Raw genomic sequence first — 576,716 nt, 5'->3', positions numbered from 1 at the left:
CTCGAAGACGGACCCACTGCTGGCCAAGGCTGAGTGCATCAGCAACAGTGGTAGCGCCTCTGGGATAACATAGTGAAGAAGGCGAAAAAAGAAAAAAAATCTGTGCAACTGCAGCCAGAGAGAGGAGTGAGAATATGTGAGAGGAGCAACTCTGCAGACACCAAGGTCAGTGAAGAAGGAGGGGGAGGAGGTGCGCCAGGTGCCAGAGCAGAGATTCCCCTGCAGCCCCTGGTGAAGACCATGGTGAGGCAGGCTGTGCCCCTGCAGCCCATGGAGGTTAACAGTGGAGCAGATACCCACCTGCAGCCTGTGGAGGACCTCACAGCAGAGCAGGTGGATGCCCAAAGGAGGCTGTGACCCCGTGGGAAGCCCGCACTGGAGCAGGATTCTGGCAGGACCTGTGGTCCCATGGGGAGAGGAGCCCAGGCTGGAGCAGGTTTGCTGGCAGGGCTTGTGACCCCCGTGGGGGACCCAGGCTGGAGCAGTCTGTTCCTGAAGGACTGCACCCCGTGGAAGGGACCCACGCTGGAGTAGTTTGTGAAGAACTGCAGCCCGTGGGAAGCACCCATGTTGCAGAAGTTCATGGAGGACTGTCTCCTGTGGGAGAGACCCCACGCTGGAGCAGGGGAAGAGTGTGAGGAGTCCTGCCCCTGAGGAGGAAGGAGCGGCAGAGACAGCGTGTGATGAACTGACTGCAACCCCCATTCCCCCTCCCCCTGCGCTGCTGGCAGGGAGAGGAGATGGAGAAAATTGGGAGTGAAGTTGAGGCTGGAAAGAAGGGAGGGGTGGGGGGAAGGCGTTTTAAGATTTGGTTTTTATTTCTCATTGTCCTAGTCTGATTTGATTGGCAATAAATTAAATTAATTTCCCCTAGTTAGGGGTCTGTTTTGCCCTTGACAGTAATTGGCGAGTGATCTCTCCCTGTCCTTACCTCAACCCACGAGCCTTTCATTGTATTTTCTCTCCCCTGTCCAGCTGAGGAGGGAGAGTGATAGAGGAGCTAGCTTTGGTGGGCACCTGGTGTCCAGCCAGTGTCAACCCACCACAAATATGGAGGTAGTTACCATTGTTAGAAGCTGCCGATTGTATTCCTCTACAAGTTTCTACCAAGAAATTATCTTGAGTTTATTCTGAGCACTCATGTCTAATTCCATGTTCTTTATTTTTGAATTACAAGAGTAAACACCAGTAAATTTAAAAGTGAAATGAAGCACGTACTTTTGAAAATGGGCAGAATAAGAGTATTTTTTAGCAAAAGATCACAGTACAGACGTGCAGCATTGTGACTAAAATGTAAATCTACCAATTCCAATTTTATTTCAAATGAATGTTTATTTCACATTTCATCTGCCCAACTTTCTGATTGACTGACTAAAATGAATGATGTGCATGTTGATGTGCACTATGTTTTATAGGAGTGAGATTAGTTCTGTTACATGGCTGATGTTTAATTAAAACACTAGAAACTAGTATTTTAGAAATTGCAAAATAAAGTTCTTGAAGATCTCCACAAATGCAAAGCTACATGATATAGATATTGAATTAAAGATGGCTTGGAAAAGTTTCAATGGCATATTTTGTACATAACATGGTATTAAATGGTGAACATTTTGCAGGGAAAGCTGAGCGATTTCCTGTGTGTTTTGTTTTTTAGTTTAAATTCTGTAAACTCTACATCAGTTGCCCTGTTCATTGATTTATTGGACTTCATTGTTGCTATCATTAACGAAAGACTTTGTTTTCTACACAGGCATTTGCAAGCTCAGTTTTTGTACAAAAACTTAACCCTTTTGTTCCTTGTCCTTTTCAGATTCCTCTTTCCTCAGTCATTCCTTCCCCACAGCTTTTAGATGCCATATTGAAATTTAATCTACATACCGTCTTCACAGACTCAATGAGACAGAAATATTTGATATGATGGAACTCCACCTTCCTTCCCCCACCCTCCTTCCCTTTTTTTTTTTTTAATGCCACACCTGACCTAGCAGTACCTTACTGTTGAAAAGTCCTATCTGCAGCAACATTTATATGCATGTTGTTGAAAATGCTGGATAGCTGCTTTTCAGCACACAGTGGAAGAAGCTGTCTTAATCAGTTTTCAGAACACTGCTTCTACAGCATTCCTCACCAGCTATCTTAGTTTTGCACTGTTAAGTGTTGTTCCCCCCCCCCCCCCCCCCCCCCCCCCCGCCCCGTCTTCTTGAATGTTGGTGGTGTTTCTTTTCTCATCCTTTTCTGGGGGCTTTTCTGGGGCTACTGAATGGCATTGCTCTCTGGATGAAAGGAGACCTGTGTGGAAAGTCCTTCATGAAGTATTGCTTCTGGCTATGTTTTTGCCTTTTGCCAGGAGCCTGATTGCTGCTCCTGAGAAGACCTAAATTTGGCCCTTGCTTCCTGAATATCTGATTAAGGTGGGTAGCTTGTCAGTGTTTTAAATTTTCTTAAGTGTTTGCGATGTTGATTGGAACTGGGACCTTCAGCTTGTCTCTCCATTTTTGGAGCCTGTCTAGTTTAATTTTTTTTTTTTTAAGTGCCTTCTGCTACCTTGCTTGCTCACTTTCAGAGGAAGAAGCATCCAATTAAGTCTGCCAGAGAGATATGCTGAGCTCATCCTTCCTCCCCCATGCTGTGCTCTCATCTGGAGCACAAGAGAAAAGAGCAGAAAGAACTGAGCAGTCTGGGGAGTCCATGGAGCTGGCAAGTAACAAACACAATTTCTCTGCTCTTTTCTTCTTTTACATTTAGTGTAGGCAGGGAATTGGGGGTTCTACTAAGGCCTGTCATGACCTGGGAGAGCAGAGTGAAGAGTACTTGGAGAAGAAATGAGGCTGAAGTTCAGTCAGAACTGATGGGTTGAAGTCTGGGGTCAAAAACCTCAGAGAAGTTTGGGGTAGGCACCAGGCAGGTGTGCAAATTGGAGTTTAGAAAGGACTTGCAGCATGGTTGTATCAGAAAGCATTTATATTACTTATATATGGAAAAAAGGCCTGATTTGGAGGCTGGGCAGTAAAATAAAGGGGTTAGCAGGGAGCTGATGATAGTAGTATGACATTATTTGCAGTACCAAAATGGTGTCAGGTAGACACTGTTCTGTCTGCTTGATCTCTACAGTACCTCTCTGTTTAGTCTTCTGACTGTGTCTTAGCCCTTGGAATTGCTATTCTTTAGAGGTACTGTTACCACGGGCCAAGTACCAACAGGGGGAGGCCTCAGTGTTTTACAAATTCTGCTTGTGTTCCCCGCTTCAGTACGTGGAAACTTTCATAGATATCAGGGAAGTTGTTATCCACAAGTAATTTGATGCTACCTCTGTGTTTGCTCCCTTTCCTTAAAAAAGTTTGGATTTACTGACCTTATTCTTCAACACCATTCTCTGGTCGCAGCTCAGCATTCAAAAAGATTTTGCGTAGAGATAAGTGAAGGCAAAAACACCCGAGAGAAAAGGATCCCTCTCAGTATTTTCTCAACATAGTTTTCACCATCCACTTTACCTGGATGTTCTGGGTGACATACAAATTCAGTATTACTGCTATAGGAAGAAGACTGAATGGTTTGAAGGGCCTGGCAATGGGACTTGGAGATTTCTTTCTTTCTAGTTTCATTTAGTCTGCCCTAATACTTTTACATCAGTAAAATGTTCCAGCAACCAAGATAGTTTGTATTTCTTTGTGAGGCTGAGAAAAAGTAGAATGCAGAGGTCCAGGTAAAACAAACTAGTTCTCTGTTTTGAACTATATTGACACACACAAGATGAGAAGAGGACATGGGAGCCACCAACACCACTCTCCCTAAAACGGCAGGAAGCCTTACAGCACAGCTTTTCCTCTACTGGTGCCCGCAGAGCATCTGCCCCAGGGCTCTTCCACTCCATGCCCAGACACTTCCCCAGCCTCACAGGGAGCTGAATGCCTGTAACACAAGAGACGATACCTACAGTGTGCCATAAGGAGGGAGCAGGAGAGACAAATGATGCTGCCTACGTGTAGCCTAGGCCCCTGCAATAACAAGGGATTTGCCAAATGAAAATGGAGCTAAAGCAGCTTCTTCCTGAGCCTTGTACCAGACTGGCTTTCTCTTCTGGCCCTCCATCAGGATGGCTCACAAACTCACCCCGGTCTTATCTACCTCCAGAGAGCCATTCTGACCTCCAGGAGAGGTGTGCCTGCCCTCACCTCCACTACATAATCCATCCTTCCTAATCATTTTACACAGTGTTTAGTATTTGATGACAGTTTGGGGTGTTTCATACAAGCAGCCCCATCCACTCGCCATGAGTGTCTGCATACCTTTTGCCCAGTTCTTGCATCCTGATGCACTGCTAACACCACAGAAATAGCTGCCACATCACTCTGCTTTTCCCTAGACTTGCAAGCAATGGGTGACTTATGCAGTCTCCAAAGGTCAGGCTTTTGTGGATCTGAATTATAAACTTTCCCTGGGACTCTGCTGGTCACAGAAAGGGGAAGAAAGGCTGGGCAGTTCCATTCCCCACAGTTTTTTTGATCAACCTTTAGAGATTTCAGTCAAATGCAGGGTTGCAATGAAAATGTTACAGTGGATAATATTTTACAGATGTAAACTGTACACACCAGGTACCCAGTATGCATACTATATAAAAATATTTTAAATAATTTTGTGCTAAACCCCACACTCTCCTGGAAGCAAGTAAACTAGAATATACTCAAATTCTTTGCTCAGCTCTCTTCTTTATGTAAGATTAATTTTTTCTTTTAATATGGTGGTAGGAGAATTGCGAAATACAAATAGTTTCTCTTTTTACTCTTCACCATTATTGACAATACTGACTGCTCTCACTCACTAATATTAGCTATGTTTCTTAGACAGCAAATGCACTTTGGCGATGCAGATTTTTTTTTCAAGGCTTTCTCAATTCTGTTAACATAAAACTTTGCATTGAAGTATTAAAATTGCTCTAAGTACCTTCTAAAGGGCTCTGTTCCTTTTCACAGCAACAACCATAGACTTTAGCCTGTACTTTTTGCCACTGTTACAAAATTGCCTCCTTCCCCCAGGCCTACAAAACCGTGGTTTTGACCAAATTATAGTTTGACTTGAGAATATTTGACTTGTGATGACCTGAACATTCTGGAAAACATTCCCAAAAACTTTGCTCTTTTCTCATTTTCCAGGCTTTACACTCTAACCTGGCACTTCTTGTCCAGAGAGATAAGGGCTGTATAATTTGTGAACCTTCCTAACGGGCTGGTTTCATACTTGCCCTTCTAGCATTTAGATGAGTATTTTGGCAATATGTCAGATATCGTTTAAAAGTCTAGTCCTATGCAGTATAAACATCATCTAAAAGTATTTTTGTAAAAACCCTGTATGAAATGCCTGTACTCTTCCAGGTGTCTTTCAGGTCCTCAATATACACTTGATTTCTTTAAGTGTTTTGGGTATATCTTAGTACAGGACCTTGTTACTTCTTCTTCTATTTAGCCACAGTCATGATTTTCATTACAGAAGCACAGGAGTGTTGGGCTCCTCAGGTGAGAATTGAATGCTTTTTTTTTTTTTTTTTGGCACTAGAATGGTTAATAGCTGATGTTATTATTATGATGTCAATATTTAAACTTTTGCCCTCTCCTGGGAGTTTAGTACTGCTTTTGTTGATTTTCCAGTTGCACATTCTAATTCCTCTTGAGCAACACCCCCCTCCCATTTGTTCAGCTGTTTAATAAACTGTTTCCACTTGTACTGTATGTGTAATCTATGCCAGAAGCACTAGCTGTAGATTTTATAGCTGTTACTTAGCTGGTATAAATATCATCACTCTGTCTCAATTACCAAATTTTGGTAATATAGCTCTAGTGTCAGTGATTACACTATTTAAAATATGAAACAGTCAGTGTTGGTACAGCATTTTCTCATTTAAAGAGACATTTAGCAGATTTTCTTGGACTACAAATGCTTTGGAGAAACTAGTCTTTGAAACCTAGACTTTCTAACTGGGCTGTCCTCGAATCGCAGCAAAGAGCAGGCTATCTCACAACTAAGACGACTAAGGATGCAGTTGCTTCCTTCAGCGTTGGTTGAAGAAGTGGATGGCTTGTGGTCGTTTCTTCAGTGTGGAGCATATAGTGGTTGGAAATGGAGCTGGTTCCATGTGAGCACTGCCTTCGTGTCCCTGTCTGTGGTGGAAAGGAGAAAGGAGTTAGAGGAAAACAGGCTGGCCCTAACTCCTGCCTTGTGCTGGGAAGTGACACCTTTGCTGCTTTAGAGCAGGAGATGTGAGGAAAGGGATTCTCTGTATTGGAGATGATGCTTCTGCATTGCATTACCACAGTGAAAAGGTGTAAGCTGATGCTGATCCTGTAAAATCTTTGCCTAATAGTTTTCCTTCCTTCTTTCCTTCTGATTTTTCCAAAAAGGTTTTCGTCCTGCTCTTTTCTTCCATATATTTATACTACTTGAGCATTGGATAAATTCCCTTCCTCTTTTTATCCCACACTTTCCCTGTGCTTTGGGCAACCTTCTCCTATGCTTAGCAGAGCCTTCTTCCTACATACTTGCAGCTGCTCTTTGCATTTACATGTCAGCAGACACAACTTCTCCTGGCCCTCCAGGACAGGAGGAAGGAGCACCCTGAGATGCTGCTGTACGACCGATAAAGGAGGAGCAGGTTGTCCAACCTTGCAGTGATGAGCACGAGACCAAATGAGACCCTCCTGTTTCTAATGAGAGTGCAGCTGAAGCCAATGAATTCTCATCCCTCTTGTTTCCAAAAAAGCTTTGGAAAATGGTGGAAAGTAACCAGTTTATGTCCGTTTGGTGGAGTGAGGCTGGAAAATGAATTGCCATCAATGAAGACTCTTCAAACAGGAAGTGCTGGGCAGGGCAGGACCTATGCGTGTTTTTGCAGCCGAGAACATAAGGAGTTTTATTCGGCAGCTCAACCTCTATGGATTCATCAAAATGCAATGGGATTTCCAAAGACTGGCCTCACTTCCTGAATTCCTGGCAGAAGAAGCAGCAGCTTCTGCTCATAGCAAGGTACAGCAGTTGCTCTACACATCAACCAACTGATGTTCACATAAGATAAGGCCTTGCAATATAGGAGATGAGGATCGTGGTGAATGGTCTAATTTTAACATCCTTCTCAGGTTGTTTTCAGGAAGTTTTGAGTTAGTCTTTCTGACTAGTAGAAACGCGAATAAGATGCATTTTGGTTGTATCTGCTTAGATTGAACCTGTTCAATGGAAAGACAGACTCAGCATAACTTGATTTCTTTGAATGTATTTGCTACATGTCTTGCTGTACCAAATCTGAAATCTTCCTGTGCTACCTGCTGAATGCCGAGAAGATACATCTAAGGATCATGGTATTGCCTGTGTACTTGTTCCTCACTCAAGTGGGTGAAAAGTAGTGGTGTTTGGCTTTTGAAAATCCTAGACTGCTCTGCTCTCAGATGGCAAAAACCCAGGGGTGTCGATGACTTAACAGAACCGTCTTGTAATGTGTTAGCCTAAGCTTTGGTTTTCTAATGCCCCTGAAAGTCCTTTTCAATATCCGTGTTTGTTTTTTGCAATTCACAGTTGTAGTTCTCATAGCTTGGGGTTTTCCAGTCTCTACATGGTGGCAACTAACTCTTCTCCTTTGCTTTTTTTAGTTGCTATGCTACTATAACCCCATCTTTAACAGAGAGCATCCCCACCTGCTGGAGAGGTGCAAGAGAAGAGTTGGCCTCAGGTGGAGAGCTCCAGCTGCATCGGAGTAGGATGCAGAGATGGATGAAAGGCAGCCCTCCAAAGACCAGATGGTCAACCTGCAGGGGACACGCAGGCGTCTCCGCCCATGACAACCACACCCACCAAGCGGCAGGCTGAAGCACCTCCCAGCCTCAGCAGTGCCCATACATCTCCACAGGCAGCTGCTCTCACACTTCCAGAGCTTGCTGGAGCAGCAGGCAGCAAGAGGTTCATCCCTGTTGCCCTCTTTCTACCAGTGCACAGCAGCCAAACTCTGGCTAGCCTCCAGTGTGCTCTGTATGCCTCTCCACCATGTTTTGCAACTTTTCCACATGGGTCAGGACATCCCACCTTTGGACCCATGCAGCCAGAAACCCCCGGGCTGGCCTGCCTCCCTACAAACCCAGCCACGGTTTGGCAAGGCCTGTGCTGGCAGCAGCCTCAGCTCTGCCTCTCCCAAGCCCACCCCAACGCCAAAGCCCAACAGTCCCCCACTGCCCCACCTACACCTGCAGCCCCAGCACTACAGATTCAGGTGATGGCATTGGACCCTAGCGTGGCGCATGCTAGAGAGAGTCCAGATAGTTGGTAGCAAGTCAGTAGTGCCTAACTGTTGCTAATAAGTAGAGCTTAGTAGAGTTGGTTATGAGTAGAGCCTAATTAGACTTGCTAATAAACTGTCTGAACAATAAGCCTTTTTCAGTTGTTCTGTCCTGTTTGTACAGCACAAGCCCAGAGTGAGATTGTATTTCACCTGTGCAAGTAGATGCATCTGGTCCACAAGCACTTTAATCATTTTGCATGGGTGCTGCTGCTAGGGTGGAGGAGGGGGTGTTCGCACCAGTTCCACCGGAGGACGCGCAGGCATCTGCTCGCAGAAAGTCCATCTTCACCGAGCTAAAGCAACTCATCTCTAAAGCACGTCCCTGCATCCGCAGATCCCCTACATCTCCCCATGCAGCTGCTCCCCCACTTCCCAACCCTGCTGGAGCAGCAGGCAGGGAGAGCTTCTGTCTGCTGGTCTGATTTACAGTACTGGTGTGATTACAAAGAGAAGAAGGAATTAGGAAGAGGAAAATCAGGCTCAGTATTTTTGCACCATTTTTATGTTGAATATTTACATTAAGTGGGCATGTGATTAAGAGCCTGATCCACAGCCCACTGAAGTGAATAAATGCCCTCTATATCAGGTAGGTGGGGACAGCTCCTAGGAGAGGTGAAGAGATTTAACAAAACAATAAAAGGAGGAATAAGAAGATTTGGAAACTCATTACTTAATAGATACTTTTATGTCTTGACTAGAGATGTTCTTTAAGATTGTCAGAAAGTGGTGCCCAGATAAATTGAGTCTTGATTGCCTCTCAGGCATTTAGTGTTCTTTACCCTGCAAGAAGTTAATAGACTGAAAGATTTTTTCTGAGCTTCCTCAGAGCTAAGAAATCCTTTGGGCCTGTACGTGTTGGAAGATTCATATCATAATTATTTTTAGATGCATCTGGGGCTTTGATTTATTGCAAACATGTTTTTCTTCGTGTCTTTACTCTTTTGTAGGGGGGAAGGGGAGCCACATTTACAGAAAAAACAATATTTTTTTTTTTTTCCCCTAATAGTGATACCCATTTAGTAACATTTCTGGTCATATGGAATGTTGTTCATGTGCATGCTGCTCTGAGGGACAGCAGTGCACAGGCTCATTGATGAAGAATTTGAACTTTTGAAATGTGTTTCTGGTATTAATTCTACATAGATTTCTTCCTTTAACAATTCTGAATCAAATTCATTTTTAACCACTTGGGTGCTACAGATAGTCTTGAATTTAAAGCAGAGACTTTTATTTAGGGTCTACCATAAGGTTTTTTGTGGTTAAATTCATAGAGCAAATCTTCATATGAATTATGCTTGTGAAACTATGTAATTCACTATTTTGCTAGATGTAATTCTGGTGAAACACCATAAAATATAGTAATTTTTATGATTTAGATTCTAATCTTGTTTCTTTTCATTTATATTCAAGCCTCACCTTAAGACACTTCATAATAATTGAACTGCAGCTATAAAAATTGCGTTTTTCTAGATATAATTCCTGTGCTTTTGTCATAACACATTACCTTTTTTTTATAGTTAGGGCTTTCTTAAATTGCATTTTCTCCGTATTTCTTTTAAGAACAAATCTTACTTTCTTCTGTAGTACAGGGTAATCTTCCTGTGCTTCTCTGGGGTGTGAATTCTTAAATCAATCAATATCAAAAGCTTAGGCCTGGCTTAACTGATTCCAAGTCTATTTCTGAGGAGGAAAAGTCTGCTTCTGGCGTCGGTCATGTTGGTCTGAATGAGGAGCCCTTTCAGCCCATTCAGCCATGAAATTAAAGGAAAGATATGCTAAACTAAATGAAAATGCCATCAAACCATAGGCTTCCTGTCTAGTAGTTATTTTTACCAGGCAAATCTGAGACTCTTGCCATGGGACATTATAATTATTCTTATTTTATGGATGGATTGCTTGGGGTTTGTATGAAAGACGTGACAAAGAAAAACTTGAATTAATGAGGTGAAATGAAAAATATAAGTCCCATTTGATTGTCTAAGGGAGACAGAATTCTTTGCTAAAATGTAAGTAGTATATTGGTAGAGATTACTGTTGTCTTGTGCTGATTTTGGACAGGTAACATGCAAGATATAATTTGTGTGGGTTTTGGGCAATGCTTTGTTGAGCAACAGGATTCCTGTACGTGGTTCTGGTGAGACTGTATCTGAGGATTTGAATTGGTATCATCCAGCCACAATGCTGACTCTTTCATCAGTCTCTGTACTTCTTGTTACTATTCAATGTTTTCCCTATTGCAGGATCCTCAGGCATCACAGTTATTCTTCCTGAAGCTTTAAATTGGAGAGGCATTTTCTGTGATGCCCTTGCCCATCTTCCTTATTGATGCTTACATGAAAGTAGTTGATTAAACATATTTGGTAATTGTAAACAGTAACATTACTATGTTACTTACATTACATTATTAAATGTATTGAACACTGCTGTCAGTACTGAAGCCTAATTTAGACATGTAGACTTGCTTTGTTTTTCATTAAAGAAAGGGATAACCTTTGAAAGATTTGCAGGATTCTGCAGCACCTGGTAAGGAACAATGTTATGTATTAACTTATTTCTTTTCATTATCAACAAACCAATACTTGAAGTTATGCAGTGAAACAAGAATTGATTTTCAATAAATTTATAGGTCAAGAAGGTACCAAAGTAAGTTAGCAGAGAGAAAGTGGCCTTTTAGAAGGTGCTTGTACATTTCTTAATAGCGGCCTCCCATCCACGATGGAGATGTAGTAACAGTAAGTGGTGTTTATGAAGATCTACACAGTGGGATGATGGTAGGACAGAGATTTGCTGGATTAAGCAAGGGGAATCATTCTTGTAGGCAAGAAAACACTGAGATCACTCACTCGACAACCTGAAGACTTAGAGATGCTGAGGATCCTCTGAGAGGTGTGCCGAGGTCCTTTCTGTTCTATTAAGACTCCTTAGTTTGATCTTTGGCTGTGCTTTAAGCATAGCCAAAGTAAGTCTTAAACTTGGTGTAAGGATTGCTTCCTGTAATGGACAATATTTGGTTGACGTGGTTACTGTAGTAACGCTAGTGCCCTTTCCTCTAGATACCATCCGGATTAAGGGTATCCAGTGGGAACATTGGTGTATGAACCTTATGCCGGCCGTTTTGATGATGATGAATTACAGTGTGTGAAAGTAGTTTCCTCAGTCACAAAGTCTGTTTTAAGATTGAATTTAAAATGGTGGCTCCATACAGTATCTTGTATGCACATTGCTATGTGTGTACTTCGAGGTCAGAGCATGCCTTTTAGATAGTATATGCAGAGTGGGACACCCTGTCTTCATGCTTCTATCTGTGTATGTTGTTCTTTTTATCAGAGGTGATCTCAGTGATTGCTTTCATGGCTGCTACTGGCTGTCACAGAGCAAATCTGAGTTGTATTTTCTGGATGGTTATGGTCAGTTCAGAGCCTGTCACTCTGTATGTCAAACCTCTTTTCTTTTTCCATATGCATAACTTTACATTTATCAACAGTGAATTTAATCTGCCGTGTAACTCTCCAATCTTGTAAGACGTTTGTGTGAAGACAAAAACAATGCTGAAGTACATGCCCTTTACAGGATTTGTTCGGGGGGGGCCTTTTTTCTTATGCAATTTCACAAAAGTTATTTTTTAGAATCTTCCTTCCACCTCAAGGCTCAAATGCTGTTTTTTAGGAAACCTTCTGCCCCGCCCCTCTTGAGGCTCACTCTCCAATTTCCTAACCTCAGTGTTAAATAATTAGTTTTGGAAGGCTAAGCAGAAAATAAAACTAAATTAACAGATGGTAGCTTTGTGCAGTTCCTCTTCTGCAATTAGAAAATTGTCTCAAGTGCTGATCTTCCAAAGGTAATTATGAGCAAAAGGTTGAGTTCTCTTTTTTAATGAGTTTTGCCTGATGCTGAGAAGAAGATCTAGTCCAGTGCAGAGTATATTCAATAGTGCTAATTAAACTGTTCCTCCCACTTATTGTAAGTCAAATTAGTTTGATCCAATTGAGAAACTAATGTTTTAATAGGGCAGCTGTTTAAGCCTTAACAAAATCATTTCATGTCAGCTTAAATAACAGGGTTTTTTATGAAGCAAGTACCAATCCCCACTGAGTGAAATGGAGCTTTTATTTATTTTTTTTAATATTGTAAGTGGGACTCTTGAATAGACTCTGCTAGTTAAGATCCTGTTTCACAGAAGTATGATGATACCAATTATAATCCTAGGTGTGTGGCATTTTTTTCCATTTTTGCATGGAATTACTATATTTTTATTTTATTAGAAGGAAAATGAAAAAAATCAGGCATTATTGCTGTTCTCTCATAACTCAACAGCTTAACTTGTTTTTATCTACTTACATGAAAGTAATAAAACCTTTACTATCAGAACTGCAGGAGATGGTTTATTGAAGCAAGCATCACTCTGAAAGCTCTTTAGAGTGTTAGGACCAAAAGTTAAAATGCTAGCAGAGTCAGATTTTTTTGAGGCAGTTAAACCAAGTAATGTATCACTGAATTTCACTGGTTTGATGGGACTATACAGCATGAAGTGTTTTTCTGTTATGGTTATGGAAATATTATCAGTGAGTGGAGCATTTGTATCAATGTCCTGGGCAAAATTTGCCTTTACTCTATTGCTACTCGGACCTGCCCCAGGCATACTGGATTTAAGTAGGGGTACTGCAATGCTTTTTAAGGTACACCATCCTGCTCTGGATGTTCTGCTTTGGGAAGACATTCAATGCCTTTCCTGCTGAGGTTGTATGACTGCACATGCACATGTTTAAAACTAGTTCACCTCTGCCCAGCATCACTGGAGAAAAACCCTCTGGTGTTGTAGAGGCAGGAATTTTGCCCCTGCCTGTTCACTTGTGGGGCTGACCCCCTCGGTGTGTCCGGCATTTGGGTACAGTTTGGGCCCAAGGGGGTGCTACTGGGAATCTCTGTCAACCCTGCTGGGGCCTGCACGTGACCCCAGCTTCTGTTTGGCAAGAGTGGGATGTGGGCTGTTCTGTGCACGTTCACCCATGAGCTCCAACCAGCCTGGACTCCAGGGCTGGTCAGCAGCTGAGAGAAGCTTTTGAAGATCCATGTGGCTTCTGAGTGCTGGACTTTGTGGTATGTCTGTGTTACAGCAGCTGAGTTGGGGTGAACAAGTTTGAGCTAGCTAGAAGCTGCTCAGCTTGGGTACTGTCAACATTATAGCTGCAGCAGGAAAGCCACAATGGAAACTGGTTAAAAACTCTACCCACCAGCCTCAGCTTGGCTCTTTCTTGCTGTGGCTGCATTGTCACCAGTATCCAGGCTCTGTATTTTGGATTTGTCAAGAGCTGTTACAGTACTGAATGCCAGACATACCCATAAAGGAGAAGTTAAGTGCCATAGTGAATATATGCTGAAGAATAAAGAGCAGTAGAGAACTAGTTCTGGAGTAAGGACAAACTAGGTGCATTGGTGCTACCTGATACTGCCTGTGTTTTTGATATCCATTCTGATTTTGGGGTATGGGGGAGTGCAGTGCTGATGCTAGTCCTTAGGAGTTTTCTTGTAGACTCGAGGGTTGTGCCCGTGGTAGAAAATAAAATGGACCATAGTGTATTTATGCATCCACAACACACAGTCCTTGACCTGTTTTATCCTGCAGACTGTACTTAATCTCCCACTGTCTGGAGAGTACTAATTGCCAACTGTTGATGGAGGATACATGTTAGCAGTTAAATGTTATGGATGAGTGCAGGCTGGTATTTGAGCCTTAGCCCTGCCCTTCTTTAATTTATTCATATAGACATATGCAGTAAATTCAATATCTTTTTACCAGTTCTGAGTATTCCCTATGACTTGCCCAGATTTGTCCCTGAGCCATTTTTGTATTTTATAATTCCACTACAAATTGGCTTTTTTTATCCCTGTATGTTCTCAATATGTAGCTAGATATACCATTGAACTCGATAAGACTGAATGGCCACAGCAGCAGTACTAAGTAGCTCATTGGCTTTGTTAAAGATTAGTGGTTCATTTTCAGTGCAATCATTAAAAAAGAAAATTGTTTTGCTGAAGGAGATAAGGTGGATCCCACCAATTAATGCAGTTTACAAATAAATTTCCATTTTTCTGTTACTTGAAATCGCTAAGCAATAATAGGCAAAACCACTTATGCATTTGGCATAATACTAGAATATGCAGACATTAAATAATGTGCATGGTAGGAGGCAGGCTTTTTAAAAGACGGCTTGCCAGGGCAGGCATCATATCTAGGGGTTTCCTTTATAGTCAGAAAGGAGAAGCCAAATTCAGTGGTACGTGTTTATTACTTGGCAGTGGGAATGCAACACTGTGCCATGCTTGTATCAAAAAACATGAGCAAAATTCAGTATCTCATTACTTTCTTACAGAGTTAAATTAATTTTTTTAATCTGTAGTTTATTAATTCTTTAAGTCTTTTTTTTTTTTTTTTGGCAGCAGACTATTTTCAGTCTAATTTAAAAGAAGTAAAAATTACTTGCATGGGAGAGCTGCCAAAAAGTTGAGGGATAATGTTCATGATTCTTTTCTCTGAGCAAATACTAGGCACTTTTGGCACTCTTGTGTTGAAGGTGCCATGTTTATAAAAACGAAAAATGTTTAATACATCTAAGTGTATAGAAAGAGAATGGCATTTCACGCTGTTTTCTGTTGAAAGTCTAGGCCACATTCTGCCTATGAAAAATTGCCTTTCAGCATTGATTTGTAATTCAGTAAATGCATGCAGTTCCTAAATAGGTGAAGTATTGTCTTTTAGCATTGTTTCTTCATGTAGGTAATGTAAAGAGAGATCCTGCCATTTCAGGTTAGTTCTTTCTCTAATGTGGTTACATTTATCCAAGGCGCTTCATGAAGAAAGGGCATATTTCATAACCCTTCTAAGTATTACTGTAAAAAGCAAGTTACACTGTCCAGTGTGATTTATTTCACAGGTTTTCACAGAATCATTAAAATTTTGTTTGGAAGTGACCCCTGGAGACCATCTAGTCCATCCTTCTGCTTGAAGCAGGACTGTTAGCAACTCTAGATCAAGTCATCTGTGGTTTTGGCTTGCCGATTTTGAAAACCTCTAACGATGGAGATTCCATCTGTGTGAATAATATATTCCAGTGCTAAACTTTCTAGTGAAGAAATTTTTTCTAATGTCCATCACTCTTCCTAAGTGCAACTACTCCCTGTTGCCCCTTGTTTTGCCATATCTGATAAGAGGTCGTCTCCATTGTCATTGTAGCTACCTTTCAAGTAACTATAGGCTGTTATTGCATCACCCTCTTTTTCAGACTGAACAAGCCCAGCTCTCTCAATCTCTTCTAATGTGTCGAGTGCTGACTATCTTTATAGCCTTCTACTGGACCCTCTTCAACTTCTCAGCATCCTTCATGAACTGCAGAGCCCCAAACTGAACACAGCTTTCCAGATACGGCCTCTTCAATGCAGTAACTCCCTTGACCTGATGGCTACACTTTTCTTAATGTAGCCCAGCATTGGCTTGCCACCTTCACAGGGAGGCTGTGCTGTGGCTCATATTCACATTGGCACCCTCCATGGCCCCTGGTCCTTTCAGCAGGGCTGTGACTCAGGCAGCCAGTTTCCAGCTGTACTTGTCCACGAGGTTATTCTTCCCCAAGTGCAGAGCTTTGCAATTCTCCTCATTGAGCTTCAGGAAATTCCTGTTGGCCTAGTTCACAAGTCTCTCAAGACTGCTGTGAATTAAAACTCTACCACTCAGTGTATCAACTTTCCCTCCATTTAGTACTGTCCTCACGTTTTCTGGTAAGTGCATTCTTCCTCATGACCCAGGCTGCTGCTGAAGATAAGGAAAGATGTCAGACCCAGAAGCAACTCTGTGATTCTCTTCTTGTTATTGACTGCCAACTGGACTTTGAACCATTGATTACTGTGAGCCCAGTGTCCAGCCAGTTTTCAACACATCTAACAGTCCAGTCAGCCCATAGTTTCTCAGCTTCCAAATCAGTGTTGTGGGAGGTTGTGTCAAAAGCTTTATGAAAGCCAAGGTGTATCATATCCACTGCTCTCCCCTGGTTCATGCAGCTAGTCATTTCATCATAGAAGGCAATCAGGTTGGTCAAGCATGATTTGCACCTGGTAAATCCCTGCTGACTGTTCCTGATTAACTTTTTGTCCTTCATGTTCTTGAAAATAAATTCCATTTTATCTTAATACGAGTTGGTGGAGAAAAGATTCTCTTTGAGACAAAGGCTTATAAATGCAATGTTCTATTGGTAGCAGCAGAGGTATTTCATCTCCAGAGGAGAGAAGTGGGGATAACCTGCTTTATTGGTATAGATAACTTCTATTTTAATGAGGAAGAGAGATAACTCCATAAATGCTGGAGATTAGTCTTTGTTTGGTTAACGTAAGATTTTTCCAGGAATATAGTAACACCTTAGGAAGCTTATCTACCTTGGAAGAGAGTCCTAGAAGTATTACAAAGTCTATATTTGTAATTCACTTCTTAGGAAATGTTATATTACATGGTAGATCCAGAAGAATTCATTGACATGTAAATTATAATTATAGCCCCTGAGTTACGAAAGTGAACAAGTAAATCTCCAGATCTTTAATAAAAACAATGATAACTTTCTCTATTTTGGATGAAATATTGACTAGAGATCATGAAATTAAAAGTTAATCAGTTCCTAGGTAAATTATTGGGCACTTGAGGTGAGAAAGTGTAACCCCTTTTGAAGGAGAAATATACTGTCTGAATATCTAGGAAGTTATAATTTTATTCTTTAGTATATTTAAAAATCACCTTCCCAAATAACTTCAGGGAAACTCCTTAGTCCTGCCTCCATATTGTTTAATTAATTGCTTTCTTACTTTCTCCCATATTAAGGTGGGCAGAAGCTATCATTCAGAGTATATGAAGACAACTGCACGAATGCGTATCAAGTCCTAGGTAACGTTTCAATATCAACAAAGTTCTGATCTACTGTGCTACTGCAGCATTTGACAATTCCAGCTTAGGAGTCCATATCACTATTTTTGGTTGCTCTATGAAGAATTTGGTTCTCAACTTCAGCTACATATGTTGCAGTTAGATTTAGGTGAGTTAAAAGAAAGTAAGCCCCCAAAAGTTTGCTTGGACACTTTAAATCAGAAGTTGGAGACACCGGGTCAATTTTGTTTTCATACAAAATATCTGTCTTTGCTTCAGTCATCTTCTGAAAGACTTGCACAGTCCTGGGACTTCACCAAGTTTGTGCTAGGAGTGCTTAGTATATTTTTGCTACTCTTCAGAGGAGAAGATGGATTGTTTTTTGTGTTGGTATTTGCAGGTGAGGAAGTCACTGGATGCCGTGGCTTTTTTTTAAACAAGGGTTTCCTGAGATGAGAGAACTTTTCTTTAATAGCAGAGTGAATGAAAAATTTCTCTGTATATGTTGCTTTTCATGGGCAAGCTATTCCAGCTGACACAACTTGAGCAGAAGGATTGGACTAGACATCTTTAGAGGTTCCTTCCAACCTCAACACTTTTGTGATTCTGTGATTCAGCCGTGATTTCCAATTTTGACTGGTCAAGGGGATATATGATGTAGCATATTCTGGAAAAGAATTGTAGGACTGTCTCATGACAGTACTTGCAAGAAGTCCAAAGCCTTGATGTAGAGAGATTTTGAGACCTTCTATACTAGACAGACAATATAATCATAGCATCATATGATAGTTCAGTTTGGAAGGGACCTAACCAGGCCTTTAGTCCAAACTTATGTTCAAAGTAGGGTCAGCTATGAGGTCAAACTATGTTACTTAGGGCTTTATCCAATTCCGTCTTGAAAATCTCCAAGGAAGATGACTGCACAACCCTTCTGAGTAACCTGTTTCAATGCTTGTCTGTCCTCGTGATGAAAAAAATTTTCACTTTAGCCAGTTTGAATCTCTCATTTCAACTCATGCTTGCTGTTTCTCTTCTTCCCACCATGCATCACTATGAAGAACCTGGCTCCATTGTCTTTGTGACTTCCATGTAGATATTAGAAGGCTGCAACTAGGTTCCTCTGAAGCCTTCTCGTCTCCCTGTTGAAGAAGCCCAATTAGCTCAGCCTCTACTAATAGGGCAAATGCTCCAGACCCCTGACTGTGTTGGTAGCTCTCCACTGAACTCTGCTGAACTTGCTCCAGTTTATCAATGTCTGTTGTGTACTGTGGGGGCAAAGCTGGGCGCAGTATTTGAGATGTGGTCTATCCAGTGCTTTTATCTACTAGCTAAGATAATAGCTCCTGATAATACAACGTAGAATACCATGACTTTTTTTTTTGCTGCCAGGGCATACTGCTGGCTGTCTACCTGAGGTCCTTTTCAGTACAGCTGTTCCCCAGCGAGTCGGTCCCCTGCCTGCATTGTTGCAAGGGCTTATTCCTGCCCATGGTGCAGGACTTTGAAGTTGTCGTTGTTGAAATCCATAAAGTTCCTGCTGGCCTATTCCTTCAGTCTGTCTAGGTCTCTTTTAACGGAAGTCCTGCTCTTAAGCATATCAGCTGTTTCTCCTAATTTGATGTCATCTGCAAACTTGATGAGAGTACATGCAACCACCTTCCTCCAAGTTATTGGTAAATATATTAGAAAGACCGGGTCCCAGGATAGACCTCTGTGGTACTCCACTTGTTACTAGCTTCCAGAAACAGTATGATGGGCTATCTACTGTCTTCTGAGACTGGTCATCCAAGCAGTTTTTTCCCATCTAATTGCCTACCAATCCAGATCATAACATCATAACTTGCATGCAAGAATATTGTGAGAGACAGTCAAGCACGTTTCTAAAGTTGAAGGTGAATGACATCCACTGCTCTTCCTTCATCCACAGATCTAGTAATTTTATCCTAGACAACAATCTACACTTAGTAAATCTGTGCTGACTGTTCCCAGTCACCCTATCTACTCCATGTGCCCAGAAACATGCTTGAAAAAGACTTGCTCTGTGATTTTTTCCAGTGATCAAAGTGAGACTTGGAGTTCCCTGGCTTTTTCTGAAGATGGATACATTTGCCCTTCTCCAGTCCTGGGGAACCACTTGATCTCCCTGAGTTTTCAAAGATAATAGAGAGCAGCCTTACAAGGATGTTGGCTAGCTCTCTCCACACTCTTGGATACAGCCTGTTGGATCCCATGGACTTGTGTGGGTTGAATTCTCTCAAGTAATCCCTAAATGAGTCCTCATGCACTGCTGGTAGATCTCCATGACCCCTTTCACTAATCACAGAGTATGGTAGACCTTGGTGAAGACTGAGGCAAAGATGACATTGAATACTTTGGCCTTATTGGTGTCTGCTGTTGCTAAATCACACGCGTCATTCAGCAGCCTATATATTCCTTGTTCAGCCTTACAGCTGGTTTTCTACTTCTAGTCTCCAATGAGACATTGCCTTTCAGTGAAGCCATTGTAAATCGATGCACTTCTTATACTAGAAAACAAATAAATGTGAAGACCTTTAACTAGTTGTTACAGGGTTTACAAGTAGCAGGTAAAATTTTATTACGTGACTGTGAAACTTGGAAGATTTAAACCAAAAATTGTCACGTGCTCCTGTTTACAGCTTTTGCTGATGGTGTTGTGCAAGTTGTGATGGCCCTAGGGGTGCCACCAGCCTTGACTGTCCCTGCCCAGTCCTCCCCCAGTGATGCCACAGCAGGACTGGTCTCCAGCTCACTGCAGCCCTGCCCTGCCCAGCCATGGGGCCCGCTGAGCTGGGCCCACATCCCAGCCTGTCCTCAACCCATCCCCGCCCCCAGGAGAGGTGCCCAATGCCCAGGACTGGGGGTTTCCCAGTGCCCCCCAGCTGGCCTGCTCCTGGCTGGGGAGGTGGGATGGGCCCTGACTGATGGGCCCTGCTGGCTCCCCACCCCATGGGGAGCCACTGGTTTTTGCTGCTCCCTGACATGAGTTGTCTTTCCAGTAGGGTCTTTTGGGGATCTACTCTTACTTTTCCTCTAAAAGCAACCGACACCAACTTTTCTGAAAAAGCTGTCTTCACTCATGAAATGAAGGCAAATTTAACTATTCAGTATTAAACAGTAATTAGTCAGGTGTTTCACCTAGGATCTTAATACATTACTCCAGAATACTCTGGTGTGTACTTCTAAATGCATTTGTTCTGAATATAAATCATATCTATAAATTCTGATGCAGAAAAATAGGGGACATTACTAAAGTTAATAAGGGACAAAGGACCTTTGTGACAAGGACACTGACAGAAGAGTGGTAATGAGCCACTAGGTTTAACTATCTGGGTTTTAAATTTAAGAAATGATGCAATACTCATTTCTGTATTGACATCTCTATTTTTTTTTTTTTTTCTAAAATGCTCTGGAGAAATAGCAAGAATGCATGGATGAGGGGAAATTGGATGTCTAAGAAAGAAAAAAAAGAGATTGTTGATAATGTTCAAGCTCTAATGTGTTAAAATTCAAAGTGGCAAAGATTTCAAATGCACTGTCCTCTGCATATAGCCTAATACATTGCAATGTGTAAGATTACAGTTTCCCACATCAGGACATACTGATTTAAAATAAATGGGGGAAAAGAACCTTTTCTTTTCAGAATTAGTAATCTGAAATTTTTTGTCTGAGCTGCATATTTTTCTTGTCCTTCAAATGGTGCTTCTTATCTGTATTTGTATTGTAGGTTTCCTGGACAACTCTTAGAAGTTTTGCAGTACATCGAGAGAGTATGTTTATTTCCCGTCTTCCATTGTGCACAGTACACATAAGGCATATCGAGTATCGTGACATTTCAATTATTCTTAATTTCCTCATTAGACACTTTTTGTGGATGATGGTCTCAATTGTCTATCCTGTTGTTGCCTTTCTCTTCAGAACTTTTTGAGCTTATTACCAGCTTCTGCATCTTCTGTCTCAACAGAGTATCTTGAGGACGCTTTGGTTTTGTTTGACAGCCACTTTCCACTGCCCGAGCCACAGAGTAGCTGTTTGTGTTGCCTAGGGGATCTACTGCATTTTGTGTTCCTGTTTCTCAGTTAAGCCCTGTGCCAGGAAAGGGATGGAATCCAAACCCAGGAGAACTTGCTGAAAAAGGTCAAGGTAATGTCTTCAGATCTGAGACCTCCCTCTTGACTCATTCACCTTCTTTGATGATGCCACATGTTTTGCAGTGCTAAGTACAGTTCTTGTATTCTAAAAGAACGACCTTTCCTTAAACAAGTCCGTTATCATATTGCCTTTTTTCACTCATCTAGCTAATACTGAGGTGTCTCAACCTCTAGTAGTAATGATGAAGGCAGATAGGCTGCATAGCCTGGCCTTTTGACTTTGAAAGTGACCCCTGTGCTATGATCACTATGCACCACTCATGCCCTTCTGATGGCAGTGATTAACAGGAGATGGAATAAGGACAAGCTTTAAAATGCTCTTGATAGGATATCTTCATTGCATCATCCTTGAATGCCAAATGCTCCGCGCTCATCTTAGCTAGGCTGACACATGCAAACAGATAACAGAAGGATTTTTCTTATTTGCAACCTCAGCTGGGCCTGTTAATTTGCAGCGTTCAGTGATGTGTTGCTCATAGAATAACTCTTCTGGTTGTGGACCTGTTGCCTGTGTGCACAAATGAGTTCAGGGATGCATCTGAGCTCTACTCATCTTCTTGAGACTGAAGTTTTCTTCTTTTCTTCTCACCCGGCCCTGGGACTTGGCCTGTCTGGCACCGTGTGCCTGATTTTGTCCTCTGGAAGTAAAACAAAACAGAAAAAGCCCCACCAGTACCGAAGTCTTATGCAGCTTCAGAATAAGCCTTTCTACTTATAAGTAGGCTCCTGAAGAAGGATGAGCTGTTTCTCAAAGTCACAATGTCCCTGCAGTTCTTATTGATTTCAGCAGTATTTGTGGGGGCTCAGCAGTTCTGTTCTTCTTGCTGACTGTATGTGCAGGGGCTCGATCACACGCAGCTGTATAATGAGACAAGCTATAGGGAAAAAAAAATCCCCAAACCCTACTCTTTCTTACCTTCATTTCCTCTTTCAAATGCAGGTGGTGAAAGGCATGAATTAATTACTGGAGAAGCTGCAGAACACCCAAGAGCATGGCTTGATTCATTTGTTTTAGAACAATTAGATGTAGCACAACTCATGGAGAATGACACTGCAGCAGGCAACTCTTACGTAGCTAGTATTAATTTTTCACTAGACACTCAAAATTATGCACATTTGTATTATCTTTCTTCACTCTACACAGTGCAGTGAATCAGAGCCACACTTTGATATGAAGATTGCAAAATTACCTCCAGTGCTTTTTCCATTTTTACTCATTAGGGTCTGCCACTCCTAGCAAACGGTGCAACACTTTTCAAGACGCTTCCTTCTTCCTCTTCCCCTGTGCGTGACATGCCTTCTGGGCTCCTTCCCCACCCCTTATTGATTTTTACATTGAAATGATGAAGTTCAGAAGCCTGATAACTTATTTATTACTGGGGCAGCAGAAGTCATTATAAATGTTTCTCTCTGCGTAGTACTGTGAGGTGGGGTCTCTGCTCTCACTGTGCTATCCCTTTTGTAGCTTAAGTCTGAATAAAGATGTACTTGAACACATGATGCACAGGCATCAGCTATGCGTAAGAACCTCAGCTTATGCATAAATGCAAGTTGCTGAGTGCTCAGCATTTGGTGTTTGTGTTTTGTTTGTTTTTTTGTTTTGTTTTGTTTTTTGTTTGTTTTTTTTTTTTTTTTCAATAACAATAAAATAAACTGAGAGTAAGAAGTTTCTGAGGTGCCAGTCTGATTTCTGCTGGAAGATTCTGGTCCCAGAGTGTTAAGTGTCTTTGCATTAGAGAGCAAAACTTTGGCAGCAGAAGTAATAAATATACCATGGGTGGCTAGTGTATTAATCGATTAGGTGCTCATGGAACAAAGTTTCCTTCCTAAAGCCCTCCAGCAGTGGCCATAGCTTTTCTCTAAACAAGGTTTCTGCCAGTCCAAAATTGAAGGGATTTTCATCGATTCTCTGGAATTGAGCATTGTTTACATTTTGTTCTTACACTATTTCCTCTGAGTTTTCTCCTTTTCCTTATCAGTATGTTAATGTTCAGGGAAACCTATCTCCCTGCTTTGGATGTTTCCACCGTTCTCTGCACTTAGTTCTAGTTTTCTGTCTGTTACTAATTAGTTTTCTTAATGGTTAGAGTTGCCTGGGAGCAGATGCTGTCTCCTTAAGCCTTTATCAGACTTCATGAATTTGATGAATGACACTGAGAGTCTGGTTTTTGCTTCCTGCTTGCCTGGACAGGTTCTCTGCTGTTTTCCACTCACAGATAACTGGATCACTCTAGACCATTCTCCCCAATCTAAAAGCTGTGATCTAGAATCACATATGTCTGCCTGGTCTCTGTATATGAAGTGAAGTCTATTTATGGTGTTTATTTTCTCTTATGTGGTGTGTTGACCCTGGCTGGCAGCTAAGCCCCCACCCAGTCACTCACTCAGTAGCCCCAGTGGGATGGAGGAGAGAATCAGAAGGGAAAAACTGTGATAACTCGAGACAAAGACAGTATAATAGGTTAGGCAAAGCTGCAAGCACAAAAAAAACAAAATAAGGAGTTCACTCACTACTTCCCATCGGCAGGCAGGTGTTTAGCCACTTCCCAGAAAGCAGGGCTCCATCACATGTAACAGTTCCTGGGGAAGACAAATGCTGTAGCCCCAAATATTCCCCCTTCCACCTCCTTTCCCTGAGCTTTATTGCTGAGCACGTTATTATACGGTATGGAGTGTCCCTTTGGTAAGTTCGGGTCAGCTGTCCTGGCTGTGCCCACTCCCAACTTCTTTCTCACCCCCAGCCTACTTGCCTGGGGGTGCAGAGTGGGAAAAAGGAAGGAAAAAAAACCACGAAAGAAAACCTCGATGTTGTGCAAGCACTGCTCAGCGATAGCCAAAACACTGGTGTGTTATCAATGCTGGTTTAGTTTCAAGTCACAAATTCACAAATCTGAAACACACCACCATATGGGCTGCTAAGAAGAAAATTAACTCCATCCCCGCCAGGCCCAGTATATCTTATTAAGCTCTTGAGTCAAACAGTATGTGCAGACTGATTTAATTAAGATATTCTTGGTCCGATCCATAATCATTAATAATTTAAATTAAAACTCAGCTTTATTTTTTTTATGACATGTGTGTTTTATTTTGCAGTAAGCGGTTGATAAACGGTATTTTTGTTGGATTTATGTTTCAGAACTACTGGAAAAAAACTTGTAAATATTAGTGTTCCCTTCTTCATTGACTGAGTTGTGTTTTGCTCTGATCAAGGCCGCCTTTTCCTGAACTAGAGCGTTCTACCACTGTGGGCTTTATATGGCCACTGAAACTAATGACACTTCACTATTTCAGATGTGATGTAAAATAGATGTGGATCAAGCTTCCTCTGCAGTCATCGCACATCATGCCAGCTATAGTTTTTCAGGCCTTAAAGAAGCAGAAATAGCTTTCAATGCTAGAGTCCTGGCAAAGAAACCTCTCTGCCAAACGTGAAGTAATGCAGCCTAGTTCTGGAAAGATGCTCATTTAGCATGTCTTTAATTCAAAGCTCCTCAGCAGGTGAAATAGGGGAAGAGAAAACAGACCAACAGGATTTATCAGGGGAAAGAGTGAAACCTGAGTTTTGGGAGAAGGTAAAATACCATTGTTTTAATTAAAATCTTAACTTCTGTCATTTGTCATGCATGTAATTCATGCTTAGTTCTGACTCTCATATTCCCTTAATTTAAGGATACTTACATACTTCCATAGCTGTGTTTTTTAGGGTTTGGGATTAGAAAGATTAGTCCACCCCCTGTGAAGCAGGATTAGTATTAGCTCTAAGGGAATGCCTAGCAGTGCTCTCTGTGAGCAGATGGCTTTCAGATGTTTTGCTTTCTAGATGATGAGGTGGCTCCTAAATCAGAGAATCAAAAAGGAAAGAACAGAGCATCTTTCTTACTAGTTGTCAAAGTGTCACCAATGTTGTGAGAGAAAAAAATCTACCTCAGACCTGAGAGAAATACAAGATACTGGTAAAATGAAAAGACACACAGTAAAATTTCAGCTTTATCCTGTAGATAATATTCAGTATTCCTAAGGTGACTGCTAGCTCAGCGAGACTCGGGAAGACCTGGAAGTTTTGGAGTAAGGAAAGAAATGAGATTAAAAGACAGTCGTTACTTTGGACTCCAGAGGAGTTGCCAGGTTACTGCTCAGCCTGTCAATGTTGTGAAGCAGAGGATTTTTCTCATGCTTGAGAGGAAAATGAGAAGGGTATGTATTTTGTTCCTTGTTCTTTATGTAAGTGTTATTGTCTGAAACTTTAAATTCGTTATGGATTTTTACTGGTGAACAGGGAAAAGAGCAATACAGAGCCATGCAAGATAGATGGAGGCCTTTCAAGGGAAGGAACTGTGCAGGAACTGTGAGGCTCAGTTGCATTTTCAACATCTGGAGTATTTTGTAAAATCACAATTCAGTTTTGCATTTGTAGGTCATAATATATTGCTATTCTTGTTGGATAGCAAGTAGGCAAGCGAGCAGCATAAATGCTCTTACAGTGGGCCATTTACTTTGGCCAAATGTCAGTCTGGAATGAGTGGGCAAGGGAAGCAGGACAAAGTTTATGAAGAGAGAAGGAAAAAAATGTGCACCTGCAGAAAAGGTGGTGTTTTTTTTTTTTTTTTTTTTTAGTATGTCTAACCCCTGCTTCCCTTCTGAAGACTAAGAACAATGTAGAGGCAGTGAGCCTCCATCATAGCCCCAACGAGCAGCACTGCAGCAGTCCAGCTGAGGAGCCCTGGTGGCCTCTACACTTGCACTGTCAGTGTGATGACTTCAGCTAACAGACATCGTAGAGCCCTCCTGGGATCATTTATCTGAAGTGTGGGAGATGATAGACTTGCCCATGTTTTTGGACGTCTCCAGAAAACTGCAAATGGTGTCAGGAAGGGAAAAGTGCTGCTGATTGCTGTTGTGCTTGCTTTCATCACACTTTGTATTGTGGATACGCAGTTACTGCATCAGCAACTGAGACAAAAAACAGGCGTTGTGGTGAGAAGTAAAATGGGTCAGCTTACATCATTTGTGTAGGTATCTAAGTGATCTTAACTCACTTTGCATTCTATGAGAGCCTAGTTAACTGCAGGTTTGGCTTTTGCATCTCAGCAAAACATTTAGTAACTGCTTAAAAAGTTCGAAGCCATCCATAATGCCAGTTTAAGAACCATGAGCAGGATAGCCTGGTCACTGGAGCGGGTATTTGTAAGTATTATGGACTTAGTCATTGGACTTCCACAGATGATAATTCCCTTTTCTTTCCTTTTTGTAAGACAATGTGTGTATTACGAATTTGTACTTTGTTATCGAGAACACCTAGTGATATGATTTTAGCTTCCTAGATATGTGAATGGGCTGCATTTTGTTTGATGATTTTCATTTTTTTGTTGTTTTTCAGAGCATTTTGTAGCTAGTTGAATCTGGGCCTTTTTGCTGCAAATTCTGTATAGTAATTCTTTCATAAAAAGAGCAGTTGCTTATTTTGCATGCACTAGCAGCATTTTGTGTCCCCTTTTTACACTGAAGTATCTGACTCTTGATGGTTAAATGGAAATTTGAATTCCTGGTATCTACAAACTTTTACCTTTGAGGTGCTTTTATTGCTGGAGTTTAGAACACACATTCCAAAAATTTTTTAAACTTTAGAAGAGTTTCTGAAACTCTTCTGAATTTTATGGAAATTCTATAAATTTAGACAGAAATGCCCGCCATTTTCATTGATAATTTACTCCCAGTTTCCAGTTACCTGTCACTGAGAACTTGTGAAATGTCTTAAAGTTTACCTTATCTAGTAAAAAATCCCAACATTTCCAATTCTCCATATTCAGTGGTCCCAATAGTGGAGTGTATTGGAGTAAACTATGGTCTATTGTAAAATTTTAACATAAAGCAAATGAGAAAATAATGAACCTTCTAATGCAACAATACAGATATAAAAAGTCAGGTAAATTAAAAAATATAAAGGTTCCCATAGTAACAATTACTTGGCTATGCTGAGTGATTTATATTATGGAATATTGCTGTTAGTAGTAATACATGCATACAATTATACATAAAGTGTGTTCAGCATGGTAAAATTAATATTACACTGGGAACCATAACTGTTTATTTTCTTGACCTCTGCATATTTAAATGTTTGCCCATAATGTTGCATTAAGTCTGTTTTAATTTTCTTGGATTTTTTTTAAAAAAAGAAGTGCTGAGGAAGTGGGGCAGGGGTGGGGAGCAGAGAAACACAGCTAAGCTGGTGACACAATTACGTACCTTAAGAGAAATGAAAGCAAACTAGGCTTTAATGCTGTAGGATTGTGTGTTTCGTGTTGGTGTTACAACTTCTCACTCTGTGGTTCCCTGATAGGTGGAATCATGTTGCACACAAAACACACAAGCAACTGGTCAAGAAGAAATTCTGTGAAATGATTTTTTTAATATGGTGATGGGTGTAGTGAATCTCTTGGAATCCCATCATTTTAAACTGTATTGCAACAAATGTCCATCAGTTTTCACTGATACTTAACTTGAATTACTGAACTGGATATGGGATCTCTAGGAATGGAGAGGAACAAAGTGTGAACAGATTTGCTTGCAGCTTTCTAGCTGCAGTTCATGTGAATTTTGGTAGGGTATAACCTAACCAAAACTGTGTTTGTCCTGTTGGATTTCTTTCTTTGCATGGTTAACAGGAAGTAATGATTCTATATAGAGTGAAAAAAATAAAATAATATCATTTATGCAGATGTTTTCTTAAGTGTTATAGTTTTCCTAATGGTTAATTCCATGAAGCTTAGATATATTGCTTTTATGCACTGGATATAGTACCTTACCATTCACTCAAATGGGGCCATTTGTGGAGTAAAGTACTTTTCAACTTGAAAAATAGTACAGAACATTGCTCCGAGCTGATCAGTGAACACTGTTCTTTACAGTGTTACATTTGTTGGTACAGGTAAAATAATATCTTCCTTTGTATCTTCAAGTACAAGAACAAAATACAACCAAATACTTTACTGAATTTTTTGATAGCTAGATGTCAGAGTTCAGAGATTTGTTAGTCTCTGTGTTTTCCTATCTTTTCTCCATTTTTGGTGTACTCATAACACTTAGCCTTGCACTTTTTTTGCTCAACTAGACAAAAAGCATCATGACACAGGTATCAACTGTCATGTTGATGACTGTTAAAATGAAGAGTTCAGTACCTCAGTACTTTTATATACATAATACTGATTAAAAGAAAGCCAGCCCTGTGCTTTGAGCATTATACGTAAAACCACTTGTCACAGTTATTTAGACCCTTAGAAATGTGCAGAGTGAGTGGACATATAGGGTAGAAAAGGACAGATTAGAATAGGGACTCTTGAATTTTCAAACAGTGTCAGGTGCAGACCAGAAATCCTTTCCCACATGTTACCCCAGATCCAGAGTTTAGAGCAAAATCTGTATTTGGGCACTCTGGTTCATCTTTGCTTTCTGTAACAGAGATGTTCTTCCTCTTTTGCAGACAGGGAGAGGATCCTAATATCCCATAGGGGACCTTAAAGCCTGCATTCTCTACAAGGGCAAGAGGATGTCTCATTGGGCTTACAATCTGATTTGGAAAAAAATCCACAAAATTAAAGCAGGGAGAAGGGAACTGTTCACTATTGCATAGAAACTAGATGTCTTAAGCATTTATGTTTGAAGAGAGATCCTAGTTACTTCACTTTCCATTGAAAGCCAATGACCATCGGTGGGTAACGAGCACAGAAGCCAGTCTTGGGGCAGGAGCTGAAAGGAAGCTGTGTCGCCCCTCTGTTGTTCTACTGATGGTTTTTCATCACTGGTCACACTGTTTTCTTTTACGTTCTGTCTTGGCTTTGCACTTAAAGTATTTCTTTGCCACCAATAGCCTTTGCTCCACAAAGATAAAATATCTGGCCTGGCTTTTGAAGTTGCTTTATGCATAAGAGTAGCTGGCTCCATTATGTGTATAGGATAGAGCTGAGAGTCTAATTTGACTCAGGACACAACACACCTACATTTTTTTTAGGACAGACAGAATATTTCACGTGCTCAAAGTCCACCAATGCCTGTTGCATAATCTCCCAACAAATTGTAGACAAGTTTCTTGTAAGTAAAAGTGATAAGGAAATCATCCTTGAATGATCTCTTTGGAAAAACAAGCAAGTAGAGTGACGTTTATGAAGCTTTGCTGTGGGATGCTCTTGCTTGAGGTGGGCTCAAGAGACAGTGGCTGCCCAGTTTGCAAACTCTTCAGTATAGTCGTAAACTATTCTGTGGGAAAGAGGCTGAGCTTTCAGGAACAGAGGCTGAGGAGCAGAGCTGTGAGAAATGGACTGCAATCTCTTCCCTTGTTGGCTATAGCTAGAATTGTGTGTGTCAGTCTTTTATTTTGCCCAAGTCAGCTGCTGGAGCAGGGGTTAGGACCCAGTGCAGTGAATCAAAATGGAAAAATAAACAAAGAAAACAACAAACAAATAAATAAAAGCTGAATGAAAAATGAGGAAAATGCTTTGCTGACTGAAAGGATTTTTTGCAACCTTAAACAGGCTATTTATTTTTGTGTACTTGTAATAAAAGCAAGGATAATACAGGACTTCGTGCCAGAAACAGGAGATCAAGGAGAGGCCAGTAGCCTGCAGACAGGGGCATTAACCTACATCTGAAACACAGGGTGTCAGTCTGGCCCTCTGCCCAGCCAGATTGGTAGCCACACCTCCAGAGTGCTCTGTAACTCCTGGGCTAGGACATTCTGGGTGTGATGCTCTCTGCATCATAGTACCTCAGGTGCTGCTGGAAGTCCCTTTTTCACTGACCCCTTAAAGAGCCATCAAATATGCTGAGTGGGAAAGACTAAGCCCTTTGCTTAGCGTCTTCTGGAGGAAGAAGACATGTAAGCATGGTTCTCTTCAGAGAGGGGAGAGAAAAGAATCCACGTATCTCCCAACCCTGCTGAGTGCATTAAAAATGGAGCTACTGAGCAAAATGTGAGTGCTTGCCCTCCTCCACTAGAACTGTGAATCTTGCTGTGGACCTTTTTTATGTAACATTTATTGGAAGTGTCCCAAATGAAATATTTTGAAAATCTCAGACATTTAAAACATTTAATAAAAAACCTCAAACCCTAAACAGGGGTGGAAAAAACCCTTGAGGTTACCTAATTTTACCTTTGCCTCTAGAAATGGGGTGGGGGTTTTGTTATTTTTGGATGGGAGAGTTTTATTTTGGACAAAAATGCTTTTTTTTATATAGGCACACAATTTGCAAAAAAATTGTCCAAACATCATATGTAGAATGTTTTCAGTGAGATAAAATTCTGATGTGCTATGCTGTTTTCTCAAAACCTGAGTATCTATATTGGTTTTAGCAAAATTTTGTTACTTTTTCTATTAAGGTCTTTGGCTTGCTGCTAGTTTCTGATCAGAAATCCAGATAGCTGAAATAGTGCTTTGTGAAATGTTTGGAGTTTTTTATGTTTCAACATGAAAGAAATGTTTAATATTTAAATGTTGATAGGAAATGGAATGGTTCCACTGGAAGAGGTGTTACTGTTTAGTTTGTGGACCAAATGATGATTGACATTGTTAGTATGTTTTTGAAGCAAAGCCTAAAACTCTCTGGTATCTCTTTTGTGGTAGCATGTCTTAATAATCAATTTGCCTTTATTTGTACACCCTGCAGCATAGTTGGTCTCTATTCTGGCTGAGGACTTCAAATAAGAAAACAAATAAGAAATAACAAAATACCTCGAGGGACCTATCCTCATGGTGTTTGCTAACTTAGCTAAATTAACTCACCATCACAAAATATGCTTGAAGAGGAGAGAAATGGAATATTGTTTCCTGAATGCCAAAAATTCTGCCATTTATAGCTGAGGGATTTGAAGTGTTCAATAAAGAAGCAACCTATTGTGGTTATAATTGTGCACAGCACAGTGAATTATGGTAAAGTGATTGCTCACCTAAGGCTGAAATTGCCAGTGATGTATTACTGGGGGCAGTTCTACTAGGAGAACAGTTTTTATGGGCACATTAATGATACCAGGTACAGGAGTAGCCACAAAGCACCAACACTGACGATGGTATGCTCTCATAAAATATATGAAGGAGCAAAGGGAGGGGGACAGAGGCAGAAAAGGACCATTAGTTGTGCTGTACTGTTGGAAGAAAAACTATACTGATAGATGCATATGGCTCGCCTTTGCTCCGATGTGAGGAGCAATCAGCAGAATGCACTTTCTGGAAGTGTGCTTCTGTGGTGATGAGTCTGTTAACTTCAAGAAAAAACACCCAGAAGAGAGCCATGATTCAAAATGCTCTGCTGGTGATGTCCCTTCTCTCCCAGAAGCACCATCTTCAACATCACTGCCTCTTTGTTCATGAGGCTATTAAACAGAGGAAAAATCAATACATAATTTATCATTCCACATGTGGAAAAGTGCAAGAAAGTGAAAGACACTGATAATAGCTGAAAAAAAAGGCAGTGCTTTTGATATTGTGCTGGGAAGGAAAATCAGTTTTTATAGGAGAAGCTTTAATGTGCTTTTGTGCCTGTTGCATACATGAAGCCTTATGTGATAGCTGGATTTGTGCAGAGGTTCCACAAAAAAATGCAGGAACTGATGTGCGCTGCTAGGAATGGGAGGTGATAATAATAACATTCTTCTAATCAGGAGTGCAAGTCTCAGAGTATTGATCCAGAATAAGAAAAGCACGGGCTCAGGTCTTCCTCTGTCTGAAAAGGCTTTAAAACTCATGTTTCGCCTTCCAAGAAAAAATTAATTAAGTCAACTCCAGAGAGGCAAGATTGTAAGATGTTTTCAAATTCTATTGACATTATTTTAGTACCTATAGATATTTCCTGGGAATTCGACCAGAAGCCAAGTTCTCTTTTTCAAGCGAGCATTTTGGCCACTAGTTTAGAAAGTCATTGCTATTCACAGTCTCCTTCTGATACCATTTAAATACTTATATAAAGCGGAACTACTTCACCAGGACAAGCTGATGGACAGCCATCTCAAAATATCCAGCAGGTTGGTAAGTAAGGCACTCTTCAGGAAGCCATAGCATAAGCTGTACACCCTGTGGTCTCTGCAACCTTGAGTGGCATTTGTAGTGCTGAGCTGCAAGAGGTCATGGTTCTTTCTCAGACTCCCCACTTGGCTTTGTTCTGCTTGTTTGCTGTGCAGCGGTATGTGGCAGGCCCTTTTGGGACCAAGCACTTTTGCAGGTGCTCTGCAGACTCTTTGCATTCATGCTTTGACCTGTTTGCAAAGGTTTTCACCTATGCTCCTTACCCTGAGGTCCACTGATGTATCAAAGCTGCTATGCGGTACAGCAGGTTATACACAAAGGGCTTGTAGCCTGGACTTCTGATCTAAGACTCTAAATTTCAGCCAGACAGGAAGGAATATTAATAGGTAAATGCTGAAGGGATGAGAAGGTTTTCAAAGATGGAATGATTCTTTTTTCCTTGTTATTTCAGAAGCTTGAAACTTAAACCGTTTTTCTTTTTTAATGAAAAGCTGTGTGTGTATAACAGTGTGCACAGGTTTGGTTTTGCACAGTAATATGTATTTGTCATGGGTTACACTGTTATCCTTAAAGGAAGCTATAATGAAAGCATGAATTACACCTATCATCTAACATGTGCAGGAATGGGTTTAGATATAAAGTAGGGAGCAGGATGCATTCGTCAATACTGTACACTGATTTACAGTCATGCCCTGGTATCTTTATGAGTCTTAGCACTTAGAACCATGTAGTCAGTTCGGATCTGGAAGGGAACCCTGGAGGTCATCTAATCCACCTCCCTGCTCAAAGCCAGGTAATTTCATAGTTAGATCAATCAGGGTTTTATATAGGTGAGTGTTGAAAGCTTCCAGTGATGGAAATTTCACAGCTTCTCTGGGCAACATGTTCAAGCTCTTAACCACTCTCATCGTAAATTTTCTTTTTCCTTATATCTAGTCAGAATTTCCCTTACTGCAACTTGTGGCCATAACATTTTGTCCTGTTGCTGTGCGCTTTTTAAAAGAGTTTGGCTCTGTCTTCTCTGTCTCCTCCCCTGCTCAGCCCTGAGTAGAACAGCCTGAAGCCTTCTCTTCTCCAGTCTGAATAAAGTCAGCTCCTCAGCCTTTTGCCTTACATCATCTGCTCTAGTCCCTGACTGTTTTAGTGGCCTCTGCTTGTCTCGTGGTTTGTCAATATTTCTGCTGTATTGGGTGAGTGGGGGGGAAGCTTGTTTTGTGGACTATCCAGATGTTTCCAGGTGTCTTTTACCCTTTGATAGACCCTAACTATTGGTAAGAGCTATGTGGTATTTCAGAGTGGCTGCAGGCTGAATAGCGCATTTCAGTTGTTTAATGAAGAAATACACATTTTTGTATGGTCAGAAGGTTTTGTGCTTTGCAGGATTGTGCTGATTTTGATGAAAACTCTAATAATAAAGGCTGATATTTGTGCTTGCTCACTCTTCTGAGACACACTTTTTTATTCCTTTATAAAGTTTACTTCTTTTCCAAACTATGGGAGAGTAACCTAGTTCCAAAATTTTCTTTTGTTTTTCTTTTGTAACCCCCACCCTCCAAAATTCAGAGTTGGAGTATCAGTCTTCAGTGACCTGGCAGAGCTATAAGAAGCAATACACCCCTGCTATGTACCACACCGAGATATGTGAACAGACAAAGAATGAGAATGAGCAGGGGCTTGACTTTGCCAGACTCCAGACCAGTGAAACCAAGGGACAGACTTTACAGTTAGTTGTGAAAGAATATTACTGCTGGGCCTCTACTGAGAAGCACCTTGGAAGGCTAAAAGTAGTTGTGATTTTGTCTGTATGTGTGTGCAAATGAGTTAGTTACAAGTGTTTAGCCGTAGTAAGTTCATTGTCTTTAACAAAACGCAATTTTCTATTTGCATACCTACTGTACATCTAGTGTGCTGCTGCGACTCTTGCAAAAAGACAAGTCTTCTCCCATTCTTCTGAAAAAAAACCAAACCAAAATCCATGGGGCTTCTCCTGATATAAACAGATGCTATTCCATTGACCTGGATTGAACTGCATCATTTTATTTCAAGAAGGAATTTTGATGTGGTAATATATAGCTTCTTCAGCTGTCTTTATTCCTACTGATTGCCATGATATTGGATTTGCCTTTCAGTTTACTTTGTTTTGCTTTGCCTTATACCTTTATTGTGCCGGATTCACCTCCATGAGTTTGATGTGATAGCTTAAGTGCAAGGTACATGGGAATTCTGCATGCAGGAATGGCCCTCTGGGAAAGGAGGTAGATTGCAGAGTCTCCAGGTGGCTTCCTCAGAGGCTTATTTTTGGACTCGCCAGTTCCAGATTTTGTGGAGCTTATGGATAACTTATGGAAACAGGTGGGTTGTCAGCTCCCTTGTCTTTTAGTTTCCTGTTGCTGTTGTTAAAGGAAGGGCTTCCTCATAACTGTCTGACAAGGACTCTGCCTGATGAGTGAGTAGTCCTGTAATTGTGGCTATTGCAAATAATCATTTCACTGCCAGCTGTAAAGAATTAGGAATGTGTGGTTTGTGCACAGCATGTGCTGTGAAACTAGTTGACTAGAGTCAAAATGGAAATTTGTATTTTATGCAGCTATTTGTACTTTATGCAACAGAAATGTTTAACTGCTGTTAAAATATTCTAAAAAATGCTACCATATTTTTTCATCTTTGCACATGCCTGACTATGCAAGGGTGTGGGAGACTCATGCCTAGTGTATCTTGGATTTTCTGTTAAGTTTTGGGCAGCTGATGTCAGGAAAGACAGGTCAGTTTTTCTGGCAGTGAGCCTCTATGACAGTGTCACTTTACCTTCAGCATTTCCTCATTTAGGTACTTTCTTTATTGCTATGTGTCATCTAGAAAGCTCACTGTAATTGTCGCTCTCAAACACAAATACCTTGATTGTCAACCTTCATTTTCTTGCAAACACAGTGTGAACAGTGAAGTGTAGTACTTCTTTGTATAATATTAACTAATTCCCTTCACTGGTGTTTTGAATCCAGGTAAACAAACTCATTAGACTGGCAAGCTGATGTTCTCAGATAGGGCAGGAACATGGGTTTTCTGCTATAGCTTCACTCCAGGCCCTGGTTATGACCATGTTTAAGTTTTGCAATTGGTCTTTGCTGGTATGGGCTTTGCAGGCACATATCTGAAGATATTTTGAGGACAAGATATCCAGATCTGGAAATTGTTAGATAATTAATATATCAGTGCCTATACTTCATCATACACCCTTAAATGCTTCCCCTGAAGGAAGAGTTTCCTGAATTTCTCGTATTTCCATTTAAGGATTTTTCAGATCAAAGTTTTGAGTGACTTGATGCCAACATCTCACTCATATTTATAGTTCTGCTTTAACAATAACATGATCTCAGTTCAATGAGTGAGAGTTTTTTATTTGGCATACGTGAGTGATTTTCAGTCTCACTACTGAAGTAATTTGAACCTTCCAAATAGGCTCCAAATGTTTCCAGAGATGAGATCTGTATTTACATAATTTAGGGTTGTTGTGATTGAGTCCACTTAAATAATGTATGATGGAGAGATCTTCCTGTATCCAGTCATGATTAGAAGACTGTAGCACTTCCTTTTGCAATGAGGAAACTTGTTGCCATGAAATTACCAAATTGGAGTTAATTGTTTAGGGAGTACATCATCATGTACCCCTCCAAACATTTATACTGTTTTTCCTCTGTGTTTAGGTATCAGCATTTTAAGTAAACCATAGCTGAATATTGATCTTGATCTCTGAGGCTGTTTGTACATTAGCAGTCTGTTTTCAAGCAGTGTTTCTGAAGCAACCCCCCTGACTGTCTCCATTTACCGCATGGTGGGCTCAGTTTTCAGGGTGGTCGTGGTGCATGTGAACTAGATATCTTTCAGAGGAAACTAATCCAGAATAACTCCTCAGACACTGGAGCCCCTTTGGAACAGCCATAAGGGCCTGAACCAACAAAAGTGCCACCTCACCATGAAGTACCTAACACACAGCAGGAGGCTCTTGAACCACTGAGAACCCCTGCAACACATTGAAGGGGTTCTTGCAGTGTATCAAGGACTAAATGTCATATATTTCTACCTCTTTGCCATCCTTTGCCTGCTCTCAGTGCTTTGTTTCAACTGCTGCTCCTTCCTCATCCATCTACACTTTTACTGGTGTGTAACCCTCTCTCATTTTTCCCCTATTTTACCTTCTGTTACCATGGCTCTTTCCTGAATCCCTTTTTTCCTTCTTCACCATTTTTTAAGTTCTTTTTTTTCCGCACCTCTTCTCTTCTGCTGGGGCAAAGTCTACCTACTCAAGTTCAGGCGAGGTGCCACCTGGGGCCTTGAGGAGATGCTGCTGCTTACTAATGCATGTTATTAGGGTTGCAAATTTCTCATGTGGCAGAGTGACTCATTGGCTCTATCAGGCAATCATTAATCTTATGGCTACTGCAAAATGCAAAAGACAGGAGCAACACTGGATAAAATTACAGAAAATGAAGGTGGTACTCTGGGAAGACTCAGGACAGCAATGAACTTTGAGGTAGCACAGATGTACCTCTGTTCTGGAGAGCCTGAAGAGATTTTTGGGTAGGGTCACATCACCGGGCCTCGTGCTGGTTTAGATTTCTATACCCTGCCTCCTGAGACCATCATGTCAGAGAGAGTCTGGAATAGCTGCTTTGAGATTCATGACTTGAGATCCTTCACAAGACCCCTGTGATAACACATCCAGAGACACTTTTCTGATATGCATTAGCAATGACATCTTGGTGCCAGCACTCTTACCTTCACCCTGATTGAGTTTACAGCTTTTTCTGCACATGTCTTCTAGAAGTGCAAAATACTGCTGGTAGGCACAAGGCATTGGGGTGGGAGTTCTGGGGAAGCAGCCCAGGGTGCATCATGTGTCTGTCTGGCAGGGATCCTGTGCAGCTCCCTGGAATAAGTGAACCATGATAGCAAAATACCTGCGTCGGAAACTGACATCAGTGAAACGCCAGTGTTTAGCCAAATCACGGTCTTGGAGAAGATGTAGCAGCTATGTGCTCCACTGTAATGGAAAATCCAAAACAGAAAGTACTGGCAATAGGCTTCTATCTGCATAGATCACGTTCTTCCATTATTAATGAAAGTTAAATATGAAATTAATGGTACTATAATGTCAGTAGCTTTTGTGTCTGACATGATTAAGGTAAAAAACATAACGACTATTTCCTACACAGAGGGAAAAAAATGGATTGTAAGGGCCTTCTCCTTCAACAAAATAGCGCAACCTACTTTAGAAACGAGTAAGTTGGATGCTTTGAGATATTTTGTATGCCATCTTTGTAGCCCTTTGATTTTATACAATAGCATGCATCACTCACAGAGGATAACAGAAACTGAGAGTGACTGGGAAGAGCCGGAGCAGAGGCTGAGTATAATCAGCTTTGCCAAGCCTGTCAAATGAAGTGTTGTCTGTAGACATGCAACAGTTTAGTACATGTAAATGACTTTTGAAACTTTTAGTGTCTCAGCCATGTCAATTTAAGGCGTGTGTTTTATGATGATGCTCCTGTTCCCAGTTGTCTCAATATATTGTAGAGAAGGACAAATGTGGTCAGTAGAAGAGTTTGACAGCCCTTACATACAGTAAGTTGCAGGGTTTTATTTCTATAAGGGAGCTATACACTTTTAAGATTCAGCTGGACAGGGTGCTGGACCATCTTGTCTAGACTGTGCTTTTGCCAGGAAAGGTTGGACCAGATGGTCTTTGAGGTCGCTTCCAACCTGGTATTCTATGATTTCATACGCATCAGAAAATGTTAAGGTGCTTACCTGTGCTGCTGAGCTGCATCGTACAGTAGCTCAAGCTGAAGTTGGAAAAACAGAAAGAGGAATGGGAATTGCTTGTGAACTACGCTGAGAATGTAGCATGGCTTTGTGGCAGCGGGGTCACAAGCAAGAAAGATTCCGCCACCAATAAATTCTGCTGTGCTGTGCTTTGACATTAACACATAGGAAAGCCGATAAAGTTTTCATTTTACTCCTATAAGGCAATACAGCAATCATTAATCATATGATTCTTGTGAGAAAAATAAAATAAAAAAAAAACACAGTGAAAGTCTTAAGTACTTGGAGATTGCAAACTGTTATAGAAGGTGATGGTTCTGAAGGCTCTTACAGGTTACTGAACGTTATTTTTCCATCAAGCTCCAAATTCTTCCAGCACATTGCTGAATTTTCTATTTACTCATTGATGTTAAGGCATGTTGTGGGACAAAATAATAGAAAATGGTACAGATCTTCTTTCAGGCACACAGAGGCAAATTGTGTAGATTGTGGTTATTACATACAAGAGAATTTCAAAGTGTCACTGCTTTGCTGTGCCTAAACGGAGACACCAGCATCTGCACACACATAGATGGTAGCTGTACTCCAGCTTTGACTGATGTTGAATACACTGTGCTGCAAGGAATTCAAAAGAAACTGGGTTGTCTGCCTAGTGCTCAGATCAAGTTAGAAGCTTCTCATGCTGCTTCATTCTCAACTATCCTCTCTCCCCAAAATATAGCTGGAGGAAATCAGAGATTTCTAACTTCTGCACATCTGCTGCTCTGACAGCTGTCTTATTTTGTATTGATTTTTTTTGACTGTGCATGCCAGTTACTAATAATTGCTAAAAGCTGTGATATGCAAAACATTATTAATATTCTAAGTGACCACTCTGCGGAAACGTGTGATGCTACTGTCTGAGTAGGGGATGGTGCCCCACTTAGTGTTACATTTTTCTTCTGTTTGATGCATATTCTTTTAGGTGTACTAGGGTGCTTCATATAAAGATATTAACAAGAAAAATGGACAAAATGTTTTTTATACATCAGCATAAAAAGACTTTATAGAATATTGATGAAATAAGAAAATAACACAGTTCTCAAGAATAAGCTTTTATTTTGAAAAAACAAAATAGAAATGCATTAATTCATTTATAAATGGAAGTAATTAACCTTTAAACATGCAAAACTCATTTATGTATTTACTCATAATCACAGTGCCGCAGGGCATGGGATTATGTTTTACAATTCCCTACCTAATTATATGGATCCAGAATATAAAAAGTAAAACGCATAAAACAGTATAAGTGATAAATGCTCATGTAACTGCCTTTCGTATTTTGACTGCTTTTAAGATACACTAATGTTTGGAACTAAAAAAGTTCAATGGTTTGTTCCTACATTATTTATGTAGGATTTTTTCTTTCCTACCAAATGAAGAAGGGGTTGATGATTGCTGTGAAAGCTGTATTATTCCACTCTGAAACCTATATTGGTGACAAAACATGAACTTTGTTAATATTTAAACAAGTAAAAAACTCCAAACAATATGATGCATCACCTGGTTTTTATTAGGCAGACTATCCTCACATTTTTATCTTAAGTTTGAGCTTCTCCATGATTTTTCTTTTTATTTTTGTATTTTTATCTGCTTTTTCACTCATTTCTCTAGTTATTCTATATTTGCAGGTCAAGTGTTGATTTACTTCTCTATCTCACTGTTTTAATTGTTATTCACACTTTTTTGGACTTGTTGGCTAAAACTATGTATAATAGGGAAATTCTCATTATTAAATCAATTTTATTTTCTTAATATGTTTTAGGCATTATTAATTAGTGCTGGCTTCTACTGCTGGAGCTGTGGCCCATAAAACTAGTTTCTAAATTAGCAAGTTGCAAATACTCTGTGACAGGTTTTTGCTTCCACTTGGTTGCTTTATCAATAGGTTAATCAAGAAGTGTAACATAACTATGCCATTAGTTATTTAACCTTATATAGTCTATATATTTTTGTATACTCCAGTGAGTATCATCAGTGTGCTTAAAGCTGCAGAAAGAATGTATATGCAAATCCTGGTTGTTTATGCATAACCAACATGGACAGTTTTAATAAGCAATTAATTAGATTTTGTTCTTACTTTGCAGCAGGTTGCAGCCAATCTTGCTCACCACTTCTCCAGGTGCTATTTGAACAGGTATCATTAATGTTGTGGTGTATTTCATTACACAAGTTGTGACTGGGCAAAGGCATAAAATGGACTTGAGCTGGGTGTGGTAGTACTTATCCTTATGGATACTTATCCTTATCTTGGATACAACTAGGAGGCAAGAAGTTGAATAAATTTAAAGCTTTCTTATTCTGGTGTGTAAGACCGGAGATAAGAGACTGTTGCAGCCACCTTAAAGATGTTTTTGATTCACTCTTTAATCATACCTTTCCCTCAAATTCCTTATAAACACTTTAATTAATAAAAAGAGTATTGTGGCTCTTCAGCTAAAAAGATTAAGAGCTTGAAATCTCTCCCCATAAAAAAATCAAGCTATGTTAGCCATGAGGAAATCTACTTCCTACTTTCCTAGAGTAGTGAGAAAAGCAGTATGCTTAACTGACCATTGAGAACTATGTTTTACTGGTTCTCATAAAAACAGCCAAAGGACAAAGGAATTGGAAGTTAGGTAGTCAAAACAAGCCAGCTTTGGAAAAATGGATAACCACTGAAATCAGATGTCCAGTGGGGCTGAGAAGAGATTTTTACAATCAAGATATGACATATGAAAACTGCAGAAAAATCGGAGAGAGTGAGTATACACTCTTCAAAGAATTCCCCCGTTAAAATGTAATATCTTATCTTGTCCAATGGGGAAAAAAGTGAATTGTTTTCAAATCAAACTTACTATAAAATGTAGGTCTAAGGACTCTATGTTAATCAGCATCATTTTCCCTTATCTACGGAGGGGGAAGAATAGATAGACTAGACATTGGACTAGTCTTCATAGCCCCTGAGTTAGGTGCATCACTTTGCTCCAGGAGGAAAGAGATGCCCTAAGGCTGGGGTTCAACAAAAATCTTCACCATGAGAGCACAGAGAAACACAGAGAAAAATTAAATCTGCTTTAGACTAAGATGGACGTCTCTTCTTCCAGCTAAGGCAGTTCCATTGTATAAAATAACTTAATTTTCTTTGAGTAGGTGTTGGAAATTATCCCTAAATATCTCTTGGTCTCTGGAAGGCTTCAATAGAAAAGACAATAGTTTTTGACTCAGTATGTTTAGGACAGTGAGATCTCCAACTAATAGAAAGGAAGGTATTTCTGCAAAATCAATTGCACTTTTTTGGTCTACAATGTAAATAATATTAACATAGCTTTTAAAATATATCTATTAATCTTAGAACACTTTATCCTTTGTGCCTAGTTGAAGACATAATGTACCCAGAAACCTCATGGTGATTTCAGAGGCAAATATTGATTTCTCATAGCGGGGGTGAAAAACTGATTATAATGAATGTGATTAAATTAGATTTGTCAATACTTACATTATCAGGAAGATTTTCCCTGAGGTACATTTCAAGATGGAGACGTTTTATTCATGAGAAAGGACAGTTATTTGGTAAATCATCCATGGGCACATTAGGTAGGATTCTGTGGCTTAACCAATAGACCTGATTAGCATTTTTAACTACTTGAGCTGTGGAGAGCAGGGACTTACATTTCCTGCTATTATCACACAACTGGATTTTTCCAGTTCCTGCTGCAAATTCTGTGTATGTTTGACAAATTGTCCCAAGAAGAGGTCTCAAGTGAGCTAAACCAACATTTTTCATTCACTGAACCTCACCTCTGAAGTCGACCGCTGCAAGAAAACACACACTACTGAGCTCGGACTTAGTCACAGAAACAAAGTATTCCTAAGATTTGTTGTAGCAAGGCTTTCCTTCAGCACTGTCTGTTTCCTCCATTATCAGTAAAAAGACAGGGCAAGAAGAGACCTCAGGAGGCCAAATAATTCATTCTTCCCCCTTAATAGATATTATTTCCCTGCAAGTAGATGTCAGCTGTATGTTTTATGCTAAGAGATGACTGCCTGATCTGTTCTTGGATGCCTCCAGTACTGGAGACTCTACAGCAGATTCTAGCACCTGAATATCCTTACTGTTTTTCTAATACCCTGCCTAACTCTTCCTTGCTGTAGTTTACTTATTTTACTGCATGCCACTGACATAGAGACCAGTTCATTCTCAGTAATGTTAAGACTGAGGTTATCTTCCCTGCATTTTTTTTTTCCCCCCAGCATATAGGGAAAAAATGAACATGCATGCACGCGCGTATGCACACGTGTGTATATATATGTATAAGTGAACAAACATAATTTAGTCTTTTGTCTTATCGTTCTTGCTTTTTTCCAGGAAGTCTTTATCTAGTGCAAAAAAAAGTTATCAACACTACTCTCACCTTGCCAATTCTGGGGAGAATGGAAAGTTTCCTTTTCCTTCATAGATACATCCACACTGGGGATGTATCTATATGCAAGCATTGCTGAAGAGCTTTTCCCTGGGAATATCTGTGGGAGGGTTCCTTAGCCCATCTCTCTCCATGTGCTATCCATGGATCATCTCTGAGAAGGACAAAGTAGACAGAGTAGATACTCTTCTGAGTTCACCTCAGTTGCTTCACTGACAACAAAATTTTCCTCCTCTCAGAACTTGACCTGCATCCTAACTTCAGGTAGTACAGAGTATTTTTTCTCCTCTAGCTCTTGAGCTTTTAGTGTAAAAAGCAGTCTTTTCATGGGCTTTGTTTCTTTTCCTCAGATTAAAGAACCTTGCAGCCTTTGTACAGTGAATGGCTGCTGTTTGCCCTCCAAAATTGTGTTTCTTGTGGAGTATTGATGTAGCTGCAGTTCCTCCTGCCGTGGTGTGAAGCACATATTGTGACTGCTTGACCACTTCACGCATGAATTGAAACTATCGGTGACATCTGAGGCTTGTCTTATGCAAACCCACAGTGTCTCCTGCTGGTCTACAACATCTGGTATAGAACTAGTCCTATGCTAACAGGTCATCAATGAAAAGAAGAAAAGATGGTGTCTTAGAATCAGAAATGTTCATTGTCAGTCCCTCACTCCTTGGAAATCAGTTTCTCCCTCATTGTACTGTATCCCCAAATAGTAATTTAGAATTATTTTTCAGGAGTCACCGAATGTCACTAATCTAATTGTTACCACTAGATTGGTGCTCAGAAGTTTCAGCAGACTTCAACTTTCTCAGAGGAGCTCCAAATTTCAGAAAAGACTTTAAATTGTGGAGGAAAAGGACTTGTTCAATATTTGCACTGCTGAGATGCTGCATTTCATGCACATGTACACATGCTAAGTAGCATCTTTTGAGATTTTGCAAAATCCTCCAGACAACCTCTTAAAGGAGATTGACCTTTTGGCTTCTACTTATTGCCTTCTGAATTTCAATATTATTCTATAACACCATATTCCTTTTTATATAAAAGTTCTATAAAAAAACATGTAAAATTCAGGATCCTGAGAGACAGACATTATATACTTTCTGTAAGGTAACAATGCTAACACAGCTATCTTGACTCTAACACCTGATTTAATTATTGCAGAACTAGTTTGCAGTACACACACAAAGCATGGCTTTCTGCTTTGCAAATGCTAGCATATTGCTAGAAAACAAAGATAAGACTGTAGCTGTCTTGTGTGTGACACCTGCTGGGATTCACAAGGTAGGTGATACCTGTGAGTCCTCATCTCTAGATGCATTTCCAATGTACCTCACATGCATTAACTTTTTTCTGCAGCTTCAGTGGTGGTGGTGGTGGTGAAGGCTGGCAGAGGAGGGCATGGTGCTGTATTCCTGCTTAAAGAGTAGCCAGGACATATGGTAGAGTGCTCACACAGGACACCCAGGGTAGAGATTGCACCTTGTCCTGTATCTAGACTGGCTAATACATCTTGCATTTAACAGTACCTAGATTAATAAAATAGAAATAACCACTGAAAAGGGAACAAAACCCTGCTCTCTCACACTCTTGGATGTGCAGCTTAATCACAAGGCTAAATGTTGCTCACCTCTTCCCCCCTCTCTCACCTCAGTGAATCATTTCTTTCTGTATGCAAAGCAGGCAAGAGTGACAGTGATCTTTTCCCCTGTGACTTTGCAGCCAAGTCTTTCTTCTGGAATATATTGATTAGTTTATATTCCCTTCCTTCAGCACAAGCAAAGCTGAACTGAGGTTTCTAATATTGGAGTGAGATTCATAGGAGAGGAGGTGCCCTGTTCTCATTGTGATTTAAAGAAAAAATAATCCTTGCTGTGCAGTTTGTTACCTGTTGTTTTTTTTTTTTTTTTACTTTTTTTTCCTATTTTTAAAGAGTACATCCAGGGGAAAATTTTTGCATGGGAGTTCCAAGTAGAAGCACATATTTCCTCGTGGCCTTGATTTGGGTGTCTAACCCAGGCTCTTCAGGGTGCTAGCACTTCTCTGAATTTCATTATGAGGCTGTTCGCTCCCCCTGTGAAATTTATTAGCGATCTGTGTCTATTGCATCGCTGCAGTCACTGGGCCCCAACACCTCTCCAGTTAGTCCTTTCGTAGGTCTGACCCTCACTGTAGATACCCTCTTTCTCATGGTGTAGGTGTTTACAAGGATAACTACAACTAACTTATGGTTGAATGTCTAATATTGTAAATTAACAGAAAACTAGATATGAACAGATTCACCTGGATTTTATGAGCAAAGCATAGATCTTCTTTTAGCAGATGCACACTGCACCTGAAGAAAGGACAGTGATAACAGCAATACTCTTAAAGTATCTACAGTCGAGAGTGTGTGTGGAAATTATGATAAAATATCAGACTTTTGCATAAAACAGTGGCTGCCAGATATTTTTTAATCTTCTATTTCACCAGTATTTAGCTCCCCACTGCTTGCAAGCTGTAATGGCAGAACGTGTCAAAGGATAGACTCAGTAGTCATAACTTTATGCCCTTAAGCTTATTCTGGACTGGTGGACATGAATGTGATGTGTACATATATATGCAAACACAGCTATGTGTATGTCCATTCAGTCTTCAAACTGTATCAGATAAGTTCTGTGCTGCCTATTCGTTTGACTAAGGTGTACATTTTTAGGGAACAAGATGTGGCTATTTTTAGAAGAATATTCTTCAATATGCTAAGTAACGTAGCTTCTTCCTTTGCCTTACGAGAAGCACATTCATTAAAACTTAAAACAGGACAGAGGAGTTCCTCTCCTCCCACCCCCTTCTATTAGAATTTCTATTTTGAGGGTCTGAAAGGCTTTTTGGAGTTTTCTGTCTGTTTTTTATAGTAGAAATCAGGCTGCTTTTTTCATCTTGTTGCCACATGTTTATCACCTGTTCTATGTGCTATAATTTTAGTGGAGAAAAGCCTGTTTAAGTATATAGGATTCTCATCCACTTAATTTAAATGCAGTGAATGTTCTCAGGCCCTCCAGAAAGTCCTTTAAAAATGGATAATCATCAACTTTGACATTACTGATATTACATTTGTCAAGAAAGCACATCTTTCCTGACATGTGCATATGACCCTTCTTTCTTTCATATCTGAAAGTGTAAGATAAATAAGCTCAAATCTATTCTTGTTTTTTACATACCCTCTTTTAAAATAGAGGGGAAAAAAATTGATAGACTCTCCGCTTCCCGAGATCTTCATTCTGCAAGTCCACTTCTACTCATGACAAACCAATGCTTGTTGCAATCTGAGGATAAATATACGGGCATGACTGGTGCAAGTGAAGCCCTTATTAGAATATTGACAGCAAATCACTGACCTGCTTAACCATTAACAAAGGCAGTCTCAGTTTTAAGGGGTGGTGTGAAAAAGAATAGGAGAGAAGTCCAAATGTGAAGTAAGAGGGTAGCCTTTTCACTAAGGACAGATAGAGGAAGTGTCTTGGCAGCTTATATAAAAATATTATCTTTCTGCCTAAACCAAAGACCTTCCTATCTAAATGCATGGTAAAAACATAGCGTTTGCTCAGGACAGGTCTTCATATCTTCATATCCTCTCTCATGTTTTTATTCCTTTTGTTCTCCTTAGCTGAGTAATTTGAACACTGATGTTGTATTCTTGAACACTTTTTGTGTTTAACCAATTTTTCGCATTTTACAGCTTGTCATTTTGTCCCCTTTAAAGAAATCGTACTGCATGTGGACTGCAGAGTAAACAGTATGTAATCGTAATCTGATTTGATCATCTATCTCACTATATTGTATAGTTGCTTCAAAGAATATCTGTCTACAGAAATTATAGTCAAAGCCCTGACTGAAGTTTACTGTTTTACCTAAAATATTCCTGAATCAAGCCTATAAATATGCAAGATACAATCAGTTTTTCCTTTTAACTGTAATATATGACATCATAGTCGGCAAATTGCTCTTCATATTCTCAGGTACACCTTAGCAAAAACACAAGCCTTCATTTTTCTTTAACTCCCTTGTCAAAACCCTTATTTGCTTTGATGGCATGGAAATCTAAAATTTTGGGGCTGCTGCTGCTGTTTGACTTCAGTGCTCACCAAAACTGCAAACACACCTGTTTTACTATGTTTCCTGACTTACCTGTTGATGTTTGTTTCCAATCATAAATCCTTCGCTGTCTGAGACAAGGGTTTCTTTTTGTTCCATTTGAATCATGTCTGTCAGAGTGGGGCCATGTTATGATTAATTTTTATTAATGGTCAACAACAATCATCAAATAATTTATGGTAATGTGAGATTCCAGCAGCAGTGGCTGTTTATGATTGGCACCCTGGAGTGTAAAATCATTACATTTCAGATCTATATGTTCATTGCTGGTTTCTCATAGTAACCTCCAGCATAGCAATGAAGCACTCTACTTCAGCTGCGTTACATGTATTACCTTTGTGCTTTGTACATGTTGTAATAAGAGTAGGATTGTATAGGATGACATGACAGGTCTTTTTTGGGTTTTGATGTTACTTTTTCTTAAAATGCCAAATCATCTCTTGCTGCTTTCCACCTGTTAAATATGAAGTGATTTATTTGGTTCAAATTTCTATCTATCATTTCTTGAAAATGATAAATAGTTCCTCTACACTGGTCTTTTCCCAGTAGAAATCATCAAAATGATGTCTAAAAGAAACTATGAACAGAAACTGTACTGAAAACTTCCAGGTGAATGGGTAATATTAGCTAATTCTTTGGCGCAAAACAGATAGTCCTGCAGTGACATGTCAGGTACATTGCACATTTCCAATAACAGCATTTGTTCTTAAAAGTACATCTGGATGCATTAATGTGGATACTGTGTTTTATATCCTGCTGTAAGTACGGTGTTGTAGAAACTGAAGATAAATGAAGGGAAAAGAAGGATGTTTTGCATGTATATTGAATTACATTCACGGAATGGATATTAAGGTTTGCAGCAGGTCAGAGATGTTCTGGGACTTCCTTACTGGTTTGAAGAAAAAGGGCAGATAACAGCTCTAGATGATGTGAGTATGTGGATAACCATTTCAGAACAGCAACCTCCTGACCTGCTGAATTATGGCACAAACCACAGTGTGACACACCACCGCATCTCACTGCAGAATGGAGGTGTAAAGTGTTTCTATCTTTCATGCTTTTGCGATACAAAGAGTAAAAATTGTGATCAAACTTCCAGGTTTGGAGAAAGAATAATTGACATTGATGATGTCTAGTCAGTATCATAGCCATCAAAATGAAAATGACAGTCAGTAAACTATTCAAAGAAAAAATTCATATGTACTATGTGCATTATATACACATTCAAGTGACAGATGTGACAGGTTGCAGTGCAGGGAAAAGATCAGCTCAGATATTTCATATTTGTACTGACTCATAGACTGACATGTTCAGGTAACTTTATATAAGGACTACATTTGTCAGAGTTGTCTGTAAACCAGGTGATGTTTCCCAGGATTAGAATGGCATTTCCAGACCTGCAATGGATTCTCTTCCTTTCACCTCTTCCATATTTTTCCTGTGTTGACTAATGCAACACGATATCTGCTTGGCCAAAAAAGGTCATACTGCCTTTTCATTCTCAGAATCTTTCTCCACTCTCCTTGCTGGGTCCCTGATTGTTTTGACTCAGTGTTTCTTTTGAGGTTGCTGCCACAGCCTCTTTGCAAAAGAGGCAGCCAAAAATTCCAGTCCTTAGGTAGTTTATTTTTTTTAAATGGGCTTTTTAGCTCAATTATTCTCTGAGGTTAATTATTCTTGATGCATCTGAATTTGTAAATTTATTGAAAGTAATCATGGCTGTGATGAATTCATATAAACCAGTATCTTTATTGTGCCACTGTTTACATTTCTGTTTTTGCATTTGAATGACAGCATTTAGCATTACATTTGAAGTCAGGCTCTGATGAAGTTCACGAGTAACTATAAGAGTAAATGGCCTTTTAGAAGGATGCCCTGAAATGCAATGACTATCAGAACACTGCTTTTGTCAATTACTGTTTGTAGATTGATGAGCAGCCTGAATAAATTCTCTCCTGCTCTCACAGCTTTTTTTTTTATTTCCTCTGACGTTTATCTTACTTCTTTCATAATATTTAAAGAATGATAATTCTAAGCTGTAAATGGGGGCTTCTTAATCTTAGAAGGCTTCTTTTACTTACAAATTTATCATTGGCTTAGCTTTGATGTGTGAATAAGTTTCTGGAAGGTCTGATGTTCGTAAAGGAAAAAAAGAAGTCTGTAAACTTATACTGGAAATTTGCTGATGTCAAATAAACTGTGTGAATATCTCCTTTGAAAAAGTTACCTAAGGTCTCAAAGTTCCATTTATGGTTTCAGAAAGGCCAAGTAAGTAGGGAAAAGGGATATGAGAGTCATTTGAAATATTATTTTTATTATTCAGGACAGTTTGGGTTTTTTTTAAAGACCTTTTGTTTCATAATACTTGGGTTTTGCTATTTACTTTTTTTATTTTTTGTCTGTCTTAAGAGAAAGACAGACTTAATTGTAATTCTTTCACAATGTCATTGAATTCTAATTATATGCTATTTATTCTTAATATAATAGGTGGACATTCTGGAGGGAAGTCATTGTGATACCAAGACTTCCAGCAGACATGTATGCACTCCTCTCTGGGATTCAGTGTCCTGAAAGCAAATCAGTATGTTTCTGCCCTACCAGCAGTTTATAACGGCTATCAGTATACAGTGTGTAAGCTGCAAAACTTATTTTCTAAAACAAAAAAAAAAGAAATTTGAGACACCAAATTCTATAAAAAAAAATTATGTGCAGTTAGGTTACTGATTTGATACTACTACTCTAGTGTGCTCTGTTACGTGAACAAATTGAGCTACAGGACTCAAAGTTGTCAATAGGCAGCTTTTACAGTAACTACTGATTTTTCTTTTTTTACAGATAAATACATTTAAAAAGAACCAAAATGTCTAGAAAAATTTTCATTACCCAAAAGTTCTCTTTCTTAAGATGTACTCTATTGTCTTAATTGTATATTCAGCATTTCTGAGAGATTCAGGGGGAAGATAATATAATACAGAGTTTTTCTAGACAATGTAGGAAATAGCGGTCTCAATCAAACTCTTAAGACAATTTATCACAAGAGCACTGATTGACAGCAGTGACAGCAGGGGTTCCTGAACCAAGTCTTTTTTGGAATTGCAAGTTGATTCTTTCTGGGCCATCTGGAAGCAAACCTGAGCAATATGTCACCTTTGTGAGCCCAGATATTGCCTGGGCCCTGAGATGTCTGGATTTGCCACATGATTGTTGCCAGCCAACTGTTAAACGGGCACAGAGACAAAACTTACTTCTTACCCCATGGCTGTCATCACTGTTTTTTTTTTTTTTTTTTAAAAACTTTTCTTTTTGAATATTCTTGCTAAGAACTGGCAACCTCATGCTAGTGTTCCCAAGAGTGCTGGAGATTCATTTGCTCATTGATAATATGAAGTTGAAGGTTAGGTGCTGAGTAATGAAAATAGCAGCCAGTTGACCTGTCAATATGAGGGTGCTTCTCCTGGCTAATCGTAATTGGCATAGACATCTGAAATGGTCCATTTTTCTCCACCTCTTTTGTTCTCTGGTCATAGAAATGTCAGTTATCAGGGTTATCAGAGGTAAAAAAAAATTACTTTGGAAAATAAGAGTTTCTTTTGGCATCTTTTCCTCAACCAAATTCCTTATATCCAGATTTTCATCAGAGCTATGGTGCGAATCTGGAGTAAACTTGGTATAATGTCACCAACTTGGCAGAGCTACTGCTCATAAACAGACTATTAGTTTTGTTTGAGTTTGTTCCTCATCTGCCTCCATCCCTTGTGGCTCTTTGGAGAGAAAAGGTGACTTTTGTTTTTTTGAAAGCACACTGTGATTGGCAGGGTTTTACCCACAGAGATACAGCTGATACGCATGCCTTGCCAAAAGCAATAGTTATGAAGTACCCGGCTTCAGAGCATTCAGGGTCTGAACACTTCCAATCTACCCCTCAAACTGGTTTTCAATACAGTGTGCGCTCCTTTGCCAGTTGGGTAGTTATTTATGAGCATTGTTATGCTGTGCATACAGTCTGTTGTCTTGAAGTTGTTCTGAGAATTGTGCTGATGACCTACATTGGAAGGCAACATTTAATTCCAGATTTTTAAATGAGGCATGCAATTTATAAAATTTCTGAATAAAATTACATTCTGGATCAATGTGAGCAAGGAGATCAGTAAACTCCCATTTATCTCTTCCAACATGTCCAAAAAAAGAGTGAGAATTAAAGGTTCAAAAGCCTGAGATTTATTATTTTCCATGCCAATTGAAGGCTGTCTTCATGTTCAGTGTACAAAAGGCCATTTGGTTGTTACTGAAATTGCTGACTAAAATACCCAGAGCTGACACATTTGTCAGAAGACTGACAAGCATCTGATTCAATAAAGGTTTCCAGCCTTTTGTTTGACATTTTAGTGGTTGGTTATCATTGTGAAGGGGATTGTTAGTGAATTATTTTCATCGTGCAGTTCATGCAGATATAACTTATTATATAGCTCTGCCATCCCTAAAACCTGAAACAACATTTTCTTCCCTTCTACATGCACTTAGGTGAACTTTGCTTTTAGCAATGCCACTGCTTTGAGAGAAAATATTTTTTTAAAATCTGTAACCTCTCAACACTGCAGAACACCATCATCACTGCAGGCAGATGAGAGCCAAATCTCTGGGTCATTTCCCAGCATTTCATTTTTTTAATGCCTTCATGTGACAAGACAAGTACTTCAAAATTCCCAGAAAATGCCCATGGCAACTAAAAAGAAGTGTGAACCTCATGCAAATCTTTTTCCTCCTGTGGTAGGAAGCTAATCTTTGAGGTCCAACAGGTATGGACAGATTTTAATATATTAGCTTTGTAAACATTTGTAAAGTGGTCTAATCCTTGATGCAATGCAGCAAGTATGCTGGGGATTGTAATGGGCTATCTTTGTCTTCTCCTTATAAAAGATCAGATATGGATCGAGAGTGTTATTGCAAAGTATTCTGAGCTATGTTAAATTAAGCCAGAAAGAAGAAAACTAGCTTCCTAGATTCTTGTACTGCATGAGATGATCTTCTATACATTATTTGTTGGCGATCCTTTACTGTGTGAAGAATTCAGGAAAGGTAGCATGGAGAGCACAGGAAGCATCTCTCTCCAATCATACAGCATGCTGCATGGACAACCTCAATAGTAGAAACCACTATTCTGCCTCTGAGTGATAGTGTGGCCCCAGTTTTGACTCTGAACTACAGCCTTCCTTGATTTATATTCAAGCTCCATATTTCTGTCTCAGTGGAGATAATCTTTTGTCAGTACACCACATGCAATGGTCATATTCAGTTTTCTGAGCCATGTGCTAGGAGACTCTATCTTTTGGAGAGTGAGAGTAAACTTTCTAATAGACTAATAAGACATTGGACAAGAATCATCCTGAACCTCCTTGCCTGTAAGTGAAGCCATTCTGAAGCTGACTGTGTTTCCATGTCCTGCTTCCCCTGACCACAAAGACTAATAAAGGAACAGAAGGATGGTCATATTTCTGTATATTCCTCTGCTGCTACCTTTCCTCATGATCACAGCCACTTCTGAGAGAAAAACCACGGTGTCTAAATTTATGGACTGCAGGTGTCTGGAGACTTCGGGTAAGCATGTAAACTTTTGTGTTTCTTCAGTTTGCCCAGGCAACTACCAGGACCATCTTCTGCTTACTGTGAATAAAAGACCCATGGTGGCATCTGCTCCTATGTGCTGGGGAACGTCATATCAGTTTGGTCCTAGTTCAAATCAGCTTTTATAGTTAAGTGCAACACTGAGTTGCCTCTGCTAAACACAATACATCCTAGCTATATTTGTTTAATTGCATGAGAGATATGCATTCCTAGGTTGAAGATTTACTCTTTAGAATCACCATGTTTAAGCTGAGGATTTATGATGTCCTTTGTTATTTGAAAAAGGCACTCTGATGTTGCAGTGTGCCTTTGTTTCCAGATACCTACCTGCTTTTGTAGTTTCATCTGCTTGCAAACCCCCTGGTTTCCAGTGCCAGCCTCACCTCAGGTTCCATGTTGAGGAAAGCAGATGTAAGAGATTCCCTCACTCAAGGCCTCTTCTGGCAGTGTATCCTCCCCTGAGCCCTTGTTACCTTGCCGACATCACTGAGAGCCTATCAGAGAGCTGTCACCCGTCTCTTCCTTTACTCCTACTGTCACCCCACCTGGTTTACTTGTTACTTTCCTTGTCATTTAGTGACAGACTAGCTCATGTAGGAAATGTTGCTCTCCATCCTCTCTAAAGAGAAAAGAAAGATGATAATCCATCCTTGGCTAAAGGAGATAAAACTGTTGTATCTGTATATTTAAGAAGGTGACTGGCTTTTTTTCTGACAGCTATTCAAAAAGGGACTGATCTTAGACTCACTGAACTTAACATACATTTCTCTATCTCCAGGTAGGAGTGACCCATGGAGAAGTTATGAACCTCAGTGAATCAGGACCATTCCATTCAATGTTCAGGATCTATTTAACTCCGAGTTTTTTCAACATATTGCCTGTCATAGCTGCATTTCATTTCACCTGAGGTTAGCTGTTGCTACTGCACCTAGATTTTTGTTCAAAGAACAGGTTCTTTATTGTCTACAGAATACACTCAATTCTTGGACACCCAACATTTCCAAGTTGGTTCTCCAAAATTTAGACACAGCATCTAACTTGACTGAGATGCCAAAGAAAGCCTTTCTGCCTTAAACTAGTTTCCTTAAACTAGCACTACAAGCTAGTTTATGATTTAGTCACCACTCTATCCCTACTTTGTGTCAAGATAGAGTGCACTTTTAAGATGTCTCAGGGTTACTACATCTTCAGATTCTAGGCTGAGTTTGGCTAAGGACCATCCATTCTTCAGGCAGGCATCATCTCTGTCAAACACAACAGTTCTCACAATAATGCAGTTTTCGGATTTTTTTGATAGTTCAAGCCAGCATCTGTAAGCAGGTGCCCTTTTCAGCATCTCCCACAGTCCTGCTTTGATGTGACAGACCCCTCCACAGACCTCCTGTTTGTGTGAACTATTTCATCAGCCACAAGGATGACACTGGTTCTGAGCAGAATGAAAACCCCACATGAACATGTGATTTCAGAGCCTATAGAACATTTTGGATCTGCTTCTGAGGTTGTCATGTTTAATGGTGACAATGCTGTTATGTTCTATGCTAAGAAAGTGGTACAGGATTCCTGCTTTTCTTGTGGTGCAGGAGAAAATCCTTTGGTGAAATGGGAATTTGAAATGAGTAACCCAGGACAGGGAACGCCTCTGTGATAAATACCAAGAAAAACAGAAGTAGATCTCAGATGTGTTTCTGACACCAAGCCTGTGTCTTTCCTCCTCCTTTGCCTGTCCACAAGTAACTTCAGAAGTCTTCCCCCCCCCCCCCCCCCGCCCCCCCCGGATCCATTTACTCAACTTCAGTAAGTTGAGGCATCCTTCTGTAAGCACCTGTACCTCATGGCATGAATGTTGACTATCTCTCATCACTAGCACACCCCTGCTGTTCCTAGACAAGCAGAGCTTACTGGCAAAATATGAAGTCTCATATTCCTCTTAATTTGTTTTCTCAGTTAAAACATGAGTATCCTCTAGAGAAAAATACTTGCTATTACCGAAGGAGTCATCCTTCTGCTCAGCCAGAGTTTCTCTGGCTTTCCTTCTAGACCATCACCCTCCAGGGCATGTATAACCTCTGCGTTCTCACATCAAGCGCTCCTGAGCTCCTGTAAACTTTGAGTAATGTGTTTCCATTCTGGAAGGACCTCAGGGGAAACTGAGGACTCTCAGTTGGGCCAGATTTTTGAATCTTGGTGGTTCATTCACTGCTGCGTTGTATATCTGAAAGGGTAAATTCTGGTAGCTCTTATTTTGGCTTGCAAAGGGAGAGGAAGTAACCTGTATACTTCTGCCACCCCTAAAGAGCTTACTTCAGTTAATGTATTCCTATGTACCCCTGCAAATTTCTTGCCAAGGTAGTTTCCAAGTGTTACCTCAAGACAATTTTCTTGGCTAAATCCAGTTCCTGTAAGACTGAAGCCACACCTCATACCTTTGGTTTTAAGACAACTCTTTCTTCTTATGTTTGCAGCGCTCACTCCTTCAGATATTGGAAGGTCTGTTTGAATTAATAGCTACAGATCCAAAGGAAAATCCATTTAAACATAGTCAGAGCATTTTCTACCTTGACAGTACACTCCATTAGAGCTATGTCTGGGACCTCACTGAAAAATATTTTCCATCCCAGCATTTGCTTAGTACAACTCTGGGGCTGAATCCCAGTGTTTTAAGTTTTGCATTACTGCAGAGGTATTCGCTGTGGCCTTGGTAGGATGATCCTTCAGTTACTGGCTAAATGAAGGACACGAAGACCCTGATAACTGAGCATGGAGCTCTTTTGAAGTAACGTTTCTGTGGAAATGGATGTAGGCAGTCACTGGAAGAAATATGTAAGTTGCATCCTAGTAACCACAGTTTGCACATAAATGGAATGCATTTACATAATAAATTCACATAAATGTGTAAATGATTTTAAGAACTCTAGTTACTGATAAGTAACTTCTTTTATCAAATACAGACAGTGTCAAGGAATTTGAACAACATAACGTGTGTATGCCTTGACAGGGTTGGAAAAAATCCTAGGGCTACAGCTTCTGGATGCTGCTCAGGAGAGACGTTTTGCATTTTTGTGTTTTGCTTGAATACATTCAGTCACAACCACAGGAGCCAGGAGAAGGCAGACATATGCCTCTGACACTTTCTAATGGGACACTGGTTACAGCTTCTTGAGTCACAGGGTTCTTTTGTATTTTTAAAAGAGTGAGAGAAGTACTTGTCCTCCTTTCAGTCTCCATTCCTGACTGGCAGTTTCTCTACTAGTATTCTGTCCCTATATACTAGTCCCTAGAATACTAGTATTCTGGATGGGTGTCTGGGCTGCTCTCTGCATTTCTTCGACCGCCCCAGAAAGGGATCAGGTCTGATGAGGCAGTGTGATTTAGAAAATCAAAGTTCCATTAGTAGCAACTGGAAAGTTTAAAAAAAGTTTGAATGAAAGGCTTAAAATTTCAAAGTTGTTTCAAGGTTAGTTAGTAATATAATTTGTACATCATAAAACTGTATTATAAAAGTTAAATTAATATAAGCCTTATTTTTCTGCAATTTGCAAAAGTCTCTGGTTTCCATGGCTCTATGACATGTTTTTTATTCCTAATCAGCATCATGCAGTATCAAAATGTCTTACAATTTTTATGATTATATGTAGCTATTTAGAAAAATGTCTAGTGGCTATAATTTGTGGTAGAGTTAAAACTGTTATATTGTATTGCAGCTTTACTTGAGTCATCCTGTTACTGACCAGACTACAAAATTAAAGTTGGAACAAGGATTCATTTTGAATTAAATCTTTATGGTGACCTTTGAGTCCACTTGAGTCAGAGATGGATGAAACTTTCAGTGTATGTTTTGAACTGAGTGTGTGGGGAAAAAGTATGTCTTTGGGAAGCTGTCAGAGAGGACCCTACTACCCAGTCAGTTTCCCCAGGAGTTGTGACAGGTCCCCAGCAAACAGGAAACAGTGGGAGAAAATGAAAATTTGAATAAAACCAGCATCTTTAATATGAGCCTTTCCTGCTTCAGGAAATGGCAGGTATAGGCTTGTCTGGTTTTGAAAATACCATAGACTGGTTGCTGTCAAGAGCCCCCTTAAGACAGCACTGATAGGGGTAAGTATAGTTAACCTAGAGCTTGTTGTCACTCTAACATGAGAGGGGATCTGTAGGAAGTGCTATTTATGTGAAACTCCAACTGAACTTGAAACAGTGGTCCTGCTTCGTGATGGAGTTCATTTTATACACTCAGTCCTTAAGCAGTCGCGTAGCTTTGTCTGCTACCATCTATTTGCTGTTGTTATAGACACCACTCACTTTTGTTTATAGCATGTCTGGGTAAAAATCTATTAAAAAAAAGCTTGAATCAGACACTTCTTATATTTATGCCCATCTGTTCAGCTGACCTGATGCCCTTTAAGAAGTGTGACTTCACCGTATGTTTCAGACAGACATATTTGCTAGCCAAGACTGACTTCAGAGAAGTCTGCAAAACACAAGTAACAGAAGCTTCCAGAACCTTCTGTATGAAAACAGCACTAGTTTGGGACCATGACATAACAAATTGCATCTGTCAGTGGGGTGTGGGACTGTGCCAAAGATAGTGTCTTTTTGATGTGTCCTTTCTATGGTCTTAACTCTGAGCTTAGGATGGAGTTCATGATAAGCCCAAGATATAGAGAACAATGCTGGCCTCCTTTGTAGGCACTGGAAGTTTTGCTCATGAGTTCAGAATGTAGTTTTGCTGTATGTTCTGTCCTACTGGAAAGAAAACACCTTCTCTTTCCTCTTGCTTGCCCTTGATAGGAAGAGGGTTGCTTTTGTCTTGGAAATGGTTAGCATCTACATCAAGCATCTAAGCCTCAAACCAATTTCCTCTTCCATCACCTCTGAGATGGCGCTTTTGTGTCTGTTGAAGATGATAGAGCTATCTTCAGCTCAAATATTTTCTTTTTTTGTTGTTGTTTCTTTTTGTTTCTGACATAACCCCTCCTTAGGATGTGTCTTGGAGCTTTGCCTATGGCAAAGAACTTGAGGTCTTGTGACACCTGACTCTGCAGCTGAAACTGTGGCAAGTGGTCTTTCTTGTCTTGAATTAACCTTGATTCTAGCTCCCTATAAATTCTCTACTCAGAACTTGGTTGCGTCTGCCACTGATTTAGTCTCTTGTCTCTTTGTGTTTATGTTAACCATTAAGAAAAAAAGCCCCTCCAAACCTGTTGGCTTGAATCCTATCCTCATATTTCAAGGAATAGTCTGCAAATCAGAAGGTCTGGCTTTCCCAGAACCCTGGAGGCAGTTATAAGATTTTGGGGATTTTGATCTAATATATAAATTTATCGAGACTAAACTCTCTATAGAAATGTCTAGCCCTGAAGTTGCATCTTCTCTCCAATGAAGAAATGCACCAGAAACAGAAACACTGTGATAATATTGTAGAATGCTTAGTCTTGTCTTCTCACTGCAATTTCAGTCTGCTGACCCAAATGCTAAGCAACGAACTAAATGATGTCCATCACAGTGCTGCCATCCTGCATTAAGACAAAATGAATTTCTTTCATTTGCTTTATTATATGCTGAATGGTTGGCATCAGTTATTTGTCTTTCTTTCTCCATCATTTTCTGGCTTTCTGTGGTGTTACAAAAGGCAAATTTGCATAGCTAGTGAACAACAACAGATTTGTGAATCTGCCTGGGCTTCACATTATTAGCAAGAAAGTTAGTTTTATACTTATTCTAGAATGTCTTGCACAGAAAACAATGTTTTGTTGGAATTATATGTGAGTGAATAATAGCTTAGACACATGCTTACACCGACTATTTCTCTCTTAGCCCTGTTTCCTGTTGTCCTTCGGGTAGGAACTCTACTCCTGCTGCTATTCTGTTCTGCTAGTTGAACAGTTCTCATAGAGTTAGGTCTTGCCATGATTTCACTTTTAGCGAGTTTTAGCTGAGAATATTGTTGTGCCTTTTGAGTGCAAAACATGAATGACAGGATTCTAACTTAAAAAAATGTATTTTAACTTGAGTCAGTGTGTGGAACCACTGTGCGAGGATAGTGACATAATTTCCCTTATTTAGATATACTTTTTTTAAACTTCTGTTTATATAAATATGAAAGGAATGCTTTCACTGTAATAATCAACCTTGAAAGAGATGACACACATTAATTTCATTGATGTAGTAATTTAAAAAATAGCTTCAGTATGATTTTTGAAATTTTCTTTATCCTTGTTATGCTAATCAAGAATGTTAGTGCATCTCATCTGGAGACTCTGAGCTTCTTACCAGCTCTTTTTTGTGGTATAAGCCTGTACTAATTCATTGAGTGAATGCATTGCAACCTCTCTGAAGGTTTTGTTGGTAGGTCCTTTGCACTTCACTTCTTTTGCTTTCTGTGTAAATTAGTGGATCACAGATATTTTCTATGGAAAACATGTAATTTATATTGTGGTTTCACATGTTTTCTACAGATGTATATCTGTATCCCATACCCTTGTAAAATCTAGAATTTGTGGTTTAAGATTATTACTTTTACTAGACTATCATAAGATATGAAATCATGTAATAACTAATCACTCAAGAATATAAAATTGTTAATATTGACATTAAGAATTTCATTTGGAAAATAATAATATTCTCCATTTTTATAACTACAGCTTTGTGGGCAAGACGATTTCAAGTGAGATTTTGTGTAATGACATAGTGTGAGTATGAGATTCCTCATTTAGACATCTCACATCCAGTCTAGATAGGCATATTATGAAGTTAAATATCTGAGTATTAATAGTGTCTGTGCCTTCACATAATTGCAGGCACCTGTAACATATGAGTGCCAAAGCAAAGGCAAAGTTTAAAAAAAAATCTGTAGTTCTTTTTATCTCTCATTAAAAAGACTGGAAACCAATGTACTCTCTCTTTTTGCAAAATACATACTGTGCAAGTGAATTTATATTCTAAGCAAGAAATACCTCTCACCACATGAACTTCCAGGCTAATGGCCTCAGCAAAATGGATATAGAATTTTTTTTTCCTGTAATAGTAATAACATTTGCAGAGATGAAACTGTCAAGATAGCTATTAATACCCCAAATTAAATCTTACGTATAATCTTCAACATGCTGAAGATAGTTCTTGATATATCCTTTGGGAAATACATACAAAATACTTTGCCTTGTTTATGTCTGCCAAGTTGTAGCAAAGGTGCACGCTTCTTTCTCTCCCTCACTTTAGCTGGTCTTTGGCAGTTCAAAATTTCTCATAGCACTATGAAAAAATTGTTATGCCCATCTTAAGCTAATGCAATGACATCCTGAATTTGGGTTTTATTCACATGTGTTAATGAGAAAGGCCCAATTCAGTGCATTTTTTTGGGAGCTGCTGACAAGTTTAATGTTGGAAAAAGAGAAATGGATGCACTGGGCTTATGGTTAGATACATGTGGAACAGGAAAACCTGAATTCTATTTTCTTCTCCACTCAGTATATGGGTTTTAAAAAGTAGCAAACTGAAGCCGCCTGCAAGCATAATCAGCAACACTCATTACTGACTGCTAACTGACCTGAATTTTAACTGATAGAGGCATATGCATGTAGAGGTTTAGGTGTCTGCAAAACTCACCAGTGACAAAATGATCTAGCTAAGATATTTTCAGTATCTAGGAGAGCATTGAGGCACCTAGTTCTTCTCCACATACCTAGGTTGGAAATTCCTGTGGAAATTTTACCCACTGATTTTGGTGAGACTTTTCATGCACTGAAGGGACTCTGCTAATGATGTGGAGAGGAGAAATAAAATCTCTGTAGCAGTATGTTGCTTGACTGCTTTCTGCTTCATGCAAACAATTAAGCAGCTTTAATTTTCAATAACTGTTATCATCTGTCTGTGTCTCACTGTCATGTATTAGAGATGGTCTGGATGGTTCTGATAACATATGATCTAGTTTAAATCTTTACTTGAACCTCAAGTCAAATGTTAATTGGTGTTTGAATACTTTTGATTTAATTACTTGGTCTGCCACATCTCTTTCAAAACAGGTGCTGCACTAAGTAATGCAGCTCTTTTCTGTTGCTTAACTAGGCACAAGAGATACTTGAATTTTAAAAGGAAAACCTTTCTTTGATGGAATTCTGTCTCCCTTTGCAAGCCTAAATTTTATATGCTTCTGAAAGAGCATGAAAACCAGGCAAAAGTTTATGAGTTTGTTTGTTTTGTTTTTGGTTTTTTTTTAATGTAATAAGGATGAATAAATGTATAACGCTTGGAAGGGAGCAATGTACATATAATGTGATTCAAATGGTGTTGACATTCAGCATTAGTTCATAGTTTCAGTACTGAATCTCCTGAGTTATAGAAATGTATATGTGTGCATTTAGTGCATTGCAGAACTAGGTCCTTTAACATTACAAGAATCTCAAGACATGAGTCAGATAAAATTGTACATTGCCAGACAATGTTAATGAAAATGTTAAATAATTCACACAAATCATTACATAGAAAATACTTAGAATAGGTTTTGTGAAATTTATTTTCAGTTTTGTAATATACCCACTGTCATTTTTGAAAATTGTGATTTAAAATGTATAATTCAGTAATACTTATAGGAGTTATTACCATGAATTAATACTTTGGCATTTTAGAATGTTCTGTGTAAAACTTTAATGCCTTTGTTTTTATTGAAGTAATTTCAGAAAAAAAAAAATGTCCTGGTCTTTGAGACATCTTCATATCCACTATTCTTTATCTAAGTCAAAGAAGTAAATGAATATGATGCAAAAAGTTGTGATATTTTACCTTTTCCTGTGAAAAAGTAAATGATTATTTAAGTCGTCATTTGGCAATGCCCTACTAGTTTAAAAAGTATCACTAGTTTGAAAAGTCTTAGCACTTTCACAACAGGGCTTATTGTATGGGTCTGGGTGGTGGGGGATGAGTACCAGTATGTACTGCATTTATTACTGTAAATTTAATTTCTAATTGACAGCTCTTAGAACTTACTCTCATTTGCCCTAATGTACATAAGGAGTCACTTTACTGACAGTGGTTTGAAAATGTCTTCAGTTTAATTGCTGAAATGCTCTTAAGCTGATTTGTGTCCACAGAGTAGGAGTAAAGCCATGGTAGTTAAATTAGCACAACTCTTGGTTATAAACAAAGACGCAGGTGTAAGTGTGTGCAGAAATTGAACCAGTTCCTGCTGTTTGTATTTAAACCACTGACAATCCCTGTGCAGAGTGTTATTTCAGTTTTGATTGATTGGCTTATTTTAAATTTCAGTGAACTATAGATTTGAAATAGAATTAGTTAAAACAAAAAGGCCAACCAATTAAAGCACCAAAGGCCAACCACTGCCTGTGTTGTATTAGCACGAATATAGCCAGCAGCTCCAGGGAAGCGATCTTTTCCCTCTGTGGCACCTGTGAGACTGCATCTGGAGTATGGTGTCGAGTTTTGGTTTTCACAATATAAGGCACTGACATATGGGAATGAGTCCATTGAAGGGCCATCAAGATGGCCAGGGAAGTGGAGCACACGACGTATGAGGAGAGGACTGGGTTTGTTCAGCCTAAAAAAGGGAAGGTTCAGGAGAGATCTTACTGCTTTCTACAACTGCCTGATTGGCAGATGCAGAGAAGACGGAGCCAGATTCCTCTTGGTGGTGCACAGTGGTAGGATGATATGCAAAGGACAAAAGTTGGAACATGGGAAACTCTAATTAGATAAAGATATAATTTTTTACCATGAGGGTTATCAAATACAGGAACAGGTTACCTGGAAGACTGTAGAATCTCCACTGTGCAGATTTTCAGGGCTTGATGGGATACAACCTAAGCAACCTCAACTAATGAGACCTGCTTTAAGCAAGTGTTTGAACTAGATACCTCAAGCCTATATTGTTTTGTATTTCTATGAAAATATGCTACTTGGAAACCAAATAAGTGTCCATACTGTACTCTGCTTTGGCTTCACAGAACTGTCTTAAAATCATTGTAAGTTTATGTGTAGATGGGGTCTTCACTGATGTTTTTTCCCCTGATTTATCAAGCTGGAAGATAATAGGAGGGTGCTTGCAGGCTAGCTAGCAAGAATGGAGACTTGGAGGGCTTTTTGTCCACTAGAATACCATACTCCAACAGAATTCTTCAGTTAGTGGCTGTGATTGCATGACCTTCCCAAACTGATCAAAGCAAACAGGGAGGTGGGCAGCAGGGAAGTAATTTAGACAAAAACATAGAGTATGGAGTTTCCCAACTTTATTAATATAGCGTGTGTGATTCCTATGAAAAGCTGAATAAGGCCTGGAGACAAAGGGTAAATTGCAGGCATGTGAACTTTTCTTATGATGTGTGATTGATACAATGTCAAAAATGTTTGGCCTGCTTGCAGATCATGTCAGCCTGGAAGGCATATAAGCAGTAAGAACGGGGGTGTAAATTCAGGCGGCCAGTAAAGGGGACTGTGCTGTTTTTGGCTGGGAAAGAGTTAATTTTCTTCATAGTAGCTAGTATGGGGCTATGTTTTGGATTTGTGCTGAAAAAGTGTTGATAATACAGGGATGTTTTCGTTACTGCTGAGCAGTGCTTGCACAAAGTCAAGGCCTTTTCTGCTTCTCACACCACCCCACAAGCAAGTAGGCTGGGGGTGCACAAGAAGTTGGGAGGGGACATAGGTGGGACAGCTGGTGCCAACTGACCAAAGGGCTATGCCGTACCATATAATGTCATGCTCAGCAGATAAAGCTGGGGGAAGAAGAAGGAAGGGGGGGAAGTTCAGAGTGATGGCGTTTCTCTTCCCAAGTCACCGTTACACGTGATGGAGCCCTGCTTTCCTGGGGATGGCTGAACACCTGCCTGCCCATGGGAAGTAGTGAATGAATTCCTTGTTTCGCTTTGCTTGCATGAGCGGCTTTTGCTTTACTTATTAAACTGTCTTTATCTCAGTCCCCGAGTTTCCTCACCTTTACCCTTCTGATTCTCTCCCTCCTCCCACTGCAGGGTGGGGAGCGAGCGAGCAGCTGTTTGGGGCTTAGTTGCTGGCTGGGGTTAAACCACGACAGGTACCATCCCACTTGCTGCATTTGCATTTCATATCTAGGGTCTCAATTCTAGGATCAAGGTGATTAAAGTGTACTTAATAAGTAGTTTTGTGTCAGTAACGACATATTTCTAAACCTGTGTGGTGACTCTGGGACCTCTCAGCCTCTCTGGGAACTACAGGAGATTGTAAGATTGGGAGTCTGACTTGTGCTGCATCACCTCCTGTGGCTTCAGGCTGCCAGGCTGAGGCAAAGATTACTGTACCTGGGGGAATCTTCTTCCTCTCTGCATTTCTGCTACTGCCAAGAGTGAGCCTGATCAGGCTGTTCCACCTACACTGGCTGGACCCAATCCTGGTCTGTCTTCCACTGGTCCTCACTGAGGTGGCACTGTCCTGCTCCACAGCGTGGGATCTCAGAGCATCAGGGGAAACACCACCTTTGATTCTGGCTTTCTCTGGCATCCGAGTAACCCCTTCTATTCCACACACTCCTCCCAGTCAATTTGACATAGATTCTCTTTGGCAATATTTGTATCGTTCCCTGGGACTGGCGTGATGTGGTTCACTGTAAAGAGTTTTTGGTTTTCTCCCAGCTCTAGACCATTCTGAAGTTTCACCAGCAAGAGGAATGCTTCTGCCTTTCTCTTTTCTCATTTTTGGTCTTGTTTGAATGAGATGTCTTCTATAGAAAATGGGAAATTGGCATACCCCACATAGCTTTATTTGCGGTGCTGCTATCACCTTTATGTGGACACTCTTGTCCTGGTCCTGTCCTCAATATCCTGGTCAAGTTGCTTGAGCTTTGGACTTTACTCTTCTCCAAGCATGCACAGGAATTTCTAGTTTATATTCTCTTGTTGGATGAACAACACTTGTTCAAAGATTTCTTTTCTGAGGGTGTCTAAATCACTATAGATGATCCCTCAGCCTCATCTTGTAGAAGCAAATAGCCCTGTAGACAGACATAGCATTTATCTGTGACCTGGGACTCCTTGTCCATTGAGGAGTATAGTGGTGATCATGGACCGGAAAGAAGGTCCTTTCTTCAGTTTTCTGAAGTAGACATGAGTAAGCATTTTCTCATTTGAACTGTTAACTGTACACAGATGTACATTAGATGTTATTTCACTGGTCACTTCTGTGGAGGTGGGGTGTACTGACATTATTAACAATAAATATGCACACATACATGCATAAAAAGCTTTGAAAATATTGAAGTTTCACTTAACTAATAGCTCAATATATTTTGATGATCAACTGTATTTTGACAGTATTTTATGCTGTTTTTTTCCTGATGTCTTTCTGAGATCCACGGCCAACTTTGTTTGTGGTAAGATGACATTTAATTAAAAATGACCTGTGAGACTTTTCATTCTTCCAGACTTTACTGGGAGTCGGTTTCTGTTTGTTTTCACATCAGGACAGAGGTAAGCATTTCTGCTCTAATAAGAAGGGTGATATTATAAGCAAGAAAAGCAAAAACAAATGGGTGATAATAAAATATGTTTGAGTCAGTTTGTGGTGTAAATTAAACCTTTGTAATATTGCTGACCTTTATCTCATTGTAACAAAGGCAGAAAGCAGCAGGCACTATATGACTCATCTCACCTCCCAGAGCATGGCTGTGTTTTTCACCATGCCCGCTTCCAGAAGGGGAGAGGGAACATTAACGCTTTACAGCACAAGCATTCTGCCTGATCCTGAAGCGGTGTGCAGGGCAGGCAGCCCCTGCCTTGCAACTGGTGTTTCTTCACATAGGTTGTGTTAATTGCATTGCTTAGGTGACTAATTTAACAATAAGTTCTGATGAGAGCAGGGAAAATTGCTGTTGGCTTGAAAGATCATGAGGAATCTGCCATTAATTTCTTCCTGCACCCAAGGTTTGAGCAGCAGAAAAGAGATGCTTAGACACATGTCAGAGGGTGCTGTGTTTTAAAAGCATCTCTTTTTACTCCTTTCATTTTCTTTCTTGCAGAAATCCATTGTAATGAAACAATAGGTAGAATTTATCTTTCGTATATCAGCAGATTTATTCCTGTACACCTGAAATAGGCTTTAAGTTTTCATTGTGCTTAGATTTGTATTATTTCACCAGCAGTGCATGAAAGCATCACTAGTAGGAGATATGAAGGTAGAAACCTAAGGCAGTGAAAGCTTAAAGGAAGGAAAGGAAATGTCAGTCATGCTACTGGTGTCTATATGGTAGCGTCCTGGAAGTTCCTACTTTCCCTTTCCTGTGCAAAATGTATTCAGAGAAATGCTCCTGAAATGGAGTGCTTCACAGAATGTGTTCAGATGGTATTGGAAGAGATTTGCCTTTCTTACCTGGTCAGAAGAACCGCAGTCACCCTCTCCTATGCCTTTGTAAGAAAGGGTTCAACTGATTGATAGTAACACCTTGAAACTTATTTCATCAGTGTTTTCCTAATTACCTTTTGTTTCTTTCTTTGTTCCTTATGTTTTTTTTTTCTAAAGAATAGAAGAGAGATTTTATTCCTTCCCCCCCCCCCCCCAAAAAAAAAAAAAAAAAAAGATGAAGGCAACAAGTGAATTCGGAATAAGGATTGTGCCTTATTTTGACTACTGAATCAAAGGCTCCCTCTTGCAGCTTTGGACTAAAGCCCAGCCACTGTCTAATCACAGCCCAATTCAATAACCTGGCTCTGAGACATTGTTAGGTTTAAGCTGAACTATCCAGAGCTGTGGCAGCATCCAGAGCTGTATACCTGCACTATGTCTAGATGAAGTTTATTATTCTAGTACCTTGTGTTACAGGTGCTTGAAGTTCTAATACCTTGCTGAAAATGTTTGGATAATCTAATGAGATACGCTCACTTTTTTTTTTTTTTTGAGAAAAAAGCTGAAATATTTTCTTAAAAGTTTCTAAGCATTTCAGATTAAAACAAATTTGAGATTAGACATCTGCTGAGTGGTTTGAAGCTGTGATTGCACTTAAGTTTTATCACCTACTGATTCCTGAACTCATTGTTTTTCTTTCTTAAAGAACTGCCCCAAGGCACTTTTTGGTAAAAGACTTAATTAATAGTTTTACTTTGTATTATGTTGTCTAACTAAGCAGCGAGTAAAGTAGAAAAAGTTTGCCTGTTTAGGAGTTCCATTAAGTAATCTAGGTTTTAAAGGTCCATCTGGAGCTTTAAAGTAATGGAAAAATGCTTCTCTCCCCCTCCCGTCATGAAGTTACTTTGCTGTGGAGGTTCAAATGTTTGTATTACAAAGGAAAATTGGAGAGGGAATTGGAATCTCTGTGAATATACCTTTGATTTTTGCACTTCTCAAAACTCTTAATTTCACGATGAAGGAACTTAGTGAATGTGTAAATTGGGAAGGGTGCTGTAACGGGCCTCAACTTCAGAGGCGAATGAAGTTCTTTTATCATACTTCTAAATTACTAATGGTTTAATCCTGCAGACACTGGAGCAGAAGGATAACTTTACTTGTATGGAGTTCTGCTGGCTCTATGAGATGTACTGAAAAGAGAAAAATAACTTAGGCATAGGTATGTACAAAGGTGGATCCAAATTAATGCCGAATCATTACAACAGAAAGTACATCTGTTGACTAGGTTGTACTGGTATGATATAATCATTCCAATATTTTAGATACTTTTATTTTTTCCTACTTTAGTTTTATCTACAGTCCTAAAGCAGAGCACGTTTAGGAAAATAATAACTTCCATAGCAGGCAGCAAAAGGTCTGGTTAGTCCAGGATGCTATTTTGTCTTAGAATGAGTATGGGATGCTTAATGAGAGAGATAAAAATTGGGCAAGTATGGAGTAACATATTGTCCTAGATATTGGCCATTAGGTACAAAAATGTACTTTTCATCTTCCATTTCATGCTTTGAAAGAGGACACAGATGATGATAAATATTCTTTTGCTTGGATATATAGGCAAATTTTTCTTCTCTCCTCTGTGTGATTTGTGTCTGGACAACTGTTATGTGTCCTCCATCTCCTGGGAAGCTTGCTATCTTTCTTCATCATTCTTTGGAAAGACTGAATTTTGTGTGTGGTGCAATTTCAGGACTAATTCAAGTTCCTCTAGTCTTGTATTTGGAAACTAGGTGTAATAATTAACTGTACGGGTAACAAAGCAACAGAATAATTGGTGAGGAATTTAGAAATAAACCAATTCTTCATGCAGCTATATATGTTGTGCTTGAGAGGTTTTTTTTTTTATACAATATTATCAGCATAGCACTAAAGACCAACTGTCTATCTAACCCACAGCAGAACTCTTTATTTCTGCCACTGTGCTAAGGCCATGAGAGATAAAACTTTGGCCAATTAGCAGTCCAGTACATATGTTTTCCAGGGATCATATGCTGGAAGTGTGTCTTGCTGTATTTATCATCAGAAAGGAGAGGAAGGAACCATTTCTTCTTCCTTTTGGACCATTTTCTTCCCAGCCACCCAAAATCACCCCTTTCCTCATGTATTCTGCTAGCATAGAGAGCACATTAGCAGTATCTGGTGAGATAACTAGACTTTTCATTCCCTGAGAAAGTATTTCCAGAAAGTATTGACCTTGGGTTTTTATCTGAAAATTTTCAGAAATTCATGCCTCTGAGAAGAAAGGGGCACTGTGAGTTATAGTAGGGGAAAAAAAAATCTAAGGCTGAAATGTTCATAAGTAAGATATTTTGCTGGACAAATGAGGGGAAAAAATTAAATCAAACAGAAGTGGTCTAAAAGTGAAGCCTCCCAGGAAGGTCAAAACCTCTGCTTCCAGAGAAGAAACACACAGTGGTCAGAGCTGCAGCTACACACCAGTATTGCACAGCCCCAGCTTCTCATTCTCAGAAACCCACTCCCAGCTGTCTCAAGGGCTACTCTAGTATATTACCAGTTTATTTCAGTGTGACCTGATGTGAATATGTATTTGTATCTTTGCCATTTCCTAAACTGAATTTTGGGCAAGAGAAAATTTGTTAACAGTCTATCGTAAAAACTTTACTCTGTGGCAGTTGTGGACAGTAGTCAGTGAAATATCCCACATCACAGAAGCAATAAGGGATTCTTTATTTCCTCAGTTGTAACTAAATACTGCTTCTGCTTACTTGCCATCATATAACATAGTATGCTGTTGTATACATGTTCTGCAAGATGAAGTTCATGATCCCCTACAAAATTGCTCAGTTTTCCTTTAAAATCAGGCAAGAGGTTATGAACCTTCATTCGTAACACTATATTTCACTCAAGTGTCAATGATCTTTGATATCAAAGGGTAATGTTTTGTGTGTTACACAGCCACAGTTGACATCAGTTCTTCAGCACATGAAAGAAAAAGGATGATATGTTATGTTTAATTTTCTCTCTAAAATAACTGTTGTGGATCTTTGAGGTCTGGCAGTCAATGAGAATTGGAAGTAGCTGTTGTATGAAATAGGAAGGATATGTACACAATTACCCCTGAAATCTAGAGTGTTGTCTTTGTCTCACCTACCAGTCAGTATTTTTGTGCTGGTATACTGTTCTGTTGGTAAATAGCAGCCACTGATATTCCCCCAGCCTCCCACTTGGAAGAACTAGCTCAATTTACCTCTGGGTATATAGTGTTATGCAGTATTTGAAAGCTGCATTTGAAAGTAGTGATTGAACATTATCAATAGCAAATGGGCATAACACAAGAAGATATCTTTCTGAAGAACAGGTGGCAGCTGTTTTATTCTGATCACCCTAAAGTGCCGTTGAAAGATTTTATTATCCATTTTAATGATAAAATATAAATTATTACAAGTTTGGGACAATAATCCTCCAGCAGTATGTCTCTGCTGAAAATGTGTGTTATAGAGGAACAATGTAAGAAGACTTCCTTTTTTGACTTCTTTGTACAATGCTGAACATCACACCCTATGCTCATCTGTGTCCAAAACCTGTGTGCGTGAAATTTTAGTGCTACTGAAATCAAAGCCAAAACTCCTGCTGATGTCGCTGGGCCAGGGTTCGAGCAGTCCTAACCATGTTACAAAGAGCCACAGGAACGTTCCCTCTTCTGAACCATCTGATAGAAACAGCAAGCTGTGATGGAAAGGGAACAAATGGGGAATTCTATCCAAAAGCAGCATAGAAGTCAGTGTCTTTGTAATCGGAGGAACCACAGAAAGCTTAGAAGGCAGGGTGTCAGCTGCTTACTTTGGAAAAATATGAGCTCAGAGACATTAAGGCCTGTTTATGACTTTGCATAACCTTCTTGTGTCAGCTTCAGCCTAATTGGCAACAGAAAGCTAGACTGAAGTGGACAGCCCGAGATCTTTAGTTGTTTTGTGGCAATCAAAAAACAGAATGGTGGCACCACTCTAATGCTCGTCTGACAACAGGTATGCTTCAGAATATCTGCCTAAATACTGAGGACAAGACTACACTTCCCTAACTTAAGATGCTGGGTGAGCTGGTTATGCAGTCTCCCTTATGGGAGAAGAAAGCAAGCAGCAGTCAGGTGTGACTGATGGTGAGGTGTGTATCCTAGGATGAGATAAACTGTACTTTGATGTGCCTGCTTCTGCTTATTGACTAGAAAGGTGCTCTGGGCAGCTAGCTCAGATGCAGTGGTCTGCTCAGTAGACTTCTAAAGGTGAATGAGAACCAGTTGTATCCTTAAGACTGACTGAGATCCATTTCTCAGTGCTTACTGTGACCTTGTATTTCCGTTTTACGCTCATTTGTGCTGATTAGACCAGTATATTACAACAGAGCGTGAGTGCTTTCCACATTAACTTTGGAAACAGCCTGAAACACAACATATATCTTGTGTATTTTTGTATTGCAGTAGTTTTCTCTTTCCACTGTAGTTTGAATAAAACAGAAACTAACATGACTTTTAATATTTCAGTTTCCACTTACATTGTTGTAATACTCTAAATACTTCTAAGATTAGCATAGTAAGGGTTGCTTATACTGAGGATTACCATCCCAGGAATTGCACTGCATGATTGGATATTAATCACTACTACTTTAGTGATGTCTTAAGATCCTTCTGAGTTCATTCTTTCCTACAACCCAGCTTGCTGACATCTTTTAATTTCGTAACAATAGATGTTCTGTTGCATTATTCAGATGATTAATGAAAATCTCCAATGGTTCTGGGTAGACTAGTGTGGAGCCCTTTTAATACATAGCAGTAATGTGACTATTAGTTTTGCACTTTTTGTAGCTTTTGACCCTGGTTTCCTAGCTTCCTTACAAAAATGCTACATGAGATCATGCCAAAATTTTTATAATTTATAAATTCTACTGCCTTTCCATTATTCATAGGACATATGATTCTGCCAAAGATGCACATTACTTTGGTTTGATGGGACTTATTCATAAGGAACCTGTCTTAGCTATCATTTATTTTTTGTGCTATCTTTGCACTTACAAAATTTTTTATTCTAGTACTTCTCCAGGAATTGATCTTAACTGAAAGTTCCCCAGATTTTTACTTCCACCCTTTTTAAAGATATGGCCTATGGGTTTTTTTTCTAGTCATTTGCTGTTTTGTTTTCCCCTGAGGTCTTACAGATAGTCATTTAATTGTTGCAAGACTACTTTGCCCAGGTCTTTAAGTATTTTTACATGCAATTCATCCAAACTGGGCAGTTTGAGAATATTTAATTTAGCTGAACTATTACTTCTCTCTTTTATGCTGAACTCCTATGCTATTAATATAATCTCAACTAAAACTGGGTGATTACCATAATTAATGTCTTTTTTTCCTTACACTTTACTAAACTTTTCTCCTTTCCAGTGCCATATGTCAACAGGTTTCTGTCTTGAGTAGTGGACCCATGTTATAACTCTTTTTCCGTTACTAATAATAGAGTTTTTTCTTGTTTGCCTTGGTATCCTCTGCTAGTTGTATCATGTTTTGTGCTTTGGTCTTTTTTTTTTTTTATATATATGTTTCTGCTATTCTTTCATACTTATTCATAGTGATCTGACCTGGTTTTTTACTTTTCCTGTGCTTCCTTTTTGTGTTTGATGTCAGTAAACCCAAGAGAACACATACCTCATATCTTCCCTTTGCAGTGGAATAGCCCTGAGTTATGTTCTTAATGATTTTGCAGAAGTTTGCCTTTTTAATGTTGACTGTTTTATTTTGCCCTTATTCCTTGTTTCTGTCCCAAACACTATGAATTCCATTGTTTCGTGCTTGCTCTCACGCAGCTTTCCTAGTCGGTTTTTCCCTCTTGACTATGAGCAGATCTGTAAGTTTTCTAGATGTTTTCTTCCCATTTCCACATTTAACAAACCCAGAACTTCTTGGACACTTAGTGTTCTTCTCTGTTCCTTTTCCAACCAATTAAAAAACTTCCCATTTCAACCAAACCTAGTATTTTGCTCACTGGAAGTCTGCTATTGGTTTCCTTCTCTAATCATCACTCAGAAAGTTTCAGAGCTTAACAGCGTAGACTTGAATGCAAGTTTATACATCCTTGATGTACCTGGAAATGTATTCTCCCTTGTTCCTCTTCATAGTTTTCCTGAACTCACTGGAGAAATAAGGATGAAAAGTAACAGTGCAAGTTTCTTCTCAGTCAAAAATAATAAACTGTATGAATACAGAAAGGGGCAATTATAGTGTAGCAGTTTGGCAGACATGTTCTGGAGATTTTAGGAGATTAAAACCTGAGCAGATGATGGTGCTGTCCTTTGCAACAGAGGTAAATACTATATTGGGGCATGTGAATAAGAGCACAGCTCCAAGAAACATGAAGTAATCTCTTTTGGTCTAAATAAAGCTGGTTGATTGGGATTGCACCAGGGTAACGCACTCATCTTTGGGAAACCTCCACCTCTACTAGAAAAAGCCCAAGGAAGAAACGAGAATCAAAGGTCTGGAAAACATAGTCTACCATGAGACTGAACAAACAGGGATGTTTAGTGAAAAGAAAACTGAGGAAGGTGTTATAGCCTTCAAGTATATGAAAGGTGCTGCAAAGAAGAAGGGAATAAACTGTTTACTGTGTCAGGGGAGGGTAGCAATGGGCTTAAATTTCAGTAAGGAAAATTCAGATTAGATGTTAGTAATTTTTCCTTAATGATTAAGACACTGAAGCCCTGGAAGAGATTGTCTAGGGAGGCTGTGGAGTTATCTGTCACTGTGTATCTTTAAAACAGGCCAGTCAAATTCTCCTCTGTTTTTTTTTAATGGCAGAGAAATGGAATAAGCGATTTACTGAAGTTCTTTTTGGCTCTAATTTTCTGTTGTTCTAGGAAAGCTAATCTAATTTTTCTGCTGCAAAATCAGGCTGTAGATATTGTGAACAGAAACTGCGAGTTGTAGGTTGTATTTGCTGTCTTGTACTCTTCAGGCAACACTGTGCAATAATCAGCCAGTTGTGCCCATCTGCATCTCATGTGACACTCATCTGTCTGGCTGCTGTAGGCAGTGCCAGGTTACTGAATAGATACTTCTGCTGGGGTGACCCATGTATCCCAGAACAGCTAGTCTGAAGCTACGGAGGAGTTAAGATGAGATCTGAAAAAGGACAAGGGAGGGGAAGCTGACTGGCTGAAGAAAAGTGCAGAAGACTTGTGAAATGTTTCTACCTGTGAACTTGACAGATTTGCTTTGGTTGTCACAAACCTCTTTCTTACACGAGACCTTCTTTTCAGGTCTCCTGAACAGGAGACAATGGAAAGGTCACATTAGTCCCCTTTCAGCCCTCCTTATGCTATAGACTGATTATAAAATATTATGTACTAGAGATTTAAATAAAAATTTGCCTGTTGTCTGCAAATCTTGGCAAAATTTTTCTTCCGCAGTTATTGCTGCATGAAGTATTTGCTTGTGGTAACACTTTCATTCTACAGCTTGACTATGTATGGAGCAGCAAACCAACTGCCCAGATCTGCCATGTTTGTGTTGACATTGCTGTACAGAAGAACAGCTGCTTTGTTTTTTTAACCCCATATTTTTATCATGGTATGTGAGGCTGAAACAGAGCTCTTCCTTTTGGATGCTCACAGGGAGAGGAGAATGTAGGGAGCTTTTCCTTCATTTCACTATCTTTTCAGAGCTTAGGCTTAATTATAGCCTTTACATTTGCAGAGGCTCTAGTCAGCACAAAGGGGAAAGTGCAGTCAGGGCCATGGCTTTGCTCCCCTGACCTGGCCAGCCCAGGAGGCATAGCCTGCTGTTCTCTTGAAAACATGGTAACAGTATTCTGCCCCATTCCATCTTGCCAAGAAGCTTTCCCTGGTGCTCAGTATCTTAATTTCAGGTTCAATATAGACCCATGGCTCAACATGTCTGCATCAACTTTCTTAAAGTTCAGGTTATCACATTAATCAATTTCAATCAAACCTAAATGATTTGGGAGTCACTCTGAAGTATCTTCCATGTTTTTAGTGACTGACATTGTTGAGTTAGCAACTAGCCCAACACATCTTCAATTATCGATTAAAAACCTGTTATCCTTTTGTCTGTTTCAAATAGCAGAACTCAATAAGGGAGATTAAAACTGAGAAGGAAAGAACTGGCATATGGGAGCCCTGTCTCTCATGTAAAACACAGAATTGCCATGACAATACAGCTATTTTTGTGTTAGTTTGTATGACTTCTGCTTATCGCTTGGAATACTTTTTCAGAGACTTTAATGGTCTCAAAATCAATGGACTGACTTACTGTCATAATTAGCTGTCAATCTTATCAACTATCACAGAATTTAGTTTTTTATATTAAATGTCTTTTAAAAGAAGGGGAATATTTGTATGGATGAGAGCCTTAGGATTGATAATGTTTAAATATTACCTTAATACATATTTAAAACATTTAAGTAGAGTTTAGATGGGGGACATATTATAAAGCATTTAAGTAACAATATTTTAGCACTGTATAGTTTGCAGTCTAAACATGTCTCTGAAGAAACCCGGGTCTCATACTCTGTTCATTTTGAGAACCAGCTCAGATTTGTTGTATTTTCTCAGTTCTCCATGAACTCAGTCCAGATTGTACATCTGTGCCATATGGAATGGTGGAACAGAAGTTGTGCAAGAATCTAAATAGCAGAACCTATAAATCAGAAGAGCCTTTAGAAGCTGAGGGAAGAAGGTCTCCAAGCAATGTGGTCACTATCTTACAGCCAAGCAAAAAATGGACTGAACAATAGTTCAGAAGCATTAGTGTTGTGTGGAATGTAAAGGGTTTCAGGTTACATTTGTCTGCTTCTCTATGCACATGTGATGTGTGTCAGGGCCCTGAGGGCACTAATAGGCTTTAAAGGCCCTAACCAGCCTCACCTGGGTCTTTACCTACACCTTGTGCCCATGGGCCTAGGAGCTCCATTTCAGCTCAGCTGCCAGTCTGTGCCTGAGCTGTGTTGTAGGTACGTCTGGGTAGAGTTCTGTCTTCTGTTATTCCTGAATTGTTGCTTGGATTTCCCAGCTTGACCTCAGACCTGATTTGCTGCATTGCCTGGTGACTGCTGGTCTGCTGATGAGGCTTGGTGCTTTCACCAGCCCAGCTCTGCTTGCCTGCTGTGGGGCTGTGCCATGGTGAGTGGGGACCCTCTCTGTTCTGCATTTGCTCTTGGCTCCTGGCTGGTCCTCCCTTGTGGATCAGCTGCGCAGCCCTCCCAGCACTCCTATGTGACCTCTGGATCCTGCAGGGAGCTATGGCTAGAGTGCAGAGGTAGCTTGCAGCCCTTCAGCCCTCTTTAACATCCTCTGCACCCAGACTGACCTCTGGTCCATCAGTTGTGAGAGTATGGGGATTTGTCAGTTGCCTGCAGCTAACCTTTGCTGCCTTCCCAATGCTCAACCTAATGGATATTAGCTGCTCAGCAGAAATAACTTCTCAGTTCTTAGTGATGGCCCTAGACTGAGCCATCTCTGTATGCAGCTGCTCAGTGTCGCCATGCTCCAGGAGTCTGATGTCTTATTCAGCACTTTAGAGCAGCTTTTTGGGCACTATATTCATGCAACTGTGTCTAAGGCTGTCTTCCTGGAGCTCTAGCAGGGGAGTCAGTTGGCTACTGACTACACAAGTCAGTTTGTGAAGCTGGCTGTGGAACCTGAATCTCTGCAATTGTTGGGAATTTCTGATTTCTACCACATACGCCCATTTTTTTTCCTTTGGTGCAGGCATCTTTGCTCAGCTTGATAATATCATTGTATATATGAAGGTAATTTCCTGTTTCCCAAAAGCAGTCTGTTGCTTTCTCAATGGTGGGACACTTAATTTAAAGGTTCCTCTGCAAAGCAGAAGGATAATTGTATTTACATCTCTTCACTAATGGTTGATTTTATTCATAAACCTTTGTGACTTCTGTTCTTAATGTGCTCATTCCTGGCATAAAATAAAGCTCTTATTGTTTCTGAAATTGCATAGTATGGATAAAGCTGTACAGCCGTGAAGTTTGCTTAGATATAGCTAGCTTTAAACACAGCAAACAAAGCTACCTGAGCTGTTATTGTGTGATCAGATAAGGATATCTTTATTTTTAGGTTTATTCATTAATTTACAAGAGCATTTGTTAAATGTCTTTCTACCGTCAAAAACAAAAATTCTGTGCAGTTCATGTCTTTATTGATATATGGATTCATTTCACCAGTTGCACTCTGTGTCTTTGAACATTCTAAAACCAGATTTGCCTAAATGAGGAAAAGTAAGCTCCTTCTAGTACCATACAGAATTTGGAAAGAAGTGACCAAACTTGAATTTATTCACTTTGGGAGCACATGGTAGTGTGGTAGTGCTTTACAAGCTGTTTTGATGTCCTAGGCAATCTTCCTTGGGATTTCCAGGAAATTAATAGCTTAAGGCTGTAAATGATGATCAGCTTCTATTGTCTTGTCACATGACATTTTGCTTTTATTTTAACCCAGCATGAAAATATGAACATCTATTACTTACCCAACTGAGTTTGTGAGGGCCACTGAATGTGACATTACATGGCTCGTAAAGCTGATCAGTAATTATGGTTCACAATGAAGTGTTTCAAATCTAAAAAGATACTGGGTCATCATTCTTTTTTTACACTGCAGTTCTGTGTAGTTATAAAGTTTATTAACGCTCAGAAAAGAGATTTAGAGTGTGGTTTTATTCCTATGAAAATCAAAGCTCATATTCCTCCACAAGTTCATCCTACCCCAGTAAAAGTGTGTGTTGGAGGATTCTTCATCATGTGCTTGTACAAAACTGTGTGGTGGGACATGGTCTTAGATAATAAATGCATAGTACAAAGGAATAACATTACCTAAAAACTTATGATGTATTTTATTATTATTGTGTCTAACTTAGGCTGCCTTTCAGTATTGCTGTCCAGTAACAGATTTTTCAAAAATGTTAAGAAGTGCATTCTTGGACTAATGCTGATTGTTGGCGGGGCTGGGTTTTTTGTTTGTTTTTTTTTTTTAACAAATAATTCCTTATGTTTTTTCTGTAGGACTCTTCTTTCTCCCTGTTTTTCTGTTCTAGTGCTGAAGTCATCTGCTACTTCTGGTCCAGGACACAGGGTGAACACCTGCAATGAAGAGGAAGGAACATACTGTATGTACATTAAAGTTCTACATAAGTAGCTACATTTCAGCAATCACTGAAAAACTGATGTGTTTGAAAGTTATGAAAAAACTTTGTTCATAGGGGACAGGACTGGAATCTGATTTGGCAAGCCAAGCAATATGCTGTATTTTTCTGGTTTGAAAACAGCCCATAATGGCATCCCTTTAAGTCTCAGTAGCCCCCGCCCCAATTCATCCTCCTTGCTGCAAGGCAAATATTGCACGCATGCAGTATTTTGTGTTTGTAATCTCAGGCTGCTGAACTGGATTTTTTTTTAATCTTCTAAAATATTCTGGTTTGGAGATACGAATCATTGCATTTCTATAACAAAGTTGGATTGAGAAAGGTCAAAAAAGCTTTATATCTTTTCATTTACTGTCTGTACTATTTTTCACTAGGATTTATTAAGGGCAACGCGTACTATTGCAAAGGTAGCGATGTTCTCTGTAAGAAGGCTGCTGAATTTGTCTGTTAATAGCAAAGGATGGAACAGGAGCTTCATGTCTGAGTCACAAAATATGTTGCTGTTCTGTGGAATGAGCTTTCTGCAAGGGACTGTTGCTTTCTGTAGAACACTGGTTGCCTGGTAGAGCGTGCTTTTGCCTTTCTCCATGTTAACAGGTATGGGTAAAGGTTAGTACTTTCCCTCATAGAGCCCCCTTGCTGGGAATCTCCAGAAGTGGTAATTATTTGTGGACTAAATTATCTCATACTGGTATCGGAGCATGTTGAAGTTCACTAGGTTAGTACTCTGCCCTCCTGCAAGCTCATCTCAGATAGACCATTCCTTGGCATCTCTTAACTCTCATAGCTTTACACGGTAAATTCCATGTCAGTTCCTGTCTCCGTTTCCTTTCCTCCCAACATCTCGTCAAAATGTTCTGTAAAAGGATAGGGACTTTTGCTAATGGTCTGGCAATTCTTTCTGAGGCATTGTCTTTTCAGTCAGCAATTTTAAAATGACGGTTTGTGGTTGCAGTGGACTCTCCGGCTTCTCATCCTTCAAGCAATTTCCCCCCCCCCCCCCCCCCCCCCCCCCCCCCGCAACCTCTTTCTACAGCTGGTTGATGACAGATAGCTCATATCTACCAATCTGGATGACTTTTCCAGTCCTACTCCACCTAGACAATATGTTTCTCCTGTAATACATCTAGAACATATTGTTGCTATGCACCAGTCATAGCTACATGGCTGGCTCATTCTGGAGCTTCTAGCAATATTGGTTATTGAAGGGTCCCTAACAAGTACAGAAGAGCTGCTTGTACAAGTACAGAGTCACTCAAAATATCCTGTATAGTTCCTCCAAAAAAGCAAGGCTTCTCTCTGTTTAAAGTACGATAGCACTGTGCAGGCACGGGATCAACTAAACCTCTGTGTCGTCATCTTCCTTAGCTTAGAAATAACCATGGGACTACTTGATGGTTTTTGTGGGAAGGCTATTTGGAAATCTGTGAAACAGCTGCTTGCAGAACTGTTTTTGCTGAACGCTACTGTCTGTACTCCTTGCTAGTCCTCCTTTAGAACAAACTTTGGGCATGCCTCTTTTGGGATTTCATTTTGCAGATCAAAGTGAGAGCTGATTCAGGTACAGATGCCATTTTCCTACCCATATAAACTCTGTATTTGTTCATGTTGGACAAGTACAGTGCACTTCTCAACCAATCTGTCAGTGAATTCAAGAACAGGATGCTGAGGACTTTGGTTTTGCCTTCATTCCTGATATGACTTTAGGTTTTATGAGTGTGTTACATATTGCAACCTGCCATATAATTTTCTTCACCATTTGTTAAAATACAATACATTTCAATAAGTTTCAAAACAGCAATACCTTAGCAAAGGGGAAGCATACCCAAGCTTATTAATGCTAGGTGGAAGGAAGTGATGATCTGATGAATGACTGAGTTACCTGTCATGAGCTGACCTACCTGCTCTTGGGAATAAGGTACATGACTTCTTTTACTTAAATCTTTCCGTAAATATTACAAGAAGGAGCTGGAAATGTGAAAAGTTAATGTTGTTATATCAGTACAATTGCAATACAGAGAAGGGAAAGGTAAAAATACCAGAAAAGACTCATAGCTGGGTTCTGCAAGGCAGTTATGTGTCTAGCCCCAGGTCCACTCGGTGTGTAGATACCTAAATGGGAATGTAGTACTAGATATTTCCATATCCCACCTACAGCCAGCCCACAGAAAGTGATGGGAAGAGGTATGTATGTAGAGGCCTTGTCCTTTCTGGGTCTTGGCCTCTCCTCTTGGGGATGTGCCTGGGATTTGCAGCTCTGATGCCCTGGGAAGTGTTTGTCCCCTATCTAATAAACAACTGGGGAAAAACAGACTTCATTTGGAAGGAAGTTTGAAAGCATCTGATGCATTTTTTTTCTTATCAAAGTAGGGGGAATACTTTTTCAGGATGGGGAAAACTTTGGTTCTTGCTGCATTTCTCAGCTGAAAGGGATCATGACTTTATTTCTCATCTTATAGTGGTGTGCGCTTGTTGCCATGCTAGGCTTGGATAAGGAACTTCTTCCCTCCAGTTGCATCTCTACCAGTGTACAACAGGGAAGGTGGACTTCTGTGGACTTGAGTGAGTGAATGAAGGAGCAACTAAACTATAATAGGATTTATCACACCTAACTTTAGGTGCCAGCAAGTAGGAGCTAATTTTAGGCTGGTGTCAAAACTCCACCATAGTCAATGATGGAGTCAGCTAGTCAGCAGTGATTCATTTGACCAACATGTCTGCTGGAGGATGAGTGAGTTGCTGTCTAGTCCCCTCTAGCTGTGTTGGTTAGCCTCACTCTTGACTACAGAGGGAACATAGATACCTCCATTAAGAGATGAATTCCATGCTTGGTGTTCAGCTGGGAATGTATGGCCATCCTGTCCTGGCTTCCAGCTCAGCTTCTCTATTTTATCCAAGGCCTGCTTAACACACAATTCAACATAAAAATCCTCAAGTCAGGCAGAGAGCTACAGTTGCGTTTGTAGAGGTGTGATCTTGTTAGCACATTTGGAGGTGACAACCATACTAGTGCTTCAGCAAACTGAAGTAGGGGAACTCCCAGTTTCTGAATCCCATTCAAGCTATGGCATGAATGATGTACCAGCAAGGGAGCTGGTACTAGCAAGGCTGCTGTACAGACCTGAAACACTGCTGGGCATGCAGCTACTGTTCCAGGGCTTCAGATCAGAAACTGAAGTGCATGTAGTATTTAGATGCCTTCAAGACAAGGTGGCAACTGAGTGGAAAGGCAGAGAAGGCAGAAGTGGGTTGCAGTCTGGGATCTAGTTGCTTTCAGTTTTGCTTTAGTCCCGTTTTAGGCACCTGCTTTTATTTTTTTATTTGACCCTCAGAAATACAATTCTGGAGTAAGTAGATTTGGTTTTAAGCATTTCAGTTCCAACACCTTTCTGAAACATGTTCTTCAGTTTTTTTTGTCTGTGAATAGCTTTATAATTTTCTCTATCTGTTTTTGTTGCTTTTTTTTTCCCAAAGGATATGTTATACAGTTATTTAAGGAAGTATTCCTTCTGCCTGTGTTAATGTAAGACAATAGTAAACTACAAGCAATCTTTAAATTGTCTCCTTTCATCTCAATTTCATAGAGCCTAGTGCACGTTTTGTTTCAATTCTCCTGTTCTTACGGTTATTCTTTTATGTTTTTTGCTTTCCTTGTGATGCCGTCACGCTCCACATTCTCCACTCATTTTTTTTTTTTATTTACATATGTATTTTTTATTATTTGCTTTTGAAACTTTTAATTAAGGTTCCACTTTTGTGTTGCTTTTATAACTTTTTTTTTGCCTGGAAGGAACTATAGCTCATTTACTGTCAGTTTCTTACTGATTTTTTTTTCTCCATTTCAGAAGGTTATTTCTCTGAAAAAACAAAAGCATGTGTTTGCATATATTGCTATTCACGTTATTCAATCTGATGGGCATTATTGTTGTCAGCTAGTTATTAAATCCTTTTTGTAAGTAGTTCCTCTGGATATATTCAGTGCGATGAAGTACTGTCTAATTGTGATGCGGAGTTTGATACTGCTTGTTCTGTTCAGAAGACTTCGATCATCTTATTTTTAACCGATTAATTAAATTAAATACTTTACAATTGTATGCCATCAGCAAATTTTTCTGCTTTGCTGTCTGGCCTTGTTTGTGCTGCACATTATCGCTGTAATCACCAAAACAACTAGTGAGATGATAGATGGGCATAAGACCCTAGAAAAACTTTACCCTAGGGGAAACAGTTGTTGGGGGTTTTTTCTTCTGATTTTCTGTATATGTTGTGTTTGTTGTTTGTTTGTGGTTTTGTTTTGTTTTATTCCTAGGGGATATAACTGGTTATGCAACGTGGACAGTATCTTGCCCTAGGCTGATTTTAGGTTTGAGAATGGGATTATCGTGTGTTCCCTGAACAGAAGGGCTTCTGCCTGACAGTAGCTGACAGCTTAGTAGTAAATTCCAGCTCCTTTATAAGGACAAGACTTTTTGTGGAAAAAAAGGCTGAGGACATGGTAGTTTCGAGTGCATGACTTGTCTGACAAACACACATTTAGTTTAGCTTTACAAAAATACATTTGGATATGTAAATGAAGGCTATCTGGAGCCAACTCTAAGCTGCTTTCTGGATGTTATGCAAGGTTTACTGCAGTGATTACTGAGCATTTCCACAGAAGGGTAGCAATTACCACTGCAACCCTTACATTAGATGACACAAACACAAATAGAGAAATACTGGAAGAGAAAAATAAACTTAGTCTGAACAATACCCACAGATTAAAACTTCTATGAGCAGTGCATAAGGAGGGGATTGGTGAAAATGAAGTGCTAGACCTTTAACCTAAAGGATTTCCAGTATCCACTTGATGAGTAGATGACAGCTGTGGAAGGGGACAGATGTCTGGGATGCGAAAGCAAAACGCACCTCACTTGAGAGAAGTTAGGTCATGGGTACTGGCTGCTCTGTGCAGTCGGTGTGCCTTCCTTCTCCTCTGGCTGTACTTCTCTTGCAGGACCAGTGTGTTTCTGGTCAGATTTACAGCTGAAAAATGACAGGATGGATAGGAATCAGAGCTGCAGGAAACTGCCCATCACCCGCACCTGTGCGCTTCCCTACAATTCTTAACCTTAATTGAAGAAGACCAGGAAGGAAGGAAATGGGGGACACAAGGGTATCACTTATGTGCTCTGAGCCAGGCTAGCTGGGTATGAAGGGATCGATTGGTCTGGGTATGCTAGCAGCAGGGCTGGGGAAAGGTCTGAGCTGGAAGCAGGAGGATTCTTTGATCTGAGTGAGTAAGCTACGTAGATATACTGGGTACAAAAGCAGTTTCCTTCCTGCACAAGTGCCAAAGATGAGTTTGTTGCTCTGTCTTGATTACTAGCTGTGCTTTTTGTTCAGCGTGCTGAACGTGTTTCACTCCTCTTAGTGGTTATTATTTGACTTCTTCCCAGATCTGTCCTTGAAGATCACTGCTGTGCTTTTTCAGACTTGTATATATATATATACTCCAGGGAAGTAATTATTTTCTTGTGGTGCTAGGGATAGGAAGATGGAGGAAAACTTGGGTGTTTCCAGTTATTTCCCCTTAAAATGAAATTAAGCTTTGATTTCTGCTGAAGTTAACATATTTCATTAACTCTGTTTTTAAACATAATCACATGCATGAATGTAGACAAGAAAAATGCAAATCAAACAGCATATTTAATTTCTAAATTTCCTCTCACATTTTTTCTAAAAACAGAATTTCATATTTGGCAACTGAATATGAGGTGGGGGGGAGTCATCTCTGTTAGCCACTGGCTTTCTTTACAGTTTTTGGGGAGGTACTTCTAGAAATTTGGGGGGAAATTAGTAACAGGGGGTTGGATTAGACTGGAGTAGTCTTTCTTCAGATGTAAAATGCACTTAGAAATTATGTAAAATTGAGGGGCTATAACTGTGACAGTAGGAGACTGGATACAGAGATTTAAGCAGTAAATCTTTTTCTGGTTTCCTTCTGAGAAAAATCTAATTCTGAACTATTTACAGTGACTAACTTTATTTTTCTCAATTTTAGTTACATACTTCTAAATACTCTCATATCCAATAGTGAAGGCCTTGCGATATCTCACTTCTGCTTAGCCTTTTGCAGAGGATACAAACTAATCGGGTGAGCCAATTGAAATAAAGGGATGAGCAGAAGTTACGGCCCGTTAAGCAACTGGACAATGTAAATGTTGCCAGCTCATCCGAGGAGTGTACTAATCTGGCTGAGGGGTCTTGCTTGCGGTCACTGAGCAAATAAATGTAGCTGCTGCACCTATAAAGGCACTGCTGCATCTAATTTGCCATCCTTAAACATGCCACCCCCTCTGCAGATTTGGGGAGATGTGTGTGCACAGCATCAATAGGTTCAGTTCATGGTCTGACGTCTTCACACAAACCACACCTTCATCAGTGGTTTAAGTTGATATACTGCACTGTGAACCAGAGCAACCAAGTCATGCATTTCCATCTGTTGTGATGTGATAACCTCTACAGAAAGATGATGTAGAGAGTTAGGGGTGGTGATAGATTAAACCATTCTTGCTCGGTTTGTCAAAGTGCATCTGTCAGAACCCCAATTTATGAGTCTAAAAGACTCCGTTCTTTTTTTTTTTTTTAAAAAAACCCAAACAAACAAAAAAAACCCAAAAAACAAAACCCAAAACAACCCAAATGTGCCTGTTCAAGCCTTGCTGCACATGTCTATGTGCTCTTGTCTGCTCATGCACATAACGCTGGGCATATTTGAATCATGATGATATGTTATCTGATGTACAAGTTGGGCATGAAAAAATCTGTTCATACTAATTAAAAAGTGTTTTAAATGGAGCTTGATATTACAAATGGGTTTATATGAGATGACATCAGGAAAAAAACGAGGGCTAGACTTGCTGACCTGAAAATGCTTCTGAGGATGGTTTGAAGAGTCAGTGTCACCTGTATAATCACTTTTCCCACTTCATTTAAGTAGTTCAGTTAATTGCATACACGTATGCCTTTGGGTCATATGAACATTTTTTTCCCCTTCAAGTGTCAGCTTGTTAATTCTTAACACCATGCACATTTTTCACTTCTGTTTTTTAAGAAATATTTACCAAATGCTTTTTAATATTCCTGAGCCCTCCTCTTTCAATACGCTGTCCCAACCCTTACCATTTGCTCAGGTGTAGCCTAGTTTTCCTTTCACATCTCAAAACTTTCTTCAGCAGCTCCTTTTCACTTCTATTGAAAAATGTAGTCAGAAACATTAGATGGTTCCCAGATGGCTTTTTTTTTTTCCCCCCAACAGAAATGTAAACCCCATAGCTCTAGAAAGAGTGCACCAAAAAACTCATATTTGCAGCACTGCTTGAGAGAGAGAGATAAATTTGAAGCGTGCAACGTAGGTGGCCAGGGCTTCCTATCGTCCTCAGCCTGGATGCAGCTGGATCAGCTACTTGTTTTACATTTCTATAGGAAGTAGCCCTCCCCCTACTCTTTTAGCACTAAGCAGCGGCTTAGACCTTTCATGAGAAATGTAAGCCAAATGCTCACTTGAACTGAAAAAGCATCTGGGAGACTGTGGTGGCAGAGTAGACCTCCCACCTTCTTTCCCTATGGCCCTGGTGGAGCCTGAGCAGGCTTTTGCCTTCATGTTCTGCTGAAACACGCAAGCCGGAGCTGCAGACTGCTACCGGGGAGCTCTTCTATGGGAAACGGGAAAATCAGCTGAGTGGGAAGCTGTGCAACAGGCAGGGAGAGAAGATGTGAAGCAAAGACAAGAGGGAGGCAGGAGAAACAAAATTTAAGTAACATTTCAAATAGTTCTTTTGCGAAGGTGATGATTTTTGTGGTTTCTCTGCTCTGAAAGCATTTACAACAATAAAGTGTTTTAGCTCGGTTTGTATCTTGAAATAAACTATAAATGACCGGCTTATTTGCTGTGACTCACTTTAACCACAGCTAACCAAGATTTTCCAGGGATCACTTTTGTGTTCTTTCTGTAGTAAGATTTTTACATTGACTTATGCATTTTGAACAATGCTCCCTTGTCATGACAAAGATGTCTGCTCTCCCTGTTTCCTAAATCAAATACCATTATTTTCTTTCTTACTTGTGCCTGGGAGTCTAATATTTAAAACTATTTAATTCTCCTCACAGTGAGACAAATAGCCTCAAAGAAATGGATAAAAATGACCCTAAATCTCATATTCTTGCTAAGTGGTTCTATTTTTCTTCAAAAACTTCTGCCAACAGAAGCTAAACCCCAACGTCTACACTGACTTTCCCATTTCTTAAAGATAGATACCATAACTGGCTCTTTGTATGAATAGTGATTAATTCACAGGAGTAAGCGGATTGTTTGAAGCACAGGTTTCATGGGTTAAAAAGACTGGAAACCATTCTTTATTGCATGATACTCTGGGTCTGCGTGAATTAAATTCATTGTAGATATCAAAGTGCCTTGGCTGCAAAAAATCTTTACAGCTGTGTTTAGATAGAGTTAAAAGAATACCATTTGTGTTGTACTTTAACGTAATTTGACCAGCTAGTAAAACTGGAAGTACATTATTAAAAACATCTCAGTAATACTGCACAACTTTTCCAGAAATACTGAGGAAGATTTGATTGATAAGATACTGCATTAGCTTTTCTTCATAAAACCAAAGAACAATCCTCTTCATTCTCTCAGTCTCCTTTTTAGAAGAAGGTACGTCTGTCTTGTGGTTGGATGTGGATACCTCTTGCCTCCTTTTTTTGTTTCCTTTTGCATCTCAGTAAAACAGAGTACGTGTGAAGATAGTTAACATCCCCTCCAAATGCTTCATAACCTGCCCTGTATTAAAAAGCACAGACGGGTTTAAAATAAGTTTCTTATAGAGTACAGTTACTGTGCAGTTCTATTGTAGCTCCTTGGCTGTGCATCAAAATCCACTCTGTCCTTCTCAGCTGCTCTGTAGAGAGAGCAAGGCTATTGTAGTCTTGTCAATCTTTGTTAAAATTGTTAAATCACTAGTTGAGTCTTATGAAAGATAAGTTTAAGTTTGAAAATGTGTGGATAATAAGTATGTAGACATGCAACTTTTGTGTGGTGTGTTTTGTTGTGTTTTTTTTTTATTTTTTTTTTTTTCACCATTTACCTCTATCAGTTTGGCATTGTGGTTAGTTTATTCATCTGTAGAATTAGAGAGAGAGTCATTATATTTTTGGGAAGTGCAGTTTTCATGTCATGGCATGTAAGGTCTAATGCAATTGAAAAGTACAAATTAAGATCCATTAAAGGAAGATTTATATGAGTTTTCGTTGTGGCAGCCTTGCAGATTAAAGAGAGCTTGCTGCATTCTTGTTTGGTTTTGGAATAAAGGAATTTATTAGGCAGCTTAGTTGCTAAAAAAGGTAATGTACCCTTAGTAAGGGTGGCAAACAAAAAGACAGACTTTGAGAGCTGAAGCAAAGTACTCCCGTGTGAGAGAAGGGTAGTTCGGGAAAGGTTATTTGTTCGTAACGCACTGCAGAAAAGCGCTAATACAAATGAAAGGTCTTGACTGTGCTTCTAACATGAGTATTTTCCAAGTTGTGTTGCTGTGGTTGTAACGAGTGCACAGCAATAGGTAAACAGGTATGTAGTGAGCATTTTAAACAACAGTTATGTACTGTGTATATTCATAACAATGCGTATAACTATGGAAGACAAAGACAATAGTGCTTCTGACTTCATTATGGACTAAGGCAGAATAGTAAATTCAACTAGTATCACAGTGCTTGAGAATATTAAGGGTCAGCATTGATCAGATTTTCCTATTATATGAGATTTTTTTTAAAAATTGATGACCTTAATTTAAACTAGAAATTGAAAAAGATCCGCTCGATTAGTGTTATTAAAACTTAAAATCAAGCCTCAAGACTAAGAACTAGAAACATACTGTCACATAGGCCATTAGAGTGAAGACACTGCTTGAGGCATACTTGCTGAAAGTCTACAAATTTTTCTTTAAAAATTGCCTAGAATTTCACAAAAGCAGTAAGAGCAAATAATGAAATTTAAAAGTTTAAATGTAGTTCTGTCTGCTGTGGCTGGTGAATCAAAACCTATCATACTCTTATTTTTAAATTAACAGCAACTGCATCTCTTACAACTGTTGTAACTTACTGCAATGCTATTTTATATAACCAGATAAAAAGGTATCACTTTATGATCTTAAAGATGCGTCCTTATCAGGTTGTCTCTTTTGTCTTAGGAATTTTTTTCTTTCTGCAAAAGCTTTCTGCTTTTTTTTTTTTCCTTGATTTGTCACTTCCAGATTATCTCTTTTCAAAGAGATATTCTGTAACAGAATAAAGCCCATTTCTGCTGATTTAGTAGGAAATGGCAAGATAAATGTAAATTGGGCTGAAATGCAAAGAGCTTTGAGAAATGATATTATAAAAAAAATACAAAAGCCACAAGACTCAGAAACGCTATTCACAGCCCCCCTCCCCTCCCAAATGGTAACAATTCTGTTTCTCTTCCCTGTAGGAATCTTCCCTATAACAGAATAAGAAAAATGTTACATTTATATCGCGCTTTTTTTTGTCTAAGCTAAAAAGAACTATTCTATTCTCAGTTTGACATTAGAGAGCAAAGATACTAATCTATGTTTAGCTCCATGGTTTGCGTTCACGTTAACTTACAATTCTGGAACAGGCTTATAGGACAGTAAGCTCTTGAGCTGAGGTCCAGTTGTGGGATCTTGCAGGTACCAGGACAACAGCAGCAGATTTTTTTTTTTTTTTCTGGCGTCCTCCATTTCTTATGGTTTGTACTTCAGAATAACTTATGTTCCATTATTTTATCTTATATAAGGTTGTAGCAAGCGCAGTATGGAGTTGGGAGATTGCAATACCCTGCCTATGCTATTGCTTGTGTGTTTCTTACCCTCGGGTGTTTCCAAGGGAGACTTAAGTTCACATGACTGCAGGGAAAGATTTTTTTTCCAGTACCAAGGTTATTCCTAAGTATACTGATAGGGTTTTTTGTAATCTCTTTACAGTGAAACTTGCACTTTGTGTCCCTGAGCTGCTCTTCTATATTTGGTGAATTCACCCAAGGAACCTGATAAATTTTAATGGGATTGTTGCTTGTAATGAACATTCAACAACATGAGCAAGGATTGCATTTTTAGGACTTCAAATTTGTGCTGTTTCTATCAGTAAAGATACACTTTGGCCTGCTTCCTCCCAACACAATATTAGTCATTTGAAAAAGTGAATGATGAAAAAATCTGAAGCTAATTAGCAGGAAAGATGGCCTGAGCAGAAGTATTTCCACTAGCACTAATTACTAGTAAAATATTGTTGCTGGTAAAGCCTAATTTGAAATTCTGGGTACAGTAGAATTGTCTTGTTCTTTTAGGGAAAAAGAGACAAAGTGCATCTATAAAATACAACTGCAAATGTTTTCCCGTGCTGCCTCATTGATTCACAATGTCTTGCTGTGCATCCTTTATGATTACAGGTTTATGAACCGTGCAGGTCACAGCATTATTCTCTGCTGAGGGCCCTGGATGTGCTGTATAGCAAAATCCTTGGACTCTTCAACACCAAGAGATTTCTACAGCAGCTTTGTGTGTTCATGTTATAATCTTAAGCAGAAACATAATCAGCACATCTGCTAGGGAATTCACTTTTACTTTTCGGTGTGCTTCCATCATGTCTTGAAACTTTTGATGTCACCATAAAAAATGCTAGGGGAAGGGAAGCTGAAGACATTGGCAGCTGTTTAGTTTTCTGTTGGATCTTTCTACCCAGCAAGGTGTTAGAGGAAGCTAACTTTGGACCGTGCTGTGAGCTCAGTAGTAGAATGTTACTGCTAAAATCATCAGTAATAAAGAGGCCAAATTCACAAAAACTGTATTGTTAACAGGCCATTAAAGTTGACAGGAGCCATATTTATTTCTCTTGGCTCTGTTCTTTCAGGCTGTCTGCAAAAGTCAAGTGAATGACACCCTGAGATGATTTAGGTTGTTGTTGTACAAAGCTAATTTAATCTTTAGCCTTTTGCTTTCCAGGTCTCTTTCTCTTCCCACCACTGCTGCCCCAAGCACATAGACTGTTGCTACCACCATGGATGCTGTTGTCCTGTTAGTTCTGCTTTTTTTTTTTTTTTTTTTTAGTTACTGCTCTCTGAACTGTTCCATGGAATTAAACTGTTTTAAAAATGACCAAGCAAGCAGCCAATGTTCACTCTCCATTTTTTGTGACAGACTGTGTATTCTGCACTGGTTATTACTGAAGCCATAATAACTGTTCCTGCCTTTTCCATGTTTCTGAATGGAAGAGATTCCTGCTAAGGAGTGATGCAGATCTGGATAATATCATGCTACTTGTTCCGCTATGTGCAACAACTCTCCTGTCACAGGACATGCGTGTACTGAAGAGTCACGCTGTTCTCCATCAGGGTTTTATACTGAAAATGATAACTATGGATGCTACAATATTCTAGCTCATTTTCCTAAAGGCTGAAGTTAAATTTCTGTGTATCATTTAGCTTGAAATATCAGATCATGTTGGTGTAGTGTTAGTACAGTGGCATTAACACAGATCCTCCCAGGTATCAGTTTGCCAAAAAGAAGAGGAAAGCTGTTCTAGCTTGATAGCTTCTCTGTTTTCCCAGTTGCATTGCATCATCTGGTGCAGGTCACTTCTTACATGAGGCTGCTGCCTACGTACATAAAGCTCTAATTTAATAGCCTTATTGAAATTATCAAGGGAAGACTTTGAATTTGAAAATATAAGCCTAAGTGAACTAAATGTTTTGCTGTTAAGTGTACTGGGAAAATGAGGAGAATGAGATTCTCCTCTTCACTGAGGAGAATATCTGATTTTGGTTGAAAATGTAGAAGGTTACTAAACTTTATGGCGTGTCAGGTTGTTAGAACCAGAATTTGTTTTGATCAGAAAGAAAAAAAAAAACAAAACCACAAACCACCAACAAAACATCAAAAAAACCTTTATACTTACAACCAATAGCAAAGAATGGCTCTTCCCAAGGAAAAAGTGTGGCATATGTTGTTCACATTGTCTCAGTATATCAAAGCAGTGAGTATGAAAAGGCTTGGGTTTTTTTATTGCTGAAGTCAAATACAGTTCTAAGATAACTTGTTTTGTCTAGGTTTTTTTCCATGCGAAAGCCAGATTCCTATGATAAGTTGGTAAATGTCTCACTAGCCCCTCCCCGCAACAAATTTAACAAACAATAAACTTAAATTTATCAGAAATTTAACTGAGTAAATAATATCTAGCAGTAGCTATGCAAATGTGTGTGTGTGTGTGTATGTGAAATCCTGTGGGGTTTTTTTGTCCTTTGTTCACTTTTTCAGTTTTTGAAAATTGCAATTTTGGGTTCTGACTATACTAGGAAAAAATGTTTTGAATAGTATGTGAATTCCAGAATAGAAAGGAAGAGGAATCTTTGCTCAAAAAACTTCTAACATGTTGGTTTATCACTACTACTTATCACATCACCAGTTATAGTCTGCTCTCAAATGGCTTTTGAGGCAACATCTCTGTTGCCTGAGTTTGCACTGGTGTTTCTTACAGGCTTTTGCTCCTTAGCTGACAGAGTATGTCTCTCCAAGGGTTTATTTCAACTTACGATCTCCTCACAGTTGCTGGAAGGGAAGGGGGAGTAGATTATTAGCTATATTCAGCAGAGTAAATTAGAACTATTGATGAATGCTTATGAAAGTTGTAACGAACACTGAAAGAGGGAAACCTATTGAGAAGCTGATGGTAGCTTTCAATGGAAATTTAAAGAAGGGAGAAGGCAAGACATTGCATCTTTCCTCTTGAGAACCATGACTTTTGGAGTTCCTAGGCCAACATCAACACATACTCTTGGTGAGCTAAGTAACTTGCCATCAAAGCAACATTGCTGGGTTTCTGTTTAAGCCTGTAGCAAACATGGGTGTAAACGCACCAGGTAATGTGTTGGCAGACAGTGCTCAGAGTGGGATGTCACTCTGGGGACGGTAGCCCTGAGGAAGGCTGGCAGAAAACAGCGCTTTGGTACCACTGCCCACACAGACAGCGTGGCAGAGCTCCTGCCCGACAGCTGAGCGCGCCAGTGGGGCAGCTGGGGCCAGCCAGCTGGAGCTGAGGCTGCCCCGGCACTGTCAGGACCTCGCTGATGGTGCACAAGCCCATGGGGTCTGACCACCACAGGCAGAGCCAGATGCTGCTAAGCGGGCTTGTTGGGAGATCCAAACATGGCCAGCAGTGAACCGGGCCCATGTTGGGCCTGTTGGTGTCCTCATGGCCCTGACATGCAGTATCTTTGTGGGAGGATGACGCTCAGTGGGAACCATGTGAAGTAGCCTCATCGGGGTATTTTGCTTCCTTGAGTAGCAGCACTATTCAACCCCTGCCAAGACTGGGACAGAGCAGGGAAGGGGATGATGCTGCCTCTCCTGGAGGTCCTCCAGCACAGTCAAATCATTCACCATGGGCTGGGTGCTGCTGTCTCAGCTATTGGCCAGGTTTAGCTGTTACCAGAGATGAGCTCTGACCACCTTGCTGCCAAAGTTCCCAGCGGAAGCCTGCTCGCTGGAAAGAATGGGATAATCCCTCTCTTTCTCCCTACTCTTAACGCTGTCCACCAAAAGTGATTGTTAGGCACTGTTCTGCAGTTAGATGCAATTGTGTTTGACAAGTATGGATTTTGGTGCAGTAAAAAGAAGTTGGTATCTTATGCTTTTCTTTGTTTTCTTCTGCTGTACTGGTCTGTGGGGCACTAGTCACACTGATAATTAGAAAATGTTATCCAAGAGTATCTTCAAGTCAGAACAGAGGGGCTGGTGGCAACTGCAGCTGAGGCTGCATCTGGCCTAGGCTCCTCTCCTGCCATGAAACAATTTAAGTGGTTTCCTGTGAGTCATTACCTGAGGTGAATCAATATGTACTTCTACAAGTGTTAGAGTTAATGAAGATTGCTCTCTGATGGATTTGTATCTTATGATTACATTCTCTGATGTCTACTGAAGTACAAACTCCAAATGAAACTTCTTGTGCAATTGAGGCACTGAAAATCTCTTTCTGTGCAGGTTTTCTGTTAAGGATGACTGCATGTTATAGCTTTTCCTTTAGTGGAGGCACTGATTGGGGTCTCTCTTCTTTCCAGTTTCCTATTTCCATGAAACTTAAGGATATAATGACCTTGGAGATTTTTATCCTTCTGTTTAATGTGTTTGAAATTGTCTAGTAGGTTCAAAGATAACTGGGGAATGGAATGACAAATTATCACATGCAGGCATAGTGTAATTGCATGAGACTTGCTTCTTCAAGAAGCCAGGTTAAAAAGAGGTTTCCTACAGAAAGATTGCTGTGGGGACTAGAGGGCTGGAGAACAAGGCTGTGATTTATTCTGTTTGTAAATAGAAGCTAGGCTCAAATAAGCAAGTATACTTTAACTCTGCACAGCCCAAGTTTTGTTTGCAGAGCAGATTTGGAAAGGCAGGAGCTTATTCCTAAAGCTTTATTCACTAGATTGAGACACTCTGAACATAATATTTAATGTACTCATAACTGGCAGTTGCAACTTTGGAAAGAGCTCTTGGACTTGTCGTGACTGTCTTGACAGTTCTCTGAAATCCATTAGTTCCGTTTGCAGCAGAAGCCAAAAAAAAAGGTTAAAACCAAAAAAAGATCTTGGCCATCATCTGGAAGGGTTTTAAAGACAAAATGGAGTGCATTATTTTGCTGTTGTGTAAATCTTCATGCACTCGCATCTTGAGTACTGTGTGCAGTTTTTTGTCTGCTGACCTGAAGGAGGATGTAGTACCATTGCAGAAGGAATACAGGGAAGGGCAACTAAAATGATATAGTGGATGAAGCAGACTTTGAGGAGGAACTTAAAAGATGCAGGTTTTTTCAGTTTGGAGAAAAGGCTGAGGGGTGAGGTGACTGAAGATTGCAAAATCATGAAGGCAACAGATAAGGGTTGTTGGAACTGTCATTCATCAATTTCAAAATGGAAGAACTGAGAGGCAGTAGATGAAAACAGTAGTAGATAAATTTCAAGAACTCAAAAGAAAGTATTTTAGACTGCAGGTTGTGAACTTCTGGTACCTACTACTACAGGAAACTGTGGAGACATAGTATCAGTAGGTTCAAGAGAGTTGCATGAATTTATGAACAGCAGCTCCATAGATGAATAGTAACTGCACAGGGGAGGTTAGTACTGTCCCTCATTCTGAATTCATGAAGTCTGGATGCTGGAGGAGGGAAGAGACTGTAGAAAGTGTGCCTGTGGTATTCCTGAGAAGCATCTCTTACTGCTCTGTTGAAGAGACAGCTACTGGGCTTAATGAACCATTGGCCTGAAAGGCTAGGACATTCCTTAAGTTCTTGTAGTGTCCTGAGGCCACATGTAAGGAAAAAACTAGCATGTGGATTGGAAGTGATGGTGTACAAAACAACAATTAGATTCCCTAGTTTCATCTGATCTGTGACAAAGGCAATAATCAGTTGCTCCCAAACATTGGTCTGGCATGATTATAAAGCCAAGAAGCAGTGGATGGAACCATGTTAGAATCATAGAATTGTTTAGGTTGGAAAAGACCTTTAAGATCATCAAGTCCAGCTGTCAACCTAACACTGCCAAGTCCACCCCTAAACCATGTCCCGAAGCACCACATCTACCCATCTTTTAAATACCTCCAGGGACGTGGACTCAACCACTTCCTTCGGCAGCCTGTTCCAGTGCCTGACTACCCTTTCAGTGAAGAAAATTTTGCTAATATCCAACTTAAACCTTCTCTGGTGCAACTTGGGGCCATTTCCTCTTGTCCTATCACTTGTTACTTGTGAGAAGAGACCGACCCCCACCTCGCTACAACCTTCTTTCAGGTAGATGTAGAGAGCAATAAGGTCTCCTCTCAGCCTCCTTTTCTCCAAACTAAACCACCCCAGCTCCCTCAGCCGCTCCTCACAAGACTTGTGCTCCAGACCCTTCACCAGCTTCATTGCCCTTCTTTGGACACACGAATGTTAGGATCATTGTTTGAAGAATAGATTATAGATTTTTCTCAGCCTACCTTTGCACATTATTCTGAGCTGCATGTTTAACCATGGCTAATGATGGAACTAAGTGCAGATGACAAATGTTGGTGACAATTTTCTTTTACAGTGAAACCTGTGAATTTGCTTCAGCATACACTGTTAACCAGATTTTCTTCTTTGACAACAAAACGCCTCCTGTTTCAGCACTGTGCTATGAGACTGTTTAGTTAAACGATGAAGTATGTAGAACAAAGTGACTGATTTGAGAGAGAGAGAAGAGAATTGTATTCATATGCTGGGAACCAAAATTAGCAGAATGCATTTTGTGTGTGTGTGATCATAACACCCTAACCTCAAAGTGAAAATGCTCATAATCTGAGAGTGGTAAGCTATTTCTGAAGCAATTCCTGAAGTATTTTCTAAATGGTTTTGCAAGAAGTAGCATCAAATTAAGAGCTCATTTCTAAGCCAGGTGTTAAAATAAAAATTAAAAAAAAAAAAAAATAATCAAAAATCTATGTTCTAATATGATGGCTCTCAAGGTGGTGTTCTTTCCTCAAAGATAGCAAGAATAACAACAGAAAAAACCTTTGTGTATGTTATATGTTACAGGGTGTTGCTTTGACTGTCTTACATCATGCTAAATCTTTTTTTAATATGATTTTTTTCATCAGCTTCAATGGCCACAGTAAACAGCATTTAAAATAACATGAAAACCTAAAATGCTTTGGAAAGTCCAGTGGGTACAAGTCTGTAAGTATTTATTGGTTAGTACTTTCAAAGTGCTTTGGGCACAAGAAAATCCTTTGTCTTTTTACAGAATCAGATACCTTATGCATGTGGAGCCTTTTTTGTCCTAATCAGTGAAACTTTTCATGGAGTAAATTAAGTCTTGGAGAAACATGTTCTTTCAAAACCAGCTGTTCTTTCTGCAAATGTTAGTCCTCCAACTGTTCTTCACTATCTATCAGCCCATTTTAGGGCTAAAGTAAGCTGGCTTCACACTCAGTGGTTCTTAATGCCATGAATCATTCATTATAATGGGATTGCTACTAATGTAAGTAAGGATACAAATCAGAAAGGAAGCATATGGTTGTTGCTCTATTTTCTTATTTTTGGTGTGTGTCTCCTGAAAGAAGTAAATAAAGAATATGAACAAAGACAGAGAGATTCAGACATGGAAATAAGAGAAAACACTGTATAAAGGATGCTTAGGGAAATAATTACGGGCAGGGGGGGAAGAGAAATAATTGAATGATGAGAAAGAGTTTTTTAATATTTCTGGTGAAAGAACCTGCAAATTTAGTGGTATCCTGGGGAGTAAAATAAGTGGTTAATCTTGCCTCTGAGATGACATAAAACAACACAGGACATAGAGATCACTAACGGGCAGAAGGCCGAGAAGATTAAGGACTGGACTCTGACTGAGAGGACATCAGCTACAGCAGGGACAGAGCCAAGCACTACTTTCTACTGCTAGCCCAGCCCAAAAGTCTGCAAACAGCAGATAGCTTCTTACTTCTCTTCAGACGCCAGGGCCATGCCAGATCCTGGCATGCCTGTTATTTCCTTGATTTCCTTTCGATCTAGATGCTTTTCATCTGGTCCAAAGTGAGCAGAGATGATCAGCACAACCAGTGGTAGCAGAGGCTGGCCAGTCTGTCCCTGGGCCAGCATGCGAGTGGTGATGAGAGGTGGAAGTTGAGGTGCCTCCCCAGGGTGGCAAGTCAGGGCAAAAGGATTAGTTAAATACCACATTATTTCTGCCAAGAGAGATATGTTTACTGTCAAGGTCAAACCTCCTTTGCTTCCAATGTTCGGATTGGCAGTGAGAATAAATTTTCTCTATTGAGAATCTTGTGTACCAGTACAAAGGCTGTCCCTCTGTCCCTCTTCTGTTGCTGGTAAGCAGTGTGGGTGGGCATGTACAGCAAAGGGCTGTCCTAAATGTGACATAAGGTTTTGAGAAGTCTGTTCTTGCCACTGAGGGGTGGAGGAAGCTGCGGCCGGGCCCAAGGGTGCTGTCCATGCTGGTTTGTGAGAGAAGTGTGGTGGATGCTCCAGGCTGGTTTCTGACAGGTGCGTGTGGGGTTGTCTTGCTGCCTGTGAAGGGTCAGGACAGGGTGCTCTGTGGACCACCAAGTCCCAAGGGTTTCCTCCCCTTGGTGGGTCATTCCTGAATATGCTCTGCTTTTGTCATGCTGCGAAGCCATGCTATACAGAGGACGGGATAGGACTGAGTGAGGAGGGATGGCAGTAGGGAAAGGAAATCACATTTTCTGCCTGCAGTTGACTCTAGAAAGAGTTAATGGTCTCACTGAAACTGCCGCTGGCAGGCAGCAAGCAGAATTTTAGTTTGGGTCCCCTAGGATGTGATGAATGGGGGGAAAAGTAACTGCAGAAACAGCAGGCAGCAGAGTCCATGAAGAGCCATACTGGGGTATTGCTCTAGCAATTTATGGAGAATAGTAGGAAAATACATACAGTCAGTAGCCACAAAAAGATGTGAAATGGATGAGGATTGAACAAGATAAGGAGGCTTAGAAACACTAAAAGCAATTTTGGTTGAATAGTTTAGCTATATACCACTTTAGACTGCTCAGCTGGTAATAAGAAACAGATTTTGAAATTTTAAAAGCTCTGCCTAACAGTGAAAGGAAGCAGAGAGATGGACAGATGGACAGAGGTCGGGTTAATAGGGGCTGGATTAAGAACAAACTGAGTAAGGAAAAGAATCAGAGGAGGATAAGACATTAATAGGGAGAATAGAAAGACAAGGATGATAATTGAGTAACTTGACTGTAAAAAGCAGATTGAACAGATGAGCTGGATTGGAGTTAATGTTATAATTGATGAAGCCTTATTCACTCAAAGTGTCTAATTCAAGCTTCTGATAGCTTTAATATGCCCCTTCCCTATCTGTGGTATTTTTAATAAGTATTTGGATTGCATTTACTGCTCCATTAATGTATAGGAAGTGGTAGAAAAAGCAAGACACTATCTGTCTGGAAGTTACAACTCCATTTCATTTGTGTTTCTCCTCTGATTGCTGTTCATCTTCTCTCTTCAGCCTTAGTCTTAAAACAATGTGACTTCTATTCAGATGTGCCTTCATCCTGTGTGGCAAGCTGCCATATGTGTTTCTGTTACAAAGAATAGTCTTCTGTCTGTATGCTCTCAGGTTCCTTTCAAATGGGGAATTTCAGACTTGCTAAGTATGACTTCATAGTTTCTCACCACAGGGACATAATATCTCTAGGCAAGATTTTTATCACAGAAATAACAGAAATTATGACACAGAGTAGTTTTACAAGGAATGTAAACTAGTTGATTTTTTTTTTTTAATTTGTACAGATGAAGTTCAAAGGCAAAATTATTTCTTTCCCCACCCATTTTGCAGGTAGAAACAGTTTCTCTGTGAATCAGTGCATTTGGGCAGCCAGAAGAGCTAAAGGTCTAATCCAAACCCCATCTAATCTAAAGGCTTCTGAATCCTATTGAATTCAGATGGCTTTACATCAAAATGTAAACTGGAAAGATAGAGAGTTAGAATCAGTCCTCATAATGATCAGTGTTCTGCTGAATATTAATCATAGTGTTGCTTTGTTCAGACATTGCATTGGCCTTGTGCATGCTGTGGGGCAGACATGAAAAACTATCATTTTTGTTTGGATTGGTCTTATGGCTACAACCAGAGTTTGTCCAAATTGTCTAGGTTTTTGGCATCGTGGGGTTTTTTTTGTTTGTTTTTGGTTTTTTTTTTTGGCTGTGGAGCCACCCTGAGTACTGATGGTTTTGTGTAATAAGATTCTGCATTTTGAAGGTCTAGTATGTCTGATGTGTATGTATCTGTTCACTTATGCATAAGATGAAGGTTTTATGTACGTGAAAATACATACAGATGAATGTTTTTGTTCCAAAGATCAATGATGGGTTTTAGGCAGGCAAGTGAACCAGAACTGTTGCTGGAACATTCTCTTGTGAGTCTTTAAGCATCCATGGCTGTGAGATATGGACAACATCTATCAGTCTGCCCCATGTAGCATGAGCACATTGGCGATATTTATCAAAGATGCGTCTGAAACGATCATAATTTCTGCTTCCACTTTTGGATGAAATCCAAAAGCAGAAAATTAAGAATGATGAAGTCACAGCTGTTATTCAGACTCTAAAAGTTTGAAAAATGTTTAGCTCTTTAGAGGTTTGAGATACAATTTAAGTTATCTGAGTTCTCTTTGTTCACATAAGCAGCTCAGGATTAGAGGAGAGGAGGAGGAATGGAAAAAGGCAGAAAAGCTACAAAAGTAAAATATGATGTATATGTTAAAGTTAATACTGACTGTTGAAATGCTCTTTACTTTTGTCATTCTTTTGGGGCTTGAACTTTAAGTTTTAAAGTATAGTCAGCATATATTTTAGTCTTAAAATTTGCAGAGAGCACGGGCAGTGAAATACAGAAAGAAGGCCATGAGTTGTATGTGTTTTCCTGTGGAAGAAACCGCTAAGGAGAAAAACCAAATAGAGAATGCAGAGGACAGCCAAGCAATAACCCTGACCCCGTGCATTGCATGTACCTTCTCTGTTCACCTTACTGTCAAGCTGCCAGATAGATGTATTTTTTTTTCATGGTGATAGGGAAAAGAAAGACTACTTAAGTTCTGCTGCCATCACTGTTCAGCTGCAGCCGTTGTGGAAAGTGTTAGGAACAGGACTCTGGTCCATGTGGCCGCATCAGGAACTGCTGTAAATGTTACTTCATCTCCTCTTTCTCCAGTCTTTACCTGACCAAAGGGAGAATTTTCAAGTCACTGTGAATTGAGAGCCCAGCCCCAAGCAGGTCACTTAGTGTGCTGCAAAATGGAGCTTCAGGAAGGGAAGAGTACTGTTTCTCATAGCTGACAGTAGACGTGATCAAAATGAAAGCTAAGACATAGAATCCAGGAAAGATGATGGTAGCATATTTCTAGAGTTACCTATAAAGTAAGCAGTAAGTTTATCTAACTATGAGATGCATTCAATGAATCCTGTTTTAGGGGCTGATTAATGAAGCACATAAAACTGGAAGGATTATTATGGATCTCTTGTCATTGAAGTGCTGTGACATGTCGTATTGGCTTTCTGTAAGTGGCTGTAAAAATAGGAGAAAATACCCACTGTAAAGGAATGCTTTGCACTAATCCTCGCTGCTTTTGAAATGGTAGTTGGTAAGCTTAAGACAATTATCTGTACAAAGGGATTCAGTTAGAAGTGTACTGACATACACTTTCAGAAGAACTGAGCTTGTGTGGTTGGATACAATTTCTTAATAGTCTCCAAAAGTTATATAGGAGTTTATAATTTATATTTCTTAAAGTTGCTTTACTGATGGCATTTTCAGCACTTCTTTGTTTGAGAGACAGCAGATAGTATACCTTAAGAAGAAATGTTTTTGTTAAAATGTCTTGGCTCAGCTGACCTCCAACAAAAAGAAAACATGCTATGATGTAATACTCTTTTTAATTCTTCTTGTCTGAATTCTCTAGGCCAGAAGCAGGGTATTTTATGTGGCTCTGGAACAGTACTTCTATTTATTATATTAATAATTATTTCCTAGAAATACAGCTTTGTTCAGCCAAAACTTTTTTGAATTCTATCTGAATTAAAAAATAATCTAAATGGAAACTTTTCTGTGAGCCTTCTAGATAGTGAAACCTGAAAGGGAAGAGTGTATTTCTCTACGGTCCTTTTATTCAGTGGTTAGCTCATTCACCTGGGATATGGAAGGACTGCCTGAGGTCATCTGAAGTTATGTTAGAGTGCACCAGTTAGTGGTTTCAGCAGTTTACCTTGGTTAAATAAGCTAAAATCTGTGCTTTTAGTGGGTCTGTTGAGGAAGCAGGAGTATGGTTTGGAGCTCAGCAGAAGTATGGAGCCTGAGTTACAGGTTATAATGTACATCAAGGCACTCTGAAATTGGTGCTTAGTGGAGACGAGGAGCCAGCAGTCCCATCCCTCAGCTGGAGTCTTATGTTCAGAGGCAGTGGCACCGACCTCGTGGCTCCAGGTGACCTTAGAACTGAGCAGGATTTCATCCACGGATTGTCAAAGTAAGACAGTTTTGACAAGCTATCTGAGGCTGAGTGTGGGGGAAACGAAACAGTTCTTTGTTGTTGTTATTGTTGTCAGGATTTGTCAAGGAAATAATCCAGTTTTTCAGTTTGAATCTAACTGAACTGAGGTTCATAAAACTTCTTTGCAGGCTAGTGCTTGTTGACACACATATTGCATCAGTTTAATCAAATCAACTTTAGCCTCTCACCTAATCTCACAGGTGAGTATTTTGCCACAGCCTCCAAGCTGGAACTTGATGCTTGCTGGTGAGTCACCCATTGCAGCCCTGTACTGCCAGGTTTAACATCCAGCTATCTGTCCTTGACTTTATAGTCCATTTTCCCATACCTTCTGGAACTGAGCTGGCTCACATGTGGTTGACTTGAATGTGACCATACTCACTTTTCAGGTGAATTCTTATAATGCAGAAGTGCATTTAAGTGTTTGGTGGTTTTTGTTTTTGTTTTTTCCTATAAAAGGGCTTTGCATACTTTTGTAGATCTAGGTCCTAAGCTAGGTACTATTTGAAGCAATTTTAAACAAAGAACTGCTTAGTCATGGTCACTTTTTTTGGTAACTGATGTTTTACAATATCTTTTATCAGTATACCTACTCTTGGTGAATATTTAGAATAATAAAATAATATTATATTTGCTTCCTGTTTTTGTAGCCAGGTTCATGTCATCTTACTGTATTACAGAAAGGATGTAAACAGAGCCCTACCTTACACTTGCAACTCTTCTGTTTGAGTGTGAGTGAGAGTAATCCTGGGAAAATTGGTAATGCCATAAATACCTTAATTTAGAAGTATAAAGCCTGCAAGATATGAAAATAGATACATTTTTGCTCTGTGATGAATTTTAAGCCCAAATGTGTGAATTTTTCCATTAAAAATCCATAAATAACTAACCCAAGTTATAAATAATAAAATTAAGTAAGTACATTTCCACATGATGACATTGATTTTAGTGGGTTTTAGACATTAAGCAGCTGTGTGAATTAAAGCCAGTGCTTTGCACTCCAGTTTTCTCCACTTTCTTGCCAAATTTTTGTGTGCTTTGTAAGTGAAACCAACAAACTAGTAATTTGCTTGTGAAATAGACAATAAGCATATGTGTTTTGAGAAGGGATTTTTAAAAAAAGTCTCTGTTTTGGAGAAATAGTACATAACATGATTAGAAGCCCATGGAAGTTCAAGGAAAGACTTTCACAGGCTTCCGCAGGCTTTTGATGAGACCCTTGTGTTGATGGATAATCTGTGCAGGAATGCAAAGGGTGAAATGACTCTTTCCTCAATATGCATAAAATGAGGACTGATTATTAAAATGCATGGTGTTATCTCTGTAACTCTTTGCTCAGGTGTCAGGCACACCTCCTTGTCAATAAGCAGATGTGACACATGATGCAACATTTAAATGATGCCACGCAACCTTAAGCAGCACCCAGAACTGCATTTTCTGTTGCTCATTATTTTTTAATTAAATATTGATGGACAGTTTGTTTACATCAGGCTTTTATTCTGTTAAAAGTAATGCTAGCTTATTACTATTGTTAGTGAAATAGCTGGAGCAGCAAGTTGATCATTAGTGTCAATGTCTCTTGTGACCCAAGAAACTTGATATAAATAAATTAATTTGTAATTGTCAGTTGAGCTGTTTTGCTGGGCTGGAATGGACTTCATTTTCTTTAGCTAAAACTAGATGAGTAGGTCCAAAACATTTTACCCTATGTACCTTATGTACTTATGAACCTTGTGTGTATTTTAATGAGGTGTGTGAACTGTGCTATATAGACAGTGCAGAATAAAAAAAAATAATCTGCAAACATTACGCAATGCATATTTTTAGGTACAAGTCTGGGCCCAGGAACATTGAACACTGCTTTTGATGTCTTAATTGCCCTCTTTTCTCCTGGTTATGCTGCATTTTTTTTTTTCTTCTCTGACCACCTAACACATTCCTAACTTCCATGAGCTTTGTATCTCAGTTCTTAAGTTACTGACAGAATGGAATAAAAAGAAAAAAAAAACCCTAAAATATATTACAGAAAATATAGTTGTACTAGCAGTTGCACTGCCTGTTCCATATTTTTTCTCATCCCTACTTCTCTTCATAATTTTGCAGGAAATAAATCCTGATCTCAATATAATGACTTAAGTGGTAGCATGGAATAACTTGAAATGCATGAAAAACACAGAAACCCAAAGCAAATAGAAGAAACTCTAAACCCATAAAATTATGTACTGAAAAAGAAACATTTGTACTGGGCAGATGAAAGCAGAGATATAACTGAGAGTAGTTTATAATGAAGAATATCTTTCAGCTTCCTCTAGGATGACATTCCAGACACTGTTGTATATGGAAGTATGTGTATTGATCGTGTGCTAGGCTAATTAAACATCTTGTTCCATGTTACAAAATGCACAGTAAATAATGATGAAGATAAATTTTGAAACAGAAACCCCACTTTCAGCTTTGAAAAATTTTCTCAGCTAGCAAGGGAAACATTGTGCATCAGCCATAAATCTTATAGTCATCAATAAAGTAACTTAAATAAGAAACAGTTGTCTATCCTTCTATAGCTTCTAAGCTATAGAAGAAGCTACAGAAGAATAGCTTCTAACAAGTTAAGTCACCTTTACAGTTTAGTCTTCTTTCTTAAGTAATGGCCTAATTCCTAGGGAGCTGGTTTCCGGATACTAACAGATTCCTGAGACGTCAGAGAGGTGCTGTTAACTGGTATGCCAGGGAGCAGAACACTTCTAGCCAAGCAGGCTGGAGAAAAGAGCTTTTCTGATATAAAAAGGTGTTTTGAGGCTTCTTGTAAGAAGCAAAAGAAAAATGAGAATATGGGAGGCATTTATTATGTTTTTCTTTTCTTTTTTTTGTATTTTGTTTTTTTTTTGAAAGAAAGTAAATGGGAGAAGAGTAAAGCATTTCTTAGAAAGGAAAAGTGTATTTTGCAGAAATGGAAAGGAAGATATTAATAAGTTGGTATCATTACGTAGAATCATATACTGATGTTGATTTAGAAAGGACCTGTGAAGATCACCTGAACACTCACTCAAAGTGAAAATTACGGTGAGGTTGCTTGTCTAGTCAAGGTTTGAATATCGCAAGGGATGGCGATTCCACAGCCTCTCTGGGCAACTGTGCCAGTGTGTGACTAACCTCACAGCGAAGAACTTTTTTAATACCTGATCAGTTCTCTCAGGCTCTCCTTGGATGTCATGTGCTCCAGCTCCCCACTCATCTTGGCGACCATCTATTGGACTTGCTTCAGTATTTCAATGTCCGTCTTGCCCTGGGGATGCCAAAACTGGACATGGTACTCCAGGTGCAGTCTCACAAGTGTTGAATAGAAGGGAGTAATCCCTTCCCTTGACCTGCTGGCTGCACTGTTGCTAACACAGCCCCCTTCACCACAAGGGCAAGCTGCTAACTGATGTTCAACTTGTGAACTTTGCTTTTTCTGCAGAGCTCCTCCCTAGCCAGCGGGTGCCTGGCATGGGGTTATTCTCTCCTGGCTGCAGGATTTTTGTTTTGCCTTTGGTTTATTGCTGCTGAGCTTCTTGAGGCTCCTGTTAGGCCTTTTCTCCAGCCCTGAGGTCTGCCCAAAGAGCAGCCCTGACCTCCGGGATATTAATCACTCCCCTGAGCTTAGTATCATTGATGAATAAATCCATTGACAAATATGGTTGGTGCCTTGTGTTTACCTGGATGCTCAGTTACTTCTCCTGTCTTAGTCCTTTGACTTTGGGCCTTGTTTATTAGAAAAGTTTCATTCTTTTAGTCTAGGTGATGAACTAAAAATAACCCCACAACTTAACCTGCCCCAACCCCCATCACTTTGTTCTTAGTGTTCTGCATTAAGCTTCCCCTGTGAAAATCTACTGTGCCTTTCTGTGGGTGTCTCTTTTCCTGCCTGTAGCTGCCCATCAAAGTAGAGATGTTAGGCCTAGAAGAAGTGATGGTTGTTATTTAGGTAACTGGGTGTTGCTTAAGGGATTACAAGGCAAGCATGATAAAACTGTGCAGGATTTTGAATTGAAAACAGGAAAAAAAATTCCAGAACTTTTCACTCTGGGATTCACTATATCCTTTTCTAGGGCTCATACTGGAGAAGCAAGCTGGTAGATATTCTGAACCCTGCCTGCAACATGAGGTTTGTGCACATGAACCATCACTTGCAATAAATTGTGCAAAATAAGTAATAAGTTCAGTTTTTGTTTTATCAGTCCAGAATATTCCCCCCCCCCCGAGAAATTCCTGGGGCTATCTGCATCCCTTCCAATTGGATTCTTAATCGTGAGTCATGTTTGCTTTGGTGGGCTTACGGAGCATGCTGCCCTTTGGGGATTTGGCACTGTAACTCAGTGGCTGTGCTGGCCTCTGCCAGGTTCTTTGGTTCATTTAGGAGAGAAGGAACAAAGTCATTTGTTTACAGCAAAATGTATAGATCTTGATCATCTGATACTGCTTTTCCTTCCCTGTCCTGACAAGCATTGGCTTCAAGCAAACTAAACTGGGTTACCTCCCACCTCTTGTTCAAACTGCTTGTGCTAATCTGCCTGACTGCCTGCAGCTGGTTAGAGGATGCCCACAGGAACCTCACTGCTGACAGTGGCATGGTATGGCTGGCACAAACCTTGATGTCACGAATGAAATGTGTCCCTGCTGTCCAGCCACCTCCAGGTGTTCACTTCTCTTTTAGGTCCATGACCACAGTGCTCTTGCACTGCTTACATGGTCAGTAACTACACCTCTCTGGAGCTGTTAGTATGTGAGCTAGTGAAATTAAATTAGGTGCGGCAGCATAGGCTTATTCTTACTGCAGTACAGATGCTCCTTCCAGGTGGAATACAATATCCACAACGGGATTTCATGAGCAACGACTGGGGTGTATTATTCATTTCACAGTCTATTTTCAACAGCTTTCTAGTTTAAGTAAACCCTAAGGTGCTGCAAATGCAGGCATATTTAGTGACATTAGTTACAAACAGATTATGCTGAGGCTAGCGCAGCAGCCAAAACAGAACAAGACTTTGGCCTTGTTTGCATAGGGTTAGTAGAGATTGGATGTGTGTAACTCTATATTAGTTTAGGCACTTCTGACTAGTTCCTGTTGTTGCATACACCTTTTCCACAGTAAGAGTGACTTATTTCAAATTAGTTTAATACATTTTTGAAGAAAGGTAAGCTACTTCTGAAAAGGCACTCTTAATCTGCTGTAGGTCTGTCCAACTGGGAATTGGTCAAACACACAGCCATTCCAAAATAAAGCTGTGTGGAAAGGGTCTTATCTTTATTTCAAATAGCGCATTCAAGAGAATGGGTGCGGTGTCTGTGCCACTATGTATGCACCTTCTGAATTAAGCCCAAAACAACTTGACTTGTAAATGTTTGTTTTCTCTCAGTTTAATAGGAAGAGGTGACTTTTCAACCAGCCTTCCCACTGTCCCTTTTGGACCATAATGTAACAGGGCAGTTGGAGATTTGTGTTGCACAGAATATTGTTTAGGTGGTGCATGAGAGGTGATCAGCATGCATGAGGAGGAAACTATTGCTGAAGCATTTGTACTCAAGTACTCCTGCACCAGCAGAACTGATTTATATTAATCTGGATGCCAGTGAGCTTTAATTGTGAGAGTTTTTCCCAAACCACTGTGCAGCACAGTGAAGAAAGGACTGAATGGTTCTGAAGCACACGAACTGATGAGGGATGTGAGTAAACCTCATAACTGCAGCACCAGTAACGTATTACACTGTCTTAGCTCTCCTTGCTCATTTATGGTTCTGTTTGTGTTGCTTGGCTTGCTGTGGAACTAATGATGCTTACTTGGTATCATACTGTTGTCTTTGTAAAGGTTATGGTCAGGACTGAAACTGTACACATAAAATATATCTGTTGCATCCTCAGCTAGCAAATGCAATAATTCCCAGGTCAAGAGGGAGTGGAATAGATGGCTGTGTCCTGTCCCAATAAGGCAGATGTGATATCAGTTAGAAAGGTACAGCTATTCACCATTTAATGTGTCTGAGCACAGTCTTCTCAGCAAATGGATTTGAGATATTGATACCTTGCTCAAATTTTCTTTCTTTCTTAAAAGGTCCAGAAAGTCAAAATGTAATTTCTCACATTTGAATCTAGCCTTAACTTAAAATCTAATCCTCTCTCTTCAGGTGATTTATGCCTGGGGATTCCTAATGATCACAGCAGGCAGAGTCTCTGCAGTATATCTATTTTAAAATTTACAGTCTCAATCCTAAAATTTATTTTAATTGCAGCCAGTGGTGTTCTAATCATCACTAATTTACTGAATACAACATTAACTGGAGAAAAATTCTTTAAGGTCTTTTTCATGTAATTTACATTAAACCAGAGCTATCACCTTTCCACCCCCCCAAAAAACCCTTGTGCATTTAGTTCTATTTGGTGGTGGTTTATTTATATTATAATTTACTTTGCCAGATTTGAGGATTGCCTATTTTACTGGGCATGGCTTCATAGAGAACAGTGCTGCTTGTATGAAGCAAATTGATAAATGTCACAGAATAGATGTGATTCATAAACATTTTAACAGCCACTTTCAACCAAGCAGTATTTGATAAGATACTAGAAATTATATGGTATAGATCTTCAGAATCAAAGAATATCCATGCCCTTTGTAGCTTGCTGGAGTTCTATTTTTAGAGAGAATCTAAGCCCAGTATAATTACAGTCATATTTCAGAAAGCATTATTGCAAGTGCAATGTAACCGAGCTGGCCAAGGCTTTGAAGTGCATCTGCCTAGATGTTCACTTATTAACTGACGCCCCGAAGACAATGACCAAAATGGCTTTTAAACCCAAAAGAGCTGACTTTTATTAGAACGTTGCTTAGGAAGAACTTAGTTTTTAAATAGAGAGGAAAAAAGTGAATAGGTAGGACAGATTAGAAATAAGACGTATTCATAAATAACTCTCCCCTTGCCCACTGTGCAGAGGAATCCTTGCTTTCAGGCTTTGCTTCTGTGAGCTTGGTGGTGGTATGTCTTATGGAGTCTCTGTAACATTTAAAAAGATTTCTTTGGGTTTTGTTCTAGATTGAAAGACCTCTGATGCTTCATAGCTCTTCTTTTACAGATCCTAGTTGCTTACTGTAATACCTGCCTTCTTTTTCTCCGTAAGCTGTCCCTTGGAGCCTGGAGACCACTGTCCCTGAATAGAGTCCATTATATCCCAAAAAAATGAGCTGTTTCCCCCCTCCTTTTTCTGCTGGGTTCCCCTGAGGCCAGTCACTTGTTTTTAAACTAATATGTACACAGTCTGAGAGCAAAAAATTAAACAAGTAGTGTCCATCATAGTAAAATTATTAGAATTTGAGATTTCTTTAGTACAGTATGCTGTTGTAAATCCCCTGGTTTTATTCTATTAAAGTTATAGATCTAATGTATTAAAACATAGTATCAGCAGGATTTAAGTTGTTTCATTTTCAACTGACACAAAAATAAATGGCTGTAATATTTGTCATCTCTGATAAATACTCTGTACTAGACTTTCAAAGCTCAGTACTTTTTGGTCAATTTAGGTGAGCTGAGATTTTTTTTTTATTTTTTTTTTTTAAATTTTTTTTAAGCACTTGTATTTCTGTTCAGAGTTGCACTGACAGACCCTGGTAGCCAGACAGACAAAGTCACTCACATTCCTTCTCATACTGATTTCAAAGGAAATAAATTTACCTATGTTAGCTATCCAAATATATTATCACCAAACTTCCAGATGGCTTTTTTCCAATAGAAATGAATTCTGTTATATTTTCTTGGTGCATGTGATTCCTTATTGCGCTGAAATCCATATGTTTGTGTTTGGATAGTGCTGCTTAGCCCATGCAAGTCTAGTGATTTTGAGCTACTTTTGTCATGGAAAATGTCACTTCTTCACTGAAACCAATGCCAGTCATGAAAATCGAGCAGCCTTTCCACCACAATCTTCTTTTGCTTATGTCTATTGCACATTTGCATCTAGGTTATTTTGGTATCACCTTTACTGCTATTGTTACAGTTTTAACATTTCCAAAGTGTTTAAATTCATTGACTTTTATGTGGGATGCATGTGTTACCAGCATCGTTGCCTACCATGCAATGTTACTTGCACACATCTTACACAAACTTTTACGTTTGTACGCAGTGTCTTTTCAGGTTCAGCTATTTCCACTTCAGGTTTTCACGTACTTTTTTGCTGAACAGCATATTTGTAACAAAAATCTGGAAGACTATTAGGAGACATAAAGAACATGATAGTAAGAATTCTAAATGAAGTTTCTTCTAAGCAATTGATGTTAAAATCTATGATAAATCAATTAATTATGCTAGTTAACAATTAAGTTATGCTTTTAGAATAATGTAAAGTTCAATCATAAATCTCAAGATGAGTTCTCAAAGATCATCCTCAAGAACATCTGGTGAGGATGATCAAACATTATATGTAAATTGCCTGATATCTCTTGGAGTAAGAATAGGAGATAACTGTGGCCAGCTGGTGTTAAAAAAAAAAAAAAAAAAAAAGGTTTAAATTAACTGCCTTTAAAAATCAAAATAAAAAATTAACAGTCTAAAAGCAGATCCTCAAGTCTGCTGTAGGTCTTCATACTGTCTTTCGCAAAATGTGTTTATGTTTCTTTTCATATGACCTGTGAGAGGATACTGTGTACCAAGGTGTATGTATATAACCTAAAAAGAAATGGAAAAACAGGTTAGAAAGATCGTGTTTGCCTTTCATTGTCCTTATATTTGGGTCAGCTTAATAAAGTCATACCAAGCTGAGTCGCAGCACTGTGTGTCTTTAGCATTAGTAAGCTCCCTGCTGAAAACTCAAGTGGACGTAGCAAGCAATATATTTCTTAAAAGTACTGCTGTATTTTCAATATCAATGGAATCTTAAAGTCAATAAGTTTAACTTGAAGGTCTAGCTTAGGTTCAGGTAAATGAGCTCTTTGCTTTAGAGTTAGCTCCCTTCCTTTCACTTTTTTCCTCCTCCTTATTGCTTTTTGGAATATCACTGCCAGTTTCAAATGAGCTGCTGTTGTGTGGGGCTGAACTCTTACTGGAATATCTCATATGATACCAATCACAGTGAAACTTGAAGTCAGTCTTTGGCATTCAGCCGATGACTCCTTGTAAGGTAAACTTGTTTCATTTTGTGGGCAATCTGGAATGTTTATTCTATGTATACAGCTACTGAGATGTGTCATCAATTTGAATTTACTGTTCAAATTTACTCTGTGTGTTTTCATTGATCAATGAAAGCATGCCACATTCAGGCATATAAATTCACTAGCATTGTTGACTGCACGCAGGTATTGCCCTGACAAAGCACATTAACAGTTTATATTTTCTCCTTGTGAGAAAAATGAAATGTGAGACAGCTTATGAAATATAAACGCACGTTTTAATCATATTTGAACTATGGCAGGTTGACTGTTTCATACTGGTATATTTCTGTATCTAGAAAGTGGTCATCTTTATAGATCTGTGTATCAGGACTTTGATGTTTTTTTTTTTTTCCCTACCTTTATATCTAAGGATACATAAAACAATCTTGGGTATACTGCATTTTTCAAACTACAGGTCTCTTACTGTTTTTATATTTTTATGAAGGTGTAAGCAAAGTGCCTTGAGGTGATATGTGACCGTAATCTGACTGGGTTTTGTAATATGTTTGTTTCATTGTAACATGATTCTCCCACTGTCCTGCGGGCTAAAAGTACGCACATCACATGGGATCTGTGGGTAAATACATGTTCCAGAATCAAATATTCTCAACTGGAAACTCCCTGCAACAGGTCCTGACACAGTAAGGTTGCATGACCTAGCTGATTATGTTTGTCAGAGTACAGGGGAAAGAATGTTATCTCTTGGAAAGCTAAGTCATACTATACAGGGATATGTAAAGGCAGAATTAACTCTCTGATTTATGTACACAAGGAATAGACAGCTAGCAAAATCTAGAGGGACCTGGTGTAATGTCATGGTTTAACCCTGGCTGGCAACTAAGCACCACCCAGCCGCTTGCTCACTACCCACCCAGTGGGATGGGGGAGAGAATTGGAAAGGTAAAAGTCAGAAACTCAGGGGTTGAGATAAAGACAGTTCAATAGGTAAAACAAAAGCCATGCATGCAAGGAAAGCAAAGCAAGGAATTCATTCACTACTTCCCATTGGCAGGCAGGTGTTCGGCCATCTCCAGGAAAGCAGGGATCCATCATGTGTAATGGTTACTTGGGAAGAGAAACGCCATCACTCCGAACGTCTTCCAGCTTCCTTCTTCCCCCAGCTTTATATGCTGAGCATGACATCATCTGGTATGGATGGGATATCCCTTTTGTCAGTTGGGGTCAGCTGTCCCAGCTGTGTCCCCTCCCAGCTTCTTGTGCACCCCCAGCCTCCTTGCTGGTGGGGTGCTGTGAGAAGCAGAAAAGGCCTTGACTTTGTGCAAGCACTGCTCAGCAGTAACGAAAACATCCCTTTATTATCAACACTGTTTCCAGCACAAATCCAAAACACAGCCCCATACTAGCTACTATGAAGAAATTTAACTCTTTCCCAGCTAAAACCAGCACGAATGTCAACACAGTATCAGGAAGGCCACCCTGTTCTCCATCAGTAGTCTCACAATATTCAACTAAAGTTAGAGCTATGGAGTATTAATATCATCTAGGTTGACAGAAATGCAGACTTGTTTTTTTAAACTAGGAAAAAACAAAATTATCAAATGTATTGTTGCATACAAATGGACTTAAAATATTACATTTAGTAGCTAACAATTATCCTTGGTTTGGCTAGTAACTTGGTAAAGGACAAAACCCCATTATTAATAGAAACTTAGACTTTGACACTAATGTATTCTCAAGGCGTTATTTGAACAAACAAGGCATTGCTTATGCAGTGTTCAAGTACTTAATACTGGAAAACTGCTTCAAACAAGTTGCTATCATCGTAAGAAAGCATGGGCAACCAGACATCTGATGGAAATGAGATGCAAGTATGACCATTCTCTCAACAGAGACCATCCCGACAGTCTCCTCCTTCTGTCATCTTCCCATTTTCCAGAGAAAGAGCATGTATGTATTTAGCTAAACTTCATTAAAAGCTCAGAGAATAATCTTTTAGAAATCTTGTAAAGGAGGTCATCAGGAAAATGAATAAAGACACCAGCAATGCCCAGAGACTTCGGTAAAGGACACCTTTTAGAGACGTTCTAATGTATAATCATTCTTTGTTCACCTCTGCCAGATTACTCAAATTAGTCCACCATTGTCTCTGAATAGGGCTGCTCTGTCAGCTTCATTACATAGGCTGATGATCAGTAAATGAGCATTTAATTCATAGATCTCAATAAAGTGGCTGTTTTTGTAAAATACCTTATCTCTGTTTTGTAGGTGAGATAATTAAAGCACGAAGGATATGAGGGAGTTACACAGTAAATCAGTAGCAGAGTTAAGAAGAGGAGGACAAAGTTCTCTTGATTCTCAAAATAATGCTCTGGCTACTGGGCTATGAATTAATTTTTATAGAAACTGTGTCCTGTGCAAAATTTATATGAACCATAAATGGAAAGGGTTTTATAATACTCCAGAACTTCCTCCTGACTCCCCTTCAAATTGTCTCACCTTCACTCTGCAGGAATCACAGTCCTGATGAGGTTTTCAAATCCCCTGCTGTTTATTTCAGTTGTGGAGCAAAAGTAATGTGATTTTAATTATAGGACTCGTTGTGCACTTTAGATTTCAAATTCAGAATATCACATGCTTCTAGACATTATCGTGGTGAATTGCTGCAAATCTACAAAGAGAAGTTGTTTGCAGTAAATTTGACTACTCCTTCACGATAAATCGACTACACAGTTTCCAGCAAACTGTTGTAAGGGTTTCCTGAGCCAGTGTTCATATTTCTTTGTGTTTCACTGTTCAAGATGGAATTTTCTTCCATTAGTTTGCCTAAGCCTTTTTTGAACTCATTTGTAATATTCTAGAAAATCCTAATGTAGTCAGGTTGTTTAATTACACTCTGTTAAAAGAATACTTAGTTCTGTTTGCTTTAAGCCCAATGCCTGATATCTTTTATCTGATGACCCTTAGGACTTCAATTATCAGCAGTGAATAGTGACTCCCTATTCACCCACTGCATGCTGCTCTTTGTTTTACGGATTTCTGTTGTACCCCTTTTATCATTCCTTTTCCTCTCTGTAGCATGTAATTGTGTTCCTTTATTTTTTACACAAAGGTGTTGTTATCACTTTTTCTAGTAATAGTCTATTTGTGAAACGCAGAGGAGCAGATAATTCTGGATTTGAGCGCATTACTGATATATGCTATGGCATAATGATCTCTGTTTTGTTGTCTACTTATTTCCTAATGTTCTATTGTCTTTCTGGCCACCAGTGAGTATTTTGCCATTTGTTTCCACAGAACTATCTACAGTGACAATAAGACCTTTCTTGAGAGTAGCAAGCTCATTTGTTACTGTGTGTACAGTCAGGCTTGCTCATTACAAGTATTTATTGTCACTGAATTTCATCTGCTATTCTATTGCCTGATTGCTCATCATCATGAGATTCTTCTGCAGCTGCTTGCAAACTCGTGAATGCTTAGAGTACAAAGGAAATGTTAGATGTAAGTAAACTATTTACTCTCTTAAATACAAAGATCATACATACAGTAATGTGTCTCCTTTCATGTCAGGTTTCCTATAGAGCCTTCTGGACGTGGGTAGAGTTCTTCTTTAGCGCCCACTACTGCTGCACAAGGTATTAATTTTTATTTAGTTCTACTGTAAGTACAGCTCTTTCTGGACCTCTCTACTGGTCATCACAGAGAGGTTTGAGACGCTGATGGGAGAAACTTTGACAAGCACAGTTTACATATTGGCCACCAGGCAGGAAATTCTGTAGCCTCTGAGGAGCTCTGGGAAGTATTAGATCAATGTGCAAATTGCTGTAATCAAGGTCATGCACCTTACTGGATCCCACCTGCCGTAATAACAAGGGGAGCAATAATGTGTCAGGCACCAGAATTGAAGGAAATAAGAAAACAATGGTGTATGAAGTAAATTTCAGTGAGTCGAAGGGTTGATGTGTACTTTGTTGCTTTAGGGAAACTGATGATTTGATAATGCCAGACAAGTGTCATGTCTCACAAGCTCTCTTTACTAAGAGAGCTTGATATCGCTACTGACTGTACTAACATCACATTTTAGGAAACAAGAGTAAGAGATACTTTCAGGATCATCCTGTATTTTATCACGGATCATGAAGACTTTGCATGTACTGCTTACCAGTGGTTGCTGTTTGGGGATCGTATCATGTGCCTTGACATAGGTGTCTTGTGCAATTTTAGATGTCTTCTGATACCCTGCTTAGTTCCAGCTGCCAGACCAGAAGGCCTCCCATAGGTCCTGTGTTATGTTTGCCTCACCCACCTAGAGGTTGTGGCTGTCTAAAACAGTGCTTCCTTCATGTCTTTGTGAATAACTGTGGAGACTGAATGATTTCAATGGGACACTTGAAAAAAATTTAATTGAAACCCTGGTTAGTTGCACAGAAGACTTACACAGAGAAAGAGCTTGATGATGACTCCACAGTAACAGCAAAACATAATTCAAGGGAAATTTTTAATACAGAGGATTATTTCTGTGTTAAAGTGGATATTTAATTTATATGAAGCAGCATATATTTGGCAAGAATGATTAGATTTAATTAGTGTCATTTTTTTCCCTATCCTTTCCAAAAGACGACATCTGACATTTTTACTTTGGCAATTTTCCTTCCCAGCCCCTCACCCCAAATCTTTGGCTCCAGTGACCAGTTTTTCTACTTTGGGCAGGAACTGACACTCATTTGACTGGAAATTCTTTTGTAATTCTAAATTTTCATAGTGATCCTTCTCTTCTGAGCATGATGCAACATTTTTCCCCAACTGCCATAACAAAACAATCCCTTCAGATTTACTTCCATCTTTGTGCAAGTTCAGAAAATACATAGCTGTGGAGATTTCAATGTCTTCCTGTCCAGAACAGTGGAAAAACCCTCCAAAACCAAACCACTTTATGATGGCTCCACTCCATTTCTAGTCAGAGGACTACCGTATGTAAGATCTCGGAGGCCAGGGTTCTTTTTTGTATTTTCCTGACTTTTTGAGAGGTCATAACTTTGATTAGCATTTCAGTGGCTGGTCAGAAGGCTTTGTTTCTAAACTTTTTAGATAAACTAGACAAAAAAAGGAATTCTGTATTACAGTTTATTGGATGCAGTGTGTTCCATCAGTTACTCTTAATGGACAAACAAGATATCATTAGAAAAAAATATTATGACTGAAGTTACCTTAAGTCTCTCTCTTCAGTAACTTCAGCTGTGACAGGGTATGTTTTGCAAATACAAAGGTTGTCACAAAACCATCTTTTTTTTTTTTTTTTTAATCAGTCTTTGCACAGCACAAACTGCTTAATGGTTTGTATAAAACCAAGTAACAGAAAGAACCTGGGTTATGTCTGCTATAAATCCTAGAGATAATTTAGTTTGCAGAGTGGTGAAAGAAAGGGTTACGAAGACTGCTGCACTGCTCCATTGTAGAAACTGGTTGTAGGGTGGGGAGCAGGGCTCCGTTTAAGTTTGCTCCTTGTCCAAGTGTTTATGCAAAACTCCCGAATACAGCATTAGTTTGCATTTTTATAGAGCTTTCCTTTCAACAAAATGGAGAATTTCAGTAAATGGATAGCGTCTTTTTGAATGTAAGTGTTGGAAGTTAAGTTTCAAATCAGATGACTTCCCCCCTCTCCGGGAGTCTTGAGAATTAGGCATGAATTACGAGATATATTTTACAGAAAAGAAAGCTGGAGTACTGAGAGATTTGGGTTCCCAGCAAATCAATCACAAAGTCAAAATTAGTCTGTTACTCCAAACTTGTGTGTTTGTTCAATTTATGATAAGTTTTAATATTGGTGTTAACAGCAAAGAATAACAGTTACTCCAGTGTCTTCATTTACTGTTGTTGATAAATCCGTTTGAAATTATAATTCTAGGATGTTCACTCATTCTATCCGTGTGCCTTTGTAATGTTGAAGCTGCTCAGTGCAGAGAAGGAAGAAGAGAGATGTTTTTACCGCTGTCTCGGGAAGCAAATTCTGGCAGGTGTCTGTCTTTATATCAGTAACTTATTCCTAGAAGCACAGCTGAAGGAAGGAGCCATTCTGAAGTAAAAGTGGCAACCATCAGAACTTTGTCAGCAATGAAAATAATGTGTATGTTCTCCTTTCATAGCACAGGGTGTGGGGTTTATGCATGAGTACTTGCTTTTGCAACTAACAAAATCTGACAGGGAAAAATTCGTAATGGAATCACATCAAATTCTGCTAATGTGTTTGCTGAAAGGTTTGTGTTTTTTTTTTTAAAGTATTCTTATAAATGATTAACTTCTCAAACATTAAAAAACGCTCATAGAAATAATGATCTATGACACAAAGTGGAACATATTCTATATTAATAACTTTAGAATGAATAATACAAGAGAAATTAGACGTGTGAGCAAGTGATATGAAATACAAAATTCATATGATATATAAAGTTATTTAATGGGCTGTGAAAGAAGGGAGGTTATAGAGTGAATTCCTCCCCCTCCCCGCCCCCGCGCCCCGAGATGCAGACAAGCAAAGTTAAGCCAATTAGACTAAAGCCAAGATACAGTGTTAAGGATAAACTCCTCCAGTTACAAAATTAATCTGCATACAGAAAGATGGTAGAAATACATACAGAAGTAGATACAATACATCTTGTTCTTGATAGTTTCTTGATAGTCAGATTCTTTAAATAGAATTTAAAGATTGCTACTGTGAAGAATTATAAAATCAGTTTAAATACCTAGAAATAAACGTTAGAAAAATGGATGCCTTTTGAAACATCTAACCAGCTAATGACTTTTCTGCATAAATTCTATGAAAAATATTAGAAATAATGATATTTGTTAAATAATTTAATAACCTTATTTTATATTAGGGTCATTTTTGAAGGAAAATCTGGTTTGGTAAGCCAAAGAAGAACATTTTACTTTATCACCTGTAGAGTCTGCTTAAAAATAAGTTTTAAGGCTGAACAGTATATAAACCATCTTAAATTAGTTACAAAATATATATATTTGCCTATACTCTTTCTGAGATCTTATCTCAGAGGTCTGTCCCAACCTAATACTACTTTTCTCACAAATACTCAGCCTGTTTGAGGAGTAGCAGATAAATATTCTTAAGCAGAGAGAGGGCAGTTTTCGAAATTGGATGATACACCCACCATCTAGGTGGAAAGTCATACCCAAGAGCTGTGTTCTCTCTGCAGAGGAGCCATCTATCACCAGCCTCTGAACTGATGTCTAGATAAAGCCTTTTGATTCTTAAAGTGTGTCCTGCTCCAAAGTCCTAGAGATACGTGGAGGTAGATTGTTAACAGCATAGTCACTAGGAAAATTAATTTTAATATTACCTCAAAGTGCTGACAGGTCAGGTTCTTCAAATTGTGGTCCTGAAGGATGCTGCACACTGTGTAATCTCTTCTAAGTGCCATTGCATTGAAGATACTGTACGAAGTTGCCTTCTAGAAGTCAACTCCCTTTGATATTTTTGCTTTGACTTTTGTACTTTTGAGACACTGCTTCCTTGCCAAAAAATTAACAGCTGTGTTATGTTGGTGTGTGCCATTCAGGTTCGAAGAGCAGACTAGTATATTGTTCTCAAATTCCTTCTCCTTGGAGGAAGTGCTCTCAGGCTTCTTGCTGGCAGTAAGAAATGGGACGAGCCTCCTTTGTACTGTATGTGTCAGCATCAAGACAAAGCTTTTGATACTGTGGCAGACTGTTCCAGTCCATCCATTTACTCTCCCCATCCTCTACAAAGCAAGATAAGCTGTAGTTTCAGAAAAATGGAACCTAGAAAGAGTCTGCTGGTAGTCCTTGGAGGCTTCAAGCTGCCCTTCCTATATGATGCTCTTAGACAGGTGTAATAGTCTGACTTGCCCATGCCATGGAGTTGGTCCTTATTCACCCCTGGATAAAGGAGTTTAGAGCAACTTTCTCCTCTTATCAGAAAAGAAAAGTGGATAGCGTCTGACACCAGACTTCAGAGGTGAATAACTTTACTTTCTTCAGACAGAAAGTAGGAACACTACCAGTAGTGCCAGGGTTCAAAACGGAGACGGGAATGGGTTCTGTGTCGCAAGAAGCTGTTTGCACTGGGAATGGTTTTGCTCCATTGTAGGCTGATGCATTTCTGATGTAATATGTTTCTACCTCTCTGTCTCTACGTAGCCCTTTGGATTTTCTCAGAGATCCTGGCATTAGACAGCACTTCTATGGAAAAAGTTATTTTGCTCCTGTAGATATTTGGTTCTTAAGAGACTGTCTCTCAGGCTGAATTCTAAAGTCTTGCCTCTTCAGCTCTCGATAGCTCAGAAGAAGCATGCAAAAGTCCTAACTGTCCAATATTGTTTATATATTGTTCAATTATTGTTCTGAATCTGAATCCTCTCCCATGTTTCATGAGAGTCCTGCCTCTCACAGGATGGTTTCAGCATCTGAATGTGGATTTTTAAGACTCGTTTTCTCCGTTACTGCTGAAATGATGTCACTCTCAGACACTTGACCATTTGCTGTTTACCTGATATACAAAGATAAACTGTATCTGAGTTGACAGTGACAAATGTTTCTTTCTTTGGCTAGGAAGTTTGGTGAATCTGAATTCAGAGGCTGTGATGTCCTGCTGAGCACAATTTAAAGTTAATGTGCCTGTTTCTTGCTTCCTTCCCACTTTGCTGAGAGCTGACTATGAGTATTAGTGATCTCTCTAGCAAGAGCAGTTTAGGACTCCCAGTAACATGTCCAAGGACTATGTTCCTGTTCCCAGTAGGCTTATTTCAGACTTGTCCCTCAAATCATCTCCACGCTTGATGCTGCCGATATTGGATAGCGCTTTGTGCTTTGTTCATCCCCTGTAAGATACCTTGCTATTTCTATTGGGGCACAAAACTTTTTATTTCTATAAACTAACAACTTTTTATAAAGGCAATTACTAAAATAATTATTTATGTTAATAAAATTGGATGACCTGGATGATTTGTAGGAAATATTGTAGGTAGGGTCTGGTCCACTGGAACAAAAAGTTGGGAATCAGTCTCTCAGACTGTCAAAAGTACTTGGACATGGTTTCTCTCAGACTGAGTAGACTCTAGTTGATTGCAAAGCAGTTATTACATTGGACATTAGAATTCAGAAGAGCAACGGAGACAATGATTTTTATGATACAACACCCGTTTGATTATATTAATATATTTTAGCATTAATTTCTGGAAGGCTCAATAAATTAAGAAGTGTATTTTCTCTATAACATTGTCTATCCACTATCTCTTGAACTTATTAAATAGAATAGGTGCAGAGTTTCAAAGCCCAGTAGTGGGGTGCTTCCTTTTACTCCGCTAGCATCAGATCACTGGACAACAGGCAATCTCTGCCGTAAACAAGCATTTAAGATCTGATCAAAGATGATTGTTAGATAAATCCTAACTTTCCTGGTAAACACAGAATAAAGAATGAGCATACTTAAAATTGCACATCTATCAGTAATATACTGAGTATTTTCAAAGTTAAAATTTTAAATATATGTTCAAATAGTTGGTTCGTGACTACTTTAACAGCAAAATGAACAGTATTGGTTTTGAATTTAGTTAACTGCTTTTTGATGGAGAAAATTGCCTTCTTTTGCTTCATGAGATTCTAATGTTCACTTGATGTTGAGTAGCTTGTATATGAGCTTAGATCCTTGGTAACCATTGGATATCTCTCTTTTTAAGACATAGAGCAGAGATGTAGTTTTCTGATGCTCGTTGAGAACAGTTAATATTTCCTAAAAATAGTTTTCTGACTAGAAAAACTTCAGGTCTGTAGGATGTAAATGGGGATTACCACAAGTTGATTTTCTTTTTCCTTTATGAGTTCTGCTAATGGCAGAAACCATAAATGTTCAAAATGTTTGCTGGGAGCTGTTGTGGTTTAACCCCAGTAGGCAACTAAGCACCACACAGCTGCTTGCTCAGTCTGCCCCACCCCAGTGGGAGGGGGGAGAGAATTGGAAGGGTAAAAGTGAGAAAACTCGTGGGTTGAGATAAAGACAGTTTAATAGGGAAAGCAAAAGCCATGCACACAAGCAAAGCAAAACAAGGAATTCATTCACTACTTCCCATCAGCAGGCAGGTGTTCAGCCATCCCCAGGAAAGCAGGGCTCCATCATGTGTAATGGTTACTCGGGAAGGCAAACACCATCACTCTGAACATCCCCCACTTCATACTTCTTCCCCCAGCTTTATATGCTGAGCATGACATCATCTGGTATGGAATAGCCCTTGGGTCAGTTGGGGTCAGCTGTCCCAGCTGTGCCCCCTCCCAAATTCTTGTGCACCCCCAGCCTACTCACTGGTGGGGTGGTGTGAGAAGCAGCAAAGGCCTTGACTCTGTGTAAGCACTGCTCAGCAGTAACGAAAACATCCCTGTATTATCAACACTTTTTCAGCACAAATCCAAAATATAGCGCCATATTAGCTACTATAAAGAAAATTAACTCTTTCCCAGCCAAAACCAGCACAGGAGCAAATATGGAAGAGGTTTACATTTTTTAGATGCAGTCACCACTTTCCCGAGAATTTGTCACAGAATCATAGAAGGGTTGAGGCTGAAGGGGACCTGTGGAAGGCATCTGGTCCAACTCCCTACTCAAGTACAACCTCTAACCGATTGCCCTCTGGGCAACCTGTGCCAGTGCTTGGTCACCCTCACAGTGAATAAGTGGTTCCTGGTGTTCAGATGGAACCTCCTGTGTTTCAGTTTGTGCCTGTTGCCTCTGGTCCTTTCACTGGGCACCACTGAAAAGAGTCTGGCTCCCTCTTCTTTGCACTCTCCTTTCAGGTACTTATACACATTGATGAGATATCCCCTCAGCCTTCTCTTCTCCAGGCTAAACAGTTCCAGCTCTCTCAACCTTTCCTCATAGGAGAGATGCTCCAGTCTCTTCATCATCTTTGTACATTAATTTCCCTTAATTTCTCCAGTATGGTCATGTCTCTTGTAATGAGGAGGCCAGAACTGGACACAGTGCTCCACATGTGGCCTCACCAATACTGACTAGAGGGGAAGGATCACCTTCCTCCATCTGCCAGCAATACGTTGCCTAATGCAGCCCAGGGTACTATTAACCTTTTTTGCAGTACAGGCATATTGCTGGCTCATGTTCAACTTGGTGTCTGCCAGGACCCCCAGGTCCCATTCTGCAAAGCTGTTTTCCAGCTGGTTGCCCCCTAGCCTGTGCTGGTGCATGGGGTTGTTCATCTCCAGGTTCAGGGCTTTGCACTTCCCCTTGTTGAACTTCATGGGGATCCTGTCAGCCTGTTTCTCCAGCCTGTCAAGGTCCCTCTGGATGGCAGCATAATCCTCTGGAGTATCAGCCCCTCCTCCTAGTTTGGTGTCATCTGAAAACTTGCTGAGAGTACCCTCTGCCCCATCATCCAGATCATTAATGAAGATGTTGAACGGGATCAGGCCCAGTATTGACACTTGGGATACACCAGTAGTTACCGGCCTTCAACTAGACTTCATGCCACTGATTGCCATCCTCCAGGCCCAAATGTTCAGGCAGATGTGGTGGCTTTTTCATTTTTATTGTTTTTTTTTTTTTGTTTGGTTGGTTTTGGTTTTTTTTATCCCTTTATTTTTTAAAAGCCAGTGAATACCACCTTTATTTTCAGGCTATCAGAGTTTAGGCAGCTCCCCTTGACAAATTTAAATATGACATGGAATGCTGATCTCAAATCTAGATCACCATTGTAAAAGAACTTTTATTTGTGTCACTCAGGTACAAATACTATCCAACTATATATTCTGTGAATGCTCACCAATAAACTTCAGACATAAGTGCAAAATTTTGCATGTTGTAAAGTCCTACTGATTTACTAGGCTGATAAACATCGGAGGCCCACCTTTACAGAATGCAGCAAGAAATAAAGTAGCTCACCTGTCTTTATTATAGCTGCTCCTTGGGAAAGAGACTAGTGTTTGAAGAGAGACTTAAAATAAAAACTTTGTTAGCATTTCTTCAGAAAGCAAATACCTGTCAGGAACTTTGACTCCTTTTATTGATAATTTGGGGAATTTAGTCTCAGCTGTAGACTGGGTATTCAAGTAAGCTGTTGAGTCAAGGGTGAGGATTTGGCCTCCAGCTGCAGAATGGCTTAGTCTAGTCTTTAAAAAACAAACAAACAAACAAACAAAACAAAAACAACAAAAAAACCTTCCAGTTGCAAGTGTGTAGGATCTTTTATCACTACCTGATGTCCTGTGGTTGTTTCCATAAAAAGACAGCACTGTCATATGTTGGTGTTTTCAGTGGAATTGAAGAGAACCCAGTATTTTCCAGACTGGAGATTTAATATTAAACAATATTAATTAGTTGTTTTAATGACCTACAGCATCTTGAAATATTCCGTATTAAACTGCAAACAAGTGTTCTGCTGGGTTGACTTAAATATTTCAGTAATTACATCCCTTGTTACTGAATTAATAACTGGAAGACCATCAGATGTTTTGTGTCCTGTTGCTTTGGCGTTGATTAATGACATCATACTGTGAAGTCCCAAGGCATTTCCTGGGCATCAGTTGAATATTTCTACTTTCTCATAGTCAGGAGTTCCTGATGCTCTGTCATTATTGCTACTGCAGCTTTTTTTTTCTGGTGGGAAAAAAAAAAAAAAAAAAAAAAAAACCACACCACAAAAATATATATGTTCGTTTGGTTTTTTTTTTTCCCTTAAAGCAACATTTTACCTGTGTATTGCCCTGGTGAACATCTGATTTGTAGTACTGTTGCTTGTGTTCTCTCATTCTTCCAAGTGTTGACAAGACAGCTTTGGCACCACTTCAAGTAACTACCTAAATCTTGCATGCAGGTGATTCCCTTAGCTTCAAAGTACTTATTTACTTAGTTAAAACTAGATGTTTGCTGAGGGCCCCATAGGTTTTTGTTCATTTGTTGGGTTTTCTTTGTAAAAAAAGCAGTTGAAGTCAATCATCATAGCAATAGTGCTGTTAAATATGGGTTTGAGCTTACAAAAATAAATGCTTTTTTCCCTACTTTTTATGGAAGATATATTTTGAAATAAATTTTCATTAAAATTTAGATATATTTAGTCACAATATATAATAATATAATTTTATTATTTTCTATTAAAGAATTTAAAACTTGCTGACAAATGAAACAAGTCTAATTATATAGCAGGTAAAATAGTAATACGTTAAATACAAATAGCTGCAGTAATCCACATCAGAAAATGATGGCAAAAGATTTTTCTTAGTGAAATTAACTATTCTGCAAGGCACACATTTTTAATCTTGGTAATATCATAATTAAGCAACTTAAGTATGTATAAATACTAAGCCAAATTCTGTTTTCAGCAGTATTTATATTAGTTTAGGAATAATATCAAGAGCATGCATGTAATCATGTATTAAAAAAACCCCAAACAAACAACTTGGCTACCTCCCAGAAAACTGGGATATCCTAGAAAAAGTTGTATATCTTTGTAATACTGTAAAGGCTAATTCAACAGTGATTAACAGGTTAAATATTACACAACTAAACCTATGTAAATATTACAAGAACAGATTCCTAGAAAATTTATAAAAATCGCAGATGACAAGATATTAATCAAATAGGAAATCCCTTAAAGGATTTCATATAGTTTTGTCAACCATAAAAGCTGAACTCAACACACTTGTCCCCAGAATCCTGATATGACATTTATTTTTCCTTATTTTTATTCATTAAGTTTCATTTCATTAGGATAGTAAGCTAGCAATGAAGTGCTGAGTGGTTATAATAGGAGAAACATGTGCAGAGTAAGACAAAGCGTGACCTCACCTGAAGTAAATAAGCACTCAGAAATTATGTTCTTCACCACTGAAGCATGACTACTAGTACGTCATTACAGTATTTGTATCATATTATGTTTAAATTAGAAGAACCCTATGTAGAATCATTTGTTCATTAATATCTAGCTATACAGGGCTACAGAGACAAAATACTTAAATAGTTCTATAAACAGTAAAGTGAGTTAGGGGGGTCTTACCCCCTTCATGTTAGTTTTTTTGTCTGACTAACTCTGATAGTACATCACAAATTGCTTTCCAGAAATGCTGAGGTTTCAGATCTCCTTATTCAGATTCCTTGCTAACATAATTTTATTTTGTTTATTAAAGTAATTGTTTCCTCACAGGAAACACTGAATTATTGTAATTCCTTGGAACAAACTACAGAAAAGTTATGAAATGCCAGATAAAACCAAAAGATTTTTTTAGAGTTTTCATGTAGGAAAAAAATACTGTTCTTCTTAAAATGTCTGGCAGATTTTTTTTTTTTTCTGTGGGTCCTACCCCTGGAGCTGGGTCCTTGAGGTCACACCTCCAAGGCTGTGCGCACTTCTGCTCCCTCTCTCTCCTAAGGAACACTCTGCCTGTGTACCCACAGGGACGGGCTTTCCCCCGTGCGCTGTTTCCCTCTTCACATCAGGGATGCTCCTGCCTTTCTGCCATCATCTGCCTTATGCACCGTGCAACCTGCCTACCCAGCCTTTTTGGCAATTTGCGCTCTGCTTTGCCCTAAGCCAGCTCTGGTCTGAAAGTGCTGTGCTGACATTAATATAAGAAGTCCTTCAAAGAGCACAGCATTTTTTGAATCGGAGCTGCTTCTGTCCACCTTAGCAAGATTGCCTGAAAGGCTTACAGGCAGCCCAGCTGTTTGTTAGTGTGCAGGGCCTGAGTGTAAACTTTATTTAGCTATTTCGAGACCCTGTTGGAGGGGAGGAAAATTCAAAATTTGGGAAGTGATGATTATTCAGGTTTAGCTTTTAATCAACATTAACACTGCTCTTTCCATAACTCACCTGGATTAATTGCAATGAGGTTGGTCAGCAGCAAGGAATGTGTTCTGAACAGAGTAAAATATCACACCTTCCTGTTTGGAAAAGGGCAAGGTAGCATAGAGAGCTATAAAATCAGGACTGGCACGAAGAATGGAAGTGTGAAATAATTTAATCACTGTTTCTCAAAATACAGGGATTCAAGTCAGCTGATGGAATTATTGATTTAAAACTAAATTAAGTACTTTTTCACACAATGTACCATTATGTTGTGAATTCATTCCCCTTGCAACCTTGCAAGGGTTAGAAGTATAAATGGGTTTCTGAAGCAACTCTGTGAATTCATAAAGAATAGCTGAATTGGTGACTAAAAAACTTGTCTGGTCTGGATGCAGACTCAGAAGGCCCATGTCTTACTACTGGGAGGGTATATATGGATCTTTTTTTAAAGCAATCTCCAAGCATCTTCAGCTAGCCACCTTCAGAGGAGAGGATTTAGGCTGAGCAGTATAGTAGATCTCAGTATCGCAGTTGTCCTTGTGCTTCCTACATCCCCTGCTGCTCTGACCTCTGACAACGCTGTCCCTGAATGTGTGTGTGTCTCTGCTGCTGGTAGCACCTGGATGAATACCCCACAGCAGAGAATAAGATGTAGGGCTAGACCTGCCTGTCAGGTTTTGAGAGGTGCAATAAAAACAGAGCCTGGCTGGCCACTCAGCTTTTCAGCCTTTTAAGCTGAACCTTCAGAAAGAGGCTTTGGTGAGGTGTTAAGAGAGATTAGTGATGCAGAGGATGGCATTTGATTTGACCCTCAAATGTTGGTAGTTTCATTTATGTGTCAGTGACCTGGCACATTGCTGTCCTGCGCTAGACTGGGGAATTACGATGCCGTTTCTTGTGTGCTTGGAACCGTACAAAACAACGTAGTCACAACAGACTTTGTGCTTGCTAGCTATGAACATAAGCAGCACGTAACTGGATAAATAAATTTGCTGTGTATAATGTATATCCTAGCTGCCTTTATTCCTCTAAACATGACAGTCATCTGTCAATACTAGGTGACTGCGATTTTAGCGTTCATGGAATAAACCTTGGAAAAAGAAAAGGTAAACAGTAATAACAAGGCATATGTTTATCCTGAGAGACAGGTGGACTCAGAATTGTATCCTTTAAGATTTCTGGGGAGGGAAGCTCAAAGTAAACTGTGATTGCTCTCTCATACATAAGTGTAAAAATCTAATGAGAAAAAGCCATGATATGCCACCAGCTTTATCTCAGCTCGCCCGGCTTATACTAGTAGGGAATGGGTTGAAAATTGATAATACTGAATGACTTATCAATAGCAGTTATCATTTGTATATTCAAGGTACATATATTCAAAACATACCTCACCTTGATTTCAAAGCATGCTTAAGTGCTTTTGAAATCTTCAGTAGATACCTTGGATAAATGGGATCATGACACATTTGCAAGTGAAGATTTCTTTATAGGAGTTTATTTTCTTTACTGTGCATTCTTTCTTTTAGGTTTTATAATATTTTAAGTGTCTAGAAATATATTGTGTGCATTATGGAACGTAATCAATATTAGCCCTGTGAGCTTATTTTTATATTAATAAGAAAGACTAAAAAGAGGATTTAGGTGAACCAGGGACATTGGAGTCTGTCACTGTGATCTAAAAACCTCTACTTGGTGGTAAGGTAATCCAAGAAATATCTCATTTGACTAATTCTGTCTCTGAAGAAGTGACAATTCTGCTGATGCTAGAAATCTGTGTTGGTCTTATAGCCAGAGCTGCTTCTTTCCAAGCAGCGAGATCCCTGCCTCCCTGCCCTGGTGGGACTGGGACGCTGAGCAGAGCGACGTCTGTCCTGCTCTGACTTCTGAGTTTGCCAAATACGTGGATGGCACTGGACCTCTCACAAGCTCTATCTGGGAGATGCAATGGCGTGTGTGGCAGCGCCTACCACCTACCTGACAGCTTACCGGTAACAGGAGGTTACCAGTAAGTTACTGGTGATAGCACTCATCCAGGAAAGAGGGGGCACAGGCTCTGCTCCGCTGTTCAGCTTAGGGGTACTCCCCACCCCCGGAGCTTGCCCTGGCTGCCGGGCTGCCACCCGCACTGAACTGCAGCATTTTCCACTTCTGACAAGCTGTGGCACTGGAGGGGGAGGAATTAAAAAATCCCTCTAACTATACCAGAAGGCATGGGGTGCCACAGTCCAGTGTTTCAGGCAGTTGGTTGGGCACCGTGGCTCCTGGGACTCCAGCCACAGTGCAAGGGATTCTTTCTGGTTTCATTTCCTGTAATTTTTATGCATTTGATTTTTAAAACAGTCATTGGATAAAGGCCTCTCAAAGTTTCTTAGACATTTGATGCAAGCGTGGAAGGGAAATTTGGAAATATATGTAAAAAGAATTAGGGTTATTCTTTGTAATGTCCAATACTTGAAAACTATGTGAAATACAAAAGTCATTTCTCTCATTGTCAAAATCCAAGTTTACTGCACGGAAATATGTTGACAGTTGATTTTCTGTTTTACTGATTGTTAACTAACTATTAAGCTGTAGAGTATGGCACTTATAATAAACAGTGGAGTCATATCTGTTTTGATATAAAATCTACAGTCCTCGTTTTGCTGCAACATGTGTCAGCAGTGGATACAGAGACCATGCTAGTTAGAGAGAATGATGGCAGAAACACATAGAAAGTCTGCTGTCTCCATGTATATGCTTCTAGTAATGTCCAGGGCAATAAAATAGTGGCAGGGCCCCATGAAATGTAGATACATGCACGCCTTTGTTTATGATTTCAGGAAACCTGGAGCTTATCTTCATTCTGGCCTCAGTCTTTCCAGCTGTTGGCCACCTGGATATAAACCAAGACAACTATGTCTGATATCACATATACTTACATATTTGTATAAGGACATGTTAGGCATGTATAAAGATCCATTAGATCTAGACTTGTCTATGCTTAGTTACCTGACATTTATTTAGCTTTTCCAGAGAAAGCGAGAGTACGATTCAAACACACAAAATGAAACTTTTTAAGTTTTACACTTTTAATAACATGGTCTTGGACTTCTGTTGGTTGAATAATTCTAAATAAAAACAGAAAGAATGAAAGGTGAGCCCATAAAGAAAGGGTCTGAGACATCAAAAGACATCCTTGTAAACAAAAGAGGATACTGTTGAAGGGAAAATGATATTATTCAGAAAGATCAGGCACCTTTGAGAAAAAGAAAAACAAATACTAAGGAAGACAATGAACTCAAAATATTAGAAGAAATTTAAAGGGAAAAGTGTACTAAAGGTAGCAAAGAAAGCACTTATGGAACAGCCTTTTTTTTTTTTTTTTTTCCCCTTTAATTCTATTTAGGCAAATAAAAGGAGTTCAGAGACCAAAGCTGAGATACGTTTCACACTATCCTTTTTGAAAAAGGAGATGGGAATGAAGATGAGGTTGAAGACCAAAGAAAATTAGGGCAGTAAAAGAAGCTAACAGAGAAGAGAACATACATAAAATGGAATAATGACAAAAGTGTTGGGGTTTTTTTCTTTGATATCTGAGAAGAGTATTTAGGATTTTTAAATAGGCTACATAACTAGCAGTGAGAGCAGTAGTGAGCCTCAGTAATTGAGTTTCTCCAATGTTTTGAAAGGACATTAAAAGCAATCCAGTTCCTTGACTCACTACTTCAATGCATTATAAATCTCTACATGGAAATACATACATAGCCTGCAGATGATTACTTGTTCATAGAAAGAGGACCAAAAGAAAAATGTTTTGAGGCTCAGGTTATGTTATAGGAGAGAAATGGGGAGACGGCAAACATCGGCTCTAGCCGATACAGTGGCAGTTTTCTGGGCTCTCTGCAAGTTGCCTTCTCACAGAAAGTTGATGTGGAGGGACAGGATGTGCTTTTCAGCAGGTTTACATGAAGAGAAACAGGGAAAGGCTGAGCTTGGACTATTCATTGTTTGTCAGCTTCCAGTTAGTCTGTTCTTGAATGAATGAATGCTTAGTTTGAAGTATGCTTAGAACTAAGATCCTGGGGAGAAAAGTTCAAGAGCAGAGCAAGGGATTACGGGGAAAGCAGAGAGAGAACAAGAGAGCAAGGAGAAAGAAACTGTCACGTGCCACTTTAGGGAGTTTGTTGGAATTGGAGAATAAATGCAAAATATAGAGCAGTCCTAAATAAGTCTTCATGAAAACACATAAGAAGCTGACAAAACTTTATTCCTTGACTTTTCATTCCTTTGAAAAGTCCTTACTCTTCTTGACTGGGAAGCATGGTGTGAGAATTGGAGACAGTGCTTATTAAATGAAATGGGACTCTCTGACTGAATATAAGGTGGTTTTGTGTTTTGTTTTCTTTTGTGAGGATTGTTGGATACTGGAACAGGTTGCACAGAGGGGCTGTGGAGTCTATGACCCTGGAGGTTTTCAAAACCCAGAGATACCTGATGTGAATTCAATGTTAACCCTGCTTTGTGGAGAAGGCTGGACCTCCTGAGGTCCCTTCCAACCTGAATGATTCTGTGAGTCTGTTTGTTACATCTTCTCTGTTCTCTATCAGCCAGGAGGAGAATAGGAGGTGGGGCCTCATGGTTGTGTCCACACTGAATCTTGTATATGGAACTTTAAATGCTACCAAAACCAAACAAAAAAAAAATCAAGGAAAAAAATGGGGACATTCCTTTTCCCAGTAGTTCTGATTATTGTTGGTTCTCACATGTAAAATAAATGCAGAATTAAAGAGTATTTATTGCTTATGGTTGTTTTAGCCAGATCCTAAACCCACTGCAGTCCAGAGAAGATTTTCTTTGGATAGCTTCTCTGTAAAGGTCTGTTACAGCAGCTTAGCAAAGGACACCAATTTACTGGAAACTTTAATAGCAGATTTGTGGCAGTGCTGGCTGCACATCTGGCTGGCAATGCTCCTGCTGGGGAGAGCTGTCCTATCTGTCCAATGACTCTTTTCCTTCATGAGATATCAACAGTGCTGTGCCACAGTACAGAACCTGGCAGGCGCAAATGCAGTTGAGAAGCTGTTAAGAGTGATAATTGTGTAGATTATCTTGTCATAGATATCTGATTATATAGAGTATTGCAGATATGGTGACCCTGATTTAAGAAGATATTTTGGTAGTGCATATCCTTGGTAACTATTGGTTGGTGGCATGTCCACGGAGCAACAAGCAGAAGATAACATTAAAATCTCCTGCAAAAACCTTAGAAAAGGGATTAATGGAAAAGAACGTATATGTTCCTTGCTGTGCCATGTATAAAGATCTAGACTAGATAAGGACTCCGAGATTGTCACAGGCAAAATGTCTCAGCTGGTAAAACCTGAAGCTGATTTTTCTAAAGAACTGAGTAATTCACTAAGTGTTTTCCACTTCAAAACATGTGTTAGTGAAATCACATACTCTCTGGCATTAGTTCTCAATGTGTAAAAAGGTTCTGTTCTTTATGGCAGGTTAATGTATACAAACAACTGGGCTGAGAAAGAAGGGTAAGTGTAGGTCCCTAATGGTTTCATAAATTTTATTACAGACACAGTGTCTAGACAGTTTACTGACAAACACTTTGCACCAGGAGTACTGCTTAATTGCATGATGGGTTTTGTTGAGGACTGGTCCAGAAATGCCCCCATATTTGTCCTGGGACAGTTTCAAAAGTTTTTCATCCCCCTTTCTATCAATTCCCTGAAAAAGTATCTCCACAGTTTGTAGCTGTTCTTTTGTCTGTTTACCTTTCCCTCACCTTTACTTCGCTGGCTAAAGCCACCACTTTGCATTTACTGTTGTTAGTGAAAGCATCGTTGTATTTTTCAGTTGAAACCTAGAAGATTTCTTAACAAAAATCCTATTTTTATTCTAGAAAATGTTTTGATGAAAAAGCATTGATCACCTTCAGTTCTTACGTCTTTCTTTAAAGCATCCAGTATTGATTGGCTACTGGTGCATACATCATGCTTGGCTCTGTAGAGGAATATCTATATCTATAGGCAAAACCCATGTTCCTTCATAATGGAAAGGTTGTCTAACACCAGTCAAATTTCAGATAAAACTTTTGCAATTCCTTTTTGGAAATAAGAGTTTGATTATGGGTCAGAGGCAGAAAGCAAGAATGGCAGGCTCAAACAGCAGTCTTTTTATCAAGGAAGAGGATAAGTTGGTTTCAGTCTTACTAGAACTACAGTTATTTCTCCTTTCCTCACTAAAATATCACTAGTAAATCCAAGATCACGCTACCAAACATGCAAAACTACATCTGTTGTATAGAAGATCCTTTGCCAGTGCTGCTTTCTGTTTTGATAAGGTTGAGGTTACTTAGAGACAAGAGAGTAGAGGGATTGATTATCAAAAAGGAAATCTGCAAGCAATTCAACATTTCTCACCATACTTTTTTTCCCTCTTCTTTTCTAGGAAACGTAGTTGAAATGACAGAGGCTGATCTGGCTTTTGACACAACTTTTAGTTTGCTGCTAGACTGAATGTTGTGTTTCTTAATATGTGGTGGTTTTTTTGTTTTTCCTCAATTATGTACAGTTTCTTTTGGCAAAAGAAAGCACTTCAACTAGACTGAACTTTGCGATGCGTCAAAATGTAAAGCCTGTGAGGCCTTTTGCATGTTTGTCCTGCTTTTGCAAACATGTGCAGTGCCAGCTGTGCAAAATGTCCCCTTCTGCCTGAGGCTGGGCAGGAGCCTGCACCCGGTCTTCCTACACTTGGCTATGCTAACCCATGTTTGTGATTGCCAGGTGTGATTACTGCAATGCATTACACTGAAAAATCAAATTGCTAGCCAAGTCAATAGACCTAAAGGGAGAAATGGAAGTTTCCAGAGAGGTCTCTGGGCTTACTGGAATGCAAACTAAGAATGGTAGGTCCAATGTTAACAAGAGACCTGTCTATCCCATAGCAGCTTCCTGGCTTTTGCATGAGCAGTCTTCCACAAATCTAAAAAACACTAAAACCAAAACCAAACAAAAAAACTATAGCTCTGTTAAATAGATTCTGAGATATCACAAATTAGAAGAGAAATGTTAGGTATTTTCATGCTTTGTAACACCCAGCAAGGAACTGTGGCCTTCACTGCATCTGCTTCATAGTTCTGCTACTCTGCCTGTGAGCATTTTTCCTACACCGATAAGGTTCGCTGGTCCTTTCTGCTCTGTAAAACTGGGCTGTGTTTTTTCTTGGTTGGTGGATTCACCAGCTGAACAGCGTAGGTAAAACCCAGAGGTGGTGATGTCTTTTTAGGCCCTTACCTTTTACACATCATGTTGTTTCGTCCTGACTCGCCCTGTGCGGTCAGTCTGCTGTAGCCCCCAGCCATGCTCGTATTCCACATCAGGCAACAGTAAGCCATGTCCTCCTGTGCAGCACTAAGCTTTAGAGTCATGCCTTGATAAGCTTGATATTTTTAGCTATCTGAAGTTTTCTTTGTTAACAGAATAACATATATCCTGGAATGTCTTGTTACTGTTAGTGAATGGATTAATTATTTTTACGTATAGCTATAACTGGACAGAGAATCTACTTTCTCTAAAAATGTTTGTGTGAAAGGGCGTGCAAATAATCTTCTCAGTGTGAAATAAAGAACACTGAGAAACAGTTTAAATCCTTTCTTGATCTTCTGAAATTTTGCATTTTACTTGTGACCCTTGCTCTTTTTTTTCTTTTATGTTCTGTGAATGATTTGTATTTTTCCCTTTCTGCTGCCAAGAACTCAGTTGTCAGTGCCAGCTCCTAAACTAACAGCCAGTTTCAACTCACTTTCTCTCATATATAAAATAAACCTGAACTATTGAATATCCTTGTTTAGTTTCTCACTCTAGCAAGTGGGTTAAAAATAGCTAAACAGGGCTCATGCAGCTACTAAGGAAGCAGGTTGGGACTTTGAGACTGTAGTCAGTTTAAATTGCTCCTTTTTCATACTCTAACCTCTACTTACCCACTGTTTGTCTTCACCTCCTGTTCCCTCCAGAATACCTTAATTTTTTATCCTTTAAGCTATCACTTTCCTTCACAATCAGCTAGGGAAAGGGAGTGTGCATAGAGGTGTTTTACACTGACACGGTATATTTGCTTTTTGTGCATGATATTAAGTGTATTAAAATGTGCCATCCACTTAGTAATATTGTGGGTTTGTAAAGTTAGTGTCTCAGGAACAACTGCTGAAAAAATGACACTGGTTGGCTGAGAGCAAAGCTTGTCTTATGTAAGAATTAGGCAGTAATTTCTTTTGGAGGTTATTAATTTTGCCTGTGTATATTGAGGCACTTTATGATTTTTAACCTAAGGTCTCTTTCACTTGAAAAATCTTAGAATTTGAAAAAAAATAGAAGGGCACATACTTTAAAACAAAAATTGCCCCCATGGCAATCAACTATGAAGAAACATATGGGGTAAAAATCATCAAAATATAGTCCATTTTCAGCTTGATTCTTGCCCAGCAATAGGTTTTTTTTTTTTTTTCTTCAATAGACAACATGAAAGATAATCACTTCATCTTTCAATCTAGTGAAAATAAGGGGTAATACCTATCAAACAATTGCTATGGAAGTATGTTACAAGAAATGTTTATTTCCATTAGAACTGAAAATTGAAGTGACTACCAATGTGACTCTCTTCTGCCTAGGGGCTGTCCTTCAAATACTTTACCATTTTTCCCCCTGTGATTACTCATTGCAGATGACTGGAAATGGATATATTATTTAATCAAGGTAATAGCAGTAGCTACTATCGCATCTTTTGAACCTTCAGTCGAAAGCCTTGTGCCATGTCTACAGTTTACATGTGCACACAACTCCAGAGACCTGAGTTATTTGATTATGCCTGAGGCCTGATATCTTAGGAAGGTAGACATAGGAAGAAGACAGAACAGCAACACCAAGAGACAAATTATTTACAGTTTTTCTCTCTCAGGTTTTTTTGTTTGGTTGTTTTTTGTTTGTGGGTTGTTTTTTTTTTTTCATTCTAAAAAGTACTGTTTAACTCCTCTAGGTCATATTTCTTTAAAAAAAAAAGTTTATGGGTTGTAAATGTTCTAGTCATCTTGCCTTGAGATGGGCCACAAGATCTGTTATTCCCACATTCAAGCAAAGACACCTAAATGAATGCAAATCCTGAATCTGTGTGTGGATGCCAATGCTACAGCCAGAAGTATGATGGTAATTTGTGTAAAAACATCTCAGCTGTGAACTTGACAGTTCAGATACTTCCAGCTGTGCTGTTGCTGTGGCATGAAGTGCAGTACCAGCTGCAAACTCTCCAAATCTGGGTAAATACGTAAGACTAAACTGCAACTATGCCTTGGTGCTGTGGCTGCAGGGCTAACAACACCCAATGCAGACAGTGCAAAGTTAATTTTCCAGTTTCTACATCAGGTGCAGTCATATCTTTTATTACTGCATAGACAAACTTTAAGGCGTTGCACTCTACATGTCGTCTGTACAAGCCAAAACAGAGAACGTCAAAGTAAGCATTCATTATATCTATTATATTATATCTTTTATATTGTATCTGTTATATATTTTACTTGTGTTTTAGACATTTAATTCCATATAAAATAAGCTGCTATGACAGGTTGTCTCTGTTTTAAAAGGTTAAAGTTAAAAATAATCATCATGAGACAACTGAAATGAGATCCCTCCATAAACCTTTGAGCATGAAAAAAAGGAGATGTGTTTATTAAAAGACTGGATTCACTTATTTCTCTAAAATCTGTGATGCCTTGCACACCATCCTACTCTTCTCTCCCCGTCAGTGCTGAAGGTCCAGATCGCCATCGTGGGAAAGGATGTACTATTTCTGTAACATACTTTTTTCTTCTACCTTTGATGACTTAGTTCTTTGCACAATACCTGTTATTAAAACAAAAATCTGGGGAAGATCGAGATGATTCAGTCAAAGTCCTTTCTTGCTGAACTTTACTTGCTGGAGATGACTATTTTATACTGGGTTCTGTAAAATATGTATTTTTAAAATGTCGCTGATAAAACGACCTATTTCTGTTCTGCCAAAACATTTATTGTCTTTAGACTTGTTTATTAATTTTTTTTTTTTTTTCTGTTTGACCTTCAATATATAGATTTCTGGGTATGCAGAGTAAAAGGAAAGACCTCTTCTATCGCTATCCATCTCACATCTTTCTTTAAGGGAGGAAAACAGGTTGATCTTAATCGTTATGCTTGTATTTTTGTTAACTCTGATAAAGTCCGATATGCAGGCTGTGCTCATTCATGCTCTGCAAAAGAAACAAGTTTTCCTGATTGATCCCTTTATCTGACTGTAAGGCACAAAAGAAAGTATTTCAGTTTGCAGCTACCTAACCATTGCAATTTAGATTCGGAGTGCACATTACATTTTAGAAATATATTATTCACTATGTCACCCTGAAATAACACTGCAGATGCAGTGTTATCAAACGCTCTCTATTAAAAGATTTGATGGCAGTTTTTCTCTGCATTTCACATGTTCCCAGTACATGCCCTTTCTGTGATGTTCCTTCCTATGCCCTCTTTCATGTTCATTTTCTAGCTCCATGCAGATAGTGTTAACTATGTTCTGTTAACTTTGCATGGTGATTCAGTGGAATCCTGTAGTAATGAAATGCTCTAGATACACTAAAGGTACCTAATATTTCTTCAGCAGCACCAAAATAATAAGATGCAATGCATACAAGGCAGCTTATGACAATGAGTTCTCATGCACTTACTCTCTTTACATTGGTTTTTCTGTTCCCCTTTGCACTCTGGTGCCATCTGTTATGGCTTACTAAAATTTCGTTCCTATAGGTGCTATATTACTAACAACTCCCTAATACAGTCTACTGTTGCTTTCATATCATCTTTTTCAATCCAGATATTTCAGCTCTTGCTCCCTAACATTTCATAGTGCCATTCTGTGAATTTTCTTTGTGTCCTCCAGTATTTCAGTTTTCAGCAAAACAGTCATTGACTATCTTCACTCTATTCTTGATAATCTTGACTATCTTTTGTTATAATCCAGCATAGACCTTTCTCTTGGCTAACTGAAGGCCATTCCTCTGAAAAATCTTCTGCAGTGAAAAGGCTGCATCTGCCCCCTTTCTAATTCTAAGACTGAGTTAAAGTCTCTTCAACCACCAGTTACAAACTTCACTTCAGACTGAACTGTATGTGTTGAGTCAGAAGATGTATATCAGGCATGCCAACCATCTATTTTTCTTTCCTCAATATGTCCCTTTGTGCTGGTCAGTTTGAGCAAATTTAAAATCTAGATTACTGATTCAGAATTGGTGAGGAGCACACCAGTGATTGGTGCCAGCAGAAAGGACGAACATAGAGAAGAATACAGTCCAAGGCCGGTAACGTCCCCCTGGATACTCCTGAAGCCAGCAGCTAAGGATGAAGTATTAGCAGCCCACAGGAGAGTGAGGAGACAACAGTATCAATCCAGTGAAAGAAAGAGAAGGGTGAAGTGACAAAGATGATGTCAAAAAAACCAGCATATAGTCCCTGCTACAGATTTATGGAAATAATTAAGACTTTTTTCAGGGCCAGGACCTAGTTTTGAATACAGCCTTAATGCAGCTGCTTAATAACAAGAAATGAGGAGCTATATCTGAATACAAATAGAAATGACATGAAAATAGCTATTAAGGGCTCATAACTTGGGTAGTTGTAATTCTGTCAAAGAGATTTCCCTGGCACGACAATGGAGCTCTTGCTAATATGCCCACCCGGTCTAACTATCTGTTCTCTGCTGAATTAACATTGATGCACACCAAGAAACTGCCATGAGGGGGAAACCTGCCTGAGGCTGCTCCAGAGCAACCTTTCTTATGTGCAGGGAGTATTACAGCCATGAGTGTTTGTCAGTGGTTTAGGGGAGCAGCCGTTTTTCCACCTTCAGATCACGGAGTATCTCATGGTGTTTCTGGAGTTCTTTGATTCTTCTTATTCATCCAGGACAGGCTGAATGAGGTGGCAGATGGCATCTCCCTGTTTTTCATCTCTCGTGATCACTCTACTAGTCATTCGTCAGTGCTGTTTGCCCTCTGTTCCTCAGGTTTCCATTTCACTATCTGCATTGTTACTCCCCATGTGGCTGGCCTTTGGTCAGCTCCTCTTTTCTTTCTACATTGATACCTTCCATGGCTGTGTTGGAAAATGGCACTGATGATGCTATAAATGCATCTACTAAGATATGAGTCACCGTGTCTTGCTACATTGACATTTTACTTCTGCAGACTTTGGCCCATCCCCTTTGAAAAAAATTAAGTGGTTTCAGAGACTCATCCTAAGTCCCCAGTGTCCTTTTGTATGCTCCCAAAAGATCCTGTCATTTCACACAATAATTATTCAGAATTAAACCCCTCCTCATGCAATTTATTGATACATTTTGTCCTCATGAAGTTCATATGGAAAGGCTGTTCAGGATATGGTGGGTCATTCTCTTAAAGACTTTTCAGTCCTCCACATAATTCAACTCAACCAGCGCATTGCTACCACCCTGGCTTCCTTTCTCCATCATAACAATGATGTCCTTCATATTTGCTTCATGTGATATAAATAGGCAAACTGGCAGGAAGTTGACAAATCCAGCCTTTCTAAGTCTCTGAACTTGAAAATGAGACCAATATTTGCAATTCAATTCTGTTCATTCTTTTAAAAATATCTCTATAAGTGATTTCATCACAACACACGAACAGGAATTACTTGCAAACAGTGGCACATAGTCACAGTACATGCATGCATTCATCAGACGTGGTTTGATTTTTAAACCCCAGTGAAATATACTAAAACACCCTTGAAGAAACTTGGTTCAGTGGTTTCACAGTCATTAATTTTGACAGCCTGCTCTAGCAAGTCAGATTTTAAAAGTCAAATCTCTCAATTTTTTTTTTTTTTTTTTTTTTTGACTATGTTTAGTACCCTGTGTTTAAAGAAGCTTTTTAACAACCTTCGTGGCAGCCGATGGAATGAGAATGGAGAGGGAGAATCTGAAGAGGAGCCTGGAGCTGCTGCTGCGAGGAGGTGGTCGGGTCTTCTGACCTGTGGCCACTTTTCAGGAGAGCTCTGTGTGTGCTTGTGAGCATCTGCCTCAGTAATGATTTCTATCAAGTGTTTTCTTCCTGACCCGTTACTCCTCCTCCATTAAGCATACTAACAAAGCTCCCATTTACTACAGTGAGAGTAAAATTGAATCCCGAATTAATTAAATTCGGTTTGATGTTGTTTGGGATATTTTCTTGAAAGCTTTTGTTGCAAGTTCTTTTTTCCCTCCGGGAGGATATATTGCACCTTTCACAGTTACCACCAGGGTAATATAATTATCTATTTAATCCTTTTGTGAGAAAAATTACTCTTCAAAGAACTAGTCATTCGCATCTGTGAACACCAGTGAAATAAATAGAATGAAATGGACACAGGAACGTCAACTTGTTCTCATTATGTGCTGCTGGTTAGCAAAACAGATCATGATTTAGTTTGATGTGGTAAATTAGAAATGAAAAACAGGTTAAAATGACAGACATGATTATGAACTATTTTATTGAGCGAGACTCTTCCTAGAGAGATTATAGATCCGTTAAAAAACTCCACTTTTCACCTACGTCTCACTATTTAGATTATCAAAACCTATACGGGTGAAACATAACTCTGGAGGTGCTTTAAATGCAGAACTACTTATATGTCTGCTCTTAGCTATTTTTTTGAATGCCCACACTGATGTGTGTTAACAGTGCTGTACACTTAGATTTCTAAGACCTAACAGCACCTGCAGGCAGACATTGTTTTGCTGACTGTTCAGAGAGCCCAATCCAGTAGGTCATTAGAAAACATACTTGGATCACCATGTAAAATGCTGCTGGCAAAGGAGAAGATGAAGAAAGTATCCTCTATTTTAAATAGTAAGATGGTATTTGGAGAGGTCATCTGCTGTGTTGGAAATCCTGGTTCCTTTACCTCTTCACCCTCTGTAGAGATTGAAACCCACATCTTCCATATATGCTCTAGCTACTGAGTTCTAGTGATCAGAGTTGTCCTAACAGGGCTTTTGTACTGGGTTTGCATGGCAAGGTTTTGGTAGTGGGGGGATACAGGGGTGGCTTCTGTGAGAAGCTGCTAGAAGGTTCCCCTCTGTCCAATAGAGCCAATGCCAGATGGCTCCAAGACAGACCCACTGCTGGCCAAGGCCAAGCCCATCAGTGACAGTGGTAGCGCCTCTGGGATAACGTATTTAAGAAGGGGAAAAAAAAAGTCCTGTGCAACAACAGCTGGAGAAGAAGCATGAGAATATGTCAGAGGAACAGCTCTGCAGACACCAAGGTCAGTGAAGAAGGAGGGGGAGGAGGTGCGCCAGGTGCCAGAGCAGAGATTCCCCTGCAGCCCCTGGTGAAGACCATGGTGAGGCAGGCTGTCCCCCTGCAGCCCATGAAGGTTAACAGTGGAGCAGATATCCACCTGCAGCCCGTGGAGGACCTCACAGCAGAGCAGGTGGATACCCAAATGAGGCTGTGGCCCCATGGGAAGGCTGTGCTGGAGCAGGCTTCTGGCAAGACCTGTGGTCCCATGGGGAGAGGAGCCCAGGCTGGAGCAGGTTTGCTGGCAGGGCTTGTGACCCCATGAAGGACCCACACAGGAGCAGTCTGTTCCTGAAGGACTGCACCCCGTGGAAGGGACCCACGCTGGAGCAGTTTGTGAAGAACTGCAGCCCATGGGAAGGACCAACGTTGGAGAAGTTCATGGAGGACTGTCTCCTGTGGAAGGGACCCCACGCTGGAGCAGGAGAAGAGTGTGAGGAGTCCTGCCCCTGAGGAGGAAGGAGCGGCAGAGACAGCACATGATGAACTGATGGCAACCCCCATTCCCCGTCCCCCTGTGCTGCTCGGGGGGAGGAGGTAGAGAAATTGGGAGTGAAGTTAAGCCTGGGAAGAAGGGAGGCGTGGGGGGAAAAGTGTTTTAAGATTTAGTTTTTATTTCTCATTTCCTTCCTCCGATTGGATTGGTAATAAATTAAATTAATTTCCCCAAGTCGAGTCTGGTTTTGCCCATGAGTTAACTGGTGAGTGATCTCTCCCTGCCCTTATCTCAACCCATGAGCCTTCCGTTGTATTTTCTCTCCCCTGTCCACCTGAGGAGGGGAGTGACAGAGTGGCTTTGGTGGGCACCTGGTGTCCAGCCAGTGTCAACCTACTATAGCTTTGCAAGGATCTGTGGTACCACCAGGCACTGCTTCCTCCTCTTGTGCTTTAGAGGAAATGGTTAGGCACTTAGCTCTTGAAAAAATAAGGAATCTTCAGTAAAAGTAGGTGCTTTCTTATTTTAAAGAATTAGATACCAAACTCTCTGAAAGAGGGTATGCCAAGGCATAAGCTTCACATGTTTGTTAATTTAACTGTTTCTGCTACACACATTGCTTTCTGTGGACTTTTTTCTCTCCAGTCTCTCTTTTGCAGTGTGGCTGCAGGTTCCACTAGACAGAAGGGTACCTGGATGACAGATAGTGTAATGTTCAGTGTGAAAGTAATTTTCTGTCTAAATTTTAGTCTTCATCATTGAGTAGTTACAGCTGACACCCTAGAAAGTTCTTCCCTTTCGAGAACTCCTACCACTTCTCATCTCTTGAATGAATTTTAAATATGCCTATTGTGTGTTATATTTGCTCACTTAAGAGAGACATATTGAAGGTCTTGCTATAACATTTGGAAAGCCCTCAGGCTTACTAGCACTTACACCTGGCAAACACAAGAAAGTTTATATGTTCTGGGATATAAACTGCCGTGATACCTCAAGGGCTTAGAATAGTGCCTGGCAAGATATACTAGAGCATTTGAACTGAAGAAGATTAGATCATTCTGTCTGACAGAAATATGAGTACTTTGTTGTAACCAACTCCAACAGGTGGTATCACATTAGTGGCAGATAACTGAAATGTGTTAAAATACTGTTAAAATAAAAATGTGTCAGAAATGAACACTGGAGTAAATATTAGAGGTACTGTACATGTGAATTCTGATAAATTTCTTTCTGATGGGTTGTCTGTGATTATTCAGGTACCGCTTTTAATTGCAGTTCACAGAACGTTCATTTTGACCACAACTCCCATTTTTTACTCCTACAATGTGCCCTTTGTTACATTTTCTTTCTTACGATTAGTGCCCTTAGTGTGCCTGTTGATAGTTCTCTTACGGTAGTTCATATGTGGTCTTTCTCTCAGTAATTTCAACTGACTTTGAGTTTTTCAGGTGCTTATCTAATGTGACAGACAAATGAATACTGTGATTTCTCGGTTTCTTCCACCTCTGGTTCCACTCAGACGACAAGGATAGAAAGCAGCAAGGCTTTCACTGTGTGAAAGAATGTTTATTAAATTACGTTACACTTCGAAGTTATATTACCTCTTTCAATAGTACTGCATGAATGATTGTGATTGTGGGATCAAAGGCTCAAAGCTTTGTGTATTTGGAAACCAAGATTACATTTCTTTCCTAGAACAACATAAAAATATAAATATAAGACTCGGTGGCCAATGGATAAATGATTTCTAACTGTGTGGATTTAATGTGAGGTGTTCTTAAAACCAGGCAGAGATTATATTAATTTTCTGTGCAAGAATCTGGGTGTAAGTGACATTGATCTTAGTATTCAGGAGGAATGTAAAATAATTTCTCAATTGTGGTAGTAAATACGCTATTTGCCATTGTTTAGGCTATGCTGTCATAGAATCATAGAGTTTAATGACAGAAGGAAGCACTGGATCACACTGGCTCACCTCCTGTATATCCTATTACAGCTGTCTTAATAATCCAGAAGGCCCAGAGCTGTGAGTCTATGTTGTGTGTGATATAGAAGGTTTTCCATGCACCATAAATCCAGTTCATTAAGCTTACCTTCTGCATGAAAATCAGGGGGGTGTGATGTGCACCAGTTTCATGAGACTTACTGCAGTCAAGTGTTGGAGCACTCTTTGCAATGCAATCCCCACAACCTGATGAGCCCATGCTGTAAGATGGGCCCATCTTGCCACTCATTCTATTTCACCATCTTCTGCCTCTATTGATCTGAATAACCCGTCCGAAGAAATTTACACTTGACTAGTATATGTTTTTCCAAAGAGGACATATTAGGTAAAAGCTGTGCCTAATTTCTATTTTGAATTTGTCTGATGTCAGATGCCCTAGTTTCAGGGCTCCATTAGTATTCACTAATTTCTCCACAATAAAGATAGTTGTACTGTGAGCAAGTTGCCTTTCATTTTTCACCTGTGATGAAGTGACAGTTTGAATTATCTAAGCAGCTTTTCCCCCAAACTACAGACTGTTTTTGTGGCTCTTGATCATCTTCAATTCTCAAAGCCCTTTTTGAAATACAAATATTGACACTGGTTGTGTTATCTGAATACTAATTTCACTAAAGTTGTGGTCAGAAGTAATTTCAGCTGGCCTCTACTGATCACCTCTTTCCCCTTTGTCTGTCCTTTTGGCATTATATGATGCTGGGAGTTACTGTTGAACTTTTTGTGCTCTATCCCACAAGAGTGGTCTGATGTCACTTGTTAGCGAGATGACTTAGTATGAAAATGCATCTCGTTTGAATGTCCTGTTCAGATGTGAGCATGTGATTCGGTTTGCTCTGTATGATGAACCACTCTTCATTTTGTGTTCACTCAGCTTACATGAAGTGAATGTCTTTCCTAACCAACACTACGAGCCAGCTGTCATCCAGTCAACATTTGCTACCCTGTTCATATGACATTTCATTAGGTGAAGTATGGGCAAAGGGACCTCACATGTACTAGGAATCATGGCAGAGCATGCATGCACTTAACTACCCTATACCACACAAATATATCTCTTATTTGTCTTTTTGCTGATTTTTGTTTCATCTGACTTTATTACAGCAGTCCAGATCTTCAGTGAAAAGTTTAATAATGTGAAGCAAGGTAGTTTTGCAGTCCTTTCCTGGCAATTCCCTTAGGGAAAGAAAGTTCCCTGCTATTCCCAGAGATTTCTAGAAATCTCTCGTTAGATGTTTCTTAGTTAGCTCTTTTTTGCCCAATAAAGTATGCATAAAATGATACTGTGTAGCATTGGCCCTTTGGTTAATATGTCACATGGCACTAAATAAAATGTCTTACAGAATGCTAAATTTATGAACAGCTTGGCAGTTATCTCCACTCCCCAAATTGTTATCTCCTTAAAGTACGAAATGAGACCAGGGAAGGCCTATATTCCCTAAAAAAATCCCTAACTTGTGTCCTTCAAGACTCAACAGTGCTCTCTATTTACTTGCTCCAGCATCAGTGTCATTCAGTAGCCCATTGTAGTGTATCTCATTCTGTCTATCTTTTTTGACTTTAACAACGCAAAGGGGAAGTTAATTTTTGCTCTATATAATGTGGAATGATGGATTTGTTGCCCTTTGTATTAATTTTTTCTGATCTTATATTTTGCTGGGAAATGAATAAAAGTGATACAGAGATAGGAGATGGGATATGAAATGTAACTTCCTGACAGGAAGCTTGAAGTACTCTTTTATGTGTTACTCAAGAATTGTTGTAGCTAATTGCTGTGTTGAGTACTGTAGCAAGCACTGTAATGCTTCAGAAATATCCTGTGTGCATTTCTGGTTGCTTGATGTGCAGCAGGCAGCTCTTAGGAGAATCAGTGCAGAAGCTGTACAGGTGCACGAGAAGGCAGTGTTTGTCTCATCCTGCTGTGAAATGTTATGATGTTAAATCAATGCAGCTTACAAAGAGCATTCCCATAACAATTATTGGCTGCATAAAATCCTTTGCTCTGTGTTGTCTGAGGCATACACGACTTATGTTACAGGCAAGTGTCCATTTTCATATGTGGGTAAGTATCTCATCAGAGCAAAAGATAGCCTCCTTGAAGCAGACAAGTAGCTTGTTCATCCAGAAAGGCTGGTAGGAACTAGCTTCACAGTCTGCAGCTGTCGAGGGTACCAGCAGTAGAATGCTCAAATGACAAAAGGGCACGTGGTGATCTTTACTTCCGCAAGATCCTCTGTAGTTCCTACTACAGATGTTTTTACGATGTGGCCCATGCCACCTTTGGATAGTGCATGAAAAGCTGGATAAGTACATGGCTTACTTTCTTGTCTACTTTTCTAGCCAGGAGAAGCTGAATAGATTTGAATGTAGACAAGAACCTTTGTAGAAAATCCCCTCTGTGAAGGACAATTCTGTACCAATACCTCTGTTAAAGATCTCTGTCAGCTAGTTCTTAATCAATAGCGTGTGCATAAAGTGGGATTTGGCCTTTATAAAATATTCAATTTGCATTTGAAATAAGTGCAATACATCAAGCATTTTCTTATGCCACCTTTTTCCACTTGGATCACGGTATTGTACTTTGTAGTGAAGGGAGATTAAATGCTTCTTTTGAACACCGGCTGGGAAGGGGTCCTTGTGTTTGAGCTCTAGGTTAATATGCTCTCTGTCCTGTTAAGAAGTGTGAGAGTCATGAGGCAGCTGTGGCAAGATCAGCATCAGGGAAGTGTCGCAACAGGATTGAGACACACAGCGCATTCTCCTAGCACAGCAGAAAATCCCTTCTCCATCCTTGCTGAGGCAGCACGGAAAGGGAAGGGGAAGTGATGATCCCTCTGGAATTTGGCTATTAACACCTGTCTGGAGTGTATGAACTCCCATAAAGAGAAGGACTTAGCTCAGAGGAACTTGCTTCCCTCGAGTGAGATGCCGATGAGATGCACTGAAGCTCTTTAGGAACTTCTCTTTGTATAAGGTCTCATTTACACAACAGAAAGAATCTGTAGTTGATCAAGGGTCAGCAACACGCTGGTAAGCCACACTGCATGCGGTCTGGATGCAGCTGCAAACATAGGCAAACTCCCATCAGTGCTGCATCAGAAATGATACCTGGGACTGGTTACTGAAAGGTGCCAACCAGATGCTGACTATGGTTTGGGCATTTCGGTCTCTGATCCTGACCTCCATCTAGTACGTGTGTAGCAGTCCCTGTTGTTGGAGTCAGTTGCTAGCCATGTGTTACACTTGTGTAAGCTTGGTTCGGAGGGGAGATTCATTTAAAATTATTTTATCAATCAGACCTGATTCCATTGTACATGAACAGGTGAAGTGACACAAATATTTACAGGAAGGAATAAATGTATTTTCCCTTGGTAAAGGAAAGGCATGCAGCCTGTTCCACTGTTTAGGTAGGAATGAAATATGCAATAAATTTACTGCAAAATAAAACCGTCCTATAATCTTGAATCAAAGAAGCATAACTCAACAGTTAAATGTCCTCATTTGTGAGTCTATTGTGTGATATTTACATCAAGAAAACGTAAATCTTGCAAATTTTGCATGCTTATGAAAAATCTCTTCTCTGATATAAGGTGATCATATAGTATGAACTGAGGTTTGAAATTCCTCTGTTGTCTATATAGATGGTTACTGTTGCTTGTTTTGGCAAGCAAGAGAGAGGGAGGTGGTCCAAGTATTTGGAGATATGTTCTGGGTCATTGAATACATTTCAGAGAAGCGTGGCCATAACTAAATAGTATACTCGATTTTTACTTACATAAAAATAGGAAATGTTACTCCCCTAGCAGCAACCCGCTCCACTAACTCATACATGGCTTTGTTAGAGATACTGGTCTTATGGCTTGGACATGAAATAGGGTAGCACAGGAGTTTGATACTCAATCCTCATCCACAGACAGGCAAATGGGAAACTGTGGAGTGGGTCAAAGAATTTGGAGTTTGTGCTCTGGCCATACCAAGCATCAGTTTTTAGCTGGAGGACTAGGATGAGGAATTTAAACATATTTTTCAGGTATATCATGGTCTTGTAATAATCACAACACCTTCCTTTTCCTAATCTGGTCTAAATCTGGTTTAAATAGTTAAAATTGTCCAAGGTAACCTGGCCAGTTTTACGTGATGTGTGCAATCTACACCACTAGCAGAGGACTGGCCATAACTTTTGTAGGTGATGGTGACAAGAGGCTGGGAGAGAAGAACCTCTTGTACAGGCATCACTAATTGGAAGAGGATGTCTATCTGCTAAGATTGGACTTGCACTAGATGATCCTTGTGTCACAGTCTCATCTTTTCCTATACATTACTCCTTTCTCAGACCCTGCTTCTTATACCATCTAGCTTATGATGGTGTTTAATAGTTCTTTCTATGTATTTTCAAATGTGTCGCAGGTGGGGGTATGTGTAATAACTAGAAAGTGCTTTCTGTGCACTGCTGTACTGTGCCGGATCATTTGTGTGTTATGCTTACCTTTTGAAATAGCTAGTGAAATCTGAGCTCATCAGAAAGACAATTCAGCTCTCTTTTATCTTACCTACTGAATGTCCTGTAGGATATACATGCCAGAAACCAGACTGTCTTTACAATCTTTCCATATAATTCTGTAAAAATGACAAGCAAGTGTAACTCTTAAATCTATTTAGTGCAGGCACTTAAACTTTTTCATTTGGAACAACAAGTATTTGTCCAGATTAAAACAAAACAAAACAAAACCGCAAACCAAAACAAACCCCAGCAATCTGTGCTCCCAAGTCAATATCAGAAGAAAAATTGGCTCGGTGACCGTGCTGTCAAGTGCTGAACTCAGTGATATAGAAAAAGTACCTAAGCTTTAAACCTCCTGCTCTCTGAACAGATGCTATTAACTTTGCAGAAGGACCTTTTTTGACCTTTGTTTTTATGACTCAGAATATGTGGTTCTTCTGTAAGTGCTCATCTGTATGGAAACCGCTCTAGCTACACATGTGCCCCTGTATACCACACTGAAGCCTTCGAACAGTACTGTTGTTTGGCCCAAGTGTACGATCAGTAATGTAAGTTCTTCCAGCCTTTCATCCAACAAGGACATAAAAGAAAGAGTGACAGTGGATATCTAACTCCCTCATACCGCTTCTGAATGTCTGCTAATCTGTAGTTCATTCTGTAACCTGTCCTTCTCAAGCCAGTAGGCATTAATTCCTTGTAAAATATGCCAATTTTCATTCTGATTTTTTCTAAAATTCTTTAAAAATTATTTCTCAGCATATTTTGCATCACAGTGATTTCAAAAGTTGGATTCAAACCATGAGAGACTCATCATCCTGCCAGAGGTGCAGAGCTTCTGTCTGCATTGTTTTAAGAAAAAACGCTCAGTTGTTCCACCTGTCAGTCATCCTCTTCCAGGAGAAGGAAATACGGACACTCACAAGAAAATGAGATTGCTCTCTGAAAACAAAAAGGAAGAACTTGAAGCTTTTCGATCTCTGACTTCTATGATCTGTCTCTTGCTGTCAGCAAGGGTGTAGTTCTCAAGGCAGATAATAGCAAGGAACTGGACCCGCTTGGTTCTTAGTGCTGAACTTCCTGCACTAAGGTAGAGAAAGTATAGAGGGGTAAAAAAGAAAAAAAAAAGGAGGGGAAAAAAAGAAAGATCCTGTTTGCCTATATTTCCTGATTGAGAACAGAGCTCAAAATACCATTTTGGTAGGAACACCAGTGAAGCTTGTTTCCTAGCCAGCTCAGCTTTTAAGGGTACTCCAGTCTCTACATTTAATATAATTTCTTTATCCCCGTATGTAGCAGCGGCAACACTGAAACATCATCATCCTAAACTACAATCATCATTCTAAAAATGATTATACTTAATTTGTTGTTGGTGCAAATTATCTCCTCTTCAGTACTATCCAGAGTAAATTTACTGTTGAGTTTATTAAAGTGCAGAAGCAAATTTCCTTCCCAATTTATCTGCAAGGTACTGCTAATTAAAATGGCCTAATACTCCTGTGGCCTTAGTTTCAAGAATTCTCAGATAAGTTTTTAGAGACAGAGATGATAAACATCCAATAAACAAAGAAGACACAGATCTTGAATCACGAGGACTTACCCTTCAGCTTCTCCCAAGAGCCCTTCATCTTTTAATCATGACATCAGTACACACTGTTCTGCTCTTACATTGCTCCCAATTGATCTCAGAGCTTTGCAAGAGATGCCATCTATAGTTGGTACTACCCTGAAGACTGAAAAATCAATGATCAGGGAAAAAGGGCCATCAATTATCAATCCATTTAGGTCCTGGAGACAAGTAAGTGATGCTTATTAGAGAAGACATCTTGAAGTCATTTTAAAATTACACCAGCTACTATCATTCCAGATGCTAAGAAAGCTAAACAGCTTTCTCTAATGACAGCTGTTCCCAGGGATAAAGAACTCCAAAAGCCAGATTAAAATAAGTAAAGTAAGTACTCCTCTATTTCGGTCTGACTGTGCCTAGCAAACTAACATTATTATGTAAATACTGCTTACTGACAGAACAAAGCTTCTGCCTTTGTGAACAGATTTCAGTGTCAAGCTAAATAATGAAAGGCTAAGTTTTCTGAAGGATATCTAAGTTTCCGTGAGTAACCCTGGAAGTTTGGTCCTTACAATTACTTATTTTCCCATATAATTTGCTATAATGATTGTCATAATGAAGGGTTCATGAAAAATTCTGAAGAGAGGAGAACTCAGTGGAGGTTTTTCTCCTTTGAAGGCACAAACCTCTTAGGCAACTGAACATATGACATGCAAAGTCCTAGGAAGAATATCTGCCCAAATATATCCTGGTCTTTTGGTGGAAGCCCTTCAAATATCAGGGCCAGACAGCTACAGAGTACCTACATATTTGCAGTGATAACCAACCAGTTATGCTTTAAGAAAATAATTTTATTTTCCTTTTAAAAAGCTACCATCATTTACAAATGCATTCAATTTGTGATATAACCAAGATAGCCCAAGGTCGATATGCTGAAGAAAAGTGACAGTTTTTCCCAAACCCTGTCTTTATATATCATCTTTACCTTTTGTTTTAGGTTTGAGCTAGAATAATCATCTCTTTTGGGTATTCTCATCAATTACAGATTCTTTTTGTGGCTTTTTTCATCATTTTCATGGACGTCTTTAATGAATAGCATGTGAAAAAAAATATAGCCCTGCTTTATTGGATATCTGATTGATAGTAAACACCTTTGGAAGCCAAGGGAAAAAGTCTACTACTGACAATTTCTCCAAAGTAAAAATAAAAGTATTTTTTCTGTCTTTGGCTTGAGAAAACTGGACTGCCTCAGACTCCAGATGGTAACATTACTTTCCTTTCTTTCTCTCTCTCTTTTTTTAAATCTTAAGGATGCTTTTTAGCTTCCTTCAAGATGCATTTTTCCATACTGTGAGCTCTTTCTTTCCCATAAAATATCAGTGATTCACAGCAAAGTAATATTCAGACTTTCCCCAGTGCTAAGGATGTGTACAGAAAGTGTTCATCAACTAGTTGTGCATATGGAGTTAATGCAGTTATGCCTGTTCAATTACTTACTCAAAGCCACAGCTTTCAGGACAACACTACAGTCCTTGAACTTCAGCTTTGTTACAAACAGCTGAATCGGATGAGAAACTGAAGCAAATTGTCACTCACTGAAGCTCAAATGGACTGCAAATAGCAATTGCATACCTTCCAGAGGAGAGATTTCCAGTCCATCTGGACGGTCATCTGTAACCTGAAGATAAATCTGTCAGCCACAGATTTCAGACTGTTTCAGACTGTTACGCCACATGTCAGCTTGCACTTATGCAACGCCTGAAGCCAGACGTCACCCTTGCTCCATTACAGAGCTGGCAGAGGTTGGTATATCAAGCTGTGGAATGTTGAACAGCTACGTATGTCTCCGATCTCAGCTTAAACCGAGGATGTTCATAAAGATCCATCTTTCTCACAAAACCTCTGTTGCTGGTTTATATAAAGGGCTGCTCACTGGGACCATTGGATGATCCTTGCTATAGGAACCCAGATGAAGATGCTACATAAACATTGTGGAAGGCAAGGAAATCAGGATAACCTGGAAAGCATTCCTTCTTCCTTTAAAGATTTCTATTGACCAGATGTTCCCAGACAATACATCTCGAAGTCATTATGTGAACAAGTGTGGAAGAGCCTATTCATTATGTTCTCAACCAATGGCTGGCAACTATTTATATATTTTTTTTTATTTTTTTTTTCAAGAAACAATCTCTCACCAGTCTCAAATGCTCTCTTTCATGGTCTGTCCTTGGATCAATGTTTCAACAGTGAATAAGTCCAGCTAAAGACCTATTCACTATCAAAAGACCTCAATTTTTTTTCTTGTTTTTTGTTTCTGCAGAGACAGTCTGATCTCAGAATGCTTGCAGATAGCAGGAATGAGGTCTCATGCATGAATTTCCTCTGATCCCCTACCCAGAGTATAAGAAAAAACAGAAGGAATTCAACTATGTTGATCCTAATAGCTTCTACTTGTCGGGGGCAGTTTTACCTAATGAATTCCATGCAATTCATCTCAGCCTCTATAAACAAAAGAGAAGAATATTTTCTATGTAACTTGAGATGAAATAGATAGAACCCTGAGCCTTCAATGCTTAAGAAAGCCTAATCAGTGCAGTGTGAATCAGGCCATGAGACTGACCACTTAATCAGGAAATGGCTATCAAGAAGAAACAGTCCCAGGGTGTATAAGTGGGGCTTGTACCTCCCTCCTTATGAGTAGATTCTTCTTTACTGCTCTAACAGCAAAGTTTGGGAGACGTGTATGTGTTTAAGTGATGACACTTGTTGGAAAACCCATGCTTGCTAACTCCTCTACAGCTTATTTTTACTGTCTTCTTTCCTAATTGCTAGTATTCCTCTTTGAGATGCAGAATACCTAACGTACATTTACTTTTATCAGTAAAGGATATGTATTTGCTTCTAGGAAATCCTAATCTTGGAGAAATAGCTTTCAGGGTTATGTCACTATATGAACAATTGTAAAAGGATCTGTATGTCTGTAGAAGTAAGCATTACAGTCTGAGGAATAATAAAAAAGCATAGGTAATGGAAGTTATATGAGACTGTGAACAGAGAAATTGGATTCCATGGCAGAGATAATGAGTAAGATACTGGGGTAGGATGTGTTTTAAGCAAAAGCCTGAACCCGCAATACATGCCCACTAGATCCAGGCTACTGCAGTTCCTGCAAAAGAAGACTTGTGGGGAGCATGGACAACTGGGAGCATTGAGATAAAAAACCTGTTAAAATATAAGTAGGCTCCTATTCAGTAGCATAGACTTGTTTAATCACTTCTTGTACCAGACACGTTGTACTCGCAGGTAAAAGCTGGAATACAAGTTGTGTAAGTAGGCGTAGGCTTTTAAGTTTTGAAGGCAGGATTGAAACCACAAATGAGTTAAAATATCAACCCTGAATTCAAGGATTAAGGAAATATGTAAAATTCAATACAAAGAAAGCCTAGCATTTTTAACATAGAAAATGGACAAAGTCAGGCTAGCAGAATTGCCTAGAAGGCCTGAGTGACTGAAAACTTAATTGGTAACTTATGTACTAGTCTCTGTACAATATGAGAAAACAGGTGGTCTTCCAGGAAGAAGAAAGAAACGGACTTCACTAGAAAGGCCTTCACTTTCATTTGCAAAGTGATGGTGTAAAACCTACTGAGGATATGGAGACTGGGAAACATCTGGTTCTGTCCTTCTGACATATTTTATGAAGTCTGCCAACATCATTTATATATAATTATACTAGTTTTAGCAGGACTACTGCCTCTGCAACTCTAATGAGAACAAATATGTTGCAATGTTGGCAGACATTTGTGCTTTTCTGAACTTCCTAAACTAAAATGTTTGTGCAAGATTCTAGCAGAGGAATTTATTTCCTGGGTTGAATCAGTTCAGCTTCCATATGATACAATGTAAGTATTAATTTTGTTATCATTATTGTTCTTAGGACCCCCAAGCCCAGATCAGGCACTCACTACACAGAGCATATTGTCCATCCATAACAAAGGGTAAAAAAACGAAGACAAACCAGCATGTACAAGGAGATTATGGGACAATGTCAATCAAATGCACTTGTCTTCCACACACTAGAAGATTAATCATTATCAGTTGTTTTTTGGGGGGGATTTTTAGACACTACAATGAAGAGGTGAGCATGAAGGGGGCATGGAAGAGAAGAGCCTAAAGTTGCGTACGTTTATGGGGAGCTCCATGTAGGCTTGAGAGGTAGCATTTTTAAACAAATAAGCAGATGGGCAATATGCGGACTAATTAAAGCTTGAACCTCATCCCTGGATAATAAATGAAAAATGATTCATAGAAAGAGAATAGCTGTCAATGTCTTAAAAAATGAAATTTTTGTTTATTGTGAGGGGAACTGTCAAAAATGCAAAGAGCTGTATGAGCTAATCGAACTGGTGGGTTTTGAAGACAGTCTTGGCAGCAGTGCATAAATAGATGCGCCTGGGACAAAAATGTCTTTGTCAGGGCCAAGATGTTACAGTAAGTCAGCTGTAAAATAACTGTGACCTTAATGAGAATTTTAACAGCGTGAGTGGATGAAAAAGGCCAAGTTTTAGACATGGTTCTGCAGGCATAGCAAAGAGTCTAAATTAAACCTGGCATCCAGGTTACGGGTGTTTGAGACTGGCAGGAAAAGTCCTTTGAGAATCTGGAGAAGAGGCAGGGAAGAGACGGCTCAAAGGTGAGACTGAGAGCTCTGTTTTAGCTATACTGAATTTGAGATGGCGGCCAGGCATTGGCATGCCTTGATCTTACCCAATGAAGGTAATGTTTTCAGTAAGGGAAGAGAGCTCTGGAATGAAGCAGTATCTGAGATCCTTCAGATAAAGATGATAATGGAGTCTGTAGGTGAGATGAAACCAGGACAGAATCAGGAAGAGAGGAACAAGAACTATTGGACGTGTAGAAAATGTGACCTGTGAGGAAATGATGAAGGAATTAGGATTTTTTAATTTAAAAAAAAAAAAAAAAGTATGGTTACTGTCTACATAAGCATTACAGGTAGCTGGAAAATGGAGAAAATTAACTGTTCTCCATTGCAATCAGGAAAAGAAGAGATTGGTTTATGTTGTTACAAGAGCTATTTAGGTAAAGGAGCACAAAACACCTTTGCAATAATATGAGTAGCAATCCACAAAGGCTGTGATGCCCCCTGCACTGGATTTTTTAGGAACAGATAAACATCTGCCAAGAAAAGCATGTACCAAGACTAGGTACAGCTGACTTTGCTGAGGGCTGGGAAGATGGTTCTAATAATTTCTTGCAGTCTCTTCCAAGTTTATGCAAAATTGAAGGACCATAAAAAAATCTGAAAATGGGAGACCTAACATGTATTCTTCACCCTTTAAAATGTTCATATGCATCCAGTATTATATGTGTTGGTTTCACTGATATTTAACACTTTTTCATGTCTAATATGATTTGACAGGCTCGGCCATACTTATGAACTCCTGTAGTCATTAACGTGTAGGAGAGTAAATATGGTTTTTGCTGTCGTTAGCAGAAGGCCAGAGGCTTGGTGGGCAGCTGGCAGTGTGGGGTCTCAGGACGTGTCTGGCCCTGCCTTGGTGGGAGCTGGTTTTAGCTGTGGCAGCAATTGCCTGGTGGCCACGTGCCTGTGGCCTCCCTACATTGGGTTCACTCTGGGAGTGCCTGGGGCAGGGGGCTGGCACCCCTACACAGTCACTGCAGGACAAACAGGCCCCCCCAGGGTAATGGGGCTGGGGAAGGGCAGCGTGCAGCTCCTAGACTTTGCCTGGGAAGCAGGGAGAAGGAGGCAGGCTGTGATAGGAAAACTTATGAAAACAGCCCCAGGGGCACGCCAAGGAAGGTGTTCCCACTCACCAGCATTGACCTAACCCTGATGAAAAACCTGGGATGCTGACACTGGCTGTGACACCCTTTCTTGCCTGAGGAAGCCTGGTGCCATTAACCAGAGGAGCTAGAGGGAAATGAGAAGGGCAATCATGGCACCAGAGAAAAGGGGCAGATTTTAGCAAGCTTTCCTGAATAGCAGTCTTTTATGAGTATTATTATTAATGAGACTTTTCTGTATATTTTGTGCTGTAAATATAATAATTATATTACTATTATTATTATTATTATTACTAGACGAACAATAACTTTTAGTTGTATTTTTACTCAATTTTACTAGATTAAGATACCAGTTAGGCTCACCGTAAGTGCTTAGCTGCATGTACATAGTGTGTTGTCTCTTTCCTGTAAGTGTAGTCTTTTCATATGAAAGTTTGATGCCTTCCTCTTAAACAGAATTGCTTAATTTATTCAATGACTTATTGTATTAAAATTGATAGGATACTTGATGGATAAGATACAAAGTTTTAGTGCCATATTTCAAAGTCAGGATATAGAAATTCTTTGAATATTAAAGAACTGTGACTCGGATATGCTTGGGTATTTTCTGTGGTAGTGATATTTCTGCAGAAGATCCTCTGTAGCCTAAAATAGTGGTGTTAATAGCCTTTTAAATTAACAGTGATTTGTAAATTGATGGAGTCTTTACAGTATGAAGAATGACCTTGGTCAGCCAAAACTCTTCTACAGAGACCACACTGAATTAAACTGATATAAGGAAATAATTTGTCTTAAAAAAACCCTGTCCTGTGGCTACTTGTTAAACATAGTCTTCGAGTACAGTATTCCCTCTCTTCTCTCTCTCAAGTAGCTACCCGTTCAGCTTTTTTCTTAAATCTCTGAATAAAGGGGAAGGAAATGCAGACAGCTATGAACCCACTGCATATACTTAAAGTAATGACCCAGTCACACTTTCATACTCAGCATTAACTGAATCCCTGAAAACAGGAATTATCAGAAGAGAATCCAGTGCCTTGAAAGGATATTAACCATGTTTTTTGTTTGTTTTCAACAATATTCTGTTTTCTTCTCATTTTTACAACTTTTTATGTTTCTCTTATTGTTTGTAAAGACTTCTTCCAATTTTTTTCAATGTATTCAAAAGCCAGAGAGACTTATTACATGAAGAATTTAACTAAGCTTTTGTACAAAAAGAGTTATTTCTTCATCCACCTTTTTTTTTCATCGTAACCCCCCTTGTTAGTTTTCCTCATTTATCTCAGATAATACTGAGGTGGTCTTTGGAAACTGTATTTTTATAAAAATCAACTAATTAATATTATTTGCTTTGTTAAAATGAGGAATAAAAAGTATGTGGAAATGCTGGCCAACCTATTACCTAGGAGATTTGTGTGTCCGAAATTTTAATCTGTTTTGCACATCTTGACCAAAAGCATTAAATCACGTGTTCCTTACATGTTTTAAATTGTGGCCAGTTATAGCTGTAACTAGAAGCTAAAATGAGTTGCTCGGATGCAAGCTGTGAGCTAGTCTGGCACTGTGCATTCACACTTAATGGTTTTCATTGGTACAGTTCTGTCATCGTACTTGCAGTTCCTAAGTAACCACAGCAGAGCTCTAGAAATAACCAGACTCTCTATCTGACCATTGTTTTAAACACTTGGCTGCCAGTTGTAATTTTGGCTTGTAATTTTTGGTCACAACACCGAGCTCAAAAAGTTCTTGTCAGTATTCATCATTGAATCTTAAACTTACGGCTCAAAATGATCGTTTTGAACTGAATCGGTAACAATGTCTTAAGACTCTGATGCTGTTCATCAAGGAAATAATCCAAGCTGTAAAGAAGTGTTTGGAAGTCAAAACCCTCTGTGTAAAGGTGGTAATCCTGACAATTTTTGTCGTTTTTTTTCAGCTCCATCAAAGATCAGAGTGGAATGCTCTCTACATTTGTAGGTATAGCATTTTGTTGCATTTTGCTCAAGGGCTTGTAATACTAATTTTAGCATTTCTTTTTAATACAATCTGATGAAAATTCTTCTGTTATTCTTCATGTACTGCAAGAGGCACTTGGGCACATGCTGATGACACTGAGTTATTTTGGGTAGCAAAGATGAAGAGCAACTACAAATTCTGCAGAAAGACCTCAGAATGTAGCATGAGTGGATGGTAAGAAGGGATATGAAATTCCACATATGTAAGTGTAATGGGATGCACACAGAAGGAAACAACCCTAACTTTGCAGGAGCAGTGATGGATTCTGAACTTGCTGTTCTCATTCAGGAACAAGATACTGGAGTTGCAATAGCTACTTTTGTGAAAACAGCAGCTCAGCTCTCAGTGGTGGTCAAAACCAGAACTGAATGTTAGGAATTAGTAGAAAAGGATAGAGAGCAACCCAGAGAACCTCCTATTGCTTCTATATGAGGTTTAATGCTATATATATCCGTACCATGCCTAAGCCTAAAATGTTGTTTGCAGTTCCTCCGGTCTCAAAAAGAATATAGTAGAAGTGGTAAGGACATAAAAAAGTGGTGGCAAGGTGATCAGCCCTACGAAATCACTTCTCCATATGAACTATATAAATTAAGCAAGGCCTCTCTATCTGGAGGAGACTGAAAAGACAGAAAATTGAGATGCAAAGAATTGTATGAGGTCTGGAGAAGGCAAATAGGGAATGACTAGTCACTGTGTCTTATAATATAACGACAAGGGAAACTCGGTGGGAAGATGTTCAAAACAAAAGGAAATATGCCTTTTCAAAACATACCTCAGCTGTGGCATTCCTCACCCTAGGATGGTGTGGATGCACGAAGTTAGTGACGAAATAAATTATGGAAACATAGGTCTATGAAGGACTGTATAAATGTACTAAGATCCTGTATTACTGGACGTCTGTAAGTCATAAATCACTGATGGCCAGCTGTATGTTTGCCTTGCTAAACTCTTTCTTAAGCATTTGATATGGGTGACCATCAGAGACAGGATACTTAGGCTAGACAGACCATTGCCCTAATTCCAGCTCTTACACTAAAGAATCTGAGTGCTCTGAGCGGAGGGACTATCTGTATATTGTTTGGGAAAGGATACGTGGATTTCAGGCATAGTACTGAGAAAACATTTTATTATTTGGTTGACACAATGAAGGGTGACATATTTTTGCCTTTTCCTTGCCCTTCACTTTTTTTGTACCTTACTGCTTTTCCTCATCTGCTTGATTTTAATCTCTGGTTCTCTTTTATTTCTTTTTGCTTCGTACCAAGCAATCCTCCAGCCCTAAACACAAAATAGAAGTAAGCGCCCACATTAGCGAATTTACTCTGTGAAGCATTTCCAGCTTTCCTTCTTTGTTCTCGGCTTTCTACTGTGGAGCTGAGCTGAGCTTAGCCTAGAGTCTGTGATATTCCAGCTATCAGACAGGATCAGGAGATGCCATAGGGGGAGATTTGTAGGGAGTTATGATTCTTGTTTAATGTTGTCCTCTGTTATTACTATTTGCAGGAGAACTCGCAGTTCATTGTGCGCTTGTTCACCCGGTGTTTAGAGATCAGCTTAAAGGGTGGTTCCAGAGCAATGGCACTGTCCGAGCTCCTGGTCCAGCATCAGTGGCTGACACCCCAGTGGGACCCTGGGGGAGTCAGCCTTGTTTGCACCGGATCTGTTATGCTTCCACTACGCTTTCAGCATTATGCTGGCAATAACAAACATTTGGAGGGATAAAAGTTTATCTGTTTTGATCCAGACACTGGTGCAAAGCTTTTGGGTTTTTCCAAGATGGAGCTTTTCTAAGAAGGTCACCTTGAATTGAACTAACACAAACAAGTGGGGCTTTGATGGATTTTCAGAAGTGGTGTACTGCTTCCTTTTAAGTGGGTGGAACTGGCCTATGGCAAGCTCTGTTGAAAATCCGATATTTAATTCTTGTTATGCTCTCATTCTTTTTAGAAAGTGTTTTAAGTGATATGTACATACATAGTACAACATTTTCGCCCTTCTCTATTCTGAAGTAATCAAAAGGACTTCAGTAAAAGACAAGGAATGTTTTTGAAATGAGACATGAGACGTTCATTTGGCCTCCACTCCTCTGCCTTGGCATTGGAATAATAATTCATTGGCAAGTTAAAATATTCTCTTTAGCTCCCGATGACCCAAACTAGTTTGAGCCCACAAGCCATCGGTCTCTCTTCATTTACCCTTCCTTCCTTGAGGCCATTGCTATTGATTTTATAACAAGCATGGTCTGGTATTGTCAAACCCAGCTGTACGCATGCTGAGTGATTGCTCTGACATAACAAATTACATTTTCCACAGGCTTTAGTCAAATGTGTTTTCATTTATAATCTTACCAGAAAAAAAAAAAATCAGTAGGACTTGTTCATTCCTTCAGCACTTTAATTTCAGTTACAGAGAAAGGAGTTGTAAGAAAAAGGAGAAAATAAATACCAAGAAAAGGCATATGTTTGTCAGGTAATTAATTTCTGAGAAACCAAATGTACCCTTAAGGATATTTTAATTTGATATAGTTAGACACTCCATTCCTAGGTCCTGGCAGTGTTATGGGATTCTCAGATCTCTCTATATGACCATAATATCTGGACACCTATGGCTTTTTCCCCATCATATTTGAAGCGTTTATCTGTAACAGCCTCCCGAGAAAATCACAGTGTGTAACTTTCTATCAAACAGAAGGACTATTATCAATTTTTTTGATATAAGAGTAACACCCATTGGTAGATCCAAGCCAAGCCAGAGTCCTGTTGTGCTAACCACTGAGTAAAGGCAGAGAGACAGATAAACTCTTCTGTGCCTTCCTAAGGTATGATATTTATGGATGACAGTGCAGTGTCAGCAGTAACCAGTATTGTTGTGCTCTTAAATAGATCAGAAAACTGTACTCTTGATGTTGCATAGTTATAAAACATAGGATATATGTTGGTTATCTGTATTTTTGAATGAGTGATCTGAATTTGAGAACTGAAAGGAAAGTTATAGTTTAAAAAGAGAAGACACAATTCTGATTTTCTTTCATGATCTCAACTAACAAATCCAGAGTGTTTTGCCACCCTCGAAGTCTTTCCTTGCTGATTTCTTCAGTTGTATTCACTATACAGAACACGCATTTGAATTTTGTTTTGTGTGTTTCTTCATAAAGAGTTCCAAGCAGAATGTAATTGATTCAGTCTTAAGGGGTACTTTTTCACGCTGTCTCACTTTTAAGACTTGCAGTGTACTGCAAGATGTCACTAAATACAGCAGGAACTTTGAGCTTTATTTATTTACAGTATCTGTTAGTTTTCCCCTAATTGCAAATCCCATTGGTGTGCAAGAAATGTAGGCACTTCATTTCCTTAAAAGGCTTTTGGTTGTATCAACCTAGAAATGATATAACCCATTCTTGCTCCCAGTAAAGTCAGAAAAAAATCTTTGCCAAGGATTTGCTGTTGACCAAAACGTCAAAATGTTTACAGCTGCTCTTACTGCATCTAGTGAGGAAGAAAGATCCCGTTGAGTCAGCCAAGTGGGAGGCTCTTCCTGATAATCTGCTGTAAAGAATGTCCAGACGTTCCTGATGGCAGCTCCATGCCTGCTGACCCTGGGAACGTCAACCATTAGACGTTGAGTAGAAGTGTTTGGAAGTAAGTTATGTTAATCTTGTCATTTCCTCAGCTGTTGCGAAATAAAATTATAAAACCAGCAGTATTCTACCCGTTCATATTGCTTTTGGTCACAGCAGCAGAATGAAAGCATTTATGACCATAAAGAACTTTTCCAGTTCATACTCTTTTTGCTTCAAACAATAGAACATCTCTCCAGTTCCCTCTCTAAAAGAAAAAAACTAACGATGTGAATAGTTTAGAAAACCAGTAGTTAACACATCTAGACCAAACCTGAGTTCCTACACTGAACTCCCTGAACCAGTAAAAAGGCAACAAAATCGACCACCTGGTATGTCTTTTGGAGCTGCTCTGTGCTTAGTTCCTCCAAGTGAGATGACTTACTGAGATCACTTCTTTTTAAAAAGACAAGTATCTAAATGTGGCTATCCTATACAAATATCTAGGCCTTGTTGCCCCTCCTTTTACAATAATGCTTCACAAATCAGAAGAAGGAAAATCAAGTGAATTAAATAAACACTCAAAGAACAAAGATGATTATAGAACGTATTTATTTGCAGTTTTTTCATTACACTTTGGGTATACAAGCAAATATTTGCTTTGTTGCTCTAATTTGAGAAAACTTATATATCTAATTAAAAAAAAAAACAAAACACAACAAATAAGTTGCTTTATGAACATGCAATGTCAGGCTTTAAAAAAGCTTCAGTTTTTATCCGGGTTGCCTAAAATGATGATTAAGCTACCAGTCAATCTCTAAATAGTCTTTGAAATCACTGAACAGTCCCGTCTGGACGACAGAGCACATTTTTTGCCCCTGCCAGCCTCTTAGAGGCAGCGTGCGTGGTAGCTAGTGGTCAGCAGCAGTCCCCTGGTCAATCAGTCAGTACCCAGTATTGAGCTCTAGCCTGGTCATCACCCTGTCCCCTGCCTAGGTGACCGGCCAGGCTGGGGGGTTAGGTTGGAAGGGCAGGAGGCCAGAGGACACGGAGAGAGCAGCAAGAATGTGAGGGATGGAGGACCATAATGCACACGCTTCCCAGCGTATGGAAAGCAGGAGGACCTGAGGGTTTCACCGTCAGACATAAGACACAGCCTAGGGAAAGCAGGCTTCAATAGATCTTTTCACAGAGCTGCTTGTTTCCTTGTGCAGCTGCTATGACGTTGCATTTGCTTCTGTCTCATGGAGAAATTGCTGTGTAAAACTCTCCCAGAACCTGATGCTAATGAATATGTTTCAGATTTTTTTTCGCTAGATGATTTATCATGCTACAACCAGAAGCTGCCAATCATCTACAATGTTGAGTGACTGCTTGCTTTTCTCCTATGTGTACACACTTTGGAACGAACACGTCTCTTCCGTTGTGCTAGTTATCCACTTTTACTAAGTGCTCAAAATGAACGGCTTTGGGAAGATTTTTCTTCAGAAAAGTCCTTAACTTTAGAATTAGTTCCTATCTTGTGGTCCAAGTTGCTGTGTCTTTGGGGGCATGAATACATAGCCTATTTTTGTGAAAAGTCAAGAATGTTGGCAGGCATGGAGGCTTTGGGCTGCAGTGGGATTAATGTTATTTTTTTTCTCCTTTTTTCTTGAGATAATTCAAGTTTTTTTCCACTTCTTGACTGAGTCCTATTATTAACACCCTCCTTTTGGTAGTAGAAGGAATTGATTATTAGAATAAAAAAGATAGTGTTAGCTATGTAGCTCCTATGTATTTCTTCCTTTACTCACTCTTGTCTTTTAAATTAGAATCACTGTCCACAGCTGCCAAGCCCAATTGAAATCTGACATTTTTATGCAAATTATTTAATTGACAGTTTTGGCATGCTATAACTACTTTTAAAATTTTAGCCTTTAAAGTCTTTGTAAACATATCGCTGATGAAAGAACCAACAGTGAACAGCCTTATTTTGTTTATATAGCACCATCAGTGCACACACCAACCCCCCCTGAAGCTCTCAGTTTCTGCTCTGAATTGAGAATGTCCATTAGAGACAAGAGGTACTTCAAGGCGCGTGGACATTACCGTCTCAGTCTCCTCTTGGTATCTTCTGGTAGCATTTAAAGCATGATGGTGAACTTACAAGGTTAACATTGGTTTCAATTTCCTTCCTCTAACCTGGTCTCTTTGATGAATCCCCAATTCTCATTACATAGTTAAAAAAACCTTAGTAATCTAAGTGGAGCTGGGGCTAACTGCAAAAAAAAAAAAAAAAGTGGCTTTTGCTCTTTGATAGCATGTCTGGACATCCCTCCTCCTGCTACATGTTTTGCAATGAGGCTTATTTTATGAAAGTTTAGGTTTCGAAAATCAAATTCTGGCTTCTTGGAGCTGACTCAGGCTAGGTGTTCCCTTCTTCAGCAAACTCTCTTACATGTTTTCATGTGTCCAGCCAAATAATTAACACGCAATATTCTTAATAGAGCAGTTTTTATTAAGTAAAATACAAACAAAACCAATAAAAACCATTTTGAATACAATACTGATTTAAATAATTTCAATAATTACAACTGTTTCAGGCTATGGAAAGCAATAAGAGGGATACAAATTTAATAATTGAACTTATACCAAACATCTGACATTATCAGAATGCTAAGGGCAATAAGTGAAACACTCAAATGTTAGGTAGTACTAGAATTAGGATCACCAAGGGCATATCAATTCCATCTTCCTGTAATGCTACTGCTTCCTACTTTTGCTCATCAAGGAACATCATCTTCCTCATACCCTGAACTGACAAAGTCGCAATGCAGGCTGATTTATGCATATTTGAATGGAAAAAAACCCAACTTATATTAGAAAATAGCCGTACACTTTTAAATGGACTGCCTGCAATAAACAGAGGCACTATACTTTGCCAGCAAAGTTCACAGCTGTTTGAGAAATGGTGGGACGGACCCCTTTGCTTTGAGCATTGCCTTGGGACAGAGCATTGCAGGAAGGCTAAAGGTATGACTGCAGAGAGTTCAGCTCGACACAGATTTTGCACAGATTTTTGGTGCTACTTATACGTAACTTTTGAAAAACATTAAAAAAATGACACTTGTGTACCACATGGGAGGGGTTTGGGGCAGTGATCAGATACAAACGGGTGTTGACATCAGCATGATGTGAGACCAATATCCGCTGTCCCCAGTTCACAGCATCTGATCTTGTAAATGACACTTGGTAGGGGAATCTCCCTCATGTATGTTTAACGCTTACATGCTTGACCTTGAACGGAGACAGGCAGGACAGGCTAAATCCACAAGTGCCGACCGAGATGAACAAAAACGTTGCAGGGCTGCAGGCTGGGCTTCCTTTCAAGTCTAGGACGCCCTAGGTACCTCCTTACACTCCTGTTGCTCTGGTCTGACATGAGTTAGTGATGGGACAGAAGACCAGACTGTGAAGGGGGTGCTTTAGTATCCAAGTAAAATCAGCAAAGTAAAGGAATTTAGAAGGTGTGTGTGAGGGGGTTTGTTTTGGTTTTAGTCTCTCAGTGATAAACACTCAGTAGTTTTAATTTATTTTCTCTTTTGTCTTTGTCTAATACTACTTCTATAGCCACTTTCAAGTTGTTAGGCATTTTGGGTTTTACCAATTCCAGACTAAAAGGCTGTAAATAACACCACCTGGTTTTTTACTAACAGGCAACTGAACACAGTGTAGGAGCAACTGAGGGAAATACCACTTGAATTGGACTTGTAACTTTTATTGCTGCTACTAAATGATCTGATCTGATAGGGAATGTATGGCTGGAAAAATGAATCTATTATAATATGTCATGCAACTTGTTAAGCTCCTGACTGTCTTACTTCCTACGTAAACCCTCTTGACAGGTACTTCTAGCTTATTGTGTTCGCTGTGAGTCTTAGAGAGTGGAGGGGCAGAGGGTGAGTGAGATCTTGGTCACACAAATATGCTGTCTGAGTTTAAATAAAGGGGTAAATGAACTCTCATTAAAGACAGTCAGTGAGACTCTTTATAGGAAAACCCTTTTCTGATTAGTCTTTTTTTGTTCATTTCACTTTAATTTGCATGCTTTTTTTAGTGGATTTAAGATACGCTCAAAACAAAAATGTTCACACAGGAATTTGCTCTAATTTAGCTAAATCACTTTTAAAAAGTGACGTAGGGGCTGGCTTACTTGGAGAATTTACTGTGAAATTCTTGCGTGTGGACAACTCCACCGTCACTTCCCATGCTGCACGCCTCGCTGCCTGGCACTCGCTGCCTGCTCAGTGCGCTTTCATGGGGTAAATGTGATTTAGGGCTCCTCATGCTAGATCGGTGTCACAGAAATGTTGCCCAAGTATGAAGGCTACACAGCTGGTTAAGATTTCTTCTAAAAATTGTGATGGTCTAATTCTGTGAAGGCAGGAGTTACGCCAAGTATCATCTCTAACCACACGGCCCCAAACAGGCCAGCACAAAAGCCTGAAGTCCAGATAAGCTCTATATCCATCCTGACCATTTGGCAGTGATAAGATCATGTATATGTACCCTTTATCCAAATCCCACTTGTACTGCTGGGTGATGTAGTAACACAGGAATCCAATATTAACGAGTACGGACCTGCAGACAGAGAGAAGCAACTAATGGATTGCTAATTCATCCCCTGGCTTACTTCAAGGAGGTGTCTTGGGGCTAACAACCAAAAAATTAAAACTTAAATTCGTCTATAGAAGAAAGTTGTGTAAGGCAGCAGAATATATTAGCATCTAAAGTAGAGGAAAATACATGCAAATATTTTTATTATGTATTAATTTAAAAATCCCTGAATCTAGATTCAAATGTAATAGGTCTTATGTCTTAGGTTTGTAACTTTTCATAATTTCAGTCCAAATTCTCACCTATTTAAGAGATCAGAGTTACTAATATTTCCTATTATTGCTACTCCTCAAACTTTTCGACTGGATTTCTTCAAGGCATTCTTTGTTCTCACTTCTACCTTCCTCTTCATTTTGAAAGTATCAGTTCTGCGAAGTGGCTGAAAGATAGAAAAACACACACATAAAAATTGTTTGACTGCAGGTATTCATTGTAAAATATTCCTTTTTTTCCTGGAGGAGATATGAAGGTGAATCAGGAAATGGATGGCTTTTTCAGATCACACGAATCAGTACCCCAGAATTCATCATTTTCACCAAATATCTGACTACTTTTAGAGACCTGAAGTTAGACAGCCCTTATTTAAGGTTCATATAGCAACTTCTTTAACTGCCTTATCTGTCAGAGACTTTAATGAGAAGAAAGAGGCAACTACTAAAAATCAGCCTGTACATTTATAAATGCAAGTGCACATTTATTTATATTATATAGCTGTGTCAAAAATATCACCTTAAGCATTCATAAAATTAAAGCATTTTGTTTATAAAGAGCCTAAATCATTACAAATACCATGAGAAATACTACTTTATTCTCTCTTTTGATCACAAATGGTAAATATAAACTCATCAGATGAACATCTAGCTCTCAAAAGCCAAGTAATTTAGAATCTCATCTCACTGTTCCTAATTCATAGATATTACAGGTACTAGTCAGTGTAACCTTTAAATACAGCACATAACGCAAGACAATAATTTGACAGAAAACAGGAGAGAGTTTGTAACTCTGGCATTTATTTCCCTGTGATTTAAAGCAAGTATTGCAACGGTGTCTTTTGCTAAGACAATTAAAATTTTGCTCAGTCTGAACTTGTCTTGTGTCTGCTACTGGGGTACGTGCTACTGGGCTACAGCCTTGCAGGTATGTCCTGCTTTTTCGCAGTATACTTCCCTAGTGGAACCATCTGAGGGCGACATTCAAATATGGCAGACTCAGGATGATCCAGCCTTGGAAGATGACTTTGCTCAATGCAGGCGGGAATGCTGAGGACTCACACAATTCAAATGCAGCGGACCAAATACTTTCCTGAATCTCAGTGGGAAAGAAGGAAGAAACAGCCATGTAGACCTGATGAATAGGTCTCTCGGCAAGGTCACACAAGCAAGGTGGATTCAAGATACCAGACTGCACAAACTCTCTGTTCTTTAGCATTGGTTCAGGAAAGGGAGTTTGTTGACATGCACCATGCCCCTGGCTGCTCTGCTCTGGGAAGCTGCTGGTCACCAGGAGGGTTTCTCCTGAGTAATAGATGATGTGGTTGGAAAAACAAAAGCAGGCAATTAACTGTGAGATTTCAAAGTTTTTCTCTGCACGGTTCTCATGAATTAAACAAATATAACTAATGTTTTCAATAGAGTGAAAAAAACAAAAGGCAGTGAAAATAAAGCCTTTGAACTCTGTCATTGTGAAGCAAGCGAGGCCTTTTCCCTACGATGGAAGAATAGCTCAAGGCTCAGTTTTACTGAAGCTAACTCCTCCCTCTTTTTTTTTTTTTTTTTCTTTTTTCCTTCTTTTTCCTTTTAACCTAACTTAAACTTTGGGCTTAGAGTATCTGACTTTGTTTTTCTAAATGATGAAAGACAGACATACTATGCAAGGTGCTTTTGATGGGTAATGTGAAGACAGGCCTTCCCTTACACCACAGCTTTCCCACCTGAACAGATGGAAATCCACCCCCTTCCCTGCTTTCTAACATTCCTTATATCCTGCCACCACAGGGAGGAGCTGAAATCTGGCTTCCCACCAAACTGGCCAAAAGCCTGAAGGTGCTGTGCAGCCTTTCCTCTTCCAACTGCAGGACCTTACCGCTCTCACATGCTGCCATCCCTTAACTTGCTAGGCTCTATTTTGTTGCAAGGAGGGATCAAGACTTAGTAACAGTGAGAAATATAACGACAGGAAAATACAGGGCAGAGGAGGAGGTGATCCATAGTGGAGGGCAGGCTGGATGGAACTGGGACTTGATCCTCTCAGGGTTTTCTCTTCCTTCCTTAAATCAGGTAGCAGAGCTTCTCCTGCTTCTTTCTCCCCTACCCTCAGCATAATACTTCTAGATTATGTTAGGATATCCTTATTTATTTTGGTTATAGTAACACAGAGAGACTTAGCTTGGGATCGAGACACCACTGTGCAAGGTACCTGTACAGACCCAAAAAACTCTCAGCCGCTACTTGCAAGAGTATGTCTGGGGATTGCTTTGCCTAAAATTGCTCATCTCACTCAACTTACCTGATTTAACTCTGCACTTAGACATAGCACAGAGTAACATGAAATAATGTTACATTTTGTAGCTTTATTTCAAACATGGTTAATCTCACAGCCAGTTTCATACACCTTTGCCCATGAGCTTCTCAAAATAAAAGAAAATAAAACAGAATTACTCACGGAGATCACTACTGTTCTTCCATGAGATTGGTAGCTAGCTATAAAGCGCGTGACTTAAAACCTTTAGGGATGGCATAAAGTATGACCCCAGTGGAATTTTTCTTAGGACATAACGCACATCATTAATCCAGTATCATATCATACCAAATGTTGCGGTTGGTTTTTTTTGTTTGTTTGTTTTACATCTATGTCCATTGTTTCATAGCCAAACCACAGAGGAAACGTTAGGGGCTAAAATGCACGTCATTTCGGGTGCTAAAATTTTGATGTTTTTTACTGGTAGTTGTTTTCGCATACACGGTGCTTACATAGATAAAGTGTGGATGTTTGGGGTTTCTTTTCCCCAGCAGCTGGAAAAGCAAGTATATCTCCTCTTTTAAAAGAAGTTTAATGTTACTGTAATAGGTGGAGATACATACAAAGCATGGGACTTGCTGATGTGCACGGATACATCTTAAAAACACGCCAAACAGGTTAACGGAGTATATATGTGAATCGTCCTTTATCTGCAGTTACTTTGATGGTGATTTTTAGGCGTAAAGTGGATTCTTTTATTTTCTATACAAGTATTTTCTGGAGCTGAGGAAGTTTCACAGGGAAGTGATCCCACATAAATATACATTACATTGGTGTCTTACAAAACTGTATTGTTATAAATCAGAAAACATCCCTAACTGTCAGGGTTACATGACTGTAATGGAAAAAAAGTTTGGTCTTTAGTATTTGCTTTTGTGGTTTTTTTTTTTTTTTAATACCAAGAAGCAATCAGAAAGAATGTTCCAAATTCCAGAGCTTCATTTTTAATGATAATTTCAAACTTTCATTAACTTTTCTCCTTGAACAAGTTTCTTTTATAACGCAGCCAAAGTAACATTCTCCCTTGAGCTGGCTGTTTCAGGCAATTTGGATTTGCAACGTTTTGGCTTGCAGATAAGTTTTGATCCTAGTTGTTTTAATTAAGTATATTTTTATAGGATTACCAATTCCATGGTTTTGTTTGTTTTAATAAACTCCCAGTGCTTTTAGTCTTCTAAATGGAGGTCTTGCTGCAAACAACACAAGTCAGTTTCTGCTGCGGTTTGTAGTAGAAACGTGCAAATGCGGCCATAAAAGAAAAGAAAAGAAAACAAAACAACAACTTTGATGGAATTCATTAGAATACACGTAGGAACAAAAACAACCTCCTGGTTTAATACAAACGGGTGGGCTAACCACAGAGGCGTGCGCGGAAAACCCCGCGAGCGCGGGACGCGGGGGCACGTACCTGGCGAAGATGCTTGCGCGCCTCGGCCGCCGGCCCGGCAGTGCCACGTCTCACCGCCCCGCTCCCGCCGCCGGACCTTTATAGGGCACTCGCCCGGGGCCTAAAAATAAACTTTCGGGGCTGACACGTCGATCCGTGCCGTAGAGGGAGGGGAGGGGGCGGAGAGGGACTCGCCGCAGGCTTTTACGTGGTCGCAAAAATGTCAGCGCCGCGCTCCCCCGCCCGCCCCGAGCCGCGCCGCGCCGCGCCGGGGCCGCCCGCCGCCGCAGCGGGACGGGGCCGCCGGTGCGCGGCTCCCGCTGCCTGCGCGGTTCCGCGCCGGCCCCCGGAGGCCCGGCGGGGCCGGGACGCCGGGCTTGGGCTGGGCGGCTCCCGGCGGGTGGGGGGCGGCGTGTGCGGGGCAGCCGGCGGCGGGAGCGGGGAGCCGGCGGCCCGCAGCCTCGGCACCGGCGGGCGCTCCCGGGGCCCTCCCGTGCCCCCCCGCCCCGGGGCAGCCGCGGCAGCCGCTGGCGCCCGGCTCTCCCTCGCCTCCTTTACCTGCTGCGCCCCGGCTTCGGCGGCGCCTCCCCCGGCCCCGCAGCCCCGCTGGGCGGGGAGACGCGGAGCCCCGGGCACCGGCCGGGAGCGCCGCGCCCTCCCATCCCGCGGGAGCCCCTGCGGACCCCGGCACCGGCGGAGCGACCGCTCGCCCGCCGCCCCTCCCTCCCTCCCGCTGCCGCTGCTGCAGCTCGCCGGGATTTGTTGTGCTTAGTTGTGCTGGCGCTGGGGCGGCCCTGCTCAGATCTGATCGCGAGGAGAAGCCTCGGGTCATGCTTTTTGGGCTGCGGTAAGGAAGGGAAAAAAAAGCAAAACCAAAAAAATAAACCAAAACCCAGACCCAAGCCCCAAGCACAGACATCTCAACCAGTTGCAACTTCTCGGCTGGCCCAGGGGGGGAGCGCGGGGGGGGGCAGGGAGTAATGCGAGATCACCCCCGCCCGGGGCAGCGCCGGCTGCGGGCTGCGCGGCGACCCGCGCATCGCCGGGGACGGGCGGCCGCCGCAGCCGCCCCGGCTGCCGCTGCTCCGCCCCCGCGGCGGGGCGCTGGGTCCGGCGGGCGGGCGCGGGGGGCGGCGGGCGAGGCGGGCGGCTGCCGCGCCGCAAACTTGGTGGGAGCGAGCGGAGCGGAGCGGAGCGCGGGCGGCTCGGCGGGGCTGCGCGGGGCGAGGCTGCGGCCATGGCGGCCTGAGGCGGCAGCGCCGCGCCGGGGAGCGGGGCACCATCATCGGCGGGGCATCGGCGCGGCGGCGGCCGCCCGCGCCCCGCAGCCCTCCGGCGCCTGCAGGTAACCCCCGTCCCGGCCCCTCTCCCCCCGCGCGGTGCTGGGGCTGGGGGCGGCGGGGCTTCGGGAGGGCCGCGGGGAGGGGGCGTCCGCCGCCGCCTCTCCCTCCCCGGGGCCGCCCTCGGGGGGGCTCCGCGGGGCTGCGCCCGTGGCCCCGCCGGGCGCCCCGGGGGGGGCGAGGAGGCCGGCCGGGGCCTCGGCCGCCGCAGCGGCAGGGTGCCGGCAGGGGGAGCTGGGAGCGAGCGGAGCGGCGCTGCCGGCGGGGACCGGTGGCGGGGAGGGCTGCCGGCGGTCGGAGCCCGTCTCGGGCATTGCCCGGCCCCACCCCCGAAAGTCCACCGAGCCTTTCCAAACGGGCGGTCGTTGTCCCCGAAGACGGTGCCGTTTGCTGGGGAAAAGAGGAAACCAGCCGTGCGGGCAGCCGTGCCGCCGACGGGGCTGAAACCCGGGCTGTTCCCCCCGGCGCTGCCGCCCGGGGGGTCGCGCCCGCGGGGGGAGTCGCTCGCCCAGGAGCCTGAGGTGCCTGGCGGCGGCTGAGCCCTGGCTGCGGGAGGGCAGCCGGTGGCTCCGAAACGCTTCGGAGGGGTTTTGTCACACTTCGGCGAGTGAAGTTTGCTCTGCCTCTTCTTCTGGTGGGAGCAGAAGAGAAGCGGCGTGAAGGGCACCGGCCGTTGTCTGAGGACCGCGGGGTTTTCAGGGGGATACCCTTGCCGCGCCGTCCGAAGTCCCAACGTACGTTTGTAGTCGCTGTTATTTAACCGGACGGGCCGCGGTCTGTGGTGTAGCCGTATTTTGGCATTTTCTGAATTGTGGGGTTTGAGTTACCGTTCCGCAACGACGCAGAAGGAAACACCTCGGTCTGTTGTATTAATCCATCTTTCTGCGAGGATTGCTTACCAGATAAACCATAGCTCTTAGGGGTTTGTCGTATCGTTCCAGATGCTAAGTGTGCACGGTAGATTGAGACGACGATCATCTGCCCGGGATTATTCCTGGGGGGCAGCAGGGGTGCGGGGAGCTGTCAGTGGGTCCCTTCCTTCAGCAGAGCGGACTATTGGCAGGAGAGGTCTGTGCATCCACATGCACACGCACCCTTGCGAAGGCGGTTAGAATACGCAAGATTGCAGCTAAGAAAAACAGCCTAAGACTAAAAACTGTTGTTAAAGTTATAGCAATAGCATTCTCCGGCAGCCCTACGGTAGTGCATTTGAAGACCATATCTTCTGAAAGCTGACTAGCCTCTCTAGTTTGAATTTTTGTGTGGAAGGCTGGTATGGTGCTAGCCCAGCTAGAGCGCTGTAAAAATAGAATTTTTCATAATGGAAATTGCACTCAAATCTTAGTTGTAGCAGTTTCAGTGTCTTCTGGTTGTTACGTGAGTAAGACTGTGACTCAGTTTAGCAAAATTTGACTTACTGAGAACTGTTGAACTTGGTGATATCATATATATAATGCGTACTCAATGAAAAGCGTATTGCTGCCTTGAAAGGCTGGTATGGCCTCATACCTATGGTACTTTGCTTAGTCTAGTGAAAGATTTTGGTAGAGTTCTGTATTTTCTGCTGTGTTCCCACCTTCCTCTCCAGCAGGTACTGATAATCTAACTTTATTACATTTACTAATGGATTCATCTCATTTTCTCATTTTAATGCTGAACAGCTGTGAGGAGTCCTGCTGAGAGCTAAGATTTTGCTCTGGAGGGTGGCAGTTTACTGTTCTGTTCGAGAGGTTGTTTTGAACTGAGTGGTGTAAACACTTGCTTTTAAGTTGTACTGTGTATTCCTTAGGATGTTGTAACACTTTTGTTTTGGTTGAGAAAGCTGAAGGCGTTAATATCAGTAGTGTCTCATTTCTTTTAATCTTTAACCAGTGCTGTTTTCTTGAAATACTTTCAGGTAGTAGGAGTGCTCGTGCACTTTGTAATGATCCGTAAACTTTGGTTTGTTGTACTAATTTCCTGTTGGGCAGAGATGCAAAGGGTGGTAACTAGGTATTGCTGCTGTTTTCAGAAGAAAGTTGTGTGTTGTTTTTTTCCTTCCCCCCCCCGGGAAACCTTCCCCTACTTAGGGAAACCACGTGGATTCTGACTTGTGTTGATGGAGTCTTATACAAATACAATGTGTTCTTATACAAATACAGGATTTTCACTGAAGGAAGTTCATTGCTTTCCAGTGAGTAAACTGTACGTTACAAGCCATAAACTGCAGAAATACAACATAAGCCTCCTGCGAACTTCAGTTTCTGTATTAGAGGTAGTGTGAAGGAATTCAGCCAAGGGAGCAGCTGAGCTCCTGGGATGAGCAGGAGCAGACCCTTTTCTGTGCTCTGGTCCGCACGGGCTGCATCACTCCGAGTGCTGGCTGTGCGTTATTTCTATGCTGTCGGACACGTAAGTGGGTAGTTGATAGTACTATCAGTTGGTAGTACTATCAGTTGGTAGTGGGTGCGTACTACCAGTACTATCGGTTGATAGTGGGGGGGGGAGGGTGTGTGTAATCCGATACTGTGTTATTTAACATAAAGCAGTATCTAGTAATTAGTTGATGTGTTGTGATGACTGACTTCTGGATAGCAATGATATATGATTTAGCTCTAGATTTAACATCTGGTTTATAAAATTTTGATATGATCTTGATGTTTGGTAATGTATGTTCTAAAGTTACTACAGCTCCTGAGATGAATTGGTATTGCTGCTGCTGCCGTAATTCTAGGAAGCAGTGCCGAGGAACTTCTCGTTTTCTGTAGCATCATTTTTTGGAGATGTTTAATGGGATTTCTTGTCAGTCCTGGGTTCTCCAAATTATTGTTAATCAGTCTGTTTCTCTTCATCATCATCCTTTTTATCCTCTTTGGCGTGCATATACGTTCCTATTTGGAAACAGTTTTAAGTTACAGACTGTATATTTGCTCTTGCCTAATGTGTTTCATAGAGATGTAACTGACTCCAAAGAATGAGGTTTTTTTTTTGTTGTTGTTGGGTTTTTTTGTCAAACACTATAAACGCTTTTCAGACTGTCCTTTTGAGAGATGTCTGTCAACTGTTGGCGGTAGGCCAGTTTTGATTTCCAGGCTGCAGCGTTGCAGCCGTGACCTGTGGAAGACAGGTGGCAGCCTGCTCTCTGCAATTCCTACCGAAACCCGGGGAGCGGCACAGCTTGAACGGCGCGCTTCGGGCACAGTTTGCTGTTAAATCTGTTGTTGTTTAAACAGCAAACTGTTTCCAAAAAAGGTTGGGGCTTTTATTTGAGTTTGCTTCGGAAATGCGTCTGATTATTTATATGCGAAATTTGCCAGGTTGCGTCTAAGTATAGCACATTTGCTTAACATTTGTCAGGAAGGTAGCAAATGTAAACCAAGTTAATGGCCCCAAAACGGCAGCCTAATTAATGTCTTGTTCTTGATTTTTTTTTTGCTAGAATGTATATTCCAAAATATAAAGCATGTAAATCTTTTGTCATTTGGTGGATTTGTTCATGCATCTAATTTGTTTCTACCCTGAGGTAATTTGACACAATCCAGTTGTCTGCTGTACAAATCAACTCTTTATCTCCATACTCATTATTTTTGTATAAATATATTTATAAAATGAATCTCTATTTGGGGACCTTTTGGGAAGAAATCGGTACTTGTGTCCCAGTGTATATTAGAAAGTCGGGCAACTTCACAAAGGAGCTGATGTTTGTCAGTGATAGCAGCAGAAAGCTGGGATTGATATGAAGTCTGCAGGTGAAATTCTTGACTTTAACTCAACTGGTAAAACTTATCTTTTCAAATGTTATCTTTTCTTTTCAAACATTTGAATGATTTGTGTTAGAAGTAGTTTAAATGCTGTGTAATATGTCAGCTGCGCTATCATTTTCAAACTTATCTCTAAGTAGCTTGGCCGTGTTATGAAATTTCTCGTGTGATAGCAAGATAATATAGATTTTCATTCCTTTTCCAAGTTTTAAAATCAGGATATAACCCTGGGCTCCAGTATACCTTAGAATTGTTGGATCTTCATTTCTGAACAAACTGGTCAACCTTTTCATGGCTTACCAACCCCAGTAATGAAAATTACTGTTTCACTTGGAGAATGTGGATTGAGTAACTCTGAATCTTTGGCTTATAATTTGCTAATTTTTTTGTCTGCTCACTAGATGAACAGCAACATGCAAACACTTAGCAGTATTTATTTGGTTTAGGAGAAGCTTACAGAAATTCTAACTTTCAGAATGCTGAAATGCAGCCTGTTGCTGTCCTCTCTCTCTGTAATGCTGGGATGCTTTCTTAGGCTTTACTAAATACATGTGATGAATGAATTAGAGCATCTGATGGGTGCAGGATTGGTTTATAATGTGAATTGGATGGCTTGAGGAGATGGGCCATACTGCAAATTGTGAGATTTTGCCACCTTCTTTTCCCTACCCCTTCTCTCAATTTCAAAATTGAGCTGCTTTCTCTGCTGCTGCCTTCCTTCTCTGAATTGCTGGTCTAAGTGGAAACCCAGGACGCTATTGAAATGTGCTTTCTGGTTAGACTTAGGTTTAACTGAGAATCAAGAATGCTTAATGTAAAGTTAACTATAAGGCCTCTGTAGCTAGAGAGGGAGTATTTTAATAATTTTGGGCCCTGTTCTTCTGACTCACAGTAAGATTGTTGCTGTATCACTAATTTCTATTGCTGGTGAACTCTACAAAGGTATGCGAAAGAATATTTGTGTTGTTGGTTTAAAAACATTGTTCTGCACTGTATTTTCTCCAGCATAAAGTAACTTCAGAAATTCTTGCTGCCTTTTTTTTTCTTTTTGTGTGTGTGTTTTATCATAATCTGGATCATTTCAGTGACCTGGTTTCAATGGAAGCCGGCTAACATTTGCATGGGCAAAACCCCCCGGTTATGAAGCGTACCCTGGGAGCACTGCTGAAATGGCTTTGGAATGGGAGAAGACGTATAGGATAAAGCCCTTTCTGTCGACCTTGTCTGATAGAAGTGAAATTGCTGACTACTTGAGGAAAACTCCTGGCCTTGCCAGTTACAGGAGGATAGGTCATGTGTATTGCCTTGTGTGTCTCAAAGTCTGGCAAAGTTTTAGGATTTCTTTACTGAATCAGAGTCAAAGTTGGAGGCTGTGAAAAGGGGTCGTCCACAGTCATTGGGCTGGTATGTTGCTTAATCTGAGTTCAGTTGTTGATGGCATCTTCTGTTATGTCTTGTTTGCTTTCTTATTCTGAACTTGCAGTAGGGTTATATGGTTGTTTTATTAGATTTTATCATCAAAACCTGTGTGTGTGTGGTGTATCCTAATTTTTTTCTAGTTTCTCTTGCTTCAGTGCATGCTTTTCCTTGTTACTTTTTAAACCTAGGCAATGATATTGAAATACTTAGTAAGAATGTCTAGGAGAGGGTAAGTGCACAAAATTGCTACTAGCGTCTAACGTTATATTACCCAGTACTGCAACATGGGACTCATAGTTTAGCCAATAGATGGGATTTCAGCTTTGGAAGGGAATAGAGAGAACTATTTCCTGATAGTGCTTTTCAAGGCACATCAGCCTGGGGTGGGCGAAGAGTCTAATGACTCTTATGAGCCATATGAACTAGCGGCAATGCTGAAGCAGCTACAGACGATGTTGGTAGTGTTGTTGTCTCTTGCACCTGTTTCTGACATGCAAATCCATATTCTGACTCTCACTTGATAAAATACTTGAAAAAAACCCCAACCAACCAACCAGAAAACCATCTTAATTCCTGTCCTCTAATAAAAGCTTCTCTTTGTGACCTGAAAACCACTGTATGCTGTGTTCCCTGAAAGCAGGCAGATATAGGTGGAGGATGCTGTGCCAGTCAGTGAGTGTTGTTGTACTTTGTTGTCCTCCTTGGCAATTCTGGGTTCTTTTGTCAGTCAGTTGTCTACTGGGTCTTTTTAGTTGTGCTGATGTAACTCTTCATGTGGAGCCATACTGTAAACAGTATTAGAGAACTGATTCTCTTAAAAGCACTTTTTGTCTTTGAAGTACCCATGGCCACTGATCCCAGTAAGGCCCCATAGCCACTCGTCACTCAGCATTACTGCAGGTGTGCAATAAGTATTATCAGGTGAAGAAGGAGGAGAGAGGAGGATTGTGTGTGCAGATAAAAATTCTGATCAGTCCCTCAAATAACAATGAAATTCAGGACTGGCAGAAGAGCTTTGGTTGATTTTACCTCAGTGGTTTAAAGTGTATTCATACAGCTTTTTGTTCTGTTAGTTTTATAAGAGGCAACAGGCTCTCTTGTGGAGGTTGCAAATGGACTGAGGCACAGACGTATGCCCATCTTCACCAGCAGTCTAAACTCATCTGCTGAGGACTGAGGTGCCTGAGAGGCAACGCCTCATTGCATTGCCCTTGAGCGTGTCAGGAAGTGGCGAAATTCAGGGTAATAACCTGTTAAAAACGGGAGTTCAGTCTTCCAGAGCCTGTCTGTCAGACCTTACTCTATTGAAAAATGATAATGGGTTCTGATATATGCTGTTGGAATTGATAGTATAAACCGACATAACTGTTTTACATTGATTTGCCAGAAGCATGAGTTCATGTGTACAGATCTAGAGACGTGCGAGAGATGAAGAAGTTGGTGTTTGTGGGAGAAAAGCTTCTGTTGATGAACATGGGTATGAGTCCTAAAATGCTGTTACCCTGGGCCCTGGAGACTTGTACAAGTGATGTAATTCTGTCATAAAACTTGGTCAGAGTCTACAGGCTCACCTGAATTGTCCAAGAGAATTGCAAGATTTTCTGATTTATCTTCTAGTGCTTTCCTGAGTGCATAGTGGTAGACTCCTTACCTGAAGCATTAGATAAATCTTTAATATTGAAGATAAACCAGTGCAGCTTGGGCATCATCCTTTAACTGCTGGTGACCAAAAAAAAAAGTGTAACTAGCAACAACGGCAAAAAGAGAGGTCCGGGCTCTACATCTGAATCACTGTTCTTTTTGCTGTTGTTGTCTGTTGTTTTGAATTAAATTAATGGTCTGGGTGGAGGGACTTGTTTTCTTCCTTCAGTATCCTTTCTATAAGTAGAGTTTGCAACTAGCTTTTATTAGAAAATTCCATTTTTGCTCACTTATCTATAACTGGCGGGGAAAAATGTTTTACAAATTTATTTAATCTGAAGGCCAACAAGATCAGTATCAGGGTTTGAAGCAAAATAGTCTTGAACTAGAGGTAAACAGTTAATCCTGATATGTACCTTGAGTCTTTACATTTGTTTCTCAAACCCGTAATCATAAAATGCTCTTAAAATAATTTGAGCAAATGTGTTATTTTCCTTGTGAGTACCCATATGAATGCATTGCCTGCAATGGGCTATCTGCCTCTTGGGAAAACACACATTAGTCTTTTTATAGGATGCCTGTTGACAAAGGTTGTCCTTCAACTTCAGTTGTAGATACGCTGTGTTGTAATTGTGTTTTTTTTTTTCCAGAAGGCTAAAAAAGAACTAGTTTGTTGCAGAGGCATATCACTAATATTTTAGTAAGAGGAAATACAAGAATTGCATAACTGCAAATATAGGGAGCTCTATTTGTTTGCGAGGAACAACTCATGTGCTTAACTTATCTTTTTGATCTACTAGGAATTGTTTGTAGAAATCAGGCCTGGTTTATAATTGTGTGTATTTGTTAATTTTGTAGATTTAGCATTCCCCATAAAAAAGTCCTTTTTTTCCTGCTACTCTGATCAGCCTAGACCTTTTTTTAAGCTTCAAATTGCTGACAATGCCAACACTGAAAATTTTGAAAATGGCATTTGAAATGAGCAGAGCAGTTAACACCACACTTGTTCCCAGCTCTCTGCACATGCTGGCACCTTCAAAGATTTATCTGTAGCCATAAGTCAGGTCTAGAGAACTCAATTACAGATGAAATCTGAGGATCTAGAGACTTCTGTTTTTAACCGGCAGATTTGGTTCACTAATTGCCAAGCCAGGTGCTTGTCTCCCCTTGCCACTTCTGCATTGTGGGAAGTGTTGTTCTATGGCACGTTTGAGTCCCTTCTTTCCTTCTTGCATCTTTGGTGACTAAAACTTTCTAAGCCTTATAAAAAATTATGCATAAGTGTTGAATGTTCTTGCTTCCACATAAAATGTTACTTTCCACAAATCAGTCTCTGTATGAAGAACTGTGTTTCTGTTAATATCTATAGATGGTAGCTGGGATGATGGATTTTAGGAAAAACTGTCTGCCTGTTCCTGAATATCATTCATGCTGTCTTTTAGGTACTTCTAATGCCACCCTGTGTCCCAAAACATTAAGAAGAGGAAAAAAAAAAAAAACCCTTTGACTTCATGATAGCATCTGGGTTGACTTCCATCATTGTATAAGTAGTCCTGCAAGCATTAGGCTTATGTGAACTGGAGTGCTTATGAGAGCCTTACTTTTGTGACTGAGTCATAAAGATTTGAGTTAACAAGACTTAGTATTATATTGTTCAGGTTTATGTGTCATACTGTGACTGAAAAGAGTTTGGAATTGCTCCTGTAGGCAGCTAACCAGGGAGGAAGCGATGAGCAGACCTAACTGATAATCTCTTCAGCCTTAGCAATGGCAGCTGATATATAAACTATTAGTATCTTCTTCTGAAATGTTGTTTCATTTAGCTTCTTTTTGCAGCAGAGTTCCCAAGATATTCTCACCATTTTAACAGCATTTGGGCTGGTAACTGTACTTCTTATCCGTTGGTCCTGGGAGCTCATCCCCAGGGAAAGCTGATGTATCAATTTTCCATTATCAGTTTTTCTGGTGGTAGACCTGGCTATTCAAAAATGAATGGAAATATAGCATCCTTGCCCCAAGGCGTCTACAGACAGAATCTCCTTTCACACAGGGAAGTCCATTCTTGTTTGTCTGGTATGATCGCTCCTAGTGCATTCCACTATAGGTCAGCATGTCAAGTGAAGGATGCGAATCACTGTGCAGAACCATCAAAACAGTGAGATTTCTGGTGTCTTATGCAGTGTGGCATGAAGCAAGATGGAGACACTAGCTAACTGCCTTCCTCTAGTGTTTCTGTTGACTAGAAGTTGCCCGTATCCCGCAGGTGATGTGTTCGGTTTGCTCAAGGTTCTGAAAGATCAAAGAAAGATCACGTGTAATGCGTCTGTATAGTAAAACTAGAGTGTTGATAGATACTTTAGTAATGTGTGACAAATGTCTTAAAATTAGATGTAGGCTATGATAGGCAAAAGTAATTTGAGCAATAACTTCTGTGTAGGAATTGTTGGGTGGGGCTCAGTGACCAAAATTATTCCAGTTAGATGAGTGGATCATAGTAATGCTCCCTCTTGACAGTGAAACCTATGTATAATTTAAAAGGTTTATATTAATTATAAAAATGTATTTGTGACACTTGTAATTTCTTAAAGAACTGTTTGCAAATAGCATTTATAAATGTTTTGTCGTTTACTGTATGCATGGTCAAAATTAACCTTACCTTCCAGTTTCTATATATATATATATATATATATAGGGGTGCATGCATGGGTGTGTGTATGCTTTTTTTTGTTTCCGTACATACACACACGTGCATTCACACACACATTTTTACACTCTATTCCAGTTTGTCAAACAGTGGTACTGGCTAGATCATGTGCTCCCTTTGTTTGTTTACTCAAAATGCTGCTGTAGCATCCCAGACAAACATAACAGTGGAAGGACAGAGAGGCGTTTCTGCTGGGAAGACCTTATCAGCTTCATTCCAGTGGTTAGTGCACAAGACCATGCCAAAAGACAAACTGAATTGAAATAGAGATCAGGGCACTGTTCTGATAGTTGATAGTTTTATTTTGAGCTATGAAGAGCTCATCTCTTTGAAGAGCAAATAAATGTTGGCATCAAATATTGATTATGTGTAATATCTAAAATTCATAAACTTAACTTTCTTCTGGCAAGCTGGACTTCAGGGAAGAATGGAGCAACCGTTGCTTGAGAGTGGAAAAAAATGAATAAAAGAAATGTAATTTAAATTAATCTTTCACGATGGCTATAGTGGGATCTTTTAAAGGCAGAGGTCATGATGTGATTTGACTGGATTCAGAAGATACAATTGAATCAGTAGAATTTCGGTAAATTATGAAGTTACGTTAATTTAGATGGACCAGAAACATGGACAAGCTAATTGGACTACAGTGATAAGAATGTACATGGAAATTTGAGGTTTTAATATATTTTTCTTTTCTGAAAGCGTATTAACACTTTGTAAGTGTAAGTGTTTCTCCATAGTTTGCCTCTGATTTGGTGGTATATATTGCCATGCACTCTTGCTGCAGGCTATGATTAAGTCCTTGCATTGTGTAAGATTTAAGTAGAGTTGTTATGTTTTAATTTCTAAATCCTTCAAGTTATTTCCCCTTCTGTTCCCTCAAACTGCAGCTGTAGTTCCAAAAGTGGGATCAATAGGTCCTAATATGTTATTTGAGATAACGTACAATAGTATCTTGCTTTTGTAGGGTTCTCAATTAAAGGTTAGGTTGCTTAACACTAATGAAGGGGGGTGGAATATTGAGGGTTGACATTAGCACTGCTTCATGGTCCAAACAAATTTGGAAATAAATGTTCTACAGGGTTTGTTATCTACCTTTTAGTATAGCAATGCTAATAAAATGAGCTCTTACGCTCTGTTGATTTTCTTTTTGCTCTGTGTACATTTTAAGGCAAAAAAATCAGAATATCCCTTGCTTTATTGTTTAGGAATTTGACTTAATTCTGCTAGATTTTCATGTGCAGGACAATGCCTAAGGTGGGACAGGTGCAGGTCCTGCATTCTGCTAATAGGTTATATACGTGTAAATGTATTAATGAACAAATGATTTTCTAGATATTCAAGTGATGCTTTTGTGCATATAAATAAAAAGGTGCGAATGGCAGTGCTGGTGTAGTTTGCTGATCCCTCTCTGACTAATCCATTAAGGATGAGAGCCTGTTGTGAATTTTGTATCTAGGTGGAATTACTCTTTTCTGCTTCTGCTCTATTATAAGTCAGCCAAGATGGTGTCCCAGCAGGTCAAATTGTTTCTGTGAGCAAGCCATGTGCAAACTTAGCCTTCAGTTAGCCGTCGGAAGGTGTGCCGAGTGTCGTGCTACCTCTGTCACATCTAAGACACGCAGGTCACCTTTCCTGCATTCCCATAGCCCAGGCTGAGTGTATTGCAGTTACTGGACTCTGGGCAAGCGGGGGTGCTTGGGCTGGCAGGAGCCTGCTGGCACCCATGCGGCTGTCTGGTTTTTTTCCTGCTGCTTGTGTGTCCTGCAGCTCAGAGAAGGGCAGCTGCTGTTGGGTGGGTGGTTTTATTTTTTTTTTTCTTTAATGCCTCATTGAAGGAGTAAAGATGACGAGGTAGGTAGCGGGCAAGAGGGGAGAAACCACTGGTAGAAATAAGAGGTGGGAGAGGATGTTTTGGGTGAGTGGGAATGGAAAGCTTCAGAGGAAACCAGAGCCCATGTGTCATAAAACAATGTGGTGGGAGCTTGTAGACTGGATATGGGCAATTGCAAAATTGTGAAAACCTTTCTTCCTTCTCTCTGCCACTACACACCTGGCACCCCACTGGGGCTCACAGCGTTACCCTCTGTGGCTCGCCTTGGCTGTTCACAGGATCTGACTCCTTTTGGACTAGATCAAGAAACAAGGTTCCAGCTAACCGTATCCACTGCTGCTGCGATACTTTTCTTAAGTACTTAAAGGTGTACAATTAGCTAATGAAATGCTTAACATAGAGTTTCTCACACATAAACCTGCATGAAACTTGATGGCTGTGTTAATGTAAATAATTGTCAGGCAGAAGGAGTTGCTATATAGTATGAATTACAGAAACTGAATCTCAAGTTGGAGAACTGGGTCAGGATAATTGGAGTAGTGTCACCAGCTCTGAGGGTGGACACTGTTTTCATTTGCGTGTTGAAGGTCTGTGGACCTACAGGGCACTCAGCTGCTCTCCAGGTACGAACTTTCCATGTAGCTTGTTCATTATTTTGCTTTGTGTTTCTTCTGTGAATTATGATGTGCTTCGCCGTAGAACTCTACTATGGATGATATGATACCATGGACATGTTATGGAGATAAACAAGTTAATTTTTCAAACTTATAAGTGCACACTGAGTACGTGCTTTAATTTATGAGATGGCTTTGCTTCTCTCTTTTGCGTTGCAGAAGTAAGTGTGAAATGGCAACAACCTTGTTTTAACCCTTGGAGAGAGATCTTTGGTTCAGTGTGGTTCCTTGATAACCCAGAGCCAGGCTCTTTACTCTCCACCTTTTATTCTGTTTGTTTGTGTTTGTTTTTTTTTTTAAAGGGAGGAAAAAAAAAAAGCAGTGTTTTTTACTGAAGCAGTCAAAAAGCTAGTAGTCGTCTCACTTGTCTGAGAACTTATGATCAGCAGAAGACCTATGAAGCATTACAGTTCAGTTTGGTGTGGGAGCACAGTTCAAGTAGGTTGGAGTAGCATGGTGGATTTCTGCCCGAGTTCCGTTAATTATGGTGAATATGGAACACAAAATTTTGCTTAAATTATCTGTAATACAAAGTGTACTTGGAGATAATAGTAAGAATTTCAATATAACCTCTTTATTCCACTGTCAGCACATCCAGACCTTTTTCCCCTGTGTCTTTAAATATCTTCTTGAAAATCTTTCAAAGGTAGTTTTATTAACTTAACATAGTGCAGATGTCGCTAGCTGTGAGGAGTAAGTCACAATGACTTGTAGTGTTGTGTCAAAAATATCATTAAGAGGCTTAGAACAAAGGGAGCAATTAATGAATAGTCTTCACTATGAACAAATGTCAGAGACTCCTCCAGGGCTAAGCTGCTTCTGTGCCATATTCATTAATTGCTCTTTTGAACAAAGTTGGTGTTGATGACTGGGTTTAATCAAGCATACCTGAGAAAAGCCACAAAACCAGATCAGAAGTATTAGAATGAAAAATTTGCATTTAATTTAATAAATAAAGACTTTTTCCTTCTCAGGGGGGTTTTATGCTTCATGTAGCTGGTTCTGGCTGACATTTTCCCCTAACTATTGGGATTGTGTTCATTGGAGATTTTGGCAGAAGATACGTCTTATTGTTTGCTTCAGGATGCATGTGAACTACCATGCTCACATTTAAATCTCTATGATTAAAAATGTATTAAAATCTGTCATAACGGAAGACGGCTCTCAGAACAGTCTCAGTTTACCTGCTGAAATATGACAGGTAAGGGAAGAAGTGCATGTGAGTAGAAAGGTAGAAATCTTAAACCCTAAGTGCTAAAGCTCATTCCAAACTTGCTGACCCTGTACCTTGGTTAGAAATATCTCCTTGGGAAAACTAGACAGCAGCTCTGTAGTATAATCTCTTATGTAAAACTCGATTGTCCATTGTACTTCGTGACTTACAGGTCTAAATTGAAACTTGATGAATGGTGGTCCCCAACATCCATGTTGTTATGTGGAATATATTAATACATTTATCACCATGTTTGTTACATTTTTGATTCTATTTTGCCACTCAATAAGATGGAGGCAGGTGTGGTCAGTATACTATAGATGCCTGGAAGAGTCTACCTAGAAGGTGAAGGCTATTTCTACATGGTTTTCTGTGCATTGAACTGAAAGTTGCAATAATATATGTAAAATATTGTTATTTTGGTGATGAGAAAGGCTTTGAGGGAGGAGGGAAGACTTATACACACCACAGCTGACCTCTTCTAATTATACTGTTTACAGGTATTTATTTTGGTTTTATTCATAAGTTCTATTGTGCAAAGTCAGTTGGAATATGAAGAAGAGTTTTGCAAAATAACTTTGTAGTAGTTGCAGTTTTGAGCCAAGGGGTAACTGGAAGCTTTAATAGCCTTACACTACCACTTTAGAAATGGAGATGTGCTGCTGGATGGACATGTCAGAACTTAGTAAAAATAGCATATCCTATAGTGGGCATGCATCCAGAAATCTAAAATTGGCTTCGTATCCTGGATATGGTACTGCAGGTGGTCACAAACACTAAATAGTATTCAGCACCGTCTGTTGTTCAAGCAGGTCTTAACATATTTCTTTTAAACATTTTATGGTTTAATGCAAGACTGACTTACTGTTATTACTGTTGTTCTTTATATGGCATCAAAATGTGCAATGTGTTTCATAGGTATTAAAACAAAGTCTTGGCCAGAGACGTTTAACATGGTCCTGTATGAATGGAAGTCGGTAGTACAATTCCAGCTGACTTCAGCTGGGAGTATAAGTAGATCCTGACTTATTTCTGATAATACATATAAACACAAAGTCAGCTGGTGGGATTGAGAGTGATTTATTTCACATTATACTATTTTAGTTGTAGCATTTCAACAGAGTTTGACCAAATAAGCTTGAGGAAAAGTGCTATCCCCTGTATTAGAGGAATGTAAAGCTTGAGGAAAAACAGAACTCGGGTATTATGGTTTGATTAATTGCTTGAATGTTTATGCAATTTACAGTAGGTTCTGATTAGTTGTATGGGGAAAGTCTGTACTGACTTTTTTTTTCTATGGTCCTGCCCTCTTCTGCCCTGTTCTGGAAAAATAGAGGGATATAGGCTTTTTAAGGAATATGGGCAGGAAGCTTCTTTAAACCCCATTGGAATGACCTGTAGAAATAAGATCGGAATTTCTTATGACTTATTTATTAAGTATAGGTGTTAGTTCTTGTGTTTGTTTTCAGAGAGGGGTAACAAGAGTATGTGTTTTGCTTGCTCGCTCGCTCCCAATATATACATCTCTGTGTGTGTGGAGAGGGATGTGGGAGAGACAACACAACTGTGTGTATATATATTCTCTTAGAGGACAAACATCTAGGAAAAAATGAATGCTTCCTTTATTTGTTGTATTTTAACTATGTATGTCCATAATTTTTTTTTAATTCAAACAGAGTATATTAATACATTTTTTTGAGATTATCACTAAAAAGACTGGCTTCTGGCTTTTAAAAACATGATTTTTAAGTAAGGTGAGAGACTTCTGTTCCATGTTTTCAGATTTGTCTGCAGATCTTTATTGCTTTGCTCACACATTTTTTAAAGCATAGATTCTTATAATTCTTTGCAAATATTGAATAGTTGTGAGTGTTTTAATAGCTTCTTGTGGGATAAAAAAAATTTCTTCATCCTTAATTTAAATGATGTTGAATATTTTCACTTAGTAGAACTTCTAAGAGTTTAGGTAATGCTGGGATGAAGAGGTTGAATTTTTAGATGTCACATTCACTGCTACAGTAAAGAGAAAGCTATTCACATGTACTGAAGTGGTAATACAACCGGTACAGTGGGTAAGGCAGAAGCGTAATTTGTCCAAAGATTCATGGCAGAGGCTTTTTCTGTTTATTTGCCATAGCAGGTTAGTGGCAGGCTTCAAAATAGTGATGGGATCTGAGCGACACTTGTGCTTTGAAAGCCGAGGGTGGAAAAAAACATACATGAAATGTTTAATAAAGGTATTTTTAAGTCATCACATTTTTTCTCTCTCCTGGCATTATGAGACAGTTTTTCAGAAGGTGGGTCTTCAGGATGGTGTTCTCCTTTCTTTTTTTTCTGCCTTCACAAAGCAGCCCTTAGGGAAGGGGATGGGATTTGGAAGTGGAATGCTGGCCAGCACCTGTACAGTAGCCTACCCTTTCTACCACGTGCTAAAGGGATGACCTAGCAAGAACAACTTCCCTGGTTCCTCTTCATCTGTGAAATACTAAGTTTCAAATGCTTCATATCTTTTTGAAAATGAAGGTACTACAGCTCAGTAAACCTAAACCCAGCAGCCTAAGAAAGTTTGGATTTTTATTTTGGTTATAAATCTTTGCTATTGTGGGAGTACTAAATAAGTAAGTGGTTTCAGGAAGAACAGTAGGCTTTTGCTCACCAGAATAAACCTGACCTTAACACTCCTGTAGTATGGTGTGGTGCCACAAGGATCTTGGTTTCTTATTTGCATCTCGAAGGAGCAGACGTTAGAGCTGTATTGCCGTGGAAGTGAGTGGCATTACAAGAGCCACAATGATACTTAGTGCATTAGCTTGAAGCAGAAATGAATTCTGCAGGTCTGGTTTACTTGCCAAGTGAAATTTATGTCTGCATGTTTCTTGTTCTTCACCTGCAGGGAAGCAGTAGATGCAAGCACCAAAAAGAACCTTCTAAGAAAGTATATAGTGCAGGATGAATTCTGAAAAAGCTCAATACTGTGTCATGGGAACTAGTGAAGTTATAGTTATTATCTTAGCATGATACCTATAATAAAGGCACATAAATAAAGAAATAGTATATAATAGATTAAAAAAATACAGGTCTATAATGCCTTTCTCCTGTCTAGGGGGAGAAATAAATTTGTACATGCTGTTTGCAAAACCTTTTGTAAAGGAGTTCAGACTGCTTCAATGGGAGGTGCTATATAGGTAAATAGGTCAATTATATCAAAGTTCAGTGATTTTTTTTTTTTTTTTTTTTTTTTAAAGTAAACACTTAGGAGCTACTAATACTCTGATAAAGAAAAAATCCTGATGGTGTTCTAGGGCTTATCTGGACAGCAACATAAATAGCTGAAAAACACATTTAAAATAGGAAAATTCAGAAGAGCTTTGGTTTCTCCAGTCTGTCTTTTTTAAAAAGTTCTGATTGTTTTCTAAGACTTGTTTAAAAAAAAAAAAAAACAAACAAACAACAACAACACAAACACAACAAAAAAACAAACAATGAAAAAACCCTCAAAACAACAACACCCCTTGCCCCCTCCAAGAAAATGACCAATTTAATGCCTGTTTCAAATACAACCATTGTGCTGGCCTAGCTGGAGGGCTGGTGAAAACTCTTGAAGGCAGAGCTCGTTTCTGGACTCTCTCCTTCCCCCTACCCCTAGCTCCTGTGCTTCTTGGTAAATGCACCCCGTGGGAGCAAAGTATTCTTGATTCATTTCTGTGAACAAGCCACATCTGTGGCTGGGATGGTTCATCTCTTTTTTATAAAAAGGATTTAAACTTCAAAGAAATAAATTATTCCCATACCATTGTTAGTTTTAACACTAATTTTAGACAAAGTTGCTTTAGCTATGGGAAAAAATCCCCTGTCTTACTTGTTTAGGAGACAACTGGAGCCTTGCATGAGAAGTAGAAAACACGACTAGTTCTTTACGACGTGACATTTTAGGACAGATTGACAAGCAGCTTGAATGACATTTGAAAATGCAAGATGTTGTAAGAACTCACTGCCTTAGCTATATGTAAACATTGCTGGGAGAAAAGCAAGTCTTCATTTAAAAAAGAAAAAAGGTGGGGGAGAGAAGAGCAAGCTGTGCTTTAAGCTGTTTCCTTGTATGATTAACACCTGGACTGTCTTCAGAAAACTGCATGTCTTTCTGCTTTTATAATTTCAGGGTCGTTATTGACTGAGCGCTAGGGTGCTTTTTTTCTTTATCTGATGCCTTACTGAGTTCTTTGCAGTCTCCTGACTCTCTTAGGAAGCTAAAATTGGAATTTTAGGTATCAGATGTAGAAATCATTAACAACATTTATTGACTTCTAAACACTCTTCTGTTATCTTGACGCTGTCAGATCACCCTTATCCACTTTCTGCAAAACATAATTGAAAACAATGAAATTTTCAACTTTTGTGGACAGGTAACAGACTGGAGAAGATTTTTATCTGAGAAAACATCATTCAAGATGAAGCTATAAGAAACCGCGTCTGCTAGCAGTAAGAACAGCTTTAACAAAGAAATCTCAACTAAAAAGGCTGTGTGCCTCTTCTACTTTGTCCTTTGCATTAAACCAAGAGACGTTCTGCAGAGGTCAAATAAGAAAGTTGTAATTGAAGTGATACAGAAATCCATTAAAGCTGACTTCAGATTTTTAGATTTCAGTATCTGTAGCTTCATTGCATAGCAAAGTTCAGGTTTTATGGTAACAATTAATGCTCTGGTTTTGATTCTTGAAATTTGATTTATGTATGAAGCTCCTTCAAAAGTATAGGTGCTCGATGGCAAACTGCTTCAGGGTGAGGAAGTGAGTAAGAGGAATTAAATGCAGCTTTAAAGTAGTGGTCCTATTTATCAAAGAGCATTCTCCATAAGGAGTAATATCCTGTCAACTAAGAAATGAAGAAAGGGTAAAGAGAAGATAATTAAAATTAAAAAGCAAAGAATTCTTTTAATAGACCAGAAAGTAGAACACAAACTTAAAACATAAAAAGGAACCATACTGTAAAAATGTAAACTGTTTTTGTAATACATTAGCAAGTCAATATAAGTTTCTTATATTTCACTTTGTATTTGTAACCAAAGCATCATACAAATACATCTTGCTGGAAATGTATGATTATTTCTCCTTACAAACTTGCAAGTTTCTTTGCATATTAAATACAGCGAGGGAGTTGGTAAATTGATAGATTAGAGAGTTAGAAGTTAAAAAGAGACTTGGATGGTTACAGTTATTTTATATTGACTTTTACAGTCTGGGGATGGTAAGTTCTCCCATGTTTCAGAGTACACGATGTGAAAATTGGGAGGGCTGACAAAAATCTGCTTTCTAATGCTGGTTAACAGTATCAGTTGGAGCAAACCTTTGGCCTTTTTGGTATGGATTAAATCTGTTTTGAGGATGACATGGCTGGAGCCTTCTTTTTTTTCCCCTAAGTTAGGTGTTGATAAACAAAATAAAACGTTGCCCCTATTTGCTAAGCTTTGTTTCTTTTTGTCACTTTTGTGTGCTTTTGGTCTCACAGATTGTCCTGCCTCGGTAAATTTACCAGACAATAACATCTGCTTAGAAGTTCTGTGCAACCAGACACTGGGAGATTAAAATGCTCATCAGGTCTGTGTATGCGAATTGTATTATTTGTGTTGATCTGGAAAGTATATTTATTAGTGTACTTTCTGGATGCCGATTGTGTCATGCTGCCAAAGGAAATAATCCTCCCTGCCATCTATTGTGTTTTGTTGAATTTAAGCAGATTTTACAAAGTTTCTATCAGGTTACAGTGCTGTGGGTATGTGTAGAATAGATGCTAAAAAGTCGTGTGAGAAGGATAAAAGGAAGGTCGAGATGAGTGGTCAGGAAGTAGCAGGGTGTTAGGAGATGGGTTTGGAGCGAGTTCAGAGCAAAGAGGCTGATCAGGATGTGTGGGAAACGGATACGTTGTTCTCAGTCGTAAGATGCGGAAGGCTGGTATCAATTTGTTGGGAGGAATGTGATGAAAAATGAGACTCTGATAACTGTCTGAAGGTTTGAAAGCAATCTTTGATGTATTGTGAAATACGTGGCCAGTGACATTTTCTAAAACAAAGGATGGCATGCTGTCAGCTTGGCTTTACAGGAGGACTTCTAATTTTTTTTTTTTTTTTCTTTCTGTACTCTGTGATAATGATAGCAGTAGACAACGTTAAGTCTATGGGATACACCGGGAAGGTGATGCAGACATGCTGCAAATGGCGCCTGAGCTTGTGGTGTGGCAGTGCCCAGGTGCAGGGAGCCGTCTCGCAGCCAGCGCTGCAGCCAGCCTCCAGGCTGCCCGGCTCGCCGGGGCCAGGAGCCCGCGTGGGACTTCACAGTGAGCTGGTGGTATTGACTCGATAGGCACGGTCCTGTTGTATTACTTTAAAACGAACTGAAGTGACCATCAGGTCATGCCCAGAGTGATACTCCCTCCGGTTCTCCTTGGGCAGTGGTTTGCCATCAGCTTTGCCGAAGAGCGTCTCTGTGTACGAACCACCCGGCGTCTCTCCGTGACTTCTGTGGTAGTTGTCTTTGTTGCTGAACGTGCGTAGAGCACAAAGGTAGCCATATACTCACTTGTGGGTATTGTGCATTCAAGTTTTCTCCTGAAAGTACATTAAACTCAAATCTTTATGGGGCACCTGACATTTAAATCAAGAAACAAAATGCCTCAGCCCTGATAATTCAACCGGTTGCATTCATGCTAATTATTTTAGTTACATTCACGCTAATCATTTTGGTTGTACAAGAGAGAGAAGGAAAACCTGCCCCAACGTGAAATGCCAAGTGCAGCCTGACACCAGGCTGCAGAAGGTGTTCTCGAGGGATACTGGAATTGCAGTTTGCAGAAATCCTAGTTGGGAGAGGTAGAGTGCTGTTTGGTTTTGAACAGCAAATTTGCAAATGCTTGCTGAGACTTTTGCCTGCTGACTATAGCTGCTACTGGCCTCTTTGAAACATACAGAAGCATGTTTGCTGTACTGTGGTGATTAGAAAATGTTAATTTTGTTATACACGAAAGTCCCTAATGAAAGTCCCTAATGAAAGGTTGACCATTTTCTGCCACTGTTAATTTCTTAACTTTTTGCAAATGTAATTGCTGCTATGATTACAGAATGCCAAATTGAATTTGGGGACATAGGCAATATTCTTTTACCACTAGTCTAGTCAAATAATTTTTAATGAGACAAAGAGCTAGTTGAACACCCAAATTGGTTTGTTTACTTCAGTAGCTTAACTGCATTAAAATCAAAGAGCTTGCATGGGCAGGGGGTAATCTGTGTCATTGCTGGACGCCATTAATCACCCCCTTGACTGAGGGCAACAGTTTTGGAAAGTGACTTACAGATGATTGAATAACTTTACTCTCTACACCATTAATGGTTCCCAGCAGGCTGCTAGTGTGCAATCACAAACATCTGTGCGTTTAAAAATTTCTACTTCCCCAAACAGAGACATATTTTACGAAGAAAAAAAGAAGAGAAATAAAAAGGAGAATTTGTTTTTGCATGGGTAGCTTTTTGGAAAAAGGACTAACTGGACATGTTTCTGCTTTAACTCTTGTATGTGATAATATCATCTGAGTTTATCTTTAGATCTTTATGCTCTTCATGCCGTTAGAAGATTTTTTTTGTTTTTTAAATTTGTTTTTGTTGTTTTGGCTCCATGGGATCTTTTTGACATTTGATATCCAGTAGTGAAAGAAAATGTATTCAGTTTGCCAAATAACTCATGGATGTTTGTGTTTTAACAGTGCGTTTAAAGTAAATGTAGCCACTTGCCCATAGACACTGCAGAGTGTGCATTCAAAGCTGACGGTTCCAGCTCTTTTGGAAACCAGCTTAACAGAACAAAGAACAAAAATTGTATCTCCAGGCAATCCTACTACTTCTAAATTGGTCTTTTAGACAAGCATTTAAATACACAGGGAAAGAGCGCTGGGCAGTGACTACGCTTCCCTTCTGTATTGTCAGTATTTCCCAGTGCCGCTTTGGCTGCTCACCGTGCCCCAGGTGGGCGCTGCGTCACCGTCACAGAATCAGGGAGTGTAGGGTGGTTGGGACTCGTGGAGATCGTCGGGTTGACGACCCATGTCAAACCATGTTTGTTTTCATGTAGCCTCTTCTGGCATGTTTTATGGAGAACCTCGACTTTAGAAACTTTGTATTCTTGAGGACTTCCAGTACTTGTCTTACATATCCTGTAGAGAATTAATCCAAGACTAACATCTTGAAAGCGTGAGATTGATAGTGCTGTTTCACAATTCACTTTTTCACTGTTCTTGCAGTGAAAAGACCTCAGCTAAGAGGACTTGGTAGGTATAAAAAAAAGAATGAAAGTAAAGAAAAAAAAAAAAAACAAACCCAAAATCCAAAGGAAGGAAGAATGCCTCCTTCATCGGTCAAAGATAATTGGTTCTGTACCAACCGCACGTTTTATGTTATCTGTGGGCAAGGATATGACAGGCTTAATCAGTTTCATGAAGCAGTCAAAATTTACTGTGTAATTGAAAGGTGAAAGGTTTGCATGCTCTAATCAGATTGGTACTGGGGTAAGATAAAGGTATCCTTGAGTTAGAAGTCTAACAATTCATAATGAAAAGGAGAGTGAGATGAATCGTGTGTGTTCTCTAACAGCTATGTTGAATGGGACTCCTAGGTAAGTATCTGATCCTCTAGAATATGTTAAAAAACAGTTGATGTACTGTGGAAGAATAGGATGTCTAAAGTTTCTGTTAAATACCTCTTTGATGAAGCTAACTATGATCGTAGAAGACCGGGCTTCTTTTCTTATTTCAGCATTGTTACTGGGGGTGGGAAATGTTACATGGATTCAGAGTTCCCACTACACTATCATGTGGGAAGATGGATTTTTCATGCTGTCTCAAATAACTTGTCCAGCTTCTTAGATGAGACACTCTTTGTCTTTAATTTGCCACCTAAAAGGTCTCATGTCCCTGAAAATCCTCCTAATCTGTTCTTTGTGAGCCTCTAATCTGTTTAACTTCTGTGGCCCGTGGTTTAAATGTAAGGAATGCACTCGTCCCTGGTGTCTTGGACTGAGCACCCAGGGAGTGATGCCCAATTCTGAGCAGAATACATGAGTTTTGAACTCCTCGAATGTATTCTGGCTTGTCATCTGAACTGGTCATTCCTATTGTTGGTAAGGAAGTGGTGGAGAAAAGCGTGGCTGGCAGAGGGATCATGGTGTGCCATCTTTTTTTGCCCACTAACCTTATGTTTCATCTGTACATGTGTTGTATTACCTGTTTCCTTTTCTTTAGATACAGAAAATTACTTCATGATTAAAAGCAAATCCACACTAAGACAGAGGTGTCCCATGTACAAATCCTTCCCTGCAGAATTCCTGTAGCCAGAGGATTTTGAGCAGCTGTAATAGTGGCAAGGTGGCAAGGGTTGCTTTCAAAATCCCTGGGCCAAAAGCGTATTTCATGTTTGGCCATACGTTTGGCCATATTGGTGGTCCTCATCCTGTTAAATGCCTTCCACTAACCAAACTCTTTGTATATGTATATATTTGTAATAAGCAGGACAGGGTCTTTGTGAGTCAAGACCTGGAAAATGAGTTTTCATCCCATTTAGGGAGAATCAATAACAGAAGGATCATTAGCTACTGGCACTTGTCCTGGAACATAAACTGCAGATGCTATTAAAAGAATGTGGCTTTAGATTAAACCTCTCTTTAGCATGAGCATCCAGTAGATCATCATGAGGACAGAGCATAAAACATATTTAAGTTTTAGAATGTTTTTCCGTATAAAACAAAGAAAATTAAGAAATCTTATTTGTCCTGTGTGATTTTTTTCTTTTTTTTTTTTTTTTTTTCCCTGCCTCCTCTAGTGCTTGTAGGTAGTGTCGAATTATTCAGATGCAAATAGTTTGTTGTGAATTTATCTAAGATTCATAGTTTCATGTCGTCTTTTTTTCATTATTGGTGACTGAAACTTGGTTACTTATCTGTCCTTTCTCTTCTCTGCTGTAACTGTCGATACTGGTGCCTGGTTCTGCTGATGGATTTAGTGATACAAAGCTGGGCTCCAACTGCCAGTGTTTTCTGTAGGCAATTGGCAAATGGTGATACCTACTAATCATAACAAACTGAGGCTGGATCTGCGCAGACACTGGTAGACAGGCGGGTTTGCATACTGTATTCACTCTTCACTTGTGCACATATAGTTGCTGTTTTGTGTCAGCTCTGAGCTTTTCTAGTGAAATTTTTCATCGCAGCTTCTGAGCAGCTGCACTCTTAGGGGGTGGGTAGGTCTCCCTGCGCCAGCCCCAACGCGTCCTGCGGGCTGCACGGCGCGCCCCGGCTGTACCTCCCGCAGCGTCTTTGTAGGAGTGAGACCTTGTGGCTCGGCTGTGGGAAACCATCGGGATTGTCACAGAAATGGGAGACTGCAGTAAGTGAAATACGCTCTACTCGGATCTACAGATTCGGTCTTGTAGGTGCTCTGTATTGGAGCTTGTGTCTTTGGAGACCATGATAACTGAAGCTAAGCAAAGCCAAGCAGCCTTTACAAGAGGTAATAAAAACAAGCAAGCATGTGCATTTGTCTTCCTAGCTATCTTCATTGCTCTAATGGTTTTGAACGGAGGCTGTAATCTAATCCTCTGAAGTGTCGGCCTCCTTTGTTTATACTTGGCTTCTCTTCTGAATTATGGAGTTGCACCCTCCCTTGTGCTTGCAGCAAAGTTGGTTTGTTTTTTTTTTTCTCCTATTCTGAGCTGGTAATCAAAAAGCATGATCATATGTTGTGCTCTTGCCTAGTTTCTTCTACATCTACCTTTGTTGACACCAAGTGTTAATAACAAAATTTTATTCTCCTGTTTTTGTAGAGGATTTTCTAGCTGAAAACTGGACTCCCAGAGAGCATGGGGAAAAATAGCATGTGTGAGCAAAACCAAACCTGGATATTTTCAAAAGAATCCCCCCAAACTCATACCTTAACTAATTGCTAAACAATCCTAACTACCTATAGATTGAGGTGCTTTATTTTGTGGCAACGTGCTTATAATGTTCCCGACCCTTTGTCTTTGCTGCTTTTCTGGCTTAGGTGTGGCAGCAAAAGCTATTTGTAATCTTGCACCATGGCCCATGGCATGGAAGTGGCCTGACTTCAACAGCTTTTACGTATCTCTGCAGAATTCTACATTAGAGTGATATTTTTAAAACAGTAGTTTCATGTTGGTACACGAGCCAGCTTCTGATAAAGTGAAGTTCTGGGAGGAACATTTTGTTCTGGAAATAGTCCCGTTGAAGGACTAACTGAGGATTAAGGCACTAGTTAGTGATTTTTAAGAATAATGAGTTAGTAAGAGTTGCCTTGTAATAAAATACCATCAGCTGTGTGAGATAAAGACAGTAAGGTCAATTTTGCATCTATTTAGAAATGACAAAAAAATTTCTTTTTGTATACTTATCCATTACTATTGTATTTGTTATAAGTACTTTTGGTCTTATTCTGAAATACTTATATATGCAATTATTTTCACAGACTCCATTGGGGTTATTGTGTGCGTTGCATTTACAGTACAGCTCTGAAGAGTGTAGGTGTTCCTAAATTATTACACGACTATTTTATGCTTTTCATTTTCGGATGTGAATTTTTAGTGCTGAGTATCAAATACCAATATTTGTACTTAAAGCAAAATATATGGTTGGTCAATAAATTAAGGAATTATGGAAGGAGTTTTGGATGGTCTGAGTTCACATGTCTTACAAAGATAACATGATTATCTTTATATGAAGAAATGGATATTTTTGTCTACTAAAGGAAAAAGAGTAACTTCTAATCAAAACTACAATGGTATAAATTATTTAATAAATTGGGCAGACTTGTTTTGCTGTAGGTCAATTATTTGTGAAGCTACATCACATATGAAAGTACAACTTTCTTAGGTGTATTAGTATAAAATAGCACTAGGGATGTCTCCAGTGTTCACTTCACCCTTACAAACATAAGAGTCTTGGCTGGAAACTATTCAACAATAACAGTATCCAGTGTCTTTTTTTTTGGTGGTACAGCTGGCACAAAAATCACAAAGAATATTCAAGAGGGAACAGAAAATTGTTTTGGAACCTAAATATTCTGGTATGTTAAATTTAACGCTTAACTTTCAGTGTCACGTTAAGTGTGGGAAGGTCCTTCTTACAGCGTGCATGGGTGTCTGGGGTAGCTTGGCCCACCTGCAGCGTGAGCCAACGATGCAGTGTCTGCACTTGTGATGCAAGGTCTTGTGCAGATCAGCTTGGTCTTGCAACCACCATCGGTCAACTGTTGTGTAGCAAAGGGGCTGGTGATAGGAGCCCTTTTCCATTGGCAGCTTGAGTCCTGGCTTTCAGGCTTATGCATGGAGATGCCAACGTGAGTTTCCTGGCACAAAAGAAGTGACTCTTCCTGGCAATGTTTTAAGCACTTTTTGTTTTCAGTCATGTAAACTGTGTGTGAGCTGCAGAACAAGATCAGCTGCGATGTAAAAATGGAAAAATTAAAGTGCGATTAATATTGTCTGCTTTGGTAAAGAACAGGTGGTGGAAATGGCACACCTAGCTATTTTGTGCTATTCAGAATTGTGCTGTTATCATCTGGTTTGCATTAGAAACTGTCAATGATACTGGTAAAAGAAGCGAATAGGAGAAACTAGCATCAAAGCTAACTACTTTCCCATATTTTAAGGTAGAGATGAAAAGTCTGCTGACCTTTTTCATGCTTGCAAGCATAATTACAGCTTGAATAGTATCCTTATAGAAAACAGATTTTCAGCCTTGGGATACTTGGGATTGTGGAAGATAGGCTTTCAGAATAAAAACAACATGCTCAAGCATTTTTTCAGTTTTTCTAAGAATATACAATAATTATTCCTTAGTTTCAAGACTTAGGAATAAATCAGATAAAGCAATTGAGTTGAAAAACTCTTTCTTTTCTGCCCTGACTAGTGGGTTGTTGTCTGCTCTTCATATTCAGCTGTATATAAGGGAAGATGCTGAGAGAAACCTTTCTTTTTCTCAAAAGCTTTGAAGGGTGCTGTTCTTTATTTCTGAGTGGGCTAGAAAAAGAGTATTGCTCAGTTTCAAGCCTTGGCTGCCATCTCTTTCAGCATATATGGAAATATTCCCCAGTTTCAGGGAACAGAAATGTGAAATCTGAGATAAAGGCTGCTTTTTAACAAACATAGTCTTACTATTGATTAGTGCACTTATTAAATTATTTTGATTGGAAGTTCTTTGTTTTGCAAAGTACAGAACATAATTTATTGCTAAACAAATTATAAGCTAATGTAGGCTTTTTTTTTTTTTTTGCAACAAGGCATGTATGATGCTCTTATTTATTTTGATATCAAATACCATCTGTGTTCTTTATTATAATACTGCAGTTTTAGCAGTTAGTGCTACATTGCTAGAGCTGTACCACATATGTTAATAATTTCTTTACTAGTTGGCATTGATCTCTTGTTCCGTGCTGTTAGTTCTGAAATCTGGGGCTCTATTGCTCACCTCTAAATTACTGATCCCTCAGCCATGAAATATGATTCAGGTTGTTTTGATACTATGTAGATGTAAGCTTAGAATATTTTAAACCCTGCACTGTTGTATGTGTTGATTTATTTATTATTTAAATACAACACAACTTACCTGAGATAGTGCAACTCGTTTAAATGCAGAAGACATTTGCAATGTCTCCTGCACTGTCTTTTTGGGAGTTACCTCTCCTGGAATACTTACTGTGGGTTCAAACTTCACAATCCTTATGGAAGTCCTTCTGGATGAATTGGTTTATTTTGCAGTGAGAGTCCTTTGTTCGCTGGACTTATCTGAGAGAGAGTGTATTTAGCTCTTTGAATAGGAGGATGTCTCATGGATTATCCACCAATGGCTTCCTCTGACCAAGAAAGAAGTGGTACTGAATACAGAGAGAGAGTGGCCATCATATCTATTCTACTCTGACTTGACTATGAAATCAGTTGGAGCTAATTAGCCCAACTGCAGTAATTAGTAATGCAGCCCTCTTACAAATTCATCTGAACTGATCAGAAAAGTAGAGAACGATGACTCTGCAGGAAAATATCTGAATTGTTCACTCGCACTACTATAACATTGAAGATGATGGTATTTTAAGGGAGCTCCCAGAACTACCCTGTTTCCATGTTGTTTGGTCCAGCTGCGTTGAATGCATTCTGGTATTTAAAAAAAAAACAAACAAACAAACAAAAAAAAAAACAAAGAAAAAAACCCCAACTTTGTATGATCAAAAGCACAGAGGTACTACTTCTTCCTTGGTGTCCTGTCATGCATCTCGTTATCATGTTCTGAATGTGCCCACACAACACTTAAAGGCAGAAGTAAGCTTGTTCTGTTTGTGGTTCAAGCTGGCTGGCTGGGAGCCAGCTCCCATCTGAAAGCAATGCAACTTTTCAGTTCAGTGCAGTGCCATGCCAGACTTAAGTTAACACAACTCTGCTGTGTCTACAAGTCTTATTTTTTCACATTGGTTTGTTGGACAGCTTGGAGATCGTGAGGTATAAGCCATTCTGCAAAAGATGTCATGGCTGTGCTCTTTGTCACATATGTCTTTTGTTTCTTTGGCAAGCAATGAATTGAGATTCTTGGTCAGAAACTTAAAGGCTGTTCGCTTTTTCTGATCTACCTACATGCCTAAATCCATTTGCTGTTTGGAACTTTTAACAGTATTTAATGCTTTTTTTTGTCTTCAATTGCTGTTTTTGTTACTGCAGCACTTCAAAAATGGGGTATAGAAGAAAAGCAAAGCCAAGAATTTGCAAGTTAGAAAATTTGCAGCTAACTTTAAAACTGGAAAATCTAACCCAGAGGTTTTATATCTGCATCATGATAGTTTAATTCACATCCCACTTGCAAGCTAGGCACCCAGAAAACAAGGGAGGTGCCTGTGGGAAGTTAGCATAAGTCACTTGTTAATCATAGCTGAGTGAAGAGATCGTGCTGCCCCCAAGCTTTGGCTGGAAACCTCAACTCCATCGTTCTCTCCTCTATATCCCTCAGTGTTATCAAAGTGAGTACCTACCTGTAGATGACCTGCCCCACCCCCAGCCTCTCCAGTGGTAGAGAAGTGTGGAACAGGAGCAGGGCTGAACATGGGACATGTTGGAAAATGGACAGAGCAGCAGCAACAGGCTGGTGAGTGAAACTGAAGCAGCTTCCAGCATTGGCTGATGAGCCTGAACACGTAACGCAACCGAGTCCAAGAAGCAGGTGGCAGACCACTAGTGGCTGAGTAACGAGGAGTGGAAGCAGGAGTTTAAAGTACTTGTGGTCAGCTTGAGCTCTGCAAGGGTCACTGTTCAAACATGTTCTTCTGCCCTGCAAGAAAATTTCGGGTCTGTTGATTGGCTGCACTGTTTCCATGTTCATCGCAAAGGACCACTTGTTGCAGGAACTTAATTGGTGGCAGGCCACCGAATTCCTTTGACCCTTCAAATGGGATAGCAAAAGAAGGTAAAGTGACATTTTTTGTACTTTTTTTCCACCCCCCTCTAAGGGAGTCATGATATTCTTGAGAATACAAACAGAATTCGTTTTTATCAGCAACACTTTCTGCTGGTTTCAGAAGCTTGGAAGTGATCTTTATCAGAAATTAAAGGTCGATCCTTTTGAAAGAAGGGTTGATGAAGTCACGAGGGTGCAAGCATTAATCAGACCTGCTTGCTGTCAAGCAGGTTCTGTCTTCCCTGGATAATTGGAAACCTTGGCTGCTGCTTTGTCATTTAGAAAAGCTAGCACGCATTTACAACTATAGAGGAGAGAAGCTATTTTTTTTCTGAAGATGCCTCTAGATAGCTCTTGTAATTTCTACATGTCTGTTAGCTGGGGCTGAAAACCACAGATTAATGGGCAATGTTCTCTGTAGCAAGGAAATCTGATCCCAGTTGCAAGATTAAAGTGTGACCTGCTCCTTTTCAGCTCCAGACCTTTATTTCAATATTTGTAGAAATTTGGTTGAAGGGCTTGACCTGGTCAGTCATTAAAATGTAGGTTTTTTTAACACTTACTCCAAAACCTGGTAACAGTTTCTTTTTCTAAATGTGCAAGGCTGTGATTTACAGCCCCTGCTCTCCTGCCGTGGGTGGCACTGGCAGGACCTATGACGGCTCCAGCATGTGGATGGGTTGGCAGGTGTGATTGCAGTGCCTGGACTGTGTCTTTTGATTCCACAAGAGTCTCTCAAGTCTCTCTCAAAGGTCGTGTTGAGCATGAGTTTCATTATCTAAAAATCTTTTTTTTGGGTGGGTGGCTACAACCTTAGCACCTTTAACCTTGGATTTTGTAAGGTATATTATTGTTATTGCTGTTGTTATTTATTTTAAAGAAATTCTTACCTGAGATGAGGGGTTGGTATCTAGTAATTATTTTAATTGATTACCTAAATTTAACAGTTCAATTACTTGAGCCTCCATATTTTTTTTTTTTTTAAGATTTTCGTATTTGTTTTAACTTTTTAATTTCTCTTTTGTTATTGTTGTGGGAGGAGGAATAGAGCTGATGTGTACGCAGGATCAGCCTCTTGCTTATCTTTAGTTCATAGCTGTGTGTGTAAGAACCTGGGGGAGTTTCAGATTTAGCAGTTTATTTTCCTTGGTTGGAAGATCTGATGTTGACCATGATAATTATATGTCTAACTTCCTCCTGCTCTTCACATCGAGGAAGAAGATGAGCTATGGATTTTGATTCTTCAGCTTAGATTGGGACTGGATGAGAGGGCAAGGAAACTGAGGATTACCTTTTCCTGAACTATTGTTTTCCTCTCGTTCATCTTTGTGACTAGTTCTTTCAAACTTGCGTGTAGGTAGCAGTACCAAGACCAACTTTTCGATGATCCTGACTTTGCTGCTTTATAACTGAATTTTTATCTTTTTGGATTCAAACTTCTTTAAAAATTCTTGTGGGTTGAACAGAGTTATTAATCTAATCTTTCAGAATTTGATTTTTTTTTCCTTTTGTTTTTTTTGTGGCTCTAAATATAATGACTGTTGCCATCTTTTACAGACCTGTAGAACTTTATATGTCTCTCTTACTGGATGTTATGGAATGCATTTTATGGGTGGAGAAGTGAGGAAGAAATGGGGCAGTGCATTTTTCCTGCCACCTGGAAGGTGGAAATACATGCTCTTCTCCAATTGAGAGGACCTCATTGCCCAATATTCGTCACCTGACATTTCAATGTACAGTTGACACAGGGCTCTGTTACCGTTCTTCATTTACTGTTTTTAATAGTTGCAGGGCCAGTGCCCCAGTCTGAGTTGGAAGAGTTCATCAGAAATTGGCAGTTACAGGAGGGATGCTCCTTCCTCTCTGTCTGCCGAGGGCTTGTCCTCACATGTACCTCGGGCATACAGTTTGCCAGGTTTGATGCTGGATTGAAACGGGTCTTGCTGTCGCAGACCTGGATTTGCTCAGTCTCTCTATGACATTTCAAATTTGTATTTGCTTTCCAAAGTACTCAGTCAGTGTCAGATTTTGATCAAAAATCAATCTGAATTTCTGTTCAAGACATATAGCTTACATTTTTGCAGCCTCTAGTCTCGTCTCTGAGCTTTACAAGAAGCTTCAAAATTTACAAATTTCCTTAGAGCATAGTATTTATTATTTTTTAATTATTATTATTTTATTATTATTATTATTATTGGTATTTTGTACAAAATTTTAAACACTGCAAAGAGTAAAGGACAATACAGATACGACAGAAAATGTATGTGATACAATCATACAAGATGTATGTAGTTGATAATTATGTGGCTGCTAAATGAAAACAAGGGAAAATGTGAAAAGAAAGAGTAGGTAATTAAGAGTTGTTTTAAAGAACACTGACAGGAAGCTAACTTATCAGGATGGAAAATCATACATAACTTCAGAGAATGTTTTAAGGAGGGTTTTGGAGTATGTGCAGAATGAACATGAATACGTATTCCATGCCAGAGGAATGTTTTCCTGGTGCCAGATAGTTTTTTTGTCATCCTGACTGATTTTTTTTTTTTTAAATAATCTTAATCTAGATGAGGTTAAAAAAAGCCACAAAAACCTCTTGATTACATTGTTTTCAATCTGTTTTTTCTGACTTTGTTTGCCTATTGCCAACCCTGTCTTATCTTGGTTTTGAAACCTTGATGTTTTCTAGTCATGTGATTGAGCTAAATAATATATTTAGGCTTACTGCAAGATTTAGGATCAAAGGAGAAGTTTACAAGAGGCTGGTTTTCCAATGTTACAGGTGACTCTCGTACTTGTGAAACTCTTCTTTTTCCTCACTTCTCTGTGTCTCTCTGCAAAAAGTGTATAAATCGCACCTTTATTATGTGAGTCTTTTTTTTTTTTTTTTTAATCCAGCGGGCCTGCCGTATGCGTTAGAAGAAAGGCATCATGTGTGTTTGTGTGAAAAGTGTGTGATATGGGTTATTATCAATGATTAGATCTATAGTGCAGACCAACCTTACATGACTTATTGGAGGATATTATAGGGAGCTGATTTACTGCTCTGTGAACCAGCTTTGGGATAGACTAGAATATGGCCAGTGAATTTCAGGGCAGTTTGCTAAGGGGAGGCAGGGTGGAGGTTGGAAATCATCATAGAGTCATAGACTGGTAGGGTTGGAAGGGACCTTTAAAGGTCATCTAGTCCAACCCTGCTGGCATGGGCAGGGACAGCTTTCACTAGATGAGGTTGCTCAAAGCCCCATCCAGCCTGACCTTGAACACTCCCAATGATGGGGCATCCACAACTTCTCTGGGCAACCTGTTCCAGTGTCTCAATCACCCTTGTCATAAAAAATTTCTTCCTTATGTCCAATCTAAATCTTTCAGTTTAAAACCATTGCCTCTTGTCCCGTCACTACAGGCCTTGGTAAAAAGCCTCTCTCTGTCTTTATTATAAGCCCCCTTTATATATTGAAAGGCCAAAATGTTGGTTTCCAGTGCAGCATCTATATGGGTTTTGCTGTCTGGGTCAGGGATTATTTTTTTGTTTGTTGCTGATACAGGCCTGTAAGTATATTCTCTCTCTTCTGCTTCTTCAGCTTGTCCTAGTCTTGCTTGTCCCTCACCAGTGCCTTGTTCTTGCTTACCTAGCCAGGCTGTTTTGCCTTTGTAGGCTTTCTGTGCCGTGTCTGCTCTCTCTGTTGTTCAGTCCCAACCTGTCCTCCTGAAGCCTTGATGTCCTGTCTCCTGACAGTCCTTCCTTCCCTTCTGCTCCAGCTAATCCCAGGCTCATTACCCTGGATAATGTGACTTTTATTCTTTTTTCCTTCAGTAATGCAATGTCCTTCCGTTGTTTTTTCACAGGCCAACCTTTCTTTTCTGTTCCATCTCTGGTTTCTTGTCAAAGTTTATTTTGTCCTCCTCCTCCCCTTCCTTTTATCTCAGGCCTAACAGACCAGAAGATCCTGATTATTATCATTATTCCCTCTCCTTGCCTTGTGTTTTCCCTTCTGAGCCTTATGTGGCTGTGATGGTCTCTTCAACCAGCCAAAAGAATCTGAATTTCAGGTCAAATGAACCCCATCTTGCAGGGTTGAGTAGTTCTCTGCTCATGCCTTTTTTGCAGGAGATACTGCCTCAGCGGAACCATTTCCCTCCCTCTAAATAGCTTCCTATCTCTCTTCTTTTCTTCCTTTCTCACCAAGCAGCTTCTTTCTCTCCTTGAGTGTCTCGAGAGAGTCACTGCTAGTGACTCTCTTAGTTTCATCCCCAGTGCAGCTGGATCTATGGTCTCGCTTCCACTGGTTATCATCTGAGAAAGCGTGCTCTGCATCATCCACATGTAATCAGGCTGGCCAACTGTTGGTGTTGAAATATGTGATTTATAATACATGTATTTGTCTCATAGTGTTTGACTTTGGCCTAAAGAGAGAGGTAAGTGGAGAAAGCATAGCCCTTAGCTGAAATACAATATGCTGCTGTTCTCCAAACGTACTGTGTTTATGTTCCAGGATAATTCAGCTAAAAGGATCTGGAAACTTTCAGAAATAAAATGTGGCGTTTTATGGCTGTACTTCTTATTTTCTGAAGCAGTAGTAAGCTCGCACCCTTTCACTTTTTGATAGGTGAACCAGCTGAGGCTCAGAGAATCAGAAGGGCTGATGTGTAAGAGCAAAAGATCTCAGTCAATTTGGACAGGCTGTATTTATTCCAAGAGCTGGGCCATGCACCTGGTGGATGACAGCTTTTCCAAAGGAGCTGGAGTTTGGCTGGGAAAGATTTTGTTCCACCCTGTGGAGTGAAAAGTGTTGTACTGACAGAGGGAAAAAGTCGACATGATAGATACAAGATCACTCTGGACATTTTCGTTTTCACCAGCAGATGATGAGGGATCAGCTCATAGTGCAAGGACTGGAACATGGCCAGGGCCATGGAGATTGCTAGACAAGTTACTTATGTGACTGAAATGCTTGGCCTGAGCCTGATGTTGCTTTTTTCTCTCCTTAACCACTACAGAGTGGAGGTGACATCCTTCCTATTAATAGTGCACTGTAACAGCGGTATGTAAAAGAGATAAGTAACATTTGCGCTCCCATCCCTTAACACATTTATTCAATGCAAGATGTCAAAATATGTGACTAACAAATGGTGGAAAGTCTCTGTGAAGAATGTCAATAGGTTTTCTGGTTTCTCATTTCCATTTAAAAGTTATTCATAATACTCCAAACAGAAAGCGCTGTAAATGGTAGTAATTTTTCTGTGTGTTTACTAGAGAGCTGCATGATAGTATCTGTTTAATAACTCTCAGTCAACATTCAATCATAGGTGCTGAAGTTTGACCCTGTAACACTTTGACTAATGCGAAAGATGATAATCTCTGGACTGTGCTCCAGAACAGAGGGAAACTGAAATGGCAGAATTGTAAAAATATTGCGTCAGTCAATATTTGCCTTTACACAAACATACTGAAGTGGGACAGTATTGTAGATGTTTGGCTTTAGATGGTGTCTAGTAATTATGTGGAAATAGATTTTGCTTTTGCTTCTCCAGCCTGGCTCAAGATGCAGCCTGACAAGATGCCCCCAAGACTATCTGTGTGCTTGCTGCTGCTGCAAGGGCAGTCCTAGTTCTGGCTGTGTGCTGGGTCATCCCCTGTTCAACAGACTTGCTTGGCTGGTGACCCAACTCACCCAAAAATGAGAATATTTTTCTGTTGTTCAGAGGGCTGAACTGGCTTGCAAAGCATTTCAGTGAAGTCTGAGGAGTGGACAAAGCACGGGTGAAGGGGGAGCGGGTCTACCCATTCTGGCAGCAGTAAGCTCTTCGCTTAGCTCAGCCACCTTGATTGACTGTATAGCAAATTTAGGTGGAATTTGGAGCAGCAATAGGAAGACGTTTGGTGCCGCGTACTTTCCCTGTCGCCAAAGGCAGCTCAGTGTCTCAGAGAGTAGCCTTCACAATGGTACAGCATGAGCAAGACCCTGTATTTTCCATAACCTTGGTCCAGGCACCGACTGAACTGTTCAGCTGAAAGTTCCCCAAACTGTTCAGTCTGCAGTTGCCATGAGAGGCTGCAGTCCAAGTGGGTGAAAACAGGATCTTATCGTGTGAGGTGTCAGACGGCCTTGGTAGCTGGCAGTGCCACCCCACCGGCTCCAGCATCTTTGCTGGTGCAGAGCACAGGCAGGAGGGAGTTGGGCGTAGGGGGAGGGAGGAGAAAGGAGGGGAAAGGATAGAGAGGAACATAGAGCGGGGAGAAGAAAATGGTGACAAAGAGAAACGGAGTAGAAATAAACTCTTGCATGCTTTTGATCTTGCCTTAATATTTTATAAGCACAATGTGGTAAAAAAACAAATGATAAGACAATATAATTACTCAGGTTCCCAAAACTCTCATGTCTGATTGCCCTGCACTGCAGTGCCTGAAGGATTCTCCTTCGTATTTTGTTGAAAACGTTTGGGTTGGTCAGCTGTAGATGTCACCTCGGTGTGAGGCGGTGGTGAGGGTCGTGCTAGCCGGCAGGAGCACCCCACACCGTTGTTACTCCAGCCTTGCATTAGGTAGGAGGGAATGTGAGAGTTGTGCCATCCTGTTTGACCTTGCTGCTTGCTTGTTCTGTGGGCCAGTGTGGGAGCTGGGCAGCTGGCATCGCTTTCCTTTCTCCTTCTGGGGCTGGTTTGTACAACCCATACTCTCATGGTCTGAGGAGTATCAGAGTATGCAGGTAGTGTGGGTTGTGCAGCTAAGGGGAAGAGTGTGTATTTTTAAACACAGTAAAATATGTAAAATGTACCGGTCTGACCTGAATAAAGATTTGAGCTACTGCTGTTGGCTTTGGGGGGGAGGCATTTTTCATGGAAGCCTTTGGGGAGGGCTTGCATCTACATTACTGTTATAGTCCTGGGCTGCTTAGCTGAAGCAAATCTCTTGATTGTTACCATTTTAGCTTGCATTTTGAAGAAACCTTGGATCACAGACACTGGATTCCTTTCCAATGAAACCAAGCAAAAAGATGTTCTCTATCTGCTAATGAATGTTCGCTCCATGAGACTAGACTAGAAATAGAATGAAATGAAACACCCCAAAATGTATGTCGTATAGTTATGGACATTGTGTCCTTAACTTTATTATTGGGGAAAAGTTTTATTCAGAAAAATACCCTTTGGATATTTCTTGTTGGCTCATTGATTTTCAGTGGCTCGGTGCCCTTCTCATTTCAAGGGTGTGTGGGTATAGTTACAGATGAGTTATAGGTGAACCTTAGACTGGGGAACAGCCTGTGGAAGGGCTGGTGGTAGAGGAGGTCCATTTCTGTGTGAAAAGCTGATTCCAAGTGGATCCACAGGGATCAGCAGCTTTCTGCAGGCTGAACTGAATGCTAAGGTGATCGGGTCCTGTGCCAGATAGTGACAGCGTTGCCATGTCAGCCTGTGTTTATACGAGCGTTATAGTTTTGACTTCTGTTGCTATAATTATTATTCACTCTTGAGCCAATTGCTGTTGCACCAGATGGCGAAAGTGATCACGCTATGACTCTGCTTTGCCTTGTCTGAAAGTTCTCAGCATCCAACAGTGCCTGCAAAAAATGTAATCCACTGAGCACTTCTGGAGATTTGGCTGCTTTATTGAGGTACTTCAATGACAGCAAATTTCCAAAAATTCTAATTAGATTTTTTTTTTTATCTGCGTGTACTGTGTCATATGAACTTGCAGTACAGCTGAGGTTGATCTGTAGATGCGTTATGGAAACTCGTGTCAGCTGTTCTGAGTGTACACACACACACACATATGCACAAGACCTGGCGTTAGTTTCATTAACATATGATATATGCACACACATACACATACTTTTTTTTCTCTCTGTATTTCATTCTGAATCCAGCAAACATGGAGAAAGGAGAAATTTTGTTCTTGGTTGAAATGCGTTGTCTTTAAAGTGCATAAATGGATGGACTGAAAAAAAGTTAATTTGATTGTCGTCCAACCTCCTTCCTCAAATAATTGAAAGAAAGAGTCTAGTCATTTTCTTATGTCATGGTTGACTGCAAGAGAGAAGACAAGTTACAGTGCTGCAAACAGTGCTTTAGTACATTGTATCAAAGTCGTGAAACAAACTGGTTGGTTTAAAATTCCAGGTAGATTGCTCCTTGGCACATAGGGTTGCTGGAAGTGTATTTTAGGAATTCCTGGATTCCATGTGTGTGATGGTGTTTTGGGCTGGGAGATGTGTTTTAGTCTGATGACAAATAGCAATCCCATCTGTATTTGATTATAGCAAGGAAGATGTGGAGGAAAGAGTTCTTTGCTCTGGGCTGAAGGGTCAGTCACTTTGAGGTTTTCTTCTTTGCCTACCTTTAGGAGAAGCATAGGCTTCCAGTTCCTTTTTAATGATGATTTTGTACAAAATGTAAATCTCTGAGGATGCATCTCTACTTGTAAATTAGTGTGCCCAGGACCACTCTCTCACACTGAAGCCAAACGGCACAAGACATCCTGCGCTGGTACTGTTACACTTTCTAGCCTTCAGAAAGGGGACTGCATACGTGGAATATTTCCTGGATACTGCTGGCTCCTGGAGCACGCGTAGGAGATGTGGGATGAATGATAGCTAGCTCTGATGGAAGCTGTGCTGGGGGTCATTCTAGCAAACATTATGGATAATGAAATTTGCAGTGCCTGGGAATATTTATTGGTACTATTTGATCAGCTTGTGCGGATGTAGCCTTGGTGGCTTCTAACAGCACACATACAGCTAGGTAAAAATGGTCGGGACAAATGATAATTATATTCTGATGGCAATAAAATTGCAAGTTGTACTGATGGTGCTTTAATGTAATTGTGGATGAATTAATTTGTGCCCTATGCCAACCTTTTAGCTGTCTGGTTTTAGGTCCATTTTTTAATATGTTGTTTTGGTGTGTGCATGTGTGGCATTTGTGCTGTGCCAAATCTAATGGAACTCGGTTCAAGGTGTGACTGAATTCTCTGCCAAATGTTGGTGGTGCCTTTAAATGAAGCCATGCTGTAGTCTGTAGTTAGGCCAGCATCATTCTAAATAACTAGCCAGGAGGTGTACACTGTGTGTTTACACAGCCTAATCTTCTGGATGTGTTTCACAGGACTGTTTAACCTATTCGTGTGAAAATTAAAATTCAGCTTATTTTTATTCTTTATTGAAATGCATGAAAAACCATGATCAAATCTGCAGTGTATCAACTTGGTTATGGCAGGGGGAGCTTCATGGACAAAATGTTTTTTATAGCTGCTGTCCCATTAGGAGCTACAGGGAGGCTGGCCTGGAGGTGCTTATAAGTTTGTAAATGAGGACTCTCTGCTAGGCTTCTCCTTAACTTGGCGAGGAGAGTGTGAAGTGGCTTTGAGTGTCTGCACCTTTCGAGAATGGGGCGCATAGTAGGTTTTAGAGGGAGAGGCCGGAGATACCCCCTTAGCAGAAGGGGTGTTGTAAAAGGAGAGCGGGATGAAGGAGGACTGTTGTGTTTGCCTCCCTACAGCAGCAGGAACAGATGTCGGAACAGAGGTGTAGTCACTCGCTCTATTCAGAAGAGCTCAGCTTTTACTCTGCCGAACTGGATATAGCCTCTGTTATCTGTATGCGTTGGTATTGCTGAAGAACCAGGGAGAAGAAAGTTAATGGTGGTCAGTGCTCTTAGTTGTACTCTGACCCTGTGAGTCACTTTTCAGACTGTCTTCAGAGCTGCTTTGGAACAGTTTCCGCAACAGCATTGTTGATTAAGGTAAAATTGATTAAGGCTTCTATAAAAAATGTGTGCTGTAGCAAATTTCTCTGCTTAATTGAGCAAAATCCAAGCAGGTATGCATTTTAACCAGTAAATTAATATATTGAATTTTTATATCTCCACTGGGTCTGTCTGAAGGGCAGTAATGGGAACAGAATACTGTCACTAAGCTCTGCCTCCAGGGACCACAGTTGCACATTTTGGAGCTGTCTCCAGGCCACCCTTGCAATCAATATTTACAGTAATTACAAATGAAATGAGGGAGTCTTAAAGTGACAGGTGCGTTTAATAACACATTATAATACCATAGCAATGAATTGAGGATTAATCAAAACTTTTTAAAATGGTGCTGAATTGATTTAGTGATTTGCATTTGGCTTAGTGCTGCATGCCTGTTGACAATAATTTACTTAAAAAATTGCATTGCAATTTCCTCTTAATTGCACATGGTATGCTTCAGGGTGACAGTGAAGATATTAAAATATGAGTAACAGATGTGATGTTTGCTAATGGAGCATCACATCCCATATATTTTCCTCATCCTGTTATTTATTTATCTGAAGATGAAGCCTTTGCCTTTTAAAAAGAGAAAATCCACTTCTTCATAGGAAGTTTCTGTTTTTTTCCAGAAGGCTGAACAGGTCATCTTTGCTTCATAAATCAGTAAGTGAAGAATAGCCAAGTATAACAGTTATGTTCCATAACATTATTGTTACTGTAGGATTAATAAGTCTCAATCTGGCCTTCAGAATTTTAGATGTGCAACACAGCGTTTGGGGTCTGAGCTAAAGATGCCTGCAGGTAATAAATGCTTTTGCATTTATGTCAGTGGACTCTATAGGAAATCCTTTATAGCTGTGTTCTGCCATGGATTCCAGATGTGGCCAGGTAAACTTGCTCTTGTCCTAGGTTAACTCTAGGGAAATTCTGTTTCCACAGGCACAATTCTTCTTACATTGACCAGGAATGACAGCGTGCGCAGACCTATATGTTCTGTATCCTGACTTCTTACCTTGCTGCTGAGACCCTTGCTCTGTCTCCTCTTAACTGCTCCTTGCAGATGCTGTCTCTTTTGTGCCATGGGATGATACAGCACCTGAAGGAAGCCAGACTTCTTGAGGTTTCTCTAAGAGCAGATACTAATTTTGGAGATCCAGTGATGGGGAGGTACTAAGCATGCTTCCCAGGTACTTCTTTTGCAGCCTCTTACCCTTTCCCTCCAGAAGAGTGATGTCTTGGTTAAAGACTTTGAAGAAATTTTTTCTTTAACTCATTGCTAAGTCAACTTGAATTAGATTTCTTCTAAGACAAATTGCGTGTCTTTGCTCAGGAGTAAGTATGACAAACTTGAGATTTTGAAGGTTTTTTTTCCCCATTTATTTAAGTAAAGGAAGGAAAAAAACAAAGCCCAACACCCCTCCCAACCACCATTAGAAATGTATTAAAAATGCACGTCATTTTTCTACGAGTAACTGTTGCCTGCGCATTTATGTCTTTGCTCACCTGTCAGAAAGTTTGAAAGAAAACTGTTTAATAAAACTTTGCTATGAGACAAAACGACTTTGATGAAAGCATAGGAAATTTAAGCCCCTTTGGTTTCAATTTCCTCTTAAGTTTTCTCCATAGGTCTATTGAGAATGAAAATGTCCTCTAAGCTGTATATCTAATCTTGTTGTGATGCAATAATATCTTCAAAGTCCTTTTCTTATTCTAATACGGCAGTTGTCTTTATCACTTCTGCTGATACTTAGAACGGTAGCCCAGTATATTTCATTGGTGAGAAGCTGGTGTTCTTTTTGTGAGAAGTAATCTCAATCTGTCACAGACCAACATGGTCCATGTAACTTCTCGTGAAGAATACATATTTTAAATATTTTAATAGCTTAATTTAGCTGTTTCTGTGTGCTTCCATAGAGGCAGAATGTAGCTTTCTGAATAGTTTTTCTTTTTTCACAGAGAAATGCTGCAAAGTATTGTGCTCTCTTTTGTGAATCATTCTGTTTAATTCCTATTAATTTCGAAGACATCATCCTAGTTTTCTATTTCCTTCCAAGTTTTACTGCTCAAATTACCATAATGTAACCAATTTCTTTACCAAACCTTAATGTTCCCTTATGACTCCACACAATACATATTGCATGAAATAAGGGTAGAGTGAATATATACCAGCAGGTACTAGAAAAATCGCTTTATGCAATAGCTGTCTGGGAAACTTTAACCGAAAAGAGAGTTGCTGCCCCTGCCAATGGGAAATAACGAGGTGGTACTTTGCAGTGATCTTCCACATAATCCTACCTGAGGTGGATAGGGGCACTCTATGCTGAGACTAATATCCTGGCTCAGGATAGTCCAGTGTAATCACAGATTAATTACTGGGGACCCCTTCCCACCTGCTGTAGACCAAATTAATATGATAGTTGCTGGCATTGAGCAGATGCATAGGATGATATGAGTTACTTCCACTCCTGGTCTTCGTGAGTGTTAGGGCAGCTCAGGCTTGGTGCCTGGGTATCCATAGTTGCTAGTACATAACTAGGTATGGTCTGGAAAGCACAGTGTATCTATGGGATCATGCTGACCAACTTCATTGTGTTTGATGGGACGCATCACAAGTGATAGGACAGGCTGACATTTAATATCAACTTTAGCTACCTGCATGACCTCTGTCTACCCTATGTACCCTAAGACTGATGTAGTTGTGCAGAAAGATGGGAAGGTGTGATTTGTTACCAGTAGATTTTTTTCTAGGAAAAGCCTTTAGAGCATTAAACCGGAACCTGAGCTCTTTGGGTTTCTCTGGCTTGTGTGTTACAGCTTTGCAGTATTGGTACAGAGTGTAACACAAGAGTATAACCTCCCAGGGCGGGCTGTGGAGTCTCCATCCTTGGAGATATTAGAAAGCCAGCAACCGGTCCTGGGCAACTGGCTCTAGGTGACCTTGCTTGCACAGTGGGGCTGGACCAGATGACCTCCAGAGGTCCCTTCTAACCTCAGCCTTTCTGTGATCCTGTGATATCTTTGCAAGTGTAGTTGCCTCTTAAGTAGAAGGGGTAAAGTTGCTATACTGGTAAAGCACTCTTAATGTAGATGTGACCTGTGATAACTTTGCTCATGGTATGCTATACTGTACCTTTTTTGTCTGTATTGCATTGCAGTAGCTGCTTTCTCCCGGCAAGGATTTAGGCACCATCCATCAAGTTCCTGGAATGCATAGAGGACTGTTTCCTCTTACAAATGTTAGGTGTGCCAACCAGGAAGGAGGCACTACTGGACCTGCTATTCACAAACCAAGGAAACCTGCTTTGTAATATCTCGGTCAGTAACAACCTTGGCTGCAGTGATCACAATATTGTGGAGTTCGGGATCCAGCTAAGCATGCTGAAGGTTAGCACCAAGACAAGGATTCTGGATTTTAGAAGAGCAAACTTCAGCTCGCTCAGAGCTCGGTTGGGAGGGATTCTGTGGGAAGCTTCTATGGAGGTTAAAGGAGCCAGTGAGTGCTGGGAGTTCTTCAAGAATGCTCTCTTGGAAGCACAAAACCAGTTTATCCCCTATAAAAGAAAAGGAAGTAAGCGGAGCAAGAGGCCCCCTTGGCTCAACCACGAGCTCCTGGGTCTGCTTAAAATGAAGAGAGATGCGTACCAGAGATGGAGAAGTGGAAGATTGTCCACTGAGAACTACAAGGGCATTGCCAGAGTGTTTAGAGATGCATTTAGAAAGGCAAAAGCTCAACTCGAATTGGAACTGGACAGAGACATCAAAAATAACAAGAAAGGGTTCTTCTGGTATGTAAGTTGCAAGCAGAAACAGAAGGAAAACATAGGCCCACTGTTAAACAGTAGAGGTGAATCAGTCACCAACAATGCTGAAAAGGCAGAGGTTCTCGACACCTTCTTCACCTCTGTCTTTACCAACACTGTTGGATCCCAGGCGTTGGGAACAAAAATCCAGGAGGATCCAAACATAGACCCACCATCAGTGATGGAGGAGTTAGTATGTGAATTATTACAGGATCTTGACCCCTACAAATCGATGGGCCCTGACGCCATGCACCCGAGGGTGTTGAGAGAGCTGGCTGATGTCATTGGGGGGCCACTCTCTGTAATCTTCGAGAAGTTGTGCAGATCGGGGGATGTCCCAGAGGACTGGAGGAAGGCAAATGTTACCCCTATCTACAAGAAGGGCTCAAGGGAGGACCCGCGTAATTATAAGCCCATCAGTCTTACTTCAATCCCCGGGAAAATCATGGAACACATCCTCCTGGGGCCATCACGAGTCAAATGAAGCACGTGATTGGGAAAAGCCAACATGGCTTCACAAAAGGCAGATCGTGCCTGACAAATCTGGTGGCCTTCTATGATAAAGTGACCTGCTCGGTTGACATGGGGTGAGTGGTCAACATTGTCTACTTGGACTTCGCCTTCAATACGGTTCCCCATGGCCTCCTCCTGGAGAAACTGATGCGTTATGGCCTGGACAAGTGGTCTGTGCAGTGGGTGAGGACTTGGCTGACAGGCCGCACCCAAAGGGTGGTGGTAAATAGCCCTTTTTCAAACTGGCAACCCGTCACAAGTGGGTTCCCCAGGGATCGATACTGGGCCCAATGCTATTCAATATCTTCATAAGCGATCTGGATAACGGGATCAAGTGTAGCCTGATGAAGTTCGCAGATGACACCAAATTGAGCGGGCAAGTAGACACTCTGGAAGGGGGAACCACCCTGCAGGAGGACCTGGATAGGCTGGAAGAGTGGGCTAACAAGAACCTTATGAAGTTTAACAAAGACAAGTGTAAGGTCTTGCACCTGGGAAAACATAATCTAGGAGTGCAGCTCAGACTGGGATCCACCTGGCTGGAGAGCAGCTCTGGGTTGCATCAAAAAAAGGGCATCACTAGCAGAGATAAAGAAGTCATTATCCCTCTCTACTCAGTGCTTGTCAGGCCACACCTGGAATACTGTGTACAGTTCTCGTCCCCGTTATACAAAAAAGATGTGGACAGGCTGGAGGGGGTCCAGAGAAGGGCCACGAAGATGATCAAGGGTCTAGAAAGCCTGCCGTATGAGGATAGGCTGAGAGAGCTGGGTTTGTTCAGGCTTGGGAAAAGGAGACTTAGAGGTGATCTCATCACCATGTACCAGTACTTAAAGGCGAGCTACAAAGAAGATGGAGGCTCCCTTTTTACAAGGAGCCACATGGTGAGGACAAGGGGTAACGGGTACAAGTTACTCCCACGGAGATTCCGATTGGACACGAGAGGTAGATTTTTCGCAATGAGAACAGTCAATCATTGGAATAATCTCCCCAGGGAAGTGGTTGAGTCCGCTACGCTGAACATGTTTAAGACTCAGCTGGACATGGTGCTGGGCCATCTCGTCTAGATTGTGCTAGAAAGGTTGGACCAGATGATCCTTGAGGTCCCTTCCAACCTGGTATTCTATGATTCTATGATTCACAGAGCAAGGATACTGTATGGTATATACTGTATGCATTTTAGTTGTCCCTACATTCACTGAGCTGAGATTTGACACAGATTGTTGTACTGACAGTCTGGAATTTTTGTGATCACTGAGACCCAAGACAGCTTAAAAAAATAAAAATACAAAGGTGCCTACAGGTGAGAAACATTGAGGAATTCTTATTCTGTGTGCATTTATTGTACTTTTAATGGTGGAAAAAGTATTTCTGAATTTTTTTTTTTCAGCTGTGGCAAGTGTAATCCATTATTATGAAAACCAGTAGCTTTTATTTATAGCTGATAATACTGTTCTAAAAACAAGCTTGCTAGCTTCTGTCAAAATAAAAGAACAGAAATGTCTGTTTTAGTAGTTTTCATTTTGACAAATCAACAAATTTTGACTTAATTTAAATGAAGTGCTTTTCAGCCCTATCCTCCTGCATAGGATAAACTTCAGTAGCCGGGCCTTGCCGAAATGAACTCTTGCTAGTTCTTGCCTTTTGTAGTCCTTAAGGTCCTAAGTAAAGTTGGTCTTAAACTGACTAGCTTTTTTTTGGAAACGAACAATGAAAATAAAAATGTATAGGTAGTAGTTACAATGAGACCTTAAAATAGAGTTTATTGTAAAAGCAAACTGTCCTTGACAGTCCAGCTGCTTTTCTCATAAAACCTTCTGCAGACTTCTCTGGGTGTGGGGGATGAGTTGTGAATGTTTCATGTTCGTGTCCTTGATGCCTGGCTGGGTGTAATGCTGTCTGGAAGAATAATGAGAAGGGCCACAATGCTTCCTCCCCACTCCCGACCCCTCTTTAGCCTGCCAGTGCAGGGGCGAGCCACATCTGCAAATTGTATCCGACTGGTAAATGACTCCAGGGCAGATGGCAAGGAGGTGCAAGGAAGGGACCTGACTGCAGTCACTTCCTAGGTGCTTTTTCTTTGATTGCGATGCCTGTTGCCTTGTTTCTATAATCAGCCTGTGGTTTGTGCTGCATAAAACATTCACGTGCCTGTTGTTTTACGGACTGGTCTGTTCAGTGCTGTCTCGTGTCATCATAAGCATGGAGCTCAGTGCTGAGCAAGGGACTTGTGTAGCCACTCGAAAGCATCGTGTGACTGTGCAATATACACACAGACCGGAGAAAAGCATATTTTGTCTTCTTTTAGGACATCCATGAATTGTTTGTCTAGCTGGCTTTAAAGAAAATAGTTTTCTAATGGAAAAATAGTTTTCTAATGTTCAGTCCAAATTACTGTGGATTTATGAGTTTCATAGATAAGTTGTTTTTTGGTTGTTTTTTTTTTTAAATTCATCAGAAGTGAAACTGAACTCTCGGTTGTGTCATGCACTTCAATACTAATGTGTATAGCACTTGTATTCACATATTCACAAAATAAAGACACCTAAATTAACTGTTAAAACCTGATTTGGAAGAAGTCTTGGTTATGAAATGCTGTGCTAACCACCCAGTCATTTCACTGTCTTTGTAAATCAAGAACCAATACTGGTTGTCGTCTTCTAGAATACAATCAATGTGGGTGTTTTTCTTCATACTTGCTTAACTAGTTACTTACGCATTCTTATCATACAAAGCAAAAAGCAAAAACTTAAGTCATCATTGCGCAACTGGGTAGTCAAAATAGAACATTCATTTTCAAATATGAATATGTTTTCTAATCTTCTACATGTTTTTATAAAAGAAAAACCCATTGAGATGAATAAAGTAATTTTTGAGGGAAAAGGGAAAAAAAAAAGTTTTCAATCACCCAAGTCCTTTTATACGAATGTCATTTTCATTGACTTTTTTCTAACTCCGTGTGTCAAAAATTGCCTTTTAACACAAAAGTAATCTTATTTTGTGGCCTTCAAGGTGAAAACTGTTTGTAATAGTGAACTATTAAAAAACCAAGGAGCATAGGAGTTGGGAATGGGAATGTGACAGTATAATAGGGTACTGACGTAATATTTTGTTGATGAAATGAATAAAGAAATACTTGATTGGATATGGCTAATTAACAAGATGAACCTGGTGTATCTAGTAGTGTGTGCTTGGAGCAGGAAGATTTTGAGGTTTTACTCCTTTTTTGTTTGTGCTTCATAGAGAAGGTGTTTTAACCGCCTAAATATGCAAAATACCTCAAAATTGCAATTGTGTCATATTATGTTCAAAGTGGTAACATGTACATTCTTCCTGACTTTATAGGGCTAAAAAGTAGAAAAGGTTGAGCTCAAGACTTTTCGTGAAGCATGTTAGTGAAACAGATGAAAAGATGGATAATTTAGAAATAACCAAAATGGCCCCCTTTGTATAAAGGTTTAGCATTTTCTTCTGCATATTTATTATTCATTATTAATCGTTAACTTACACTTTGAAAGCACAGGCAGACTTTTATCTTGAGGGTTTGTGAATCAAGGAATATGAATATAAGTTTTCCAAAAAATATAAAATAAACAAAAAGAATTAAGGCAAATGTTCAGAGAGAGGCTGAGTAATCAAATTTGGCTTCAGTTTTGTTATTACTGTCTCAGGACCTGTGGCATAGCTCCTTTACGTAACAAATTATTCTGTCTAATCTGTTTAAGTTTTATGTCTTCTCTAATCATAATATTTGAGCACTAGTGGATAAGCATTTGCTAATAAAATCAAAATAGTTGTAAAGATGGCTCTCAGTAATAGCTTTAGTAATAGTTCAGTAATAGCGAAGTCACGCTGAGGTGCCAAATACTAGTTCTGTAGGTACAAAGTCTTGCGTAGGACTGCGCTGTAACGGTCAAGTGTGACTGACATGCACACAGATTTTCCCAGGCTAGTTTTCATATATCTATTTCAGGGGCTGATAGGTTGGAAACACTGGTGACTTGAGCTTCACCCCTAGTTTAGATTTGTAGGGACGTGATCAGGTTCATGCCTGCCCTGCTATTGATACCGATGCTAACCAACGTAGAGCTAAATTGGTATGTCTGCAGCCTAGATGAACTCTGAAAAGAAAATTCAGTGAAATGCTGCACTAATCAAGTTGACCACGGGTTGCCACTGGCAAATGGTTTGCAGCAGTATATGAGAAGGAGAAAGGAGCATTTTTTCCTGACCTATCTACAAGAAGTTCCACAATAACTGTAGCCACAGAATTGTGTGGGCATTTCCTTCTGTAAACAAGCCCTGCCCTCTGTGTGAAGAGGATAAGTGTGCAGCCTTTTGCTATGTTACTGAGACTTTGGCCATAGCATGTTGCAGATAAGGAATTCTGTTTATCCCACATCTTACATTTACCTTGTGAGTTTTGAGTCCTTTACAACTTAATTTGTGGGTATTTAGGTAATGAGGAGTGGCAGCATTTGGTTTATAATTCAAACTGAAGTGATTTCTCTACTGCTTGTTAATTGTGTATGTTCACATAAAGAAACCAGAAAGGTAATGTTGACAGGAGCTTGGAATAACTTTACTGTACCCAGGGTCATAGGTGGTGAAGGTACAATAAGATTAGGAGGACTGAGGCAATGATTAAAAGAGTTCACCTTAAAAAAAAATTGAAGGAGCTTGTCTTATAGAATGGGTTAAACTTCTAGGCTCCCAACTGGTCACATTTTGGGTCTAAACTAGTACTCTGTTTCACTGAACATAAACATTTATTCTTTTCCCAGTGCACAAAATACTTGTGTGCCCACTCTGTGGCTCATGGGAGAGTGATTTGACCAGAAGCTTGTAGTTTGCCCAACACTTATCTGAAGAAACAAGAACATCTTTCAACATTATTCATCTTGAGGAAATTTAATGAGAAAAGTAGGAAAATATTTCTGAAAACTTGTATTTGAAGTTATGTTGAATTTTCTGTATGAAAAAAATCCACCATAGACTTGGCACACGGAGACACGAGTATTTTAAGTTTCTGTTTTGATTCTACTTAATGCATATTTCCCAACTGCCAAAGTATTTTTTGCTTTCCAGTTTCCTCTAAGGGCATGAGTATTCCTTTAATCATGAGATGGCTGCTTGTGTCATTCCCTAAAACACTTGCTCAGCTGCTTCCTAACTCAGGATCAATAACTTCATAGATAATTAAACTAACCACCTCCTAAAGATAGATGTCATCTTCTATATACTTTATACTCCCACCCTTCCACTCATCCTTTTTGACAGCCTCTGCTTATGCTAATCTGCCAAGTTGAATATTAATATAGCAGTGCCAGAATGCCTGGCCTTAGCCAGTGAATGATCCTGTGCAAACAGCTGCACAACAGGCATTGTAACTTCATAGCTTGAAACGCAGGGACATATTTATTTATCCTAAATATAACTAACAGCAACAGAAATGCATTTTAAAAAAATTATACTTAAATATCAGCCCAGCTGTTGTTATGATAGTTTGCCTAAAATTATTGTTTCAAAAGTTCTGAAATATTTTTGAGACTTTAAGACTAGCATACACTGATGATATTTTTTTTACCTTTGGATACAATATTGAAGTTGTGATTTATCTTAAAGCACAACTAGATGACTGCCACAAATGCATAACCTTGAACAGCTAAACTGATCTGAAATTTATAATCCTTGTTATGAAACATGACATTGTTCTGCAGCAAAAGACATTAAGCTGGTGTAAAAGATGCAGTCTTCACCTAGAAAAAATGTGCATTCATGATTTAATGGTTTTGATCGAATTCAGCACAGTTAGTGTAATTGTTAAATATACTTGTAATTCTTCCTGAATTGTGTTTTCAGCTTCCCTGGAATAAGTCATATTTTGTGTATAGATACTTCCAGTGGAAGATAAAGGAGATACACTCCTTCTTAAGGCAATTCCTGTGTTCTTTGTTTTTTTAACTTTGTTGTCTCATGTTGCCTCAAACAAATGTCCAGATTCAGACTTTCTCTGTTAAAGATTGAGAGATGTTAAGAACAGGGATTAGACAAATCTCTAAAGAGGTCATCTATAAAATACATATTGCTGTCCTTTTGGTTATGTTTTGGAAGAGTATACATATTAACATGTGTATTTATAAGGTTAGGAAAGACCTTTTGCCAGATCAAAGAAAGTTTGATGTGCAAAACCCAGTGATGTGAATTGGTGGGGAGAAAAAACATTTCTATTTTTCAGTGTGAAAACTCTCTACTTTCAGTCAGTGATTGCTAATCAGTGACATTTCTTTTTTGTATAACTTGCTGTGATGCCTAAGATTGCTGGGGGAAAAAATTGCATAAGGTTGAGATTATTCTTAAAAGGCATTTATGCACTTATAATTTTGTATCCTTACATAGGGAAGATTGCTGCTTCTAAAGTACCCTGAAACAGTAGGCTTTTATCAGTGAAGCTACAAGTTTGTTTACTGTTTGTAAAAAATGGGACACTGGTAGGATAATACTTTCAAAGGTCAGTATCTCTCCTGGAAGAAATCCTTCTTGGCTTCTCTGTAAAAACTCTCTTTTAAAACAAAACAGAAAGGTTAATATATGGCCATGATGAAAGACCTGGTAGCTCTTGAGTTCTTGTCTTAGAAGAAAAAATGACCAGTGAGTCTGAGTATAAATTAACAAGAAATTATGATTTAGAAAATAGTAGGAACATATTTTTGATAAAGTCAGTGTGTGTCTTGATATGTGTAGACAAGTTAGTCTACAGCTAGTTAGTCTATACAGCTGTCCCAAAAAGACATTCAGGAATGAATCACAAAATAAAAAGGACAATATGTTTAAAATGTTTAATAACTGCATTCCCATTCGTCTACTGCATCTTTTTTAGTAGTGGGACCCTTTTTAATATTGCAGAATACTGAAATGGATACAAAACTAATTTGTATAAATTTCCCTATGAATACATATTAGAACATTAAAATGTAATGTGAATATTATTATATAATAATTGTATGGTTGTGGGGAACTCTTTTATTTTACCCAGTTAAGTTTAAATCTTTATACAGTCATTTGGACCTAAGATCATGGTGGGGGGTGGGGGAGTGGGTTGCAGGGGAAGGGAATCAGTTTTCTCTGTAGCAGCTACCCTGGTTTGCTCATTCCTAATGCATTTTTCTGCCCTCTCAGCTTCCTGGAAAACTATGTTTTAGTAAAATGTTAGTAACATAGTAACTTTTTAGACACCTTCTTGCTTAAAGTACTAAACTGTTAGCACTGTCCTAATGGATTTAATTGAAACAATTGAGAAGTTTCTAATTAGTAAGCAACTTTAATGCAAGTGCTGGCAGGTTTTTAATAAACTTGTAAGTAATATGCAATAAAATATTCTTGTGATTCTCAATATCATGCATATTAAAGGAAAACAACATTAAATAAAAATCAAATTAATAACTTAAAATCTTTCTTGTATATTGTATTAATAAAATTACTAGATAGCTACTGAGTGCCTGTGTTATAACCCTGCCATTACTCTACTAATACCCACTTGTGGCAAATTATGTGCAGACAAAGAGTTTTTTCCTGAGACTACTGTGTTTCAGCATGTCTCAGGTTGGCTTGGCTCTTGCTGCTGACACCTCTCCAAAACAGCTGCTGCTGTCTTCTGATCCACCTTCTCCCACCTTGGCTGGTTTAGTGGGCTGGTCTCCCTTCCCTCGCCTATACCCTTGCTGCTGTGCAATGTGCACCCCAAAACAATTTGCTCAGCAGACTTTATTGGCATGGTGGTCCACTGCATTCTTCATCTTGCATTTAAATTTGACACACTTTTATTCTGAAAACCCCAGCATACTGGTATGACCAGCAGTAGCGGTTGCAGCAGTTAAGTCCAACTGAGGGTAGCCCTAGGGCTAGAGCAGAATTGCTACACTTGATGAATCAAGAAGTGGAGGGGAAACACATGACTGGTAGTATCTTTTTTTTCTCTGCCATTTTTCCTTGCCCCTTATTTTTTGACCTCACTTAAGCCAGTGATTTTCCTATAGACTTCGGTGACAGCACATACATTAGATTAAGCATTTAAATAGTAAAATTAATTGCAATCTAATATGAGCTGCCTAGCTCACCCTTTTCTAGTTTGTAGGCTCTATGCAGGAGTTCAGTTTTTCCTCTGTTCACTATTTTAAAACCTCATCAGCTGTTGCTTTCTCCATAGTGAGTAGTTCCAACTGTTTATATATAATGTATATATATATTTCCCCCTTTTGGTCTTTGTAGCATTCAAGTGGTGATAGCTGAACTGCTTTATTTTCCCCTTATTGTGGATGAACTGCTTCTTTAAGGAGTTAATTTCACCAGTTTGGACATGTACATGATAGTGTAACATTTTTCAGTTACTCAATACCTTTGTCCATGAAGTCTCCTTTACTAATGGAAATAGTTTCCTTAGTAATGGAGAAACTAAAGAGAACTATTATTACTGAGATGATGATGGTTCAGGCTAGTAAAAGTCAATTTAGTTGAAAATGTAGTGCCACTGAAATACCTGGCTTGAGACTCAACTAATCTTTTGGGTGGGGGAATTTTAGCTTACCCTCTTGTGTCAGAAATGATGGGTGCGTCTCAGCATTTCCACTCTCCCTTTCTGCACTGGGCAGCAGATGTTCCTGCATTGAAGAGGGTCAACAGCATGTTAACAATTCCCCAAATTTTTTTGGCAGCTAAGTACTATCACTTCATATTGGGTCACTGGAGAAGGCTTCTAGGAGCCTTCTAGGAGTTTATTACTAGTTTGGGAATCCTTTTGGGACAGCTGATTTGTCAGAGGGCATGTTTGCCTGTAACAGAAATGGAAGGAGTCTTTTATTGAAATCAAAGCCTGATTTAATTTGAAATTGATAGTAATTATGATACTGGATGCTGGATATTGATAGTGGTAGGGTATGAGATCTTAAAATGCAACAGGGAAGGGAAGAAGGAAATGATATTGCTGTTTGATTAAAAAAACCCAACTATTTTTAAATAAAATATTTTTCCAAAAATATGGAAGGTAGGCTGCAAACAAAGGGCCTATTTGTTTGAGATCTAATGAGTTTAAAATAGTTGCAGATGTTATATGTGACCTTGAGTCTCTGACTTATTTTTGCACTTTTACAGCTACACTATTTCTAAAAAGAACAAGGAATTTTAATTTTTTTTAAGCATGTAACATTTGGATTTGTCCTTTAAAAGCCACCACTCTTTGCAGCATCATTTGCCAAAACTCTGAGAGCTTAAATCAACACAGAAACCTGAAATTATGTTCTCGTTTGATAATTTGACACTGCACCTGTGTGTCTGCCTTTGCATTAAATAGGGGTGATGAAACACAAGGGCAGCAACATTTGAGAGTCTTGTAGTGTGCTCTCAGCATTGGTTTCAGCTGGTCTAAGGGTATTTCCCATGGATGTGTGGTGAGTTGACCTTGGCTGGCTGCCAGTTGCCCACCCAGCCGCGCTCTCCTGCCCCAGCGGGGCCTCTCCCGGGGCCGCAGGGGAATCTCTGCCGGGGTGCCTGGAGCCCCCCCTCCCCTCCTCCCGCTCCCCCCTCGGGGCTCACAGGGCCGTTTCTCACCCTGCCGCCCTCAGCCCCGGCTGCCGGGCAGCGTTTGCCCGTCCTCACCCAGGCTTTCCCCGAGGCGCCCGCCCGGGGCTGAGGGGCTCAGCTGGGCCCGGCGCTGGGGCCGCTGGAGCCGGCGGGAACCAGTTGTGCCTGGCATGGGGCAGCCCCGGCCGCTCCTCACAGGGGCCGCCCTTGCAGGCCTTGCTGCTACCAACACCGTGACACCCGCACCAGGCGCAACATGCGCCGGCCTTCTGTCACTGACGGGGGAGGGCTTCATCTCTGTCCTGCAATGCCTCCTGCTCCCAGCCGTGTGGCCCCGGCCTTCTCTTGCGCTGCCTGTATTACTACACTGTTGGTTAGTCACTTCAACTCGCTGTAATGGCAACTTGCCGAACAACCCCCCGGTACAAAAGCAGCGGGGTAGGAGGAGCTGTTGTGCCAGCGTGCTGTGTCTTCTCGGGTCGTACTTGACAAGCGGCAGTGGTCTGCACTGATGCCAACAGGCATTGTCCCTAGTGGCTTTTTTATTCATCTCCAGAACCAGGGAAGAGCAGAAGCAGAAACAGAAGGACTGGTTTTCGGCTGGATTTGTCCCTGATCTGACTGACCTCTCGGCTGTGTGAGTGATGGCGCCCGCGCGGGCCGGGGGGGCCTTGCCCCAGCCGGTGGCAGCTCAGAATGGGAGCGTTCCCGCCTGCGGCAAGGGTGCTCCCACAGGCCCGGCCAGGGCCGGGGGGGCTGGCCTCCCAAGGGCGTTGGTCCCTCCATAATCACACGTGAGGTGACTGTTCTCAAATTATGAAACTTTACATCCAGAGGATCTCCATGGATGAGTTTTGAGTCTTGTTCTACCTGCGTTGCTAGAGTTGGCCCTAATTTTTGTACAGTGTTTATCTTGCATGGTGGTGCTGAGCTGCTTCTGAAGACATTGCAGGCACTTGTTGAACGTTTCTCCACTGAAGTCTAGATTCTGAATTTCTAAATAGGCCTTCTGGAAGACCAGAAGACTTCACAAATGTAGTTAAAAGGGTTGATCCTGTTTGTCTTGCAGAGATAATGCTGGGTTAGGACTTTAAAGAATGCTTGTCACTATCAGGCTGTGTGCTTGCATGGATGTAATCTTTTGTTTGCATGTGTTTGGCCTGAAAGCATATCCCAGTTGTCACTACAATGTGTTACTCTGTTATAAGCACGTAATTATTTTAGAACTGAGTGTAAGGTTCGCATTGCATTTTAATCAAGGGGACATGCAAATATTTCCTTGTGGTTGCAGTGTGAATTATGCACAGGCACCCATAGAGATGCTTTTCTTCTTTCTACATCCATTAGTCCAGATTGCTGTTAACATGAACAGAAGCTCAGCTGAGATCTGCTTTGGAGGGGGTTCAGTTTTGGAAGGAGAGCCCAATGCCACAGTGGCAATGCTTTTCTTTCTTTGCCCACTGGCCAGATTGTTTTTATCTTTCGTCATTGGATCATGGTGTCAGGGCCATAAAAATTGCCTAGACTAAGTGTTACTATTCTTATTTCATATAAAATGATATATGGGTGTTGAAATTGTGGAGTAGTTCTGGTAATACAGGCCTCTGAAAATGATTTGTTTTTAATGTGCTCAAAGAATGCTGTATGTTTAAAGGGTTAGACTCTAGTTAAAGAAAAAAAAAACAGAAAAATAGTTCTTATTTTTTAAAAAACAGTATTTGCCATGTGATGGATTTTTTTATGACAACACTTTTGAGACCAAGATTGTGATTTATTTGAAATTTATTGGTCAGTGTGAAAATTTACTGTGAAGGCCGTCTGTGTTTGTCAAGTTAATTTTTCAGTGGTATGAAGTTCAAACTTAGCAAGTTAAATATTTAACATTGAGGCTGGCAGCTAATGCACTTCCTATGAAAAATGTTATAACTCAAATTATAAGCACAGTGAATTATTCCAGCATTCATATGGGTAATTTTTATTCTATTTATGTGATTAATTAGTGCTCATTTTGTTCCAGTGAACTGCAGGATGCTAAAATGAAGACAAAATATTTTATGTTTATTGATTTAAGTCGATTATTTAAATATATTGGATTAATTGAAGTAAGAAATTACTTGGATATCCTGCAAGTGTAATAATTTAGTTGATCACATTGTTTTGATCCGTTAGCCTTCAGAATATGTTTGTATGTTTGCTAAATTGTTAATGACTTGTTCAGAAGTCTGCATGCTTTGACATTCTTTGGAATAAAGAAATTGCTGCACATTGAAGTGGGAAAACAAAGCTCTTCCAAAGCTTGTCAAATGCAAGTGCAAATTGGAGCTGCTTAATGATTTACGCGCACACAGGCTCATCAGAAGTTTTGTCAAACATTTAAAAATTCAGGGACACTGGCGGATGATTACTTAAAAATAATTTTGAAAATCCTTCTGCAGCTGCAGAGCTCAGCCTCTGACTGGAAGCGCAAGGTGCTACGGTCACTCGAAGTGATAATATGGTAACTTAGCTTCATTTCACCAATTCTGTGCTTGCGTGCTCAGTGGAATCCTAGTACCATAAAAGTAGAAAAATCAGTTTTGAGGTGCCTGTTGATCTGTGTAAAGCTTTTGATTTATTTGTTTTACCATACCTGCAACTGGTTGCCCAGAGAGATTGTGAAATCTCCATTCTTGGAGGCTGTCAAGAGCATGCCGGATGAAGCCCTGAGCAGCCTGGTCTAAATTCACTGTTGTCCCTGCTTTGAGCAGTGCATTGGACTAGGGGCCTCCTGAGGTCCCTTCCAACCCGAAGGATACTGTGATTATATGAAATGCTAACTGATGAGTGCAATGCAGGACACGCTATAGCTACTGTGCAAGGGCTGTAAACTGCTGAGAAGAGTTTGGTGCAGAGCTAAGAAAAGTTGTTAGAGCAAATTTGCAGGTAGAATTTCTGTTGTTGAGCTTTTACAGTATGCGAACATTGTAGAAATCTGAAGGAAAGGTTCATATTCAGAATATATTTTGCATATAATATATAGCTATTTATAAAGTAGCTTTATCTGATTACCACAAATTTTTATAGAAACTACCTGCAAATTCCACACCATCCTGAAGAGTCTCCTCTCTTTTGTTCTCTAAGGCAAGGAGTGTATTTTCCTTTAAATGTCATACACATGCACATTTGAATTATTTTGGTTTATTTGCATTTGTGTCCTTCCTAGGTTTCTAGTATGTTTCCACTTCTGGTAATTAACCATCTTCCATCTGGAAAGAAAGTAGTTCCCTGGGTGCCTGACTGCTCCTGACTGTGGGCTTCTTCACTTTTTTTCTTCCCCCTTGACTTAAGATAGATGGTGGGCTTTTTGTTTTCCACGCAAGTATTTTTTCCACTCAAGTATTTTGTTTGTCTTGGTAGATTGGTTGTTAAAACTCTTTGCTGTCACACTAGTGACTTCATGGGCCAGTTCTTTCAGAATTCTGGGATGAAAGCTATCATGTTTCTTCAGTTTAAAGCTAATTTTGCCCTTAAAGATTTGCTTCCTCCATGGACAATCTTATTTCCAGGTCTGTGCTCTCATACCAATCACATTTTTTACTGCTTGTTTGACATAATTCTTTTTGTCTGGTAATAAGAAAAAGGAATGGCTTCAGATCTAGGGTCACATCCAGATTAATCAGTGTTGTACAACTATATATTTCACTGTTCCCCTTCTATTTGCATGGCTAAAGGAGAGGAGGAAGAAGAAAACCTTGTATGCCTGTTCCACTGCAGATGCTTACGACAGGTAGTAACAGGATCCCTGCAGAACAGGAGGTAGTGGGTGGTGAGGAGCAACTGTGACAGGAAGAGGACAACGCTGGAAAAAAAATAGGAGCGGAAAGGACATGGACCTGCTGGAGCGAGTCCGGAGGAGGGCTACGAAGATGATCAGAGGGCTGGAGCACCTCTCCTATGAAGACAGCCTGAGAGAGTTGGGGTTCAGCCTGGAGAAGAGACAGCTCCGGGGAGACCTTATAGCAGCCTTCCAGTACCTGAAACGGGCCTACAGGAAAGCTGGAGAGGAACTTTTTACAAGGGCGTGTAGTGATAGGACAAGGGGTAATGGCTTTAAACTGAGAGAGAGCAGATTTAGATTAGATATAAGGAAGAAATTCTTCACTATGAGGGTGGTGAGGCACTGGCAGAGGTTGCCCAGAGAAGCTGTGGGTGCCCCATCACTGGAAGTGTTCAAGGCCAGGCTGGATGGGGCTTTGAGCAACCTGGTCTAGTGGAAGGTGTCCCTGACCATGGCAGGGGGGTTGGAACTAGATGATCTTTAAGATCCCTTCCAACCCAAACCGTTCTGTGATTCTATGATTATGTGAAAGGGAAGTGGAAAGGAGGAAACTGCTGGTTGACGCCTGGTGTTGGTGGCTTGAAAGCTTCAGTTACCTATTCACAAGAGTTATGCACTCTTAGTTTGGGCATCACTGAGAAGCAGTGGGGCAGAATCATCATCGTTTAGCAGAACAGATGCTGAAGCTCAATTCTGGAAACAGTACCCCATAGCCTTCCTCATGAGAGTTGAGGAGAAGAGTTTAAAAAACTGGAAGTATCCCCTAAACCAGCTGTGTGCATTGCCGTATGATTATACTGTTGTTGTGGTGGTGCTGTTTATTCAGCCCTCTACCTTTCTTGTGTATCTTGCTTTTTGTCTTAGGTCAAAGTTCCTGTCTTCAGTTGTGGTCAGGGTTTTTGTATTGGAACCATATAACATACTTACTCGATGCCTGAACGATAATTAATAATGGGAATATTATTATTGCTGTGACTTGTTAAATGTTTGCTGCATTTCAATCCTTTGCTGACATTTCAGGGTTGCCGAAGTGTGAGTATGTTGTGCTCCTAGTGTGGGTGCACCAGTATGAATCTGTTGATGATTATTTTCAAACCCTTTGCCACAGAATTCACACTTACACCCCCTATATCTTCTAAAATCCTTATTAAAGAGAAATTTTAAGTGTGGAATATGTATGGGTCTCTTGTTCTGAAATACTAGAAATTACTATGTAGTTTCGTATGGTACAAAGTCTTTTTTTTTTTTTTTTTTTTAATACATTTGAGATTTGAAGCATTTCCTTGCTCTTCTGGCACAGAGGATTCATTAACACCCCCTGCCCCCCAACTGTTACCGATCTGACTTAATAACAAATTGTACACTGAGGGCTGATTGAATAGTTAATGAAACCAGAAGATGAATTTTAAATAGGAAGAGAATTTTAGAAAAAAAAAAAAAAAAAAAGAGATGTTCGTTAAGTTGGGGAAGCATTCCTCTGACTAAAGCTGCTTGCCTCTGCACATAGAAGTAAATACCTAGAAGTCTGGGTTTGTTTCAGGTGTGGAGACCAAAAAGTCCTTTGTTCATGCTATTTGCTGAAATGCCTCCCCTCAGAAAACTGGGGCGTGTGGCTAGGAGATTAGATATGGATGTGGTATAAGCATACTTTCTTGAAAATACTGGAGTAGCCAGTGACACAGTGATGTCTTAAACAATGTTTACTTAAAAAAAACCCAAACCCCCCAAAACCCAAAGCACTACAGAGAAATGAGGTATTGACAGTTAAAAATGAACAAACACACCTCCCCTTACTCTGCACCTGAATTAGTAATCTTACTGGATTGAGATAAAACTAAATAGTTTAGAGGTGGGATTTTTAGTTTACTCTGGAAAAGTTGGGGGTGTGTGTGTTGGATTTTGTTGGGGTTTTTTTATGTTTTTTTTTTTAATTTTTTTTTTTGTTTGTTTACATGTTGTAATTTCAGGTACATACATAGGATCTACGTTGTTTTTGCATTCAATAATTTCTCTCAAAAGTGAGTTTGACAGATCCCAGTGTGTGTAATGAAGGTGAAATCTTTTTTTTTAAATGATCATTACAAAGATTGTTTTTCAAAATACTAAGCATTACTGTTGGGATGACTAACATTAAAATAAATAAACATCACCTTCTGTTTTTTACATGAAATCCCAGTTTAAATATCAAAAGACTTAATTATAAGACACAATTTCTTTGTAGGTTGTGGAAGGGAGGACCATGACTGGGCTGGGTTCCCTCATCTTTTATATTTCTCTTTCATCCATTTGCTAAGGCCAGTTCAGTTATCAGATAGAAGCAGATAGTTTGATTTATAATGGCTAATTTTGGCTTTTGTCCAAATAAGCAGAGCCAATCTGAGTATGTTTCATGAAAGGAATCAGAGAAAATTGAGTATTCAGCTTGTAAATTGTAGGTGCACTCCAGAGAGTTTTTAGTTTGGCTCACTGAAGAAGAGACCCAAAACAGGGAATTTGAGCTGGACTGTATTGTAAGGAATGTAGAGTTTATGGTAGAGAATTAAGTGGTTTATATGGACCGTGAGATGCGTACCAATTCCCTGGAGAGAGAAAGGCCAAAACAGAAGCATTCAAAACACTGAAAAAACCCACATGGCCTTAGGCTGCCAGGGTGGCAATGGCTTGTCACACTGAAATTTCTGAATAAAATAAAGCTGTTAATAAATGACATGCGTGGTAATGCAGCGTAGTGTTCTAGTTATACATTTGCATCTTTCTGCCTCTCTTGTAGATTAGAGGAGACTGTTGACATTACTGGTAACAAGATGCACCTCCTATGAATGCTAACGGATTATAACTTTTTATAGGTGCAATTTGTACCTGTCTCAGTGTTTTCGGAAAGTGGTGCAAGAGGAACAGATCGTTAAGCACCAGTAGCCAAGCTTTGCTAATTAGCACATCTTCAAGTGCCAGCCCTCTTTTGTCCACTGAGAGAGAATGTAAATTATGCTTACTTTCTCCCTCAATCTTTTGGGCTTCTTGTGCAATGTATCTCTTTGACTGGAAGGTAGAGACTGCAGATTTGTAGTTTTCAATTCTCATGATTAATTGAAGAACATGCATGGTTTATTCAAAAGCAGGGATGCTGCCAAAAAGGATCTAATTGGTTAAATAAATAACCCTGAGCTTTTATTGCTTAAAGTGTTTTTTTATTGAATTATTAATACTATATCACCCTCCAAATCAGTAGCAGTTAATGACTGATTTGCCTGAGGCTATTAATATTTTGCCAATCAGTGGTACATTGCTACGATGACTTCTTTTGCTAACTTATAGCTCACTTTATCTGTTCCCTTGGTAAAATGGTGTTGATTGTAAGAAAGCACTGAAAAATAGCATCCAAAGTTCAGCTGGTTTTAGGTTTTTTTTTGCTCCTGAAGAGAAGACATATTTCATTCTGATCAGACATTTCTGGATAGGGGAAACAAAAAAAAGGGAATATTTTTTGAGAACTGTTTGGCATAGGTGGGATTCAAAAGCAGATAAGCATAATGAATTTATTTAGAACCTTTGCTATGAAGAAGGAGGAGGAATTGGGGCACTATATGATTTCATGGTGATAAGTAGTATTCCCATATCCGAATAGAGGTGTGCACAACGAAGTGCCGTGGCGTAGCGTGGAATGGTTCTCGGCAAATGCCCAGGGAAACAAAGGTGAAATGGGCTCTGACCTATGTAAGGCACTAAAGGTCTTAAAAATCAGGTATGAGTCCTGTTTCTTTATATCTGTTTACTTCTGGGAAAGACAGAAATCTGTCTTTGACTGCTTTCTTGTACAGGAGTAGGATAGGTAACCATCTAGTTAACTGTATCAAAGGGTCGTTATGAATGCTTATGAGAACAAGGGTATATTTCTGAGAACTCCTAATTAAATAAAAATGCCTTTAAAATCAGAAAAATGTTTGATGTTATTGAATATTAGTGAGTGATATTACCGTGTCTGTATTCAAGCTAATGTTGTTATGAGCTTTTTGTTTCAAATGTTAGCTTTTGTCCAGCGTGTGAGGTGTAAGTCAGGTGGCTGTGAGATGTACTTCCTTTCTTCTCTTACCAGATGTTTGAAAATTTTTTTTCCTTTGAAATTTTTCCAAGTGGGCTACGCTGCAGCAAATAACTGAGCCCCTTTCCCTGGAGCTATTTGAGAGTAGGGGTGGATAAGTAGTCTCTAAGAGATGGATAAATGCAGTAGGAGGAGGGAATAATAAGGCCAGGGACTTTTCATGGTGGAGAGGAACAGACTGCAGGGGGAGGTGAGCTCACTGCATTTTAGAAAAATCACAATATGGGAAGTGGGGAACTGTTGTTCACTAATTCCTGCAATACAAGAACTGAGAGAAACTTGAAACTCGATGAGGCTCCAGACGGCAGTGAACTCCTGGCACTTGCTGCCAGAGGAGGTAGTGGAGACAGAGAGCATCAGATGGGATCAAAAAGGGGTTTGTCAAATTCATGGACAACAGGTCTGTAAATAGATACTAAAAATACTGCTCTCCAACATCTCTAATTCAGGAGCTTCGGATGCTGGAGGAATAGGAAGGAATAGGCTATAGAAACTGGCCAGACCTGTGGTATTCCTGAGACGCATCTCTTACTGCTCTGTTGGAGACACAGCACTGGGCTAGACAGACCATTGGCCTGACCCCGTGGGGCATTCACTAACTTCTTAGAGGTAACAGTATTGATGTGGAGCATTTTTAGCATTTAAAGATTTAAGACTGACTAAATCCTTCTTCCTTAGCCCAGCAGTGCAAAGGGAATATGAAGTTGCATCAGTTGCTGTCCATCAAAATGTTTTATACCACCATAGCTCCTAACCTGAATTTGGGATTATCTTTGAGGGGAAAGGAGGTAACTGCTTCTGCGTTCCGGTAGTGTCTTAGTTTCCAGAGCAACCTCTTGGGATGATTGGAAAAGTGGATATGTCATAGAACAGCCTTGAAGATGTGCAGCCAGAAGATACCCAAAGGCTAAGGGGGCAGGGTGTGCGTGTGTGGTGAGGAGAAAAAAGTCACTTTGTCCCTTTCTCTCCTTCTGCTTTTGTATGAGTGTGCAATAATCCTGTTGCCCTGAGAAGGTATTGGAGTCTGGATAAATACTTTGGAGATTAAAGTAATAGCAGTGCATTTTTTTGAGTTCCTATGTCGATTTTTGTGCAGTTGCACTTTTCATGCAGTCTTACAAACTTTTTTTTTCCCTATTCCTTGTTGCTACGTGAAAGACCCATGGAAAACAAAATGAGAAGGTGACTGCCTTGCCCATTTATTATGCTCAGAAATGGTAGTTAGATGCATGGAGGGAAGACCAAGACTGCAATCTAATATTAATTATTTTGTTATACCAATGGCATGCAGTTACTCATAATAATAAAAAGGTTGCATTTTTAGAAATAAATGTACTTTAAATCGCTTAACATTTTTAACTCTCTTTCAACAAAATGCTGATATAAATGCATGATTACATTAAGAATCAAGCCTGTTTTCCTCAGAGATCTAGTCAGGCTATAAAATATACAGTATTTTTTTCAGTGCAATGAAGGGAATTAATTATTTCCTTGGCTTTTATGAGAATAGCTACCTTTTGTACAAGACTTTTATGAAGTTCACATTCATAAGCCAATCTAACTGGAAGGGTACCACATTGTCTGAAAGCCAGTGCAATATTGTTTTAATCAGAGGTGAGGTTAGATGACTTGATATATCTTTTGCATTTTTCGTTTCTTTGTAGTGCTTACGGCTGTATGATGTAGTTTTGTCAGTGGAAGAAAGGTCAAAGAAAGATAAGAGAGTGTGTGCAGGAAAAGGGGTATAGGTAGAATTTGTTGCATGGATTTCTTTAATATTTTTGACACTAATAGGTCTTTGTTCAATATATTCTTTTGGTTATTACCTATAATGAAACTAGTCTTTTTTCTGTACAGTGTAAAGGTAGACAAATGAGTTAGCTACAAGTCTGTGTTCCTTGCCCAAGGAAGTTTTCTCGTATTATAGGATCTAAAGCCTCATGATCTTATAAAGAAACACAGTAAATGAAACTAATGTTTATTTAAACAAATGGTTTTGGATTGTGAGTCCAAAAGACTGCATCATCTCAGCAGTTGAGTTGCTAGATGATCTGTCTGTGACTTCTGAAATGAGCCACCTAGAACACAGCGTTCTACAGCTTTAAACTCTTGCTATAGACATTGGTTTTAATTTTAAGATTTTGGCCATTACAAGACTACGTCCACGCATGAAAGTAATTTCCAGGTCCTTGTAATCAGGAATTTGAGTTTCCTACAATTCCACTCAAAGATGTTCTCATCATGATATTAAAGGTAAGAAGAAATTTTCAAACAGCAATGCAAGGATATGGTCATGTCAGTGATCTTCGTATTTAAAAGCCAAATCCTGGTGGTCCATGTATACAAAATCTGCTGAACCCCCCTGCAGAACAGACATCTTTATCATCTCTTTATCATCATGAGGGATTGGATTGTGGATCAAGCCTGTAGAGTGACAGGTGTGTGTGCCAAGATTTATACTGCTGTGCCTGTACATCAAGGCTATTGGCTGAGGAAACATATCCCTCCTGAAGAGCAACAAAATATTCAGCATCTGTACTAAGTTCTGGCCAGCTGGCACCTGGAATAGAAAAAAAAAAACAAACAAAAAACAAACCCGAACTTTGTTGCAGCTTGGCCCTTTGAAAGAAGATAGTGGTAACTTTCCTTAAAGAAATAATGAGAATGAAATAATTGGCATGATGAATTAGTCATAGCAGCAATACTATTGAGACTTCAGAATCAAAAAGCCTCAAATTTGAACAAGTGAAAATGGCATACTGCCTGTCCATATTTGCCCAATAAAGTTCATCGTGGTCTGTTATCTTTGTATGTGGATATGCAGCTGATAATGATTTAAATCTCCATTTTGTCTTACATTTGGGCTTACATTTTTGGGAAGGATCCTAAAAAAGTATATTTATTATCAGACTAAAAGTTGGCTGTGTAGATTTTATTATATTAAGTATATTTTTACTTCGTGGTGTTTATTGCCTGCCATTAAACATGCAGCAGTTTTTTAAATGTTTTTTTTTCCAAATAATATTACAACCAGAAAGTTATAATATTATTAGCAGCACTGCAGAAATGCAGCACTTGTTTGTGCAAGAAGAGAAGGTTCATAAATAAATTGAAGGAATAATTCTGCACTGAATTTTTTCAGTACTTTAAAATGAGGTTTTTATAGGTATATCAAAAGTCTAGTATTTTCTGTTCTGGACAGTTTATGTATTTACATGTAACACTTTGAGAAATCAGATTCTGAACTGAAATAGAAAGTCAGGATTTCCTTCCTGTGGCCACTGACTTGCCACAGACCCACTGGGTCCATCACACAGTTGATTTTCAGCTGTACTTGATCAGCTGACACTTGACCATGCCCTGCTAGCTGCTACTGTGAGACAGTCCAGGTAGGAGTATGTGGTGTATATTTTGTTATGTGATTATTTTTTTTTTCCCCCTGATAAAATAGGAACAAAAGGCTTTTCTGTCACTTGCCCACCTCCCTCCTCCCAATAACTGACAAATCACACTTATGCTACTGACCTGTCCTTTAAAGAGCAATTCTTTAGTGCTTGGTAGCTGATTGTTTCCACCTGTGTGAAATGGCAGTAATGCAAAAATCTGCCTCATGTTCCCTGTTTCTATGAGTTTATGTGAGGGTAGGCACAGCACTTCTCCACTCACTGTCTTACTGACTGTATATCAAAGAGTATGCCACATAAGTTTTTAATATTTCATCCTCAGTTCAGAGGAAATTATGAAGGAAATTTGTATCAGGCCCATGGCTAGAGTTTTTCTGTGGTTGCCATCTAAGTCAAGGGCCTCTCTGCTTAGCTGGATGGTTTGGTTTTTAACTTTTCTCCTCAAGTGTCCTCACAGCTTGTGCTACTGAGCACCTCGCAAGAGATACCATATATAATGATTGTACACGACCAGGATAATCGTGTCAATTAACTGTACTTGAATTTTTCTCTTGCACTTTAATAAAAGCAAGCCATATTTCACTTTTAATCTTTCCCTCTGATTTCTTCTTGTTAGTTCTGTGCTTTTTTGTTTTGTTCTGTACATGTGTACACTTTCTCCTGATTAGGGTGCTGCTGACCAGTCAAGTTGCAAGCTGAGCATACTGAATGCAAAACAAATCTATTAACGTAGTTCGGTGATGTGCAAATGCCTTTGCTATTATTCTGGGGGACCCAAACTATCTGTAAGTATAACCATTTGGTGTGTTAGCGGTATACTTTCTAGGGCTCTGGGCTTTTGGAGAAATTGATTGGATTGGCTCCAGTGCCAGGCCAGTGTTGATATGTTTGGAGATTGCTTGGAACTATGAAGACCTCCAAGAACCTGTGTATTTATGAATGCTGGGAAATGTGAAAAAAGAACCAGAAGATTACAGATACCTGCCAATTAAGAGCTAAAATCTTATTTGAAACTTCAAATACTAGCTTGGATTAAGTGACTTTAAAATACTGCTTTTTTAAAGACAAGCTATAATTTCCCCTTAAACTTCTAAATCCAGTTTATTTGTCAAGTTCTACTCTGGCCAAAACTGGATGAGCTTTCTAGTCATAACTGCTATTTCAGTACTGGCAGAAATTCAAATGTTGACATATGCTATACTGTCCCTGCTTGAACTGTGACCCTACCAAGGCATTGCATCTCAGCATGGACTGCGTCAAAATTTGTGCATTCCTGTGAGTTGCTGGTCTGGCTATTCTAAATATAAAAGCAAAACTTATGCTTGTAACTTCCCTAATTCTTTTTAAGTAGGAAACAGCTGTTTTGAATAAACTCTTTCAGTGGTACCCTTCTTTTGCCCTTTTTTTTTTTTTTCCCCCTCCAGTGATATGTTTGCATGCTTTATTTCATGGACAACTGCTTCCCAGACTGCAAAAAGTGAATAGTTTGAAAAGATGAATGTTTGTATTAAATAATTGACTTAATTTTGTAATTCTCATCATGATTTTTATTATTGACAAATGCTAATTATTACGTAATTTTTTTTGAAGTACAAAAAAAGGTTTGGAAATTGTGATTTTAATGTTGATTTGTATGGAACAAGCAGCCTGTTCCATTGGTAGAGATATATTTTGGATATTCTGACACTGACTTCAGTCAGGAGTGAGTACGCAGCTGAATGCACTTAGGCCTAATACAGGGTATTGTTAGTGCATCCTTAATGCTTTGACACTTTCCCAAATTTATCAGCTGGAAATCATGAGGCAAATGGAAGTGGTTTATTACTACCCTGTGATAATTGCTGCTTACTTTCCAGCTTCAACAGCATGTGGTTGATGTTCTATACATGCATCTTTTGGGTTGTACTTGTCTCTTCCTCAATGACATGCAATGGATTTACTACTTACCTCAATATTTTTCTGAAATGTCTGTTTGGAAAAGACATGTTTGCCTTGATAAGGGGGGGATAAGAAAGTTGAGTCCAATTACAGGGACTTGTAACTTGTATGTTTTAGGTTAATTACACAATGGTTTCATGGCAGTAAACCAGTTGACTCAAGGGGAATAACGCTGTAAAGCTGATTATCATAAAAACGTGGAGTTTAATAAAGAATCGTGGAAGATAAGAAACAATGGAGACAGTGTAGTCTCTTGTCCTTTGATTTTTGTTTTTACTTTTCAGTGCAAAGTTGGAATGAATTTTGTGTTTACATTGGGTTTTTGAGCAGCTTGAGCTGACTGGATCATATTTTCATATATATAAGAGCTTGCTCTCTTCCAGACTAAAAGGGGACAGAAAGTACTCTATGTGGACTCAGAAGAGTATCATCTTGTCCATTGTGTGCATCTGTGTGTGTAGGGACGTATATAGGATGGTTGAACTGCAGTGATGTCGGTAGATGTGAACACAAGGGTGAGCCACGTTTGTCTAGAGTCTCCTGTGATGTTTTAGAAGTTCAAGACGTTGGAGGAGCAGGGAATGTAAGATGGTAGAAATCTTATGACTCTGAGGAGTTGGAATTTAAGCAAATCAAAATGAAGCCTGCTAGATTTCTAAAGCAGTTGCTATATGTTCAACATATGAAGGTGGAGAAAAATAAAACCAAGGGAATGATGGTTTTATGAGCTCTAGTCTCATGTAAAAAAAAAAAAAAAAAAAAAGGGAAACAGGATGCTGGTAAAAAGCAGATACTGTGAAATAACCAAGATAGTCTTGTTGGAATAATTTGTGTGTGAGTCTAGAAGAATAACTCTAGATAATACCCATGCAAAGCCCATTAAGATCATTGCACGTGCATTAAGATCAATTTCAATTATAAATCAATGTTAGTTCCCAAGTTACTTTTGAGAAGATTTGATCTGAAGTCAAACTTGGATTGTCTGAGAGAAATTTCTGACATCACAGTAGATGCCAAATCCGGAAGTGTTTTGGTGAAGTAGAGAATTGGAAAAAAAACCACTGACCCTTAACAAAGAAAATGTACTTTTGTTTTGTTATTATGGGAAATCAGGATATGAATGTCACTGAGTTGCTGTATCCATATCATTGGAAATGCAGGTGGTATGGGCTGATTGGCTATATGAGGAAAAACGGATCTTGTCTTTCTCATAATCGGTGTGTGGGCTTTGGAGGCTGACTTTGTGCAGGGCTAGTTCTGTCCTGCTGTACTACTCACACCACAGGGAGACAGGTTTCTAGAAACCGGGGTTTTCTGTGTTGACATGGTATGGTATTGCAGACTTAAATGTGTATTCTAAAGATGCAGGTATTCTTTCACAGCTCTTTGCTTTTCTCTAGCCCTTGTACTCAAGTCCCCTATTACCGTTAGAAGAACTGGAATTACTGATTGCTTTGACTGGCAAGTAGTAGTATTAACAGCCTTGTGCTGTTACGGGTATTTAATCGGGAATATAATAGTGGTCGATAACACTAAAGTTAGTGCTTTGCATTTTATAAGCATTAAGTAAATGTTCAGTGTTTAGTGTTAAATGATAAGGGAAAAATAGTGAAGCCTTGTATTTAAAAAAAAAATTCTTGATGGGGAGAAGATTTCTGGGAGTTGCATGATGATAATGAATGCTAAACACCTGGATTCTTACTTTACTTCTTTTTGCCCCCAGTATCAGTTTGTTTCAGCATATTTTTAAAAAATACGTGCATGTAAGGAATTAAGAGTGCAATGTACGTGCCCTGACTTTGTTAGGGAATGTTCTTTGTATTAGAAATTGATAGACGCTGATCTATTTCCATGAAGTCAAATACTGTGGGTATATAACTACTTCTGGTGAGACAGATTTTTAAAAATGGAACTAGAAATAAATTTACTTATTATATGCATCTCAGCAAGTTTGTATTTTCTGTAATTATATAAATTGTAAGGTATTACTCAGTTTGGCTCTGTGCCTTATAAAAGCATGCCTGTTCCTGTTTTTTGTAACACAAGCCAAGATGGGCAGTTTAGCAGGCAATCTCTAAGCTGGCAGAATGCCAGCTTTATAGAGGAAAAACACTTCAGATGCATAAATGATGTGCAGAATACTTTTCTCTTTTTATTGAAACTGGGTAAGTTCAATGCTTAGGAAATGCAAATTAGAGATAACTGAGTAATACCTTCTTCTTTGTAACCTTTAAAGTCGCCATCACACTGAAAACTCTGTTGTGTTAATGTACAGAGAAACAGTCCTGATGTGGTATTTGTTTTTATCTGCTGTACACTTATAGTAGCAAACCATCTGTGACTTTTCATGCTAGATGGTAACACTCTGTCTTAGAAGTTACACAGGGAATTTGTGCAGCTGTATCTTAGCTTAAAAGCTCAAACATGGTAAGTCATGAAGTTCCTGTCTTAAAAAAAAAAAAACTAAATTGAAACTGGAAGTATTGTAAGCTGTATTGTCATATGTGCTCATCTAATAAATATGTAACATTTTTATTTTGAGTCACTTAAAGGTAGAGACAAACCTTTGTTTTAATATGTTAAAATGGTTTATTTTCTTTTAATGTTGTTGGTTGTTGTTTTTTGTTGTCCTCAATGTTAGATGTTTTGTGTGTATGTTTTGAATATGTAATGCATATACAGCAAGTGACTAGACACTGTTTTATAGAGGAGAAAACATTATAGAAACAGAGTTAAGAGGGATGCTAGTGAAGATGAGTGGTGAGCCAGGAAGACTTTTACATTGCTTACTTTGTTCATCAGATTCCTCTGTTCCTGCCTTGGCAAAAAAAATGTCTGTTGTCGTATAGAGATATCGGACCACATTTTTATGTAAAAAATGATTTCCTGAAGACAGTCTTATAAGTCATAAAGCCTCGTAGTATTGTTTTGTTTCTTTGCTTTAAGGTGCACAGAGGAGTTGTGTTGTGTGGCCTTCCTAGTGTGTCCTTTGGGATGTGCCCGGCCTTGCTCAGGCGCTGAAACCAGGGACCTGAGCATCCGGAGCAGCCACCCTCTGCCTGCTCTCACCTGGTGCTGTTCCTTCCACAGCAGCTAGGTCTTGTCCTCTCTGTACTCCTCTTTTTAACTCCTGTTGAAGGTGATCCTCTGCAACCCTTCCAGACACATAATTTATTAGTTTATTGAACTATAATAGTTAAATGTCTATGGTTTATAAGAGGTCATTCTATCTAAAGTATTGCTTATTTCTAAATTATAACTGGTTGTTTCTAATTGTACAAGGCTACTGTGCTGATCACTGTGACTCCAGTTCCACAGGATGACTGGCTATTTTCCTAATATTAATCAGCTGCATTAAATAGAATGTTTTACTGAGCTTATTGAAATCACGAAGATGACTGAAATGCTTAGCACTGAATAGAGAGATGAGGTTTTTGTGGTGTTTTTGAATGCTTTTCATTGGGATATGGATAAAGTTGTCTTTCTTTAATGAGTACTTAATTAATATGGAACTACTTTATCTTCATTGTTTTTGAGATTATCGTTAATCACTGTGGTATAATGACAGTTGCATAAATAGGAAATAATAAGAAGTCTTGTTTCTTGCTTAAAGGGATTTTTGACTTATATTGAAAAGAGAATTATGTTCTTTATATGAAGAATTTTACTAAATGTCTTCATCTCCTATCGCTTGTTGATGTTTTTCCTTTTTTAAGGATTTAGACTAACTTACTAGGAATTTTATCGTAGGAGGATAAGCTCTGGCAAGTGTGTAAAGCCATGATACTTCTTTTTATCCTGGTAATTTTATTGTTGTGTTTTCTCGCCATATGCAAATTCATTTTTAATCAGTTAATAAAGCTTTTCATCCACAATCCAACAATGTATTTATGGTGTTCTGCTTTTATGAAAAGCAAACCTTTTTATCTTACATGACTGTATCTCTTCAAAGATAATATCCTTTAACATAAACAAAGCTAATAAATTGCATTTTTTTTTCTCCAGCATTTCCTGGGTTTCACACTTATGCTGGTAGCTGAGGTCAATCTGCCATTTTCCAGTGGTTCCCCTTCTGATGTATATCCCTTAGGTTGGGTCACTTACATATATTGGATTGCTTACCTGGCACTCCATCGCTTTGAAATATATCCATGTAAACTGTTTATTTTCTGTATGAGTATGCTCACTATACATGTTGTATTCAGATTTTTATGAAGGATATTTTATTATTGAATATTTTATTTTGAAAAAGTAATTATCATATGAAGTGGTCGCTGACCATCATGTTTGTAGCCTCAAGTAGGGAGGCAGATCTTTAATAATGAAGAGCTGTAATGAGAACTGTTCTGTTAACCAGTGAGGAAACCTAGAACAAGGCAAGATTTTTCCACCTTAAAAAAAAAAAACAATGGATGATGAATGGAAGGGAGTACCAAGGAATAGTGAAACAAGTCTGTCTTGTGTTGTAAACAGCAGTACTTGTGTTAGGTTTGTTTTAAGGCATCAGCAAAGTAGTGCAGGGAAGGACAGGAGAACAGTGAAGGGGTTTGTAGATGCTGATGTGCAGCTTCTCTTAAGAGGGATTGAGTGGGAGGAAGGCCTGATGATAAACTAGCAGCAGTGGCTGGTTGCAAAGGCAGGTTGGAGGTAAAATTGGCAGTTGGTTTGGGAAGAAGAGAAAGCAGTCCATGTAGGGGCCTTGAAAGATTTTTTTTTTTTTTTCTTTTTAAGCACAGCTGAAACCTTCAGAAAGGGGATGGAAATAGTGTCTTAGTGAAAAAGATGTGCTAGGAAAGTGCTTGTTTACAGCCATGTATCTGAATGGATAAGAACAGGCCACAACTGTGTTTCACAGTTAGTGAGGGATGTTGCCGTAATTGCACATCCTTTGCGTTTCACCTCTCAAGCACGTTTTGCATAGATGGATATGAAGGACCAGACTTTAGAAAATGCGTATGGGAAGATTATCCATACGTTAGATAAAAGGTCTTGAGTTTCAGCTGCTTTGCGTATTTGGGCATGAGAGAATTGCCTGCGCGTAGTGTTCCTCACCCTGATGTCTGTCCATGGCCTTGATCTGCAAGAGCCTCCAGCACGTTACGGTAGTGAGTGACTTTGCAACTGCCCTGTTTGTGGAAAGCATGCGTTGCGCGTTATTCTCACCTGTTGTGGAAAGGTAGTGGAGATGGCAAGGGAAAGGGTGCTTTAGAAAAGTGGCTGCTGAGGTAAGAAGTTACTCGCAACTGCGTTCTGAAAGAGGAACACTCTTATCCCTTAAAAAAACCTAAAACCCCCAAACCTACAAAAGATTTTTAAAACAGAAAGAATTCTAGTGCTTTTAGACAATTATGCCTCCAGGAATTACAGACCCCTAGGAAATTGTTTCATTTCTCAGGGAATTTTCCCAAGAGGTAAAGCGCTAATCATTTGGGTAAACTTTTCAGTGTTTTCAGTGTGGATTCAACTATGGGCTTTTGTAATTTAGCAGTATTTGCATTTATGCATCTTTTTCACATTGCTTTTAAAAATCTTTCCTATTGCTGTATGCAAAAAAAAATGTGAAAGCGAGAAATTCTGTTGAATTGAATTGAATCTGCATGAAGAAAAAGGTAAACCTCTTTAAACTGGTGTTTTCTTTAAAATAAAAATTTATTGTGGTAAAAGCTTGTGTGCTTTTGTTATTACAGCTGGGTCAGTTTAAACTTGTTTCTGGCCTTGAGTTCCCTTCTTCCCTCTAACCTTTTTGTGCCTCAGAGCTCGCTCAGCCCAGGGGAAGTCTGGCACAAAGGAGGACGCTGGCAGTGTTTGGACATGTGCTCTGAGTATTTCTAGATGTCCCAGCTGTCCCCAGTTGTTCTTGATATACTTAGAAGGAGACGAGCTCCAGTACTTTTTGCTAAATGTTTTGCTTTTTTTTTTTTTTCCTCTGTTTTACTTTTTAAGAGGACGGAAGTTTTGTTTTGCTTTGAGTACCCTTCTGTTGGTCCTCCTCCATCTGGTGAAGTGCTGGACTATTGATGACTGTGACCAGTGCTCAGAGAAAGTTTTAAACTACTAAGCAGCTGCTGTTTCCAGCCATTTTGCTGGAGAGTTTAGCATTTTCAAAATCCAAATTGAAAAGCGTGTGTTCATGTCGGGAAAAGAGCAACTTCTTCTACAGCTTCTAAATAATATGCTGGGAGCTGCAACTGATTTAAAATGAAGGTTCATAAAGTACAACAGGGTTTATTTTAAATAGTGACTGAGTGTAAGCAATGCATTTCAGGCACATCGGACGTGAAGAAGCTGTCCCATCATCACGTATCTAGCAGCTGAGAGAGGAGCAACTAGTGCTCAGGCCTTCTGTAAAAGGGAGTACAAAAGAGTCATTGCTGGTATTTTCCCCTGTGCTCAGGAAAGCATTTTTGCACTGCATTTACAGTCTGAGGACTACTAGCTGGGGAAATAATGTCGATCAAACACAGAGCGCACAGTGGTCCTTGTCATTAGGCCATTGGTTTTTCATGGTTTAGGTGGAACAGCTGCTTTTTGTAATCAGATCTCAGTAAATTGTAATTTGTGACTGGCACACTGAGAATGGATTAGTTTAAACATCTTGATGGTGATGTGGTTAATCCCATGAGCTGATTCCTAATACTTTATCATTCCTGCAGGCTTAATTTTGTTTTTTTGGAGGAGGATTTTTTTGTGCTTGGCACAGAGGTTGTGGCCCTTTCTGTGCCTCTTTTTGCGATATTTGCTTCTTGCAATTAACAGAAAGTGTTATCTGTTCTGGTTAACACCTTGAACACTGCCTCTTCTTCTGGTTGTTGTTGTTTCTGTTGTCCCTCCATTCTCATCTTCAGTTTCCAGATTGTTCTGAGTCATGGCTGCTGCTTTCGTGTTTTTCTGCTTTTCTCTGAAGATGTGCTGTTTATCAATGGCAGTGTTAATAGTAGGATCCGTAGTATTCGGTTCTGCACAAGGAAGGGATTTTGATTTGCCCAGTCCAGGGACAGAAGCTTTAGTGAAGGTAACTGTCCGGTGAGGCAACTTTGTGCCTTGACTTGAAATGCTTCTGAGATTCTGAACTTCAGTGTCCTGATTGCATCCTAGGCCAGGATGAAGCAGCGTCTCTGGAGACACCTTCTATGGTAGAAGCTGAAATGACAATGCAGTGTGTGGATGACTGGATTTTAGAAAACTAAGGTTCTCTAAAATCTTGCCTTGGGTCTCTTGCTGTTGTTTGTTATTTTAATGTATACTACAACCTTTTGTTCTTAAAAGAAACACATTTGTTGGTGTGAATTCTGAACTAATTACATTTGATGCTCACAACTAGGGATGAAAGAGTTATTGCAATTTTCTAGTGACTGATTTTTTCCCACTGTTTTATGATAAAATATTTTAAGACTTTTATATAATGCTTTGGATGATTATGATAAGTGATTCTGTCATCGATCTATATTTTATATACATACATGTGTGTATATGTATTAGAATACTTGAATTTTAAGGGTGATGGGAAGTGACATTAGAAATAATATCTGCATATTTCTTTATCTGTTTCAGTGCAATTTACCTATCTAAGCACACATCATAAAATAAAATTAAATAGTTGTCTCTTGTGTTTAGGATTGGTGGTGGTGGTTTTACGTCTGCTTTCTTTTGCTTACCTACTCCTTAGTATTAAAATTGATGTTCTAGAAAATGGGAAAACAGTGCAACAAAAAGGGATGCTGGCATCCATATAAATAACTATAAATATTATCTCTCTTTGTAGCTGGAAGTGACCAAGTTTTCTTAGGACTTTAGTAAAAATAAATGCTGGCTGGGCTTAAGGGACGATTTTCATTGAGTTGCAGCTTTCTATTATATTTTTAAATGTATTCCTCCTTTTGGTTCAGTTTAATAATCCACGACATAGAAGTGGTTCTTAGAGCTGTTTTGTAGGACTAAGCGATGGGGTTTTTTAACAAAAAATCGGGAGGGAACTCAAAGCTTGCCATCTGCAGGATGAGGTGCTAGCATTTTAAATTAATTTTTGGTTTGAACATCTGTTGGAGAAAACTCTTTGCCTTCCAAAGTGTGGCAGATGATGTATTTAAAAAGAATTTCAGAAGAATTGTCATGATATTTGAAGTTTAATTTGACCAACGTTGCTGTTCAGAAAAATGTTTGAGAACTCCAGGGGACAACTTACCTTTGTTTTTGTTGATCTTTGAAATGAGAGCTTAAGGTGATGATCCAAGATAAGTAATGAAGAATTACATTGTGAAATTAGATTATTAAAGAAGTGCAATAAAACACTGAAAAGCCTTTTAAGAGTGGGCCATGAATCAAGTTTTCACTAGAATAATTCTGTTTGGGAGGTGTTTTATTGGGAGTGATGATGTGTTGGACTTCAGAGATGCTGATTTGCTACTTTTATCATATGTCTGAAGTTCAAGAAGTCCAATACCTACATATGCATTTCAAAAAAGAATAATTCCTGCACTGTGTCTCTGAGCATAAGTATCAGATCTTCTGTGGAAGAGGAAGAACATCCAGTATTTCAATAAATATAAAGGATTTTGTATCTTGGTTGGTTTTCTTGAGGAACAAGCATAATTATTGCCTTGTAAACAAGAGTTTACCCACATCTTCATATAAGTCTGTCTTGTCCAGGTCTGGAACCCCATTTTGATGAGTAGGGAAGGAATTGAAATGACGTAACTTGTCTGAACAGAGCAACTTGTCAAAATGCATCCAGAGCCATTCTTAGGCGACAGAGTTCTCCCCCATTTTTTGTCTTACGTCCCATTTGTTTCAGAGGGCCTTATTGCGTTTTGTAATATATAAATAGAGCCATTTTGTGAAACAGATGGTTTAAAAATAGGGCTGTCTGAGAAGAAAGACAGAGCAGATGAATGCTTTTCTGCTGTAGGATGAAATTATTGGAAATGTTGGATTAATTAAACATCCACTTCCCTCACTACCTCTCCCAGTATTTTGAGGGAGAGCTTCGTCTGCTGCACAGTACCAAGTGTCTTGCTTTCTGATTGTCTGTTAGTATTTCTTATGAGATGGAGAACTGGTTTCCTCATTAGTCCTTTGGGAGTAATTATAGGTATTGAAAGGCCGAAGCTGGAGTTGAATGAATTCCAGTCTTGTTTGTTTGGTGTTTTGTGGAGACCAGTGGGAATGCTTATAGTGACCTGAATGGAATTTTTACCACGGTTGCTACTCTCCAACTCTCCTTGTTCCTTTGCAATCAAGGGGACAGCTCTGGCATCCTTAACCAATTTTTTTTCTCTGAGGAGGTGGACCACACATTGGAAGTAGTGTGTAAAAATAAATTGAAAGAAAACAAAAACGACTCCCCTTGGTTATGCTGGTGCAAATGAAGGTGATGTTACTTCTGAGGCAATTTCTGTAGGGTATGTTCTAAAAAAGGGGTGGGAGACTCACGTTATTGTTCTGACTTTTTCTATCTTTCCCTTTCTTTGAATTGTTGACACACAGAGGCAAGTAAAAGAACATTAATAAAGCTCTGATGTAATCTGTTTGATGGAAAACAGACTAATGCAGAATGGGAGAAGATGCTTGAAGAAATAGACTTTGTCCCTGTGCAGTATGTAACGTGCACAGTTAGCAGTACTAGGTGGGCAGCTAACTTGGGTTTTTAGACAAGTTTCCCCACAAGATTTCCACTATGCACTTTGGGGAGTCAGAACAGAGGTGCCGTTGAGCAGCACTAATTGCTTTTATTGACCTTGCATCCCGTTGTACAGATGAAATGCCTGGAAAACGAGCTTGTTAGTTTTGCCATACTGCTGTCAAGACTTTGACATTTCTAAAGGTGTCACTCAATAGGCTATGGAAAAGAATTTTGTGATGACTGTAACTTTCTTCTTTAGCTTTCACTTATTAACTTTAACTTTTATTGAGAAAGCTGATTTTAATTTACAAACTGCAAACAAAGCTCTGAACCTGAAAAAACAACATATGTGTTAGATCCCAGTGAAATATCCTCTGTTAGAAATTGTAGTAAATTCTATGGTATTTTAAAAAAAAAGGGAAAGCGCACATGGCCTACCCATCAAATTTTTAAGTAACCAGTTGGCTGTAATGACTCTTCTGATTTACAGATGTTTCAAGAAATGCAGAAATGAGGCATGAATTGGGACGTTGTCAGGAAACAGCAAATAGCACTGTCTCTTGCTGCAGTTTTAAGCATGTAAGAATATGTAAACAAGAACAAGATACTTGGTGCCGAGTTTATTAACCTCCCACTTGATGACTTGCCTTATCCTTTCCATTTCTATATTAGTTTTGATTTCCTTCAGTTATTGAATCAGGATTTTCTCCTCTTCTCTCCTCTGCCTTAATGCCTGCCTCTCAAATGGGATCTGCTTTTGCATTTACAGGCTATGCAGTGCTTTCCTATTAATGTTATATATGAAAATGAAGTGTTTTCTTGACTACCCAATATAAAAGCAGATGATCCTTACACTGTGTAAAAAAGGAAGGCAGCCTGTGTACCTAAAACCAGTGTATCAAGAAGTGTTTATCGCTGTCTTTAATTGTTAGTATTTTTCTGAGCTGCCATTTAGTGGATAGGAAGATAAGGAATTACTGAGCCACAGAAGTATAGCTCCGGCTTTGTTTTGTGCCCATGAGCTCCATTCTAACTGCTCCGAGCTATACCACCAGCCTACCATAACAAGATGTGCATAATAAAGTAAAAATAGAGCACTCATATTTATTTTTCCTGCTCTGTTTGGTCTCTGCCTCCAGAGCTGCCCAACTCAGTGTCTGAAACCATGCTGACCGCCTGATGGTTTCTCTCTTCTACCTACTTTGAGACTTTAAGGACAAAGTACAAGGCCCATTGGTCTTCTGGGGAAGAGCATGTTCCAACAAGGGAACAGAGAAACCTTTCCTGTTTTTTCCCAGTAATTCCCAGTATTAGTATGTAAAACAGTGTGAAAGATCTCTTTCTGGAAGTTGGTAGAGAAAATTTTCTTTCAAATGTTGCTGAATCTGAACCATGTCCTCAAGAGGATTTTTCGGGGAATGAGGAAGGACTGTGACATAGGTTAAAGTTGTATGAAGAAGAACATTTTTTACGTATTCGGAGCCTGATTTTGAGTAACCGGGGGGGGTGTATTTGGTCTCTCAAAAACCAAGTTCTCCAGATGCAACACAGTTAAGACTGTGACTTGAAACTTAACTCTATTATATCACTAGAGGAACCACCTGAAGATAACTCTTTGCATAGAAATGTGTGGGCACAAACAAAAGCAAAAGGCATTTTTTGATTTTTGTCATCTTTTGACTTTAGTTTGACTGGCAATGGAGGCTAACAGTAGCAGATAAACTGGTTTCTTTTCTACCTCTGTGAAAGGAGTAGGGGGATAAGAAAATAAAAATGAAGGAGGGGGAAAAAGAAAAGCCAACACAAATATTTTTTTTTTTTTTTAATAAACTGATTTTGGAGAAGAAAACGTTTTTTCTATTAACAGCATAGTATAGTCCTGAGACTACTTTGAACAGTGGCATCATTTAAAGTTGATTCAGACAGAGCAGAGCAAAGAGGCTTCTCCAGTGTCTGGTGAAAATATTGCTGAGTGCCCTGCTAGGACGCTAAGGCTTCCAGTAAGTCAAGGTTGTGTATTTAGAAGTAAATTTCCCCTTTTGGTTAAGTCCTTCTTCCTGTTCTTTAGAGGAAGGAGAAGTTTGAGTGAGAATTCTGTTTAATCAGTGTTCACCACTGCTCAGAAATTCCCCAGGGAGAGAACCGGGGGGACCTGCTGATGTGTAAAGTGATGTGCACTTCTGGACCAGCACTGACTGCATGGTGTCATAATGGCAGAAGAAAGAGCAGAGGTCCTAACCCTGAGGAGGTGGAGGTGCCATGCACAAAAAGGGACAGAAATAGTCCTCTGTTGTGGCAAGAGGAATTAGACATTTTTGTTAATCCGTTAACAGGTAATTCAAAAGGGTCTTTGTAGCTAATCAGATTTCTGGATGAGAGAATAAGAATGCTTCCTTAGGAGAAGGTTGTGAGGGAGTTATGAAATGTATCCCTGCAGCCTGTTGTCTAAATTATAAAAAAAAAATTACCTTCAGATACCTGACAAACCCTCAAAAGTAAATTGTGTTTAATATATTCCTCATCTTCGTGAAAGCAGTGCCTTTACCATGAAATCTTTTTCTTGAGGGAATCAAAGTAAGAAAAACAATGAAAAAAATAAAAGAAACCCAAAATTTTCTTAAAATGCAGCTGCATCTGATCTGGAGCTACAAGCAATATTTATATGCACATTTAGTGCACAGTGTAAGTAAAGCAGAGATTTGAAGTGGTCTGGGCATTTAAATGTGCTTTCACATTTCCTGATGCTTTCACATTTTTGTTCAGTCTCATCTGCAGTAATGATTGTAAAATACTACACAAAATTATATGTATTTTTTTTGCCATGTTACCTTAATGTTATTCTGTTTAAATCGCATTTTAACTTTGTTTTTATCTGGGATAATTTAGTATACCCTTCTGTGTGGTCTAATTTTAATTTACAGTCTCTATGTATCAATACTGCCTCCAGCACAATGTCATGTGAGAGCCAAATTAATTTTTTTTTTAAAAATTCAGACCTTGGGGTAGAAAGTTAGAGAATAAGTTAAGATGTGGGATGGGTAAAAACACTGGCAAATGCAGCATGACCACCAAGTGTATATATTTAGTCAGTGGCAGAGTTTGAACTTTATCTTAGACAAAGCGTGATTATCTCACAGATTTATCTGCGGTGCATGTTTCTCTTCGCTTTGTTGCATTGTTTCAAGTTCTCTTACCTTTGAAGGAGGATGAGAACTTTGGAACATGGCAACTTTTCTAGCAGTCTTGTTTTTATTTCTGAAGGGAGTACCAGTCCTAACATCAGGATTTCCATATCAAGTCTGGGTGTGTCTTAGTTCTTTCTTCTCCTTTTTTGTGCTATTTATTTCCTTCACTTGTTCTATGAAAATTTTAGGGACTTGCTCTGGTGCAGATGTTCTAAATCAAATGCCTTTATTTCTTATATAATTGCAAGCGATCAGAAACAGCGGAATCGTACAAGTGCTTGAAGACAGGACATGCATCCTCCCATCCTGTCCTAGTAAGCAAAATCTTCTGTGTCACAATTCAAGTTGCTGAATATTCCTAAGGCATTTCTAATAGGAGTTTCCTGTTTTGGGCAGTTTGATGCAGTTAGTTCTGTACGTATTACTGATTCATACTATTAAGTTGTGAATTAACATCTAAATTGTAAGTGTTGCTTGGTGAATTGCCAAAGATAATGAGAACCAATACCAGATACTGAAGTTAACATTGCATTTTAATTAACGCCCCTTAGGATAACATGCTTAATGTCTCTGCATACTTTTCTGCGTAAGTTCTCCCAACCGCTTCAGTGTGAAAACTCCAGATCATCCCCAGCACCAGCTACCAAAACCTTTTGCTCTCTTTTATGTTACGTTTTTACATGAAATGGGTATCTCAAGCAGACGTGAAATACAGGAACAAAATCAGATCCAGGTATTCTTTTTCTGCTGCCTGAGGTGAACATGTAGGACATCAGTGTGGCGAATGCAGGATCATGTACTTCATGCTCTACTTAGTGGTTTAACCTTCAAAAAAAAAAAAAAAAGATGAATTTAATATGCCACTTGAAAGTAAGTATAGATTCGAGATACTGGAGGAGGGCAAGGAGGGCTGTGAAAGGAAGTTAGCTGTGGGCACAGTGCAGAGCAGTTCTGGGATCTGCTGCCTGCTTTGTCATTTAAGTCTAGTGCACAGCAGGGGATAGTAGATGTTTGCTTTTAATAACAGCTTGTGATGAACTAAGCATTGTAATGAAATTCTTGACAGGGATCCTACTCGTACATTAAACTCTTCTCCTTCCTTAATTTTGTTAGTACTGAACACAAGAGAAAAAATAATCTGTTGAGGAGGAGCTTGGAAATTATTGTGTGTGTCTTCCCTGGGATGATGCCCAGGACTAAAGTGTTTACCTCTGTATCTTTGCTTTGCCTGAGGCATTTGTGATTGCTTCAGCACTGCAAGCAGCCAGGGAGATGGGAGTGTGCATGCGTGTTGGGTGGCAAAGGGAGGGACAGGCGGCTAGAAGAATGCCAAAGCATTGAATGCTTTCACTGCTGATGGGGAAAACATTTGGCCCTGGGTAAGAAGATTTCAGACAAGTCTTGGAATATGTCCAGATCACAACCGCCCTATTCTTACTATCTCTACAGCCACCTAGAAAAAAAAAAACAAAACCCACAGCAATCGACTTCGTGCTGAAGAGAGAGTAGAAGAGCTAAGAAGCTTGCTGGGGGAAGGGGGAGCATCTATCAGTTTGCGATTTATGGTACCAGATGGACTGTGCTGTGTGTTCTGGCTCTGGTGATGGATATGTTAAGTTTTGTCTTTCTCTCATGCACGCTGAGATGGAAGAAGGGAAAGCATTCATCACTGAAGGAGAACAATCTAAGCCAAAAAAAATTAAGGAGGAATATGAAAGCACTGTAGATTAAGAAACTATTGTTAATTCTCATTCTTATATCATAAATGATTCCAATACATTTGGGCTGGGAACCTAAATTGTCCGATGCTTGTTGATGCGTTGCACCAAACACCCTCCCCCCACCCCCGCCCCGGTATTTTTTAACTCTTCCCTCCATTTGCAAAAGCAGATTACGGATCCTTTTTTTTCCCCTGATACATCACAGTTAAAATTAATAGACTTACCCAGGATTTAATATGGTCTCCTGTCTTTAAAATGTAGTGGATGTGATTTCTTTAAATCATTTTGGAGCATTTAAACTAACAAAGTGGATAAGCCAGCTTGTGGAATAAACCGACATACGTGAAAACTGGCACAGTTGTTAAACACTGCACATTGTAATGGCATATTGTTGGGGTATTATTACTTCAGCTGCACAATTATGGGAGCCTGCTGCATATTAGTAGACGCTTTCCTCATAACCTCAAGCTATATGCACTGAGTTATTTTCCTCTTCAGACTATCATCTTGGATTCTCCCAGACTACATATCATTTCTTTTTTTTCTCTGTAGCAGTGCATGCTGTAGGCAATAGTGAGTGTAATACTTTCTGCATTGTTAGGCAATGAGCATTATCAGCAGCTGCAATATTCAGGATTAGTCTTTTCGTTATTATTTGGCATCTGCAGTACCTACATGAATCTGTTCAGCCCTGTTTCTCCAGAAGGCAGCTGGGCTCTGACTGAGAGAACATGACCATAAAGCTTTCCTGAAATTGTCACTATACTCAGGAGTTCACTCTTAATTGGAACTGCAGTTCTCACAATGCAGTTCACTGAGATATGTAAAAACTTGCATTTTATTTAAAGAAACTGGGATATGTTAAAAGACATCTTCACATTTTATAGTGGGGAAATGGGGACAGAGCAAGGTTCTCAAGGCTGCATCACAAACTGGTTGCTGAACCAGAAATATAATCCAGGTCTCAGAACCCCAAGCTTCATCCCTGGTCCGCTAGCAAGCAGATGTCTTTGAATTAAGTATGCTACAGAAAATATACCAGCTGGTATCCTGCAGTACAGAAAATGTCTTTCAGAATAGTAAATAAAGCCCATTTTTTTCCTGAGGGTTATGGACTTCTTTTCTCTAAAAGGTGTCTGTCACGTAAGCTTCGCTTGAAATTTTTTAAAACCAGATTGAAAAGGTTCGCTGGCTTTTGCAAAAAGTCAGATAAAACATAATATATTATTTTATGGTTACATATCTAAAGATGCCTTTGCTCAGGATTTCTCTTCTATGATACCCATACTTTTGGTTTTACCTTTCTTAGCTTACTTACCTTCTTTAGAAAATAAAGTAGCCATATACTGGTTAATGAAAGAAAGGGAGCAACTGTTTGGTTTCATGCAGACTAAATGCATAGATTACAGGGTATTCTGGTTTGGTTGTTTTCCTAAATTGGCATAGATATTGAAGAACTTACATGGTGATCAATGAGATTTGAGATTGACATGCTAACATCAGTTTTGAGTGTGCAACTTAAATTTGAGAATCAGTTAGATAGGACATGAAATTACTTGGCGGCATTACAGAAGAGGAATAATCTTTTATTCCTTGGACAGTTGCTCTTATCAGGGTGAGTGGAGTGATGTTGAGACTATTTTTCTTACAGGTGAAAATTGGAGAAGAGAGAGAAGCAGTACAGTGCTGCATTTTGGGGAAGAAAGGAGATTTCTCCAGAAGATTGTTGCATGGTATCGTTCCTGCAATATTAAAAAAAACACCCCCGCCCAAAAAAAACCCAACCAAAAACAAAAACAAAAACCAAGAAAACCCAACCCAACACATCTATTGAGTTTCATCTTAAGGACACCCAAAAATGCTAGAAACATTGATTTTTATCTGAGTCTTCTAGACATGCACACACACACACACACAAATAAATCCTGTGTGCATTATGCTACATTAATAATTCTCTTCATTGACTTTCGTTATGAAATTGATTTCTCTGGTCACGAAACTCTCAGCCTCTTGTGTTGTCAGTACTAGCACAGTTTGGCTGAACGGTGCTGAAAGGTGTTATTCTTGTCAGTAGCCTAGAACTAGAAAAGACAGACTGGATTATCAGTCCAATGAGCTTCAGGTTCAGGAAACCATGTAAGAGTTTGGAGATATTTGGACAGCCAATACCTATGGCAACAGAGCACTTGAAATGTCCTATAGGCTTCAGTCAAAGACCAGAAAAGCACAAGGATAAATGGTGTCACGGTCAAGAATAAATATTTTCAGAAGTTTTGCTGTCAAGCTCAAGGAGATCAGAGTTGTATCAGAACTGATTTATTTTAAATAAAAATACTCAGTTGTGTAATTTGCAGAAAGTTGGATAAAGGCCATGTTTTCTCCGCTCTTTGAAGTCTTCATGAAAAACATGACTTCAGTGGGAGCAAGACCACAATAATTTCTCCTTTATTACTGTTTTTCTCCATCTTTACCATTTCAAACTGGGTAATACTGTTCATTCTGTCAGCAGTCTTAATAATGTATTATACTTTAAAAATTACTATTTTGGGAATCATGGTCGGTTTTGGCAAGAACTAAGTGCTGCTCTTGGACTATAAATCTGTGGTGGTTAGTTAAAAGGTTAAATTTACACTAACATGTCTTGTCACTTTGGCCTAGATGGAGTTAAAGCAAGTAAGTAGGGCAAGTTCAGCGGCTTTTAATGAACTATTATTAGTCAAATCTGTGCAAAACCAAATAAATGTTATGTCATTCTGTTTTATAATTTTCAACCAGCAAACTCTGGCTGACTGGTGACTTCACATATTCTGATCTGTGCTTTCCTGTCAGCAATACATTTCCCGTCCTGGCACTCCAGTCTCTACATTTATTTTATTTTGGCCTAGTGAACAATAAAGTGATACTGTAAATAGAGCTAAAGCTGTGGGTAATTCATGAATCTAATCTTCTTTGTCAAGACCTTCCCTTTCAGAAAAACTGGAAAAAAGGTGCCATAGCCAGTAGTATAGCTATCAATATGTAGAATATAGCCAGGGTTCATATTCCTGAGCATTGGCATGTGTTACAGCAAACACATGAGTCCGCTTTATGGGACTCTTCTTTTTCTTCTTTTCTCCAAAGATGATCTTCATATGGGCCATGAGGGTCTTGTGTTCTGATAATGTTGGATTTACCATGCCCGTACAGTAAGATCTATTGCTTATGTGATTTACACATGGGAGCATGTGTACGTGTGTGTGGATGTCCACGGTTCTTCATGACTTGGAGCTTGTGTTCAGCAAGGCAAGAACAATGCTGGAGCTTCGGGGAGTCCTTGTACTGCTCCTGTTTTGTCCAGCTGTGATTTCTGAGTTGAACTAAAAGACACATCTGTGAAGACCTGGACGTTTCCCAGCCCTGCCTGTGAAGGAGTCTGGGAGCGGGTGTAGCACTCCATACATTGACCTTCCGCTCTGCAGCGTGTGTCTGCCTGTTTGGGATGTGTTTGTGTGGGCTGGTTCTGTGGTCTGAAACAGTGGTGCCTGGGAAATGCTCAAGGACGTTGTTGATTTTTCTTTTGTTCTGCTTTTTTCTCTAATAATTCCTACATGTATTTTGTTTTGTTTTTACTTTACTCAATATGGTGATTTGAAAGGCATATAAACAAAATGCAGGCTTACAAGAAGGGTATTCCTCTTTCTTTCATGTTCCTTATGCCTAGATTTAGCTGAATAATTGCCATCCTTCCACATCCATTCCTTAGTCCAGCAAATACACTGGATTTAATGAGATCTCTTTCCTTATGTGAGGACCTCTTAAGCATGAAGAGAGAGAGATAAGTAGTAATATTAGCTAGCATACATTATAAGGAGAAATGTTAGTTTTTGTAGAAGGAGCACAAGGTTGTATATAGCAGCTGTTGTAACCATTCATCCTTGATTCATCCCTGAAAGTGGGATATATTTGCATAATGCAGGCGTTTTTCGGAGGAAGGGAAGAGGAGGAAGGGTATTTGTATCTTTTTTTTTTTTTTTTTTTTTCCCCCCCTCCTCTCTTCCTCCCTCTCAGTTTTGGTACACTTTCAGTTTTGACATGATTTTCTCTCCTGCTGCCAGATAGCGACAAAAGCAAATAATTTTTTCAGTAGTATTTTAAGCAGTACATAAAGTTTACGTACATGTGCTTAGTTCTCCTGTGTGTAGACGGTAAGAGCACTGAAGTGGTGAAAACCCCCTTCTCCCTGGTGCTCCTGACACTCCTACTTCAGCCCCGCCATCATCAGCAGAAGTCACTTGGAGCAGCTTGCCTAACTCAGGTTGTGATCTCTGCGGAGCCAAGGCTGTGGCTGGTGGAGTGGTGTGGAGCAGGCGTGTGTGTCAGTGTCCTTTTTTGCCTTGCGAGGTGAGCAATGGTTGCCATTAGGTATTGTATGAAAATCCTGGGTGCCCGGGCAAGCTCCCAGGTGACTGGGTGAGGCGAGGTTGCCGCTGTGGCATGCTGCCCGAGCGGGGCTGTGCAGCTACAACAGAAGTGGGAAGTCTCAGCATGCAGACGGGCTACGGTGTCTAGACATGCTATGATTATTTCTTTGCTCAATTCAGCGTGTAGCCCAATATCTTTCCAAATATACTAGACAGATGTGGGAGCAGTACCCGTATTTGTATGACAGTGAAAGCTGTTAACTGTGTGTGCACTCTCCTCCACGCCCCCACCAGATTTAATCGTACCAATGACTTCAATACCACAATCTAACAGCAGTGGGAAACAGCACTCCTATGTGCTATCATTTAATCTAGTGAAGATTTCTGGAAAACTTCCACTCGTATATACCTATGTATATTTTTATCTATTTGCAGAAGGTTTTTTCCCCTGTTCTTTTAAATTAACGTGCTTTCAGGCAAATAAAATATACTATGGCTGAATTCCCTCTTGTGTGCCTGTGTTTGTCACTAAGACTAGGGAAAAACAGCAATTTGGAAAGTGAGTTTGTCTCTTATTTTGCCTGGCCATTTTCATGAAAGGTTTTGTGTTCGATTGAAGCTGGTCATCAGTTTCAGAAGTCATTTTGAAAGGAAGGGGTAGGAGACAGAGGCAGGGAGCACAGCCACTGTAGCCTTTTTGCTTTAGCAAATTATGCTAAACCAAAGCAAAAGTAAACTAAAACATGGTTATATACCCCCAAATAAAAAAAAAAAGGATGTGTTTTTTCCAGTCAGTCTTCTGATTTCAGTGGCTTAATTTACAGTTTGTGTAAGATTGGTTTGGTGTGGGCTGCATAGGCTGAGTTAGCCTAACTTTAGCTTAACTAAAGGAATACTCAGGCTAATTTCTGGTGTTGCCCTGCCCACAGCATATACTGTATTGTGCTCGATGAGAGTGCCGCCACAGTCACAGGAACAGCAGGGTTCCCATATTAAGAAGTATAAGAGAAGCAAGACATGAATCTATAGAAGTCCAAGTTTCACGAGTTTGTTTCTGTGTGTGTGCATGTATTCCCTAAATCAGTAACGTAGATTCAGACTTTGCTTTCCAGTTTTGTCTAGGTAATTCTTAAGATTAGAATAAAAATAAATTTTCTAAAGCTTTTATTTTGCTAAAATAAAATCTAAGATGTTTATGTAGAAATATGAATTGTGAAGTGAGTGGTGTGGGACAGTGGGTGGGTTGAAGTGCATATAGAAAACACTAGTACTGTCAGGTTTGTTCAGAAAAATTGAGGTATACAGCCTTCTTTGTAATGTTTCAAAGCATAATTCAACTGTTCATTCTGGTGTAGTGAGTGCATACATAAATCACTAGCACACTGCATCTTAGAGATGAGTTGCTTGTAGTTGTCTGTAGAACTTACGGCATGGTAACCATTACAATTAATTACTCGACAGACTGAATGTCTCAGAGTACTTTGTCATCAACGTACATGGGTGGCGGGTAGTTGCGCTGAGGTGTTCAAGTATTCTCTGGTACATAGTAATATAAAAAGCAGAACTTGGTCCTCTTCCAAGATTTAAATTTGTCCTTGCCTTTCTGAAAAGTGGGAGGCAAAGAAAAGGTGATGCAATGTCTTCTCAACAATATAAGCTTCACCTGCCACCTTGGACTATGAAATTCAAAATGACCTTCCATCCTTTAGCTTCGGTTGATCCCTGTGCCATGGAGAACGCTATCTAAATCTGCTCTTGGCAGCTTCTACAGCAGAGTTTGACATCGCTGAATATCGTGGAGCGGTGTGTATATGTGCGCATATGATATAAATTCTTAATTTAGAAGAAAATATGTACATGATAAAAATCTGAAGTACTTGGTGATAGGGAGCAGGGGGTTCATGAGAAATTTTGACACGGTGAACATAAATCGGGATCTTCGTTGTCTACCCTGGAGAATTCTTCCTGGTCATGTGATGTTTCCTTGTTATAAAACATTTTTATGCAGTACTGCTTGTGCATTTGGCAGATTTCCTGAGACTTTCATAGGTCAGAAAAGCACTGGAAAGAAATCACAAGCACTTACAGTCATCTAGTACAGTCACTTTATATAAGTGAGTAAACAGAGTGGAACAATGACTCCTTTTTGCCTCATGCCTCTGATTAGGTTCAAGGGTGAACTGTTGATTGCTAGTGTATTTGTTCTGTGCCGTAGACATTCTCAATCAAAGAAACAGATGCTTAAATTGGAAGGATTATTGTTTCTTTCTTCTGAAGTGAAGTACCTTTTTGCTGAGGTGTTGAGAGCAGGAAACTGCTATGTGATTCCTGTCTTGCCGTTTCAAATAAAGATAGAACTTGATTGATTAGCAGTACCTTCTTTGTTTCAATATGGAAAAAAGCAAGATAATTTTTTGAATGTTTACATCGTCTTTGTCATTCCTACAAAATGGGTTAATGTCTTGAATTGTTCTTAATGATGCATCTCTTTTTCTTGAAAATGTATTTTGTATTGTTTTGAGACATTTTGACAGTAACTGTGTTTTTCTCTTGAACTTTCCGTTCTATGGAAAGATGAAACAACACTAAAGTTTTGCCCACTTGAATTTTGCCATGGATTTCAGCTGGGGCCAGATTTCGGCCCGTGTTCTAGGCATGTTTAATTTTAGTGGTGGCTAGGGCACCAAGGGAGATTTTTACAGTGAGGATTTTTTTCAAATTCTTGTATCCCATGAATTTTGTTAATTTTGTGACAAGTACTGCTCTTTTCTGATTCACATCCCAAGCTGCCAGTTATTTTAAAGAATGATTTTTTTCTGCCTCTTTTTGTTTGGTTTTCTTCACACTGTGTAGTTCAGTGCCTTACATTTCTAATTTATTGCCTTGAAAGACAGATGTTTTATGACTGTTGTAAATGTCTGAGAATTGCTGATGAGCTGTCTCTTCAATACCTATTATTTCTCTTTTATGTTTTCTTGTCTCCTAGGAGCCTACAAGGTAGACCCAGGACCCCACTGTGCTAGGCTCTGCACAAACGCTGAACAGAGGCAGTAGATGATTACAGAGGGATGGTGACTAAAAGGTAGGTAAGAGACTGTATTTTGTTCAGTGGGTAGATGGTGATGTCATCGAGAGATTATCAGATGCTGTCTGGAAGAAGACTTGTGAAATGGCTTTGTAGACCATTACAGGTATTCTGCCTTTTTCGCCTCCCTAAGCTAAAGAAATGCAAGAAATGGAAATGGGAGGAATGCAAGAAAAACAACCTGCAACTCTCCTTTATTCTTCCCTTTCTTAAATTATACTCAAAGGGAAACTATGTAAAAATGGGGATGTTTGTTTAAAGAAAAACTGAAAGGGCAACTGTAAGAGTAACATGTTTGTAGGTGGCAGAGACACTATTTCAGGAGGCTGTTTTGGAGGTTCCACACAAATGCTTACCGTCAGTCTAAAAAAAGATGTAGGAAAAGGAAGCCTGTATAGCTAAATGACAAGGTAGAGGAGACTATTAAAAGCAAGAGGACATCTTTGAACACAGCCACAGCTTTTTTTTAAGAAGGAAAATAGGACCAAAAAATCCCCCTGTCAGGCTAAACATAAAATTAATAAATGCTTTTTTTAACAACACCAGTAGCAGGAAGCTAGTTGAAGAGTCTGTGGGGCCTGTGTATAATGACATTATGAAATGAACAATCTGAGATAAAGCCATGGCAGAAAAGTAAATAGTTCTTGTGTGTATGTGCTCACCACTGAAAAGCGTGGGGTGGTTCCTGTTTTGGAACCCTTTTTGTGGGAGGCTTATGAGATTGCCTTTCTCAGCTGGAAGCATTTGTAGGCAAGATTGTGGAACAAACTGCATGTTCCCAATTTAACAGGTCCAGATGTAGCTTACCCAAGTTTTTAAGGAATGGAAGAGTGAAATAGACCAGCTACAGACTGTGGCTTTGAAGTGTCTCAGCAGTTGAGAATTGAAGATGTCTAATTTGATGCCATGTTTTAGAAAGCATTCATGTAGAATCAGGGAGCCTAGAAAACAATAGGCCTCTTGTTTAAATTGAGTGGATTAATTAAAAAATTAGATTAGCGGCTGTTTTAGAAAGGACATTGGATAAATATGATGGAGATACTGTTTTTTAAAAGGAACCTGCGTTGCTTCAAAGCAGCACTAGCAATTTCAGAGTGGAATGAAGGAGCTTCATTCTCTTTCAGAAACTCTGTGCCTGGTACATAGCGTAACTGCGGACCACTGAGCTGCAAACAGCTTTGTACTGGAGTGATGAATTGTTCTGTACTTGACTCTGCATATGAGGTGAAGGAGGATCAGAGAGGGATGGATGAGGTCATTTTGTCTAATGGAAAGACCCTTTGTTTCTTGCTACAGGGAATGAGCCTCTTCCCATTAAACCCTGTTGTTAAATCTCTGAGATTAATGGCATCTAGAAGCAGGGATTTAACACCTGGTGTGAAACTAAGTGGTCTTTGATTTATAATTTTAATTTTAATTTTTCTTTTTTTTGGCTTAAAAATCTAGTTAGGGAATAAAGTTCAACTTCCCCCCGCTGGCACAACTGCCCTCCCACAGGTCACACTTCTTGCAATAGAGGTGCTACCTTTAAGTATTCCAGATATCTCTCAGTTGCCTGAAGTCTCATGGATTGCTTTCTCTTGTCTTGATCATTGAAAATGTCAAAAGAATTTGTAGAAAAGGGCACTGTTCTGAGACCCTTTGAACTGGCTCTGTTGATCCAGGTTTGGTGTATTTATATATTTTTCTTTTTCCACATGACACAGATTTTCATACTTGCAGTGTGTGCCTTAATGTAGTGTGTATAATCTGTCTGCTCTGGAAGCCCTTTCTGCAACACCATTGCAAGCAGTGAATTATTTTTCACTTGGCTTCAGGTTGCATCTTTATAAAATATGGTGGAATCCAGTGCTGGAAAACATGCAAGATTGACAGCCCTGGAAATTGAAATCCCTGTTTATCCATGGGCACAGCCTAGCTGGAGCAAACTCTATATCTTGGCAGTACGACTCATGATTAACCTGCTGAGATGACCTCCGTTTCAGTAATTTAGTCTGTACGGAGCACTGAAGGTTTGCAAAGACTTTGCACAGTGAGAGTGTCATGTTTCAATTTGTGTTTTCAATATCTTTCTATATGATGTGTTTATTACAGTATAAATACAGGTGTCTTTAAAAAGCAAAGAACTATGAACTCTACACTGGGTTTCTCAGGTAGAAGAGAAGTGTTTGTCTATAGCTATGTTATTAGTTGTAGAAACTAATAGGGCTATAGCGATTGAACTAATACATCATAAAATGTGATCTTTTATATTCAAAAAGTTAACAATTTAAAAACCAGAATGCATCATGGTGACTTTGGCCATACAGATTTCCTGCTAGATCACTTTGCGACTGTCCCATCAACATCATGGTGAAGTGGTATGTAACAGAGGAGAAAGTTGGCCAGGTATGAAAGGAGGGGGGGAACCTGTTGCTGTATCCAGACTATGCTTTTGGGACTCTCAGTAGCATGTTAAGTCCCATCCTCTCTCTGGGGTGAGGCATGCTGAGGAAGAGCATAGTAAGCATACCATGCTAGGAAGTTTGTTATTACTCTTTGATAAGTTGAGTATCATTCACAATTTAAATCTGTCTTCTTGAGTTATTAATTTCCTAATGCTCACACGTAAATTGCCAATTTTTACTTTGCCACGTGCATACAGTATCAGCAAGTTTCTTGGTTTGTTTGGTGATTTTTGTGTCCACTCTCTTTTCCTTTTTGCCCCTTTCTAGGTCAAATTCTGCCTTTCATTGTTACACAAGGCTCCCAGTGGAAATGCCTTGCATCCTCAGCATTTTCCTTTTGGGCTCTTTATTTTGAATTCCAACAGTTCCCATTCCATAGACCCTTCTCATACCTACGATGCTTGTATCTCTTTGCACCACTGCTATGTAAACTGATACTTTTCTGCTCTGACTTAATCATTTTTCAACACCACCCATGCAGCCAAAGGATAGGTTTTAGCTGGACTTTTATTTGTAAGACATTTTATTGTACTTGTGTTTTTCCTTTTGTCATTGACAGAGGCTATTTACAAGGGTTTAGTGTTGGTGGTTTTTTTTTTTTTTTTTATGGCCATTTTCCTTGGTATTCCTTCTAGAGCTTTATAGCTGGAGTGGTGTTCTGGAAGTAGATTTAACATGTCTTTCCATAGTAATATGCAAATGACATCAAAGGAGAGAGTTGGTAAATAAAGGAGAAAGAATTTAACTGCAAATGGATTACAGAAGAGCAAAAGGGGTGGAGATTGCAGGAAATAAGAGCATACTTGGTACCACTGACAGGCTCAGAAAAGAAATAAAAACAAATACAGAAAAAGAAAGGTAGTGTTTTAGCATTTTCTGTTTAAATGAATACCCTCTCCTGCTCACCAAAATGGATTTTGGTTGCCTCAGAAAAGAGAGGCACTGAGGTCAACAGTGACTGGAAAGCTGAGGGCAGATGTGTCAATATGCCTTGATTTGTAGCGGGGCTAATGTATTCCCTTACTCTGAGCTCCACCCTTCTTTAGGGCATAGTGGAAGGCGGCGTTCACACAGTGGGATAGCTGGTCACCTATCTTGGGACACATTAAGAAGGCACGGGCTATTCCACAACTACTTGGATACGACTTTCCTAGCTTTCTTATTTACTTACATGTGGTACATGCCGTGACTCTGCCACATAACCTACACGATGGGCACTGAATGGTCCTGTCATTATCTGCCAAGGCTCTGTGATGAAAAGGAGATGAAAAACCTGTACAAGTCTCAGTGCAAGCCTCAGTTGCCAGTGTGAAGAGGCTTTTAAAGGATCCCGTGAAGGAACACTTCAGGATCTGTTGTCTTAAAATTGAACTGGCCTCTTTGCTTCTTTTAGAAATGTTGCTGGAGTGGTGGGAGGGGCAGGGCCACTCATAGTCATGCAGAGACCTTTCTTCCTTGTCTTTTAACCCACGCTTCTCCTCAGACATCAGCGCCTCCAGTGCAGTATGCCAAATTTTTGTATCCCTAAGCAAATGGGCAAAGGGGTTAGTCTGGCTTGTCATGCATACATTGGTTGGCAGGTCTGCAGCTCAGGGTGAACTAAGGGAGTGGACTCATAAATGTGCCATCCTCCTTGCTGCTGAGGAGTCAGTGGGATCTTGGGATACCTTATACCAAATTATGTTGCTGATGGATGGTCATGGCCTGGGTTAGCTGGCACAAAGCTGAGGACTGAGATGGCTCTGTATAGCTCGGCAGAAGCAGGTTGTTGTGTTGCCTCTCTGCAAAGTATTGAGGGAAGGGGAAAAGGAAAGTGGGCTCCAGTGGAAGGAGAGCAGAAAGGGCAAGATCTGTGTACGGCAGGAGATGCAGTGTGATCTAATGAGCGCAGCTTCTCTCAGGCTTTAGCCTTCCTACATACAGCAGCTATGGTGGTCTTAAAAATGCAGCTGGTGGCTGGTTTCCCTTTGGGACAGGGGATGACTCGAGGGAGAAAATGGTGCCAATCATGGGTGAGCGCATGGATATGGGTGCTGAGGCATGCTGTCATTAGCTGATAGTGGACTAAGCTTCGATACAACTGACTGCTAGGAAGATCTAGATTGCTTGGAAGCTAGGGTCGTTGCTCAGGGTGTGGTGTTGGAACAGGGACATAGACGTGGTACGGGAGAAGATGAAGGAGCAGGCCAGGAAAATGAAGTGGAGGCTGTACTGGTCTACCTGGGGGAATGCCTTTGCTTATGGCTATGGGCTGTTGTCTGAGTGGGCGTGTGATCCTCCCAGCAAAGTGTATGACATTCAACTGTAGTGTGTCAGCATGTTGGTGTTGTGGTTATTTGTTCATCCCAGGAAAGGGAACCCTGCCTGTGCCATGTGTGCATTTGATTTTTTGAGGAACGCAATATATAAGGGTATGAAGATCTACAGAAAGTGGTGCAAAAAGGGGTGCAGGCCATATTATATGGCTTTTGGGTATAGGTTTTGGTGGTCTTAGGCAGCGCTAGGTAAGAATGTTCTGACTGCAGGTCATCCAGCCTTGCCTGATGGTGCGCTGGAGAGTTGGGGCAGTGGGGAGGGAGGTTTTCCATGGGCTATTGCTGTGACACCCGTCAGTGTACTGTGTGGCACAAAATGTAGGGATGGTCAGGAAACTTCCCTTTAAGCACCTGTGGGGGTACTAGAAAAATTTGGATGCAAGTAAAACAGCCTAAGAAAACTGAAACAGTGCCTTTACTTTTAGAAAAATCTAAGGGGAAATGTGATCATCTTGCATGTTTCTATTTATGAGCTCAAGGTGACTGACACATTTGCTCTCTGAATCCTAGATTCCTGAAAAGGAGTCGTCTAAGATAATGTTTCAGTACGTGCAGTCTCTGCATACGTACTGTATGCTTATAGGATTCCAAAGTGATAAATGAAAAATTATGACTACAAAGCTACAGAAGTCTAAAGTGCTTTTGGATATGATGGAGACATCAGTGACACTTCATGTAGTCTTTGACTGATGGAAACTGTCAGCCACTGAGAGGCCGTTGGGAAAGATGTCACCAAACAAATTGGATTTTCACAACATTGTTAGTTTCTGAAATAACCTTATGGAATAGATTTTTTCCTGAAAGCTCTTAAATGGAAATCATTAAAAAGAGCATCATCATTAACAATTAGATAAAACATGGAAATGTAAGCAAGTTAAAATAACTTTTTAAGAGGGTATTGGGGGTGTTGGCTGACAGCCGCCTGAACATGAGCCAGCAGTGTGCTCAGGTGGCCAAGAGGGCCAATGGCATCCTGGCCTGTATCAAGAATAGTGTGATCAGCAGGACCAGGGAGGTGATAGTGCCCCTGTACTCAGCACTGGTGAGGCCGCACCTCGAGTCCTGTGTTCAGTTTTGGGCCCCTCACTACAAGAAGGACATCGAGGTGCTGGAGCGTGTCCAGAGGAGGGCAACGAGGTTGGTGAAGGGTCTAGAGCACAAGTCTTATGAGGAGCAGCTGAGGGAGCTGGGGTTGTTTAGTCTGGAGAAGAGGAGGCTGAGGAGAGACCTTATCACTCCCTACAACTACCTGAAAGGAGGTTGTAGTGAGGTGGGGGTCGGTCTCTTCTCCCAAGTAACAAGCAATAGGACAAGAGGAAACGGCCTCAAGCTGCGCTAGGGGAGGTTTAGGTTAGACATTAGGAAAAACTTCTTTCACTTGAAAGGGTAGTCAGGCACTGGCACAGGCTGCCCAGGGAAGTGGTTGAGTCTCCATCCCTGGAGGTATTTAAAAGATGGGTAGATGTGGTGCTCGAGGACATGGTATAGATGGACTTGGCAGTGGTAGGTTAACGGTTGGACTTGATGATCTTAAGGGTCTTTTCCAACCTTGACGATTCTATGACTCTATGATTTCAAACTTGGAAAAAACAGAGGGTTTTTTTTTTTGAGACACAGATACACAGAGCAGCACAACATATGCTCTGAAGGAAACCCACAAGAGGCTTCTGTGTATTGAAACAAATATGTCAAGAGCCGTTCTTCATTTAACCTTAGGTTCTTTGACATGTCCTTATTCGTTGTTTGACAGCTTCATTGGGTGCATTCCACCCAATAGTATATGATTTCTGTTGTGTCAAGTTTTACTACTTTTAAACAGACTTAAAAATGGTACTTAAATTTTTAACTATGTTGGAGGAAGAAAATACAACTATGATTTATTCTCTTTAGAAGGATTTTTTTTCTTTTTTTTCCTGTCATGCCATATCTTAGGATCTAGCAAAAAATAAGCAAGTTTGTATTGACAGGAAGTTCAGGCATGTGCAGGGATGTTCCTCGTATGTGTGAAACCTTTGTGTATGAACACATGAGGTTTTAAGTGTAAGCATTGTATTAATTTTGAACTTTGCCTTTTGTTTTTGAAGACTCTGATAGATTGGTTTTTTAGGCTGTAGAATGGTTTTTGAAAATCTTTGTGCCTTCCATTATTTTTAATTTTACCTGTTTTATTTTAGGAAAGGATTTATGAACTTGATCTTTCACAGAAAGTGTAAAATATCTGTATCTGGATTCAGGATTTAGTGAAAAACTAATAAACAGTAGATGAACTTTCAGAAAGATCTAACAGAAGCCATGATTTTCTCTTCAGACTTATTATTGCAGGATTCCGATAGCTTTGTCGCTATTTCCTATGGTTCTGATGGACATCTTCAAAAAACAGCATGGTTAGCCACACCATTAATGTTCCTGATTAAAAAAGGCATGTTTATATGATGTCTCTGAATTATCTGGATACTAACACAACTGAATGTGGCACAGAAGGGAGTTGCGTGATTTTTGTTGCAGTTCTCAACTGAATCAGAGATCTAAATGCGAAATCTAGTATGTAAGAGTGTCATGTGGATCGGTGGGTCCCCTTTGAGCACTATTGCCTATAATCGTGGAGGGTTGATCATGGGGTTAGAAGGAACACTAAACAGTGCTTTCATTTGTGTATTACATCTTTGTAAGTGTGTGGGAAAACTTTTTTGCTTATGTATAGAAAGGTCTAAATAGTTATCTTTGCAGTGCTAATGTTAAAGAGCAAGGAAAGTGAGATAGTAGCCTACTTACCTGGGGCATTTTGTATAATCGGTGCAGAGACATTGGATGGTTCAGTCCACCTAAGCATTCTCCATAGGATGCTCTATTGCTTATCCAACAACTAAAGGAGGAATCCAGAAGCGTGGTGCGATGAGTGGATGTTTTGAGTGCTTACCTTGATAGAAAAGGTACACATAAATAGGTGGGGAGCAGAAGTGTTCCATAGTGGTGATGTGGGATGGGAGCTCTGAACTGCCTCACCTCTCCCTTTCCTTCATATCAGTCTGACCTTCCTGTCACTTAAGCTGTTGCTGTAAAGAGAGACTATGTTGGTTATTGATGGGAAGAAACAAATCAAAAGCTGGTAATCGGCTAGAAGTTGAGAGGAGGTGGGAGCCTGAAATGCATTTGCAAATGGGGGTGTGGGGCTGAGCGGATTTGACATACAAAAGTGTCTTCTCCTCCACTGTATTTTGGTTGTCAAAGTTGTGACCACCATGCATTTGCTGAAATGTGTTCAATGACCACTGCCCTTTAAAACTGTACCAAAGAACTGCAGGACTGAACCTACCACAAGAAGGATAAATTTGCCTGTATTATTTAATTGAAGCAGACTGTCACAGTAGTCATTTCATGACATTTTGGAGCTCATCCAGCAGTTCTTTTAAGTAGTAATGACTTAAATATAATCTTTATTTTGGAAGTTTGCCTAGTATTAATGTGCAGAATATCCACTAATAGTTTTGTTTTAGCAGTACAGTTTTGTCCTTTAGATTGGTGATTCACATTTAAAAATGTATTATATTAAGACCTTATGAAAGCTAAACCCCAAATACTATCAAGCACTCTTGTACAGTGACATACAAAATGGTAGAGAACTGTTTTCAGTTGAATATAATTTTTTTTTAAAACCTAGCTATCTGAAGTTGCTGTATTACTGTTTTCCTTCTGGTTTCTCTTACATACATGTACAAATTTTGACATGTTTTCCTGTACAATTTACAAATACAAAAAAGTATGTCCAGATGGCTACAGCAATTATCTGTGATGTGATGATCTTCTGTCTTAATTATTCAACATGTATGACTCCAGTCTCTGTGTTCCTTCTTCCCAATTTATATAGAATGCAACAGCTAAACTTGTATTACTCTCATATTACCTCTTTTTTACCTGCTTCCATTAACCTTGCCTTCACTCAAAACTACTTTTTATACATCTTCAAGATTTTACACAAATTTTTCATCCAACTTTAACCTTCATCTTCTTCATTCTCCTGCCAGCTGATAAAACTTCTCTCTTCCCAGCTAATATTTTTCCTGTGGTTATCTCAGTGCATTGTCTTCTGCTCTGTTGCATGGATGTCCTCCCAATCCTGAATTACTGCCTTTTGTTCAATAAAGTCATCTTTTTAGTCTTTTTTTTTTTTTTTTTTAATATAGTTCCCAGGACGAGGCAGTTTATAATAATGTGAAGGCAAAAGAAAAAGATGAAAAGCATGCTAAACTAGAGCATCTCCTCCTTCTCCTGTCCTGCATCATACCTGAATTTGGGTAGAGGTCATGGTAGGAGGCAAGACATGTGGCCAGCTTTCAAAGCCTGAGCTTTTGCAATTTAAGAGTACTTTTTGTTTTATATATAGTGAAGTTTCAGTACATTGTTAATGCAAAGTAATAGTCACAGCTTTACTTGTAGTTGTGACTCTGGCCCTGCATAGATTCCTAATTCCCAGTGGTGAAATTTCAAAATTCACTTTTTCTGTGAGCCCCTTATTATACAGGGAGCACAGATGCTTTTTTAGCAGAAGATTACAAACAGTTGGTGAACAGAAAAGCTAGGGAAGAATAGAGTTTGAAGGCTGTTCAAGAAATGTCATCATTGCGGTAGTTCCCATCTAGAGCAAAATATTTTTTTCCCTTCTCAAAAAATATGTAATTAGTTTTGTGAAATCAAGATAATTATGTAGCTTAAAACAAAGGAAAAAACAATGCCATAAACTGAAACTGCATTTGCTAACAAATATGATGAAAATAAGTGTTAAAAAGACCTTAATCATCTGGTCATTGTTTTTCTTATTAATCCATCTTCAGTGAGGTGGACTAGCTGTATTGGGTTTGCGTGGCAAGGTTTTGGTAGTGGGGGGGGCTACAGGGGCAGCTTCTGTGAGAAGCTGCTAGAAGCTTCCCCCATGTCTGCCAGAGCCAATGCCAGCCGGCTCCAAGATGGACCCACCGCTGGCCAAGGTTGAGCCCATCAGCGATGGTGGTAGCGCCTCCGGGACAACATATTTAAGAAGGAGGGAGGGAAAACTGCTGCGCAACTGCAGCTGGAGTGAGGAGTGAGAATATGTGAGAGGAACAACCCTGCAGACACCAAAATATGTTATATCTTATCTCTCAGGAGTATGCCAGGGATTTTCAGAAAGCATATTTGTAAGGGCCACTAACAGCATTGCTGGATAAATTGAAAGAAACTTCTGAAATGTAATTTATGTCATGAAAAAATGCTGTGGACTGGCTATTCTGGATGCTGTTGCTCTTTGTGATCACAACTCATGTACTGTAGTATGTGCTTTGTAAAAAGCTGTGCAATGGATTTTCCTTGTCTTACAGTCAGATACATATGTTCACTTTTCACTAGGCTTTATGAATAACTTGTAAATACAGACTCGTATGTACTGTATGGCAATACAGGTGAATAAAAGACAACCTACGAATGTCGTGCAGTGCAGAGCTCAGGTCTTTGCAGAACGTGGGAGTGAATGGCTGTGCCTGGTCAGAGGTGCATCCAGACCAGCATCTGGTCTCTGCCAGGAGCAAACAGCACATGTCTTGGGGAAGAGGGTAAGACTCCGACAAGGAGCTAGTGGGACTTTTCCTGAATATTGTTGCAGTATCAGGCTCAGGAAGTTCCTGAATTTCACACTGCAAAATGGGAGTGTCTAGGTGTTTCATAACCAGCAGTGGATGCTTTTTCTGAGGATCTGCCCAATCCCATTTTGAAGCTATGTCATTTTTTAAAATCAACAGGATCCTGTGGTAAGGACTGTCTACTGAACTGCTGTTACTCACAACACCTGAAAGTATATTTTTACTACAGAAGAGCTTGTGTTGTATGCCATGTTGATGGGTTGACCATCTTTTGGGCCCTAAGAAAATGTGTTTGGTTTGCCAATAAAAGTACCAACTGGAAAAGAAGCAGGCAAGTGTGGTATAGAGACAAAGGAGAAGATGAAAGAAGAAGATGTGTGTGTAGATCCCTGAACTGCTATAGTTCTCTCTCCATTTCCTTTTCCTGCACTAGCTGACACTTCTGCCCTCTCCTGGCTCATTTTCTCTCACTTCATGCCTTCCCTTTGGCTGTTAAATTTCCTCTGATTTTTCTTCCAACTTTCTCCACTTTTCAGACCTTTATTTGCAAACAATGATTACCATTTTGTTTTTCCATTAAAGTTATTTTGTAGAGGAAAAACTGTGCTGGCTTTATAGTCTGTCCGAGGAGGAGAATCCCTCTTTCTGCCACCTCCGGCTGAGTTCGGATGGCCAGACTGAGGGTCGCAGTTCAGTGGATGTCCCAAGCAATGCATGGGGGAGGGTGCTCTGGTGACTGGACCAGGAGGCTGACTGTGAGGGGAAGGACACTAGAGGTGGGAGTCTGGGGCTTGGGAGGATACCAAAAAGGCCGATGAGCTAAGGGATAGCTAAGAAAAAAAGGGATTTGAAAAAAAGAGCTGAGATTTTGCTGGAACTTGGGCCTAGGCTGCGCTGATTTGACTACCTTTATTCTTACTTCTAAGCTTCTTGTGGTGCTCCTCTGTGTGGACCTGCTGGGTTGGCTGGTGCTTGCTTGAGGAAGCTGTGGTCCACTGGCGCTATGCCCCACTGATGAGGCAGACATGCCCACGAGGTGATAAAGGAGACCTGAGGCGTTATTGCAACCTTCTTGCTTCATTCAGGCCGCTGTTCTTGAAGCAGTGCTTCCTTTGTGGAAATCACAAGTATCGCAGCTCTTTGAGCAGTGCCGGAGGACTAGCTTTGATGACAGAGTCTTCTTTTATGAGTTGTCACCATCAGCTACAGATATTAGCAGACTTTTGGCAGAATGTCGCTATGAATTTAAGCATTGATTTTTGACTGCGTTAGTCAATGACAGCTGATGGGTGACTGCCTCTTGCAGATCTTAAAATTCATGCCACTGCAGAAATGAACGGCAATATTAAAAAAAAAGTTGAAGGAACTCGGTAATCAGTTTGTTAATTGAAGCTGACTCTCGCTTTATGAGAATACAAATTAGAATACGCTACTCTGCTGCATAGCAAACAGCCCGCATTGCTGGGTCCAGTGATGAGACATGATAGTGTACGGCTGGATTATTTCACTGAAGAAGGTCTGTAGCCTCCAGTCTCATCTTAGTGTTTAATGAGGTGAACTTTGAGCTATTGCTCTAATCTAATTGTGTAACTGAGTGATATACAAATTGTTTTTCTAAAGCTATACTAAGTAAGGGATGTATTTCAAAGTAATTATATTATAAAGAGGTAGAGCTTTTATTTGTGTATTTGACAGGGGAACAGGATTAATCGATATAATAAAAACAACTGGTTGGTTTTTTTGGAAACAAGATTTAAATGATTTTTGGTATTTATTCACCTTGTGTCTATATATTATCAGGAGAAAGGTGACAAAAAAAAATCACAGTTCATTTGTGAAAAAAGTGAAATGTGAATGTCTTTGACACACTACATTCACATTTTTCATTGGAGGAGAGGGGAGCACTGTTATTTTAGACTGATGCAGCCCTCTTGATGCCTGCCCCCTCCCGTCCCCCCAGCCCCCTCACCTCCATCCCTTTTTCCTTCTGGGCTCCAGGGCTTGTCACTAGTGGTGTTGTCAGGACTGGGAATTGAGACCATACACATCGCCTGAGAATTTAGCTAGATTTTTTGGTAGATGTGATGTCAGGGCCTTTTTTACATATTCCTTTCTCTAGCAATCTTCCTCTCAGATGATTTGTATGAATTTGAAGAGTTTGGCTTTAAAAAATCAAGAGCCATTACAGAAAAAGGCACTGAGCTACATTGTAGGGGTGTTCGTGTTTTATGATCATGTAACTGCTGATACCCTTTTTCCCAATTTGTCCGTATGCTTACGAGCAATACACAACAGTGTGGGCTTTTTTTACTGAAGAGGAAACAACAGTTCTCCCTGTCTGCTCCTCACTTGCAGCAGCAAGCAAATGTTCTATTCTTTGAATAGATTGTAAAAAGGCACCACTAGCAGTACAGTAGACAAACTAGGTATTTTTAATAAAATTGACGTGACCAAAGATGAAATAATTATTACTAACTATTTTAAAGTGTATACAGGAGTAATATGAGACAACATCTTTCTCTGGACTCATAAGTCTGTTCTAATGAACCCATACAATGTATAGTCTGTTTCATTAGACGAGTACTTTTTTTTCAGGTTCATGCTTGTGCACAAAGGTGCGTGTTATCCTGAGTAGTTAGTTAGTGTGAGTGAATTTTTATCAAACTTTTACTGTTTTTCAAACCAAGAAGTGGAACAAAGCACCCAGGAGAAGTGGCATGAGTCTCCCACAGCAAATTACATGAGCAGCGTCTGCAAGACTAGACACTGGTGTGCATGTCAATGAACGCCAGACTCTCTTGTGGATGCAGGTACCCAGAATCAGTCCTGAAACTGTCGTCTTTTAACCATGCCAAACTCTGCTCTTTGTATACTCATATTGACATAGTTCACTTCATCATTCACTGGAACTGAAGTTAAACTGACACTTAGAGAATCAGCAAAGATAATTATTTGAAAGTATCTTTGAAGCTGGACAGCTGCACTTCTTGTGGCAACTTCCCTTTTTATACAGCAGCTTATTTTAATCGAACAAGTTTATTATAGTTTATAATTCAGAGGTAAATTGTACTTCCAACATGGTGTATTTTAACTGATCTAGAAATATTGACATCCTGATTATTTCATTTTAAATATATGACTTCAGTGCCTGGAGGGAATAGTCTCTAAATGAATCTGCTTGGACCTAGTAGTAGCAGTTACATGCTTTGCCTGCTTAGCTGTTCACACTTCTTCTCTTTAGCAGCATGTATCTTTTGTTGGCTCAGCTAAAATATAAAATCTTTAATTGCTTTTTTTTTCCCGTCATCAAATACTGTTGATGGAGAAACTAAATACTACATTTGTAAAAAATAATACCTTTACCTAGTGGGCCTCATTCATCTTTATATTTCTTCTAGGCAAGCTAGATCAAAGAAAAGTGAATGAGGGAGAGAATATCTGCACAAGACGCTTTACATATAGAAATAAAATAATATATTGCAATATATTACATTTTATAATTCTGCTTTTTTCTTTTTGCATCCTCAGATTGTTTTACAGACTTGTAAAATGCAATTTGTCAGAAGTCTGATTAAAGATCTGTGCTAGAAATACTATACAAACTATATAGGTCAATGTACTGGTTCCCAAATGTATAGCAATAGTTAAAAAGACGGTCAGCGTCACTATTATGGATATGTTTTGAAAAGTTTTGACTTGACCATTATATTTCATTGTTGAGAGAGATTTGCACACAGATATTATACAGAAATCAAGGAAACTAGCCTAAACTTTTCATGTTTAGGGTTCTCTTGGCTTTTTTGTCTTATGCTCCAGGCTAACTATTACTTCTTGGCACAATCGTTGCACTTTCAGTAAGGAGAAGGGTCTATTTCAGGAAAGACTCCTTTGCCTGCTTCAAGACTTCTGACTCTCAGTTGCAGCGTTTCAGAGCTGCGTGGGTACAGACTTCAGGTGCCGGCGCAGTCTCGCTCTTACAGCCGGTATCTCAGGCAGGGATGGAACTTGCGCAGTGGCCCTTACTCAAGGATGCGAAGGAGGGAGCAATCTAACCCCTGGAAATTCTGTGGAAAAGGATTTGGTTTTGAAAGCTTTTCTAAGGTGACTGTTCATCTGTTCGTGCTGTGGGTACGTTGAAGGTGTGCGTTTTGTTTGTTGGGGTGGTTTTGGTTTTTTTTTTTTTTTTGGTTGGGGGTGTGGGGTTTTTTTGGTTCTTGGGGGTGTGTTCATTTTTTGTTTCTGTGTTTTGTTTTTTTGTTTGGTTGGGGGTTTTTTTGTTTGTTTTTGTTTGTTTGTGTTCTGTTTTTGTTTTTTTACTCTAGCAGTGTATTAGGTGCAGTCTTCAGACTCCTTTTTCTTTCTCCTTCTGTGCATACTGTAGTGTAATGAAGTGGATAGTGAGTTCCTGTTCCTCCCAGTTGCTCAGCTGATTAAAGCTTGTCCTTTTCTCATGCAAGAACTTGTGATGAGGTTTCTATCTGCTGCCTTGATTTACTGTTCTCTTGTCTGATTAGGGTCTCTGAAGACTCTCCATTGAGTAGTTGCAAGTAAGCTTCTACTTGCAGTTCCCCACAATATATTTAATACATTTAAATTAATACATATAAAATAATGAATACACTTAAATGAATAAAATAGCACAATACATTTAAACAGGTAGAGGTCAAGTTAGAGAGAAACTTAAACTGTTACTGGTTTTCTCTGAGATATATTATCAGAAGTGCATTCATATCCATCTTTGTCCGTCCTTCAAAGTCTAACTTTGTCTTTGGATATTCTGATTGAGAGAAAGGGGTGTTTCCTGCCTCCATTTTTACCATGTGGGATGCACGCAGTGAGAGAAGGAGTTGAGCTAGGTAGGAAAAAAATTCTTCGGCCCCAAAATTCTCCCACAGCATGACTATACATGTAGACAACTATGTCAGAGAGCAACTATGGCATGTAAGCCTGTCTTTCCAGAGGATGCCGTTTGGATTTAGAGGCTGAGGAAAGGTATTGTTGTGAAGGAATCTTTACTTCTGTTACTGAGTTCTGCACACAGGGGATAGGTGGGGAGAAATCCTCTTGATACCTGCACGATACAAGACATCAGACCTGTCAACATTTACATCTTAGTCCTTATTAACACCAGGATTAGTCCCATGAAAGTCAGTATCCTTTTTTGTAATGGAAACCATGGCATCCGTAAATATGTACAGATGAAGAGTACTGGTCCTTTTCTTTCTTTCTGGAGAAACAGGATTATTTTTTTGTTGTGTCCTGGGTAAAGCTGTTTTTTGAAACTTCACTGGTATACAGGAGCCTGGTTACATAAAGACTATGGAGCTTCATTTACAGCCAGGGAGACAAAGGTGGCTGAGCTTTCAGTAAAAATGTTTTGTTTTATTCTTGTTTAATTTCTGTCCATTCTATTCACACATTTATGGGTATTTCTGAGACTTTACAAATGAAAAGAAATAAAGTTTGTATTTCTTTAACGTGAAAGTACCGTATTCCTAGGCGTTGGAATACCTGCTGCTGTACTGTGTGCAAGAAAAACAGCTGTTGCGCATCTGTGATGTGGTATCTGTCCTTCATTTTGCTTCCTAAATACACATACATAATCTTACAGAAACCAGAATTAGAGTAAGCTGTTAGTAATGTACTTGAATGATCTGTAAGTTAGTAGTATCCATTAGCTATGATATAACCCACATAAACTGGTTGAGTTTGGATAATAGTGTACGATGCTCGAAATGTCACCCTTGCAGAAAATGAACTACCAAAACATTGGAACAGGTGCTTTATGCTCCCATATACGTGAACCCACAGAATTTCTATGAGTAGATACTGCCTGCTGTGAGCCACAAGCAATTTATAGGGACAGATTCATATTGGAACATGATATCATAAGATATACTACTTAGAAAAGTAGGAATATGAATTTAACTGCCTAGAAGCTTTTCCCCCCTTTTTTTTCTGAAACAGAAGTGAATTTAGCAGAGAAGCTAAAATTGACTATTAAATTTATGTACCACACAGATGTATTATGTCTTTGATCTATTTATTTTAGTTTAAATTAATGAGGATTAGATGTGTCCAGGTCTTAGCCGGAAGGCTTCTAAAGGCAGCAAAATAAAGTGGTAAGAGAAGAGCAGTTCATCTTATGATGGCTGGTCCTACAGTAATGTTAGGGAGCAATGTTTACTACCCATTCTGCTGTCTGAGTGTAGCTTTTAAAACACACTGGTCTTACTGTGAAGTATCTTAATTAACAGCCCTTTGTTTCATGTGTTTAGGATGTTTATTTTACACAATAGAAAGTTTTCACCTTATTAAACAGCACACTGCAATTCAGTGAGATCAAATGTATTAGAAATCAATATTGCTGATTATTTTTCCCTGAATTGCTCCATTAATTAGCAGGGTGACATTTCTGCCATTATGGAGTTGTCCAAAATCTCCAGTCTTCCTGCCCTGAAAGGCAGTGATGTCTCATAACTGTGTGTTATCAGCAAGCAAGCTTGTGGGACTCAGTAAAGCTGCTAGTAGTGAAAGTTTTTTGGGTCGCAGGATTAGGTTGTTACTACATGGGATGTTTGTTATGATAAAGCTAAAGGAATTGGGTTGGATCTAAAATGATACTGACACCATGAATGTTCTGTTACTTATAAAATAAGTGTCTGGTTATTGGATGTTTAAAAAATCAGGGAGCTGAAACTTCAACTTTATTCTGGTACTGAAGGAAAACTATTACATCGAGTGGTGTCTAGATTTTAGTAGAAAGGGGTCTTCAGCATTAGAATCTGCAATACGCAACCTTGTCATCAGTCTTGGCAAATGGGTAGGGATTAAGCCAACGCCAGAACCAGTGATCCTCCCTCCTGTAAAGCAAAAGTATGTTGCCAGAGCATTGAGGTGAACATTGTCCTACTGCTTTCTCTGCTGTGCTATACATACTCTATGGATAGGCAAAAAATACATGCTCTAGGGCTGTTGTTTTTTCAAAACACTCAGTAATGTGAAGGAGCAGTTACTTTCCTACCTTATAGAATCATAGAATTGTTTAGGTTGGAAAAGACCCTTAAGATCATCAAGTCCAACCGTTAACCTAGCACTGCCAAGTCCACCACTAAACCATGTCCCTAAGCACCATGTCTATCTGTTCTTTAAATACCTCCAGGGATGGAGACTCAACCACTTCCCTGGGCAGCCTGTTCCAGTGCTTGACAACCCTTTAGGTGAAGAAATTTTTCCTAATATCCAATCTAAAGCTCCCCTGGCGCAGCTTGAGGCCGTTTCCTCTCGTCCTATTGCTTCTTACTTGGGAGAAGAGACCGACCCCCACCTCACTACAACCTCCTTCCAGGCAGTTGTAGAGAGCAATAAGGTCTCCCCTCAGCCTCCTCTTCTCCAGACTAGACAACCCCAGCTCCCTCAGCTGCTCCTCATAAGACTTGTGCTCTAGGCCCTTGACCAGCTTCATTGCCCTTCTTTGGACACGCTCCAGCACCTCGATGTCCTTCTTGTAGTGAGGGGCCCCAAACTGAACACAGTATTTGAGGGTCAGCCTCACCAGTGCCAAGTACAGGGGGCCAATCACTTTCCTAGTCCTGCTGGCCACACTATTTCTGATACAAGGATATACTCGCAAGGAATCAAAACACTTTCTGTTGTGAGGAAGGCAGAGTGAGGGGCAGCAGATTCAGGTGAATGTGGAACATAGATTTAGATACCTTTGCTGTCTCTAAAAAAAATAAAATAAAAAATGTTCCAGAACATTATTCTCCCCACACACATTACAAAATGAAGATTTAAAGTAGAAGAGAGAGGGAATGAATAACAGTTTTTTAATCTTGCTGGGTGATAAAAGAAATCAATATTCCTAAATTGTGTAACTGATGATAAGTTTATGGAGTAATTAGAGGAGCAGCTGATAGCATACTTTTGAGGAGTCAAATACTACACAGACAAAAAGTGATGTTAGTTTGTTTTGTTTTAAACATCAAGAATTGTCTAATTTTTTTCTGTGGTTTTCTCTTGTACTTGAGTAAATTTCTTTGAATTCTCCAGGTGCTTTTCCCACATGAATGCAAGAAGAGTAACCAGTTAAAAGAAGTGACTGCTGTGGAGGACAGCATGACCACCATGAAAGAAAGCTGCCTCCTTGCACTGCTGTTGGCAGAACTTGGGGTATTAGGAATATTGGAGGCAACAATAACAGAAGATACCCACTGCCACAGAACTGAGCACCCAGTTATTGCATACAAAGGTAAGGAGTAAACACAAAAAAACTTTTCCAGAAGTAGGCTAAGGATTGTGTGATCTCTTCATGAAACCTCTGTTTGTAATGTATAATGGTATGAAAAAAAATAGTGTATTCAGTGCTGTTATATAGTAACCTGGACTGTATTCCATACAAGTTAAATAGAACTAGGCTTGCAAAGTTTGTTTACAATTTGGTGCTGAATGTGTCATTTAAAGGTGGGTGACTCATTTTCCTCTGTGATTAAAACCAGCCTGTACTGTTGCATGAGGTTGTTCCTTTCCAGGTGTAGGACTCTGCATGCGTACACTTAATTTCATGAGGTTGCTCTTGACCCGTTCCTCCAGCCTGTCTAGGTCCCTCTGGATGGCAGCCCTGCCCTCAAGCTTATCAACTGTTTCTCTGAGTTTGGTGTTATCTGCAAACTTCACGGACTGCACTCTGTTGCCTCCCCTTGGTTGTTGATTAAGGTGTTAAACAGGGCAGGACCCAGGATCAACCCTTGTGATATTCCACTTATTATTGGCCTCATGGTGGAGTAAGGTCCATTAAATAGTTACTCGATGGGCTTGATCATCCAACCGGCTTTTTGTCCATCTGGTTGCCCAGCTGAGGAGACAGACCATAACGTTATAACTTGCAGTGAGACAGTGTTGAAAGCCTTGAGATAAATGATATCCCCTGCTCTTCCCTCATCATTAAAACTAGTAATTTTTTTCTAGAAGGCAACTGGGTTGGTCACAAATGATTTACCCTTGGCAAATCCATGCTGACTTGTCAGTCACCTTCTCCTCCGTATGTCCAGAAAAGTCCATTCCAAGAGGACTAACTCCATAACATTCCCAGGAACTTAAGTGAGATTGACTGGCTTGTAGTTCCCACATTTGTTTTCCTGCAGTTACTGAGGACCTTCCTTCATCTCTGTGACTTCTCAGAGATGAAGAGTGGCTGGTTATCTCGGTGTCTGTGGATGCAGCTTATCTGATCCCATGGATTTATATAGGTTGAGATCTTGCAAGTCATCCCTGACTCAGGCCACATCTACTGCTGGTAGTTTTTAAACGCCTTTGCTAAACACCAGATGCTTTTGAGACCTTGTTGGCGAAGACTGAAACAAAGGAGGTATTGAGTCCCTCAGTGTCATCTGTGTCTGCTGGCACTAGGTCACCTGCCCAATTCAGCAACAGGCTTATATTTTCCCCGTTCAACCTTTCATTACTATTGTAGCAGTAGAAGCTGCTTTTGTTGTCCTTGACATTCCGTGCAAGTCTTAACTCCCAGTGAACTTTGTTTAACCTGACACAATCCTTACATGCCCATGTGGTGTTTCTAAATTCCTCCTTGGTCACCTTGTCCCTGCTTATACCTCATACATACAGCCTTTTTGCATTGGAGCTCCACCATGAGTTCCTTGCTTTGCCAAGCCAGTCTCTTCATACATGTGGTTGTTGTCTTGAGTGTTGGGATGGACTGCTGAGGAACAGTTGGAGCAAAGTGAAGAACACTTGGAGGATGTTGTCTGTAAAAACCTTAGGCATTTAATAACTTATCTATTTTTTTTATTTATTTGAATTGAGATTTTTCCGTTACTGTCGCAACTTAGAACAAGTTCCAAATAGTTTGGAGCTACGGGGGTGTAGAGATTAAGATGTATTATATTACATATTGCATTCCTCCTGTTTTTCTAAGAAAGTGCATGTGTAATATTTTTGTTCCAATGAATTAGGATTTATTGAATTTTAATTGAGAAAAGGTTTGTTTCCATTCTTTTAATAAAGTTAGAGAAAATAATGTTGTGTTTTCTACAGAAAATATTTTTGTTCTGGCATTTTAATGGTTTAATAAGGTAATGGTGCCAGCTGTCCCTTTCTCCAATAAACTGGAGAATGAATTAAAATGGTTACATTCTGTACCTGGGAACTGCAAACCATCAGTCTATTGTGAAGGAGGGACCTTTATCTCTCATTTATTGATGAACTAAATAGTATGATTTAGTCTGATGAAATATCTGGTTTTCTTAGCATTCATGTGGTGTGTGTAATTTAGTTAAAAAATGTTATTTTTATCATATACATATGCATACACAGTGTTGTAAATTAAAGTGGCACAGTTAAAATTCTGCACTTAACTGCTTAATTTCACAAACTAAGGGATCACTGCATATACTTTTTTTTTTGTATATGCAACTGTAAAAGCAAATAATTAAGACTCATTACCAGAGCCACGTGCTGAAAGCTGTTTAAAAATGTGTTGGTTTATGAATCTGATTCAGCCAACATTTAGGAGAGTAGCTTGAATTTAGCCTGATCCTGCCTTTTAGACAGTTGTTGTTCTCTGTCATATTTAATTTCTAGTAATGTCCTTCCAGTTCTAAGTTACTATGCTAAGGCTTTTTGGGGACAGAGACCTCCTCTGTCATCTTGTTTCTGTTGCATCTTTTGATAGTGTCACAGTTAGTGTTTACTAAATAAAATAAATTTCCTTTCTCCTGTAAATATATGTCGGAAGTACAATTATATAGAAGCATTTATTGTCAGATTGTTGATATGAGATTTAGTAAGATTTTAAATTCCAGACTCCCTCTTGACCTTTGTGGTAAAAATGTAATTAATCAGTACATATCCGTGACATACCTTAGCTTTTATGAACTGACATATCTTGAAAAAGTTTTCCTTCACTTAAAAATATTCTGACAAGCTGTAGTTCATACTCAGCACAATAATCTGTCAGGAATCATCAGTAAATCTTCAGAAGTACATGTAGAAACATATTTGCAATGCAGTATACAGTATGTGATAGCTAGGTAACATAACTGGTGTGGGCACACAGCGGTGGACTTGTAGTTGCAGGACTGCTAGTTAAGGGAAAACAGAAGATGTGAGACCAAAGAAAAAGATTACTGAGAGGTTTGTCTTTGAACCTGTATGTGAGGAATGGACTGCTTGGGCTATCGAAGTATAAAAAGAGATGTGTGTGTGAGAAGAGCTACTCTCTGAGTGAATCCTGCAGTAGGAGTTGGCAGGATTCAACCATCCCTCTTCCCGATTTCTGTATTCTTCCTGCAGCATTTACTGACTTCATGAATGCCTATAGGAAAATGCCCTCTGTATCTATTGACATTATTAGTGCTGCTAGACCAACACAGAGTCCTGAAATCAATTCTTAACAGCTACGAAACCTGTAATTTGAATGCTGCATTAATACCGTATTCTGTAAAGTCATTTTATAATAATATTAGATCCACCAGAGCTAAATGCTGTGTGAGATGCTGAACATCAACCAAGGCTGAGTGGTATTGAGTGGTAAGTACTTTAAAGCTTGTAAACTCAGTACTAACTTTACAGAGATATCAACTTTTTTGTTTTATTTATCACTGAATAAGGCCTTTTTTTTTGTAGTTTCTGGTATGCCAAAATAGCAATGTACTTATTTGATTTGTCTTCCTTTGAGAGGCATGGTAGATGGAGTATAAACTATTAAATAAAACTAATGGAGTGAGAGTCTGGTGTAGCGTATGGATGAACAGCTGCAAAAAACTAATAAAAAGAAAAAGTAGTCCCCAGGAGTTGTCATGGTGAAATATGGAAAGGGAGCGTATCTCCTGAAGGAGCTTGCTTGCTTTCCCACTGCCCATCAAAAACTGCTCACTTAGGTGATGATCCTGTCAAGCTGCCTTTTGTGGAAAGGCATATGCTATTTCTATCACTGATTTTCCCAGCTAAATAGTTTTAGCGGAAAGATCATGATATATCTCCTGATATCAAATGGCAAGAATTTCACCTGCCAGTTGAAAACCTTTACTCAAGTACTTCATTTGCTGGTGGAAGAGGAAAAAGAAGTTGCAGAAGCAGGGGAGATGCATGCACTTCCAAAGGATTTTTGACAGGATCTGAAAATCTCTTTCATTTTATGTCTCTCATACGCAGTAGTAATAATCACGTTGTAATTTGTTTATCTGCGTAATTAATGTTAGGAATGCATAACGCACCTTTTCTTTCTCCCAGAAACTACAATAAATAAGAAAGTCTACTATAGATCTGAAAATGTTTCAGCTCTAAAATCTGTTGTCATAGGTCTTCCCTAGACTAGAATAAGGCACTTTATGTCTTCCTTGGAAGCTGGAAATTTCCCTTTCTCATTATTTAAAGTTGGTAGAAACTATCACAGAGATCAGATTTATATAAAAGCAGACCTCTAAGTATGGGATGGATTGACAGGATCAGCCCAGTAGTGTGCAGTTCAGTATTTTATGTGGTGGGACTAACTGTGATGATGCATAGTTCCTCTTTTAAGTTCCTTTCTCTCCAAGGAGGAGTCTGCCTCCAGATGTGCAAAGGTGTGCTAGTCTGTTGAAATCCAGGCTTTAAAAAAAAAAAAAGTTAAAAAAAAAAAAAAATCTGCCTGTATATGTTACATGCATGTACTGAGGATTCATCAGCTATGCTAGCATAAGTCCAATAGAGGCGTTAGAGTCAAGAGGTTATAAATCATGTGCAACTTATAGAATTGGGTGCAAGGAAACAAGGTGCAGGTGACAGAAAGGACACAGACTCATAGTGTGAGATTATTGGTCTTTGCATATGTTTCCATATGATTACAATAGGTAAATAAGTATATTTATGCTTGAAATAACTTAAGAATTAAGAATGAAAAAGGGTTGAAATAAGCTGGTCACTAAAGATAGAGCCTTACAATTTTCATTTTTATTAAATTTTATTTTATCTGGATATGCTTTCATGTGCATGTAGATATGAAATGTTAGCTCTTTAAAGTATATTAGGGTTTACTTACTGATGGTCAACTGTTTGGAAAACACACTCTCTTAATATAGTAAAGGGAGGTGTTTAACCTAAATAGTTAGAAAAGGCTGTGGAAACCAAATTTCCTCTGGGTAGGAACAGTGAGGAGTAAATCATAGGCAAACAGTGTTTAGAAAAATAAGATGCCTATGAGAAACAATGACTGTTTATAAAAGTTGAACTATTCTTATGCAAAAACCAGAGCAAACCAGTTGAGTAGTGTAACGTCTATCTAAATATTTCCATAGGTTTCAAAGCACTTAGTCACCCGCTCTACAGAAGCTCTGTGGTAGATGGAGCTGATATTTTATTACTGATAAAAAAAATGCGTAAAAGTAGTTAGAGTGGCACCTTGTTTTCTCCCCCTTCCCCCCCCCGCCATTTGCTGAACTTTGAAACTGTCAGGCCTGTCAAAACTCACACACTCAGCTGAAGACTCGTGCTGTTGGCAAACCCCATCCATGAGGCAGAACTGAAGGGGCCGTCCCAACTGCTTAGCGGTGTGTGAGAGTAAGATGGAAAAAAAATTGACCCAACTCCAGTTTCAGGTGTGAAGTTATAAGTATTGACTGTCCTGCAGTTTACTTGCATAAAGTTTAATTTCTTAGGCTTTTCTATCAGAAATAAAGTGCAGTTGTGAACCTGACTTAATTGATGTTGAGGGTACAGCTGAGATCATCTGCTCTGGGGCAAGTCTCATTCTTTTATGCTTCCATAAAATAATCAGAATTTAAGGTTGTGCTGTCTCAACAAAAAAGAATTAGTTGACATAATTTTAGAAGCTGTATTTAGTGATATTTTAAATACATTCTGTGCTGTAAAGAAGTTATCTGTTGAATAAACATGCTCAAAAATAACATGTCTCAATCCATAGAAGAAATGAACATAAACCCTTCATTTCTACTTGAGGTTAACCAGAAAAGAAAAATAGCATAGTTATTTTTTGATTCCTTGGTTTGGGAATCCTAAGGAATATATTTTCTTAACCTTATCGTCTAACCACCACAGAATTCCGTCACTTGATGTTTGTCTAAGTAATATAGACTCAGTACATCGCTTTGCTCATTTTATCATGTGGTTTGTGTATGGAGTGCATGCACTTAACATGTGCCAAGAGGAAATAACGTGGGCTGAATGAAGAAGGATACATGGTGTATGAACTTGTTTTTGTTTGTAGTCTCTCCTCTTTCCCCTAATCTTGCTGCAAGCTACTGTTTAAACTAATAGTAGTCTACTAAGCTGCTCAGTTTTTATTGCTTTTTCCTTCTCTTTCCACTGGTTTTCAAAAATACACTTTAAAGACTTCCTGCCAGCTTCAGCAGTGGGATTGAGGTGTATTGCTTTCTATTCCCTATCCTCTTTTGGGTTTTTCTTTAAGTAAAGGTGATTCATCAGTGAAGAAAAGTTGATTGCTAGATATTGCAACTTTGCTTTGCCTAGACAATAGGACTACGAGATTGTAGCACTACCCTGCCAAGAACCAGCCCCTCTTAAGGAGGAAAATAATTCCTCCATCAGTTGTATATTTTTGCTGTCGAATCAGGTTTGCCTTTACTTTTGTACAGGAGAATAAGTGCCTGCTGAGGAATGGCAACTTTCAACTGCTTACAGTTAATTTTAAAAATTACAGCTTTGAAGATTGAAGGATACTATCCCCTTACTATTTCCCTGAATCATGCCGTATCTTTGGTGTGCCTTCCCATAAAAAACAGGGTATGGCAAGGACTGAATTCTTTAAGCAAAGGACTTGCATACTGGCTAGCTTCTTTTTTTCGTTTGTGGAAATGATCATGTTTTAAAGCAAGCATCAATTTACAGCTCTTTTGGCATCCCAGACAAGTGCTGGGCCATCATAGAATGTTAATAATTTTAATACGTTCGTGATAATTGAAAATCAGCAGTGGCTGCAATGTCTAGTGAGCTGCACAGACATGTCCTATGAGCCTTTCCATCGCCTTTCCATAACTGATTTCTTCCCTTTTGCCCTAATGTGGAATTTTGGAGCACATGAAATTTCCTGGTTGTTAATGAAGCAGCAGAATGAGTGAGAGGCTCCTGCCACATTCCACTAGCTGTATGAAGTGGGCAGATGGAATTAAAATCTGGTTTTTTGTTCTTTTTTTTTTTTTCTTCTTCAAAAGAGATGTATTCTTAATGGAGATGGGCATTTTTACTGAAAGGTTGTAAAACATCCAAACTGGAATATGTTAAAGAAACAGATCAGCAACCAAGAAATAGAGCTCGTAAGCAGCTGAAGTTCTATCATCTTATAGAAATTCTGTTGTGTTTAAAGACAAGAGGAAACACAATATTGCTTTGATTTTTCTCTATTTTATTTTTTTTTCCACCAGACAGTATTTTAATTTTTTTCATAAGCTGTTGAGATACTCTGTCCCTTCTATTGACAGCTGTCAGTGTGAGTATTGTACTGATCTACCCCTTGGAAAAGGCATTAATGAAGCATATCCATTGTTTCTAAATCATCTGGCACAGTGTAAATTATGTTTTGCTGAAGTTTTAAGTTCTCTATGCATAATCTCCGTGCTGGTTCATGTGAATTCAGTTCTTCTTCCTCTTCAGGGGCTGCATTGCAACACGTCCAAAGCTAACGAGTGTTGACTGAAGAGGAAGAGCATGTATATGGTTAGTTAGCATTGCCCAGCTAAGGAGCTGAGTCGGCCCTCTTCAGTCTGCCTTGGTGGGTTACCCTTTGTGCCCAGCTCTTCACGGAGCTTGTGGCTGCACAGTTGTCACAGCCCGGCAGGACACAGTTGTGCTGTGTGGAGCGGGTGGCCCTGCGGGTTGCAGTTACTGGCCTTCTGATGCTGGGCAACTCTGTTTTCGTACTTGGTAGTGACCAAATATCTGGAAAGACTTGTTCCAGTGGTCTTCCCTTCCAGGTTCTGTGCAGTATTTACAGGGCCTGTCTTGCACTCACTCGGTGGTACCTGCTGCCCTTACTGAGGGTCACTGAATGTCACCTTCTGCCGGCTATTGCATCGGCCGAGAGATCCGGGGAAACCCTGGCCCACCCTTGGGCCTTGCCTGGAGCTCTACAATTTCCAGGAATCTTAGAGGTGTGGAGGAAAAACATGTGTTAATTTTACCTTTTCCCCCTCAATTTCTTAAATAAACTTTCAGAGATACTTTGTGTTTATTTGACAGAACAGGTGGAAATAGAGAAGTGCAGTCAGTGATTCTTCAAAGTGATTTTTTTTCACAGGCTTTCTTTCCTGCCTGCCTTCTGCGGCGCTACTCATTTGCTATTGACAAGACTATAGGATGCTGAATAGCAGCTGATTTTGTTTGCGTGGCTGAACATGGTAGATACTCCCTTGTTACATGGCAATTTGTCACATTCAGGTGAGACCACACTTTGGCTCGTCGTCAGCTTGTCTTTCCACTTACAGTGCTCACTTCAGGTTTTGTTCTGAAGGCTTTCTGGACAAAGAAATGCGGTTCTTCTCTGCCATTTCTGAGAATTAGGGGCTCACCATTTTACAACTAGCTCTACAGTAAATTGACTAAAGTAGTTGTTAATAATGACAAATACCTGGAATTTGACAGTGCCCTTTAGAACAAAAATAATTTCTACAAAGAGAAGTGCTGTTCTGTTTTTTGTGGGGTTGTGGTTTTTCCTTTTCTTTTTCTTGCTCATCACTTTCTTTTTTTGGCTTGGGGGCATCTTTTTGTGGTGGGGGAGTCGAGGGGGTGGGGAGTGTGTTATACTTTGAAGTCCTGGCTCCAGGCTCTTACCAAGATTAGTGTCAGGCTTTACCCTGTATGTCCTTTGTGTTACAATATGACTTGTTTTGTTGGTCTTTGTATTTTTTGCATGAAATATCTTCAGACCTGAAAATATTTTGAGAGCTATAGTCTTGGGCAAAATTGATAGAATCAAGAAATTGTATTATGCTAAACCAATGTAAATGAAGAAGTTTAGTACGTTCATATGCCAACATAAGTAAGAATGCTTCATTGCAAGATGGTCAGTTCTAGAAACAAGATCTTGCTAACTGAAACATAGATATTTCCCACAAAAATAACATGGCATTATTATAACTGTCTATAGGCAGCTGGCTTCATGCTTCTGTTCCCTACAATACCTATGTAAAAATTGAGCAGGTTTCTTTACAAAACCCCACGGTTGAGACCAAATACTGGTTTCCCATAACCATACAACACAATTTCATTCAAAATGAATTCCACAACCAGTTGCCAAAGCCAGCAGGTAAATGTTAAAAACTGGAAGGTTAAGCCCCTCTGAAGAGAGGGCGTGACTAAGGATGTCAAGTGTGTTATGTGGTCAGTCCGTCCCTCTGCGTCAGGTTCGGGAAGGCAGGCAGCGGCCGCGCAGGGGCCAGAACTGGTAACTGGCAGGGGGAGCTGCACTCGCTGGGAAGAACATGGGGGCTCCGTGCTGCTTGAGCTGTGAAGTTACTGGTTTTTGACTGGCAGAACCTCCCCAGGGCAAAATAAATCCTTCACCAGTATGGGGAAGGGCAGATGCAGCAAGTGGTATTTCCATGCGTCAAAACACAGCTGAGCTTCACGGCACAGTTTTCGCAGCTCAGAAAAAGTCCTTGTTATGGTAGCGTGCTCATCTCTGCCTGTCGCCCTGAATGAGTCCCTACCCTGAAGTGTGGATCAGCTGAGCTGCAAGGTGATTTACAGTGTAAACTGGGTGAAAGTCTCTCTTGGTTCATCCTCCTTTGTTCACTGATGTTTTTTTTCTTTCTCATAATTCTCACACCCTTCTTATAATTTTTTTTAATTTTAGATCTCTTGCATTGATTAGCTTTCTGTACTCTCTCCTCCCCCTTTCCTGCTCTTAAATTATATGTTTCAGGTTTAGACCATTCCTCATTCCTCATTTTTAGAGATTGGATTGAGACATAATATTAAGACTTGATTGATAATGCCACTGCTGTCTACAGCAGGTTCTTTATACCTTTTTTTCTGGGCCGTCTTGAACTAGCAGCTGATGCAAACAGGATATTAAAACAGAAGGAACATAAGCCTGGTGCAGGGTAATAATTCTTGTGTTTCCCTGAGGTCTCCTCTCCCCCTTTGTCTGCTGCCCGGTGTGTTCCCATCATTCTCTTGGTCCTTCCCTCTACGTCCTCTACCTAAATCTTGCATAACATAGTATTTCCATACATATGCTGTCCCCCAAGCTTCCCTGTCTCTTAAAGCACGTGAACTTAGCCTAACTGTTTTCTCACTATGGTGCTGTTGGTACAGAACATTCCCTGAAAATTTTTTTGAAACTCTCTGGATCTTTGCTTCAGCACCTTTCATTAGCACTGCACTGTGTATGTTTTTATGTTGTATACCTTCCTGCGCCTCCTTACCTGAACATCATCCCATCTCTACTTTAATCTGCTTCTAATCTGATGACAGGCTTCTGGTCACATTTAATCTTAAAATATTGGGTTTGGTTTTTTGTTTTTTTTTTTTTTTTTTTTTAAACTGTGCAGTTTGTGTGTGTTTTATGTTTCTGGTCTGGATGTCTCCTCCTTTGCCCAAATATGTGTGTGTGGGTTTATATGTAAGAATCTTGAGTTGAAGTGATACAACCTGTAAACCACTCCATGATGTGTACTCTGCTAGAGTAAATTGGGTTTAGTAGTTTCCAGTGATCCCTCAGATCTCTTTGCTTCCTGTCTAAGCTCCTTCTTCTAATGCATGTTAAGCTATTTACTGATATACAGAAGACTCATCCTAGCTGTGAAATGCAATGGAGGTTACTTCTTTGTTGCCCTTACAAGCATGACACTTGAAATCTGTCTTGTCATTCTGGAGGTGCCCACCTCTGGAAATTCTTTATGTTTGTTTTCTCCTCTGAGCATCCACTGCCCCGTGCTCCTATCTGTTGTACAGCCAGGTGTATACACAATTCAAGAAGAGGTGGGGTTGCTGAATCTGCTTCTGACAGCTTCAAGAAAACAAAGTTTAATGATTACTAGGAGTACAGCAGTTTCCCACAGCTGAGATAGTGGAGTATGTAAACAGTGAGAGGGCAGATTGCAATCCCTGCTGTGTTTCTACACCAGTGGGTTTGAGTTTATGTCAAGGTGATGTCATTCAGGCTGATACTTATGAATATTCCATTACAAAATAATGTGAACAGATGTATGTGATGACGAAACAGAGTAAGAATGACAGTTGAATGCAGTCTGCAAGTAGACAAACATGAGTCTGTGTTGCATTTAAATGCATCATGGGGGAAACCCCAGAACTGAGCCCCCCAAACTCAGATACTTCAGTTTTGTCTCTTGCCTTCTTTTTCCTTAATTTTTATTTGTTTCTTCATGGTAGTTTGCTGGTATGATATTTTCATGGTTCCTAATTTGAACAATTAGTAAAGATTGATAGGCCTTTTGCTTTAAAGCAGACCAGGATTTGGAAATCCTGTTTCAAGTCTTGACATTCGTTGTTCAAAATATGGTGCAGAAGATCAGGCAACTGAAAATTTTTAAGCACAGTTGTTGTCAATTTAAACTGTTGCTAAGCATTCTTAGTTATTATTTTTAAATATAATGCTAGCCTCAAATGAATGATACTGTATCATTTAAAACTATTATAACATATTATAACACCAGGTAGGCCATGTCTGAGTCAAGGGTTTGTTTCCTTAGAAGTGGGAAGGGTATGGTTAATGAGATCTCTTCCAGCTGGCTAGCGTAACTTTGCAACGTAGGTTTTATTGTTTTTTTTCTGGAATGGTCTGGGGCTCTAGTTTCGTGCTGTTTCTGTGTATGAGAGAAAGAAAACTCAAAGGGGCTGTAATTGTATATCATGGCTGATACCTTGTCACCGCATAATTTCTGTAGAACTCGCAAGTGATTCTGAGTATATAAAAACTGTGCTTGTAGCGCTGAAACCTCTTTCATCTAAGTGGGGGTTCAGTCTTTTTTCCCTTACACCTTCTTGTATTTGTATGCAACGTGTGTGTTTGAACAATGAAGCATAAACAATTCAAAACCCTTGTTCAGAAAAATAAGAAATAAGTAGTCATCGCAGCAGATGTTACTGTCTCTTCCCTGAGGGCACAGACAGTCAGAACCCAAATTCCCTTTAATTATCCCAGTAATAGACATATGCACACACATCAGAATGCAGAAATACGTACTTCTAGCTGGAGAAGATCTGGCAGGACAAAGAAAACAGGAATGTGGGCTGGATTTTAGACCTTGAGACTTTGGAGGTTAGAGCGGATTGTAAAAGCGGGTCAGGGGACCAGGGCAGAGCCGTTGCAGTGACTGCGCCTGCCCTGCCTGGAGAGCGGCAGGCAACTTGTGGAGGCAGTGACGTTGTGCCTAGTGAGAGAACCAAGGAGAGATGTGAGGAGTCGGGTAGAAGGAAGTAAGTTTACAGTAGGCTAACGAAAGAAGTTCAAGTTCACTCATCTAAAGTCAGGAAACATATACTTTAAGTATGCTTTATTTTCTGTTTTTCCCATTAATAATAAATAAATTACTCATAGCCCTGCCTCTACCTCCAAAATTGTTCTGAAGCTTAATAGTTGTTTAAGAAACGAAGGCCCAATAAGCAGGTGGTGAACTGTCTGGAAAACGTCAATAGGCTTATGGTCTTGGGATTTGTTTTATTACAGATGATTTAAAGTGGAGAGGAGCTCAGGGAGCTGGCAAAGCTTCTAGAAAAGGCTAGAGCTACATATTTATTTCTTGGCCTCTGCACTTCTCTGTGTAAGGAAAGGCAAGCTTCAGGACTGTGTTAAGTTGTGTTGGATAGTAGAAGGAAGGCAGCTGCCTTGTGATCTAAAGAGACCTCCAGAATACTGGATCTTGAAAGGGAGCTGTAGTTCTGAGGTTGGTTTTGTCTTTTTGTTGGTGTTTGGTTTGTTTTTTTTTTTTCCCCTCCCTATAAGCAAAGATGAGCTCTGAACTGCAGATGGAGATCTGACACGTTTTCATGTTTCCAAAGAGGAACCAAATGTAGTGTGGTAAGACTTAAAAGAGGAATCTTTTAGTTTGTGGTTACTGATTTAATCATGCTGGGTAAAGTCATAACTCCATCTTTTCTTTTATAGAGGATTGGATTGCATTAGCTAACCCTGCCTAAACAATTGTTTTTATTTTCTTCCTTGGCAGGAAGAAATGATGTTTTATTTTCTTATATCTTCCTGGATCCCTATTTTAGAAACTGTACAGTTCTTACTGTCTAATTGCTGTCTTATTACCAGAATGCCTATATTTTCCAATGTATTATCTAGATAAAATATCCTTAATTTTTAGAAGAAATATTTTTAATTTTCAGTTTTATTAAAAATTAGGGATTAGCTACTATAAATACATATTCTTTTGTTTCCCAGTTATGATGTCCACATACTCTTAATTCTGTATTACTAAAGTCAGCGGTGTACACCGCCCCAGTATAAACGTATTCTGTATGGTAAGGGCTATATGCAGTGATTTTTTTCCTTAAAATGCAGTACTGAGTATTGTAACAGACCTGTCTGTCTTAATCCTTTCATTTTACAGAGAAGCATGAAATGGTGTCAGCTGATGCCATCTTTTTGTTGTTGAACTAGTACTTTTCTCTGCATATGTTGCGTTCAGTCTGTTGCTGGTGTACTCCATTTAGATTATTAGAGCCTTCTGATAGCAAAGACTGTTAGATCTGTTATATCCATGACCCTCCTTAGCCTTGACGTCTGGATGTTTGTACCATATATATGAAAATGTGGACATGCTAGCTATGTTCTAATCTCAGTAACAGGTGGACCAGGAATTTCGCTGGGACATTGGGCTCGGATTGACTTGGCTTTTTGATTTTTTTAGAACAGATTTGTCTCTTTCTGTAAGGTTTAAATGTTAGAGTTGTTTTTTTCTTGTTTGTCCATTTGACTAAGGTTCTTAACACAGTAGTTTGTCCTTCTGGTGTACTAAAAATTAGAGAAAAGGCACCTTCCTGGCCTCTGATTCATCCTGGTGGAGTATATATGTGCTTGGCATCTAAGGGTCAGATTGCTTGGGTATTTTCTTGCTCCTTATACATAACTTCAAATCTGGGATTAAAATGCAATGCCGGTACTACCTTTAAGCTCTACTATTGTAAGAAGCATTAATAATTATTTTCTGTGCCCCTGAAATGCATGCTAAAGAAGGACAGCATTAGGAGCCGTGTAGAAAGGGTTAATGAATGCCCCGAGTGTTGACCAAGGCTGTAACTATATTGAGTGTTCCTGGCTTTGCATCCTTCAGGGAGTCTGCGTGCACAGCCTAGGCAACTGGCACTCTACAGCGTTTCCCTGTGGGCTTTTCCCCAAACCTCTGGTGGAGGAGAGCTCCGCAGCATGGGCAAGACGCAGTCACCTGAGTGATACAGTTCTGCAAGACAACCTGCCTAAGCAGTCAGGATCATAAAGCTAAGGGGGTATATGGCCCTGGAAGCAGGTCTGCCAACATACCATTGCATGTAGAAAGCATACGTCTGGACTTACAGGTTTTGGAAAAGCAGCCTGTAATGGGCAGGCCTTCTCTGCTTTGCACTGAGTTGCTGTCTTCAAAGTGTTCGGCTTCTACCATGGGCCTTATGGAAGAATAGCAAGTAGCAGGGCAGATGTTTGTGCTCAGATTTTGTCATGAGTATAACTGGTGTACTGTTTTTGCTGGGGTACTTCTAACTCCTAGAATGGGTCTTTTCTGTAAGAGAAATGGAAAAATATTTGCTGTGCTTACTATATTTGTTAGAGGATTTTTTTTATTATTATTTATGATTTGCTTGTGTTGTCTTTGATTGTCTTTCTCAAAAGAAATGGCACTTCTAATGATTTCATGGTTAATGCATCCAGCAGGAATATACCCATAGGGGAAAAGCCCATTCTGGCCTGTTTTGCAACAGTGCTAGGCTAGGATAGAGGAAGAATTTACTCTAAAGTAAGTAAAAGTATGTAAAGAATAACTTTAAGTCATTAAGTAATGTACAATAATGTACATTAAGTACAAGTATGTAAAGAATGGCTTTGCAAATATGTAAAGAATATCTTGCATTTGTATGGGTTTAAGCACTATGTACCAGAAATAGAACCACCATAGCTGTGGTGGAGCTTCACGGCACTGCAGCCTGAGGAGAGCACGAGGTCGTTTGTTCAGGTGTAGCGTAGGCTTCTCTCCATTACAATGACAAGCAGACAAGCCCTGATGCCTGAGCTAGGACTCTGTTTGCGGCTGTGTTTTCAGAAGCTCATCTGAGGAAAAAAACACCTTTATATGATATCTTATATTGTCACTTACATGTTTGTAACTATAGCTGCTTTCTTCCCATTATTTCCTACTTTTTTTTTTTTAAACCTTATTGCTCAAAATTATTTAAAACACGGAGTCATTGTACACAAATGCAGAGCAACACGTGCCTTGAATAAGTCCTAGAAAAATAAGTTGTGTTGTTGACAAACTAAACCTCAGCCCCTTTTGGATAAGCAGGGGTGAAATGTGATTGGTTTCAGAAGTAGTACAGCCGTTCTTTGGCTAAACTGTCATGATGGAGTCCTCTTTTTTTGTTGGAACCTGTGGAATAGTATTTGCACATACTTCCTTTCCTTGCTTGAGCTGTGGTACCTTTTTTCCTTTCACCCGCAGTGAGTCAATGACTTACCAGCAAGGGTGTGTTTAATGCATTTCTGTGAGGAGAGAATACAGGGAAAGAGCTAGAAAAGACTGGTGATTGGAAATGTAGGAAAAAAAAGTATAGACAAAAGTGAATTGTAAAAGATGCAGCAGGCTCCGGCATGCCATTTTTCTTCTCTTTTTTTCCAGCACAGAGCAATGCTTGTTTTTCTGAAGTTGTTCTGAGTGAATTTATTATTCATGGATATATTTATATTATTATGGAAATTTTAAAATGAGGACTTAACAATCACAGAAGGAATTGATACCAATGATGCACAGAAATTACTGAAGAAAATCTTGTTTTTCTCAGGCCTAGTTTTAAAATAGTTAGGGGCAATGGAGTCCTGAAGCATCACAGCAGAGTGTTTACAAGTGCACCTAACTGTGTCCTTAAAGCGCGAATGTTGCAAATAAATCCCAAAACAGGGCGCTCTGAATGAGCGAACAGGTGGATCGCCTCTTGCCAGCCGTGACACCTCGCTTAATAGATTCCCCTGGGATTGATGGGGCTGGCACCAGGGCAGTGGGGGTGATGTAATGGTGTCAAGGTGGCACATCATTGCGGAGACTTCTGACTCATCTCGCTGCCTTTGAAGAGGATAGTAATGTAACTTGAGTATCACAGGAAGAAGATGGGGATTATTGTATCATCCTTAGATTAGATGCATTTAATTATAAAATAACTTTAGCATGTGGTAGTATATTTTAATTTTCTTATGATAAGATTAGTGAATTTGTCGTACCAATGCCACTCAGAGACTTCTGTTAATATTGCAAATCTGCTCGTTTTCAACTGTGGTGGTATTATTATTATTATTATTATTATTATTATTATTATTATTATTATTATTATTATTATTATTATTATTTTGCTAACAGAGTTTCTTCAAGAAGGTGGTACTGCACTTATGTTTAACTTTGTGCTCACTGTTTTCAAAAAGGACAGTGTGGCATGAGGTGTCACATACATACACCATAAACACTACTGAAATTTTTAATATCTATGTTAATTTTTTAATGAAATCAGGAGGTCTTTATTGTCTTTTAACTTTGTTATTTACCATTAAAGATCATTTCTCAATTCAGTTCTAAACATACCACTGTATTCCTTATTAGTTATTTCTCAATTTATTTTACTGTTTACTGTAGCTCTACTTTGAAGGGCTGAATAATAAAACTTAGGTTAGAGAGAACTTTACTGTTTCATTTGCGAAGATCTGTAGAGCTCAGCCCTTGGCAAGTCCTTGGACAATGTAAACCAAACAAGCTATGGCCTGTTGGGCAGATACTAAATTTAAAGAAAAACCGAGACAGATTTCTGAACTTTCATTTTTTTGTATGAGTATCTAACGTCCTCCTGCCCAGCTTTGATTGTTAACCTCCTTTTTCTTTAAAGCTCTTTAGGAGACTCCCTTGACCTTTCCTAGGAGCTGAGGGGACTTCAGTGCATTTGCTTTGCCATAGGTTTATGAGCCATGGCAAACTTTGTTTCCTATTAAACCTAAGTTATTAAAAAAACCCTCCAAAACCTGAACCCCCCCAAGGAAAACCCACAGCATGTGATTCACAGCATGTGAAAGAGAGCTGTAGCTTTCTCAGAATCCACCTTTTTCAATACCTATCTTTTAGTTCCATGGGAAAATGTGCATTTTCTTTTGGGAATGTTTTTGAGTTATAAGGCCTGCAGATTTCAGTCCTGTAATAGCAATTAAAAAAGAAAATTAATCGTTTTTTGCTAGGAGTAAGTATGTCTTGAAGGTACCAAAAGGACCCAGCGTGTGTTGGGAGACCAGCTGTTGTCATGACTGTATCTATACCATGATATAGCTTTCCATAGACAGGTTTAAGTCTGAAACCGATGCCTGCACAGCGGTAAAGATGCATACTTAGTCTTAAAGCAGAAAAAAATCCAGGCTGAAGGTGTGTCTGAATAAGTGTTTTCAGTATCAAGAGTAAGAAGAGAGAAGTCACTAAAGGGCTAGGTATTTTATGGTGCTGCACATGAACTGAGGGCAGAGGAAAGGGAGGGGAAGGCCAGGAAGGGGAGGGTTAAAATTGGAAAGGGGAGGGATGTTGCTGTTTGTCACCTCTGATCAGCAGGCAGTACGGTTAGGTTATGTGTCAGCAGGCCAGCTTAATTAACTTACACATTTATTTATGGTACTGTTGTAGTATGCAAAATCTATAGCTGTGTTATTTTGTAAAGCTTGTCATGTTGCATCTACGTGAAAACCATTAATAAACTGAAATTATTATTGCTTACTGCTTTACCATGAGTACTTAATTCAAAGAAAAATAATTTAGAGACCTTTAATAGCTTGTTATGCATTTTTGACTCTAAGGAGATAACTCGTAACAGAACGGAAAGGTCTTGTTTCACCTAAGGCTTTTCAGCTGGATTTTGCTGTTTAGATGAAAATAAATCTAATTTTTCTGTTGATTTAGTTACATAAATTTTCTGTAGTATAACTCAAAGCAGAATTTCACCAGTAAGCTTTTACTTTTACAGTTTACATGGGTTTTGTTTAACTGTCTTTTTTTGTTTCTTTTTAGTTTTTTTTTTTTTGTTTGTTTTCCCTTACAGAAGTCTCACAAAGTTGTAGCTTTACCTTGTAAAGACTTATTCCTGCGTGACACATGATGCCACTGTGACACACATGAGATACAGTTTCAGAGTGTTTACTGAATAAAAACCAGCTCTCGCTGCCATTTGCTCTTCCTGACCTTATTCCCTCAAGCAACACCACTGCTGAAGGCAACAAAGACAGGATAAAATAATTTATATTTTGGAGGGACAGAGGGGGATCAGATTTCAGAGAGATTTCTTAGCAAGTCCTAATTCTCTTCTTGTTCTCTAGCCTGGGCTTGCCTTGCCCTGCCTGGCCCCTGCCACCTTGCTCCAAACCTGGAAATGGTCTCAGTCACCTGCTTGCTGTACCTTGAAGCTTTAGCGTGCCTTGCTGAGACAGCGGGACAAGTGGAAGAGAATTGCGTCCTTGAATCTCAGTCTTCCCTGCAGTCTTCTGGCACCGCAATACCTCTGTGTACTGAAATGTCCCTGGCCTACCATGCTATGGGGAGCTACTGCTTTCCTTGTTTTACAGGAGACCAAGGGTCTCATTTATTGTAGCAATATGGAGCTGAAGTAATCCCGTTCTCAACTGCTTGCTTTGTCTCACTTTCAGAGACTGCTGTTTCCACAGCGGGTCTGAATTTATCTGTGTGCAGATCTGCTGCTGAGCCAGTGCCGTTTTCAGCTCTGCATATTTGCACACAGCAATACAAATTGAATGTTAGCATTTGAATTGTTAACATTGATAGCCTGAGTTGTACTTTGGCAGTTTAGGAGTAGACTTGTGTGTGATTCTGCAAGATTGTACCTCAGAGGCAGAAACCTCTGGGTGTGAGCATAGACAGAGCGAGGCCAGGGAGCCATGGCTGCCTTCTCAAAGAGTGCAAATTCCCCATATGTGCAAGGCAGCGCTTCCCATGGCTTGTGCAACCATGTGGAAGGGGAACATAGCAGCCAAGGGACTAAACCCATGTCCTGGGTTGTCTTTCCAGCCCCTCTTGCGACCTCTGCCCACTGGCTTGGTTGGACTCCCAGCCTGGGTCCTCTATTCTGTCTTTAAAACCCTGATTTTTTCCGTAGGATATATGTTCTGTGGTTTTATCAGTTATTCAGCAGTATTATGATTTTATCTGAATTTCTGCTACTTTATGAGATGGTTTAACATCCATTTCTGTCCTAGTCAGAGTACTTGATACAAGGAAAAGTAGCCTCTCTGCATCTCTCAGAGCTGTTTCTGGTTGGGAATGTGTGTGTGTGTGTTGTATGTGTGTGTGTATTTTTTCTGTGAACACCACGTGCATATTCTGTGTCATAAACTGATAAACATAATTTTATTTAGCTTTATTTTTCCTTTTTTTTTGTGAGATTCTTCAAGACTTACATCTGGATTTCCTCATCTTCATGTCCTACCTAATTTCTCAACTTTTTATAACTTTGTTTCATACAAAATGCATGACTGAAAAGTTAAGGTTTCAAAATCAAGTACAAAAAAGTTAAGAAATGCCTTATATATATATAAATATACATAGGTAAGTAAGTATGTATAAAGCTACACAGGCCTATAACATATGTATATGTGTGTGTATATTTTTTTTCCTCCTACGGAATCCTACTAGGTTCTATGCACAGCATCTGCAGTAGTAGCTAATGGCAGCTATAATCATAGTTATCTAACATGTGGCCCCATCCCCTTTCCCACCCAGTGTTCAGACCCTGATTTGAGAACCTGTCCAGTGCAGATGGAATCAACAGTGAATTTAGCTACAAGTTCTGCAGAACATGTACAAACCGGCATTACAGGCCTGAAATTGCCCAGATGCATACAAGCTGTCATTAAAAATGCAGAAGTTAGTTTTCTGACACCCAAGTGATTCTATTGCATGGTCCCATCTGTTTTTCCAAAGTATACGATGCTACAGCTTCTGCACAGTGCATTTAATGGTTCTCTGCAACGGCTGAACACGTTTTGACGCAGAATAACATTTTTCTCCTGGGCCCTCTCCTTAGGAATGGATGACCTACTTGTGCTGAAGCTTTAATATTTAAATTATGAACAAATCATCCTGAAACAGGCACCAGACATGGATTATTTGAACCCAGACATTTCCAAAAGGAGAAATATGCTCATGAGCGAAGAAGGGAGCTTAGAATGGGTGTTGGCATCCTGAGCTGCAACTGGTGATACCAGTATCAAAAATTACACTGCCACGGCACTCTCAGGGGGATTGATATTGATTCTGTATTCTAAATGGTCGTGACCATGTGCTCACCTTCAGTCTTTTTATTGACGGTTTCACATCTATAATCTTCAAATAGACAGTTCCACAGCCAGTTGTGCCATACATATATCATACAGCCCTCTTCACCTTTCACATATGTTCCAGACCACTGTTTTGTGACTACATTAAAAAAAAAATAAGAAAAATGCTTCACTATCCTGAGAATTGGGAGAGAAACTCTAGAAGATGAAGCTTTTGCACAACTGCACTTTTTTAAAAGAACCATTTATATCATTACAGCAATTTTATGTATTCTGTGTGTCTGTGCAAAAAAAAAAAAAAAAAAAGCTATGTTCCCAGAACAATGTTTGTGTTCATATAGCCACACTGTTATGTATCCAACTAGTGATATGAATGCAAAAATAACTACTAATAATGCAAATATTTAAGGATTTGGTGTGCAGTTATTTATGTGTGTTTAACTTTGAAAGGAGAAATAGATTCATATTCTGAATACAAATAATGCTCCTTGCTGATTTTCAGCAACTCACCCACTTGTCTGCCCTGTTTTATGTAGCACTAAATTGATCTGAGAAAGGCAGGTTAAAAAAACAAGTTCACCTGAACGTCAAGCATTTTCCCTTTTTCATCCCTCATGTCTCAACCTTTTTATTGTGAAAATGATGAAAAGTCAAATTTGCTTGTTTTTCTCATTGTTTTCCAGTCGATCGGGTCCTTTTTTAAAGAACAAAGCAAAAAAAAACAACCCCCCAAGTCCTCAGCTGCTTCTGATGCATGGAAAATTAATCTGACTTCACTTGAATATGTACCAGTGGGTTGCAGTTGTATTGTGGTGTTTTCTGCTTTACCTAAGGAGGAAAAACACATCTGGCTTATAAATCAGACCAAAATTTGAATACTTCATTCAAGCGTGTATTGGGTCTATATATTTTACAGGCCTGTATATATTTTACAGGCCTGTAGTGTAAATTACGTGGTATGATGGTAAAAGTCTCCTATGTTTCCTTAGAGGACCATACTGAGAAAACTTGCAACCCCACAGTATCTGCAAATGTGATGTTCTACAACTATGACATTTACAGTAACAGTTGTATTTCTTGATTGTTTTTAGAAATTGCCCCTTGGTTACATGTGTTCAGAGCAGAAGATGCTGTGGACTTCTCACAGTTGACGTTTGACCCAGGACAAAAAGAGCTTATTGCTGGAGCAAGGTGAGAAATCTATTTTCTTTTCATTTTGCATCAGACTGGATTTTGTTCTTTGTTGATAAGTGATATTGAGCCAAATTCTAACATCAGCTTGCTCTCGTGTGACTCCATTGCCTTCCAGACTCACTAAACTGAACATTATGTTTGTTTATTTCTTATTCCTGACCAAAGTTAAAAGATGGACTGCCAGGTATCAAGGATCCTAATAGCTTACACTATTCTCATTTTTAAGAAGACTGTCCCGGAGTACTCTCAAACTTTGGATGCATGGAGTAGAACAGGCAGATGCTGTATGACAATGTGTCAAAAGTTACCATAGCGTAAAACTTATGATGATCCCAAATTTGGCTACTCAATACAGCTCTTTGTGCTTGGGTAATTCTAATAGTTATTCAGTACAATGCCAGGAATGATCTGTTAAAGACTGCAGAATTAGTGGTAAAGTCTATAATTATAATTTTTGCACAGTAGGACAGTACTTTGCAAGCTGTGATCAACAGTGACACTATTTTAGGTGTCAGCATTGAAGCAGTGACAGTCCTTGAACGCCATTTTTTTTTCTCTTAGCATATGAAATATAGTAATACATTTTGGTTGGCAAAAAATTTTAACCATCTAAACTTATTATTTAAATTTGCTTTCTGAATATATTTTACTCTTGAATTAATGAAGTTCTAGTCACTTCATTTTTCTGTTAGATTTAGCATTGGAATGTACTTCTGTTTTCAAATTTTTTTCTTAGTTGAAGATGAGGTTCAAAATACACAGTCATAAAATGCGAGAAAACTTTTTTCCCATGTGCCAGTGGAAGTTGCTTAGCTACAGGGGCACAACTTTTTGAGTGTGAAGAGATATATATGTCTCTAGCCCACCTGAAGTGGGATATCCTGTGCACTCATGTTGATTTTTCTATTCTGTAAGCTGCCAAATGAAATGAGGCATGAGGCTGTCAGCTGGCACTGTTCTGTACAGACAGTGTAAGAGCTGTCTGAGCCTCTCCTCAGTCCCATAGAATTGTGTGTTGGATCGATGCACACTGTATAGATCTCAATAAGCAATGAAAAAAAAAATATTTTTTTCCCTCCTCTCTTTTTTTTCTCTGTACTGCTTGTCTGGGCTCCAAATCTCAGCAAAGAATATGCTCATTTAAACTCGTGATTTTGATGAAGTCTTTTGAATCACTATGGGAAAAGCTTTGGATGATTTTGTTGAATAGTCAGTGACTATGAAAAAATGCCAGCTGCCAATTCTGCCTTGTGCAAAAGAACCAATACAGTAAAAGCAATAGGATTCATTTGCTTTTTCTATAAGTTAATGCTGCTTCAGAGCTTTATGTCTCTTGTTCTGGCTAAAATTGCAAAATGAAAAATATTCAGTGTTTTTAAAATCACAACAGAAATCTTTATTTTCCACAGTCCAATATAGCTGGCTGTTATTCGTTCATAGAATTTAATGGATGTTTCCTTTCCTATTCTGCATTTCCATTCTCAATTCTAAGCTTTTCTACAATGCTGTTGTGTTTGGCCATGGAAAACTCACTTTAGAATGACTGCACTTGCCAGCAGGTTTCTCTAATTGTACATATTATTGATATTAATATATCCGTTTCACAACACATTTTTCTCTTGAAGCATTGTGCCAGACTATATGGTGAAAGTCATTGTATGTCATGGAGTCATAGATTCAGAGACAAGCAACCAGTTGTCAGGGTGCTGTAGTCCCAAAAATGCAAGTGTTGATCTTACTGATTATGCACCTCTTGCATGTAGTACCCGCTACCATGTAGAATGAATCTGTTCACTCTGAATATGACGTTGAGATTTCTGCTTGTTTGAAGGAGTGATATTTGCAGCCTTTCATAGTCTCAGCTGGCTGCACTGATATTTTTTTTCTTAACACACTGTTTGTAGTTACCTTTCACCCAGGGCCATCTGAACAGAGCATTGATATTACTGTACTTGTGCTATGGCCTGTGGATAAAATTTTAGTACAAGTTGCTTGTAGATCTGCCTCACAGGATTCACATATCTGAAGAGCAGTTAGAAGAATTAATTTTCTGTCCTAAGCCACAAATATGCTCTCATAAAGACAGTGAAGAGAATGCACTGTTAATTACTCCTCCCTGGTGAAATATCTTTTGATATACAGTTATTTCTCTTAACATATTCTAACTAACACTTCAGTACTGAAAAACTGATAACTATGTGCAATGTGATTTCAGTAAGATCTGAACAGTTAAAAGTTCCTGTTCAGTTGTGAAAATGATAATTTGTAGCCCTCTAACATGGTTTTCCCTTCTCTACCCAGTCAGTGGTAGAGAAGGGAAATGTGCAATGTGGCACGTGACAAAGCTACAAATAAACTTAGATTACTCTGTTTACACTGCCAAGAGAAGTACTCCCATTATGATTTTCTGGTCCAGCATCCACACAAAAACAGGGGGTGATGCTTGCACCTCTAGGCTTCTGCTTTAGTAAGATGGTGTTCTTCTAAACCAGAGGAATGATTTTCATAGCCAGGAGCTGTGTCCTGGCTCAGCTTAAGTTTATAATTGATTTTTTTTTTTTTTTTTTTTCACCTCAGTGGAGTTTAGTGAATTCTTCCCCCAAATTTCTCTGTCTTAGTAACCAAACAAAATCGTGTTGTGAAAATTTGACACTATTGGAAATTCTTAAATTCCTTTTCCATCACTGATATTCACTGTGGGTGATTCTCTTCCATTTTTGAAGTTCTACAGCTTCTAAAGAGGTTCATGACTTGTTTGTCTTCATAAGCAAGGTAGCGGAGATCCCAGCTGAGATCCAGACTGGATTCCTATTGGGAGCTGCCAATGTCATGCAGTTATGTAAAAAGACAGATCTGATCTGATGACACCTCAAAAGGTGTCTCCCGTAGTGACAGAGAACTATGGGTATCGTTGCATAAGGTCCTTGGGAGACTTTAAACTGTAGTAGTGTGTATTATTCTGTTTATATACGCTTAAACAAGGTTAACTGAAGTTAGAAAGAGATGTAGGGAAGGGCTGCTAAAAGGCAAATGAAGAGGGCTGGAATTGTAGTGCAGGAAAACAAAGGCTGAGCGTGTGTGCAGCGCCTGCCCATAAATCCATCAGCAGGTACATCTAGGGAAGGAAATAGCTGTATAAACTACACAGTAGTGTTGGCAGAAAACCAAATCAGTTTAAGTTGGCCATGGGTAATTCAGTCAAGAAACAATGAGTTTTGTCACATTTTAGCAGCGCGAACCAAACAAGAACAGAAATATTTTTGAGACAGAGTTCTCTGAATATATGACAGGGACATTATTCTATAGTATTCACCATAGCAGGCAATGACTGGGAAGGTAGTTACTAGTCCTATATTGCTCAGATTAGTCTTGCTTGTCCAGTTTGGGAAATAAAGGTGGCCTTCTTCTGTCTGCGGGCATTCTGTAGTTGCTGAGCAAAAATAAATTTTTTACAATTTTGTCTGCCCTCCCCTCCTCCCCTGCCTCTGCAAGTTGTCTTCCAGTCCTCGTGAGAAGTCTCTGGTTGATATTTTATTTTGTTCTGCAAAATGTCCAGTTCTCCTATAGGTCTTGAGTTGATTAATTTGAAGTCTCCTAGCCTTATTTCAGTTTCCTTACACCATCTGCAGAGATCTACAAATGTTACTACTCTAATACTAGCACACACATTCACTTCAGTCATCCAGTCCACCCTGGCACTGGTATTTCCCTCGCTCTGAGGAGTTGCCTAAGATTTGGAGCCACCCCTCTCTTTTCCTCTCCCACCACCCCCATTAGGGGGAGAGACTACTGATCCAAATGAACTTTGGTTTTGGCTCAGTCTGGCTTGTTTCTGGAGTGTGCACAGTCATGTGTCTCTGCAATAGAAACAAGTAACTGCAGTCTGTTTTCTTGTTCACCTTTCAAATTCCTCACAAATCCTGTACTGCAACTGTGGGAAGTGTCTTTATTTCTTAGGTCACACTCATATACGTTTCCTACCATGAAGTCCAATGCCTTTGAGTAGCTGCTGCTTTAGTTTCTGACTATTGCTATGCAGTACAGGTTCAATTATACCTCCTGTTTTAATTGTAAAAGGAGCTAGCACAACTTTCAGGTTTAATGAGTCTTGCACTTGTCTTTGTGTCAGAGTCACTTGACGATCATTAACGCCTTCCAGTGTAACAGGTCTGCTTAATAACATATATTGGATCTGAAGCGTGAATGTTGTAATACTTTTGTTTTAAAACAGTGTCATTTGGTCTTCCATCAATCTGCTGTGCAAAAGGAGATATATGTGTACCATTAGCAGGGGCTTCAGAGGGAGACGAGTATCTTCTAAAACGACTGATGAGTTAGCCTGGATCTCAGTAACAACCTACAGTTGCCCTGCTTGCCTGGGACATTTTTGCACAAATTGTCCATGTAGAAAAATTCATTTAGATAGCTTTGCGAAGTGGGGGAGTGGGGTGGAGGGGGTGGGGCCAGACAGGGGAAAAGGCAGAGGGAGAAATTTATCTTGCCCGACTTTGATCAAACAGCCTAAAGTGCAGAGTGAGGACAAGCAAAGACTACAGTTCAATTTATGAAGCTGAATTAAGGGAAGAAGAATGATTTTTATTACAGTTGCTGGGTTTTAAGATTTGCATTTGAAGAATGTGACAGATTTTTCAGTGTTATGTCAAATGGGTCTAGATTTAATGTAAAAGGAACTTTTTTTCTGAATAGGTATGTGCTAAATTGTATGAGATTATACGTTTATGTAAAATGGAAAAAAAAAGAAAATAGATTAATGAGAAACTGTACAGAGAAAATTCAGTATGGATGTAAACCAGTTGTTAGTACATTACGAAGACTATTGGCTTTTGACACAGGGCAATGTAGCTATGTTCCCATGAAACTGTATCTTTAAAATTTGCCCCAGGCATTGTTCTTAGCATCACATATGACCTGGCAGATAAAAATAAATGAGTTCTCTTGAAATCTGAAACCTTCTAGAGAATTCATTTGTTTTCTTCAAAAAAAAAAAAAAAACCAAAAACATATGGCAGGGCAGAATTTACTTTTATAATTAAGTGGCAGCAGTGAAGGATTACTCTCATGGCATTAGCTCCTCAGTAAGCTCAAGGAAATGAGAGACTGCTTGTTTATCTTATTCTGATAAATCCTGATAAAATATTCAGATGAATATTTCTCTCTGTGTTATTTAGTGGACTGACTTAGCATCTAATCAAATATGATAATGACTTCTGTATTTTGAAATGCCAGTAAGCATGGAGATTCATGGATTTCCCCAAGAACAACCTTGCCTTCTTTTCCTGTGTGGAAGCACTTTGCCATATGTCCTGAAGCGTTTTCTTTGTTTCTTTCTTGGAAAGGTCAATTGAGGGGGGAAAAGACCAGCTCAGGGGAAGGATATAGTGGTGTCTGAATTGCCTTGGCATATAGAGCATTGCCTTTTTTTCTCCTCATTCCCTGACAATGCACTAAACACTTACCAGCTCTAGTTTTTATAAATCAAAAATTGTTAAAAGTGTTCCAGCCATTTTGGTAAAACAAGAGTCAACGAGAAGCATGTCTCAAACCCAGTAGGTTGGGGCAAAAATGTTGAGGTTCAAAATAATTAGTTACATTTTCCTTTTTATCCATTCTTTTTTTTCTTTTTTTGGTGACTTTTTTTTTTTTTTCTTAATGGTTTTATTCAGACCATGCAAGAAGAATTATGTCAGAAGAAACTTGTTTGTTTAAAGGGAAAATGAAGTAATCCTCCTCCTCCCAAGCCTCCTGTGCTTGAAATGATGAACTGGTAGGAGCCTAGCTGGAGTTCATTCTTAAGATGTGGTAATTTATTTTTTAAAATTCAAGTTGGGCTAGTTCAGCTATACTTTAAAATTATATAGTTACTTATCAGAAATGGGTCTCAAAGCTATTCAACATTTTTTTTTAAATTGTATAATATATATTTAGACATATCTTACATTATTTTTTACATAGAGCACCCTCATAATGGTGGCTTTCTCCTGTACGTTCTCCTGCAAGTTAATTAAACTTGCTTTGAGGGTTATAACTTGCCTTGATGTGGCTTACTGCCTCAGTCACTCCTTATCTTGCTGATGAAGGACTGTAACAGTATGCCTTTTCACTTAATTAGATGTGTGTTTGGGAACATTAATTTGAACCATTACCACTACTTGCCATAATAACAGAAAGGCAAATTAAAGGATTCATTAACAGTGGTTTAAGAATCTCTAATAAAGGAATAAATAACTGTACAGGTTTGCTTCTTGCTGTTGTCTACTCCCAGCATGAGAATCTGAGAGCTTCTTGTTAATGAGTTGCTCTGAGCACTACATATTGGGAGAATATACAGGCACCAGGAATTAGCGCTATGTTCTTCGAACATCCATCTGGGTTTTATTGCTCCTTTAACACTTGGTTCAGGGTAATCAATGTCTGTCCTTCCACTGATTGATCTGATCTAATCTAAGGTATGGTTTAATGTTAAATCTAAGAGAAATTATCATCCTACTGCTGCAGAAAGAGGAAGGTCTTTCTCCCCCTACTGCTTCTCTTTCCTACATTGCCTAATGGGTTCCTAAATGTTTTTAAAAGCTAATGCTTTGTACCTCTCCTGCTCATGCCTTGTTCCACTATGCAATTTTCTCCTCCTTTGCACCAGCTCTGGTAATAGTCTGGTTGTAGAGTAGCACTAGTCAATTCACTTACCCCACAAAAATTACTCATTCTCTTGTGTTGATTTAACATCTTGCCATTTTAATTAGTGGTACTAACATGATGCATCATCAGAGGAGCCCTGGAGTTGACTCGGGGTAAGACAAAAAGAGAAATGGCACGGGTAAATGGGACTTCTTTGGCAGAGAACACTGCTATTTCAGAGTAAGCCCTCTTTAGAAGTTACATCAGATGAGTGGTGTTCTGAAGGTACCTGTCTTTAATTGAAGTCATGACACACTTGATCTGTGCTAGCAGTAGTACATGTCCTGCTGCAGAATATGGCAACTTATGCCTTCTCTTGGTTCCTGGTTAAACTGTGTTTTCATGTCAGTTAGCTGCTCCTTTCTTCTGCAGTGAATGTTAGTCCAAACATATGGTTTTTGTCCTACATTGCCAGCAGTTTGGTCCTTGCTGAACTTGTCTGCTTGTGTGTGCCATTACGGCACTGAAATGCAGGGCAGGGAGCTACCAGCTGGCCAGAGGCTGATAACCATGATATAGAAGAAATCCTAGAGAGGTCCCACTTGGAGCAGCAGTCAGGGCTGTGAAGGACTCTCCCCGCCCCTGAAACATTGGTGCCTTGCATGAGTTACTCCAGCGCCCTTGTGGATGCACTTGAGTGGCTGCACTCATCTTGTGAGAGGGCTGCTCGGATGCTAGGTAGGCGTGTGGGTCTCAGTCCTCATTCCAAGAGTACAGTCAGAAAAGTTAACAGTGCAGTGATGCGTACTGTGTACATGACCTTCACCTCTCAAAATTTGATGGGAGCAAGATTGCATTTTATATAGAGATGTGTTGACATCATGTGCTTACCCTGGTATGCATCCTGCTTCTGAATTTCCAATGAAGGGAAGGGCTCCATTGGAAGCTAATGGCTCTAACAGAGGACTACAGCATGATCACAGGAGGGAAATTCAAGGCTGGCTTTGAAAATGTGGGCCATCGAGTTTACTATCTCCTTCAAGTACTTTTAGCATTAATGTGATCACTTACATAGTTTTTGATCATTTTGTTGTTGCAGTTACTTTTCTTAATAAAATAATAAATTTTAAAAAAAGTCCAAACTTTGGCTACCTTAGACTCTTTACCTCCCCCCCCCCCCGCCCCCAGAAAAAAAATCAGCCCAAGCAAACTTTATGTGCCAAAGTTGATTACTGTAGGAAAGGAGGCCACAAAAGGTGCAAACTGTCTACAATTTCTGTTTATTTAAGCCCATTCCCATTATTGGTTTTTTGGAGGAGATATAACAGCAGCATTTAAATTTAATTTCAAATTAATCTTGAAAAGAAACAGAAGATTAATATGTTGAACATTGAAATGGTAACAAGACCACATAGGATTTGCATGACTGTTTATGTGGGTGAGTACTGTATAGTGTATGCCATATCTGCCAAAATGTAAAAACTGGGGGCATATACTTTGAGATATGCATTGCGACATTAAAAAGTGTTAAAGATTTGGTCAGCCACTGTTATGAAATACAGGGTTAACGTTTTAGTTGAGGTGATATTTCAGGATAAATTTGAACCCAACAACACCTTACTAAATAAATAGCTGAGTAGGCTCACAAACTTATCTGGACTAAAGCATAATATTCAGAAAAGCCTTGATCTGCATGTGTCAGAGTTGCACAGGTGACAAATATTCTGAGGCCATCTCCAGCTGGGGGACTTGGATGCTGTGTATGAGAAGCAGGGGACAACAGGAGAAGATGGTAATGCATGTTTGAGATGACATGGTATGATGAGAGTTCAGGAGGAGAGTGAGCTCCAGAGGTGCAGAGACAGGCCACTAGTGCCTTCCTGCTTTTTCCTGGACAAGCCGATGGCAAGAAATACATAGAACCAATGCCCAGCTGTTGTTGGAAATCTGAGCAGGAGTGCTACGTTCTAGGATCTCTAGTTGCTGCTGAGGCTGTATGTGGAGCCACAGGGAAGTGAATGTAGTAAGATTTACTAATCCTGAGGAGCAACCATCAGAGAAGGAAATCAGATTTTACAGGACCTTTGAGTGAATTAATTTAATTTATAATGGGATTCCTTCCTAATTGACTCCAATAGTGTTTTTCTTGTTCTGTTTGCCAAGCTCAGTGTCTCACTGGTCAGCCTATGATCACCTGAGTCTTTCTTTTTGCCCTTTTGAATGTTAATAAAATATGATTAGTCTTTCATTCCTCAAGAATGCCTGTAATTTTAGAAATTATTAAAAAAGAGCGATAAGACGACCAAAAATCACTTCACTGTAATTTTAAAGTTGAATTAGCATGACTTGCTAGTCTGAAAATATTTATTTCTGTGTATATGCTGTTTTCACATCTTTAGTATTTACCAGTAAGCTACTTATTTCATTATTCTCATTTGCTGAGACAACTATTTCCTGCAAAATGCAGACAAAAAATACTTATTGACTATTCTGCTTTTCATTATTGTAATTTGACCATTTTCATGTAATAGTTCAACTAGACCACTTTGATTAGGTTTCTTTTATTTCCAATGTATCATCCTTAGCTTTTTCACATATTTTTCTTCTCGTATTTTAATATAACCAAATTAATTTTCTACATCATAATTTTTTATTTATATTATCTCCTTTCCTCCTATTCTTATTTCTTTTTCTTTTTTTTCTTTTTGTTTTATTTCCAGTTGCTGATTTTACTACACTGTAGAACTAGAATTGGCTTTTACCCCAAACTTTCTTGTCTTGATTGTGGAATCATGACTTCTGGCTTAACAGTTGATTCTTACAGAGCTTATACTTTTAATTTTCAGTCTTAATATTGTTTCCTTCCAGTAAATTGAATAAAATATTCTTCTTTCATGTGAAATACTTTATTGAAAGAAGTGCACAGGAAGGAGTCTTTAACTGGTGTCGTGGTTTAACCCCAGCCAGCAACTAAGCATCACGCAGCTGCTCGCTCACTCCCCCACCGGTGGGATAGCAGAGAGAATTGGAAGGGCAAAAGGGGAAAACTCGTGGGTTGAGATAAGAACAGTTTAATAACTAAAGTAAAATAAAAATAGAACAGTAGTAATAGTAATAATAACAATAATAATAAAAACAAGTACAATAGTAATACAAAGCAAGCGATACACTGTACAATTGCTCACCACCCACCGATGATGCCCAGCACGTCCCCCAAGCGGCGATCGTTGCCCCTCCCCCTCCCCAGCCGACTCCCACCCGCTCCTATACTGAGCATGAGGCCATACGGTACGGCATAGCCCCTTGGCCAGGCTGGGTCAGCCCCCCTGGCTGTGCCCCCTCCCAGCTTCTTGTGCACCCGGCAGAGCATGGGAAACTGAAAAGTCCTTGACCAGTGTGAGCGCCACTTAGCAACAGCTTAGCACTACTTAGCAAGAACCAAAACATCAATGTATCATCGACATTGTTCTCATCCTACACCCAAAACACAGCCCCATACCGGCTACCAAGACGAAAATTAACTCTATCCCAGCTGAAACCAGGACAGCTGGTTTATTTCCAGGAGATCTGGCAGCATGTCTGGTCATGCCTTGAGTTTCTGAGTTTTCTGCAAACCCTATTTATTGATTCAGACTTTCAATTGCATATGCATATGGGAGCTTGGGGTGGAGGTTTTTTTTTGCTATCTTAGGAGTTTTTCAAAAGCTTAATCTATAGTACATTTTCCTAAGCTGTATGTGCCACCTTTATGTTCTTCTAATTCATGTCTGTGTTTGATGCAACAGTATTTATTGTTGTTGCATTCACGTTTTATAGCTTGCCATTTGACAAAAAAAAAGGGTAAAGTACTAGATTTAACAACCGTTACCAGCATGCTATACTTCTGAATCTCTATGTGTTTTCAATTGATTTTTTGCATGGACTTGTTTAGGAACATATGGAAGATTAGTTTTATACTTTTATCTGTAGTCATGCTGAATTTAGTCACTGCAATAGATCGAAATACATTCTTGTCAAGGTGGTGAATGGAACATGTTTTTTGTGGTGCTTCACTCAGTTCCCACTGATATCAATGGAAGTCTTTGCTATTGGGTTTAAGCAGGCTCTTGATTAACGGGTTTTAGTTATCATAGTTCAGCTAGGAAAGTAGTTCAGTGCTGTGAATGTAAAGCAAAATGCTTATTGCCTGCTGGCAATCTGAAGGAATACAGGATGCTGCTTTATCTCAGAGTTAGTTGTGTTTTCTTCTCATTACAGTGTCCTTCTGTTTGCAGATTTATGTAACATATTTGCTTTCCTCATTCATTAAGCACCAAATGGAAACAAATTTACCAATTACCGCCAGTGTCAAATCAGTTTAATTCCAGCATGTAAAGTTGTATTTGTCTTGCTTTTATTACCACTGTATTTGGACAAGAGACAAGCCTACATGCTAAGAGGTCTGTATCTATGCTTCAGAAATGTACTTGGTCATTTTTATTTCACATCTTTTGTTGCCTTCAAAGCATAAATGCACTAGAATAAAGCTAAACAGAGGTTGAAAAATGGCAATCCAGGGCATAATCTCAATATTGTCACCTGTCTTGTGAGCTGCATAGTGGCTCTGCACATGTCATCAAAATTGGCACTGACTTTTTCGTTGGACTGCCAGATTTATTAATATCGTATTTCCAGTGTGGTTTTTTACTGTCATGCTTATATTTTTTTTTTAGATTTTTCTCATATGTGTCCTTTTTGAATGAGTTCTCGCATGTTAGAGATGCATGCCTTAGAACGTTAAACAAACATAACAGGTATTTGTAGAGCTAAATGTAGTCCTGCAAGTTTTACTGAAGTGGGCACGTTTAGGTAGGAATAGCTCCGATTGCTCTTCGAGTGCTAGTTTGCCACTTGTCCTAGGATAATTTATGTAGTCACAGTCACTCTGTGCTGTTCATTTGCCCAGTTTACCTCTGTGTTGCTAAGGTGTAATGCTTTTACTACGTCTTGCACATTGCTTTTCTTCTTATTCCACTTTCTTTCTGCTGGCTCTATGAAGCTGAAAATAATATTTTAATTGGTTATTGGCAGCCTCAGGAAGTTGAAAAATGTACACTAATTAGCTCTGGCTCTTGGCTCATTCAGATGAATATAGACATTTTAGTCTCCCTGACACTTATAGGGTCAATATTTCTAATTCCACACTCGATATATTAATGGGTAGAAGTGTTGTGCTCTACTGCGTAAGATACAAATGTCTTTTTCTAGGAAAAAAAACCCACAAAACTTTCAGCCTCTGTTTTTCTTCAGGATGACACTGTATTTATGTATTTATTAATATAGAATTTTTACAGTTTTGGACAATAGCTTACTTTTTAATAGGCTGAAATGATGTCAGGATGAAAGACCATAAAAAGACATAAATAATTTGATAATCCGTCTTAAAATGCCACATCAGTGATAAATCTTCAGTAGATCTCTCAAGATGAAGTATGCATAGAGATTGACATGACACTATGCTAAGTACTGACCCGAAAACTAAAAGTGTGAGACCAGACTGTCTGCTCATCTATGCTGCAACAGAGACTGCATTTATTTGTAGAGTGAGATGGGGCATTTATATGCCACTCCTGTGAGTCTGATACCACCGAGTTAAGAAAACAGTTTATACCTGCTGAGGATGCAGTTCAATTTCCCTGGAAGAAAAATGTTGTTCTGCTTCTGTAAGTGGAAAAAAGATTTGCAACAGCAGTGAAGTTGTAGGTTTCTTTAACTTTGATATCTGGAGTGAAAGAAGCACAATCAATGATGGTTGATGGAAGTTTATATGAAATGAGATGAGGAGCAGACTAAGTATTTATGTTCCCTGCTGAATACTTCTGAGTAAGATATTTTGCAGATGGGAAGGTATTTTTTGTCCTTACAGAGAGAGCGTAGATGGGTTAGAAAGACTGTATGCATCGTTTCCTGACATTTCAGTGAAAGTCTTTCAAGTCAACTAACTTGTGGATGAAGCTTTGTGTAAACATCGTCCTGCAGTGTACTGTTTTCTTTGTTTGCCCACTTCAGGCCTCTTCATGACCCAAAACCAAGTATTTTAGTTATTTCTTTGTGCTGATTTATCTGTGCTGATAACAAATATTCTGTCTTTATTTTACTTTCTCATGAATTCTTGCCCTTAATAGCCTGCCTCTTGCGTTTTGAGTAACTCCCTTTAGCAATATTCCTAGGACAGACTAGTGATCTCGTTCCTGTACATCCACAATTTAAGTAGAATGTATATGTACTGGAGTCAATAAATAAATACACATAGCTGCGCCCCAGAGTCCATAAATAAAACTGATCATGATAGTGGTCATGTTTCTGAGATACATGCTTTGAAAAAAATATTTTTTGTTTTTTACACACAGTTTGGGTTTGTTCCTCTCCCTGTCCCTCCACCGGCTAATTTAAAAAAATTAATAGAGATGTAAACTCTGTGTGAACGGGTTCTGACCATCTGTGCCAATTAACAATACCTCATACCTCTTTGGAAAGAATTAAAATTATTATCTCAAAAAATGTGTCCTAATTTTAATTTGGATAGCACTTCTGCCAGTTGCATGGATGTAATACTGCAGATAATTTGTGAATATTGCAAATATTTACATTTAAAGTTTAAATTTACTCATCTCTTTGTTGTTTGGTTTTTTTATTACTTTAAGTGAACTTATTGAAATCTTAGAAATTAATGTTACAGATTTGTTATGAATAAATTAAAATTGAAGTAATTTATATTAATCTTTCAAAAATGTCTTCCTTTTTTTTTATCTGTAAAACATAATCACTCTGTAGTGGCATTGAAAAATCAGAATTACTTTAAATAAGGTAAAAATTAGGCAGAAGAGGACTGAAGAATATTATCTATGTGAAAATGTAGTCAAAAAAAAAAAGACATAATGAAAAGAAGAAAGAGAGGTGTGAGAAGAAACTAAGAAAGAAAGAAAAAAAATTGGGCAGGAGGAATATGGAAATGGAGCATGGAAGAGCCTTACCACAGACCTAGCACGAAAGAGCATCTGCAGTAGAGAAGGATGTGCTGAAATCGGTTCAAAGATGGTGTGGTGTTTTTATGAGGGTCACGGACTGATACCATGAGCGCTGCCAACAGAGCTGGTTTATCAGAACAGGTGTAACAAGACAGCTGCTTTAACCAGGTAGACACAGTAAGTTGGGAAGAGTTGTGATAGCGCACATCTATTGCACCAGTATGTGCTGAAGGAAGTGGTTTGGTCAGTGGGGCATGCTCACCTTTCTGAGTATCCCAACCCACCATTTCCCCAGGTTTCAGGCAGTGCCTTTGCATCATGTCTTGTTCGTAGTTTGCCTGAACTCCTCCCAAGTTCTGTAGGTGCAGCGATACTGCTGTCGAGAAAAAGTGGAGTGAGAAATCCTTTTGCAATAAAAGCATGGGCTTTTGAAAAATGTGCTTGGTTCGTGTGTAGCTAGCTCCTGCTCTATGTGGAAAAAAAAATCCTTGGGTTTCAAAGAAATTAGACCGGGTATGACAGACTTCAATCAGAATTATGAAAACTCTGTGGCTTCTACAGACACTCTATCATACTTGGATCCTTTGCTTCAAGCTTTATGTATCTGTGGCTGAGCTAATTGTGTAAGGTTCCCATCATTACGGAGAGAAACGGACAGCTTTAATCTGCCTGTCGTCTTATTCTTATTTAGGCATCTAACACTGGTCACGTGAATCTGCCAAAGCACTGAGTATTTCTTCACGTTGATTATAAAGGAAGATTGGAGCAATGACTCAGATGTACATTTATGCAGTATAAATATCTACTTTATTCATACGCAGCCAGACCTCCAAGCTGAAAATCTGTTTTAGAAATTGCCTTAGTCCTTAGCCCAAGGGGCTGTATGTTAAGACAGTCCTTCAAGGAATTTAGCATCCTGACTACTAGTAACTTTTTAATTTTTTCCTGTCTTTTATATTCATTAATTATGTTTTTATTTAAACACTAGTGACTTTTTTTTTACTTAAACACTAGTAACAATTAATTTCTGTCTGCTATTTTTTTTAACCCCAGAAACTACCTCTTCAGGTTGCAGCTTGAGGACCTCTCTCTAATACAGGTATGTTTTATGTTTGTTTTCTTAGTTTCTCTGCATGATGTAGGTAAGCAGATGTTTTAAAACAGATAATAAAGATATTCATGAGCTTAATAACTACAGATGAGTATGCATCTGGTTTTGTCCTCTTTGCGGCCCTATATTATATAAGTCATATTATCCATTTTAATTCCAGATTAGCCTTTGTCCCAGGCCGTACAGACCTGATGTTAACTTACTCTGCTGTGATTTTGCTAGAGTGGATCTATAAAAAATGGAGGCTGGGAAGGAGGATCATGTTCTCTTAGAAATAGGTTCCAACTTATTATTGTGCAGGCTCTGTATTCAGAATTTGTTATTACAGAGAAAAGATATTTTTTTAAATAATGCTAAATAAAAAATTTCATTCATACTTGCTAAAGTTAAATTAGGCAAATGAAACAGCAAATTTTCAAGGAAGAAATATAGTGTGGACACAGGTATCAGAATCTCAGTTTTGCATATAAGACAGTTATCTATTGTTTAAAACTTGTTAGAGCTTGGAAGGTGAAACAAAGCCTTTTAGAGGCAGTTAAGCTTTATAGAAAGGTAAGTGAGAATCCGTAATCAATTTATTTTACCCTGAATTTTACCTGACTTCCATATACCAGCAATCTCATTTTCCCTCAGTCTTCTGAGTGGTGTTCCTTACTTAGGTTTTGTTGATTTTTCTCTTTCATTATTTTTAACCTTGGCATCATTTCTAACCTTCATCACTCTTGTGTTCTTGGCTCTAAGAGTTGTTTTAGTAAATTTGAGTTGGGTAACTTGCTAAGGTGTGGAAATAGAAAATCACAATGAAGTAGAAATGTATGTTTTTTCATAATCTTTTCATTTATGCAATTTAAAATGAATTAGCTTTAGATTCAGTACTGTGCTTATTATTCACAAAGTAGTACTATACAGTTGAATATGGAAAAGTAAAATGCATTCAGGTAAGGCTGTCCTTGTGATTTGTGGAACACCTTGTGTATGCTTTAATTAGGCTTGCAGACTTCTTTTACATTCCCAGACTACTAGAAACAAGATCTGAAGTTGGCTTATAATTAATCGAAGTTGCAGTATTGATAAATATTCAATTTTGTTGCTAGTGCTTAAGGATGTGATGCACCAAGCTCTTCTTTCACCTTGTGTGACATACTCAATATCCTGGCAAATAATTTGGGTTAAGTCCTGAAGATTCTTGTTGAGAGGCAGCACTCAGAGGTCTCTGATGGTGCTGTTGTAGTTTTTTCTGCTAATTCATAGATGGAAGTTCACAGCTTTCCTCTGTTAGGATAAGCATCAGTAGGCTGAATTCACTAATGAAGGAGGAATCTGTAGATTACAGAGGTTTATATTTGTGCTGACTTGACTCAAACACCCTCCCACCCCAATCAGCAAAAAAATATAAAATGAGGACAGAAACCATACTGTTGATGTTATACTAGGTTACTAGGTTTTGGTCTTATGAATGTGCGGAAGCCTTTAAACAGTCTTCTCAAGTTGACTTTTGGTAAAGTTTCTTATTCTGTCTTCAGTGCTATAGCACCACTGGTTTGCCTTTTTCCACAACCCTTTAGGGAGATTGTATTTCTAAATCAAAACCAAAGTATGTTTTTTTTTTTTTTTTTAGTTTCATCAGCTTATCTTTACTACCCCTACTCCAAATATTCAGGTTTTTTCCCTTATTTTCAAATCTACCATTATGACTCCTTCATATTTGTCCTTCACAGATCTTCTCTTCCTCTTCTTCCCCTCTGCTTCCCTTCTGGTTCTGTTAGAGCGTCCCAGGACAGCCCTTATCCAAAAGATGTCTTACCTTGGATGTGCCAGTTATGGCAGCTCCAGATCAGCTGTGAGGTGTCTGAAGCCTTTGTTTTGATGCAAGTAAGCTAGGATGTAAGATGTATTGTTTAAGACTCCCAGACTTGTTACGCAACACACTCAGGTCATCTTGTAATCTGGTATGAAAGTATGAAGTTAGTTACTGATCTTATAGTCATAAAAGTAGGTTTGGGAGAGCTCTCGAGAGGCCGTTTAGCCCTCACAGGTACCCCAGGGCAGGATCAGGAGTCAGTGCTGCTGTCCTTACTGGTGGTTACTTGTCTGAACTGTTCTTACAAGTCTTCAGCCATAAAGATGCACAACTTTTCTCAGCCTTTGTTGGGAAGTGTTAAGACACAAAGAGAGTCTCTGTCTCATGCTGGAAAGGTGAAAGATTTAGTAATGAGACAGTAAGCATTCCTGTGGAAACTTGGAATTCAAACTTACCAACCTGAAACCCACCTGGAGCCAAGAGTGTATGTACCAAATGATTCACTGAGATTTACAGACCTTTCAGGTAAGTTTTGTTGGAACGACAGAATCCTAGCTGCAATCGCAGTCATCCCAACATGTTGTATAGGATTACCTCAGGTATAATTGAAGTAAACTTTGATATCTGAAACTTCAGGGCATGTGAAGTTTCTCTCATTCACATGTGGGGAAAGAAATACTTTGAATAGGATTAGAGGATATGAAGTTTACCAAGTTAGCAATTAAAAATTACAGTATTTTGAAGCTCCAGACCTTTCAAACCTGAAACTCTATTATGATTGAGGGAGGTAGGAACAAAAGTGAAGAACAAGGTAAAAGTTATGTGAAATCCTTGCAAAACAGAATGATGTAATTTCACAGGAGAAACAAAGCATACTGTGGTTTAACTAGGTAATACCGTATATGCTAGTTAACATTTGTTTGCCGAGGGACTGAACACGTTGACACTTTATGTATGGACAGAACTTTTCTTTTAGCATTTCCTTTCTTCACACAGTTGTTGTCATAATAATAACGTAAAACCCCAGTTTAATTCTTCTACTTAAGTTGCTCACTTTGATTTCTTTGCATGAACATGAGCCTTTGTGAAAACATGCAGATGTTTCACAACTTAATAAACTGTTTTCGCATCTGGAAGAAAAGGCACACGGTGAAGTGCTAGCTGTAAGAAGCTTTCAGTGTAGCACAATTACAATACAAAAGGGATAGAAACAAGACAACCTATATGCCTGTTGTTTAATTATTTTAGAAAATTGCTCAAGCTCTATCTTTGCTATTGTGTGTCTGAAGAAGGAGGAAAATTGCTGACTTCCTCATGCACAGCAAATACTTCCAGCATGGAAGCAAGGATGATTGTTACAATTTGCATCCTTCTTTTCTACAGTTTTCCATTAGACTTTTGTAACTGTTTATTTCCTTTACATTGATGCTTTCATTTTTTTAGTTTGATTCATCAGTTTAATCTTTCTCATAGTACATTTCTATCTGGAAAATAAAGGGAATGCCTAAAACTTAATCTTGACCGTTGATGTACTTCAGTTATTTTTGTATAAACAAGTTTCCTTGTCTGTCATGCTTAAGTGTCTGTTGGAATGTGTTGTTAGTTTGTCCACACACTGCTGTTACGAAGATAAAAGGCTTCATGTTGCATGTAACAAACTGAAACAGTAAGGATCATTTAGTTATGGCAAAAGGATCTTTGCAAATCTTTAGTTTGCAAATTTCCATATATTTTTTAAAAGATAAGCATTTTATAAGTAAAGCATTACTTTGGAATATTATCAGATGTTGCAATATTATCAGATATGGTTTTGTAATAGGAAAGCTCTCTAAAAAGGAATAAAGTAAAATAATGACTCCTTGTTTGCAAACTTTTGTGAAAATTACTTTGGGCCAAAATAGGTGTATGCCCTGTTTTCTACAAGTGTACACCTAGAAAATAGTTTTGAAATATAAGATAACCTTCCTTTAAAAAAAAGGCAAAACCAGACACCCATTTGAAATGCAAGTTCTCACAAAAGAAATGCAGAACAGAGATTCGTGTATTAAAAGGGTACTGTTTCCATCAGTTGAGTGAAAGTTAATCCCTTGTAAAAGTGCGGGTTAGGGTGCTACTAGATTGCATCAGACAGGATGTGTATCCAAACGTGAGCTAGGACTATGCAGTGAGACATCGTTGCCCATTGTGGGCACATCAGAGTTGTCATCCCACATGTCACGGTTCTGTGCTCTGTACTTCATAGGAAAAGCCTGTTGTTTGAGTAAGCAAGTTTCCTATGATAGTGTCTGTAGCAAACCAGTGTTTGATGTGTCTCAGCAATTTCCTTTGTGTAGCAGAATAAAGAAGACTAAAACGAGTGAAAGCCTTTTAAGCTCCTGCCGTAAAAGCCTAAGAGTCAAATTGTTCAAAGCTGACTGTTGGAACAATCCGCACATAGTGATTATGGATTAGGAAAGAAGCAGTCACTGGGCTGTGGTTGTAGAAGGACAAATATTTTATAACTCTTGCTACAGCAATAGTAGGCTTACAGACTCAAAAGGCCTGACTCTTCGTGGTTTTGTTTTGTGAGTTTTCCTCTGTTATTGCTCACCTCAAGTCATAGTAGAATACTCCATAAAATCATTCGCCAAGACGAAAGCTGGATTTCCTGAAAAGTCTCTTATATTCCTTAAAATATAAAAGCAGAAATCTAAATAGTAGTGTTTAAGTGAATAGACTTGTTTTCAAAAATGTTTTTAAAAAAGATGATATCTAGCCAATGTCAGAATTAATAGTGGGGCTTTGACATCATGTAGAGGATGGCTCTAACAGGTGTCTTTTTTTCACCTTTTTTTTTCCAAATTCTTTGAAAAGAGAGCTTCTAAATTCAAACATTTGTTTGTGTCTACCTACATGGCAAGTTTGCTGATGTATCTTTAAAGAGTGAAAAGCTAATACATGCTGACTTATAAGTGTTTATGCCACAATTGCCATAAACATTTTTACATGCCAGCATGTATAAGCTTCTCACAAACCTGACAGAATGTGTGCATCTCTTCTTCATCTGCAAGAAGAACTTCTTTACAAGCTCAGATTGTTAAGGCATTTACAGGGCACATGCTTGAGTTTGCCTTTCTCATCTGAATCTTCCATCTATGAAGCCTATTCTCAGTTTGAGGTGCCCAGGTTGAATATGAGCCTGTTCCACCTGCTCCTGTAGTTACATAATTCTCCTGAGATTTTATTCTCATGCTGTATCTGCACATCTTTCAGTTAGACATACACATGCCTCAAAGTCCATCTTTAAAGGCAGTTTTAGCCCCTAGTTTACCACAAGATTCAAATTAAATTCTTTATGCAGGCTAAGAAGGTTGGAGGTTCTTTTTAATGTGTTTTACTCAACTTTAAGTTCTGGAATCTTGAGGTTTTGGGGTTTTTTTATGTGTGTGTGTATACACACCCATTAATGAGGCATTCAAGGAATTAAAGCCAAGATTGGATCTATGAATTGTCAGGAAAAGGAGCTACTTTGGAGAATGAATTTTACCAAAGGGAATTCGTGCTGGTGTTTACATGTGTCAAGAGTGTCTGAAATACCTGTTACATATGATAGTTCACGTTTATATGAGTCATTAATGGCTAGATGGTAGGCTAAATAATGAGTTAAGTAAATTGCAATATGCTTTAAATATATACTTTGTGTTTATCTAGGTTAAACAAAGAGTGAATCTGCCCTCATGATGGAGTTTTTTTACAAATAAACTCATATGTGTAACCTGAAACACTTTTATAAATTTTTACCTTAATTGTAATACAGAATATTATTTTTTTAACAACACTTGATTTTTAATTTTTTTTAAAGTAATTGAATATTTACCAGGGTTGTAATCCCATTTTGAAAATAAGAATTGCTTGTTATTATTATGAATTGAGATCATATTATGTGTTTTGTGAGAGGCTTTCATAACCTGAGTTTGTCTTTTTAGCTAAGGTGGTATTTGGCCCAATCTAGAGAGAGTGGTGTTCCAATACAGGCACAATTTACTCAGACTCTCCTTAGAGTTCATTTCTGGGACAGTGCCCTAGGGCTTCCTTTGCTATGAACAAAATGAAAGCTTGGAAGAAGGCATCATGTAGAATCAAATCTTTAATTTATGCTGATATTAAAAACTTTCAGTTATAATCAACAACTTCAGAGATAAAGGTAAGGAAGCTAAGCTTTAATCTTTTAATCTCCTTAATTTGTTGAGTTGCCAAATAAATAGAACCCATTAAAAGACAGCTTAATGCTTTTTCTAAAACTTCCATTCACTGTATTTCAGTCCATTTATTTTTTCTGTTGTATTTTACTTACAGTCACTAGTTGTGTAATAGATGTCTGATTTGTGAGATACATGAAAGAAACCTAATGAATCATCATTTTATTTTGAGGTGAAGCCATCCGTGCAGAAAAGGAGACACAAGAAAAACTTTCTCTGATTTCAAAATTGAAGGCATAAGGGAACTAACCTAAGGATGTCCTTAACTTGTGACAGCCATAGGTTGGCAATATTGAAATGCAAAGCAGACTGAGATTTAGCATTCTATTTGGGTTCCTAAGGGGGGAAAAAACCCAAACAAGACAAATGAAAAAAACCTTCTGTTAGGTTCTCCTGTGCCTGGTATCTACTTAAGAGTGAGGGGAATAGAGAGTATTCCTCCCTATTACAGATGGTTTTTCCCCCTACTTTACTTTATGCAAAGGAAGCGTCAGCCACCAAAACATTATTTCTGCTTGGGCCCTTCACATTTGTGTCTGGGGCGCATGAATGAAAAAGGGATAAGCAGAGCAGATAAGTTAGTGTTACTTTTGATGCTGTTCCAAGTTCCTCGAAAGCTTGGAAGCGGAGGGAGCAACTAGTGCTCATAAAACTTCTCCAAAGGAGACTATGGTGAGAAAGTCGCAGTGACCAAAAAGTGATAGAGCAGGTGCAAACTTCTGCTTGGGTGCTAGGGATGAGCAAAACAGAGGAGGTATTTGAACGGTTACCTTTTGTATAAGGTGGTGCTGAGAGCAGAGGTTAAAAAAAAAAAAAAACAAAGAGACAAAGCGCAGTACATCTACGTATCACAATGCCACTTGTATACAATACCTCGTCCTCTTGTTGGTACCTTTCTGATGGCAGACTTGGATTTATTACACAGCAACTCCACAAATAATTAAATTAGATAATTGGAAATTTAAAGAAGAGATAAGAAATACTTGTGAAGCCAGAGCTAGTCCTTTGTGGCAGGTATGTTGTTTTCTCCTCGCAGAACAGTAGTTTCTGACCAAACTTATGACTTGATTGAAGCCAGAAAGGGATGAATTCGGCTAGCAGTGTGTAATTTCATGTGTATCTAATCTTTACCCAAATGACCTCTTTTACCTGCAGCTGAAAGGGGCTTCCTCAAGCTAGGTAAAACATGTTAGATCACACAAATCTTGATCTTCTCTCTGTAGTGTATTTGTGGGGAAATCAGTTACCAGCAGGCAGCACTCCATTTCTGTTGAAAAAAAATGTTGCTACTGGAACAGCTGGTGTTCATAGATTCACCTACATATTAATGCAGAAGATGTCTACTATTCTGAAACCATCTTTGGTCATATTTGGCCAAGAACTGATTCACGCTTCACTCTGAATGTTCTTTCCATGCATGGGATTTTTCACCCGCATAGGTGTAGTTACATATATTATCTATTTGTTTGAGGTTTTTTTGTGTGCGATGTTCTGAGTTCATATGCAGACCCCCATTACAAATCTACATAGAGGGCATATGAGGCGGCCAATTGGATGTATGACTCCTCTTCTGCTTGTCTCTGCTTGTTATTCATTTACACTTGGCTTCTACATAATTGGAAGGTTTTAGTCTCCAGAATTTGTAATTGCCTACCCTTCAGTACAGCTGAAATTTGTCACGTAAATTTAGAAAGAGTCTAAGCGAAGCAAAAGAATATTGGCAAATTGGCAGGGCGTTGCTGCTGCTTTGGCTCATCAGTATGTGTTAGTATTTTGGGAGATGGAGGAAAAGAGAAGAAAGCCGGGCAGAGACGTCATTTTTCATTTATTTGCTGTATCTGTCATTGTTTTGTGTCAGTACTGAAATACAAGTGCAAGTGCATTTCTAGACAAATGAGTCTGAACACATCCATTTAGCTAGAGAAGCTTAGCTTTTTTACTTCTATTTTTTCTTTCTTACCTCTGCTTGTTAGCCTGCATTTCTTTTGCGTTTACAGTAATTTTCTGTTCCGATTCCACAGTAAAGAAGAAAAATAGGTACTAAAATTTTTCACTTCCACTGGAGTAAAGCTCCTCTTTTCTTTAGATGTTAAACATTTGTGTTTTGTTTCTAAGATAAAGGGGAAGCCTGGATCACCTGAATATATAATATGAGTGCATTTGTTCTCATGAGAAATAGAGGTGATATCAAAAGGTGTGTGCATACATTTCACAGCAGATATTCATGAAACAGCTGATGTGGATTTTATAGTGGTATACTTTAGCCCTTTCTGATAATTTTTCCTGATATGTATGGTGGTCAACGAGACTGTATTACATGCACTAAAAGTAATTGTGGAAATGTCTTTTCCTAAGAAGGTGGCACTCATGTTTACATTTTCACAAACATGAGTATACCAATACAGCTGCACAAGAATAATCACCAAGTAGCATCTGTCTGAAAAGAAATCAGGCTGCTGCTTTCCAAATACCTGGACTGTACAGGACCATGGCATACTTCAGCTAATTCTGGACGAAAGCAGTATTCTGTGACAACAGGGCAATACTTGTGGAGGGACACAGGCTCTCCTTTGAGAATCAGCCTCTTTCTATGTAACTTCTATACTGAAAAAGTGCAGGAATGTATGTTAGCAGACTGTGCAGAACATAAAAGCAGAAAATACTAATATGTAGACTGGAACCAGATTTTCTTCATTCTTACACTGTCTTGCCTGGGTGGAGAGTCTGCCACAAGCAGTTGCTAATGGAGAGTTTCAGCTCTTTGGCACCTAGATGCAGCAGTGCTGAGCAATTTAGAAAAGAGATAGAATATGCAATATACTTTGAAAGAGATTATATCTGTAATACAGTATCTGCAAACATGATTATTGATTTTTGCTTGCAGACACTGATAGGGAAATTCATTGTCTGTTCTGGCCTGTAATAACTAATTTCAACAACAGGTTGTATGGCATGCATATTCAAAGAGTAGGCTTAAAGACACATCTTCTCAGTCACAGAGAGGATTGTGTTTTCCAGTACTGCAGAGATCCGTTCAACAGTTCTGTTAGGCTAATGGACATAGATGCTTTTGGGTAATTCTACATATAGGAGGTGAGTTCAGCTTACACCTGTATGTTAGCAATCATCAGTACCTAGCATAAGGGCACTATGTGGTCCATAGCATCCCCTGCCATTGCTTGTTGGCCCATGAAATTAAAAAAACCCAACATTTAAACTGAGAATGAGAGAAAATGGTGGTGCAGCCTCGTGTCCCCTCGCCACTAGGCAGAAAAATTTAAGATACACATCTCGACACTGAGCTCTAAGGAGCCTTTGACACACTGCTGTTAAAGGATGCACCCAGCTGCTGAACTATGGGAAGAATTGGCTGTGTCCATAAGGCAAAAAGTTCTGCTCCCTTCATCTCTAGGGAAGAGGTGGAAAATTTTTCAGGGTCAGGAGGCTACTTTTTTTACTACTGTGATTAAGGAAAAGCAGGATCCTGAAATATTCAAGGAAACAAAGCAACCATACTGAGGGTGAGAAACATGGACACTTGTTGCTATAACCTAAGGAAAATGAAGGATCCGAGGAACCTGCAACAAGAACGCTGGTGGGCGAGGAGCCCTTGAAGGGGTGCATAGGAGGGAGCGTCCTGCTCTCCTACATGGTTCAGGGCACAAAGGGAGGGTCTGTGCTGCTTCCAGTGTGTTACTTGCCCACTCGACACTACTGAGCCCAATGCAAGATGTGGATTGTTGCTCCTAGATGTTTGAGAGAGACACTGCTTAGTCATAGCATAGGAAGCTAGTCCTGGTCTGAATTGAGAATAGAGGACTAAAGTTGTTTTGAGTTTTATTCTGATAGGCTTATCTAATCTTTTGGGACACCTTTTGCCTTCATTTTGCCTACCCTTTTTTTTCTACAGCTTTTTCCCTCCCCTGTTTTTAGTAGACATTCTCCTCTCTTTTGACAGGTATTGTTTTACCCATCCCAGATGGTACTACAATATGATGCTTCTGTTGTCAAGTCTGGGAGCAATATATCATGTCAAAATGTGGAAATCAATTTATTTATTAAAATTGAAAACTAGATGTGCTTTGAAATATCCGGTGTTAGACATATATATGAGATTTCTATATAAAATTTTTGGTTCAGCTGTTATTTTGGATTTATTTGAAGACAGGCAAACTGAAAACATGATTTATTTAAGTAATGTACCGACATCATAAACATCTATGTTATTTCTCTTAATTGCTTTATGGGTAAGATTATGGCCTTTAGCGGGCAATTCAATATAATGAGCATTTGGGAATTACACTTGTTCTGTGGGGTCTAGACCTGCCTGCGCCATCGGAGTATTTTTAGGCATCTGCCCTCAGAATGGAACTTGGAGTCCAAGGTTAGGTGCTTAGGCTCTCTTCCTGGTCCATGGGGCTAGCTGTATACCCAAGCACAGGACCCACTGACATCCGAGTTCTGAGCTCTCTAATCCCACTGCGGAGGAACGCTGAGGAGCACACGGAAGCGTAAACGCCACCCCTTTTTTTGAGTTAGGCATCTTTATGGAATTTGACAATAGGGATTTTTTTCTACGTCACCCATATGCAGCAGGCTTCCGTTGTGAGTTTTATGACTTTCAGAGCTTTTAAATTGAGCATTTTGAATTAAATGCTGTGTCTGGCACGTGCACTTCACATTGGTTTCTGTTAATTACATTTAAATATGAATGAGAAAATGCGTTCGTTCTGAAGCCACATTGGAAAATGCAGTAGCTGCCCATTATTTGTACGTGCCATTGCTTTTAGAATATGTCAGTGGAAATCCTGCTTATAAGGGCTATAGCCTTAGACCCATAAAGCTCCGAGTCTTTGCCTAGATATTTTGACAGTTCTGTGCCTCCTCACACTCATCTCAGGGAGCTGAAATGATGAAAGGTCAAACTGTTCCTTACTTTTTTCCCCGCCCTGTTACTATGAGATGAAAAAAGATCTAGTGAGAAGAGAGACTTTGTGGGAAGTGGAACCATGGAAACTCATCTGCATGAATGTTCAGACTTTTGCACACATTTTAATTTCCATTGATGAGGTGAAAGCTTCCTCAGTGAGACTCTTTCTGACTCCTAGATGCATGGTTATTTTTGTTACTCCAGTAGAAGTTTGCATGCTGTTTTGTCTGAATACCTGGGCAATTAACAAAAAAGAGAAAAAAATACTTGAATTAAGTTTTATACTGTCAAACACACACAAAACCTTTTGCAATGGAATTTTTTCTTACTTTAATTAGGCTAGGATTTATTAATGAAGCTTTTATAATATGTCAGGACAGGTCTGAAGAAACAATAATGCTGTAAATTCTTAGAAGATCAAAAATATGTCATTGTATATTTATGAAGACTGCTCTAGGCATGATTCCACAGTCTTTTCTTACATGGCTGTCAGTAGTGTTACTTGTAGAATATTGTGCTACTCAGCATGAGAAAATAAAGCTGAATGAGTTGTACTCAACAAAACCCTGCGTATGCATTGACAAATAAAAGCTGAGTGGAGAATTTCACATGCTAATGTGTGTGTAGACAAAATCCTCCATAAGCTGACTTTTTCTTTCCATGGTATGGTCCATACTGACGGGCAGGAAGTGAAGCAAAGGCACCAGGAGACCTGCATGGATGCACAAGGAGCTCCAAACTAAACTCAGGCATGGAATGGAAGGATGCCAGTGGTGGGAGCAGGGACAGGTGACCCTGGAGGAAGACAGAGATGCTGCCCAAGCAGGCCGGGGTGGGATGAGGAAATCCAAGGCACACGTGTAGTTGAATCTGGTAAGGGATGGGAAGAGCAGCAAGAACATTATTTTAAAGGAAATTAATCAGATAAGAACCAAGTGCTGTCCTATTTCTCTTTAAGTTATATTCAGATTATACACCCTTTTAATACTCCAGCTCTCCAGTAAAGGAGGCTGAGAAGGAAAGTTGAAACTTGAGAACTGATACATGAAAAATCATGTCCAAATAATCTACAAAAGCAGGATTGCTGTGTAAACCAAGAATATTGTTTCACTAAAATTTGTAGTTTCATTGCTTTTTCTGCTCCACACACAGCTATGACACACAAAAGGAAGAACTGCTTTCATCTTTAATTGGAGAGGAAAAAAAAAGTCAAGACATTCTTATTTCTCTAAAATTACATATGAAATGTATGAAGTTATTGTACAATTGCATTTTAATGTAGGTGCACATTAACATAAGGGAATAAGGAATGATAAATCTACCCAGGCAAATACTGAACAAATATTTGTGTTGTCATCACCAAATTTGCCAAAACTTCATTATCATCCATGATCAAATAACGGGTAGTGTGATGAAAAGCTGGTTTCTAGAAGGTACATTCTCACTGGGACTTGCAAGCTGCAGAGAAGAATAACTAGACAGGCTGGAATAGAGGAAAAGAATTTATTACTGTGAATGAGTCTGATCAGACTGAGGCACTGCAAAGGGATTTTGCAGTTGTGACGTACAAAACTCATGGACAGCACGGTACTATGGAGGGCTTGTCTCTACTAATCACCCTTGTGTATCAGGAAAGAAAACGCATCTTTTAGCCTGAGAACACAGTCATGCTAGGGCGAAGGCACCTTGCAGATGGAGTCAGGGAGATGACCGAAGGGAAAGTTCATTGTTTATTGCAAGAAGTAAGTAAAAATGTATTATTGGTTTTTATCTGTGAAGAAGTAATATTTACCAGACTTTTCCAGAACAGCAGATATATGTGCAGTGCGGAACATAACAGAAAGGATCTTGGGGTCCTTGCTGGGAGAACCAGCCATGCATAAACTCCCTGCTGCTTCTAAATAGCCAGCTGAAGGAGAAGTACCAGAAAGCTGGAGGTAACTTTTTCCAAAAAATGCGCAGATTGAATCTGGTTTATGTAGCAAATCAGAGTCAAATAGATGAAAGAGCTTTAGTCAGCGTAGCCCAGAAAATGGAGTTCTGGAAGATAAAATCTGAGGAGAAAAGAGAATTAAACTCAGTAGTTTCTTCAAGAAGAACATCTGGTTTGGCTGAATACATTGCACGAAAAGCAGCCCTTTAAAAATGGCCACAAAATGGTCACAAAACTAGAGTATCTCTGGAAGCCAGCCAACATGAAAAAATGTGAGAGACAAAACCCACCCGGTCACCATGGCAGAGAAGACTCATAGAGTGCTGGAGCAGGTTGGAGGCAGTGTAAGCGTATGATAGCAGACTAAAGGAGAAAGGCTAAAGGTGTGTTTACCAGGCTGATATGCATAATTTTCAGCCAAAATTCTTACAGAACAGGTGGTTGAGACTCTCCAGATGCACATCTCTACACATCTCTGCAAATGGCTGTGCAGATCCTGGGTGTAGTCATTCAAGTTTCCTGGCTGAAACATAGTCTACTGAGAGCTGAGCAAAGACTGGGGGCTCTCAGAAGTTATTTACAACTCCTAAATCTGCAGTCAGGTTGGCATGTTGTACCTTGCATCTGGGATCACACAGCCCAACACAATCATTCTGTTACCTGTAGCTGGCCTCTCAAATGATACAGGACAGTTGCAGAGAGTGGAGTGGAGTACTTAAAATAATGTTTAGTACCACAAGTGGGAAAGAGAAAATTGAAACAAAGAGCATCTGAATCAAGTAATTCCCAAACTGCTCCTCCTGTAGGAAGACCACTGTGGATTTTTCTCATGTATAATGGACTTAGTACAGCTGATAAGCTTACCTGCTCTTTTGCAGGGCAGGATGTAGCAGACGTGTATCAAACCTCATTTTTAGAGACGTTAAATCCATCTAAATTGGAACCTATTCTGGGGCCACAACCCCAAAGCAAAATGTAACTAAAATAAAATAAACTGAAGATAAATTAATTGGAAGACTGCACTGTATCAAACAGTCTCATTCCCAGAAACACCCATGATTCTGAGATAAAAGAGTATAGAGATGGCCAGAGAAAATATATAATGGATTAGAATACTAGAAGAGCTTGCTTACTTTTCTGTCTCATTCAGAGGTAGTTTGGCATATCCCTGATAAACATTTTTGATTTTCTATGTGAAGTGGAACATCTCAAAGATGCAAATGAGAGCTGGAAAGTGAAATAGAATTAATAGTCTAACAGCTAGCATACTGCTTTTGAGTGTAAGAGACTGGCTCATGTCTTTATTTGTCATCTGATTCACAGCATGGATTTGGACCTGTCTCTTCTGTAGCTTAATTGAGTTTCCTAAATAGTAGGATTCAGAAGACTCTCTGTTTTTTCTCATTTTGAAGATATTAATTCAAGCTCCAAGAAGCTTTTCTAGTAAAGTTGTAGCGAAACTTGGAAAAGATTTTGGGAACGGTGGTGATGGGTGGATTTTTTTTTTTTTTTTTTTTTTTTTGTCAAATCAACACTTTCTACAGGCATCTTTGTTACTATTGTTGGAAAAGTCCTGGCCAGATTTAATGTATTTGTGTGGTATAAGATTATGGCTTTAAGGGAGGGGAAGCCTGCAGGACTTCCCAGATGTGCCTGTGGCGTGCTTCTAGGGCCACAGGCCGGTGTGCTGTTACTGCCGGCTGGTGTTTGTTTTGCTGACATTCATGTGACATAGCTGGAGTTTTGTAACTCTTCAGGTCTCTCATTTAGTTTATGTCTATTTTGAATGATTGACAGATGAATGGGTGGGTGGATCTGGATAACGCTGCTCTGCTACCCTCACAGTACAGTGTAGACCTTGCTAGAGGCACCGTGGTGGTTGTGCACATATGTGGCATACTGGAGGTGCATTAATCTGGCTAGTGCATGGATTGATGGCAGCATTAGCTGTAGAAGCATGGACTTCTATACAGCCTGTGCACCAGACTTCCTAATATCATGGGACTGGAGTAGCAGATGTTTGTGTTAATTGAAGCATGTTGAGATATCCTTTATCTTACCTGTCTGTGGTATAGATATCGCTTTAAAATGCCTGTTGAACAGACAGTGTAATTACTGCGTGGAAGTTTATAAATACTGTTGTTACTGATTCTGATGTTAATGCACTGTTATGATAGCCATGGGAATGTTGGCTGAGTCCTTTTTCCTGCTGGAATTTGTTTTCCATCCTGTTTCGTTTTCAGAAGAGGACAAAGGCGAATTCTGCAACATGCGCTTCAGAGCAGTCAGACGGTGTTTGGTATAAGTCACATCAAAAAAAGAAGTATCTAAATCTACTTTTTCTTGTCTTGAAAGTAAACAGACTGTTACAGGTTCCTACAGCAATTTTAGAGAAGTGGATTGACTTTTTTTGTATTTGTTATCTGCTTGATTAGCAGAGACCTCTGTGACATGCCTGAGACCATGAAGAGTGTTTAATACTTCAGGACAGTGGAAAGCAAGGCCCTCACAGGGGGAATGTTTGGTTTCTCATATATGTTCTGCTGCTGTTGCTGTCATTGCTATTAGGACAATTGGACTGCAAAAATAAGCTTCTCCTTGAAGAAATGACTTGGACAGTGGCAATGTGCATGTGTTTGTCTCCCGTGTATGCATTATGCAGTGCAACCACTTTGCAAAGTTCTTAGAATCATAGAATATCCTGAGTTGGAAGGGATCCACAGTCTCCTCTTCTCCAGGCTGAACAGACCAAGTGACTTCAGGCGCTCCTCGTGTGGCCTCCCCTCTAAACCCTTTACCATCTTTGTGGCTCTAAAGAGCTTTTCTTGTGCTTTTCTTGTAAAGAAAAGCAAACAAAAATGCCACCCTTGCAGACTTTATCTAGGATATATTCTTCCCTTCGCTTCCTGTGCCTTCTTACTAGTACTGACAGTCTATCAGGTTGAATTGCATACTTGGTAATACTCAGAGAATCCTGCAAATAGCTTATAAAAATGAGCTGACTGATTGGAAATCTGAAGAATAATCCCACTGGCAGACAAAGAGAAAGCAGAGCTGAGGTTGCTTTTTCATGGTGGTGTCAACTCTGCAGGACTGTCTGGTGTGAAAAGAATGAAAACATTAGTTTTGGAGAACAGATGGGGATCTGAATACACACAAGCAATTGATTTATGAACAGATTAATGCTGAGGGTAGGTTGCTGCTTTTAATAGGCATAGCTAGTTATCTCTTGACATGCTTTAGTATCTACCTAATGACTGGAAGAAATTTGCAGCACTTTTTCTTCTTTCAAGAGGCTTTTAGCTTTATTTTACAGGACTTGAGGATCAATACTTATATGAATGGAATCTTTTCAGCTGTCCCCATGGATAGCTATTACCTTTCAGAAGAGAAGGCATATAACATTGTTCAGTGGGAGCATCCTCCACACAGTCAGTGGCAAGCCTAAATGTTTACTGTTGGTACAGATTCTGTGTCTGTTGTAAATTATTACTTTTTCCAGGTAGAAAATATAAGACCTCTAATGCCATTTCTGGAATGCTTATCGCTCTTTCTAGTACAGGCCTTTTTGATATCATGGTCAATTTTGATGTAGTCTTATACAAGCAATTTTACCAGTATTGCTTTCCTGACTCCACAAGCTTAAAATAATAATTATACTCATTCCTACTACTAAAAGAAAATAATAAAAAAAAATGCTACAATCTCTCTTCTTGAAGTTCTCTCCAGAATGATTCTTGGCTTCCACATGTTCTTGTGTTATAAGACTGAGTTATTTGTCCAGCTCTAGTCTTGCCATTTTAAACTCTGAGACCATAGTTAGGACTTCAAGCAAGCACAGAGGATGCTGGTTCTGGGCTTAGGAGACAAACAGAGATCCCAGAAATTTAACTCTTAAATGGATGAGGGAAAATGTAATGCTGAGAAAAAGCTTATCTATTACTTACTGTTCTGGTTGTAGACAAGACTCTGTGATAGGACTTATTTCTTGAAGAGACAGAGAGTCATGTTGTTATGAACAGATGTCATAACGTGCACCAGAGCAGAGCAGCAAGCGTATTTTACATACGAAAGAGGAAAGTGTTAAAAAACATTGAGGAAGAGGAGAGCTGACAGGTTGTATTAAAAGTAGTTGGCCCGAAACTACTATGGAAGAACTATGTCAAATGTGAGCAGGACTATAGCCTTTTACTCACTTAGTCATGTTAAAAACAAGTTGTGAGAATAAAATTTTGGTCTGTTTACAGAACTTTCCGATATGCACATTAAAAAATCCGTATTGGTGTTATTTAATGACAAGCAGGGTTGTGTCCTTAGTATTTGTGTAGAGGAAAGTGCAAGCATGATGAGGATGGAGAAGAGAGTTAATTAGAGTAATGATTGTACTGATGAGGCGATAATGTCCGAAGTCCATACACCATGGAAAAATGTGTCTTACTGTAAACTCCTTGTATGCCTGTACCTGCTGTAAATTCATTATGAAACTATAGCATGCATAAGTGGCAGGGACCTTAAGCAGAAGGTGGAACAGTAGATACCAGAAACTGCATTAAATTTGTGAACCTTGCCTACTTTCTGCTTGTAGGGGAAACAGAGAATTAGAGGGGAAAAGTACAAAACTTGTATGCAATACATATGCCTGGATTTACATTCTAATTTAGTAATTCAGTAAGTCTAGCAATTTAAAAACGAACCAACAAGTTGACATTTAAAATCTGTTTTTACAAAAAAGCCACATTAAATGTTAAAAGTAATCTAATCTTGCAGGGCTTCTCAGCACAGATTTACATGTAAACTAACAGGAAAAAATCAACATAGTTAGGCAATATTTATCTGTTTCTAGCATTCTTCTTTGTATAGTTCAAGACTGATTATTTCTATGCCATATTCCACATTTCTAATGTTAAAGAAGATTCCATTTGAGAAACCTTCTTTCATTGGTTTAAGAATATCCAGTGTCTCCATATACCTGAGCTGAATGTTTCAGCTGAATGCTTACTTCTTACATTACAGTAAGATCTGTCCAGGTTTTGACAGTGTGGAGAAGTTGAAACCACTGGTGAGAAGGAGACTTCACAGTCAGACTACTAAGTCCAAATCTTAACAAGAATTGTAAAATGAGTATAATGAGTGTTCTGCAGTGTATACTAAGATCAGCAAACTTTCCATAGATATCCATAGATTTATACGGTACTGTGTTTGCTATATGCCTATCCTTCTCACTTGCTCAGCTTCCCATGTGTGCAGGACAGCTGTAGAGGGGCACCCATTATTGTTTCAAGGTTGCTTATGAAATGCTTCTGCTCAGGTTCTAGACCATTTGTTTTATGGAATGATGGCATATGAGTACATCAAGTTGCGTTATCAGCTGCACCTCTTCTAACAAGGTCTTTATGATACAGCGTTCAGACAGCTTGGTTTGAAGTTTAAATTCTGAAGGTTTGGATCACAAAATGTTATGTTCCGTATACCTTTTCAAGTTCAATAAATGGGGAATTTATGGCTCCCTAAATGTTAGTTAAAGTCCAGAGACAAATTCTCTGTTCTCCTATTTGAAAACTATAATACCCTGACAGCGTGGATGGTAAAGATTAGAGGAATGGTGATGATAATACTCAAATGTTAAACTTTTTATTCAACAGCTGGATAGCCTTGTAGGAGCTTGTCACACGCCACTGCCTTGTCTTCTTTCTACTGCTCATTAAAATAATTTGCAACATATGAAAGGTTAACTTGAGGACATAAAAGTGTACTGATCTTTTTCACAAACTTCAGTCTTTCATGATACACTGAAGGTCTGAGCGTGTAATCCCGCCTTGGGCAAAATTCACATTTATGTCAAAAGAGGCTTTACATCTGCTGTATCAAGAAGTCTGGCTACTCTGCTGCCAGAGGGACATATAAAGAACAGCCTTATGTTGGATGTCTTTGCCTTATCATTTGGTATTTCCAGATTCATAGACAGAATCCTAAATCCGTTGTTAGACACTGAAGAAATAGCACTCATAATGCTGAGTACTTAGTTCTTCTATGTTACACTCAGTAGGAGTTGTGAGGCATGATGTATTTATTTTAAAGTCAATTTAAATACTTGGATACAGAGTCTGCTTGCTCAGGGAGGGATTTGCTGTGGAGACTGGCAGAGAGAAAGGATGCATTGAGGTGGCTTTTCTTCATCTCCATCCCTCTTGTCTGCAAGTTGAGGCTGCATCCATCCAAACAGTAGTTTCCTAATTTTGAGTGTCTGAGCCTCATAGTTTCCTCAGGACCACTAACTTTCTTTAAAGGACCACCAAATGTTTTCAAAAGAATAAGTAAATAAAACTCCTCATGGGTGATGAGAATGACGATAGTGTCAGTCTGACAGATCCTCAAGTGGCCAAGCTGCTCAGGTTGACAACGCAATCTGATTTAATTGGGGATGTCAGCATTCCTACCCATCCTCTCTTACTCCATTTGTGGCTGAGCATTGCCTTCGTCTCCCACTCAGTGCTCTTACTTTTCTGGTCCGTAGGGCAAAAGTGAATGTTTTTTAGGCCATTTTAGTTGATGTAACCAGCTCACTGTAGGACCATGCAAATGTGATGGCACAGAGGAGGAGGCAGAAATTTGTGGCCAGGAGCAAGATCAGTTTGGGGTGAAGGAGACCACTGAAAGGACTCACTGGGATTGCCTGAAGGGGTTGTGGAACCACAGTGCTCTCATCCCAGGGCAGAACTGGGAATGGAGAGAGGACCTACTCTTCAAATCACCAGCTTATTACTAGACATGAACTCATCCTCTTAAAAACAAAACAAAACAACATCAACTGTTATTTGGTTTGACTAATCCTTTTTGTCTGATTGTTTCTATTTATTGAAAAGGGGAAAGGGAGAGAGCTGTGATTTATTTATGGGTAGTAGGTAAAAATACAATGGTCGTGAAGGTACATGCTGTTAAAGAAAACCAACCAAACGAAAACCCCAGAAGAATCCAAAACCTCTTAAGAACACTTACTCTTTTAAAATTAAATTTAAAAGAAAAAAAAAAAATCCGAATTTGTGAGCTGCAACTAGTAGGGATATGTGCATCAGCTTGGAAAGTAGTAGCATGGCAGAACTCCCCTGCCATTGAGCTGCTCTTTTCAAGTGCTGCTGCTAGAGATTACAGCACAGCCTGAAAGGCCAAAGGCTTGGACAGTTTAGAGCTTGAGGGAGAATAAATAGCATTGTTTTTTTCTTTACTGACAAGATCCCAGACCCCTACTATCGCTTTTCCTCTTAAACCGTTCTCTCTTTCAAGGCATTTTTGCCTCTGCCGTTCTGTATAATCCATGTCTCTGGATGCAGCTGGACTGAAAAATCGTACTAAAATAGTTAGTTTGCTTTCAAACAGAGTTATTTCAGTTGAAAATCTGTTCTGCCAGTTTATAAATCTCTGTTTTCTCCTTGTCTTCCTTCAAACTGAAGTTGGTAAACTACCCTTGGAAATTTCAGAATTTAATTACATTGAGGTATCTTACTCTCCCAAGAATGCAGAAGGAGGATAAGGAAATAAAAAATAATCAAAAAGCAAAACCAACTCCAAATAAAGCTCCTAGGCACAGTAGAGGAAAAGCCTCTCTTAGTAAGTTGATGATGTTAGGCAGTTTTGCAATGAGGTGCTGATATCGACACAGGGCAGTAATGTGACTGTCCCAAATCTCACTGTTTAACTAAGTAATGTTTTCTGTACCGTGGATGGCACTTCTCATCATGTGAGTTGTATGCTATGGAGCTGCATGAATTTGGAGATTCTCAAAATACCATGTGCCCATTATGCTAATGAAAAATATATTGATAGTAAGGGGGTTTATACATACACAACTGAGGAACAATGACTCAAATCATGTATCTGAAAGTGTTAAAGAAAAATGAATGAGCAAAGTCACTGTATGCAGGCGGCACACTTATTTTCAAAATAGGTATGTAATTTCCACCCACTCTCCTGCATTTTTGGGATTGATTCCCATCACTCCCCACGCTGCAATGTTTAAACAGTGTCTTTCAGGCTGTTCAAATTGTATTTTCATACACTAACTGTAAAGTAAGGTGCTGGCTTTTGTTTGAATTTACACCATGCCTCAATATTTTATGTTGAATGGCTAGCACAGAGGCTGGATAGGCACCTAGGAAAATAGTTTTATGATTAAAAAACCAGTTGCAGCAGGTCCTTGGCAAGCTCCTCTGTCATTTTTATTGGCAGAACTTGAAGCTACGTGGGTCTTTGTCCTGTGCCTAGCAAGTTGAGTGGAGCTCTGGCTGCCACTAACCTCAGTTCAGCCCTACTACTTTTATTTCAAGGACCTGCCTGGCAGACTTCTGTCTGATAATAAACTCAGTCCAGTGTGATCCTTGTGAGAAACAATGGCTTGATCACAGCAGCATGTTTCTCTCTTTAAATCTGCATCCTGGCTTTTGGTATCGTAACATCTCAAATGGAAAGCAAATAGTAACTTGGCTTAAGCAAGTGTCCTGATGCCAAAAGCCACCATCAAAAAAACAGAAACAAATAAAAAATTCAAAACTGAAATGCCGTGTTACGTAGTTTATGACTAAAGTAAATCTGAATAACTTGCCTATATTACAAAATTGGGACTGCTTCTTGAGCATCTCAGCTGGAAGCCTGAACTATTGCAGTAGAAAACAAGGCTCGTCTGAGACTTGGACAGAGCACTTCAATAATGCATTGCTGTATCAGATGTGCAGAGTTACTGATGAGCAGAGTAGGAAAGACAGGCTTGTTCATTTACATTTATGCTTATTCATCTGGGAAATACTCATCAAGTGTAGTTTTTCCAACTGAGATACTTAAATTCAAAGCTGAAGCCGAGTACTGTTTTCTTTGATACTTATTTCGGCAAATAGTAGTTCATCCAATTTAATGTAATTTTAATTGTCTCATTTTACACTGACATTATTAACAATGCCACATAATGTGATTTTGGGTAATGTTGTCAAAGGAAGAAAATGGGGGAGACCTACTTGTGTTATAAAACCAGTAAGCTTGTTCCAACCAGTGTTATAACCACAGGACAAAATTGTGCTTTATATCTCTTTCAGTCTCCTTCAGAGTCTCTCACCCTGCAGCTTTCCCTCAGAGACAGGCATAGCATCTCCTATTGGAATCACAGTGACCAACCACTCATGTTTGCTCTTTGGGCCAAAGAGAAATCCCACCTGTGTTTGGCATTATGTAAACCTTTATCTTGAATGGAAGACTAACAAGATGACTGAATCTATTCAGAAACAGCATCTCCAAAGTAAAATGCTTGTCTAACCCTCTGCCTAAAGGCAGAGTTAAGGAGAAAAACAGTAAAAAGGCATTTATTCATGCATCAGTTCTAATTGTAACCTCAGTCTTTCTCTGTAACTATTTGTTTGTTCCCTTTTCTCTGTCTGATTTCCAGTTGTGGGTTATCTGGATTCCTGTGTGATCTCCTAATCTATATGTGGCCTTTCTTGCCTGATAGTACTTGCTGACTCTGAGCCGTCTCTAGTTTCCCACTTGTCTGTCTGCCTGTTTTTAGACTAGAGGATCTTCAATATTTTCAGTAGGGTTCCCGATCCAGGGCTTAGCCTTGAAAAGGATAAATCATTCTCTGCCTGACTGGAGATTGATAAGGGATATTTTCTGCTAAGTGTCCGCTTTATTTTTAATCTGGAGTCTCTGTCTATGGCTTTTACTCCTTGCTTGTTCTCTTTTTTTCACCTCTTTTGTCATGGGCAGACACTTGAGCCTACATGCTGTATTCATAAAAGAAGCTTTCTGAAAACTGTGGAGTTCAGCTTAAACTCAAACATGATGGTCACGGGACCTTCAAGGTAGGGAGGAAACTCGTGGAAGCCAGAGAGAAATGATTGAAAGACAATGATAGAAATGTTCAGAACTAGGTGAAGACTACAACCTGATAATTTTTGAGGCTGGGTGAGAATTTTGATGATGAAAAAAAAAGTGAATTCTGTCCAATCTTAGTGAGCTGGTCCAGCCAAAGTAAGGGAATCTGGGATTATTCTACAAAATGTCAGCGCATTTTAACATTTCTTGAAGGAAGCATTTTGAATTTTTCTTCTGGAATAGTTTGATTTTGAATAGACTTTGGCTTATACTAAGAGGGAAAACAGCTTTAGAAACTCAAACAAGGAATAGTCTAAACATTTTGGATTACACTAAACATTCAGTTGATATTGAATTATTTAGAAGAACGAACAAGAACATTTTCTGTATTTGCTTTGTCAGACAAACTGAAATATCCATTGTTTTTACAGCTCTGTCTGGGACCTTGTCCTGCTGGCCATTGCAGCGTTGTGCTGGCAAGTAGAAATGGTTTCATCAGGACAGGGAGAGTAGAAGGGAGATCATTCATAGACTTTAGATAGACATTGGTAGACTTAGATAGATGTAAGCTTTCACGTAAAAATTTGTATGCACAGCTGCGGCTAGATTGGCTCATAAATGTTAGCTGGATAAAAAAAGCTCTGAAACTATTGAAGAGTCGAGTTTATAATTATGTTTGGACTTCCAAATGCTAACTCCTGTTTCTCTGCGAGACTTTTTAGGCATTTATTCCCTCTACTTTCTGAGCTTGGATTTGCTAACATCACAGTTTGATGACGTTTTGATCTTCAAAATGTACCTCAGACCCAAATCCCTTCCTTTTTTGTTTGGTGGGTGCTTTGAAAGGTGGGACATCGTTTTCATTATTCCTCGTGAAAAATTCAAAGCTCTGATTTTGGCATCTGTGTCACACGAATAAGGTCCCTGCTGTAGGCAGAACGGTGTTTCTGTCTGGCAGGTCCATAGCTAGTTCCATGAGACAGTGAATCTATTTATAATATGGAATGAGGACAAGGCTCAGAAAAGGCTTAAACATAGACAACACAGCAATGTGATTCCTGGGCTGGTGCCATGTAAGTGGAAGCAGGTGGCTAGCACTTCAATGCAATCAATGCAGTATCAATCGAGCACCAGAAAGTGAATACCAAAACCTGAAGCCTCTGTTACTGATTTGAAGTAGCTTGTTTGTTTGTTTGTTTTTGAAAGGATTTTTACTATAGATCAGCTAAAAATATGTATGGCAAGTAGAAATGGATGTGCATGGAAGTGCATGGATTAGCAAGGAGCTCCTAACTGAACTCAGAAGACATAAAAACGAATTCTACAAAAGAAGGGGAAGGTGACCCAGGAGGAGTGTAGAGTAGCTGTCTGATCTTGCAGGGATAGGCTTAGGAAAGCCGAGGTTGACCTTTAGTTGAATCTGGGAAGGGATTTGAAGAGCAACTAAGGATTCTACAAGTACCTCAGCAGCAGAAGGGAGACTGGGGCAAATGTGGGCCTGCTGCTCAATGGGCGGGGGGAAGTGCTGACAAATGACATGGAAAAGGCCAAGATACTCAGTGCCGCCTTTACCTCAGTTTTTGCCAGTAAGACCAGCCTTCAGGAATCCCTGGCCCCTGAGATCCATGAGAAAGTCTTATCTCTTCTTTCAGTGCTGTCTTTTCTTACTGTTCTTGTGGGGCAGCATCCAAGATATCTCACCCTCAGTCTTTTTCCCTTCCCCTGTTGCAAACATCAGCCTGCTCCAAAGAGATCTAAGTGTCAGCAGTGGATACGTATTACATTTCCCTGACTTCTCCTAGTAGGAGTGGCAAACTAAAAAAGGCCAGTGCAGATAGCAAGAATGTGTTTATTGCATGGGCACCGGTATGGACACAGAGTGTAGCCAGGCAACAAGAAAACAGGACTTTCATTTATCAGACAGGACGCAGAACGATCTCTAGACATTCTTCCCTCTGCTTTGAATCAGGGAAAGCAGTTTGAAAAGGGAAATGTGCAGAATATGCAAAATTTTGCATAAGGGAAATTTCTGCAGGAAGAACAAATCAGAAGTGGGGAGTCACATACATAGAAAGACAAATTCAGATTCAGGTAACGTGATTATGAGCTCTGACTTGTAACCTGCCTAGAACAGAACAGATTCTAAGTTACTCCAAAAAAGTGCTTCCTGTGTAAAATAAACAACATATGAGGGAAGAGGAGGCAGTGTGTGCTGCCTGAACCTGGATGTTATAATAAAAACAGAATGCATTTTGGGTGTAGTAAAGACCTAAGACAGGATTTAGATTCTTAATTTTATTCTCTTAATTTAAAAAAAAAAAAAAGACTTGGTCCATACTTGATAAGCATGTCATATTATTTCCCTTGATATGAAGAATAACTTTAGTGATGTTAATTATAAATGATGTTCAAGTTTCATATTTGCTGAAATTTAAACAGAATCAAAATATATAATATTGATGAAAGTTTAGTGCTTATTTGACATAAATTAAGCTAAGGCTGATAATGGGTGGTGTAGCTCTATTTGGAGTTGTAATTAGAAGGTTGTATCGATGCCTGTACTGGGTCAGATCATACCTAGTGTATTGTCTTGCCTTCAGCCCACGGCAGGTGCCTAGGAAAAGCCTAAACATGTAATGGTATTTCCTCAGAAAACTTTCCCAGCTATTTGAAAGCCAGGAGCTTCCTGAGATGAAGGTAATGTCTTGGATGGGTTTTTATCCAGTCAGCTTTTCAGGTGTCACAGGGCATTTGCAAAGTGGGGTAACCACAGGAACAGAACCACACCACTCAGTGGCAGGAATTTTAATAATAATTAAACAATTATCTGTGTTTGATTCGTTTTTGTAGCACAAAATAGAATCATATAATGAGAGCAGGGTGGATTTAATCAAGAGCTCACGTACCTGAGTGATATTTTCGTGTCGGCTTCACCTTATGACATTTAACTCACGTCCACTTTTTGTATCTTCATTGTCCTGTGAAAAAGAGTTTTGCAGCTCATCTCATGAAGAACTTCTGTATTTTATATCATTAAATATTCTTTACTATTCAAAGAGCAGTGAATACACCTTTAATTCACTGTTAAAAATCAGTGAACAGTATTCCTTGCACACCTTTCTCATGATTGTATAACTGTCTATTATCTCTCTCCTCAGATGTCGTCTTCTCTAGGCTGAGGAATCAGTCTATTTAAATCCTACCTTGTAGAGAAAACACAAAAAGCTGGAGGTATTTTGTCCCCTTTCTATGCATCTTTCCTAGTTCTACTTTCAAATTTGAAATTGGAGGTTGGATCAGAAATGCACAAACTATTCAAAATAAAGGGTTAAATGGGTTTATTCCATGGTACAAAGATGTTTTCTAGTCTTCCATACTTCTCATAATTTAGTCTAAATTCCTTTTTTTGTTATTGTAAGTTAAGATCTCATTCTTGAATAGTAATGTTCAGTTCAGAGCCCATCGCTGAATACATGAAATTAAGTAATTTCATTATTTAAGGTTCTTTTTCCTGGTGTGCAACACTACATTTATTAAAACTGCAAATTAAATTCAATATAGATAACTAACCATTCAGATTTTTAATGGTTTCCTAGAACTCTATACAGTCAGCTCTCTGCTAACCTGAGTAACTTGGTATCTTTAGCAAGTATTGTCACTTCACTGTTCATTCTCTTTTCTGCATCACCTAAGGATATGTTCAGCATTTAAAAGTTCTGAGGAAACAGTCGTTTATAAGTTTCTGTGGGTCTCAACTGCTGACCTCCTCCCCTCTGAAAATTGACCATATACCTACCCCACCTACTTTTTAACCTCTTCTTTATCTGTGGAAGAGCCTTCCCTCTTATGCTCTGATTGCATAGTTTCTTGAAGAGGTCCTTAAAGGTCCATTGGTAAAAGAACTTGTCCAGTGCCTGTTGGAAATCCAAACAGAATGTATCATCTGGATATCCTTTATTCATACTTTGTCCATATCCATATCTATTTTTTGAGACAGTGTTGTTATAGGAGGTTATTCCATTCCAGATGCAGGACTTGGCCTTTGTTGAACTTTATGACGCTCCTGTCAGCTTATTTCTCCAGTCTGTTGAGGTGCCTCTGAAAAAACAGCCCTGCTCGCCAGCATATTGATCTCCCATTTTCTCTGATTTTTCTATAATTTACAAACCTGCTGAGAATGCACTCTGTCCCATTATCCAGGTTGTTAATAAAGACATTAAACAGTATTGGCCCAAATATCAGTCTTTGACTGACTGATAACTGGTTACCAGATGGATTTTGTGCTGCTGAATGCAACCCTTTAAGCCTGATGATTCAGACAGTTTTTCACTTGTGTTATCATCTATTAATCCAGGCAATATCTCAATAGCTGGGCTGTAAGGATACTACAGGAAACAGTAGCAAAGATATTGCTAAAGGTAAGGTAAAACAGTGTGCACTGCTCTCATTGAAGAAGGCAATCAAGTTGGTAAGGTGTGATTGCCATTGGCAGATCCCTCCTGGCTGTTCCCAGTCACCTTCTTGTCTTCCATGTGCCTGGACATGGCTTCTAAGATGACTTGGTCCATAACCTGCTTGGGGACTGAGGTGAGGCTGACAGGCCTGTAGTTCTCCAGGTATTCCTTGGTCTTCTTGAAGACTGGTAGACAAATATAATTTTTCTAATTGTCAGGAACTTCCCCCCATTGCCATGACCTTGAAAAGTTGATAGAGAATGGCCTTGCAATGGCTTTGGCCGACTCCTTCAGTACGCTTAGATGCTTCCAGTCTGGTCCCATGGAATTGTATACATTCAGTTAGTTTAGATGTCCCCTAACTCTGATCTTCCTCTGCGTTTAGTAATGCTTCACTTCCACAGACTCTGCTAGTAGGCTCAGGGACGTGGCAGACCTGTGGGCAGGTCTTATCAGTGAAAACTGAGGCAAAGAAGGTACTGAGTACCTCAGGTTTTTTTTCCAGTCCTCAGGTACCAAAGCAGTTGTAAGCTAAAGGTCTTTCACTGATTCATAGTTCAGCACTTTCATCTCTGAATTCCTTTAATATTCTTGCATAAATAACCATCCTGAAAATCTGTTGCTTGTCATTTTGTCTGTATTCTATAACCTCTTGTAACAGCACTGTGCTTTGGGACAGTTTTTGATGAGCAGCCCCGCCCATTCTGGGTTGAGAACTTCCTTGAGCTTTTCCATGATGAACTTGGGCGGGAGGGGGAATATATTTTCTTCTGGTGTGGCTTTATCTTCTTAATCACTTCTTTGATCATTTACTGCTTCTGTGAACTGTCAAGCTTCCTGCTTTCAATGTGTTTGAAGAAGGATTTATTAGTAATATTTATGGCTTTTGCAAATTATTCTTCAAGGTCTTTTTGGTCTACATTGTTAGGTTTTTACATTCACCTGCCAGAGTTTTGCTCTATTGTTTTCTTCATTTTGACACTGCTTTAGTTTTCTGAAAGATGCTTTCTTCCTTTTATTAACTACTTCTGCCCTGCTGTTAATCTATGCCAAGTTTACTTTTGCCCTTTCCCTCATGTCTTTTTTTTGATAGGTAGTGTTCATTTGTCCTGTGTCTCCAGCTAGGTATCCTTGAATGCTGCCTGCAAAACTTTAACTCTCAGCTGCCTCAGTTAGCTCCTTTTTATCAAGCTTCTTCATACTGAAGTTCCCTATTATGAAGCAGAACATGCTGTAGTGGATTTGGGTATTCAGTTGCTCCTGCACTGATGCTGAATCTAAGTACATTGTGGTTGCTGTTACAGTGCTATTCCTGCATGCTACTCAGGACAAAATGAAGAGTTGCGTCTTCACTCTTGGGCCTCATGTTGAGTTGCTTCGTGAAAACCTTGATTTGTGTCTAAAAATTTACTCTTGCTGCCAGGCTTCAGCGTAATGCATACCCAGACTTTCTGAGGGTAACGGAAGCCCACCATTGCTGCTGCACTTTTGGACCTCCTAGCATCCCTCAGAATATGCATTTGTGGAGATGACCTGTTGCACTGGAGAGGATGCTCATCTACGTACCCCAATCACTTCTTTTCCTAGCTGGGCACTGGAGAGAGGTTTTCCTTTTTCTGTTTCCCTTTCTATCCTTGTTTTATTTCCATAAGTAACTTTGAAGATGATGTATGGCATGAGTTATGGATCCCACTAAACTTGTCTCAGCTTTCTTTGTGCAATACCTGATGGTCAAATCACCGCTGTACCTCACTTCTTTTTTGTTGTCTTCTCTGCTCCCGTACATTAGCTTAAGCAGAGAGAACCCAACACTGGATCATTTTCCTCTTGTTCTGCTCAGTCACCTGCTACCACATCACTGGGACTTCTCTCTTGGGTATAGTACTGTCCTGGAGTGTCCCTGAAGGTCATCTCAACAGATGCCTATATCTCTTTATCTAATTCTTCAACAGTTCAGTGCTGTCACTGTCCCTTTGTAGGCGTTTGCAGTGAACTTTTCCATCTCACTCCAGTTGAGGATTCTGCTCAACTACAGCATGTCATTTTCTCAGAAAAGGCCAAAGATACTTGCCCTATCTGCCCACTGGCGTACGTAATCATGTGTGATAATGAGATACTCTGCCCTTTCAGAGACACAGCATATTTACTCTGTGTGACTGCCAGTAATATTAGCTAGCGCCCTCTCTTCATCCAGTCCTGCTTCCACTTGTGGTGTTTAGGTTGAGGACCAGGCATGAAACATGTAACGTGGGAAGTAAAATTAAAATTGTGTTGACTTGTGCTAAGATACAAAAGAAATTTTATCTCTACTCCCTGTGCAGCACAATACATCTGCCTCTTGTGTGCAGAAAGTAGCCAAACCATTGAAATTTTTGGCTTGTTCTGTTGTTTTAATTTATACAAGTGCATGTTTCAGTTTGGAATTGAATCTGAACAGATTAGCATTTGTGGAGAACCTACCTCCTAAAATAGACGAACTTTGATAAGAGATGTTATTGTGGTGGGGACAGTGGGAGGGATTTGAAAGCATGCATTTTAAGTATGTTCAGACTGTTACCAAGTCAGAATTGTTATCTGTGCTCTGCCTTGCATCACATCTGCATTATCACCCCAGAATTCTTGAGATACCAATCTCTCTTCATGAAAACAAGAACAACAGCCAAGTAATTGAGATTCCTGCTTGGCTTATCACATTTGGAAAGCTAGCATTCTTTCAACAGTAGGACATGACAGGCTACATCTATACTAGAAAAATAATGTATGTTAGAAAATAACTTTCAGCTAGCACAACATCAAACATGATTTTGTATGTAATTTAGATTGAGATTAAAAACATTTCTTGCACTCTATCCATTTATTGAGACAAGTTTGTATTTATTGATGCTATGACTAATGTATATGGGAAGCTACTCATGTGAGCGTTAGGAGGCATTTGTTGGGTTAGTGGACTGGTTAGTTAAAATGTGCTAATTGAGTTAGCACATTTTGTGAGTTAATTCTACCATAGAGGAGTTCATGGATATGTTTGGAAGGAAGGAATTCAGTTGATGAGTACAAAAACAATTCCTAACTGCCATTAATCCTCTGCAGCAGTTTGCTGGCAGTGGAATTGGGACAGTGGAGTAAGAGAAAATGAAAACTAGCAAAGACTAAAGCCTTATGTCTTCGTCTTCCTCTTCCTATTTTTGCTTACTGGTATGATAGCTTTTATTTTACATTACTTCTAGTTTAGGTGCTTTCATATTCTAATACAGCTGTGCTTCAAGTGTTCTCCTGCTCTAGCAGTTAGTTCCAACTGTGAGGGGGGCAGTCACTGCTCTAAAATGAAGCATATACCCATCTCATTTGGGGGTAGCCTTTTTTCCTTGTATAGTTTACTTGTTTGCTTTAATATTACTATTACTGGTGTTACTGTTATTGTTGCTATTAGTACTAGCAGCAGCAGTTTATCTTTTAGGGAATGCATGATGTTCTTGCCAAGGGCATTTTTTTTGGTGGAATTTATTTTGAACAATTGAGTTTTCTTGCCTGAGGACATCAACCATTGCTGTAGAGTTATTGAGATGTTATTTAATCGTCCCAGAAAAATGAGCAAAAAAAAATGCAAAATCCAACCCACATACCTTCATAATCCTAATTCTGTTCTGAAGTTTTGCTACCCTGATAACTTTGTAAAATCAGAAGTTTCTTCTGGTCAGGCACAGAATAGAACTTCTCAAAAAGCTGCCTACTATGTTATCTTATTTTCACTGCAATTGCTTTGTGATTGTGTGTTGAAAGAAGAAAGAGGCAGAAAAGAATTATACAAATAGAACAATTTCCTCTACTCTCATTCTTACAAACAACTTCTTTTGCTTATATTTTCTTCTCTAGAAGTGGAAAATTTCAGTCTAAATGGTGGAGGTTTGGAGGTTTCAGAAAGATGTGAAGTAGCAAGAAGATTTAGAAGCAGATTATTATACTAAAGGTCTGGTTAGCCCTATTGATTAGTTATAAAAATATAATCTGTGTTAATGGATCGTCATCATTTTCAGTGTAATTCAATCTATTGTGTAAGAATGGAAACACGCATATATAGTATGCATCAGAATCAATACTTTTCAAAGATAAAGTGTCTGTGAGAAGAACTTATTTTTTTCCTGAACTGATTTTTCGGCAAATAGAGAACATTATGACTGAAGATATTCATGTTGGGTTTTGAGTGATATGAAGAGGGCAGCATGCAAACTATTACCAAAAAGAGTGCAGATCGAAGTAAAAATTTGACACACACACATATAATAATTCCATAACAAAAATTATATAATTTTTATATAATGTATCTCTATAATGTATACACCCATGTAATAATTCCATAATTCCAATACAGTAGCATGACATTCAAGTTTTTGGGTTTTTTTGTTGCTTCTGTTTCTCAGTGGAGTAGCTGGTCCTTGCATGCAACTCACGTTGAAATCTCTCTGCCACATCTCACTATAGCATAGATTTTGTGGGATTATCTGGAACTTTTTTTTCACAGAGCTGCAACTTTCAAAATCATTTTGGATTAATAAAAAAAGGGTGTCTAGCTATGAATGTTGTTTGGAGTAGGGAAAAGTGTGAGGAGGAAGGAGTGGCAGAGAGGAGCAGTTATGGGCTGACCACAGCCCCCGATTCCCCATTCCCCCGCACTGTTGGGGGGGGTGCGGGTAGAGAAGTCCGGAGTGAAGGGATGAAGTTGATCCTGTGAAAAGGTGGTGGTGGTGGGGAAGTGTTTTGGATTCATCTTTGCTTCTCACCATCCTACTCTATTTTTAATTGGCAACAAAATGAATTTATGAGAAAGCAGCTGGGTGGGCATCTGGCAGCCAGCCAAGCAGCCTACATCCTAGCATGGTTTTTAAATATACGCACACTCTTCTTTCTGTCCCTCCTTCCCTCTGCTTTCTCATTAACTCACAGATTAGAATTAATATTAAAAATATCTGAATTCAAAGCACCATGATTAACACAGAATACTGATAGCCTGGATGAACGTTGCCAGAAATTATCTAGTGCTACTTCTAAGAGCGTGGCTAGGAAAGAATGCATTGTTTTAATCCATTTGAAAAGTTATGGGGGCATTGTCTTTGAAAAGATCTGGCAGTGAGACAGAGACGTGTCTTAGGTAACTGATGTGAAGTTCCTCTTCTGCTTGAGGGATTGGTTATGTAGACTCTCAGTCAGAGTTAACATGCGGGCCACAAGGATGTCTCTACCCTGGTTTTAAAAACGAGGATCACTCGGTTTCCTTTGCCACACAGAGCAAGCAAGATTCACTGATGTGCCTGCTCCTTTTTTGTAGGACAGTTCATGTATTGTAAAGCTAACGTGTGGGTATTCATGTCTTTCCTTTAGCATAGACTCAGGTGGCTTTAGGTAAAGCCTTATTGTCTCCTTGAAGATCCAAGGCAGTATGAGTCTGTGTGCTGGGAAACAGTTGAAAATTCAGGGCTGAAGTGTATTTCAAGAAAAGTTATTACAGGAAAGTTTCATTTGGTTCTGTCAGAGTTTAGGCCTCAAATGTATTCCCTGAGGAGGCAATAAGCTTGCTTGCGTTGCAGGTTCATTTTAAATGAGTTCCCTCTTCTTCTTTAAATCTTTATTTTCTTTAAGTCTTTTCACCCCCCAACTCTTTGATTTGTAGCCGTTCTGTTTTCAGAGTGAAAGAAAGATGTCTATAGATGCAAGCTTTACCATGAGTCTTGGGCTCTCTGTGAGTTTTTATGTGTTCCTTGAATTTGGGTAAAAGAACTGAGTAATTTCAGTAGGCACTGAAAAATTTCAGCAGGCATTTTCCATTGGAAAAAACCTCTACTGCAAGGAGAGGTTACAGAATCTGCAAGGAGACTGACAGACTATTCATAACGTTGCTATTAAAATCTCATGATATCTTTCAAAAGCATAACAAGTCTTATTTCTTGAACTCTGTGAATTTTGGTTTGGCCACTGTTAATACCTAGAGCTTCTTAATTGTGCATCACACTGAATATTGTGGAGAAATGCTAAGCAAATAGTTGTGCCATTGAATTGTTTTAAAATAATACATATTCCTCCCTGCACTTCAAGGCAAATAAAAATCCAGGGGTGGTTTTTTTTATGAAGTCTTTTTTTTTTTTTTTTTAATCAGAGATAAAGATTATCCTTTATTTTTTTCCCTCAAAAATACTGAGAAATCTTTATTTTGATACACATTACACTTAAAATAGAAAATGAATTTTGAGTTTTTGGAGCTTTCTGACTTTGCAGCTTTGTAGAGGTGCACTCAGCCTGATCTGAGTTTCAAACCCATTTCACTATTCACAGGAAAGTAAGAGCTGTAAATGAATAGACTTTGGTCTAATTCTGAAGTTCTTCAGTACTTCAGGCATTATGCTAAGGGGGTTTCCTATTATAAACTACTGTGCAGAAGCAATCCCTTTTCTATAGAGAATATTGAGAATGTTTACAATTTATACCCTTTCTCTGTTCTTCTTAGACAAAACTCCCTTTGATTTTGGAGTGTTTTGCTATAGTAAAAGCTCTGGGATTTGGAACACTGACTTCAAAGGACTCACTTCTGCAGAAAAAGCACAGGAGAATTTTTAAGAAATAATTCCTAGTAATAAAAAAGTTTTTGTTACTTTCTGTTTATAATGCTAAATTAGTATCCAGTATAAACTGGTGTTAAAAAGCTAAGAGCTATAACATACTCATCAGGGGACAAATTGTTAATAAGGTATAATTTGATGGGGAAAGCTGATGGCATCTGCAAAAAGAAATAGAGCCCCATGGCTGCATAGAAGTGCCTTATTAGCAGTTGCACTGGGCATCCTGTTGAATGAGTTTTATTTATCATGTTTTTATAGCTACTCCCCCTGAGCTTTCAGCTTCTGGGAAAAAAATACCAAAGTACAGTATTGTTCTTCCAATGCAGCAATCAAAGGGTTTCTAAACCATGAAAAATGGAAAACAGGCTATGGGAGGAGGAGGAGAACATCATACAGCTGGTTCAGAAATAAATTTCTTCGATTAGGGTCCCTGTGTGAGATTACTGCTGAAATTTGTGTGTGTCACTGAAATTTAGGAGATACATTCTCAACACTTAAGGGCTCCTTTACTTTTACTTTCTTGATATAAATTGAGTTTTGAGCTTTCTGTCATTAGTTTTAAGGGCCTATCACCCTTCCAGTTTATTCCATGGATATGGGTGTTGCTCTTCAAGGTTCTGTCTCATCTATGATACCAGTGTTTTTGTCTCGCTTGATGAGTTCTTCCATGGGTATGTTCTCCATATAAAGCTTCCAGAAAAGTGCCAGCAAAAACAACTGCGTTATTTGGAAGTGCAGATATGGGTCTTTGGGGAAGTGTGATTTTTTTTTTTTTACAAATATTTGGGATTTTTCCTCTTGAAAAACTGCAAAGAAAGGCTGCAGTTAGAAACTTTTGCCAAATTACTATCACTGTAGAATAATCTAGGAGCTCATCAGTAAAACTCTTCACAAAGCATCTGATACATTTAGCTAGGCAGCAGTGTTTTATGAACTATTTCTCTTTCTTTGTTCATGATCCTCTAATGCTAATGGGTCATGCAGTAATAACAAATACAGAATTCCCAGTCTGTACACCAGGCATCACATCACACAGATTGTGATTGTTTTTACCCTCCTCTGTTTTGATTTTAGAACAAAAACTCTTTTGCAAAAATCATCAGAGGTTCACCTGTCACAGTGTGGGTTTGGGTGCACAGCAAATCACTGAGTAACGAGGGCATATACTGAATGGCTATCAGTTATTTATTAAGTTTCATTGCGTAAATACTTTTTAACAGTCTAATTAATGATTAATTGACTGTGTTACACAATCAACCCTATTGTTATAAGTGATTACTCAGTCTGTCAGATAAGAAGTAACATTTGATTACATAGGTCCATCGGTAGTATTTTCTACAAACGTGCTCGTGACCATTTATAACAGATTTCTCAGATTTAAAACAACTGTTAATAATTTATCAAATCTATGAAAATTTAATCACAGTCTGAAATACGAATTGTCTATTTAATCTTTTAAACACTCTTAGAAAGCAATGATTATTTTTTTGTCTCTCTGCCATTAAGAATCCAGTTGATTGGTAGTGGAGATCATCCACTGGGGAAACTGAAAGCATACTGAGTGACTTACCTTCCTTAACGGAGAAATTTTGATGGACTGAGGTTTGTGGTGGTTGGCAATAAATTAAGTTAAATAAAACTCCCTGGGTCTAGAGTGTTTTACCTGCAACATACCCTCTAGCTGGAAGTGTGCAAGGGACACAAAACTTACCCTCTTTATCACATCTTGTTCGTTGTTGTTTTCTTTGGAGCACATTGGCTGGAATTCTTAGGCTGAGTCTAAAGGTTGAGTAGAGCTTCCTACAACTGTCCTATGTCTGCTGAAATATGAGGTCAGCAGGGAGGGAAATATGAGGGAAAAAGCTGGAGATGAATTGTTAAGATATGATGATGATGATTGTTTCAGTGACTGCTTTTCCAAGATTCCTTGTCAACGTGGAATGAGCTAAACACCTTTATCTATAATAGGGGTATTTCTTTCCCTCTAAACAGCCATTCTATTAGCTCTGCAAAAACGGCCAATTATGACTCATTTGGATCTGAATGTTTGTCTCAGAAATTGGATAGAAATGAGCGACTCATTTCACATAGCTAATACTAGGTTACTGGATGTCACTGACCTCCACTAATTAATAACTTAAATGATGTTTAACACATAACCCGGAGGTGAAAAGCTCCATGTGTCATTGACATTACTCCAGGCCATTCAGTTGTGAAAAAAGAAAAAAAAGAAAAATGAACTTCAATTCAGGCTTTTTCATAGCTTCACCATTATCTCAGATTTTCACGACAAAATTATGATTTAAAGTTCCATTATGGGCCTCTTTGTTCCCTCTGCTCCTTCCATTGCAATTGGAGTATATGATGTTCTCTTGGAGTTTTTCCTATTCTGAGCAGATACTCTCCTTAGTTCTTATGCTCCTGTTTGTCTTTCTCACCCTTGATTTCTGTATAATTTAACAGTGCAGCAACACTCCAGTGATTTTCCTAGTAGCTATAGGTTCGAGCTTTCCTGTTTTAATAAGCATCTTTTGCTCTTAGTGTTTAATGAGAATTTTTCTCAGTCTGCTGTTCTTTTTTCCTTTTCTTCACAGCTCACGATATTATCTGTGTGTTGATGACACTCATTTATGTGCCTCTATAATTTTTATTCTTCTCCATATTCTTGCTGGTTTGTGTCTAAGATTATCTTAGCATTTGTCAAATTAAATCCAATTATTTTAAAGTAAACATAACCAAAATAAAAATCACTCTGTTTCTTCTTTCCCCAAGTGAACTGTCAGTCATGCTGCCATCAGCCCTGTTGCCAACTCTTTGGAAATGTGATGGTGTTTTTCATATTGTGTTCCATTTTGCCCCATCCACTTTCTAAATGTGTTATGTATCTATGTGTTATTCTTAAATGGCAAGAAGAAAAACTAATCTTGATTTTCTAAAATCACCTTTCTGGTCAATTAATTTAAGTACAAGGGTGCAGAAAATCTCATGTTTGTATCTCTCTGCTGTTGAACCATTTATTTCTTCACTGGCTTTTCATTGGACAAGATGTACAAATTGGTGATTCTTACATTTCTTCTGTTGTTAGCATTCTGCTTTCTCTCTGCTTTCATTTGTCTAAAATATTCTTACCTTGATTTGTTTGCATGTTTAATAGACTTACATATGTTGAAGTTCCTTCAACAATTTTTGTCTCTTTACTGTCTTGTAAGATGCCATTTTTAGGCTCGCTTTTCAAAATATTTTTATTATTGTAAGTAACAATTATTGTAAAGTCACTGTAATATTTTCGCTAGAACTATAGATGTGTATTACTATGAACAGAATCAAGCCTGCCATCACTAAAGCCTAACAGCAAAACTATTTGAATAAGTAAAAAAGACAAACAAAAATGATGATAAAATTGTTATTCTTTTCCTAATGAGACACTATGTACAAAATTATATACGTACCTATAGAAATACAAAGATTTCCTTTTTGTAGTCTCAGTTATTCACTATGACTTAGAAGATGTTATAAATTTCATCCTCCACCATATCTCTCAGGTTCATCTGTTCTTGTGAGCTTATATCTGGAAGCTGTATTACAGCTATCTTTGACATCTCAGGGGCAAGATACAGTATGTTGACTGTGCCTCTCAGAAATTATTTCAGGAAGGTTTTTGACTTGCACAGTCTTTTGAAGTGTCATACCTTCCTTGGCTGTCTGTGGCTGAAAAGTAAGGAGCACTGATTGCTGGGCTACTTCTTTAATCCTGCATTCATGCCAGCATGGCTGTCTTTGAACAGCAAGTCAGCATGGGGCAAGGTGGCACACCTTGCGGTGCCACCTCCTCCTTTCCCATTCCCATGTTTCTAGCAGCAATGAGTAGGTGTGCAGGAAAATAAACTTCTGCCTGCCTATGCTCAAGGTTGAAACCAACATTTTGTGGCACTCCGGTGCCAGGAGACACTTTTTTTCGCTTACTCTGTTATTTAACCCAGGGGGTTGAGGAGTAGGAAATTACATTGAAGTACCTTTCCCTTCCTTGAAATAAAGAGAATCCTGACATTTCTCATCAGCACCTAGAAGTTTACAACACTATTTGTAAAAAAATAAAGTTAAATGCTGCTTTCAAAAGGTCTTGGAACCTACTAAAATCAATCATCTTATTTGCCAAAAAGCAGGAAATGCTTTAAAATTCAGTGTGCTAACACAGATGTTAAATCTTAAAGGATTCACATGTAATTTATTCAATACATTAAATTTACTGTATGTAGTATAATTTCAGAATGTGCATTAAAAATATGTTATGAAGTCTCATTCCTACCTACTGAATGGCTGCCAAACTTGGTAATATAAGAACATTTTGTTGTTTTACCCCTTCAGCACAATCCTGCATTCAATTTTTAAATGTTCATAAAAACTGTAAAAGCCTCAAAATGCCACATTGGAACATTCAAAACTTTGAAAGTCACAGTGCAACAGCTTTGGTTTTTTGAATAACTCTCTGGGAGCAGGACTGAAAACCCTAGTTCTGAACATACTCAAGTTTTGAGGTGCTAACTTCCAGGTTTGGAACTGCGTTTTCCTCTGTAAACCTGTCTCTGTGAAATATAAACCAAATGGATGTTTTGTGACATTTAGAAATCTTTGCAGAAGACAAAGAGAGGGATACACAGGTGGATGGGTAGGTGGCATTTATGAAAGTTCATTCTTGGGCAGAGTCTTGTGTCATTAAAGACAGTGGAGTAGCCCAACACTGAGGGTTTGTGAAAGACTTAGTAACTCTAAATTCTTCTCTAATTTGCTTAACTTTTAATTTTATCATATTAATTCTGACAATTTTCAACAGCTATTTATTTTCATAGTCAATAAAATAAGCTAATTAAAACTTTGGCTACTTCATGAATTGACAGGGCATGTACTTCTCTCCTCACTTTTTTATATACTTCAGGCCAGTATATTTGAAATAAAATTGACATCAGCTCCTTGAAGCCATATAAAGCTTCATATATTACTTGGTTTAAGTATGGAATTATATATCTATCAGGGGATCTCAGTTCTTACTGAATTCCAAACCCTGGAAAATTTGAGCATGATTTGATGTTTATTTTCATATATTTCACACTGCTTACTTTATAAGAAACCGTAATTTTCTAACTGTGGATGAACAGTAAAAGCTGGTTCTGAACAAATGAAAACACACATAATGTTATTCCCAGGAGAACTGGCTGTTACATGCAGTAATTGGTGGCAAGATACTGCAGTGACTGTAGCCAATTAGTAAAGTTGTCCATACGGTGTGGGACTTCTTGTATGAGCTGCTGGCCTATGGCTTCATATGAAAGCCTAATCAGCATGCCTTTAGTTCCCAGAAACCAGCTTGTCCTGGTGAGCCAAAAAGGAAAGCTATGTTAAAGGGAAGTCCCTTTTTAATATTTTACTCTAGTTTTTCCACAGAGGATGATCACTCTGCGAAGTTGACTGTTTGTCAGCAGCCTATTGGCAAGATAGACAGCTCCAGCAATAATGGCTGCAAGGACACGGGGTCATGACTCTGTGGAAAGCAAGGAAAATGGTGTTTCTGAAGTATAGAGAGGTATAAATCTTTCTTAAGTGGCTTTACATATTTGCTGGAAGCAAGGATGTCATTATACAAAAGCACGCCTTAAAATTTCTGGTAACCATCAAAACCACCACTAACTTTGTGGCTGCTAATTTGCTGCTAATGTCTTGCTGGTATACTTCTCTGTGGCTACATTCTTTCTTTGCATTTATGATCTTGACACTTTCTTTATGGCCTCTACTCAGCTTTTGGACTCCAGCATACATGTTCATTGAGAGGTAATTAGGCAGGCTGCAAGACACCGTCACCAAACAAGTCACAACTTTTTGAAGCCATTCCATTGCTGGACTGATGTGAACAATAAGGCAATATTATTCATGTTTGTTGACATATATTATTATGGTTATTGCCATTATACCCCAACTCCCCAGAGTATTGTTTAAATACATGATACAAGAGATGAAAGCAAGCAGATAATGAAAAAGAAAAAAGGAAATATCATGTAGTTGTTAATTTTTGGCATTGTGTAATTAAACCATCTTCTTTAATGTTATTTTTGCCAGTATCTAATTAGCAGAGCCATCTGCCTAAGAAGTGCTGGACCATCTGTCTGGAATACTGTTCTGTTCATTTTTTGGTTCTTGACTAATTAACTCCTTTCTCTATGAAATGTAATAGTACATTCTGTTTCTACACTTCAAAGAAGTTCATATATAAAAATACATATGGATGTGTACCTGTCTACATATATATGTTATGAGTGTCTGTGTAGCTATAAGAGCATAGTTCTTCCAGAAGATCTGATTGTACTCAGTTACGTGTGCAGCTTCCACTGTAGGTGAAAGCCATGCATTTCTTGTTGACCTGTAAGTACAACTAATACATATCTCACCCAACACATTCTAATTGACCAGTCCTTTCTTCATTGTGTTCAAATTTCAAATTTCCTGTCTGCATTTACAGATTAAAGTTATAATTGTAGAAAGGGACTATATTAAAGTTAATTATCTAGGGGTTTGGTTTTTTTTTCCCCCTTTTGTATTTTGTAATTTTTCTGGAGAATCATAGAATAATTTAGGTTGGAAGGGACCTCCAGATTTCTTGCCTGGGGACATACTTTGTTGCTGCATGTTGGGCATGAAGAGAACCCCTTGACAGTTATTTCTTAAACAGAAGGGACACATGAACATTATTCACTGCTTCTACACTTTCCATGACTCTCTTTTAGTGTTCTGCTAAGGTATTTGGATAAATCAGTTTAGACTGGAGATTTTGTTTTAGTTTCCATTGGAGCTAATTTCTTTGCATTTATTTAGTTTGCCTGCTGAATATACAATAGTTCAACTTTTAAGTAAAACTGTTATTGTTCATCCAAACAGAGAAGTTACTGAAATATGTTTGTTGTTCCAAAGTATATGATTAATTTTAATACAGTAATTTTTAACTTAACATAGTATATTGGGTTTGCATGGCAAGGTTTTGGTAGCTGGGGGGCTACAGGGATGGCTTCTGTGAGAAGCTGCTAGAAGCTTCCCCTGTGTCCGACAGAGCCAATGCCAGCCGGCTCCAAGACGGACCCACTGCTGGCCAAGGCCGAGCCCATCAGTGATGGTGGCAGTGCCTCTGGGATGACATATTTAAGAAGGGGGAAAAAAAACCCCTATGCAATTGCAGCTGGAGAGAGGAGTGAGAATATGTGAGAGGAACAGCCCTGCAGACACCAAGGCCAGTGAAGGAGGGGGAGGAGGTGCCAGAGCAGAGATTCCCCTGCAGCCCCTGGTGAAGACCATGGTGAGGCAGGCTGTGCCCCTGCAGCCCATGGAGGTCCACGGTGGAGCAGATACCCACCTGCAGCCTGTGGAGGACCTCACAGCAGAGCAGGTGGATGCCCAAAGGAGGCTGTGACCCTGTGGGAAGCCCACACTGGAGCAGGATTCTGGCAGGACCTGTGGACCCGTGGAGAGAGAGGAGCCCATGCTGGAGCAGGTTTGCTGGCAGGGCTTGTGACCCCGTGGCGGGACCCACGCTGGAGCAGTTTGTGAAGAACTGTGGCCCGTGGGAAGGACCCACATTGGAGAAGTTCATGGAGGACTGTCTCCTGTGGAAGGGACCCCACGCTGAAGCAGGGGAAGAGTGTGAGGAGTCCTGCCCCTGAGGAGGAAGGAGCGGCAGAGACAGCACATGATGAACTGACCGCAACCCCCATTCCCCCTCCCCCTGTGCTGCTCGGGGGAGGAGGTAGAGAAATTGGGAGTGAAGTTGAGCCCAGGAAGAAGGGAAGGGTGGGGAGAAGATGTTTTAAGATTTAGTTTTTATTTCTCATTATCCTACTCTGATTGCATTAGTAATAAATTAAACTAATTTCCCCAAGTTGAGTCTATTTTGCCCATGACGGTGTATTGGGTCTGGCTGAGATGAAGTTAGTTTTCCCCATAGCAGCCCTCATAGTGCTGTGCTTTGTATTGATAGCTGGAAGGGTGTTGATAACACACCAGTGTTTTGACTGCTGATGAGCGATGCTCAGGCAATATCAAGGCTGTCTCTTCGGAGGGAACATAGCCAGGACAGCTGACCCAGACTGACCAAAAGAATATTCCATATCATATAATGTCGTCTCAGTAATAAAAGCTAGGAGAAAGGAGGAGAAGGAGGGGGACATTGGTTGTTTTTACAGTGCTTGTCCTCTGGAGCAACTGCTACACCTTCTGGGGCCCTGCTTCCCAGGGGGTGGCTGGACATCGATGCTGATGGGAAGTAGAGAATAAAATCTTTTTGTTTTCCTTTTGCTTTTCCGCATGCGGCCTTTGCTTCTGCTTTCATTAAACTGTCCTGATCTTGACCCACGAGCCTCTCGTTATATTTCCTCTCCCCTGTCCAGCTGAGGAGGGGAAGTGATAGAGCGGCTTTGGTGGGCACCTGGCGTCCAGCCAGGGTCAACCCACCACAGACAGTAATTGGTGAGTGATCTCTCCCTGTTCTTATCTTGACCCACGAGCCTTTCATTATATTTTCTCTCCCCTGTCCAGTTGAGGAGAGGAGTTATAGAGCAGCTTTGGTAGGTACCTGGCATCCAGCCAAGGTCAACCCACCACACATACATGCGTATTGGATGTGTGTTTTTCTTCACTTTGAAGATAATAGTTTCATTATATAGCTTGAGTTGGAATTTGTTTCTTCTCTAGTTGGAATTTCGCTCCTCCCACTATCCCTTGAAAATGCCCGGAGGGATTTCAGCTGAAGTTTTTGAAGCATTTTACAAACATCAATGATGTAATGTTTAAAACACTGATAGAGTTATTTACAATTGAGCTTTTACAAAAAGATGCCTGCCATCTGTTTGAAACTTGAGTTCAAACTTAGAGTTAAGTGTACACCAAAGCCACGTTTCTGTTCAGTCTGATTTTATGTCAAATTTGTATGGGCTTTGTGGTTTGTGTATTTTTTTTCAACTGAAGAAAACAATACATGTTCAAAAGTGAACTGTGACTTACTTGTCAGACTATACTGGGTCAAGTTCAAGATGTACCTGTCAAGTTCAGTCTTTAGCATTGGCCACAGTGACTTTCACAGGGCTAAAAATCTCACTGCAGACATTTTACACTGCTCTACTGGTGACTATTACGTAATTAAGGTTTATTTATGTCTACTAGAATGTAGTTATGCTGAAGATTGGGAAATTAGAAGCAAACTAAGCCAAGGCATTAAATTTGTAGAGGTGCTTGAAAGACTTATTGATAGCAAGATTTGTAAAAGCCATGACCTTGTAAATAGTGTCAGCTTGCTATCAGAAACAGCCTGATGTGCTACCATAAATCCTACTCCTTAACCTATGCAGCTGTGTTCTTTGTGGAGATGCGTAGCAGTAGCTGATGTACTACCCATCCTTATTTTCTCTAGCACTAACATTCAAATCCCTGTTTCCTCTTTCCCCAAAGCGAACAAACTTCAGTGTCTATAATTTGGTTCAATGAATTTTGTTGCCAGCTTAAGTAGAATTATAATATTAATTAAAAACAGTACACAGAATGCTGAAGGTTGTGTTTTGCCCTGTGAAAATTGGAGCTTCTTATTAAGAAATGGAGGAAAGAAAAGATCCTAACAGGATAAACTTCAGCTGTGTAGGCCTTCATAGTGAATCAAAGATCCAACATGGTATGCATATCATATTTGCACTGCTCATCTGAACTTCATGGAAATATTAGCAGACGGTATCAAGCAGGAGAATATGTGAATTTAACGCAAGCAGTGGATAACAGTAATATCTTTAAGTAAACCTGGTTTTGCACTTGCTTTCTAAAATAACACAATCCATATGTGTCCATCTGGTCTTTCAGAATTAAAACTTTAAAGTCTTAATCTTCTACTGACAAAAACCACATTGTTATTATTCTGTTGGGACATTTAATTTTTTCTTTATGTGTTGAAGATTCAGGACACATTTTTCTCCTCTTTTTTCCACATTGAAATGATGTTTAACTTCAGGAGTTTTTACCTGTCTTCCCCCTGTATATTACCAGTAAGCTGTGTTGAATATCTGAATTTCCATTTTGTGGGAAACTCCCCCATATATCCTGAGATTAGAAGAAAAAAAATAGTTATATATAGAAATGTTTGTCTATACGTGCTCTTTTCATTTAATCAGTAATATGACATATGTATGCATTACTGAACCATGCGGGAGCCTTAGGGACCAAAGTACAACGGTTTTAACTACTCAGCTCTCTTCAGATACCTTTGTAATATTCTTGATTTGCAGCCTGCTCTGTTGTGGTCTCCTCCAGCAGTGGAACCCAGGGCTATAGGACTATAAATACATTTGATTTCAAAGATGACACTTAGCTTTGTCACCAGTGTGCCTGCACTTATTTCTTGTCCAGACAATATTACTCCTTTGGCGTATGTTGTCGTGAACAGGGTTTTCCCAGAGAGTTTGCCATTTAGTTAGCTTGCAAGCGTATATATTTATATATGGTTACAGTAGTTTATTCTGTTTGGATTCTTGTATGTGCTGTTAACTATGCTATCCAGAAATATTACATAATGTTTTAATATTTAATATCTTTATTTAAATCTATGCATTTCGTGGATATCAAAGAAAGAGAAGAAAGTTTATTTTCAGTTACGCTAATAATGGTATCAGTGATTTTGTGATGTGGTGGTAAAATTATTAATATTTAAGATTTGAGAGGTCTAGCTAAGATGTTTATCCTAATTAAAAGAACATTTGACTAAAAGCTAACAGTTTGTGATTGTTTCCAACTCACTACTTCTGAGCTAAGGTAATACTGGGTGTGCCACTCCCGCAGGTGCCACCAAGAGCCATATCTCTATATTGTCACGTTATTTACCCTTTGATTCCTTCTTAGAACTGTGGCAGTTAGCAAGCTCCTTAAGGAGTCCCCCTCTCCCAGGGATGGATACCTGGCTTTGCTAACATTGAAATTATTGTTTTTCTTCACCTCTTTTCTTTTTTTCTGAAACGGTATATAGGCTGGGCCTCTGTAATCACTTGGCAGAGAACAGGAGAGCAGAGGGGGAGATGCTGTCCCAATGTTCTCTCACTATGATCAGAGTTAATAAAGCTTCTGCCTGCCTTGTCCTAAATTTTACTTGCATTATTATGTGCTTGAAGTTTCCAAATTCTCCAACCATGACCTGCTTGCAGAGATGCATTGTATGCTTTTCTCAGATTTCATGGAAAGCTTGAAGAACTGTCGATTTTGGCTTCTGAATTTCCCATCTCCAAAGTCTGTTGACTTTCTTTTCCAAAACTTTCAGTGCCTGAGAAATGTACTTAATTTGCTTGATTTGTGACATTGTGTAATTTTTGCATTTCATATCTTTCTCCTTCCACTCTTTTACTGTGGACTTAGAGCCAATTGAAAGCTGGGTATTTTGTCACTGAAAATTGATTTATTGATAAACATTTAATCTTTAATCCAGTCTTTCTGTCTTCTGACTTTGTGCTGTTCATGCTTGGCATATTCTTCTCAGTTCAGTTTTGGCAAGAACTTTCCTTCAAACCTTCCTTTTAAGCACCTGTATTCCACTAAATCTTTCTACTCTGACCTCCTCATGGTAACTCTTGCGTTTCTCCGGGCATTTGAAATTTTTTGTGTTGTTTAAAGATAATATATTCAGTATCAGATACTTGTGTCTAGTGCCATATAACATGTAGGTTCAGGGTGTCCTAATGGATCCAAGAGCCGTCTTTTGTACTGCGATCTCCGTTAGGGACGTAAATCACTTCTTGCATTACAGAGTCAAAAGAGTTAAGTCATTGCTGCTTTTTTATCTAACTCTCTATGAGATTTCTTTCATGCTACTAGATACAGCTTATTATAAATGCTAGGGTCATTCACAAGTGGATTCTTCCAGAAGTTTTCAATATATTCCCCAATATGCTGTGGTCATTCATCTGCAAAAGTAAACACTGTAAATAAGAAGGTTTGGGGTAGAGAAATAGAAGTAATGGCATTAGTTTTTATAAGTCTTTTTTTTTTTTTTTTTTTTTTTTTTTTCCCCTGAAATGAGAAAGCTCATTCTTGGGCTTGTTGAAACACAAATCAGAGAGTACTGCATCTTATACTCTGAAAGCATTTTCCCCTTTAGTTTAAATAGGCTTTCACCCTATTATTTTTATTAATTATAGAGTCTACTTGCTATTAATATAGTCTCCATTAAAAGACAGGTACAAAAAATTACCTATATTAAATTTGAATGAATGGTCTTTCATTATTTCCTGGTAAATAAAAATGAAAAAGCTGCGGTTTCAATAATTAAGCAGCATTAGTTAGTTTAGAAATCTCAATTCTTCCTGATAAAACATATAGTGCTTTGTGGCATTTTTATCTAAAGAACACATGGATGTGCACTGTTGAGGTGAAAGAATGCAGAGTGATTTAAAATGCACTCTGACTACACAGCATATACAGGCATTCAAATATGTACATACATTGGGACATAAACACCAAGCATATGACCTGCTCCATTGAACAATAGAGTTCATAAGTCATAGCTGTTGAATGTTAAATATCGAAATAATTGGAATTAACTCATGCAGTGAAATTGTAGTAATGCAGACTAGCCATTACAGTCCTGGCATAAATCTGTTGAAGCAGAGAGACAGCTCAAAAATGAGGATAAATTGTTTCTGCTTTGCAGTGCTCCATTTCACTGTTGTCTTGCATGTGTCTGCTCATTGCTTCTTTCTCTGAAGGGATTAGTCCTTCTGATTAGTGCTGCAGTCATACCTTGAGAAACTAAAATTTCCATGTGATGCTTGAGATAAATACTGCAAAAACAGCAACAAGGCACATTTTCCTATGGCGCGAGGTCTCTCGGCAGAGCTGACCTCAGATGCTGTATTGATGCAGCCTAACTGTGCTGGGGAGAGAGGGTCAGCCTTTCTCTGTGTTCCTAACTGCTTACCTTAATAAGACTCATACAAAAGTGGCTAAATAGCATCAAATGTGATTGTGGTTATTTCTCCTGTAGTGGTAGGTACAGTGAATCATGGGGATGGCCAACTTCACTTCGGATTAAGACACTGAAAAACCATCAGCAGCAAAACTACATTTCCAAGGAGAAAAAGCTTGTAAGGCGATTATGGATAGAGTCACCCACAGCTAATCATCAGTGTGCCTGAAGCACATATCTCAAGCATGGGCTTAGATAGCTCTGAGGTTCATATTTCTGTGTTCCCTGCATTTCTAACTAATTCTTGTTCGTTGCAGGCAGTGGAATGGCAATGTGATGAAGCTACTAAAAGAGCCTGTTACAGTAAAGGCAAATCAAAGGTAAGCATGAGACAGCTGTTCTGCTTTAATAGAATTTATATGTTAATAGCAGGTGTAAGTCAGTGTATAAATCTCTACCTTATGCATTTTTACTGTCTCCCTTTCTGAAGAGAGTTGCAAGAAAGCAGTCTGACACTGATGTATAAGCAAAGGAATAAAAAACAATATAGGGATTGTGGGGTGAGAGGTATAGTCACATGATTCTTTTCTGAAATGATCAAGAACTTTAGTTTTTAACAATTTACTCTTTTGACTCTACAAGATGTCATATGTAATGGGATGTATTCTCGCTTCATTTTCAGTGCTGTAAATCCTGAATAACTGTGTCATTACTTTGTAAAATCCTAAATTTATTTCCCTGTGCATTAGATGCAGTTTTAGGAACATTTATATTTCATATCTACTGGTGCTATGAAGAAAATAATATGAAATTCACTAACTTTGTAGACATGGGACTTGATATATTTTAGTATTTAGAACCAACTCCTTATCTGGCCAACTACAATTTATTTTATTCAGCACAGGTAAGTGCAATACTAAGATGGAACTGGAATGGATGCTGTGTTCTTTAGTGGCTGTCCTAAGCTGAAGCTAGTTATCAAATTAATTATAAAAGCAGTTAGAAATGCATGTAATCTATGTCTGTAATTATTATACTGTTTAATGATTAAAGTTAATTTACTTAAAACATACAGGGAAAACACATCAAGAGCAGTAACTACAGAAGAGCACACTTGCTTTCAGGACCCACGTTCGGTAGAACATGTCAACATATGTTATTGATGTGCGAAACTGGAAAAAACCCCAAGCTTCAGAAGTGTATTCCAAATGATTCTACCATCTAGTAGAGGAGGAGTCTCTTCTGCATAGTCATCTAATCACTGACTTTTTAGCTTCTCCCATTAAACAGTTCATTTCCAGCGTTTTTTACGAAGTGCTGGAAAATAGTGCTGCAGTGTACCCTTGGCCTATCCATTTCTGTTTGAGATTAAAGAGGAAGAATGGCTTCACTTCAGAAGCAAGGCCATGTTATACTGTGAGGAGAGAAAAAAACAGAATTACATAGGAAAAAAAGCAAGTGTAGTGAATGTGCAGTGTAAAGCTTCATGCATGGAAGATGATTGTCTTTATGGAGGAACACCTTTCACTGTAGAAATGAGTTTACAGTACTGGGAAAAGGCATTAAGAATGGTATTAACTTCTTTGTTCTTTCCATCCCAGTGTCGGAAACAGGTATTTCAGAGTTACTGGTTACTAGCTATTATGGTACAGGATTTGCTAGGTATATAGAAGGTATTAACAGCTAGAGAAAAGAAATGGGTTAGATTTCATTTAAAGATTTCTAACTTGAGTAGACAAACTCTGGTGACTCAAGTTGTGTGTGAAGGCTTTAATGGCAGAAATAGCATTTAGTAAGCAGTCAGATCTACAATCTTTGTAGAGAGAAAAGAAAGAACTTCTGGGACCTCATACTTTAAGAAAATGTTTCATTTTGTAAGTTGCAATTTCTCCCTAGAAGATTTATGCTTCTTCATGTAATATATTCCTCAAGCCTTCATCCTTAGTTTTCAGATAACAATACTCTGAAGTAAGAGAGCATGCTCAAGTGAGAGCAGAATATGACAGGTTGCATTGATCAAGGTGCATATACAGTAGAAACTATCATGGTAGGAATGCAATGTGTAGCTAGAAGTTTATGCCTCTGTTTTACAGTGATTTTCCAAGTTTAAAACTGTGCGAATACATTCAGCTTGTCTGAAAGTCACAGTGCGGTGACTGTGTTCTAACTTCATGGATGAAAGTAGTGGTAAATTTGAGACTATAGTAGTGTACTTTTGAATATTATGTTTACAATACTGTTTGTGGTATAAATCCACATTCAGTTCAACAATGCAGAAGCATATGTTGCTATTAAATAATTTTGCTAGGAGAAATACTCAACACTGAAATGCATTTAAGAATGGACCTTAGTGTAGTACATACGTGCAGATTTTCATTCATGCTCATCACACCCTTTTGAAGAAGCTGGTGATTGGAAGTTATGGTGTCACTGTAAAATAGTATATATGCTATTCTAATAACAACCTCTGAGATTGTTTCTTAGTATTGTTATTAGTTGGATAAAGATTTAGTGTTTCATTTGTATCCATAGCCTTGTTCCTCATTCACAATCTAGAAGAGAAGTACAATCCTTATATTTCATTATGTTTGAAGGTAATCCCAGGAGGTCACAAAGTCTGCGCACCAAGAAAGAGCCCTATGGTAACAATAAGTTCTTTTCTTTTTTTTGGTGTGCAGACTTTGTGGCCTGAAAGCTTCATGTAGGAGTTGCTGGAGAATGCAGAGGTATTGACTGAGGCAACCTACCCAGCTGGAATGACAACTGTCTTTTTGAACTTTTCGTGCCTCTTCCGCTTTCACTGGTGTGATTGAGGTTAAAATCAAAGGATAAATTTAAGGCCAGAGAAAGGATAGCCTAATGATGTTTGTCTTTTATTGCCTTATGTCCAAGACTAAAACAAGGTCACCATACTCTCTGTATAAGGAGGACTTATAGATGCAGATGAGGAAAGCACCTGATCTGTGACATGCTCCTCTTCCTAGTCAAAACCACAAAAGCCTTCCCTTGGAAGAACTGGGAATTATCAGACCAGGAGGAATTCACTCCAGTGCTACAGTGAATTGTCCCTCTTCAGAGGAAATCCCCTGGGAGACACAATTCCAGTTACTGTTATCAGAAAGACTTCTTGCTTGCTTGTTGTTGTATAAATAGATCCAGCCCAAATTGGAGAGTTGCTGTGGGTTGCATTTCTATAACATTGCTCAGGGTGACTTCAGATTTCAGGGCAGACACATGTGTGACTGGAGGGGAGGGACAGGAAAGATTGGAGACAAAATACACAAGGCCAGCCCAGACTGTGGTGAAAGAGAGATGAGGATTACAAGGATGGCTGTGGGTAAGTTATTCATTCAAATCCTGGTTGTTTCTCTTGAAGCTCTGGTGCCCACAGGGTAGCATGGGGGCAATGAGTTCAGGCAGCAAAACTAAAAGTCAGTTTGCTGATGGAGTGCCCTGAAACCAGAAGCTAGCTTTGAACCCTGAAGCAGCTCTAGTAGTTTTGAGATAATGGTCAGTTAAACACAACTCGGTTTTGTTGTTGTTCTTGAGAAGGAAGCTGCACAGAAGTTTTGCCTCTAGCTGTTAGCAGTCGTTGTTGTTCTGAGGTTTATGCTTTAGTAGTCAACGAGGGAAAAGAGCTGAAGGGGAAAATATATAGGGACATCTGTCACATTTGACAGTGAAATGCACACTTGACTTCTGAATGCTGATGTTTGTTACTGAGACTTCAGACATTTATCCACCAATTTAAGCTGTTGCTTAGAATAACTAGTGGCTCCAGGAGTGAGCCAGACAAAATGATGTCCTTGTGGCCAGCATGTGCTAGCATTTAGAAGTCTAAAACATCACACATGGTTAAGAGAATAAATTTGGCTATTCAGACTGGCACTTGTGGTAGGGACTGTTATAAAGGAAAAATAGAAATACATGCGGTAAAAATACAATAAACCAAAGAGAGATTAAAAAATATATATATAATTGAATTAAAGTCTCTTATCCCTTGCTTATTTAAGATTCTAATGGCTGTGTGTGTTAGCATCTGAACTTTCAATAGAAATATTAAAAAATTAAACACAGGTGTGTTTAAAATGCTAGCCTATACAAGAAACATTGCTGCAAACAGATAACCACATGCAGCCAGACTGTCCTTGAACTGTCAAGCTGGTCTTAAATTTAAGTAGCAGCCTAGCCTGCTTGGCTGCTGAATTGTTTCTAATAGTTGTATTTTGTTTCAGGTATGCTGATATAAAAGTAGAAAGTATTTGCTAAATGAATTTCTTTCAGAGGTATTTTTATAGGAGAATAGGAAAGCATATAGCATAGAGGTCAAGATAAAATGGCGAGTAAGACTGCGTAAAAGATGGCCATCAAACCTACCACCACCCTCCAAACTAAAAAAACCCCTTTTGTTTTGAAATCCTTTGCATTCACCAATGCTACGTCTACAACACACATCTCTCTTTCACACATATAAAAGTGAACTGGTTGAGCTTGATTCCAGAGCTAGAAAAGTGACTCTGAACAATTCAAATGACTAAATAACTGAGTCCTTTTTCAGTATGTTTTTGGGTAGTGATTGTTTTATTCATGACTATTTTTTAAATTTATTTTCTATTATTGTGGATTTGTCATATGAAGAAAATAGGCAATTGTAAAAGCTGTTCTTTCAGTTTTGATTTTGTTGTACTATGCAACAAAAGTTTGATATGAGATATCTTATTTGCCCTGTTGCAGTTTGGATTGTTGTGAAGTTGTCACAGGACTTGGGAACATTAAAGAGAAGAATCTTGTGAATCCCAGGAATGTCAGAGTTTAAAAAATTAACATTATTTTTGAACAGAAAGAGTGGGTGATCAGCGTGCAAGTAATTTGCCAATGGCGCTATTTCAGGGAGCTCTGGAATATGAAGAGGAGAGGTTGGATGGGTTATAATGTCAGTACCCACTTATTTTTCCTACACTTACATTCCATGGCTTGCTGGAAAGGGCAGGGTGGAAACAGCCAGAAGAATAAATTACTGTGTTATGTTCTATGAACCTCCCCGAGCACCCTTGCCACAAAAAAAAAAAAAAAAAAAAAAAAAAAAAAAGGAGGAATTACCTTCTTTGGTTGTAGGGTTGGTTTGTTGTGGTTTTTTTGTTTGTTTGTTTTTTGGGTTTTTTTTTGGTGTCGTTAAAACAACCTGCAACAGGGAAACAGCCCAGAAGTGAAACAATTACTTCTTAAAAGGCTTGTTGCACTACCCAACTCTGTTATATGGTTGCATATTAGCTTCTGTTTGGTTGAAAGAATAGTAAGATGACAGTTTGGGTAAGTTCAAGATAAAGATATATTTTTACCCAATGGGAATCAAATCATAATTGGAAGATGCTTGACATTTACCTTTAAAGGCTCAAAGAGAAGTGTTTAAAGGCTACATTTTCATGAGACACTAATACAAATGTAGTTTTGGAGGGTATTTTTTCAAAGAAGTGTTTTTTTTTTTTTCTGAGATTTTACAAGGGGGAGGGTTGTGGGGTTTTTTTAACTTTATTTTGTATGAGGAAAGGTATAGATTATAAATTCCTAGAGTTTTTTGGGAGATCTTTCAAGTATTTTGCCCATCTTGCTTTGCAGTCTATTTTGTGCCTGTTCAATTTATTCAGGATTATATTTCTTGTCTTCCAGGATGAGTCTATGTTCAAGATAAACAAGAAATACATTTAATATAACAGTAGACCAGATAATGGGACTTCTGCACCATTACTATTACATGGATTTACTTACATGATTTCACTTAATATCTGTTAGAATTGCATAGCTGTATTTTCACAAGTTTTTTTTTAGTGCTTTACATGAAACTATCTTGTGAATGAATGCTAGAGAGCATTCAAATGGAAGGTTTCAGGAAACTATTTTCTCCAAGCATGTTGTTGATTTTGTTTATTTTATTAAATAGGGACATTGATTTTTGCATGAGGAGTATTTGAATCTTTCCTACATACAGTTCTGGGAGATTTTTAGTATTGCAGAAAAAGGCTTTCTGTCTGAATTAACAGTAGAAATTGCTGTTGGTTTCTAGCTTCTGAAATGAGAGAAATGAACATCATAAAGCCTTCACACATACTAATGGGGTAAAAAACACGTAAAATCATTCCTCAGGGGTGGGCATCTATGTATTGAGGTAATGAAATTCTTGAGAAACTTCAAATTAACAGAAACATAGATGCTTCTAATAAAAATATAGTGCAAATTATGAAACTAGTAGTGACAAATCTGCATCTGAACATCTCAAGAATTTTATTTGTACTGGTTTCAATATACTCGTGTTACCGACAACCTGTTCTTTCTCCTGTTTTCTTTCCAACTTCCTCCCTTGGCCTGTTCTGTCTTTGAAAACAGCATCTGATCCCTTGAGACAGCAGTGTATTATTTAAGTCAGCATCTATCACTTCAGAGTTTAGCTAAACCTTTGAAATATATACTTAGAAATCTTCAGTACTGAAGAGGTTTACTGTTATCCTATTAAGAATTTCTCACAAAGACTGATGGATGCATGTATTGTAGTTAGGAAATCTATGTATATCATGATTGCTAACACATCAGGTATGCTTAAGCCTTGTTCTAAATTTTTATGTGTGGACACGTAACCATGGAAAGCAAATCATAATTAGTCTCCCCTGTCCTTTGAAGTATCACTGAATATAGTCGTTCTTTTCTGCACGGCAGGAGGAATGCCAGAACTACATTCGCGTGCTTCTTGTTGGTGGCAACCATCTCTTTACCTGTGGAACCAACGCATTCACTCCTATCTGCACCAATCGGACGGTATGAATTAAATGTTTTGTCCCACAAGCTCGAGTCCCTGTTCTGAGCCAGCAAAATAAAAGGCAGAGCATGCTGTGGTTGAGTCCAGGCTATTTGTGTATTGATGGGTGAGCTGGTGTGTAAAAGGCTGATTTGGCTAGTGGCAGGCTAAAGAGGAGAGTTAACTGATGATCTCTTTTTAAAGTCTTTGCCTCAGCTGTGGGAGAGAGCACAGCCACAAAAAGCTCAGTTCCTCCCACATGCCAATTTTCATGAACTTTAGGTATTTCTAAGACTTCTGCCACTCTCTCAAGTTTGGTTGGCATCAACTGGTTTAGTTATAAAATGTAGCTGGGTAGCTGCATACTGTGTATGTGTAGTTCTGGAGAAGATGAGAGTACCTGTATTAATGATTTCTGACTGGTGAGAATGAGAAGTCTTGGTTGAGAAAATCTGTCATTCTGTTTCTGAAAAAAACCTAGTTGTAATTTATGTGTATCAGAGAAAGGGAGTCCATTAAGGATCAATAATAGTCATAATAAAAATCAAAATGTCACTGTTTGGACTAAGCTGGCTATTTGTTTCAGGAGGGGAGAGGTGTTTAAATACAAAGAATAGCTGTATCACCAAAAAACTCCTTGGCACATTTATTATATTTAAACCTATTGTACTTTTATTTTCAAATAACATATACTGAAAGTATTAGGGCTACTAAATCAGAGAGGTAGTTCTGCTGAACTGGAAAGCTCCTTTTTTTAATCTCATTTTTCATGTGAGATTCTTTCCTAGAACACACCAAGAAAACAAATAATAGATTTTTTTTTTTCATTGTCTGACCATTTGCTATGGTGAAAACCTTAGTTGATTCTGGCAATCAGATCTGTTATTCTTTTTCATAATAACAATCTGTGTAGAGATAATTAATTTTTGAGTCGCTTCTAAAGACATTTTAGGCATGGTGGCTAACGATTCACTTGCATGTTTTACATACCAAAGGGGCAAAAACTAGATCAGACAACATTACAGTAAAACTTCCTATATGAGACAGTTTCAAATTGATGTAAAGGTCAGCTCGTTACTGTTGTACAATGCCAAAGCAGATAAGTGGGGTTTATGATAGGATTTTGCTCAGATTGATGCAGCTTGGCCGAAATTATAATTTTCAGCTCATTTTAATCCCTTTTTCTCACTCTTTTACAGTTAAGTAACTTGACAGAGATACATGATCAAATCAGTGGCATGGCTCGTTGTCCTTACAGTCCTCAGCACAACTCCACTGCTCTTCTCACTTCCAGTGGGGAATTATATGCTGCTACAGCCATGGATTTTCCCGGAAGGGATCCTGCCATTTATCGCAGTCTGGGGGCCCTTCCTCCTCTCCGCACTGCACAGTACAACTCCAAGTGGCTGAATGGTGAGTGCTGGTGGACCATGAGACTCATCTCTTTTTAACCCATATTCTCCATATTCACAGTCTTGAAATTCCATTCTGAGAATCTGAATGTTTTGAGAGTATTGTTTATCTAATTTTAAAATTATTTTGCATAATATATTTTTTTTTATTTTACTAGTATAAGTATTATGGCATTTAATTAATATAGTTGCAGTTTGTAGATGTGCACTTAGATATTTAAGTCATGTTTGCAGGCTTAGGGATGAGCTGTACTGTATCTCTCAGGTACAGTTACATGGTAAAGCTGAGTCAGCCAATAGCAGTAGCTTGCCTTGAGCATTCTTTTGTTGAATCCTTCAAAAACCTAAGGCAGAAAATAAACAGTTTAGAACCGACTGAATTCTCCTGGCTTTCCCTGCAGGTCCCAGCCTTGACAAGCAGAAAAATTTGTGCTTTCAAGCTGCTTAGGTGGCAGACTGACGTTTTTGACACTTATTATAGTCAAAGGATAGGGACTAGTGTGCAAAACATATCATAAAATCGTGTTGTAGCAATGACTCCTGTGTCATGGATGTTAATCACCTGATGGGGATTTCCAGCTGGGAGAAGCTGTAAACAGATAGGTATTCCGGAGGTGTAACAGGGCCAGTTGCCATTTTATGTATTACAAAAAAGAAGCAGATTCTTCTAACAAGAAAAAGATTATTTAACATAAAATGTGAAATTATGTATATTATACTTTGCCCATGCTTGCTCCAGTAGAAAAAAACCCATATTTTCGTAATGCATGCTACGTGACACAACAGTAACCATCAGTCCCTATTCCCACAGTACATTTCATGTTATGATGGGATTATTCTCATGTTTGAAATTAAGTACAAATATAAATCCTTCTAGCTTCAGAACATTAGGTCAGCTGCAAATGACAGACTTGACTTTGAATATTTCAGTTTTCATATATTCTGAATGCTGAATTGTGCGTATTTGCTTGGTGTATTTTCCTTGTACAAAGAAGCCATCAGAGGTAGCTTGGAGAAATTTATGACATTCTCTGAAGGTCAGCTGATATTAGAACATTAATTAACAAAACAAAATCAAACTGCATGGAACATAGCAGAATTATAACAATGCAAAAGAAATGTGAGAGGAAAAATGAACTCATTGTATAGATATCCCTGTTCAGGCACCTTTTGTCCACACAACTGTGGTATTGGAACTAATTGCTGTGCTACACCTGGGTGCTTCTGTCAAAGGGAAAAAAATCTTCGCACTGAATTTTCAGTTTAACTGGATATGTTTTATGCCAAGGGGCACACTAAAATTCCCCCCCCCAAGACTTGTCTAATTAATCAGATTCACTGTATTTATTTACATTTTGTCTATTTGAAGCTTCGGCTGCACTTATACATTCTCTGTTAGAGCTCATTCTTCTGCCTCAAAACTGTTTACAATTAAGTTGCCAGGAAAGTGTGGCTTTTATCTTTGGGAAGGAAGAACAAGATGAGTTTTGTAATTGGAGCCAGTTCAGGCAAATCCAGTAAAAGTCTGGAAGCAGCCCAGTTACCTATGTGAAAGGGAGGGGGAATGTCTTCTGGGGTAGCTAAGAGTTGAGGATTCATCTGCTTTTATGTGAATTTGCCTACTCATATGTGACTCAGTGCCAAGTGATGGCTTGAATGGAAGTGCTTCCATTGCTGCTTTCAGTGAGGAAGTAACACAGATAATCCTGCAAGAAAAGTAAGGCACCAACTGGAATAGAAGCTTCCTAGTCAGTATCTGTTCAGCAGCAGTAGCTGACAGTTACTGTAATTCAGCGTTGTTTTAGGTATGCATGTGCATGCACATGTGTCTGTGAATGTTTGCAAATTAAAGTAAGTTTTTAATTTACATCCATGTTTCCCTCAGAGGCACAATGTTTTTTGTCACTTAGATTTTCTACTCTGCAAATCACGTTGGACCAGTTCAAACCATCTCTGGGGGCGATGGCAGTACTTTAAAACGCAGCTGATTATCTTGCTGTATGTGTTATTGCTACGTAATAAAGACAGTGTTGATTTTAATGGCTAGCACACTTCTCAGTGCATTCAGGAGTTTTCAGTGTCATCAGTCAGGCCAAAGGGACATGCTCATATGCTTAGGCAGTCCGCTGTCAGTGTTCAGTGTAAGTAGGGGTGAAGGATCTTGACATGGGAAGCTCTGAATCTTCGTCACAGAAAAAACCTTGCTCCTAATCTTAATCATCAGAAGGTCAGTAATCACAGGAACCATGACACACAGTGTGGAAGGGGAAAACGGAGCTGATGTGTCAGGTGGCTGGGGTGAAATCCCATATACCATGCTGTGATTTCAGCTTCACAGTTATCACAAATAAAATAAATTTAAGTTGATGGCCTGTCTGAGCTTCCCCATTCATTCTGGTTCAGCCAGAGTCATGTATTTCTTATCAGGTCCTGCCTTCTACTGGGGGCTTGATAGGTCTGGAAGCAATCCACATCAGCTGAATAGGTAAGTTAGCAGTTATTTTCAGCATATGTTACTGAGCATCATTCCGATCAGGTGCTTAACCTTAGTAGAGTATGTAGAAGTCAGTGAGCTTTCATTTCTGTATTATGATTTTCATGATGCACTCAACACTCAGTTATCTGGGGTGATGAAGAGTTGGGATAGCTTGGTTAAAAATATGAATTTTTCAGGATATGTGTAAAAGTATACTGCAAGTATATCCTGTGAGACTATAACTGAAAGGAAAGTTCAGTGATCCCACGGTATGTGAAGCACAAAGATCTTGGGCAAGCACTGATCAAAAAGGTGGATGGACAACACGGCAACACTGCCAACACAGAAATGCTGTTGTTGACCGGAGATAGTTATTGTGGAGCCATCTTAGAGGGTCTCTGAATATGCTGTTTGTTCACCCACTGGACAATCTGCAGATAATATTTGAGATTTGACTCCCCTCAATTTCATCTGTTTTGACAAATTTTAGTGGCAGAAAGAACAGTTGGCTGAATGTTACAGATATCTTCCCACTTCCTAAAAATTTCTCCTATTTTGGAAAATTTTAGAGTGTAAACAGTCACGTCTTCTTCAGTGATGGAGAAAAGAAGCATCTGGAGGCAGTTATTGACATTATTCTCTTTTAACATTAGGAGTAGCAATCTATTCAGCTCTTGATTATCTCTGAATACAATCACCAGTTATAATTTTTTTACCTTAGAACTTTCCTCCTCTTCTACAAAAAGAAATTAATGCTCTGCTTGTGGAGCCTATTTCTGTTTTCCTGGTGCTCCTATAGACAACATTAACTGCAACTGACCCAAATGCAGTGAGAAGGGTTTTGACCACGGTCAGCACTATGCAGAGGTTCTGCTTGTCTCCATGAGGAGATGCTGTTGAAGGACTAGACTACCTTAGTGCTATGACCTGACCATTCACCGTAGTTCAACAGTTCTACAGGTTGGGTCACTCACAAAGAATTTATCAACTGTCAGTGAAGAGACAGACCCCATGTTATCCTCATCTTTCTTGCCAACCCTGTCAGTAATCTGTAACTCTCACTATTCTCAATCAAGAGGAACATGATCACCCAGATGAGTTAACAACTGCTGCAAACCAGCGCTCTCCCCATCCAACAGCCCAGCTGGCTGCAGGATAGTAAACCTGAAAAAGTGAAACAGAAAACCCACCTCTCCCTCTCATGATGTCATGTTTTGGCCTTCTCTTTTTCCATGTAGAGAAAAAAGTAATGCTTGAAGTTACTCAGACGAATATCTATTTGCACAAACAAATGAAGGTAGAAAGGCTGCTTACCAGTAACTAACTCTTTAAGGTGTGTTGTTCTGCTACATACTCTCCTTTCTCTTTCTGTCTGAGTCTCTGTTCAAGTACTTCTGTGCTTGAGAGAAACAATTTGAGGTAATACAGTGCACATTGAGGATTATGTCTAAAGCAGACAGCTCTTCCATTGATTTCTTCTCCTGACCAAAGCAATCAGCAAGACCTTGTGCTTTAGCCAACTGCTCAGGTCAGTAAAGGGCAGCATGTTGCTAGAACGTTTTAAAATTACCTTTGTGGTATTTCATAAAAAGAATAGTCTGCCTTAGTGGTCTGCTTTGGACATTATTAAATGATAGCAAATAAATTAAATCTTTCATTAAGGAAAAAAGTACACCTTGATTTACAGCTGGCATGCTGTTTATTTGAGTCTGTTTAAGCTCTCAGTGTAACATAGAGTTTAAATCATATCCAGAGTTGACTGTGATAGTGTGCTTCTAATTAGACTTTGCTTTAGAGTTGATCTACAAAGTGCAGCAGGGGCAGAATTCATCATTGTTTGCCCTAGAGGACAGAGGTAAATGGAATAGATATATTTGTAGTCCACAAGCTGCAGCAGATCCAGATTGGCAAGGAAAAGCCTCCACTGCTTAGACTTAGAAGCTTTTTCTGTAGTCCAACATTTCCACTTAGTGAAGGTATTTCTCCTTTCAATTCACCTCCTCAAATCAGTAAATGTTTGATCTGATGCCTCAGTGTGAAATTTTACCTTAGTCTATAATGTCTATTTGCTTCACTTAGCCAGTAAAAGGGCAAAACAGATTAAAGAAAAAATTGAAATCCCAATCAATCCCTTTCTGTTTCATCACATGGAGAAACACTGGGACATTTGGATTCATAATTTGCCAGATGCCTTTACTTACAATTGCTTGGGTCTCCAACTATCTTGAAATACATTGTAGTTGTTTTCTTTATCCCAGACATACAATGATAGATGCTATTGAAACATGTTAAATAAATAAAAACTTTGTTCTAAATATCAAGCCACTTCATCAGTGGGCAGACCACAGATGATTAAAATGTAATTTTATATCAGATGTAGCCCCAAAACAGGAAAAAAAAAAAAATCTCCTACAGATTAGAAACCTTTCCAGATGAGAAGAGTATAGGAATGTTTGGATTGTTCTGCTCTGCTGGTAGACATAATATTATCAATTTTTCCTTTTCCTGCCCTAATCATTTGGTTATTAGATACTCTTAAAATAGTTCTTCTGAGATCACTTTCTTAAAAACATTTTACTTAATAAAAAGCTTATTAATCTAGAGCAGGTACTTCTAGTCTTCACACGTAGCAGTAAAAGTAAAATTCTTACAAAGGTGGTTTGTTTAGTGGGGTTTAATACAGCTCTGAATCCATTCCTATTATTGTTTGTTAGTGGACTTTTATTAAAACTGTTGCTACTAGTAGGATATGTGGAGAGAAATTATGACCTAAGTACAAAAATGAATCCTTTCACTTTTGCTTTTAAGGATTAATGGAAATGGCTATAATAATCCAGGGTTATCCTTTCATTTTTCTGTTTGTTAATGAAATGCCTTGTAATTACCTAGTGCAAGCTTTTCTTATTATGTAATATTTTATGTAACACAAAACCACTGTGTTCTTGAGATATGCAATTTGGTCTTTAGCTTTCAGATAAGAGACCTGACTGAAAATATGCAAAGCATATGCTACCAGTTGTTGCTTATTTTGCTAGAAGATAAATAATTACTTTCCTTTGGTTGTGCCACCCAGAAGGTTGGTTCTGTTCTTTTGTGTGTATCATCCTTTTTGCCAGTATCCTAAAGTGGGATGGAAATGCCTGCTGGTTTTTAGACCCATCCTTAGGCATCTTCAATGGAGCTGCTACCAGAGGAAAAATTTGAGCCATTGTGCTGTTTTTTCCTTTCAAAGCTATACATCTTCTCCTAGATGGCAATGGCAGAGTAGGAGAGCAGTAAGTTGATGCGAGATGGAGGTGCCTCCCCTGACCTCCTTTCTCCAATGCCAGACTCGGTTATTAGAAACCACCTTCATAACATTCCCTCACCCATTTAAAATAGTAGAGACAGGCAGCACTTCCCATGAAGGTGGTTTTTTTTTCCTTCTTATCTACCCTAGGTAAAACAGCAAGGTCCACCTTCCATTTATGAAAAGACTAGGAGGCTACTGAGGACAGAGCCTGTTCTTTTTTCTTTCATCTAGCCTGCTCATGTCAGGTGCCAATCGGAGAGGCTGAACGAGGAAGAAAGAAAGGCAGCCCTGCAAGCAGATCATCTGTGCCCAGCTGCGGAGAGGCGTGACAGAAGCATCAGCCTCATTAATGCTGCAGAAAACTGTAATACACAGTGAGACAGAGAGAATGAAAGAGCTTAGAACTGAAATACATCTCAACCAGAGGAAGGTGGAAAAAGGGACGAATTTCAGGGAACATGAACAGGTAAAAAGCAGCATTCACCAAAGAAAGGAGGAGAACAGAGAATTTCAGTAGCAGACACACCAAGCCTTAAGGTGAAAGGGAAAGATTTAAGGAAATCCTTAAGGAAAGGGAATGATTACAAAAGTGAACTCTGGTTTCCTTTCTGGTATTAAAAAAAAAAAAAAAAAAAAAGGACCAGGTCTGCAGGGAAAGCCCTTTGATCATCTCCCTCCCTGCAAAACTAGATCACAGAGAAAAAATAAATGGCAGTCCAAATGTTTGTAGAGAAATGGGTAAGCTATCACAATTGGGTTTTCTTTCCATACCATACCTGCTCGTTGTCAAAATCTGCTAAAAGCAAGCTAGGGTTTTTTTTGTTCTTGTGTATGTGGAATTCTGGATTCAGAGTTTCAAGTAACCATCCAAACTTCTGCATCTTTTGATAGATCCCTGTAGCCCAAACCTCTAGAGGTTCTGAGTGAATTAAGGTAGTCCTCTATATTTTTGATCCTCGCCCCCCCTGCCTCCCCAATATACAAGGTGTCTATCCAGTGAATATAGGCTATGCAAAGTGTCTATCCAGTGAATATAGGTGATGCAAACTCCAGATGGGACTCTCAAGGACTTCAGTAGGTATTAGATCTTAGGATCGTCATAGAATCATAGAACGATTTGGGTTGGAAGGGACCTTAAAGATCATCTAGTTCTAACCCCCCTGCCATGGGCAGGGACACCTTCCACTAAACCGTGTTGCTCAAAGCCCCATCCAGCCTGGCCTTGAACACTTCCAGGGATGGGGCATCCACAACTTCTCTGGGCAACCTGTTCCAGTGTCTCACCACCCTCATGGTGAAGAATTTCTTCCTCATATCTAATCTAAATCTACCCTCTTTCAGTTTAAAGCCATTACCCCTTGTTCTATTGCAACAGGCCCTAATAAAAAGTCTGTCCCTGTCTTTCTTATAAGCCCCCTTTAAGTACTGAAAGGCTGCAATAAGGTCTCCCCACAGCCTCCTCTTCTTCAGGCTGAACAACCCCAACTCTCGCAGCCTTTCTTCACAGGGGAGGTGTTCCATCCTTCTGATCATTTTTGTGGCCCTCCTCTGGACCCGCTCCAACAGGTCCATGTCCTTCTTGTACTGAGGACCTCAGAGCTGGACGCAGTACTCCAGGTGGGGTCTCACCAGAGCAGAGTAGAGGGGCAGAATCACCTCCCTTGACCTGCTGGCCATGCTTCTTTTGATGCAGCCCAGGATACAGTTGGCTTTCTGGGCTACGAGCGCACATTGCCAGCTCATGTCCAGCTTTTCATCCACCAGCACCCCCAAGTCCTTCTCGGCAGGGCTGCTCTCAATCCCTTCATCCCCCAGCCTGTATTGATACTGGGGGTTTCCCCGACCCAGGTGCAGGACCCTGCACTTGTCCTTGTTGAACCTCATGCGGTTCACATGGACCCACTTCGTGAGCTTGTCCAGGTCCCTTTGGATGGTATCCCATCCCTCAGGTGTGTCAACTGTACCATTCAGCTTGGTGTCATCTGCAAACTTGCTGAGGGTGCACTCGATCCCACTGTCTATGGCATTGATGAAGATATTAAACAGTCCTGGTCCTAATACGGACCCCTGAGGGACACAACTCATCACTGATCTCCGTCTGGACATTGAGCCATTGACCACTACCCTCTGGATGTGACCATCCAACCAATTCCTCATCCACTGAACAGCCCATCCATCAAATCCATATCTTTCCAATTTAGAGAGAAGAATGTTGTGGGGGACTCTGTCAAAGGCCTTACACAAGTCCAGATAGACGATATCTGTAGATCTTCCCTTGTCCACTGATGTAGTTACTCCATCATAGAAGGCCACTAGGTTGGTCAGGCAGGACTCGCCCTTGGTGAAGTAATGGTGGCTGTCTCTAATCACCTTCCTGTCCTCCATGTGCCTTAGTATAGCTTCTAGGAGGACCTGTTCCATGATCTTCCCAGGCACAGAGGTGAGGCTGACAGGGTGGTAGTTCCCAGGGTCCTCCTTTCTACCCTTTTTAAAAATGGGTGCAATTTTTCCCTTTTTCCAGTCCCCAGGGACTTCACCTGACTGCCATGACTTTTCGAATATCATGGCGAGTGGCTTGTCAACTACATCAGCCAATTCCCTCAGGACTCTGGGATGCATCTCGTCAGGTCCTATAGACTTATGTATGTTCAGGTTCCTCGGATGGTCACGAACCTAATCTTCTCTTGCAGTGGGAGGGACTTTGCTCCCCAGTCCCTGTCTTGCGGTTCATCCACTCGAGAGGTATGGGAAGAGACGTTGCCAGTGAAGACTGAGGCAAAAAAGTTGTTGAATACCTCAGCCTTCTCCACATCTGTTGTTCCCAGTTTGCCAGTTGTGTTCATTGGGGGGTATGCTTTCTTTGACCTTCCTTTTCTGCCTGACATACCTATAGAAGCCCTTCTTGTTACTTTTTGCATCCCTTGCCAAGTTCAGCTCCAGCCGTGCCTTAGCCTTCCTGGCCCCATCCCCACACAACCAGGCAGTGTCCCTATACTCTTCCCAGGATACCTGTCCCTGCTTCCACTGCCTGTGCATTTTCTTCTTGCCCTTTAGTTTGACCAGCAGGTCTTGACCCAGCCATGCCGGTCTCTTGCCTTCCTTTTCTGATTTCTTACACCTGGGGATCAAGAGCTCTCACACTCTGTGGAAAGCATCCTTAAAAATCTGCCAGCTCTGTTCTGTTCCCTTGTCCCTGAGGGAAGTTTCCCAGTGGGGTCCTATTGACTAACTCCTTGAAGAGCTGGAAGTTTGCTTTCCTAAAATTCAGGGTCCTAACTTTACTCTTCACCTGTCCCATATCCCTCAGGACTGAGAACTCCACCAGTGCATGATCCCTGCATCCCAGGCTGCCTCCAATCTTGATGTCGCCAATTAGCTTACTTGCGTTGGTGACCATCAGGTCCAGTATTGCATCCCCTCTGGTAGGGCTATTACCTGGCTTAAGAAGTTATCCTCGATGCATTCCAGGAGTCTCCTGAATTGCCTACGGCTCACCGTGCTACTTTTCCAGCAGATGTCAGGGTGGTTGAAGTGCCCCAGCAGGATGAGAGCCTGCGAGCACGGTGCCTCCTGTAGCTGGAGTAAGAAGGCTTCATCAATAGGCTCCCCTTGATCGGGCGGCCTGTAGTAGACACCATCCACAAGGTTCCCTTTGTTGCCTTGGTCTCTAATTCTTACCCATAAGCTTTCAACCTGCTTGTGGCTATTCTTCAGAGACAGCTCTTCACACTCTATCCTTTTCTTGATGTAGAGGACAACTCCTCTGCCCCTCCTTCCTCACTTGTCCCTTCTGAACAGCCTGTAGCCATCGATAGCTGCACTCCAGTCATGGGATTCATTCCTCCAAGTTTCAGTAATGGCAACTAGGTTGTAGCTTTCTAGCAGCACGGTGGCTTCCAGCTCCTCCTGTTTGTTGCCCATGCTGCATGCATTGGTGTAGAGGCACTTCAGCTGGGCTGCTGGCTGTGTCACCTTCTTAGAGGAATGCCCCTTGATTCTTTTGAGGTATTTCACTGGTGTTTCCCTGTTCGCTCCTATTACCTCAGGAGGCCCTGGCTCATGTCCATAAGACTTCAAGTGTGTTCCAGTGTACCCAGCACATCTCAGAGCAACAGGCTGAGGGCCCTTGCTAGCACCCTGTCCCCCTAACCTTGGCGTGTCATCCCACAGCTTGTCATGGGCAAGCCTGATACCATACCCCTCGCCTTCAAGCCCATATCTATGTGTGTGTCTTGTTTTGTGTATATATATAATTTGATCTGTGTCTAGATCTGACAAACTCCTAATTTTAGCTTTCTTTTCACATTTCTGGGGCTAATGTCACTTTTGACTGTGTCTCTGAATTCATCGCACTTGAGATGTGAGTGGTCACTTCTCACAGGGACAGTCAATGGAAATCACAGCTCTTTCTTGCTCAGAGTAGGCTTCAGACCTTATAATCCTTAAGGTTAATTGCTGTTACCTCCAGAAAGGAAGACAGGTCATTTCCTGTCATTTGGTTCACTCTGGAAACAGTAGCATCCACTGACTAGGTAAATGAAGTCATAGTAGTCTACTTCAGAGGATGAAGGTTTTAAAGGGTAAAGAGCACAAGCCAACTTTCTTGCTGCAAAGCTCAGGAAGCGAGAAGAGGCCAGGACTGCCTCAGATATTCTCACAGAGCTCTCTCAAGCTCCTTTTCCCGTTGCTCTTCCCAGAGAAAGTTTCTGTATGGTTCCTCTCATCCTTTCACCCACTCAGACTCTGTCTGTCTACACCTCTAAATAAAAAAGGTCCAGGAAATAAGCTTATGCACGACACCCTTGGTCATCTGCATTGCTTAATTGTTGGCTCACTTCCCAGCCTTGTTTTAGACCACTCCAGCTACTGCTTTCCCAGTGAAAACCTGAGTGTGACTCAGGGAGAAGTCTGCTTTATACACTGTTAGCAAGAGACCGTACAGGTGGGGCTGCACCATTTGGCTCCTTCTGCGCTCCAGAGTGCCCCATCCCACTCCCGGTAAGCTTTGCACTCCTGATACCCCCGGTCTGTTCTTACGCCGCCTCCCAGGGCACGCAGCACACCCTTGCTTTCATGCTACAAGAATGCCATGCTCTGGGCCGCAGCGTCAGTGTGTGCTGCGTAGCAGAGCTGCAGCCAGTCCCTATGGGAGCAGCTGGCTCTGTCAGACAAGCATGAATGTGCGGCCGGTCTGGTAGTGAGTATGGACTTGGTCTCTTCGGACTCTGAGTTCCCTGGGTGAGTGGAAAGGGAGAATAATCTAAAAGGCAACATTGCCTCTTCTTAGTGAACGCCTTCTCATTAAGAACAGAGACCATGCTCCCTGGAAAATGTACATTTGTCTCCAACCTTTGGAAAAACAATTACATTATTTCAGATTGCAACACTATCTTGACTTCATACAGTTCAGTCATCTTTTTGCAATAACCGAGAAGAGTCTGTGGGGAAACGTCCTTGCAGGACAGACATGCTGCTTTATGAAGGAAGTCATAGAGATTCCCAGGCTTTGTGCTGAGTAAGGAAACTTCAGAAATAGCACACTACAGTGTGTTTGCCCAGAGGCAGTGCTAACTAGCCACCTAGTGCTTTCAGTGCATGGGCTTCTGTATCTGTGTAGCACTGCTCTGTGTTGTACATTGGAGATCTTTGTTGTGTCATGTTGACAAACTCATTTTCTTGCTTGCCTGGTTCCATTGGTTCCATTTAATTTGGGAAAGTCTAGTCAGCCTGATGCATCCGTAAATTGGATATATGAAAACCTGTAAACGTCATATACAATACTTGTGACATTATTACAGGTTGACATTCTCATGTTGATCCATACTAGCTGTATCTTGTCACATACCAGAATCCTTGTGCTTGTGGTGATCTAATCATTCACAAATGAGATGCCTTTACCCTTCAAGAATTATTTGCAAATTCAACAGGAAAAAAGAGAGTCACTTCATTTTCTGTGTTAAAAACTTTTATGGGAAGTCCTCCATGTCAACCAATAGCAGTTCACAGCACAATATTTGGAAACATATGAACTAATTTTTCCTAGATGGGAATCTCCTTTTTCCTTTGAAGCTTTAAAGTGATTCAGTTCACTTTTCCCAAAGAGAAAATGAAATAAATAAAGTCTGACATAATAATCCCTCTATATCCACAGAATTCCCCAAGGTAGCTCTGAGATTATTACATTTCATGCAAATCAAAACAGTTTTCACAAGTTTCAATAGCAGGTCACATTTTCATCAGTTCATAATCAGTAAGATATGTGCACAGGTGTTTGCAGATGTATATATTGTTTCCCAGTTTTGAATCTATGAAATATGAGTACTAGTTTTTATTTATACATGTATTATGATTATCAGTGCAACTTTGAAATATTGTGTCTTGAAAGATTGACGTAAATTTTTTCAAGAACCCTAAAAACATTCCGAATGTGTTTCATATGATTTTTATTCCTACAGTTTGTGAAGATTTTATTTGTAATTCATTATTCTCCATACTTTGAGTGCTTCCAGTAGTGTTTTTGGCTCTGCAGTGAGATTCTGTTGTGCCAATGTGAGACCTTTTTACATCAGTGGGCCTTCGGAGAGAAGCAGCATCATCAGGCCTTGTTGCAAGGCAGGGCCTCCGTGTTTAATGGTTACACAGGATGTTTCTGTGGGTGGATCAAATTGATGTTGAGTATTTGCACAATAAGTAGAATTTTTTTTACATCAGTCAAGATATTTTTGAGATGATATCAAAGAGCAAGCAGGGTTATAGGCTACAAAAAGTCTAATGCATAGTTGGAAAATTTCATTTTTTTGTGCTGTTTCAGGTGGATTGTTTTTCTTAATGTCTACCTTTAGTGGATATTGCTTTAAGTAAGACCTAACCTTAGTATGGTGGACAAGTAGCCCAAGTTACGCTCAGACTAGTGAATCCTTTTTCTTTTCTCCACAGACAGTAGTTCTTCCATGAGTATAGGAACAATTTAAAAGGATATTGTGTAGAGTGAGGGAAGAAAGTACATTACAGATTAAGAGAAATAATGGCTAGGTGTGTTATGGATATAAATTGAAGTTGGATAATGAGGGACAGTGGGTCCTTTTTTTTAGTTAGCCTGATATTCCTGAAAAGATTTTCTTTCTAGTGTACTTTAGTTAAATAAATACAAGTTTGTTCCATATAGCTGAAAACATTGATGTGTATTGAGAATGAATGAAACATAGTTAGGCTTTATAATAAGAAAAAAAACTTTACATGCATGTATCTCTCAGTATATGTTTAATATTTGATGCCTGCCAAAACTGTCTAACCTCTCTAGAATGTGATAGTATACAATTTTGTGATTTTTAGCCACATATTTTTGTTATCTTAGCATTAATACTTGTAATAAATCTTATATATCATTCTACCCTGTTACCTATTCAGCAAACATGCACATTTTTTAGAGAAAAAAGGATTAACAAAGTTAAAAAGTAAGGTCTTTTTTTCAGCTTTCTTCAATTTCAGTGTTTAGTGTGTAAATGTGTAACAGTATTGCATGTTATATTTAAAGAATGAGAGCTCATGAGCAACTGGGAATTATTTCTACAAATCTGTAAACTCTAATAATGAAGTTTAAAGTTTTTTGAAGCCTTTGAAGCAAAATCCCTATTGTAATGGAAGTTTTACACACATGTGGAATGAAGATATGAGGTTCTAATAGGGAAACCGTTGCTAATTGTTTAGCTCTTTGTATATTGTCAATCCAATTTTGCCTTTATTGCCATCACAAGTCCTGTCAAACAACTTTATTTTGCCCTTTTTTTTTTTTTTAAAAGACACAAATGCACTGGTACTATGTAACTTATGAGAGCTCAGGATACCAACAAGTTGTCCTCAAAAGTATTTGATTGCTATCTGCCAGCAAAACACCTGTGCAGATCTGAGTGTGGGGAAAATGTGGTGTGTTATAGACTAATCTCAAGGAAGTGCTTAATACGATAATGAGTGAAAGTTACAGGAAGGAGTGAGAGAGCTCAGCTTCAAATATCCTAGGCAGCTGCTGATCATTGCTGCCAGAAAACCTGCCCTGGAGACTCTCAGCACAGCAGATAGAGAGGGAAGCAGCACAAGAGGCCACGTAAGCTGGAAGCTGGGCCATCTTTGCAGGAGAGTTGTCTGACAGAGTTTGGACTGCTGCGTGGAAATGCCAGCTTGCTTGCCTTTCTAGTTGCGCTCAAAAGTTTTGACAGGTTTGGCTGTCAAGAATGTTCACCTGTTGAATTTCTTTGGAGTGTTTCCTCACAATAGATGTGTTTAGAACAGCTTTGTTTGTTTCTTTGTTTTCCCACTTTAGAACAAAATTTGGAAATGAAAACAAAAATTTTGCTTGTTTCTCAGAGGTACCAGTGTTCTGTAATTGTTCCTTACACAAGTGAGGCTCTTCTCCACAAATCTGTGCATTAAATTTGTCTTTCATTTAAGAACTCATCCAGTTGTCAGTCTCTCTGAAGGTCATGGACTCTCCTTACTTTTAGTAATGCTTATGGGAAATGGGCCACATGTTTATTGTCTTTGGTATCCACTGTTTCCTTTTTTTTCTTTTAAGAAATATTGCCATCTGTTGTTTTCTAGGTTATTTTTTTTTAATATATTCTCTAATTTCTCCTGCATCACCATCAGTTTTACATCGATTTAAAAAAAAAAAAAAAAGAAAAAAGAAAGAAAAATACTGTAATACCATCAAAAGCTTTAACAGACATAGGGCTGAAATTAGGTTATCTTACCATCAAATGCTCTTGTGTAGAATTCTCTTTCTGTTCATTACAGTCTCTGAGCACATTCTTAGTCACACTCGGTTACCATCCATTATTCTGCTAATCGGGAGTTACGGCATGGTGGCAAAGCAGAAACAGAGTTAACGCAACGGATAAAGCAGTTACGTTGTAAAAATACACCATGCCCGTATGTGGAGAAGAAAAACTCAGTGATGCTTTTGACGGTAGAATACAGTGAGCTGGGCCAGGGCTGCCCAGCACAGTTATGTGCGATAGACACCCAGAGCAGAGAGTCTGTCTAACCATGTTCATGTAGCTCATAATCCTGGCTGGACAGGAGCTGGCCTGCTCAGATGTCACGGGGCCAGTTCCCTGCAAGGTAATACAAGATGTGTTTTTCTAAATCTAATGCTGGAAGATAAATCCAACTTTGATTTTACTATGAGTGTATATATTACAAGAAGGTGATAAATAATCTTTTCTTCTGTTATTTTCAGAGCCAAATTTTGTGTCGTCTTATGACATTGGGAACTTTACCTACTTCTTCTTCCGGGAGAATGCAGTGGAACACGACTGTGGGAAAACAGTCTTCTCTCGTGCTGCTCGGGTGTGCAAAAATGATATTGGTGGCAAGTTCGTGCTGGAGGATACCTGGACTACCTTCATGAAAGCTCGGCTGAACTGCTCTCGTCCCGGAGAAATTCCATTTTACTATAATGAATTACAGAGCACTTTCTTCCTGCCGGAATTGGACTTGATCTATGGGATTTTTACCACTAATGTGTAAGTAAATTCCATGATATATTTTATTTTATTAGTATTTGTGATAGTAAAAACTAAAGCTTCTGCGCTGCTCTCTTCTGCATATGCCAAGTAAACATCATAAATTCAAACTACTGTTTTGCCCAATCCCCTGTCCTCTTGTGAACAAGTGTCAGTTCCAAATGCTTCCCACAGGAATTGCTGAAGGCATATGGAAGAAGGAAGAATTCTTAATATTTCCTTACAGCAGGGAGCCAGTTGTGTTTAAGTCTATTCAGCCATCTTTCTCATACATTCTTATAAAGACATTATTTTTTATTTTGCACACTATTGTAATACATAAATACATTATGTACTTATGAAATACATATTTTATAATTGTAATGTGACATGACCATGAATTTGACATAATGTAATTTGACCATGTCAGGAAGAGCTCACCTTACCCAAAAGAGCAGAAGAGGTGCTCTTACATATATTAAACTAGTCGTAACATATGATCATGTGAGTTTGAGGGTCAAACCAAAAATCTAATCTAATTTTAACTGAACCTGTTATATCAACAAGGTAAAATTAAAAAATGTACACTTTGGTCTTAAAAATTAAAATTTGTTAAATATTAAGACATTGGATGGGCATAAAAGCTCCCTAGACTCTGAGCTTGATATCAAGAGTTGCTTAACTCTTATGAAAAAAGAGACGTCAGGGCTGTCATCAGCACACCCGGGCTCTTCTGAGAAAGGACTCGCTAATGTAAGACTACCTTTGCCACATGAAAGTAGGCAGTATTTGAAACCCTGCTGTTACTTCCCTCTTCCCCTGTAGCTCAGCATTCTGCCTTGTCCAACAGAGATGGACTATTCAAAGAGGAATTAATTACAACTGTTTGGGGGTGGGGTTTTTGATAGCTCCATTTAAATTATATTTGTTCCTGCCATCAAATATTGTAACTAAATTTTTGGATGTTGTTGAAATGTTGTGGAGTTAAGATTACTTCCCCATGTTGAATACCTGTTCAGAGATATCTGCACAACCCGTATGATCCACCCTTCAGCCCTGCAACCTGACAGTGGAAAAGCGCCAGGGTTTCCCATGAGGCAGAACAATATATTCCTTTCTGTTGGTGTAACAGCATCATATATTATTGAACCACATTCAGCATTTGTCAGTCTCAATACCTTCAGAATTGCAATGATTTTATTTTACCCTAATGCTTTTTTTAATATACTGTGAATCATTTTGTGGGAAAAAAATGAAGCATCTCTGTCAATAAAGATAGAGTAATAGCAAAGCCTGCACCCTTTATGTGTGTTGACTGTTAAGTCCACTGTGGCCACTGCTTCGTAACGAAGCTGATTTTGTTTCTTTCAGACCATCCGAAAATCTATAAGCATGAGTCTGATGTCCTTTAAGGACTTCAAGAAATTCAAGGAGACATTGGTATGGTTAATTAGTGAGCTGCCTTTAGTGATAGTTTATGTAGGCAAGGAATTATCAAATCCAACGACAACTGATTCTGCAGAAATTGTTGGTGTGAAACTTCAAGATTTGGGGATTCTTTGAAATAAGAGTGACAAGCATAAGCAAGCAAATTGGTCTTTTGTCCTGCTATTAAATCCATATACCCTAACTCTTTTTTCAGTTGTTGGCAAATTTGACCCCCTGGGGTTATTTTTTCTATCCATCCTTTTTGAGTTTCTATAGTAGGCTTTCTTAAGCCATGTGTACATTACAGACTAAGTTTAAAAAAAGAAAAAAAAAAAAAAAGAAAAAAAGAGTGCTGTGTGGATCAATTGTCAGCAGTTTTACCTGCAATGGAAATTTGTGCAACGGCCATCTTCATTATCTATCCCTTTATGTCGAATCGTGGAAGAGAACAATGCAGTTTTCCATGTTACGTGCTTTCATAGTCACTGGATTATATTGTTTACACTGTGCAGAATTACTTTATTGTCATGTAAATCACATTTTCAAGACAAGAGCAGGAAATTGTATGTTTTGCCTGGCCGATGTTTATTCCTGTTTATTCCTCTAATGGGGTATCTTGTAAAGTATGCAGTCCAAGTTGTTTTCTCTTGATGAGTTTCTGGAACTTGCATTCTTATTGCTGTACAACATCTCTTGGAAGGTGGGATTTTTGTGGAGGTGTCTTATCCAAGGGTTCCATAGGGTCCAGAGACATACTATACATTGAAAATCCTTACTTCTGTCATGCTGCCATTGGTTATATAGAAGAAACATTAATGAGCCCTGAGAATAATCTCATCCTGAACTTTGTAACTAAAAAAAAGGTGTCCCTGATGCATGTGATTATGCGTGGGAGTAAAGTATGACCTTGTGGTATTAGAGCAGCAGCAGAAGGTAGGAAGTTCTGAGTTTCTCCCACACCAGCTACTTGACAAGGCTGACAAAAATTGTAAATCCAATGTCTGTGCCTAAATCAGCACATCATATATCATTATCTTGAGATATCATCTCCTGCTTTGTTAATTACTTGAAGGATTGGAGAGTTACTGCCTTTTTTATTTATTTTTCAGCAAATGGACTTAATGTTGTTACTTAGGTTAATGCTTATATTTCTTTTGCAGGAACAGCATAGCAGCCTCAGCAGTCTGTGTTTTCAACCTGAGTGCCATAACTCAGGCCTTTAACGGACCCTTCAAATACCAAGAAAACTCTCGGTCTGCTTGGCTTCCATATCCCAATCCTAACCCTAATTTTCAGGTACAGATACGTGGGAGAAGGACAATAGTTTACATGAGATTTTTTCAAAGTGCTGTATGGTTCATATATAATAAGTCCAGTTTTGCAGTATGTTATAGCCTAAGACCTTAAAAAAATTACCAAAAAAAAGGCTTAAGAGGTCCCCTTATTTCAACGTACTTAATTTTATCCTTCCACAAAATAATTTGGGTTGAAAAGCAGATGTGCTTTGAAGGGTAGGAGAAAAAAGGCTTAACTTCAATCTTCTGTCAAAATGAAACTCTGTAGTTATCTGTCAAGGTAACAGTAATTCCTGGCTGAAATATAATCAAACTGCTATTCTCTTTTACATTGTATTTGTACTATTAGAACCTGAAAAAGAAACCCTGAGAGGAAAAAGAAAGGGGGGAGGGCATGTAAAGGAGGAGTGGTCGGGATTTTGTATATTTTCCTGTACAAGGTGGTCCACACTCCCTGAAGAGTCTGATTAAAAGAATTTGTGACGTGGTGTGCCCCTCATTTAAACTTGTCAGCCTCGGACGGTGTAGTAATCTGCAGCTGGCTGACAGCGTGAAACTAATTAGTCCAAAGTGGGTCACTCAGTGGAACTTTCTACAAAAAGAAGAGGGTATTTCAGGTAGGCACATATGTGTTGTTTTCTTCTTCTGCATAGTCACCACTTCTACTAGGACAATTTTAATGAGTGTGATTCTAGCAAGGGAAGTGGAAGGGAAAACAGCATTAATTTAGTGTTTAACAACAACAGCTTTTCACCAAGATACTTAAGTGTATCCACCTTTATCCACCTTTCGCCATCCCTTAATCTCAATGCAATTTCACGAGTTCAGTGCCTTCCCTATCTTCTTGTAAGGGTCATGAGATCTTTGCAAGCATGAAACGGAATCACACATCGGGACTGTAGGAAGTTATAATTACTTCCTGATTTATGCAAACAAAGGAAAATAAGGCACTGAATTTGCTCAAATTACAGGCCAGAGCCGCATTACCTTTCCTAAATAGTATGTTTGGCATTAGCCCCATGGCATTAGCCCCATGTAAGTAAGCCATATTGCAGAAGTGGGCTATATTTGTGTATAGCTTTTTACGTATTGTAGAAATATTTGTATTGTCAAAATAGTGATAGTAAGAGGGTCTAAGCAAGGCTAAACTTTTGAAGGAGAAAGCCTGAAGAAAGGCTTCTATGTAAAAATCTTACCTTCTTTCTGACTGGGTGACCAAGTCCAAAAAAAGTTATTAACCTCTCCCTACAAACCTTGTATTAATGTGTTGATAATTATTGTAAGAGCACCCCATACAGAATGGTACATATAAACAAAGATGACAGACTGATGGTTGTTTAAAAATGGTTTAAGTCTCTACTGTACTGTCAGCACTCATTTCTAAATCCCTGTCAAGACAAGTGTTGAAGAAATTTCTTGCTTGGATAGTCTGGCTGATTTTAATATGGCTGGTGCTTCAACAAATTTACCAGAACAGTGGCAACAGTTGTATCATATCTCCCTGAGCAACAGCTTTGCAGGCCAGCGCTAGTGTTAAAAGCTGTAATGTGGCATTTTACAACACAATATTGAAGCCAGTTGACATTAACTGATCTCTAGGTATCATTAGTGATGTCCAACTTCTGTTCTTTTGCAGGTGCTATCTTTTGTTCTGTTGAACTTTCTGTTAGATTTCTGGCTCCATAACTGCAGCACTGATGTATACCAGAAGCTAGTCTAATGCTTAGGGCTATGTGTAACCATTTTTTGTGACTTGATGGTTCATTAGAGTACATACTGCTCGTAGATGGGATATATTCATTGGCTGAGTCACTGGTTTCCTTCCCAGAAAGGGGGACTTTGCTTTTGTAGAGTACTTATGATAAAATATCAGAAGTTTTGTTTGTGTAGTCTCCGAAGTAGATTAATCCTCAGAGTATTCACTTACTCGGCAATAACAGACAGAAGTATGTGGTTTGAAGAAAGACTACTGCTATGTAGTGACAGTTACGTCAGACATTGTATATCCAAGACTGGATTATATTAATGAAATATTTTCCAGATTAGAATACTATTGGAGTACCAGTTTTGAGGAACACTGGTTTTCTCCAGAGATTGTTGCTTTTCTCTTTACACAGGGTAATTTCCATCGTAAGACCAAGGACCATATGTATTTCAGTATACTATGAGTGTTTCAGCTGGGATCTTTCCTGCTTGATAGATTCAGAGAAATTCTTCTTTGGAGTGGTTTATTTTTTTCACTGGCCTGACATGCAGGGTGCTCACAGAGCAAGTAATTGTTTCCTGCCAGTTGCTTAACTATCTGTCGTGGTTTAACCTCAGTCGGCAACTAAGCCCCACACAGCCGCTTGCTCACTCCCCCCCGATGGGATGGGGGAGAGAATCAGAAGGGTAAAAGTGAGAAAACTCAGGGGTTGAGATAAAGACAGTTTAATAGGTAAAGCAAAAGCTGCGCATGCAAGCAAAGCAAAGCAAGGAATTCATTCACTGCTTCCCATGGGCAGGCAGGTGTTCAGCCATCCCCAGGAAAGCAGGGCTCCATCATGCGTAACGGTGACTTGGGAAGACAAACACCATCACTCCAAACGTCCCCCCCTTCCTTCTTCTTCCCCCAGTTTATCTGCTGAGCATGATGCCATACGGTACGGCATAGCCCTTGGGCCACTCTGGGTCAGCTGTCCTGGCTGTGCTCCCTCCCAGCTTCTTGTGCACCTGGCAGAGCATGGGAAGCTGAAAAGTCCTTGACTGGTGTAAACTCTAGTCAGCAAGAACCAAAACATCAGTGTGTTATCAACATTATTCTCACCCTAAATCCAAAACACAGCACTATACCAGCTACTAGGAAGAAAATTAACTCTATCCCAGCTGAAACCAGGACACTATCTTTCCTCATCATATGATCTCTCATTATGAAATTATTTATTTGAGTTTTTCTTAACATTTGTAGATTTGGAATGATCACTTAATTTCATTTTGAAAACATGGCAATAATGAAAAAATAACTGGTAGGGTTTTGCACACTGTATTGTTTTGTTCATGCTGTAATTCATAGCATAATTTATGACACAGTAGAAAAGAATGAAATGGTGTGACTTAGGTATGCCTTTCACATCACCGACATATTTGATAAATGTTGTGAAGTACTGTTTTAATTCTCTGATGCAATTATGCATGAGTAAACGTGGATGTTTACATATTCACATGTGCTAAACAGCTTTCTCTTTTGTGTCCTCAGTTAGTTGAAGACTTAAACACAAAGATGCTAAAATTAACTGCCGCTTATTTTCCTTTGTTTATTTATGCTTGAAATTTGTGCATGTGATTAGTGAATGCTTTCCTGTGAGAAGAGAGTACAGTTTTCAGATATAAAATATGGTCAGTTCCAAAGCAAAAATGTCTTTGCCATGGATAACATTTTTTAGTTAGAGCTCCACTCTGTCTGTTCTTGGCTAGTGAGTGCAGGGTCTGAAGAAGCTGCTAGAACTGTGCGTGGTGCTGTGACCTGGGACTTCTGTCAGACCCTGGCTGTGGTAGGACGTGGGCTTTCCTTTGAAAATTTGATATGTCTTTAGCACTGCATCTGTGTAAATTATAAAGAAAACTATTGAGAAAATTCTGTGATTTGTTGGATGGTAGTTTTTCTCCTTCCTACCCTGTGAACACGGGATATAGCAAAATATTACTATAGCCCACTTGTGGTGGTCAGTCTGGTGCCCTTCTACATTGTTTAGAGTTAGGGAGGCTCTGTAGTACTGCCTCAGGAAAGTGGAGCTTGCTCAGTCACTATGTGGACAGTCTGATCAGCACCAAAATGAGATCTGAAAGTGGAATTCCACACTGTCACTACAAGATATACTTCGGTGTGGGTGGGTTTTTTTTTTTGGTTTTTATTTTTTTGTGCTGTAAATCAGAGAGTAAATCTGTTGTTATCATTGACGCATATAGTAATGTTACTTTTCTGTGTTTACAGTGTGGCACCATGGACCAGGGTTTGTATGTAAATCTGACTGAAAGAAATCTTCAAGATGCTCAAAAATTCTTCTTAATGCATGAGGTCATTCAACCAGTTATTCCAATTCCTTACTTCATGGAAGACAACAGCCGTTTTTCCCATGTGGTTGTGGATGTCGTGCAGGGCAAGGACATGCTTTTCCATATCATCTATCTTGCCACAGGTATGAACTCTACATTGCTGTGGTAACTGCAAAAGTTTGAGGTCTATGAGTTTTAATGTTCTGTGAATCAGTTATGGAATATGTATGGTGCACCTTGAACAACAGCTTTTCCACTTTGGCAGCATTAACCCTACTGTCTACCTTTTCTGAGTAGATTAATTCAGCAGTTTGCAATGTCTTTATATTATAATGTGAACTCAAATTTTGGTGCCTGTGTCCTATTCTCCTTTGAAGGTATGAAACCTACATGCTCTTGAGGGAGCGAATCGTTGGAAATTCTACAAACAGGACTTCACGAGTTTCTCTGTCTTTTATTCTTTTTATGTAGTTCAATCTCTCCCAAGATAAGATGGTTTAGGATCCTCTGAGATAGAAGTAACTGTACAAATAGCAAATACAATTACTGCTATTGCTATTTCTGACTTTTCTGCTCACAAATATTTTATTATCTTTCCTTTTCATTTCATTTTTAAGTCATTCATTATGCAGTTTTACACCCTGCCTTATTATTTGTCCATTTATATGTGAGCTTAGCAATGAAAGAAAAATAATCCTCCAGCTAAAATTGCCTTGGTTAGAAGTATTGCTTTCTTGGTTCAAAATTTCAAGCTTCTTAAAAATAGGGAGGGTGTCAGAGAACTGTTTTTGCGGAAAAAGGATGTCCCCAGCTGAGACTGAAATACTAGGTTGGAGTAACATGTTTAGAGCCTCATGGCGTAAGACTTAGGGTAGTTCTCAAATATTTAGTCCCATGCACATTAGTAGGGGATAGCTCGTCACAGCAATGGTTTGTTAATGTGCATGGTTTGTCTCACAGTGAGCAGGCACCAAATATCATAAATTTGGGGAAAGAATCTGTTGAGCAACCAGAGGAAAAAAAAATCCCAATCCTATTTATTTGATCTTGCAGTCAATGAAGTACCTTTCAAAATTGTCATTGATTCAGTAGAAACTGGATCAATCCTTTTAATTACTAAAATTATGATTTACTAATGAAAATTATATATTCTATAGCGCATAATTTACCAAGAGCCCAAGAAAAATGTGCATTGTGATTCAATATATGAATTAATTTTCCCTTGAAAGCATGATACCATTTTTCAGAGAAGATTATTTCTTTTGAGTTTGAAGAAATTTTATGGTAATTTGGTGCATTCGGGTGAGACAGTATTTCTTTGCCTATTATGCTTGTAGCTTTCTCATTGTGCTACTTGAAAGATAGGCAGTAATATAAAAGTTTTTAATAAGTTAAAACTGTGCTTGGATTTGACCAATTGTAGTCAAAACAGCCCGCTGGTTGGTAAATCATAGCATTTTAATAGAAATCATGCCAATACTAAATGCTGTTTGTATTGTAGAGGTCTCCTGACAGAAACTGAATTACAGAAACATGTACTGAATTGGTTTTATATGAAGAGACTATCACTGCATTGTGGGATATTTACATTATAACGGCAGCACTGAGAATGATGTAATTTGTCATAATTCTGATTGTCTTCAGTTTTCAATTTCCCTTACTGTGTTTCCTTTTATGTTTGATTCAGTAAGCGAGGAAACTTTACGTTTCATGGTTCATTAATAAATTGTGTTCAGTAAAGGTTCTAGGTTCTTTTAATGCATCTTTCTTGCTGCTAAAAGGATATAGCTCCTGTACTCCTTATGATGTATACTTGCCTTCCACTTTCATTCTTCTCTGTGCCTCTGGTTTTGCTTATTCATGGAAGTAGGGTACTGCTTTAGCTGGATCTTTAGTCTGACTCCAGAACATGCTTTTCTGTCATCAGATAGTGTATGTTTTATAAGTGTGAGAAACCGTATGATAAAAACCCCCAGGTCACGATATAGTGTTCTTGAAGTTTTCTTGACAGAGCCACTTCTATTTCACTTCTATTTCACTGAATCACAGTGGGTTTTGTGAACATTTCTTCTGCCTCCTCCCCCCCAGCTGAGTGTAAGTACTAAGCTTTATTTTTCAAGAAATATTAATATTCACTTTTCAGAAAAATTACCTTTTTGGTAGATTTTTAAATTACCGCATACATGTTTATATATAAATACCATACCTACAATACATAAGGGTAGTTTAAAAATCCCAAGATATAGCAAAATACACAGTGTAATTTACTTAAAATCTTAGGATTTGAGGAGAAAGGGGGTATTTTTACCTTCTTTGGGGTGCATGTCATAAGTTTAATTTAATGATATTGGTAATAATGCAGTGTCTTAGTTCTCCATAGTCCTGTCTTTGCTTGTGTAGAAGCTGTGGAGCAGTTAGCGTTGAGTTTGCATCCTAAACTACATGTGCTACAAGATTGCTGAGAAAACACCACTGCTTCAGTAAACAACAGAAACTAAAAGGCAGCAGCCTTAACTTTGGAAATAAACAGTAACTTTGGAAACAGACCAAGTTTAATAGTTTTGAATTCATCCAGTGTCCAGCCTTATTCCCGCATACAATGTCATCTGCCCCAAGCTCCTAACACCTTAAACCATGTGTATGTTTGGGAGAGGTGGAAGAGTGGGGTTACAGTCACTACCAGACTGAGAAAGGCTAACATTGTTGTATCTTTTCCGATTTAATTTACTTGCATTATTAAAAGTGGTGGCAAATTAAATTAGGAGTTAAATTTTTGCCACAATGCTCCATCTTCAAAAAAAAAAAAAGCAACAAAGGAACTTGCTGAGGAACAATGGGCTGGTCTGCATTCAGTCCCTGGGAAAATCAAGGCACACACCTCTTTGGAGCACACTTCTGTGGGCACATGATGGAGAAGATGATGATTTGGAACATTAAGTATGGATTTCTCAAGGGTGAATGATGCCTGACCAACCTGATTACTTTCTGTGGTAAAATGACTGGATTTGCGCATGAGGAGAGAGTAGTACTTCAACTTTAGCAAGGCTTTTGACACTGTCTCCCACAGTGTTCCTATATCCAAATTAGGATGTATGGTCGGGCAACTGGATGTATAAAACCTGCTTGGATGTCATGCTCAGAGGATAGTTGTTAATGGGATGTACACAAGTGGTAAGGAGCTGAGTACTGTCCTGTTTAACATTTTAATCAATGACCTGGAGGAGACAACAGAGTGCACTCTGTCAAGTGTGCAGATGACACCAGACTGGGGTACCAGTAGTTACACTGGAGGACTGCACTGCCATCCAAAGGACCTAGACATGCTGGAGGGGTGGGCTAGCAAAAACCTCACGGAATTCAACAGATGCAAATAGGAAGTCCCAAATCTGGGAAAGACTAACTCTATTCAATGTTTGAGGCTAGGGACTGACTGTCTAGGAAACAGCTCTGCTGAAAGGACTTGGGGACTTTGGTAGGCAGCAAGCTGAACATGAGCCAAGAGCATGCCCTTGCAGCAAAGAAGGCCAACAGCATCTTGGGCTGTATTAACAGGAACATAGCCAGTAGATCAAGGGAAGATATTATCCCCGTGTACTCAACACACTTTAGACCGACATCTACTTTTGGCCTCCCTCCAATACAAAAAGGATGTTGATACACTGGAGCAAATTCAGTGGAGGGCCACCTTCTGTTGGGTGCTGGAGCACCATGCCTTAGGAGGAGAAGCTGAGGGAACTGGCCTTGTTCATCCTAGAGGAGAGCAGGCTTCAGGGGGCATCTAGTAACAGCCTGCAAATACCTACAGGGAGTTTACATGAAGAACGGAGCCAGGCTCTTCACAGTGGTGCATGGTGGGAAGACAAGAGACAACAGGCAGAGAGTTTCAGACTGGATATAAAGAAAAGCTTTTTCACTCTGAGGACAGTCAAGCACTGGATCGGATTTCCCAGAGAGGCTCTGCAGTCTCCATCCTTGGGGATTTTCAAGACTTGACAGCAACTCAGTCTATGTTATAGCTAGCTGTCCTTTGAGCAGGAGGTCGGACTTGAGACCTCCTGATATCCCTTCCAACCTAAATTATCTTCTGTCTATTGTATGCCAGTACAATGGGCAAATTGGTTGGGCTAAATTACATTTTTACTCAACCCTGTGATAATAGATACCATTGTACTTTCTGCTGCCAAAAGAGAAGTGCATTCAACTCTAACAGAAGTACTGGCAGTACGTAATTTACACCTACTGGTGTAAAAGCAGGAGGGATCCAACCCATGCTGTGTGAGATGTACTCTGCATAACTTTTGTAGTTATAATTCATTACAACATTCTTACAAAAATTGTATTTTAAAATGCTCAAAGCTGATTCAGTGGAAAGGTAAGCAAATAGATTGGATTGAATACAAATGAATGCTCTGCTGTCTTTGTTACTCAAAGCAAAAATCCCATTCTTTGAAGCAGATGGGCAGTAGTTAAGAGAAAATTCTCTTCCCCCCCCTCACATTCACTTACCTATCCACTGTTATTAGAATACAAATATTACAGAAGAGAATAACCCTGACAGTATAAAAGTGTAACCTAATTTCATTAAACCTTAAATAGATATAGTATTACTTGAGGAGAGACTGGGAGTAAGCAAGCAAGTGCATTAATCTACTGTGTCAACAGTCTTCATTTCCTAAACCTTTGCCAAGTCATCATTCTGCTAGGAGATTCTGATGTGCTGGGATTTAACAGCTACTGCTTATATCAAAAATATACTTCAGTACTTTGGAAACACATCTTAATCTTTCGCTACACTGGCTTCTAACGCAGAATGAAGGGATATATCAATTCCTGCACATTTTGTGTTGCTTAGATCTAGCAGTGCTGCTGGCTTTAGGCAGGCAGAAATCCCTGAAACAATTTTTGGTGATTCAGAAAGGAAAGTCAAGGAAAGCATTCACAGAAGTTCTGTATTAAAAGTCATCTATAATAACAAGTTGAGTGTAGAGCGAGCTAGAAAACAACCCAATATTCTGACAACTTTTCAAGTTTAAAAGACTTCACTTCCTTCTTCATTAGAAAAAATTCAAAGCAAAATGGTGCTATGTGTGTCATAGTTTTGTTTCCCTCCCTTTTGTCCCTTCCCCTCCCTCCCCCCTCCCATTTCTTTCTCCCTTTTATTTTTCCCTTTCAATTTAAATGCCTAGGTGTCCCATGGTTCAAAACTTTGCCAATATCATAAGGTCTCTGAAGCATTTTTCAGAAAACAAGATGTTGCAACAAGAGCAAGTAGCCCTTATTTAGAGGACTATTGCAAAATGTATTGATTTATTTGAATAAGAAAATTATTAGGTATGGTGTCTAGTTCGAGGGTATTCTGAAAACAGTGTCTGGTTGCTGTTTTTTGGGAGTTCAGAAAAGGTAATATTTGCACTGTCTGAAAAGACACTTTAAGGCCATATTTTAAAAATGGCTTGGTGGAAAACTCCCATGTTCTTTCTGTTCTTTGGTTCCAGTGGACAGAGGATATCCCCTCTGTATCCTGAGTAGAAACGGTATATGCCCAGTGGTGGGTCTTGATTATTGGGATTTATAGTTTAGCACTGATAAAATTGGGTATGGCTGACTTATAAAGAGAGTATGAAACCTGAAGAAAGATTTATTGTTGGCTACATTGCATATCTTTAAAGAGTGGGTTGTTCACTGAACTGAACCTGAATTTTTATGCCATAAAGCCAGGTTTATCTGAGGCTTAAAGATGACTGGAGAATGTTTTAACAGGTTTTGAACTTTCCTTTCCAAGAAGTTCTAGAAAGTATTTTTCCCTGCTCTTAAGACCTCAAAATTACAGGTAGCAATGCAGAGAATAATGATAAAAATAGTTCTGATGAAACACGTACAGCAGTTATTATAAAGAAGTGGAGAGGTTTCACAAAGAAATTTCAAAAGATATTTTTTGAAAATGCAGATTAATTTTTCATACATATGCCTTTAGAAGGGTTATAACAGGTAATAAATCTCCACAAGTGTAACATTTTTCTCATGAAGCCTGATACTGTATATTATCCAGAAACCAGTCCCAACCGCATGAAATGATTTGGAAGTATGCATGAAACTCAGTTTGGAAATGCTATCAAAACAGTTTGTGTTTCTCCTGTTTGTCTTACTAGATGGGAGTAAATTGATGCAAAGTAGTGCATGATTTGATTCCTCTGTGATTTTTGTTACAGATCTATCTTTTTCCTTTTGTCAATACATGACACTTTTTGCTAGGGAACAACCCAAGGTCTTAATAAGAACAAAAGTTGTATGTATGTGTGTTTTTGCTAAAAAATCTCAGATGAAATATTGTCATTTTCCTGGCAGACCACAGGTTCTTATCAAAGTGTGCAGCTTTCACAGTTTAATGTGCATGGTGTTATAAGATATGTAATAATGTGAAGTTATGGACCTTAAAATTATAAGCAAAAACAGATGCTTACATGTGTTTCATACATGGTGAAGAGAGCAAAAAAGCTTAAGTTGACTGCATTTTTTCCAATTTGGTGCTATTTCTGACTGTATTATCTCAAGCGTGTTGAGGTTATTGAAAGTAATCTGCAGATAATTTTTGTAGAAAGCAGCTATAGACTTTTCCTCTCAGTTTGAGAAGCACCTTTTTAGTCTAGAAACTACAGTATAAATGCAATAATAATAATAATAATGTGAAAGTAGTTGTAATTTGAGTCACAAGTCAAGTGTGAAAGTGGTAGGTAGTCTATTTGTATGTATTAATAGTTTCTAGTTCAAAAACAGAAACAGGGAAATCAGCATGCAGATGGATAATGGGGCATATACACCGTGGCAGCCAGCAGTCACTTTTTAAAACTATGTCTCTTCTGTTGTAACAGAAAACATGGCTGCTTTGTTTCTTATGCCTTTCCTTGACAAAGGTATAGTGTGCTTTTACACAGTTGTAAAGCACCCCTGCAACGGTTTTAAAACTACTTCCCTGTAACTTCTTACCCTTCTGGCCTTATGCAATGTCATTTTAAGAGGCTTGAAGCCAGGACAGTCATCAATTACTCTGCTGTCTAAAACTGGTGCATGTTGGAAGACACCAGTCCTAACAGCAACATTATGATCTAAACATCTGTTTAAAAAAGTCAAGCAGTAAACCATAAAATTAATAACGTTATTCTCTGCTCCTTTTACAGTAGCCACTACCTCTGATAAAGGAAAACCCTAGCTGGATGAATACTTTGTTTCTAGTATTAGTCTTTCCAGGAAACATTTTGCTGCAAAGTTTTAAAAAAAAAGATTTAAAAGATTGCTTAGTTTTGTCTTCAAGAGTGTAATGTTCACTCTGGGGTTTATGCTAATGTTACTAAGAATGCTTGCTATATATTCCTGCTAGCATATTTATGTTATTTTCCATGTAGAATATCTTTAAAGACAAAGAAGGATAGTATAAACCATAGCTGGTTTACTATGTAATTTAAACACAGAAGTGTTGATTTGCCACTGCTTTGTGTATTGTGTCATCTGTACTGGGCAAAGTGGCTTTAAAATGTTACTAAATGAGAATGGTCATGTCCAGGCTACATAGTTATAAATGATACTATAGGGCTCTAGAGAATCAAACCCAGCATTTTACATGTCCAATAGTAGTGATTTCCCTTGGCTTTATCACTGTGTGTAAAGATAAATCATTCTGCCAGCTCCAGTTGGAGAGTGCTAAAGAGGTTTCTTAATAAATAAATGCCTCTAACTAGAGCTGGTTAAATTATTCATTGGCAGCAATTTATATGTGAGAATCGTAGCCCTGTATTTGGTTCACAAATTACCCACCGCTTATTTGTAGTAATTTTTTGTTATTGTAATCAACCCATAAATAGGCCATGATTTTGACCAGTTTGTTGCTGATATTTGCTCATATAATTTGTATTTTAGATACCATGTTCGTGAATTGCCTGCTGCAAGTAGGCGGCATTTGTATTCTCTTCTCTCGTGGGACAAATTTAAGTAGGAAAAGCCATTTTTTTTTCTGTTCACAAATTATCATTATATGTTTATAATTGCCCAGCTCTATCAGACAAAGACTATAAATAAATGTCCAAAGAACATACAGTGTGTGCACTTCTGTACCACCACTGGAAGTCGGAATTGCTGCAAGAAGCAGCTACTGGCTGAAGAACAGCTGGCTCTGTTTTCATGGGAGCAAGACTAATGCACAGGCCAGGGAGGGAAAGACTGTGAAGAGCTGTAGACAAAGTCTCAAGCTTCCATGAAAAAGAGACCAGCTCCTCTTTATCACAGTGATGCTGAGCTTTCAAATCCTGTTTGGGTACTTTATAAACTTAGAATGGCCAAATAGCCTTTCCTTCTTCCTTTCTAGATTTTTTGGGACTATCACTTCTTCTTCCTGGCAGGGAAGCTAGACTCATAACCCCTACAGTTGTTATTAGATAATTCTAATGCACAGAATGTGAAGCTGCAAGTGAAAGAGGTATCTTAGATGGTACTTGGTGTAGTCCTGCTGTCTTATAGAATCATAGAATCGTTAAGGTTGGAAAAGACCCTTAAGATCATCGAGTCCAACCGTTAACCTGTCACTGCCAAGTCCATCACTAAACCATGTCCTCAAGCACCACGTCTACCCTTCTTTTAAAGACCTCCAGGGATGGAGACTCAACCACTTCCCTGGGCAGCCTGTTCCAGTGACTGACCACCCTTTGAGGGAAGAATTATTTCCTAATATCCAACCTAAACTTCCCCTGGCGCAGCTTGAGGCCATTTCCGCTTGTCCTATCACTTGATACTTGGGAGAAGAGACTGACCCCCACCTCACTACAACCTCCTTCCAGGTAGTTGTAGAGAGCAATAAGGTCTCCCCTCAGCCTCCTTTTCTCCAGACTAAACAACCCCAGCTCCCTCAGCTGCTCCTCATAAGGCTTGTGCTCCAGACCCTTCACCAGCTTCATTGTCCTTCTTTGGACACGCTCCAGCACCTCGATGTCCTTCTTGTAGTGAGGGGCCCAAAACTGAACCCAGTACTTGAGGTGTGGCCTCACCAGTGCTGAGTACAGGGGCACTATCACTTCCCTGGTCCTGATGGCCGCACTAGTCCTGATACAAACCAGGATGCTGTTGGCCCTCTTGGCCACCTGAGCACACTGCTGGCTCATGTTCAGGTGGCTGTCAGCCAACACCCCCAGGTCCTTCTCTGCCAGGCAGCTCTCAAGCCATTCCTCCCCAAGTCTTCAAAGCTACGGTTCTGTTAGCGTCTAAGCCTATATTCAAACCTCTTGTTTTGCCTCTGCTAGTGTGCAGTGTCAGTCAACAGGCTTGGTCCTAATTTTGAAAACAGCTATTGGAATTAGCCTTATCTCAGGGTGAAGTTTGACCTTTGAACTGTGTAACTCTTGTGTGAGTACAAACTGTTCAGGACTCTTCCTGAGAGATGTGGTGAGGAAGCCTTCCCTTTGAAGGGACTTGGCTGGATCAGAACCTTTCAGAAAGGATTAGGTAACTTGGTGCATTGCTGAGCATTGTGAACATCTTTAGAATATTCTGCAAAGCCTTTTACTTTTAAAAAGCCTTTCATTTAAGGTGGACATGCATAAGAGTGACTCAATGAAACCCTGCCAACCAAAGAAGAAAGCAGAATAGTTAAATCATGGGGAGAAAAAAAACGTCCAAACTCTACATGAAACTCATCTTTGACTCTAAAAAAAAAAAAAAAAAGAAGTGTTGGGTCACAAGCATGATGATATTATATATACGATATTCAGTGTGAGCTGTCAGTAAAGCAATCATTAAATGGGATATTCTACTGAACTGTTTTTCTTAACGTTTATGAGCTTCTTCATTCTGCAGCCTTTTTCCCAGTAAACCTCAATAAATCCAAATGTTTACAACTGAGCAAATAGAAGCAGTGACACTAGTAATTAGTGGGGGTTTTCCCCAATAGTATTTGTGGATTTTTTTTTTCCTTGTGTTTACCCAGCTCTGGTCATAGGATATGGCAAATCTTCATAAGCTAAAGAATTTCTCAATAAAGATATGCTTTATTTACTTTGTTCTGTGACTTGTAAGAGTCATCAAAATGTGAAGATGTGTTATTCCAAATACTGTGGCCTTTGTGTGAAGAGTCCTGTAACCTGCAGGCAGATTCACAAAAAGATAGATTAGGTTCCATATGCATTTTACTGTATCAAGTCACTGGGTAGGAGTCATAATATTTGGAACAGAGACTTGCTTATCTACTGATTCATTCTTCTAGTTTTTATTTATTTTTATTTTTTATTTCTTATCCCATGAATCTTGGCAGTTTGTTTCTACAACTGCACACCTTCAGGAGGAATAGGCATGACCACAACCAATGTAGTGGTTTGATCACTTGCCTAGGAGATAAGAGCTGATTTTTAACTAACAAGCTGTATGAGATTTCCTGGTTATTGCCAGATGGCCCAACTCCTAGACTATTATATAAAGAATATAATGTAAAATGATTATATATTATATACTATGGCTATTACTGCTGTAATGTCCTAGAGTAGTGAGATGGACAGCTTCTGGCAAGGGGTTTTTAGGTTCATGTCTCTAATCCCAACTTTGCTTCTGTCTCTTGTCCATTTACTTCCTGATTTACATTAGAAAGCAAATCATTCGTTCCTTCTGTATTTCTGAACAAAAGCTGTGCTTTATGCTGAAATTGCTGCTGAAGTTCCATGTATATCATACTGGATTTGAACTGGATATATGTACTGGATTTGGCTCAGTTGGGGACTGAGGAATAGGGGCATGTACTATGCAAACTGCAAATGAGTTTGAGTAGAGGATAGTCCCTGAAACATTCTAGTCAAGTTTATGATGCTTCTGGATCTGTACAGTAGTCAGTTGTCTTTCTGACACTTCCAATGAAAACAGCTACATATGAGTCAGTTAAGAAATCAGGCAAGGTTTATTGCGGGTTGTTATCTGAGAAGTAGTTTTCTCCACTTGTGCATGTAAGTGCTTCTTTTGGTCTGGACACTGGAAAATGTATTCAGTGGGAAAACACTATCATATTCATAGCATGCGTTAGGTAGTACAAGGTATTTATTATTGTGGTGGCATGAAGGAAGCCAATAAAAAATAATAGGAGCAGTAAGCACTCCCTGTCCGGTCAGATCCAATCAGAGTTAATACATCTCAACTTTGGGAGTCTGGCAGGGATCCAGGGCCTGTATTTGATAGTAATTTTATCCTTTATGTACAATGTGGCATTCTTCACTGCGGTTCTCTTTCAGATAGCAAGCTTTAAATCATAAGAACCATTTCGTCTTGTGAATAATATCTATGTTTATTATCTACTCTACTACTTTAGTTAGAGGTTACACATTTCTTTAGAGGTGCTCATCTCCGCTATCTGAGAAGTCCAGTCGTACCTACTGATGAAACATTTTAGCAGGTCTCTCCAAAATTGGAATGTTTTCTCTTCCTGAGAAGGAGCTTCTGGGAAATTAATATAGACTTTTGTTTGTTTGTTTCATTGTGAATTGTCTTACCCAGTAGCAACCTTATAGTTTTATTTCTTTCTTTTCAAAATCCAGGATATCGAAATTATGCATCTCTTGACAGGTGTAATGTTTCCCATTCAGAACCATAAGAATTCTTGTGTCTTCTTTGCCTCAAGGGCTTCAGGTTTTGTGTATGTATGTGAGATTTTTAGTACAGTAAAAGCTGGGTGTTGCCAACATGATTGGCTGTAATTACAATATATTGCCAAATGTGCATTCTCTAGAATAGGTGTTATTCACATGTAGCTCTTGATATTGAATCTATTTAGTTATCATCTAACTGGCATTAGGGAGTAAAATTTTTTCATGTTTGGGAATAAAAGAGTGTTGCCAGTCACATTCTTCTCAACCACCTGTGTCTGAACTGCAGCCTAATTTGTCCTAATTTATGTCTGTAAGTATAAACTAGATGGCTCACTTCAAGTACAACCTTAAGTACAGCCCTAAGCAATCCTTAGATAATTGTTTCTTATAATAAAGTGTTGATTTAAAAGGCATATTCATATCCAAGGGACCAAAATATTTGAGATTTCTAAAAACACCTATTAGGATTCTTGGTAAAGGTAGTCTCATAGCACATTCTCACAGGTTAACGTGCATATTGGCAGGATCTGTTTGATTCAAATACAGTAACTATGATCAAAGGTAGTAAATATGTACATTTTGCTTTGGCTTTAGGTTTGATGCACCAACGTAGTCTTGATATTCTATTTAATTTTGAACCTGACATTGTTGAAGTGCATTCCTTTTCTGAGCTAGAAGAAAGGCTTTTTTTCCATGCCAAGTTACTTCAGTCTGATACAAGACAAAAACACAAATGTTATACTGCCCTTCTTTAAGGCTGCAGGCTTAATTTGTCATGACCCTTGTAAATATTTTTTATTACTGAGTAACTTTATAGACAGAACTTGGGTAAATTAAATAGAACTTCAAAATGAGATTATTGCTTAGTAAGATCAAGGACTTTGTACTTGATGTTGTTATGAATCATGCCTTTGCTCTGTATTGCCTACCTGAGATTTCCTGATACCTCCGCAAAGAAGAAAAAGAGAACGAGTGTGGGGTATTAGAGCCAAACCTGAAATTGTTGTCAGTCACCTGTTTGCCAAGTCCTGAGAAACAACTTTCTTGTCTCAAATTCATTAAATCCTCATCTAAAGGTTTTATGCTGTAGTTTTAACTATATCCTCTGTCTGCCTGAACAGCGTTTCTTAAACCAATGTTAATATCTAAAGCATTGTTATATGTTTGAATTCTCATGTTTTTGTATATCTTTCTGAAGGGGATATAAATCATAGAATCATAGAATACCTTGAGTTGGAAGGGACCCATAAGGATCATCAAGTCCAACTCCTGCTCCTCATAGGATGGTGGTGATACTTGGGATGCGGACATGATAAAGTAGCCGTGCCTTGAGCAAATCTGATACCCTTCCATGGGATTATCCTCTGCAATGAACACAGCAACATGAAAGAGAAAGGTCAGCCTGTTGATACAGTCATCTGGATGGTAGCAACACTCATATGGGGAATGTAGAGCTGAGGTTTAGTTTCTCTTGGGCTTCGAAGTTCAAAGCCAGCCCTTGTTGAATGCTTGATCCAGGAGAGAAGGGGCTGCTGTGGATGGGGTGGAGCCCTCATGGATCCACTCAGTGACAGTGCATGCAGAGCACGTGGTTCATCTGGCCTGCAGATGCAGAAGCACAGCAACTCACAAGTCAAGTAGGTGGAGAATTCAGCTAGAGAGATGATGCCTTGCTCCCTGCTGCAAGGACTATTAAAATGTCTTTCCGATGCCTTTTTAAATAAGCAGTAAGAGCTCCCTGAAATTCCCTAAGGACATGGAAGGTACCTATTGCTTACAGGGCATAAAATCATATCAGCAGCTGTTGAGAGTAAGGAAGAGAGAGGTGCTTTTCACAGGCTCAGTATATTGCTTATCTCTCTCACCCCTGTTCCCAGCTCTTTGATACTCTTCCCCACTGGTGTATGTTAACTCTCAGAGACTTCATGATTTTTCTTGGCTGCAGCTGAGACTTTTCTGTCTTTAGTTTAGCTGTCTCCTATGCATTGAGGGAGAATAAGGTCACTGCCTGTGACTGGTTTTGAATTTGTCAGCAACTCAAGTCAGTGTGCAAGAAAACAGCATAACAAAAGAAGTTTTAAATCTTCAGTAGGAAAAGGTACCTGTTAAAGTATCTGTAAGTATCTGAGATATTGTTACAGTTACATAAAACAGTTTTACAAAAAGTGAAGTTTCAGGGTTTAATTTTTTCCCTTTAGATGGTATTACTGTTCTGAATACCAGTTTCACACGTGGAGTCTTAAGAGAAAGCTGGTGATTGAACCCAGATCTCACAAGTCTCTAAATTGATCCATAAGAGCAATTTCTTTATTAAAACTTTTACCATTGAAAACTAATTAAATGAGATTGCAAATGAAAGATCATTAAAAGATACCACTTCATAAAGTCTTAAAATAACTAATGCTTTATGTCATATAAATAAAAGTAATGTACCACAGATTGAATTGTTAATAAATGGGGTTTTATCGGCTATAGCCTGTTAAGGAACTGTAGCTGCTATGGCTTTTGCTTATAGGTATTCTAAAGATATGTGTTACTTCTGAGTAAGTTGAGTGCATGAACTGTTATGGATATATTCAGCTCCTCCAAATCAGAATAAAAATTGTGAACTTCTATCTTATCTCTCTCAGTCACATCTTTGGCAAGCTGAAAATCTCTTGTAAGATTGAAAATGGAAAAGAAGTAGTAAATAAAGGTGTGAACAATGAGCATGAATCATGAAAAATACATTTTGAGATTGTTGAAATTACTTTGTTTCTTTTGTCAGGCAGGAAAAAACATCTGCTTTAGATCTAGGGAGGGTAAAAATTTGCCGCTAGTGTATATGAGCTTCAATCTGACAAGGTGAGGAAAAGGAATGATTTGGTTTGATATTCTTTCTTTGTGAAGAAAACAGACCTAATTGATGTGGAGGCTGAGGCATGTAATTCAGCATGTGTTTTGTTGTTTAGTGTTGGGTTTTGCTTAAACTTCTGGAAAAGACCAAGGGGAAAGCAGAAAAAAAGAGATTTTGGTTTTAGGAGTTAGCAGCTTCAAGTTTGTAGACATAGTCTTTCAAAAAAAAGTATGCTGCTTTGGTTTAGCTGCTAGTTGCTTTGCATTTTAGTCTCAAATAAATCTGAATTTCCCTTTAGAACTTGAATTCTCTATTTATTTGAAAGAGTTTTGAATAAATCTGACCGGAACTGGCTTTAAATTCCTATTTGACATAGGAGGCATGAAATGGCAACTGGGGGATGGTACACAAATTGTAAGATTTTCTAAAATATAATACGTTTTTGATTCATAGGAAGCACTGCTAATGGAGACCTTAACTGTACCAACTGACAGTCTGTTTTACTTTAAGGAGCGGTTGTTTTCTATTAAATCAGGTTTTTAACTCTTTGCATGGTAATTACTGGAGGAAGCCTGTGCTGATTCAACTGCAAATTGAATATTTCCTCAATGCTTTTGAGACATTGTAATACACGGCAATTAAGTCTATAGGGGATAGAAGTGTTCTAAAGAATGCATTATGTTTAAAAAACTTTCTCTGGAAAACAATAAAGAGAGGATTGAGGTGGTAGTTATCCTGATTTCCATTGCTAGATAAATTCCAAAATTGTTGTATTTGAAAACTGAAACTAAATTTCTTTTTTAGGGGGGGATGGGGGTGGGTTTAATCATCAATAATTCTTGGACAGTGTTTGTCATTAATTTGTATGTTCTTTTCCTGTCCTACCAAACACATGGCTTGCTTTGAAGAAAGCTCCTTATTTTGGAATAACTCGTATCTAGATGAGCACTTTTTTGTTCAAAGGAGTCTTTGAATCAATAGTTCTAGTTTCACTGTAGAAAGATTAGTCCATAAATATTCCCTTCATAAGATAAATACATATTATATTTTGACATGAGCCATGAGAAGCTCCTCTAGTTGCAGAGGTAAAACTGAATTTCTCTTGGAATAGCCACTAGGACATTCAGAAGCTTGCTAATCATTTCAGAAGGTATGCAAATAGATTGTGGCTAAAATTGCACCTTTCAGATTCTTAATACTTGGCAAATGAATTAAATTATCTCTCCTGCGTAAAAGCCTGGGGACCTGTAATAGACCACCATACCCCCCCTCGTTGACAGGCATTATCAACAATGTGTCTCATTTCAGCTTTAATTCAAATTAATTTCCAATACTGTAAGGAAGCACATCAATATTTACTTGAAATGTAATAAGAAAGAGGGAATAAGAAGGAGTTGGAGCCAAAGATAAAGAAAGTAAATCTAAAATATAGTGCATGCTTGCTTTTTATAGACTGTCTTTCAAAACTGCTGTTGTTACATCCAAGAATTGACAAACAAAACCAAACCAGATTGCAGAAATACTAGGGGTCTTACCCAGAGGAGAATATTTTAACGTAAGATTTTTCTACATTTTTCTTCTGCTGCTTCCAAAACTTTTCAAAGAAAGAGCCAAACCTTTCCTATTTACTAAGTGTGATAGTTAACCAAGTATTCCATGCTTTGAAACTGTTAAGACACTAAACACTGTGTGGTATAACTGTTTGTATATAATTGAAAGGTGGCTTTCTCTAAGATACATTAAAATTATATATGTACCATTTTAACACTTCTTTCTTTCTTTCTTTCTAATTGTCAAGACACCAGAAAACTGAATGTCTAATTGTAGGATTGCTATGAACTGTGTACAGTATGACAGGAAGCAGGAAATTTTGATTGATTAGTTGTGGAAGTTGCTTTTCCTTAAATTTGTGAGTCTTTACTTCCCTGCTTATTTTTGTTAACTTTCCTCTTTCTACTAAATATGCCAGCAGACCAACAATGACTGTGTTTGTGCCTGGACTTTCCTAAAAGCTGTTAAGCTGTAAAAGTCTGTGCTCTTATATGGCCAAGGATTCTTAGTTTATTATCACTCTCTAGCAATAGCAGAAAGACATAAACAACCTCTGAAATCCAAAGCCCTTTGAAATTTGGCATGGAGAGAGAATGATTTGGTTTGAAATCTGGGATCATTAAAAAAAAAAAGCAAACAAAAAACCAACCCCCCTGCTTCTCTTTTTGGAGCAGACTTAGAACTAGAAAGGACATGTTTTTATATTTACTTCACATAGGGCCAAAAACTCCAAGACCAAACATATTCATTGTTTTGGGCTAAGGTCTCACATGAACAAGTTGCAAGATTTCTCAAGCCCCAGACTGTAGCTTTTTGTTTAAATCTAACATCTCTTCTTCTACGTATAAAGTCCAAATTCTTGAGGCACATTGATGATGCTGTAATGATTCAGCTAAAAATATAGCTCACTTAGTAGGTTATGTAGATTTCTAATTGGTTTGCATTCTTGCAACTATAAAAAACAGCTAGGTAATCCAAGAACTTCAGTTAGGGCAGGATCATTTCTTGCTGGTTTGTGTATATTTTCTGCAGGTGACAGAAACCAATTAGTATTTATTTTTGTTCCAGATTTTCAGTGGTATTAATAATACCTATTATAATAACAAGTTTGTCACATGGGTTACTGTTGCTTCAGTTAATTAAATTTACTGAAATTTAATTAAATGTCCATGAGCAATGATTTGTGAGTTTTCCAGGTTGCTTGCATACTTTTTTCTACAACAGTGTCCTATGATGGAGTAGGAAAACTAAGATACTTGAATAAGGGAGAGCTTAAGCTTTTCTATTTCCTGTAAGTGATGGCACAGAGGGTAACCAACATTTCATTTAGCCTGTTTAGTGTTTAAAAATAAGTCTCCATATTAGCAGAGCAGAACAATTTACAACATTTCTTGGGGAAATGCAACAAAATTCTTGTATTTCCCGCTACAATATTTGTTAGAAGGTTTTGTTATACAATTATAGAATTACTTTTTAAATCTAATAAACGTGCTTTATATCTGTATTTCTGTTAATATCCAGCATTGTCTTGTTATCATCATGATGATAATAAGCTGTAATAGCAAGGAAGTCAGTTTATTGTTGAAATTCTTTGTAAGCTTCTCACGGTTTTTATTCTCGATCAAGGCTGCAAAACAGAACATGTTCAGATTTTTAACCTCCATTTTTGACTGAAACTTGTAGCAAAATCACATCATATATGTTTTATTACACCAAGAAATATGTTAAAAGTAGAGAAAAAGAACAAATTAACTAACACACTGACCAGATTGTTCAAACAGTCGTTTAATTTCAAATGGAGAGACAAACTATGAACACGTAAAACAGCTCTGAAAATAAAAATAAAAATTGAAATTTATGCCTTGATAAAGCATCAGAATTCTGTGTTCATTTTTGAGGTTCACTTTTTTTCCAAAGAAATAATGAATATACATTTAAAAATATGAAAATATTTGAAGTAAAACTCTGTACATTAAGGTGGGCATTTTAAAATCAAACTATATTCCTTTTATTTTCTGTATCATTGTATGGGTACTACAGTGACACTGTACTACAAAGACACTGAGGTGCTGGAGCGTGTCCAAAGAAGGGCAGTGAAGCTGGTGAAGGGTCGAGAGCACAAGTCTTATGAGGAGCGGCTGAGGGAGCTGGGGTTGTTTAGTCTGGAGAAAAGGTGGCTCAGGAGAGACCTTATTGCTCTCTACAACTGCCTGAAAGGAGGTTGTAGTGAGGTGGGGGTCGGTCTCTTCTCCCAAGTAAGAAGCGATAGGACGAGAGGAAATGGCCTCAAGTTGCACCAGGAGAGGTTTTGACGGGATATTAAGAAAAATTTCCTCACAGAAAGGGTTGTCAAGCATTGGAACAGGCTTCCCAGGGAAGTGGTTGAGTCCTCACCCCTGAAGGTATTTAAAAGACGGGCAGACATGGCACTTAGGGACATGGTTTAGTGGTGGACTTGGCAGTGGTAGGTTAACGGTTGGACTTGATGATCTTAAGGGTCTTTTCCAACCTAAACGATTCTATGATTCTATGATTTACCCATAATATATTTTTAGTTTTTAAAGCAGAACAGTTGAAGCTCTTTCATGTTGTCCTTTAGGCTGTAGTATGATTAAAAACCTATTCCTGTAAATCAAGTATAAATACATATTGCAGAAACCTGGAGGTAAAAGATAAATTAAGTTACAGAGAATGGTTATATTATCTTATCTTCTAAATATGCCCTTGCTTTAAACCAAATTGTACCCCACCCCCATATGGGAAAACAGATTATAGCAAAGGCTTTAATTATCCATATTCTACTGGTGATTTAACTAATTTTGAATTTATTTTTAGGAAGGTTAAAAAAGAGCAGGGTTTACGTCCTCTCATATTCTGTGTACCATATGCATCTTTTTTGATGTTACACAGATTGATAAATCATAAGTCATGGGCTTTTCCTTTGTAGGCTTAACCAGCTGCTGCATTAGCTGTTCCTGTGACTTTTTTTTCTGCGTTGAGCGCACTTAAGCCCTTATGCAACCTAATACTTTCTGTCATTGGAATAATTTTCTGCTGTTAACCAAATGTACATTCTGCTTTGTGGTAGGGCTTTCTTGCAGTTCCTGTGGTGGAGGAAAGCAAATATTGATGATACATTTTTTTCTCACTGACAGGATGTATCAATCACCTTGCGCTTTCTTTGATTTTGCACTATTATACATTCTGTGCATCAATTTTATGTTTGGTATTTCAATTTATTCTTCTGAAAGACCTCTGCCTTGAAGACAACCCTAATACTCTATTTTTTCTGTTTCTATGGTGTTTAATTAATATAAATGTTATGTGATGAATGTAAACATTGTTTATATAAACATATGGATAATATTTACAAGAAATTTAAAATTAACATTTTTTTCTTTAATTTCAGCAGTCTTAATACTGTCTGAATGCTTTTCACAGTGGAAAAATAATTTGTATACAACAAATAATATGCAAAACCAGTGTATAGTGGACAAAATCAAAATAGTTAATGAATATAATTTTCCAAAGTTTATTTCAAATTACACTTGAAAATATGTGTAATTTGTATCCATTTCAATTACACTTTAAAATATATTCTCCCAAATATCCATCTATTAATTTAAAACTTTTCTTTAAAACAAAAAATCCTAATTATTATGTTGACAGATTGTTAAGGGTATCAATGAGTCTGTTTTCGCATATTATAATACACAAAGAGTAGTGTATTTCTTGCATAGGTGGTACGTTATTCAAGTTCAGTTACAAATGTCACCTGAAGTACTGAATATAGCTTTAGCTTCCACTTTCTGTGTCTTGCGTTGACTGCCCCGTTCCTCCGTGTTGACCACATTCTTTCATCTGCTTAAGACATCTTGCTTTTCTAAACAGTACTTTGTGGGGAAATTGCAAAATAGGCCCTTATTTATATTCACTGTTCTTAGTTTATAATTTGCAGTCGATTTTGCTGTTCCTTGAATTTTTCTTGGTATATGCAAGGAGATTTTCAGATCTGTAAAGGCACCTTATTGTGCTCAGAAAGTATAGGAATACTTGTAAAGTCACAAACATAGGCATACAACTGGCCTGAGGATGTATTTGAGACTGTTACAAGTTTCTTTTGCTGACAGCTTATACAGTTTAGAAGGCACCAATGATTTTTTTTTTGCAACATTACTGAAAGATGATACTGTAGACTTCTCCTCTGAAAAACGTTGACTTGAATTCTGTGTTCTGGTGCTGGTTCAGTTGCTTTCTGGAGACCAACCCTCTCTCCAAGGTACTACACTAAACTACAATAAAATGAAGATTAGATTAGGTTTTGTTTCACTGTCAAATATGGCAAGAGTTAAGACTGAAAATGTTTCCCTCCCCAAAAGGGAGGTTCTTCCCTTCTTTTAAAGAAGTGAAATGAACTTACTTCAATACTGCCTCATTTTTGGATGATTTGTTAAAGATGTTTTTGCTTGAAGAATGCAGCAATATTTGGTAAACATAATAGCTCATATAAGTATTTATTCTTCTCCATATCAAGAAGTTGCTACAGCTTCTTTGAGTGTTCTTATTTCTGTTAGGAAACTCAAGAAATTACAGGTTTATTAGTTTTTTGCATCTGCCATTTGTTTTGTGTGTTCATTTGCTGTTTTCCTTTGTAGGTGTCACCATAGATGTTATAATGATTTCAACCACACTCTTGCAGTGTTCTCCATTGCTGGCTATGCTTTATACTATTTACATCTTAAACTTTGCTTTTCAGTTTTAGAGATCATCCTTTGATTTTGTCCCATGATCATTTTGTTCATTATAGACTCTGTTGCCTCCAAGCTTGTTCTCCACAACTCCATCTCAGGTTTTCCATTCACTTCTTCATAGTCTCCTATGCATTACATAGTAATATTTCAACTAGAATTTTTCTTTCCTCTTCATCTTCATTCACAGTGATTAGATTTCGAATGTTCAGTTGCTGGTTTTGCAGTTGTCTCTAGAAGTATAGCGGTACAAGTTAACAAAGCACATTATTTACTCATTCTGGCCAGTGTCATTATCTTTTACTACTGCTGTATATACTCGGTCATCCTTAACCCAAGGCTCTCAGGTGGCTGGATCCATTCCAGCATGTCTTGCTTACGCTCAGGATGCAAAGATGCCATTCATTTGAATTCTTAAATAGCTGTTGGACTCAGCCTTGACATTTGTGATGAAACTGGAACTTTCCCTGTGTCCATGGCAATAAAGTTACATCCATTAGGAAGGTCCGTGTTTAGTATTCTTCTTAGCTATTTCTTGGCAGAAGTGGACAGTTAGTTTGATTATAAAGTAAATATTCACTTGAAAGATTTTGACAGGTCTGAAAACCTCTGTGTGCCAGAGCCGTATTCAAGACTCATTTCTTTCGCTACTTCTCTCTTTATTTTGCTTTACAACTGTGGTGTGAAAATGGCTGAACAGACAACACTTTTCAGGATGGGACTTTTGCAAGTTCTTTAGGAAATCTGCAATCTTTGCTGGAGGCTGGATGCATAATGTTGCACACATTGTAGTAGAATTGGAAATACTGGAGCAAAGTACCTGGCTTTTGAAAGTACTGATGATTTTCCTCTGTAAGGAAGCCTGGTATAGCCAGTATTACACGCTAGTATAGTTTGAAGAGGTTGATAGCTACATACCTTTGCTATGTACCACAGTCTGATGAACATAGCTGCCAATTCAATCTGTGTCTGTCTCAAAGTTGCAGAATAAAAACAGATCCTCACCCTAGTGTGGGCTCCCAGGTGGTCCATGCAAAATCGCAGTTGTAGACAGGAGGAATTTAAAGCAGAGAAGACAGGTTATAGAAGGTCAGAAGTAGGAGAGTTTACTGAGGCAGAGGTAGATCTCAGATAACATTTTATTCCTTTTTACTGAACTTGCATATGACCCCCATTGCTGCTGTGAAGGGCAGTGTTTCTTCCTGATAATCTGTGGGATCTCTGGCACTGCTTCTTCACTTAAAGCCCAGTCATTTATGACTTTTGACATTTCTGTATGAGTGCTGATCCTCTTAGATAGCAAACAGGAAAGGAATGATTTGGGAGATGCTGAGAGAAAGCAAAAGGAAATGGGAGGAATGGAGACTATGCCAAGATAAGAAGGAAGAACAAGAGCAATGACAGCCGTCCTGGGGAAGGCATTAGTGCTGCAGTTCTCAAAGTGAGAATATTTTATTTCGTTCTAGGGTAATATGCTGCTGTAACCATATTCTGCACGTCATAGACCTGAACATAAAAAAATTGTAATTCTGCCCTCTACAGTAAACAAATTTACTGATGAGAAAAGAAACACAAAATATTTGGGTTTGATCATATTTTCCTGTCCAAAGCTGCAGTTCTAAATTAAATGTGTATGTAGGCATGGGGGAAGGAGGCCTCCAGTAATGTTTTTTTTCCTTCTCTTTTATGTTTGGGGAGGTGACAGCAAGTGACTCAGTCTGTAGATGCTAGACCCAGCACAATGGTAGGAAGAAATATTAGTCTGTACGAGAAGCACGTGCTGAATGCGTACCTGATTTTTGTGTCATGCAGGAAAAAGATAGCAAGCCAAATGCAATGTATCATGAATCATACTGAATCTGTTGTCTGCCAGTTAGACAAGTGATATAGAGTTGTACTAACTGATCTATAAAGTGATACAAACTCATTTATGTGTGTAAAATGATCTTACTGCTTCCTCTTTTCTTTCTCTAAGTATGTTTTTCCAACTTCTATGCTCAAAAAAATCATTTGTTTTTTCATTCAGTGACTCATGCAGCCACTGATTTTTTCCTGTGCACTTCTCAGACCATATTTTGACCTTGAAACTTGCTGTAATTATAGTTGAGATTTTGCATCCAGCAATCACCAGTGGAAAGACTGCTTGTTACGTTCTTCAGTTGAGCTGGTTATCGCTTAATTGTGAGACAAAATTGACTCTTGGCAAAGGTTTAATTAATTTTTGACTATAACTCTACTTTAGGTTGTTTGGGAAAAAAAAGTCAAATTAGAATTTTTTTTATATCAAAAAAGTTAAATTTTAATGAAAATTAAAATTGTCATTTAATAAAAGGTTTTTTCCTAACAAATATTCTTACATACTGTAAATCCTGACAGGCTTGTTTATACCAAGAAAGGAGAAAAATGTAAACAGTTATATGAAGTGATTATATTAAGAATTGAGAGGTCAGTCAGAAGACTTTAACATGCAGACATGATCTGTTACACTCAAAATCTTGTTATGGACAAAGGGGAATGCACTTTATATACTGAGCTAAGCATCTATGGTTCATCTAATTAGTTTTGGCTGTCTAATAAAATTAAGTCCATATTATCTACTTATTAATTTTTTGTTAATAATATGGTTAAAATCTTATATATAAACTTCCTACTAACTCCCCCTGTTATTTGGTGTTATGGTCCCCCCTCCAGTACTTCTCCAGGTCTTAATATTGACTATTCAGTCTTCCTCAGGAAGGAGGAGAAAATTAGGATCTTGATTTCTCCACCTCCTCTTCAGTTTTGGAGTCTGCTTGAAGCTACTTTTTTTTTGTATTTTCTTAAGGTTGCTTACTTGCTGTTCCTCACCACTTCCCGGGCAAAGTCTGGGAGCCGCACGCTGCCCTCCCCCAGCCCCATAACCCCAGAGGGGCTGTTTGTCCCGCAGTGACTACACAGGGGTGCCAGCCCCCTGCCCCCGGCACTCCCAGAGCAAAGCCACCACAGGGAGGCCACAGGCACGTGGCCACCAGGCAATTGCTGCCAGCTCTTACCAAGACAGGACCAGACCAGTGCTGAGACCCTGTGCTGCCAGCTCTCCACCAAACCTCTGGCTTTGTGCTAGTGATGGCAAAAACCACATTTACTGGGCTGCAGAACAGAGCATCCCAAACATTTGTCTTGCCATTGTTACTGACTCACAAGAGATGTTACAGTCTTTCGAGACTTCACGTGAGGAAGAGCTGACCTCAGTATGTGTTTGCAGTGTTGGGTCTTTAATATTTACTATTGCTGGCACATAGAAGATTGCATAACGCAGTTTTGGTCAGATAGCTACCTAAAATATTTATCAGCGTGAGAATGTGGTCCTTTATGTTCAGAAAGCTACCTAAAATATTTATCAGTGTGAGAATGTGGTCCTTTGTGTTCAAAACAAATGTTCTTTAGTATTTTTATGTTATTTAAAAACTTTGCATGAATGAATCAGAAATCTCATCAGTCGTCTGACACTGGTTTGTGATGCTTAACTGTCTTTCCTTAGAAATCGCAAGAATAGAAGTGAAGAGCAAATGCTAAAAGATATGATTTTTCAGAGGTCAAAATCCAGATAAGTAAGAAGGGACACAGCCTTGTTTTATTGTTATATTCACCTAGACTCAATTAAGACCTGCAGATATTCATGCATATGTGCATTATTAAATGAATGCGATACGTGTCTAAAACTCATACTTTTTAACACATGGAATTTTAAAACAGACTGGGGCAATGATGGACTTTAAATGGCTTTAAACATAGTAAACTGTAGTACAATCTGAAATCAGTAACCCTTGCTGTGAATGTGCATTTATAGTAGCCAGACTTTGAAAGATTGTTTTCTAGTGACTACTGCTGTGGAGTCTGTTCTGCACTAACAAAGTTATTTTTTACTGTATTACATCACATAGAAAAATTTAATGGCTGTTTTCAAGTTCTTTTCACTGTATTATAAGCAATTTCGGAAACTCCAGTCAAAGTACTCCCACATTCTGAGGCTTCATTGAAAACATCTGGCATGGGACAAAGATTTGTTCACTGAATGACACCAAGTAGGTAGAATTACTAATATGATTTTTAATAGCTGATTTTCCTCTTGCCTTTTCAGACTATGGCACTATTAAGAAAGTACTTGCCCCAATGAACCAGACTTCAAGCAGCTGCCTACTTGAGGAAATCGAACTCCTGCCAAAAAGTCAGCGAGAGCCCATCAGGAGCCTTCAGATCCTACACAGCCAGAGTGTCCTTTTTGTGGGCCTTCAGGAACACGTGATTAAGGTCCCCTTGAAGAGATGTCTCTTTTACAAAACGTACAGGTATGAAGAATCAGCTGATTTGATTTGATTGAAGAAAAATGCTTGTGGGGGATGTGGAAAATGGGAAGGAAAAATGACTGAGTAGGAACCAAATTAATTACCTCTCTCAGCAATGACTTTCTATGTACACTGTTTATCAGAAGTGTCTCTGACTTCTTTTACTAACTTGTTAGGACTAGATGAGACTTTCAAGGAATTATATTGATATTTAAGTGTCATTATACAGATTCTGAATTGTGAAATGAAACAATAAGAAATGGTTTATATAGAAAACAGGTATCTGATAATGTGCAATAGCTGCTGGTTTAATGTATTTAAAGCTTGAGACTTGGACACATTTAAGTTGGGTTTTTTTTTTTTAAGCTGTATTATAACTAAGTAAACAGTATCTCCGTGGGTTCAGAAAGAAAACTGGATTGGATGAACTGAGAGTTAAGACTAGTTGGAAAAGTGGCTATTTAAAGGTAGTGCTGGATCAGGAAACCATAATAAATGTAAATGTTCTACTAGGTGAAAGCGTTACGCAGCTATCAGTTGTTTGATCAAACAAGGAAAATAACTTACAAATTATCACTTGGTTTTAGACTGTATTATGGTAGTTGAGGAATTTTAAGTTCAGCATACAACTTTTTCTATAGCTTATCTAAAAGTACTTTTGGGTTGCGAAACATGCTATAAGAGATTGTTAATTTAATCTAATTAGTTATATCTTCCCTTTGATATAAGCGAGGTTGCAGTAATACAGTACAATTGTTCTGTTTTACGTCAGAGAGACTTTGAACCAGTTTGATGAACTTTTTGAGAACTGTGACAGATGCATTTGGTTGTTTTTTAGCTTGTTTTTCTTTCAGCTTGTTTACTATATGTTCCTTTGAAAAGCTGGGCTATTAAGGGAGGGAGAAAGGCTGCCAGTTGCCTTTCTTGGCTGCTACGCTCAGGATCACGGAGATGTTATTTGTGCAGCAGACAGAAAGATTATACCTCCTGTGAAAGGCAGTGACCATTTGCATGTGGAGACATTTCTGGCTGTCAGAGGGAACACGTGGGCGGTCACAGCAGGGAGGTGACCACAGGACGCACGTGTAGAGCTGTGGCTCAGAGGCTGTGGAAGGACTTTTCCGAGGGACATGGCTGTACGTGGGGACTGGTGCCATGCAGGAGGCCAGTGAAAGGCTACCGGGTTGAGAACAAGACTGAAGAAAAAGCTGTGCCCTGGGAAACTGAAGCAGACCAGGGAAGGGGGAATTCTCCTTATTACAGTTCTTTACCAGCCCTTTTTGTTTATGCTGTCTTATGTAGCCTATTTTAGGTATTTTCTACTAAAACAGTAGTGTTAGGATGCTCAAAGCCCCATTGGAAGTCCTGCAAAGCTCACTTTAAGGAAAAGTTATATATAGGCAAGTCTCTGCATCAAGCTTTTGGTTGGTTTAGGGGCCAACACAGGACCAAGTTTCATCTTTCTTTGGTTTAGCACGTTGAAACAGGATGTGTGGTGGTCCTGTAGCCCTTTTTGTTTTGTTTCCTCCTTTACATTAAGTGAAGGACTTGTATTTTGGGAGAGGGAGGGGTGTATGTGTGTATATCTGGAGAAGGAAAGAATATAATGACATATTCTTGTGCTTCTCTCTTTTCTTGAATATGACATGGTTATGACGTTCTGGTTGTACAAGACATTAAACATGTTTTCTAAAGCAGATGTGTTTATTTCAGAAAGGGATATTGGGCTGGTATCCTGTGTTTTCTTAGGGACTCTGTAAACACAGAGAGCTCAATAATACAGGTGTCCCATATTTACACCAAGTCTGCACTCTACTTGAAACAGTGCAGGGCTGGACCCTTACTAACAGTGAGATGTGAACTCCAAAATCCAGAGGTGAGGCTTCCATAGCACCTGCTTAACTGGTACCTGTGTGGAGGTCCCACAAGGTCCCTTGTACCTGGGCTTCTGTCAGGACTATTCCCGAGGCACATCAGTGCTACCCTGGCTGCAGGGCCCAAACATGCTTCTGCCCTTGCAGAGTGGGACCACTGTCTCAAATCATAGACCCCACACACGGCTGCAGGCTAGACATTCTCCCTTTTCGAGCAGTGCAGTCTAATTGACTAGATTTTACGAGTGTTTTAAAAAAAAAAAAAAGTGGTGGTGTTCCCATTTTACTGAGTACAACAGTAGTTAAATGACTCAAATCCTGCTGAAATGATAATTTATTCCTCTGCCCAGAGGTATGTGAAGTCTCGTCTTCCACTGGAATGACTTGCTTAAAAGGAGATAAAATTATTACTTGTGGGGTTTTTCAGTCATATCTTTTGTAGTTGTGTCACTTTGCTTGGAATAATTAAACATCCATTGCACCAAAAGGGTTACCATCCATGCTTTTTTCCCGGTTAAGGAAGAGTTCACCAGCAATTCTATCTCTGTTTTGTGAGAAAGGAGAGGATTTACAGCTGTGATCTAGATGAAATAAGGCATCTCCTTGTCATCTATCATTAGAGACTCAGATTGAAAAACACAGACATAATCTTTCTCTCTCCTGTCACTTACTTTTTGTCTTGACTATTTTTTTCTTGGCTTATGCTGGATTTCGAACATATTTGGTTCTCTATAGGTGGAGAGAGTGTAGGTACCTCACTTGGGGTTATAAATTTCACTAGTAATGAAACATCTGAAACTTAGTCATTGCATTGCTGGGTGCATTAATACTCGCATTCTTGTTATACGTTGCCAAAATTACTTCTATACTATAGCAATGGGTAAACTGAGTAATGAGCAAACCTTACCTAAGGAAAATGCCTTGGGGCATTGTGGTTCTTTTTTTGGATTATTTTAATTTTATCTTTTCACATTTATCATACTTAGGGCTGTATAACTGTGCCAAGGCTATATTCTGAACTTCCATCAATAATAACTAGAGTTTCTTCCCCAGATGAAGGGCATGTGTAGTCTTTAATATCTACTTCACATAATTTTTGAGAAATCGAGCATCCTTCTGTATAAATAACAGCCTTAAAAAAGCCAAAAGGCTGAAGTTGTACTCGCTCGTCTGTCCTGCCTTTTTGTGTCAATGGCAGAGTGCTCACTATCTAATCTTTTTTAATCATTTTGTTTAGGTTTATTGCAAGGGTTTCAGACAATGCAACTTCAGTCCCTCCGTTGAGCAGACTGTTCCACAAGCTAATATCTCAATGTCAAGATAATTTTCTTGAGATTGTCTATTTTTTAATTTTTATTTCATTATTCTTTGTTTTATCTTCACGTACCAGCCTCTAAAGCATGAGGTTATTGCTTTTATTTGTAGTTTATTATGTCTCCTTAATTATCACTCTGATATGCTGTAGATATTTAGCTAATACATATTTCCTTGTAAATCTGTTCCTCCAGCACTTTCTTGTGGTGGAGTCCCCTCTGTGACACAGTGTTGCCTGTGACAGACCTTCCTTCTGATTCAGGACAGTCCTGTTCTGCCAGCTCATGGCTCTGCTCCCACAGACATTGTTATAGAAGGTCCTTGAAAATGTTGGTTTAGATTTGGAGACTAAATTTGATTTTTTTTTTTTTTTTTTTTTTGTGTTGGAGGTGCAGTTCAGTGCACTTTATTGCTATGACAGGCAGAGCCTGTTGTCACACCTGTACTTTGGGTTGCTCAGCACTTTCCATTATGCCATGATGTTTTCGTTGTTTATGAGTTGCCCGTGTTAGTTATATGGATTGACAGTTTTCATGGAGGGGTCTCCCGCAGACTTCTGCCAATGGCTCAATAGTTTTGAACATCCTGTCATAATCCTACTGTTTTCAGGAATCAGCTAGGAAAAAATAGTTTGGGCCATGTGAATTCTTTCAAACGGTTATCCAAAAAGCCCTGGCATCTTCATGCTCCAGAAGGAAACAGCAGAGCAGTTACCTTAGATTGGCTGTCCTTGGGGATAATCCTTAAGATTTGACCAGGTTATTATCACCTGAGTATTGCAACTCACACGTATTTATCAAACTTTTACAGAAAACCATCAACGTTATTCACTGGAGCCATTATTTTCACTAAGAATTCTCCAGCTCTCTGTACTTCTTCAAAGTTGAGTAGGCCAAGCATAAAGCACAACTGACTTTTGTATACCTGCTAATTAACTATAATGCAAAATAAATAGAATGATTATCATGAGAAGATAACTATTAAATTCCCTAAAGTTGCAGTGCTTGCTATTTACTTTGAAGGCTCTAAGCATCTGTAATAAGGAGGAAGATCTGTAGCAGGGGGGGTAAAGACTCCGTCCCCTGAAACAAACAACCAGTCGGCTTTTATTGGCAGCTGTTGCCTTCAAAAGCAACCTTGGATGGCAGTCATTTCTCTGCGGCAAATTTGTCGATGTAATAATTTGTACTGGAGTTTTCAGTGCATCAGTTTTGAAAGTAGGGGCAATGAAAGGTTGTATCAGCCCAATGTTCTGCAAAAATAGTACGAAGCAAGGGTCAAGAATTGGCATTTCTGATGCAAGGTAGGTTTCACACACTTAGAAGGCTTGAAAACTAATCTTACTATGATATTATGTCTAAGTAAATAAATAGTGCCACCTGCTAAAAGCTGTATAAAAGTGACTTCTCTGGTGTAAAAAAACAACTTCTGGAAATTTTTGAGTATTGTTTTTTATGTTATATGCTTAAAATATTATTGGGTCACAAGATTGTTTTGCTAAGTAATGTTACCATAGCTATTCTACTATAACCCTGACTTTTCTCTCTCTGTACTCCATCATGTTTATATTGGCTTCTTTGTTAACCATCAGCTATGCAATCTGTACATACGCAAAAGGTAACTGTAGCAACACAGTAATAAGAGGGATACTGGATTAACTAACAGAAGAAAACAATTATTGCAAATTTGGTTGTGCTTTATTTCATTCCTAGAACTCCAGCAAGGTTATTGGATTAAGTATTTCAACCACTGTTGCATCCCTTTATTTTTCCTTGGCTATAGATGTTACTTCCTCAGAAGTACTCTCACACTCAATACAAACCTGTTTTCCTGGGAATAAAACACTGTGGCTATCATTACGTAGTAGAATAATGATTCCTATATACTAATATTATACAAGTTAACGACCAGTAATGCGGTCTAAACTGTTACTAGGTGCTAATGTGTCCAGAAAGGCTTGCCAACACATGGAATTGAAATTGCTATTTTGAAATAACCATTCCAGAATAGTTATTTTTGGATATCCAGGTGGATTTCCTTATTTCAAAATATGCAAGCCTTACTCCAGTTTAAATCAGACAAACGCACTGCTCCATTAAAATGTTGGTACCACTTGAGGCCTAATCAAAATTAGTGATTCCAGAGTAATATTCCAGAATCAAAATCTTCATAAATTTCCCAAACTAGGATAAACCGTAGTCCTGGCTGCAAGACTAGATTATATGCACATTTTAAAAACGTGAAGTCTCTTCTTAGGCATTAGATACACTGCAAAATTATCTTCAACTGATGTGAACTTATGAGAAGACAAATAAAGTCAGCAAAACTATGAAATAAGCATGGTTGCAAGTCCTCCTCACTCAAAAGAAGTAGAATATTAATCCCATATTGGGGAGGGGAATCAATTGAAGCTCTACAGATCTGAGGTTTCTTTCTTCCTCTGTGAGGACCAAGGTTTTTGCAGAAAGTGTCTTTGTCTATCTGGCCCACAAAATGCATCAGAGACAAACTATGCATTTACATTTTGCTGCACCTGAAATATTTAGTCACAACTCTTTAAAGTGTGTGATCTATGCATGTGTGTATTGTATTGTAAGCACAGATTTTTGGCAAACAAGAAGGAATTTTGATAAACAGGTAGAATTTTACAGCCTGCTCCCAATGTATTTATTGCAATACCCTATAAAGACAAAGGAAAAGGTCTTTTCCTTTCAGTTTGCAAACTTGTAATAAAACCAGAGGGACATATTTGCAATTCAGATTTTATTAGTAGGATATTATTTTAAACAAAGAAGTGATCTAAGAAATAAAAATTTAAAACAGGCATGTGGTTTTCATATGTCATGATGTAATTCATTGCTTTAAAAAATACCAAAAGTTTGAGGAATTTTAAGTTCAATGTAAGTTTTTCTTGAAAATCACCTGGCATGGATAAAGCAACCCACTTTCCAAGAGATCATTTCACTAGTTATTTGATACTTGGCAAGTGTATTCTCTGGAAACAGAATTTAAAGGCGCTGGATGGTTTAAAAACAAACAAACAAACAAAGGCAAATCTGGAAGGTTTTTTATTTCAAAATAATTTAATGTATCAGATACTGCACTGCTATGCAGCCAGGCCAGCACATATCCTATGCATCTCAGCTTACAGTGCTCTGCGTTACATACCGGTTGGTTTCTCATGAGACTTATTTGCAGTTCTCTTAATATTCTATAATCTTTTTGTGGACATTTTTATTTATTTGAAGTTTTACAGAAAATTAACATCTGAGTTTGGAGTCAGCTATTGACCTGAATGTATGAGAGAGTATTCTTGATGCAGTAGTGTGAACTGTGGGCAGGATTCCAGGACAGGAGTTTTGATGCTCTAGTTCTACAAGCCCAAACTGAGGGGTTTTAAAGGCCTTCTGCTCCTCATAATACGTTGTCAGGCCAGTGGAAGTATCTACAGTTGCTTCTGGAATGAGAGGTAATGGTGCCCTCAGAATGTTGAGATACCTTCTATCTGGTTACTACTTTTAAGGAGCCAAGTTGTACATCTTAAATCTGGGCGTCCTATCTTTGTAATTGATTCATATTCTAGTATAAAGTTAACTTCAACATTTAAGTTCAAGAGAACTAGGTTACAGGTGACTAAAACGATATAGAAGTTGTGTACGCTGTTTACATTTATATCCACTAAAGGTGTGCAGGTCTTTTAAAGACATGGGGATGCCATATGGAAGCAAACGTGTCCAGCCTGGGAAATCACTGTTATTGCTGTTCTGATCTAGAAACACATCAACTTGTGGGAAAATCCCCAAATCTGTTGCTCTTGGGTTGCCTTGCTATGTAGGTAGCTCAGATTTTCAGAGCCTATTTGCCAACCACAGATTTGCAGGCTCCAGTTTCAGCCCATCAAAAGGGCTCTGAAAACCCTAGCTGCACCTCGTGGTCCCAGCATTTCCAGGCTCCTACCTCCTAGTCAGAGGGCTGGAAGCTTTGTCTTGGCCGATTGACGTGGATGGGGACCTTAGATGTGATTTCTTTACAGTGAATGGCCAGCCTACCTTCTCTTGTAGAGATCATGCTCTGAAAGTTGTCTTTCACATTTCTTCCAAGTAGAGCCACTTGGAAGCATCTGAATTCAGAGAATTGTGTGTTATAAACAATTTTACTAAAAAAATTATACCTAAATTCCTGATTCTGCATTTGAAAGGAGGCATTTGTAAATTTAAGGCTAGTATTGTCAGTGCATGCTGCAAGATAGAATCATACCTAGATGGATTTTGATTGCCTTATAGAAAGTCAAGTAGGAGGAAGCAATAGTAGTCCACACAGAGTGGCTGAGATGATTAAAGGATTTGATTTTTCTTAACTGTACAGGCAAGGGTTAAGCAGGATTGTGAATATTTTACACGAGTCTTAGTTTGAGCTCCTAGGACTTTATAAATTGTGTGCCTACCATTTATGTTCTTATGCATCGTTCATCTATATCTTTAGATCCCCGTTCTTCATTGCACTTGTCTATAGATATACACAGATATATATATCTACAAAACCAGTAGTAAGGAAAACACTGATAGGTACCTGTGTCCATAAGTCTGGTATCAGATTTGTGTATTCATTCAGAAGTAGATAACAGAGTGCATGTGGAACATGAGGCAGGCTTTTATCTTCAGTTGTCTGTTCAAATTTGCAGTGAGGAATCTGGCTTCGGTGAAATAAGATGGTGACCCCAGTCCAGTTCCTGGTATACAAAGTGTCCAGATCACAGTTGGCAGTAATTGGAACTAGGTAGGCATGGCTATCTCAGTAGAAACAATTTGAAAGGGTCAGGAGACTCAAATATCCTCTCTTCAAAATGCTGTGTATAGGTAAAGACAGAAAAATGTCTCATTGAACAGTCTCAGAGGATGCACCTCTTATGTTTTTACATTCTCTGAATAAAATATTACAGCTCAAGAGGATACCTGATTAGCACTTACAATGTATATTGATATGGGAATATATTTGTCCCCTGAAAGGATATTTAAAAATCTCTTTGAAATCAATCGTATCAAGATATAGCTTTTAATCTTAAGGTTTTTTTCGTTCTTTGGAGCACACATAATGAATTCTTTTTAGTCTAAAACTTAGGGGGTTTTTTATATATTTTGCTCTGAATGATGTTCACTTCTGCCTCATTTTCTGTCTGAATAAATCGTCTCAAATGTAAGTGAAGTAGAGCAGTTTTGCTAGCCTGCTTGGTGATAATTACAAAATAGCTGAGGAAAGTGACCTGCTATTGCTGGCTTGCTTCAGAGCGGGGTGACTTACGGTTCGGTTACTAGTCAAAATCCATTGTTTAAGTGTTGCATGACTGTCAGTAGGCATACCAAACCATGGCAGCCAAATGAATGCCTTGCAGGAGAGACGCACAACTACCTATTGTTTATGTTTGGTAAAAAATGTGAAATGACAACGTAGAGGAAAGTTAGAATCAATCCGTAGAAGCCAAAAGCTGTTTAATGATTTTGTAGAGAGTGCTGACTCAACAGGGTAAGTGGCATCAAGAGTCTTAGAATCCACCAATTCACTTTTATTCCTGAATTTCCTTCCTGCACAAAATTGCCAGTTTTAGCAGCACTGGGACAAATTATGTGAAGTCTTAGAGATGTGGGCTGGTGCCTACTGGGAGTAACAGACAAAACATTCCTTTTCATCTCTGGTGAAACTGAGATGTAAGGTAGACTTCCAGAGACAAGATGGCTAATATATTATCCAGCTCTGCTACTTCCAGTGTCACTATCTGAAAGGGCCCTGTCAACTGAAAGACCTAATACTAATTTTAAAATTTATCTAATTTTTCAACAGTAGCATCTAAAATGGCTTTAATTTAGACAGAGATTTGGGAGGAGAAAGGGATAAAGATGTGTGGTGGTATCTAAGTTTCGACTTTCCATACTTACATGAATTCGACAGCCATTTTGTACAATTTCTTTTGTTATTTCATGTATACACTGAAGCTGTTCCTCTTACTGATGTCTCTTGGGAGAGAGATTCATTCAAAAAGAGTTAAAACAATATAAAATTTTCATTGATGGAGGACAGTAAGGACACATAATTGTGAGTTAATAATAGTCCCTTTAAATTTCACATTTCAGATAGAGGTTCTGATATTTTCATACTTAGAAGCTTTGTTCTGTCCTCATTTTCTATCTGTAAATTTATTTTATTATCTGTTTCTTTTCTTTTTTTTATCTGGGCATAGCAGATCAAAATAATGAGCTGCTGTTATTCACACATTAAATTATCCCTCAAAGGAAAGAAAATGGTTTTAAAAGGTGACATGATTAAGCAAATACGGATAATAATTTACCCACATATTACCTCCTCCTTCTTTTCATTTAAAAGAAAATATATTCATTTTTCAGAGATATTGGTGATCTAAGATCTGAGGCAAGGAGGAGAACAGAAAATGACTGTTGTGCCAATACCTGAGAACAGGGCAGCTATTCAAGCCAGGTCCTGCCTCATTTCATTAATATATCTGGCATGGTGTACTGAAATCCCAGAGAGGATGATGATGCTGAACTACTCTTTTGTGGTATGATTTTTCTGTCTGGACACAAGATTTAAAAAATTAAACTTTTTACAAGATGAGACTTAGATATAATAATGGCTGGGGCAATCAATTAGAACATTATAAAAAAAAAAAAAAGGCAAAACTAGTTTCTTATGTGAGGAGTATTTCTCAGACAAAATTTCCTGTTGCTTTGTTTGGAATAGTTCATATGTTTCCAGGATTAATTTATGTATTGCAGTGTAAAGTAAAAAAAAAATTATTGAACACTGTTATTGCCTCTCATTTTTGGAGGAAGTTCTTTGCACTTAGTCTCTTGACATTTGCATGAGGTTAGCTGAATTATTAACTTCTTAAAATCATAGTTTTCATATGCTCAGTGGACCTGCTTAACTAAATTCTGAAAAGATTCACCTCATTTTATCTTGCTGCCGTTCTCTCCAAACCTGTTCACTTACTGAAACGGCCGTGTTCAGTGTCCACAGAGCGACTGAACATGCTTTGTCCCAACAGTGCAAGGACTTTTCAGCATTTTTTTAACTTTATTTCTTCCATGAAACTAGGATCTGTTCTGATACCAGGAAGTTATAAGAACAGTCAAAATATGCTTTTAGTGCCCTACTTATAAATTCTAAGTGACTTGTAATGAAAGGTGCAAGCCATTGTGATTTGCCTGAGTGAAAAGTAATGTGGAAACAAAAGCAAAAGAGGAAATGGGCTCTAAGAGCAGAGTGGGAGAAAGATCAGCTTACTCCCAAGAAAGAGGGACTGTGGCTCTAAGTGAAAGGATACCGACTCTTACAGTATTTTAAAATAATGATAACTAACTCATAATAGCTGCATAATAATAACATAATAACTGCATTTTAAAATATTAACACTTAACATAAAGGAATAGCTAAGTTGGAAAAATGAGCACTTCTACTTTGAGAAATAGCACATCTAAAGTGGCCAATTGTGCATTATGTCAGCCTTAACTTATTTTGTATTCTTTTTTCATAAAACATGTGCTTTATCACAGATACTCTAAAGGAGATCACTGAACATCTTGTCTTGCAAACACTGGAAAGCCAAGACACTTAAAACTTCCCATAATTTCCATTAATTGTCCTCCTCACTTTCTAGATAGTTAATGGAAACATGTGCAGCCTGAGTTACAAAAATGCTAAGTGCTCACAGCTGCAAGAGCCATCAGTGGGATCTCTCTTCTGAACACTGAATCCCCTAAACCAACAGCTTTATCTTTGAACTGGCAGCCTAATTAGGAGTACCTAGGGCGTTTTAGCTATTATGTCTTTTACTCTGTGCCCATTTTGCAGATGGGAATAATCCTCCCACATAGTACTGGCAATCCACGTTGCCAAGTGTACTGCAGAAACTAATTCTTTGAAATTTATAAGCACTAAGAATCCTCTGTGATGGTATTATGGAATAGCATACTAGGGAATTAGTAAGTCTGCGTTTTGTCTGATGTTAGCATGGAACTACATGAGGAATGCCAGAGATAAATAGAAATATGAATAGAACACAGGATTTGTGAGGACAGAATCACAGAAGGGCTGAGGTTGGCAGGGGCCTTTGAAGGTCATCTGGTCCAACCTCCTGCTCAAGCAGGGTCACCTAGAGCCAGTTGCCCAGGACTGTGTTCAGGTGGGTTTTGAATATCTCCAAGGAAGGAGACTCTAGAACCTCTCTGAGCAACCTGTGCAGTGCTAAGTCACCCTCACAGTGAAAAAAGTGTTTCCTGATGTTCGGATGGAACCTTCTGTGTTTCAGTTTGTGCCCATTGTCTGTGGTTCTGTCACTGGGCACCACTGAAAAGAGCCTGGCTCCCACTTCTTTGCACCCTCCCTTCAGGTATTTATACACATTGATGAGATCCCCTCTGAGCCTTCTCTTCTCTAGGCTGAACAGTCCCAGCTCTCTCAGCCTCTGCTCATAGGGGAGATGCTCCAGTCTCTTCATCATCTTTGTGGCCCTGGACACACTGGACAGATGTGATGTGAACAGACAATTAAAGAGATTGGATTTGCGTTGAACAAGAATGACCAGTCTAGCATTTTTTATAAACTAGACAAAATGTTTTAATTTGTTATTTTTATGTGTAATTTATAGGTAATTTTACAAGTGTTAAAACAATTCTATTATGCTTCACTATGATGGGACTTCCACCTACTTTCTTATGTATCTTTAGCTATGAAGCTGCAGAGCTATTGCCTGAACTGTTACTGCTTGACCTATCAGTAGCAAGAGAAAGCTGCCATTTAGTAGAGAAAATAACTTCTAGTTTTGTACAGTGGGTCTTTCAGAGTCTGTAGGAAGCTGGACTACCATCCTTCTCTCTAACCTTCTTTCTTCTTTCTCATGTGCCACGAGGAGGGAATGCCTAGGGCAGCATGTGATATGTGAGAGGTGTGATGGCAGCCACCAGCAGCCGTTTGAACTTATTTCCAGGGATTCTATAGCAGTGCAGAAAACAAATCAGAGGGTTTTCTAGTTAATTTTCAAAGAGTAGACATTGTCATCTGATTTCTGACAAAGATGATAACTATAATTCCAAAACTGATAGAAAAGACTAAGAACTGTAACTCCTGAAATCTTCTTTACTTCGAGCAGACAACATACGGTTTTTATGAATTGCTGTAATTCTCTAGGAATTAAGTACAATAATCTGTCTTGATGACATACCATGCATGCAGCCAGAAACTCAGCAATGCACTTAAAAGAAATCCTAGCTTTGTGTGAGCATTCAAATTCATTTTTCTTCTGTTTTGTCATTTCATCTGTGCCATACCACAACAGGTATCAATTTCACTATCTGTTTTAGGCCTATGAAATATGAAGAGATGCCACATAGTTATTTAGAGATCTTTGGCCGGTACAGATGAAGATAAATGTTCATGTTTTCTCATTGGTTTTCATTCACAGTGCATGTATTGGATCCCAAGACCCTTATTGTGGCTGGGACATGGTGATGAAGAAATGCACAACGCTGGAAGACAGTCTGAGCATGAGTCAATGGGAGCAAAGCATTACTGTGTGTCCAGTAAGTCCAAATACATTCATTTATCTCTTAAAACATTTGATTCCATATGAATTTCATGAAAATGAGCTGGCATAGATTTTTTTCAAGCTCAGAAAACTATATTTAATGCCATTTTCCTCAGGCCTTCCCATCAGATTTTAACAGGATATTTAGTTTGTTTTCTGTTTCTTATCAAACTATTTATATAATATGATCAAATTATTTATAGTACTTTCAAAGGGTAGTTGTATTTTACCTGTAATGTCTGTGTTCCCACCATGAAAGCAAATGTTCACTAGGATTAGAGATATTGACATGTTTTTCTCTGCAAGATTTTTCTCCATTTTGTATTTGAAAAAAATTTAATGGATAGGGATGTAATCTTTTCTTTTAGGATCATTATTTCTAATATAAAAGGCCATATAACATCTTTCAAAGTTCATGAATTGGAAGGGTGAATTGTATGAGTGAAGTCTCACCCAAATAAATGACAGGAATGATAATTATAATAAACTTAGTGTTAATATTTACAGTGGCTTAACACTTCTCTTTAAAAAGGATTTAGAATAAATTTAATATAATAAAAAACATACAACAAAGTTGATTTATATCCTTCCTTTTTAATGTGGTTCTAGTGTTGCTTTAATATCGATTCTTTTCCCTCACTCCAAAGAGCACAAAAAGAGGGTTAAGAAGGATCTTCCTTGTGCTACTAAGCTCTTTCCTTTGGAGATTGATGCTGCTTTGGTTTTGCTTTCTGCCCATGAAGAGGGAGCCTTTCCAGCTCAATTCTGCTTTCATCACTAATAAAGACTTCTTGAACTTGTCCCCACTCGCCACTGGAGCACATGCACCTATGAATTTATGCTCATACAACATCTATGATCTATTCTCCATGTGTTTAACAAGCTTCTTTTAACATCTTACTGACACTCCTCTCTCTTAAGCTGGGCTTTGTTTAGTGAACTAGAGATGTGCAAAATTAGCATAAAGTTCTTCCAGCTTCCACTTGTGTTCTCTACATATGCTGCAGCAGCCTCAGAGACACAAATCACTACACTGATTCTGAGGTCCTTGAGAACTAGCTCTTGTGTTCTGACTGTCTGTGTTTGACCTTAAATAGTAATTTTTTAAACAATGTCTTGTCCTGTCCTTTGCATCCATGCTCTCACACAGTGGTCTAATAAAAAGCTTGCATTGGATTCGTCTACATTAGCATTTTAGCTCAAATCAGGAGCAACTTCGTGGCAAATACTCTGATTTTGTCCATCTACTATTCTTTGGTTCACATCACAAAGCAGTCTTGAAGCACACAAGCCACATTACTTTCAGATGAAATTAAACCAAAAGTGTGCTCCAACTACTACTAGGCATTTAATCCATGGCCAGAGCGAGTCCAAAGTAAAGCCCACAAAGTATGTATGGTGTATGTGTCAAGTCTTCAACACCAACTGTTTTATTTTCCAGATTTGCAGTTTATGTGCGTACCACTTGCTAATATAGACATAGCCATTGTCTCACAGAAAGTCTGGATTAAGTCACTAGTGCAGTTCTTGCCTCCCCAATTGGGAAGTAATTAGATGCACTGTACAGTATATTAATTTCCAAGTACATGGAGTGTATCATATCTCCCTGTGGTAATCCCACAGGCTAAATATGGTTATGTGGAGGTTTGCTGGTGGCCTAGTTGGGTTGCTGTTTTAGGCAGGATTACTGGAATGAGTTGGTTGGTTGATACTTGTATGACCATTCTGCCTACTGCTTAGTCTTTGAATTCTGGCATTAGCCCTTATTTTCTTTTGTAGATACAAAACATGAGGCCAAGAGGGGGTGGAGGGGGAGCGAGGAATGGTTTAGAAAGCAGAATTCAATTCTGTTCCGTTCAACTGGAAAAACAATTGTATATGACAGTTGCGTAGGATCTGACAGTCTAGTCAAAGCAGGGGAGCACCAAAGGATTGCTCAGAAATTCATCCACAGCTGTGAGACTTATTCTGCATATCAGAGATGAAAAGTTTTAGCGAGACTCCAAAAGAATTTTGGAGTTGAGCAGATTGGGATTGCATAATGTAAGGAAAATATTGGAATTAACTGTCTAAATTGAAAAGCGTGCTTTTACCACTTTACTGTCTTAAACCCCTGAACTCTAAGTAACACATTATTGAACAAATTTGAAAACTTCATAGAAACTTTCTTTCAAATAACACTGTATTCTGGCAAATTGCAATCGATTACTATTTTGCTTAGCGAGGTTTTCAAATACTTGTTTTTATAGCGTTTTTATGTGCTGTATTCACAGGGTATATAAGCCAAGATGTAATGAATTTCATTTTGTAGGCAACTAAGCTATGTGCATCCTTGACATTTGCTATATACATTTAAGATAATGTTGCAGGCAGAACATAACAGAATATTAGAAACCTTCTACCCTCCCTCTTTTGGTTCCAATGTTTTAATTGTTAGTAAAACTATGCTGATCTTTTTAACGCTATAGAAAACTTGTCAGATTAATGCATGACCAGTTTCTTCTTTCAGATCAGAAAGAGAGGCCTGTTTATACACTAGTTTAGCCCAAAATTAAAAGTGTGACCAGTTGCACCTGGGAAATTATTTCCTAGGGAATTATTTATATATCTGAATATTTATTGGCATGTCATGGTAGAGCAGGGAGGGGGCTAGGAGAGGTAACTGAGCATCTGTGTTACCATCTCTCTGAACTTGGAAGATCATTTGTGACAAATGTGGTTATTTCGGTTATCTTGCTTTGATTTAATTCTCAAGTTGGTTTTTTAGGTTATAGTTTCAGTTGGCATGACTACACCAACTGTGCATGAATATAGATCATAATTAATGCTATGGCACATATATCTACTTTGAGCTTCTTCCAGTTGATCAGATATCCCTATTACTCATCCAATATTTTTATAGTAATGAAGGTTCATTGTTTTGCCAAAATATTTTCCAGTGGAACCACTTGCAATCCATCACTTAAAAATACGCTGTCTGGCATTATCAAAGAGCTTTTACAAAGAAAGTAAAAATAATTTTAAAGAAAGTTTTTGGTTTTGGTGTTTGTTTTTTTTTTTTTTACATACGTATGCAATGTGAAATGGCTTTATTTTTACAGCTGTAGCAAACATTGCACGCAGGCAAAGAGTATAGTATGGCACCTTACCTGAATTCATTAGCAGCTTCAGAAAATACTCCAGAGCCACTGAATTCTACACAAAGTAATCTCAAACCAAAGAGCTCGTGGCAGATTTAAGGTCTGGGTCACCGATGATGTGACCTTGACTCAGAGTGCAGAGGCACAAACCAGGAGGACAAGGTGGGTGCAGAGAGGCTCAAGGCAAAGAAGATGGATATTTGGGGGACATTAAGACGGAAGAAGGGACTAGCGGTATCTGCAGAAGGGAAAGGCTGACAGAAACAGGGTGGTAGAGAGGGAAAGCAGAGTGTAGTCATGTCAGGAAAGTACAGCCATATTGACTGCTTGATCGTAATTTTCCCCTTGAGGCGTGACAGATGGTGAAAGGTTAATGGGCACAGGTTCTGTTGAGGGCTAAAAAGGCCCCTCATCAGTACATTTTGTTTTCCTGTAGTCCTGTGATTAAATGGTTTGATATCACTTGTGAAATGGAGATATTCATAGGGAGATAGAGCAGGTGAGTCATGGGGACCAGCAGAGACTGCAGTGGGTTGATCTTTACGGGAGTAAGGGAAAAATCAAGAAAGAGAAACCTGCCATCAGTATGTGTTTCTGAGCTCAAGCTTTCAGCTAAGCTTTGTGAATACTTTCCCTGCTACTTGATATAAATTATGGTAACCATAGACAACTGTAGCTTTAGTTTATAATTGTAGGTGCAACAACAAAGATGCTTTGGTGCAGCATAGAAATAGAAAGCAGTAAAGACATTTTCACATCTCTGACATTAATTGGATTGGGGATATCATTGCTAGTTTATGGACTATATATTTGTTAGACCAGCACTGTAAGAGAGAATGGGCTTACTTGTCGCTTAACTAGACGTAAGTATTTCCTGTTGTCTTATGAAAAACAACAGTGTATACTCTGCATGAGCAAAGGTTGGTGAGTTATTTTCAATAAACAGCTGTCAGCAGAATTTTGAAATGATTAATTATGGTTATGTCAGTTGTAGCTGGCAGAATATACACATAGCTCTTCTGTAGAGAAGCTATATCTGTGAAAAATAAATCAAGAGAAACATAATTAATAGTAAAATAATGGAACCTTTACCACAGTGGAAAGAATCAGCCAGCACCCAGTGTGGCAGTGGAAACATGTCTTGTGCTATAATTGAGTCTCTTGTATATTCAAATTATTAGTGAAATGTGTACTTCCCTCACCACTGTTAAAATGAAACAATACTAAAAATAGCAAAGGGAGACACCATTTCAGGTCATTCATGACAATCTACAACTGTAGTTCCTATTTCAATATATAACTAAATGTTAAAGTGTTGCATTCTTACACATTTGATAAAATATGCATGACTACAACTGATACATATTTATTTTTATCTAAAAGTGAATTTAAATGCTATTTAGTCTGCACTTGTTAGTACTGCTGTTTTGACTAAAAGTTAAAATGCGACAATCAAAAGGCAAATCCTTTAGAATTTACGTGAAAAAGTGGCCATCATTTCCATTCATGATCACAGATTAGTCACCTTACCAAAAGAATTAATGATATGAAAGCCTGTCTTTATTAAGAGAGATTAATTCCATGTCCAGCCCCATTTTCTTTATAAATCCCAGTAACCACAGAGGCTGCTGCAGTTTCCATTAGCACATTTTGTTTCAGCTGGACAGTGAAGATTTCTTATTAACATGTGTTATGGCTGCATGATGGAAACATTCCAGTCAAGATGAGAATGGTCCAACCCTTCCAGCCAAAGGTGCTGAGAATTGACTTCAGCGGGAGCAAGCTGTCTCATCATGTAGGGTTAGGTGCTGCTTTTTGAAGATCTTTTTAGGATTTATACATATAATTACATCTAATGTTTAAAGAGAGTCATATTTAAAACCACATTTCACTTTTATGAAATGGTGCTATATGACGTGCTTAAAAAAACTTGTCAAAAAAGACACTCATCATGGAGATTTGATTCATCCAGTTTTGTTACCCTGGACTATTATCTTCTGCTGCCTCTTCCTTTTGATCTAGATTTGGGTTTCCACAAGCATTCTTTCACATGCTGTTTTACAGTCAGTATCCAGGTTCCTAATCACAGGTAAATTTTAGGAAATAGAGCATACTATCATCAGAAGATAACTGAGAAAGTGAAACTATACTTTCTATTGAATCACTGTAGGCGAGCATGGTTGTGAAAGGTAACAGTTAGTTGTGACTATTGTTATTGCTATAGTGGTGGCATCCAGTGTCGCAGGTCAGCTGGAGGTGGTGGGAATTATGCAGCCATAGAAATTATCAGAGGAGCTTGCTGTCTGGAAGGTGTACCTCTCCAGTGGAGGCGTTTATTAGTGGTGGCTGAAGGCTGTACCTCCACGTACTGCAGAATTAAGAGGTTGTATGAAGGAACTGTCAGGCCTCAGGTAAGCTTTTCTGTTGTGTTTGTTTCTAGATGAGGAATCTGACGGTGGATGGGCATTTTGGAACGTGGTCGCAGTGGAAACCTTGCACTCACACCGATGGTGCCAGTGTTGGCTCCTGCCTTTGCAGGACACGTGTGTGTGACAGTCCTGCTCCTCAGTGCGGAGGTTGGCTGTGTGAAGGACCAACCATGGAGATTGCCAACTGTTCCAGGTACACAAAACAATTTCAGGTTCTATCGTTTATGGTTTAAAAGTTTTTAACTTAATCAGAATAGAATCCACCCTTTGAAATCTCATCTGCAATCCACTGATCCTGTTCAGTGCATGAAACAGCTCACAGCAATGGCCACAGCAAATGAGACATTAGAAAGTATCTCTCAGACTTTGGGGGAGAGAGAATGAGCCAGATGGCAAATAGTGATTTCAAGTGCTGTGTACCAAATAATATTGTCCTCAGCTAATTTTAACAAAAGCTTAGAAAGAAAAAAATCAATGTTAGGTAATATCCAAAGTATGATACATTTTTCTCAGTTCTGTAAGTCATAAAACTTTTTTTCTGGAAGCCAGGACTGTTTACTTTTTTGGAGGTCTCATGTCACTGTTGTATTCCCCCATTCTACCTTGGGAAAAAATGCTTTCATTATATCTTTTGGTTGTATCATGACATCTAGATCTATTACCAGACTGTTTGCCACTCTTCAGCCACTCTTTTGTCTTCCTCAGGCATGCAGCCACTCCCAGAAAAAAGAGTGAGAGCAGATCATTTCAGAGAGACTCAAAACACTGTGTATTCTGAACTGCATTAGGAGTTCATGTTTTAAACATTATACATACTTTAATTGCAAGGTGAAACTTATATACTGGTGCATTCTGCTTACTTTCAGGGATTCTTTCTACTTTTTGTCTCTGCCTTTTTTTTTTAAAAAAAACCACAACATCAGAAGCACATCATGGTAGTGAATAAAACTGATTATCCTTCTGCACAAGATAACTGGAAGCCCTGTAAGTGGAGTTAGTCAATTTTAGGAAAATTATTAAAACATAACAATATAGTATATAACATCAGATCAGGAGAATGGTAGAAAAGATGAGCATGCTGTGAGATACTGAACATTCAGACAACGGTTGTTGGCTGTCAGGTTTAGAAGGGAATTTTGAACATGGTTTGGGACTTGATTCACATACTACAGTTGGCAGTATTACACAACTATTTTAACATCTTACTTCTGTTAACAGTGCTATATTTGTAATTGATTCACAGAATTCATGGATATCCAGATATCTTGTTCATTTTACCACGTGGGTCAAACGTTGCACTGACAGAGATTTTTTTTTTTTTTTTTTGTCTGTGTTACCAGTGATAGCTGATTATTTTTTTCAAAAGCTTTTTTTCTGTGTTATCAACTCTTATATCCCTTATATTAACAAGGCATCAAGATAAGTGAAATTTAAATTGGTAATATTTGTGATAAATTACTTGAATAATCTTATATCATTTTTATTACTGGATGTAATTAGTTTTCATTGTTAAAAAAAGTTATTTCAAAATCAAATAAGGCACTATTTTAATTTTTGCTTTTATGATGAAAGCTCAAGAACTCATTATAGTTTAGTTTTATTTTTCTTGATTTCTGTTTGTCTTCTACCAATACAGAAACTGCAAGCTAGCCATCAAAAGATTTTGGGAACTGCTTGAAGTGCATCACTTTTTGCTTAGGAGAGGGTATGAAATTCCTTTTGAGATCTTTGGTCCAGTATATTTTTTCCTAGGGTATATTAGGGAGGGACAGCAGTGTCCTTTGCAAAAGTTCACAAGTGCAGGGTACAGCATGTGAATTCTGTTAGCTTTTTTGTTACATTACAATTAAGGTATTGGCGCCTTATCAGAGTATCCTGTTGAAATTGAGAACTAATGCATTTTGACTCTTACTTATTACTCTTTGTCCTTTAATCACTTTCCTTTTAGAAGAGGTAGCAAAACTTGACATTTTAATCTCCCTGAAAAAAGACCCACAAATAATAATTAGAACAGTATGTAATTAAAAGTTATCTTCAGAACTTTGATACAGGAGTTTGCAGAGGAAGTTTACCCAGAATAAAGTGACCGAAAGCAACTAAATAGCTTCATATCATTGTACTTCTTGTGTAATGGGGTCATTTTAGCAGTTGCTGATTACAAACCATGGAATATGGAAGGATCAAAGCACCTTTATTTCAGTTCAATATTCTTTAAGAAATGGAACACGATGCAGTATTAATGACTTCTACAGAAATATTAATGGGCCAGATTCTGCTGTCAGTCACACCTAATCAGCCATTCGCTATGTATAACAGATGACAGAGCCTGAGCTTTTTATTCTACCAGAAATGGAGGCTGGACACCATGGACTTCTTGGTCACCATGTAGTACCACTTGTGGAATAGGCTTTCAAGTTCGTCAGCGTTCCTGCAGCAATCCAACCCCTCGACATGGAGGACGTGTCTGTGTGGGACAGAATCGTGAGGAGAGGTGAGCTATCTTTTTTCCACTGTCTATTTTAATTTCTTCTCAGCTGTATTCCACAGGACATTTTCTCCTTTACCTGCCTTGTTTTTCTCTTCCTGTTCCTTTCCCTCTCTCTTTAACTTCACTGCTGCACAATAGCAATATTCCCATTAGCAAGGCTGTGGGTCTGCAGCAGTTCTTTCATCTTTCACTTAGCTGCATCCCTCCTGAGCCAGCTGAGAGCCCCTGGTAGTGCCAGAGAATTGTGCTGAAGCAATGTGCTGCTGTCCCTTGAGACCCTGAAAATTGATTCTCCTTGAAAATTGATTGCAGTGTGTTTGAATTGTAACTTGCCCAGCCTCAAGACCTGGAATTCAGAGCAAAATATAGTAAGGTCACAACACTATGTTACTGATGCTGTGAGTTCATTTTTTTCTGTCTTAAATGAATTAAGCATCTATATAACATGAAAGGAAGTTTCAAGGGCTTTGTTTTATATTCAATAAATATAATACACCTTGAACTCAAATATCTTTTAGTAAGGTTTCAGGGTTTTTTAAAATTGTTTGTATATATATTAACCCCTGAGCAGATAAGTCAGCTCAGATTTTGATTTCACCATCCACTGCTTTGGCACTGGGCTGGGTATTTTGTCACTAGCTCAGAACGTAAAGTTCAGGCCTCTGATTCCATTTTACATGCACCCTAACGTCTCTAATTTGTAATTTTTATGTTAGGAATTTTAACAGGAATTAAATATTTCTTTAAATCAAACTAGAATATATTCAGATAAACTGCAACTCTTAGATGCATTATGTTGTTTCCTGAGGCATGCCAAAAAGCTAAATAGCAGAAAACTGGTGTTGGTGTAAGAATTTGGAATACTGTAGTCATCCATTCCAAGAGATATATGCGGATACGTTTGCTCTGAATGTCCAGTTGCAGCTTACTTCAATGTTTCTGTATGGATGATTTAGTGTCCTATGTTGCTGTTGCATGAAAACAAGGTTCAGTAACCTTTATGATGAGTTTCAGTGAGAGATTTAATTAAACACCAACTCTGGCATTTCTTCAGATGAAGAGATTCCATCAAAGGGAAGTTGCATCACACATTTATGTGTTAATAGATCATCAAAGACCTGATCTTTCTAACTCTAAATGTAAAGGATCAGTATCACAAAACATGTGAACACTTCTTGCTGTTTCAGAGCCATGAATATTTACCATTTCATTGCAGAGGAGAGCATTTTGGTATTTTGTAAATTGCTCTCTGAAAATAGGTTGCCCAACCAAAAAGCCATCAGTACCAAATGTAGATTATATCTGCTGTTACATAGCTCTGTCCCAGCATGAATAACAGTTATTGTTTTTTTTTTAACTGAGAGGTCAGTCCAGGGCAGGACACAATAAGACTGAATATAGAAGAAAAGAGTTTCGTTTGGATAGACTTTTTGGTGGTGGACTGTGAGTGTTAGTAGTCATTGTTCATCTTAAGTTTAACATGGAATAAAAGTCCAATAAGGAGTTTCAGAGAAATACAGAAAACTGTGAGAAATATTTCCATAATTATAGGAGAAAATGTCCAGTCTTAGGAAAATGGGTGCACTAAAAAAACAGTTACAAAATGGAAAGTGATACTTACAATGAGTTGAAATAATAGCAGCTTAGGACGATTGCATTTTGGTATGTAAAAGTTCTGAAGAAACAGCAGGCTTACCTTGCTTTGCTTTTGTAGCCTGCAGGTTACTTGTCCTTTCCCTCTTTGTCCAGTTCAGCAGCGCTCTGGGATGTACGTGCCTGTGAGTTTGCTGCAGGATGCCTTTTTCTCTCACAGTTCCTCTGTTGCTGTTTCCTGTCTCCTTGAAGCACCCTCCACTCTCACCAGCCCTGCACCTTCCTCTCACTCAGTAGCTCACTCACAGCTGACCTTCCGCCCTCTACCCTGATTTTGTTTGTTATCCTTATCCATGATGTGTGCTGATACTTTTAAAGGTGTGTGTGTTGGTTGTTTTTTTTTTTCCAAAAGTACTTTTAAAATTTATCTCCAGAAGGTGTGGTATGTTAGGAAGTTTTGTCATATTATTTGTAAAGCAGCTAGAGGAATGAGGCATCAGTTATTTGCCAGGATTTTTGTCAGTGTCAGGCCAAGTACTTGGATAAATCTTTTCAGAGCTATAAAAAACAGAGAGTCCTGGGAAACTCACCACCCAGGGCCCACCCCACCACCCCCAGCAGGGGAGCAGGGCAAGCCTGAAGATTGTGGCCAGATTCAATCAAGAGTCTAGATAATGGGTGATATCATGGCAATGAGGCAGGTCTGAGGTCCAGCTGGGAAGCCAAGAGGCTCTGTGGCGGGCCAGGGACAAGGTCCAGCACTTTTCCACCAGCACAGCTCAGGCAAGGGTTGAAGGTCCCTGGCAGAGCTTAAATAGAGCTCCTGGGCCCATGGGTGTGGGTAGAGGTCCCAGGTGAGGCTGTTTGGGGCTGTTAGGGCTTTATAAGTGTCCTCAGGCCTCTGACAGTTTGTAGGGAGTTTTGAGGGCAATGGAGTACCAGTATTTGCAGTAGTCCTAATTCACTGCTGCACTCCAGTGCCACTGGAGATACATCTGCACCAAATGGAAACAGTTCCTTTGAGAACTGGGCCCAGTACATTTAGGCAGGCTGAGCAAATATTCCACATGCAGTAACTCCCAAGAAACCTTTACCTCGGTTTTGTATCCAGAGTACCAATAAGCAGCTTCTCAGATTTTCTCATTTAAATTAACTGATGCTTATAAATAGCCTAACATTTTACTTTCTCAATGGCCCATCTCATATGTAAAATGAACATATGTGTAGTCTTAGTAAAAATTAGAATTAGTTAGTTTATGCATTGTGTGCATTTGTCTTTATAAAAGTGCGTATTCATGTCACCTTCACATGTTCAGGGGCATGAATACCGGATTTAGTTTCCATAGTCAACATTGTGCCAAACTTTGAAACAGCTTTTCAACAAACAGTGATTTCAGTAGAAGTCCAGTGCGTAACTCCATATAAAGCAAACACAGAAAAGGCAGCGTATAGCTGAGGTAAATTCACCTGTAGATGTGAATGCGTATTCAGTTTGAGAGTATTTGTTCATGCGTTAAGAGCTAAATGTTTGTCTAGGTTATGTTTGGTTTACCTCATGAAAGCCATGATCCTATCATGGCTAATGTATCAGGCAGCTCTGTGCTGGCTGGTCATTCCCTTGAAATCAATGGCAATATTTACCAATTTAAAGTGTTGCAGATAGGTTAAGCTGTTGCATGCTCTGTTGCTAAAGGGGTGGGGGATGTTGAGAGATAGCAGCAAAGACTGATATTATAAAGCCAATTCGCCTTGTAGAAATAGGTCAAAAGTGCAGCTGATGTGTGTTTAGACAGAATATGGAGAGGGAGTAAAAATAGTATTTCAACAAAATTTGCTAATCAGATAAAATAATTTTGTAGTTAAGACTCCAGATGGAAGAAATCCTGCTTAATTCCTTAGAGGCTTAAAGATTTCTGGGTTTTCCTGTATGAGAAATATTCACCAAAGCTGCTGGAAAACTCTCTAAGTTTTAGTTCATAGAGTCTATATATCCTGTCTTGACTTTTTCACTGAGTGAAAATGTTTGTCCTCTCCTTTCTATGGAAGATGCTGTGGATATGGGCTCATTAAGTCCACTGGTCTCCCTCCTATCTGTGTAGAAATGAGGGACATTAAAATGAGAATCCCTTGTTTTTAGTGAGTGTAGTTATATTCTATTACATAGGAAAAAAGGAAATTAAAAAAGCATGGCAAATCAGAAGTAGAAAAATAAATTGGCTTCAGATGAGGAGTAAACGTTTGAAAGCCCTGGAAATTTTGGGGTGTATAAGATGATTAGAAGCAGTAGATATTGTCACCTTTTATTTGCACACAATCCTCAGCAGATATTCGGAGCTTTTGGGCTTGGTTCCATGAGAAGGAGGAACTGCTGAGAGTCAAGTGCCTGCTCTGTAGCACCACTTGTTTCCAAGCAGTGCGAACAAGCCCGGTCACCTTCGGCAGAGCAAGTCAAACACCACGAGGCTTTGGGCTTGCTTGCACTGACATGGCTCTCTTGTCTGCCGGGAAGTGTGTGCTCCCATCCTCCTTGCTTCCTCTGCTTCCTTCTCTTCTTCCACAGAAGCCCCTGGAAGCACATGCCCTGGCCCTCACCACCTTCCACAGTCTCCTGGGTGGGGATTTCTGTCGATTCAGCAATCTCGGTCCAGTAAGGCATGTGTGTGTCATGTGTCTGCCTTCAATTACAGGAATCCAGAATTCCCATCAACCTCTGTATAGTCTGTGTTTCCCAGTAAGTCACCAGCTGGTAATCACAAGTACCCACTACATAACAGTATATTGCATAGGAATGGGCAGACAGTGATGAAGGTTAGTTTGTTTTTCTTAAATACATGTTAGTTCAAAATTAAGAACTATGTATTTAAATTAAATAGCATCTCTCTGTGGAATAAAAGACACATTTTTAGCTGTCATGCAGTTAGCCTGCGGTACTCAGTGCTGCATGGCAACACTGAAATAAATTGATGTTTTACTGAAGGATGAGATCTTCATAGGAACAGGAATAGTAATTCCAGTTGTACTGGAATTGCCTGGAGTAAAAATTAAAATATTACTGTAGGAACTAGTAGTTGTGTACACAACTGGACAGAGGATGTTCTCCCTTCCCCCAGTATGACAATTGCTTTATTAGGGCATTTGAACTTGGATTCACTGCAAGGGGAAACGGCAAGGGTCACTGTACAAAACCCACATTTCTCTAGGCTGACCTAGACCACATTTCTCTAGGCTGATCTAGGTTCCCTTCTGACCTCATTGAAGTTAGATTAGGGGAGAGGGCAGTAGTTTCACAGATTCAAGTTTCTTGCATTGCATGTTTTGTTGAATTACTGTAAAATGTTAGCCCTGTGGGTCCTGAGAACAAAATTGAGAGGGGAAGAAAGAGCAAAAGGGAAAAACGGTTAGAGTGACTTGAAATGCAGCCAAGAAGAGATATAATGAAACTTGGCTCAAAGCCCCGTGCTGTAGCACAGCTCTCAAAGATCAATTGCAGGGATGTCTCTAGCTGTGAAAACATACCTGATGTTTTCAGAGGCTGGCTGGCTGAAATGAAAATAAGATTCTACTTGTATGCTGTGTTGGTTGGGTTGTTTTTTTTTTTCTTTTCCTGAAAAAAAGGAAAAGTTGACACTCACTTCTGTTGACTTCTTAAAAAAATTTTTTCCTAAATTGAAGTTAAGTAGCTCGCATAGGCATTTTAAGGCTTTTTTCAGTTTCATCTTGTAGTTTCAACTGCATCTTTAAATAGTGTTGGTTAACAGAATTTGCCAGCCTTTGACGTGCTTACCGAGTCAGTTGTTAGGTTTCTTTTCTGTCTTCTGCTTAAGTAAGCGAGCAGATGATAGGGCACATTGACACTAAAAGACGCACTGTATAGTGTCATGAGTCTCATCTAAATGAGACTTGTCACACCTACTTCAGGTGTCCACAAATGTGAGTGCTTGTATGTGAGTCAGCTGTCTGAACTTCCACGACAGTCTGTAGAAATTTAGTCAATACAGGCTGTGAAGAGCAGAGTGATTTGTCTCCTTCTACTGTATATTCCTAAATTTGGTCAAATTAATCGTTCTAGCCTCCATAGCTTGTATTGAGAAAATTTCCATTGGCTGTAATGGGAGCTTAGATGTCTGTTTCACATGCAGCCTTTATAGTCAATGGAGAGAAATCAGTATATTAAGGGCTGTATTTGTGTGACCTACATTAAACATTTGCTTTAGGGTGACATAAATAATGTTTTTAAAAGGGATGTTTCTTTCCATGAACTGTTGCTCCAGTTTAGATGACCACTTCATTTATAGACAGCTACACTGTACATGCCTATATTTTAAGGTGAGGTGAGTCCCACCCTTAATTTTACTTTTTGCATGGCTGAATATCAGTAATTGTCAAATTCATGGCAGACTTGCTTTATCCTGTATGTGTCTCAAATTAACTTAGCACATGTCCATTAAGAACTAATGAAATTATGCAAAAAATATACTCATTTGACTAAATAAATGGTGATGTCTCATCTATGTTTCGTTGGGTACACGTTCTCAATAAATGATCACAGAGACAAACTATCACGAACATTCACATAAATGACTGCATGTGACAAAGAATGTGTGCAGCTGTTGGAGTTTTGGGGGAAGAATATCCAGGAGCAGAATGTTTCTCTGCATCTTCAGTGATAGCATTATGTGAACTGTGAATTGCAAATATTGAACATGCAGGAGGAAAAAAAGGTAGTTTATGTATAAGCTACTTACCCAAATCACACACTGAAGAATTCTGAGATAGCGGATTCATAAATTTTGAGGGTTTGTTTTTTTTTTTTTTCCCCTCAATTTACTGGTAAAGAGCAGATGAGGTCAATACAAGCAATAGTTTCCTTAAATATACACAAACACAAAAGTAAATGTGAATCCCCTATTTACCCCACTCCCAATCTTTTAAATTTTGATGGAGTTGCTCAGACCTAGGGACAAATTCTGAATCATAGGCTCCAGCACATGTAATAAACCTACTGTTGTATATAACATACACAAACAACATTTTTTTCCCACAGAATTCTGAACATGCAAATTCCTTGGTAATGAAGAATTAGAGCTTGAGGATCTTGGGGCTTTCTGCAAAAGAAAAAATGTGGTTATGGTTATTCTTGTTGAAAATGACAACAGTTTATACTGTAATTTCTCTTTTTGTAGAAAATGAATTACTGAAGTCAATTTTCATTGCAGGAGAGTGAAAAGTGATGGAAACTTGTTAGAAGGGCAAGAAGACAGTGGACTTTGGATGTCTGGTGTAAAAAATGAGGAAATATTTTAACAAATTTATTTGCTTTTTCAGGACAGTCAGTAGATGGAACAAGAGCAGCCACCCAGCTGCATCCATAAAATATTAGACCACTCCTTCAGGGTCATCTGTTTTCTGAATATGTCGTGGCTTTGCTTTATCTGAAATAACAGCTTGGTCTCTTTAAGAAACCCAGTCACACTTGCTGGTGGCCGAAATCCTTTGGACCTGTGTAGAGGGTCCTTCCTAAGCAGCTTATGCTACGGCTACAGTTATTGGATGGCATGCTCAAAAAATCAGGAATCTTAGGTTTTTACAAAAAATGAAAAAAATTACTAAAAGTTGGGAACCTCCCACATATCTGAATGTCTTGTTACAATAATGACAGCTCAGTAGTAAAATATTCCTGTTTCCCTCAAGAACCTAGTAGGCCTCTGAATCAGTTTGCAGCCCACTGGGAAATCCTTCAAAGATTATAATAGCTAAAAACACCCTTCAAAAGATAAAGTAATAACATTATGAAAACAGTACAGTTCTTTATGCCTAGAATCAGTGTTTTAGCTTTTATTTTACCCATAAAAGTGGATACACTGTGGAAAGCAAAAAGCAAGTTTAGCTCTCTGAAGAGGAGAGAGAGAGATCCTAATCAATGCTTAGTTGGAGACTGATAAAAGACTGCCTGCATGAATGGTTGCCTTCCGTTTGGTTGACTCACTTCTGCCCCAGATGTATAGCCACAACTGTTTTTAATAAAATAGTTGTCAACCTTGCTTACGTGCTCGCAGTACAAGAACGTGATTGTATCGCCTGGATTGTATAAAGGCACTGAATAAAGCAAACAAATGCTTCACCCACACAATTATAGCCTAAAAAAATCTCAAATGTTTAAACACTCTGTGCAGTGTGACAACTGTTATTTCAGTGCTTTATGAATAGAGAGGGGCCCTTTGTATAAAATCTTTCCCTATACAAACATCTCTCTGAATAATGCAAATGAGGGACTTTTGGGGGAGGTCTTGTCTTGGTACTAAATAGTTTCTTTGCCTCCTTGTTTTCCTCTTCTCACAGGTACTGCAATGAGCATTTGTTGTGCCCCCCTCATGTGTTTTGGACAAGCTGGGGTCCATGGGAGCGCTGCACTGCTCAGTGTGGAGGAGGGATCCAGGCGCGGCGCAGGACATGTGAAAACGGTCCTGACTGTCCTGGCTGCAGCGTGGTAAGTAATTCTCAGCTTTCCCTTCAGCAAATACCTATGGTCATATGCCATGGATGTCCCTATGTGCATAGGGTGAATGTCCCTATGTCCATCTGTGTATGTCTGTATGTTGTACCCCTAACATGAGTGACCAGAGCGTGTTTGTCTCTGTGTTGCTCGTGTGTGCTGTAATTCACATTGTTTATCAGTCAGAAATATATATAATTCAGCTTTTTCACAATATCGTCTAGAATATGAGCTTCGTGAGGCAAGGTTGGTGCAGATGTGGATGTGTCCTTGGCAGGTTTATGACGGTTTTTATTTTTATCACCAGAGTACATAGGAACTCTAGCTATGAGCCCAGGACTCTAGTGTATCAGGTCCTGTGCAGCACAGAAAAAGATAAATTTAGAATCTAAATACATCAAGGAGCCAATAAGTGAATACATTGAACCACCAGGAAGTGCTGAAGTAAGCTTGAATAGCGATAGTGATCTTGGCACGGCAGCAGCCTAGCAGTCGTCAGGCTTTGAAGCTACAGTGGGACGATTTTGAATGAATAGAAGTGCTTTATGGATACTCGATTTATGAAAAGAAACATATGGGAAAGCATATAGGGGCTTTTTCTTATATCTGAACAAATATAGGTGGTAGGTTTTGTGTGATGGGAACATCAAAATGGGACATTGTTTCCTTGAAGGTGAATGAGACGATGCATAGTAGTATATGGGTGAAGCAGAGACATATAGAGAGCAGGGTGACACGTTCACTGCAGTACACTGGGAAGATAACCTCGGTGTGAGCGTTCTGGAATGGATAACGCTGTCAAAGCCAGAGGAAAGAATATTGTTGCAGGACAATGAGAAGCTGAAGCAGTGTCTTAGCAAGTGTAGGTAAATATCAGAAGATGAACCTTGGGGTGCTTTTTCATGATAATTTGAATTCTAGTGGTGGGTTGTCACTGAATGGGGTATTATGTAGAAAGCATAACCTGGGTGAAAATTTGAAGTGGCCAAAACTGCAGAAGACAGATTCTACTGGTGAATGACAGATGGTAGTGTTAATCTCCCCAGTGACCAAGAATGAGCACAGTTCAAAGGAAAAATGAGAGTTCGGTTTTAGCCATGTTGTGCTTAATGGCCAGGCCTAATGTTGCACACTGAGAAACATGTACTCAATTTTGTTCCAGAATATTAAAGAGGTAGAAGAAAAATACATTTTTTCACATATTCAACCATTTTTTATATGCCTTCATTTGAGAGAGTAAGCTTAATTCTGAGGTTTGTCATCATCTGTGGTCTATTTGTTAGACTGGCAGTAATTCAATACTAGAGAAAGGATCATTTATTACCTTTTTCTAATTTTAAGGTTTTGTGCATTTTCCCAGGATTTGTTCTCTTTTTAACATTTATCCTGGTGGTAGAATTGCGTTTTCAGTAGATTGAAAACATCCAACAGGTGTTCTTGTCTTTCAGTTGAACTTTAAGAATTAACCTAATAATTTAGAATTATAACACATTTTCCAAAATATTTGTCTCCCCCAATGGTACACAAAAAAGCAAACATATGGTCTAGATTTATTGTTAAACATTGCTGACTAGCATAGAAAACAGCACAGTCTGAAGGTTTTGTGTCTCAGTCATCCCTGTTTATCCCATACTAATGTTCATGAAAGAAAGCAGTATTTTGTTTTGCACAGAATCTTCACATGGTCTGAAATGAAAAATATGTAGTTCTAATTTTCTCGGGAAGCTCTGTGAGGAAATTAGGAAAACCTTTACTGTAAACATTTCTTAATTATAACTTATTTGAGATTAATGTTACCGGGTTTTGTAATTTATTACCAGTCTTAGCACATTGTCTCTGCTGTGTCACAAAATGGTTACCAGTTCAGCTATGGAAATGTTTTGGGGTTTTTTATTAATTTGAAAATTATCGTGTTGATGGTTTCAAAAAAATGCTTAGCTTTGGAGTACGTAGTTGTCTTGCTAATACTTAGGCACCAATGGAAACCAACCTAAGGTAGAAATCCTCTATAAACCCTGGTGTTCTTGCAAGACAAAGGACTTGGGTATAAAGTCTGTGTTCTCTTTAAGTTTCAGTGAATTTGAACCTGGAAGTTACCTGTCTTGAGTCAAAAGTTTTGCAGCTATAGTAGGACCTTGTCAATAAGTGTATCTGGAGAAGAAAATACTTTGTTTCTTCTAAGAGTTTGTTTCATTAATGTAGGAAAGAGCAATCTGAAATATTTTTATGCCTTCTTGTAATTGTTGAATGGATGAAATATTTATATTAATAAAACCCTAATGAATGAGGAGCAGGGATATCAAAACTTGCTTATTCATCAGAGGTTCTTCTTCTTCAACAAAATTTTTGTGTTATTCTTGTAGGTATGTATACTTCAAAACACTTAGAATTATGGATTTTTACCATAGTGAATAAAGGAGAAATTATTGTGCCTTATGACTAATTTCCCATCTTTACTGGTTGTAGAGGTACTAAACTTAGGAGGTGAAAGATATTTACTGAATTTAATTTGGTTTTAAAAATCTTTTATTCTGAGTATCTTAGAGCACTTGGAAAGCTAAATAATCTTGGGAAAAGTTGCAAAGAAAGTGGTAGCAATCCACCCTGTCTACTGGATATCTGATCTGGAGTAAAAGATGTTATGAGCCAAATTTTCACCAAGTGAATTAAAGGCATAGCTGAAAATAGACTCAAGGACTTAAAATACCCAGTTCTCTCTTTCAACCATTAGATGATAGCTTTAATCAAAAAGGGGACTCCAGGTTTCTTATTTACCTTCAGTGAGGATGAACTCCAGGAAACTGTCACAACGTTTGAACGGCATGAGTTGCCATAGGTCTTCTGCAGCTGTATAGTTCAGAGTCTGTGGTCTGTAAAGTCAAGACTTGTGTTCGCAAAAAGTGGGAAAGAAAAATGTGTAGATAGAGGACTGGACAATGTATCGTTTAAGAAGATAATAACTATGTTAGGCTTCATTTCATCTTGAAATGAAAAGAAATTTTTGATGCATCAGAAGTGTAGGGTGGACTAAATGCTGTCTTGGGACCCCTTTCAACTATGCCGATTCTTTGTTTTTAGAACCATTTTTCAGTGGGGGGTCGGGGGAGAAAAACAACAACTGTTTTTATAAGGCTTAAGAAAGGAAGTCTTACAGCTCATTTGCCAGCAGTATCAAGGCACCAGATTTTATGTCGTAGCAGAACCTACCTCTTCTGTTTTCCAATCTGCAACCAGGCTGTGAGACTGCAGTATAGCCAATCCTAATCTATTTAGCTGTTCTCATTTTGCAGCTTTTACCATATTCATGGCTGTTGTCTGTGTCCACCTAATGATTTATACCACATGATTTTTACTGAGCATTTTTCCTTCCTTTTAGTTTGGTTGTATTGCTCTTAGTCTGTAGTATCACAGCAGATGGCTACTGCCTGTGTTTTGCTTTTTGCCATGTTTCTGACCAGTTGATTCCTTGGCTTTATCTGTCTTATAGCAGAAATCAACCAAGGCACTTGAATATTTTTTATCAGAACTCAGTAATGAGTTCCCTGCAATTAGTGCAAACTTAGCATCTTATAAAATAATAATGATAATAATAATAAATCTTTTAATGCATATGAATATTCCAAAGAGAGAAAAACATGATGATATTTTAAAGGTCTGTCTCTCGCTGAAGTGCACTCAATACATGAGAATAGGTGCCCGGAGACTTAGGACTGAAAGCATTTACATTGAATATAGAAGACCATAAATCGTTATGATATAGGAGAATTAGACCACAGAGACTCCTAAAGGTCAAAAAGATGAAGCTTGAAATCAAAATCTGGAGCCATAAGGACCTGTCAAGGTCTTTATGTTAAGCAAAGTTAGTAGAGAATGCTTGAAATTGTCTAATAAGAGATAGGACCATCACAGCCAAATTTAAGAGCACCTAAAATCTGGTAATAGAAAGCTTGAGTGGATCACAAAACAGGTATTACTCTCATGTAGTCAGGTGATACATGTGCTAGAGAAGGAACTGTGGAATTCTGTGGACTGTGCTAATATGACTCAGAGGACAAATATCTTGAGATTTTACAGTGTACTCAGATAAGTTGTACATTTGCTTCAGAAAATGCTTCTTTTCCCCTGAGAAGCATAATCTCAGTTGAATTTTCCTCAGGCCAGTAATAAAAAATAACTTTTTTTGAGAATTATTGCTAGAATAAGAAAACTAGTCTGAGGCTCAAGTTGGGTGACATACTTTATGTATATTTGTCTGTGTTGTCATTTCAGTAATGCTAACATATGCATTAATTTCAGTTTTTGTAATGGGAGACTGGTAAAGTGTATATATTTTCCATATACCAAAACAAAGCATGTTGAGTTTTTCTGTGGAATAAAAAAAAAAAAGGAGGAATTTTGTTTATTTCTTAGAAGTAGTTTCTAGTGTCACATTCGTATTTTTTATTATTATTACTTCAACGTTTTGGAAGTGTGCTGAACACAAAATTTGGGAAGAAAAACTATCTGTACTCTAAAGTTTCTGTTATGACACAAGATGAAAAGAATGTCTTGGAAAAACAAATGTCAGAAATGTTTTCTTTCATTAAGTTTTTAAAGGGAATTTGAAGATGGAAGGTTTTCAGAAGTACTTTGTCCAGAGAGGACAGAGTCTGCCTTTAAAATACTTGCCATCTCACAAAACAAACTTCAAATGCGTAGTCTAGAGAAAAGGGACCAGAAAAGAAGATTGTTATTATGCTTTTTTTAATGATTCTTTTTTAAGTTTCCGTTTGACCTCTTTGAGTTAAAGAAAAATAAAATAATACATCATCTATTGCAAAACCAGAAAACATATTCTCACAAGCATGAGGTACAAAAAATTGTACTTTTTGTATGACATTTGCCTACTTCATGCTCATTTCCTGTTCCAATCCTTTTTTCTGTCTATAATGTAAAATCTGTTGAGCTGTTTTTTGTATGTTTTAAAAGTTTAGCAAAGTAGAGCTTGTCTTCTTTTGATGCTGCGTATGCTATTGCAATTATAAGCAATGCTAAGTAATTAAAGAGGATAAAACAAAAAAACCCCAACAAAATCACAAGAAGTAGTTTCAGAAAATGCTAACACATATTGATTAATGGTACATGTGGTGCTCAACTTTGTCAGTAAAGTGAATCATCAACTTGACATCCATAGTCAAGGTAAACGTGAAATATAAACTGGTTGAACTGATGTGCATATGCGTCCAGATGTGAGGTGTTGAAGGTAGTCTTTAGCTACACATCCAGGGATCATTTTGCTGTTTGATTTATTTAATTTTGAAAAAGAGGCTAAACTGCAAGTTTGCTTTCTTGCTTAGAGCAGCGTGAAGCATCCATTTTTTGAGAAACATGTAATTTTAAAAATAATTTAAAGCTGAGAAATAAATCTTCAGCTGCTGGAAAACTGTCACTACTCCACTTCAAGCAATTCAGTTCAACCTGTGACAAATGACACTGACTGCAGTCCTGTTCTGAGGTTCCTATAGGAAGCTCTTTTACGGACTTCCAAGACATGTACGGTAACTTCTTTTGTGGACCAATGCCAGTTGATTTGAAATCTCTTGCAAATTTAGTTAGAAAAGTTCTCCAGAGTATTCTCACATTCAGGAGCTTTGCCTTCGACATACGTGTACCTGTGATACAGATGATTTGATTCAGAAGTCCAAATTTTATTTAAAAAAACATAGGAAACAAATTTTACTGGAGCTGTGCGCAAGCCTTCTCAGGGCTCTGGGCATAGGGAACAGCCAATGTGCCCCTCAAGGTCAGGGGATAGCCAAGTACCTTCACCCACTTAGAGAGTCCTATTGATCAGCGACAGGAGACCCGTTTTGCTACATCCAGAATTCGCCACACTGTTTCCTAAAACACCACATTCGCCAGAGCTGTCCTGTCACAGGTATTGCTATTTGTTGCAGTTTTCAGGGGCTCACATGCTGTAGATGCAGTCTTTGTTATTGTTACTTAGAATCAATACCTTACATCCGACTGTATGAGGCTCTGTGTTTGAATTGTGATCATTACTGTATCTGATAACGACAGAAAGCAGAGGTATCTGAAACCTCCTTCATTCTGCACCCAACAGGCACGGTGTTGGGCTCAAGGGCTCAGCATTACAAGACATGAATTTCTACTTCCCCTTGACTCAGCTGGTTTTTGAATATGAATGAAAAAGGAGGAATATATTTAGGAAGGAAGGATGTTGGGTGCTGAGGTTTTGTGCTGCACTAATTTTAGAACAAATTAATGAGTGATACTGAAGCTGGAGGATATTTCCTGGGAACTCATGCTTCATCCAGCCTGAGATTTTTTCATTGCTGTGAACCTAGAACATTCAGTTATCTCTGGAAAGTAACCCATAACTTTGTCATTGTACACTAAAAATCAAAACAAAAAGTAGGTGGCATGGTTTTAGCTTAGTTTCATCAAGTAATAAGGCTTACAGGATCATATAGTAATCTGTCAGGTATTCTTACCCTTCTGCTTATAAGTAAGGAACCCACTCCCCCATTACAACTGTGTTTGATTAGAGGGCTGTCTTAGATGACAACATGGAGTTGCAACAAGTTGCATGAAAGACAGTGGCCCAATAGAGGACAAAAACCTAAATTAGTTCCCACCTTCAGAGACAGAGTTGCAGCTGAGTCCCTTGTTTGGTCCAAGTGGCATCAGGTGCTGGTCAATGAGTGTCCATGTTAGCACATACGCAGCTTGTGACTGGCCACTGCATGTCCTTTAATTTTTAGCAGTAGGACTGCTAAGTCCTACAGGCAGGAGATATGGGAAAGGGAAATGAAAGAAGGAAAAATTTAAGACTTTTAATATAAACTTACAGGAAATCAGGCTTCGTTAGTTCCAGTGCTTATGGATGTACTTATTTAGTATGTGTAGTGTAGCTTTATTTGACACCTGAGTCCATGAAATCAGAACTGACATAAACAGGGAGAACTGTAAAAAAAAATTACAGAGAGATTTCAGCAGACTCAGGGAATGGGTAATTTTGTGGCAACTGAAATGCATTTTGGGGGAATTTAAGCCAAAAAAATAACAACAGATGTAACACCCAGTGTTTCTACCAATCTGTTCTGGGAGGAAGCTTCTTCCTATCCTCCATCTAGCAATCATGGGAGTAGAATACACCACATAGTCTTTTAGTAGCCCATCTAGTATTTTCTGTACTGTCTCACAGTCCTGGCTCAGCCCATTAAGGGTCCTGTCTTCAATTGCAACCAGTCTCAGGTGCCAAAATGAAGGTAAGGGATAAGATAAAACCTATGTAGACAATTTTGCATATTCAAAATAATTATTCTTGACCCTGACAGCATCTGGCTAAAATTCAAAATATAACAGGTGGTTGTAGTAATTACTACACTATAGAAATGCACCGATTTATAGATGGTAAATGTCATAAATTTATATGGATCGCTAATTTGAAAGGAAGAACAAAGTAAGCTCTGTCCTGGAGTAATGGAAAGACTAGAGCTGTATTTAATGTTTGGTTTCTTTGTTTTGTTTTTAGAAAGGAAAAAAAAGATAGCAAGCCTTATATCCAAATTCAAGGAAATGAAAAAAGTGATGCAGATAGAGATGGGCTGTTCCACCTGATCTCTTATTTTCAAAATGCTGAAAAACTTTAGGGTAAAAAATAATTCAGATTTAAATGGAAAGTGGAGTGCAATCCCTGAAGATATTACCAATATAGACCACTTCATACCTTTCTGGCGTTGTTCTTCAAGAAGATACAGGGGTTTCTGACAATCAAAATGGAGCAGCTTCAAAGTATATGGTATTAAATTTGTGATACAGTGTTACAAAAAGGGGTCATCATTAAAGTGATATACTAGCAAGGAGGTGTAGGAGTTAAAAGATGGATAAAGCTAACAGGACATACCAGTGGGTTGTCCTGGAAGGGGAAACATCAGATTATTGGGAGTTTACTCTAGATTTCCTAAAGGAATGACTTTTGTTCTAAGTAATTTGGTAGACAAATTTGCATTACACTTGCTGGTGACCTGAAGTTGTGGGGCATCATCAATACAAAGGTTGATTTGTATTGATGACTTTGAGGGCTAAAGTAATAGAAGTGAAGTGAGTTGTAATATAATTGCAAAGTCATGAACTTAACATAAAATGAACAGAAACTCCTGCTCTCACCTTGAAGCAGAGTGAGGAACAAGACAGGAGAATGACCCTGGTGTGTGAGCTGTTTATGATACTAGCTATAAGCCAGAAAAGCTGTGCAGCAGTGAAAAATGTAGGTTCAGTTTTAGCATTTAGGATATTTCAGCAAGGTATTTCCAGTAGAGACAAAAAAGGTAGTCCAGGGATTCATATAAAGTAATCTCAGAAGGGATGACTGTAACAGTCTGGACTGAAGCTCGTTGAAATCACGCTTTTTGTTTCACATGTTGCAAGTAATGTGATTTCTCCACCACTGCTGTTATCTTCAAAGCTGAGCTTATTTTGAAACTGAATTTATCTGACACCGTTGGATCAATGACTGAAGTCATGGAAGCTCATTATGATTTCATCTACAGATTTTCAAAGTTTCTTCCGTTACAAAGATATGTCTTTGTAAGTATGCAAACCCCTTATTTTTACTGTAGGCAGTTCAGTAGCAACCTGAAGTCATTGTGCAATTGCAATCAAAATGGGAAAAAAGGGTGCATGAAGCATGGCATTGAAAATAATCTCAGAAACATGATAGAGCTGTTGCATAAAATTGTTCTGTAGCCATACTTACTGTTTTTAAAGGATATGGCCAGTGGTTGGAAGTGAGCTGAGCCTTGGAAAATGTCCCAAAGAAAGGCAAAATATTGGGATTCTGATAAATCAGAGTCGGTAGGGTTCTAGTGTATGAAGGACTACTATATAAATGAATGATAGGTTTAGAGAGGGAACACTGGGATTTCTGTGCAGCCTGTATTGTAATATACTGAATTTTAAGGAAATATGAAGCCAATTAAGGGAATTAATTTCTATTCAGGGCATTGTTAAATGATGTAACTTGTTGCAAGAAATTGCTGAGACTTAAAAAATCTTAAAAAAATCTTAAGAATCAAAGAAGCCCCCACACAACTAAAATTGTGCAGGATATCAGGATGAACTAGAATTATAATAGACAAAACCACCCCCATTTTAGGTAGCATAGTAAATCACATTTTAAAGTTTTAAATGTTTTTCTGAATATTAGCAATCAATCAATCAGATTGAGAGCTGTGCTTTGGGCATTCCACTTATTTCTGTGCTGTCCTTTGACAATAAGCAGGGACAGCATGTCTGATCTAGAATGGCATTTCCAATGTTCCTCTTTGTAAGTGAGTGTTGAATCAGCTTACAACAAATTGTACATCTGATTTATTTTGTTCCTTTTAGGTTTAGCCACCTGTAGTTAAAACGCTACACTGCAAACATAGTAATTGTGTTTACACACTTTATATCAAAAGTGTGCTCACATGTAGACCTGATGGTTAACACAAAGCAGAGTTTTGTTTCAGTGTTTTTCACTTCAACCTCAGTAAATTGAGGGACAGATGAAACCTGAATAAGTAATATGTGCTGTTGCCATTATAGCTTTACTACTGCAGCAACTGTTAAAGAGTGCAAGATTGATTTGTTAGTTGAGCTAATTGGCAGCAGTCCTTAGCCATCCAAGTGCAATTAAATGGAACTCCATCCAAATTAATGATATTTATCTGCTGGCTTTTGTTTTCACTTAGTCTCAGAGCATTATAGTAATTTTTAATTTATTAGGCTGTGGTAGGAATTTGCTTTTCGTTGAAAATAGTGTCAGGCAGCCCTATTCTTACCCAGCTTATATCAGGTTGGGGCATCATTTAAACAATTTTTTGAATATTTATTGATGGAATTATTAAAACTACCTGTTTTTTCTGCCTGGGTTGATTCCCTCATCCCTTCCACATTCAGTTGTTGGCTTAGAATACTTCTGCACTAATACTACAGCCACCAAATAAAAGGCATTAAGTTATGCAAAGCCTCTGACATTCATCTTAAACAAGCATGTTCACAAGCCTTAAAAAAAGGCAAACATATGTTTTTATTGTGTTTATAACTTATTTTGTATCTTCAGGATGTTGTGACTCAGTCTATTGCAACATTCTGAAATAATAATATTTAGGCCTAAATGAATCCAGTAGATGGGATTGTATTCTTCATGGCTGAGAATATAAGCTTATGCAAACACTGAGCTCATTTACCAGCATACACAGTGATTTGGCCTTGCAGCTTGAAGGGCAGAATGCAGTTTCACAGTCCCCCTGTTAGGACCCCTTATGGTACTTGAAAGCAACATCACATAGCATATTTCTTTCTGCCAGAGAAATGAAGCTGAAAGTAAAATTATTAATCCTGCAGATTCCAGAACAGAGTTTTTCTCACTCAGTAATACTTGTTACATCATCTGAAACATCAGAAAGGTGAACGAATTTGAAATCATAAAAGCAGGCCTTTCCATTTACAGTATGAAAATCTCCAACTTTGTTACTTATAACAATTTCTAGCGTGAGAGATCAGTGAAGCATTTACTACTCTGTGAAGATAAAGCAGTTGATTTATCTTGAAATTGGTGAAGCCCCTGTGCAGACTGGGAGTGGTCCAGAAATAAGTCAGTCCCAAAATGCAGTTCTTGTTCTGCTTTGTCAGGGAGGCTCTAGATGGAGAAAAGCAGCTGTAGACTATACCTTTATTTTTCAGCTATCTGATTCAGAGGAAAGACAGACTCACTTTGATCTCTTCGGGCTTTGAATCAATCTCCAGAAAGAAAAGTAGAAAAGAAATGGTAGAGTTGACATGCTAACTCTGCTAGCAATTTACTTGCATTTAAAATTAAGAGTTGACCAGGTCCTCAGCTGGCACAAATTGATGAAACTGTGTTGATTCCCTCTAGGATGCATGAGAAAACTTGTAAGTTACTGCTTGACATATTAATGTCCAAATTGTGAACATTTCTGCAAAATAAGACAGTACTAGGAGATCCTAAATGCCTCCATGGTCCCTAGCTCAGGGTACCCTCGTTGGCAGCTCTTTGTGCAGTTCATCCTGCTGTGCCTGTGGCCAGCCGTTTCTTCCACAACACGCCAGCTAGGAGGCTGCGCAAGTATTGAGGAGAAGCAGGCTGTGTCAGAGATATACTTGAACCACTCATTTCCTTCGTGGATTAGAGAGGAAAAGGAAACTTAAATCTCTCCTAGATCCTATGGCACTACAGCTACTTTGCCGGTTACGCAGGCTGGTTTGCTGGGTGCCAGGTCAGACACGAGACTGTTACGTAGCCAACATCTGCACATGGCTCAACACGAGACTTTTCTGTGTGATTGCTCCTTTACTCGCAAGCAACCCCATTTTTAGTACATGAAGGTTATTTATGAAGGTATTGGCAGATTCCAAGATTCTTTATAAAAGGCCATTTACATGTCGACACTTGTGAGGGCATTGTATGTGGCTCAGATCTGCAATATGGGAGCTCGGATAGCATGGCTCTGTCAATTTACTGTTCTGGTAATGTCATACTACTGTGGATATACCTCTTACTAGCAAAAATTTCATTTCCCGCAGCTGAGTTTATTCTGTCCCCATCCCAATCAACACAAGCTATATGAAAAACATGAGAGGTAGTCAGTAGACCCACATCTCTCAGTGTTGCCTGACTTAGCTAAGTCTTTTCACAGCCTTGAATGACATGAGCCAGCAGAAGTCCAGAGATTGTATCTGGCTGTTACTCTATCTAGAAAACCAAGGCCTATAATCCCGCTTTAATCTGAAATGAAGTATGTTCACTCTATTTAAAACATGAAAAGAGATTCAGTCAGAAGTTTCAAAAATTTTCAGGCAGTTGCTCACAAAACTAGAATTATGCTATATGCTTTCACATAGGAGAACATAACCCTCTTTGCAAATTCATTAAGCTCCCTATTAAAAACAGTTAATTTATGTATCCTATCCCTTATTGAAAAGCTAATCCAGAATCCCCATTCACATATTGAAGCATTTGTGTGAGATAGCTTGGCAGCATGAATATTTTGTTAAAGAGGTTTTAAAGTACTTAGAAAAAGAAGTAATATCACTGCATATAATCTTCTTCTGAAATGGAAGGCTGAAAGGAATATTAAACATATAGTGAAATCTAGCATCAGCAATTTGGTATGAAGTATAAAAATGATCCATTACACAGAATGCGAGAAAAAAAGCAAATGATGGATTATAGGAATTAATCCATGAAAAACCTTGCTGGGGGTCATATAAATGTAATTTTGAAAAAAAGTATAAGAATGCAGTCTCGTTTGGTGTCCTTAGTTAGGGAAATGTTTTCACTTCTTTCTTTTGTTTTCAGAATGACTGGTATTTTATTTACTGGTTAGTTTGCTAAGTAAAACTGAAGAATTATAGCAATATGAGATGCCCTAACTATGAAGTCAAATCTGACTTTCCATGATAGTACCAAAATGTCAAGAAAAACTAACTTACATTGCCTTAAACTTCATAGGAAGAAAAATATGTATAAACAGGATTTCCTGTGTTGTGAGAGGCAGGTAGGGTGAAATGTGGAGAAGAAAGGAAAATCATGGGAGTGCAAGATTTAAAAAAAAGTATTTGTCTTTGCTAAAGTCACAGAAGGGCTTTGCCTAAAATAGTCAGACAGAGGGATGAAAATGGACTATTAATCTTTTGCCTTTGACAAGGTAGGAACCCTTGATTATTTGGGGGAAATGTATTGATGAGTTTAGTGCTTAGAACTGCATTCTGCCTTCAGTACCAGCCTGATACACAATGCGCACTTTCTTAACTATATACTTACTCTTTCCCTTTTCCCCTGCAATACCCGCTTCAGAGTGTTTTCCTGAAAGTAGGCGTCGTTTTAGATACTACAGTACTTCCCATGCTGTTGAATATGTTTAACCACACAGGTCCCAGCACAGACCATGTTGAATATCTTTCTTTGTGAAAATTGACCATTTATTCCTCTCTTCCATTTCCCATCTTTTAAACAGTTAATTATCTGTGAAAGGATAGTAGCTTTTCTCTTAGCTTGTGGCTGCAAGTTTCCTTAAGAGACTTTGAGAGACATTGTGAAATGTCTTCTTGAATTTGAAGTAAATTGTATCAACTTACCTCCTGTACCATATGTTTGTTGACTCCTTCAGAGACTCTGATAAGTTCGTGGCTTCCTTTTATAAAAAAGCAGCGTGTATAATTTTGTTCTCCAGTAGATCATACTTGTTCATGTGTCCACGAATTTCATGCTTTATTATGATTTCCCCTGATTTGCCCAATTCAGATGTCATGCTCATTGTTTTATAGTTCCCCTGAACTTCCTGAAGTATTTTAAAAAATGACATCACATTTACCATCTTCCAGGCCTCAGACAGGAAGGTAATTTTAAGCAAGAAGCTGTATGCCACTAGTATCAGTTTACTTATTTTTGTTTCCTTAGTTATATTCTTTGGTGACATTTTTTCTTCATTTTGTCTATTTGTTCCACAACATCTTCACCTAACACAGCCTGCTGTGTTCTTGCCATTTCTAAATGCCCCGTGTATGCCTTCATAATATATTGGTCCTATAGGCTCTGTAGCAATCTTTCTGTCCCTGACGTGCTTGAAATAGGATTGAGTTTTAGCGTTTATACCTTTCAAAGTTCCTCCTTGAATTCTTTTCTGGCCTCTCTTATTGTGTTTTTACATTTAATATGCAGGATTCCATGATTCTTTCCATTCATTTTTTGTTTGTACACGACTTCAGCTTTTTGAAGAGTGGCTTCATGCTTTTAATGACCTTTCTCTCCCTATGGTTTAGTTCTGCTGATTTCTTTTTGCCCTTCCTCAGATTTCTTGATTGACAGCAAGCATTTACTCTCTGCCTCTAATACAGTGCCCCCAGTGAGCTTCCTTCCTGTAGCACTCTGGTGGTTCACATCCCTGATTCAGGTCCCTCATCAATAGTTGTACTGAACTCAGCTATCTTCTTTGTTCATTTGTACTGCAGAGAAGAGGTCAGGGACTAGTCCCTTAATACTTTTCTCTTGAGTGGAGTCACCTCTCAAGAGAGGAGAAAGCAGCAAAGAAAATTCTTTCATGTTTTTCTGGAAAAAAATAGTTGGCCAAAATACAGTCATTTTTGTCACTGTATTCATATTTCTTAACCTTGGGCACCTAAACCAGGAACTAGTCTGCTTAGTCAAGGGTAAAAGGTGAGTTCATGCAAGGGACTTTTCAGAACTGCTGAACTGAGCAATAGCTCTATTACACTTAAAAACCCCCAAACACCCCCTCCCCACACTTGCACCTAATAATCTTATGGTGGCTACGAGAGGTCAAGCAAGAGGACTCAGAATCTATGATCTTTGAAAGTCACGGAGAAAATACACTGTTTGGTTTCTGTAGGTCTTCAAAACCATGTTATACTTTGTATGGAGTCACAAACTGACACACAAAGTGGTTTTAGTGCTTGATTGTCACTGCTAAAATGGGGCCTCATCCAAAAAGCATTGAAGTCAATTTAGTCATCTTCTGATTTCAGGGGTGCCTCGGTCAGTCTCAGACTTTCTGTCATTCTGACTGCTTTTTAAAAAAGATAAGGACTTGCTCATAAATGGATTCCTAACAATCAAAGAATTGGTTAACATTGCCATCAGAGATATTTTTTATGAATTGAATGCAAGGGGCTTTTGTTTGTTGGCTGGTTTAATTGTCTTTTTAGGCGTCTTTTTCTCTCTACACAGTTAAATAAGTATAAACAAGATTTTATTTTTCAAATCTAGCTTTATACTGTAAAATTGTCACTCACCAAGATCCAGTAAAATAGATGTCTTGTGAATCTTTAAAGTTGCCATGTTCTTTACGTGAAACACCATTAAAGGCTGTGGCAGTATGAACAGTCCCTGATGAATTCACTTTCCAACTCTGTAAATGCACAAAATCGAGTACATACTCGTTGGAATAAGGAACATGATTAAAAAAATAAAAAACTCCAAACCCCACAGCTGGAGCACAGATGCCAACAAACATAACTTTGATGCTTCACAGATGATTTTGAATACAAAGCTGTTCCAATTGATTCCTTCCCTGCATTTTCCTTGGAAAAATGTTAAGTGCTCTGTGGTTTGTTTGTTGATTTTTTTTTAAGTGGTGAAGAGATTATACAAGTTCATAAAGAAAGAGTTTTCATAAATGGATGCATGCTTATTTGATTCCATTAATTAAAGTTAACAAACCATATGTTCATATATTTTTAAGTGTACAGTACAAACAGTATAGTTTTCAGGGCTTTTCTGGATGTGAGTTTGAACGGTAAATGAGGAAGTGGTACAGTTATGCTATGGTAGAAAACTCTTGAAGGTTTAACTCTGCAGAGTCTATACTATGTCAGAAGACTTTTTTTTTTCCCCAACCTTAGCAGATAAGCCTTTAAAGACCACCTCTTTTTAACCTTAGCAGATAAGCCTTTAAAGACCACCTCTAAATATTTCCAATTAAAAATCTAACAGTGGAGGCTAACTTTCAGTTACTGCTGAAGTTAGAGAAGGTATGTATCCATATATAGGTGTATCTGTGACATATTTTGGGTTGTAAATAGATATTTTTAAATGTGTGTGTGCTCAGGATGTACATGATAGTTGAGCATATTGTAAGCTTTTAGTGAGAATCAGGAGCACAGCCATATTGGGAGTGAACAACAGACACCTACATTCTGGGGAGTAGCTTAATCCAGGTTTGTCTGGGTGGCTGTCCAAGGTAAAGGATACTGAAGGAGCAAGCTACGAAACTGATTGCAAAATGTTTAAAAGGATTTTTTAGCTTTGACTTGACTGAATCACTACAATTCATGCTGGGGTCAGGCTCTTCTTTGGAGAATGCACATTCACCTAGGTTTCCTGAAAGCCATTTTGTTGTAGAGAGGTGATTTAGAAAAATAATTACTTTACCTGTTTCAGTTAGTGGCTTAGTTCACGGTGTTGTTCTCATTTCTCATTTTGAATAGTACCAATCATTGCATGAGCTTAGGATTGTTTCATTCATCAAAAGCAGCAAAGCATGAATGACTTCTACGAATTACTGCCAACAAAATTTGCATCTCAGTCACCGTGAGTCCTGTACAGTCTCAACTATAATTGAAAGTATTGCATAACAGAACTTTGAATCATTATATTGGCAGTATTCCAGGTTACAAAGGCGGATTAGACAAAAGACGGCATTACGAAACAAAGGTTTGTCTTAAATGGCTTGTTTAATAACAGTGCTGTTATTTTCAGATCAGGGACCAAGGAACAATAACTGTAATGCCTGTTGTACTGGAAGAGCATTTCCCTGTCTTTCTGAATTATGATGTCCCCATTTTATTACCCTTAAACTGTGTTGAGGGCAGAAGAGTACACATTCAAGGATTTAAAGTACTGTAATTAACGTTAAAATATTCCAGATTTAGAGGAAAGAATTCTCAACACATTTTTTAAATTCAGAGCATTTTTGAAACAGCTTCAAAATTACAAATAAATCTGGACAATATGTATTGGTGAGGAAGAAGCAAATGAAACAGCTGATAGTGTCAGATGAATGCAGTTTTACCTATATTAGCACATCCTACACCTTAGTAGTTCACCACTTGGTTATCATTACAGTCAGGTCTTCAACTAAGGAAACTAGAGCTGAATTGTGCCAAGACTCCTATTACTGTTCTCGTCTTCCCACTACCTAAAATTTTAACTTCCGGGATGGTTTTTTGGTTTGTAAAAATCATTACGTGTTAGGTCTTCACAACATAACAAATGAGGTAAATAATTTCACCCATTTTGGCAAAAAAAGAAGAAAGAGGAAACCATTTTTCACTCACCACTGCCTAATTCTTTAATGGGATTGGTTTATACTGAGAACTGTTGGAGCAGAACTTCCCCTCCCTCCTCTGCTAATCTAAGGGCCAGTGGCTGGCTGCCTGCAGATGAGGGAGTAGCTCTACCTGATTCAGGCCTCATGTTCATTCTTTACCTTATGATTTACAATATTCCCCTTGCCTTGGTGCTGATGAAGGTTCCTTTCTGTCACTTTTCTTCACTCTAGCATTGAAATGGCATACTATGAATGAGAAGTCTTATTTTGGTTCTCTTCTGAAAGTGGAAGCTAGAAGCTCTGTGGAAAAATGAAATAAGTAAATAAAATAAAAATTTAAAATGTCAGTCTCTGCCTTACAACAATTCCCAGGCCTTTATGAAAGCATCCAAATATTCAGAAACAAAATTTAATCCTTTTGAGTATTTCTCTTCATTATTGTCCTAGGTCTCCATTCTAAAGAGATTTTCATTTTACAGTCCTGTCTGCATCCTCTGTATTAGATGAGTATAATTACAGTACAATCACAACCAGGGAGGCCAGGACATTCATAGGTCTCTGCTGATATCACATGATAGCAAAGACAGCTTAGATATGGAGGACAGTTTCATTACAGAGAAAAAAGCCTTCCAAGAGGTCAGGATAATAGTCGCTACACCTTACTATTGGTTCTTTGAAAGGCCACCTTTAAGTCTCTGAACTAAACATTTGTTCCCTGTTTTCTGGAGACTTAAGACTTCTTTTAATATTGTGCTGAAGAGATTCATTTGCAAAGCAAAAGATCATCTTTAAAGTCTTTTCTGAACCATAAACAGAAAAATGCACCATCGTTCTTTTTCTCCTGTAAGTTGAAAATAATGCTTTACATTTCTTCATTCTGTATTCTGCGTCCCTCTACATTTCTTAACAGTTGTCTTTGCCACTGGTACTCACTACTAGAAATACATCTGTAAGGAACAGACATCAAACAGAAAACTAACCAATATTGTTATCAGTTCGGGCTCTTTATATCACTAATGCACATGAGTATTTATACTTATCCTCAAGCTTAATTTTGCCCCCCGCCCTCCGATAAATATCTCCTCCTGCATTTGGGATGCTTTCAAGAAATGTGTAGATTGACTTATTTGTCCATGTATGTTTTGACCCAAGACATCTAAGTTCTGAATTCAGTTTAATATAACTTTGTTGACAATGATAAAGTCTTCATTACAATAACAGCAAAAATCATTATTTTTTTTTTTAGATTTAAAGAAATGATGAAGTTGCAAACTCAAGCATTCCAGTGCATGATCTTATTACAATAACAGAATTAAAGTTGTCCATGCAAATTTAAAAATACCCTTAGCCATGCAATATTTTATGAGAAATTTGTTGCAGTCAAGTTAGAGAATAGATTGCTTGGACTCCCACCAGTTTGTTACACTCATAATCCTGTTACAGGCAAAAAGGAATACACCATTCATGCAAAGCCAAGAATTTATTCTTAGTCTAATTACAGTCTTAATTATTGTAACAGTCATAACAGCCTTATCAAATAGTTTAAATTACATGCAGGTAACATAAATACACATACTTTTTAGTCTCCCCCTTTCTCTGGTGTTAAGCTTGCCCTCCCACTGCCCCTGTATGTGTTAAGGTTGATGATTTCAGTCTGGGGGTGGGTTTACAGCAACGGGTCAGTATCCTAAGTCCTTTGCCAGAAGTATAACATTGATGTTGATGGTTTCTTCCTTTAGGATGTGTTTGCTAACAGGCTCTACACCTTGCTTATTATTCATTGGTCTGCAAGTCCATAATGCATCTGAATATACTACATAGTGTGTGTTTTAGGTACCTTGGATGCTTGTTCTTTGTTCTCTTTGCTACCCCTAAGGCTTGGCAAGAGTGATTTGACTTACCTTGCTCCTGAGGTTGCATTCCTTTCATGACCAGTAATTGGTCCTCAGTGAGTTGTTTATAGCCCCTGGGCTTCAGGTATTGTCCTCTGCTGGTTCTTTCAAAGCTTCTGATAGTCCTCTGTGCTGTGTTTTGGGGGGGGGGGGGGGAGACGGGACACACTAATAGGTCATTCTACCCACAGTAACTACGTGTTACAAATACCCATTAGTTACAACATATGTATCACTATAGACATTACATCAGACAATTATATGGAGCTAATGAAAAGCTAAAACAAAGTAGGTAACAGAGATCTGGTAATTAGGTAATTGCTATTGCATGCAAAAACAAATCTTCAGGCAGACAAAGACAAGCACAGGCAAAGCTGGTCCAGAAGCCTGTCTTGTTAGCTTGACACAAAACCTGTGGCCCGTTACAAACAGCAGTTGCTCCATATTTACAGAGCTACAAAGCTAAGTTAGTGGTTTAGTTGTGATTAGATATCAGATGGACCATCTGTGTTGGAATGCAACAATGGCTCTTCAGAAGGTTTAATGATACTTGCCATACCCATGAAAAGAAAAGAAAACACATTGGATTTTCAATATTTGAATCTTAGTATTCAAATAAACATTTCAGAAATCCCATTTCAGCTAGGGATCGTGATAGTGACCTTGATTTGAAATAAGTTCTCTGTTTCTGGAATTTATGCAGTAGACTTCACAGCCACTGGAATAAATTACTTATGCCATGAGCTTCTCATTCTTAATGCAGGCTAGTAGTGTTATCCCATGGACAAATAAAGATACACCTGTTTTTGGTCCTGGTAGGGGAAGACTGGCCATTCTTATTTAACTGCTGATTAGTAGGTAACTCTCTTGATTGAATGCAACTGTTATATATTCATATCTCATCATCCATGATGCCAGGCAGGCCCCCATCTGCTCTCCCTTTGCCAGAAATAAGATGGTACACTCTACTGATGGAACTACATAATCTTAACATTGCGTGTTGGTGTTTTGATCAAAAGGCCCTCTGAGCCAGATCCTTCTGCTTATCACTCAATTAAAGTAGATATAAAACACACAGCTCTCCTTCTTATTGCTGCTCTTAAACTCCTGTGCCTAAAATTATAATATTTTTTTGCAATTAATAATCTTCAGTGTATAAAAGGGGCACATGGGACCTCATTAAAAGAGTCTCAAAGAAATCTGAATTTGGCATTCATGTAAATCCATGTGATCCCCTAGCAAGGAATTGCATTGTTTCATTAGAAATGCACACAGTCTCTGCACCCACTTGTCCTTCCTGCTATCAGTAGAAGAAAGGAAGCAGGGGGCTTTTTCAGATAAAACACAACTTTACAATATGAGTAATAATCGCATCTAGTACTGTTATAGAATGAGATGTGGTTTCTGTATCTCAGCTTCCTCCTGTGTTAAGAATTGTTCTCTGAGGCTAAACTGATGGGAGGAATGACGGGGATGTAAAGTATTCGAGGATGTTATTCTCATTCGACTTTAAATACTGAATGATTTAGATTTTTTTGAGGTTTAATGTCACTGAATCCCATAAAAAGTAATTTGCATTTTCTGTAATGTGTGTCTTTGAGACACATGAGCAGCCATATGATTATAGCTTCTGTGTTCAAGTGTTAGCTAAACACTCTTGAGAACATTCCCACGTACAAAGTGAAATGTCTGTTCGCCTCTGAGCAGGATAAAGCCATGCCACCTTGGACTGATTCTTTCCAGAGTCCTTGTTTAAAAACCAAAAAATTACACTCATGCATCTGCGACAGATTATTCCAAAGGAAACAGGTAGTGAACTTTCCCTTGTGTAAAATCAGAGACATTCTTTGTCATCCCACAAGGTGATCACATTAACTTTTTTCCTTTGTCACAGGGTTTAAAAAAGCACTTCCATAATTTTAGAAATGTTTTGGCTACGTCAGCTACAGTGTAAGGAACAATATCTTCAAAGTTGTGACTTCTCACAGTCCTGTCCAAACATGAAGAGGCAGTGATGCAATCTTAGGTGGCAAAACAGTTACAAAAATATTCTTTTGCTTGTATGAAAAGTAAAAAAAAAAAAGGCAAAATAAAAAAAGTTCTGTTCCAAAATAGTATGTATTGAAACAATTCATCTAATCAATACTTGATCTTAAGAGTAAGAAAGCAGGGTAATGATGTATGATTTTGTACACCTTAAACAAATCTTTAGTAAACTTACATGTATTGTTCCTCTTTCCTGAAATCCTTTTAGGCATCTCTTTCGTGCCTCACTACTTGCACACAAATACCTGGGTTGAATCTCTTAGGTTTCATGTAGTATTGGGAACCATTAACACAGAGAGTTTATATATCATTCAGTGTCTGCAGAGTGATTGCTTTTATAAACTCAGAATTAACTGCACAGCATGTGGGCCTCATCTTCTGTACCTCATCACTGCTACTAAAATATTTACTAAAACACCTATACCTTGCTGAGAAGCCACTGTCTTAAGATGTGTTAGAGACTGTGACCAAAACTAAGTCCCACATTATGCACGTTTTTGAATTACGGAACTCAAAGATAAAAGATATACCATTTCTTGTGCTTTTTAAAAACTGTAACAGTATGAATAGGTGAATTAGTTGGCATTAAAAAAAAAAAAATAAAAAAAATTGAGCCTTCCCTTTAAGGCTTTGTGAGAATTTTATTCTGCAAAGCAAAGATTACTGAAAATTACATTCTGTCATTTTCGTTCTTCCCTCTCCCTTGGGATCCTGTAGACTGCTTGTATCCTCACACTTTCATCCCCAAATTCTTGCCAAACACCTGCATTTTCTTACCAGTGAAATTTCTTTAGCTATTGCTGCTTTTATTTTGTGTAGTCACGTTAACATCTGTCTGTGGGTATGCAAAGTCAGCTCAGTGCCATTATCTTCTATTTATTATCTTTATTGCTTTTATTCTTTTTTTTTTTTTTCCCCTGTAAGAATTCTTTTCTTAGGATTCTTAAAGAAAAATTAAAAACAACGCAGACTGCCTGTACTATCCATTCTGGACCATTTTCTACCTTTATTGCTCTTACTGGTGTTGCCTTGTCTCTGGGCATCTAGAAGAAAGACGACTTTTCCCCAGAACTTCTGTATTTCGGTGACAAGTTTCTCTGAGTATCTTAGATCAGTGGAAAGACAAAAGGATGTCTTACCAGCTTGTCCAAGGGGGGAAAAAACAAAACAAAACAAAACACAAAAATCGTTTGCTATAGTTTTCCCTTTCCATATGTGCAACTTCGAACTGCCTTTGCATCCCTGTCTTGCCTTCCCCAAGTAGAACTCCTTCGTGAGCTTGCATAACTTCCTAATCCTCCTGCAGGACAAGACTCTTAAATCGCCCAGCTCCCATAGCGTAATGGTCAGCAAACTTGCCTTCAGAGTTTTGTTTGATAAGCCAGAACTCTTTATAAACGGTCAGATGTTTTGAATTTGAAAGGACAATGTGAATACAAAATACTTATTATTTTCCTATAAAAAGCAATTTGCAGTCTATAGCTAACACTTCTATTTTCCAGTTACTAATGTCATTGGCCTGAAAATGCCAAAGAGCTGATGGTGTGCTTACTGAGCTGTCAAAACGAAGCCTGTATTACAAAACCCACAGTGTAAGTTCAGGGCATCCATCCTGACCTTAGCTAAAATTCAGTCCTGTGAATTTGACTTGTGTATTCCAGCCATGTTTACACAGTTACTGGCGGTAAGTCCTCTCCACATTGCTAGGAATGTCTGAAATATGACATCGTGCATTACCCAGCCCTTGCTTTTCCAATAATTTTATGTGGGTTTACATATCGCTTTGATAAGCAAACACAACACTACTACCCAGTGGCAGTCTGCAGCTTCAGCACCCTCAAGGCACGGACCACTGTTAAATTTTCCCATCTCTGGTGTGTAACTCAACTCTCATGAGTTTTAACTATTTCTGTCCCTTTTCTGGTTTGTTGAAAAGAAGAATTCTGCTAGATGACATATTCACTGACTTTTTTTTTTCTGCCCAATTTGATCACTGCAGTGTAAATCAATCCTTGCTCATCTCCTTTTTTTCTCTCTCTTGTAAATGAGGTTGCATGAATTTTATGATAAGAAGTGGGGAAAGCTGGCATGCGGAAATTTGATTTGGGACAAGACTGAGATGAGCGTAGCTGAGTATAAAGAGAAGCTAAGGATCCTGTGTGTGCATTAAGTAATAAAGTTCTTCCTTAAGAGCTCTCATGAGTATTGTGTTAAGAAAAGATATGTTGTTATACATTCAACTTGTTTAAACTCATAAAATGCTCCATTTGAAACATGCTTTGATTTAATTTTACCAGTGAGCCATACTCTGTTCCTGGTCAGTTTATTTTTATTACCGTGGTATTTTCTTTCCTATTTTTCTACAGTCTATAATCACTTTCTCCTTTTGTTTTCTTCATTAACCTTCTGGCTTGAATGTCTTTAGCAGTGCCACTTTTTCCCTATATAGCGCTTAGCCTTTTTGCTGAGACTTCAAACAAGGTGTAAAATAAAAGGGCTTTAATCCTCTCCTAAGGAATTTCCCCAAAGCACCAGAGCATAAGCTTCAGCAGTTCTGAACTGAAACACACAGGCTATTGTCAATTAAAACCTGATCTGATTTATGCTAGGGTCATGCCAGCTACAGAACAGCTCATATTTGAGGAGATGCAAAGGAAGCACACAGCTATTCTTGCCTTTCCTTCCACATACTGGAAATAGAGCATAATATGAAGCCAGCATCCAATTAGTACTTTTTTTTCCCCAGAAACATCTGTCTTACCAGGAATTGGCTGGAGATAAAAAAAAAAGTGTTTTATTTGCAACCACAGAGTTCCAAAAATAAAACATAGACAAATTAAATCCTTTGTAAATAAACTCTATATAAACCCAACAATATTTAAAAAGCTAAAAATGAAGTGTGTTCTGTGAGAGAAATTGATTTATTGGGAGTTTTTTAGATAGCCACAAATTAAATGGAAAATGTGGAACAGTTATTTAAATCATTAGGAGATTCAGTTCTGACATGATTCTGAAAAATGCCAGGCTCCATTAGCGAATGCAAGGGCAGGATGCAGATTTGCCTAAACAGAGACACATGTTGCTTTTTGAGAAGCCGTAGAGGATCTGGAGCGTCTGAGTGAAAGTGGAAGGTATGTCAGAGGCCGTGTGAGAGCGCCACGTGCTTTTAGAGCAGTTTGGAAGCTAGGTGAGATAACCCACAGAATTTAAAATGGCAACAGAGCCCTGCATTTGGGCAATTGAACGCTATATTAAGGGTACAAGCTTTGAGAAGTTGCTATCCACTCATGAGAAAATTAAAGACAATTGTATATTTGTATTTGCCCGTGCAGTTTCACTTACTGAACATGTTAAGCACAAACCTGTGCAAGTTTGTAGGTAGCCTGAATTTACATTTATTATCACAACTAGAGGCGGATTTTTCATATATGTGTTCCTGTGTTCCTGCTTTTCAACCAGGCAACCTGTAAAATTTTATGCTGTTATTTGGATTGTCTTTTTATTTTTTGTGATTTTTTTTGCCCACATAGTCAGGGGCTCTGACAGATGAGTTGCACTGACACTTGCTATGGCAATTTAACCATCTCAGGTGCCCCCCTCTGCTAGAAGTCATATTTTCCCATAGTGGAGTTGGCCGAAGCAAACGTGTCGGCATCTCGGTTGCTGTGCTTCCTTGTCCAAGTGATTACAAGCTATAACTGAAGATGAGTTTGTGTTTATACATTCGACTGTAGCAGCAGTGATTGAGGTGTGGGCACACGTTCATGTCTGTCAGCTCTGCTGTAACTTCTGCCCTGGGGAAAGGCAGATGTCTGTGGTGTGATAAAGTATTAAATTGTGCTTAAGCGCATTTTCAGTTCAGTCATATTACTGTTCACTTTAGTGTGCCTGGGTCAAGGCCTGAAAAAGAGGTTTATAGGATAATTATTTTTTTAACCTATCAGCTATACCCATTTTCCACAGGTGTTGTCCACTCTCAACATCTAGAAAGAGAAAAATTTTGCTTGAAAGGAATTTGGGGGATGGGGGTTGTGTTTGGTTTTCCCCTTTCACTCATTTACAGAAGACTAATGTGGCTTTTGAGCTAGGAAGACGTGGATGTTCATATACACATTAACTTACCATTCCTGACTTCCCTCCTAGTAGATAATTGGAGCTTCCTAATATTGGAATTTTTGGAGACGACAGCAATCCATCTGGTGCTGGAGAGATCTCTGGCAGCTGCATTTTGCCACCTTCATTAGGCTTCCAAATCCATACTCAAATCCCCTACTAAGTGGCTTTGTGTTCAGAAATGCAGAGCACACCCTTTCTGCTACCTCATCAGAAGGTACAGATGACCAGAATCTTTGAATGTGTCTCATTTGTGTAGCTAAATCTATTTTCAATGGATTTAAATACTTGCACAGTTTAATGCATTTCAACAAGCAGTTCTGCTTTTCACTGCAGCTTCTGGGTTTGGGCTGGCAACTCTGAATTAGAGTTCATGGCTCCTCATCTATTCAGTTTGTATCATTTCCATCACTTAACGCATTTGTCGTTTAGCAGCTGCTCTAACATTTAGAGTGTTATCTCAGGAAGAGTGACATAGGATTTTTTCCCCCAGTGATTTGTATATCATTTAAGTCATTCTTCGGAACAAAAAATAGAGTAAGAATATTAAAATAATCAGATTTTCAGAGCAAAACCAGACTTCAGCTCTTTCCAACATTAGGTTTCTCAAATTTTGCTTCCATTTTTGTATAAAACACAGTTTATAGCTCTTTATAATTAAAAGGAGAAAAAAAAAACAAAAAAAACAAAAACCAAGACAAACTGCAATTGAATGCTTGTTGTCTAAATGACTTCACAAGCAGTTAATAATTTCATACTCTCAGGTCTGTTTTGATGTGCCACTGATTAGTAGTTGCATTTTTGCCCACAGATTTTGAGCTTAAAATGTGAAAGTTCAGCTGAACCTAAAAGATAGTGTAATTGTAGAAAATAAGATTAATGATGATCTATAGGCTGATAAGAGGATTAATTTTAATATAAGGCTGCACTGACGATATAATAAATGACTATGGATAATTGAATAAGAATCTGAAAGTGTGCTCTATGGCTGGATATAAAACAGTAATAACTGTTTTATTTTTCTGCATTACTTGTTGGCTGGCTTTTCACACAGCTGATTTTCCAGGTCAAAATATTATGGAAGTAAATGTGTCCTCAGTATGTAAATTCCAGAACTACTTTACCAGTGTGCTTAATTTGAAACTGCCTTGTGAAAGAAATGAGCCATTTCTCTCCGTAGGAGTACATCCCTGGTTCCTTATCCTCAACCCCATGATTACAGGCTGTGCAACTTTTAGTTTCTTCTTCTCTTGTTTTGGAATTACACATTTTTTTAGCAACCTGTGGAGTTATTGATATATGGTGGCAGACAAACCCAACTGAAACTTGTTTGCAGATTTCTCCCATTGCTAAGTTCAGGAAATGGCACATTGACAATCATTATAGCTAGCAGTGGGTGAATCTAAGAATTAGGAATCTAAGGATCAAATTCTTTCCAGGTCACAAAGTAGCCAAGTAACTCTAGTGTTGCCTATGAAAACTGAAGTCCCAGATTTGCTTCCACTTTTGGTGTTTAAAAATTTGTTGTTGAGGATCTCCTTTTACAACAAGAATATAGATCTCATTGTCTGTCTAGCAGCCTATGTGAAGGAAAACCTATGCTGCAGAATAGAAATGAAGGTAATTTTTGTGTGAGAACAGATTTGCAGTCATTACAAAGTAGCAGTCTCTAAAATGGACAAGTTGACAGCCTTTTCATGCCTTTTTGAATATTGGATTATCTTCTAACATTCTTACTCTCAGTTAATAAATACTTGGATAGCCATGATTTTCAGTAATTTAAAAAAAGACATTTTAAGTTAATAATAACTGTTTCAGCAATTTAAAATATTTTAAATATTGTCAGGAATTATAGGGCCTACGTGAAAACCTTTAAGCTTCTCAGTAAGAGTACGTGAAGCTAATTGCAAACAATTGAGTTATTACAGAAAAGTAAATCACTCCTTATCCGTCTGACTTAATCCACCTTCTTTTGCACTTGCATTTGCATTTGTAATGAATAAAGCCATATGCACAGATCGTTAGCATGGCCCAGCAGAGTGGGGGCTCTAAGCTGCAGCAATTCACTAAGCTGCAGCAACTCACTAAGCTGCAGCAACTCATTTGGTTCCAATCAGCTGATCATACCCTCCAAAATGGAATTTTGAACACCCTCCTTTTCCCCACTTCTGAAGTACTGACTGATCAGGTAAGCAAAATCACAGCTCACAGGAAGCTACATTTCTTTCCCTGGTCTTTTCAAATTGCAACTAGTACATTCTTAATTTTAAAAGTAAAGTTGAATTTCCTTTCTTTATAATTAAATGTATAAATATAGATTTCCAAGTTGATGTTTACATGCTACTTTTAAATGCTAATTTAAATGCTGAAAAGATTAATTTTGTACAAGTAACACATCATTTACCTTTAATGATATTTTTATTTCACCATCTACTTGTCATGTTGTTGCTCAGATTTGGAGGTCATGTCTTTCCTACTGCAGTTGAGGCCTTCACTATATGGCAATATAGTGCCTGCCTAACTGAAATCACTTTTGAGTCAATTTTGGTAAATCCATGCAGTCGTTTATAGGTGGACAATCCCTTCAGCCTTATAGCCTTGATTATTTATGGTCCTGTATGTTCTGTTTTCATCAATTAAATAGTATCTTATACTTCCTTTAGTGCAGGCTTTTCAGCAGTCTAAATGACAACAGCCATCGCAAAAATAACTGAATCCTTAGTCCTTTGACAGACACCTCTGGGCTTATCAGATTTTAGCAGGTTCAGGTGGCGATGTCCCCAGCTTCTCACCGTGCCCCCCTCCCACCCCTGCTCCTGGAGGTTCCTACCCCGCAGCAGAGCTGCTAGAACAGGAGGCATGTTTGTGCAGGGCAGATCGCAATACGGCATACAAAACCATAGTTAAGAGGGGATTTGCAGTAAGTCTCCTGACTATGAACTGGAGCAAATAAGCCCTGGACACCTATCTCCTAAACAGTAACTTATCTGCAAAACAACTTAATCAGCTTACTTTACTAGATGGACCCCCTGCCCCATCCAGGGCTCTTTTAAGCCAGTATAATGATTTTGAAGACCTGGACTATTATTTGTCAACTTTTAGGACTGGCAATTAAGTATCTTTGACTCTTAATTAGTGTCAAGTGCCTAACAATTACATGACTGACAAAAATGCTTAAATGTAACACTTAGAATTAGTGATGTACACAAATGCAGAAAAGCATATAATTGCGTGAATGTGGTAAAGATAATGACAGTAAAATTTATTATCTAAAAAAACGCTTAAGTCAAGGGAAACCCGTTTGCTATGTTCTTGCGTGTAGCTGAAGATGTGATCCTTTAGAGCACCTCACACAGCTCGTCCATTTTGTGAGATGTTTCATAGACCATGTGGACAGTAAAAGGCAAGGACAAATGAGAGGAAGAATTTTGTGTTTAGGCCATGCATTTTTAGAGGCATTGCAGTTTTCTAACTGTTAACAATGCATTCAATACCTTCAGTGCCCCAAGAGTGAAAGGAACAGGGTAATTTGCAGGAGGTTTGTGGCATTGTGGGCCAAATGTAGAAGGTATTATTCATCAAAAGAAAATCTAGGGTTAACTTAGTAAGAGAAGTCTAGAATTCAGAGTAAATCCACATTCAAAAAGGAACTGGGTGACAAGACTGAATATTAATTGCCTTTGTGGACTTGAAACATATCCCTGAAAGTGAGGTGAGTGTCCGGTAGAAACAAATATGCAGTCTCCAGTTTCAGCCTATTCAGGACACTTAAGTCTGAATAGTTATTGAACAAACAGTCAAGTGCCAGAAGAGACATCTGTAACCAAAATTCAGATCCATTTCACTGAAACACATTACATTTTAAGTGTACTTCATTCTTAGTTTGAAAACTGACTGTAAATTCCACTAGTCAGTTCTTTGACTGGTTTTGAGATGTTCTCCAATATCAAGAACATACAAGCATTGAGAACGGGTTTTTTTTGCGATTTTAGAGTTTGAGTTCCCATAATGACTATAGCTTGGGACCCATTCCTGCCTTAGCAGTCTGGGAAGGACGGCATGGTCGCAGTCCCCTGGTCTTGACTTGCAGCTCCCTAAGGGGTTTAAAACTGTCAGATTGAAAATCTGCTGCCTAGCATAGCAGGAAGGTAGCCTCCAAAGCGTTATGGTTATAGCATTACTGTTGTCCTGCTGCCTGAAAGCTTTAATGATGAACCAGGATGCCGTTATACAAAGGCCTGCAAAGAGACAGTCTAAACCAGCTTCTCCTCCAGGGAGCTCATAGTCTGACCATGCAAGTGTTAAATGGGTGTGGAGATTAGAGTAAGGGCGCTGTGTTAGCAGGCTGCTCTGTACATGGGGTATAGAAGTGGGCTCCTCTAGCAGTAGCACTGGGATGACACCAGGGATGCTTGGAGAATTGGTACAAATTGAGCTGTCAGCAGGCAGACTTGCTGCTGTGGATTTTCTGTGGGTTTACTACTTTTCATTTCTCTACAAGCAGTGTGCAAAAATACACATAAGTTCTTGATGTAGTCAGTTATTTTAAAAAAAGAAAGAAAAACAATTTACAAATCTTGACAAATTTGTCCTGTTTTGTACCACATAACAATTTCATTTGCTAGGTGCGTTTGAGTAGGGTGGTTAATTGTAATGCAGGTCCATAAATGGATTAGGTTTGGAAGAATCCAAATTAACTACTATGCCTCTTTCTATACTTTTTTTTTTTAAATCTCTGTCAGAATAAAGAAGCTTTTTCTTCCTTAGATGTTTCTAGTTTCATTTTGAATATGAGTTAATTCCAAAAATCATGCTTTAAAATGAACTATTACAATGTTGGGAATTGTCATGCATATGAAATAAATGTTTATGACTCTAAATGGTTCTCAGGTGCCAATGTGAATGTGAGCATCTGAGAATCAGTACTTAAGAATAAAACCTGCACTTCCTCGATGCAACCAGGCCATGCTGCTTGTTGAGGTGGAGCTGAAGGTGCTCCTGCTAACCCTGTGCCTTTGAGATATTCAGTTAAGCTACTCACGATTAAGTGATTTAATTTTTTTGTAACAGTTTCTTCACAAAAGTTTGACTAGTTTGATGTAAAATGTAGCTTTCAAGCATGGAGTTACACAAATGGCTGGTAGAAAAAAAGTCAGAGGAAAGTGGTGGCTTTCTTCACTCCAAAATCTGATGGTTTTATGAAGGGATGGTGAAAGTAGGAACTTTCCTTATCTAAATAAAATGAGTCATGTTGAATATAGGAAGGATTTGAGTACCGAACATTGCTAGTCTGATGACCTGCCCAACTCCTCCAGGGAAAATGGTTCCAAATCCAGCCTTTAATTCCTTTTAAGTTCCCCTTTACATCAATGGAAGCTTTTCCAATTCTTTTCTTTAAAATACACAAAATTGAACCAAAAGGTTGTGCTCAGTCAGTATTTGCAGCCAAAAAAGAAATCCGTTCACTTCAGAAGAAACCTGTTCCTTTTGCCTAGGGTAAAATGATTTTCCTCCCTCTATCCATCAAAATATTTTAAAAAACCCGTTATGAACACAGCCTACCTACCCTTACTTTACAGCACTACAGGATCACATCTGCGCTCAGCAATGGTCTCTGAAGTCCTGGTTCCGCTGGAATCAATCGAACTACTCCCATTGATGTCAATTGAAGCTAAAATACTACCTATAAACTAGGATATAGATGTGCCTTTGCATGATTAAAAAACAATGGGGAATCTTAGAAATATTTTTGGGTTTTATTTTTTAAGTATAGCTGTGAAATTTACAATGTAGAAGATGTTTTGCTTAATGACTTGGACATAATGGGGTTTGGGTGTTCTTTCAGGTCATGCTTTTGCAATAGTATTGTAATAGAAAAATTACAATAAAGCAAGGTATATCTAATGGTATTTGGTTGAAGAACCTGGCTTTTTAAACTGTGGAAATAAACAAAAACATGATCAGGGACTTACTTTCTTTGGTTTGTTTTAGTTTGAAAATGCTTTTCTAAATGGATAAGACTGCTTTTCTGTAATGAAAATAAATGAACCATTTATTTTTTCAAGTTCAGTTAGTGATTTTCCTGAATATGTTTTTCAACCACTGCAAGATAAATGTTATCTATCTTTTGGTTGTTGGAGAGGGAGGGGGTATATTAGTCCTTCAGGAAACTTATGTTTTGATGTGTAAACGAGGCCCCCTATAAATGGCAACTGTTTTTCTCTCGAGTTTTATAACACTGTTACATTCACTTTGGCCTTTGTTTTGATTGCATGGGAGAGCTATCCTTTCCTTTAACTACATATTGCTGTGACAAACTCAAAGCCTGGGAGATGGCTGAGAGACTCAGGTTCTTGTATCTTACAGCCCTCTCTTGTCCCAGGTGACATACTACACCATTCAATTTATGAATCAGCAACATTCTTTTCTATTTGTCTCTTAATATCTGAAAACTTAAATAAATCTTTTGGGCCAGAAAAACTGAAGTTTAGCACAATGGAACAAAAAGCAAATATCTGTAAGTATTTTGTTAATCAATGGACTGTTCAGTGATTCCAAAACAATATTCCAGAGCTAATACAATATATTAAAAGCAAATCATAAAAGATAACTGTTGGGCCGAAAATATTTAAATGGACTGTTAATGTTGATTTAGCTGCCTTGTGAAGATAGTCTCTCACACTAACAGATGAGAAAGAAAAACACAGATGAGAACAAAAGAAGTGCATTCAACATAGATGTACTATATACATCAAAGAAATAAGAGTTTGTTAGGAGAAATCCCTCCATAATATAAACATGTAATATAAATGGGAATAGAACTCTCTATCTGAATTCTGTTTTTTATAAAAAATTGTAGTTCAAATGTAGATAAATTTTAGCCTAGTTTCCTAAGGAAGTATCAGACTATCATGCTATTTGGTTAATTAAAATCAAACTTTAACTAGGAGTAAAAGTCTCAGAGATCTTCAAAATTTTCAGGAATTTGACTAAAGTAGCTATGCAGGGCAAAAAAAATTAGTCTGTTCCATGTCCTCCATGAGAAAACAGTAGAATTTTGTTCTATGTCATTTAGCAACAGTCTCCTCCAGTTTGAAATAAAATGTTTTAGAAATAACATTTTAGTTGTCCTTTTCTAAAATGATACAACCAAATAATTCTAAATATGTCTTGGTACAAAACATGACAATATTGGTTTTCATTATACACAAATATTAGGAAATACTATTTAAAGAGAGAAGCAAGGTAGCTGGTTAATAGCATAGTCAATGTTTTTGTTCTGTCCAAATTATTTTGTTCATTCCAAATTATGTTTTTAATTTATGATGCCTTGTCTCATATTGCCACCCGTATGCTTCATGATAATTTTTTATTTTATTTTATTTTAATTTTTTATTTTATTTATCATTTTCATAGACATGTATTTTGTGACGTATGTATTTATTTGACGTATGTGTTTATTTGTGTATTTTGTGTAAAATTCCCAACTAACTGTTGAACTGTCTCCTGAAATTTAGTCTTTAAAGGTCTTATTACATCTTTGCCAGGCATAGCCAGGCAGAAATTTAACGATCTCAACTGACTAAATCCGCTCTAAACTACAAGCCATAATATGGTGAATTAGGCCACAAGTTTTAGGACAACTTGCAAAGAGAACTTTGAAAATGTGGTTAAGTTTGAACTACTGACTGCAATGATATTTTTGGCATCAGCAAATGGCCTCAACTAATTATTGTTCTGAGTCCACAAGTGTACCCTAAGAACGAATGTACCTGAACCCATCATATGAGCCCCTGAAGTGTTCCTCTGTGGGTATCTAGAGGCCCCTCCTAGGATAGCTTGACCCCATCTCTTCCTTCAGTCCCCATGGAGCACATGAGGTGGAGTTTGGCAGCCACTGTCTCCGTTCCTCTCAACAGCCTTATTGAAGCAGAATGCTTCACTGCTTTTCTAGCTCTTTCTTACCACTGTTTTGCTGACGTGAGACCTCAGTGTTTCATCTGAGACTCTTATTCTGCTATGTGGTTGCTTCATTATTTTATCCGTGACTCTAGCTGGTCGAATTGCTTTGGAGAGGGCCATATTCCTGAAATCCCACTTGAGTAAATTGTTCAAGTGTTGGATAAGGTGAGAAGAGGAGGATAATCCAAGCAGAGATAGCAGTTTCCCTATTCCCAGTCCCTGACAAATCCTTCCAATCAGACTATGTCTTCATGCTAGCAGCACTAAATATACCCTTGTGTGATCTGAATTGTGCCTTTTTTTTCTCCCCTCCTTTACTTACTTTCAAATCTGAGACCATTCAGAGCAAGATCATTGTTCTGCTTATACTGGAGTTTTGTAGCATCAGATCCCATCAATGCTTTCATTAAGCACAATGCATTTTTCGATTCCTCAGTGGCAGATGCGGTAGTTGGTAGAGCAGTGCAGCACTTGCTGTTTGTGAGAGAAGCCAGCAGGCTCTGCCAGGGCGTTATTAGTGCCAGAACTTCGTGGAGTCATCCATTGTTAGGTTATTCCTCTGAATTTTCTCTAAGAGAGATTATTTACTGCTGTAAATATTTTCTGGGTAATCTACATGTACTTTTGTTTTCCCTGCCATTCTGAGCCTTTCATGGGTATTATCCAGTGGTTGAATAGACAGGCATGACAGCAGACAAACTTTCTTATAAGCTATGCACCAAGCAAGAAGAAAGGAAAAACTAGCAAATGGTCTCTACAGATACTCTTAAGGAACATCTTTCTTTTCTGGCTCATGTGACAACATATGAATATACCCTCTGTTAGGGTGTATGAAGGGACTACACATGCTGAAGCACACTGATTACTGGTAGTCTGTCTTTCTAGAAAGGAGTCAGCTGATGTGTTCATCTCAAACGTGTGTTAGCAAAGCAGCATTCAGTACGTTGCCACTAAATTAACTTCTTCGTCTATTGCCTATTTTTATTTGGCAAAGGGTTCATTGCATATCATCTCACACATTCTGCTTTTCATGACCCTCACCTGTCTACACCATGTCCAGTAAAAAAAGATTTCTCTCAGCTTTTATTTTTGATTGAAAAACATCAATACAAAAATCAACAGCAAATGAGGAACTGAAACTTTTAGACTTTGTGACTGTATTGAAGTATTGAATGTATTTTAGACCACTGTGACTGTATTGAAATGAACATTGTAGTAGCTACTCTACTGGTTGAATTATACCTGCTTATATGCTACTAGAAAAGAGCTTGTGTTTCAAGATGTTTGATACAGCACTTCTCCCAGACTGTCACTGAATTTTTCCAAGACATTTGTCTTTGCAACAGAAAATACTTTGATTTGGAAAACTGAAATATATGGCAAATATTAACTGGATTAAAAGCTGGATCACTGACAAATTGAAAAATGCGGTGTTAATGGACAGATATAAATGACTGGGATGTGTCTAGCAGGGTCTGCCTGGAATCAGTTCTTGGGTCAATAGCACTTAACATTTTTATCAACAGTCTAGACAGTGATGTAAGACATCTTCAGTAAAGCTTGATCATGACAGAGATTGTTGAGGTAGGAAATAATATGCTAGATAATTGCAGAAGCTAATAAAACGTATTTTAATATTGCCAAACACCAGCCTGTTGTGTGGGATAGGAAACTATATGTAGTTGTATAGCTGTGATTCAGAGAAGGACAGGTTATCAAAGATAATTGGGTCTACTTAAGCTCTTTGTGCAATGCTGTGGAAGGAAAAAGCACTAATGCAATAATGTATGTATTAGAGTCAGACCGTCAAGTGGAACGGGGTCATGATTGCCTCTCCATGCTGTATTGCTAAGACTGCTTCTAGAGTGCCAAGTCAAATTTTGATGTCCAGTCTTAAGGAAAATAAGGAAATAGGACAAAAGGAAGACATAGGGATGCACAGGACCTGGAGATCAGGTTTTAAATCCTATGTAGCTTTAAGAAGTTCAGCTTAGTTTATCATTATGTATGGGTTACTTGGGCATGAAAAATTTGTTTGTAGGTATGGGACAAGGAACACTTTCAATATTGTTGATAAAGGCGCAGCAAAATTCAGTGACTGGAAAATTAAATTAAGGGGAAAATGCAGACTTGAATTAACGTGCAATTTGTTAGCTTTGAGGATCACTAAATAGTGGAACAGCTGATGTGGGGAGGTGATAGATTCATCAGTCCTAGACATCTTTTTTTTTAAAAAAAAAAGGAGGAAAAGACAGAGTGCACTTGCTAAAAGATGCACCTTAATCCAGCTGCTGGAGAGGACTGCATGTAGGAGTCCCTAGCCAGCTGGGATAGCAAGCAGGGTGGTTCTGGCTGTTGCTGGGATCTGTTAATTTTATGATTTCCTTTTTACAGTTCATGTGCTGTGAGGAGAACAGTTCTACATGTTCTGTCCTCAGCCTAAAACAGACATGATTTAAACCGTTGCCTAGAGGAGTCATGAAGAAATTAATTCCCCTGCTGTACACAGGACCAGATAGTTCGCTTGTTCTTTGCTGTCTTCTGATCCAGAAACTAGTCAAGGCTGAAACTCAGATCCCAGAAAGGCTGATCCAGTCCTCTGTGCTCTAAAGGGGTCCTCTTTCATAGATGGTCCCTGAGTATGACTCATGTGGTCACCATTGTAGCGATCACCAGGTTTTAAGGTAGGAAGGGACATTGCTGGAGTAATCCAGCTGAACTCTTTGGGCTAAGACCTCCTTCTTACCTGAAGTACCACAAAACTATGAAACCAGGAAGTTTGTCACAAGTCCGCCTGACCTCAGAACATGAGAGTCTTGAACATAGCGCTGGATTCTCCAGTGCCTTGCTGTGTTAGTGGGGCTGGGGTTTCTGGGGAATAATTTTTTTTCCAACTCTAATAAATGGAAAAATTAAAAAAGCTTTCAGACAAAGAAGCTTCTTTTAGATCTGAAATAGCAACACAGCCTTTAAACCAAAATATAGGTTGAGAGCAATTGCTCTCAGCCTAACTGGGTATGTTAATAAGTTAGACCATCTGAGAGAAGAGGTAGTGGACTGGGGAAAGTATGAGATAAAAAGGCTATTATCACCATGGGAAAGAGAGGAACAGATAATCTATTGCTTGTTGGAACATGGTGGTATCAGCTGGGGTAGGGCTTATGGAAGAAGGAGGTTGTACTATGTGATAAAACCTTTATTTCTGTTGTGTCCATATTTTTTAGTATTTAGTGGAATTACAAACTTTAGTAGGCTCCTTTTCAGAAGGTACCCTTCACTGAGTATCTCTCTAAGAGGTCAGAGGTAGAGAGATCATTTAAAAGTTGTCCCACCGATGCCTATTTCTTTTTGTCTTTAATAATTTGTCAGTGTGAATTCATTCTGATATTTAATGGTCGTTTAATTTCATCCGTATACTTTACAAAGCACTTGCATCAGATGAAGCATATTGTGCTCTGGGAAATGAAGGGGCAGAACCTAAAGATCTTGATGACCCTCATCAGAAGACATACATTGTGGAGCTTGAGAATACCAGCAATTCTGAATCTGTTTCTTAGGGGTGGTCTGCTCCTTTTGGTGCATATTAGGCCACAGGGAGTTTGCTTCTGATGATAGGTTTAGCAGTGCTGGAGCTATGGGTAACATGCACCTCAGGGAGCCAGATTCTGTAATAGAAAACATTTTTTGTCCATTGTCCCCTTGTAATACATAAGCAATATACAAAATGGACAGTGGTTCGCTTATTCATATGCCGCTAGGTTTTACCAAGGAATTATTTGCTGGTTTCTGTCTTGTACTTGCAGTTTATCAGAATTTCTCTTAATTAAAAGCATTAACTTATTTAGCTACACCTTATTTGGGGCTATTAATTTACAAAGGATACGCTTTATCATGGTACTTATGGTGTTCAGCTTACTGTTTTCATGGATGTAATAAATCTAATTTGTACTGGTATATTATTGCTTTTAGCAGTGTGATACTGTGTTTGCCTAGAAGCAGAAAAAAACACTTTCAGTTTGAGACTGGAATTAAAAGTTTATTGATGATCACTGCTATTGGAATTGCTGGAAAAAATATCAAAGGCTTTTTTATTGGTTGGCTTTTTGTCTGTTTTGAGGGTTTGTGGGTTTTTTTTAAAGCCGTATTTAATTATTATACTCATTATGACCATTTTCTTTCAGGAATATCAACCTTGTAACACCAACGCCTGTCCAGAGTTAAAAAAGACAACACCTTGGACGCCTTGGACTCCAGTCAATATTTCAGACAATGGTGGCCACTATGAACAACGTTTCCGATACACCTGCAAAGCACGCTTGCCTGACCCAAATTTGCTAGAGGTGGGAAGGCAAAGGATTGAAATGCGTTATTGTTCCAGCGATGGCACCAGTGGATGCTCAACAGATGGTAAGCAAAGCTAGAGTGGCTGCACAATACCTCCTGCTAGTGAGGTGTCTGCAGTTCAATTTTCAGCACAGAGTGGAAGTTTTTGCTTGCTGGTGTTTTACATATGTGCTGGTTTTGACTGGGGTAGAGTTATTTTTCTTCATAGTAGCTAGTATGGCACTATGTTTCAGATATGTGATGAAAACAGTGTTGATAATACAGGTATGTTTTAGTTATTGCTGAGTAGTGCTCACACAGAGTCAAGGCCTTTGCTGCTCCTCACAACACCCCACCAGCGAGGAGGCTGGGGGTGCACAAGAAGCTGGGAGGGGGCACAGCTGGGACAGCTGACCCCAACTGACCCAAGGGCTATGCCACGCCATATGACGTCACGCTCAGCAGATAAATCTGGGGGAAGAAGAAGAAAAGGGGGGGAAGTTCGGAGTGATGGCGTTTGTCTTCCCGAGTAACCATTACAGATGATGGATCCCTACTTTCCTGGAGGTGGCTGAACACCTGCCTGCCCATGGGAAGCAGTGAATGAATTCCTTGTTTTGCTTTGCTTGCAAGCGCCGCTTTTGCTTTCTCTATTAAACTGTCTTTATCTCAACCCCTGAGTTTTCTCATTTTTACCCTTCCGATTCTCTCCCCCATCTCCCCACTGGGTGGAGAGTGAGCAAGCGGCTGTCTGGTGCTTTGTTGCTGGCTGGGGTTAAACCACGACACGTAACAGAACTGATAATGAAAAGGAGGACATAGTGATCACAATGGGGAATCCAGCCTGTATTTCTTCTGGATGTAGCTTCATCATTCAGACTAATCAAGTGTCTTTTACCACCAATTATGAAATTTGCCAGGTTATTTTAATATTCTTTACAATAATCTGCGAGCCATGACATGGTAGCCCAGTTCTTGCAGGATTCTGTCACCTCCTTATACCCTCTCAGGTTTTTACTGGGAGACACTTTGTGCAACACTAATATATTTGTTAAATATTTAGCTAGAATATGTAGTATTGATGCTGAAAAGAACTTTTTGCTCAGTAATTCTAAAGTAACAACTGTAAGATTCATGCAGGTGTTTAACTAAATAAGGAGTTTATGAACTGGATAATTTCTATTATAAAAGTTTATGTTATGCTATTGCTAGCAATTTAAAGTTCTGTTTATTTCTGAGATGGAAAACTGAACTCCTTCAAAATGTTTTCAACTTTAGATGACTTTAAATTGGAATTATTTTATTTCAGAATTTTGTTCTTTCCCTACCAGTAATACATAGTTTCGAATAAAGTTACATGTATATATATAAAAAATAAAAACTAGGTGAACTTCTGACAGTCACACTAATGTTATTAATACATTTCATTAATTATCCAGTTTTAATTATATATCAGTGTTCTTTTTAAGTATTATATTTTAGTTACATTATCTAAGGAAATACTGATTTTTGATTATTATATTTTAATATTTATAGACCTGCTTTCCACTTATATAGCCTTTTCTATCTTCACAACACCCAGGTTAGCTGAAAAAATGTATAACTGAAGGCATTTAACTTATCTACAGCCACAAAGAGAGAATGGTTTCTGAGTCCTTGGGCTTTCTAATTGTCAATAGTTTTTTCAGACAGACCAATTATTGTGAAAATCGATGTTAGGCATTTCGTGCTTGTATTGGGTTTACGTGGCAAGGTTTTGGTAGTGGGGGAGGCTGCAGGGGTGGCTTCTGTGAGAAGCTGCTAGAAGCTTCCCCCATGCCCTTCATCCTGTGTAAAACCTTCATTGATTCACATGACATCTGTGCCTCTTCAGAGGGGGCAGGTTGTTAGTAATTTTTTAAAGAAATACATAGTAGTGAACTGCGTGAAATAATAAAACAAAACTAGTGGTACTCCAGGTATGACTTACTTTCGTACTCGATGTCATTCCCATTTCAGGTAATCTACAATCTCTGATGTTTATTTTTTACGTCTGGATAGCAAGGCAGGTTTTGGCATGGAGCAACTCTTGTAACAAGTGTTTCTGCTATTCTCCTATTTTCATCCAAATTAAGTTTCAAACCAGCATTTGGCAAAGGTTTTGCTCAGCTAGGATTGGTGTATGACCTACCTTTCTTGTCCTAAATAAGACTTTTGGGTGGCGGTGCTGCTTTTTGCTGTCTTCCAGCACTTTGGCATTTATGACACCTTTTTAAAATTTCATGAGATTAAATGAGAAAGAGAATATTCTTCCCACCAGATAGTACAAAATTAGGAGAGTTATCACAACAACTAGAAGTAGATCTACAGAAGAATCTAGGTATGTTCTTGTCTGACAACTGAGACGTCAGCACTTAAGAATGGAGTATACAAAAGCCAACGCACTACTTAGAGAGCAGTTAGTAGGAGAAACCAGTGCAAGAGCCAGTTTGTCTTAGATCACATTGCTGCAAGAAAATTAAGCATGGAGACACCTTTCCCGTCTCTGAAGTCATGATCATAAGTCCTCTGCTGGAGTCAGGTGCATAAGCTGACTCTTTCTTACAGAATATAGTCAGAAGTAACAGTGCCTATGTTTTGTTAAATGAAGTGTTCAGGCAGAGTGCAAGAGACAAGGGTGTGGGTTCAGGTGTGTTCTTTGCCTGATTAGCTTGAAGATTTTTCTTTCATTTCTAAACATCAGATTACTGAATTTCCTGGTAGTGTACCTTATTTGTTGCATCTTGCTGAAGCTGCTGCTTTGCATCATTTGGAAATAATTAATTATTGGACCAATGTATGGGAGTGATGCTGTTGCATAGTAATTGAAAAGTTCATCTGGGAGAAAGATTTTTGCTGACTAATCCCAAAACTACTGAATATTTAAATACTTTATATTGAGTAGTCGACAGGGCAGAAACTATTATGCATCTGTCCATTCTTCCTAGTGAGTGCTTAATTTGTCATTAATTTGTGCTCATTCTTTGACTCTTTTTGACCAGTGAGTCTTTAATTACTCTGTAATGAAAGATCAAACCCAATTAGTGTTCCAAGTGGCTGCATTAACCAAAATGCTTCTGGTGAAAAGAGTTACTGTTATGTCTCCTTTAGCCACATTTTGTTTTAAGCCTGTTTGCTTAGGCATTTTATTATGGATGTCAGAACAGTATGGAGTAGAACATTTCAGGAGGGGGGCACTGTTTTGATTTGATGATGTGATGAAGCTTACTGACTGCCTCTAAACTGCAGGATTCAGGAGCACTTCCCTGCTCCCAAGTTTGGAGTTGGGTCAACACACCACCCCTCGACTGCTCCTTGATTTCATAGGAAGAAAATACATGAATAAGTCATGTAGTGTAGCTGTAGGTTTTGGAACAGAAGGATCTCATGAGAATGGGAAACCATGAATTTTGGCGGACACTTTCACAATTTCTGGCTAGAAAGCAAGGAAACATCATAACTTACTTCCACCTGACCAGAGCCTGGATACTGTGAGATATTCTTTTCATTATCTCCATGTTGAACTGTAGCAATTTGCTGTCTTTTATAGAAAGATTAATACTGGTACAGCATGCTTGGCATACCTCATTACCAAAGATGTGTTCTGCAAAGATCAGTTGTCTGTTCTTTGCAGAAGAGAGCCATTTGTTAGAAATTTCTCATTGCCTATAATCTCCCACTGTGCAACTATAGTCACGCCGTGTTAAACAGAATCATGTTTCACTGTCAGATTCTAGCAAAGCAAACTTTCTTTGTAGTTTGAGTTTAGAGGTAGCACTTCTTGCCAGAAACCCAAGAGACTCCTCCTGAGTGTGGTAAGATTTCTGTCTCCGTCAACCAAGCAGTAGCATTTGCACACTGTATTCATCCTTTTCTGATTTTAAGTTTGATTAAGAGGAAAGAAAAATACATTTTGTTCTCTGCCTCCAGGTTTTCATATAGTGCTCAGATAGGGAAGGGACAGCTATTTCAGATAAACCGAGAGAGCTTATGTACATTGTTGCACATCTTGATGCATATGTCTGTACAGTCCAGCATTAAAAGTCTAGAAATTACACCACCATAGGCTTTAATGTGTGCTTATGAAACATATTAAATATCTACATTAAACATACTGACTGACTCTCTGTAGGATTATCTGATATATAAGCACGATGAATTGTACTGAAAACATAAATATTTAATCCAAGGATAAAAATTTCACAAGGTATGAGATTACCTGATTTTTACAGATTGAATTTATCTCACCTAACTCTAGACTCCATTGTAGTCTGCAAAGACAGCTAGCAACCCTGAGGAATGAGGGATCCATCTGAAGATAAGCATGTGATATAATGGACACAAATCACCCTCTAGAGGTACCACTTTTTTTCCATGGTATATACAAAGGCAACAGCAATGATGAGCTTAGACAAGACACTTGAATTTGACATGGCCAAAGTTAGACGAGGTTAGGTCCCAAAATGCCTTCAGAAAACAAAGACAGCCTTTCTAAATTTAGTCTAATAGTCTGAAAGAGTCTTTTATTTGCCTTTTTCCTTTTTTTTGGGGGGGAGCGGGTGGGGTGGGAAGGGAGAATAAAATCTGAAGAAAAGTCACAAATTCCTTAAGGGAGAAAAAAGCACTTGGAAACCTGAACTTAGATTCCCAGTTGTCACTGCTTTCTCTATACCAAACTTAAAACAATAGTTACTTCTGAAGGCAGGATGTAATTTTGTCTGAAATACTGTTTTAGTGGCCACGATCTCTAGTGAAGAGATTGATTAAATCCTAGTGTTACCCACAGGAAATCTATAGTGCATTCAGAATTTAGTACAGAATAAAACAGGTGCTGATAATCAGTAATGTCCTGTAGTCAGGAGGAGTACATGTTGAGATGCTATCTCTTATACTGTCTTATTGAAGTTAACCATAGTATTCTGAGATAAGAACAAAATTAATTGTGGAAGTTAGAACTTAATTCAATGACAAATTCAAGTTTGATTGACAAACAACAGCTCTTCAGTGGAACTTTGGGATTAAATATTTAAACACAGAAAAGCTAAGTACAAGAAAAAAGTTCTCATGGTAACATAACATCCTCCATCTGCATACTGTTGTTTTGTTTGTTGTTTTTTTTTTTTTATTAAATATGTTATCTTTGAATCGCATTAATGTTTGCCATTGCATTTTACCATTTAAATTTTACTAAGTAAGTTTTGAAGGTTTATAAGGTTTTTAAACGTTATAGGTATATAGGCCTGAAGGTATACAAGTTTTATGCTTCAATGATATTGTCAAATAGTTGCAAAATATCTTCAGAAGGTGACAACACTGAAACAATCTTTGCTTATCCTTGTTACCTGCTGCACTTCAAACAGTGTTTCATGCTGTCATTTAGAAAAGATTCAGGATACTTAAATTTTGGCTCCAGATCATCTTTTCCCAAAGTCATGAACCTAGGCTGCTTGGATAATTGAATTTTCTTCGTTAGGTTTGAACAGGAGGACATAAGGCATAAATCAGTCAAGTAATGTAATTTATCAGGTGTCACTGCTACTTCTCTCTTATTTAGAGCTGCATTCCTTAGCTACAGGCTAAACTAGAGAATTATTATAAATATATGTGCTTTATTAGAGCCTCTCTTTTAAGGCAAAGTAATTGAACCCAACTGGGAATGTTGCAGTCTTCAGCAAGAATCAGGCCAATCAAAGTCTCATTAAAGGCTTTTGCAAAGGCAGATTTTTTCTCCTGTACTAGTCAGGGCAGGTGACTTTCACGTTAACATGTCTCCAAACAGGATTAATTTCTTGTGGAGTTATAAGACTATTGCAATTCAACCAAAAAGTTTTAAAAAATGACTTAGAAATCATCAAATCATCTTGCTTTAGATCAGAATTATGTAACTTAATTAGACAATTTTTTACTGTTATACATGCTTGCTAAGTATAATGGAATAAGTAAATCAGCAGTAAAACAGTGCTAATTTCTCTGTAATTTTGCCCATATTGAACAAAGCATAAGCACTTAAAATGAGGGAATAGTCTTCTGTTTAGATGTCAGTTCATATCTTCTGTCTTCCCTGGTCTTAGAAGTTGATGGTTATTTTGTACACAAAATCCCTGTGGTTGCTTTTACTGAAGTTTTTCAGTACTTGTTGTTACTTGTGGAAATTTTTGCTTTAGGGAAGCACAGCTGCCTGTTTAAAATTGTACTGGGATTAAGTACTTAAATTCCCTTTTCTAGCCTCAGTGTGCAGCAGTTTATTAATTGAATATCACTTCTAAACAACTAAAAGTAAGCCTGTTTGTAAACTACAAGCAGAATTCATACATTATAGCCATTCACAGGACTTTAAGTCAGCCATAGGCTTTCTGAGAATGATTTAGTTTAAAACATTTGAATGATGAACCTGTCATAAAGGCCAGATCTGGATTTGATTCACAGCTGTTCTGTCTGTCTTGGGAAAACTATTCATTAGTTCAGTGATGATGCTATGACTGATCATTCTTTTTGCAGATTTCACAGCTATTTCTGTAGATAGGCTTTAAATAAGGAGAGCTTAGGTGGTGTTTTAGCAACTAGACTTTTGCTGTTACCAAACCAAGGGCACTGGCCCTTGCATTCTGTTTTAGCCAAGTATTTTCATCTTGAGGGCAATAAGCTGAGAAATACAGAAGGCTTAATGTTGCTTTCTGTTGGGTGGCACAGTCTGGTTTCTGTTCTTGGAGGTGGATGCGGAGAAATCAGAAAGTGACCCAAATCGCAAACAGAGGTGGCAAGCAAGGAAACCAGTTTAATGAGAAAAGTAGGAGTTTTCATAGTTTCATGACACTTGATCTGAAAGATTACAATGCTTTTATATTTATACCTTCTCCTACCAAATTTGAGGTAAACTGTGATACAGATAGCACACAGTTGTGTATAGCCACTTACTTTCTGAAGAAGTTTTTCTTGAAGAAATTCTACAGTATAATCTTCTGGTTAGTTTTGCATTACCCCCCCTGCCCCCTGTTCCCCTGTCCCCGCCACCACCTCAGTTAGTAAACAGGACTGCTTAGCAAAGGACACAATGATTCTTATTCTCCATTCATTTTCCATGGCTTAACAAGTTACTACATATCAGTTGGCCAAAGAAAGAAGGGGGTAGTTGGACTTTCCATTTGCAACAGAGTCTTTGCATGGACAGTTACAAGAGCTCTGCAGACATGTAATAATTAGACCATGAGTCCTCTTTTTTATATGTGTATTTTTATAGAATCATAGAATCGTTAAAGTGGGAAAAGACCCTTAAGATCATCGAGTCCAACCATTAACCTAGCACTGCCAAGTCCACCACTAAACCATGTCCTTAAGCACCATGTCTACCCGTCTTTTAAATACCTCCATATATATATGTATATATAAGTGTGTGTGCTTATGTATTTATAATATATGCATATGTGTAAGTATGTATTTGTGTGTATGTATGTATAAGTGCACGTGATTTATTAGATTGTCCTCATGCTTGTATTATGCTAGGCAAATTCACTCTAAAGATTCACACTCCGTAGTGGCTTTTCAAAATAGTGTGCGAAAGTATGAATATTCTAATACTAAAAACTTGTTAGGGGGGTGCCTTTATTAAATATTAGCTCTGTAGAATATTGAACAACTTTTATTTAAAAGAAACTGCATGCTCTGAGTTGTAACACAGTGAAAATGCCTCAGAAGCACAAAGTCCTGAAACTGAAGGGGTTTGTTACAGAATGCTGTCTCAGTACTGTAATTTTCAACTGTCTTCTTTTCTCTTAGATTTCTTCTCCAGTATCTATCTATTTTATATTGTATCTGCTACTATGTTTATATCCAATCATTTTGTTCAGGTCACACTTTTTTTGCATTGTCCCTGAAGGAGATATTTACAGGTTTTGCTGCATTGATGGGATACTTAGGCCGAGTGAGTTCTCTGTCGTTGCCAAAGGTGCTCTTTAGAGTTTTGTGTTCAGAGAGGCAGCCGTTCTGTGCCTTGCCATCTTCTGAAAGAAATAATCTTTCTTATTCTTTTCTGTAATATATGTGAAAGAGATTGCCTTCAGAGGCCTAAAGTCTTATAATACTCAAGAAAGATCCTTAGAATAATCTATAAAACAGATTTATAATCCATCTGTTTGCGGTGTTCTCTTTTTACAAGAAATTGCAAGTAACTTCTGAATACAATCAGCAAAGGAGATTTTAGGTGTGGAAAGTATGAATATGCAAGAACAATAAGAAAATAGTCATGTCTTGAATAATCAGTCAAATCTCTTCCTTAATAGAGGAAATGGATCATGTTTACTTTTCATGAGTCCAAGTAAAAGTAAAGCTGGTGTCAAGAGTTAACTGTTTCTACTTTTTTTTCCCCATTGTACTTAAATCACTGAATCATTTAGGTTGGAAGGGACCTCATGAGATCATCTAGTCCGTTCCCCCTGCTCGATCAGGGTCACCTAGTACTGCTTGCCCAGGACCTTGTAAAGTTGAGTTTTTAATATCTCCACAGATGGAGACTACACAGCCTCTAAGGGCAAGCTATTCCAGTAGTTGACCACACTCACAGTAAAAAGGTGGATTTTTTGTGTTCAGATGGAATTTTGTGTGTTTTAATTTGTGCTCATTGTCTCTTGTCCTGTTGGTGGGTACTACTGAGAAGACCCTGGATCCCTCTTCTTTATTCCCCCCATCAGGTATTTATACACATTGATGAGATCCCCCTGAGCCTTCTCTTCTCCAGGTTGAACAATCCCAGCTCTCTCAGCCTCTTCTCATGTGAAAGATGCTCCAGGGCCTTAATCATCCAAATCATCAGGCCCTGCCCTGATTTGCTTCAGTAAGTCCATATCTTTCTTGTACTGGGGAGACCAGAATTGTGCCCAGCATTCCAGATGGGATCTTACCGGTGCTGAGTAGAGGGGAAGGATCACCTCCCCTGACCTACTGACAAGGCTCTTCCCAATGCAGCCCAGGAAGCTATTAGCCATCTTTGCCACAAGGGCACATTGCTGCCTCACAGTCAGCTTGCTATCCACAAGGACCCCAAGATACTTCTCTGCAGAGCTGCTTTCTGGATGGTTGGCCTCAAACTACTGTTGCATGAGGTTGTTCCTCCCCAGATGCAAGACTTTGCATTTCCCCTTGTTGAACTCCATGAGGTTCCTCTCTGCCTAGTCGAAGTGCGACACAACCCTCTGGTGTATCAGCCACTCTTACCAGTTTTGTATCATCAGCAAACTTGTCCAGGTCATTAATGAAGGTGTTAAACAGGATTGGACCCAGTACTGACCCCTGGCATACATCGCTAGTGACTTTCCTGCAGCTGGACTTTGTATGACTGATCACAACCCTCTGGGCCCAGTTGTTCAGCCAGTTTTCAGTCCATTGCACTGTCCACTTATCTAGCCTATACTTTGTTGACTTTTCTATCAGGAAGTTATGGGAGACAGTGTCAAAACCCATACTAAAGATGAGATAAGTAACATCCACTGTTCTCCCCTCATGCATGAACCTAGTCACCTCATTGTAGAAGGCTATAAGGTTGCTCAAGGAATGTATAGTACTGTATTTCCAGAATGTAAACCAATCTTGTTATTTTTAATGTCATTAGTGTCATAATGTTAATTTTTTAATATGCAGTTTCTGTCTGAAGAGAAAATTCTAAAAGTCCCTCTATGAACATTGTATGGATTACTGTAAAACTGTGAAAAGACTGTTTCTTGTAATAATTTTTTAATGCTTTGGAAAGAAGAAAACACAGGGGAATACTTGCTGCAGACCAAACTCCACACTGAAAAGATTCTTTGGAATTTTCTTCTGTTTCAGACCTAAAGTACCTCAGGGCTTTCCCTTAGAAGATTCCCCTCCGCACTCCCCAATTTAAATCACAAGATATCTAATATCATAATGACAAATAAGGTCACACATTTTCCTTAGGACTGAAAAAGCTACACCTGTCCTGCAAAAATGTCTTCAGAACATCCTAGTATTGGTATGAAGTGATGCACACTGCAGTGTTTTATGAAGAAAATGACTGGCAATCTGGTCCCATTAACACTTTTCCCATTGTTTGTGTTGCTGTTAATTTAATAACTAAGAAAACTTAATTTGAAATTCTGGTATAAAAAAATACTATTATTTTGGTCTCAGAGCTCACTGCATGCATAAGCTGGGGATTTCCATGATGAAAGTGATACAAAATTGCAAAAAAAAGGCTCTTACAGAGCTGGAAAGTGGACCTGTATTCATAATTCCCATACTGTTTCTCTGTACTTGCTCCCTTTTTGGATTTGAATGTATGTCATGTTTCTTGAAATGCTGCTTTTAATATCTGTGTAATAGAATCTGGCTCAGCAGGAGAGAAATAGTTACCCTCTATAATCACTGAAAGGTTTTGCCCATTTTTATTCATTTTTATATTGCTGTTCTGCTGTTTTCTTATTAATTTCAGCAGTTTCTTATTACAAGTATTTCTGTGTCGCTGCATCATCATTCCAATATTGCCAGTTGTTATCAAGCGCTAAATAAAAATATGCAAAGTCTCATCTACATTGGGATGATTGTAAATGTACATCTCAGGGCAGAAGTTAAGCAGTATTACTGTTGCCATAAGCACAGGTAGAAATAGGGCATAATTGTTTCAGTACTGAGCACCGGGAATGAGGGGCTCCTCCATTCTGGTTATCCAGAGTATTGGTCCTGTTCAGTCCAGGACTCCTGTTGGGCAGTCTCTTCATTGTATTTCTTGTAGCTGTTTTCAGTACGTGGTTCAGTACATGTGCTGTTTCTTTAGCTCCATCTGGTACTCCCACAGTGCCTGTGCTTGCGGGTAGGGCATAAAACAATTTCTTAAGAATAAAAGTTTGTGCTGCAGTTCAAGCTGCAAACAATCCCCTGCATTTCTCCACTGTTGATGATACCATTCATCTGTACTTATATTAGCAATACTGAAGTTCTAGCATAGGCAGGCAGCCACATACTCTGCTGTTTAAAGTACCATTCATGGGACCTTCTCTCATCACAACTACTTAAGTGCTTGTAATAAAAGCACCAGTTAGTGGTCCATCGATCATAGTTTCCAGTGATGATAGCACTGGCAAAGGTGAACTGCTTTGGCAACAGTAGGAAATCCCAGTAGTGTTGCTGGAGATGCTGAGTAGTGATGCTTAAAGGTAATGCTACAGCTCAAGAGTGAGTTTGGTGTTGTGCTGAGTACAGTTGAGGGAGTCTTTTTCCATGCAGGACCAAGCCTGAAAGTGACAAAGATACTCAAATTAACTGCAGATTATTAGAACTGCACTTGGGGCTACATCCAGGCATATTGGTTGTACGCTGTGAAGAAGATTCTGTGTGTTCCACTTTCACTGATAAATAGTGGACTCCAGTCTCCATCACTGTTTAATCTAATGCCTTTTCTCAGTACTAAACTCACTTAGAAAAGATGTTTTCCACTTGCCAGATGGTTATTTTAGCTAGGAAGTTTTCTACTGTGTGTCTCTCCAAAAGGCTGATTTCCGTAGCTTATATGTGGTTTAGAACACTTCAACTCAATGGAAAATAAACTGTTTTTTAAAGTGGCAAAACATTTCTCTTCACAAAAGGGCAGTCTCATTAGATTTTGTGGAATTATTGCTGTACACTGTCTAAAGTCTGACTGGCTAGAATAAGTACAGTGCATTGCTTTCTAGGAGACCCGTGAGCCTCTGGGCACAGCAAGCACTAATGAAGGCAAGCTGGGTAGATCAGGTGAGCAGAGCCCTGCAGCAGGACCAGGGGAGCAGGCTCGATGAGTGGTCACAGGCAGCTCAGTCCTGTCTTCTGTGCCACCTTCTTCCTCTAAAACAGAAGCAATAATACCTGGGTAATGTATTTGGAGATTTTCTGATGACAATTCCTGTGCAAGAGAGAGAATTTTTATCATCCTCAGGTGGAGTAAATTCACTTTAGTTCAGTCATTACTGAATCCAATGCAGCTGTAAAGCTTTAACTAAAGAGTTGGATCCGAGTCTTCACTGTAGTTCTGTGCAAGAGATTATTAAATTTCTATTATGGAAGAGACTCTTGAGATGAAACTAGAGTTTGGGTTGTGAGACTAAAGGACAAGACCCTCCCGGTCATATGACTATTGGAAGCCTAGGAGTAAATTTGAAGAGTAAAAGGTTGTTTTGGGGTGAGATACTGTTTTAATTCAGTATTGTTTTTTTCAATTCTTATTTTATTAGGATTGTCAGGGGATTTCTTGCGTTCTGGACGATACTCTGCTCATACCATCAATGGTGCCTGGTCACCCTGGTCTCCGTGGTCTCAGTGCAGTCGTGACTGCAGTAGAGGTATACGGAATCGCAAACGGGTCTGCAGCAATCCTGAGCCCAAGTACGGGGGACTTCCTTGCCTTGGCCCATCTCTAGAGTACCAGGAGTGCAACATTTTGCCTTGTCCAGGTAAGAGTCAACTGAAATGAGAGAAGTATGTGAAAATAAAATAACTCATCTTCAGGGCTATATCTTGCAATAGTTGGTTTGGGTTTTTTTTTAGTTGGTGGGTTTGGGGTTTGTTTTGGTTTTTGAATAAACTACAGCTCAAATTTACCTTTATAATATAATTGGATTTGGGTAAGATTCCCAAGTGGTGTCAATCAGTTTATCATCAACAGTATTAACAGCTATGTCTTTTTTCACTTGCGAGACTTTGACTGTAAAAATATAATTTTAATAAGTAAACTTCTAAGAGAAAAAAGACATAAGAATCTGGCAAGACATGAGAAATCTGACCTAGTCTTTATTTAAACTCAAAATATCATTTTCATCACAGTGGTTGCTGGCATTGCATCTGTGCTAGCTTTTGAGTGTAGAGCCTCCAGCAAATAAGGTTCAGACTGATCACCAAACTAGATGGTAACTCAAGTAGGCCATAAAGATTGTTCTTGGAATCTTGAGCTTCCCTTTCATTGGAAGTTGTTTTATGATTCTATAAAAAGGATTACAAGTAGAATATGTTTTCAAGAAACTACTTTGGGTTATAAATCATTGTTGTATCTTAGACATTTGAGGAAAAAAAAAATCTTGGTTCCAGTCACCTCTCACCCTTCATAAAACAGACATCCAAATTCAAAGGCTTTTGAGCTTTGCAGAGGCTTTGTGGAAGAAGAAAGGGGAAGGATGTAGGGGAACACATGAAGAAAAGAAAGTGCAATTGGAATAGGAGGAAAGAATTCAAGGTAAGAAACAATAGAGAGGAAGAAGGATAATGACTGAGAGACTCAGTTCTTTCCAGTATCAACAATAAAATTTAGAAATAAGCTTTCATACATCTTTAGTTGTATTAATTATGTATAACAGTGCTGCGTATCTTGTTATTGAAGACTTGCAGCTTTTGTCATTTATTCAAGTGTGGACCTGAAGGATTACTGTGGCAATATACATATCACATATGTGTATTACTATAGTAATACGTGTGTGTGTGTATTTATCTATGTCTATATATATCTATATGGTCACAAGTTAAAACTGTGTTCCCTAAATCATGGATATGTTTTTTTTAATATGAGTATTTTGTCCAATCTTATCATTGCAGTGCTTTCCCTAAGCTTTGTAAGCCCTTTGACAGTCACTATCCATTCTCTGCATCAGAATCTAAGCAGTAGATCTGTGCAGAAGACAGGGCTTCACTTTCAGGAGGACGCAGTTTATCGAAAAAACATGCCTCCATCTTGAATTGAACCTAAGTAATATGTTTTGGCAGATATCCCACAAACTCAGCAGCTCTGTGAGTGTTCTGGCTGCTCAGTGAAAGTGAACTTCTCTGCAGTTTTATGGCTAACGGGAACAGTAGGATTGCTTGGCAACTTGAATGCCTCAGGCAGCCCCCTGAGGCATTCAAGCCTCCAGCTCTCCTGCTGGTGGGGCAGATCCAAAGGGAGTGTCTGTCAGGGATCCCTGCTTTGGTCTGGGTGACCGCCCATTGAGCCACTGAGGTTCTGAAAAAGGCACTTGGGCACAACAAGCCAGCACTTTCTGGTGAAGTTTTCTTGCTGTGTCCAAGGAGGAGGAAAGTAGCTTTAGATGCTCATTGTGTAGCTTCTCTATCTGGCAGTGTAAGCATCTGAGGAGATCAAGGGAAGAGATTATATGCTTCTTTCCGAGCTTAGAGGCATGATCAGTGAAGGGTGGCCATGTTTTCTACGCCAAGTGGTGTGAGAGAGAAGTGAAAGTGAATGAGCAGAGAACCAACAGTCGGCAGAGAATTATAAAATCGTGGCCCAAATCTTCTCCACATTTGCACAGCCCTAGTGCATGCTCTAATTCATTAGTTCCCAAACTGCAATCATAATGCCTTGCTTTTCTTGAATAATAAAATTATAAACAATGAGTTTCATGTGGCTGCACTGTTCATCTGTGAAAAATTTTGAAGGTTGACAGTAATGCATTAGGTCAAAGATTTAGGAGACCATTGTACTAATATGTGCAAGCCTCCCCAGGGATGCACACAGTAGGTGAAGCAAGCTAGAACGTAGCACCTCCTCATCGGTTCCTTCTTCCCTTGCAAAGGGAATCCCTCCATGAGACACTGCCTTCAGCTTTCTTTGAAGCAGGTGAGTGGTGTGGTAAGAGCTAACAGCTCACAAGCTTTAAGATATCTGATTGTATTACTACACTGTAGTAACTGAAGCGCATTCATTAAATGGGCCCAGATTATCTATAAAACAGGGACAGATTTGTTGTTCATCCCTTGCTGTTGATTCTTAAATTAAATGCTGTCTTGAATTTTGTTGGATTTTTTCAAAGTTAAAATAAGTTAAAGGTTTTCAGAAGTGGTATTTTTAATTAGGTCTGCAGCTAGTACGCAGTTATATTTTTTTTTGGAAGGAAATTGTTCCAATCAGTAAAACACATAGTTATGCAGACATAAGTTTGATGTAGAGGCCTTTGTTGTTTATAAGTTAGCCAATACCCAAAACTAAAGTACATGCAGTTGCAAGGCAGAACTTGAAATTGTATATAAAAATTATTCCCTCTTCTGCTGTTTCTGAATTTGAAAATATTTTTAAAGATCAGTTGGTATAAAGTGTGCTGGTCCTTTCTGAAGCAAGAAGGGTTGTCCTAATGTATCTAATAACTTTCTTCAGAGACAAGTTTCATTTTTCTTTTTAGTGCAAAGCAAATTTGAATAAAGATGTAGATCTTGAATGAAGTATTTAGCTGTATGATAGCCTGCAAGGAATCACAAAGTTCCTCAGCTACAGAACTACTGTTTGCCAGTAATTAAGAAGAAATGTAAGGGGCTAAGTTGGATCTCAGATAAATCTGAAGGGAAAACATTGCAAGTGGTAGATGTAACTGATTATTTTTTTTCTTCAAGACATGGGAGAGTAAAAAATGATCGCAGAATAAGGCTTATCCATAAATTAGACGTGATTATAAATTTGTAGAAAGGGAATAATTTTTTATTAGAGAAGCATACTGATGAAATTGAATTCTCTCAATTTTTAATGGAAGTTGCAGGAAGTTAAATTGGTGGGTAAACATGAACATCTATTAGGGTGACATTCGTGAGACCTTATCAGGAAAGGAGAGACAAACAATACATGGGTGAAGAGCCTTCGCTCCAGTCCCACACGTACAAACCTGGCAGACTCCACAGTGGGGGTACGGAGGAGAGCAGCGAGGAAGAGAAACCATGGTTGGATCAGTTTTCAGCCTTCTTGTTAACCACTGTGCTAGGAACTGGATTTCATTTCCTGGATGCTCATATTTAGGACAGCTATATAAAGTCATTCTTACCCTAGCTATCTAAGTGAGTTTCTAAAATGTTGCTCTTAGGCTTTGATCACACAGCCCTTGTAGATGTTTATGAGAAAGGTTGGTGTACATGCAAATCTCATCATGGTATTGACTGATTGACATCATCACATAGATGAGGCTGTAGACAGAGATGCAGGGACTGAGTAGGAGTAAACATGTCAGGCCCATCTTGCCACTGTGAGCAGCCAGGATTAAAACAGGGACTGCACAGTTTGCTCTTGCCCATGTAAGTAAGTGAGATGCAGACAGAAAGGCTCAGGAATGTGAGGAGATTTTGTTCTGACCTCGACCCGAAGGTACTGGCCATAGTACTAGAAATAAAAATGCAACAAAGAAGAATTTGATGCTTTCTAAGGTTTACCTGTGCTCCTCGGGGTAAGGACAGCGTCACATGCTCCCTGCTGGCACAGAACTATTTAGTTACAGTCCAGTCCAGTCATTAGCCTTTCAGAAATATTCCAGTGAGTAGGAATGGGCGAGATGGCAGCCATAGAGAAGCCTTCCTGCTAGTGCAGGCTCAGATTCTGCTTTGCTCCCTGTTCTGCTTATTGCAGACAGGATCAAACCCTTATGATGTAAACTGCTGAGAAAGATGAGTGATGGAGAAATATACTGAGCAGTGCTTAACTTATGCTGAAAGTCAATAGGACTTTATGCTTCTGAATCAATTAATCTGGGTTCAGTGTCATCCTGGAAGTTACTAAGTGCTCTGAAGGACTGACACAATGAAAAAGCCCATGGAGCAATCACTGAGTGTCCAAGGCGCTCTTGTCTGGTTAAGTGTCTTGCAGCATAGTTTTAAATATATTTATTAATAGCCAGTAATTTATGGCTAAATGTGCTGCAGGATCCCAGAACTTTAAAAAAATATTGGAGCCATCTAGAACCTGCCTTCAGCAGCTACTATTAAATCTTTGTTCAGCCTGCAGGGGAGACAGAAACAGTGAAATTTTTCCCACAGCTTGTAGCAAAGTAAATGGTCCACTGACGTGCAGGTTGGTAGCAGTCACTGGGCAGATTACTTTTTGTTCATAGTATTTGAAGGCTGAATACATAAGTAAATTGAAGAGTGCCAGAAAATTGCCAGAAATTGTACCCAGGCCCAGGAATATGATTTGTCTGTATTGTGCAAGTTTTAGAGTGATACCTCATACAATTTTGCCTTCAACTAACTAGCACTCTCCCAAATAATCTGCAGAAGTAGTTTGGGAGTCAGTGCAGGGTAAGGCCCGTTCCCAGTACTCAGTTTCCATGTGGCCAAACTGCTCTGAGGGGTAGGGTAGGAGAATTTGCACTATTGTCTTGCACTAGCAAATTATGCTTTGGCCCTGTGCCTCAGCCTCTTTTTTATGGCTCAGAGATGTGGTAAACAGAATTGAGCTGGCAAGCGCTGAACAGCCTCAATAACTATGGAAAGCATCTGTGAATACTTAACTTACATTTCTGTTTTCTTTCAGTTACTAATATGAGGTCAATAGGAAAAGAAAGGAATCTATGATCAGACATATTAGGGGTGTGTTATCCTTAGGGACTTGCAAGAGATTTACATTATGAAGAGAAATAGATGATGAAGAGAAGCATTGTTTGAATGGTAAATTCTGAAAATTTACAAAAATTACAGGAATTTACTAATGAAAATATTTATTTGCCTGAAAATAATAATAGCTAAACATAAGGAATTCTGTCCTAGTTCACAGTATTACGTGTCTCTTCAGTTATTACTGTAGGAAAAGACAACTTTTTCTTCATTTTTGTTTTGTTTTATTTCTTGTTCCTTTCTCATTTATTCATTTGCACATAGAGACACTTGACCAATGTGCCTTGATTAGGTGTTTAAAGCATAGCTACATCAGTGCCATTGAGAGTGAGCTACATGAATTTCTATTTCCTTTTCTTCTCAGAGCATAGTGGTGGATCAGAGGGAAAGGACAGTTGCTGTCTCTTAGATTTGAAATTCTCATACTTCGTGACAATATTTTGGGATTTTACCACTTTCAAATTTTTATTGTAGTCGTTCTAGTTTGTTTTAGTTACAAATTTTTAGCTGAGAAGAACTGAATAAATTCATATATCCCTAAATGTGCTAATAACAATAAAGAGTTTCAGATATACAAAACTCCCTGAAAGACTGCTTATTTATGCACCCCCTAAAGCCAGTTGTTGCTTGTTGTTTTTTTCTTCATTATCGCTTTTTTTTTTCTTCCTATATTTTTTTTTCCTTGCAGTCATTCTTGGCCACAAGGACACAGGAATATGTTCAATAAAGGTTGTCTCGGAGGCTACTGAAGCCTTTCTCTCTTCTGCAGCCAGTGAGGAGAGGGCTGAACTGCCCTTTGGAAGCAACTGTTGCTTTTCTAACTTGAGAGTCTCATTTACAGATTTAAACCCGGGTTGATCCTTAGATTTTGTTGTTGTACTTTCCTTAGAAGCATTTGTTTGCCTTCTGTGATTCTGCACTGCACTATGTTGACTGTTTTATCCAGCGTTGCATTTATGAATAAAAGGTAACTGTAGCATCACAGAAACAAGACTTTGCCTTTGCAAACTATGATGTAAAAATTGCTGTTTCCCACACTGAAACATACACAGCAATATCCCACAGGACTAGGAAAAAGTAGTAGACTAAGTGGTGTGGAATGGGATGATCCCCAGGTGTCTGGAAGCGAGCAGTAGTCTCCTAGGTCTGTAGGCTGCCAAACACCCAGTGTCCCCGAATTTAACTTTTACTCAGCCACTGGGAAGAACACCATCTGCATTTCTGTAGGTGGAAAGGACTACTGCCCCTCTACCTATACTCCTTCATGCATATAGAAAAGACTGACCTCTCTGCATTTTTTATTCTCTTTTGCTACGCTTTCAAAAAGATGAACATGAAAAGTTAAAAACCTAAAGACATACACCAAAAAAAAATCAAAGAATATTTTTTTTTTCATTGTTTAGATTTGAAATGAGACCAGACAGTATGTGAAAGAGCCTGTGATCCTATGTGTGTTCTCATGAAAGCAGGTGAGGTCAGTGCGTCTGCCCACGCTTGCTTCAACTTCCTTGTAAAACCCAAAGTGCATAGCAGGGTATCCAGTTTACTTAATTGTCTCTTGGAAATTCTCCAGTAGTGTGGATGTTTTATCATGTCCCCAAGAGATCCCATCTCTCTACACTGTTTCTCCCTAGAACATCCTCTTCCCTTTTCTTTTTCATTATAGCGAAGAAATATTTATTAACCACAACAGCAGCCAGTAGGCAAAAAGTTGTTTGCTTTACTATAAAGGAAAGAGCATTGTTTGAGAGCACCCTGCTAGCTGAAGGGTGCCTTCTTCCAAAAGGGACCAACCTCAGTAATTGTCAGAAAATGTAAAGACTCTTTGTATCTTTCATTGTGGAACTGCTTTAACGGCTTTCTTTTGTCCAACAGCTCTACAAAACTGTTATGTAAAGAAACTGTAGTGACTGGAACTTCCCTTGCAGCTGTGTATTTTTCCTCCTATAAAAAGCAGAAATAACAGGACTCCATGACAAAAGGAAAAACAACAACAACAAAAAAACCCAGACGGTGCTGTGTTGCTAAGCAACTTTAAAGGAAGATGAAAGAAACCACAGAGCTCTATTTAGGTCTTGTAAAAACTCAAGCAGTAAATACCCACTCCTTTGATCTTATTTAACCATGATGATGCTTTATCATCCTTTGTTGCTGAGAAGGAAAAGTTCTGGGGACAAATAAAAGAGGTAGTTATGACAGTCCTTGAAAGGCCTAGAGTTTTAGGATAGCAGCCTGTCAGTAAATAGTCACTAAGAAAAACAGTTACAATTATTCCGTCCAGCTCAACCGTGATCAAATCTAACGTTGTCTATTATATTATGTCTGTCCTTTCCTATCTTCCCCAGACCCACTTCTCCCTTTACATCCAAAGGCTTAGAGTATAGCCATGATCACTGCAGTTGTGGAACATGGTGACATTCCTAGATGTCACATCGGTCTCTGTGTTCTTGGCCACCCATAGATAGATGGCAGATGGCAGTTTCAAATGCATGCGCGTTTGTAATTCTCACTCTGGTCCATTGAAAAGTAAGTAGAAAATGTTGGGGGTCAGTGTCTCCATTACAGGGAACAAGCCACAGGTAATGTTTGCAGACTATTTATCTTCTATCTAGGCAATCTCAGGCTCTCATTCTGTTTCGTGGAGGTCTATACACTGCAGCAGAAATGCCTCTGATTATTCATTTGAGCTAGTCAAGGATCATTTTAAATAAAAAAGAAAAAAAGAAAACAGGGAGTATCTGGACAGGTAAAGCCTTAATATCGCATGAAATGAATAGCTTAGGTAACAGCTTCTGCTTTTATTTGACATAATTTAAAAAAAATAAAAGAAGCAAGTTCCGATTAAAAGATACCATGTCTTGAAATTGTTATAAAATTGCACAGTATATTTCACTTGCACTGAAGACAAATAACCTGTGGCTTTCTTAGATACGAGCTTGCATAATACTACATTAACAGAGTTATCTCAGGCAAAAAGACATATTTGTTTTCCAGTGACTATATGAATAAGAGAACAAGTCAAGCACTCTACCGAGATGCAGTATTTAGTTATGGTAGGTGGTATAAAACTCTCTCATACATCTGTATAGCCAGATGATTTGGCTGATAAATATAGTCTGGAAAAAATGTAGCAATCATTGAATTCCTTAATAATAGAAATAATTTATTTAAATTACATACTTGGAATATAGTACCAGATTCCACAAATCCTGTCAGTCCAATCAGGCTGTTCAGAGGCCAGATGCATTACTTGCAAAAGTTTTTACAACTATTGTTCTTAGCAAGGAAGTGCGAACTCCATGCTGTCTTGATTTATAGGATAGTGTTGCAAAAAATATATATTCAACAACTTCACTTGCAGGATTAGTAAATATCCTTAGGTATGCACTAGCGAGTTACCTGATTAGCAGATGAGAACCTGAAGGTATGTTTTATCTGCAATTACATTCAAAAATTCGTGTATAGGTTTTGATATCAAAATGACCACATTGTCCTAGCTCATTTTCTCACTGTTGCAGCCTTTGCATAGAAATCATTCCACTCGACTCACTGGGTGCATTTGTGATATAAAATGCTACACAAACAAAATAAGTATTTTTTTTGATGTTCTACGTCTCCATCTAAGAGAGAATTTAAATGCAAATACTGCATGGATATTTTCATTGTAAGCTAATTTTCTTCAGATTTGGAACTTCGAGGGTTTTTTGGTGAGAGATAATTATAGAATAGCATTTCAGTAAAGCAGTGGAAACTGCTTTATTCCTTGAAAGGCTGTTTGATTAATTGAACAGAAAGGATCAAAAGGAGTCATTGTGAAATGCTGGATGAATGTTTTGGAGACTTCAGTGGCAATCAGTTGTTTCAACAAACCATGAAGTAAAGTCGTACAAGGAATGTCTTAAATGAGCGCACTTAAAAATTGTGTACAGAATATGTGTACTTACCTAGTATTTTTAAAAGTAAGCAATAATGAGTTTCTGTCTTGTGTGCTAAAATGCCCACTGCTGCTGTGAGTGATGGGAGAAAAAAAGGCAAAACTTCTGCTCAGTTCAGGGCCCTGTCATAAAACAAAACTTTACTGGCACATTGCCTTTATTATACTTAAGGTCTCATCTATTAGTGTCAGTTGAATTACACACACTCTATTTCTTTTAATCAGTTGCAGACATGGTAAACCATTTCCTTACTTAAGTATTAAGAAAGCAAGTGATAACACTTTAAATAGAGGCTTGAAAAGAAATTAATTTTTTGTAGGATATGAAAATTTTGAAAGTTTAGGGGTTTTTTTGCTTTTTTTCCTCCCCAAAAAAAAATTGAAAGAGAAAAAAAATACTGAGATTCTTTGCAGAGGGAATGCTGTCCGTGGGAGAAGTACATCTGACTTTGTCATGTGGCTGCAGATAGGAGGCCTTTGGCAGACGGGTGCAATATGGCCATAAATGCCAGAAATACGTCCTGGAGCAGTGGCTTTAAGAACAGAGGCTGCAAAGGAGCCAGTCCAGTGCAGGCAATGAGGTGAACTTTCATTAGAAGCCTGTCTAGTGGCCATGTGTTGGAAGCCATCTGACAAATGGGGCCTCCGTGAAATATAGCCTACGTTTCAGAGGAACCTTGTGAAAACTCAGACTGGAGAACAGTTTGATATACTTGAATCAGTAAATACCAATGCGGGGGGGAAAAAAAATTATTCTTCAACAACCTGTGTTTGAAACTTTAAGTGGCAACTCCTTTTTGTCATTTGTCTGTTGCTTTTTTGAACTACTGCCATTGTTCTGCTGCTGGCATCTATGCTGGAGCTGCATTAAGATTGTAACATTATATTGGCCCATCAAACCCTACAACTGTGTTAGATCAATTGAAATGGGTTGTAGGATTGTAGGGTTAAGGCAGTCTCACCTGGGTTGCGTAACAAAATCTGGATTCCTCAGTCTCTGTTGATATTATTGGGCTAAGTTTTATTTTATGAATAAAAATTTACTTTGAGCTTATAATACTTCTGTTAAACAAGCTTTGGTATTTTATTTCCTCACAAGTGAGACAAGAAAAGGAAAAGAAAAAGAAAATAGTTTTGGCCTTAAAGCTTTTATGGTACCCACTGAACGTGTCTTAAATGGATGAGTAACTTTGTTAGACTTCCCAGTATACTAGGGGCTTTTAAAATATGTAAATTCAGTTGCATTGTGGTAAGATGAAATTTGTGGGCCTGTGTTCAGTGGCACCTAAAAATGTCCAGTAATTTCAGTAGGCCATGAATTAGATCCACAGAATATGAGAAAGATGGGTTAGATTATGTCATGTCACCCATTAACTTGGAACAATTGCTTTGTGTCTTTTCAGTGGATGGAGGCTGGTCTTGTTGGTCATCTTGGTCAAAGTGCTCAGCAACTTGTGGAGGAGGGCATTACATGAGAACCCGTTCCTGCACAAACCCAGCACCAGCATATGGAGGAGATATCTGCCTTGGACTGCACACTGAAGAAGCACTCTGCAACACACAGCCATGTCCAGGTACAGCAAATCAGCCGATGCAGCTTTGTTGTTCTTGTGCCACAGAATAAGGCATTCACTGTTAGGCAACATAATGCTCCTTGATCTATTATTTAGGAGCAAATAATTTCTCTCCCTTATTAAGTGCACAATCAGCTCTTACGTGCTACAATCACAATAAATCAAGTAATAGCAGGATATAGCCTACAGGGCACCACCTCCTCCCTCCCTCTTTAAAAATTAAAATTTAAGTTACCAGGTTCCGGGTCTGGGTAAACTAAAATTGTGTAATATTTGAAGTGGATCATGGAAACGGCCTGGGAGACTTTCAGTAAAAATATCACAATGAAGTGCATTTGTTATAACACTAAACATTCACAGCAAGCAAATTGCTGAGGTTAATATTCAACAACGTGTGTTATCCCAAGGTCCTTCAAGTAGATAATGTTTGCCCTGTTTTCATATAAAACACAGAGCAAGCCTTAATGCTCTTTGTAAAATACCTTCTTCAACTTCAGATGTTAAGGAGCAGAGACTTCATCTTTTTAAATGACTGTGGAGTACTTAGTAAATGAAATGTCTCAGCACTCCTGTTAGTTGTATGATATTATGGATGATGACTTTTTCTGTAACTTTCACTCTGCCTTTTGACCATATTAAAGGAAACTAATTTTTTTTGTGAAATTTAAGTGAAAAGTAGAGAGTAAAACAACACAAAAGCAGATAAAGTCATTAGTGAAAAGCCAGAGGGAAAATTTGTTCTCATTTATTGCTGATTAATGGATTACAGACAACAGCAAAAGGAAATAGGCAGCTCTGATGCCACATTGTATTACTTGCTTCACTGAGAGCTCTTAGACTTCATAGCAAAAATTTTCTGCTCCTGTGATGAGGCTGTGCGTGTGAAGGCACAAGCCCCGTGAGTTTGTATTTATGGATCCTATTACCTGTGCTGAACTACAATTTAATTTAATTTCTTTTCCTAGGCACTGCATGTCTTGGAGCAGAATAAAAGTACCTACTTTGTCAAAATTAAAGCCGATGCAACACTTTGTATTGTGTTTAAAAAAAAACCCCAAACATAGAAATCAGTTGATGATTTGATTTTTCAAGACAAATAGTGTATATTTGTATGTAGAAGTTACATAGCTGCCTTGGGATCCTTAAGGCATCTTTAAAAGGTCAGAATTGGCACGTTCATTTTGCTAGTATTGTAGCTATTTCTTTTGTTGCGCATTTATTTTCTACTGCCATTTTTCTAGAAATGACAGTTTGCAAACATTTGTAAATAATCTCTTCATCTTATTTTGACCTGCTTGCTACCCAAATTTTGGAGTAGATGTGGGGTGGAGGAGGAAGAGGTTGGTTTCATTTTGGTTCAAGAAAGTGAAAACTTTTATAAAGCAATAAAATTTCAGAGGGTGAAGTGTATTTCTCACATTCTGTGCTGTTTTACTAATATTTCAATCTCACTGAAAATTTTCATAGGTTTTTGAAACAGCACATCATCAACTAGCTGTGAGAATGGCCCTTGCCTCATGTTTACGATGTAGATTTTGAAACTTTTTTTTACTCCTCTTATTTCACATTGGTACGGGACAAAAATAACTGCAATGCTACACATGTCAAGCCTGGACAGACTCCTGCATCCCTGCAGAGCCATTTTCTTGTGGTGAGGATCGTATGGCCAGTGGTTCCTCCTTGTGCAGATCTGGAAGTACCATTGGTGACGTTCACTGCTTGAGTGACGTGTTTAATATAGGAAGGGAATAGTAGTGACACCTGGAATCTAAGAACAACCAACCAACATGGAAATGCATATGCAAAAATGGAAATTATTTGTAACGTTTCTTAAGTTGTGAAAAGAGTAAAGATTTCTTGGCGTTTGAAATAGTAATATTTTTTTTGGCCAAAAAACCCAGAAGAAAACTAAAATTTCTGGAATCCTGATACTAAGGATTTTTTGAGGATATGGAGGGTTAATGGCAAATCCAACTGAAAGTATGCAAGTATGCACTTAAAAGAAAATAACAGGCTTGTTTTTGCAAAATACATCAGTTTTTCCCATCTTTCATTTTAAAAGCTATATCACTGTGTTTGTGTTTTGTCTTTTAATTTATCCAAATGCAATCACATTAATATGAATGGAAGCACTGAACTATTCATAGAGTCATTAAGGTCGGAAAAGACCTCTGAGATCATCAAGTCCATATTGATCAGTAATGGTTCATAGGCTGCTTATCAGTAAGTGTAATTGGTTGCAACAGTGTCTCTAATGTATGGAATAAGGCAGTATTTTATACCTAAAGTATTTACTACTCCTGTCAGAGGTGAAAATACATTCTATCCTTGAATTGCTAACTCACACATGCAAAAAATGGATAAAGCAGTTGAGCATTTAGAAATGATGGTATAGTTCTGTGTGAAAGAAATGTATAATTTTACAGACTGGTGGCCTGATCTTTCTGAGGTGCCTTCTTCACCAAGTGATCTTTCAGGAACTGCTTGGACTTAACCTGGCTTCAAAGGCCAGCCAAGACTCTGTAGGAAGAAAACATGACATCTGAGTAAGCCTTGCCGTGTTAGAGGTGAAAAGCAGTTCCAGATTAAACACCTCTCCAGTCCATCCTCTCTTTTCCATCCTTGTGACTTTTGCAAAGAACTGAGGAGCAAGTTGAGAGGAGCCTGCCTGAGGTGCAAGAGAGCCTCAGATACTTTGAAGATAAATCAAAGGGATTGGATGAGGCAGGATAACTAAGTCTGTAGAAGTCTGTGCAAAAGCTATGGGTTCAGCATCTCTGTGATGACAGAGAGAGTGGATCCACAAAGGGCAGGTCTGCCAATTTGAAATGATACATCTGTCAGTCTTGGGTGCCTTACTTCTGTGTGACTCTCTGAGCTCCCAACAGCGGTACTCCTCAAAACACAGATTTGGTACCAGGATCCACCGTTGCAGGGATGGCCATCCTTGTCACACTTGCACTGATGTCTGCTCTCTCCTCTTCTGTGATTCTGTGTGCCAGACGGAGCAGATCAGCATGGCACCAGACTCCCTGACTACCTCTGCTGTAGTGCCTGGGCTGCACCATGGGACTCCAGGATGGGAGGGAGATGCCCTGATTTGCATATGTGGGAAGGTCCTCATGCACGTAGTGTCTTTTATAGGAACCCCTGCTCAAAGCGCCTTGACAGAAGACCCATGCCTAAAGGACAGGATGGAACAGTAGCCTTGCCCAGTCACCAGTATGTAACCTAGCATGATCTACACATACTCTGAGGTTCCTAGTTCATCACGGGACGTAGCCCCTTCAGCAAGGAACCTGGTGGGCCAAAAGCACATTGGGCAAGACGAGGCTGCAGAGTGCATCAGCCAGCAAGTTTCATTTAGGATGTTCACAAGCATTTTGGCAGCAGCTGCATATATCCCAATTATACCAGGACTGGGCAAGAGTATTGGCTCTGGCTTAAGCATGCTCTCTGCCACCAATGAGAACTGGGCCAAGATTTGTAATGAGCAGCATTCCTTTAAACTTCAATGAGCAGGGCTTTATTGTTACTAAATATTTATGGTAAGGATCCATATACTTAGTTTACTTAGGTCCAGCCGCTGACACTGATGGTGACAACAGCAGCTCCTGGCTGTGCCCCACTGTATAAGCAGGAAGAAGCCTGCTCCGTTTGCTTGACTCCCACCTCAGCTCTCCAACCCCCCTGAATTAGGATCCAACTGCATTATATCATCTGCCTCCATGCTCCTACTATCCACTCTGCAAATGAGGCCCTCCCAGGACCTCTCCTAGGAAACAGAAAAGCCAAAGGACAGAGCTGAGTATTCTTGCTCCTCACAATAACAAGATTCTACTCTTTGACATTGGCTGCTTGTGTCAAGATACTTGCCCAGTTGCTCAAAACTGCCCCATCCAGACAGTTGCTAATTGTTCATAAATATCAATATCTAGGTTCTTACCTGAGCTGCTGAGTAAATCTATTTTATGAACAACTCCACAAGTGATGATGTATCTGAACAACAGTCTGCTAGGACTGATTGCTCCTGTCTCTAACCAGCACTCTCCTACTGTCTTGAAATCGTCCCAGGGCCACTGCTTGAGATTTTCTGTGCTGAAGTTATGTTCTCCTCCTTCATCCATTTCTTTTTACCATGCTACTGGTTAGGAAGTGAATGTTGAACACTGTCATGGAAAGCATCTATTGCTTGACATTTTTCAAAACTGCAATCTCAAATATTCCTACCGGGATCTTTTAAATTTTAGATGACTGAGAGTTTTAACCTTTTCCTCTATGTCCAAGGGAAAATAATGAGTAAATGCAAACCTTGTATGCTGAATTTATGAAATGTATTGAAAGGGGCCCAAAACAGTGCAAGACTTTCCTGACTTTCACCGGATTCACAAAAAGTGTACAAAACCTTCAAGAATTTTCCAAATTATTCACAAATTTTAATGATCTTTAATCTAACTTGAAACAAAATTAGGTTAATATATACTTTTTTATTTGAAGCAGAATGAAATTTGTAAATTTGCTTCATAGTGACATAAAATCAATTAAAATGTTGAAGTAGAAACAAACTTGGTTTGGCATACTAGGACTATTTAATGCATATCAAAACCATAAACCATATCTCAATGAGAAAGCCAACAGAAGAAAGAAAAAGGTTTAACTGAGCCCTGTCTTCTACTATACATGCCAAACTCAGAAGACTCCTATGAAGGCAAGACTTGTGCTTGAATTGTAAGAAAGCTGAGCTCAGTAAACTCAGCACCTCATGGGAATGAGATCAATCCACTGCATTTAAGGGAAGTATTCTGAGATCACACAGGCATGAAATAAAAATGTCTTAATCAAAACTACACAGGCAGAGGAAGAAATACAGAGAAACAACAGAAGCTGATAATGAACCGAATGGGGAAGAGAAGGTGAGAATACTTGATGAAATCTCTTCTATCTACAGCAAAGAAATGGACCTGAAATAACAAAAACCAAAAAAAAAAAAAATAATTATCTGCAAGATACTACTGTTTTTGTCGTTAAATAAACATCCTGTTTCAGACCTGGAATACATACTCCTATAGCTCTCATTGCTACTGATCAGGTACATAAAAAAAAGACAGTGTCATTGTCCACCCTAACGACTGAGACTGGAATTAACTCCACAGCAATCGCTCTTTCAGTCACCACCGCAGAATCCCTCCAGCTTCTCGCTTTCACACACAAAGGCCATGGCAGAAGCCAAAGCCGTAATACATCTGCGACAAATTTGCCATCACACTCTACATTTCAGAGACTTTTGCCAAAGCTAAACTGCCTCTGTTTTATCGTACTGAAAGAGCTGTCCTCTGCTAGTTGGTGGTAGCTGGGGATGAGGCCCTCTGTCATAATTCAGAAGTACAGGCTATTTCTCTCTCATTTGGTGTACTTGAAGCATTTAATTGCAGCGTCTGCGTGTGTGTCTCTCTCTGCCTGTTGCAGACAGCTGGTCCGAGTGGTCTGAGTGGTCCGACTGCGACTCTTCTGGCTTCCAGTTCCGCGTTCGTCAGTGCATCATTTTGTTTCCCGTGGGCAGCCAGTGCACGGGCAACACCACAGAGAGTCGAGCCTGTGCTTTGGATTCCAACTTTATACCAGGTAAGATCCAGCCTGCTCCTTGAAGGATTGGTGAAATCTCTCAACGTTTCAGGAGCGAGGTGTAGTACTGTCCCAGACCGCACTGTGCGGAGCCAAGAGCTGGAACAGAACTTGCCCTTTGTCAGCCAAAGTGTTTTGGTCTACTATGTGGAGCCAATGTTGCTAGCTCTAGTGTCTTCATGAAAATCTGCCTCATGGCACCGAGTGCTGTGGAGCTGTCCCTACTGTCACCGCCTGGGACTTTGGTTAGTCACTGTCACAGCATTCTTCAAGTCCCTCCCATCCTACTTGGTAGCAGGGTGCAGGGATGGCTATAGACAGCTAGGAGAAAGAGTTTGCTTTTTACTTTAATTTATGTGGTTTTGAGACTTTGGGGTTATTAGACAAACATTCCTCTAGGTTTTATGGTTTGCATATACGAAAGTGGGTGCTGTGGTAGTTAATCTGGAAATCATTTCACAGAGTCCCTTAAATTAATAACTGCTTAGAAAGATAAATACTGTTAACTGTCCCTCAGGTCCTTATCTCCCCCATGACCGCTAAATGCCAGATGGATAGTCACATCCTGTATTATTCTATAGCATTTGTCGAAACTCATGACTGTACTCTTTTTTTTTTTTTTTTTTTTTTTTTTAAATCACAGCAGTCATTTGAATCTACACAACAGTATGGGTGGCCACATTGCATTGCTGTTAACAGTCATTTTTCCGCCTGTGTACATTAAAAAAAAACTAGCAGTCTATTCACAGAGAAATTTACATTTTAATGTATCATTTGAAATGTAATTATGTTTTCTCAGTGCAGCAACCTTTTTTTTTTTCTGTGACTATGCAGTAGAATATAGTACAATATAACAAAGAAATCAACAAATTTAAACACTGCTTTTATGGACAATGCATAATGCTTTAACTCCCAAATACTATTTTTTCCTCAAAAAACAATGTGAAAAATGTCAATGTGAAAGCAAAAACTCCTACATTGTATTTTCCCCTTTCTCTCAGGCTTTTGAAGCAGGTGCATTAATATTCACATTCTGTGAATCCCGCTTAATCCAATATAAGCTCTACATCTTGTTTTGGAAAGTAGGCATTTTCAGAATCTGAAATGAGCCACCACTTCTCTCACCCTTCTGGTTTGTTTGCCACTCCTCCTCAAATTGCCCATATCACAGCAGAGAAGGTCATGCCTATTACGCTCACCTTAGGCAAACTAGCTTGCTTTCTTGGGATCGCTCAGCTTGCTTTCACTGCTCCAGGTCCTCTGACTCAGAGTTCTCTCCCTCCCTCCCTCCTGACCTCTCTTTCTTTTTCTAATTCACCTCCCTCTTTTCCTCAGCTAGTGTGCTGGCAGGTCCACTCTCATGTTGTTTCCTCCTCCTCCTGCTTACCTTAGATCTGTTCCTCTACAGAACTTAGTATATAGAGTGATTCTGGCAGAGGGAAAAAATGACTTCTTCTTGTCATTGCTGTTGTTGTGTTTCCAGAGTCCTTACCAACATTACCTTGCAGAGCTTTATGGTTTTCTGGTACATTTTTTTCTACTTTTTGTTTGGATTGTGAATTAACAGTCTCAACCAGGCAAAGTATGCTCTCAGCCTTTAACTCTCTGTGAGAGTGCTGTTCTGTCAGGTCTGATACTTTCTCATTTTGAAAATAGTTAGTATTGATTTAGCATGTGAAAAAAGGTAAAAAATTGTGATCTCTTTAGCAGTAGCTGCATGTGGATCATCTTTTGGCAGTGAAGAGCCTACTCTGTTATTCCTCATACAGAAGCTATTGCATGCCTGTGGCCATCATTGCTGCCCTTCTCTGGTCTGTTAGTTCTACTAGAGACATCCTTAGATGGGAAAACCAGAGCTGCATGCAGTGTTTGTGGTATGGACAACACATGGATTTGTAAAGTGCCATAATGCTGATATACTGTCCTGTTCACTATTGCTTTCTTGGTAGTACCTAGCATTTGGTTTGCCTCTTCAATTGCTTGTGAGCACTAAGCTGATATTTTCATGGAACAATTTGTCATAAACCCCTAGTCTCACTCACGAGTAGTAATGGTCAGCTCACAGCCCACCATTTTATATGTGAAACTGGGATTGCTTTCCACTGTACGTATCGCTTTACACTGATCTACCTTCTGTTTCATTTGTTATTTTATTGCCTAGTTTTGTAGGGCCCTTCTGCAGCTCTTCACAGCATGCCTTTGTCCATGCTACCTTAACTTGGTGCCATCAGCAAAGTTCAAACCCACATTTGCCTCCTGCTTTTCTAGCTCTGCTAAGAAGCCTGGGTCCCTGCAGAAGTAGTAACCTTCCTCCATTGTAAGAACTAGGCACATAGTACTACCCTGTTTTCTATCTTTTCCCTCATCTCATTTGTTGCTTGGAAAGCCTTTGACAAGGAACTTAAAAGCTTTTTTGAAATCCAGGTAGACTGTGTCAGTTACCCCACCCCTATCCACATGACCATTGACCCTTTCCGAGAGGTTCAAGAGATTTGTAAGGCAGGACTTCCCTTCACAGAAGCCATGGTCCTGAAGTAAAGAGTGGGAAAACTTGATTGCCAACAGATTTTATTCAATATTTATTCAGAATGTTTCCAAAGTCAAAATGGTAAGGATACAGGCTGGAATTACATTTTATTAGTTTACAACTGAGACCCATGAAATTGGCAGTCATCTTTTTTGAAGATTCATAAATTCCCTCTTTTCACATTAGTGCTAGACGTGACTTCAAGAAGTAATGAGCCCATTTGAACACAAGATAATTAAACTCTCATTAATTTTACTATTCAGAAAATCAATGCTTTCTCAACATGCTTAAACTGCACAAAGAATGTTTTCATGTGCACTTCATCTTTTTAATTCCAGAGATGTTTTGAGGCAAGAATTAAAAATATGTTCCCGCTTTTGCTTGGGAAACTAAGTAACCTGGAGATGTCATGGGACCTTTTTGTTAATTCTACCACATAGTCAAAATCTTTTTTACTTTGGATTTGGAGTGAATGTAGTAGAATAAATTTTTAAATCCTTACTGTGTTAATCAAACTAGTAGTTCTCTGTAATATTTTTTTCTCCTCGGCATAAGTGGTTTATTTATTTTTCTAGAAATATCAGTGGCACGATCCAGCAGCATAGAAGAAAAACGATGTGGCGGTAAGCTTTTCAACTCTAGATGTGTATCAAATGCTGAAATATTGATTCCCCATTTTTTCCTTTTGTTTCACCTTTTGCACTCTCTTAGTTTTATTCTACCTTGTAAATGCTGCATTCTCATTATTTACACTTGTGCAGAAAAAGAGATGTAGTTACTACAGGATTTCTCATTAAATATACATCTGCCACTGCTGACCTTTGAGACTAGAGCATGTATTATTGGATGTTCGTATTTTCTTCTTTTTCAGTATGGCAGTCACCCTTGTCTCAAAAAGAAATTCCTATTATAAGCTAGTTATCAGTAGGTCAAAATTTGTAAAGTTCCTCTGCCTTTTTCAGAATAATAATTTCACAAACCTTCTTTGGGACTCCAAATGAATAGCAGAAAGCCAGCCTGCTAACCCATTTAATAGCTCAGACTGTATCCGGGACTTATTTTCAGCTTCACTGCCAAAGACAAAACTAAAAAGTAAAAAAAAATTTCCATTCCAGAGAGTCCTGATGCTAGCAAAATAAATCTTGAAAGAGAAAACTGTTAAAAAAAACCCCAAACTAAGAAGAAGAAAAAGGAAAAATGACTATTTTTTTGTGCTGAGCTATCACGCTTAGTCTGTGTCGTCATGGTAATAGCTCTGGCTGGTTCTAGTATTCTTCCATGCACAGATAAGCTGCATTTTTAACCTAATAAGAGACGATGAAAACACAGGGGTTATGCAAGGGTGCTAGTGTGCATGGTAACTTGTTATGGGAGCCAGGATAATGCAGTTTGGGTTTTTTTTTTCTAATTAGCAGTGGTACATTGAAAACATTTTGCCAAGTTCTGCAACAGTGGGAAACTCTCATAGAAGTGTAGAAGGATATTTCAGTGATTATATATTGGGGTAGTCAGCCTAGTCACCTAAATATTCGTTTGTGTTTCTAAATACCCAGTAGGCATGTAGAAGTCCTACCTTAGGCATTTGCCAAAAATGGGACCTGTGTGCTGGCCCATTTTTCTGTATTAGAGTGAAAAAGGTCTAACAAATGTTTTTCAGACTACTGCCAGTCTTTCAGTTTAAAATCTTTCATTTGTGCATGTAGGCAACCACAAACAAATTTTCAGTAATGTTAAGATGAAATTTCCAACATGAGATTCTCACTGATACTTCTTTATTAGTCGAAAAGCACAGCTCTGGTTTGAAATAATAGTGAAAAGCACTGTAATTTGTTTATTTCCAGCTAATCCTACTGGTGCCACATCTGACCTGATCTCTCTGTTCCGTAACGTCAGGGGATGTTTGTGCTTTAGATTCCCTTCTACAGCTTCATGTAGCAATGAGCTTCCTTTCAGGTTTAATCCTCGTGCAGGTGGAGAGGGTTTCCCATCGTCTGATCCCATAGTATCTTTGAAGGGCAGAGCAGACAGGAGAGTGCTGGGTTCTGAGTTGTTGGCTTTGCACTCTCTGGCTGCTATGGTTAAAAGCACACTGAGCTTTAAGGAGTCTCTCTCTCTCCCCCCCCCCCCCCCCCTTCCCATTTTCCCTTAAAAGACTACCATTTCTTCCTCACACCCCCTCCCCTTACACATAGAAAAAATTCTGAAGGCTGGAGAAGGGAACAAATTGACCGTATATCAAAGATACAGAAACAGTGAGACCCAGCAAGAATCAAAGCAGGGGATGGAAAAAACATATGCCACTTCTTCTGGGACATGCACCAAATAAAGGAAATATGGCAAACATTTTAGGGAAAGCAGGATTGTGATTCAAAGATACCAGGATTTTGTTAGTTCTGCCACAAGTCACTATGTGTAAGAGAAAGAACTAGAACAGCAGAGGAGGTGACACTGTAGTTCACTGAAAAAAAGCTATGTATATACATTATATACATAATTTATATATAACAAGGCTTTGTTATACAGTCTGAAGAAAGAAATTTTGCTGAACTGTTCAAACATACAAAATGCAATTCATTCATCTGTTATTTGGGTTCTGAACTTGTTTAAGCATCTTTCAAAAATCTCAGTCTTAATACTTGCAGAGATGTATAGGTATCTAAGATTCTTATAATGATCCCTTCAGGGAAGTACAATGCATATGCTACTGTAGGGATAAACTGTTGCAATTGAGATGTTTCTGGGAAACACATGAAATTTCCCTTATCCTTATTTGAATCAAGCACTTGTCTACTTTTTCCCCCAAGCTTAAGCTTTTATTGCTACTTCCTTAAAAAATAAGATTGTCTTCTGCTCTCCACTCGACAGAGTTCAACATGTTTCACATGATCGCAGTGGGATTAAGTAGCTCAATACTTGGTTGCCTTCTTACCCTGCTTGTTTACACTTATTGCCAACGATATCAACAACAGTCTCATGACGCAACTGTCATCCATCCAGTGTCACCAGCTCCTCTAAATACCAGCATTACCAACCATATCAACAAACTGGACAAATATGATTCCGTAGAAGCCATCAAGGTGAGAAGCGGGTTGGGAGCTCTATAATGCACAACATAAATGGTCCTAGACAACTGTTCTGCTCTATCAAAAGAATGCTACTTACTAGTTTTCTGCAGTGGCATTTGGACTCAAATTATGCTGATTGTTAATAACAAAAATAGATTTCACTTGGAGCATTGTAATTACAGATCCTTTCCTTTGTCAATCCCTGTTACACAGGAAGTTAGATTTTGTGTGTATGTATAATTTATATAGCAGCAGCCGTTCATGGAAAAAAACCCCAGACCACTCGAAGTTTTGTATTGTGTTTTTTTTTTTTTTTTCCCTAATTGTGTTCCCCAGTGGCTTGTTCAAGAAGTAAATAGGGCCGTTAACAATCATCATGACATATATTGAAGATAATCCTTTGGCTCCAATGATATGGTGTCAAGGGCGCTGTTCATCTTCCTGCACTATGTCTTTATAGAGGAGATGTATCTGGTGTATATGTTCTGAGTCAGACTCTCAGCTAGTGTTCATACCCAAAATATTCTGTAAATGAGCAGTACAGATTTACATTAGCTGAGAGTCTGGCATGATATGTGTATCATATGATCATTGTTCCCAAACAGCTATTTCCTTTTTATGACCTTTTAGAATAGCTCTGCTTTTCAGATCCACCGAATTAAGGAAGGATAAGCATTCTGAAAATACCTGGCTCAGTACCTTCAGATTACACAGTTTATTCATGCAGCTGCAAAGCTTTTTGTAAATGAGGATTTTTCTTAAACCCTACCTGGATAATCCAGTTTTCAATTTCTGCATTTTTTTTTTCTAATTAAAAACATTTTAAAGAATTTCATTAAAAATGGCAAGAGAAGTCTAGAGTTTGTAATCAGTGGTGGAATATGTACCTAATTTAAAGCTTTTGCAAATTCCACTAATCATCTGTCTGGATAGTTACAGAAACAAAAAAACCTTTGAAAATTCATGCTCTAAATACCCATATAACTTTTATAAAAACAGGATTTACACTTTTAAGACCTTCAGACATTTCTCCTACATATTGCATTTGAAAATCAAGGAATTAATGCAGTAAAGAGAAAATAATTTATTCAGTAAAAAAATAATGAATGAATCATTCTAATAAGAAGAACTGAATATATATGATTAAAAAGTATTTTTAATCATGAAATTAGTTTTATAATACTGGGGGAAAAGTGCCTGGCTTTGCTTTATTGAGTAGCATTACTTTTTGTAGGAATGTTATTATGTAAGCAGATACATGCAAATGCAAGTTTTTGTAAATGTGCAGGTATTTGTCAATGCATTTTTGACTGACTTACTATACACAGATATTTGCCACAAAAATTGCCTTGGTGAAAGAGCACTTAGTGGCTACCTTTCTTCTGTCGTTCCCTTTTTCTTATATCTTTCTTTTTTTTTCCCCCCAGGCATTTAACAAAAACAACCTGATTCTGGAGGAGAGAAACAAATACTTCAATCCACATCTTACTGCAAAGACTTATTCTAATACCTATTTTACAGATTTCAATAATTATGATGAGTACTAATGGGCTTGTGTATTTTCTGGCCTCCTGTAACTCCCCAGTCCCCAAGGCCTGTGCTACTTGACTGCTCATGTGATTGAGGCTTCAGAGATGAAGTTCAGAGACATTTCAAGCACGATCCAAGCCATCAATGTCCCATTGCTGCCAAAAGCCCAAAACACCTTTTTGTGACACAATGTTTTCTTTGCAGAGTGCAAGGCTGGCCTTCAGTGTCGGGTGCAGCTGTAGCCCCTCAGTGTCACTGGACCACTCATCAGGATTGCATCGCTTCACTCAGTTTCATAAACTTCTAGTCAGATTTCTCTAACAAGTGTCTAAGTAATTCCTGAGCTTTAAAAAAAATAATAATGTTACCCCTTAAAGCTGTGCCAGGAGTACAAATCTAATTTTCTTTTTAGCCATCGTCTTTTATTTCCATGAGGTTTGAAAAGGGAGCTCTGCTGTTAGCCACAGAGCCCTCTGTGCCGTCTCCTGAAGCTCACACCACCAAAAAGAGCTCGCAGGGTGCTGGGAACAACGACAAGAAGAAATGTGGTGGTTTAGCAATGCTGTGCAGCAGCTCTGGGCTCTGTAGGGCTCATCTCCCTGGGCTGTAAATCGCTCTGGCTGCAGTTCAGCTGTTCAGAGTGTGGAGACTAAGGCCGTACCAAGGGATACAATCTTGTAATTAACCCAGAAAGCTACGGGGTCAGTGGTTTCCAGTTGCGAGCCAAGCCCTGTCACATAAAGCCTTCACTTAGTTCGGTTTCATTTTTGGGAGGGTGTGGAAGGGCATGTCCCGCAGGGAGGCCAAGGGAAGGGGGCAGATAGGAGAAGCACACTGTAAGGTTTTCCTGTGTGTCGTTAGTAAACCAGCCTTGCTGCAGCGTGTGAGTTTGCATGAGTTGCGGCATCCCACAGGCTTCCTCTCCCTGGTGCGTGCATATGGGAACCCGCTCATCTCGCTGCTGTAGCACTCACCGTCAGGCTGGTCACGGAAAGATACGACTGCACCGTGTTTTGTGTGCCTTCTCAGGCTCTCGGGGGTACGTAGGCGTAATCATAGATCTGCTTTTCTCTTTCCGGCTTTTACTTTATATGCACGTGTCTGACAAACAAAGCTGGCTCAGAAAACGCAGATGTATTTGCAAAGCATTGTCTCATCTTGCTGCCGTGTCCGACCCACGCTAGTCCGCCCCTAGAGGAACATTCTTACCGTGTTTTAAGTGAGTATCTTGTTGGACTTCATTGATGTAAATATTTAAAATAAGGTTTGAGTTTTAAGTTATCAGTTTTAATTGCTTTTGTAGTGGCAGGTGAAGAAACACAAAGGATTTTTATACCATTTTTCTTCGTTCTGTCTGTCTTCATGACATCATTGTTATTTTTGCATCTGAAATTCCAGATGTATAACTAAAAAGAAAAGGGCAGGGATTTGGGCCAGATTTTCCAGAGTACTTAGTAGTAAGACAGCATTTGTTATTCTCAGAAGCTTGTGAAAAGAAGTTAAAAGTTAATATTAAGGATTAAAGAATTGGGCTTTTATTTTTTTGAGCATGCTAGATGCAAAGATCATCACACCAGAATACTAGGAAGGTATGCAAGGAGAAGCAGGTGGAAATGTTTCCATTCTGTGTTGAGAGGCATTGATCATTAGGTTATGCTATGATAGGCAAATAGAGAAAAACATATAGAGATTATGATGATTCAAAACTATGTACAAAAAAAGCAAAAAGTACCAAGAAACACCGATCGTGTGAGACTGCATTTGAGCACCAGTTTGATGGTCCAGCTACTTGCATAGCAAGGGTAAACACTGCATCTAATGACAGCAATGAGCAACATTTCTGAATGGGGATAGATCTGAATGTAGCATTATGCTTCCTATCTCTATTCTGCAGTAAAATGAAAAAATGCAAAGCAAGTGGGCTTTGAAATGCCGTGCGGTAAAATGAACACACATTTACCATCCATGAAAATAATTCAGATCATCTGCCTATTTTTTCCAGTTGAATAGTTCTCCCTGTTAGTAACTTGGTCAAAAGAAAGCACTCCACCCTCGCACCAGTTCATCTCCGGAAAGCATAATAATACTGGTTCTCTATAATTTGTGATTTTTTTTTTTTTACTGTACATTAGATTTGGTTTTCTAGGAAGAAATTAGCTGATTGCCCTTGGGTAAGAGAAATTTTCTCTGCAAGAAAATTCAGTGAAACAAATAGAGGGGGAAAAAGCTCTCCAAATCATAACCAGTTCAGTATCTGAATCACTCTGCTCATGCTAAAAGATAAAATTTTACATTTAAATAAGATAAAGAAATTAAAATCTATATTGCTGCCACTGCCAAGAAAAAGCAGCACACGCACATACACACATATGCACAACACTGTTCCTCTCTGCCCCTGTCCTAAGAGCACATTAGTCTGACTTATGGATTTTATATTTAGACTATTAGTTATGAGACCAATATCTTTAAAATATTTGAACTATGTATTTTTATTTTAACCTTTTTTAATTAAAATTATCTGAAATTAGCGCTTTTTTTTAACTCTTCAGTAGTTTGAGGCACACCTATCTTTACAGTGACCTATTTTCCATTTTTTTCATGGGTAGATACATATGTTAGATATGTGTTATATATGCAGTAATAATACCCTAGGTTAAGTCTGCATGATCATAGGTAGAAGTGCATCTGGCAGATGCTCAGTCTGCTCACACTTCCGTCTCCCAAAGGTGTATGTCAGGTGTTCCAGATCTTTGAGCAACTCCCATGTGATGGCATTTAAACACCATGCCAACTTGTCAGAAAAGTGTTTCTTTTAAAGACTTTTTTTTGTCATTTAGCTTCCTAAATTGTTCTAAATCACAGGCAGAGGTATATTCAATCCTCTCGCTAAAGCAGTAGGGTAAACATGGAAATTTCACAGTACTTCAATGAGAAAAAATCGATGGCAAGATCTCCTTGTCAAGCTAGATTCTGAGACAACAGGTTTTAAAGCCATTAGATATTTGTGTCTTAGGTAATTTTAGAGGATCCCAGATGCACCGCCTGTATCAGTATTTTCACCTTCTGAGTTCTACACAGATGCCCAGGTAGTTTAATACGGCCTTTCCTAATACATGGAGCAAAGCAAAAGTGCAGTCTCTATTAATTTTCAATTTACATCATTTAGCATTTTTCTAAAATAGTCTACAAACATTTTGGTGAAAATCAGATTTCTGCATGAAAGCTCTTATTTTTCTTTTGCCAAAAATGTAACAAAAAGTGGGCATTTGCCTGCAAATCTTGTTTAAGCTGATGGAGCTCTCAAATTTGCACAAGGGCAAAATTTGGTTCTTGTATCATTGTTCTGTTCTTGGAAAGGGAAGATCAACCCTCTTGGCCATTAAATGCCATGCTTAAATACCCCTTATCCTTTCACTTGGATAAAGTGATCTTTTCTGGATAAATAATTCTATTACCTCTGATGCCAATAGTTAATATTACTAAATCCCTTTTGCACTGATTGCATAAATTTTAAAATGTTTCTCTATTTTGAATGCAAACATATCAGCAGATAGATCAAAATTCTCTGAGTAAAGCTGTTTCTGTGTAGCCCTGCTACATGGAGCAAGGAGGAAGCAGGATTGCCAGTCGGATCCTGTATGGTATGTACTTTCATTGGATAACTCAAAGTAGAATTGTGCTTGAGTGCACACTTTGGGCTTATTTCCATGTCTGATACATAGCGTACGTTCCTCAGCTACTTAGAAAATGGACTCCTGTGCTTGCAGATTTATCTTGTACTTTGATTTGCGTGTGATGACCTTTATGGTCATTTAAAGTTACTTTACGTGGAGGCTTTTCCAGCCGTTTGCAGTCACCTGCTGTTGGAGCAGTGTGGTTTGGCTAAAGCTAATCAAGAGATTTTTGACTAGGATTAGGGTTTTCATAAGAGAGTGGGAGAAAGAATGGGGCTTAAATGGCTTTGATTTCCAGGCTATTAAGCAGTACTGATTAAAGTCTCAGATGGGTGTAGGACACTGTGCATTTAGTCAGCTCTACCAGAACTCCACAGTAACCTGTGGGAAAATACCACGTCAATGTACAAATCAAGAGCTACCAAAGCACTTATGTTAAGTGAAGAAAGTTCTCAGAGCATCAGTCCATATGGCTGTTCAAACCAGAAAAGAAAGTAAGAGGTCCCAGATGCAACAATGTTAATGGGAATAAATGCTTCAATATTTTTTCCTTGTAATTATAGAATAAATATATTCACTTCATTAAATGTGGGACCAGTTTTATTAAAATCAACGCAACATAAGCACATTCCTAAAGTTAATTGTATGCATAATGGCTTTGCTGTATGAGATCAATTCTGTAAACAGTTTACTCCAAGCTTGTCTCGCTCTGCTTGAGGCATCTGACCACTTTCTGATTGTAGCTGCCCCCAGCACCCTCTATGTCTCGTCCAGGAGAACGTCCTTAGATGGGCAGAGTTACATCCTGGTGAGGGCTTGTGTCTCTCCACCAGCACTATAGTGAGCCTAGAGGGTTACACCTCTAATTTTCACTGTCATTGGGATGGCTAAATTTAGATTGGCAAAAGCTAGGCTCTTGAGTAAGATTTTACTCATCACATAAGTAACCACACTGAGTTCAGTGGTCTGGATGTAACAAGTTACTTATTTTAATGTGTTTACAGGATTGAGCCCAAAATACATTGCTTCTGCACAAATCCATGCGCAGCACAAGATCACTTCAATAGTAAGAAAACAGATTCATTTAAAATTGTTCACAAGCAAATCTGCATCTTGATATCAGGGAATAGATCTGTGTTCATTGTGTGGGGTATTTGAATTCATTCCTTTCTTTGCTAAATAAATGAATGATAAAACAAGACACTGCTTGACTTCATTTAAAAGCCATTCTTCCAAATAAAGAAGGGTGTGGGATCTGTGAATGTTTTCCCTTTCTTTCTCTCTTCACTTCTCTGCAGAAATGAATCTGTGTGCGGCTGAAATGGCCTTTAGCTAGACTCTTCTGTGTAACCGAATGAATGCTTTGCATTGTGTTGCCATGCGACAACATTTTCTAACTGGGATGGTACAAAGAGGGAAACGTGCTAACCTGGGAGATTTGGCAAAGATTTCCACCCCAGCAGTAGCAAGGGTAGGCAGAAGTGGAAACAGAAATGCAGAAGAATGTGACTGAAGGCTTGGCAAACTCCTCAGTAAACTTTCACAGAAACTTGGAGGCTTTTTGGGAACTGCCAAGGGCAAGGCTGTTGTGGTGAAGCCTCCTGAATAGTCAAGCCACCTAGCCGCTCAAGCAAAAAGCAGGCCGATTGCAACTGGTACTCGTGCAAAGTTGTGACTGTTACTCAGAATCAGGGGAGAAAAAAGCTTTCGCAAGCAGTAAGCGCCGCAGTACAGGTGGCATTTTGGCAACATCTGTGTTGGCGGGAAGCACAGGGCAACAGGAGCAGCTCTGCAGAGCAAAACAGCTGGTGGTGAACTCCTGGATTTTGGACTAGCTCCAGGCTAGTCCCACAGGCTGAACACCCGCTACCAGTTCGAGTGTATCCCTTTAGTTTCCCTCACTCATTAAAAAAAAAAAAACAAAAACCAAAAACCAAAAAACAACAAAAATCCCCACCACACAGACGGCATGCTCTGAGACTGCTCTGTGGTGCAAGTGAAAGCACAGTGAGAGGTGTACCAGGAACAGATAAACCTTTTGTGTCCTGGCTCTTTGGATCCAGGCTGGAAAATTTTTTGCATACTTCTCCCCTTGCCTTTTCTGCTTGTGGGTAACTGATTAGGGCTCTACCTAGCTGAGGATTTATAAATTTGAAGGAGGGATTTTATACCAGTACAGAAGCCTGCTAAAAATTTGTATTGTAAAATGGATATCAAGGGCTGTGCAAAAACTGTTATGTGAAACCGAGTCTGGCATATTTTAATTGTTCTTAAACTGAATGCAATATAGCCGTTCCTCAACTGAAATAAGCATCTGAGCAGAGATGGTAGTCTCATAACATCATTTCAGAAAAAAAATTCAATCAATCAGTGAATTTTTTCAGAGAAACTCTGCATTTTCACAATCCAATCCTAGAGGCTGATAATGCAGAAAGCAGCTGTTATTTGTGCTTTTTTTTTTTTTTTTTCTCTCCAAAGGATTTATCCACAAACTTCATCCAACAATAGCTTTGGATTTTAAAATATCATGGAAGGTAATTAACAGTAACATGGTATATTTTCCAGGACTCAGCAACCATATTTGCTAATCACTAAGCCCATGGTTTTGAATTAATTCTCCCTTTTGTTAGCTGCAGCAGTAGGCATTGACTGAAAGTGAAATAAATATCAAATTTCAAATAAATGGGGCATTTAAGGTCCCAACTTTTAAGTAAAGCTTTGAAGCCAGTACAGCTGCAGAAGAAATTGCTTTTATATCTGTGTGCCAAAAAGTGCTTTCTCTTGTCACGGCCCTATGAAATGTCCTGTACGTTGGAAAAATTGTTTTTAATGCTGATGCACCCAAGATAAAATAATTGAAATAGAGCTCAGAGATTTTTAGCAATAATAAACACTTTTGGTTTAGTATCAGAGGAATGTCATTGCCTATTGCAATAATGGGAGTAAATGATCCCTGTACAGAACTTTATAGGGAATAATTTTCCCTTGCCATCAACTCCTTCAAAAACAGCTTCCTTAGCAAAACTTCTCAGGGAAGTTGCTGAAGACATTCACATTTAAGAAGAAGCATTGGTGCAGTGGCTCGAGCACTGAAGCACGGGTGCAGGGATCTAAGCCCATTACGACTACAGAGTCGTTCCGCTGACACGGAGCTCACTCTGGATTTACACCTGTTCAGACAGCTCGCTGAATTTGTATCCTAATGGCTGTCCGTTGACTTATTTAGTACTCCAGGGAACTAATTTAAGGTAATGTTTTACTGATTATCTGGAACACAGAGAAGAAGCTCAATTGATGGGTAGTGACAGTGTTTTTCCATCGTATGCCTACACCCTGTATTTCCTCTTCAGTGGCATGTTTGGATACTATAAATGTTTTAATTTTATGAATTAGCTGTTATCAAATTGGATTCTAGGTTTGGGGGCGTACCACTTTTCTAGTCTCTATTACTTATATTGACATTATTTTACTGCCTTGATTAGTATTCACAATTCTCTCTTGACTTAATGTCTTTTTTTTTCTGCTTCGATTATAAGGATTTTACTGTCTTTTTCAGGTCTCTAATGTCAGCATGACCTGAACTTCATCCTTTTGTGCTCATTTAACACTTTTCCCCAAATCAGAACACTTATCCATAACACACACAGTCAAATCTCAATCACAGCCCTGTGATCTTCTAAGCCATACTTTTTGTTTGCTTGTTTTTTGCACTGGTGGAAACAGTACTGAACCACAAGGGAATACCAATATATGCAGTGATAAATTTGGACTCTGTACAGAAGAAAAGAAAAATCAACTTCTTTCTTTACCTTTTTATAGTCCCTTTGAAGCTTTCTGCCTTGTGCTTTTCAGGGGCTGTAGTGTATGAGTATATTCCTCTGTAAGAGTGATCTTCAAGTCAATGCTTCCAGTTAAAGCCACGTTTATGGGATTTCCTAATCCCACGAAATGTTAAGTGTGTTCGATGTTAAAACAGACATAAACTTGCTATCAACCCACATCACAGAGATGGGTAAAAATATTTTCAAATCTCATGATTTGGCCTCAAATATGGATTTGTCATTCATTCCCTTGATTTCCTAGAAATATTCATAACTTCCCAAGACCATCCCTTGTATGGGTAGTTTTCTTTGAAACCTTATCCATTATTTATCCATGGCCATAATGAGTCCACCCTTGCCTATGATTTCCCATAAAACCTGAACTAGGATTTCTCCCGAGGTACAGATTAGAGCAGAAGACACTTTCTAGTAATAAAGAGACATTGCTCTTAACATATACCTCGCTGCCGAAAGGCACAGGTCAAAGAGGGCATTCTCTTCTTCTTCCCATTGGTGGCAATTATGTAGAAAATTGAAACAGAGGAAAGTTAGCTAGCTTGGTTTGCTGGGAGTGGTTTTGGAATATAAATTCCTCACATAGATTACAGTAATTAATGTACCATAATAAGAGCAGTCATGCCAGGTAAGACCACAAGCATCTTTAAGCCTCTCTTTTGGCAGTAACTGAGAGCATCTATATTTGTGCTTCAATTATTCCTTTTTCTTTCCTTTTTTTTTTTTTTTTGGTAATCCTTTTAAAGGATAGCTTTTCCTCGCTATGGAATCAAATGTTTCTCCATTTTGTATTTTTATTTTTTCTTACAGGAATTAGGACTCTCTGAGTCTTAATGGGATTGCTTCCTGCATAGCAATCCCCCCCGTACTGTAACTGCAAAGCCCCTCCACCTGTTACCCTGTGCTAGAGCAGTAAGTTGGTGCTATCTTGCAACCCTTGTTCCAGCACAAGTTTTCAGACACTTGCTTGGTTACCTCCATCTTCTCTGTTTCCAGTAAGAAGCTGGTTTCTGGTTATGAATTTTAAATCTGAAACCTGTGTATTCCCTGGTCAGATGTGACTGGGTTGCTGTAGACTCCACCTAGCAATACACCTTGGTTCCTCAACAAACATTTGATTTTGGAGGGCTCAGATGGATACCTAGGGGCAGACAGCACTATTGGGGTGTTGGTAGTTTTTAAGATTAAGATAGAAACATTTTTCAGAGCAAAATCATGGTAGGCAGACAAAAATGAGTACAACTCTCCACGTTAACAACTGTTTATGCCATGGAAGTCTATGGTTTGGATTCCCAAATCACAGCCCTTGTGATTAAAATTCATAGGAGAGCTTGATAAAAAAAAAAACCAAACAACAATAACCAAACCCACAACAAAGCCAAAGAAATCTCGAGGGAGGAAAGTTCATCCATCGTACCTGTGCAGTACATTCACTTCATCTGGAGTTCAGCATCTACTAAGAAATTAAAGACAGTTTTAAAATGCTCGCAGACCACAAGTAAATAAGTGAACAAGTAAAAAGCATCCTAACATTCAGCAGAGCTGCACTCCTATCGTATTGCTAGAGGACTGTGACAACATCAGCCAGCTACCAACCTGGAAAACCTATAGATAGGTTTTATATATTTAAACATTTAAACAGGAGGCTGTTTTAATCAACATGACGAACCTTGCTTAATGCTTTCCTGGAAAAGCAGAAAGACATGTGCTGCTAATTTGATTTATTTCACCTGCACATTTTCCACAACCAGCAGCAGGTGGAATTCAAGGCTGTTTTTTTAGCGTAACTTTCTCATGTGCATATCTCTGCTCTTTGATGCCTGTGTGTGAAAAAGCTCTGCTCAAAAGACAAAGTACTGCACAATTGCCTTATGGCTTTTCACCTGCTGTTTGTAGCCTGTTTCTGAAAAAATGTGTATGTCCTTGCCTATCTGGACTCATGTACTCTCTGGCCAATGCACATATGCATACAGACACATACGTGTCCATCATGACAAAGGGAGACTGGGACAAAGATTGCTGATGTTGCTGTCAGATCATAGTTTTAGCTTTTTGTATGTGTAATGATATTTTTTCTGTGTATTTCCTGTGGTCGTTTTTCTTACTGATGCTTGAGCGCTCACATACTGACTGAGATCTGGTATATGAACACAAAACAGAAAATCGTGTTTCTGTGTGGGAGTTGTTAATGATGTGAGTTATCTCAATATTTGAGCAGTAAATGCTGACAGCCTTTGATTTAAGTATCTCTGAAGAAAAGCATCTGAAGGGTTACTCAGCCAGTCAATATAAATTGAGTTCAACATCCTCTTGGTTTCCTCATTAAAGAAAACATCACCAGGTTGGCAGGGCCCAATTAGTGATCATTAACAAGGGTACCACTGGATTGCTACCAAGCTGGTCTGCCATTTCTGCTCCAAAACTATGTTCTGTGAAGTTTCAATGAGACCCAAATTGATGCTAACAAAAAATAAAGCACCATGCACAAAACTTTGCCTCCTAAAGCATCCCTACTCGCAGGCAGCTCCCAGGAGATTGGCAGCCTGGAGCATCAGCTTCGTTGGTGGATGTCCACCAGATCTCCTCATACGCTGAAGAGTAATTTTTGTGCTTGTACTTCATGTGAACAGCTTATCTCTGGATTGTGTGTGAGGAGTGAAAACAAATCTCCAAAACAAATTAGAAGACACTCTGGGAATAATGGATTTCTTCCTTTTTTTCTTTCTTTCTGGACCTCTAGGTTTTCCCCTTCCTGTGGCTGTGGTATCAACTGCTCTCTAGTTCTTTTGAACCATTGTCTTTGAGCACAGTAAGAATAGAGAACAATTTCTCCCATCTCAAATAAACCTGTTTTTCCTAAGAACCACAAATCTCTGCTAGGCACTGATTCAAAGTTGAACTAGTATTTCAGGAGGAAAAAAATACTGACCAGCAGTAACAAGGCACCTCTGCTGTGGGCTCTAGGCCAGGAGTCTTACAAGTTTAGGTGTAATAAAATAGACCTGATGTAGTGAACTCAGAGCTATCATTAAAAAGTGGGCAGTTGCCAGCAGTGTGGGACTTAATGTGAGGCCTTACACATCAGGGAGCCAACCTCCAAGATTACCACCAGCATCACCACCATGGTTTCCCTCTAATAGCAGACTCAATGCATATCAGAAATGGAAACTGCACTTGGAGGTTGGTGTTTGTTTGTGATGTGTCCAGATGGAAGGCTCCAGTCTGCTTTGTCCATATAATAAACTCTTGGTTTCCTCTCTGCACTAAATAAAATTTCTACAAGAACATCAGCCGCTTTAGCTAGTTATTAATTTGAATTAACTTCAGCAATAGTCCTGTAACCAACCAGTAATGACCTTTTCCTCACCAAAAACCTAGGGTACTAAAAAATAAAGAGAAATATTATTTCACTGTCTGGCTTCTATCCACTACAAGTATTAAAGTTAAAATGTTCTTGTTCAGTATTTTTGTCATGCTATCTGCTTCCAAATCAACAAACAAAACAGGCTATTGCCAAGAAATTTTATCTTTATGCAAACATGTGAAATAGAATTTAATTTACCTAACTGAGCAAGTGTTAAATTGTGAAAGCCTGTTTAAATACAATGAATGCAATTGCAAAATAGTTTCAGTCCAAGAGGACTGAAGCAGAGTTTAAAGTAAATATTGAAATGCATCATTGTTTATGCAGCAATTTCTTTTGCTGCAGCTCTGTCCTGGTGGTAAATATAGTTAGAAGACCTAGGGTAAGAACAGCAAACAAACAAATAAAAAAATGGTGAATGTTTACATAGGTCATCAGGAAAGAAATGTCATGTAATAAGCAGGAATATTCTTGTGGCTCTTTCTTACAAGTGCTAGTAGGTGAGATGGGTAAATGACCTTTTACCCTTTTACAGTTGGATGGCTTGAAATTATTTCTAAGAAGTCTGAATCACATCCAGATCATAAGTCTAGTCCGCAAATTGTTGTGAGGGGCAATCTTTGTTCAAGTGAAGCCCCAGGCAGCTGGCAAGGCTAGAAACACATGAGAACAGACTGAAGATGACACCTTAGTTTTACAATAAACACTGCAGTATTTTGTGGGTTATATTTATCTGTGTGCCGGGGGTGCCCTCACGGCACTTCAGCTCTGCTAACCAGCCATAAGCCTACCTGTGCTGGCTGGTTAACATTGGCTTGCAGCTGTTGAAGGCTGCGGAGTGAGGTCTGACAGCTGGGATAAACTGGTTCCTGAACTTTCTTTCTGTAATTTGACTTTGCTGGGTGGCACTGGTTGCCCACGCTCAGGCACCAGTGGATGTGCTCACCTTCTGGTTGATCCCCACACACCTGAGCCTCACTCTCAGCGTGCAGCACTGTGCAGAATATGGCAATGTGATGGGAGAGGGGTCTCACCTACCAGTTGTCTGAGCATCGGTAGGCAGGATGAACAAGAAGAGATGGTACAATTCCTTCTTACTAATGGGGGGGACAGCGGCATGGCAAGACTAAAGAGCAGTTTTATCAAGGTACGTAGCTGAATCGCTCTCACTTCAGGGAGTCAGAGCTCTAAATTTGTTTATAAATCTAGCCCCAGATAATTTCCCTGAGATGCAAAACTTGCCTTGTTGCAAAAGAAAGCATCAAACCCTGACCTCTAACCTAGAGGTTTATTCAGCCTCAGGTGGGGTCTATTTTGTCTGTATGGTCTGTCACCGAAGAAAAAGCTGAAGCAAATTCAAGCAAGCTCTTTCTGATGGCTGGCTGAAAGCATATCCCATTTTGACATATTATCTAATTTTTTGTCATGCCATAGGTCATCAACAGCTTTGGCAAAACCCACAGATTTTTCAAGCCTTTTTTCTGTAACGTAGTGCAGAAATCGACCTTGGCATTATCCACCTCAGCAGCAGGAAATGTGAGAATACTTGAGCAAGTATGAACAGTCCATCATCTCCCTCAAGCTTTTATAAATTTACCTGTGGAACCACGATGCTATAAATCTGCACATAATTAGGAAAAATCTCCTAAAGTAAGCTGAACTATTGCTATGATCCTTGAGAAAGGAACAACCATTAACCTGTGTGAACTTGGACACGCCATTTAGTGCCCTGTTATTGCCCTCTCACATTCCATGAGCTATCACTTAGCAATTTCACTGAAAAGTTAAAACAATACCACCAGTATGAAACACATTAACACTGGCTAATTGATAGGTCACTAAAAAGGAATTCTCCTCTGGATAGAGAAAGAGTTTTCAATAGGCTTCCACAGAACCTTGTTTTCACCCCTATGTTGTTTAGTGCTTTTTGTGTTGGTCAGGAAGAAAGCTGAAGTTACTGACCCAAAAATATGGAATTAATAAGGAAAGACAAGGAAAAGCTACAAAAAGAGCACACCGTGCAAGCAAATAAACGAGGTTTTCACATATAGCCTAATGCAAGTTCCTAGGCATGTTGGGAATAAAGACACTAAGCCACATGCACTATTTAGTGGAGTCTGTTTTGAGAAGCAGCAAAAAAAACACAACTGAGGTCCGTGGTGGATAGTTAGACAACCATCACCGCAGGTATAGGTGGAAGTATTACAGGATCAGGAGTTTCCATCCAACCCAGTAAAATGGCTGCAAATTAAAGCCAGGGACATTTTGACAGAATATATTGTGTATTTTGAGCATATTTATATGAATATTATTTATAATATATAGATAACTTGTATATTTAGAACAGCTAAGGTAATTAATCATTATATTAACTTCTGAAGGGATGTGCTTTTTCCTAATAAATGTCAAGCTTTCAGATATTATTGGAAGTTCTTAATTATTTTTTTTTTCTCATTCAGGTGGAACACATTCAAGGCAATCCTATACATTCTTATTTAGAACTCCGCCAAAGAAAAGAAGTATAGCTCAAGCCTTTCTTCTAGTCCTGATGAGACAGGTTATATTAAGAGCCCACACTTTCCTGCCACATCCTAAGGCAAGTTTATGAGCCATTGGAAACAGCACTTCTTAGTGTGGAACACATGTATCTGATAAAAAAAAAGTAAAGATACAACAACTATGGAACCTCATGCTGACATCTTTAAGAATTCTCTTTAACTTCTCCAGCATCTCAGTTTTTTCACCTGTAACTAAATATTAATAGTTGCCCATCTTATGGCTGTGTACATTAATTAATGTTAAATTGTACTCTGATCCTGAATTCTCTTTTGATGGTAAAACTCATCATGATGATTTTGTGATGCCAAAACCGTTCACAGATTATCAATAAAGTTAATCATCTTATGCTTCAATCACTTATCACCTGTAGGTCCTCTTGCAATGCATACGACTGAAGCTGGATGGTCTGCACTACCCAGATGCACAGTAGCACAGAACAGCCAGGCACATAGGCAGCACCAGGCACCTACAAAGACACTACAAAAGAAATGAGTTGTCAGAATTTTTTATGCAAGCTTGCAAAATTTTTACAAATGTGGCCTGTTTATTCAGACCAAAAAATCTTGTGTACTCCCTGAGCCCTGACACAAATATTAGATATCACTGCAGTTCTCTTAGGCTTTTGACCTTAATTTGAACAGCCACAATGCAAACTGGGATTATCCTCTTTAGTCCGGGGATCTTTATTCTAGATAGTAATTTACAGGATGGTGTGGAAAGTGATAGAGATTTAAAAACAATTCCCTACACCAGTGATTCCCAAACTTCTTGGAGACACTGGCAAAGACTGGAAAACTTTGAAATTGATTTTGTGTTTTAAAGAAAGCCAGTTCAGAAAGCACAGAAAACTCTGCAAGCTGTTTGCCAGAGGCTTGTGTATCCTTTCTTGGACCCATGCTTTCCCACCTGAAGGTAGAGCTTGATGACTGCAGCTGATTGATTGTACCTAGGTGTGAAGCCAGAGGTCTTTGGAAAACTATGACCAGTTGCCATTCTCTTTCTCAAATCCAGTGACCACCTGTAGTCAGCGGTGTGGCTGTGTGTCCAACAGAAGGGGGTAATGAGTATCAAGTAAGAGAATGGGGAGATAAGGGAGAAATTAATATTTTTGTGACTAGGGCTATTCAATGCTTTGGCGGAGCAGAAGTGTCCAAAAATATTGTTAGAAATGCTTTCTTGAAGTTTTAGCTATGTTGTCCCTTGCCATTAGCCCATTCCCAGTTGGATCCCAGGATGGATCATTTATTCCATAAATACTGTTGTAACCTTGGAGCTCTTTATAAACTCTGATTTATAAACTCTGATCATACTCCTCTTGAGCCTTCTTTTTTTTTTTTTTTCTTTTGTAATAACAATTACATAAATCACAGAGATTAATTAGGTTTGTTAGGTAGATAACACTGGAGGTTTAAAGATTAGGCTGAGGTGTCATCCAGATTTCCAACAGATAGCTCATTCTGAGAGCTCACCGAGGGGTGGTACCACCACATAAAATGCAGTCACTAAAATAATGTAATTTTAGCTTTATTTAATGGATGTTTTCTAATGGTATAGTGCATGTCCTTAATTTGCCTCTCTGTAAAGTGAAGCTGATATCCTTGAATAAGGAATTCAGAGGCAAGCATTTTAATTTTTCTTTTTCCCCAGTAGCATTCTTCTTTATTGTGGAGGCAATCAGCGTTAAAAGAAAGACGTAAACCACACTATTTTCTGCATATCTGTAGTGACAAGATGTCAGTTTGGAATGCAGGTGTCCTTTAGTGAATGAACCGTAAAAAGATCTACATGCAAGCCTTAATAACAAAGTTAGAGACAGTGGGAAGGGCAGCCACGGATGTGAATTGAGAGTTGTCTCTAGCATACTGAAAAACTACGGAAATTAATATGCCTTGAGTGTAAACAGAATCGAAGGATCAAAAGTGAAGTTTGGGGCAGGACTGGCAGAACAGTGGTCACCCAAGAGCTCTGAAAAGGCTGTAAGAGAAAGAGGATGCCCCAAGCAATGCAATTCCCAGCAGGGCGTCCTCCTGAGATGTGCGGCCCTTCGGGATGAGCCATGCAACTGCTCCTACCAAAGCCTGAGGTACCCAAACATCTGTATATGTAAACTTAGGCATGTGCACAGTACAAGTGTCCATGATTTTCCTCCCTCAGCCAGGAGCCACCCAACAGGCCTCTCTAAGCACCTGAAAGATGTTGGTGGGTGAATTTTCCAAAGGTGGGTGTAAAATGCTGCTGTAAAATCCAACCTGGTGGACAGCAGTCACTCTGTGCAGCTATCAATGGCAATGAGTGGTGGAAGTATGGTGGTGCTGGAAATGACCAGCAGCAATATTTTCTATAGGCAGAAACAGACTTACAACTGAAAATGAAAGGCGGCACCTGGATTGACTGAAGCTCCCAAGCACAGCCAGCAGAGGCAGCCTGATACTGTGAACATACAAGTGCGAAGGCTTTTCCCTCAGCTACCCTGTCCTGGCTCCCAATACTGAGAAAGTGACTTTCATTCTGACAGCCAGCTGGGGTTTTCAGGCACAGGGTAAGACTGGTTGCAGCGTAAAGCTGGTGGAGGTCATATGAGGTAGCTCCTAACAGGGGGCAGATGCTTGGGGGTGGGGGAGGATGCTTTACCACCCCCCCTTTCTCTTTGTCTGACAGGGACTGTTTCATGTACTGTGGTTTACAGAGCTGCCAAATGTCATGCAGGGAATCTGGCAGCTTTGTTCCACCTCCCTACAGCCCAGCCTGACCCCCCGTTCATCTGGCTGTGCAGTACCACTGTGATGTATTTGCTTTAGTCAGCTGCCAGGGACCCTGTGTCTTCAGCTCTGCAGAGTCCTGCAGCCGTTCCTCCTCCCTCCCTGCCCCAGCATCCCCTCCTTGTAGCTCCATGACAGCGTGCACAGATAACATCGATCCTGAGATAGAAAGATGGGAACAGTCAGAAGATTATGAGAGAGAGAGAGAGAGAAGAGATCAAATGGAGGATGAAGGGGAGGAGCGAAGGAGCTGCTGATGCTCTCAGGGACCTCACAGGGTTGATACAGAGGATGACAAATTCCAGGATGACAAACACAGGATGGCAAATTCCAGCCCCTGGACTGAGAGATGCCAAATCTCTTGATGTCAGTGAAAGCAAAGTGCCTCTGTTATAAAAGTGGCCCCATATGGACTGAACTGTACTTTGGACATGCCACGTTTGGCCCAGGAGTCTCTGTCTGTACTCAGCTGGAGCAGGTTCAGTGTGTGCATGGTTCTTGGACCCTTTCACAAAAGCAAGAGAGCACTGTGAGGAACAGCCACATTTTAAAGAATAAAGGTCCAGGTCAGAGTTGTGACTGCATGTGCAGTTTCTGGTCTGAGAGCAGATGATGGCAGAGATTATCAAGCCTCAACCTGCAGAAATTATGTTGATCATCATCTGTGGGCAAGCCAGAAAGAAATTTCTCTCCCCCTCAAACTAGGTGAGGGTAGAAGACTGTGAGATCCAGTAGAGGCTGGCTTTTTTCTTCACTCACTCTTTCTCTCAAGAATGTGATGTGTAACCAGATCAGGAAAAGTAGGCCAGGCTGACCATGTACATTACAATGATGTTGTATCCAGATGACAGGTTTCACATGACTTTTGTGCATTACATCTTGTGATGACAAGTACTGGACTAATTGTTTATTCTGTTTCCAGCAGCTCCCGTGTTACTACTTAGATGGACACACACATGTCAGGTCAACATGACTTAATTAATTTTTACTCATCAAAATTATAAAAGCAATTTTAAGATAAAATCTATAATGTGCCTTGGAAATGCCTGGACTGCTGAACAATGGGGTCCAATGGCACATCCTTCAGAGGAGATTATTTTTTTCTCAGCCTGAATAAGTAGGATACAGTCTCATTTGCAGAAAATGATTGTTTCTGCACACCCTTGGTCTCTGTATCAGTCTGTCTTTATTCTGAAAAGCAGCTAATCACAAAACCCCAAAGTTAAAACATAATGACTGCTCCTGCTGTTCTTTTGCAAAAGTCAATAGATTTCCGCCTGGGCAAAGGCTGAAATATTGACCTCTGCAGTCACCACCACTGAAATCTCCCTCCTCCTCCACCCAAAACCTGAGGAGGCCCTGGAATAACTATCCTGTTTATATCATGAATGTAAAAGATAAAAGACTTCTTCCCTTATCCCAGTCTGTCCGATGCAATCTTCTGATTTCCAGAGACACTGCCAGAGAGAGCCAGCAGCATGTAAGCAGCCAGAACCACCCTCTTCATTTACAAGCAGCTACACAGGGGAACAGGGTAGTGAGGGAGGTGGCCTGCGACTGATATTTGCACAAGAATATTGCTGCCCTGATGCGTTAGGAGAAGATGAATCATGAGTGCTGGATCACAACTGAAAGAACCAAGGTCAAGGACAACTAGGGGCAGGGCTGTCAGCCTCAGATGCATGAAAATCCAAGGAAGTCATCCATGCCCATGTTGGGGATGGGGGAGAATGTTTGCACACAAAGAGGCAGGGAGGAGGGATGAGGAGGCCACCCAGCTCTCTACACTTTGAGGACAGACTGAAAAGAGAAGTGAATACAATATGGGACATTTATGTGGGAGCCTGACGACTTTGTCAAACATGTCCTCATTAGAGCAGCGTTAGCCAAATGCACACCAGGGATTGCTGGGCACAGCCTGGGCAGTAGCCTCACAGGTGAGATGCCAGAGGAACAAGTATCCAGACAGGCACATGGGGAAGCTCATTCCAGACATGTATCAATAAAGGAAAGAGTGGAGCAGTGCATTGCAGATCCTACAGCAGAGGCACTGCAATAGATTTTCCCTGAGAGTGGTTGCAGCAGGCTGGAGGCGGAGTAGATACATGTTTCTGAGGGAGCAGAAAAATCAAAAGCTTTTGCAGGAAAATGTCAGTTTTGAGAAATGATTTGACACAAGTTTTGTAGTAGAGCAACGATTCTACATTGACTTAGGCTGGTTTTATTTCTATTTCTGTTTTCTCAAATTATTTCAACTCTGATTTCATTTCTGCTTTCTTTCCTCATGTAATTGCTCTTCAGCTAGGCAGCTGCATTTAAGCTTGCATAGAAATAGTTTTGTTTCAGCGTGACTGGTCAATCTTTTTGGGGTTTGCCCTGTGTTTCCATTTTAATGGAATTAAAGTTTTCAAATTTGCTCATTTTACACGAGAAGACACTGTGGTGGGGTGGAAGTTGTCACTTAGACCGGACTCAGTCTTTGAAATCAATAATAGACATCACTCCGGATCTGAATGTGTGGCAAAAGGAGCTGGGTTTGCCAATTTCTGTGGCTGAGTCTCGGATGTTGGATGCCCATGTGAAACAGTGAATAGTCATTTACTTTATAATATAAACTCTATCCTCCTTCCCTGAAGGGATGTGGAATGAAATTCAAGTATTAAAATTTATCGCATTTGCTAGGTAAAAATTTAGTACAGCATTTATCTCACCTTATAATGAGTGCTGCTGAAGTGTTGTGTTAATTGGGAAGATCACAACATAAGGCTGCTCAGAAACAACATTCTTCCATGTAAAAGTTTCAGGAAAGAAGAAGAAAACATAGCTGGAAGTTCTTGACCTTTCTTTTTTTGTATTGGTTGCTGAGTGCACTTTACGAACCACCTTTGTGACAACCCACAGATGAGATGAAGTGGGACAGCCCTTACCCTACAGGTAAGTAATATCCTTTTAACTGTGCAGGTGCCTAGCTCAGTGCCAAGATAATGCCAACATGTGGAAGAGCAACTGTGGACGCTCAGCGTCTAGGGAGCAGAGGGGGATCGTAGAAGAAAATGACAGTCAGAACTGCTGGAATATATTTCTGTGGCATAGTCAATGGCTAACAGTAAAAATGAGTAGACAATAACATGTTTCTAGTAAGCATTAGGGACTGGCCCAAAGAGTAGCAGTCACAGCTACTTCTAAAATATTTCTCGATTTCAGTTTAGAATATAATAGGATGTAGTTATTAGTCATAATGCAAAGCCAAAAAGAAAAGCCACTTTTAACAATTTTAAAATATGTTTCAGAGAGCTGTCAATGAATGAAATGCATATTCTTTCCTTTCTTTACTATGACATCTATTTAGCTTAAAACAAAAAAAGGAAAAAAAGAAAGAGAGGGAGAGACAAAAGATATGCAAAAAGCAGCACATAGTTGACTCCCACAAGCCTGGGTTTAAGATGATGACGAGGAGCTTTCTGTCCCCCACCCCATTTGGGCTGGGAAATGTTTCAGGGGAGAAGGTACAATAGTTGGAGTAAAAGCATACACTGCATTCTCAAGGGGAATGATGTAGGGCTGCAGTAACGCAGCTGTAGTTTTCTGCTATACGTGCTTGCATCCTAAACTGTGTTAAGCAACCAGGCAATAATGGCCACTCTCGGATCTCCCACTTTCAGTCAAAATCATTCCTTTCAGTAACACTAAATAATGGTAATTAAATTAATGACTTTTTAATTCAAATATAGATTTGTTATACATACATACACATATTATTTTATAATACTATGTTATGTAATATATATTACAATATCATACTGTACATTACATTATATATTTTCTAGTATATGATTGCATATTATATATTTATGTGATATAACATATTACAACTTCATGTTGTATGAAAATAAAATTACATTAAAAATAATAATTTATTTTTATAAATTACAATAATTTATCCATGTTCCCAAATCAACATTCCCTTCTCCAACACACTTGAAATATACATTACTTTATTCATGGCATAAACAGATACTGAAATGCCATTCTCTAGCCAAATCTATTTTTACAGAAAGGTGTGCGGAGTGCTGATGTTGCTGTCAAGAAAAGGCTGAGGAACGAGACACTGGAATAGGTGCCTGGCTTCGGTGAGTACCTTTTGGTACCATTGCTCTGACTGCAAGGACTGCAAGGAGAATGGGGAGAATAGCAGCAGCCAGAAAATCAAACCTTGGCTTCTTTCTTCATGCTAGATGTCTTAGTTAACACTTTGATCACATTTAACATCACCTCTACCAAACGTTTCCTCACTGTTTGGACGACGATAAGGATGTTGCCTACCTTGTACTTAACCACTGCTCACAAGCAACCTGTATCACAACACTGCTCACTTCTGCAGCGAGTGGTGCCCGCTGCCGCTTTGTGCTAGCAGCCTGATGACCTCTGCACGCCTGCCAGGTCCCACCGGTACAGCTGTTGTCTCAGGTACCAAGCTTCAGCCAGTCAGGAACACCAGCCGATGCACATATGTCGGGTCCTCTTGTGGTGCACTGCATGCATGGCCATGGTCCTGCCTCGCCCTCTCTGGCACAAGCCTGCTTCTCCAAGATCCTCCTACAAGAGGCTTCCTGGTCCTCACTGAAGCTACAGAGCCCCTGTTGCGCGTTGCAGGTGGCCTGTCAAAATGCCACATCAGGCTCTTGGCTGGGTATGAGCTGGAAAGCACACCGTGGGAGCTCTGGAGGGAGAGGGGCAGGCAAACATGCTGGCTGGCATGCAGGAGATATTCCTGCAGCCTGCCTGCCCATCTCAGGGCTCGGCACTTCCCTCTGCTGCCTGGCGCTGCTCCAGCAGGCAGCCATCGGGAGCCCACCTTTGACTTGCTGCCTTCCTTAAACGGGCACAGCATTCGCTCTCGGCCCTGCCCGATTGCAATCATACCTCCCAGTCCCTCTGACAATTAAAGAGAAAATTAAACAGCTAGAGCATCTTGGCTTCAAATATCATTGCTATGAAATGAAAAAGACTAGTTGAGGCATCACCGGTGCCTTTCAGTAGTTGGTCATCCTCGTTCCCTGCAGATAGAGTAGCTTTTGTCCTTTTGATCAAGAACAGCTACAAATCACTGCTCATTCATCACAGCTTGAATCATTGCAATGAAAACAGAAATAATCAATTAAAGCTTAGTCTGCTGCATGCTGCTCTTTCAGTTTTAATGATAATTTCATTTGCTACCCACTTCTTTGAGGTCACCAGAAGGGCTACATACTCTGTTTTATTGCAATCTCAGAGCATTTCGTTCTGCCCTCCATTCGTATTTGAGCATGGAAGATGGAAAAGTTCTCCAACAATTTTTTTGATGAGATGTGGTCTGAGTTGATTTGCTTAGCCCTTCCCTGGTGGGATGCCCCAGGTTATCTAAAGAGCTTTTAACCTGAAAAGGCTGTGTTTTAATGGAGCTAGTACTTTTTAAAGTAGTAAAAAACCCTAAATTATTAGGTCAGGCCAATGAGAAATAAAAAAGGATTTAATATTCTTACCCACTGCGGCCTTGGAGGGTGGCTGCATGCCTCAGGCTTGGTTCAGCCTATGCATGATAACTTCTGAGTTGCGTAGGGCTCTCATTGTACTCTCTGCTGTCCCTTTGCCCCCAAGGCAGGGCTGTCCCTCCGTGCCCTCAGCAGCCTCCCAGGGGCTGGAGGGCTCCTGGTTCAGTGCAGTGATGCTCCTACCTGCTGCGCTCAGCTGCTGTCTCTTCTCTCCACCGGCAGGACCAGTCGCCCCATAGCACAGCACCAGGATGAGCGGAGGCTCCTCCTCTTATAACAGGCAAATCAAGACCCAGCAAAGAAACTATTTATTCTAAACCTAAAGAAAAAAAAGACAATAGGGAACTTGTGCTAGTAACCAGCCTTTCTTCAGGGGTGCAGAAGTGAGGTTGGGGGTGGCATCAACATCCACTGCTCAATCAACCTGCCTGGCATTCCCGAATTGGTAAAAAAAATAGTTTCTTCCCCAAAACAGGTTTTGTGTAAACCTTCAGCTACTTTTTTCCTCTCCTTTTTGAGAACAGTGAGTGCAGAAAATGGAAAATACTTGCCAAAGTAAACTGAGTATATATTTGCCTTCCATAAAATATGACATGGTTTGGATGTGAGTTGAAGCAGAGGCTCGAGTAAATTTCTAATACTGGGGTCTGTCCAGGCCTGCCAGATACATCATACAGTGGACTATTGAGTAAGGCTGCTTGGGACTCCTTAAAAGAAAACCTGAAACCTGGGCTGTGTTTAAGCAAAAATTATGCGATGACAACAGCCCTGCCTAGAAATATGGAGCCAACTAGGGATAAATTGGAGTCAGGCAAAACTTACCAGCTTGAATTAAGTTTCATTTTATGGTTTATTCAAAACAGGAGTCAGAGAATAGTTACTATGGCTGCTGAAAAGCTGGTTTTACTTTGGAAAAAATGTTAAAAGGACTTCTGAGTGAAATTTCAGCTATTTCTTTGCCAGCACTCTGCTCCCCACGCTCCCACCCCAAAAAGAAAACCTCTCAACAACCGGAATATTTATATTGGAAACTTTTGTCTGACAAAAATTGCTACTATTTTGTGAAAATTTTACATCCAGTGCTTTGTGTTTCATTCTCCTCTGTTGATGTAGTTATACACATTTATACTATGTGTCCAGGGATATACCATTGCTTTCCCTCTTCCCAGCATGTTATGGTGCAACTGCTGATGAAGACCTGAGGCATTTGAAGTCCAATTCCTGAGAGATATTTGGCAGCAGGTCTGAGAAGACATTTTTTAGTATTCAGGTATTCACATTTTCTGACAAAAGAAATATTTAATCTCTTGCTGAAAAGCAGGCTGTTATGACAGCAAACCCAAACTTTCTGCTAAAAACCTGTTCTGGAGAAAAACTTCAAATAAGCTGCAGGCCAGAGCTACACAAAATAGGAGAAAGAAGAGCGTTAATAACTGTGATCTGAAAGCACTGGATTTTCTACAGCCTGTGATAGAGTCAAATCATATAAAGTTTGGCATTTAAATCCATTCAGGATTTATGTATCTTTGTTACAGGGCTGAAATCCACTCACTGTAGGCTGCTAGAGTAAATAGCAGTTGTTTTTGCCAAATACCATGTTTTGGGCGGTTTTGTTCTGGTCTAATTTTAAGTCTATCTGTACCTCAAAATACTTGCATTTATTTTCATACTCTGCTATTGAATATGAACAGGATTTCATTTTAAGCTCCAAAGACAGTTCCCCATGTCAATAGATAAACTTCCAAAAAACCATATCTATTTGAAGCAGAATTCTTAGTGTGGCAGTGCTTAGGGAAATTAGTGGGAAATGCTGCATGCTCAGTAGTTTTGAAAACAAGATTTGTTTAGATATTTGAGTATGGATTAAGGTGCCTAATACAAGCTTCCTGTCTTTTAAAACCTGATGTTTGGCTTGTGAAAGAGAGTTTTGTACTTAGTTTGTTCTTTCTCTGTAATGTATTCATCCAAATCATTAACCTTCCTTGGTTTCTCCAAAATGATTTTTATTGATGCAAAACCGGTTTTGGAAAATATTTGCAACTAATAATGCAGGCTAAATAATAATGACAACAACAACAACAGCAACAACAAAAAGCCTCCTGGGTCTGGAATTTTACCTGTAAATCACATGCAATCAGTCAGATTTTCTTGTGAATGCCCTACCAGATCTATGGATGAAAAGCTTGTATAAAAATTACTGTCTTAGTTAAATGTGAATGGCTGTACATTGTAAAAGCTGAATCACATACTTGGCTGTCTCAGAGCAGGACATGAGATTGGCAAGACAGGTTCATTTCTCTCTTGGCAAGACCAGCATGTACATTGCTCTTAGTTTTGATTCTGTCTGTCAAAATAGGACTACCTGAAAATGGCCTGAAATGGACTACCTGAAAATACGACTACCTAAAATAATCTTACATTAAAATAAAGCACAAAAGACTATTAAAACCTTAGTTTCTGGAATTCCATTAAAAAAAAAAACAACTACGTATTCTCTTGCTTTGCCCCTTTCCGAATGTCTGTAGCAATTTTGCCAGTAGTGTGTTGGTAGCAATAATAGCTTCTGCAAAATTCAGAAAGGTTGCTAATAAAACACCAAATCATGACCCATCCAGAAAATTTAAACATTTTGATGCAACATGAGCTTATATGTCCTCATTTGCAACCAGTAATCTTTTTGTCTTAATGAATTGTGTGTTATTAAAGGGAGAAAGTAAGAAAATGAGGTAGGTGAATGGGAATGCACAGCACCTATTTCCCGAAAGGTGCTTTTCTAGGTGCAGCACCTCGCAGACCGGCTGGTTGCTTTCCTGCCCTGCTGTAAGGAAGGGAGCATCATTTGCAGGCTTGGATCTCCACGTCCTGGAGCTGCAGAGCAGCAGGCTGGGCTTAAGCTGCAGCTGCCAGTGTTGTGGGATCCGGTCCCCAGTCCCAGCTAACAGCTCCTCGTTCCCTCCCACCGGCCACTAGCAAGGGCATCGTGTTGCTCCCCTAGCTGTTTTTGCTGGCCACCATCAGCGGTTTCTGTTGCTGCAGGTCTGCAGCAAGTGTAGAGATGATGTTCAAGACTGACATCACTCTTACATGCAGAAAACTTTTAAACAGATTCCTTTGCTTTACACCTCTCAAGAGAGTCCCAGACAGATTCTCCTTTCCTTATTCCTTTTTCCTACAAGAACCCGTGTGGGAAGCTGCTGCCAGGTGTCAGCGTGACTGCTCTTCCCGCCACACCTGTGTACAGCTGGCAGGGCCAACTTCGGTATGCTGTTGCAAATCACAAGCAATTCCCTCTTTACGACAGGCCTCCTGTTTTGAAGGAAATGGCTTCCTAGCATAATAAAAGAATGTAAGAAAAATATGTATGAGGGCCAGCCATTAGTCCCTTTCTATTCTTCTCTTTTGTTTTTCATCACATGTCAACAAAGCGATCCATTTTTTTTTTCGGTTTCCTCTTCTGAGAAATCTTTGGGTAGACGGAAGGGAAAGATCTTTCAAGTCTCCATTACCCTGTTTACAATTAACGTCTCATGCTTAAATAATAGATCAAGTCCACCAGCTATTACAGAAGTCAAAAGACACAGCACTTTTTACTTCCAATCACAGAATTAATACTGGGCAAAGACACAAATGGAGAATGACTAGCCTTTGATTCTGCAGATAATGAGGAGAGGGTAGTTCTCCTCGGAGGTGAAATGCAGATAATAAAGAAAGGTAGTTCTTCTCAAAGGGAAAATATTTCCACCCAAAAATTGTTTGAAGGCCACATTAATTTTGCCCATTTTTTTTTTTCAGTAGTTTACAAGTATATGAGATTACTCATCATGCACTGGACAAAAAAATTGATTTGGTTATTGTAGGAAATGAAGTGAGAACAAAAAGGAAGCATCAGCTTTTGATCTCTTGCACTTTAAAAAAGTCATCTTTCCCTAAGCAACATGAAGAATTTCTACAGCTCCTGTGATCCCTGGCACACCTGATGGGAGTCTGTCGATACATTGCTCTTGATAAAGTGCAGCACTTATAAAGCAATGTGGCAGAACGTATACTGTAAATTTCTGCCTTTTGAAGGCAGCTGGACAAGACATTTGGTCTCACTGTGAAGATTTATTCCTTTTTCTACTCCCTTGGACAGAAAGAAATTGTTGACAGCTACCGAGGGGTGCATTGTGGGGGGTGGGCTGTGGAAGGAGAAATTGGAGTAAAGTAAAGAAAAGGAAAAGACTGAGTGCAAATACTTTACGTAAGAAATAAATTCAGACTTTTTGACTGAATAAACCCTGTTTCTGGAAGTTATGAAGAGTCTGAATAGGAAAACAACTAGTTGCTCTAAGACTGAAGGAAGTCTAAAGGGGCTTTTTAGCTAATAGAAGCAGTTTTCAACCTCTCTGAGAGGATAAATGATGAAAAAATCAATGAACAGCACAGAGGGTGAAGTAGCTTTGAGCAGCATGACATTGACAGTGTACCCTGATAAAAGTAAAAATGTGTTTTCTTTGTCTTTGGCAAAACCAGGCACTGCATCTCCACATAGCCGCTTTAATATTTCAACTGTCTGAGAGTTCACTTGCTGAATATGCCCCTGTGTATGAAGAACTGCAGCTGAGCAATTTAAGGCAGTTTTTCTTTACTAGCCATATTTGTAGGCAGGTGGTAGTGATTGGCCTGGAAACTATATGCTCGTTATTTCTCAGTATTTCAATCTGAATAAAAACAAATCTGTTTTCTTTCCTTCATGCTGGCCTACATCTAGCCTTTTCACACCCACGCAAGACAGCAGAAGGAACAAAATCCTTAAATTGCAGTTTGATAGAATATCATCATAATTAGATAAGATAGCTAAAACCAGAAGTAGCATGCTCTATAAAAGGCTTTAAGGAAAAAAGAAAAAAAAAAGGTAACAATTTAATACAAGAAAATCCTCGCGTTTCTGGAAAGACAAACACATTCTAAAACAAACAAAGTACAGGTAAGATCCATTTTACTCATGCTAGAACAGTTTTCTTGAGTCTAACAGGGTAAGATATTATACATACAGAAATACGCAAAGAAAATTTGGAAATTGACCTATACAAAATTTTTTTTTGCTATTTTTCACACTCATCTTAATAAAGCTAGAAACCATAAAAGCAATGATAAGGTAATGAAAGTTTAGGGTTGACTGTTTCATGTTGTAAAGGGTTTTAGGCAGGTAATCAAGAACATGCTCCTATTTATTTTCTCTTTCTCTTTGTCTCTCTCTCTTGCTCCTTCTTTCTCCTCCTGCTTTCTCCCATCTCCAATAATCTACTTTCGTGCTGCTTGGATTCCATCCCAAATTCCTTGTTTGTATGTCTGGATGTTTTTCTCTTCCCATAATTCCTCCTCCCACTTACTTACTCAGAAATGATCTATTCCTTTCAACCAATTTCCTCCTCCAGCTGGATTAATACTAAAATGAAAGCCTAACATGAGGAAGAAAAAAGATGGCACTGTACCCTAGGCGATTCTGTTAGTGACTAAGACTAAGTTTGAAAGAGTTTGGTTGCACTTGTTCTTGTAACATATACCTTTAAACCAGCTTAGCTGCTCAGGATTATCTCTAACCTTCTGAGTTTAATCCTTCTTGTGATTTTTTTTCCCCTCAAAACCTTTCAGTACCTTTTGCATACTATTATACACTTCTTTTTTTCCTTTGGAATGTTTTTAATTAACTGGGGCATCACAGGCTTTCCTCCTTGAAGCTGATGCCAGGAGGCATGAGTGGGCAGTGCTGGGAGGATGAGACACATGGGTATGTACCAGTAAGAAATGGTATAAGCAGATTATTCTGTTTTATTTTGTCATCAGGTTTCTGACCAGTATATGGTGCTACACCAAATTCAGAGAGACCTATGTGAGAGAACCATGTATGTGGTGAGAGAACATGAGGTTTTTACTAGTGTCGTCCTATTCAAAACAGCACAATGTCATCACTAAAAACCTGTGAGAGAGATCTGTGGATCATCTTAACTGAACTTCAGTGAAATCTCTGTAACCAAACTGCATCATTGTGTGCTTTGTTCATGATGTCTGTATTCCCAGAAAGACTACTTAGGAGTTATTTTAGGAATTAGTTTAAGGGGTGATGAGGCGTATTGCCTCTGCTTATGTATTTAGTATAGCTACATATACACATATAAATATAAAAATATTTTAAAATTATTTATTCCTTTTGAAATCATCATTTAGAAGATGCCTTTGAATTTCCTTCTGTTTTTTTTCCACACACTGAAGGAATTTGAATCAACATGTGAGTGAATATCTTTCTTTAAAGAAATCCTGATGATTCTAGATGCATATCATGCTCACTTTAAAGTTTTATCATTCTGTTTTCAATGAGTTTAGTTCATTTGTGTGTTCTGGAGTCAGGGTCAAACAATTGCATATTTTGGAACAACACTCACTGCTTCATTTTTCCAGTACAGGACCTAGTATCACTGAGCAACTACGTATTATTAGTTGCAACAGAGACAACAGAATTCTTGCGTGCTTTCAGACAATCTGGGTAAAACATCATCAATGCTTACTGGTTTTCTGTTGTTCATCAGTTTACTAACATATTCCGTCAGTATGCAAGGAGTAAACTGAAATGAAAGAGGTTACTCAGAGAGTATCGCCCTCTCTGAGTAGCATCAAGTAACCTTTCGGTAAGACTAGAAGAATATGTCCCTAAACATTTCTGCAATATTTTACTTTCCTTTTTTTTTGCAGCTTGTTGTCTTGATAGATTTGTCATATTTCATCCTTGTTTTCTTAGCTGGATCTCCATGTTCCAAGGCTCTGCTTATAGTTTCTACAACAATATGTGCTTCATTATGGTTTCTCTTTTCTTGATTTTCTATTTCCTTTCATACTTTGCATATGCAGCTGTGCTGTGACTACACGGTGAATAAAATAATTTTGTTTTAGTCTAGTATAGCTTCTTTTAGTTTAAAGACCTTCTGCCATTCTTTTCTTAATAAATTTTAAGCACACAGTTGATAACATTTAAAAAATTTTTGAAATTGAGGTGAAACAAGGAGATATAGCCAATATTTTAACAATGTGTAAACAGGGAAATTTATGAACAGTAAGAAATTGCTCAGACTAAAGGGTCCTGGAAGTAGTGGTGCTTTTTTTTAATGGAAACTTTCTGTCCAATACCATTAAAAAAAATAGCATTTCTTTTGAACATACAAGTAACTTTCTGAGAAAATGCAAAGAAGCTCATTGTTTAATTACAAGTAACTTAAAATATCTTTAAAACTTTATTATCTGTGTCAGTAGTTTGTTTGCCCTGAATGATCTTAATAGAATAACAAAGGCACTTAAAATCATCAATATCATGAATATGTGCTAAAAGATGGTAACTAAGATAAATTTAAATAATGATACCTAGGTGCTACAATGGTAAACAGGTAATAGGTGTTAAACTTTTCTCATTTGTGGGCTCCTTAAAAATTTTCCACAACATTTTGGTGAAGCATTTAGGTTTATCATCTGTGACATGACATATTTGAGGCTACTAGCAACAGACTGGGGAGGGGGGGCTTGTGCTGAGGAGGATGTTTAGTTATTGTTTGCAGAGTCTTTATGAGAAAGGTCACAAACTCCAGTCATCCACAGACCACAATTTAAAAACCCTAGATACTGGGCTATAGGCAGGGCCAGAGCAAAAGTCAGATATATTTTAAATAGGACTTTTATGTCATCATCATTAAGGCAGTCAGTTACCTCTGCAGCTAATTTACGATGAAGCTCTCTCTGCTACAATACTGTAGTCATATGATAAAGTTTGGCCATACGCACCAGAAGTTCTGGGAAATTACTTGCTCCAGCAATCCCAACTATTTGAAGACTGCATTTGACTGTTTGCCACTCCTTTCACAGCTCCCCAAGCCAGGAAGTTAAATGCAAGTGCAGGGCTGAGCTTGGCTGCATGCTTTGCGCTGCCCTGCCAAGGTGAATTTGCAGATGACTTCTTCTGTGCCTGCCCCCATCCTGGTGAGGCGAAGCCAGCATGCTGATACCATTCCATATGGAGGAGGCGTGCGTGGAAGGAAAGGAGAGCGAGAAGTGGAAGCAGCTGCTTCAGGGCACGGGAAGGCCTCTCCCAGGACTTGGTCGTCTGCTCCCTCCTGGTTCTGCCAAACTCATCACATTCTTGAAGGCTCTGCAGTGTTTTGCTGCTGTGGAAAATCTATCCTTGGGTGTTTGAACTGCCAAAGTGATTTAGATTAAATGTGGTTTCCTTATCATCATTACTCTCTTGTCAGCCTCAGAAATATCATGCGGTAGCACTTGGATTTCTTTTTTAGTATTAAGGAATAAAGTATTTTAAATTTTTCCTCTCATGAAGAAATACTGCAAAAAAGCAGCTAGATAAAATGGAGCAAGTATTATGCAGGCATCTGCAAGTATATAGATGTTAGAATTTTCCTAAAATCAGTAAATTCAGGGAAATCTGAATTTAGGTTTTACTAAAAGCAAATCTGCGTATCTTAAGATGAATAGCCTACATACATACAACCTTTATTCTGGCTTATACTACCATCACGAGTCGGGGGGAGGAAGAATGCAAATGCCAATCTCGAGACTTTAAAAGTCTAATTTAAGACCGTGAGCAATGCCTTAATCACAGTTATACATAGATCATAATCTATAAAACTATTATGGGGTGAGTGCATCACTGCTCCAAACTGCAGGCAAAGAGTGATTACAGGATTCTGTCAAACTAGAGGGCATATCTAGGAGGGGCCCATGAGGGTCTCTTCTGGACTTGGTAATACGAAATGCCAGCACTGACAGTTAGGATGATGGACAATAATTTTCTTCCTGAATCCAGAGATGACACTGAAGGGGAAAGGAACTGCATACTTTAAAAAAGGGGTCCAATTTGAAGTGATCTTGATAACTTGGAGAAATAGCCCCAAAACACTGAGATGATATTCAGTGAAGCTGAGTACAAAGTACTGTGTTTAAGAAGAATGACAGAAGTAAAACATGAGGAAAAACTGCAGGCAGTGTGGAAAGGATGAGTGTTTATTGTGGACTAGAGACTAAATATGAGTTGAATAACAAAACACATATGCAAAAATTGGAAAGTCATTTGATATTCTCAATGTTAGTGATTTCTCAGCTGGGGTACTGACGTCCGCTGCTATGAGAAAAGCCAGACAAACTGACAAAGAATAAGATGTTTAAAAAAAGACAAAGAACAAAATCTGTAAAAAAAAGTTGAGAAATTATCTGGTTTTTAACTGTTTTAAAGCACTAAGAAAAAAGCATGATCTATATGGAAATCTGAAGGAACAGTTTTATTAAGCATTAAAAAAAGGAAAAATAAAATATGGCTGGGAGAATGTGTCACAATATTCAAATATATAAAAGACTCCCATGAAGAGGGTAGGCTCAGCTGTACTGTATGTCCATGTAGAGTAAGACAAGAGATAGCAGGGCTTAACCAACCCTGAGAAAAATAAACACTGGATAGCAGAAAAAGCTTTTTGTCTATCTATCTCAATGGTTAGCAAGAAACATTGAGAGATCTGTCTTTGAGGGGGCATAAAAGGAAACTGGAGATACATCCGGGAAGGACCTGCAGAATATCCTTGAACCTGTCTCAGAGCAGGAGAATGGACTGGATGTTACCTCAATAGCCCAGATTTCTATAACTGCTCAGAAAGCATCTCTCAAAGGCGATATCTAGACATTCCTTTGCCATGTGACTCTCCACATTATAAGAGAGTCATTTTCCATATAGCTGTGTGGAAACATAGTGGATGTCTGGCAAAAGAAATGAAAAAAAAAAAAAAAAAAAATCATTGTATGCTTTTGATACAACCAGAGATGAAAAACACTATTAGAGCAGTAATATATTTTTCAGGGTGCCAAAATTGGAATTCTCATCTCCTGTATTATTTAGATTTCTTTCAGATCACTGGAGGAAAAGATAAAGTAATGATTTTTTTTTTTTTCTAATGACTCCGGAAAAACTTAAACCCAGGGGTCTCTAAGCCTGAGTGTATCTCAGAGGAATCACAGGATCTGCATATCTATGTCACATTTGTAGATTGATACCATACCATCAAACTGTTGGCAGGCTACCTCCCCTTCCGGTACCTATAAATCTTGCTTTTTGGTATGTGAGGATTGGGCCCAGGGGTTAGTTTGTCTTCTTGACAGTTTATCTGAGGTTGTGATAGAGGAGATGTATGGAGGCAGACACCACCTGGTCAAATCAAAGAGTGAATGTTGGTTCCAGCTTCTTTCCCTAGTGTGTGCTAGCACTCACCTGTAGCAATGCTTTGGCAGAGATTTTCATTCAAAGAATGTGGTCTTCAGGGAAGTTTGTGCTTGCACATGCCTACAAGCTCTTGCTGTGATTAGTGGACAGATTAATCCTAAATACAATTCCACAAAGCTATGTAGCCCAACTATATCTCAAGGAGACTGGTCACTAAGTGTTTGCGTGTAAGATGTCAAAACCAACACTTTTTCTTCCAGACATCAGTATCAATGCAACTGATCACAGAGAACTGGTGGTTCATGTCTGTGGTAAACAATACTGCAGGTAATTTCTCTCTACTATGAAAGTTTGAATGACTTGAGCATAACCAAATCAAAAAGTACTTTCTGAGCAATTTGATGATGAAAGAAAATCCATTATGGAAAAAGTTTGCCAATGCACTAGTGTGTATCACCAGCTGTTTCCTTTCATTTGTATTCAAAGGGCATGCAGCACTGCTGTTTAGATTACTCAGGGTATTGGCTAAATGGATGGAGTGGGACATGTTATTTGCATATTGATTTGTTTTGTATGGAAATTATTTTGATGAGTTTTTACCTTATTAGATTTTGTGTTGTTAGAGTGTGTGTATGAATACATCTATATCAGACTGGGGAGCAGTTTTGAAAAATGGAAATGCAAACACAAACAAATAAATTGTATTTAATTAATATGCATTACATATTTAATTAATAAACTCTCATGACCTTAGGGATTGGAAGTGAGAAAAACACAAGATTGAAGAACTTGTAGGTATCAGGTGTGAGCAGGTGTACTAGATGTGGAGTCATTGGCTACCCCCAGCTCAACACAGAGATGCTGGCTGAGGTCTTTTGGGCACGCTAGCAAAGGGCTTTGTAGGCTGGGTTCTTAACTCTCATGCAGCATGCTTCTGTATTCTTGTTCATGACAATTTTAAACCTTTACTTACAGAAGTAAACATGACATAGGGTTTTACATAGGTGACTCCAGAGGTCTGTGAAGGGCAGCGTATTGGTTGTAATAACAGGGGACCAGATTTGATTAACAAGCTGTTCTCATGATTTTTTGTAAGTGATCATGATTTCTTGTAAGTGAATAAGCAACTATTCAGCAGCAGCTTAATCTTGCAAGTAATTACCTTATGTATATTCATATATCACACTTTTGGCGTTCCAGAGATAAAAGCATTAGTGACTGGAGTCTGCCCTGTTTAGCTATGTATGTCTTTCCACATAAAACCAATGGGTGCTTGCTTCACTGAACATTGACTCAAACATCAGTGAGGATTTAAAGACCACATCCCCAGCTGTTTGTGTCCTTAGACACAGTTGTCAGGGGGACCATCTAATGGTGTCATGTCCAAGGCACAACCATGCTGGCTAATTAGCTATTAGCCTGGCGGAAATCTCTTCTCAATGAAGTTTCAGTACAGCTTGTCTCACTTTCAAGAAGCAAGTCTGATACAATTTCACCAGCAGTGCCCATTTTCTTGTTTGCAGTGCATTTTAAAAGCCTGATTTGTTACCTTACAATGCCTCTGTCAGACATAAAAGGGTAGCTGAACAATTGCATTTAACTGTTTTACAAAGGTTCATCTCAGAAAAATATCAGAAGATGGAAACCCCAGTCAAACATTGCAGAAAAATAATGTTTATTTGTATTAAATAGCTCTTTCCATTCTCTAGACTTTATATTATGTTGTCGTTAATGTGAAGCCTCAGCCTTTGTTAGTAGAACCTCTGCATTTCTATTCTTCTATATTTTTAACAAGTTAACTAATCATGTAACTGCTGGAGACTTCAGAAATAATTTTTTTCTATAACTTGCAGAGTAACTCTGAAGACCAACAAACTGCAAAGCTCAGAAATAAGCCAGATGGTCCAAGCAGAGAGAGTGCATTGCTCCTGCACTTTTAGTAATTATCATTGAAATAGTGGGATTTGGAATGGATCTGAAAATGGCCTCTGGAGTTCCAAATCTTATAAAGAACAAAATAGATGCATTATTAATAAATTGTTATTGTAAGCATTGTACTCCATAGGAACATACACTTTTACCCTTGAGACCTTTTTGAGAGACCTCAGCAGTTACCCAAATCTTGGGCACTAAGCAATGACTATGCTGTGAAGATTTCCCTTTCTCTAAGGGAAGTGGTAGGTTCCTCTTCTTAATGACCCAACTGCTCCTCTGTTATACCCTACAGTCCCCATGCATTCAATGGAAATGGAATTTAGTGACTTTGGCTCCATTTTTTATTTTTTTATTTATTTTCTTTTATTCAGTGACTCATACATTTTTCCACAGGGCTATGTTTCTCACTCTTGCAACCAGAGAGCCAGTTCTGAGGTGGGAAACAAAGGTGAGAACACGACTATAGACAGTTGCCAGAATTTCAGCTTGCTTTGAATAGGATGAAAGGAATGAACAGCTGATGATCTCTTCTGGTTGTGGATAGTACCGTTGATGCTATTAATGAGATCTACGGAAAGGACAATGAAATAAGGAAAGGGAATGAGCTAGAGATGAGTCTACCTCCACCCTCTCTGCCGCAATGTTCATCAGCTGAAGGGCAATAAAGCTTGAAATCACATTTTACAAACTGGCCTCATCAAAATCCCAGGACCCATGCTTGTAGCCTGTGAGAAATCCATCTCAGAACCTCATAGTCTGCCCCTGCAGACATTTTTTGGGAGCATGCTTACATCTCCTGGGAGGCACTCAGGTACTCACTGCTGGTGGCAGGAGGAACGAGGAAGGAGGAAACACAGGATGAGCAGCAGGTTTCTCTTCCCAGAGTTTTCAGTGTTTGCATTCTTTACACATGAATGCACGAGTAGGGGCTGTTACGGTAAGTGTTCAGGAGTGGCATACACACATTTGGTGCCTACTCTACCAGTCTTTGAAGTCAATGGGAGCTTTGTCCAGTAATTTCAAAGGGCTTTGAATTACAGCTTTAAATTAGTCCAGTAATGGAAGTTAGCTACGTCTTTAAAAGTGCAGGGATTTCTGCCAGTCCTTCATCAGATGAGTTCTGGAAATATGGTCTAGTTATTGATGGTTGTCACCTGCTTTTGAAACAGTGGTTGGGAATTTATATATTATCACCCCAGAATACAGAGAAGAAATTTATAGCGGCCCAAAGAACAGAAATGGCTAATGGAAAGAACTAGGTTTTGCTCTCTTTACTTCAAAGGGGTATCTCAGAATGTATTTTTGGTTTCAAATTAAAGTAGCCTGTACTGGAAAGCTACCTGACATCTAGCCTGAAGCTATCAGAAAAAGACTGAAATTTAATTACTAACTTCAGCTCTGCCATGATGTCATTTCAAGGACTTACCTGCATGATCAAAAACTATTGAAATGAAAAATTGCCAAAAGCTCTTAATGAATCAATGAACGGACAGTCCAGTTCTTCAATTCAGTGTTTCTAAATAACTGCACAATGATAGTGATCAATAATACAGACAATTCACTGTGCAGGACAATCTTGCTTCTGAAACTTATGCTTGAATGTGCAAAACAAATTAGAACTAATGACTACTTTGAGGTTCTGTACTTGACCTAGGAAACCCAGCATGATTTATGACTTCTTAGCTGCTCGCGATCTCAATGTAAGCTTAATCATTTAGAATACAATTGAACCAGGCTCACCCCAAACTTCATTTACCCCAGCCACACCAATACGCTGAAGCCTGCACTGGAGGCGAATGGATTTCCTCAAAACCAGCTTCCTCTTCTAATACAAAAATCAAAACATACTAACCATGGCAGTTTTTCTAAGCTAACATCAGCTGACAGGGGGGTGTGTGTGTGTGTGTGCACACGTGCCCGTCTCCTCAGATCATTTTTGTTTTCTGGCTCTTACAGAGCAGTTTAATTGATCATTGTGTCTGACTCATAACAGTCCATTCTTATCAGTATAAATATTTAGCAACATACTTGAATCTTTCCTCTAGGTCATATAATATATAGGAGCTTAAAGACGTTATTGATACTTGAGTAAGGGAAATAGTCCTTAGTCTTTTGCTTTCAAAAAGAAACCTCTAAGGCAGTTGGAAAGCTGCATATTCCAGGTCTGAGGGCTCAAAATGTCAGTAAATAAGGACAGTGCATTTAACTTTTTGCTGATTTGATCACTATGTAGCTTTGCTTTCATGTGTAATGTAAAAGTAGTGTCTCAGTGAAATAAAAGAACATTATACTTTACACAGAAGTATGTAACCACTCATCAGCAAATGAGGACTGATGCATTGGATGGCACGTGGTGGGAAGATCATAAGATAAGCAATATCATGAACTACAGCACACTCACGGCTCAGGTCACAGAGGAGCTATGACTTGTGACACTCCTTGGGAGCCACCAGGGCACTCAATGGACAGTGCATTCCACTTGCTCTGTGTAAAGCAGCTCAGGACTGAAAGCAGCACAGTCGCATTTGCCCTCATGCCCTGTTAAAGTCCTAGACCATCCTACTTTCTAAATGTATGCCCTATTTTTAAAGTTGTGGGGGGTGGAGGGTGGTGGTAGTGCTGTTGTTAGGTCTCTTTCAACCTGTTTTTTGAAGGAGAAGAGCAAGCCAGATTGGCTTTTTAAAACAAATATTTATTGAAATAAGGATTCAGCCCTGAGCAGAGGGAACATATAAATTTAAAAAAGGTATCTAATTCTGTACTGTGGTTCCTTCAACAGTGGCCATGTGGCTAAATCCTGTAGTACTGCTTGCTGTTCAATCTGCAAGATGCACAGACTCTTCCCCCTCTTTTTGTTGGTGGTGTTTTCCCCCATTGGTAAGAACAATACCATTGATTAAGGCTGAAGGCCTTCCTCTTTCTCTCCCTTTTTCCCCACTCCTGTCTCCAATGAACTCTTGTAGGATTTGGGGTACTTTTTTCAGTGTTGAATCTGTTGGGTCTGCTTTTGTTGAAAACTTTAAGACAAAGACGAAAGTGTAGTTAGCACATTCTACTTTGTGCTCCTTTGTGGTAATGTGATAATTAATTACTATCTCAATACAATTCAGTCACTAAAAGCCAGTGGCTGCAAAGAGCTAATTTTGCCTTTCTTCCTAGAAATTGCTGTGAGCATTTTTTCTGTTTTTTACATGATCATACTTGTTGCTTTATTGTCAAGTAATATATCTCAACTGAGCTGTACGTATGCATGAATGTGCTTATTTTAACTTCTTATTAATACCAGAACAGCAGGTCATGAAGTTCGTACAGTCTGATGAGAGTCCCAGATCAAGCCTCTACTTGCCTCCCCTCAGGAGTTATATGCTACGAGTTGCGAGAAGCAGCAGAAAGTGCAAGGCCATTAATCACAGGGAGCAGGCAGACTGGCAGATATGCAGTGTCTTCATTCTCACACCTGTACCCCATAGTCAACCAAAATCGTTTGGCTGAGTTAACTAGTGATATCAATACATCTGTCTTCTCCATTTTGGCATGATTTCAGTAGGCTCCATTTCAGCATGTAAATTTCTGTTGGGAGTTACTATGGAAAAACAAAGATAAAGAACTATTGAAATTAAAGCCAAAGCAAGAGCCAAAAGTACTTGCCTTCCTGCAAGGCTGAATTTCATCTTCCTGACAAAAGGCCACCATGCTTAGAGTCCCGTGGCTGTTTTGTCCTTTACTCCATATTTTCCCACTCTGATATGACTGGGAATATGGGAGTAATCTTCATAAAAAATGGGCCTTTTAAAATCAGTTGCAAATACACTCAGGATCTTGGCTAGACAAAAGGATAAGAAATCTATTAGTTTCTCACTCTGAGCTTAGATACTGCCAGCACAGTAGAATTGAGCTCTTCCAACCCAGAAAATGAAGTTTCTCAGTATGCGTGACAGAGACAATGTCAAATTGGCTGAAATAAGCTGATAAATCTCAACAAAGGGCCAGATTCTTATACTGTCACTATGGAGAGCAGAGCTTTAAGCAGGATCAGTTCCACAGAGGACTTCAGATATGAGGATACAGGAACTACTGGACACCTGAAGGATACCCAAACTTGATCTAAGAGAGCAACAGTGTTTCTCCTTCATAACTTGTCTCGTAAAATGAAAAATATTTTACCATGCTTTGCGACTTTCCCCAAATAGACTGTTTTATTTATCTATTCATGTTTTCAAATTGTTCATTAGACAGCCTTCACATGCATATTTGAGCTATGTTTTCATGTTCTCACTCACAGAAGGTTTTGTTTAGGAAATGGAAGTTTTTGTTTAAATTTTGTAGTTTGTTACTTGGAATTTGTGACTGAGCTCCTTCATTTGAATTCATCCCATCTAATGTCAGACAATTCTCTAAGATGCAGGCCTCTTCAGAGCACAGCTCAGCCCACCTGAGGTCTGCAGCTTTCACTGGCTATGCAGAACTTGTCCAGGGAAGCGTCCAAGTGTACAAGTCAGACTGGTGTGATAAATCTGGAACTTGGTGATATTTTTGTTCTCTGGATGGTGTTATCATTGTCAAAGACTTTCACTGAACTGCATTCTGTTTGTCTGAAGAAATCAGTTCAGCAGACTGCCCAGGGAAGTGGTACAATCACAGTCACTGGAAGTATTCAAAAAATGTGTGGATGTGGTGCTTAGGGACATGGTTTAGAGGTAGACCAGGCAGTTAGGTTAATGGTTGGACGCGATGATCTCAGAGGTCCTTTCCAACCTTAACAATTCTATGATTCTATGAAATACTGTGTTTATTGGTTCTGTTAAATGCACCTATTTTCTAGAAGCCCAAAAGTCACTGCAAAGCAAAACTTCAATACAAAACAAAATTTCATCTTAGTAGCTGACCTTGCTTTAAAATTTCAAAAAAAGCATGGCAGTGCATGATAGTGTAAGTACATGAAAGATTTGACAAAAAAAGACAGAATACTGATCACTGAGAAATTAAATTATTCTGACATTTCCTCTGAAAGCACTAATGGGATTAGTAATGCAGAATATGTATTTTTCCATAGCTGATAAAACAAAGCAATTAGGTAAAATAAAATCATCAAGGATGAGTATTAGGGGATCTTTTTATTACAATGAATGAAGAGTGAAGTGCTCACATCTCTCTAACAGTAATGGCAGATACTATGTCTATTATTTCTCTTGCACATCGTCCCAGAATAATGCACCCCTAGGTGTTTTGTTCTGCCTGATTTTCATTTAAGTGGTTCCTGCAAACTATGATACAGTTTCAAAACGACCTTAGTAAATTCCTTGCAAATAACTATTTTAGCACTGTGCAAAAGACACCCTCTAATGTCCTATGTTTTATGTTTGAATAGAAGAACGCATCCTCATCAATTTAAGTAATGTAATCTGTATAAAATCAGAGAAATCAGTGCCTTTTAGGTGAAAAATTTTGGCCTAAATAATTTTAATAGAAATTTAAGTTTTTACAGAAACCAGAATGGTCATATGTTAGTCTCATAAATCTTCTTTGAATAATTTTCTAACATTTAGTTTACATGGCTATAGGGATCCTAGGATAGAAAAGTACCTGCTAGGATAATTGTTCCATCTATGTGGCCTTGTAAAATTATTTCCACAGTGGAAATATCAATATTTTATTCTACCTTATCTATCAAAGAGCCATCACTTTGACATCCACAGATGACTTTAAATTTAGACATGCTAGATAGTGACACTGACCCCAGTTTATTCTGCATGTAAGTAGGCCTCACCTTGCATACGCAGTCTAAAGAGCTACTTTATTTAGCATTTGTTATACTCTTCATTAGTTATCCTAAATGATTGTTCTTTATGTTGTCATTTTTAGATCATGAAATACTCTCTAATTGCTGTTCAGAGTGTCCTACCCTTAATCTTTGCATAAATCAGACCCTCAAAGCTTGCTAACCTCTTTCATTATTCTTTTCCACGCTCCCAACACTGATAGAAATGAGACACTCTGAGCTGTGCGCATCATCCCAGTGCAGGAGCATGTCAAGTCTTACTTCTGCAGCTCTGCTTACACTGGCTCAAACCAGCCTGTACATAGTTGGTCAAGTTTATGAGGCTTCATGTTAAGCTTGGTGGCATTTCTTTGTTAGAATAGATGTGACAAGACAATTTTTTATCACTGCATTATATTCATTTCCACACTTCAGACAATATTGCATTTTCAGAGGAAACTTGCTGTATGTTGTCAATTGGAGTACTGAAGACTGCAAATGAGGAGGAAAGAGGTGTGCCTCTGCAAGTATTTAGTAGAGCCACAGCTTTAGTTCGCTCTCTGACTGTCAGCAAGACAAAGAACTGTTTGTTGGCAGCAGCTTGCACTTTTTGCAATAAATGTCTTCAGCTTTCAGTTCTGCTCATCTCTCCAAAATGATCAATATGCTGTACTGAGAAGGATTGTCTCTCAGGCAGCAGTAAGTGTTAACAGGGAAAAGTATATGGAAAAAGAGGAGAGGGAGGAACACAGGGTACATGGAGCATTTGGCAGCCTAAATCCTACCTGTATTAAAGCAGGAGAAATGCAGGATCTTCGGTGGTGGTGGTGGGGTGAGAATGGGGTGTACATAGTCTGAATTCTTGAAAGGGATAAAATAGGATAAGGCAGAAAAGATGGGCAGAGTTTACAGTGTGGTCAGGAAAAAGAAAATGAAAAAGCAGTAGTGGGATATATGCAGCTGCCAAAATAAAGGAACATCTGAGTGGTGAGTGAGTGAGAGGTGGGAATAGTGCAAACTATTTGGAGCAGCATGGAGGAGGCCGCAGGCAGTAACACAAAATTCCAGGTATGGCCTCAGAGACAGAGTGAGCTGGAGACAATGCACAGCACTCAAGGAGGGAAAGGAGTTTGGGAGGGAGCTTGTGCGATGAAGAACAGAGGGATATAAGAAGTCCTTGAAGCCAGTAATGTTCTCAGCCACTGGAAACTAAGTATGTAGTCTTCTTTTTATTTAGAGTTTTCTGTCTAACAGTACCTTCACATGCATCCTCAGTCATGTAAGGGCATTCCTGGCTCTGCTCCAGGAAAGTGTCTACAAAGGTAGTTTAGTTCAGAATGGAAAGATTCACTATTTGCTAGGTCTTTACTGAATTATCTGTGATCTGCACACCCATTCCTTTGATGAATTGGATTCCTAAATCATGGAATCGAGTTGATTGATAAACTTTTTGGTTTAGAAGCAGTTTGAGTTGAGCTGTGATTAATTTATTTCTCATAAAGTCCATTATAGGCTGATAATTGACCCAGTCCTTTCCAATGAATGTGAACTAATTCACACTGGAAATCAGTTACCTAACTTCCCAAAGGTATTCATACCTTGTAGAAAAAGGAAAAGGAAAAGATTTGTGAGGGTGCTCAAAGGACAATGCTGTAATTGACATTTGTGAAAAGTGTATATTTCTCCACTTTGTACTTCTCCACTTGAGAACCTGGAGAAAATAATGAGTGCAAGTATTTCTCTCCTTTTGCTTTGAATTATGTAGCAAATCATTTGTTTTGAGCTTTCTAGATTATGGAAATCCTATGGAACTGTGGAAGTGCAGGGGAGGAGATTAAGAAATGTAAATTTTTGTTTCAGCTGTCAGCTCCGTTGTTTTGAGCATGGCCTCAGTTGAATTAACAGCAATCACAGATCATCCAAGTGCTGAACACCTTTAGGATGAGCAGCTCCAGAGGGCTGGAGGTGGTGATGTTGGTCTCCATGTTTACTGACAAACCTCCTGTTCTCCTGCCACTCTAATCTTGCTGGAATTTGGAATCCAGCCTCAAGCATCATCAGGCCATAATGGAGGATATCATGAAAGGTGGCTGGATGGGGACTTGGACCACAATGTCCTCTCCTATGTGATACAGACCTCTTGCCAATATGAGATGAAGCTTTCCCTCATTCTCCTCCCCTCTTCTGATCCATGAACTCACACTGAGCTCATGTCAGAAGATCTGCTGTGGCACTTTGGTGGAATGATAGAGGAGCATGCTACAAGGAACGTGGAAGACGGACGCTGGCCTCCTCATTCCTCAAGTGCAGAGGGATTTTTAATGCACTGCACATTCCCATGTTGGCTCAGCTGCCATTCCTTGCTTGGCAATGATCAAGTCTGGAGTGTGGGAAAACCCACTTGCAATGAACACAGCTGAACTCCACAGTGAACTACGAAAATACAAATTTTCAAAATAGTAAATGTAGCTGATGAAAGATTTAGAGGGTGCAAAGACACCCCAATTTCCCCCTGAACATAGTGCTGCTCAGTCAGCTTCAGCGAGTCCTGTCAGGAAGGCCTACACATAAGCTAGGTGACTAAAGGCAGTGTTCTCTGAAGCTGCAAGTCGTCTTCATGTTTTTTTGTTTTGTTTTGATTTCTGCGTTCCTCCTGCTACTCATGTGTTGATTCCGCAAAAAACAAGAAAGCATCCAGGTGAATTACTTAAAGCCAAGGTCTTCCCAGCTCAACAGATATGGTTCCACAACACAACTTGACCACTACTGCAAAAAAGAAATATTATACTTGAGGGAAATAGCTCATGTTCAGCTTACTGTAAACCTATTTCTAAGGTTAAAATGTTCATTGTTCCATGTCAGTTTTTAGTTGAAGCATTTTGAATGGTGGGAAGAAATATTTCATTTAGTTCAGTTTTAGTTCAAGAAAACATCCAACTAAACTTCAAAATGAAAATTTAGAGTCAGACTGAGAAAAATAACAGACTGGTTTTTTTAGTTAGTGGGAGTTCAGTTCAGCACCCCTCTTTTCCTCTGCAGTATGCTACACTTCTCTCCAGATTTCTCTCTTCTTTGACTGAATAGCTGAATATCAGCTAATTTCTCATTGTATTACCTCACAGTTTTTCTGTTTGGATCTTCTTTTATCCTCTCACATTTTGGATATCTCTAGTTCCCTTTTTATTATTCCTCTGCTCTCAGGGGTATTTGCAATTTGCATTTGTTTTGAGTGAATTTCATTAAGGTTTTTATTTGTTATATTCCCTAAATCGCTAAGGCTAACTTGCCATATTCCCAACATGTGTGTCTCCCCCTGCATTACGTTGCTTCCTGTCAAGTCCCTTTGTGTAAAGAGTTTTCAGTTTTATGCCAGTTATATGGTCTTACACAGAGTGGACATGAATTAATTTTCAGACATGATTTAAATGATAACAAACTCAAACAGTTTTCATAGATCCTTCCAGCTTTGCTACCAATTTTCTTAAACAAAAAATAAAAGAATCAAGTTTACCTGGAGACATTTCTTCTTTTTAGGTCTTTCTGCTTCCACCAATGATTCGTTCCTATGCTTATCCTTTGGCCAGTCACCAGAGACCTTGAAAGTGAAGACTATGGCGTGGTTTTTTAATTCTTGATTTTATTTTGAATCAAACCAATATTCTCTCTCTCTGTATTTATGCATGTTTGTTTGCCTGAATCCATGATACTAGCTGTACTGACTCTGCCCAGAGGGCCAGCTCCCCTGCTGTTCCTGCAGCTGATAATGGCCGATATCAGATGCCCTGGTTAGAGCACAAGGGCAAGGCCAACATGTAATGTTACTTTCCCATCACACCCTCTCAGCCTCCAGCAAGTGACTTGTCAGGGACTTCCTGGGACAGAGCTGTCTTTGGATTGAAAAGTCGCAGCAGGATTCTTCTCTCACAGCTTTGTGCGGTTGCTTTTTCAACCCATGCATTCACAAACTCCTGTAGCAAGGAGTTTCAAAACATTAGGTATGTATTACATGAGTGATATTTCAGCCCAATTATCTTGGATAGAAGCTCACCCAGGTGTTCACTTAAAGTAAACTGACAAGTCTTTTCCTTTAATTTCTTGGCTGTTTTCTCTGTTTCTTGGCCTTTTTCCCCTTAAAATAACTTTGTTTTATAACTACTCCAAGGAGGTAAAAACCCTGAGGAGAATCAAGCTGGGGAAAGCAATTCAGTCAGTTTATGAGGTTGAGACTGCCCAGAATTGAATAGGACTTTAAAAAAAAGTAACCCAGACAATTACCTCAAGACAGTCTATAGCCTTGCTGTGTAATGTAGTCAGACAAATATACTAAGGAAGTGTAGATTGAGATATAAAATATGATTAAGCTGCAATTAAATATTTACATTAGTTTTCCCTAGAATATGTTTGATTTGCTTCTCTTAAATGGACATTTAATGGACACAGTGCTGAGCCAATGATGAGTCATAAGTTACCCATCCCAGGAGGCACACCACACTGGGCCAGGTTCAGAGACAGCGTGCCAGCCTCCTGTCTCCTCCTGAGTTTGGTGGAAGCAGCAGCTAGTTAGAAAGTTAAAAATATATTGTTGTGTTTTCCAGTGAATCAAAATAAGTCACGGAGACCAGCTGCTGCTTCCTTACCTCCCACCTGCTCCGGTATGCATGCATGTCTTGATCAAACTTCAAGTCTGGCCAACTCACAAAGGAGTTCTCCTTTTTGCTGCCTAATCCCCACGTGTTTCCACTGCTACCGTGTTCACCAGCATTTGGCATCACAGTCAATACTCCCATTAAAGTTTAAACCTCAGAGCACCGAACAGTCTTTCCTGATGTGACATTAGCTAGGACTTGTTCATAGTTTTTATCTTGTCTGCAAAGAATGATTAATAAGTTCACAGAAAACTCTATCTGTTTGAAGAGGGAAATCTTTGCCCTGTATTCATGTGAATTACAAAGCATTTTTCCATTGCCAATCCTGATGTATTTGTGGGTGGGTGGAAGAAAGAAGGGAAGAATAATATTAGAAGTATAAAAAATGTTTTAATAGGCTAGGAAATAAAAAGAAATGAAATTTTGTCTATACTATTTGAGTTTCTTCTAAAAATATTGTCTTGATGTAATTTCTAGTTTCACTTGTTACAGGGACTTTGACCTACTCCAGTTACCATCTTTTAGAAGAAGATTACAGCAGCCTTGGGGTAGTCTGAAGGTGATAAAAGAGATACTACAGAATCTTCCTTTCAAATATTAAGTATACATATTAGCTCTAAAACAAATGTTCAATGTTGTACTTTTTTCCCAGCTTTAATTACCCATCTAAGTATGCAGATTTTCTGAATGAGAGAATCAGTTTCTGTTTGAGTGAGTACAAAACCTTTTCTAGTAATGAATGATGCCATGAAGTTAATATCATAAGTCCTTTATATGCTGTTTTAAGTCATTATACAGCGCAAAAATCAAATATTACACCAGGTTCTTTTGTTTGCATAACAAAATCAAATTTTTGATAGATATATGTATTCGTTATGCTATCCAGACATATAATTCTGTAAGAGTAATAGATTAACTAGAGGATGGAACTGAACCTGCATAATGAAAAAGCCAATGATATTTTCTCAAAGACAAAATTGCTACTGTACTAAGGGACTGGAAAGCAACCATTATTTTAGTGAAATGTGTGTATGGGAGACAAAGGCTGGTTAAAACATTGTCTTTATCACTGTTATGATGTTGCCAAATATTTAAAAATAGTAAACCTTTATTTTATATTTTTTCCAGTAAAAGATAAAGGCTAAAGTTTTATAAATCAGTGACTAGGTTTCCAAGGACGGTATGTGAAGAATATGATCATAAGTTAACTGTAAAGTGAGTGAATGATAGAGATTATAAGCCATTTAAATTGATGGGCCACTTTATCCAGAAAGTATACAGAGCAGCCAGAAGTACTCAGAAAGGCATGGGAAAAACAAGCAAATTTATTGCTTATGCAAACAAATATTTATTCATTTCATGGGAAACCATCAAGGATAAGAAGATGGCTGAAGAATAACTTACTACCATTATTTCAGAAAGCCTTGGGATATACCATAAAACTGCAAACAAAATATACGAGAAGCTACACTTATTTTTGGAAAGGCCTGCCTTTGAAGCAGCTGAACTATGAGTGGTGAACTGCAGCGATATATTAACATTCACTTGGTGTCCAGTCTGTAAATTAAGTGGAAACCGAAGTATGTTCTCTGTGACACAGCAGTTACAAGAAAGAAAAGGAATCCACTAAACAGACTTGTGTATTCAACAAGACATTAAGTCAATTAAAGGGGCTGCAGTGTTCAGTTAGGTCCTGCTGATTCTTTCTGATGTGAATATTACCTCTTTTCATTCCTGCTGCATACATATAGAGGGATATTAGCACAGGAAAGGCTTGCAGGAATGACTAATGGGGCGGGGGGGGGGGGGGGGGCGGAATTCCATTTTGCATTCTACCATGAGGAAGAGAGAGTAAGATAAGGGGAATCACAGTTAAACAAATTAATTGCTGAATTTCCAGTTTTTATCTCCAACATGTCCGTCAGTGTCACACTGTTTACAACCCACATTCACTAATTGATTATGAACACACCACTCCTACTACAGTTAAATTTCTTATAACATACCAAGGTAGAAATACCTCTTTAAGGAGCTCTGAGAAGTGGGAACAGAGAGCACAATAAAAAAGTATTATAAGTTTTGCTAGGAGCACCAGATAGCTCTGAATTTACCTTCCAGTTCAGTTGTTCATACATTTGGTTATAGATAAGCTGAAATGTCCATCCAGGATCTGCTTCAGACAAAACAACTTTGGGACATTTGGAACTGAGGCCAGAAAAAAATGCAGATTTTTTTTCCCTTATGAGTAATCAATATGATGACTTGACTTGTAATATTCCACTCACTTCATGTTTTGGAGTAAGGGCTTGAAGAGCCTCTTTGGGAAGAGCAACAGCTTTTTCATGAGGAGTGTACTATTTACTTGCCCAACAAACCTGATGACATCCAACCTATGCTGGGGGGAGCTGTGAGCATGCAGGGAAGGACAAAATACTTGCCCAGGATTGTGAAAAAGGCAGTGGTTGATCAACGACCCTGTTGCTGGCAACATGGGGCAAGCCTGTGATGGGGACCCTGGATATGGGTGAAGTGGGAATGGCTAGGCCATCAAACTGGAGACAGGATGGGAAGTCTGAGGAGTGCAGGTTGGCATTGAAGTGGGGTTAAGGTCCAAGGACTTGGGTCTGGACCATTCCTCATTTTATATTTTTGTAGCTGATTGATCCTACCTCATTTGGCACTTGTCTGCACCAAACTGCACTTTTCTTTGAACTCCAGATGATGGACTCAGTTTTCTAATGAGTTTTCCATCTGCTTTTCAGTAGTTTTATCTAAACCATGTTTCCTTGGCTTGTTGAGGATATCATCCCCATGAAAAGAATTTGAACTGTGTGACTATGTTTTCTCTTTTCCCATGGATTCCAGTCTCTCTTTGCACACCAAATTTTGGGTTGAATTAGGGGTGTGTGATGAAATAGACATATTTTCTGAAGGATCCTTGCTTCATTTGTAGCAAAAGTTGAAAGGTGTGTAGAGAATGGAAAAGGAATTGGGGAAAAAGAATGAATAATTGTCTCTTGGCTGAGGATGTTGAAATCCACCCAAGAGACTGGATTCGAAATGTACATCTGCCGAAAAGTTCTCAGTGTGATCCTAGGCAGGTCATTCACCCAAACTTCTCACAGGTGTTCTCTGGTTGTGTTTATTATCTCCTGATAGGCATCAGTACAGCTGGGCTCATGCTGTTTGATTTGTAGAAGTGCCAACTACTCACAATTCAGACTGCAAAAAGTTCTATTATTTAAAGGATTTGAAGATTTTGAAATATGGGTTTGTTCCAAAACAGTGTGTATTCCTCAGATTAGATAATTTCTGGTGGGCCAATTTTTATTATACAAGGAATTTCAGATTGTTTAAACAGAGTAGTTAAATTTTAGATTGTATTATCATATAAGAAGTCTACCATCTTTTTAAGAGTTCGAAGCACCATAAAAAAATCAAAGCTCAAATTAGGCATTTGACATTCTCAAAATTCAATCCTCCTCTCAAGATGAAATTTCAGTGAGTACTGAAATAGAACCATGTTTGCAAAAAGCGTGGTTTCAAGAGAAGCGTCTGTTCTAGGAGATAAGATTTCATTTATATTTCCAACACCGGTACTATTCACAGTGACAAGTCAGTGGTGTGGGGTCGTGAACACACATTGCTTTATAGTGTTGATGTTCTGAAAAGTTAGGCTCCTGGAGTCTCAAACTGGCCACTTTAAATGAATGGTTAGTTTTCACCTTAATGCATCCATGCCTTGGTTCTCCAGCCAAAAAGTGGTGATAATAAACTCTCAGGAGTTTTGTGGGAATATTCAGAGGTAACAATAGCAACTGTAATGGAAGAGCCTATGAAGAAGTTAATGTTTCTATCTTTTAGCAGGATTTGAATGTTGTGCAGTAAATAAGACCTGGGGCCATACTCTGCAAAATGAAAAGAGCCAAGTAGCTCATCAGTAATTAAACATCATTTCATCAGTAATTAAACATCATTTATTCTGTGCCCTGATGCAGCTGAAGTGGCACGGACAAAGCAGTATATGATCATGCACTAAAAGAGTCTCATAAACATTAACACCAAGGAACTGAGTTGAGATTTTACAAGGAACCAAATTCTGGTCTCTTTGCTCTGTGAGAGTCTGCAAATTAAGAAGGACTGCAAATTATAAAGCTTAATATTGCTGCCAGAAGAGTAATTACAGAAAATATTTAAATTAAGTTCAGGTTGCTACAGATTTTCCTATGCTTTTAGTAAATTTGAAGGAATAGCTATATATAAATGATATTGGGAGAAAACAATCTATATTTATCTATAGTTCTCTTGCTTTTCAAAGCAAATTGTTCAGACTAATTAATGAAACCTATACAAAGTATGTGTTCCCCTAATGTTTCCAGTATGAGCAGATTTCAGAAGTCTCTACTATCTGCAAATCCTTATTTATTAATTCTAGGTCCAGCTGTAGGCTCTGGAACGCAGTTTCAAAATTTCTGATATGCTGTAACAGTCCAAATATTTTTATACCCTATTGGAAAGAAAGCACTGAATGCTAGCTATTACAAATCCCTATAAAGAGTGTTTCACTAGGCTTTTAAGTTGTGAACCGTGAGTGGAGCTACTAAAGAACTGTTGAGAACATGCAAGAACTGTTAAATGAAAATAAAGATACTGTTGTGAAAAGCCTCTCTCCCTTCTTAATGAACACAAAGAAATTGTTTTCAGGAGATCTCAAAGGGGCCAGCACTCAGATTTTCAATGCCATCCAAACCTAAGAGCAAGAGAGAGAGGTCTTTCATTTCCACTTTCCCATCTCTCTTTCCATAACAACAACAAAAAAAATCAGTTTGAGCCTTACTGAGGATTTAAGAATGCTCTCATTGGAAAATGGTTGTTTTTTCAAACACAGTGAAGATTTTAGGAAACTTTTAGGAGAAAATACACCCATCTTTCAAAAATATTTTTTTAGAACTATAAAAACTATATTAATATTATTTTTGTCATTGTTACTATTATTATTAATACAATGTTAACATTCTCAATATTTATTAAATGAAAACCTGCTTCAGTATAGATTATTTATATTCACTTGAGGATTAGCTGGCTATAAGGTTTTATTTATGCAACAGACCTTCAAAAATAAGATAGACAACATGCTCCTTTTTTTGAATTTTTAAGAACTGTTTTTATGTCTGTGGGGACTGTTTATGTTAAAGAATTGTTTTAAGAATTGTAAAAATTCAAACACTGCATTTGGAATGACTTATTTATAAAAATGGGCATGTTTGGACTAACTTGAAACAGAATTTAAACTTCTGTTAAAAGCTAATTCAACTAAATAAATATCTGAGAAAAAGTAGCGAATACAGGAAAGACCTGAAATTAAAAGGTTCTTTCCAGAATTCCTGCCACAGGGCGCACGTATCCCGCTGCACGCACATGAACCGAAGAAGCTGCCAGCACTGCCGGTGTAGCTGCTACTCCAACAAAGAACGGCATCAGCTAAGACGCAAATTCAGGGGAGCCCTGGAGAGGTGTTCTCTCTCTTGTGAAACTATGGAAGGAGGAAGGTAAATTACCTCTGGATAAAGCAAGCAAAGCAAATTGCTCTTCTTATATTTCACCTTCAGTTTCTTTGCTATCTCAGCACACTCCTCTGCCTTTTTCAAGTAAACAAAGAAGAAGACAAAGAAGGAAGCTGCCTGGCAGCATCATGAAATATTACCTTCTGGTTCACTGTTACTTCTGCAGTATAAGGGTATCACCTTAATAGAATCACCAAGGTAAAAAGAGCCAGAGAAAAATTGCATAAACCCACTGATTACATTTATCTGTTTCTTCTAATGATCTAAGGAAATACTAAAATGTCATTTTTTTTTAAATAGCAGCAGACTCTCCTGCTGAACAGCAAAATAACTCAGACTGTAACCTTTGGTAGAGGGTTACAGTAGGTTCAGTTTGCTGACTCAAGGCAGTTCCTCAGACAACTGATTAACTAAATCTAAATACTTCTTTTGACTTTGTCTGTCTTATTTATGATCCTTTCATTTGGGTTTTATACATAATAGGTGAGAGGAACTGACAAACACTAAATAGACTTCTATTGACTGACTACAAACTGTGCTGTTACACCCTAAAACAGAAGCCAGGTCTTAATTTGAATAAAATGTACTTCAACACTGACTTAGGTTGAGAAGAACATCCCCTCTCAGAGAGCACATATCTCTCCAAATTGTGACTTCTAGTGCATAGAGGAATCCAGCAGCAGATGTTTTGTCTCTTTTCTAATGATAAAAGAACAGCAGTTAGTACATCTGAGCGTTTTGCTTCTTTTTCACTTATAGTATCCCTCCAAACATGGCAAAGAAGTAACGTAACTAAACTAGTGAGTCACACTTCTGAATGGCTTTTGAGGAAAGTAGTACTTAAGATCCTGTCTGACACTTTCTATTTCTCTAAACGGTACAGTGAGATAATTTCTGGATATGGCACTAGATTAAAACTACCCTTTCTGCTCTGCCAGGCTCTTTTAATGTGGTGTTGTCCATGTGTAACACACACTGGGGCTAACAGAAAGACTCAGAGCAGGCCAGCTTACTTTTTACTTTATATGAATATCATTACAGCAGATTTAGCACTGCTAGGTTCTGTGGTAAAAAGTCCCATTGCATTCTGGCAAGTGTTTCACAGTTGTTTGTGCTGACGTCCAGCACTAATTGCTTTTTGGCACTTTGGAGGACATTTGAATTCAACCATCCACCCTGTAGATTTGTCTGGGAGAGTACTCTGGAGTGCCATGTAGGCTATGCACAGATAATCCCCTAACTAGCTTCTCTGAAGGTACTTTCCCACGTGTACCAGCTGGGCACAACATTGTTTGTGTAAGCAGGAAGCATCAGGCTGATTTAAAATGCTTTTTTGCAATATAGAGAGTACCTCAGAACTCACTTTTGCTGCACAGCTCAACATTTGCTAATAAATTTAAAAAAATAAATAAAAAGAAAAGCTGATAATTTGTAAGAGAAAAGTACAGGTTTATTACTTACGCTAAAACCTTCTTGGTGCTTTAAAGGTAGGATTTTCCAGGTTGAGCTCAGATCACCTAAAGCTGCTAGGTGAGTAATGCCCTACACCTTTACTCAATGACACAGAAACAGACTGACAATGCTAGTCAAAGGATAAGGCAATGGTGTGGCAATGTATGTGCGAGGGGTGTTATGCATGGTGAACACGAGAGGCATTTGCCATTTAAGGAGCTGATGTAAGAGTACTAATTTGGAGGCTCATCTGCCTATACCTAGAGCCTATGGAGAGCTGACAGGTACCACAGTGGACTGTTCAGGACACCTATAATAGGTACCTCCGCTCGTTTGCCTTTTGGCCTGTCATATTACATGCTATATGCAGGCATCCTAGCAAGACTAGCCTCCAAAGTTGTCTTGTATTAGCCACTGTAAAGGACATTTTCCCTTCTCTCCCCAGCCTGTGTCAATGCCAAGACAAAGAGACTGCTGATTTGTGCTAATGAACAGTGAAACACATGTCCTTAAAACACCTGGAGATGAGAAATTATATGGAGAACAGGAAGAGGACGAGAGCTCTGGGATTAAATCTGTGTCTTCTGGCAGATGTGCAATATCAAGGGAGATAGTAGAAGTAGGAAGCAAAGCTAAGAGTGGATGGGGAGGCTCATGTTCTCATGCCACCAGAGCACCTACTGAAAAATAAAGTTGAGCCTTTCTATGGTTGAGCTAACAGGTGGAGGTTGCTCGAGGTGGTGTGTGTCAGCTGTGCACCACTGCTGATAGTCATACTTGGCTTGAGGGCAAATTGGGGCACAGATGCAAGAAAAAATCTTTGCATGGAAAATGTTCCACTTGTAAGTAAGCCAACTTGGACTGCTTTGTACTGGAAAGAGAGAGAGTAGTTACACGGTAGCCAAGAACAGAGGCCAGAAACATCAGTGCTGTCCTGCTGACTGTCCAGCCTTTCAGTGACGTAATGGCACAAAGCTTCTCTTAGGAATTAGCTCTTTTGCTGCCAGATCTCCTAGCTTCATCCTGTGTACAGCATGAAGCATATGGTGTGGGAACACAAACAAGAAACAAGTCTGTTTTCTTCATTTCGGATACTATTTCCAGCTTTCTTCAGAGGAATGCAGCTGCAGATGTAGGTATAGGCAGTAAGAGGGCTGAAGAAATGGAGGTTTCCCATGTTGTAAGCAACAACGAGCTCTTTTTTCCCCCCCATCTCTGTAGATAATGAAAAGCAATAACAGTGTGAGGAGCCCAGAAATAGTCTCCGCTTTGTTCTCTTTAGCTAGAAGATTGTGGAAGCAAAATCAGATCAACACCACTATTGAGAAGAACTCACAAAGGATGGAGACTCAAGATGTACAAACCATCAGGGAAACAAAACAATGAAATAAGTGACAAAGAAATGCTTTAAACTAGAAGATGATTATTCAAGTTGTTTTAGAAAAAAAGTTGGAAAAAAATATCCTTTGTTAATATTTGCTTTCCTCCTTTTAACTTCAGAAAGGCTTCTGGAGATCCTTCAGCAGACTGACTAAACATGTCAGGCAAACCAACTGAACAGTTTATTTTCATTCCATATGTGTGCACCTACTTAAAACAAACTCAGCAGAGCAAACATAAATCCTAATGAAAACAAAGTACAAGTATGGAAAATTCTAATTCAGACTTTAGTTGTTCTGCATCTACAACAGCTGTAGTGCAGCTACCACAGAAACTAATTTACTTCCATTCTCTGAGCTGAATTTCTTTTTCACTCTCAATTTTACCTTAAAGAATATGGCTGTGATTTTCTTAATCTGAATGTAGATATTGTCACTGAAGTACCTCCAAATTCTTTTAATTCACCAGGCACTGGAACAGCTGTTTATAGAACAGTCTGTTGTCATCATCCAAAGATCTCATGAGACAAGCAGGAAAATTTGGTTTATTTTCACAGCGGGGAAAAAAGGCATGGTTGTGAATTGTGGAAGAAAATACTCTTTAATCTAGGCGGTTGCTTCTCAGAACAATATGACTTTGTTCACAGTTAAGTGTTTCAAAGAAGAACTAAGAAACATGGTATACTTACTTGTGGATTGTATGTTTTGCCCTTGTTTCCTTCTCAAGGTTTGTGGAGGGCAAACTCTCCTCTTTCCAAATTGGAAGGCTGTCTTAGAGGCAAGGGTGTTCACTTAGGATCAGAAACATCTGGGACATGTGCCTTACTCTGCTGCAGATTTATTGTATGAGTTTACATAAGGCATCCAGAGCGGACTTGAAAAGAAACTAATGTCAAAATACAACACTGAGGCATCACTGACATTCATAAAGTCCTTGCAGAGTTGTAAGCACAGAGAGACACAACACTGTTAACTTTTGCCTGTGCGCAGGTGATATTTTCAAACCAAGATTGTCATGTTGAAATCATACCTAACTTACAGAAACGAGCAGCTGCACATCAGGACTTTCTGGGATGTCTGTGTGCTTTTTTTTATGCAATAAACCAATGATGTCCAGAGTATCATTCTGGGCTTAGATCACCATTGTGCCTTATTACAAGTAAAAAGTTGACCCGTATCTCCCACATCTTAAGAGACAAACACCAGGCTCTTCGGTGCTGCAGTGTGTTGCTCATAGTCACTTTTTTAAGCTATTCTGTTTGTTTGTTTGTTTGTTTGTTTGTTTGTTTGTTTCTAAATAATAAAACATTAATTATGTCTGAGAATGAAGAAAGAACTCAAGAAGCTGACTCTCTAAGGCAACTGGCAGGCAAGAGAATCTAACCAAAAGCCCCATCTTTCTCCACGTATTTTCCAGCTGGCTGGGTTATACACCTTCACAGAATTACAGGTCCATTGAGGCTGGAAAGGGCCTCTGGAGTCAGTGAGTAAGACAGAAGTCCTTTGAAGCTATAGATTTTACTCTTAGGCTATACCTAAACTGCAGGACATGGGAACACTTCCAAGGTCCCAGACCTCCTTGTTCAATCTGGTTGCATCCTGATTCCATGTCAGGGTGAGATTTAGGTATGCACTTTTTTCCTTCCTCACTGCCCCTCCCCTGGTGTCATTTACATGGGAAGAAACCCTTGGTATACAGGCTGACAGGACCCTGGGTCCCCATTTGTGAAGTGAGGATACTACAACATTACCAAACAATAACACTTAATGAGTTTTCCAAGGATTTAAGCCTCATGAGGGTCTCAGATGAGCAATGACTTCTGCTAAATTCATTTCTTCCACTTCATAGTAAGTAGTAGGGAACAAACATAATTTAATCTCTTCGAGTCTCCTCCATTTCATAACGTGGAGCTTTTTGTAGGTCTGACTTTTATGTTGTCTGCTTTCCATTTCATTTCCAAACTGTGCTACTGTACGTACATTCAGCAGGAAATGAGGGGAGGGCTGTAAGAGAGGAATTAATCTCCACCCCGCTGTTGAGCAGGACATCCTGTGAGTCTGCAATCTGCAGCGTAGGCACAGCCCTTCCCAGTGCAACGAGGGCTGCAGTTCCCCTGCCTCTCCCAGCATCACTGGAATAAAAACTGCACTGAGCTTCCTTCTTCCAAAGATAACGTCCTTTCTTCCAAGTACCAAGTACAGGCTGATGATAGTTTCATACATGATACATTGTAAATCTGCACATCACTGGCCAGAATGAAGTCCCAGAGGGGAATTCATTTTGTGGGAAAAGGCTGAGAGAACTGTGCTCTTTCTCAAGGGAGAGGAAACCATTTCATGCTGAGCTAAAAGCTTGTATTTGTTATTTTTAGTCAAACTAATAAATCCTCCATGTTGGCAAAGATAAAAGCAAGGACGTGAGAGAAGAAATACATGGACAAACCATGTCATGTTAGAGGGAACAAATAGGCAGAGACATATCAGAAGAGGCTCTAAGGAAATAAAAATACAAATGTTTTCCTACATTTTATGTGAATCTTCTTTTGGTTAATTTTATTCCAGGACCGAGCAAAACTTGAAATGAGCCAGTATTTGCTTATGGGAGGGGGCTAGCATTTCTCTCAGTTGTGCTAGACAGGGCGTTTTCAGTCTGCAGATACAAGACCCAGCTAGATATTCATCTTTGTTTTCATTTAAACAAAGCGAAGGGAGAATGATGGAGGAAGGAACACAACCACCAAAACCAGTAACAGCCATAGTCCAGTCAAAGGGAGGTTGCCAAGAGATTTAGCAAACCTTGGTGTCCAAAAAAATCACAAGGAAATGCTGCAGATGAACAGCCATCTGCTGGGAAGGCTGATGGGAAAACTTCTACCAATGCATAATGTGGATGGAGAAAAAGTGTTTTCTTGCTGAATGAGTATGATGTGCAAAAAAACGTGGCAAGGAGATACCCTAATGAACTATACGATTAGCAAATGGAAGAAAAGTGAATGACAGAAAGAAATAACTGATGAATTTAGAACAAGCCCCCAAAAAAAGAAAACAAAGAGGAAGAGGAAAAACAGTGAATATATGACTACAAGAGGGAAAGGAGGTTTGTATTACAGTCACTAAATACAATATTCTGAGAAAACAAATGCTTAATACCTTTGTCAGGTATGCATGTCAGAAAAACCTAAAGGCTTGTCCAGTTAGGCAGCTCTAATGATATCACTTGATGTATTTCACAAATCTCATCCAAAAAGCAGCTAAGTTTTACAATCAGTCTCTGAAACAAAGCATATTAATAATTGATTCAGTCTAAATTTATTTTTTCAAGTGGGCAATCTTCAGTGCCTAAGGACATCCCATGAATAGAGAGGGTCTTCACTGGAAGAAGTGATTGCTCAAGTCAATTTCTGGTCTTCAGGATAAAATACTTCACTTATAAGGAGATTTAAATTCTTTCTTTGATAAAAAATAATGTCCCTAGTGAGTAATAAAAAGGAAGTGTAATACAAAACTTTATAATTTATGTTATAATAATAACTGTGGATTATTAACATTAGCAAGATATTTTCAGCAGTTTCACAGGGTACAATATATGAAAATTAAAGGTTCACAGATCAGAATAATATGATATTGGTTAAAAAAAGCTCTTAAAGACCCAGAGACCAAACCGATGTTTACAGAGGTTCCTTAAAAGTCATTTTGGGTCCAGTACTCTTCAGAGTTTTCCACGTTACAGTCTACATTGACCTCAAGGGATAATTATTAGGAGACTTTCCAAAGCTGAAATGATTACAAATGTTTGGAAAGATAGAAGTAAATCAAATAATTAGGATGATACTCAACAAAAACAAACATTAGTTCTCCAAACAGGATGTATGACAATTACAAATGACATTATTTCATTCATCAGATATTCCATGTTCCACCTCTTGCTAGAATTGCTTACAAACATAGCCATTTCTTTAGCTAAGAAGTTGTGATTGCAAATGTAGGATATGTAGAGAACTAGTGCTCCAAAATTCACCCACTAGTTTAATCATGCAAATTACATTTGCAAAAGAACCAACTCTGCAGTCTAAATGATCTGAGATTATAAATGTGCTTTTTATAATCAGGTGATAGAAAAAGAGTTCCAATGGTAACAGGAAGGAAAACTAATTGTAAAATCCAACATACATGCACTCTATCAAGAAATGCAGAATCTGGCAGGCCAATGTAAGAAGAGGAGGAATTTCTGCAAGGCTTTTCAGGAGGTGCTCCATTTCATTTATCTGGTTTGCTAAGAGCAGAGCAGACACATCATGCAGAATTGAGATGGTTTTAACCTGATCAGTAAAATACTGCAATTCATAATCACTTCTTGCAACCCACCTCTCCCCTGAGCACTGATTTCATTTAATCTTGTTGAAAGTTGAGTGGAATTTCACCCTACTTGACTCTAATGGAGAAAAAGATCTGACCCCAGGTTGGAGATACCATAAACTAGAGAGCAACCTTGTACAGGTAATTAATATTTGTCAAAGACAGAGACGATAAAATATATGTTACTTGGACGTCACTTGTTTTCTTCCTTCTGCATTTCAGAGCCCACATAGTTAAGCACTAGCAGAATGATGGATACATGTGCCATTCTCAGCATTTACACTCAGGCAATGATTGATTAGACATGAGAAAGGAAAGGAGCAGATAAGGTTCATACTCAGACAAAGCCATACAATAGTCATTTAGTAAGGAAGCAAGGAGAAATTCAGTTGGTCTTTAATTAAACCCACAAAAATAAAAGGTTGCCAGTGTACACTTGAGATAAAGAGCAAAGTCCATGCTATAAAAAAAAATATAAAATTAGAGGAAAGGCATCTTTATGCTGAGTTTGAAGGGGGAAATTAGTAAATCAATTGCTTCTTTAAGACAATCAGGAGCTAAAAAAGAAGAAAGAAAGGAAAGTTTGTGTACCCTTTTATTTTGTATGGTCAAACTATACGAATGATTTGATGCATTCTATAAAGATATTTTCCAAAATATTCTTAGCTTTTTCCTCTCCTGTTCCTTCTGAACACTTCATGAGCAACTGGAAAACTGGTAAATTTATGACATCAGCTGTAATGCAGCTGTTTCCTTGAGGGAGAAGTAATTATTAAACGAACAACTAGTTCATAATATACTAGTGACTAGAAAATAGAACACTATTTAAAATTCTGTTTTTTATTTTTTAACTCTTTCTTTAGTTACAATTTAATTCTAATTCCTGGAATAGCAGCTGTAAGAAGAAAAAAGAAAAAATAAAAACCTCTGTTAAAGACTCAAACTGTCCGATCTGTTTAGGGAAGGCCTGAGATAGCTCCCCAGCCAGTTCTTAGTTAACCACAGGGACTTTTAGAACTGAGCCAGGAATTACTAAGCTTGACACTAAAGATACATGAAGCGTGTCTTAAAAGAATATAATCTTTTTACCACCCAGAAATTACATTTCGAATCATGAATAATTTAGTTTGGAAAGGACCTCTGGAGGCCATCTGATCCAACTTCCACTCAAAGCAGGGCTAGCTTTGAAGTTTAGTCCAAACTCAAACTCAGATTAGGTTGCTTGGAGCCTTGGCCATGCAGGTTTTGAGTAGCTCTAAAGCTGGAGATTCCAGCTCTGGGTTAATCGTTCCAGAAAGAACAACACCCGTCATTAATTCATAGGAGAGGTGTTAATACAGATTTAAAGTCTCTTTTCCTCTGACTCCTCTCTTTAGGCAGAATTCAGAAGTATTGCTTCTAACTCTATCCTTCAGATACAACAAGTTTATAAAAGATCATCAGGGCAGAAGTGTCTTGCTGAACACCACCACCAAAAGTCTGCTTGTGGCAATTTGCTGTCATACAGCATTTAAGGGGGAATTGTCTCCATCTTGCTGGAAGACACAATAGAGCAATACCATGTGGCCTAGCTGCTTTAAGGGGGAACTCTGCCCTGGAAATCCCCACATTTTCCTCTGAATTTCTGGTACTTGGAACCACACCTAAACTAACCGAAACCCTGGTCACCTACTGCAGCCCAGTCGTAGTCACTTTTCAGCCTGCTCCAGACTGTGCAGGGAGAGGCAATTGCCATGCTCATAGCACTCCACGAGCGTGTCTTCTCGTGATGTTGAAATGCCTTTCTAGCATAAGATGTTCAGTCTTTACTCTAGAAGTGGCTTGTTTTATAGAATTTATCAGAGATTTAATTTAGGTAAAGAGCATTGACTACTTCCTTGATCTTCTGTGCCTATCTGTGGAGTAGATATGGACTTTGTGTCTCTGTCATATTGCCAGTTGTTAACTCTCTTTCCACATATATCACTGCATCGCTCTAAAATCCTTCTGTGCTGTTTATTTTGTATGTTGTCTGAATGGCTTCTACTTCCTTATGAATTGTACCTTTTAATTTAAAGTACTGAGCCAGCATTTATCTTCCTTTATAATTTTCAAGTAACGCTATAAGAAGGTGGTTATCTTTAAAAGTGTCCAAAAGCATGTGTCCATAAGCTGCAATCCAAATAATTTGTCTGCTGTCACTGGGTATTCATGAAATCAGAGTTTAGCAGCAGTGTTGTCTCTTAGCTAATCTAAGGAGATCCAGCAAAACTTTTCTATGACTGTTGTACAGACCCCTGCTTTGTTCTTTAGTGGCTGTCCTTTTCTAAGTACTGCTTGTGTTTGTAATTCCAAATGCTATTGATTTTTAACTGATATCTAAAAAAGGTATAAAGCCCAGCACCTCTTGGATTGTGTCTTCAGCTTTTTGCTGGTTATACTGTATAAGTCATATTGATCTGAAGGGAAAGTAGCTAACAGCAGCACTTGTTTTTAGAGAAGTATTTACCTTGAACTTCTACTCCCTTTCGTGGAAAGAAAATCTGTGATCTGAAAACCAATATAATTATTTGTTTGCCACAGCAGTCTTGGTGAAAACACAGAGTCAAACTGTGTTCTGTGAGAATATGGACAGCAATAGGTCATACTCCAATCATCTCCAATAATTTACACTGAAGAGTATTCTTGTGGAACGGGGCAAGGGCTGATATTTACACAGAGAGAGTATACTCTTAATGGACAAAACCTACTATGCCCCTAATGAATATAATACTTTGTTATATGCAAACTTCCCATGGTATTTCAGAGAATTAGTAGTGTGCTGAAAAGGGATAAAATAATAATTAGAGAGAAATAAATGAGATTGAGGCTTTTGTTCACTGGAATAGCTGTTTAGATATTTTGCTCAAATCTTATCAGAATGTAATACAGATGAACAAAGATATGTTTTTTTCTGCAATAATAAGCACAGCTGCTGATCTCAGATGGTGCAAAGAAGTACAGTGGCAGTGCTACCTCCTTGTAGGGAATCGTGGAGGCGAAGTGTGAATGAGTGACACAGCTGCAGTTTGCATTGATATCCAAAGCAGAGCAGTACAGAACCACCAGCAAGTAGAGAAAAGTCATTTATGACGTGTCTGACTATGGTTGTACTAAGTAGAAATCAAAAAGCCTCTAATACACAACAGTCTCCAAAATGCTAATACAGATAAGGGAAGAGTTCGAGGGTTGAGGCTAGATTGCATTCCTGGTGCGTGTTTTGCAAGAAATATGCCGCTGCACATTGTAGAGAAGGCTGTTTTCTGCCACTGGATTTAATGTGAACCTCTCACCAGCTTAAGGCAGTATTGACTTCAGAGCTGAAAGTGCAATTTACTGCTGGGATAAAGCCTTGGCACTGCTGGCATAACTGACCCCTTAGGGCTTTGGGCCCCAGACACGAAGTGTTGGGTGCTTCCAGCTTACCGCCGCCTCACGCCTGCATCCGGAACCCAGCAGCCCCGGCTGGAGTCAAGGCTGAGTGCACCCACCAGCCTGCGGGGGGACACCCAGGAAGAAGCAGGAGGAGCAGCACCACGTAAGCCCCAGCTCACTGCACAGCAATCACAAAACTTGTTAATAGAGGAGAAGCCAAGTCAATTCAGGAAGCATTTTACCATTTCTGATGAATGTTATGTTCCCTGTAGGATGGTATGCCCATGAAAAGAGAAGGCATAAGGCTTCACACAGCTCTGGAGGACCTGGGAATATTCCAGCTGTTTGGACAGAATCTCTAAACACATTTGGTTTTGAACATTCAGATTTCTTTAAAAGTGCTTTTGAATGTATTAATTAATTCTCAGACAAATACTTACATAAGAATAAATTAACTAAATAAAATTATTTGTAAATCTGTTTTTCATAGTTTCCTTGGCCATATCATATCCATATTAATGTCCGTAATTTTCATCTGCAATACCAGTTACTTTGGCTGTTGCTGTGTCAAATCATTTGTCTTTCTCTTTGTATCACACAAAATACAAGAGCATTTTTGAAATTGCTGTCCCATTTATTCCTTGATGGGCTATAATAGTCCTAATCAATATTGTGTTGGAGTCCATTTGGCCCACAGCATTGTCATTTTTTCAGCAAATGGGAGTTGTTTGCTGTCTCATACAAAAATAAAAAAGAGATTTATACTTTTTATTCTTGCAATTAACTCTGCTTGTTCTTTGTGCAGAAAAAAAGTAATAAAAAGCAGTATTTTTTTTTCTAGAAGAAATCAGCAATAAGTTTTCTGTAAAAATGTGGAATGGGAGGGGAGAAACCGAAGAACCTCCTGCATGATGGACACCTTCAAGAAATTTGCCACTGACCATCTTCCATGAAAGTAGGGTTAGTGCTCATAGCTGGAATCACTGTGAGAGAGTCTTTTCTGCAGTTTTCATTTTATACACTTGGAACAGCACTCTGGGCTTGATGTAAGGACCTGAGCATTAATATCAATTTATGTGTTATAAGCACACCAACTGGAAGGCAGAAAAGCATTTCCCATACCACCTTCTCACAGTGTTCCCATTTCTTGTCTTATTTCAAACCAAATGCAATCAACACAAAATTTTTATTTTTAAAAATAAAAAGCTATGGAGGTCAAAATAAGCTTGTTTCCCAGATCCTTCCCTTCTTCTCCTGGACATAAGGCGCCCATTCATGGTGTACTTCTGGATCAACTGGCAGACAGAGAACACGATGTTCAGAAATCTAGGCTTTGCAGAAAGTTTCTGAACACCTTCTTTATTTAAAGATAAAACCAGAAAGTCTCCAGCTCTAAGTTCTTTTTTCTGTTTCTGTTTCTGTACCACTGAAGTATTCCTTCAGGTTGAGAGCTCTTCCAGGGTTCAGTCATGACTTCTGCAGAATCACAGAGCCCCGTCCATTTTCAGCTTATTAATTTTGCAGTTACACTGAAATACTGCCTGGTACAAAGCATGCCTGTCTTTTCCTCTCTTCTACCGAAGTTCTCTGTGTGGTTCTATGGTGTCTGTGAAAGCCTTTTTCTGCACTTTGTCTGATTTAGGGATTTTTCCACTACCTGCACTCTTCTGCCTCTGCAGAAAGCCTTCACTAAACGTCTCCCAGCTCAGTCAGTCACCTTTACAAACTCGTGTGTACGCAGCAGATCAGCTATGACCATTCTTCTCTAGTACAGTGGAAATGTTCAAGATTTCACTACCAGGACCCTGTATTCTGCCTTCTCACAGAGGCAAGCAA

At 39.1% G+C, this 576,716-nt stretch overlaps 1 protein-coding gene across 1 annotated transcript; it reads left to right on the top strand.

Annotated features, from left to right (window-relative positions):
* Positions 1 to 167,847: 167,847 nt before the first annotated feature.
* SEMA5A (semaphorin 5A) lies at positions 167,848 to 514,653 on the top strand (the record flags this gene model as incomplete). The annotated part of the gene is given in 24 exon segments (XM_082303954.1): positions 167,848 to 168,063; positions 168,065 to 168,148; positions 168,150 to 168,212; positions 274,236 to 274,434; positions 295,788 to 295,887; positions 310,587 to 310,632; positions 357,745 to 357,807; positions 364,136 to 364,234; positions 365,414 to 365,627; positions 380,630 to 380,915; positions 383,483 to 383,618; positions 387,588 to 387,792; positions 412,511 to 412,718; positions 425,376 to 425,493; positions 431,079 to 431,260; positions 433,415 to 433,558; positions 441,488 to 441,635; positions 478,692 to 478,917; positions 491,064 to 491,282; positions 501,517 to 501,687; positions 507,154 to 507,309; positions 510,412 to 510,459; positions 512,702 to 512,913; positions 514,329 to 514,653. Coding segments are annotated over 24 exon segments (3,663 nt in total). The 3' UTR covers positions 514,449 to 514,653.
* Positions 514,654 to 576,716: the final 62,063 nt, after the last annotated feature.

This window comes from Platalea leucorodia (assembly GCF_965183815.1).
Source record: "Platalea leucorodia genome assembly, chromosome: 1".
Lineage (NCBI taxonomy): Eukaryota > Metazoa > Chordata > Aves > Pelecaniformes > Threskiornithidae > Platalea > Platalea leucorodia.
Note: the sequence above shows the minus strand (reverse complement) of the source record. Positions and strands in the feature narration are given on the sequence as shown.